The following is a 571,004-nucleotide window of genomic DNA, read 5'->3' on the forward strand; positions in this document are numbered from 1 at the left end:
GCGATTCTTGCCTAGCGAGTATGTTTTGTGTCTTTGTCTTTTTTCGCTACATATGACGAAGAAAAAGGAAGGGCAGTTGGCCACGGTATTTCCTGAGGCTAAGGTGCTCTCGGAGAGGCAGCGATGAGTGATGGCTTGGGCGGAGCTCTTAATTCTCTGCTCAGAAATTGAAATAGGCAGCCTGGTTGAAAACCAGGAATCCTAGCTGCTAGACTAACTAGAGTCTAGAAGAATTTCCCTGTTTCTTGCCCCTTGTTGAAAACAAGAATGTTTCGAGGAGGCAGAGACTGTAAAAGCAGGTATAAAGTTTACTGTTAGAGTGACAGTACAGCATGTGGGAGAGCACACAGAGACATAGTTTAAGTCAGAAGCAAGGAATTAACACACACCCTAAAGAGGAGTGTGAGTGCGGATGTCCCCCTCATTGACGGCCTGGTGCCCTCTCCCTTTCTGACACCTAGGCGTCTTCACTGCACATGTGTTATTGGGGAGGTCTCCTAGACCCCAGGAATGATTGGTCATCTTTCTTAGGTGGAAAATGAAACAAAGCCTAAAAGGACACAGACTCCTTATCAAACAGGCCCATGTATCAGATGAGTTCCCAAAGACAAAGGTAGACCCAAGGGCACAGACTGCATGGCTCTGAAATGGAGTTTTAACTAAAGAACAACCCCCCCTTGGCTAAAAAGGCAGTTGCAAGCCTTTCCAGCTGTGCTCATCACTATACCACCCTTCTTGTAATAATGTAACAATTGTGTGCTCTCTGTCCAAGCCAGCAGCCCTGCTAATCAGGTACCCAGCATTGCTTATCAGTTCTCCTTCTGTACCCTTGCTTGCTCAGTTTCTTAGGGAGGAACACTGTCTGCTTGGGGATGGGGGAGGTCCGGGATGCTTACATGGGAAAATCAAGACCTTGTAGTGTATAAAAGTTACTGAGAACAAAGACCTGGTGCTCAGACTCTGGAGGTGACGCCTCTGAGCCCGCACCGGTGCTGAATAAACCTTGCTTTTCCATATCTCTGAGTGCTGTTTGTCTCCTTCCGTTGCCACGGTTTTTGCGGTTTCCGCAACAGCTCAACACAACAAAACAAAACAAAAGCAGTCCCCCGCAGCAGAGGAGGGGGGGATGACACACGACACCAAGTCTTGCCTGCTCAGAGCTCCTGACCACTGTATTGGTTCACTGTGTTGGTCAACAAACTGCTTCCTTCTCATCGCTCCTTCTACCCCACTGTTCTAACAATCTTCTCTCGCTACTCCAGCTGAGCTCACAGCTTCTTCCACTAATTTTGCCTTGAGTTGTCAAAGAGAAACAAGGCCCAGTTTACTTGGCCTAACAAATCCCAGCTGCTGTCAGCCCAGGGGCCCATCTACCTGCTACCTCAAAGGTAACCTTAGGATGAACTCGCTCCTAGAGTAGTGTCTTGTCTTCTACCTCAAGCTTGTACGGCTGTGTGCGCATTGGGTATTAAGACTGTTTATTTTGGAGTTCCCTTCGTGGCGCAGTGGCTAACGAATCTGACTAGGAACCATGAGGTTGTGGGTTCGATCCCTGCCCTTGCTTAGTGGGTTAAGGATCCGGCATTGCCATGAGCTGTGGTGTAGGTTGCAGACGCGGTTCGGATCCCGGGTGGCTGTGGCTGTGGCGTAGGCCAGTGGCTACATCTCCAATTCGACCCCTAGCCTGGGAGCCTCCATATGCCAAGGGAGTGGCCCTAGAAAAAAAAAAAAAAAAAGACTTTATTTTGAACACTGAAAGTGCAAAGCAAAAACTGTTTTCCTTTTCTCACTCTTTTTTTTTTTCTTTTCGGCTGCAACCACAGCATAGGAAAGTTCCCAGGCCAAAGATCAAATCTGAGCTGCACACCATGCCACAGCGGGAACTCTGAAAACTTTTCTTAATTGCCACCGAATACACGCTGACAATGCAAGTTACCATTGTGCGCATACCCGGGCTTCCTGTCTATTTAAATACATTTTTAAAGACATCAAGTGAAGTGCATTTGTAAAAACCAATACAGTCTATGAAACAAAGTGCCACTGGTTAAAGGTAACTAAAAAGACACTTTTGTAGAAACTGGGCTCCCCAAAATTGTTTTGCTAGCTATTTCAAAAATAGTCCTTCTTCCATAAATCAAGGTTTTGGGGTTGGCTTTTTTGTTTTATTACTGCGGATGAGGAAAGCAAAGCCAAAGACGGCCGAGGTGGAGCAGCTCTTTTTGGTGCCTCACAGGACCCCAGTGCTCACTTCATTTGCGACACTCCTTTGACCTGAAAGCGGCCCCAAAGTCTCATTATTTTTCAAAATGTGTATCCTTTGAGAGAGTCACAATATCCTCTGCTTTTTGTGAGTATACTTTATTCCTTTTTTTTTTTTTTTTTTTGGTCCTTTTAGGGCCGCACCTGTGGCACTTGGAGGTTCCCAGGTTAGGGATTGAGTCAGAGCTGCAGCTTCCAGCCTACACCACAGCCACGGCAACGTGGGATCTGAGCCGGGTCTGCGATCTACACCAAAACTCACCCCAGTGCCAGATCTTCGACCCACTGAGCAAGGCCAGGGATAGAACCTGCGTCCTCATAGATACTAGTTGGGTTCGTTGACTGCTGAGCCATGGTGAGAACTCCCCTTTATTCCTATATTTTTATTCTAATGTAATATGTGGTACAGCATTGCTTATTGGTTGAATAAATGAGTCTTTTACCGTACCCAAGTCTTCACTATTAAATTAAGATTATATAAATGTTCACCTGTAGCCTAGGTAATGCTCACAACTGCCCAGTGAGCCGGAAGGATTCTCAAAATCCATTACAAGGTAGAAGGGGTGGAGGGAGGAACTGCCAGACAATGAAGAGTCCAGCCTCATCAGCTGCTCCTGTCCTTGTTGTATCTTCAAGTATTGCTGTAGAGAAAAATCAGACTAGGAGCTCCCATACAGCCCCAGATTATTCATCCTGATATAATCCTCTATGCCATCATAGGAAGCAGGAAAGCTCTATGACATCATGATTCAGGGCCCATGCTCTGGAGACAGGCAGGCTCTGGATCAAATCCAACCTGGATGCCTCACAAAGAGCTTTGTAGTCTTTGGCAGCAGCCTCTCAGAAACTGTTCTCATCTGCAAAATGGGAATAATAATAATACAATCATGCCTCCCTATCCACAGGTTCCACATCTTCACATTCAACCAAAGGAGGATGGACAGTTCAGGGGGAAAAAGTTACAGAATTTCCAAAAAGCAGAACTTGAATTTGCTGTGCACTCACAATTGTTTATATAGTTTTTACAATTATTTACATGGCATTTACATTTTATTAGGTATGCGAAGTAACCTAGAGATGATGTAAAGTATAAGGAGGCTATGAGTAGGTTATAAGCAAATTGCATACCATTTTATAGGAGGGACTTGAGCATCCAAGTGACACTGATAACACTTGTGATTGAACTTAGAACCCGTGTGCCAGGATGGGTTCTAGAAACCGTGTGCCGGGACTCGAGTCCTGTCAGAACCCGGATTGGTACTTGAATCCACAGCTTTTAAATTAGAATCACTCACCCTGTGTCTGGACTTCCTGAAGTCCAGGTTCGTTGTGTCTCAGCACCAAGGAATTCAGTGAGAGACAAAGTGATGGGCAAGAAATAGATTTGTTAAGATAGGATGCTTGTGAGATGCAAGTGGGCAGCAAGGAGGCTCTGCCCTGAGGATTCATTGGGCTGCAGTTTTATAATCCAAGGGCAGTGGGGGTGGGAAAAGACCGCCTCTTCCTCTTTCTTCCAGTAGTAGCTCCAACTTCGTATCCAGTAAGAGAGTATTTGACCCTCTAAGGTCAAATTAGGACTGTCAGGGTGCTTATTCAAATCAGCAGAAGGGTGGTCCTTAACCTCCTGCCCTTGGTCTGAACTTGAATGCATGTCTCACCCCATCTCCCATCCAATGGCCTGAAGCACATCTCAGCTCTCCACTAATCGAGCAAGCCTACCTCGTTCTGATGGCATTCTTGGGCAGTTGTTGACTTAGAGTGATCTCCCAAAGTCCCCCGGGTCTCCCTGTCTGACTGTAGTTCCTGAAGGGACTTCCGCAACTGCCTGTGCGACTATCCTACTCCATCCTCATCCCAAGTTCTGGAGTGTCCAGGAGTTCTGGAACCAAGCCCCCATGGATAGCAGGGGACAACTATGTCATAGGAGTGATAAGAATATTAAATTAAACAGAATATATGTAAAAACTTAGCACCCACCATGTGGTAAAAACTGAATGAGGAAGAGTCTTAATTTTGTTTGGCTGCACCCATGGCATATGGAAGTTCCCAGGCCAGGGACTGAATCCCAGCCACAGCTGCGACCTTCACCACAGCTGCAGCAACACCAGATCCTTAAACCACTGCACCAGGCCAGGGATCAAACCCCCACCACAATGCTGGATCCTGAACCCGCTGTGCCACAAGAGAACTCCTTGGTTACATTTTTTGAAAACCACTTGACTAAGGTATGGTTGACATACAAAAAGCTATATATTGGAGTTCTGGTTGTGGCTCAGTGGTTAAGGAACCTGACTAGTATCCATGAGGACGCAGGTTCGATCCGGAGGCCCAACAACTTGACTCCGATTGTACTGGGCTGTCACGTGGCAAGCAGAGCAAAACTGGGTTCAGTATCAATCTGGTATGAAATTTTCAGAGTTGAGAACTTTTCATTGCTCAGCTAGTGGTTGTGGTAGCAGCTTTGTCCAGAAAGGACGGAATTGCAGGCCAGGCTGAGGGAGGACCCCCCAAGTTGAAGTCGCCTGGGTTAGAAAGGGTGACTCTAGCAGGGTAGGCAGGAACGCGTGGAGATGCAAGTACCTGGCTCTAACCAAAGGCAAGAAAGCCACAGCCCACTTTACCTGTGGGAAAGAGAGTTCCTCACCAAGGCCCCAAGCCTCAGATTTATAGAATTTCACCTCGGGAGGAAAGTTTCTGGAGTTCCCTTCATGGCGCAATGGAAACGAATCCAACTAGGAACCATGAGGTTGCAGGTTCGATCCCTGGCCTCACTTGTGGGCTAAGGATCCAGCATTGCCGTGAGCTATGGTGTAGGTCGCAGAGGTGGCTCAGATCTGGCGTTGCTGTGGCATAGGCTGGAATCTGTGGGTCTGTTTAGACCCCTGGCCTTGGAGCATCCATATGCCACTAGCGTGGCCTTGAAAAGCAAAGAGAAAGTTTCTAACAATGTTCATGCCTAAAGACAACCTAAAAAAAAAAAAAAAGTTCCTGTTGTGGCTCAGTGGGTTGACAACCCAACGCAGGGTGTTCCCAGATTGCACGCTCTTTAGAGCAATTCTTTGCTGTTCACCCTATTTTATTGGTAAAATCACCGGCTGTTTTATTGTTTTAGGTCAAGAAGTTAAAATACCATAAAAATCCCCTACCTTGTTTCAGGGCCTTTCTCTGGATATGAGAGGCAGGGGCGGGGACCTGGGACCCTGTAGGAGTGCTTACATGCATGCGGACAAATACCTCCCTGAGCGACAGAACTACAAAGAAACTAACAATACATGGATGCATACACAGCTGGGGTCATTATGAAGAGCAACATGCAAAGCATCACCAGCCCATTGCCATTTCAGCGTCTGCAGGTGACCTCTGCCCCGGGCACTACCAAGGGGTTGGCCAGACCGCCTAGGCTCCGCCTCCTGCCACACCCACTGCCCTGCCCCGCGCTCGCTCCCCGGAAGGAACCAGCTCACCCCTCCTCCGGGCGTGAGCAAAGGCACCTGGTACCCGTCTTCCATCCTTCCTGCTGCACCCCAAGTCCCAGAAACGCCTTGCCTGGATTTGTCTGGCCTCCTCAGTTTTTACTGACGAAGGAGCCCAGGGCCCAGCGTCTACAACCTTTTACATCTGCTTGTTTACCGTAAACATATGACTATCTCCCCGATTCTGATAAGGTAGTTTCTGACAGTTTGTGTCAATTTTTTAGAATGTTTGCGGGGAGGGACAGACCCTGTACTATTTTTGCTGACGTTGCTTAAGCTGATTCGCGCAACCCTATAAGGTAGGGAGCTTTAGTAAAGTACCTTGTCGCAAATCCCCTGGGAATTAAAGAGTAGCGTCAGGATTCAAATCCATATCCTTTCTACACCTTTTTTATTCCCATTTTATTCACCGTTTGGAGAATTTTGGTATTTCCCATTACTCGACCTCCGACTCGGTGAATCTCCTGCCCGTCTTCTCTGCAAGGACGGATACGTACTTCTAACTCCTTAGAAACGCTACCGCGAACCTCAAGCTCTGAAAGTCCTCACCTAAAATCATGATCTTACCCCTCCTGTCCTGATCCCAGCATCTCTCGAACTTGGCTTCTTTCCCGCTCGCGAAAATTACCCTCATTCCTCAGATAAATGTCAGCACCATCCACCCACTTTTCTCAAACTCCAACTTTGGAGTCCCCCTCGTTGGCCAAATCCCGCCTGCGAGGCGGAGCGGAGGACGTCCTGAGCCCTGGGGCCGATCCAGGAAGAGAAACCCGCGCAGCCCCGCCACGCGCGCCGGGAGCTCGGAGCGGGCGGTGCGGGGCTGGGCCCGCCCAGGGCGGCGCCCGGAACCCGGGAACCCGGAGCCGGGAGCGCCCGGAAAGCGGAAGCACCGGGGCGGGCAGCGCCCGAGGTCAGCGCCGGAGACGCCGGACCCCGGAGACCGAGAAGCCGGAGCCAGGAGCGCCCGTGTTCAGCGCCAGGAGAGCCCCGAGCGGGACGGATCCTCTGGCAGGTGCGTGGGCGCCGCTGGGTGACCGACCTGTCGGGCTGAGCCGGCCCCGCCGAGCGGCCGGGTGGAACTGCCGGGAGGCGCCGCGCAGACTGTCCGCAGAGGGACCGGGCTCTGCGCTGCGGTCCTCACGGCGGCCGAGGGCCTCGAGGCGCCCCGGGCAGGAGGAGCCCCCAGCCCCTCTCGCCGCCCGCGCCCGCGCCGCCGCGCCCCGCCCGCCGCCTTTGACCCCCAGTCCCCACGCCGCTCCCCGCGTGCCCCAGCCGCCGTATCCGCAGCGCCCCCCGCGCGCTCCTGCGGGGACGTGGGCGCGTCCTCGTGCGTGTCGTCCTCCCAGGGGGTTAGAACCCCTGCGGCACCCGGGTTCCCTGACGCGTTCCGAGCTCGCGAAAATGAGCAGGTGTGGTAAAATCTGTTTCTTATTTCCGATATGCTAAACAGCCTTTCTTCCGAAAGTTAGGTTTCAGAGAAAGATAGTTGCAAAATGCGGTATTTTGATTTATAATCAGGGACTGTAATCTGACCTCGGGAGTAACCAGGAACACGGTGACGAAAATATGGAAGGTGCGTGTTGGGTCCAAAGTTGAAAACCTGGAGATGAGTAAACAATGCCCGCGAATGTCCTAAAGACTCACGTAGGGAAGGGTAGGAAATAGCTTCGAGAAAAACGCGTGACCTTTGGATGCTGGATTACAAACTGACATAAACGTAAAAACCATTCAAGCGTGGTGTTAAAACAAAGGGGAAGATCAGCCAGAATGCGTGCATCGCAGATTCTTTCCTCGTATTTGACTAGAGCATTTACTCGGCAAGCACAGATTAGGCCCAGTCTGGCCCAGTCTGTGTGTTTAGCCCTACAATATGCCCCGAGGGTAGCAGAAATACCAAAGTAGGTGGCCTTTGCTTTTTTTAGGGGTTTAGGGAGGTTCTGTATTACTTCCATTTGAGCCCAGATATGCAAATCGTGTCAGAAGGTTGTTTTTAGAATCCTAGACTTTAATGGATGCTTGAAAGAGTTTTTAGCCAGCAAGCATTTGTTGAATGCCAACTGTGTACCAAAAGTGGTCCAGATTCCAGACAGGAAGATAAAGAAGGCACAGCCCCTGACTCAGGATTTCCTCCGCCCCCCGCAGCTACTGATAAAGTTGCAGGGTTACAGGGAGCGCACGGTTACAGCTGCCGCTGGGGCGCCGGCGGGAGGGCAAAGCAGGGCCGGAACCGAGCCGGGGGGCTTTCTGGGTGGGGAGACCCTGAGACTCTCCCAGCGGAGGAAATGCCTCTGGTAGAGACGCGGGATTGGAGGCCGGAGCCGCCTGCTCCCAAGTGCACCAGCGGTTCGGGGGGAGAGGCGGGGACTGTGAGGGGCGCGCAGGGAGTTGCCAGTGTCCCCGCGGAACCAGGTCTGCAGGTGGAAGGCGCGGAGCGCGCCGGGCAGAGCGAGCTCCCGCGGAGCAAGAGGAAGCTGACCTGAGTAGGCAAGGCTTTGAGAGGAGAGAGACTGGGGCTCTGTCTGCCGCCGGCCGGGGGCTGCGGGCGGACAGCAGTCAGGGCCCACGTGAGGCTTCACAGAACTTATTAACACTGTCTTTCCTGCTCTCGTGGCCTCAGCCGCTAAGAACGGGCCCGGGATTTATGCTTAAAACCTTTCTACTCTGGCTCCACAACCGTGTGAACGTACTTAATGCCATTGAGCTGTACACTTAAAAGTGATTAAAAAGGTAAATTTTATGTTATGTATTTTACCACAGGGAAAAAAAAAAAGGCTTTGAAAAAATCTATAGTGTTGGGAGTTCCTGCTGTGGCTCAGCGGGTTAAGAACCTGACTGGTGTCTTTTCCACCCCTAGCCTGGGAACTTCCATATGCCCTGGATGCAGCCCTAAACAGAAACAAACAAAAACTAGAGTGTTTAATCCAGTAATTTCATTTCTGGGCATCTATTCTCAAGAAAGAGTGACAGAGATTGAGCAAAAACATATGTGCAAACATTTTCCTCCAAATGTATAAGGGACAGTTTTAGATAACCAAATATCTGATGATTGGGGAAGAGTTAGGTAACACATAGCTTATGTAGCCACTGCAAACGCGTTCAAAGAATATTTAGTGACACGAAAATTCTCATGAAAAGTTAGAGAAGCTGGCCATAAAAAAACTGAATGAACAATATTAATAAATAACATTTTATAAAAATAATTTAGGGTTACAATAGAAAAAATGTATTGGAAATAACAATTGATTACAATAAAAAAATAAAAATAGTGGGTGTTTTGTTTTGTCTTTTGTCCTTTTAGGGCTGCATACGGAGCATGCATACGGAGGTTCCCAGGCTAGGGGTCTAATCAGAGCTATAGCCGCCAGCCCAGGCCAGAGCCACAGCAACACCAGATCCGAGCTGCATCTGTGACCTACACCACAGCTCACCACAACGCCAGATCCTTAACCCACTGAGCCAGGCCAGGGATCGAACCTGCAACCTCATGGTTCCTGGTCGGATTCTTTTCCACTGTGCCACGACGGGAACTCCTAAAAATAGTGTTCAAAATAATAATTTAGGGAATTTCCATTGTAGCTCAGTGAATTAAGAACCTGATACGTCTGTGGGGATACGCGTTTGATCCCTGGCCTCGCTCAGGCGGTTAAGGATCTGGCATTGCTGTGAGCTGTGGTGTTGGTTGCTGATGTGGCTCAGATCTGGAGCGGCTAAGGCTGTGGCTCTATTTTGACCCCTAGCTCTCAAACTTCCACATGCTGCAGGTGTGGCTGTAAAAAATAATAATGATAATGATAATTTATAAAGTATTATATAGGAAAAAATAATATCAGAAAGAAATATCAGGAGTTCCCATCGTGGCGCAGTGGTTAACGAATCCAACTAGGAACTGTGGGGTTGCGGGTTTGATCCCTGGCCTTGCTAAGTGGGTTAAGGATCCTGCATTGCCGTGAGCTGTGGTGTAGGTCGCAGACACAGCTCAGATCCCGCGTTGCTGTGGCTGTGGCGTAGGCCAGTGGCTACAGCTCTGATTAGACCCCTAGCCTTGGAACCTCCATATGCCGCGGGAGTGGCCCCAGAAAAGCCAAAAAAAAAAAAAAAGAAAGAAAGAAAAGAAAGAAATATCAAAATATTAAAACTAGGGTTTCTGGATGGAGGGATCATGGGTGCTTTGTTTCTTAAATACATGTGTGCTGTATACACATATACAAGTGCATGCATGCATATGAACACATACTCAAGTGGGTAAACAAATCTCATTCATTTTTTAATTGAATCGTAGTTGATTTACAATATTGTGCTAGTTTCAGGTGTACAGCAAATTGGTTCAGTTATATTTTTTTTAGATTATTTTCCATTATAGGTCATTACAAGATATCGAATGTAGGTTCCCTGTGCTACACAGTAAATCTTCGTTCCTCATCTGTTTTATATGGAGTGTATCTGATAATCCCATCCTCCCAATTTATTCCTTGCCCCTTCCCTCTTGATAACCATTAAGTTCATTTTCTATGTTTCTGTTTTGTAAATAAAATCACCTGTGTTATTTTTTAGATTCCACATGAGTGATACCATATAATCTTTGTCTTTCTCTAAGCTACTTAGTGTTAGCATCTCTAGCATCCCTGTTGCTGCAGGTGGCACTTTTTCATTCTTTTTTATGGCCAAGTGATATTCCATTGTGTGTGCACCACATCTTCTTTATCCAGTCATCTGTTGGTGGACATCTAGGTTGCTCAAGTCTTAGCCGTTGTAAACAGCGCTGTGATAAGCATTGGGGAGCGTGTGTCTTTCTGAATTAAAGTTTTTGTCTTTTCCGGGTATATGCCCAGGAGTGGGATTGCTGGATCACCTGGTAGCTCTGTTTTTAGTTTAGTTTGGTTTTGTTTTTCTTTTTTGGCCACCCCGTGGCACCTGGAGTTCCCAGGCCAGAGATCAGATCCCAGCCGCAGTTTCCACCTGCATGGCAGCTGCTGCGATGCCTGATCCTTTAACCCACTGTGCTGGGCCAGGGGTCAAACCTGCATCCCAGCACTCCCAAGATGCACCGATCCGGCTGCGCCACAGTGGGAGCCCCTATTTTTAGTTTTTAAGGAACATCCATGCTGTTTTCTGCACCGGCTGCAGCAATTTACATTTCCACCAACAGTGTAGGAGGGGTTCTCTTTTCTTCACATCACAGGTATAATTTTCATAGCATTAATGTCACCCATTTAATGGCACAATTCAAAGATTTTTTTTTTTTGTCTTTTTAAGGCTGCACCCCTGCAGCACATGGAGGTTCCCAGGCTAGGGGTCGGATCACAGCTGTAGCCGCTGGCCTACACCACAGCCACAGCAACGCCAGATCCGAGCCACATTTGCCACCTACACCACGGCTCACCGCAGCGCCCGATCCTTAACCCACTGAGCGAGGCCAGGGATCAAACCCACAACGTCATGGTTCCCAGTCGATTCGTTAACCACTGCACCATGACGGGAACTCCAGTATGTCTGCTTTTGATTTTTCTTGATTGTGATTAATTTACTTCGGGGGAGAAGTTATTTTCAAAAGGCAAATACATAGTAATTTCCTAATATGTTAGGAAATTTAAGTAAAACTAAAAAGTAATACAATTTAAGGCAAAACTGGAAAGTAATATAATTTAACAAGAATCAAAATTATTTAAATTCTTTGACCTGCCACTGTTAAGCACTTTAGGAATGTTTTCTTTTTTTCTTTTTCTTTTTATTAAGGATTTTTACCCTGAGCCTTGTCCTGCACAGGCCAGACATGTGACACAGACTGTCGCAAAAGTGATGAGAGTCATTAGAGTTTTGTTTGTTGTCATTTCTTAACTGTCAGAGAGTAAGAGCAAGATAGTTTAACCTGAATAGCACCGTCTAATATCTTTCACAGTTTCTATCAGCTTCCCATCTACACACAGTGATTATCATGCATCAATTTGAATGTAAAAGGCAGTCAGCACGGGAGTTCCCTTGTGGCACAGCGGGTTAAGGATCCAGTGTCGTCACTGCAACACCTTGGATTGCTCTGTGGTGCGGGTTCGATCCCTGGCCCGGGGACTTCCACAGGCCGTGGGCATGTCAACACATGTGAAGTTACTAAATATTAATGCTAAAGAAAGGCAGCGTTAAATCAAGGGACTCCAGTTTAAACAGACCTCATAAGAAACAAAAAAATGCAAACCCCTAACTTGCTCCTCTGCTGGCCAGATACTGCTAGGTTCTGGGTGGGGCATGCAGATGTGGGGTTAAGGGAGGGCCTCAGGGAGGAGGAGCAGCTGGGTGAAGGCCCCCAAGGTTTGCCAACCCAGGGCAGGGGGAGAGGGAGGTGCTGGGATGAGGCCAGGCTCGGAGCCGTGACAGAAAACTTGAATTTCATTCAAAATAGAATTTTCAGAATAAGGCTACTCATGCTTCAGTGCGGTGCAGGAGTGGGGAGACAGCCAGGGCTCTGCTGCCAGACGGAGGGCCTGGGACGCAGGGATGGGAGAAAGGTGTGGATTCCTGGGTGGAGTGGATGAGACGGGCGGCAGCTGCTGATGTGATGGTAGGTGCTAGTGACAGGTGCCGAGGGCAAGGGCTGACCGCAGGTGGCGGCCCGCAGCCCAGGACAGCACTCCTGCAAGGGCTGGCCAGGAGGGGCACAGTGGACTAGGGGGTTGTCTGCACACGGGTGGCCTTTAAGGCCTCGAGGAATGGACACCACTGCCCAGCAAGGGGCCTAGGATGAGACTCCAGCCGGGGGAGACCTGACGGTCAAGGGCAGGTGTGGCAGGCAGAGTTGGCACCGTGGAGAGGGACACCCACTTACTGGCCCTCCTTAAACCAGTCACAAAGCACCAGCTCACCGTGAGCAAGCTGTTAGTCACGGCAGGTGCAAAACTAAATTAAACTCACTGTACTACTGGGTGAATTAGACCCAGTATCTCATCGTTTATTAGTTTATTAAATACATATAGTTCTTTCAATTCAAAGTGCGCTTCTTTTTCTTAGAAGTAATCCTTTTCTGTATGTGGGAATATGTGACGGTAAAATAATTTCATGTGTGTATCTATGTATCTTTCCACCTAAACATAAAATGATTTTTAGGGAGTTTCTGTCGTGGTACAGTGGAAACAAATCCGACTAGGAACCATGAGGTTTCGGGTTTGATCCCTGGCCTCGATCGGTGGGTTGAGGATCCAGCCTTGCCCTGAGCTGCGGTGTAGGTCGCAGATGCAGCTCGGATCTGGTGTTGCTGTGGCTGTGGCATAGGCAGCAGCTGTAGCTCCAACTAGACCCCTAGCCTGAGAACCTCCATATGCCGTGGATGTGGCCCTAAAAAAAAAAAAAAAGTATTTTTGTTACTAATTGTTCAATTTTTCTGCAGAGTCGCTTAATAGAAACCCACATAACTAAGGAATCTCTTTGAATTTATAGAATGATGTATAAAATTCATGTTTCACTATCATTTAATCTTTATTTTTAATTTAGAAATCAATGCTTCTGTATTCTTGAAACATGCCATTTGTAGCTGAAATCTGTCATGTTTTCACTAAGATGTATATCCTGAGCCTGTACAAGAGGATTTTGGCGTGTTACCAAATTAGTCATCAAGTTGGAAAAAAGCATACATACTTGCAAGCTTGGATAATGTTCAGGGCTTGAAATGATAACACGACTGCAGTGTCTGTTTTTTAAAAATAATGCCCGACCGTCCCACAGTTGGCATGTAGAACAATTTTTTTTTTTAATGGCCACACCCGCAGCGTATGGAAGTCCCCCACCAGGGATAGAGTACGAGCCACAGCTGCGGAAAGCTGATCCTTTAACCCACTGTGCCAGCTGCTGCAGTCGGATTCTTAGCCCAGTGCACCACAGCGGGAGCTCCTGCACATAGAGCAATGCTAAATTCATTGTCAATTGTATTCACTGAAAAAAAGAGCCCTTAACCACCATGACTTGGAATTTTTTTTTCCTGTAGGATGACCGTGGGCATCTTTGAAGATTGTACCTTCTGCTTGAAAGTCAAACACTTACCTCGTCAACAGAAGAGGAAGTTACAAACTGACATTAAGGAGAATGGTGGAAATTTCTCCTTTTTATTAAACGCTCAGGTATTTGCCAGTTTTATAAGAACTGTGTGATTGGCATGGCGGGATGCTGGAGAGAGCCGTGGTTAGAAGAGGCAGAGAACATTGGCAGCAGGAGAAAGTCCTCGAAGGCAGGAGAAACGCAACTTTGCCAGCAGGTGGGGGGGGGGGGGCTGGAGAACCACCAGGAGAGGAGGCCGAGGGCTCTAGGGCACCCCTGCCTGCCCCGTGGTTCTGATAGCTCTGGGGCACAGCCACAGACTTAACCAGACGGAATTTCAGACCAGCTACATCGGTGCTGGGAAAAGTGACAGCGCACAGCATCTGCGGAAAGCCCTCTATCTCCCTCGCCCTCAGGCCCACCCCAGCGGGACACCTGCCGGAGCGGCTCCCGGGGGCAGAGGGAGGGCTCACTGTGTCCGGGGGTTTTTGGACTCTTAGTTTTGCTCATTTAAAGGCCCAAGGAAGCAGCCCTCCCTCTCTTGGAATGAAGGGTAGGTCTGATGGTTGGGAAGTAGAATTTCACAGCTGGATGAAACCCCGACGGAGGTTAAGGCTCATCTCTTTTTTAATCTGCTCATCATAAGGAGTAAAAATCGAAGTCTGAAGCTGGACCCCAAGCCTGCAGACACAGGCCCAGGCCTGGGGCTGCGCTCCCTCGGTGGGCGGGCGGCCCCTTCCCCGACCACCCCGCCGCCCTGGGCTTGGCCTGCCAGGAGCCGGCTTGGCCTGCAGCGGGCAGCGGGCTTCTCCGGCGTTTCCTATGTGCCTGTGAGCATCAGGAAGCGCCAGCTGACTCCAGTTTAGGCGGAACCTGTGTATTCTTCCCGCACCGCGCCGCTTCCCGCCGCGGCCGGGCTCGCCGTCGCTGTGGCGGAACGAGGCCCTCGTCCGTTCGCGGTGCACCCTCGGGTAGAGCCCAACACCGAGGCCCTCGCGTCTAGAAACGCTCGGGAGCTGTGAGGGCAGCCTGTCGCCTGGACCTCGTCTTCCAGCGTCCACAAACGTTTGAAAGGTGCACACCCGCTGCGCCGACAAAGGAAGCCGCTCCATTCGTGAGGGTGGGGAATGACGTCCGGGGACCCGCGGAGAGGGAGGCCGCGAGCAGGACGCGCGCTTGCCGCGCGCGCGCGGCGTCTGTGGCTGAAACCGAGCTGCGGGCTCGCGGGCGCTGTCTACGCAGAGAGCCGCTCCACCGCGGGGCAGCCGGGCAGCCGGGCCTCTAGGCCAGGGGCACGGGGGACAGCCATGGGGAATGACTTAACCTATGATCGCTATTTTCCTTTTCATGTATTCTGCAGGGTGCAGACACTGTCCATATATTCACAAGTAACTCAATACAGTTATAAACTAACACAGGGACATAAATAAATGATGAACCCTTGGAACCTCTCATTCCTCTCCTAGAGAAGTGATTACAGGTGCACATGGAGCCCAGCTCCGTTTACAGTAGGGGTAACTTGGAGAGAACCCCAGGCCAGTGGGGTGGTCACGGAAGGGGCCACCCACCCACAGGGAGGGGCAGCCTGAAGCCGCCCCCAGGCACAGGCTTGGGGTCCAACTTCAGACCTGCATTTTTACTCCCTATGATGAGGTGATTCGTCGGCTGATCAATTAAGGACATCCGTATCCATCCTTTTGAAGAACCGCTGATTTCTCTTAACTTTCATGTGACACTAGAAGTTGCTCTTCGTAAGAATTTTAGAAATCTGAGAAAAGTTACTACAAACAGGAGTGAAAATGACAGGTACAGGTAATTTATTTAAATTTTGTTTTTACCAATGCTTGATGCGCTGACTGTTTTTTTCTTAGTGCACACATGTGATCTTAGACAACGCTGATGTTCTGAGCCAGTACCAACTGAACTCTCTCCAGAAGCACCATATCCATATCACCAACCCAGAGTTTATATGGGAATCTATCAAGGAAAGGAAACTGGTGGACGTAAGAAATTATGACCCCTTAAAGTCAGTGGGCATCGCGCCACCTCCTTGTCAAAAGGCAAGCAGCTCCGGTAAGTATTTCTTTCCCTTCCTCCCTCCCTTCCTCCCTTCCGTTCTTTCTCTCTTTTCTTTCTTTTAAAGTCACACCTGAAGCATATGGAAGTTCCCCAGGCCAGACATTGAATCGGGGCTGCAGCTGCCAGCCTACACCACAGCCACAACCACAGCCACACTGGATCTGAGCTGCATCTGTGACCTATGCTCCAGCTGGCAACTCTGGATCCTTAACCCACCGAGTGAAGCCAGGGTTCGAACCTCTATCTTCGTGGACACTATGTTGGGTTCTTAACCCACTGAGCCACTGTGGGAACTCCAGGTGTCTTTCACATTAAGAACTTAATGTGCTAGAGGTGCTGTAGTGAACATTTTGGTTCGTGAACGTGTTATCGGTACAGGATTGCCCCCAAATACTATGAAAATAATTAGGCTTCTTATTATCTCAGGAAAGAGTGAGCAAACTAGTGAAGTGTCAACAGAAAGCTACTTGAAGGAGTTCCCTTGGTGGCTCAGTGGTTAACGAATCCGACTAAGAACCATGAGGTTGCGGGTTCAATCCCTGGCCTTGCTCAGTGGGTTAAGGATCCGGCGTTGCCGTGAGCTGTGGTGTAGGTCGCAGACACGGCTCGGATCCTGTGTTGCTGTGGCTCTGGTGTAGGCCGGAGGCTACAGCTCCGATTGGACCCCTAGCCTGGGAACCTCCATGTGCCTCGGAAGCGGCCCAAGAAATGACAAAAAAAAAAAAAAAGCTACTTGAGCAAGAGAAATAGATTCTCAATATCCAGTCGGATTCAAAATGACCACAGGAAAACTGATAATCTCAGAGAGCGATGTGTAATTTTTAAAAATCTAAACAGCATTTTATTGCCTCCATAGGAAAGTTACCTTAGGTCAAATACAGCACATATTGCGATGCAATTTTACTTTTATTAAGCCACCGTTCAAGGCACAAAATTTACACATTCTGTTTTTGTTTTCTTTCTTTTTTTGGCTACACCTGCATCATATGGAAGTTCCCAGGCCAGGGACTGAATCCGAGCCGCAGCTGCAGAAATGCCAGATCCTTAACCCATTGTACCACAGTGGGAACTCCAAACTCACACATTCTGTGTACGCTGTACATTTCTAACAAAGGCACGCTGGTCTTCCACTGACATTTGTCATATCTGGGTGAAAGATAGTCCCTTTATAAGACTTTTTTTTTTTTTGGTTATGCCCACGGCATGTGGAAGTTCCTGGGCCAGGGAATGAACCTGTGTGATAACAGTGACAACACCAGATCCTTAACCTGCTGGGCCACAAGGAAACTCGTCGACAAGACTTTTTAACATGAATCCCTAGCATAAAACCTGTGTACTTACCTGGAAATGGTTTAATGAGAAACCTAGTCAACAGGCTTCCATCACCGCTTTGGATGACTTCAAGGCACCCATTTTATTGCATGTTTTGTTTTTAATGCTTCAGGGGTAGGGAAACTGATAAGTTTAAATCCAGATACATTACCTGAATCTCCCAGCTACCCCCAATAAATCATAGATGAAAGCTGATTTCATCTGGTCCCAAGTAGCTCTTACTAGCAGTTTTTGTTTCCAAGCAAATGAGCAGAGTAAGATCACCCACATTTTCTCCACTGGAACGCACACCAGCTAAGCTTCACCTGCACTTCGGGGCTCAAGTGTTCCTGCCTGTCTGAGCTGCGGGGAGATGCCGTCCTGTGGGCTCGGCCGTGTGAAAGAAGCCAGAGAAGCGGCTGTTCGTCATGCGCGAAGGGACCCCAGCATCCTGCATCTCACGCCGGTCACAAATGACGTCCTGCAGTAAGTGGCTGGCCTCTGAAAAACCCTTAGAGGCGGATGAGTCGTGGAGAGACTCTGCTCCCGTGTCGTCGGAGAAACACCCACCTCCCACGCTCAAGAGGAAGTTTGCCACAGTTGGATGGGGCTCCTCACAGAGTGGACCCCAAGGGCGGCTTGCAGACGTCATCCCTGTATTTCTCGGGACCTTCGGGGTGAAGTTTAAGTCCTTGGACGCGTTGCTCACAGAAGGACCATGACCACCGTCACTCCGTGCGCGAAGGCTCGTTCACCCCTCTAGTTTCCCGCTGAACCCCAGAGGAAAATTAGTCATTTATTTTCACCAGGTTGTTTGGCCGTAATATTAACTGCAAATGTAAATGCAAAAAGACACGTAGTTTCTTCCAGGTCCTGAAATTATCCTACTGCCAGATCCTTCAGGAAAGCAGACATCCAGCAAAGGGCAGTTGAAATTCAGTCCCTGTGACGCCCCCACCAGTCTAACGCGCTCACGGTGAAGCCACGTTCTCCCGGCGAGTCTCACACACCTGCATCCGAGAGAGCACGCGCGTGTCCTTGAGATTCTTTGCAAGCACTTCGAGCATGACCTCCACCCCCGACAACTGAGACAGCACGTCCCCAGCGCAGAAAAGGCAGTGGTGTCCGGCCTCATGTTACCCTCGTCACCTCCAGTGTGATCTTCTTCGGGGCACGTAGTTGGACGCAGAGAAGGGACAGGGATTGGGCCGAGCTGGATTCGGCAGCAGCGGCACATGTGGAGCCTGACGGTGGCAGAGGCGTGTGGACGCTGCCAGCACCCCAGGTCCAGGGCACGTGAAGCAGTGAACCTGCAGTCTTGGCGGTGGGGGAAACGGTGTGGTTTTCTCCACTTGATCTCGTCGCCACATATCATGATTTTCACTCCAGCTTTTGCTGCAGATTTTACCTGAGATGCGTGCAAGAACTTAGATAAATTATGGTTTCTGAAGATACACCAGTTCTTGCACTGGAGCCATTTCAGTTGGTTTTTTGTTTTGTTTTGTTTCGTTTTTAATTTTTTTATTTTTTTTTGTCTTTTTGCCTTTTTCTGGGGCTGCTCCCAAGGCATATGGAGGTTCTCAGGCTAGCGGTTGAATCAGAGCTGTAGCCACCAGCCTATACCACAGCTATAGCCACACAGGACCCGAGCTGCGTCTGTGCCTACACCACAGCTCATGGCAACGCCGGATCCTTAACTCACTGAGCAAGGCCATGGATTGAACCTGCAACCTCATGGTTCCTAGTCGGATTCGTTAACCACTGTGCCACGACGGGAACTCCAGCCATTTCAGTTTTATTGGAGCCAGCAAGTCCAGTTCCAAGGGCTGCCCGATCCCAAGCCAGCTGGAGTGGAGCCCACCTTACCTGAGCCACTTTGCTCTGCTGTGGACTGTATTTCTTCACAGCCTTTCCAAGATCCCTTCCAAAAAATGCCTTTTTTGCTGTCAGCGTATGTTCACAAACATAGTTATCGATACCATTTCCAAGGTTCCTTCATGCAGCAGGCCAGCTGAGCAGCCTGCATCACCCATAAATCCTTCCATCTCTGCCCTATGGCACAAAGCCAAAAGTCACAGACCAGGAAAAATAAGAGACAGGCCGCCACGCCTTCTGTCTGGTTCCTTGGAATATGCAACAAAGTGGACAGGTTAGGAGGTGAGGCCGCGCCGTCTGCTGGGTCCCCAGGGTGGCCTCCACCTGGAGCTCTCTGTGTTGCCACTCTCCACCCCGGCGGCTGGGTGCTGGGTCACAGAGTTCACCTGGAGGTAACAGCCCAAAGCGTCTTCTCTTTTTTGGGGGAATTTTACAAGAGGCATGTGGTTACCTTGCGCAGAAATACCCAAGGTGCCTGGACCCTGGACTATGGGGACAGCCTGGGGACATGTCTGCACACACACCAGCCTCCCAGGGGCCGAGGAGGGAAGGCAGGCCTGGGTCGTCTCACCAGTAGAAACAAATCTCCCTATAAACCCAAATTGCAGTTTGGAATCTGGTCAAAGCCGAAGTCGTTGGACACAGAGAAACGCACCCCTCATCAGTCATATCAGAAATCAAGCCGTTCTTGGAGTTCCCACCGTGGCGCTGTCGGCTAAGAATCTGACTGCAGAGCTCAGGTCACTGCAGAGGTGCGGGTTCCATCCCCGCCCTGTGTAGTGGGTTGAAGGACTCAGCGTTGCCACAGCTACAGCAGGGTCACCGCCGTGGCTCAGATACATTCCCTGATCCAGGAACCTCCATATGCCTCTTGGCCATAACTTAAAAACAAACAAAAAATGGTTCATGTAAATCAAATCACAATGTGATATTGCTTCACACAGGTCACGGTGGCCATCGTCAAAAAGTCAGCAAATAGGAGTTCCCGCTGTGGCGCAGTGGAAATGAATCTGACTGGGAGCCATGAGGCTGTGGGTTCGATCCCTGGTCTCACTCAGTGGGTTAAGGATCCAGTGTTGCCGTGAGCTGTAGTGTAGGTTGAAGACGCAGCTCCGATCTGGTGTTGCTGTGGCTCTGGCATAGGCTGGCGGCCACAGCTCCAGTTGGACCCCTATCCTGGGAACTTCCATATGCCGCAAGTACAGGCCTAAAAGAAAAAAAGAAAGAAGTATAAAAAAAAAGTCAACAAACAAATGTTGGAGAAGATACACTATTGGTGAGAGTGCGAATTGGTGCCATCACTATAGAGAACAGTTCGGAGGTCCCTCAGGAAATTAAAAATAGAGCTACCGTATGATCCAGCAATCCCACTTCTGGGTACATACCTGGAAAAGTCAAAACCTCTAATTCAAAAACATACATGCACCCCAATGTTCATAAAATAGGAAAGCAACCTAACCTAAGTGTCTATTGACAGATGAATGGATAAAGATGTGGTGTATTTATATGCAATAGAATACAACTCAGCCATAAGAAAGAATGAAATTCTGCCATTTGCAACATCATGTTTGGATCTGGAGAGTATTATGCCCAGTGAAATAATCCAGATAGAGAAAGACAAATATTGTATGACATCGCTTAAATAAGGAATCTAAAAGAAATTAAATGAGGAGTTTCCACTGTGGTGCCAATGGGATTGGCAGCATCTCTGGAGCCCTGGGCACAACGGGTTAAGGATCTGGCATTGACAGAGCTGCAGCATAGGTCACAGATGCAGCTCCAATTCAACCGCTAAAAAAAAAAAAAAAGATACATTGTACAGCACAGGGAAATATAATCATTATTTGTAATAACTGTAAATGGAGTATGATGTATAAAAGTGTTGAATACCTATGTTGTGCACCTGAAACGAATGTAATACTTTAAATCAATGATACTTCAATTTTAACATTCAGACTGTTCTGTTTGTTTAATTGAAGGATCGTTGATTTACAATGTTAAGTTAGTTTCAGGTGTGCAAAAAAGTTATTCCGTTTTTTAGATATATATTCTTCAGATTCTTTTCTATTATAGGTTATTGCAAGATATTGAATACAGCTCCCTGTCCTATGCAGTAGGGCCTTGTACTCAGTTCTGATAAATATTAATTCATAATAATATAATAAGCACATGTATGTGTTAGATGCCGCATTTAGCAATAGAAATAGAGCTTTAACAATAGAAATGTTTTGGTATGGTGCAGCCTCTTTAGACAAATGATTACCCAGAAGGGCTGGTGTGTCAGACGTTCTAGCCGTTGGCAGCTAAAACAAAGTAAGCCCATAGTCAACCCCTTTTATGTTGAAAATATCTGTCAACATCCAAAATAATCCAGTCAGATGCAGAAGTACGCAAACACACTGATGGCCTTTGAAATCCTGAGAGCGTAATTAGAACTGGAAAGAAATCCTTGCATTAAAAGTTGTTCCTGGGGAGTTCCCGTCGTGGCGCAGTGGTTAACGAATCTGACTAGGAACCATGAGGTTGTGGGTTCGGTCCCTGCCCTTGCTCAGTGGGTTAACGATGCGGCGTTGCCGTGAGCTGTGGTGTAGGTTGCAGACGCGGCTCGGATCCCGAGTTGCTGTGGCTCTGGCGTAGGCCGGTGGCTACGGTTCCGATTCAACCCCTAGCCTGGGAACCTCCATATGCCGCGGGAGCGGCCCAAGAAATAGCAACAAACAACAACAACAAAAAGACAAAAGACAAAAAAAAAATAAAAAGTTGTTCCTGGGAGTTCCCATTTTGGCTCAGCTGGAACAAACCCAGCTAGTATCTGTGAGGACACGGGTTCCATCCCTGGCCTTGCTCAGTAGCTCACAGCTCATATGTGGCTTGGATCCGGTATTGCTGTGGCTGTGGTGCAGGCTGGCTGCTGTAGCTCCGATTAGACCCCTAGCCTGGGAATCTCCATATGCTGCTGGTGTGGCCCTAGAAAAGGCTGATAAGTAGAGATAATTTAAGGACACCTTAAAAAACAGACTAACATGGGAAATATGACCATATTTAAGAATCTTAACAATTCCAACATTTACATTTACCTACTTTTAATAAATTTTTAAACGTGTTTTGTTCGTTTTGATTCTAGAAGTGAAAACCGTTGATCCATCCCTGGACAGTTCCCCGGAGAAGGACGACGTGGCCCTCACCGAGTAATCTACTTCTGGTCCCTCACACTCCAGGAGTTTGCAAAATGTTTTATAAACCTCAAGCCCAGTATCAAAATGCTATTAGCGCATCAGTATTTTTGAAGTATTTCGATTAGTCTTGCTTATCTAGTCTTTATTAAGCTTTTAATCTATTAAAACCTACTTCAACTACTATAGTGATGATAATTTTTATCTTGTCAGTATTATGAGATTAGGTGTGATTGTTGGCTTGATTTTAAGAAAGAAAAACCACTGGCGGTGAGATTCGGGCAGTCTGCTTACTCGGTTGCCTTACAGAATAGCCTTCAGAGTAAAGACAGTTCGTTGCTGTCTACTCAGTATTTTTTTTAAAGTAGAAATAACACAGCCTCCCCAAGTGGAGGATGAGTCTACAGTTCTTTTCAGCTTCTTAAAGCATCCACACCCCAACTGCTGTATCAATTAGATGAAACGTTTGGTCTTCCTTTACCTGTTAATCTTTGTGTTAAAAGAAAGAACAAATACCAAAATTAAAATTGTGGCACAGTGAAAACAATCCAACTAGGAGCCATGAGGATATAGGTTTGATCCCTGGCCTGCTCAGTGGGTTAAGGATCCAGCATTGCGTGAGCTGTGGTGTAGGTCGTAGATGGGGCTCGGATCCCGTGTTGCTGTGGCTGTGGCGCAGGCCTTTGGCTACAGCTCCGATTCGACCCCTAACCTGGGAACTTCCAAATGCCATGAGTGTGGCCCTAAAAAGAAAAAAAGAAAAAAACAGAGTACATATTATGAGAACTCTGACAGCTTTAAATCATTAATGAATTAATTACTTTATTTTAAAGGCAAGTTGACCATCCTCCAGAGAGGCGTGGGCCTGTCTGGATTGACCAGGCTCTGAGGGCCAGAGCCCAGAGAGACTCGGGCCTCCGGGTGTGGCAGGCTGCGCTTCAGCACGCTGGCCCGTTTCTCTTGCTTGTGCCCGAAGCCATCCTGACCCACCGTGCAGACACGCACAGAACTGGATCAGAGCTCTGAATGATGCAAAGGGGGAATCCAGCTCATTCCACAAGACCTGTTAACCGTTTTTAAAACCTCTAAGGTGGCATTAGGGACATAGGACGTATTTTGTATAGAACTAGGAGATCTACGAGAAAATTTTATGAAAATTCGATTTAGTCTAAAAGTCCATTTTAATATTCAAATTTTATTCTACAAATTTCAGGTTTTCTACGGAGAATGCTGAAATTCCTCATTTTCCTCAAGATTTCGAAGTAGCAAAATATAACACCTTGGAAAAAGTAAGAATGATTTCTATTTGGGGGGAAAAAAAGTCTTGGGATTATATTTCCTGTTTGATAATTTTCTTGTTGTTTTGAAAAATGGTGCATATTCTGAATAAATATTCCTTAATATATGAGTTGATTTTTAGTAAAGAACATTTTTATGTTTAAAATTTGTTTAATTTTTTAATATTTTTGTTATAAAAGAAATGCATGCTTATAATAAAAATTTAAACATAGGAAATCTTAATATGACCTTAAAAATAAAGGTACTCCTCTATGGTATTAACAGTTTCTTGTATTTTATTTCTTATATCTTTTTTTTTTAATATTTTTCTTTTTTGGACCACACCTACAGCACATGGAAGTTCCCAGGCTAGGGATCGAATCAGAGTTGCAGCTGTCAACATACACCCACAGCCACAGTAACGCGGGATCCAAACCACATCTGGAGGTTGCAGCAATGCCGGATCCTTTGCCCACTTGTCAAGGTCAGGGATCGAACCCGTGTCGGAATGGATACTGATTGGGTTCATTTCCTCTGAGCCACAATGTGAACTCCGGTTTTTTGTATTTTAAAAGAGTGGATTCGACACACAGTATTTACGTAAGCTACAGTGAATTTACACTATTCTTCATTAAAAAGAAAAACAAAGCCCTTTTTCTCCAGTATCATACAAATGCAAAATAACATCAACACTCAAAACCTGCTCCATTTGGGAGTTCCCATACTTCCCAGCGTCTCTGCAGCACCAGGACACAGGTTCAGTCCTGGCCCCAGAACAGTGGGTTAAATGATCCAGGGTTGCAACTTTGGCTCAGATCTGATCCCTGGCCAGAAAACTCAGTAAATCCATTTACTGCAAGGAGGCCAAAAAAAAAAAAGAATTGTGCTGCATTTGGAGTTCCCTTGTGGTGCAGCAGGTTAAGGATCTGGTGTTGTCACTGCTGTGATGTGGGTGCCATCCCTGGCCTGGGAACTTCTATATGGCCCAGACATGGCCAAAAAAAAAAAATTTTTTTAAAGAGATGCTCCATTTGTATTTTTTAGATATTTTAATAAAATGTAACTTGAAAATAACATTTCCTCCGTGATTAAGAAAATATGAAAAGTGGTACAGTTTAAACATATGCAGATTTATCTATAGCAAGAATCCTGCAAGGAAATGTAACAAAATATTAAAAGTGGTTATGTATCCATAGTATGATTTCAGGTGATTTTTATTTTTCTATTTACTTTCCATATTTTCTAAATTATATCTGCAAATAAACATGTATCAGTTTTTTTGATTGATTGATTTTGCTTTTTAGGGCCACACCTTTGGTGTATGGAGATTCTCAGGCTTGGGGTCCAATCAGAGCTACAGCCGCCGGCCTACACCGCAGCCACAGCAACTCGGGATCCGAGCCGCATCTGTGACCCACACCACAGCTCACTGCAACGCCGGATCCTTAACCCACTGAGCAAGGCCAGGGATGGAACCCACAACCTCATCATTCCTAGTCGGATTCGTTTCTGCTGTGTCACGACGGGAACTCCTGTATCAGTTTTGTAGTCAACATTTTTAAGTGGCACGTGTGGTTATTTAATGAGCTCAGATGTGACAGGACCACTTGTTTTCCAGGTGGGGCCGCAGGGAAGCTCGGAGACGGCGGTGGTGGAGCTGTGGTGCACAGGGCCCCCCGGGGAGCGCATCTTCCTGACGTCCGCTCGCTTCCTCCTCGCAGACGGCACAGAGGTAGGGTCTCCCTGCAGCAGCGTGGGTTCCCGCGTGCTGGTCCGCCCTGCTCACGGCTCATGTCCTTACAGGGGCCAGCGGAGCCAGCCAGGCTGTGAGCCTTTACTTTTAGCTGGTGAACAGTTTTGGGAAGTGGGAGATGTGTTCTTTGGGGCCGCGGAGGTGAGGAGTGGGCTGGGAGGAGTTCTCAGCAGAGGAGAACCTTCTGTGTCCTGAGTCCCTGACGGCAACTTTCCCGGCGTTTACACCTGTGCAAACCATCCCTTCACACACGTCCTCAAGCACCTGCTCTGTACCAAGCAGGCTCCTAGAGGCCAGGACCCAAAGCTGAAAGACTTCATGCCCCATGACTGAACAGCTCCTGAAAGAGGGATGCAGTGTTGTCGGGCAGGAACAGCAAGGAGGGCAGTTCAGAGGCCATGACCTTGGCCTGCTCAGTGTCAAGGCCATGGTTCCTAAAACAATCAGGAGGCAAAAATCAGCACAGAGCCAATGCCTCAAGTTCACGTATCCTGCAGCCTCTGACATGTGTCGTCCGTCCAGACTTTCAGGAGGCAACACCACCTCCTCAGCGGGTGTCCTCACAGCCGTCCACTCCGGCTCCCGACGCTGTTCACTTCGCCCACTCGATGCGAGGCAGGAGCCCAGGCGTCTGCTAACGCCAGCCTGGCCTGGGTTCGAAACGCCATCAGGCAAGCGTGGGTCATGCAAGCGGCGGTCCTGAGAGCCCTGGGCTCCGCTGCCACGTGACCTCCAGTCCCAGAGCCGCTTGCTAAGGAGGGGTCACTGCGGCCCAAGCGGTTTGGCCTCCTGTGACAGCTGACATCACACCTTTACCCGGGGCCGTGGAAGCAGACAGCAAAGGTTAATCGGAGGTCAGATGTGTCCAAGAAAGAGAAAGGGTCTTATTACCCTTTTACCCCAAACACGTACACTGTATCTTATAGCGCATTTAGTTGTGTGGGTAAAAGGGAGGTGAGGTCAAGTTGAAAACCCCGGTACCACGCGTTAGAGTGTCTCCTTCGCTGGAAAAGGAAACCTCCGCCTCAGCCCCACTCGTGCTCCTCGGTGAGTCTGCTCCGACCAGAGGACCGAGCTGGGCGGCATGGGGGCTCCTCCAGCTGCCCCCTCTCCTTTAGTAACCCATGTGCATGGAACCCGAGCAAAATCAGGCAGAACCCCGGCTTCTTCAGGGGAGCGGCTTGGATGTGGCGTGTGCCCCGCAGCCACCAGCCCAGACGGGTATCAGTGCTGCACGCGTGTCTGGCCAAGCCGCCACGAGGACCTTTGGCCACTCGCAGTCCGGGGCAGGGTGTCCGGAGGCCTTTGTGTGTCCAGGGGCTTGTGGCCTGCCTTCAACACCACCTGCCCCTGTGCCCCTGCCTTTCTCCTCACTGACGGCTGTCCTTGTGTCTCCAGCAAGCCTCATACCTGCGGTATTTTCTCTCCTTCCCTTCCCCCAGTGTTTCTCATTTCCAGAAGGCTAGGAAGCCAGACTTCACACCTAGTTCAGATAGTGTAAAGCAGGAGCATACGGCAGTTCAGAGGGTGTGTAAAGCAGGAGCGTGCGGCAGTTCAGAGGGTGTGTAAAGCAGGAGCGTGTGGCAGTTCAGAGGGTGTGTAAAGCAGGAGCATGTGGGCTCTGACTGGATTTCCAGAGACTCCCGTACATCCAATGTGTCTTGTCTTTTTTGTTTTTCTTGTTGTCGTTGCTGTTTTCTAGGGCCACACCCACGGCATATGGAAGTTCCCAGACGCAGGGTCTAGTCGGAGCTGTAGCTGCTGGCCTGCACCACAGCCACAGCAATGCCAGATCTGAGCCGAGTCTGCGACCTACACCACAGCTCACAGCAATACCGGATCCTTAACCCACTGAGCGAGGCCAGGGATGGAACCTGCGTCCTCATGGTTCCCAGTCGTATTCGTTTCCACTGCGCCACGACGGGAACTCCCAATGTATCTTTTCTACCTGCTGCGCCTGCTCAGGCCTTCCCCCAACTTTCAGGTTTAGGCTATTTTGTGACGAATTGAAAGTGTAAGTAATTCTTTGAAAACGTGAGATTCTAGATGCCTTTATGGCAGGGAGCTGCTGCCTTATTTGTGTTCCTGCTCCCCATGGTACATAGCAGGCGTTCAGTAAAGAGCGTCTTAGTTAATAAGTTACCGCCTCCTCGAACCCTAACGCTTTGCTGCCTTTTGCAGACGAGGCGGCCGTTCTCTGTTCAGAAAAGCTCTGAAGACGCGAGTCAGCGCTATGAGCGATACGTGGAAGAGCTGCAGGAACAAGGGTTTCTACTCCGAGAACATTTTACACCCGAAGCAACCCAGTTAGCATCCGAAAAACTGCAAGCAGTAAGACCGACCTCTGCGTGGTATTGCGTTATTGACCCAACGCGTTTAATAGCAGCCATTGCTTCCTGACCCACAGGGAACAGGCGGGAGGTGAGAGCGGAGCTGAGAGAAGGAGAGGGGCGCCCACAGGGGCCTGGGAGCCCACTGGGGTCTGACTGAGTTCTGGGATGGGCCCCCCCCCCTCCCCAGCTTCCTTCTGTGTGGCCCAGCCTGGGGTCGTGGTCTTTTTTTTGTCTTTTTGCCTTTTCTAGGGCCACTCCCATGGCATATGGAGGTTCCCAGGCTAGGGGTCTAATTGGAGCTCTAGCCCACAGCCACAGCAACTCCAGATCCGAGCCACATCTGCAACCTACATAACAGCTCACAGCAACGCCAGATCCTTAACCCACTGAGCAAGGCCAGGGACCGAACCTGCAACCTCATGGCTCCTAGTCGGATTCGTTAACCACTGCGCCACGACGGGAACTCCTGGGGTCATGGTCTTTAACCCTTAGTCCCCCTGGCAGGCCTGAAGCTTCGTGTGTGAGGAAAAGGGCCAGAGGAAAAGCAACTCGGGAGTAAAAGAGAGAAGCGGGAGGGGACAGGTGTGCGGGGAGGCGGCGGGGCTCCACTGTCGCGCTCTCAGGGCCTCGAGGGCTCTTCCTTTGCACACCCCTATTCACCTCGGCTCTAAATACACCCCCTCACGATCGCTCTCTGTGCTGTTGCTCTGTTATCTTGTCGTGGCAGTTGCTCTTGGAGGAGGTAATACCTTCGAGCTCGCTGAGCCAGGAGGTGAGCGGTTTGGTGGAGATGATTTGGGCAGAAGCTCTGGGCTGCCTGGAGCACACGCTGCTCAAACCTGTGAACAGGATGAGCCTCAACGACGTAAGTCGAGTGTCCTGGAAACTGGAAGTCCTGCCCGGAAGGGTCAGACGTGGGAGCCGGCGGCTGCGGGTTTGCGGGGGCCTGGGGCTCGGGGCTCCGGGTCGCCCGCCAGGGGCTCAGACCCTGGTCTGTCTCACGGTAACTTAGGGTCTCGGGGAAGGGCGGACACGCTCGCAGCCCCGGAAAGAGCTTCTTCCTTACGTACAAGTGAAGGAGCAGCTGAAGAAGCTGTTCCCGGTGGTACAGCTCGTACCGTGCACTGTCGTCGTTTCCCCGGTGGGGTCACCTGATGCACTTCGGAGAGTAAAGGGGTTCCTGAGGTCAAGTCCGAAAAGTGCAGATTCTGGGGGGGTCACTCCTGGTCTGACCCTGACCACCTTCTAAATTTATGTGAAAAGACCTGCCAGGATCCCTCTCTCTGCGGACACAGATGTAGGAACAGACATCAGTGCCCAAGGCTTCCCTCTGCTTAAGGACCAGTGTGGGGGCTGAGACGCCTCTTCAACAACGCCAGCTCTGTCCGCGTTGGTGTCCCGGGCAGCCGGGAGCTGGCGGGCACCTGACTAGGCCTTGTTGTAACTTATGACATATGTATGTATGTATGTAACATATTGCTTATAGTTATAGCTTAGACCCTGTTAGGCTGGAGCCTTTACTTTGCTGGATTATCAGGATGCATTTATTGTATTTTTTGTCTTTTGTCTTTTTAGGGCCGCACCCACGGCATATGGAGGTTCCCAGGCTCGGGGTCTAATCCGAGCCACAGCTGCCGGCTTGCACCACAGCCACAGGCACAGCCACGCAGGATCCGAGCCACGTCTGTGACCTACACCACAGCTGACAACAGCACCCGATCCTTCAGCCACTGAGCAAGGCCAGGAATCAAGCTCTCAACCTCACGGCTCCTAGTCAGATCCCTTTCCGCTGCGCCAGGACACGCACTGCTCCCGATTTAGTTTTAATAATCGTATGTCGTCTTGTGTTTGAAGGTGAGCAAGGCGGAGGGGGTGCTCCTTCTAGTCAAGACGGCCGTGAAAAAGGGAGAGACAGCGGAACATCTGCACAAGATGATGAGCGAGTTCTACAGGTTAATTCCTCACAAAGACGTCCCAGCCGAGCCCGTCACCCTGCGGCTGGTGGCTCAGAAAGAGGACCTGTGCCAGGTGAGCCCCGCAGTGCGGGATTCAGGGTGAACCCCGCCGGGGGTCTCTTCACAGCCGGAAGCACAGTAAACTGCCGAGCGGTTTTGGGGTGACGTGGGTCCTCAGCGAGGTGATCTGGGCCAGGCGTGAGGGGCTGAAAGAGGGGCGGATGCAAGTGTGATGAGCGAGGCGTGCAGACCAGGAGAGGAGCTGGGACTCTCCTCGAAGAGCCAGACAGCTGCTTCTGACCTGAGCCACGAGGAGCTCATCACCCCGTGGACCCCGAAGTCCTGACAAGGGGCAGCCGCTGGGTCCGTTCACGTAGAGGCGGCGTTGCTGTCGGGGGCCCTGTGTTTCCTGCAGTGACAGCCGTTTGCCGTCTGCTGACAGCTGCAGTAGTTCATGGCATCCCCCTGGAATGACTCCTTTTGTGTCTTTTGAAGGAACCCCTTTTCCCTTTTTTTTTCTCTTTTTTTCTCTCTCTTTTTTTTTTCTCTTTGTTTTTGTTGTTGTTGTTGTTGTTGTTGTTGTTGTTGCTATTTCTTGGGCCGCTCCCGCGGCATATGGAGGTTCCCAGGCTGGGGGTCGAATCGGAGCTGTAGCCACCAGCCTACACCAGAGACACAGCAACTCGGGATCCGAGCCTCGTCTGCAACCTACACCACAGCTCACGGCAACGCCGGATCCTTAACCCACTGAGCAAGGGCAGGGACCGAACCCGCAACCTCATGGTTCCTAGTCGGATTCGTTAACCACTGCGCCACGACGGGAACTCCCCCCTTTTCCCTTTTTATTACTATTTTTTTAGTTGAAGTATAGTTGATTTATAATATTATGTCAGTTTCAGGTGGACAGCAAAGCGATTTATTTATTTATTAATTTTTTCTTTATTGGTCTTTTTTGTCTTTCTAGGGCCACACCTGAGACATATGGAGGTTCCCAGGCTAGGGGTCCAATTGGAGCTGCAGCTGCCGACCTACGCCACAGCCACACCAGATCCTTTAACCCACTGAGGGAGGCCAGAGATAGAACCTGTTTCCTCCTGGATCGAAGTCAGCTTCATTACCCCTGAGCCGCAGTGGGAACTTCCCAAGTCTTGATATTTTTCTTCATGATTTTGGGGATCTCTGTAAGTTAGGGAGCTTTGTCTGTGATACGAATTGCAAATATTTTCTCCAGTTTACTTGTTTTTTCTTCTTTGTGGGGAGTTTGGTGGTGGCGGTGGTGGTGGTTGACTTCCTGTTTTACTGCACAGAAATTTACTCTCATAGGGAGAAATGCAGTAATCTTTTGTTTTCTGGCGGGTGGATTTGAATGATCGTGAGAAAGCCCCTCCCCACGCTGTGGCCGCAGAGTGGCTGACTCTCCTCTTCGGTGTCTCTTTAGTCCCAAAGACGTTGAAGGCAGCAAACCCCCGTGAGAAATGTAACTCAGGTTGTGCAGGAGGATTGATCCAAGGATTGTCCCCTTGCCCGAGGTCCCATGACCTTGGAGCGCACTTGGGTTCCCTCTCAGGACGAGGCGTGTGTCTTAAGCATCTATTGCGTCTTTCCACCCTGACCCAGTGCACACAGGATGTGTTCATGAATATTTGTAAGGAGCCTGGACTCGGCGTCTGATGGTCAGAGGCCGTTCCTCTCCCAGCCTTGCGGTGGGAGCGTCTCAGAGCCCCACTTGGCTCAGTGTGCAGGGAGGGTGATTGACAGCTCAGCAGACGTGTGGCCTGGCGTGGGGTAGAGGAGTCCCGACCCAAGACCACTTGACGAACCGCAGTGTCTGTACCAACACACTCTGTCATTATCCTTGTATGCCGTGCCACCCCCGAGGCAGCTGTGTCACCCTGCACACAGCATGACAGTCCAAGTGGGTATCGATCAAAAGCTTTGGGCAAAAAAGCTTATTTATCCAACCTTTTTGCGAAAGTATCACGTGACATAAATATTTAGCTTTGTGGTAATTCTAATGTGTATGAATTATCTCTATCCACAGCTAATAAGAGACATGGTTAGTGTCTGTGAAACTAATTTGTCCAAACCCAACCCACCGTCTCTTGCCAAATACCGAGCTTTGAGATGCAAAATTGAGCTGGTTGAGCCCAACACTGAAGAATTTTCCAGAGTCAAGGAAGAGGTGTTGCGGAATGATCACAGGTAAGCACAAAGGAAATACGTGCGGATCTGCTCTTACGTAAAACGGTTTCAGATCCCGTTGGAGCCCGTCTCCACATACCAGGGGTTTAATCCCCACTATCAGGATAAGCGTGGCATGATGACAGAATGCTCACTTCTGCATTTGTCATAGGGCTCGGAGCTCTGTTCTAGGCTTAAACACTGCCTGCTATTCCACTCTCTTCCAAGTTTACCTAATCTTGCTCTGAATTAATTTTGGGGGGATGGAGCATATGGAGATCCCTGGCCAGGGATCAGATCCAAGCCGCAATGGCAGCAACGCCGGATCCTTTAACCCAGTGGGCCAGGCGGGGGTCCAGCCTGCATCCCGGAGCTGCAAAGACGCTGCCGACCCCTAACACCACGGCGGGAACTCCAAAATCAATTTTAAAAGTTTAGATGAGAGGGTATTAGAGTTTGTGCTCAAACGCAGTGTTTGAGTTCTGAAGAGTTCTGCATAGGAAAACCCACTCAAATGTAGATTTTAGAATGCAGCAGTACGTGTGTGGCCACGTCTACACTGGTCACCCCTCGGCACAGCAAACATGCCAGGAGGCATGGCGCCCCGATCAGTCACGCCGTCTGCTCCTGGACCGTCAGCATCCCGCCCTCAGCTGAGCCCTCAGCTGATGTGCGGTCAGCAGCCTGGGGCAGCCGCAGTAGAGCAAAGGCAGATGCCACCGTTGTCGGACGGGCTCTCGAAGGTCAGGAGCTCCAGGTCTCTGTGGCCAGGAGTCTGGGCAGCTGCAAGGTTCAGACACTGGCTTCTGCTGGCCTGGCCCTTCTGCCCTGTTCTCCCGTCGCCGTCTCATAACAGGCCAGCGTCCCCCTCGTCAGCCTCGCACACGCCGAGAGCCCGCCGTGCCGATGAGCTTGCAGGGGCCGGCTGTTCCATCCTGAGGAATTTCGTGAACAGACCGTTAGACCGTTAGCAACTTGCTCTCAGCTACGGGGGCGGCATTCACACCTCGGGATGCGCAGATGCTGCAGGTCAGGGTTGTGTGTGGCTCTCGTTGCTGGTTTGAGAGCCGGTTGCCCAGCACCTGCCGAACCAGCCCCAGCCACGCCTCCCTTGCAGACGAACCCAGACCTTTCTGAAGTTGTGTTCTGCCTTCCTTGGTCAGTCGTCCTCCAATTCCGTCCCCAGTGTCACGGCATGTTGCTGAAATGGCTGTCTTTAGGGCAAACTAGAAGGGTTGATGAGGTTGTGGAGAAACGGGATCCCTCGTACGTTGCTTGTGGGAAAGCGATGTGGTGCAGCTGCCGTTTGCCGGGTCCTCCCCCAGTTAAACAGTGTGATCACGTGCCCGGCGATTCCACGCCTGGGTGTGCCGGAAGAACCGAAAACAAGGACTCAGACAGACACGGCTGCCTGAGTGTGCCTGTCAGCACCACGCACGAGAGCCAAGAGTGGCAGTAACCCAGAAAACCATCAGTCGACGGACGGATTGACAAAGTGCGGCATCAGCGTGGAGCGGAATGCTGTTCAGCTGTAGAAAGAAGCTCGATACACGCTACAACACGGTGAACCTGGAAAGCAGCCCAATGCAAAAGGTCACACACGGCGTGGTTGCACTGCTGTGAGGCCAGGAGGCAGTCCGCCCCGAGGAGAGGGAAGCAGACGGCCTCCTGCCGGGAGGGAGGAAGGGGGCTGATCCAGCACAGGGCGATCCTGAGGAGGAGATGTTTGGGAGTTAGACAGGTGGTGGTCGCACACCCCTTCGAAGGCACCCAATACCCCTGAACTGTACATTTCAAAACAGTGAAGCTTATGTTAGGTGAATTTCACCTCAATTTAAAAAAAAATCCGTTCCTGCGGGTCTTTTCTGGGTTTTATTTCTGTGTATATTCAGATTATTTTGATTTCCTTTGATTTGAATTTTTTTTCCTTTTTAGGGCCACACCCACGGCATATGGAGATTACCAGGCTAGGGGTCGAATCGGAGCTGTAGCCACCGGCCTACACCAGAGCCACAGCCACGCCAGACCTGAGCTGCATCTGTGACCAGTGCGGCTTGAGGCCATGTCAGATCCTTAACCCACTGATGGAAGCCAGGGATGAACCCGCAACCTCATGGTTCCTAGTCGGATTCATTCCCGCTGTGCCACGACGGGACCTCCCGATTGTACCTTTTATTGAGGTGTAGTTGGCCTACAGTCTTGTGTGAGGTTCAGGCATACAGCAAAGTGGCTCAGCTATAGAATCTTTTTCAGATTGTTTTTCCGTATAGATTATTATCATGATTTTATATAATGATGTTTAGTTTTCCATTATAGCAGGTTGTTTTCCCATATAGGTTGTTACAAGACGTTGAATACAGTGATTATGCGTTGTACACGTAGAAGCGAGTGTCGGTTAAGCCTGACTCGTACTTTATCCCTCCGCATTGCCCTTTCTCCTTTAGTAACCGTAAGGTTGTTTTCTGTGTCTGTGAGTCTATTTCTGTTTTGTAAATACATTCATTGAATCATTTTTTTCCCACATATAAGTGATATCCTATGATGTTTGTCTTTTTCTGACGGACTCTCTCACTTAGCATGAGAATATCTAGGTCCATCCATGTTGCTGCCAATGGCATTATTTCATTCATTTTGTGGCCAAGTAATATTCCATTGCGCATATGCACCACATCTTCTTTATCCATTCAGCTGTCAGTGGACATTTAGGTGACTTCCGTCTCTTAGCTGTTGTGAATAGTGCTCTTTGAATATTGGGGTGCACATATCTTTTCACATTCCAGTTTTCGTCTTCTCTGGGTATACATCTGGACTGTTAGATCGTGTTGTTGCTCTGTTTTTAGTTTTTTTAATGTGGTGTGTGACGTTGATTGATCTGCGTATGTTGAGCCATCTTTATGAACCTGGGATGAATCCCATTTGGTCGTGGTATATGATCTTTGTTATTCTTTTTAGTTTTTTGAGGAACCTCCATACGCTTCCCCACAGTGGCTGCCCCAAGTTACATTCCCACCAGCAGTGGGTGAGGGGTCCGTTTTCTCCACACCCTCTCCAGCGTTTATTATTTGTAGACTTTTTGCTGACGGCCATTCTGACTGGTGTGAGGGGTTGCCTCGTTGTGTTTTTATTTGCTTTTCTCTAATAATTAGTGATGTTGAGCATCTTTTCATGTGTTTTTTGTCCCTCCATGTGTCTTCTTGGAGGAAAGGTCTGTTTAGACCTCTGCACGTTCGTTAATTGGGTTGGTTGTTTTCTTAATATTGAGTTGTATAAGCTGTTTGTGTACTTTGGAAACTAATCCCTTGTCAGTCGCCTCATTTGCCAATGTTCGCCCATTCTGTGGTTTGTCTTTTCATTTTTTTATGGTGTCCTTGCTGTGCAAAAGCTTTTAAGTTTAATTAGGTCCCATTTGTTTATCTTTGTTTTTACTTCTATTACTGTAGGAGATGGATTGAAAACAATTTGATTTATGTTAAAGAACCTTCTCCCTGTGTTCTCCTCTGGTTGTATGGTTTCTGGTCTTCACGCTTAGGTCTTCCGTCCATCTGGAGTTTGTTGTGTGTGGTGTTGGGGGATGTTCCACCGTCGTTCTCTTACCTGGGGCTGCCCACTTTTGTCAGCACTGCTTATCAAGAGACTGTTCTTCTCCAGTGCATATTCGTGCCTCCTCGGTTGGGGGTTAGTTGACCATGAGTCCATGGGTTTATTTCCGGGCTTTCTAGCTTGTTCCATTGATCCATGGGTCTGTTTGGGTGCCAGTGTCACACTGTTTTGATGACTGTAGCTTTGTGGCGTAGTCCGAGGTCAGAGAGCCTGATTCCTCCAGCTCCTGTCTGCTTTCTCAAGACTGCGGAGGCGGATTTGTCTCTGACCCTCCCTTAGGCATCTGGAGAGGGTCGTTACAGTGAGGGAGAGTCAGGAAGGGGGTACCCAGGTTTGTCCTGGAGCCAAAGGGAAGGAGCAGCTGTGTCTCCAAGCCCTGGGGAGGGAGCAGCCACCAGCTGGGGAAACCCTCACCCCACACCCATGTGCTGAAGAGTTCAAGGGCAGGCCTCTCCTGGGGGAAGCCCGCTGCTCTGAAAATTAGATTTCCGCCATTTCGTTTCGCTGATAATGACCTGTTCCTATTAATATTTTTCTAGTTATAAAATGTATGTTTTTCTCTGAAAGTTTAGAAAATACGTGAAAACATGAAGGAAATTCATCACCCAAGAAGTTCCCATCATGGCTCAGTTGTAATGACCCCAGCTAGCATCCATGAGGATGTGGGTTGCATCCCTGGCCTCGCTCAGTGGGTTAAGAATCCAGTGTTGGCATGAGCTGTGGTGTAGGTCGCAGAAGTGGCTCAGATCCGCTGTTGCTGTGGCTGTGGTGGGGAGGCCATCAGATTCTGTCAGTTCTGCCTCCAAGAGCCCTCTCCTGGCTTCCTGCTGTCGGCTCTGCTGCCACCTGGACGAACGCCTTCCTGGGGTGCTCCCACCCTGCCGCCCCGCTGACACCCTGGACGGCAGTTAGATCCTAACAGATGAGCTTTGCTGGCCATGTCCCTTAAGTGTCCCCTCCAGAGAAAGCCCTTTCTTGACCACCCTCTCACGGAGCTCCTGAGAGTCTTACCTTTTGTCTCTCTCATCAGAATGTAAGCGCCACGTGGCCCAGCCCAGGCTGTCTTATTTCCAGTGCTGATAGAGTGCTCGGTACAGAGTATGTTTGTTGAATGAATGCATGAACAGATGAATGGACTTACTCAATTCGTATATTCTGTATATTATACATTTCATAAAATTTGGGATCCTATTAGGCATAATGTTTCATAACCCACTTTTCAAACATTTTACTATAAGTTTTGCTTCATACCCTTATTTTTTTTTGAGAGTGTGATTTTTTTTTTTTTTCTGCACCCGTGGCATGTGGAAATTCCCAGGCCCGTGATGAACCTGCACCAAGCTCAACCCAAGCCGCTGCAGAGACAGCATCAGACCCTTAGCCAGCAGAGCCGTGAGGGAACTCCCTGTATTTCCTTTAAGAGTGTGATTTTTTTTTTAATGGCTTCGTAGTATTTCCAAGAAATGCTGCTTTGTGATTCACTGAATGCAGTGATGACATTTGGGCCATTTGAGGTTTTCTGCTGCTAATCACAATGTTTTATTTTGCTTTCAATTGTATAATCTCAAGATTTTCTTCTCATTCCTGCAGAAAGAGTCCCGTGAACATCCTGCAGATATTCCGCGTTGGCAGAGCGAGTGAAGCGGCAGAGTTTCTGAGCCAGCTGGGCACCGTGAGGCGCTTGCTGCACGGGTCACCTGCCCAGAGCTTCGTGGGGATCCTGTCCCGGTGAGAAGCAGCCGCCTTCCTTCCCCAGATTTTTCAGGCTCACGGCGTGAAGTAGCTCCCTTTCCTTCTTACAGTACACACACCTTTTCTGCTAACATCAGCCAACGTATTCAATTCCAGAGAACCCTGGCACTTTGGCTTATAATTATGTGATTTCAGTTACGCTTACTTATTATATATGTATTTTATTTATTTATTTATTTTGCTTTTCAGGGCTGCACCTGTGGCATATGGAGGTTCCCAGGCTAGGGGTCGAATCGGAGCTCCAGCAGCCAGCCCACACCACAGCCACAGCAACACAGGATCCTTAACCCACTGAACGGGGCCAGGGATTGGACCTGAAACCTCATGGTTCCTAGTCGGATTCGTTTCCGCTGCGCCACGATGGGAACTCCCTACTGGATGTGTTGTAAAGTGCGGTGCAGGGATGTGACTTTTTTATTGAGGGCTGTCTCCTGCGAAGGCAGGGCTTCTCTGCTTCCTGACTCTTCTGTGTCTCTAATCTAGGGACAGTCTAGGAATTGGAGTGTCCAGATACTGCACTTGATCTACTCAAACATAGCTCTAATTTTCTCTTTGCTTTGAATGATTCTTAGTATTGATGCTGAAACTGAAGTCACAAGGAGCAGGGGGAAAATATGATTAAATCTGGATCTTTAATTAAATACATACCCAGAAGCTTAAAAAGAAACAATTCAGCTCCATCTGCAAAAAACCTTTCACTTCTCTTGAAGGAGCTAAAGGGAGCACTGATCAGAAGGGTGCAGGTTCTTTGATTTATGTTTATCGCCGTCACAATCAGTGGATGAATAAGATATTTTTCAGGAATTGAGAAGCTGTTTCTGCATCACTTTTTTTCTTTTCTCTTTTTTTTTTTTTTTTTTGGCTTTTTATGGTCATACCCGCCGCATATTAAAGTTCCTAGGATAGGGGTGGAATCGGAGCTGCAGCTGCTGGCCTACACCACAGCCACAGCAACTAGGGATCCAAGCCTCGTCTGCAACCTACACCACAGCTTAGGGCAACGCCAGATCCCCAACCCAGCGAGCAAGGCCAGGGATCAAACCCACATCCTCATGGATCCCAGTCACTGAGCCAGGACTGGAACTCCCATATATTTTTTTAAAATTTGACTTTACCAGGGTAATTCTGAAAGGGAAGAAGAATGAGGGAGGATTAACCAGTCCGACATTTAAAATGTATTTTAGGAGTTCCCACTGTAGCACCAGGGATCAGCAGCATCTCTGAAGCGCCAGCAGCAGTCAGGTTTGATCCCCAGCCCAGCTCATTAGATTAAAGGACATGGCATTGCCACAGCTGCAGTGGAGGTCGCAACCTCAGCTCGGATCTGATCCTCGACCTGGGCGCTCTGTACGCCGAGGGTCCGCCAAAAAATGGGGAAAAAATTAAAAGTGTAAGAAATTTTAAAAAACATGTTCTAAAGCTTTGCTGAGTGAAACAGGGAGGTGGTGAATAAATAGACGAATCAGCAGAACACAAATCCACGAACAGATGCAGCAACATGATAATTTAGTATATGACAGAGGTAGCTTTTATCTCTGCGGAGCAAGTATTTTTTTTTTTTTTTTTTTGAACACCTTATGTTGAGATAAGTGGATAATTGTCTGGAAAAAAGTATAAAGTTGAATCCTTACCTCATTCCTCACACTTAAACTCCATGCTAAGCAACTATTTCAAAATTTAAAAGAAAAGTGTAGGAACAATCTTAGAGTAGGAGAGATTAAGCAGGATTAAATCCCCAAAAACTGTTTTATGAAATTAATTCTGTTTCATAATGCAAAATTCAACCTGTAGAAGGCAGGCATGTGCGGGCCCCCCCTTCCCAGAAGTTAGCACGGTTTAACTGGACGTCAGAGAGTTCTTAGGGGGGGCGCTGCAGAGGATGCTCAGTCAGCCTCGGCGTCAAGGCTCTTCTGCTGAGCATGAAGGGGTTCAGCCTGCAGGGGCAGAGATCCAAGGAGGAGGAACGGCCCTCGGCTGGTCGAGACAGGCATGACCTTGGCTTGGTCCATTTTAATGGCACCTGGCATTCCTTCTGTGGTATTACTTTGAAATACACTTTTCTGGGAGTTCCCATTGTAGCTCAGTGGTAATGAACCCACCTGGTATCCTTGAGGATGCAGTTCGATCCCTGGCCTCGCTCAGTGGGTTAAAGATCTTGTGTTGCCGTGGCTGTGGGGCAGGCCTGCGGCTGCAGCTCTGATTCAGCCCCTGACCTGGGAGCTTCCATATGCTGCACATGCAGCCCTAAAAAGCAAAAAAAAAAAAAAAAAGAAGAAGAAGAAATATGCTCTTCTTTTCACTTTCATGCTAATTATTTACTTGTCTTTTAGTGGGTATATTTTTCTCAACTTTATCGAAGTATGATTGACAAAAACTCTATATGTATTTATGTTTACAACATGATTTTTTTTAACTTTTTTTTTTTTGTCTTTTTTCCTTTTCTAGGGCCGCTCCCACGGCACATGGAGGTTCCTAGGCCAGGGGTCGAATCAGAGCTGTAGCTGCCAGCCTACACCACAGCCACAGCAACATGGGATCTTTAACCCCCTGAGCAAGGCCAGGGATCTTAACCCACTGTAGCAGGTGGGAAGTCCATGGCATGATTTTTTTGGTTGTACAGTGTGGTGATTTAATACACATAGACTTTGTGAAACGATATCCACACTTGAGTTCATTAACATCTTTTTTTTTTTTGTCTTTTTTCCTTTTCTAGGGCCACTCCCGCGGCACATGGAGGGTCCCAGGCCAGGGGTCCAATCGGAGCTGTAGCCACCAGCCTACGCCAGAGCCACAGCAACGTGGGAATCGAGCCACATCTTTGACCTACACCACAGCTCACGACAACGCCGGATCCTTAACCCACTGAGCGAGGCCAGGGATCGAACCCGCAACCTCATGGTTCCTAGTCGGATTCGTTAACCACTGCGCCACAACGGGAACTCCTCCAAGTTCATCAACATCTACCACCTCACATACTTACCTTTTATTTTTTTCCTGCGGTGAGAACCCAGGATCTGCTATCTTAGCACATTTCAAGTTTATGATACCAGATGATTAACTGTTGTCACCACGCCGTGCGTCACGTCCCCAGAGTGTAATCATCCCACAGATGTAACCTTGACCCCCCAAGCCCCCTAATCCCTCCCACACCCGGAAACCCCCGTTCTCCCCTCTGACTGGATGAACTTGACTCTCAGACTCCATGCACGAGCGAAGTCATGCAGGCTTTGTCTTTCTGTGTGGGGCACATTCCGCAGAGCAGGCGTCCGGGAACAGCACCTGTCTTAGCCGGGACGATGAGGCTGCCACGCAAGACTCCCTCTTTCTAGTATGGCATTATGTTCTTTTTCAGCGGGTTGCTTCTGCCCAAAGTAGTTGAAGATCGTGGCGTGAAAAGGACAGATGCTGGAAATCTCGGGAGTGGAATATATTTCAGCGATTCCCTCAGGTTGGTACAGCGTTTCCTGTCTCCTGTCGCATGGGCCCGAGGTCAGGGCGACATCATGGGTGCCTGCTGCGGGTTTCCCTCTGCCTTTCCTCCCCTGGGACAGACCGAGCAGGCCGCCGGCTTTCTCGGTACCCGAGCCTGCCCTGCGGTGGGTACTGGGGGAATTATGTTTGAAATCCTCTGAGTGACGTGACTGTCCTACGAGCCTTTACCCCACATCGAACCCCTGAAGCTCATCCTCTTGTTGTGGGATGGTGTGTGCACAGATGAGAGCACCGACGGACAGGAGCGGATCTGAAAGGCCACGCGGGGCCTCGTCTTTCTCCAGAGGCAGCAGTCTTGCTTCTGCCACACAGCACCTCCCGCCTCGAGAGTCGATGTGTCACGCGTGGGCTCTGTGCTGCGGTCACAGCGCATCTCAGCATCCTGGTTAATGTCTAAATCTGCCCTCCTCGTGGCCACAGCTTATTGAACTCGCCGAGCACCGGGCCGAGTGCTTCGCACGACCCCCGGCCTCACCTCCCAGCTCGGGTTGGGATGACGTTCTGTGCAAAGGGAATGCAGTCACGGGGCTTAAGTTAGTGGTGCTAAGGTCACAGAGCCCGGAAAAGGACGGGTCCAGCCCAGGACAGGGGATGATTTTCCGGAATGTTTAAGGAGTTCCTGCAAATGAATAAGAACAAGAGAACCCAACGAGCAAACAGGCAAACGAGTAGGCGTCTACCCGCAGACGAGTGACACGCGGGCACATTTGAAAAGATGTGATCAGGAACGTGCACCTCAAGCCAGAGCGGGACCCTGTCACGCCTGTCACATTGCCCCAAAGTCAGGCATCTTTCAGCGCTGGTGAGCCTCTCGAACAGTCTGACCTCTCAGTGCCTTTGGGAAGAGCGTACATGGGTAATAAACACTCTTGAAAGAGTGTGGCGTTCCCCGCGCCGTGGACAGTGGCTCAGGGATGAGCCGGGAGGCAGGTTCTCCGTCTGGGCTGCACACAGAGCCACCTGGGGGCATTCAGATGATGCTGGGGCTCATGTCACAACGGATCTGCTAAATCGGGGCTTCAGGGGGTGAGGTTTGGGTCCCAATAACTTTTCTGCTCCCTGGGTGATTCTAATGCGGTCGGGGCTGAGAATCACTGCACAGACCAGCAGCTACACAGGAGGGACTGAGTGCTCCTCACGGGGCGATGGCACATTTTGCTGTGGTTCCGCGTGGAGCCCCGGCCATGCGGCAGGTTAAATCAGGGCCCTACAGCTGCACCTGTCCGTCGGACGCGCTTTAGCCCCAGCGCTGCAGCAAACACTGCTGGACTCCAAACGCTGTTTCTGGGGGACCCGTAGCCAAGTGTTAACACTGGAAAAGGGAGACAAATCAATCCTGTGCCTGAAAGTCCAGGAGGGGGCCGAGGGGGGGGCCTCAGGGAATGCGGACGTTCTGTTTCCTAAACTGAGCAGTAGCTGCCATGGGGGGGTCTTATTCTTTTTCTTGAAAAGTAACATTTATGATATAAATGCTCTACCCTATGTAGGGAATATTCCAAGGTAAAAAACTTTGTGTGTTAAAATGTTTTTCCAAAGGTAAACTGGCATTCCCTTGAGTGAAACCAAATTGACGTCTTTAGTGACTGAGGAGGAAGGAAGCTGGTGGGGGGGGTCCCTGGGGAGAAAGCGGGGGGGGGGGGGGGGAGAGCGGGGGGGGGGAGGGGTCTGATCGGTGCATGAGTTGCAGGAGAGGGGCTTCCGGGAAGATCAGGGGGACTGATTATTGCAAACGGAAGTGCAGGCCTTAGAGGCATGTCCCCAGCACGGTGCTTTGTTAAGGCCACTCTTTCTAAAGAAAGTTAAACAGACTCTCCTTTGGGCGTCACTCGGCATTTTGTTTTTCCACTTAAATCCAGAAGGCTTGGTGAGAACTCAGGGCTGTCTGTCCCTTGACCCGTTCTTTCGCATTTGACTTTTAATGTTCTTTTTAATGTTCTTTCTGAGCTTTACTGCTTTGCCTTTTTTTTTTTTTTTTTTTTGTCTCTTTAGGGCTGCACCGGTGGCACATGGAGGTCCCCAGGCTAGGGGTTGAATTGGAGCTGCAGCTGCTGGCCTGTACCACAGCCACAGTTACACAGGATCTTAGCCCACGGATCAAGGCCAGGGACAAAACCCACATCCTCATGAATACTAGTTGGATTCATTACCACTGGGCCCCAACGGGAACTCCTCGTGCTTCGTCTTAATAAGGTGGGTTCATTCCTTCTCTGTCCTCGCTCTGTGTGTGTGGCAGCTGGTAAAACCTGGGGAACAGGCGCTCATCTCTCTCTGTGAACGAGGCCCTCTGAGCGGTGCCGAGCGCAGCAGAGGGCGGGGTCCGTGCTTTTGCTACGCTGACGTGGCAAACGAATGAGTGAATCACAAAGTCTAAAAGGGACCGTCGGAGATACTTCAGGAACAGTAGGATTTGGTTATTCTCGCAGCAAAGGCTTTTGAATATCCGTCTTCCTGCACATACAGTTAAACATCATGGCCCCGTAGCTGTCAAGAGGAATAAACCCGTGCTTCTGTCCTTTCTATCGCAGCACAAGTATCAAGTACTCGAGCCCAGGAGCCACGGACGGCACCCGGCTGCTGGTGGTCTGTGATGTGGCGCTGGGCAAGTGCGTGGACTTGCATGAGAAAGACTTGTCCTTGACGGAAGCCCCGCCGGGTTACGACAGCGTCCACGGGGTTCGAGGGACAGCCAGCGTCACCTCGGACTTTGAGGTACCTAGCGCTGGAGACAGGCGGAGAGGCTCCTGTTTTTATAAAAATCCGTTTAAGTTTAAATAACTACTGTAGGGAGTTCCCGTCATGACTCAGTGGTTAACGAATCCGACTAGGAACCATGAGGTTGCGGGTTCGATCCCTGGCCTCGCTCACTGGGTTAGGGATCCGGCGTTGCTGTGAGCTGGGGTGTAGGTCGCAGACTCGGCTCGGATCCCAAGTTGCTGTGGCTGTGGTGTAGGCCGGTGGCTACAGCTCCGACTCGACCCCTAGCCTGGGAACCTCCACGTGCCGCGGGAGCGACCCCGAAGAGGCGAAATGACCAAAATATAAATAAATAAGTAATCACTGCATATTCACTGTCTGAAGTCAACATTTTCTAAATTAACAAACATGAAGTTCTGCTTTTATGAAAACGGTTTCTAACAAAGGGTTTTTTTCCCCAACCTATTGATTTCTGTTTGCTCTATAGGATGATGAGTTTGTCGTATATAAAACCAATCAGGTTAAAATGAAATATGTTATTAAATTTTGTATACCTGGAGATGAAATAAAGGACTTTCATCCTGGTGATAATACGGAATTAGAGGAACACACACCTGAGATTTCACATTTTTCGAAGGTTGAAGGTAAGATGGTTTTTTTGGATGCTGTTTTATGTGATGTTTATAGAACTCAAACATTGTATTTTCAGTGACTTTTATATTCATATTTGGTGACTCTATGCTCTCTTACCTAAATACTTCATTTCCTTTTTATTTTGGAAAAATAAAACCCGGGGTGCTTGAGAGAGGTTAGGTGACTCCCGTCTGCCTCAGGGCAACCAGCGAACCAATTTCGGACATCGAGGTACGAAGGTACAGTGCGGGCTGGTGACACGGTCTCGAATTAGGAAGCTTGGGCTTGAGTGTCAACTTGCCCCTTCCTGGGCTGTGCAACCTCAGACAATCCACCTAACCCTTCTGAGCCCAGCTTCTCCCCGTGGGAATGAGGTCGGCATCTGCACTAAGTGAAGGGACCCCAAGATCGCCATGTGTGGCTTGTGTGTTAGTAGGACACACACAGGAGGGGGTGACCAATTCAGAAACGCCAAGCCCAAACGAGTATAGTATTATTAACCGACAGCATTGAAAAATGCGCTTTAAACCGTGATCAGATTATTTTTTATCAGACGTGTGCGGCTCCACGTACAGGACGATGACTCCCATTTTTCCTCGGGAAGAGAGTGTGTATTTGCGTCTCTACCCTGTCTGCACGTTGGCACCACGGGTCCCCTGGTGAACTTTCTCCGTGGGAGGAGGGTCTGTGGGGCCTCCTGCTGCTCCTGTGTCCTTCTGGGGTGCCGTGCCCAACCGGGGACTCAGAAAGCTGGGTGCATAAGCACTTCGAGGCCTTTGCATTCCAGCTGTGTGTCTTTCCAGGCTAGCGGGGCCCTGAGTTTTCAGGGGGACTCCTCAGAGTCGGTAGGTTGTGAAGACAGAGTGAGACACGGCCCTCACTTTCTCATGTGGCTTTACCTTGCAGAGCTGGCTGTTGAAACTCCTACAATGCTGTTTGTCCATTTTTCCTTACATGTAACATATGAAAGGAAGGAGAAGGAATAAAAATGAAGAGAACCAGACTAGCCAGTGCAGAGATGGTTTTCAAAGCCAACGTTACCGTTTCTAATCCGCAGATCTCCAGTTACCAGACACCGACCCGCTCGGCCACGTCAAGGCCGGCCTCCAGGACCCGTCTGGGAATTCAGTTCCCCTGGAGGATGTTCATATCAGGGGGAAAATCATAGACTTTGTAGCCCAGGTATGCTCACTTTACTACTCCATGCATGGAAATCATACATGAGAACTGGATTCCACTTGCATGATGCAAGCAAAACACAGGCTTTTTTTTCTAGGGCCACTCCCGTGGCATATGGAGGTTCCCAGGCTAGGGGTTGAATCGGAGCTGTAGCCACCGGCCTACACCAGAGCCACAGCAACGCGGGATCCGAGCCACATCTCTGACCTACACTACAGCTCATGGCAACGCCAGATCATTAACCCACTGAGCAAGGCCAGGGATCGAACCCACAACCTCAGGGTTCCCAGTCGGATTCCTTAACCCCTGCGCCACGACGCGAACTCCGACGTGTGCTTTTCTAAAAGTTGTTTTCTCATCGAGTGCCTCCTGCACACCAGGGACTGTTTTAGGCTCTAGGTCTCCTGCAGGGAACGACAGGAGGGTCCTGCCCCCAGGAGCAGGACTGGGGGATGCACCTGTTAACTAAATGAAACGCATAATAGGTGAGATGACGGTGGGGGTGTTGCCCAAACTCGGCCTCTCTACACCGGCACCGAATGGAATCATGGAGAGAGTTCTGGGTGAAGTAGAAGAGAATGTTTTTATTGCTTTGCCGGGCAAGGGGGGGCCTCAGCAGACTCGTGCCCTCGGAAGTGTGTGTGTGTGTGTGTGTGTGTGTGTGTGTGTGTGTGTGTGTGTGTGTCCCCGCACCTAAGCGGGGTGGAGAGGAGTCTCACAGGGTTGGAGGAGCAGGGCGTAATCCGCTCCTGGACGGCCCTCTGATTGGTTGGTGGTGAGGTCGCTGGGAGTCTGTGTCTTCCATCTGCTTCCGCCCGGTCTGGGGCCTCTGTGCTTGTGGGCAGCATGCAGGTAACTTCTTCTACCTGGTGGGGTTTCCGTAGCTGCAAAACAGCTCAGGGGACACGGTGCAGAATATTATCTACAGTCCTTGAGGAGGAGCTAAAGTTCCTTGACTTTGTTGAATGGCTTAAGCCAGGAGGATTTTGTCCTTCTTGACTGTGTTCTTTTCTCCGCATTTTCTCACCTCTCTTAAGTTTTTTTTTTTTTTTAAACAAAAGTTTTTCTACAGAAAAAAGGCAGGCAGAGGACATGGGTAGGGGTCTATTCTGAGAAGGCCCAGAGGGTCTGGCTGGGTTGTGGGTGCCAGAGAAGAGAACCAGAGCAGAAGGGAGGGGTTTGAACTTGTGAACAGGATGGCCAAGGCAGGCCTCCCTGAGAAGGTGACATCTGAGGACAGATGTGTAGGAGGTGGGGGCCGCCGCAGCGTGGGCACCTGGGGGAGCTCATCCAGGCTGCGGGAACAGCAGGTGCGGAGGTCCAGAGGTAGGAGTGTGCAGGCAGCCAGGGCCACTGTGGCTGGAGCTGAAGAGAAGCAGGGTCAGAGCGTTTGCTTCTGTCTTCCTTTCATTTATTTCCTTATTTGGCCACATCCGTGGCAGGTGTAAGTTCCCCAGCCGGGGATCCTTAACCCACTGAGCCACATGGGGACTTCCTCTTCTTCTAAAATGTAAGACGTCAGGAGTTCCACTGGCTCACAGGCCAAAACACCCCCAAAGTTGTGAGGAATCATAGCCTGTGTGTGAGCCAGAGCAAGAGAGAAAGACTGTGTGTCAATCCCTGCCCCGCACAGTGGGTTAAAGGGTCTGGTATTGGCGCAGGGGCGGCTCAGATTCCATCCTTGGCCCAGGAACTTCCACATGCCGCGGGTGTGGCCAGAAACAAAAAACCCAGCAACTGAGGATCCTGGGAGGGCGTAGCGCGGGGGTGCGTGCGTGCGTCCGTGCGCATGTGTGTTCACACCACCAAGCGAGCTGGGAGCCCAGTCCCGACGCCGCACTGGCGCCGGTCAGATCCCAGAGGCCAAGGGCCCCGCCCACGGGGCTGCTCTTCTCCCTGCCCCGCCCCCTCCCGGGTGCCCGTGGTCACCTGTGCTGCTACCGAGCAGCTCTAGGTAAGAGTCTTTGCAGGAGCGGCTCACAGAACCCAGGGACCCCTGCTCACCCGCTCCGGTGCTTTACTCTAGAGGCTGCAATGCAGAGCAGCCGGTTAGACGAGCCGCAGAGGGCGGCTGGGGGGTGAGCGGAGCTTCCTGGCCCCTCCAGGCACCGCTCCGCCTGGCCCTGGCAGCTCCCTGACCCCCTCCTCAGCCGCTCGTTGGAGGCTTCATGACGCAGGGTGATGGATTAAATCCCGGGCCACGGGGGTCTGAACTCAGTCCCCGCCCCGCCCCGGTGTCCCCCACCCCAGGCGGTGGTGGCGCTGAAAGTTGCAGCCCGCCTGGCCGCCGGCAACCAGCCCCCATCCGAGGCCGCTGTGTAAAAGTGCGTCACCTTAGTAACAAACCCATGTCGGACCGAACTTTTTTTTTTGTTTAAGAACATGACCTAGGAAATTTCGAGGGCTTTGGGGGAGGGAACGTCGCAGAACCGCGTGTGGGTTCTGGAGGCATGGCCGCAGGTGCCCGCCGCCGGGCTGGAGGCTGCAGCTACTTCAGCCAAGGTGGCTCCAGACGAGGTGGTGGAGCTTGGAGAGCAGGCACTTCTCTTAACACTGAACCCATCGCCCAAGATCTGACCTCACTGGCTGCTCACCCTGAAACCGCCTGGAGCAACGTGAAGTCTCCTCGAACACCTGGGCCCAGCACTGTGTTCGGGTCCCTTCATCCAGAAATCGGGCTGATTGTGGTGGTCACCTTCCTGGGGAAAGGGGTAGGGGCGGGGAGACAGACGGACACCCTGTCCGGTGTGTCTGCAGCCTGAGCCCCGCTGTCGCAGCCGGGTTACCGCCTCTCCACCCAGACTCCACTAGGAGCCTTTGCTGGGTGGATGTTGGGACGAGGAAGCTGACCTCCCAACATCCTCGTGGCTCCTGGCGCTGAGCTGTAGGACCCCCTGCAGGGACTGGAGAGCAGAGCTTTTGCAGCTTCGAAGGCTTAGCCTGGAATATTTGCTCCTCCTCTAGCTGTGACCTTCCAAAGTTCCTTAACTGGTTGTGCCTCAGTTTTCTCTGTGTAAGATGAGATAACAATGCCTGCCGGTGGGTGGTGGCTGTGCCACGTAAAGAATTGAGGGCCTGAACAGAAGAAAGGCTGGGAGAAAAATGTAATTGTAATGTATACATGTAAGGATAACCTGACCCCCTTGCTGTACAGTGGGAAAATAAATTTAAAAAAAAATTAAAAAAAAAAAAAAAGAATTGAGGGCCTGGGTGCAAACGAGTCATGATGCTGCACCAGGAGAGGCAGTGTCTCTGAGTAGTGCCCTAGAGTGGACACCATTTGATATTTCAGTCCTGATGGGGCTTTTTCCATGGGGAATTTTGACCCCAAATAACTCATGATTTAGCAGTGAATTTTCCGCTCATCTGGGGTTGGACGGCTGGCCTGGAGACTGACGGTGAGTGTCCAGCAGGCCCAGAAGCAGGGACCTTGCCCGTTCATGGCCCACTTTGGACTTCTTGGAGTGAGTTTAACGTTTGCTGTTCAGTAACTCAGACAGTGGTTTCATTTGAAGGAGGAACTGGGAGATGTTAAAACTGTGTGCCGTGTATTAGTTTCTGCTCTAAACCGTAATACAAATCCCTGATCCTCATTATCTAAAATCGTTTCCTTTTTTGATGCCCACTGTGACATCCAAGACTGAAATGGATGGAGGTCAGACCTCCGGGGACCACGGGACAGTTTCCTGTAGTAGTTGTCTTTGCAGACGCTTTTCCATGGGTTTCATCAGCTACATATGGGCTTTTTCCTTCTTCAGGTCATTGTTTTTCAAACATACACAAACCAAAGTCCTGTGCCCATTGAGGCAAAATACGTCTTTCCCCTGGACGACAAGGCGGCGGTGTGCGGTTTCGAAGTGTTCATCAACGGGAAGCACTTTGTGGGAGAGGTAAGGGGGCCCCTGGCCCGACCGCAGCCCTCGGCGTGTCTCCTGCTTCCCAGCTCTGCCTTATCTGAGTTCCCTTGGCTACAGGGCTGAGTAGCAGCCTGATCATAAACCAAGATCAAGCGCTCACAGGTCAGCCCCCCTCAGACACCCCTCCCCAGCTGATCAGTTTCTGTTCGTACCTGTCCAGTCCTCATCCATCTGTGCCTGGTCCGTTCCCTGCCTGGGCACTGGGCACTCCAACAAAGAGTGATTTCAACATCGAAAGTTTGAGAGACACAATGGAAAATTGGTGAGGCCCTAGTATACTTTTGCAAAAACGGATCCTCTGTACCCTGCTCGAAAAGTGAAACTGGCCGTTCCCTGGTGGCTCAACATGTTAAGGATCCGGCATTGTCACTGCTGTGGCTTGGGTTTGATCCCTGGCCCTGGAACTTGCACATGCCGAAGGCGTGGCCAAAAAAGTAAAACAAAAACAAAAACAAAAACAAGTCACACTGAAGTGAACGCTGTTGTAACCTTTTAAAAAAGATTGTACAGGAGTTCCCGTCGTGGCGCAGTGGTTAACGAATCCGACTAGGAACCATGAGGTTGCGGGTTCGGTCCCTGCCCTTGCTCAGTGGGTTAAGGGTCCAGCGTTGCCGTGAGCTGTGGTATAGGTTGCAGACGCGGCTCGGATCCTGCGTTGCTGTGGCTCTGGCGTAGGCCGGTGGCTACAGCTCCGATTCAACCCCTAGCCTGGGGAACCTCCATATGCTGTGGGAGCGGCCCAAGAAATAGCAACAACAACAACAACAAAAAGATTGTACACAAAGGAATGACAATTGGAGTTCCTGCTGTGGCAGCAACGGGATCAGTGGTGTCTCTGCAGCAGGAGGGGTGCAGCTGTGGTGTAGGACGCAGCTCCAGCTCAGATTCGACCCTGGCCCAGGAACTCCATATACTGCATTGTGGCCAAAAAAAAGAAAAAAGAAAAGAAAGAAAGACTGGGGGGGAGCGGGAGGAGAGGGAAAGAGAAAGGAAAGACAAAGTTTGATTCACTTTTTTGTTTTTTCGAAGGATTAGTTCACAGTTATATTTTTTTCACTATTGACCTTGAAATATTTTGGTCCCAACCTTTTTTTTTTTTTTTTTTTTTGCTTTTTAGGGCCACACCTGTGGCATATGGAAGTTCCCAGGCTAGGGGTGGAATCAGAGCTGCAACTGCCAGCCTATACCACAGCCACAGCAATGCCAGATCTGAGCCTTGTCTGTGACCTATGCTGAAGCTTGGATCCTTAACTCACTGAACAAGGCCTGGGATTGAACCCACATCTTCATGGATACTAGTCAGGTTCATTAGCACTGAGCCACAACCGGAATTCCTGGTCCACCATTTAAAGAGAATTCTCTTCACTTGGCCTTTTCTGATTCAAAGTCTTATTAGATAAGTACATTTTTATGATCACTTTATTTTTTGTTTTAATTTATTTAGTTGTTGGTTGTTTGTCTTTTTTTTTTTTTTTCTTTTAGGGCCGAACCTGAGGCATATGGAAGTTCCCAGGCTCGGGGTCAACTTGGAGTTACAGTGCCTGCCTACACTGCAGCCACAGCAACGCCAGACCCGAGCCTTGTCTGCGACCTACACCACAGCTCACTGCAATGATGGGTCCTTAACCCACTGAGTGAGGCCAGGGATGGAACCTGAGTCCTCATGGACACTGGCGGGGTTCCTTGCCGCTAAGCCACACAGGAAGTCCCCTGTGATCCCTCTTCAACACTAAGTCAGCATCCCTCTTAGATGCTTCGTTTTCTGCTTTCGCCTGGATTTTAATAATGCCCATGACATTTCCCTTGTTAAACTCTGAAATCACTCTTCACATGATGCCTGCTCTAAAACCTCTTTTCCAGGTGAAGGAGAAGGAAGCAGCTCACCGCGAGTACGGAGAGGCAGTCAGTCAAGGTCACGGCGCATACCTGATGGACCAGGATGCACCGGTAGGACTGGACCTTCGCCCATTAGGCCTTCACCCTCTCTGACGGTTCAAGACAGCTTAGGATTTTGTAGACTGTCTGGCTGGACATCGTGCATTTCTTCAGATCCCACCGCAGAACCGCCACCCACACTCCTAGGTGGCATCTCTGAAGGAAGCCCAGGCTCTCATTCAAGTCTCTGAAGGGCGAGCCTCGGTGACTGTACAGTAATCTTCTCCGCGTTGCTTGCCCACCCTGCCCAGGGTGCCCTTGGGGTCCCTTCACCTGTGTCAACCATATTGTGACACAGCCCTAAGCCAAACACACTGAGTGTCCACCACAGCATCTTGAGTAGAACAGGGATGTGCCTGGGACTGTCAGGAGGTCCTTTGTGTAGGTTCAGAAAAGTATATCCAATCTCTCTCTCTCTCTCTTTTTTTTTTTTTGTATTTTCTTTCTTCCTTTTTTTCTCCTGGTCTTTTTAGGGCCGCACCCACAGCGTATGGAAGTTCCCAGGCTAGGGATCGAATCGGAGCCAGAGCCACCAGTCTATGCCACAGCCACAGCCACGCCAGATCTGAGCCACCTCTGTGACCTACACCAGAGTTTGCAGCAACACCGGATCCTCGACCCACTGAGAGAGGCCAGAGAGCGAACCCACATCATCATGGACACTAATGGGGTTCTTAACCCACTGAGCCGCAACAGGAACTCCAATCTCTCTTCTTCTGACCTAGCTGGTCGTGGAGTTATTTCCTTATGCAGTGGTCATCCATACCCACTAAAAGAAAACAAAATACTTTCTCTGAAAAATAAAATGATGAATTTTCTACAAGACAAGAGCGTGAAGTGAGGGCCAAGCTTGGTGAAAGGGGGTCCAGCCCCACAGCCTCTGGTGGAAGCTGCTGGTTGGGGGCCCGCACAGGCCACAGGCTGCGTCTCCCAAGGGGCCAGGCGGGCAGCCCCGTGGCCGAGTCCTGCCCACAGGGCTGGGGCAGGGTCCTGCTCTCCCAGTGCCCTGTAGGTGCCACACCGCCCCCACCGCTGGGGACGGGCCCTGGGTTGTCCTCGGCACAAGCGGTGCTGGTCCTGTGGGCTGTGGCTGTGATTCAGGTCCTCCACGTGAGGGTAGGGATGGAGCGGTTTAGACTGGATGGGCTTCCGCGTCACGAGCTCGGTGATTGGTTTCTATTTCAGGACATTTTCACCGTCAGTGTTGGCAACTTACCCCCTAAGGCTAAGGTCCTGATCAGAATCACCTACATCACGGAGCTCAGCCTGCAAGGCGCCTGCGCTGCCTTCTTCCTACCGGCCACCGTGGCCCCCTGGCAGCAGGACAGAGCTGTGAATGAAAACACTCAGGTTCGTATGAGACAGATGGCATTGAAAGATTTTTTTCTGTGATTTTTGTATAGGGAAGAACCAACGTCGAAAATAATATAATCTTTTCGGCATAAAGCCAGTTTTACTGGCATTTATGTATTTCAGTACATGGAATGTCTGTGAAATGAAGAGAATACACACAGATCTGCTCAATGATGTCCTTTTTTGGGGTTTAATTTTGTTTTTTAATTTTTTACAGTCACACCTGTGGCACATGAAAGTTCCCTGGCTTGGAGTCAAAGCAGAGCTGCCGCTGCAGGCCTCCACCACAGCCACAGCAACGTGGGAAACTTCACCCACTGAGCGAGGCCAGGGATGGCACCCACATCCTCACACACATTATGCTGGGTGCTTAACCCACGGAGCCACAACGAGAACTCCGGCGTCCTGCTTTTGTTCTGTTCAGTCTCTTAAAATGTTGTGTCTGTACTCTGTGCTCGTTATGAAGGACTGTCAGATACACGTAAAGAATGCAGATAAGCCAAAGAGGAAAATTTAAACCATCCTTGATTCTGCTGCCAGAGATGGTAACCAAAGCTACTGGTTAACACTCTGACTTCTGTCCTTCCAGACAGGCTCCTTTGCTGCAAAAAATGTGTACGTGTGCGTGTGTGTGTGTGTGTGTGTAGACCCATGTATAGCTGAACCCTCTGTGAAACTGGTAATCAATCAGCCCTCATATCAGTTGTGTCTTAGCAGTCACTGTCCATCGTGAGCAGATGCTCGTGACAGAGTCCAGTGTGAGACCAGCTGTCTGTTGCTGCTTGCAGGTTGTGGCTTCGGTGACATTGACTCGCCTGGAGTCGCCTGGTGAAACTTAGCACCTGCTTAGTTATGCGTGTATATTTTCCTTTCAACAGGATACGGTCGAGAAGATTTGTATAAAGGAAATAGGAACACAGCAAAGGTTAGTACCTAAAATAGAAAAGTGTTGGCTAATTATTCAATGAACGTTGCTGTTATAGTTTAAATGTTCATTTAAAATTACATAAAAGAAGTGCAAGTGGTTGTTTAACATTGAAGATAATAGACTAAGCCAGCTTTCTCTTCATTTTTTGTAGTTTTTCTCTGACTCTGTCTATTGAGATGCCACACCTGATTGAATTCATCTCCAGTGACACCCACCAACTGAGACAAAAGGTTAGTCTTTGCTTCCACTTCTTAGGGACACCTATTTCAACATTAATTTTATTTTACCAAAGCAAGACATGCACACGGTTTAAAGGTTAAATAAAACTAATGATGGCTTCTAACAAGGAGGAGCCACTGGATCCAGCCTGCCTCTCCCCAGACCCGTGTCCAGAGATGGTGAACTACTTTACATAGTTTAGCTCCTTTCTCCAGGCTTCCAAAGTGTTAGGTGATACCTTTTTTACTGCTGGTTCTTTTTTTTTTGGCCCCAGAGCATGTGGAATTCCTGGGTCAGGGATAAGATGTGATCCAGAGTTGCCACCTAAGCCGCAGCAGTGACGGTGCCAGATCTTTATTTCATTTTATTTTAATTTTTTGGTCATTTTGCCTTTTCTAGGGCTGCTCCCACGGCATACGGAGGTTCCCAGGCTAGGGGTCGAATTGGAGCTATAGCTGCCGGCTTACACCACAGCCATAACAACGCGGAATCCGAGCCACGTCTGCAACCTACACCACAGCTCACGACAACGCCGGATCCACTGAGCAAGGGCAGGGACCGAACCCGCAACCTCATGGTTCCTAGTCGGATTCGTTAACCACTTCCCCACGATGGGAACTCCTGTTTTGCTTTGTTTTTAAGTCCTGCAAGCATTTCAGATCTTCTCTCTGTCCCTGGTGTTCTGAACTCGCATACGAACGTGATGTTTGTTCATTGTATGCAATTCGGGGCCTTCGGTTCTGGGGAGTTTTCTTATATTATAAAAATAGGTGTCCCCTGTGTTTACCTCCAGTGCCTCCGGTCAGGGGGCCCTGGATCGAGCCCCTTGTTCTCCTACCTTTTTTCTCCTATTGCCCATTTTGTGGTCTTTTTATACTACTTTCTGGGTGATTTTCTCACTTTAAAATTCCTATCATTTTACTGAAATTTTAATTTTAGTTCTCATTTTTTGGGGAAGGGCTCTCTTCTGTTCTATAAATATTCCTTTTTTATAGCATCTTTGTGTTTCATGGATGCCTTATCCTCTCTTGTCTCTCTGAAAATATATTTTTTCCCTCTATTTCTCGTCTGGTGGCTCCTTTTTTTGAGTGCTTTTTTCCTGGCTCTTGGTTTGTTTGGGTTCCATGTTCTTGTTAGAGACGTTTCCTCAAACGTCTGGCTCTCTCTGTGATCCTCTTCAGTTGGGACACAGAAGCCAGTGCGGTGCTTGGAGGTGAGCAGAGCGAGTGGACCAAGGCCACTGGCAGCTGGCCGGCTCTTTGGGGTGTCGTGGTGGTGTTTCAGCCCCTGTGTGGCTGTTGACAACCCTTGAGCTGTCACCAGGGAGGACACAAAGGGTCCCACGCCTTAGGAAGCCACTTTCCCTTCATAACCCTGTGCAGCCCTGTACTTCTGTGCTTCATTATTCCTAGGGCTCCCGAGTCTGGATTCTGTTTGGTTGAATCTAAGTAATAAATCCTCAGTTTCTGTTAGTGAGAGAACAGGGTGCTACCTGCTTGCCACCCAGGGCAGGGAGGGGCGTGGGGCTCTGACAGCTCAGGGCATCTGGTCACCGGTACGGCTGGTTTCCCCAGCATCTCCCAGGTGTGCCTTCCCAGGTGGCTGCAGCCCCGGGGGCCCATTGCTGTGGCCCAGGGCGGGGGGCTTCCTCCACTCTGGCCGAGTCCCTTACCACACCTCTTTCCACCTTCCTAAAATCCGTTGACGTCTCTTGTCTGCTTTTGTCTTTGCCCCTCTTCTCAGTGTCTTCATGGTTTGTGCCCCTTTTATTGCTTCCGTTTCATTATAGCGCTTTTTAGGATTTTGCTAGGAAGTGGCGTTCAGCACATGTAAATACTCCTTCCTAAACGGGAAGCCCTCCGCATCAGACAGCGTTTGCTGTTTAACAAACAGTCCCAACACTCTGTGGTTTAAAGCAACAAGCATGTGTTATTTCTCACAGTTTTGTAGGTCGGCTGGGCAGTGGTGGGATGGGCTGGCTGGGCCGGGCCAGGAAGGACTAGAACAGTCTCATTCACATACCTGGCTGGTGGCCTGGTGTCAGCTGGGGGTGGCAGCCCTGTGTCTTTCATCAGCCAGCAGGTTATCTCAGGTGCTCAGCAGGTCAGCTCAGGTGTTCAGCAGCAATAGTGACGAGCCAGACCTATTCCACAAATGCTTCTTGAGGCTCTGCTTGCCTTCCATCTGCCAATGTCCCATTGGCCAAGGAGGTCCCATGGCCAATTCCAGATTCAAGGGCAAAGAAACAGACACAGCCTCCTGACAGGAGAAGCCGTGGAGTCCCACTGCAGAGGGCAAGCCCAGAACTCTGTCACAGCACCTTGGTTGTTTAAAGCTTCTCTTCATGTCTTCAAGTTGTTTGCTATCTATGAAAATACAATTTAAAAATAAAGTAACGGAGTTCCCATTGTGGCGCAGTGGTTAACAAATCCAACTAGGAACCATGAGGTTGCAGGTTCGGTGCCTGCCCTTGCTCAGTGGGTTAAGGATCTGGCGTTGCCATGAGCTGTGGTGTAGGTTGCAGACGCAGCTCGGATCCCGCATTGCTGTGGCTCTGGCGTAGGCCGGTGGCTACAGCTCCGATTAGACCCCTAGCCTGGGAATCTCCACATGCCGCGGGAGCGGCCCAAAGAAATAGCAAAAAGACAAAAAATAAATAAATAAAAAAAAATAAAAATAAAGTATCATTCTAAGATTCCTGTTGAATCGAATGATTCTCTGGTGCTCTTTCAGCTGTATCCAGATAACAGAACACACAGATTTATCATCTTGGGATCCAGGGCTTAAGACGGTCTCAAACTAGCTAGATTTGGTTGTTTGTATCGACTTTAGAATTGCAGGCGGGTAACTGACATGCTAATGGTCACACTTGCAAAAGCTACAGGTCAGAACTGGGATTTACTGCTGCCTTGGTGAGTCTTGATGGGGTTATGTTCACCATGCAAGGGTTTGCTGCTGGTGATGTGGTATCATCCCATTACTTACTTTGTCGTCATGGTTATTTGTTTTGTAGAGAACGGATTGCAAAGCTGTAATTAGCACGGTCGAAGGTAGCTCCCTGGACAGCAGTGGATTTTCTCTCCGCATTGGTTTGCTCGATGCGTGTCTTTCAAGGATGTGGGTTGAAAAACATCCAGAAAAAGAAAGTGAGGTATGGTCTTTCTTACTCCTACTTTCGTAGGAGACAGTGTTGAAAAAGCATTTTAGAATAGATTATTTAAGCTTGGAAATTATCGATAGCATTTCAAAAAGAGCTCTCACATCTCAAGATTTTACAAGTAAAAATATTTATGATATTAGGCATGACAAACTCCTGAGGTTTCACCCAAAAGCCCCAAGTGGCATGTTTCCCGTAAAGATTATCGTTTTTGCCTTAATTCCTACCTAAAGGAAAATCTGCTTCCAGACATTACATTGATTAGTCTGTATCCTTTTATACTGTTTTAAAACATTGATTTTGCAAAAGCAGACACAAAATTATTTATGGCTCTCAGACCCTTTTGTGTGGCTGTCGGGAAGAATCTCTTCTTAAAAGTAAAAGTTGAGGGGTTCCCGTTGTGGCTCAGCGGAAACGAATCCGACTTGTATACAGGAGGCTGCGGGTTCAACCCCTGGCCTCGTGCAGCGGGGACCCAGCGTTGCTGTGACCTGTGGTGTAGATTGAAGATGCGGCTTGGATCCCGTGTTGCTGTGGCTGTGGTGTAGGTCGGCAGCTGCAGCTCTGCTTGGACCGCTAGCCTGCGAACTTCCATGTGCCACGAGTGCATTCCTAAAAAGCAATAAAATAAAAAATGAAGATTGAAAGCAGTAGCAGCAAGGTGGCCCCATAAGAATCCTTTGCATGTATCCGCCCCAACAACAATCGTTTGGCATCCATGCATGGAGAAAGACGCCCCGAGCGAGCTCTGGGGTTTAGTCAGGAGATTCTGAAACGCCAGGGCAGTCCCAGACCAAAGACAGCTGTTCGGAGAAGGCAGGTCCCTATCTAGGCCGCTGACTCGCACAACGCCGTACCCTGAGAACTTGGCTTCAGCCCTGCTTGGCTTGGTCCTGTCGCCAGCACCATCAGGCAAGGGACCCAGGAGGAGTCAGGCCCACCCACTTGCCAGGTAATCGGTGTGCAGAACTTGGCCGCAGCCAGGGACTGGCACCAGCCCTCTTGGCTGCGTCTGGGAGCCCCTGGAGTTCAGCCTGCTAAACTGGCCAGACTGTAGATGCCGAGAGGCGTGGGACCAGACCCCAGCCCTTCCAGGTGCAGTCCTCCCAGAGCCCTGCTGGCAGAGGGTCGCTAGGGGACAGTCTCGGCTGCAGCTCATGATCCAGAGGGACCCATGCTGGGTTCTGGCTGGGCTGGGTCCCCGCACCTCTCAGCCATGGCCCAGGGCAACCGTGCCCCCCAGGAGCCATCCAGCCTCCCCAGGCACTTAGTGTGAGACACAGCTGTCCACACAGCTGGTAATAGGGCTGCTGCCTGAGGACCTGTGGGCCCCAAGCAGACCTTTGTCCCTGCTGGACAAGGTCCTGGCAGCTGCCCCCCCACCCCCAGGGACCAGGCAGATGGCACGTCCCCCCTCGAGTCCAAGACCTGGTGAGGGGCAGTGGGCCTGCACCCGCGGGGTTTCATCAGACGTTCTGGGTCCCTCTTAGATCTTTGTTACTCTATCCCAATTTGCGCCCATCATTTAGGCAGATTGTGGCGTGGGGCTTGGGCCTGAAATTTTGTGTTTCTCGGCACATAACGTGGTACCGGTGTAAACAAGCAGATTTACCTTGGATGGAGCGCCCCTCTAGCCCCTCTCTCCTTCCAGGCCTGCATGCTGGTCTTTCAGCCAGACCTTGGCAGCATCCCCCCCGAGCAAGCCGAGCGGAGCGAAGTGGTCATTTGTCTCGACTGCTCCAATTCCATGGAGGGCGAGACTTTCTCGGAAGCCCAGCGGATCGCCCTGCACGCGCTGTCCTTGGTGGGGCAGCCGTGGAGGGTGAACATCGTCAGGTTTGGCACAGGTCAGTGCGCTTCGGCGCCGTCCGCAGCCCTGGCCCTTGGTGTTAACGCCTAATGACGAGCGCCGAGCACGGCTGGTGCCCCCGACTTCATCTGTGGAGCGAGGGGTCGCACAGGGTGGCATCCAGCAGCCAGGCCCCCAGGTTCAAATCCCACCTCTGCACGCCTTAGCCCCATGTGCTCCTCGACGTTTGTGCGCCTCGGTTTGCGCATCTGTGACGTGATGTGCGGACCAAGCTCTTCAGGTAAAGCCTTCACACCCTCAGCCGTCAGACGTGCTGGGTGAGCATGACGGCTCTTCTTACTCCCCTTGGTCTGATGCGCACGAGGTCCAAGGACAAGGGCAGAACATCTGAAATCAGCAGGTGGAGGGGCTCTGTGAGCAGTGGCCTCAGGAAGCCGCTGGACAGCGGTCCCCAGGGTGGGGCCCAGGGACCTCGGAGCCCCTGAGAGCAGATGGAGTGCGGGGCATCCACGTCCTGTCGGTTTGGCCGAGGTCAGACCAGCACGAGAGGGCCAAGGGCACGGAAGGGCAGTCCGCCTGGGCCTGCGCCTTCTCAGGGCCTGCGTCCTCTGCACGCAGTCTGCTCCCGGACAGGTCCACACCCGTACTTCGACCCAGAGCCTTCTGCTCAGCAAAGTCTGAATTCCCTAGAATTTATTTTATTTACTTATTAATTTATTTTGCTTTTTAGGGCCACACCATGGCACATGGAGGTTCCCAGGCTAGGGATCGAATTGGAGCTGCAGCTGCTGGGCTACGCCACAGCCACCGCAGCGTGGGATCCAAGCTGTGTCTGTGACCTACAGCACAGCTCACGGCAACGCCGGCTCCCTAACCCACTCAGCGAGGCCAGGGATCGAACCTGCCTCCTCATGGTTGCTAGAGGATGAGATTTGCGAACCACTGAGCCATGACAGGAACTCCTGAAAGCACTAGAATTTATTATTTAAGGGAGTACTGTGGTGAATTTTTTATATTAAAATGACCTAGCATTATTGTTTGTTAGTGGCATGACTGTTCCATGGCGGGAGCTCATGGCCGTCCTTTTACGCAGGTTACAAGGAGCTGTTTTCATACCCCAAGTGCATCACGAGCAGCAGCACAGCGTCCGAGTGCATCAGGGTGAGTGACGGAAACTCCCTTTGTCCTGGGTCTTCTTCCTTCAAGTGTCAGTGGTTCTGTCCAGAACCTTGTCTCCCGAGACACCACCCGAACCCCTAGCCCTTCCGTTTGGTTCATTCATAAAAGTGATATGAACTCACTTAAAAAATTGGGAATTAACATGATAGAAAGAAAAAAATCATGCACTGTCCTGAGATGTCACCACAACTGGCAGAACAGGCTGGGGGCAGGGGTCTGCCCTGTCCCCCTTTTCTCTGTCTGTTTAAATGGACCAAACTAGGGATAACCAATTGCCCCCCAGTCCAGGCTGCCCATTCCAGGGGAGCTTTGAAATCATGGTTCCTGAAAAACCAGGAAAAAGCAGTAGGTGCCAAGTGATATGTTACGGTTACTGTGTGACACGAGAGAAACTGTTATGCCACGGATGGATAACTAGGGGAACAAGTCTTTTCAGCGACGCTTTCGCTAAACCCTCATTGAGAGAGGCGCGTCAGTCGTGGTTACAGCCAGTGGGGATGCGCCCCAGAAGGACTCAGCGCCCCTCGCTGTGTTCCCTGCAGTCCGCTACGCCCACCATGGGAAACACAGAGCTCTGGAAGGTGCTCTGGCATCTAAGTTTGCTCCCGCCTGCTCGCGGGCTGCGGAACGTCCTCCTGATCTCAGACGGGCACCTGCAGCACGAGAGCCTGACCCTGCAGCTCGTGAAGAGGAACGCCCAGCACACCAGGCTGTTCTCCTGCGGCGTCGGGTGAGTGCGGGCCTCACGGCACAGACTCGAGCCCACGGCGCGGTGGGCAGCCTGCGGGGAGGTGGTTTGTTGGCCTGCACGGGAGCTGTGGAAGCTCTGAGGTCGGCAGCGGTGTGCAGGAGCTGTGTGGGGCAGAGCTGCAGGCTCCGGGCTCTGGGCCGGCGGCCCGGCTCTCACAGCCTGAACTGGCCCCTGGTCAGCAGTGACCTTGTGAAAGCTGCCGACAGCTCCCCCCCCCCCCCCCCCCCCGCCGCTGGGAAGCGAAGGTGACCATGAAAACAGCGCAGGTTTAATCAGTCTGGGGATTAAATGAGCATATGTATACGTGTATAAAGCTCCAAGAACAGCAGGTACATGGCAAGCTCCGAATCAGTTTTGAATACTGTTATTTTGCAAAACAAGCTCAAATACCACCCCATCCTGAGAAGCCAACAGCTCTGGCAGGGCCGGTCACATACACACAGGCACACGTGGGAGCGCGCACACACACACACACGTGCGCGCACACGTACACGCATGTGCACACACATGCATGCACTCACACACGCATGCACACACACACACAGATCCGACACCCTCACCCCCACCACAGGTCAACCCCCCAGTCACCGGAGATGGTGCCTCTGTGGTCCCCCTGCCGAGGGCAGGTCTTGAGACAGACCCTGAGGTCGTGGGGACCTGGGGTCCGAGGCAGGGCCTTCCTAAGTACGGGACTGGATGAGGGGGGACCAAGGTGGGGGCGGGAGCCGCCTCGGGGGTCCCCCCAGGACACTGGATCCTTTTCCTGATTTTCTACACAGTCGTTAGGGCCTTTCTCTGCTTCTGCCTCCTGTTACATGTTCCTTTGTGTTGACTTGTGAGTTCTTCAGGAGCGGAGACTTTATCCTCTTCAACAGGCTATTCTCCAGGCTGCTCTGCAGCCTCACTGACCCATAAAATCTGTGAGACACAAATAAACTCGAGCTTAAGGATGAGCTAATTAGTGCTGTGATCTCCGCCGATTAAATTCGATAACGGAAGATAAATGCAGTGTTACCAATAGTTCGCCTATTGGTAGCATGGCTCCAAAATAGCTTTCTTAAGACTCTTTTTCTGAAAAACCGTTGATCATTGCTCTAATATTTCAGAAGGATCCTCTCTCTCTAAGAAGGTCATTCTTGGAGTTCCCGCGGCGGCACAAGGGGTTCGGTGGCATCTAGGGAGCACTGAGACGCAGGTTCCATCGCTGCCCGACAGTGGCTTAGGTGACAACTGAGGCTCAGACCTGATCCTGGCCAGAAACCCCATGTGTCCCCGAGGTGGCCAAAAAAGAAAGAAAAAGTTGGAGTTCCCGTTGTGGCTCAGTGGAAACGAATCTGACTCGTATCCATAAGGACGCAGGTTTGATCCTTGGCCTCAGTGGGTTAAGGATCCGGCGTTGCCAGGAGCTGTGGTGTAGGTCGCAGACACGGCTCAGATCCCATATTGCTGTGGCTGTGGTGTAGGCTGGCAGCTGTAGCTCCAATTCGACCCCTATCCTGGGAACCTCCATATGCCACAGGAGCGGCCCTGAAAAGACCAAAAAAAAGAAGAAAAAAAGTCACTCTTCCAGGCAGGGATTAAGCCCAAACCACAGCTGCGGCAACTCGGGATCCTTTAACCCACCGCCCCACAAGGGTTCCCCTGCCTCTGCAGCGACCAGAGCCACTGTGGTCAGGTTCTTAACCCACTGCCCCACAGGGGGAACTCCTAAGAAAGTCATTCTGTATAAGTTGTAGAATTATCCAGAGAAATTTAACAGGACATTGTCATTTAAAATGTCAAAGATGACCTTTGCTGGAATGAGACTTACCTCTTTGCTGTCTAAGCAGGAACCAGATTTTACGCTGTAGACTTTTTATTCGCTCTCTGCCTGTCCTGGCTTTGGGGCTCAGGCATGTTCACTGAGAGCAGGCTGAGATCCTTATCAGCGTTCTGTACCTTCTTGGGAGTTTCTCAGAATCATCGGCTTCCTCCCTTGTGAATCAGAAGTCAGGAATTGCTGCTTCTTTTCTGTTGTGAAAGAGACACAGGTCTTCTGAGATGTGGGCACGCAGACCACCCGAACCTTCAGGCTTTCCGTACGTCTGTCCCAAGTGTCAGTCTGACTTCAGCCGCGGGCAGCCAGTACCTCTGTATGTGACGTGTCTTCTACTGAGGTTTAAGCTGTGTCGGCATTAACTACATGTACTTACGAATATTTCTAAAAGTTCTTGAAAATTAAACATGTGAAATGTTATCAGTTCCACAGCAAACCGTCATATCTTAAGGACTTTGTCCCAGTATGGTGCTGGAGCATTTGAATATTTTAACTCAAAATCCAAACACGGTTGGAAAAAACAGGTATGCTTCTCAAACACCATATTTCTTTTTATTTCTTTCTTTCTTTATTTATTTAGGTCTTTTTGTCTTTTAGGGCTGCACCTGCGGCACACGGAGGGGTCCTACACCAGAGCCACAGCAATGCGGGATCTGAGCCACATCTGCAACCTACACCACAGCTCATGGCAATGCCGGACCCTCAACCCACTGAACGAGGCCAGGGATCCAACCCGCGTCCTCACGGATGCTAGTCGGGTTCACTAACCGCTGGGCTGTGATGGGAACTCTGCAAACATATTTCTAGTCTTATGTTTAAATTGACTTCTTAGAAATCCAATGACAGTAACTTCTGTGTTCTCATTAATGGAAAAGGGAGCTGGAAAGAGGCAGAAGGAACCCCAAGCCTCTGCCTGCCACCCGCCCTTGGTTACCACCAGGCTCACACTTAGCATGAACACAGGAAATATTTCATCAGATCATTCTCCTAGCTAATGGTTTGATTTCTGCTTCATAAAGTCATAGATTGAGTTTTTTTGCTTCTTAGGGTCACACCTACTGCACAGGGAGGTTCCCAGGCTAGGGGTCAAAGCAGAGCTGCAGCTGCCAGCCTGTGCCACAGCCACAGCAACACAGGATCCGAGCCACGTCTGTGACCTACACCACAGCTCATGGCAACGCCGGATCCTTAACCCACAGAGAGAAGCCAGGGATGGATCCCGCATCCTCATGGCTACCAGCTGGGTTCTTAACCTGCTGAACCACAGCAGGGACTCTTTGTCAGTCACGTCGCTGTGATTATTGGCATATAAGCCTGTGCGTGAAAACCTAGTTTCGATACCCAGAAATGGAATTGCAGGAGCATATGCTTGTTCTATGTTTAGTTTTTTTAAAAACTGCCATAATGCTGTTCACTGTGGCTGCACCATTTTACGTTCCCACCAGCACGGTGCCAGGGTTCTAGTTTTTTCCACATCTTCACCAACCCTTATTTTCCATTTTTTGTTATTGTTTTCATATTGCCATCCTAGTGGGTGTGAAGTTGTATCTAATTAAGGTTTTGATTTGCATTTCCCTAATAACTAATGACGTTATTTCATGTTTCATTTGTGTGTCTTCTTTGGAGAAATGTCTCTCCAGGTCCTTTGTAGGGTTAATTTTTACAACTGAAATCTATTCCATGCCAAAGTTGTATATGAGTAATTAAATGATAGAATAATTTTAAGATGTTTTGTGAATTATATGCTAGGGCTATTATTAAAAACTCTCCTTAAAATCTTTTTGGAAAAGTACCCTGCAGCAGGAAGGAGGGGAAAAAAAGAGCTGCAAATCCCAAAGGAAAGAATGTAAAATTATTTTAAATGTTAAGTAACTGTTTTCGGAATAAAAAATTAAAAGAGAAATAATTCCGTTTTGATGGCTAGATAGAAGACCAGATGGCTAGATTGCGTTCTCCGAGTTGCCACGCAGTCTCCATCAAGTGGCAGCAGCTGAGCACAGGGGCACCTGCGCCCCTGCAGGCCCCAGCCCAGGTGCAGGCCTTGTTCCACAATGACCGGCTCCTCGTCTATGGATTTATTCCTCACTGCACACAGGTAAGGAGCGCGGTTGCTTTACTGTGGGAAGAGTCATATATCTTGCTAATAATTTTCTTTTTTTTCCCTTTCCTTCACCCCCAAATCATAATATGTTGGCAGATTTTCTCCTGGGAACACAGTGGGTGGTTCACCAGGGACCCTGGAGAGCCTTTTCATTCTCATTAAAATCACGGAAAGAATCACTGTTGAACTAACCAGGACACAGTGAAGTAGAAAAGCTCGTAAAAAAGAAATTTCCCCTGTTTCAGGCAACTCTGTGTGCAATAATTCAAGACAAAAAGTATTCTACCGTGGTGTCAACTACTGAACTTCAGAAGACAACGGGAACAGTAAGATTCAACTTCCTTTTTTTTGGGGGGGGGGTCTTTTTAGGGCCGCACCCATGGCATGTGGAGGTTCCCAGGCTAGGGGTCTAATCGGACCTACAGCTGCCAGCCTACGCCAGAGCCACAGCAACGCCAGATGTGAGCTGTGTCTGCGACCTACACCACAGCTCACGGCAACGCCAGATCCTTAACCCACGGAGCGAGGCCAGGGGTTGAACCCGCAACCTCATGGTTCCTAGTCGGATTCATTTCCGCTGCACCACGAGGTGAACTCCAGATTCAAAACTTTAGCTGGAGGGAACTGTATCTAATCACTGTGATGTAACGTGATGGAGGGTGGTGTGAGAAAAAGAATGTGTACATATGTATGTGTGACCGGGTCACTTCCCTGAATAGCAGAAATTGACAGAACACTGTAAATCAACTATAATAAAAATTAAAAAAAAAAACCCAATAAAATAAAACTCAGGCTATGGACTCCCTGGAATTCCCGTTGTGGCTCAGTCGTAACAAACCTGACTAGTATCCATGAGGATGTGGGTTTGATCCCTGGCCTCGCTCAGTGGGTGAAGGATCCTGCGTGGCTGTGGCTGTGGTGTAGGCTGGCAGCTACAGCTCTGATTCGACCCCAGCCTGGGAACCTCCATATGCCGCAGGTGCAGCACTGCAAGAAAATAGAAAAAAACTATGGACTCATGTTTCTGCAAGTTAAAATTTTATGTTTTCATATGTGATTTACCATGTACTTCCTTTGCTGCTGGGCTTCTGTGTTGACGTTTCAGCTCATGATGTGATGTGGAGGCTTGATAGCTGCATGAATGGGGGACATTTTCCTTCAGTTTCTTTTCTTTCTTTCCTTTTTTCCCCGCTTTTTGCTTTTCAGGGTCACACCCATGGCATATGGAAGCTCCAAGGCTGGGGGTCGAATCAGAGCTGCAGCTGCCGGCCTACGCCACAGCCACAGCAACTCCAGGTTCATTACTGCTGAGCCACAACGGGAACTCCTTTCCTTCAGTTTCTGAGGCACCTGTTCTTTATCTGGGTTTTCGGGTCTCGGTGGGTCCGTGTGGCCTCAGTGGGTATGAATAGCTGCAATTAAATCTGGTGTTTTAGGAGTTCCCACTGTGCGGTCAAAAATAAAAATAAACATAAATAAAATACTAGGTGCAACGGTCCTGGACTGTGAGTAGAACATTTCATATGTTGAGGGTGTATTTGTTTTTGATACTTTTGGATTAAAAGCAAATGAATTATCACCAAAAAGTCTGTCGTACTTGCATTAGTACTGAATCTAGCGGAGGTGGTTTCTCTGGCGATGGCGCCACTGTCTACATCTGTTAAAACTCCTGAAACTGTGCCCTTAAAAGGGGTGAATTTACCATAGGTTAATCACACCTCGGTTTTGGAGGTGGTCTCCCATGGGTGACCTGAGAAGCCACTGCCTCTTTTTTCTCTCTGCTGCACCAACAGATGATTCACAAGCTGGCAGCTCGAGCTCTGATCAGAGACTACGAAGACGGCGCTCTCCACGAAGACGAAACGCATCACGAGGTTGGCTCTTTTCGCAGAAAAGCCTCGTTGGTTGTTCTCGGCCTTTCTTAGGCTGTTGTCCGTGGAGGTGTAACGTGAGGACGCTTGGATGGAAAGCGCCCCCCCCCGCCCCCCGTCATCTCTCCACGGGTTCCGTGCCAGGGTGCAGGGCTCAGTAGTCACTTGATGTAGTTTGTGGAATGAGTTAACGGAAGAGCAGATGGGAGTGGCTTCCCGAGAATCCTGTGATCATGTCGCCGTCAGAGGGAGGCCAGGGGAGGCTCAGACGCCCCTCAGCCCTCGCTAGTGAAGGGTCAGCATTCCTGCCTGTGGTGAAGCAGCCGGTTCGGGGTGGGGTTCCAGCTGCCTGGGGACACACCGCAGAGCCAGATCCCCCTTGCTGCTCCTGCTGAGCTCATGAGGCCACGGCTGGTCAGATGAGGGTACGAGCGTGCCCCCTGAGCCGTCCCGCAAACCGGGTTCTCCCCTCCCCCCAGGGACCAAGCCTCTCACACCACCTCCCATCTTTAAGTTGGGAGGTGCAGACTGCAAAACGTCTCAGCAGCTCAGTGCCCTTGACAGTGAGAGTTCTTTATGAACAAGCTACAGGAATTCCCATCATGGCTCTGGGGCAACGAGCTGTACTAGCATCCATAGGGACGAGGGTTTGGTCCCTGGCCTCACTCAGTGGGTTAGGGATCCGGTGCTGCCATGAGCTGTGGTGTAGGTGGCAGGCGTGGCTTGGATCCCGTGTGGCTATGGCTGTGTGTAGACAGGCAGCCATCTGACCCCTAGCCTGGGAACTTCCGTATGCTGCGGCTGTGGCCCTAAAAGGTAAAAAAAAAAAAAAAAAAAAACTACAAAGAGCTACGTAAGCACGAGGCATTCTTTCCAAGACTTAGCCCACAGGTTGATCCCGTTTTGCAGGGAACTCTGCGTCACCCACTTGAGATAAACGTTTAGAGAGGCCATCGACCTAATGTTTAGTTTGAAATTCTAATGATGAATGGCTTACTTTTTATAGAGAAGCACCTCATATTATTTGATACTCATTTAACCGGTCGTATGTAAATAGTATAAAAGAACATGATTTCATTTGTTTTATTCTTTCCTAGATGAAGAAACAAACCTTAAAATCTCTGATTATTAAACTCAGTAAAGAAAACTCCCTCCTCACACAGTTTACAAGCTTTGTGGCAGTTGAGAAAAGGGTATGTACTGTTGCGAATTCATGGTTAGTTTATTTATATTTACACACCCATAAAATGGGTCTTGCTGTCACTGTCACTGGTGACACCACGTCCCGGGCTTGGAAGAGCAGGGAGGGAGGGTTTGCCGTAGCTCGAAATGCGTCGCAAGAGTGATGATTGTAAGTTACAGTGCAGTTACACGCGGACTGGAGGACACACTACAGTCCTGTAATGCTTTTGGCATTTCTCCCATTTTTAGCCCAAGACCCTCAAAATGTGGGAAAGGCCTGGGCTCCCCTCACCCTCTGAGAGTCCTTTGCTCCTATAAGAGGCGAGTCCCGGGGGCACTGAGCACTGGCCCAGTGGGTGCTGGGTGCAGAGGGCCCCCCATCCCATGCCAGCAGGTCTGCCTCTGCCCCTCCTCTGCCACCTGTGGCCCAGTCTGACCCCCAGACATATTCCAAACCAAACATTCAGGAGGCTTTAGAATTTGTAGTAATGCTTGAATTTGATAATGTCTGTTTTGTTTTTATGTGGTTCAATCTAGGATGGTAACGAGTCACCCTCTCCTCACATTCCAAATATTTCGGAACTTATTGCCAAAGAAGACGTAGATTTTCTGCCGTACATGAGCTGGCAGAAGGAGCAACCAGATACCAGCATGGTACAGGTGAATGCTGATAAATTGATATTGTGTTGGCCTGTTTTTAGGATGGTGGCGGGAACCCTTTGCTAAAATAGCAACTTTGGGAGTTCCCGCTGTGGCACAGTGGGATCAGAGGCATCTCTGGGGCACTGGGATGCAAGTTCAGGCCCTGCCCTGGCACAGTAGGTTTGGGATACAGCGATGCCACGGCTGTGGCATGGGTTGCAATGTGGCGCACATCTAATCCCTGGCCAGGGAACTCCATATGCCGCTGGGTGGCCCAGAAATAAATAAAATAGCCCCCTTTCTATTCGTATGTGCAGAAACTCTTACCTCTCTGGTGATGGAAATTGTGCACATTTGTGCAGCCCTGTCACATGGCTCAGAATGTCACTATATACAGATGTGGCACAAAACGGGAACAACTGTGCTGGTGACAAACTGTCATATGGGAAGCTAACGTCACCTGCTCTAATGAGATAATACGTTCACAGTGAAAGTTGTGGTAAAAGTCCTAACTGATAACCTACATTTACCACCAGTACTTCTTAAAGTTTATGCTGCTTTATACTGTGGCCTTTATAAGCCAGGAACGTGATGGAAATTGCAAAGTGTGACTTGAGTAAAAACTGGAAGTCGTGTGCAGAGGTAAATGAGGAGGATTTCCCTTGCGGCTTATCTGGTTAAGAACCCCATTAGATCCCATGAGGATGTGGTTTGGTTCCTGGCCTTGCTCAGGTCTCAGATGCGGCTCAGACCTGGCATTGTTGTGGCCGTGGTGTAGGCCGGCACCTGCAGCTCAGATCGGACCACCAGCCCGGGAACTTCCATATGCCGCAGGTGTGGCCCTAAAAAAAAAAAAAAAAAAAAAAAAAAGGAGGAGTTCCTGTCGTGGCGCAGTGGTTAATGAATCCGACTGGGAACCATGAGGTTGTGGGTTCGGTCCCTGCCCTTGCTCAGTGGGTTAACGATCCGGCGTTGCCGTGACCTTGGGTGTAGGTTGCAGACGCGGCTTGGATCCCACGTTGCTGTGGCTCTGGCGTAGGCTGGCGGCTACAGCTCCGATTAGACCCCTAGCCTGGGAACCTCCATATGCCGCGGGAGCGGCCCAAGAAATAGCAACAGCAACAACAACAACAACTACAACAACAACAACAACAAAAAAAAGACAAAAAAAAAAAAGGAAAGAAGTTCCTGCTGTGGTGCAGCTGGTTAAAGACCCGGTGTTGTCATTGAAGCAGCTTGAGTCCCTGCGGTGGCTCAGGTTTTCTGTTTGTTTGTTTTTAAATATGGTTGATTTACAATTTCATCTTTTTTTTTTCTTTTTTTTTAGGGCCACACCCTCGGCATGTGGAGGCTCCCAGGCTAGGGGTTGAATCAGAGCTGCAGCTACCAGCCTACACCACAGCACAGCAACTTGGGATCCAAGCTGCATCTGTGACCTACACCACAGCTCCCGGCAACGCCGAATCCTTCACCCACTGGGCGGGGCCAGGGACCAAGGCCCTCGTCCTCATGGATCCTAGTTGGGTTCATCACTGCCGAGCCACAGTAGGAGCTCCTGTTCTGTCAATTCCTGCTATACAGCAAAGTGACCCAGTCATGCATATGTACGTTCTTTCCTCATATTTTCTTCCATCACGTTCTATCACAAGTGATTAGATATAGTTCCCTGTGACATACAGCGAGACCGCACTGCTTATTCACTCCAAAGGCAGTAGTTTGCATCTCCTAACCCCAAACTCCCATTCCATCCCACTCCCTCCCACCTCCCCCTGGTAACCACAACTCTGCTCTCCACATCTCTGGGTCTGTGTCTGTTCTACAGACAGGTTCATCTGTGCCAAATTTTAGATTCCACATGTAAGTGAAATCATATGGTATTTGTCTTTCTCTTTCTGACTTACTTCACCTACTGTGAGACTCTCTAGTTCCATCCATGTTGCTACAAATGACATTATTTTGTTCTTTTTATGGCTGAGTAATATTCCATTGTGTATATGTACCATATCCTCTTTATCCACTCCTCTGTCGATGGACATTTAGGTTGTTTCCATGTCTTGACTATTGTGAATAGTGCTGCAGTGAACAGAGAGGGGCATGTACCTTTTTGAAAGAAAGTTTTGTCCAGGCAGTTCCCGTTGTGGCTCAGCAGTGACAAACCCAGCTAGCATCCATGAGGAGGAGGGTTCAATCCCTGGCCGTGCTCAGTGAGTTAAGGATCCGGCGTTGCCATGAGCTGTGGTATAGGTCAAAAACATGGCAGACGCAGCTCAGATCCTGTGTTGCTGTGGCTGTGGTGTAGGCTGGCAGCTGCGGCTCCAATTCAACCCCTAGCCTGGGAATTTCCATATGATGCAGGTGGGGCCCTAAAAAAAAGGGGGGTTTTGTCCAGATATATGCCCAGGGGTGGCATTGCTGGGTCCCATGGTAGTTCTATTTTTAGTTTTCTGAGGCACCTCCATACTGTGGTTGTAGCAATTTACATTCCCACCAACAGTGCAGGAGGGCTCCCTTTTCTCCACACCCCGTCCAGCGTCCAGCGTTTGTTATTTGTCGACTTGTTAATAATGGCCATTCTGACCAGCATGAGGTGGTACCTCAGTGCAGTTTTGATTTGCATTTCTCTCAATAATTAGTGATGTTGAGCATTTTTTTCCTGTGCCTGTTGGCCATCTATATGTCTTCTTTGAAGAAATGCCTATTCAGCTCTTCTGCTCATTTTTCCATTGGGTTGTTGGGTTTTTTGCTGTTGAGTTGTATGAGTTGTTTGTATATTTTGGAGATAAAGCCCTTGTCAGTTGCATCATCTGCAACTATTTTCTCCCATTCCACAGGTTGTCTTTTTGTTTTGTTTATGGTTTCCTTTGCTGTGCAAAAGCTTGTAAGTTTGATTAGGTCCCATTGGCTTGTTTTTGTTTGTATTTCAGCCTTGGGAGACTGACCTAAAAAAACATTCAGATGGTTCATGTCAGAGAATGTTTTGCCTGTGTTCTCTTCTAGGAGTTTGATGGTGTCTTGTCATATATATGTATGATGCAACTCTCGCCTCTGTTGAAGGCTTACAACATCCAGGGGAGAGCTTGGACAATAAATTGTGGTTGATTTCCAAAAAATTTAGCTATTAGCACAATAGCAGCTGCCAAACCCCTTCCCCAGCCATGTGGCAGGCACGGGTGTTCCTGGAGCATCTTATACACAGCTAAGAGGAGCTGGGGTGGGCGAAAGGGACCCTGCCCTCCAAACAGTGGGCGTCTATGCTCTGATCACCGATTCCTGCCTCTGGTCACAGAGACGAAAAGAGGCTGGCGGCCACTGTTCTTGCACCTACGTCTGTCGTTCCAAGCCCCGACAAGATGCAAAAGACATTAAGCTTACATTGCAGGCTGAGCCTCAGCACACAGGCAGCCTACAACGAAGAAAATAAGAACAATACCAAAAATGTAGCAAACCCTAGGCAAGTGAGAGGATTTCATTTCCAGAGTTAGCGCATTATTAGATTAAAATGTCTGGTGTTCAGTAAAAAGCTACGAGACACACACGAAACAGGAGAGTAATTATTCAGTAAAGGGGGGGGGACAACAGAAATTGTCCCTCAGAAAGGCTTAATGGCAGATATATTAGATACTTTTAAAAAACCGTCTTAAAGATTTTCAAAGAACTAAAGGAAAATGTGAACAAAGTCAAGAAAACTGTGTGGGAGTTCCCGTCGTGGCACAGTGGTTAACGAATCCAACTGGGAACCATGAGGTTGCGGGTTCGATCCCTGGCCTTGCTCAGTGGGTTAAGGGTCCGGCGTTGCCGTGAGCTGTGGTGTAGGTTGCAGACGCGGCTCGGATCCCCCGTTGCTGTGGCTCTGGCGTAGGCTGGCAGCTACAGCTCCAATTGGACCCCTAGCCTGGGAACCTCCATATGCCGTGGGTGCAGCCCTAAAAAAGACAAAAAGACAAAAAAAGAAGAAGAAGAAGAAACAGAAAACAGTATGTGAACAAAACGGAAGCATCAGGGGAGATAGAAGGCCTTAAAAGAAACCAAAAGAGGAGTTCCCACTGAGGCACAGCGAGATCAGGGGCACCTTGGGTGCTGGGACGCAGGCAGAGGATCCGGTGTTGTCACAGCCGTCGCCACAGCTGTGACTCGGATCTGATCCCTGGCCTGGGAACTCCATGTTGCCACAGGGAGGCCAAAAAAGGGAGAAGGAAGAAACCAAAAAGAAATCCCGGAACTAGAAAGTATAATAACTGAAATGAAAAACTCACTGGAGGAATTCAAAGCAGATTTGATCAGGCAGAAGAATCAGTGACCCTGAAGACCTGATGCTGTTAAAATGTCACTCTTACCCGAAGCTGTCTACAGATTCAATGCAATCTGCAGTGAAATCTCAGTGACTTTTTTGCAGAAATAGAAAAACCCATCATAAAATTCATATGGAAATCTCAAGGGACCCCAAATAGCCAAAGCAACGTTGAAAAAGAAGAATAAAACTGGAGTACGCACACTTCCTGATTTCACAACTTACTCCAAAGGAACAGTAATCAAGATCGGGATAGAGTCACAAAGTCAGACTTAGGGACCAGTGGGGTAGAATAGAGAGCATGGAAAGGAACCCTTCCGTGTATGGTCAGATGATTTTTGACAAGCGTGCCAAGATCATTCGATGGAGAAAAGACTGGCTTTGCAACAAATAGCGTTAGAATAGCCTGGTGGTAAGTTTTAATCCAACTGTACTGATAAGCACATAAAACTTAAGTGGTATAAACACTCCAGTTAAAAGCCAGAATTTTGAGTTCCTGTTGTGGCTCAGTGGAAACAAATCTGAGTAGCATCCATGAGGACACGGGTTTGATCCCTGGCCTTGCTCGGTAGGTTAAGGATCCGGTGTTGCTGTGAGCTACGGTGTAGGTCGCAGATGTGGCTAGGATCCTGAGTTGCTGTGGCTGTGGTGTAGGCGGGCAGCTGCAGCTCTGATTATACCCTTAGCCTGGGAACTTCCATACGCTGTGGGCATGGCCCTAGAAAGACAAAAAACAAAACAAAACATGAAAGAAGGAGTTCCCGTTGTGGCATAGCAGAGACAAACCCCGACTAGTGTTCATGAAGACTCTGGTTCAATCCCTGGCCCCACTGGACGGACTGAGGATCTGGCATTGCAGTGAGCTATGGTGTAGATTGTAGACGCAGCTCCGATCCCGTGTTGCCGTGGCTGTGGCGTTGGCGGGCAGCTGCAGCTCCCATTCGACCCCTAGCCTGGGAACCTCCTCATGCAGCACCATTGATACAAAACATGGATGCGTGCGAGGGCAGCTATTCTCCGTCTTTAGTAGGAAAAAAAGTTGAAGAATAGAAACTACAGGATTCCACTGATACAAATATATGCAGACCCATCTAAAGTTACTGAATGCAGGCAGGGGAGGAATGAGCTGAGTTACAAAAGGGCTCAGGAAGCGTTTGGGAGCTCTTCCGCTGTGGTGACGGTTTCCTGTATTTCCAGAACTCCTCTCTTGAAGTGTGCAGCTTCGCGGTTATACCCAGAGGAATCTCTTTTGTAATTGTTATTCAGCTCCAGCCAAATTCGCCTGTATAAAGTTATATAAATCCATGCTCCCAGCAGCATATGAGAGGCTGTTAGTCTATTCCCTCTTTAATCCAGTGTATTACTCAAATTTTGGATCTTTGCAAATCTGATAGCTGTATTAGTGATACCTTTTATTACTGACATTTTAATTTTCATTGCCTTATTTATTTTTTAAACCTTTTTTTTTGGTCTTTTTGCTATTTCTTTGGGCCGCTTCTGCGGCATATGGAGGTTCCCAGGCTAGGGGTCGAATCGGAGCTGTAGCCACCGGCCTACGCCAGAGCCACAGCAACGCGGGATCCGAGCAGCGTCTGCAACCTACACCACAGCTCACGGCAACGCCAGATCCTTAACCCACTGAGCAAGGGCAGGGACCAAACCCACAACCTCATGGTTCCTAGTTGGATTCGTTAACCACTGCGTGACGACGGGAACTCCTAAGCCTTTTTTTTTTGTCTTCTTTTTTGTCTTTTTTTTTTTTTTTTTTTTTAGGGCCGCACTGGTGGCAAACGGAGGTTCCTAGGTTAGTCGTCCAATCAGAGCTGTAGCTGCCAGCCTACGCCAGAGCCACAGCAAGGCAGGATCTGGGCCTCCTCTGTGACCTACACCCCAGCTCACAGCAACGCCAGATCCTTAATGCACTGAGCGAGGCCAGAGATCGAACCCGCGTCTTCATGGATGCTAGTTGAGTTCGTAACCACTGAGCCACAACGGGAGCTCCTCATTGCCTTATTTATGAATGAAGAGGGGCATGGTTCCAGATTCCTAAGAGCCCTACATAATAACCTTTCCAATGCATTATCCGTTAATGTCTTTTATCTTTTTAAATTGTGATGTTAGTCATTTTCTTATTTATTTTAGGAAAATTATAAATTAGGGAAATTACCCCTTTATGATACGAGTCGTAAAAATTGGTTTCCCAGTTTGCCATTTGTATTTTGATATTGTTTTATTATCTTTCTGCCTATATTTTAATACAGTCAGTTTTTAAATCCTTGGGTTTGTTTTGTATTGCTTTGTCTTTTGTCATGTTTAGAAATATCTTTCCTATCCAGAGATTATGCACTTTATGATTTTTTAAAATGTTTTTGGCCACACCTGTGGTATGTGGAAATTCCTGGACCAGGGACTGATCCAGCACCATAGCAGTGACCCGAGCCATAGATCATTGACTCACTGAGCCACAAGGGAACTCCCAAGATGATGCTTTTTAAAATTTTCCCTTTATTTATTTCTTTGAATAGTTTTATGGTTTCATGTTACCTTTAAACTTCATCCAACTGGAAGCTTTCCTGGTACGAGATAGGATGTACTGAACCACCTTATACTTTTCCAGGTGGCTCCCACTTTTCCCAACACCATTTATTGAGTAATTTCTTTTTTTTTTTTCACCACACTCACGGCATATGGAAGTGGGAGTTCCAGGTCAGATACTGAACACGGGCCACAACTGTGACTTTCACCACAGCTGCAGCAATGCCGAATCCTTAACCCACTGCACCACAGTGGTAACTCCCTGAATAATTCTCCTTTTCCTTGAATTGGCTTGAAATGCCATCTTTATCATCTACTAAATTTCTACTTGTTTTAGGATCTGTTGCTGGACCATCTATTCTGTTCCATAAATCAGTCTAATTATTATAATTTTATTTTATTTTTATTTTTTTGTCTTTTTGCCATTTCTTGGGGTGCTCCCGCGGCATATGGAGGTTCCCAGCCTAGGGGTCGAATCGGAGCTGTAGCCGCCGGCCTACGCCAGAGCCACAGCAACGCGGGATCCGAGCTGCCTCCGCAACCTACACCACAGCTCCCGGCAACGCCAGACCCTTAACCCATTGAGCAAGGCCAGGGATCGAACCCGCAACCTCATGGTTCCTAGTCAGATTCGTTAACCACTGCGCCACAACAGGAACTCCTAATTATTATAATTTTATAAAATTCTTTAATATATGATGGGTATGGTCCATCACTATTGCTCTTTTTCACTTTGCTCATTTAAGAAAAATTTAAACAGATAAGCATTATTTGTAAATATTATTTTGAAGTGTGTGTCTTGTCATATGTTCTGCCATATACACTTGAGATTTGTGTGAGTTGGGAAAGGAATACTCTTTTTTTTTTTTTTTTTAATTTTATTTTTAGGGCCGTACATGCGGCATATGGAAGTTCCCAGGCTAGGGGTGGAATAGGAGCTGTAGCTGCTGTACTATCCCACAGCCACAGCAATGCCAGATCTGAGCCACATCTGTGACCTACACCACAGCTCACGGCAACACCAGATTCTTAACCCATAGATTAAGGCCAGGGATTGAACCGGAGTCCTCATGGATACTAGTCAGGTTCGTTACCTCTAAGCCACCACAGAACTCCCAAGTACTCCTTTTTATAATTCTTTTTTCTTGTTTGGCTGGGCCCGTGGTATGCGGAGTTCCTAGGCCAGGGATTGAACCTGAGCCACAGCAGCAGCCCACGCCATAGCAGCAGCAATGCCAGATCCTCAACCTGCTAAGCCACCAGGAAGGTCCTACTTCTTTTCTAAAATAGCTCATTTAGGAGTTCCCGTAGTGGTGCAGCAGAAACGAATCCGACTAGGAACCATGAGGTTGCGGGTTCAATCCCTAGCCTGGTTCACTGGGTTAAGGATCAGGTGTTGCCATGAGCTGTGGTGTAGGTTGCAGACGCAGCTCGGATCCTCCGTTGCTATGGCTGTGGTGTAGGCCAGCAGCTGTAGCTCTGATTAGACCCCTAGCCTGGGAATCTCCATATGCCTTGGGTGTGGCCTAAAAAAAAATACCTCATTTACGTTGGTAAAACTAGAAGCTAATTATTTCCAATAAATAGAAAACAAATAGCAAGACGTTATGCTTAAGCCCAGCCACACAATAATTGCAGCAAATGTAAATGGGATAGCCACTCCAATTAAGAAACTTTTTTTTTACAAGTATTTCTTCTTTCCTAGTTGTTTGGTGTTACCCATGGCCCACATGGGTCTCTCATGGCGGTATTAGTGGTTGGTTGTCTTTATTGCTTCTTGCTCTTTTTTTTAATGATTTTTATTGTTTCCATTATAGTTGATTTACAGTTGTTCTGTCAATTTTCTACTGTAAGCAAAGTGACCCAGTCGCACATACATACGTACAATCTTTTCCCCACATTATCCTCTATCATAAGTGACTAGATATAGTTCCCAGTGCTACACAGCAGGATCTCATTGCTTATCCATTCCAAAGGCAGTAGTTTGCATCTGTTAACCCCAAATTCCCAGTCCATCCCACTCCCTCCCCCTTGGCAACCAGTTTCTTCTCCAAGTCCATGAGTTTCTTTTCTGTGGAAAGGTTTATTTGTGCCACATATTAGATTCCAGATAGAAGTGATATCATATGGTATTTGTCTTTCTCCTTCTGACTTACTTCACTTTGTATCAGAGTCTCTAGTTCCAACCATGTTCCTGCAGATGGCATGATTTTGGTTTTTTATGGCTGAGTCGTATTCCATTGTGTATATATACCACATCCTCTTAATACAAAGAAACTTTTGATTTGGGGAGTTCCTGCTGTGGTGCAGTGGGGTAAGAATCCAACTGCAGCAGCTTGTGTTGCTGCAAAGGCGCAGGTTTGATCCCCAGCCCACCATAGATGGTGTTGCTACAGCTGCATCATAGGTTGTACTTGGATTCAATCCCTGGTCCTGTAACTGCCATTTGCTGTGGCTATGGCCATTAAAAAATAATAATAATAAATCTTCAGATTTTGGCCACAAAAAAAAAAAGCTTATTATTTCCAAAATACCTCAAGGACTGGCAATTCATATAAAATTGGATTTTATTTACATGCAAGTTCTTAAGGAATACTATTTAAATTACATTCGAATAATAGTAACATAACATCCTTCACTCCCTTTTGTTATGCACATTTTCATATTCTGGTGTAAAAGATATGTTAATATAGTTACTTTAAGGTTTCTGACTTTTTCCCCCAGTTTTCTTTTCTTTTTTTTTGGCTTTTTTGTTGTTGTTGTTGTTGTTGTTGCTATTTCTTGGGCCGCTCCCGCAACATATGGAGGTTCCCAGGCTAGGGGTCGAATCGGAGCTGTAGCCACCGGCCTACGCCAGAGCCACAGCAACGCAGGATCCGAGCCGCGTCTGCAACCTACACCACAGCTCACGGCAACGCCGGATCGTTAACCCACAGAGCGAGGGCAGGGACCGAACCCGCAACCTCATGGTTCCTAGTCGGATTCGTTAACCACTGCGCCACGACGGGAACTCCCAGTTTTATTTTCTTAATATTGCTCTAGAGCAGTATAAAAGACGGGAATAACTTATTTCACATTATCAGCTTATTTTAGGGCTAACAACACTCGGATGTTGCCAGCTGTCAAATCCTGGGTGCTTAGTGTCGTCTTGTGGAAAATGAGGGGTGTTCAAAATTCCATTATCCAAGAACAAAGAGAGACTAAGCTCTTCCGGGTATTTTTCGCTGATATTGTCTCCCGGTGCCAGATTCCGTACCTCGGCTGAGTGATTCGAACCCTTACTCTTCTCGGGGAAATGGGCGAAGCAAAAAGCTCCCCCACCGAGGTCAGCTGGCGGCAAGGACGTTTGCGGGACTGTTGATGATTTCCGTGCTCCTTATGCTTTTTCCTTTCCGGGCAGCTTCTTTCAGCGTCCTCTGAAAGCAACGACGAATTCAAACCGAAACGTCTGTCTAAGAAAAAACTTAAGCTGCAAGAATCTGCGGGCTTCGCAGCGGGTAACTTCCAAGGCAGAACGGCGTTCTCGGCGAGCCGCGTGGCGGAGCTGCCGCTGGACTTCTGTCGGATGGAGGCGTTTGAACCAACGGGAGTGGAGCCGCTGTTTCCACCAATGGGTGCGGCCAGCGCTTCTGCCGCCCCTCGCGGGCCGCGTATCCTCCGCGCCCCGGCTCTGGATTCGGCCCCGGGCGGGGCGCCCGGCTCTCTCTTCGGCTCCCCTCCGCGTCCCCTTGAGCTGGACGGGGCGCCCCACGTCTTCCTGGGCCTTGCCGCCTCCACGCCGCCGCCCAGGATCCACCTTGGGCGAGTCGGGGCTGCCTTCCGGGCCGGTGCTGCCTTTGGCTCCACCCGCAGCGCCCGCGCCCCGCCCGCGCCCCCGCTCCTCCCGGGCGCCTCTCCTCTTCCGCGTCCAACGCCCCCAGCTCTCTGGGGTGCCCGTGACCTCTTCCTCTTCGCTCGGCGAGATTGCTCTCCTCCAGGCCCCGCAGCAGCTCCTCTGAGCCCCAGCTACTCCCTTCCCCCTCCCCTTCCCGGGTCCCCGGCTGTTCTTCCTCCTCCCCCTCCCCTTCCCGGGTCCCCGGCTGGTCCTCCTCCCCCTCCCCTTCCCGGGTCCCCGGCTGTTCTTCCTCCTCCCCCTCCCCTTCCCGGGTCCCCGGCTGGTCCTCCCCCTCTCCCTCTCCTTCCCGGTTCCCCTTCTCTTCCTCCCACTCCAGCTCCTGAGAGCGCCTATTACCGGCTGTCAGGACCTCCATCCTCCCCTGCTCTCGGTGGAAGGGGCCCTGCTTCAACCCGAGGTATTCCCACTGGAACTTCAGCGCTAGGTTCCTGCCCACGCAGCCCTTCACTCCAGGGAAGTTTTGCAACAGCAAGTGACAAAACACCAAAACTTCGGGCACATAGCCTTTTTTTTGAAAGGATGGCAAAATGTTACCGAAGTGACTTGACCCCAGGCTTTCAGGCACAAAACGAGGAGGCTGGCTTAGTAGGCAAAGAAAGCTGGAGGAAGGCTGTGCCTTGGAGTCAACTCTTCAGTCTACAGACTGAGGTATTAGCTTCACTTCTGCTCATGTCTGTGCTTCATTAACTTCAGAGTTGAAAACTGGGCCCAAGTGGCCACTCACCCACCTGGTGGTGACCAGCCCATGTGAGGTAGGGACTCTGCTTCCTTCACTGAGAAAACCCCGATTCAAAAAGAGCCTGTTGGAGCTTCTGTTGTGGCTCAGCAGAAATGAAGCTGACTAGCACCCATGAGGATTCGGGTTCGATCCCTGGCCTCACTCATTGGGTTAACCCCCATTCAACCCCTAGTCTGGGAACTTCCATATGCTGCAGGTGCAGCCCTAAAAAGCAAAAAAACAAAAAAGCTCAGTTGAACAGTGTTCTTGAAGATGACTGGTGTTTACCTACCGTTTTAACTGCTGGGCCAGACTGGCATGGAAGTGGCTGTCAGTATTCCTCGTGAGGAGGTGAGCATCCTTGAATGGGTCCTGGGCTAAGACCTCAGCCTCCCAGGCTCTAGAACAGATGGACTGCAGTTCACACAATTTTCCATTAGGAGGAGTTTCCATTCTGGCTCAGCGGTGACAAACCCGACTGCTATCCATAAGGATGCAGGTTTGATCCCTGGCCTAACTCAGTGGGTTAAGGATCCTGAGTTACTGTGGCTGTGGCGTAGAACGGCAGCTACCACTCTGATTCAGCCGCTACCCCGGGAACTTCCACATGGGTGCGGCCCCAAAAAGAAAAAAATTTTTTTTTTATCATAGTTGATTTAGAGTGTTCTGTCAATTTCTGCTGTACAGCAACGTGACCCAGTTGCGTGTGTGTGTATGTGTATATATATATGTGTTCTTTTTCTCGTGTTTTCTTCTCATCATGTTCTATCACAATGATTGGCTATAGGTCCCTGCGTTGTGTAGCAGGACCTCATTGCTTCTCCTTTCTAGATGTAATAGTTTGCATCTACCAACCCCAGACTGCCCGTCCATCCCACTCCCTCCTCCTTCCCCCTCGGCAACTGCAAGTCTGTTCTCGGTGTGAGTCTGTTTCGTTCCGTAGATGCATTCATTTGTGGCGCATCTTAGATTCCACCTGTAAGTGGTATCATACAGTACTTGTCTTTCTCTTTCCGACTGACCTCATGCAGCTTGAGCATCTCTAGTTGCCACCATGTTGCTGCCATGTGTAATGTTATTATTCAGAATTTTCTACTCATGAGCGTCTCTCCTGGCTTCTCATAAACGCTGCCAGATACTTACTTTCCATCACATTTATGAGATTCTGAACAATACTGTGTATGTACGTGAAGACTTTGCCTTTACAGTAATGAGTGCCTTAATAAACGGAATTGAAAAAAATTGAAAGCGTATTATCACAGAACTAATTGTGTGATAAAATTTCAATAATGCACCTTCATTTTTTTTTTAATTTCATAGGATGGCTGCTGGAAACTTACACCAGAACTAGGATTTATATTAAAACTTAATACAGATGTTTTAAGCAACTTTCTTGAACAAAAAGGCATTCGATCTCTAGGTAAGTCACTATTTTTTTGAACTTATTAAATGGCAGGCTCCTAAATATGACAGGTTTTTTTTTGTAAACCAGTGTCCTAATATATTTCTGACATATGAATGGAATTATATTTGTTAACCGTCAAAGGACGAGATTAGTTTCTAGTTACATATTTACCATTACCTCGGGCATTATCTGTACAAATTTATTAGCACAAGGAGCAATAACTGCTGTAAAAAAATCTGAAATCTCAACAGCTTGACACAAAGACGACTTTCATGCCCACATCAGAATCAAGTAGGGTCAGCAGGGAGGTTCCACTCCATCCGGACACGTAGAGGCCCCGGCTCCTTCCATGCTGAGACTCCCCTTCATCACCATATGCCTTTAAAATCACCCTGGCGAGGGAGTTCCCGTCATAGCTCAGTGGTTAGCGAATCCAACTAGGAAGCATGAGGTTGCGGGTTCAATCCCTGGCCTTGCTCCGTGGGTTAAGGATCCAGCGTTGCCGTGAGCTGTGGTATAGGTTGCAGACGCGGCTCGGATCCTGTGTTGCTGTGGCTGTGGTGTAGGCTGGCAGCTACAGCTCCGATTGGACCCCTAGCCTGGGAACCTCCATGTGCCACGGGTACAGCCCTAAAAAACAAACAGCAACAACAACAAATTTTTTTAATTACCTCAAATTAGGGAGACTTGACAAATGTCTCAGGTTTTCATTGAAACCATGAGCATCCTAAGGACCATAGCTCATGATCAAGGATTGTACCACAGAATGAAAACAAAACAGCTCTACCTAACGAACCTAAAGCAAAGCCTTCAGAGGATCCATCAGAGCAAGACTCAACAGCCTTTAGAATAAGATAACATAATCCGGAATCTTTACAAGGTGTCACCTTCAATGTTGAATATAGAAAGAAAGTTTAATAACATACAAAGCAGGAAAATACGACCTAAAATCAAGGGGGAAATGATCTACAGATGCTGCCCTACAGGTAACTGAGAAGTTGGAAATAGAAGCAAGGACTTTGAAAGTGTTGGTGTGGGGAGTTCTGGTCGTGGTGTAGTGGAAACTCGAATCTGACCAGGAACCATGAGGTTGTGGGTTCGATCCCTGGCCTCGCTCAGTGGGTTAAGGATCCTGCGTCGCTGTGGCTGTGGTGTAGGCTGGCAGCTGTAGCTCTGATCAGACCCCTAGCCTGGGAACGTCCATATGCCACAGGTGCGGCCCTTAAAAAAAGAAAAAGACAAAAGACTAAGTAAATAAATAAATAAAAGCGTTAGTATAAATATAGTGAAGGATTTACCAGAAAAGAAGAACAAAATGGGTGAACAAATATGAGAATCTCAGCAAAGAGATGGAAACTGCAGGAACCAAAGGGAGATTCTAGACCTGGAAACACAGTATCTTTAGTCGAAGGGCCACTGACTGGGCTTGACAGAATGGACAAAACATGAGGGAAAAAAGGATCATTTAGGAGTTCGTGGTACCGTGGTTAACGAATCCGACTGGGAACCATGAGGTGGCGGGTTCGATCCCTGGCCTCGCTCAGTGGGTGAAGGATCCAGGGTTGCCATGAGCTGTGGTGTAGGTTGCAGACTCAGCTTGGATCCCGTGTTCCTGTGGCTGTGGCGTAGGCCAACAGGTGTAGCTCTGATTCCACCCCTAGCCTGGGAACCTCCACATGCCTCGGGTGGGACCCTAAAAAGCAAATAAAATAAAACAAAAAAATTTGTTAATTTCTGGGTTCAGTAGATGTAAACATTCATTTTCAATTTTGGCATTTCATAATAGAGTAAAATATCTTGATTTTGATAAATAACCCTGGCGGGTTTGATCCCTGGCTTCACTCACTGGGTCAAGGATCTGGCATTCCCCTGAGCGGTGGTGTAGGTCGCAGATGCAGCTGTGATTTGACCCCTAGCCTCCTGTGGCCATAAAAGCAAAAAATAATAATAATCAATGAGATCTAAATTTAGTTGATCCCAGAATTTTTTATTTCACACTCTTTTTACTTTACAAACTTTTTTACTTTTCCAGGCGAGGGGTCAAATCCGAGCTACAACTACCAGCCTACACCACAGCCACGGCAGCTGGGGATCCTTAACCCACTGAGCGAGGCCAGGAATCAAACCCATGTCTTGATGGATTCTGGTCGGGTTTGTTACCACTGAGCCACCATAGGAACTCCTATTTCTCATTTCTTGAAGCAGGCGTTTCCATTCGGGAGCCCAGAGAACGCTGAGGCGGGGGACGGGGCCACGCGCTTTTACCGAAGGGCACACATGCAGGAAGCGGGGCAATTGCTGTTTTGCTGCTAGTGCTGCCCACCTGACCTTCCTAGAGAGACCGAGGACGAGGGAAGTTCGTGTGTGCGAGGCCCTGAGCTCCCTTGGTGTTTGCGGAAAGGGGAACCCTGTGTTTCTGCTCAGACAGTTTGGGTTTTTTGCTGTTTTTTTTTTGTCTTTTGTCCTTTTAGGGCCACACCCGCAGCATATGGAGGTTCCCAGGCTAAGGGTCGAATTGGAGCTGTAGCTGCCGGCCACAGCTACAGCCACAGCAACGCCAGAACCGAGCTGTGTCTGCAACCTACACCACCGCTCATGGCAACGCCAGATCCTTAACCCACTGAGCGAGGCCAGGGATCGAACCTGCAACCTCATGGTTCCTAGTTGGATTCGTTTCCACTGTGCCACGACGGGAACTCCTCATACAGGTTTTATAGGGACACGAAAGTCACCTAAAGTTTGTTTTGCTGGCAGGACACCCAGGGCAGGAGCAGTGCCATCTTGGGCTAGAAAATTTATTTCAAGGCTACTAATCACTAGGAGCAATTTGATGCAGCGGTCTGATCAGCCCTATGAGTTTCTATCCGTTGTATGTCTAGGTTTGTTCCTCTGAGCCATTTGTGGCAGGAGCCTAGAATCCAAGTTTCTTCCAGCATATTTCATGCCTCTTTGGTCATCAAAGGTCACAGGGGCGGCAGGGACTCTGCGTATAACTCGGTTTCCTAACCACTCTCAGGATCACGTGACAGGTGCTCCAGTGTCCTCCGTTTTTATTGAACAAGCAGGCCAGGCGTTCCGGCTGTGGCACAGTGGGTTAATGATCGGGCTTGTCTCCGTGGTGTTGCCCGTTTGATCCCTGGCCCTCACCGTGGGCGAAGGATCCACAGTGGTGTTGCCTGGCTGCAGGGGTGGCTGGGGAAAAAAGAAAGGCAGGCTAATTAAAGACCTTGAAAAGTTGTATAGCAATGCCTGATCTGCTCGTGCGTTGCGGTTTAGCAGTCTGATTCTTCCATAGAGCTTGTATAAATCAGCACAGTTGGGGTTGTAGCGTTCCTAACAGACATAGGAAATCTTTCCCTTGTAGGCGTAAGAGGGAGAGAGTGCCTTCTGGACCTGCTGGCCACGTTCCTGGTGCTGCAGCTCCTCCGCGCCCAGATGGAGCAGGACGGAATCGTCTTCAAGTCACTGATGAGACTGGATGATGCTTCCGTTTCCAGGTGACTTTAACTCACGTTTTCAATCATTTCTTTCCTTTCTGTCCTTTCTCCCCCCCACCCCCCAGCCTGTTCGTTTCAATCATGAGCCAAAGAAGCTGTAGCAGAGTTCCCATCATGGCTCAGCGATTAACATATCTGGCTAGCATCCATGAGGATGCAGGTTCGATCCCTGGCCTCACTTAGTGGGTTAAGGATCCGGCGTTGCCATGAACTGTGGTGTAGGTCGCAGATGCGGCTTGGATCCTGCGTTGCTGTGGCTGTGGTGTTAGGCTGGCAGCTATAGCTCCGATTCGACCCCTAGCCTGGAAACTTCCATATGCCATGGGTATGGCCCTAAAAAAACAAAAAAAAAAAGAAAGAAAGAAAAGAAGCCATAGCAAGTATGTGTCAGCAAGGTTTTTATTGTATTGTTTGTGGATCTAGTATAATGACAAGGAAGAGTAATTTCTAAATTAACAATTATTTCCCTCCTTCCCACAAAATTAGCTTAAGCTGAAAAGAAATTGCCTAGGCTACAGGCAAGTACATCTCTGTTAGATGCCCCAGTCAGCAGCCAAACTCAGTGGAAATCTTGTCATAATGAGCAAGACACGGGGGCAGAGAGAGAGGCAGAAAACTACTTCCGGTACCCTGAAATAGCACCCTGGGAGTTCCCTGGTGGCCCAGCAATTAAGAATCCAGTGTTGTCGCTGCTGTGGCCCAGACCACTGCCGTGGTGTGGGTTCCATCCTGGCCTGAGAACTTCTGCAGGCTGCAAGCACAGCCAAGAAAAAAAAATAGCGCCCTAGGTTTTAAAGCATTCTGCATAAGGCTAAAGGAAAATATTAATGGAGTAAATAGGGAATCATTTTTCATTTTGTAAGTTTTTATGTATAATAAACATTTTGAAATTATGTAATGTTTATCCTTAAAAATTTAGCAATTTTTTTTTTTTTTTTTTTGCTTTTTAGGGCTGCACCCGTGGCATATGCTGCAGGGTGACTAAAAAAGGAAAAAAGCTTTTTAAGGCTATGATTGACATTGGATGTGCATATGGAGGGTGGGGGTGTGGCGGGACACTTAAAGGTTGAGCCTTCTGGCCGGGCTTGTCTGTGGAGGCTCCGGGAAGCCTTGTCTGCAGAGGCTGGGGGGGGGGGGGGGGAAGGGGGGGGGAACGGGGTGGGGACGGGGGACGGGGACTCGCCAGCAGGGGGCGCGGCCCCAGCTCAGGAGAAGACAGTGCAGGCAAAGCGAGAAGACTGAGTCTGATGATGACCTGGGCTTGGTCTTTCGACTCAACTTCTATGTAATAGGTTCAATAGTAAAAAGCTGAGCTCTCAAGTTACAAATCCAACGAGCAGTGTTGAATAAGATACGTCAAAATCGTTCATACATATCGGACAAATACAGCTTTATAAACCGCCTGGAAAACTGGGTTCACATTGAGAATTCTGGGGCCTCGAGGTTTTAGGCTAAACCGTGGCAGTGCGGAAAGAGCCCGCTCGGGGAGCCTGGCCCCGAGCCCATGGCTGACCCCTGGCGCCTCAAGAATCCCCTCCTCACCCGCCAAAACCCCTCCCACGCCCCACGCAGGTGGCCGCCTTTGCGTGTACACATGCACGTGCATGCATGCATGCGTGTGAATTCGATTCTGTTTTTTGAAAAGACAAGATAAGGAGAAAACGAATAAAACTACTAAAATATTATTATGTATGGGGGAGGGAGGAGGCGAGGATGGAAGTTTGGCTTCTCCTAACGCATCTTGCTTTATGGTTTTGCCTTTCGAAACTACGTAAATATTTTACATATTAAGGATCGGCAATGAGAATAGAAATTGAATTTGTTCAGTTACACCACTGAGGAGTCCCTGTAACCAAACCAGCTACTATCCATGAGGTTGTGGGTTCGATCCCTGGCCTCACTCAATGGGTTAAGGGTCTGGCGTTGCCATGAGCTGTGGTGTAGGTCGCAGACAAAGCTCGGATCCTGACTTGCTGTGGCTGTGGTGTAGACAGCCCGAAAAAAAGCAGAAAAAAAAGCAATAAATGAATAAGTAAGTTATACCATAGGAATGTAGTTAGCAATGTCTGGAATATGAGGAAATAAACGGCAAGAGAAAAACGAGGGGAAAAGCAGAACCTGTGAATTACAGGACATTTGGACCAAGGCAACGTGTAGACCTCGTTTGGATCCTGATTTGAACAAAACCCATGGCATTAAAAAAATGTAGTTAGGGGAATTTAAACACTACCTGATTATTTTGCATTATTAAACAATTATTCATAACTATTCTTAAATTTTGTGTTTAGGAAAACGTTCTTTTCCCCTGGAGATGACATATTTCCAGGTGAAATTAAGTCCGTGGATCTGTTAGTGCCTCTCACAAAACTGACTCAGTTCTCTACTCCCAACAGCGTCGAGCACAAAATACGTACTCAGAAAATACTTAACTGAGCATTTTACTATGTGCAGTATATACGTTCACTTTTTTTTTTTTTTTTGTCTTTTTAGGGTGGCACCCACGGCACATGGAGGTCCCCAGGCTAGGGGTTGAATCGGAGCTACAGCTGCTGGCCTACACCACAGCCACAGCAACCAATCAGCATCTGCGACCTACTCCACAGCTCACAGCAACACTGGATCCTTAACCCACTGAGCGAGGCCAGGGATCGAACCCACAACCTCATGGTTCCTGGTCGGATTTGTTTCCGCTGCGCCCCAACGGGAACTCCGTGAAGCTACTTTGGAATTGTAATAGCGCAAACTGTTAAATCAAGATTTTCAAAAGGAATGAAGTATATTCCATCCCATTGCTCTTACTGTGTTACTGTTTTTGTGAGAGCAAAATGGTTTTGCTATGGATCAGAGTTCTTGGCCTCCGTGATCAACAGAAATTGGTAAGAGGCCAGACAAGAAAATCTAGGCAAGGCTTTCCCGGGGCTCCTGCTCCAGCAGCGGGCATCGAAAAACAGGCAACAGTTCTTCTTGCTCGGCCTGGGTTGGAGGCCGAGCCAGCTCCTTACATGGAACAGGGGTAGGGGTGGCTCTGGGGTCGGGCTGAGGCGTGGCCTCGGCAGGCTGCCCACCCCCTTGGTGGGGTGACCTGGCATGTATTTAATTTTGGCACACAAACTAGGCAAAACGTGCTAGTACGTGTGGGTAACATAAAACGTCAAGTTTGCGTGTGTAAAATGATGTCAAATATTCGAATCCATTGGAGACTCAGAAGAATTCTGAGATTTTTTCAGTGATGTTCGTTAGCCAGTCCCTCATTTGCTTTATCTGCTAGAGCGTATTAGCAAACAAGTGGTAACCTGGACTAAGGAACACAGGGTGGGGACTGAGCGTTTGGAAAATTCTCTCTTCCTTTTCATTTTCTCTGTGCGCCGCAGAAGCGCCATCAGAGTAGAGGAAGTTAAGACCGGGCACGTGGTGCAGTCGCGCAAGGATCCGGTGTTGCTGCGTCTGCGGCGTAGGTTGCAGCTCAGGCTCGCATTCAGTCCCTGGCCTGGGAGTCTCCATGCGCCTCGTGGGTGACTCTCAGGTGCTTTACAAGTAACTCCTCCAGGACCGGAAAGGTGACAACAGCAAGCACACACAGGGCGGAAGAAGCTTGCGTTGTCCTAGGGGCGCAGTGGGAGCTGGGCTGGGAGGGGTCCCTGTACTCAAAACGCATTGAATCCATTAAAAGCACCGTGTCAAGCCAGTGAAAGAACTTTCATAAAAGGTCAGAGAGGAAAACTCAGAGAGAACGGCTTTTATGAACGATCTTCATTTTTGACAGATTTTGTCTGATACGGTGCTGGATTTGGTACCACATTTCAGATGTAATCATATTCTGAAATTGATGGGAAAAATGTTTTTAATCTAGGCGTATTCCCTGGGATTTTGAGAAAATAAAGAAAGCAAGTGAATGGCTAAGAAGAACTGAAGGACAGTACCCGTCAATCTGCCAGCGGCTGGAGCTGGGCAAAGACTGGGACACGGCCACCAAACAGCTGCTGGGCATCCAGCCCTTACACACCACCTCCCCACTTTACAGGCTTCTTCAGTATAGTCAAGGCTGAATCACATCAAGTATTTTAAACTTTTTTCATGCTTCTATGTATCCAGTACGCAGATAGTAACAGATATCTATAATGAAATCTAATTATGATTTTATTCAGTATAGCAATCCCTTTAAAATGAATGGGAGCAGTCTGTTGTTTTAATGTACAAACAAGCAATTATCAAATAAAAATTCCAATACTACAGGCTCTTTTTTTTTTTTTTTTTAACTGCACCTGCAACATCCAGAAGTTCCTAGACCAGGGATCAAAACCGTGCCACAGCAGTGACAATGCCAGGCCACCAAGGAACTCCCATTACAGACGTTTTTGGGTTTGAATGTTTTAAGGTGATGAGAGAGACGTGTTGGCATGGTCTTGAAAGCTTATTTCCTTCTCCCCTCTCAGGGGTCTGGTAGGGTGCTGGCCCAGCCAGACTGACCAAGCTGCGAGGAGTTAAGGACTTTGTCCATGGCCACGTTTCTGGCTTCAAGCCTGTTTCGGGGCTCCAGGTGTCCAGCCTTGGCCCTGGCTGAGCACACATCCTTCTGTGGACCCTTGTCTGCAGATCCCTGGACACCTCTCATTGCTTAGAGCAACTAGGTGCCCCAAGCAATTCTTCCATGGCTCTTGCTTTTGGTCTTGAATCTAAAAATCTCATCACCAGGGAGCTCACGTTACGGCTCAGCAGTTACGAATCCATGAGGACTCAGGTTCGATCCCTGGCCTTACTCAGTGGGTTAAAGGATCTGGTGTTGCTGTGAGCTGCTGTGTAGGTTGCAGATTTGCAGATGTGGCTTGGATCTGTCGTTGCTGTGGCTGTAGCATAGGCCAGCGGTTACAGCTCTGATTTGATCTCTAGCCTGGGAACTTCCATATGCCGCAGATGCGACCCTCAAAAAAATAAAATAAGTAAACAAGTAAATACATAAATCTAAAACAGGCTTGTTACATCTTTACTGGCCAAATTGTTACCAACCAGGGTTCTTAGCCTTCCTTAATCAATAGAAATTGAGAAGAAGCCAGACAAGAAATGGCTTTACCAGGGCTCTGGATGCAGCAGGGGGAGAGAAATCAGTACCCGTTTCCTCGCTAGCTGAGAGCGTGCAGCTGGATCCTTCTATGAGGAGAGGGTCAGGCGGGTCCGGGGCTCTGGTCAGGGGGTCGCTTAGGGGGTCTGCCCACCCCTTTGGTGGCAGTGTGTGCAGGGGGCTTGCATTGTGCACTGCTTTTGCTCCTGGCTCTTCAGGATTGGCAGTTAGTCTTTTTGTACTTTCCATACTTTGCATACTTTCCATACTTTGCCTTAACTGCGCATGTACACAGTTATTTTTCGTCGCTCACGGCTTCTTTGTATTTTGTTGCTGGAGAAAACGTTTGTCAAGGTGCAAGCACTGCCCTCAAGGGTCCAGGTCCCAGGTCCCAGCCTGTCTCAAAATCAGTCTGCTCTTGGCCTTGGCTGCTTGTTTGCTTGACATAATTACAGAAGGCAAATGAGATACTTCCGGACCTTGTTACTCAAAATGTATACCAATAAAACCAAGTTTTGCAATATTTATCAAAATTGAAATCACTACATGGTATTTATTTCATAATGTACCAAATATTTAGTTACTACGTTGTGTACCAGGAATTAATATAGCTGTTGTAGGCCAATTATATTTCAAGAGCAAACTCCTGGAATAAGAGATTATATTTGTGGTTCCGGGGCGGGGGGGAGGGGCGGAGATTGGATGAATATGGTCAAAAGGTACAAAGTTCCAGTTATAAGATAAATAAGTACCAGGCATGTAATGACAATATGATGAATATATTTCACACTGATGTATGTTACATATGAAAGTTCAGAGAGGATATCCAAAGGGTTCTCATCACGAGATGTTTTGCTTTTTTTTTTGCTTTTTAGGGCTGCACCCGTGGCATATGGAGGTTCCCAGGCTAGAGGTTGAATCGGATCTATAGCTGCCAGCCTACACCACAGCCACAGCAACTGGGGATCCAAGCTGCGTCTGCGACCTACACCACAGCTCGCGGCAACACTGGATCCTTAGCCCACTGAGCGAGGCCAGCGATCGAACCCACATCCTCATGGATCCTAGTCGGGTTTGTTAATGGCTGAGCCATGAAGGGAACTCCCCACAGATATTTTTCTTGTATTTTGTGTCTATATGAGATGATGGATGTTCACTAAAACTGACTGTGATAATCATTTCATGACATATGTAAGTCACACCATTCTCTTGTAACCTTGAACTTGATAGCTTTCTTCCCTCTTCTTTGGCTGGCGAAGAAGCTGGCCAGTTGTCCTCAGAAAGTCCCATATTCTGGATATGTCCGATTGCTCCCATTTCTCTTTCCCCACATTTCCTGTAAGGTGGACATTCGATCTAAAGTCTTAAATAGGTTAAGGATCAACATTTTTGTCAACATGAGCTCTCAAATCTGGTTGTTCTACCCTTTTTTTTTGTGTGGCTGCGCCCAAGGCATGTGGAAGTTCCCTGAGCCCGAGGTGGAACCCGTGCCACCAGATCCTTAACTGGCTGTGCTATGAGAGAACTCTCTGAAAAAACTTACTTTAAAATATATCTAATTATTAGAATTGCTGTGTTTCTCCCTTTAGAGGCTGAGAGTCCCTGGAGGGCGGACCACGATGGGTTCATCTGTGTGTTCCCAGTACTTACCATAGGATGGTGCACAGGAGACACGTAGCAAGCAAGCACATCATTGAGCCAACTCAACGATCTGGTAGGAGTGCCCCAGTGGCCTACCGGTTAAAGGATCCGATGTTGTCACTGCTATGGCTCAGGTCACTGCTGTAGTGAAGGGGTGATCTCTGACCCCAGCACTTCCGCGTGTTGTGGGCGTGGCCAAAAGAAAAAAAAAACGATCTGGCGATCTTCTCCAAAGTGATCTGCTGGTTCATAGATTAGTCTTAGATTAACCTCAGAGAGTTAAATGGAGTTAATTTTGTAAATTAAGTTGCGAACTAAAAATGTCACTCGCCATCTGGTTCTATTAGAATTATGTCACTAGTGGCTCAGTGGAAACAAATCTGACTAGCATCCATGAGAATGCAGGTTCGATCCCTGACCTTGCTCAGTGGGTTAAGGATCCAGTGATGCCATGAGCTGTGATGTAGGGCGCAGATGCAGCTAGGATCCTGTGTTGCTGTGGCACAGTCCGGCAGCTGTACCACCAATTCGACCCCCTAGCCTGGAACCTCCATATGCCAAGGGTGAGGCCCTAAAAAAAGACAAAAAAAAAAGGAATTATGTCACTAGCCGTCACAGTCCCTGACCTTCAGCACACCCAGAAGGGGGATCAGAAATGGGGTGTTCTGTGCTCTGGGAAAAACTGAAACAGGACTTCAGATGGGTATTTTCAGGCAAAAATTTTATAAGCCCAACTTCTTGCATCTTACATCTAGAAAAGCACTGAAATCATCACTAGGGACATTTGCCCTCTGATGAGCAGCAACCTTCTGCAAAATTGTGTACCTGAACCCTATGTACCCTCCACCAAAATCACGTGGACCAACCTCCTCCCCGTCTTTGGAGCCGAGAAGCCTTTTCTTCCTATAGTCCTCACTTTGTCCCAAATAAACTTGACTCTCACATTGTGCATTCATTTTCTGTGGACAGATTAAATAAAAAGCTTGCTGCTATAAAGACTTTATTTGTTTATCTGTAATTAAAAGGGAGAAAAATGGGAGTTCCCGTTGTGGTGGAGCAGAAACGAATCCAACTAGGAACCATGAGGTTGCAGGTTGAATCCCTGGCCTCGCTCAGTGGGTTAGGGATCCTGCGTTGCCATGAGCTGTGGTGTAGGTTGGATCCTGTGTTGCTGTGGCTCTGGCGTCCGCCAGCAGCTGTAGCTCCAATTGGACCCCTCACCTGGGAACCTCCATAGGCCGCAGGTGCAGCCATAAAAAGTAAAAAAGAAAAATATTTGACCTAGCAACTTTGGGTGACGATTCTTTTTGAGGGATGACTATTTTTGTCAGTCATTCCTAACCTGGACAAATTTCTTTCATCATATCCTCTTATTTTTTTCCCGTGGATAAAAGAAAACCCAACTAAAAGTTGGAAAATAAATATTTTTAATGTGATAATAAAAACAAAGTTTTTCTTATCTTTAAACAGTACTCCCTAAACTGTAACGGCACTAGGAGCTGTGTTTGCATCATTCACTCGCTAATCTATTTGCACAGAAAACGATCCAGATAGGAGCCTAGCGTTCTCTGCCGCAGGCGGCGCTCGCCCTGCAAAGCCTGGCTGTGGGGCGCGCCCGCCGGGAACCCGCCCCCAGGAGGCCTCCCTGCGCTGTGCCGCCCCCGCCCCCGCCCCCAAGGGCCCTGTAAGCCCCGCCCCCGCCCCCGCCCCCCAGCGCCGCTCCGCAGCCTCCCCTCCGGGAGCGGCTTCCTACTGCGCACGCCCTCCACTGTCCCAGCCCACTCTCCTGACAAGCCCCGCCCCCACACCCGGCCCTTCCTTCCGTCCGGCGGCCCCTTGGCCCGCCCACCCGCTTCCTGTGGGCCGCGCGGGGCGCCGGCGCGCCCGTCCTGACGTGATTGGTGTGCGCGCGCGTCGTTCCGGGGCCAGGAACCCGCCATTGGCGCGGTCGGGTCCCTCGCGTCCGCCTGGCAGAGGGACTGACTGCGGGCGGGCGCGTGTCACAGCCCCTCTCCCCACCGCTAGCAGAGCTCCGTTATGGCGGAGGCGGACGCGGACGGGGCGAGCGCGGCTGCGGTTGCCGGTTCGGGAGCCGACGGCAGTGGAGAGTCGCCTGCAGTCGAAGGAGGGGGAGCCGGAGCGTTGAGCGAAGAAAAGGAAGCGGCCGCGAAAGGAGCGGAGGCCGCGGGGGACAGTGAGGAGGACGGCGAGGATGTGTTCGAGGTGGAGAAGATCCTGGACATGAAGACGGAGGGGGTACGTGCGGGGCGGCCCACGCGCGGCGGAGGCGCTGGAGGCGGTGCGGGGGCGTTTCTCGCTGCAGGGGACGTGGGGACTGTGCTCCGCTTTTGGGCCTTCGTCCTCGCCTTCTCCCCAGAGGGCACATCTCAGGTCCAGAGGCCCTGAGCATCCTCGTTCCTCTCCCGGGGAACTCCTGTTCTCTTCCCCCGTGAAAGCCTCGTTTGACCCTGATCCCAACAGAGTGAGGTGCCCCACTGTGCCCTCATGACGCTGGGTGTAGACTTTTGTTTTAGGATTTATTTATCGTTCTTATATGTTTGTCTTGTAGATTGTAGGCCTCTTTTAGTACATGAATGTGCGTTTTATTAAGTTTTGTTATTGAAGTGATAACAAAATGATATTTTTTCACTTTAATGCTTAGCCTGCAGTAGTTGCTTAGTGTACATCAGATTGTTAAGTGGGCGAATGAATTGTGGGCTGGAGGCTGGGGGAAAGTAAGAGGGTGCAAGGACGGACAATAATAAGGATGGCAAATAATCTCTTTTAGTAAATAGGAGTAAGATAACCAAAGGCCCTATACAGTGGTCGTTATAGATGTTGTGTTCTTTTTATTGTCTTTTATTTCCCATTTGCGTACACTACCTTGTGTGGTTTTTTTTTTTTTTTTTTTGTCCATTCACGGACTTTTTTTGTCTCAGCTACTGCATGCTAGGTGCTGTGTTAGGTCCTGAGGATACAGAGATTAGTTGTATCATACGCAGTTGCTGACGTTAAAAATTCCCCTGTCCATGCTGTAAAATTAGGTTGTGGTGATTATTGTACACCTATAAGTGTAATGAAATTCATTAAGTATTAAAAAAAAAAGCTATCTTGTCCAGTGGGGGATAAATAATTGAAATGCAGTGTCATCAATATTATTGTTAGTTACAAACAGTAAAAAGTGGGACGTCTTGAAGTATAATTTTCCCATATACTTTGTAAGCATCTGTGGTGTTGCCACAGGCTGCGGCGTTGGTTGCAGATGTGGCTTGGATCTGGCATTGCTATGGCTCTAAGATAGGCAGGCAGCTGCAGCTTCACTTCAACCCATAGCCTGGGCACTTCCATGTGCCAAAGGTGTGGCCCTAAAAGGGGGAAAAACACTGCTCTTTTTGAAGGCAGCACTGTTGCCTGAGATTTCCTTTCTTCTGCCTCTCTTCCTGCAGGCTGATTAAGCAGCCATGCTGTCTCAACCTGGTTCATCCTCAGTTTTAACTACACCTTCATAGAAGCTCTTACAATGTCATATATTAGCAGTTTTCTTTTTGCAGACTATTTTACTAAAAAGAATGTACATGCATTTTCAGTTGATACAGTAACTGTCTCCCCACCCAGTTATATAGCTGAACCATTAAACTGACACTCATAATTATTGTTTTTAAATTATGAAGATTTCCGGGATTATCTTTGGAAGTCATGAGACCAAGATTGTTCTCTTTGCATTATTTCTTAGCTTCTGCTCCTGTTGGGTGCTGATGCTTGATCCCTCCGCAAAGGGCAGGATGACTGGAAGGCAGTGTGGGGATCACTGAAGGGTAAAATGGGAGGGAGCAGTGGTTGGCACTCAGTTTGGAATGTTTATCACCTTGTGGTTGTATGATTAAAATCGGCAGGTGTTAAGTGTATAGCTAGAATTGTGCCCTGCGGTTCCCACATGGAAACGATCGCAAGAGTTGTTCTTGAGAGTTCCTGTCGTGGCTCAGAAGTTAACAGATCTGACTACAATCCATGAAGATGCAGGTTCGATCCCTGGCCTCACTCCGTGGGTTAAGGGTCTGGCGTTTCCATGAGCTGTGGTGCAAGTCACAGACATGGCTCAGTTCTGGCATTGCTGTGGCTGTAGTGTAGGCCGGCAGCTGCAGCTCCAATTCGACCCCTGCCTGGCCTGGAAACTGCCATATGCTGCAGGTATGACCCTAAAAAGACCAAAAAAAAAAAGTTTGTTCTTGCTTCTCAGTGAGACTGGGTATTGAACAGTGCGGCTTTTTACGGCCACACCCGTGGCATATGGAGGTTCCTAGGCTAGGGGTCAAATCAGAGCTATAGCTGCTGGCCTTTACCACAGCCACGGCAACACAGGATCGGAGCCACATCTATGGCCTACACCACAGATCACGGCAACGCTAGATTCTTAACCAACACATTGAGCGAGGCCAGGGATCGAACCCACAATCTCGTGGTTCCTAGTCAGATTCCTTTCCCATGTGCCATGATGGGAACTCCTGTGATGAGAACTTTTAAGGTTATGCCCACAGCATGCAAAAGTTTGTGGGCCAGGGATGGAACCCAAGCCGTAGCAGTGACAGTGCCAGATCCTTAACCTGCTGAGCCACCTGGGAACTGCAAGATCTGCATTCCTGGCAACTTTCGGATACGCAGTCCACGCAGTACAGGGTTAGTCACGCTGGTCCCCGTGCTCCGCGTTGATGACGTCCCGTCACCCAGCAATTTTGTACCTGGATGTTTGTACCTTTCGACCCTCCTCCCGTTTGTTTCCATCCCCCACCCCTTCCTCAGGCACCACCAGTCTGTTCTCTGGTGAGCTTCAGGGGTTTTGTTTCTTTTTTGTCTTTTTTTTTTTTTTTTTTTTTTTAATTTTTAGGGCCCTACCCATGGTTTATGAAGTTCCCGGGCTAGGGGTCGAATCTGGACCGTAGCCACTGGCGTACGCCACAGCCACAGCAACACCAGATCCTTAACCCACTGTGCGAGGCCAGGGCTTGAACCTGTGTCTTCATGGTTACTAGTCAGATTCGTTTCTGCTGAGCCACAATGGGAGCTCCTTGGGGTGTTTTGTTTTAATAGTCCATGTGTAAGTGCGATCACATAGTTTTTATTTTTCTTTGACCTATTTCACTGTTCATAATGCCCTTGAGGTCCATCCATGTTGTTGTAAATGGCTAGGTTTCTCCGTGTGTGTGTGTGTGTGTCTGTGTCTTTTTGTCTTATTAGGGCTGCACCTGTGCCATGTGGAGGTTCCCAGGTTAGGGGTCGAATCGGAGCTACACCTGCTGACCTACCCCACAGCTCACAGCAACACCAGATCCTTAACCCACTGAGTGAGGCCAGGGATCGAACCCGCAACCTCATGGTTCCCAGTCGGATTCGTTCCTGCTGCGCCACAACGGGAACTCCTAGGTTTCATTTTTAATGACTGAATAATATTCCATTGTGTATGTATGTGATGGATATGATTAGATGTGTAAGATATGTGTGTATGCGCGCGCGCGCACACACACACATACACACACTACATTTTCTTGATTTGTTGGACATTTAGGTTGTTTCCGTTTTTGGACTATTGTAAATTATGCTGCAGTGAACATGGCGGTACATGTATCTTTTTGAGTTAGTGTTTACATTTTTTTTTTTTTTTGATAAATACCAGAAGTGGGATTGCTGAATCATATAGTGGGGTTTTTTTGTTGGTTTTTGTTTATATATTTGTTTATTTGTTTTATGGCTGCACCCACGGCATATGGACTGGGACTGAATTCCCAGGCCAGGGACTGAATTCAAGCCACAGCTGTGACCTACAACTCAGCTGTGGCACTGCTGGATCCTTAATCCTCTGTTCCCAGGCCAGGATGGAACCCTCAGAGCAACCTGAGCCACTGCAATCAGATTCTTAACCCACTGTGCCGCAGCGAAAACTGTGGTAGTTCTGTTTTTAATTTTTTTTGTTTACTTATTTATTATTGCTGCATCCACTGCATGTGGCAGTTCCTGGGCCAAGGTTAGAAGCTGCCCCACAGCATTGACCTGTGATATTGCAGTGACAACACTGAATCCGTAACCTGCTGCACCATATAGCATAGGGAAGTTCCCCAGCCAGGGATCAAATCCCAGCTGCAGCTGCAGCAATGCTGGATCCTTAACCCACTAGACAACAGTGGGAACTCCTTGTTTGTAATTTTTTGAAGGTCTCACATTACTGTCTTCTGGTGGCCATACTAATTTACATTCTCATCCCAGTATGTAAGAGTTCCCTTTTCTCCACATCTTCGTAAAAACTTGATATTTCTTTTCTTTTCTTTTGGTTTTGTTTTTTGTTTGTTTTTGGTCTTTTTAGGCCTGCACTCATGGCATATAAAGTTCCCAGGCTAGGGGTCAAACTGGAGCTGCAGCTGCTGGCCTACACCACAGCGACAGCAACGCTAGATCTGAGCCACCTCTGTGACCTGCACAGCTCACAGCAATGCTGGATCCTTTAACCCACTGATGGAGGCCAGGGATTGAACCCTCATCCTCATGGATACTAGTTGGGCCTAGTTCCTGAGCCACAACAGGAACTCCCAGTATTTCTTTTTTTCTAAGGATGGCCATTTTCACAGGTGTGAGGTAGTATTTCATTGTGGTTTGAGCTGCGTTTCCCTGATGGTTAGTGATGTTGAGCATCTTTTCAGCTGCTTTTCAGCGGTCTGTATGTCTGTTAGTTCTTCTGCCCCTTTCTTCTTCTTTCTTTCTTTTTTTTTTTTTTTTGGCTGTGCCCTTGCCATGTGGATCCTGGGCCAGGGGCTGAACCCATGCCACAGCAGTGACCAGTGATGCTGCAGTGACTGTATATTTTGCATATTGACTCTTTTATTTATTTATTTATTTTTTTGTCTTTTTGCCTTTTCTTGAGCTGCTCCCACAGCATATGGAGGTTCCCAGGCTAGGGGTCGAATTGGAGATGTAGCCACCCACCTACACCAGAGCCACAGCAACTCGGAATCCGAGCCACGTCTGCCACCTACACCACAGCTCATGGCAACGCCGGATCCTTAACCCACTGAGTGAGACCAGGGATCGAACCTGCAACCTCATGGTTCCTTGTCAGATTCGTTTCCGCTGCACCGTGACGGGAACTCCTGATTGGTCATTTTTGCTCCACTGTGATGAGTGACTGCCCTGTGAGGGAGAAAGTGCAGCTGGATTTGGATTGGATGTACTTTTATTATTTGTTTTAAGGGCTTCACAAATGATCTCAGGAGACGAACATTCTCTGTCCTGGTCTCAGTCTCCATTTCCAGTTGGGTGAAGGATCCTCAGCCGCCGGGTGTCTGGAGTGTAATCAGCGTCGTGCTTTATTTGCCTGCTGTTAACTTCTCTAACAGGGTAAGATCCTGTACAAAGTTCGATGGAAAGGATACACGTCGGACGATGACACCTGGGAGCCCGAGGTTCACCTGGAGGACTGCAAAGAAGTGCTTCTAGAATTCAGGAAGAAAGTTGCAGACAACAAAGCCAAGCCCGTCAAGAAAGACATCCAGGTATCGGATTTTATCTCCTCGTGTCTTCGTCACATAATAAGCTTTAGAAATGTCAGTGATTTACAGAATGCGCAGTAAGGAGTTCACAGCTAATGAGAGAGGCTCCGCTCTCCTTCTGTCAGATTTGTGGATCCAGTTGGTTCTCGCAGAACGCTCTCATTGGTTTTTGCCAGACTCTTCTCTCTGCAGCTGATGGCAGTTGACAGGCAGGCAGTTGGGACAGGTCATTAATATTTTCCTTTCAGGTAAGAGTAAGATGAAAGTGGGGAGAAAAAGACCTGTGTCTGCCCAGGTTGTGAGAGAGCATCGTGGTTTTGTGAACCTGAGGAATTTTTTGTTTTCATGTTACCACTACAGATGCAATGCATACTTTTTTTTTTTAAATCAGCATTATTAAGCTATTGTCCATCTGGTTTTTCTAATTAACAGAATTCTTAGATCACTTTATAAAGCTGTGGATGTTAATCTGCCTCAGATTATTCATAGGTCTGGTCATCTACGTCTTTTCTATTTGCACTTGAGTTTTTAGCTGCCTTACTGCCTTTTGGTAGCTCTTACTGAGGGTGGGAAACAGTGAGCTGAAGTTCTCAGCAGCAGTTTGGAGAAGGACGTGGTGAGGGTCTGACGAGGGATAATGTTAAAGCTGAAGCACAGGTTTCGGTTAAGTTCCCTTCTGTGGATTCATCCATTCTTTTGTTCTTTTTTTTTTTTTCTTTTTAGGGCCACACCTGCAGCACATGGAGGTTCCCAGGCTCGGGGTCCAGTCAGAGGTATAGCCCCCCGGCCGACACCACAGCCACAGCAACCTGGGATCCAAGGCGTGTCTGTGACCTACACCACAGCTCACGGCAACGCCGGATCCTTAACCCACTGAGCAAGGGCAGGGACCGAACCCGCAACCTCATGGTTCCTAGTCGGATTCGAACCACTGCGCCACGACGGGAGCTCCCATTGTTTTGTCGTTGATTCTCATATTTCATGCGTTATTGAATTGGCTCTATTTATTTATTTTTTAAATGATTTTTATTTTTTCCACCATAACTGGTTTACGGTGTTCTGTCAGTTTTCTCCTGTACAGCATGGTGACCCAGTCATACATAAATATATACATTCTTTTTCCCACATTATCACTCTCCATTGTAAGTGACTAGATATAGTTCCGAATTGGCTTTATTTATTTATCAATCTTGTTAGAATTTCACATTTTTCTTGTAAGTTTCCCATTTTTTCTTGTAATTTTCTTTCTTCTTCTTTTTTTTTTTTTTGTCTTATTAGGGCCACACCCATGGCATATGGAGGTTCCCAGGCTAGGAATCGAATAGGAGCTACAGCTGCCAGCCTACACCACAGCCACAGCAATGCCAGATCAGAGCCGCATCTGTGACCTACACCACAGCTCATGACAACGCCGGATCATTTAATCCACTGAGCAAGGCCAGGGATTGAACCTGCAACCTCCTGGTTCCTAGTCAGATTTGTTTCCACTGTGCCATGATGGGAACTCCTTTTCTTGTAATTTTCATGTAAAGCTTGTCTTTATAAATTGAATCTACTCTTACTCAAATTCTTTCTTGTGGTTTTCTTTTTCACTCCAATTCAGCCCCTAGCCTGGGAACTCCCATATGCTGTGGGTGCAGCCCTTAAAAAAAAACACTTAGTACTTTTTAAATGACCCAAACAGTATTAGGACTCGACTGTGTGTAGCGTTGTTAGTAGTAATAGCAGTGATGGAGGCAGGATCTGTTTACCCAGCACTTTGTCTGTAGGTGCCACATAGTGAGCCAGCACTTGTAGGGATTAAAATGAGAAACTGAGGCTTAGAGGAGTTAAGTGATGAGCCCAAGTCCACCTGATAAAGCCAGACAGCTATACTCCTTTTTTTTTTTTTTTTTTTTCCTGTCTTTTTAGGGCAGCCCCACATATGGAAGTTCCCAGGCTAGGTGTCAAATCAGAGCTGTAATTGCTTGCCTGTGCCACAGCCACAGCAAAGTAGGATCCAAGGCACGTCTGCAGCCTACACCACAGCTCATGGCAACAGTGGATCCTTAACCCCCTAAACAAGGCCAGGGATTGAACCTGCATCCTCATGGATGCTAGCCAGATTCGTTGCCACTGAGCCACAGCGGGAACTCTAGCAGCTACACTCTTTGTATGTGTATGTATGTAAACTTACCATCATTATTTAAATTTTTTTTTCTTTTATTTTTTGGCCGTCCCTTGGCTAATGGAGTTCCCAGGCCAGTGTTCAGATCTGAGCCCCGTTGCCACCTATGCCACAGCTGCAGCAACTCTGGATCCTTAAACCACTGAGCTAGGCCAGGGCTTGAATCTGCATCCAGGGCTGCAGAGAAATTTTTGAAGTATAGTTGATTTACACCAGTGTGATAGTTTCTGCTCTAAGGCGGCTGTGCTGTTAACCACTGTGGTAAGTTTTCTTTTGGTTTGGGCTGTACTTTGAAATCCATTTACAAGAGCGGAATTACCAGTTTTTTAAATGTATACTGTAGTGGCAGGGTCTGTACCCTTCAGTACTTCTTAAATTTTTGTAAAGGAAATCCTTTACACAGTGAGTTCAGGAGTTCCCATCGGGGCTCAGCAGTTATCGAACCTGACTAGCATCCATGAGGACGTGTGTTCAAACCCTGGCCTCACTCAGTGGGTTAAGGATCCAGCGTTGCCGTGAGCTGTGGTGTAGGTGGCAGATGAGGCTTGGATCCTGCGATGCTGTGGCTGTGGCGGAGGCCAGCAGTTACAGCTCTGATTAGACCCCTAGCCTGGCAACCTCCATATGCTGCAGGTGTGGCCCTAAAAAGACAAAAAAACCAACATGAGTTCAGATTAGAGTCTTTTTTCCTTAAGTTTTTTGCTGTGTTTGACCTCACTTTTCTGAAGTGGGTGCCCACTCCTTCCTTCCTATTTCTGTCCCTAAAAACACTAAACAGACACAGGTGCACCTGTCTTATTAAGTGCTTGGTTCTTACTTCTTTCGGTTTAGACATTTGGATTGAAATCTTCATAAACTGTATTTCTAACTTTTTTTTTTATTGTGTTTTTTGTAAGACAAGCTTTTTTGCTGAAACTTCTCCCAAGAAGCCGTGTCTTCCAGAACACGGGTGTTACTGTCCCTTTCCCTTTACCCCGGCTCTGCTTTAACCTACCTTGCAGTTCTCTTGATTTAAAACTATTGGCGATCTGAATGATAGACTCTGTTTGAGAGTTATTCTTTTCTTTCTTTTTCTTTTTAGGGCCACACCTATGGCATATGGAAGTTCCCAGGCTTGGGGTTGAATTGGAGCTGCAGTTGGGCCTTCGCCCCAGCCACAGAAACGCAGGATCCGAGCTGTGTCTGTGGTCTTATACCACGGCTTATAGCAACACCAGATCCTTAACCCACTGAGTGAGACCAGGGATTGAACCCATATCCTCATGGATGCTAGTCAGGTTCTTAACCCACCGGCCCACAACAGGAACTCCAAGGCTATTCTTCTTTTTTTTGTGTGTCTTTTCTAGGGCTGCGCCCAAGGCATATGGAGGTTCCCAGGCTAGGGGTCTAATGGGAGCTGTAGCTGCCAGCCTACATCATAGCCACAGCAACACCAGATCCAAGCCGAGTCTGCAATGTATACTACAGCTCACGGCAATGCCGGATCCTTAACCCACTGAGCGAGGCCAGGGATCGAACCCTCAACCTCATGGTTCCTCGTCAGATTTGTTTCCACTGGGCCACGACAGGAACTATCCTCATTCTTTTGTAAGGATCAGCAGACTGTGAGCCCAGTGAGCCACCAGGGAACTCCTTAACATCCTCTAGTGTCCAGTCATATGTTCAGTGTCCCCCACTTGTCTCAGAAGCAAAACAGACCACATCTTTTTGTTGCTTTGATTGAATTGGGATTTGACAAAGGTTTGCAGGGTGTATATCACTGAAAATTTATAAATCTCTTTTAATCTATAATGACTTCTAACCTTCCCTCCCCCCCCCATCCTGTTCATTTTTCTGTAGAATTTCCTATATTCTGGGTTTGGCTTGAGTGCACAGTATTTTTAACATGTTCTGCTATTCCCTGTTTTCATGTGAACTTGTAGCTAGATATAGAAGCAGGATTATAGTATTGGTTTGTTTATTTATTTGCTTTTTAGGGCCATACCCACGGCATGTGGGGGTTCCCAGACTAGGGGTCGAATCAGAGCTGTAGCTGCTGGCCTAAACCACAGCTACAGCAGTGCGGGATCTGAAACTCATCTGCGACCTACACCACAGCTCACAGCAACGCTGGATCCTTAACCCACTGAGGGAGACCACGGATCGAAGCTGCGTCCTCATGGATCCTAGTCAGATTCGTTTCTGCTGCAGGTGGCATTCATTTCTTAGGCACCATAGGGAAAACTTTTTTCTTTTTTGAAAATTTAAAAAAAGCATTTTTGGGGTGGGGCTTGTCAGAAGCATGTGGAAGTTCCTGGACCAGGGATGGAACCCATGCCACAGCAGTGACAGTGCTGTATCCTTAGCCTGCTAGGCCACCAAGGAACTCCAGAAAACTTAAAAATACACCTATCCTTTCCTTCCTTTTTTTCCCACCCCAAGTCATTTGGAAGGGAATTTGGAGAAACGGGAACTGAAAATGCTTTGCATAGTGGTTTTTTGTTTTTTGTTTTTTGTTTTGTCTTTTGCCTTTTCTTGGGACGTTCCCGAGGCATATGGAGGTTCCCAGGCTAGGGGTCTAATTGGAGCAGTAGCCACCAGCCTACCCCAGAGCCACAGCACTGCAGAATCCGAGCTGAGCCGCGACCTACACCACAGCTCATGGCAACACCGGATCCTTAACCCACTGAGCAAGGCCAGGGATCGAACCTGCAACCTCATGGTTCCTAGTCGGATTTGTTAACCACTGCGCCACGACGGGAACTCCCAAAATCTTTTTTTTTTGTCTTTTGTCTTTTTGTTGTTGTTGTTGTTGTTGTCTATTTCTTGGGCCGCTCCCACAGCATATGGAGGTTCCCAGGCTAGGGGTTGAATCGGAGCTGTAGCCACCGGCCTACGCCAGAGCCACAGCAACGCGGGATCCGAGCCGCGTCTGCAACCTACATCACAGCTCACGGCAACGCCGGATCGTTAACCCACTGAGCAAGGGCAGGGACCGAACCTGCAACCTCATGGTTCCTAGTCGGATTCGTTAACCACTGCGCCACGACGGGAACTCCCCCAAAATCTTAAAAAATCTTTGTGTTTGCATTTGTCACTTTTTTGGCAACAAATAAAGTCTATACAAATTACTTGCTATTTTGGAAATTTTGGCGTTGGAGACGTATGCCACCCTCAGCACAGATAATGGCATCGTTCGCTGCCCTCAGTTGGGACAGTTTCTGTCCCTCTGTGTCGATCTGTCCCCTTGGATTGCCGCTTAATGTCACCACCTAGTCCTCCTATGTGTTAAATCAAACGTAGAAGTAACGTTATACCATTTCAATTTGGGTAAGTAATTTCGAGGAGTTGAGAGAGCACTCCCTCTTAGGTTTAATTAGTACCACTTTTCAAAACCTTCACCGTTGCTGTGCCAGTGAGTAATGAGTATTTAAATCTTTTTTATGCTTTATAGAGACTCACCTTAAATAATGACATATTTGAGGCAAACTCGGATAGTGATCAACAAAGCGAGACCCAAGAAGACACTTCTCCGAAGAAGAAAAAGAAAAAACTACGGCCCAGAGAAGAGAAGAGCCCAGAGGATCTGAAAAAGAAAAAGGCAAAGTCTGGGAAAGCCAAAGATAAACCCAAAACAGACCTGGAGAGCTCCTCTGAAAGCTCGGTTTTTGATTTAAGGACAAAGAAAAGAATTTTGGAGGCCAGAGAAGAATTAAAGGAATCCAAAAAGCCCAAGAAAGATGACATAAGAGAAAGTAAGGAGTTAAGGAAAGGTAAGAAGGGCGAAGTAAGAGATTTAAAGGCTAACATAAGAGAAGACTCCAAAGAAGAGAGAAAGGCAAAGAAAGAGAAGTGTGTGGCCCCGCCGCTGGGACCTGAGTCGACCGCGCTGGGCGGGTCCCCGTTTCAGGAGGCGGACAGTGAAGACTCCCAGCCTGAGCACAGGGAAGAGAAACAGACGAAAGGGGCGAAGGATAAAGCCGCGCCAGATGCCCTGCCCGAGGCCGGATTCGAGCAACAGCAGGACGGCGCTCTCAGTGCTGACGAGGAGGATGCCAGAGCCAAGAGGAAGAAGAAGAAACCGAGAAAGACAGAGGAACCTAAAGAGAGCAGGACGCCGGAGAACAAGAGCCCCCTCTCGGAGAAGAAACCGGTGCAGAAGAAGCAGAGGAATCAAGACAGGGGCAGAAGTGGCGCCGAGGCGGAGAAGCTGGCGCCCGCGTCGCCCCCCGCGCAGAGCGGCTCCCGACCGGGTGCGGATTCCCCGGAGGAGGTGAGTGCAGGGCAGGGCGGGGACTCGAGGCCCGTGGTTCCCGTCTGACAGAGCTCAGCCCTGTCCCCGTCAAGCTGGCGCTCTTTCGGTGCACAGTGTCACAGGTAGCGCAGAGGAAGCAAACGGTGAAGCCGCAGGCCCACCTGTTTTTCACTGATCGAAGGTCTGGCTCAGCCCGGAGCCGAGCAAGCCTGTCGGCACCCGTGTTTCAACAGCATCTGCTCACCTCGTGTCTCTGTGCCACAGTCTGGTCATTCTCACGATGTTTCACCTTTCCCGTTATTGCTGCATTTGTGGTGATCTGGGGTCGGCGCTTAGGTGTTGCTGCCGCAAAAAGGTGAGGACCCACCGAAAGCTCAGAGGATGCTTGGCACTTGTCAGCAGTGGAGCGGTTTTGAGTTGAGGTGTGGACGGTTCTTTAGACATGATGCTGTCGCACACTTAGACTGTAGAGTCGTGCAGACGTAGCTGTTACGTGCACTTGGAAACCGAAAAGTTGTGACTCTCTTTGTCTCATTCTTGGCTTTATTACACCGATCTAGAACCGAACCGGCCGTGTCTCTGAGGTGTGCCCGTAGGAGAAGTTTTTCTGTCGTTAGTGTTAACAGTGTGTCGGGAGGAAGACACTCCCTCCACCTTCTAGGTCCTTCTGGCCGCTCTAGCGTTAAGTGGACCTGAGGCAGACTAACAGGAGAAAATCAAACCGAAGTTTACACCTGGTCTGCCCAGGAGAGACCCAGGAAAACAGAGTGACTCACCTGGACGGGCCAGGCCCCCGCCGCCAACACCGTTCGCAGCCGGAGACCCCAGAGGGTGTTGGGGGGCAGTTCTGGGAGGACGGGGAGAGCACAGTCACAGGGCCAGGCTGCTCGGCCTCCTCCCGTCCTTGCCGTCTCTGTCGATGGCTTCTGGACCCTGGGGACAGTTCCCTTGCAAACGCAGGTGTTTCTCAAAGGGGGAACCCCTTCTCGGCGCGCAGTTTTTCCCACGCCTGCCGTTTCTTTGACAGTAACCAGCTTAAAGCAATTCATGTGCCAAAGAGCCGCATCTGGGGGTGCAGATTCCGCTGGCCCGGCAAGTGTGACCAGAGGGGGCGGTTGGCTGCTCCCGAGGCGCCGCAGCTTTCACTTGAGTCCCACCCTGCCGCCTTCTGGACCGACTGCAGCCAGAAAACGGGGGCCAGGATTTCTTAGAGGCACTCAGATGCCGAGTAGCATAAAGCAAATGGCTTTATTAGCTTAATACCCGACTTGATACTTTCCCTGTTAACGGAAAAATATACCACTTTTTACTTAAATACTAGTGCAGGGCATACTAACCTTCAAAGTGATTTAGTTCTTGGAAACATGTTTAACAGAGTTCATCTCTCTATTGCAGTTTTATATGTTTTTTCAAAGTGGAAATATTTTGAAAAGATGCATGTGTGTAATATGGACGAAGGGTTATTTTAAAAGGTCTTTTTTTTTTCCATCCATTATTCCCAGTGTTGTGGGTTTATCTTAAGGAAATCATTTTAGAGTGGAGGGAAAGCTGTGTATACAGAGGCATTTACGGCAGTGTTGTCTTCACTAAAACCAAAAGCTGCACAGTGAAGCCGGTGTACTCATGCCTGGCTTTGGTGAAGGAAGGTGCAGCCTCTGCCCGTCGAAGGAGGACGGGTGACTCCTGCTCTGAAACCCACGGCTCCCTCCCCGAAGGGCTTTAGCAAAGCAGCTGTAAAGGCCGGGTGAGGCGTTCCCGTCTTGGCTCAGTGGTTAACGAATCCGACTAGGAACCATGAGGTTGCGGGTTCGTTCGATCCTTGCCCTCGCTCAGTGGGTTGAGGATCCGGCGTTGCCGTGAGCTGTGCCGTAGGCCCGCAGCTACAACTCCAGTTAGACTTTTGCCGAGGGTGAGGCCCTAGAAAAGACAAAATAAAAATAAAAGAATAAGGGCCGGGTGAGGGGTGGGGGCCTGCAGGGCACGGTTCTCTGACGGGCAGATGGTGAGGTTGCGGGGTCCCCGGGCTTTAGTCCTGAGGCCCCGGGAGGCCTGGGGACTGTGTGCTGAGCTCGTCAGGTATTAGCGTCTTCCATTTGGGCTGGGTTCTCACACCTGCAGACCTCGGCACACGGGCGTCCGATGCTGTGACCTCCTTACTGGAGAGGGGCGCTGCAGCAGGGCACGCAGGGCGGGTCCGCCCCAGGTCACACCACTCTCACCCGTGTCCTGCCAGGAGGGGACTGTTACGGAGCCATGGAAGTATTGCTCATGAAGTCGACATAGCAAAAGTGAAAGTATGACTTAGGAAGTCGACATAGCAAAAATGGAAACGTTTACAAACGTTATGGTGAAGAAAACTGCAAACACAACACAGTCAAGTAGAAATATCTGTGCGGTGTAATAAAGGTGAGGGTGCAAATGAAATTATCTTTAAAATCACAGAGTTGAGAAGGAAGAATGTGGAGAATTAGAATAATCGTGTTCAGTTAGTAGGAGTCCAGGTGAAAAATGTTTGGCGATTTCTTTTTTTTAATTATTAAAAAAGTTCTTCAAAGAGAGTGAGGAGGAGGAGTTTCTGTTGTGGCGCAGAGGAAAGGAACCCGACTAGGATCCGTGAGGATGGGGTTCGACCCCCGGCCTCGCTCCGTGGGTTGGGGATCTGGCGTCACCGTGAGCTGTGGTGGAGGCCGCAGACGTGGCTCGGATCCTGCGTGGCTGTGGCTGTGGTGGAGGCTGGCAGCTGCAGCTCTCATTTGAGCCCAGCCTGGGAACCTCCATCTGCCGCCGGTGCGGCCCTAAAAAGGCCCAAAAAACCCGCCCCCAAAAAACCCCGCAAAGAGAGCGAGGAAATGTGGTGCTGGGTGTCGAATGTGCTCTTTTGGAGGCGGAGGCGGAGGGTAAGTAGCAGAAGCACAGCTCGGCCATCAGCTCACAAGGGCCGGGGGCGGGGGGCCGGGCACCGGCTTTCCGAATCAGTGTCAGCTCCGTCCGTCCTTACCTGGGCTCTCACGTGTCTTTTTCAGGAGAAAGAGACCCAAAAAAATGAACCCAAAGAAAAATACCAGAAAAGGCAGGATTTGGACAAGGACGAAAAAGGCCGAAGAGAGCCCAAGGCCTTGAAGCGTGAGTGCCAACACTGGCTTCCCTGGGCCTTCGGACGGGAGGCTGGGCCCTTGTCAGAGCTGGGAGTTTGGACCCTCCCGCGGCTCTCGTTCCCTAGTTCCCTTCACTTGTTGTGCAGTCATGTGCCGATGTCATCTCGCTCCCCTTCCGCGCACCGCGTTCTTTCTCCTGAGTACGCGGTGGAAAACAGCATCCTGACGTTTCGTAACACGAACTCAGTTATGACGGGAAAGCGAGAGAGGGTCTTTTGCCGTGGCTGCTCCTGCAGACTCTACTGTGTGACACAGTTACTGCATGTAGCTCCGCGTCATTCGTATAAACACAGCGAATGAACCTTTTGATTCTGTCGGGATGTAGCTTAACTGCGGATCCGTAGGGAGGCCCCGGGGACCGCCCTTCTGCTCCTGTCTTTGCTGAGACGCCGGCTGGGTGCTCACAGCGCCAGGTGAGGCGGTGCAGGCGCACCGTCAGGTTGCTGGCCTCGCGCGTGTCTCCCGTACGCCGCCCGAGACCTTTCCTGCGTGTGATCTGGTGCTGGGCAGTCGTCTCGGCAGAGGCCCCGTTGCTGCGTGGCTCCGATCATCCGGAGGCTCCTGTCTTCTGTAGGCCTTTGTCTAAACTGGAAGGAGCTCCGAAGCCTCGTCGGCTAGCCGCTGAGGGTGGACGTCCTGGCTCACAGGGAGCGGCCGTGGGAAGGCCGGCTGCAGCCCCGTCAGGGCCTCAGTAGTAAATCTGAGCAGGCTTTACAGCCAAGGCAGGTGGTAGTAAGAATTCAGAAAATAGGTTTTTTAACCCTACTAACCCAGGTTTTCTTTTGATTCCAACAGAAATTTGTGACTCGTATTTATTATTATCAGTTTTCTTTTTTTTCCACTAGCATTTAAGGAAATCAGAAATGCATTTGATTTATTTAAATTAACTCCCGAAGAAAAAAATGATTCTCCTGAGAATAGTCGGAAAAGAGAAGAAATACCACCGGATTGTCAAGTCACCGAGGATCAGAAGAGCAAGGAGAACAAGCAGGCCCTTAAAGGAAGGAGAGGCGCTCGAGATGAGGCCGACACGTGGGCCTTCATAGCTGCAGAAGGCGATCAGGAGGCTCTGGACAGCGTGTGCCCGGCGGACGAGAACCCTGGTGAGTGTGGGCATTGTGCCCAGTTCTTCCCTCTCCCCTGTCCTGCCCTGACGGTGGAGTGGGAGACTTTGAATCATTTCACACTGAAGACTTATAAATTATTCTCTGGTTTCTAAATTGATCAAAGAGATGTCTTCTGAATCCCTCTGATGTGTTCAGCACGCTGAGAAGTGGTCAGATTTCTGATTTGCTCCTTAACCTGCTGTTGCCAAGCCGTCTGAGTGTTTATCTTACCAGGTTTCTTTCAGAAAACTGTTCAATACAGACCTGCTTGTATGCTTGCCCTTGTCACTTGGCGGTGGCCTCTGCAGCCCTGAACTCATGTGCTGGGGGCGGGGAGGCGTGGAGAGAGGACAGGATAAGCAAGACGTCCGTCTGGCACAGCTTTGTGTACTCTGAGTGTTGTGAAACCCTCGGGAAGTGGGGAAATATTCTGCAGTATATGGCCAACCAGATAGTTTGAGGGGCCCCCTTATTGCAGAACAGCCAGGTCTCGGTGTACGAGGTCAAACAAGCTGGTGGAGACGTCGCCACGCCTGCAGGACGTGGGTTGCGCTGCTTTCGAGATCCCTGGTGATGAAGAGTAGGTCTGGCAGGTGCTGGGTCCAGCAAGCAGGGGGGCCTGGGGAGCCTCTGAAATGGGCTCCACGGCGGCAGGCTTAACGGCCAGGGCGCCCCGGTGCTGGGGGCACGGATCTCTGCTGCCCAACCAGATGCCGAACAGTTCCCGGAGCGGCCTCAGCACTCGGGCAGTCCAGGTGGTCTCGGCAGCCCGTGCACGCTCCAGGTGGTGTCCTTGAGCCTGTTCCTGCTGTGGGCACAGTGGGCAGACGTGAGGAGGTGAGGAGCCCCTCGGACCCCCTCCAACAGGAGAGCGTGGCTCTGGCCAGAAGTTGGTTCGTTGAAAGATGAATGGAGTAGACTGGCCTCTGGTGCTGTGAGTTAAGGGGGGAAGACTGAAGACTTTAAAGGTATTTCCGGTGAAAGAGAGATGTGATTATAGCTTAAAAAAATAAAAATTCTATGAGGATTTTCTTACAGATTTGAAAACAAATGGGAAATGTCACAAACATATAGTTTAACAAAACTGGCCCAGGGAGAAATGAGAAGTTGGATAGTCTTACGCTATTAAAGTGAAATAGTAACATACACATCATCTTAGAAACGTAGCAGTAGGACAGGTGGTAGCAGTAGGACAGGTGGTTTCGCGTGTAGGAAAGAGTTTATCAGACTTTACGACGTTGTCTTCCTGAGAGCAGGTGGGTTCTAGGAGCCCACTGTCACTTTAGTCCCCAAACCAAGCAGAACTGCTCGAGGAAGGGGCAGGACAGACCCAGCTACGTCGCTTGTGAACTCTGATGTGAAAACCCAGCCAGAGCAGGCGCAGGCTGGATCCAGAGCCCTGTAGACACAAAACCTCTCCTGCCTCTGTTGGCTGTTCCCTCGGAATTCAGTGAGTGAAGAGAAATTGATTTAAAGCATCTTGACCTTTAAAAACAAAACCTAGCAACTTAGAAATAAAAGGGAGTTTTGTCAATAGAGAGCTTTGAACCTTAGGCAAAAATCGGGTACTCCTGAGACCCTGGGAATGGTTCTTTCCGATCAGAGACATCCCAGGGATGCCTCGGTCCTGCTTTTATTCACCATTTGACTGAGGTCCAGGCAGCACGCGAAGACAGTGAAAAAGTGTGAGCCCCCCAGAAAAGGTCTCGGTTATCAGCTGGTGTCCCGTGTAGGTGTCACCCTCGCCCAGTGAAACCAGCAGGAGATGCCGTCCCTGCCGACCTGGCCCGTCCGCGGAGCTGGCCCTCCGAGGCGGCCGCGCGCAGGCCTCGGGGTCTGGACGCTGGACACGGGGAGCCCCTCGGTGGGGGTGGGGGCGGGGGCGGTGTGGCTCAGCCGGAGGGGTCTGTGCACCCCGACTCCCTCACCGACACCCCCGCAGGCCGCGCTTTCCCAGCTGCCTTGGCGCCCTGGCGCAGTCAGGGTGACACACAGCCGTTGCTGGGACCTGTTTTTACAAAAGTGAAAAAGCAAAACCAACAGGACATTTTTTTTTTTAGGATATGCGTATTTTGGCCAAACTTTGAAAAGAATGAAAGGGGATGACCGATGCACAGGGGGGATGGGGGGCGTCCTGTGCGGGTTCTGGGATCCAGCAGGTGCTGCCGTCACCGCCGCGCCCCTCGTGACGTCGCTTCTTTGAACTCGTGTCCAGCGTTTTCTTTCAAGTGGAGGGAAGGGGAGGGACCCGATGTCGCGCTCAGGCGCAGAGGCTTCCTGAGAGGACGAGGCGGCGCTGCCTCGCCGCCTCTGTAGCTTGTCTCCCTCCCAGGCCGCGTGTGCGGAGGCCAGGTTGGTGGTGGAGTAATCAGCTCTCCTCTGGGAAGGCCGCGCCGCCTGTCCCCTTCCCACTCCGGTTGTTGGGGACGTCGAGCCCAGCGAGTCCCCGCCGCGCGAGGAACGGGCGCCCCGGAGGCTGTGCTGTCTCCCAGGGGGGCGCCTGCTGCCTCCGCGCCAGAGCTCGCTCTCGTTAGCGAAGTAGAGTTGGGGTGCACGTTGGGTTAGTTTGGGGTATTGGGCAGCGTGATTCAGCTGTGTGTGTGTGAGGGGGTGTGTGTGTGTGAGGGGGTGTGTGTGTGTGAGGGGGTGTGTCTCCTCTGCAGGTGCTTTTCCATTCCTGTTGCTCCAAGATGCCCAGTGTCGGCGTGTAGGTCGCCGTGGGCCCCGCTCATCAGCTGCTTTGTGTCTGTGTGTGTGTCTGAGAGGCCAGGCCCCTCGTTTACCCTCCCCTCCCCTTAGGTAACCGTAAGAGTGTTTGCTGGGCCTGCGGGGCTTGTAAGCAAGTCCGGACGCCGCCTCTAAGTGCCATCGCGTGCTATTTGTCTTCCTCTGGCTTGAGCCGGTGCGGCGACCTCCAGGTCTGGGCGAGGTGCTGCAGATGGTCTCCGTTCCTCGGTCTGTGGCCGAGTGATGGCCCACTGTGTGTGTACACGTTTCGCCCTCCTCTGTCGGTGGGCGTCTGGGTCGCTCGCATTTCCTGGCTGCTGTGGGTAGTGTGCCGTGAACGCTGGGTGCCTGGATCTTTTCCGGTGAAGGTTTTCTCTGGATAGATGCCCAAGATTGCTGGATCACACGGTCGCTCTCTTTTTAGGTTTTAAGGAACCTCCTTACTGTTTGCCATCCTGACTGTACCAATTTTACCTTCCCGCCGACAGTGTAGGAGGGTTCCCTTTTCTCCACACCCTCGCCAGCGTTTATTGTTGGCAGACTTTTTTTTTTTTCCTGCCTTTTTCTTGAGCCGCTCCCTCGGCATACGGAGGTTCCCGGGCTAGGGGTCAAATCAGAGCTGTAGCCGCCGGCCTACACCAGAGCCACAGCCAGAGCCACAGCAGCGCGGGATCCGAGCCACGTCTGCAGCCACAGTTCACGGCAGCCTCGGATCCTTAACCCACTGAGCAAGGCCAGGGATCAAACCCTCAACCTCATGGTTCCTGGTTGGATTTGTGAACCCCTGCGCCACAACGGGAACTCCTGTTTGCAGACTTTTTGATGACGGCCATTCTGACTGGCGTTGGGCTTGTGTGTCTCTAACGTTCGAGACGTCCAGCATCTCTTCACGTGCCAGTTGCCCGTCTGTATTTAAACACTCTAACTCTTAACATCAAATGTTTGTGCTTTTTTTTCTTCCCCCTTTTCCATTTTAGGGCCGCACATGCGACATATGGACGTTCCCAGGCTCGGGACCGTAGTCACCGGCCTGCGCCGCAGCCACAGCGACGCAGGATCCAAGCCTGGTCTGCGACCTACTGCACAGCTCACAGCAACGCCTAATCCTTGACCCGCTGAGCGAGGCCAGGGATCAAACCCGCTTGCTCCTGAGTGCTAGTCGGAGTTGTTTCCGCTGAGCCGCGATGGGGACTCCTGTGCTGCTCGCTTGTTTAAACCGGACAGTCGTTTTGGACGCTTCTCAGACCCCCTCTGTGGCACTGCCAGTGGGGAATGGCATCTGGGTGGGAACCAGCCCTTGCTTCGTGTGTGGTGGGCTGATTCCAGGAGGACCTGGCCTGAGGGCAGGGACGTAGGCGATGGCTTTGATTTGCACGCGGGTCTGGGGGGTGCATTTAGAGTAACTTTTCCCGCACGAATGGCTGGAAGCAGTGGGGAGCTGTCCCCGTCCGATGGCCCCTCCGGGTGTATGTCCCAGAAGAGTGGCCAGAGAAAGACATGGTACTGATTCCTTTCACCGAATCCCTGCAACGTCGCACTTCTTTCGAGCTACTTAAAATTCCTGGGACTCTTCCAGGGACTCGGATTCCTGTTTACCTGTGTGCCTTCGCGGTACCCTGACACCTAAAAGGAGATGATTCATGTATTTCGCAGAGAAGGGCAGGAATTTAATTAGACTCAGTCGCATAGTGACGTAGCAGCGCGCTGGTTGTTTTGACACCGCATGTGGTAAAACAGCCTTTTGTGTCAGGGGCCAGGACAGAATTCCCGGGCCTGGTTTCTTAATGGGCTTTTCTGTGTTCCAGATGGCAGACAACAGATTTTGAGTTTGGGCATGGATTTGCAATTGGAATGGATGAAATTAGAGGATTTTCAAAAGCATCTTGATGGGGAAGATGAGACTTTCACTCCTACGGCAGATGCGATTCCAAGTAGTGAGTAGTTTGGGAATTACGGGGCCTTTTACGTGAGTCTAGAGATGTGAAAACACAGAGAGATATCAAAGACGCACTTTCTCTTGTCTTTCATTCCAGATTTATTGAGGGATGCTGTGAAAAATGGGGATTATATTACTGTGAAGGTTGCGCTTAATTCAAGTGAAGAGTACAACCTGGATCAGGAGGTAAAATGTCTGTGAGTCTCACGAAGGGAAGGTGGAAAGTGGCTCTTTCAAGATAATTCCTTTTATCTTCTTAACCATAAAAGTCATGTGTGCCTCTCTGTAAGACCTGAACACTCTGTCCCTGGAGTTCCACCCCCCCAGAGTGGCGGTAGGTCCGGCGGTGGTGACCTGGCCTCGTCTCTGGCGTAAGCCCCACACGTGGAGGGTAACGTGACCTCGCGTTTTCACGTCACCTTTTATGGCCTTGCTCGTGGCTTCTGGGTTTTTTCAGACTGATTTATCATTTTTTTATACTCACTCTGTCTGTTTTTAGGTTTGACTTTGAGTCTTATCGCCTGGAGGGATTTTTATTTTTAGTCGCATCTGTTGATTTTTTTTTTTTCCCTTATGGCTGTTGAGTGTCTTGCTTAGAAAAGATTTCTATATTTTTTCTTTAGTTTCCTTGCTTTAGTTGTGAATTTTTTGGTTTAATCCTTTGGGGTTACAGTTCAAAAATATGACTGGTATTTTCATTAAAATTGCATGCAATACGCCGACCACCTTGGCCCAGAATCAACACAAAAGTCTCCCGTCTGGGAAGTGGCAGCCCCGGGGACTCAGCTCTTGGTTTGTTACCTCAAGCGAAGTTCTGTGTGTTTTGTCCTCATGGGATTCCTGTCCGTTGATTTGGGCGTCTCTATGCACATCCCTGGTTTACTGTCGTCATCAGGGCCTCTGCTCCCCACGCTTTTCTAACTGGCTGTCGCGTGCGTGGACGGCTTTTGTTTCTGTGACTCATCTCCAGTCACTCGGAAATTCTCTTACTGTGAGAATTAAATCTCTTGCTTTAGATTTTCTGAGTAGAGAGCTTGATCATCCACTAATAAATAACTTTTGTTTCTTTTTTCAGTATTTCTCTTTCTGATCTTGTGAGATGGGTGGCATTTGGAGTAACAGTGAGGACAGGCGCCTGTGGGTGGATCTTCCCTTTAGGGTCTGAGCGTGAGGAGTTGTTCTGGTTGCTGCTGGTTTCTTGCGGGTCGCCTGATGGTTAACACCTTCCTGTCTTTCCTTGGCTGCTTAAGTTGTTATCAGGGGATAGATAACTGGGTTTTGTCAGATGCTTTTTTTTTCTACATCAAGAATTAGTTATATGGAGTTCCCGTCATGGTTCAGCGGTTAACGAATCTGACTAGGATCCATGAGGATGAGGGTTCAATCCCTGGCCTCGCTCAATGGGTTAAGGATCCCGCGTCGCCATGAGCTGTGGTGTGGGTCGCAGACGCGGCTCGGATCCCGCGTTGCTGTGGCTCTGGGTAGGCTGGCGGCTACAGCTCAGATTGGACCCCTGGCCTGGGAACCTCCATATGCTGTGGGAGCGGCCCTAAAAAGCCAAAAAAGAAAAAGAATTAGGTGTAAAGTATTAGTAGCTACAGGAAACTTGCTAAGTTAAGAAAAAGGGTTTTTTCCATTTTAACGTGTCTTGTGGTAGGTAGTAAGATATGTTACAGGGGGCAGGAGGTGGTTGTCGGGTCTTATTTCAGTTTAGCGAAGTCTCTGTCTGTCTCTAAGTGCTGCCGGCGCGAGGAGTTCGTACGTTAGGGTCGCCTCGAATTTCTGGGGCACGTTTTGCCCCACTTCCAGATTGGAGTGAAATTCATTCGTACTGTTGGAATTCGGTTTTCTCAGCGGTTATGTAGTAAGTCGTTTGCTTTTATGTGGTGGTCATGTGAACTAGTGACTGGAAACATTCTCGCTAATGATCACCTGTCTCTCCCGTCAGCTTTACGTGGTTCTATGTCCGGAGTACTTTGGTTTCTCGATGGCGCGGCAGCCTCTTGGAGACCAGCCACGTGTCGCCCGCCCTGGGCTCCTTTTCCCCGGCGCCCCCGGCTGTTGACGCGCAGCCATTTCCCGCTGTAACCAGCAGGGTGGGCTTTGCGGGCTCCTTGTGGGCCTCCGTGGCCTTAAACCCCGGGGCCCATCCGTGAACATGGGGATTGTGTGAGGGTCACTGGCCTACAGAAGACACCGGACACTCGGGGACCTGAAGTATGAGGCACATAAAAAAGCACTCTGCCGTTTATGTGGCGCGAAGCTCCACTGCTCATTTTGCGTCGTGCCAAGGGCTGATTTGGAACCTAACATGGAAGCGGTAAAATTTTACAGTAACGTAGGGAGAAAACGCCCCCGCTCATTCGTTTCTCACTGTCAGGTATTGCAGAGAAAAACCCGAGTCTGTAGATGCACCAAGGAGTGGGTTTAGTGATTTCGCGTGGGGACGTTGGGACCGAAGGGTGTCGCTCTCTCCCTTTCCTGGTTAAACACTGGCCTGTCTTTCCTGCACGAAACCGCGAAGGACGCGAGCGGGATGACGCTGGTGATGCTCGCCGCGGCCGGGGGGCAGGACGACCTGCTGCGGCTGCTGCTCCGAAAGGGAGCCAAGGTGAACGGCCGGCAGAAGAACGGGACCACGGCGCTCATCCACGCCGCCGAGAAGGTCAGTCTGTCCCCGCAGTGAGGTTGGTGGCCGTGGGGTCTCGTGACGCTCGAAGGTCTTGTTTCCGTTCCTCTGTGACTTGTCATAAATGCGTGTGTTTTCATGGACGGTTGTACGTTGTAACCGAATTTTCAAATACGGTTTATGTAGTTGAACGTGATTTATACTGAAAATTTGTCGGAGTTCCTGTTTGTGGCTCACTGGTTGCGAACCCGACTGGTATTCCACGAGGACGCTGGTTTGACCCCGGCCTTGCTCAGCGGGTTAAGGATCCAGCGCTGCCGTGAGCTGGGGTGTGGGTCACAGATGAGGCTTGGATCTGGTGTTGCTGCGGCTGTGGTGTAGGCCAGAGGCTACAGCTCCGACTCGACCCCTAGCCTGGGACCCTCATGCCGCGGGTGTGGCCCTGAAAAACAAAAAGCAAAAAGAACTTCTGACTTAATTCTTTGATCTTTTAAAAAATCTTTTCCGATTAAGTGTAACTCTGGGTTAAGATTTAATTAAAATATTCCCACGGACGTTGTCTTAGTAAAGGACTGACGTGCAGAGAGGTTCGACTGTGGAAACCAGTGGTTAACTTCGGGTGGAAGGTGCTGGCAAACCGGTGGGGCCGCACAGCGAGAGGGCAGGGCGACGCCCAGCCGTCCAGCTCTCCGCACCCTGGGAAACGGAGTATTCGTTCACCAGCTCGCTCGGGAGGGAATCTGAGTATTTCTCCTGAGGGCAAGAAATTTTAAAACACCTAAAAATATCTTACTTCCAAAGAATTGGAATTAAATCTGCCTTTTTTTTTTTTCCCTTAACAGAACTTTTTAACCACAGTGGCTATTCTCTTGGAAGCGGGAGCGTTTGTAAATGTCCAGCAGAGCAACGGCGAGACGGCTCTCATGAAGGTAACTGCCTCCCGGGCTCCCATTCAGCCTGTTCCCAGGGGGCCTCCAGCTGCCCCGTGGGGCTGGTGTATGACGGGGACACGTCCGGGTGTGGCCGCCAGCGGGTCGCAGACGAGCAGGAAGGGCAGACCTGCCGGGAGGGAGGCAGACTCGGTGGTCAGTTGATGTGGGAGCAAGCCCGGTGGCCAGGGCTCCTTGCGGGGGGTTCAAGCGGAGCCTCGCACTGCAGACCTGGGTGTGGAGGTGGGGACGCGCCTTCCTGAGCCTCAGCCTCGGTGGGTCCGGCCCCTGCCCCCCTCCATGCCCTCCCTCTGGACCAGCTTGGCACCTGCGTCTCCAGGCCCCGGGCCTCCAGCACCTTCCTGCGGCCCAAGGCGCTTTCCCGCAGAGCGAGTCCTGACCCACGCGGGAGGAGCACCCTTCTCCCTGGTCACAGCCTGTGTGTGTGTCCTCTCCAGAGCCAGGAAGGGGGCCTGGTCAGCGCCCCCACCCCAGTCAGGTGGGCTTGGCCCGAGTCTGCTCTGGACCCTGCTGTTCTGAAGGCCGGGGTCACCTGCTCCCTCCACCTCCTGCCACCCTGGAGCCTAAGCTCTGCCCACTGCTCGTGTCGGCATCATTGTTGGTTCATGGAAATGAAAGGCCTGTTGTATTCAGTTGTCCCGGATGTGTTTCTGCAGCAGTATGTTTAGAGCACAGAGGGCAGCCCGGGCTGAATTCAAAGCTTTGCCTGACTGAGAAATCACCAGGCACTTGCTAAACAAACAGAAGATGCTTAAATAGCCTGGAGCATGGGGGCACAGCACCAAACCTTTCTGCTCCTGACAGTACCTGGGAGCCAGCAGGTTCCGTCTGGAGAGAGACGTAATCAGCATCCAGTTGGGTTCTGCGCTTGTTCTGAACGCTCCCCTTGCTTGGGGGGAGTGGCCGGGTCTGCAGACTCGGAGGGAGGGTCTCAGGATCAGGTGAAATAGTCACCTTTGCCAAGGCAGTGCCAGTGCAGGGAGGAGAGGACAGGGCGGCCAGCTTTGGAAGGAGGGAGAGATCGTGGGACTTGCTGACAGAAGGTGAGGCTGTTGACCTGCCACCCGCTGGAGCTGCAACTGCTCAAAGGTTGTGCCCTGTGTGGACCCTCAGCTTGGACTCAGGGTCGTCACCCCTTGAGCGGAAGGAGGCTGCACGGGAAGGGGGCAGGCGGTGGCCGGGTCTGGAGGGGCAGGCCGCAGGCTTCCTGGGCTCCAGCCAGCACCCAGGAGAGGGAGGCGGCGGGGCCAGCGCGGAGCCACGTCTTCCGAGAGGAGCTCGCACGTGGTGGAAGCTGGCCGCATGAGGCTGCCCGCAGACGGCCTGAGCCTGGGCCAGCTGCCCTCACGGAGAGGGACACACAGAGCAGCGAGTAAGTGCTGCTGCTGTGTGTCCCTGCCCAGGCCTGCAAGCGGGGGAACTCGGACATCGTGCGGCTTGTGATAGAGCGCGGGGCGGACTGCAACGTCCTGTCAAAGCACCAGAACAGCGCGCTGCACTTCGCGAAGCAGAGCAACAACGTGCTGGTCTACGACCTGCTCCGGAGTCACCTGGAGACGTGAGTGCGCCCTGCTCGGGTCACGGGGCCCCCCCCACCTACCGGCGCACATGGGAGTGGCCAGGGCGCGCTGCTCAGACGGCCGTCCGTCGGGAGCTCCCTGGGGGCACAGCAGGTTGAGAGCCCAGGTTGGATCCCCAGCCCAGGAACGTCCACGTGTGGGGGGTGCAGCCAAGAACAAACAGGCCCATTGTCAGGTATAAATCCTGATGGGCCTCTGGTCTCAGGTGATGAGGGATTAAAGTGGCGAAGAATGTCTTTGCTGCAAGTTACCGAGACCCTGGCAACTCCCCAGCCTAACCCTGGCCACCTGGGAGTAGTCGCCTCATCATGCTCTTGGCTCCCCAGCGTCTTAAAAGCCACTTAAACTTCACTTCATCCTTTTTAGCAGATACCGTTTTTCAGAGCAGTTTCAGGTTCAGAGCGAAAGGGGGCAGCGGGTAGGCTGCCTCCCCCGAGGGGCGCGCTCGTGACAGGTGTGGTCCGTGGGTCCCTGGCGGTCCACCATCGTGTTGACACCCGGTGGTTTGCGGCAGTTTCCTTGTCCTCTGTGCTCTGCCTACTCACCTGTCCCTCCTCCCAAGCCCTGGGAAAGCCGGAGATTTTCACGGTCTGTTTTTCAAGTTTTAGCTTTATCTTTTCATGGCCGGTAACCTTTCTCTTTAGTGCTGAGTGATTATCCCATTGTCCGGATGTTACTGAGGTTTATCCATTCAAGTTCGTGCTTTTTCAAATGAATTCCACACCATTTTATTCTGTTGGAAGTCCATACAAGTCATGTATCAGCTTTTTATTCCTTATTCTGGAATAAGCTCCTAACGGGAGCTTCACACACAGGGGCTGACTGATCCATGTAAGGTCTCCCCGCTGCCGCCAGAGGCCACAGCTCCAGCCTGGGAGGTGCGCGTTCCCACTGCACATGTAGGGTCTGTGCGCTGAGCAGAAAACGAGGTAAACTTCAGACGAGACAAAACCAGCAAAGCCCCAAAAGGGTGTCGCCGCCTTCACTGGTGGCCTCGCCCCGCCGGGAGCGTGAGTGACTGTGACCTGCTCACGTGGGAACGGGGAGCCAGTAGGCAGGGTGACAGTGGGGTTCCTGCGATGTTGAGCTTTAAGTCCCCATCAGGTAACAGGTTCTTGGGCCTTGACAGCCCTGAAAGCAGAGCATCCTGGCAAACCGAGGTCCCAGCGGGACCGTCCCTGAGTTGGACGTGATCACGCGAGTGCCTCCTAAACGAAGACGGTAGCAAGCCTTTCTGGCCTGTGTGTGGCGATTCTTGAACTTGGGTGTTAACAGAATTTTTTCGGATTCTCCTCGATTCGTGCGTTCGAGGTTGGAGGCTGGAGACAGCTTGGGGGGGTGGGGGAGACAGCAAGATGTGTCCTCTTGGCCCCGGAGTTCATGACACAGGATGCCGCAGACATGGGTCACACAGAGGACGGGGCTGAGGGGCCAGCAGGCAGCGGGAGAGGCGCGGCCTCCTCCTCCAGGCTGATCCGGGAAGGTCTGAGTCCCGCGGCCTGAGAAGCGCGGGACTCGCGGTTTGCCCACGTGAACGCTCTTCCTGCTCTTTCTCACCAGACTTTCGAGAGTGGCGGAAGAAACCATCAAGGACTATTTTGAAGCTCGTCTGGCTCTCCTAGAGCCGGTTTTCCCAATAGCATGTCACCGCCTCTGTGAGGGGCCGGATTTCTCAACAGACTTCCATTACAGACCCCCACAGAACATACCGGAAGGTAAGCCTGTGCGACCTCATTAACATGGATTGCTTTCAAGGCAGAAATCTCTTTGGGAAAAAACCTCAATAAATTCCATCATGTATAATCATCTATGAAAAGCTATTCTGGTAGGAAAAAAATACTTGCCATCCCACGTGGCTTCACAGGACCCACACAGAAGTGTGTTAGCACTTGTTTGAAAAGCTTGTGAGTTGGGCCTTAATAATTTTTATTAACTGTTTTATTGAAATTTAGCTTTCTAAATATCGAGCCCAGAATTGGTATTTTTCCAGAATTTTATCATCACTCATAATCTAGCCCTTTGAAAGGAAAACGTTCAATCTGTCCCACAGTCCAGGTCACTACCGAGGGGCAGGAGCACCCGTTCTGCTTCCCAGTCTGACAGCTGCTGGGCAGGCGAGGGCCCGGCCTGGAGGCTGCGTATACACTCTCTCTACCTGAAGTGGGGGAACCTGGGCTCTGGCTTTGTTTTTGTTTTAAAAAACCCAAGCCTGCACCCTGTGTATTTATCAGTGAAAACACTCGGTGCTGCAGAACCGCGGCCAGTGGTTTCCACTGTCCAGGTGGCGGTGTGCCCTGGTCCGTCTCCAGCATCCCTGGCCAGGCGCCTCACAACAGCTGGACTATCCTGGGTACGTGCAAGTTGTTCTGCACGTGCGTGAGGTCTGGAGGCAATGGGTGTGCTTTTCTGTTTTGGATTAATGAGAAAATTCAGGCGTTTCACACACTGTGGTGCAGCAGTGATGAATCTGACATCGGTGCAGGTTTGCTCCCCAGGAACGTGTATGTAACTCGGGTGTGGCTGTAAAATTTAAAAGGGGGAGGGGGCGGAATTGAGAGAAAGGCGGAAACAGTATGTGGAAGACAATGGGAAATTCCTGGAATCACACCCATAAATGATAGAAATGTCTGTGGGATTACTCAGATCGAAAGTGAGAAGGGGGAGTTCCCGTCATGGCACAGCGAGGGTGAATCCCACTAGGAACCAGGAGGTCCCAGGTTCGATCCCTGGCTCCGTGTACTGGGTTAAGGATCTGAGTAGCTGTGGTGTGGACCGACAGCTGTGGCTCTGATTCGACCCTAACCTGGGAGCCTCCATATGCCGCGGGTGCGGCCCTAAGCAAGAGAGAGAGAGAAAGGGTTCTGTGGCCTGGAAAGCACTAAACGCAAACTCTGGTTTGCACACGGAGGGCAGCTTGGACCCCTGCCTGCCACGGGGTGGTGCCTCCCTGCAAGGTGGGCTGTGTCGGGAGGCTGTGCTGTGCTGGGATGGGATTGAAACCTGTGTTTATGTCTCCCGATTCAGGCTCCGGCATCCTGCTGTTCATTTTCCACGCAAACTTTTTGGGTAAAGAGGTTATTGCTCGCCTCTGTGGACCATGCAGTGTGCAAGCTGTCGTTTTAAATGACAAATTTCAACTTCCTGTTTTTCTGGTAAGATTTTTGTACTTCATTGTTAATCAATACAACAATTACTGGAAATGGCAACAACCCATTAGTACAATGTAAAATTGTTCTAAGTGCTGTCTGTGCCTTAGATTTCATTTACCAAGTCTTAACATTCTTATGACAAAAGAAACATACTCATACTCTATACTTTTAAATACTGTGCCTTTTAATGCCATTTTATAAGTACAAATGTTCTCTTAAAAGAAAATAGCGCAAATTCAGGAAGATCAGGGAGTTCCCACATAGTGACTCGGTGGGTTAAGAAGCTGGTGCTGTCTGTTGGATGTGGGTTCAGCATCCAGTGTTACTGTGGCATAGGCCTCAGCTGCAGATGTGATTTGACCCCAAGCCCAGGAACTTCCATATGGTATGGGTGTGGCCTTAAAAAGGGATGGAATGGGGGGGTCCCGGCGGTGGCTCAGCAGAAAAGAATTTGACTAGTAACCCTCAGGTCGGGGGGGGGTTCACGCCCTGGCCTTGCTCAGTGTTGAGGATCCGGTGTTGCTGTGAGCTGCGGGGTAGGTCAGCAGCCACCAGCTCTGACTCGACCCCTAGCCTGGGAACTTCCAATTTGTTGAGGGTTCGGCCCTAAAAAGCAAAAAAAAAAAAAAAAAAAAAGGCGGGGGGGGGACGGGGACGGGTGCTAGAAAAGCATACCTGATCATGCTCTGAAAACCCAGATACATACGAACACAAACATACAGTTGTATTTATGCTTAGTTTTAATGTATAATCTTGGGTAATTTTTGTGGGCTAATTCTTTCATTACGAACTTAAAAGTAATGTTTATTGGTGGCTCTGTAAAATCTTCAACATAAAAAAATGCTCTTGAAGAATCTGCTCAGGTTTCCTTTGCCACATATCCAGTCTTATCAGAAGTAACATTAACTGGCCACGGGAGGACCTGCTGCGGCACGGCACGGGGCGGGGGGGGGCGGGGGGGGGGTTTAAGGTTTAGCAGCTGTGGCTCAGATTTGGTCCCTGGCCCAGGCACTTCCATACGCTGAGGATGCAGGCTGCCCCCCAATACGTATGTAACATGTTCATGGAGACTTACCCACATGTCGTATATGGCTGGATATGGTCTAATGCCAAAGATTTACCTGAGTATCTTTTGAAGCCAGGACAGTGTGTCGTCTTACAGAGATTGAAAACCTTCGTTTGAATTCCTCTTTATCGCCGGCGTCTCCAGGGTGTCTGGAGTCGGGCTCTTTCTGGGCGGCTGGGTCCGTCCGCAGAAACGCTCACCTTTCCTCTGGTCCTTCCCCAGGACAGTCACTTCGTGTACTCCTTCAGCCCTGCCGCGGGCCTCAATAAACTCTTCATAAGGTTGACAGAAGCGCCCTCCGCTAAGGTGAGACCTTTCCTCTGCAGCTGGTGCCACTGTCAGGCTGTCCTTAGGGTGACGTGAGCAGAGACAAGTTGCAGGAATGCCCTGGGCTTCCTGGTGGGCCCCCCGGGCCTCACCGGGGTGAGACCCGCTGCGTCCAGTGTGAAAGGAGCAGCGTGCATCTCCACGGTGCCAGCCGATGACGCTCTGGGCAGATCGCCAGGTGGACTTTACAACTGACAGAGTGAAATAAGAATCTCACTTGCACTGTGTTTTTTTTTTTTTTAACTGAAATAATGACAGGGAGTTCCCTTAACGAACCTGACTAGAATCCCCGAGGATGCCAGCCGGGTTTGACCCCTGACCTTGTTTGGTGCGTAAGGATGCAGAGGGTCACAGATGAGGCTTCGATCCCGCATTGCTGTGGCGTAGGCCAGCATAGCTCATTCCACCCCTAGCCTGGTAACCTCCATACGCTGTGGTTGAGGCCCTAAAAAAAGACACACTCCCCTCCCCACAGACTCCACGCACCGCCCATCTGAGAGTGTTTTCAAACAGCAGAAACAAGTCTTGGCATGTGTATGTGCGCCTGTCCTTCTCCTAACCAGGAAATTCTGGTTTTTCTTTCTACAGGTGAAGTTACTCATAGGTGCATACCGCGTGCAGCTGCAATGACCAAAACAGAGTTGGGAAAGTTATTTTCGAACCTGTTTCTAACCACTCTTCGAAGCAGTTTAGAATTCTGGCACAGCTCACACTTTCCAAGTGTCAGGTTTCTAATTTCTGTGCAAGGTGGGACCCAGTGGGTCTAAGCTGCTCCACACACAAGCAGTGTCCTGAAACCTCCGTGCTGCGTCCAGACTGTATGTTCATGTATTTCCACAATGTGGAGTGGTACATACAAGGATTATTTAACAAAATTAAAACTTTTCTAACTTCAAAGTTTTTTATAAGCCCTATTGAATTACTGAATTTTTATATTTAAAAAAGAAAAAAAAAATCCAGTGTGGGAGTTGCCACTGTGGCTTTGCAGAAGCAAACCCAACTAGTGGCCATGGGGCATGCAGTTTTGATCCCTGGCCCTGCTCAGTGTGTTAAGGATTCGGTGTGGCTGTGGCTGTGACCTAGGCCAGCAGCTGTAGCCCCGATCAGACCCCCTAGCCTGGCAGCTGCCATGTGCCTCTGGTGTGCCCCGCCCACCCCACCCAGTGGGTGCATCCCATTAAAGCTACCTGGGCCCCAAGTCAGGGTGTGGCCTGGCTGCCCTGAAGGACTAAACTAAGGTGGGGTGGGTTTGAGGGAGGAGGTTTGACCTATTCCCAGGTTGGAGGTGACAGCTCTGAATCTGCAGTTGTCCTTTACCATCTGAAAACAGTATCCAGCAGAATCTAACCTGGAGCAGAAGAAACGCCAGGGCAGGACAGGACATGGAGGAAGTAAGGTATGAACTGGACCGGATCTGTGTGCTTGCTCTGAACACGGGAAGGCCAGCCACACGTGTGTCCTGGGGAGAGCTCCCCCAGGTCGAAGGCTTAGCTCATAACCAAGCTGTCTGCAGTGGGGAAGCGCGTGAAGCTGCTGAGCTGCGGGCTGGCCTCGTAAATGCTGGCGTTTCCACATACGGCCGGCCCGCGGTACCCGCAGGCACTGGTTCCAGGAGCCTCCCAGAAACCAACAGCCACGACAATCAGGGCCCTGGCCGTTTGCATCTCGCCCCTGCTCGGGCCCCACAGAATTTCAGCATCTCTAATACACAGTAAAGGTTATGTAAATAGTTGTAAATTCTATGTAAGTGCTGGTGTGCAGCAAATTCAAGCTTCCAGTTTTGAAACTTTGTGGAGTTTTTTACCCCCTAGGTATTTTCAGTCCATGGCTTGTTTAAAATGTGCATAATGAGGGCTGATGACATATTTTATAGACATTTCTGAGACCCACCTCTGCTTCACATGATGAGACTGCCTTTTCCTACAGTTTTCTAAATAAAACACCACAACGTGGGTCTGTCTGCTTTCTCAGCGTCAGATTTGTAAACAAGGTAGGAACGAAATGCATGGTTTATTTAGACTTCCTCACAGAGCGTGCACGAGTCCTCGTGCTGCACCAACCTTCATTGCTTTACAGAAAGATGAAGCTGTGGAGTTCCTGCTGTGGCTCGGTGGTTAAACCCGAGGAACCATGAGGATGCAGGTTCGATCCCAGGCCTCGATCAGTGGGTCAAGGATGTGACGTTGCCGTGAGGTCTGGTGTAGGTCACAGACGCGGCTCCGATCCGGCGTTGCTGTGGCTGTGGTGTAGGCCAGAAGCTGCAGCTGTGATTTGACCCCTAGCCTGGGAACGTCCATATGCTGTGGGTATGGCCCTAAAAAGACCAAAAAAAAAACAAAACAAAACTGGGATTTGTGTGAGCAGCAGTGCACGGAGCCAGGGACATTAAGGGAGACTGTCCGACTTACCCGGGGTAGACGAGACAAATGGGTTTTGAGTATTTCCAAGATCTCCCCTTGGGGCTCAGTGGAAACCAATCTGACTGGCATCCGTGAGGACGAAGGTTCGATCCCAGGCGTCCCTCAGTGGGTTAAAGATCCGGCGTTGCCGTGAGCTATGGTGTAGGTCACAGACGTGGCTCAGATCCCAGCTCCGAATTGACCCCTAGTCCTTAGCCTAGGAACCTCCATGTGCCACAAGTGCAGCCCTAAAAAGAGTATTTCCATCACCTCAAGTCATGCCTAGGTGTAACCCCTTTATAAGAACACATTAAAACACAATATACTCTCGATTACGGCAACAGAGATACCCAGGATAGAAACTAAGAGAAAATCTGTAACAGTGCCCTTGGGAATGAAGGTGGACATTTTCTTTCTTTCCTTTTTTTTTGGTCCTTTTTTATGGCCACACCTGCAGCATATGGAAGTTCCCAGGCTAGGGGGTCTATTCAGGGTTATAGCTGCCGGCCTCCACCATAGCCACAGCAACACAGGATCCTTAGCCCACTGGGCGAGGGCAGGGATCGAACCTGCGTCCTCATGGATACTAGTCAGGTTCGTTACTGCTCAGCCACAATGGGACCTGCAAAGTGAGCTTGCGAATTTCAAGGGCCCGCATTGACTTCCACCAGAATTTTGTGCCCCGCTATGTGCTTGTCAGCTCTCAGTGGTTCTCTACGAGGGACACAGACTGCAGCTACCAGCCGGTCTCACCTGAACCCACCGCCTCTGCAGCCGGGAGTGGGGGTGGGGAGCGCCCTCGGGGGCAGGGGTTTCATTCTGACGCGTCGGGCCTCTTCGGGATGAAGAGGACTTAAATCCATCGAGGCTCCCCCGAGATGAGGCAGGCGAGTGACCCAAGCAGCCTCCATGTGGAGGTCAGGGCCTTGCCGCAGACAACTCGCCACTGAGCCTCATCCTCTGGGCCGGGACCAGTCTCACGAGCACAAGGCTCGGAGAGAAGCGATTCAGACACAACTCGTACTTCAGTCTTGACTTGATTACCAGTCATCCCGGCTCCGTTACTCTCCTCCAGGGCACACTGGTGAGGACCCCGTGCAGAGCGGGGCTCTCCAGGGAACGGAAGCACCCCAGTCCAGGCGGATCCACGAACCGTCCCGGCTGCAGGGGAAGCCCTGCTCTCACCCTCACACGCAGAACTGCAAAGCAGCACCTGGTGTCGCTGACTAACTGCGGACTCACAACAGGATGGGCAGGCGGGGTTTAGTCCAGGAATAAAGTTACTCATCTTCATACACTCAATTCCCAAGTCGGAACCTTCTCAAAATTATTTCTTGGCCGCACCGGCAGCGTGCTTAAGTTCCTGGGACAGGGCTCTAACCCGGGCCAGTGGCCACGCTGGTTCCTTTAGGTGCCAGGCCTCAAGGGACCGAAGATGAACGTGGAAGTGTGCAGACGTCCCCGTGCCTCTGCCCGCTGCTGACTTGCAGGGCGCGAACCGTTCCAACCCAACCTGGGGCGTCCCTCCCTCCAGGCGCCGGAGAGCCACACACTCGGGCTTCGGGGTGGGAATGAGGGCCAGGGCTCCCAATTCTGTCCCAGGACCAAACCAGAGCAGAACTGGGCGATAGCATCTTGAGCCCCAGGGGGACGACCTGGGATGAAACTGAAACCCACTATTTGGCATCCGTTTCATGTGGAAGAAGACGCGCCAAGGAACTGCCTGCATCTGTCTCGTCCCCCAAAATCTGCTTTTCGTGGGCCGAGAAATATGCGTTAGGAAAAACATGGTTTTTCTCACTTGAGTAAAGGCAGGCTTCTTAGGAGTAAGGAGCTGCCTGTCTTGGGGACTGAACAAAAATGACAGGGGAAAAACCCTCCCGTGGCACCCACGCGGAGGGGCTGGCTGTCGCGCAACCCTCACATTTGCCAAAGTCGGCCAGCAGGAGTGCCTGGGGGCAGGGGCGCAGTGCAGACAAACCCACCTGAATCAAGGACTCGCGACGCTCACGTATCCGCAGATAACAGCAATGTCCTGGTTTGCTTCTCCCGGGTCACTGAAATAGCTTCTCCCACAAGATGACATGACCTGAAAAAACAAATTCTTTGTTAGAAGACAGAAAATGATAATCTATAGTATGTTCTTCTACAACAACAGAGGTTTTAGGTAGAAACAATAATTTACTGGAGTAGAATCAATGAGCAGGTCTTAAATACTTAAAAAATATTTAGAACTCACAATTTTGTTGTGAGCTCACAGAGAAGAAGAACTCTGAGGGGTCTGAAAACAGTCCACAGCCCCACCTGGTCAGAAATGAAAGCTCCTGGGCCTTTAAATCACAGACAGGGTGGGGCAGCCTGGGTTCCACGGAAGAGAAGAACACGTCCCCTGCTCGAGTCCCGTTGTGGCTCAGAGGAAATGAATCTGACTAGCATCCATGAGGACGCAGGTTCGATCCCTGGCCTCCCTCAGTGGGTTAAGGATCCAGCATTGCCGTGAACTGTGCTGTAGGTTGCAGATGCGGCTCGGATCTGGCGTTGCTGTGGCTGTGGTGTAGACTGGCAGCTGTAGCTCTGATTCCACCCCTAGCCTGGGAACCTCCATATGCCGCAGATGCGGCCCGAAAAAGCCAAAAAATAAATAAATGGCTTTGAGAACCACGAGGACGACAATATGGCACTGTCACAATTCCACCAGAAATACCACATAGTGTGCGCAATCCTATAAAACTTGAGGTATAAATGAACAAAAATAATAGAAAACATTATTACCCCTTGAAAAAAAAAAAAAAAAAGGGGGCGGAAACAGCAAAAGGGGAAACGGAGCTCGTGTCTGTGGCCGGGTCTCCTTTGACGACATTACACCATTTTTAAGACGACACACTTTGAAAAGGCGGACATTTTCCATCTGGAATCACCAGAAAAGAGGACTCGTCTTCCTTTCCCTTCCTAAGGCCCTCAAGTGTCGTTTCTACCCGAGCCAACGGCTCCGGGGACGCCGTCGGCACACGGGTTCCTGCCGAGAGGAACCACAGGCGGAAACCATCTCGACGCCTCCTCAGGGCAAAGGGCAGGGGCCCTGGCGGCCCCGAGGGAGGCAGATGTTTCACTGGGCTCTGAACCAGCGTCCAAGCTCGGGGACCACGGCCGACCAGGAGGAGGGAAGACAAAGGCCCGGGAAGCACGGCGGGCGCCGACGGACCTGGAAGGAGAGATGCCGGGGCTGCCTCATCTCAAGTTCAGGTGCACGCGGGGGCTGGGGGTCCAACCTCGGGGCGTTCATCCATGTTTTCTTTTATCCTAGGATTACAGTTAAACGAGAGTTAGGACTTCAAAACAAGAGTTCCGGGGTGGGTTAAAACCCGAGGGTCACCCCCGTCCCTATTCTCCGGAGCAGAAAGCAGTTTCTCGTAAGAGGCCACTTAGCCTTCACCTCATTTCGTTACGTCCACTCAGCAACGATTTCCTTCTCGTTCGTTTCCTAGCATCCTCGGCTCAGTTTCGTTGTTGCGTCAGAGTGAACCCACCTCTCCCGGAGCTGAAAGGCTGGCGCCTGCGTTCCCATGGGCAGGTCCCCCGTCTCGGCACAGCTTGGGACCCTCATAAGCCAGGCCGACGCAGGACCTCGACTCCTACTCTAGCTGCAAAAGTGCCTTCTACTTGGCCCAAGGCAGGGGACACAAGTGTGTCTGCTGTGCTCCACCAAGAAAAGACCTCACTGCCTAACGGGAGAGCAGCACCAAGTCAGAGAGGGAAAGACAAATCCCATTTCCATCACTTACATGCGGAATCTAACACATGACGGAAACGAGCCTCCCTACCACAGAGAGACAGACTCAGAGACACAGAGAACAGACGTGTGGCTGCCAGGGGGGAGTGGGACGGACAGGGAGTCTGGGGTTAACAGACGCAAATTATTCAGAACAGAGAAGCAATGGGGTCCTGCTGTACAGCTCAGGGAACTATCTCCCCTCTCCTGGGACAGACCAGGATGAAAAACAACGTAAAAAATAAGAATGTATGCATACGTACAACTGACTCACAACGGCAGACACTGGCACAACACTGTAAATCAACTGTAATTTAAGGAAAAAAAAAAGAATGAAAAAGGGAAAGGCTCCTCTACCCACACCCTAATGTTTTTCATACATTCAGAAATGGTAACAGCCAATACCACATACTTTTATGGTGACTTTTCTCAAAGAACAAAACATTGAAAACACAGAAAGCCTGGAGTTCCCTGGTGGCCTAGCAGTTAAGGATCTGGTATTCTCATTGCTGTGGCTCAGGTTTGATCCCTGGCCCAGGAACTTCCACATTCTGTGGGAGGCCAAAAAGGGAAAAAAAAAAACAAACACAAAAAGCCCATTCTTAGAGGTTAACTATGTACCAGTGCACGTGCCAGTCTCACTTGCCACTGAGCACACATGGCTCGTATTCGGTGATGTGAGTTACACATAAGTAACAGAAACACATCCTCAGACAGGGCTGCGTGAGTGCCAGGGAGCGAGTGGGCACTGGAACCCTGCAGCACTGCAGCTGGGTGGGTACAACGGGCTCCCTGATCCTCAGTAAGTTCAAAGAAGGACCACCTGAGCCAGCAATCCCACTCCCAGGTGTGGACCCAAGAAAACAGAAAACACGTGTCTGTGCAAAAGCATGTGAACGAGGATTCACAGCAGCACAAAGTGGAAGTGACCCAAATGTCCACGACTAGCTTCCATGGGGACGGGGCTCCAATCTCCGGTCTTAGTGGGTTAAGGATCCGGCGTTGCTGTGGCTGTGATGCAGGCCGGGAACTCCCACATGCCACAGTGTGGCCCACAAAAGCAAAAAACAGAAAAGAACTGAAGTACCGACACTTGCTGCACGAGTCTAAACTGTGAAAACAGGTGCCGTGAGCCAGGCACAAAAGGCCACACACTGTGTGATTCCATTTACATCGTGTCCAAAAGAGGCAAAGCCAGAGAGACAGAAAGTAGATGAGTGACTTGGGGCGGGGGGGGGGGGGGGGGGGGGGGGGGGTTGGGAGAAAGAAGTGACTGCTAATGGGTGGGGGTGCTTTCTGGGGCGTGACATGTTCTGTCACAGACAGCGGTGAAGGCTGGACAACTTTTTCTTTCTTTTTTTATGTATGTATTTTTTTAATTTTTATTTTTTGTGTTTTCTGGGGCCGCACCCGAGGCATATGGAGGTTCCCAGGCTAGGGGTCTAATTAGAGCTGTAGCCGCCGGCCCACACCACAGCCACAGCAATGCTGGGTCTGAGCCGCTTCTGCGACCTACACCACAGCTCACGGCAAAGCCAGATCCTTAAACCACTGAGCAAGGCCAAGGATCAAACCTAAAACCTCACAGTTCCTAGTCAGATTCGTTAACCACTGCGCCACGACAGGAACTCCTGGACAACTTTTTGAAAGTACACTGAATTCTATAAACTTAAAGGGTAAATTTGGAATTCTCTGACGGCTCAATGGTTTCAGGATCTGGTGTCACAGCTGTGGCTCTAGTTACAGCTGGGCCACAGGTTTAATCCCTGGTCCAGGAACTTCCACATACCCTGGACACGGCCACACACACACACACACACACACAAAAAAGGTCAATTTTAGGTACAAAAAAAAGAGGACTGTATAAAAGATAAATAATATATAATTCAAAAGTATAGAGGCTGAGGAACATCCTAAAGAAAACCCAGAAAAGGAATTTTCATGATGGCTCGGAAATCAGCCTACAAAAGTGAGAGCGTCTCTACAGCAGCCTCTCGAGGGGGAACCATGACGGAGTCACATTCGTTACGCGCGTGCTCTGGCCCGAGCCTCTTTCTAAGGAGCAGGTTCTCCAGTTTGCAGGCTGGGGCCCGGGAGAGGTGGGTGGGGGTGGGGGTGGGGGTGTCACATTGACACGATTAAAAGTGACTGGATTCAGACTCATCTCGCAGAGAACACTGTTCACAACTGAGCCTCTGCCTCCACGACAAAGACACAGACCACAATACCGCTGCCAAACAAAATGCTATTACTGCAGGCAACTCACAACAGCTAAAATCAGCAGCCTACACTTTCCATAATTTTATTCCAATGCGAATACATCCTCATTAAGCAACAAATGTACCTTCAAAGAGTACAGAGAAATACTGTGATTAATGGTAGACCCGAGAGTTCCCACTGCGGCCTAGCGGGTTAAATAAGAACACAACAGAGTGTCCATGAGGATTCAGGTTCGATTCCTGGCCTTGCTCAGTGGGTCAAGGATCCACGGTGCTGTGGCTGTGGTGTAGGCCGGCAGCTGCAGTTCCAACTCAACCCCGAGCCTGGGAACTTCCATATGCCACAGATGTGGCCCTACAGAAAAGAAAGACGTTAGCAAGGAAACGTACAGTAAAACCACCAGGACAGTTCTCTTCAAGTTCAGGCTCAAACAGACCTGCCCGACAACACCGGCGCCTACACGGAAGCGGCGCATCAGACACCAGCGAGGCTGAGGGCCGAGGCAGAGCGACCGGCCAGCGGCCACTTCCACGAAACGCCCCGGGCAGCAGGACTGCGAGGCACCCTCTCCGTGGCGTGCGGGATGTTCACCGCAGCTTCACTCACATAACCCGGACTGGAAACTCGCCATGAGCTTATCAACGGAGACTCAGGAACACAGCGTGGCAGGCTCCCTTGGGGCAAGAGACAGGACCTGCGCAACACCGCAGGCGAACCTCACAAACGCCCCGTCCCGGGAGCAGCCCCAGAGGCAAAGGGACACATGGTAAGACTCTATCTGTATTTAGTGTGAAAGCGAAAAACGAGTAATACACGGTGATCAAAACAGACTAGCGGTTGCCTGGGATGCAGGTGGACAGTGTGGAAGAGCGCCCGTGATCTGAGGTGACCTCCAATTTTACCTGAAAGTCCAGGGCAAGCGTTTTCTCTTGGCCCCGCTCAAGGCAGGTGCAAGTTTCCAGACCAGGGATGGAACCTGAGCCTCAGTAGTAACAGCAGGGAGTCCTAACCACTAGACCATCAGGGAACGCCAGGTCTCAATTTTTAAAAGCAGTATTTTTTTTTTTGTCTTTTTGTTGTTGTTGTTGTTGTTGCTATTTCTTGGGCCGCTCCCGCGGCATATGGAGGTTCCCAGGCTAGGGGTTGAATCGGAGCTGTAGCCACCGGCCTACGCCAGAGCCACAGCAACGCGGGATCCGAGCCGCGTCTGCAACCTACACCACAGCTCATGGCAACGCCGGATCCTTAACCCACTGAGCAAGGGCAGGGACCAAACCCACCACCTCATGGTTCCTAGTCGGATTCGTTAACCACTGCGCCACGACGGGAACTCCAAAAGCAGCATTTTAAATTGAGGAAATCAGAAAAAATACATACTGAAAAGATCGTTTAACAACTCAAAATTAGTAGGTATGAAAAATAAGGTCATTTTCCAGTAACTAGGTATGAACCATTTATCACTCATAAAACACTGAAATGTGGAAAACACTGAAGAAAATATCAAGATTGGAGTCTTTTCTTTGTAGCCACAAGGCACATTTATTTTTAAATGTTTCCTCCGTTTTACTGAGGGAAACTAGCATTTTCAGAAAAACAGTTTACTCGCATTACATGCCACCTTTTTCTTCAAAGGTCACAAACGACAGTTACCATAGTTATCGATGAATATAGTTCACTGAAGATTTGAAATCTAATAAAGCATAAATTGAAGATTTTCTCAAACATAATTACTGCCTTCTAGGAAAAGTTAGAATTAACTCAGTTTCAAGAGCTGAAACCTGTACCCCTCTGCAAGACAACTGCGATGAGATGAAAAGGTCATGGAAGGAAAAGATACCACTGAAAAATTTTAAGCTTAATTTTGTCCCCAAATTTCTGCAAAGGCATTTTTAAGTTAAAAAAAGAAAAAGGAAGAAAGAAAGAAAAGCAAAACTGTTCAAAACAAAAAGAAAAAAACTCAGTAGCATTAACCTCTTAGCACTAGGATTTCTCAAGAGGCCTCCCCGAAAGACTCAAAGAAAACCTACTCTGATGGTTGAACACAAGGTAAAGTTTTTAAGACAAGTTCAACTACAGCAGGTACAAACTGCATTCTTAGTTTAGATTACATGGCTGTCACCAACTTACATGTCCAGCCTCCACTATGTTCTTTGAAACTTCAATATTTCAGTAAATTACTGAGTGCCAGAGCAGTTCCATGAATGAACCATGTTCACGTGTAATGAAAAGGCACCGAATTACCAAATGATAAGCAAGATTCTTTTTCAGCACATCCTTCAAACCACTTTGAAACAGTATCTACTGTTGCTCACTTTGAAGATACCACGTACAGCAACAACAAAGCAGGAAAAACGATTCCTGCGGGATCCGCTCCGCACTCACATGCAGCAAGCAGGACGAGAAGTTAAACATCAAACACGTTTAGCGGGCACGGCGGTGAGTTCAGGCGCTATTCACACCTGTGTAAACAGGGTTGGGACACAGGCCTCAGGCGCCCGCAGAAGGCCGTCTCCCACGGCCTCCTCGCCGGGGACACCACCTCTGAGTTAGTGTGACCCAAACTGTACTGACAGGAAGATACATTAAGGTGCTTAAATTCAGTGCTTTGTTCTGAGCACAAGATGCCAACGTATCTTCTTTAAGAGGGACTGAAAAGTCTAAAAACAGAAGGGAGAGATTAAAAAAATATTTATACCACATTTTTTTAAATGCGCAAAATTTCCTGTTTATCACCAATGACTTTGAGAAATTGAGACTATGCAAACCAGATTAAAAGCAAACAGAGGAGTTCCCGTCGTGGTGCAGTGGTTAACAAATCGAACTGGGAGCCATGAGGTTGCAGGTTCGATCCCTGGCCTTGCTCAGTGGGTTGAGAATCCTGCGTTGCCGTGAGCTGTGGTGTAGGTCACAGACACGACTCAGATCCTGTGTTGCTATGGCTGTAGTGTATGCCAGCAGCTATAGCTCTGATTGGACCCCTAGCCTGGGAACCTCCATATGCCACAGGAGGGGCCCTAGAAAAGGCAAAAAAAAAAAAAAGGCAAACAAAAGCAAGGCATTAAAAAGCCAGTAAAATAGTCGTAAATCTCAACTTTTTTGTGTCTTCATGCCATCTGGACACACTCCCGTGGGCACAGAGCCCAGAAGCCTGTACACGGCTCACAGCTCAGACCCAGGAGCAAACCACCCCCACCCCGCACCACAGGGCAGCAAGACCTCCTAAATGCTGGGGGCACTGAAGACATCCTCAGGTCCCTTCTCAGTCACCATGACGGCTTAGAACACAGTCAACTCTCTGAGATAAAGAAATCTCATTCTGACTCTGCTAAGAGGCCAGCGGGACCCTGGAAAAACGGCCTGCTCGCTGACTCAAGCGAAGTGCAGTAAGGCCACAGGTGTCTGGGGCCCTGTGCTCAGGCCTTCCTGGCAGGAACCCTCGACACAGTCGTGAGCGACGCTTAATTCTAACGGAGTGTAACTCAGAGGGTTCACACACGGACGCCGAAGCACCAAGGCTGCAGTAAAACGCTCAAGAGAAGGCAGGCCCTAAACACTTCCCAGGAAAAGGTCTGGAGAGAAAGGCACAAAACGTGGGGGCGCATCCCTGCTGAGACAGAACACAAAGATGAGGGCCGTCTCGAGTTCTGACCCCTCCACATGTGCGGCTGTGTGATCAACTGGCTGCACCCAAATGACTGACGAAGGGGAAAGTCTAACGCCTCCAAGGTTGAGAATCGGAGCCGAGGGGCCCTGATGTGCTGGCACCTTCTGGTCTCTTTTGGGACCCAGGCGTCTCCCGAGTCACAAACCAGGTGCATCCTGGCCCCAGCCATTCCCATGACTTGTCTTTTCATCAAGCGCCCTGTGGGAGTTCCCGCCGTGGTGCAGTGGGCTAAGAATCTGACTGCCGGGGCCCGGGTCGCTGCAGATGCAGGTTCGTTCCCCTGCCCAGAGCAGTGGGTTAAAGGATCCAGCGTTGCTGCCACTGAGGCTGGGATTCAATCCCTGGCCCAGGGGACGTCCGTATGCCACACATCTTGAAACACACACCAAAAAAAAAAAAAAAAGAAAGAGAAAAAAAAAAAGAGGGCACTGCCATCATGGCTCGGTGCCAACAAACCTGACTTAAATCCATGTGGACACAGGTTCCATCCCTGCTCCCACTCAGTCGGTTCGGAATCCGGTGCTGCCGTGAGCCGAGGTGTGGGTCGCAGATCTGCTGCGGCCGTGGTGTAGGCTGGAGGTCGCAGCTCGGAGTCGACCCCTAGCCTGGGCCCTTCCCCGGGCCTGAGCACGGGGCCGGGCGGGGAGGAAGGAAGGGACCTGCGCTGCAGCCCCGCGCGCGCGCACGGGCCGCGCCGCCCCACCACAGAGGGATTCGTCCAACAGCACAATCCTCCCCGCCTAAGGCACAGGCACACTTTCAGCCTCAGCTCCCCGTGGGGCGAACATCTCACCGAAGGGGCCTTGGCGTCTCTGGCAGGAAAACATGGCTCAAAAAACGGTGGCACCTGCCTGGCTCCCTTGGCCCCACCCGCCAGCCCGCCTGCGGCTGGGAGCCCCACGTGCTCGCAGGACGTGTGGCGCCCCACGCCCAAGGCCTAGGGGCCCACGGCAGGGAACACGGCTGGCAGACGGCCCTTCACACCCACACCGGACCTCGGACCCCGGACCCCGGACCCCGGACCGGACCGGGCGCGAGGCGGGAATCTGCCCCACAGCAAAGGGCCTCCCTCAGTCCCTGGGTAAAGCTCCACCACCCAACCACTACTATCGTAAGACACGGAACATTCCAGCATTTCAGTTCGCTGCAAGAGTCCAAATACACATAATAATTCACTGAATAACCAACCACAATTCCTTGAGAAAGCATACGAGTTTTTTTAACATTTTCTTCATTTTCGGTGAAGCTACCTCACACACACGGCTGAGAGACCCTCCCGATTTCACTTGTAAATAAAGTTTACCTCCCCTCCAGTATTTCCAAGGAACACACGGTGGTAAATTGACAGTAAAATTTCAAAACTTCCCACCAACAGGGGGAAGGGCTCCTCTAGAGGTCTTCCGAGGTTCTCCTACTCTGGACGCTACAGTTAGGGCCTTCGCGTTAGCACAGCACCGCTAATGCTGCCCCCGCTGCCACTGCTCAAGAACTGCACAACTTGCTCTGGATCAGAGACTGCTGAACGTGAGTCAGACGCCCGTCTCTACCGCAAACAGCACCGACAGAGCCGATCGCAACCTTGGTTTAACGCCCCCAGTAAGTCAACCGGCTAATCCCAGGTCCTCAGAACCCTGTCGTGCTGGTAATTCTCCCCGAGACAGTAACACGGTTTATTTAATGAAACAGTCACCTGCTTGCGTAACCTAACACGTGACAGACACACAAGAACTCCCGCAATCCTCACTAACCACTGTCAGGACCACCTCGAGGCTTTCCCGTTTCATCGAATCTGGACTCCTGCACGTTCACCACTGCCTGCAGCGATTCCGGGTCTCTGTCAACATCCCACCTCCACTGCCTCGGTGCACGTGTTGAGGACGGACAGGAATACAGTTAAATTCTCACTCTCCACGGCAACAACAGGCAGAACTCAGAACACGCCAGAGACACACGCGCCCGAGGCCCAAGTCATTCAACCAGAATTCTACCCTGCAGACAGGTTCACACACATGCTCTGGGACATGCAGCCAACAGGATGCTTGTCACGAGGAGAAAACAAGAACGTATCAGATACGGTGGTGCCTCTGTCTAACAATGACCTGCCTGCGCCTGTAAACAGTGAGGGACCCCGGGGAGAGGAGCTGGGTAGTGGGCACACATCACCATGTACAATCTTGCATTTCCACATCTGTGTATCAGATGCATATTATTCAAAAATTCAAAACTATACCGAATGAGTTTCAGCACTGGTAGTTTGTGAAGACTAGTTGGCTTGTACAAGGTAATAAGGCTTAAAAAAGAAATGGTATGATAAAGGGTTACTTCTGGATCTCAAAGGAAGGTCTGAACGATGGCTACGACACAGAGCAGAATGAGGTAACTTTATGATTCTGTTTTTTATTTGAGGGCTGCACCCACATGGAAATGCCCCGGCTAGGGGTGGGATCCGAGCTGCACCTGTGACCCCACACCACCGCTCACGGCAACGCCGCATCCTTCGCCCCTGAGTGAGGTTCGGAATCCCAACAGCCTCCTCACAGATGCTGGGCAGGTACTAATAGGGGCTAATCCCCATCTGGTCCCCACAGTTATTTATGCTGGCCATTAACCAAGTATGAGTAAAAGCGGTGACTTTTCACAAACACCCATTCCTAGCCCGTGCTTTCTTCTGTGACGCACGCATGTGACGGCACTGCTGTATGGCGGCTCGGCATGTTCCGCAAAGACCGGGCCCAGCAGGGCCTTCCAGGTCTATCTGAACAGCCACACGCAGCGGTGTACACGGTTTTCAGACCCTGACAACAGACACCTCACGCTGGCGAACTGTCTGTTTCACACTCTTATCAAGTGGTGTTTCCGGATGGCAACGAACCTCTTCTCCAGCCAAGACCACTGCCTGAGCATCATGACCTCACACGCGCGACACCCTTCCGGAGGCCACGAGACCCGAGGACCTCCAGCCTACGGGCTCACCTCTCTTGGAAGTGGGCAGCACCAAAACTACGGGCCTTGGGGGTAAAAGCAGTCCCTCCTGCCTGCTTCCTTCCGTGTAACTCCCCACCCCCACACGCCTCAGTTAACCCAGTCCTGACTGCTCTGCATTTGGTAAATAACTGACATGCCTTGATTTCTCTTTTATGATTTTTTTGGCTGCACTCACCAGGGCCAGGGATCGAACCAAGTCACAGCAGTGACAATGCCGGATCCTTACTCGCCAGGGCACCAGGCAACTCCTGATACACCCTGCTTTATGCTCCTGCTCTCCAATCCTTTTCCACATCTCGTCCAGCTTCCCGACCCCACCACTCGGAGTTACCATAAAGGCACCCACAGTCGAGGAAACCATCTGGAACACACACCTCAGGGCCATCAATTCTCTTGCCAAACAGACCTTCCTTGTGCTTCGCGACCTGCCCCAGCCGGCGTGAGCTCATCCGCGTGAGCCCCAGCCCTTGCTCCTTCGGGCCCTGCTGGTCCTGCCTGCTCCCTGGGGCGGCCGCCTGGCCACTTCTGCCTCTGTGCCTGGCCGGACACACTCCAGAAGCCCTTCCCCCCCGAAAAGCGCCTCTGAGCCTCCCACTAAGCAAGGACATACCTGACGCATCCTATGCAAAGCCGTCCCCCTTAGTTCATCCTACTTTCATTTCTCTTCTCCAAACTCCTTGTGAGCAATTTCGGACAATTAGTTTCACCTGTAATGCGCCAAGTCACCGGGTATACCCAGCACTGGTGCCAACTGTGCGACAGCAGGGCTCTTGGGAGCGAGTAACGGGCTCACCCTAATGGAATGCATTCCCTACTGGCAACACGATTCCAAAATTTATTCTACAGTCACTGCTACTTTTTTGAATTTCTCCTTTCTTCTGTCTCCAATTCACGTGGATGTAATGCAAGCCTCTGTTGATTCAAAAGCACTACGGCTACTGATGCTCACGGCCCATTTCTGCACTGTTCTTATCACTGTCCTGGGCCCTGCTCCTCTCAAGTTCCCAGAACAGCAGCACCAAGAACCTACCCAACGTGAGCTGGCTTAGTCTTTTTGTCTTTTTAGGGCCGCCCGTTGGGCATATGGAGGTTCCCAGACTAGGGGTCCAATCGGAGCTGTGGCTACTGGCCTACACCACAGCCACGGCAACACAGGATCCGAGCCACATCTGTGACCTACACTGCAGCTCACAGAAACACTGGATCCTTAACCCACTGAGCAAGGCCATGTCCTCATGGACACTGGTCAGCTTGGTTATTGCCGAGCAATGACAAGAAGCCCTGGCCGCCGCCTTCTTAAAGTAAGAAAGCACTTGCTCAAAGCCACTAATACGCTGTCTTTGGCATTAATGATTCAGAACCTATACACTTCTGGTGTATGCTAACCTAGGCTCTTTCCAAATGCAATGACATAGTCCCTTGCAATTCATTTGTGAGCTCTATACACTAAAAAAATCATTTTACTGAATACGTTATCGGCATGCACGTGAATATCACGATAGCGAAAAAGCGTGTACGTTAAATTAGCATGTTAACACCTATTCTACTACTAGTTTTGAGACCCATACCATTACTGGTTCTGAGACCCATACCATTACTAGTTTTGACAGTAGCACCCGCAGCACATGGAAGATCCTGGGCCAAGGACTGAATCCAACGCACAGCTGCAGCAACACCAGATCCTTTAAGCCACTGCACCAGGCCTGGGGTTGAACCTGAGCTTCTCCAGAGACCTGAGCTGCTACAGTCAGGTTCTTAACCCCACTGCACCACAGTGAGAACTCAAATACCTACGTCGTTTTGTTTTGGTTTTTTTTGTTTTTGTTTTTGTTTTTTTTTTTTTTGCTTTTTAGGTTTAGGGCCGCACCTGCGGCATATGGAAGTTCCCGGGCTAGGGGTCGAATCATTGCTGCAGCTGCTAGTCTACACCACAGCCACAGCAACGTGGAATCCAAGCATTTCTGTGACCTACACTGCATCTCACAGCAACACCAGATCTCCGACCCACTGAGTGAGTCCAGGGATCAAACCTGCATCCTCACTAGTAGGATTCGTTTCTGGTGTGCCACAACAGGAATTTCCCTGCGTTACTTTTAAGGGTGAGATGCAATTATATCCTTAAAAACACGCAATGCTCACTGCAGCACGGGCAGCCACGCTATTTAAATACAGCGCCCAACTTACTGAACAAAAGCCTAAAGAACAGGTGTTTCCTTCCTAACAAAGTTTTACGCAATTATTTCTCCTGAAAACTGTAACCACTGAACCATGTTCAAGTTCAGTTCCTTGAGCTACCAGGTGAAGCCCTGCAGTGTCCTCCGGAGTGTGACGACCACGGGCAGGAAGCCATACGGACCATCACAGGAGGTCTGGGGCTGCTGGGAGGAACGGAAGGCTGTGGTGAGCGCCCTGTCGTTGCCCACGCGGGCTCTGCCCTGTCCTTGCCCACGCGGGCTCTGCAGGTCACCTCGTGCCCGTGCAAAACAGGAAAACCACCGGCACCCCTCCAGTTCACACTCTCTGAGGACAAGCACCTCCCCATCGTGGGGAGAGGGCACGCTCTTCCACCCCTTCTGACTCATGAGCGCCTCCCATCTCTGCGAGGTTTAAGCGCCCTCGGCACACGTGCCCCTCCAACCGGACCAGCACCCAGACACACGCCACGCTCCCTCCCTCGACGCCTCATCGCTCCCTCCCTCCTCTTTCCTTCCGTCCTACTTCCTTCCCAGAACCTGCTTCAGTGTAGACATGACGTAAGGGAACGGAGTGCTTCCTGCTCTGACCCTCACGGACACGAAAGCTAGGAACCTCACGTTTCTCCCTACGGGTCTCTTCCCACCCAAGCTCACGGCAGGCAGGGACCTATTCAGTTTTCTTCATTATTTATGCACAGGCTGAGACAAAAATGGCTCAATAACTGCCTATTGGATAAACAAGTAACTGAGGTGTTTCCTTCGTGGCCCACCGGTTAATGAATCCGACCAGTATCCATGAGGATGCAGGTTCGATCCCCGGCCTCACCCAGTGGGTTAAGGATCCAGCGCTTCTGTGAGCTGTAGTGTAGGTCACAGATGCATCTCAGATCTCACGTTGCTGTGGCTGTGGTGTAGGCCAGCGGCTACAGCTCTGATTGGACCCCTAGCCTGGGAACCTATATATGCCCCCAGGTATGGCCGCAAAAAAAAAAAAAGCCACTACATTCCAATACACGAATTAGCTGGTTCTGAAACCTCTCAATACTATGTCAGGATTCCCTATTCTCCTGGATTCTTCCTCAGACCAGCTAAGGAAAGGCCCACCGCCAATTCTGCTATGACACTGGGAGGTGTGGTAGAAGATGGATGAAATGCAGACACAACACGCCAACACTCAAGTGAGGATCATACACTGGCTGAGCGGGGCCAGGAGTGGAGGGAGGTGAGCTCTCCTTCTACTGGGGAAGAGCTCCTCCTAAGTGACCTGCAAAAACAGCTGCGGACACGGAGGACCCGTCGCAGTGCCAGCCGAGGTCGGAAGGCTGCGGTGGGGGGGAGGGGGAGGGGGTGTCTGCAAAGATGCCCCGAGGGCAGACCCGATAGAGCCCGGGGGCTGGAACCCAGGTGAGGAGCCACACGAAGCCAACAGGAGAGGCCACGGTCCAATGTCTGAGAAGGAAGCACAAGATACTGCGGAGAATGACTGCAGGAGCAGAGGTCCGAGCAGGACCAGCTGGGAGGGTGGCTCGGGGCCTTCAGTGTGGGGGTGACAGGGCCTCTTCACCAGGCGGAGCAGCTCCACACAGGCTTTAAAATCCCAGCCCACACCACAGGCACTCAAAGCCCGGATACTAAAAAATCCAGCGGGGACACCTTCGCTCTGCTTCAAGCAGCTCTACCCCAACCCCAGGCCTGAACACTTACCTTCAAGGCTCGGGGAGGGCCGTCAGCCACCACCGGCCCGGCGGCCACACTTCCTACCGCGAGGCCATCCGCAGCCCCGCTCCCCCAGACCACTGGCCCCAGGACCAAAATCCAACCTCCTCTAGAAAAGGGCACAGTATTTGCAGAGAAACCGCCACCCCTCCTGTACTTCCAGTATCTCGAGAGCCTGCTCAGGAGACTGCAGACAGGGCGCGGTGGAAACGGTGACCTGCCCAGGGCAACCGCAAGTTCTGCTTCTTGGAATCTGTTCTTCAAAACGTTCTGATCATGAATGATACTAAAAAAAGCGGAGGCCAGAGCTCCTCAGGGCAACAAGCCAAAAAAGCGGGGGCAGCCGCTAGAGACTTGCAAGGCCAAGGCATGGTTTCTTCCCTAAAGAAACACAGCCCTGACCCATTCTGGACTTCTTCTCATCTCCAGAACCACAGAGTTACACACCTGTGTTGAGCAAAAAACAAGAAAGGAGGGAAAGAGAGAGAGGGAAGGAGGGGAGACAGAATTTCATTCGTGCTCGGGTGGGTCTGTGGACCCGGGACCCGGGAACACGAGAGCTGGCTGTGGCCTGCCCAACTCACTCCACACGCGAAATCTGCAAACTCCTCACCGAGACCAAAGAGCCTCCCAGGGACCATGGACCAGGCAGGGGGAAGGCGGGGGCGGGGCTGGGACGTATTAATGGTCTACATGGCCTCTCGTCTTGCTATTTACAGCAAAGCCACTCTTGCAGCTAAAAATAACTGCCCCGACTCTGAGCCGCACAGGAGGCGAAGCCAAACTCCAAACCGGGGAGGGAGGTTCACGTCCCTGTCCCTGCCCCCACCCCCGTCCCGAAGCAGGGCCCTGGGCCGCGCCCTGACCGCCTCATCAGCCGGGTGACTGCGCCACCCCGCAGCGCCCTCCCCCTGCCCCCACCTGGGTGCCTACAGCGGGCACATACTCACCTTGAAGACGCGCTCAAAAGCGATCGTCTCGGTCAAGTCTTCCCAACCCAAGTGCAGCGCGCTTCTGGGTTTTCCGGGCATGTCCTAGTTGCTTCATTGCTACGGGCTGGTCTAGGGCACAGCTCTGCACGCACCCACACGCTCCAAAGCCCAAGAGGTGGTGAGCTGCCATGTTTTGTGCATTTGTGTGTTCTCCTTAGAAAAGAGTGGTCCCACAGTTGGTATCACTCACTCGTGAAAAAACACGTAGTAAAGACCTGACAGGAAATGAGGACTAAACCACGAGATGGCGCATCAGGTCCCTTCTCCCTTGGAGCTGACATGCAGCTGCAATGAAGTCAGTCAATGTACAGGAAATTCTGACCCAAAGTTTTGGAGGAAACCTTGTATTACGATCACGCTTTCTCAAGATTTAAAATAATTAGATTAACTCTGTTATGACCAGAGTCTCAGGAGAGAATGAGCAAAAGCAACACGCGTGAAGGCAGTGAAATGCAGACAAGTGTGACAGCTGGGAGCTCAACCCCCTTCCGGCTCCCGCACAAACACCACTACAGCCTCCGGGAGAGCCCTCGCCCCGACACCTCAGAGGGAATGGATGTTTAACAAACCCGCAAATTCTCCATTGACAAGATAGAAATCACACAGATGACATAATTACAGACCATGTAACAAGCTCCCAGCATTACAATCATGTACCCATGAGACACTGACCATTACCAGTCTAGACCAGCACTGCCCAAAAGAAAAATAACACAAACCACAAAAGAAAGTGAGAAGTCCTTAGGAGCTACAGTGAGGGGTAAGGTGCAACAGATGAAAGTAGCTTAACGGTGTGTTTTATTTAACCAAATACATCCCAAATACTACCATTTCAACAAGTAGTCATACACAAAATCGAGACAACTTACACTCTTCCCCTCACACTACGTCTCCGCAATTCTGTGTCCATTTGGCGCGTCTACATCAAATGGTGAACTTTCCTCACTACTGACATGGATTTAGATTTTATTAAAGAAGTAGACGCACATACCCAAGCTGTTCCGAATACGTTCTTGTTTTTTCCAAATATGCTTAATGCTGTGTTCATAACTGAATTGAAGTTAATCGCCATACAGTTAAAACTCAAGTCACAGCCACACCAGTCCCACTCCAGACTCCACAGCTCCAGGAGGCACCGCACCCGGCTGCAGCTCTGAGAGGGGTCCTGCATCAGGACCTCACTTTATCTGCACAGGCTGTATCAGGCTCCTGTCCTTTCACCTCCTGAAACGGTCACTTTCTCTACCCAAGTGATGACGTGCTAAGTCACCTCAACTACCTGTCACTGTCTCTCGAGGCCTAGAACACAAGTGCCAGGGAGCTGAGGGGTTGGCCTGCACTGGGCACAGCTCTATCTGCAGTGCCCCAACTGCCAAACTACTGCCAGCACAGCAACTGCCAAAACCAGTACTGGGTGTTTGAGATGCTGCGAGATTATTTAATTACGGGTATCATACGTAGAGGACCCGTGAAATAGGACCACTAGAAATCGGCCCTAACGGGCAATCTTCTTCCTTACTATCGAAGTAATTGCAAAGTAATTCCCAATTGTGAAGCCTGCGTTTTCCATCTACTCAGGGAATGACTCAGACCTTCACTGTCTAAAGGATAGTTTACCTGACTGGAAGCACAAATATTAACATGGGTTAAATACATTGAAAGCAGAAATTACGAATCTGAGTCTGTATTTTCCGTATTGTACTTCCCATCCCCCAAATTTGGAGCATGCCACTTTCCAAAAACTTCTGATGTCCTACTTATAAAGTAGATGTAATGGTTCCACATAGCATAATATACAACTAAGAGGCAAAAAAACCCAAAAACAAAACACACAAAAAAAGGTCTTTTAAATTCTCCTAACGAACGACCCTAGGTCTACACAGTAGGACAGATCCCAAGCTGTGTATGGCTCCCAGCAGGGAGGGTGATGCGGGCAGCAGGGTGTAAAGGGAATTCACGGTCCAAATGGAACAAACTTCAGGAACAGAGAGACCGGAAACAGGAGAAACACCAGCACAGGCTCCTTTTTTCAAAATTTATTTTTCTGCATTCGTGTGCCAAAAAATAGCTAATTTAAGTGCTGACTTCTGTCAGCTATCACTCACTGCAGCGTCCAAGTACTGCCACAGGAGTTCAAATCCTTTCTTGAAGAAAATTAGTAATAAATAACTGAACGGGAAAAACGAGTGCATCCAGAAATCTAGCCACAAAATTTCATTTTACAGGACGGATGAAACAAAGCTTTACTCTCCCAGTCTGCATAAGAAGGCCTACGGAAAAGGTGAGGAGCTGGCGGCCGAGTCTCAAGTCCCGGACTCCCCAGGAGCCAAGGGACCCGAATCCTCAACCAAAACGAGGGAGGGGCTGTGAGTGGAGAGGACGTGCGGACCAGAGCCCCCCGCCACTTGGAGTTCAGGAACACCGAGAACGGCTCGGTCAGGGTGGCCTCCTGGGCAAGCTGCGTCTGTGGGAAGCAGGAGGAGGTGCCCTGCGCCGCGGGGTCGCAGGGAGGACACGTCTTCAGACAAGGCTCCCCCGCGCCCTCGACACCGCCTCCTGCGAGAGTTCAAGGTCGCAAGCCAGGGGCCGGTTTCTTTGCGCTACGCGTCAAAACGCTGGGGAAGGAAATGACTGTCAACACAGCAACTCCGTGCTTTCGTTACGGACCGCTTTTCTTGTGTCAATGTACCGTACATGACTCTGAAGAGACTTTCAAGCACACACACACAACGCACGTCTCCGGGAGGCCTCACGAGGCAGGTTCGAACTACCTCCAGACTTGTTAACAATTCCCCTTTACTGAACTCAGGTGGGCATCACTTTCTAAAAGTACGTGTGAAAATCGAAGCTGCAAAGCAAGAGAAATCACATTTAAAAATATAGTACATTTACCACTTCCTTAACTTCTGACTAGAAAAACACATGATGAGCTCCCACAAAGACGTCTGGCTGCCACTGTAATACCTCAGTGCGGTGTCCTTCTGTTCCCCTTTACCAAGATGTGTGCCCCCCGGGACGAGCGTGCGCAAATACCCTACCACACTGCCCCCGTCTCACCAGGACGAGGGAGACGGAAACCAGTCAGGTGCAAAGCCTTCAACAAGTTTCCCAAACACATTGTTTTTCAAGTTCTCTATATTCCCTCTTCGCTTGAATTCACTACGTTTGAGAACATAACAGTAAAATCCCAGCTCAAGAGAAAAGCATTACACAGTACACACACCTCGGGTGCAAAACACAGCACGGACGAGCCGTGACACCACAGACTTTTTGCAGCAGCAGGAAGCCCTCGGCTTGGGCTGCTCTGCTCCGTGACTGGCCGGGGGTCCTGCAGAAGAGGGACGGGGACGGGACCGGGACCAGCTGAAATCCACCGACCCACACGGCTCCGTGCCTCCTGAGCAACGCTTTAGAGCAGACCTTCTCAAACGGGGCACCAGGCCCAAGAGCAGCACGGCCCGGGAACCTGTCAGAAACGGCAACGGTTTGGCCCCTCCTGAGACCTGCTGCACCAAGAAGCTCCGGGGCACAGCCCAGAAATCCGTGTTCTCATGAGCCCTGTCAGGTGATTCAAGGGCACTCCAAAGTGTGAGAGCCATCCATCTGGAGGGACGTCCGTGGATGCTGTCCTTTCATGCTGAGCCAGGATTTTTTCCCCAAGGTGACATCCCCGCCCTGGGGAAGAACGCAGGATACAAAAGGGCAACAAATAAATAGATGGAGTGAAATTCTGAATGATACGGCTCCCTCCCGTAAATTCTACACCACTGAGAAAGCCCCACTGTGTCGACCATTACACCAACTACGGCACTCAGTTTGTTAATACATGGGCTCCATAGGTGCTCTATTTAAAGTATGCTAACTATGTCTGTGAACATGCAAATACTCTAATCACTCAAAGAATTCCCACTATAGACCAAGGAACCACTGGGCAAGTTACTACTCCCTCCAACAAAAAAAGGTCAGAAACTATTTTAAAACACCAGGTAACATCTGCAAATCTAAGCAATGCATCAAATTTGATATGAATTTACATTACCTAATAATCTAAAAATATGGTGAGGAGAAACAAGTTAAAATTATTCCAGAAAAACATACAATAAAATAGGATGGTCTCTTTTTTCATGTATTGAATAATATGAGTAATTTTCAGAAAATATATCACTTAAAACATATAAAAATTAAAAGGTACAGAACTCGAACCAAACATGGCAAAGATAAACATATGCAGAATCTCATTCACAGACATCTGGGTGGTTGACATGTTGCATAAAAGGAAAAAGAACTTCAGGAAGAAGGTCTTAGAAAGCTGGTCATAAATATGACACAGAACGCAGATTTCCGTGGCTACTCATTTAAGGAATTTGTATTACCTCATATATGTAAATTTTCTCCCTCACACTGAGATGTATTTAACACATAATAAAAATAAATTTGATTCTATAACGATAATTTCAGAGACAGAAACAAATTTTAAGAATTAACATCAATTTCAAAAACTCAACACCACTTACACACTTGTATGGGACAGGTATGGATTCATCAGGTCCACTTAGGTTCTTACCGATGCAATCAATTCAAGGCCCTTGCGCTAACAAGTAACTTTACTACTTACTGATTATACTTTTAAAAAAAATAAGGAATATTAAAAAGAAAAAATCATGTATTCAAACAAAACACACTTCCTAATAATAATTATTATTAATCCTAATAATTTGGGTCTTAGTTTTGAGACCAAAGTGCCTCGCATGAAATCTGCATGATTATGTTCTAGGACGAAGAACTGAAATTTTATTTACAAGCAGAATATCATCTTGTTTGAGACTCATTTATTTAAACCAGAATGACAATTCTAACTTAAGATTTTTAAATAAACATAGTCAACAAAATACTGTATCTGTTGCAGGGAGAGGGGTTGGTAATGCGAGCCGTGATTTGAGCCATCACACAATATACTTAAAATGAGCGTTAGAGAAGTTTGCTGGTGGCTGGGCAGTTAAGGACTTCACGCGCTGTGGCTCAGGTTTGCTTCCTGGCCCAGGAAATGCGGAACGCCATGGACATGGCCAAGGCAACAATGGGTTACGAACGTGGCCTACATGTACTTCCTCGCATCTGAAACATAAAAGCGCCTCTTACGGAACATACCATAAAACAAAACAAGTACACACTGCAAATTCCACCAGGTAAATAAAAATACAACCAGCCAAAAGGAACCCTCAAAGATACTTATAATCTAAACATGGTTTTATAGAAAAAGACAAAAGGTCAATAATATTACCAAGTTGGTAGAACACTCTGGACCTTTAACTATTTCGTCGCCTAAATTCAAACTTTAATCATTAATATAATTCAGTAATGAAGGAAACAAAAGAAAATATTTTTCCTACCCTTGGAAGGTAGTGCTACAGATTTAAAAAATGAGCAAATACAATATATAATGCATAAATCAAGAGTTGCAAGAAGGGAAACTATTTTTAAAATGTAAAGTCAGGTACTACGTCCTAAGTTACTAACCACACTCCAGCGGGAGCCTGCGTGCACACTTCACTTTACACGACTCTGGAGAAGAGTGTCTCCTCCCACCACAATCGTTTCCCAATTTCAAAAACTGAGTAATGAAGGGTGCTCGAAAGGAAATCACGCTCTTAGTATGAAGCGACTTTCGATTTATTTCATAATGGTTTATTTACTCTGAAATAAGCCCAAGCTGAGCTGTACAACCTGAGGGCGGGCCTGGCTGTGTACTTGGAAACAGTCCCCCTCCCCAGCCTCCGTGAGTCTGTCTGGGAAGAATACTTAACTAACGATGAGCTCAAAACAGGATCATCAACGACTGCGGGGCCAGGAGTCGAGTGTGTGGTCTTCACTCTCTTATTCTTGAAATAAGAAGGCTGACTTTAAAATCTCTGCTACACTCTCTCAAATTTCAGGAATATATTTTAATATACTATTAAATACTATAACCAAAAAATCTAAGTATCACACGACTCCCCAGGAAATTTCCTCTATTTTTCCAAGTAACACGTTCCTTTAAACTCTGACTAGTGCTGTTTTACGCTAAATATCAGAAAGTATAAAGGTTTCACATGCTACTAATCACACTCTTTCACAAAACCTTTCCTTTCAATCACACATTATCTTTCTCTCCTTCAGACTCTCAGCTGTAATTATATACTCAACCCCAAATTATTCATAAGTATTAACCATCCACAAGGACATTTAGCAGGGATTTTATGGACCAAGTTACATAAATATCCAACAATTATGTTTCTGAATAAAATGCGAAGGTATAATTTATTTTCTTTTTCGGGCTGAATCTGTGCCATGTGGAAGTTCCCAGGCTGGGGGGCAAAGCAGAGAAGGTGAAGCTGTCAGCCACGGCCGCAGTCACAGCCCCGCCAGATCCTAAACCCACTGAGCAAGGCCAGGGATCAAACTCGCATCCTCATGGATATCAGTTGGATTTTTAATCCACTGAGTCACAAAAGGAACTCCAAAGGTATAATTTCAATTAGTTGTAGAGAAACAAGATCCAAAGTTTCTGTTGTTGATAATCTCTATTTCAATTAAATGAAGTAGACTGTAAATAGAAAAACCCCAAATTCAAGAAATAACAAATTGAGCTTTATGAAATACAATGACCAAAAGTTCTTTAACAACTGGATTTGTCATCAAGAAGAAAATAAATACATTTATTTTCAAAGCAAAAACAGAGAAATTAACAAAACATATTGCTAAAATAAAACAATTAGGAAAGTGACTATTCCTTTATTTTGTGCATACTGGTAATAGCATATATCACCTAAATTCTGGAGACTTTAAGGGTTTCAAATCATTACACAAAAAGAAACATAACACTGTGACGGTATAATAATAAAAGTGTATCATATTACCTTTTTATGGCAAGACTTATGACAAATTCACGCTTACTTAGAAAAGCTAATACTAGTCTTTATTTTCATATCTACCACTTTTAAACCAACGACATTCAAATATTTTCTGTGGTATACTAATTCACAAGAAAAAATACTGACGAAGCAAGTGAAAAGTTTAACTACACAAAAACACTACAAACTGAACTAGGAGGTGACAGACGCTGGGCTTGACTCTCAGTCACTCAGAAGCTGACTGCTCCCAGGTAAACTCGGTAAGAACTGGAACAAGGACTTTCTGGATGCAGGGAGAAAGCTGCGGAGAGCTCTGTTCGTGGAGCCAGTGAGCCGGACTCTAGAGTGTTCAGGAGCTTAGGGCATCTCTTTGTGCAATGCTTTCAAACGTTCTTGAATGAATCTTACAGAATTTCACAGCCTTGGCCACAGATAGCTTGATATTAACATCAAAGGATATAGTTTCTCGCAATCTTAATTCAGCTTTGAAGCAAAATACAATGCTAAAAATTACCTAAGGATTCTATGAATAAAAATATAGATGATGGGAAAGGTATATTTAAGTGCAATAGACATCACTTGAAAATTATAACAGATGTTAAAACGCCCACAGCACATTTAATGGCATAAATTAAAAAGAATTTCCACTCTCTGCCAACTAATACTCATGGAAAATGTGATGCGAACCGTCTCGATTATTTTACAATGTCCTTATCATGATTTCAAAGAATTGCCAAAAACAAGCTACTGCAAATTTTAGAAAAGAATTCCATCCGTACTGTTGTGTCTCAAAGACAGAACATAAAACAGTCAGAACTTCACTGACACAAACGCACAGATCTCGATCAGGCTGTACAGTCAACTGCTTTTATGCCAAGACTTAAAATAAATAACAAAATTTACTTCTTTCCAAAGTATGCCTTCCAGCAAAACCAGAAACCACACCAAGATGAAAGGTAGTATTTACATACTGCTCACTTTAGAAAAGCACATCACTCCATAAAAATGTTAAAAGCATGATACTGTAACAAACTGAAATGTGCGAAGTAACTATGTTATAACAGGCAGTGCCTTGGACATGTGGTTTAGGTGAAATACGACTCATTAAATGTGCTTTTAAATTAAACATGGCTAACATGCAAAGTTTTAAACAGAATGGGGACTCCGTTTTGGAATAAAAACTATAATGTAGTAAGATGTTTCTGCACACTACTGAAAACCAATCTTTGGAGTTCCTGTCGTGGCTCAGAGGTAACAAATCCGGCTAGTGTCCATGAGGGTGCAGGTTTGATCCCTGGCCTTGCCCAGTGGGTTAAGGATCCGGCGTGGCTGTGGCTGTGGTGTAGGCCGGCAGCTGCAGCTCCAGATGCAACCCCTAGCCTGGGAACTTCCATATGCTGCAGATGCGGTCCTAAAAAAAAAAAAAAAAGAAAGAAAGAAAGAAAATCAATCTTCAAAACATGCACGTGATAGCAGAGGGATCTAATCTGATTCCATGGACCCTAGCCTCTCAAGTTAACTCTGTTTTTTCAAATCGCCACTTGCACTGTACTCATTAGAGACAAGCATGCCTGGCCTGAAAGAAGAGTCTTGCCAGAGACACTCCTGAGAGACAGGAGGACACTCATAACCCTGCCGGGTCACCGCATCCCCAGCACTTCCAGATACCAACGTGCTAAATTAATGCCCCCTTTCCTCTAAAGCACACAGCAAGTCCTCACTTAACACCCAACCTAACAATGACGACTGGTTTTACAGAAAATTTAAAGGGTAAGTTGTAGATAGTGATATCAAATAAATGGTAGATAATATTAAAAATAGAAATTAAAAGCACAAGAGATTTATTTATTTGCCTTCAAACAGGTTTGGTTCCCCCCCCCCCAAGATTCAAAAGATTTATTTGGGAAAATCATCACAGGACAAAGATACCCTTAATATCCTCCTCGGAATACTTGGATATTGAGAATCTATATGACATTGAGACAGCAGCTGTGACTGCACAGGACATCAATGGTGCACACAGACATCAATCCCGACACCCTCCCCCCCCCCCGCCCCCGCCCCCCCCAAGGTGCCCTTCTGCCTGGCCCGTGCGGACCACAATTTTCACTAAGCTTCCTCTTCAGGGGCATTTACACAAACTGAAAAAGAGAAAATTATTTTCATTTTTAAATGCCTGGGATTCGTTAAACCAACCAGAGTATTACTTTCACAGCAACGTTTAGTGAAGGTTATAAGAGAATACCACTAATGACATTTTTAAATTATCCAAGACGGTTTCTTTATTGAGATAAACTACACAGAACTCACAGTACTATGGCAAACTTCTATGTCGCTGAAGTCACAAACACATTTGAACATTCACAAGGGTGAGTATCATCATTACCATTCTAATCTACAAAGCTTATGAATAAAGAAAAATACAAAAACCTCAAGTTTTACAAAAAAAAAAAACAAAACCAAAAAAAAACAAACAACCCTTGATGTCTACATACAATAACAAGAAAACCATTCTTTAGGTCACAGGTAAAGCATTTCTTCTCCTCTAAGTGGGCAGGAAGGGCAAGAACGCTCAGTATCGACGGCGTTTATTGGGACCTTCAAAGCTGCCGCCTTGGCTTCCTCGACCAAAACCACCAGGACCACCACTCACAGGGCCTACGCCACTCATCGGAGCCTGGGGGGTCTCCGAACCTGTTCTACTGCCCATGGGTGATCCCATCTGAGAGGGTGGTCCTTGCGGAAATCTATCATTGTGCTAAAACGCCACAGAGCAAGTGGGAAGTCCATTTGGAACACGCCAAATATAAGTGACAAGAAAAATTGGCACAATCCCAAGTGGTGGTGTCATGAAGTTCAGCAGAAAGTCCAGCAGAATCAGGATCACACATAGAAGGAAGAAAGGAGCAATTTCATTAGTTACTATGTTGAAAAAAAAAAGAAAAAAAGAAGCATCTGAATGAAAAGTTACATACTGCTAATGCTATACCCCAATTCCATGAAAAAACCTGACTTCATGAGGTGAAGGTCATCTTAAACCCATTTAGGTATTATTACACTGTTCCTGACCCCTCCCGCCCCCCCCCCCCCCCCGTTCATACTGCATGTAACAAACATACTGGTTTGGTTTTTTAAATCAAAGATAAAAACTTGGGAGCAGCATCACATTATCTGAAAAATTAAACATTATAAAATTTTCAATAGCAATGTTTAAGCATAAAAAGCACTAGTATAAACACACAGCTGTAACTGCAGTATGAAAATTTTCTAGGTGTTTTTCTGGAAAAAATACTACAAATAGAGTTTTTTAAAAAACGACAATTCGCATATACTACTAAGAGCAGAACTAAACAGCTGAATTACGTATTTTGAAAAAAATCCAACAGTAGTATCTATTAGGCTCAATGGCTGAAGAGAACTCCCCATGTGCAGCAGTAAACCATCACTGTCAGAAAGAATAAGGGGATATTTAAATAAAGTCTACCATTTCTGCGGGAGGCGTAGACAACCAGGCCAGCTGCTTCCCTTCTGAGTCTCAGCTGATGACTACACGCTATGCGAAACTTAACGGAAAACTGACCCGTTCTGACTATGGCTCTCAGGCATTTCCTCCGAAAGAAGGCCTCCACGGAAGGGCACAGCCACACCCATGACTACACCTCAACACAGTACGTGTCAGGACGCTGCCTCTTTATCTCCCTGTGTAAACACTCGTTGAAAAACACTGTTACTAGCATATCGGCCTTGGCCAAATTCTTAAAAGACTTTAAATAATGTTTACAACAATAGAAAACTGCATCCATCAGTTCTAAGATGCACGCTCACTGCTCACATCCCTGAGATACGGAGGGTTTAGAGCTGAAGCAGGTTTACCTGGCAGTACCTGCTTTCTCAGCAGCAATGACACCTTCAGATTTGTAGTCATTTCAAGACTGAACTGTGCTTTCAATATATACAATTTCCCCTTTCTAAATGTCATTTAGAACAATTGTCAACAAAAACAAAATGAGAAAACATTTTAACCAATATAAAGTCTCATTTAAACAGTGAAAGACTTTAAGGGAAATGAAACAATGGTATTGGTCTTGCCACTGAAACTCAAATATAATATGAATTACAACTGAAAAACATTTTTATAACATTTAACCCACACAAAGATATCTTCACACTCTCAAACCAAGACACGAAACTGTCTACTTTAAATTTAGAACCAAATGCAATGAGAAAAGTCTATAGTAAGAATGCAACAATGTAAGTTTAAAATATATTTTAAATCCTTACATGATTTAGTTAAGTTCCCTGAAATTGTAAGCGACCTTATTAAAAATGTTTACTGAAAACTGTGTTTTCACACACAGCGGAGTTTTGCACCCACTGGCACAGGAAAAAACACGATCACAGAACGCTTGACCGTTAAATGTCATGCTGAGAAGTGTACACAATTAAATCAAAACCACTGTAAAATGACTCTAATTAACCTCTGTTACATATGAACTCACGCCATGGATCATAATCCCAGCCACTGGGAAACTTAAAAACTGCCATTCATAAAGCAAGATCTAACTTCAGAAAATCACCTCTTCTTCACTGTATATTGATCTTTACTGAAAAAAACAAATGATGCCAAATTATGTTAAGTGTGAAGTTACCTTTGGGGCAGAAAGATACATTACTGAATATAATCACAATAATGTTGATGATACATTACCACTGCTCCATTATCTGGCATCATTGGAGTTCCCATATTTGCAGCTCCTTCTGGCCCCATGGCAGGACCAGGACCCATTGGCGGGCCAGGTATAGTTCCTCTGTTGTTCATATTCATACCCATCATTGGAGGAGGACCTTGGTTACCAGCAGGTGCTGGGCTAAACGCATCTACGCAAAACAATCTATACTTAGAGCTGTCCTAGCTTAGGTGAGTAAACATTAAAAATTTAACAGTACTTAAACAATCCACATAGCAAGACTACTGTCACAATCATTTTACTTCCTTGAGAATGGACACTTAACTATCTCTTCTGTATAGAGTACTATATATTTGCTCAATAAATGTACAAAACAAATGAGACAACTAGCAATTATCTTAGCACATCTGAGACTGTAAAAACTTAAGAGTTCTCTTTTAAAGTACTCTGCTTTTCAACCAAATTCTTCCTTACAAGTGGTAACTACTCTCTACTAGTTTAAATTAACTGCTAAGGGTTAACACTTAGGAGACCACTTAATTTTCCTACAGTCATGACTGAAAATACTAGCATGGAAATTGTATTAAATTGAAGGGAGAAACTGCTTCCTCCAATAAATGTATACAGTTCACTGTAAGTAAATTCTTGACTTTTATATAGTTACTGAAACATCTCCCAAAATTATAAAAGAGGTATTCTTTTTTAACCTTATATAGCAAAATACAATCTAACCAAAAAAAAAAAAAAAAATTGAAATGACTCATCATGGCAAAACTTATTTCTAAAAGCAATTGCAATCAAATACAGAATAAATATTAATACAACCATCTAAACATTTCAACATGCTGAAATTGTGGAAATGAGAACAACAGAACATTTCATTTTTTTTCATCAAAAGCTATCTGCCTGCCTCATGTTAACTGCAATATGGTTTAAGTTATGACACTATATTTATAATGACATCAAATGGAAGATCTCTGGATATTCTCTTTGAGCTTTTTTGATTTTTAAACTACTCATAACTCATTAAATATTTATAACCAAGACTGAGTCTACCTAAGCGTTTCCCTGCAGCATTTCCCTGCCTAGGTCAATTTTTTGACACTCAGATCTCATTTCTCAGAAGCACACTGGAAGGGAGCTGACGTTTTCGCTCACCCCAGCTCTACGCCATGTCTGATGCAGCTCAACTCCGCGTGGGGCTGAGCCCAGGGAGCAGCTGAGAGGAAGCTGGCTTGCACCCTGCAGGCCCTGGCCTCAAACCCAGCGTCCCCGCCACTTCTGCTGAGGAAGTCGCTCCCTAATTCCCCACTGTTCTTGATGATAAGCATCTACGAACATTCCTACCTCCCCAGGATAGAATAAATAACAAATTCTACGAGACTTTCAGAACAGCTCCCACAGCAGAAAAGAGGACGGGTGGAGACAGGGTCCAGGTTCTTAAGAATCTTAGCTCAACTTTCCCCCAAAAGTATAGACGGAGGCTTAGGGGTTTTTCTTCCTCGTTTTAATAAAACACAACTGTCGCATCTAACTTGAAAGAGATGAATATAACAATGTATGTATGGGTATAATAAAATAAGTGAAAAATATTTAAAACTATCAATACTTGAAAAAAATGTATTTTTAGTAAGATTAAACCTTCTGCCACATGGCTGTGCAGTCACTAAATCTGAAGACCTGAGAAATGTTAGAAGTGGCTGATCCCCTGAGAAGCAGTTCTACAATCTACGTCCCATTTGATTTACATGGCACGACAGCAGAAAGCCCGCTGCCCATGGCGTCCACGCGCCGTAACGGGTATGACGATGTAGTACTTTCACAGCGACAGTCAACTGCGTGAGGACGACTCAAAGCCCTAGGCATCCACAACTTCCACCAGAACTAAGGCTCACGCCGAATAAAGGAAAAAGGAGAAAATTAAGGAGGATGTGTCAGGGCAGCTAAGTAAGGGCTCGAATGTCAACACGCTTCTGCCGTAAATAAAATGCCACTGCAATTTTAATGATCTGAAATTGCTCCCTACAGAAGGGATCTAAAGCCGCACTCTCCTCTTTCTTCTGACGAAGCTGCTCAACAGGCAGAAACAATGTGTTTACGGTCCCTGAAGCGTGAGAAGTGTTTCAAAATGGGCTCGATTGTTAATGACACTCTAAGAGCTGTAAATGGCATTTCAAACTCCTACAATCCTTAACTTCACACCTGAAAGCCCTACAACCACCCAGAGTCTATCACACACCACCACACACTTGCGGTGATGGCGTAAATGCTGAGCCACTTGTCCATACGCACACTCCACTGGGCCTCTGAGCGGGGGACTCCTCAAGGACTCCTGGTCCTCTCTCCCCACAGATGCATCTGACTAACTTCTCAAAGAAGTTCTCTGGGTTAAGGGCTATGTTCTGCAATTCCTCTGCGTACAAGAGCTGCTCAGTAACTACTCCCTGGTGCTAAGAAACTGACCAAGTGAACAGCAACTGTGTTAAAGGATCTGACGATCTGACTGGCAGGAGGTGGGGCGGGTAATTATGGAAAATGTCCCACCCCCACATCAGCTGCCTTCAGATTTCTTTTTTTCTTTCTTTTTTTCGTCATTTTGCCATTTCTTGGGCCGCTTCCGCAGCATATGGAGGTTCCCAGACTAGGGGTTGAATCAGAGCTGTAGCCGCCGGCCTACACCAGAGCCATATAGCAACGCAGGATCCAAGCCGCGTCTGCAACCTACACCACAGCTCACGGCAATGCTGGATCCTCAACCCACTGAGCAAGGCCAGGGATCGAACCCGCAACCTCATGGTTCCTAGTCGGATTTGTTAACCACTGCACCACGATGGGAACTCCTCAGATTTCTTATAACACAGACTGTGTACACATTCTAGGTACAGTATGGATTTCCTCAGTGGGAATACACGGTATGAAAATTGGGATGGTCGGGTAATATAATCTTTACAATATGCAAAAATGAATTAAGTAAGTATTTTAACCTTAGCTTCTGTGGGACAATACAAAATTAATATATAATTATTTATCTAATTTTCAAACGTGTGACAGTTCAAATTTAATGAGACCTGTGAAAATACCACGCACTTATTTTTCACTTGGCTTATTTACTTGCTATTGCTGCCCTGACAACCTGTAAGCAATGAACACTAAAGATGCTAATACAGGCACTTCCTAAAACCTTCCCACCACCTCTAAAGATATGCATTAGCCTGAACATGTCACACACATTCGTTGACTGAACAAGTGACAAATGAGTCCCAACAGTGCATCTCTGCACACAACACTGTGGGCAAAGCAAGTTAGACATTCAGTAAAATGAAGATAAATAGCTTCAAAGTTACACAAAAACTTATCTTAAAATAGAAATTTATAAAATATTCTGTCTGAAAACACTGCAACTCAGAAACTTTCAAATTTCCTAGGTAAAAAAGCCAATTTGCATGAAATTTGACTTTTAAAATGCGACATAACTTTATTACACCATGCGATGACTCAAAGTTTCAGTTTATCAAAACCTGGTTACAGGTTTCTTTCATTGAAACTATTAAATCCATCTGTTAGACTTGAAAATATTCTTTGTAAGCATTTATTTTTAACATACTGGTCTTTTCCCCCTCAATTTAGTAAACACAAGAGATTGCAACATTTACAAATGCTGTTTCCAAATCTTAGTTTATAACTGATATGTAGATACCGCAAAGAGCAAGTGCAGTTCCCTGGAAAACAACAAGTTACAGAAGCCTTTGTTTCAAATCCCTACCTCCCATGTTTATTGCTCCACGGGGACCCATATCACCCATTCTCATTTCCTGTTCTCTCTGTAAGTAAACATAGTTGTCACAGTCAACCTATCGATCTTAGGACATTACACTTCCCATCTAAAATCAAAAAGAAAAGAATAAATTGGGACATCACGTTCCATCACAAGTTAATTTCTAACATCATTTAATTAATAAGAACATGGAAAAGAAATTTCAGTATCCAAGAATAAAGCGCTTAGAAGTCTCAATTTATACCGCTAGATTATCAATGAGGCATATATAAGATTACAGAATATTTTAATTAATTACTTTATTTATTTATTTTTGTCTTTTTGCCTTTTCTTGGGCCGCTCCTGCGGCATATGGAGGTTCCCAGGCTAGGGGTCTAATCGGAGCTGTAGCCACCGGCCTACACCAGGGCCACAGCAACACGGGTACAGAATATTTTTAATGCTCTTCTTCCAACCTATCATAGACACATGCCTAGATTCTAAGAGATGAAAACTCTAGTTAATGATAACCACCAGAACCAACTGTTTTTCCCTCCCAGGTCTCTAAAGTCTTAAAACAGAAATGACTGTTACCACTTTCATATTCAAATATATCACACACGAAACACAAACAGCTCTGGGCCACAAAGCTAAAAATAAGGTTATAGACAATTGTCATTTTTGAAATATTAATGTATCATTTTTGCATTTTTATTCAAATACTCAAGCATTATTTCACCCAGGACATACAGATGTACCATAAAAGCCTCCACCAAACGAAAGCAAATATTGAAAGCTCGACATAATATTGCTTCCTTTACTTCAACAAGGATTTTACTTGGAAACCTAAATAAAAGCGTTATTAGGCTGCTGGCAAGGTCTGAAACAAAATGCTCTCAAGGTTAACCATGACAAAGAAGTCCATACAAGTGAACAGAACATTTTAAGTTTCAGTACAGGAACTACTTCCTAAAACTTAATTTACCACGAAAGTTACAGAGATTTAACTTAAATGAAACCTCTAGGTGAAATTAATCAAGATAAATTTGCACTATTACAGTGTTAAATGGAGCAATCATAAAAAGAGACAAAAACAGCAATACCTAAATCTAAAGAAAGCACATACTTTCTACTTTAAAGGCAGTTTTATTAAAATGAGTTGATTTTAAAATACTGGTGAAAAGTACCTAGAAACCTAGAAATGAAAGAAATAAAAGACTATTATGGATTAATGTCACTAAGGCAAAACCACAACAAACTCAAAACTTAATCCTTAACAAAGCTAAGGTACAAGAAAACACCATTTACAAAGCTCCATGAAGAAACATTTTTTGTTATAGAGAAAATGCAAATACAAAATCTTTCTCAAAGCTACTTTAACTTTCCTAAAAATAAATGTCTCATCATAAAACACTAAATATTAATGGATATCATTATTGACCAGCAAAAACTTAGGACTATTTTATACAACTAACGATGAAATCATATAGATTTATAATTATAGGAAAACTACTCTTCTAGAATCACACTAAGCATTACTATCAATAATTCTGTCATTTCCTCTTCACTAGAAGCTACTGCTAAGTGTGGATTCTCAGAAAAAAGAAAATTGTCCTCATCTTATTTATAGCAGGTAACTGTTAGCACATCATTTATAGCAGATAACTGTTGCGACCTACAGCACAGGCGCAGCAACTCTAGATCCTTAACCCACTGCTCCGAGCCAGGGATCAACCTGGCAACGCCACAGACATGTGCTGGAGGAGTAATGAACTACGCTACAGTACGAACGCCTATGTTTTTACTTTTGATTTGCCTTAAAGATGACAGCCTAGGAATGCAACTTCAATCATGGCATTCCCGACATGGCGCAGCAGAAACGAATCCGACTAGGAACCATGAGGTTGCAGGTTCGATCCCTGGCCTTGCTCAGTGGGTTGAGGATCCTGCGTTGCCGTGAGCTGTGGTGCAGGTGGAAGACGCAGCTCGGATTCTGCGTTACTGTGGCTGTGGTGTAGGCTGGCAGCAACAGCTCCGATTAAACCCCTAGCCTGATAACTTCCATATGCCGCGAGTTCGGCCCTAATAAGACAAAAGACAAACAAACAAAAAAAAAAAAAACAAAAAGAAACCAATTCCTATCAGAGGCTGATTATTACAGTCTCACTGTCTGAGACCTCGGTGTTCAAATCCCCCTTCTACACACCAACACCTCAGCTGGATGCCTACGATTGGTGGTACGAGAGAGAGCAAAACCTTGTCTACTATCTCTTTATAATTTCAGCTTTACTGTCACTTTCTGAAATAATGCATAGCTTTATTATTCACAAAATTAAGTAGATATCAACTTATTCTACTATTCTATCTCCCTCTTTAAGAAAATTCTGTGGAAAGTATATTAACATACTGAAGAGATCAACAATGGCCAAGACATTCCCTTTTTGATGTTCTATTATAAACTACTTCCAGTTCTAAAATACTTTTCTTTAAACAAGATAATCAGAATGTCTTAAAATAATCCATCCTAATGCAGCAGACCACTAGGTTAAAATAACAATTCATGCTGTGTATTATAGCATATTCCATTAAACATGCATACACTCAATTTATTTTTTACTGCTGACATTTCCTTAAAGAAAATTGCTGAGTACTATTTTACAGTGTTATATACTTAAAATTAAGAGATAGTGTAATTAGGTGCCAGATCCCTTTAAAAAAATTTTAGAATGAGCGAAAAAATTTCAGCTACCCAATCATGTCATGAAGTTAACCTCCTATAAATCTACTGCTACTTACTTCTAACAGGTAGAAAGCACCTGTGAAATTGGATTGTTATGATCATTATACAAGTACAGATGTGATAAATTCATTTGAGTAATAAAAAAAAGTTTAAAAAAATAAAGGGAGAGAGCAGAAACAATACGTGTGAGTAGCGGTCATCAACAACTAAGATAGTCCTTGTCACTCTAAGTACATCTCACTCTTCCAATAGAGAATCACCTGAAGAAGGCGCCTCCACTTCAAAACCATTACACAAGGCCCTCACCGCTACAAACTCTTCTAATATACTTCAAGTTAGAACTTATACCTAAGACGGGATTTTTTACAAAACAAATTTTAAGGATACATAATTACTTTTATTAAAGAAATGAGTATGATGTTTGGAGGGTTTTCTTGTTTTGGCTGTACCCAAGGCAAATGGAATTGCTCAGGCCAGGGATCAGCTCAAAGCCAGAGCTAAGGCTACACCGGATCCTTAACCAACTGTGCTGGGATGAGGATCAAGCCCACACCTCAGCGCTGACCCACGCCGCCGCACAGACAAACTGGGATCCTTAACCCTCGGCACCACAGTGCCAAAACCACCGTGGTCTGACATGCAACAACTTACATGTAAACAAAATCTCCTGGAGTTCCCGTCGTGGCGCAGTGGTTAATGAATCCGACTAGGAACCATGAGGTTGCGGGTTCGGTCCCCGCCCTTGCTCAGTGGGTTAACGATCCGGCGCTGCCATGAGCTGTGGTGTAGGTCGCAGACATAGCTCGGATCCCGAGTTGCTGTGGCTCTGGTGTAGGCCAGTGGCTACAGCTCCGATTCGACCCCTAGCCTGGGAACCTCCATATGCTGCGGGAGCGGCCCAAGAAATGGCAAAAAATAAAATAAAATTAAAAAAAAAAAAAAAATCTCCAAAGACTGCACTGCAAGGAGTGCTGCCATGGCTCACTGGTAATGAACCCAACTAGTATTCACAAGGACACGGATTTGATCCCTGGCCTTGCTCAGTGGGTCAAGGATCGGACGCTGCCGTGAGCTGTGGTGTAGGTCACAGGCGTGGCTCAGATCTGGAGCTGCTATGGCTAGGGCGCAGGCCTGCAGTTACAGCTTCAGTTCAACCCCTAGCCGGGGAACTTCTATATGCCACAAGTGCGGCCTAAAAAGCCAAAAAAAAAAAAAAAAAGACTGCATTGCAATATAAAGTCATAAAGCTATGATGAAAAATGTTTTCGTTCATTTTCTATATCCTCTCAGAAACCCTATGAAGTCAAGTCTACTATTAGTTATCACATGGAGAGATCATAAAACTGAGGCACAGGGCTGCTCAATAACTTACTCAGGGTCACATATATGGTAAGTAGCTGAGCTGACCTCAAAACTGTGTCAAAATCAGACTGCATAAATTTCCTATTTCACAGGGCACTTTCATTTTTTAAGAATTCCCATGAGGGCGTTCCCATTGCGGCACAGCAGAAACGAATCCAACTAGGAACCATGAGGTTGTGGGACTGATCCCTGGCCTTGCTTAGTGGGTTAAGGATCCGGCGTCACCGTGAGCTGTGGTGTAGGCTGGAAGCTGTCGCTTCAATCTGACCCCTAGTCTGGCAACCTCCGTATGCCACAGGTGTGGCCCTAAAAAGCAAAAAAAAAAAAAAAAAAAAGAATTCCAATAAGGACTAACAAAAGGAAAGGCTTCTCATGAATTCTTACCATATTATATTTATAAGGTGTGCCCTCTGATAAAAGGATTATCCATAGGCATTCCCGAAATCTGGTCACTAAAATATAAATTCACAGTTGACCAAAAAAGAAAGTAAAGTATGACTGATTCTAGAACCACACATCATATCAGAGGGCTAGAAAGCTGACATAGTGTCCATCAGGATTCAGGTTCAATTCCAGGCCTTGCTCAGTCGGTTAAGTATCCAGCGTAGGTCAGAGATGCAGCTTGGATCCTGTGTTGCTGTGGCTGTATAGACTGCAGCTACAACTCTGATTAGATCCCTTGACCAGGAACTTCCATAAGCCACAAGTGTGGCCATAAAAAAAAAAATTAAAGCAGGATCCCATTAATACAGAAGTTCTCAAGGTGTGGTTCCTGCAGTGCTGAAAGTCCCCAAGATGCATCCAACACACGCACAAACTCAACACTACTTCAAGTCTCATGGTCACTGGAATGAGACACAGTTCTAACACTGGTCTATTTTGGGATCTTCACTCCAGGCATTCTCGGGGATGGTGCAAGAGCAACAGTGGGCAAGAATCCTGGTGTCTTAACCCAAATCCAGGCACTTACAGTCCAGGTTTCCCAGCGACCACGGTGTTCTTCGCATTACGATACAATTACAGTCAAGCTACGCCTACCGTGATCACGCAGCACTATCCGTCAGTACACATCTTTTTATCATTCTATGCAACAAAAGATAGACACACACATATATAAAAAATTACTTCCGTATGCTGAAGTCGAGTTGTTATTTCAAGAAAAGCCATGCCTGCAATTGGGTTATAAGCAGAATAAAACTTTTTCCTGGAGCAAGTATTTACATTTAACAGACGAACCAAGTACTGACTTGTATTCCAAGCAGATGAGATGAGTGGCTGATATTAAGAAATGTGATTTCTTTTTAAATTTTGTTTTACAAACTACTTTAATATTTGGAAGACTTATTTGCATAACTCAATGGATCAGTCTTTTTCTCTTTGGTACAAAACATTACAAACACATGCATGGGTAAAAGACCCATTCCAAGACCAAGGCAGACCAATGGACTCTAATGCAAATGAGCACTTTTAAGGAACGACTGCTTGTCAATTATCAAACAAGAATATTCACAATTATCTGGTAAAGTTAAAATATATATACTTGTCTCCATTTGATAATTACTTATCTGTGTGAAACCAGATTTTCTTCATGTACTTTTACCAAAAAAACATTCTGCAGTATATGGAATGCAAAAGCAAATGTGGGAAGCCAACCATTTTCTATAAAGCCAAACATCAAATAAATTCACAAAACAGTACACCACCACCACTCTTCCTGCTATACAAAGCTGAACATTAATTTGCAACACAATGTTAAAAAAAAGTCCAGTCTTCCTACTATAACCCATTTTCTTTTAAATCTCTTTTAATTTCTAATATGGTAAATTGAAATATAACCTAAACAAAAGCTCTTTGGAGGCTTCAATAACTTTTATTTATTATTATTTTAATCTTTTTAGTGCCACACTCATAGAATATGGAGGTTCCCAGACTAGGGGTCAAGTTGGAGCTGCAGCCGCCAGCCTACGCCACAGCCACAGCAATGCCAGATCCAAGCCATGTCTGTGACCTACACCACAGCTCATGGCAATGCTGGATCCTCAACCCACTGAGCTAGGCCAGGGATCGAACCTGCATCCGTTTCGTGACAAGTCAGATTCGTTTCTGTGACATGCCATGATGAGAACTCGTTAATTTTCAGTAGCTTTAAAAAAGGACTTGAATCCAAAATGTTTGACAACCACTGTTTTCAAGTCCCAGTCATTATCTCTTCATGAAAATATAAAGCAGAAGAAAACTTGTACTAATGTACCAGTGTACCCCCAGGTGGAGAACTTTTTTTTTATGGAGAATACTGACTTTTTCCCTTAATACTTAGGACAGCATCTCTGATTCTGAAGATAATTTAGGGTTGTTTTTTTTAAGGCAATCTAATTTACAGGAACTAAATGATGCAAATATTAGACTAAAATAATGTATAACAGAATGCCTAAGGCTTAGGAAACAGTAAACTAAATAACGATGGACAATCTGACTAAACCAATTTAACTGGAAACAATATTCTGCAATCGATGACAGTATTTCCACCAATCCAAATTCTTATCGGAGTCAACAGTTCAGCCGCAATCATTCTCCAATTCATCAAATGCTTTCGTGTATGACTCTAAAGAAACTTTCATGGAATGTACAAGGACTACATATGCCACTTAGGTTCCACCTCTTTACAAAGATAATGCTACAAATCCCAATATAAAATTACCTCTAGCACGTGGAAATCGATCTTTTCCTTCACTAAAAGGAACATTACTAGTTTATACAAAAGAATAAAAGACTATTAGAGAGCTAGTCCGACTTTCACTGGAGTAGCTGCCATCATGGCACAGGGAGTAAAGAATCCAACTGCAGCGCCCAGGGTGAACGCAGAGGTGAGGGTTCATACAGCGACGGTGCAGCCATAAAAAAACTTACATGTTCATCAGAGAAATTAAACAAAATTGTTAGCATTTAGAAATACTAAGTAACAAACTTATTTAGACAAATGCAACAAAAATAATGACATGAAATATTTTTCAAAATAGGAATAAAGAAAAAAATTACAAAAAAGGCCACTATGCCAACAAATTGCTCATTTAAAAAGTATCAGGTTATTAAAAAGTAATAAGCATCAAGAAAGTAATCTTCTAATAATCTAAAAAGGGAAGTAAGACATGTTCCTATGAACAGAGCTCAAATAATACAATGCAAACTTCGCAATATAACCCACAGAGAATGCATAGAAGACACTCTTAATTCAAGCAATAAACAAGAGTATTTTCCAAGACATACATGGCCATATGGATAGGGGGGAACGTTTTAAGTAACATGACATGATCTTTAAAACATACAACGTAGTGTTTTTTCCCTTCAATCTGAAAACATGCACCCCCAATACCTGTACCAGTGAGGACAGAGGAATGTTTCTCAGCTTTATGACCCCAAAAGTGAAATGTACATCATGTACCATTAGGGACCTGCAAGTTGAGATGAGATACCGCAACAAACCTATTGATTACAACACCCACAAACCTAAACAGTGACAACACTAAATGCTGGTAAGGATGTGAAGAAACAGGAATTTCCATTCATTGCTGTTGGAAAAGCAAAAAGGGAGGTCCACTTTGCAAGACAATTTAAGAGTTTCTTACAAAACTAAACATACATACTCTTCCCCCCCCCCTCCGGTTTTTCTGCCTTTTCTAGGGCCGCTCCCTCAGCATATGGAGGTTCCCAGGCTAGGGGTCTATAATTGGAGCTATAGCCCCCGGCCTACGCCAGAGCCACAGCAATGCGGGATCCGAGCCGTGTCTGCAACCTACACCACAGCTCACGGCCAAGCCGGATCCTTGACCCACTGAGCAAGGCCAGGGACCGAACCCGCAACCTCATGGTTCTTAGTCAGATTTGTTAACCACTGCGCCACGACGAGAACTCCAAACTTATGTACTCTTACCATAGGCTCCAGCAGTCAATCATACACTTGCTGTTACCCAAAGGAGTTGAAAATGAATATCCCCACAAAAACCTCCACAAGGATACTGACAATAGCTTTCTTCACAACTGCCAACTAAGACATCCTTCAGCAGGTGACAGACAGACTTGCGTATCGACAGCGTCCAGAAGAAAGGAGCGCTGAGCCATATGGAAAACACAACAGGAGGAATCGTACTAAGTGATTATTACCAAAAGCCAAAAGAGGCTCACACAGGATGGCTCCAACTGGAGACAAGAAAAGAATCGGTGACCGCCCGGGATGGCGACAAGGGGCGGAAGGTGGAGCATTCAGGACTCTCACATAGGGTTTCCGGGCTGGGAGGCCACGGAATGTAAACTATGAACACGTGATGAAGAGAGCGTGTCAGTGCGAGTTCACCCACAAGAACAAACAGACCCTCCGTGCTGCAGGGATCTAAGGGCAGGGAGTCCACGTGTACGTGGGTAAAGGACGAACGTGGGAAATCTGTGTACCGCCCGCTCAACTGCGCTGTGAACCCAAAACTACTCTAAAATACAGTTTCTTTTTGAACAATAAATTGCATCTTACCACAAGTTTTAGTAATGAAATAATAACCATTTGCTACTTATTAAAGGAACCGTAAATACACACAGGGGGACTTATTCTTAGCTTTCTACATTCATGAACCGTTGTGGCGCAGTGGAAACGAATCTGACTAGCATCCATGAGGACGCAGGTTTGATCCCAGGCCTTGCTCAGTGGGTTAAGGATCCGGCATTGCCGAGAGCTGTGGTGTAGGTTGCAGACTCGGCTTGGATCTGGCGTGGCTGTGGCTGTGGCTGGCGGCCACAGCTCTGATTCCACCCCTAGCCTGGGAACCTCCATATGCCGGAGATGCAGCCCTGCAAAGACAAAAAAACAAAGAACAAAAAAACCTAAATGCAAGTGCCTCATAAACTACAATTCCACTCAATTTTTTTTTTCTTTTTTGGCCACACCTGTGGCATACGGAAGCTCCTAGGTCAGAAACTGAATCCGAACTGGAGCTGGGACCTACAGCACAGCTGCAGTAACACCAGCCAGATTCATAAGCCACTGCTGGGATTGAATCAGCCTCCACAGAGATAAGCTGGATCATTAACCCTGATGCACCACAGCAGGAACTTGCCAAAGTGAATTTTTAAAGCCTGATTCAGGCAACTTTGTAAAACAGACTGTTTTGAGGTCACTGTCAAATTCAACTGCTTGTGTAGCAAAATCAATTGCTACTTTTTAATACACATGGTGGCTAATTGAAGATTAAATGTAACTACATATACTCCAACATGCATCAAGAGACTGAAGAAAATATTTTAAAATATTTTAAACAAATTAACTTTTTAGACAAATTTACACTGAGCTGACAATTTTATTTCTAATCTACATACCTGAGGGTATAGTAAATTTTCAAGATTATCCTTGTCAACTGTCATGGCAAAATCCCTCTGAAAAGCTGCTTTTAAAAACAAATTAGGGGAGTTCCCGGCGTGGCGCAGTGGTTAACAATCCGACTAGGAACCATGAGGTTGCGGGTTCGGTCCCTGGCCTCGCTCAGTGGGTTAAGGATCCGGCGTTGCCGTGAGCTGTGGTGTAGGTTGCAGACACGGCTCGGATCCCGCGTTGCTGTGGCTCTGGCGTAGGCAGGTGGCTACAGCTCCGATTCGACCCCCAGCCTGGGAACCTCCCTATGCCGCAGGGGCGGCCCAAGAAATAGCAGAAAAGACAATAAATAAATAAATGAATAGATACAATAAAAACAAACTAGGGCGATCCCTAACAATCCCTACTAGGATCCACGAGGATGTGGGTTCAAACCCTGGCCTCGCTCAGCAGGTGAAGGACCCAGTGCTGCTGTGAGCTGTGGTGTAGGTCGCAGACACAGTTCAGATCCCACACTGCTGTGACTGTGGCGTAGGACAGCAGCTATAGCTCTGATTTGAACCCTAGCCTGGGAACTCCTATATGCCTAGAGTGCGGCCCTAAAAAGCAAAACAAACAAACAAAAAAAACTGAAATTAAATAGCAGTATTTCACTGTTCTTCAAATTTAGTATCCCAAACTTTCTAGGGCCGCACCTAGAGCATATCCAAGTTCCCAGACTAGGGGTCGAATCGGAGCTGCAGCTGCCATCCCACGCCACAGCCGCAGCACCACCAGATCCAAGGCACGTCTGGACCACAGCTCCCAGCAACGCCAGAGATACTGGGATCAAACCCGAGTCTTCATGGATACTAGCTGGGTTCACTACTGTTGAGTAATAACGGGACCTCCCTATCCCAAATTTTTAAAGACATCAGTAATAAAGATACCAACTACAACAAAGACACAACCCTTTCTTTTTAATGGTCACCCTCATAGTATTTCCATGTTCCCAGGCCAGGGATCGAATCCAAGTCACAGCTACAACCTACTCCACCGCTGCGGAACACTGGACGTTTTAACCCACTGCGCCACGGTGAGTTTGGCCAGGGATCAAACTCACATCTCTGCAGTGACCTGATCCAACGCGCTCAGATCCTTAACCCACTGTGCCATGGCAGAACCTCCCAGACATAATAATTTTAATTTTTTTTACCAAAGCACATTAATTCTGGGGACTGGCTTGCATTTCTTTACCTATAACCTCTTACCCAGTATTTTTACATATCAAAATCAAAACAGTTGTCATAATTGGTAAAATCAAGATATGAAAGATGAAACAAAACAGCAATATAAGCTGCACAAAAAACAATGCCAAACTGGTCCCAGCAACAGAAGAAAGCAACACAGTGTATGTATTCAAATGTATTAAGAATGAAGTAAGTACATTAAGTGTTTAAGAGAAGAGTGTCTTTTTCTGTTTGCGACACATTTAAACATTTAAACAAGTTACTTTGATAGTCCACCAGAAGCTTTGAAATGTTGAAAAATTACACACTCTTTTAAAGTAGATAACCCAAAGCAACACGTTAAAATGGTAACTAAATACAATTCAAAAAGTTACAAAAAATTCATAATTATAAGAGAAAGTACTCAACAAGCATTTCAATTGTTCAAAGCAGAACTTAGAAAAAGCAGTAATATGTCAAACTAAGGTGGAGTTACCGTTGTGGCTCTATAGTAACGAACGCAACTAATACCCACGAGGACAAGGGTTTGATTCCTGGCCTGTCTCAGTGGGTTAAGGATCCGGCGCTGCCTTGAGCTGCTGAGCTGCTGTGGTATGTGTAGGCTGGTAGCTGAAGCTCCGATTTAACCCCTAGCCTGGGAACTTCCATGTGTCGTGTGTGAAGTCCTAAAAAAAAAAAAAAGACCAAAAAAAAAAGCTGTATCTGTGAATCATGGTAAACTCACGACCGGAAAAGACAGGATTTGCAAAGTGGGGCACAATATAGTGGAAAACATCCTACGAAAACAAGGCAAACTTACCCACATGCTCGCCATTACTTGACATCTGAAACAGAAGTAAATGCGTTTCCCCAGCCGAACATGCTCATTTTCCAAACCGGGTCTTCTGCTCCCTAACACTAGTAGTTAATCATCACACACAGATAGTGATAGCCTCGTTTATCTAGTTTGATTTGGTAGAAAATTCTGACACTTCAGGGGGTACTACAGAGTTTCATGGTCTCAATACAAGTACAGAAGGTAACGGATACTGAACGGCCTAAAATCTTTTTTACATAATCATCTTGTAAGACAACTCCTGGAAGGGGCTCTACATCACAAAGCGAAGTAACAGTTTTTATGTCTTTCCAGAATTTTTTTGTTATTAACTCAAAAACTATGTAATAAATGAACAAAATTCCTATTATTTGCATTGCATGCAGTGGACATTTAAAAAAATTTTCACTTTAGTTCAACACTCATATTCGCCAAAACTGACTCAACTCTTCTCCAACTCATCTAAAAAAGTAAAAATTAGCTAAAAGATCTTACCATTCTGAACTAAGTAAGATTAGAAGAACTTACCATTTCAAATGAAAAGACCTGAAGTATTCCTACAACACAGCAAAATAAGTCGACTGTATCAGTTTTTTCAATATACCCATTGGGAGTTCCCGTCGTGGCGCAGTGGTTAACGAATCTGACTAGGAACCATGAGGTTGCGGGTTTGGTCCCTGCCCTTGCTCAGTGGGTTGGCGATCCGGCGTTGCCGTGAGCTGTGGTGTGGGTTGCAGAGGCGGCTCGGATCCCGCGTTGCTGTGGCCCTGGTGTAGGCCGGTGGCTACAGCTCCGATTCGACCCCTGGCCTGGGAACCTCCATATGCCGCGGGAGCAGCCCAAAGAAATAGCAAAAAGACAAAAAAAATCAAAAACAAAAAAACAAAAGACTCCAGCGCTCAATATGGATAAACATGTAAGGTGACAGTTATAAGGTAATGTAAGTACTAAAAAGGATCAAACTCAAAAGGACGTAGCATCTTAGGTGGGGTGAGTAATCCAAGGAGGTTGCGTATGCACAGAGTACCCACCGTCTCCAGGAGGGAAAAAGAGACATGGAAATTTTCCTGGACACGAGCCTCTCTGAAACTCTAAAGGAATGTAGGGCCAAAAATGACACGGAGTCATCTAATACGACACAGAAATAGTTAAGTCCAACCAAGTGTCCTCTGATGCAATGTGAAAAGAACATAAAGGACGTAGTAACCACTCCCATCTGGGTTGTTACGAGACAACGGGAGGGGAAAACAAGACCTAGCATCCTCAGACACAACGGGATGAAGGTGACCGCGCATCCTGCTTTGCCTGGACAGCCTATTTACACCTGCTGTAAGAGAAGTAATTTTACATTGTACTCATACTCATTTGTCCTAGTTTTGATGAAAACTTTAAGGTTTTCCCTACAAATAATTGGACATCATTAAAATTATTAAATAATCCTTCTGAGAAGTGATCCAAGATTTCAACCGCTGGTTAAAATTGATTATTATCTTCAACCCAAATACCCCAAATATCAAAAGCCCAAAGATAACTTCCAAGAGTATATGTTAACTTTAAAAACATTTATCTTTTCATCAGATGACAAAACTCTAAGTTCCAATCATGTACCATTCCCAAATGCTCAGAAAAGTTCCTGGGTCATCATAAAAAATAATTATTTTAGTGAATAAATAATAAAAACATAAAAAAACTGGTCACAATGAGAGCATTTTCTGGGAGGCCACTGCACAGGTGTGACTGTCCCAGTAGGTCACATCTAAACCTGACACCAAACCCAGCAAATAAAGCTTCAGTTTTTCCACAGGATGAAGAAGAGGTTATAAAAACTCATGAAATATGCCCATTGTTCAAATGCAACGAGTGTTTATCTAGCCTTCCAAAATACCCTGCTGCTGTAGTACAACCAAATCTCCTGAGAGCTAAATTCTAAGGAGATGCGACAGCCTTATCAAAGTCAAAAACACGGCAACTTCTCTCAAAACTCACCAACCACTTCAGAAAACGCACTTGTACACACTCACTAGTGAGCAACAACTAGGGTCAGTTCTCTCTGCAGCACCTATTAATGAGATGTTGTCACTGGCCAGAGTTTCTGGTCTTAGTTTTGTCTAAGAGATGGGCATAAAATCAAGAGGCAAATACAGCCATCACGGTCAAAACAGGTGCGTTCTCAAAAAACAATGCTTTCTGTCTCGACTGACTAAAGCCAAAAAGGCGTGACAGCTCTGAGACCCAAGCAGTGGGCAGGGACATCTTATCAGCCCTTCCAACAGCCTGCGCTCTGATTTACTGCCTTGACTACCATGGCACCTTCTGAACACTAATTTGGATTCTTCAAAAAAAAGAACCAAGGCTCTAGGATGTGAGGTGCTCTGCTCAATAAGCCTTCTAAAACACTGAAAAAGAATATACAAAATAATAAAATTACACCTTAATTCACGAACTCCTCTCAGTTTGGTTCATACGAACCACCTTTTAGAGATTCCCAACTCTCAGAATGGCCCCAGATGAGCGGTCGGCAAGCCATCCCGGGAAAGGGCAAGCTAGGAGCTCTCTGGCAGTAGCTCTCCATCTCTGCTGGCCAGCTGGTCCTGATAAAGCCTCAGAATCACGTCACAACTGGTCAACAAGGCCATTTTGAGGCAAAGCTGCCATCAACAAAATATAGATAAAGCTGTGTTCCAACAAAACTGTTTAAAAACAAGCAGTGCTCAGATTTGGCCTGGCTTAACCTTGTCTGTCAAACTCCAGTCTAGATGAACTATTTATAACACTAAAAATTAGCATATCACTTGAGAGGATACCACCCCACAGAAGGATGAAAAGTCCAACTGGAAGCTGCCATGTCAAACCCCCCAAGAGCACTGTGTTTTAATTGTGTAACTCCTGTCTCCCATGTGGGAATGGCCAAAAAGCTAACTTCCAACTCTCCAAGTCCCATAAAAATTTCAACTACAAGTCTAATTACAACATATGGCCAGTGCTTTTCTATCTTTGCTAATGAAAATAAACAAGCTAAAGAGCTTTTTTTTTTTCCTTTTCTAGGGCCGCACCTGCGGCACATGGAGGTTCCCAGGCTAGGGGTCTAATCGGAGCTGTAGCTGCCGGCCTACACCACAGCCACAGGAGCACCAGATCCGAGCCGTGTCTGCAACCTACACCACAGCTCACAGCAACACTGGATCCTTAACCCACTGAGCAGGGCCAGGGATCGAACCCACAACCTCATGGTTCCTAGTCAGATTCGTTAACCACTGCGCCTTGACGGGACCTCCTGAAGAGCGTTTTAAAATGCAGATCCCGTGGCTCCAATCCAGACCCAAGGGACTGTATCTTTTTTTAAATTCCACAGATGTGCTACAAAGGTTGAAAACTACTGGATTTAACTAAAACTTTGATGGATGGCAGAATCTACTAGGATCACAAAATGAGTCAATTTGTAGGATGGAGACCTGATAACCCAGATCTTTTAAAAGCTCCCTGAAGGTTTACTATGCGCTACTAAAGACAACCACGGAGAGGTACCACTGACCTGGCTGCATCTCCTCAATGCTTTTAGCCTCACTGTTTACTAAGCCTGGGGGGTGGGGGTTTACAACAGAGCACCTCTGACAAACAAACATGGGTCAGATGATTGCCTTACTTAGAATGTGATAAACATGCACCTTCAGGGTTTTTTTTGGTCTTCTTGTCTTTTCTAGGGCCGCACTCGTGGCATATGGAGGTTCCCAGGCTAGGGGTCGAATTGGAGCTGTAGCCACTGGCCTACACCACAGCAAAGCCAGATCCGAGCCGCGTCTGTGACCTACACCACAGCTCACGGCAACGCAGGATCCTTAACCCACTGAGCAGGGACAGGGATTGAACCTGTGACCTCATGGTTCCTAGTCAGATTCGTTAACCACTGAGCCATGACGATAACTCCTACCTTCAGAGTTTTACGCACGTGTTCAATTCTCCAGGGCTCTGCCCATCTACTCAAATGGGAATAAAAATTCTTACATATAAATTCGTATATATATCTTGAACTAGATTTAAAGAGCTACTCTTTTCTTCGCTAAAAACCAAATATTAATATTTACCAAGCCAGAAAGAGAAACTTAGGTTTTAAAACAAAGTGGCACACAAAGCAAGCATTGCCCCAATTTTCCAAAATGAAATTATTTTATAACTACATGATAAACTACTCAAGCAAGAATACATTTAGATATTTTTATATTATCATTTTTCTGAGAAAGCCAAGTTTACATTTTAAAAATAGTCTAATTAAAATATCCCTTTATTCCAATGAAACACTGTGTCCATACATAAAATGGTACACAGCACTACTTAAATGTATAGACTACTTAATTTACAGTAAGTCTAAGAACCTAATAGGAACAAAAGAAAAGGACAATCATAAAAACAGGGTCACAAATTCTTATGGTTAAGAGAATAACCTCTGCAATGTGTTCAAAAGTGGAAACATTGAGTTACATAGAAAATTTCAACCTCGTAAATACTAACTAGAAAATGGTTCAGATACGCTAGTCCACACTATGATAAAAATAAACCTAAACATAATTAAAGCACAGCATAAAATATATACATACATTGTTACAAGTCAAAAATATGTTATGCTCCAGGAGTGGAAAACAACCTGTTTCGGCTTTAGTCATGGAGCTGTTACCAAAGAGCATGACTTCTGGAGTTCCCACTGCGGCACGGTGGGTTAAGAATCCGACTGCAGTGGTTCAAGTTGCTGTAGAGCTTCAATTCCCGAACCAGCACACTGGGTTTACAGTGTTGCAGCTGTGGCTCAGATTCAATCTCTGGCCCAGGGAATTTCCATATGCTGCAAGTGCGGCCATTAAAAAAAGAAAAAAGTTTAACTTCCTCTAAGGAGAAAAAAGTTATGAAATTAAAATGACAGCTAACATATCCTTGACGAAGAGCTGACGTGTCCTTGAAGCTCCTAAAAATATATTCACATGTATATCATAATATTATGATAAAGACAAAAGCTAACAAAAAACCCCCTAAAACCTTGAGCAGATATGTGTTTTCCCTTTTGCTACAATAAAAAATTATTATTCAACATAAAATCAGTATTTATTTTATACTTCCGAGCTGACACTACTAGTTATGTTAGGATACACCTAATAGAAGTATGAGAAAAAAATGAGAGGTGATACTTTAAAACAAACCAAGAAAACCTACATGACTTTTACTGACGAGGCAAGCTAAACACTTACCATTTGCTTTCTCCCTTTAAATTGAACAGTGAAAAAAGAGAAGCACACAAGAGAGCCTAATTTCAAAGCTTTTAAAAACAAAAACAAACATTAAAATTGTTTAACAATTTTTCTCAAAGACAATTTTCAAAGTAGAGAATAACTGAGGCAACAATGTCCTCAATATTTTTTCTATTAACACAAAGTAGTCAAGACCAGTGAAGAGCTTTTGTTAATATTTCATTATTGCTTAATTATTTTACATTAACAAGCATTATGAAGCTGGAAACCAAATAAAACTGACAGGAAAATGACAAACATGCCTATTCATAATTTCAACCAAATAAAACTGACAGGAAAATGACAAACATGCCTATTCATAATTTCAAACTTCAAAAAAATCTAAAAATAGAACACAGACTATTTTACCTGAATATTTAATTCCATTGATATATGAAATTTTAAATACAATTTCTTTTCAGAAAACTAAGAGCTGAGTAATTTTGCGGCATAACATGAATATTAAAAAAAAATAATAAAAAAAAAATTAGCAACTACAATCTAGCCCAGGGTTCAGCAAGCTTTTTCTGTTAAAGAACCAAGGTGTAACTATTTTAGGCTTTGTAGGTCACGGAGTCTGTTTAACAGAAGTTTGGTTTTTTTTGGGGGGTGGGGGGTCTCCCTTATCAGTCAACAACATGTAAACACAATTCTTAGTTCTGTGATTAAGAGCAGCATGAAAATGGATACTGGGTCCAGGCTATGGCTGGCAGACCTCTGGTCTAGCCAAATCATTATGATGCTTCAAATATGCAACAGACACTTTAAGTAATTGCTTAAAATTATCTTAAAATATTCAATTGTCTAAGTTTTCTAAGAGCATAATGCTGCGAAACCATAAATCACCTTTGTTGAAAGGCTAATATATCTGCTCTATTTCTGAGTATCTAACTTATTTATTCTCTAATTTCACTGGCTGTCTGTAACATCTAACCACCATTAAAATGAATTTGAAACATGCAAGCGCTTTTAAATTAAAATAAGAATTTAAAGTATTTCAATTATATTTTGTGTTTTGTGCTTTTTTAGGGCCACACCCGTAGCATATGGAGGTTCCCAAGCTAGGGGTTAAGTTGGAGCTACAGCTGCCGGCCTACGCCAGAGCCACAGCAATATGGGATCTGAGCTGTGTCTGTGACCTACACCACAGCTCACGGCAACACCAGATCTTTAACCCACTGAGCAAGGCCAGGGACTAAACCTGCGACCTCGTGATTCCCAGGTGGATTCCTTTCTGCTGCGTCAAGACAGGAACTCCTTTCGATTTTAAATTGTGGCAACATTTCCAAATAGTTTTAGAATAGAAAAGTTGAGTTAAAACTATCTGGGCTCTGAGGGAGAGTGAGATGGATTGAGAGTTTGGGGTTAGTAAATACAAACTACTACATTTCGAATGGATTATCAACAAGGCCCTACTGTAGAGCATAGGGAACTATATCCAGTCTCCTGGGACAGACCAGGAAGGAAAATTAGCACAAAAAATGTACACACATGTGTATGACTGAGTCACTCTGCTGTAGAGCAGAAATTGGCACAACAATGTAAATCAACTACACTTTAAAGAAATCTATCAGTCCTTAATTACACCTGTACAGAATGACACTGAATGTACTAACAAACACTGTTACAGGTTTTAAAGACTGTGAAGTGATGGCAATCAAGCTTATGATATCACCAACTTCATCAAGTTTAACAGGAGAATAGATCTCACTTGACCATTTCGCGCTGGTCCCTAAATGATTTCGTACATGACCTCACTTCAACTAGCTATACCTCTGGTCCAAGAGTGTAAAGTCTATGCCAGAAAAACTTTAAGAAAGCTAATACTACCAACTTTATCATAAGCAAGAGTTTTAGTAAAAGAAATGTTCAGACACACAAAAGGACCAGGAAGCATTTCCAAATCCTCAAAGGAATGACATACAGTTTCTCTAAGCAACACATCACATGTGGTTTACATCGTGACTATAATTTAAGAGAGAAACAGTAGTTTTCAAAATATGTATTTCTGAAAAACCCTTTTAATTCAACATTTTTATAGCATAATATAAAATTTTTATGCTATAAAGCAATTTATCATTGATAAATTCAACAGACTTACGTTCAAATGCAACAACGAAAAAGGCAAAGACCACAGTTTAAAATGTCACTACGCAAGTGCTATGAATCCAGAGACGAAAAGACAACTGCAATGATGCTAAAATTCACTCTGAAAATTTTTTTTACAAAGCTTGAAAAAACCTACTCAACAATTTGGAAATGGAATTTAAACCGTGACCTATAAATAATTAAAATTTTCTAATTGACTTTAAATTGATTTCTAATTGATTTTTCATTCAAAGGATATTTACTTGATGGAAGGTAAGATAAAAACTTCTCGCTGTTCTAGTATTTATTTTGCTATGTGTCTATTTTATTTATTTTCGTCTTTTTTATCTTTTTAGGGTCGTACCCTTGGCATATGGAGGTCCCCAGGCTAGGGGTTGAATCGGAGCTACAGCTGCCAGCCTACACCACAGCAACTCAGGATTCGAGCCATGTCTGTGACCTACACCACAGCTCACGGCAATGCCGGATCGTTAACCCAATGAACAAGTCCAGGTATCGAACCTGCATCCTCATGCATACTACTAAGCCACGATGGGAACTCCCCTGTATTCATTTTATAGAAAAAAATTTAAGATTTTCTAAGGAAAAAGAAGAATAGGAACAGAGAAAGGAAAAAAAGGCACCAATGCCTTTAATTAACACCCTTAGCCTCAGAAACTTATTAAAGAATCATGGCTTTTGAATAGCTAGAGAAAAAAAATGGTAGCATTATTCAAAATGAGTTGTTCGCCTCAGGTGAACAATGAGACTCTGTCAGTTATCAGTAAGAAATTGTGGGTTTTAACACATGTGAAGTATTCTTTCTGCCCTAGAATTTGCCTCCCTCAAACAGAAACCCGAGGCTGTCTCTGGAACTAACTGCAGTTTACAACAAATTCAGGGATAAAGAACCTTGTTGAATATCACTGCAAAAATACAATTAACAAAATACAGGATATGAGATATGCTTTATAACAAGGGTCTGATTCTTTAAAAAAAATAAATAAATAAGGAAACAGTGAAAAAGAGGGACAGAAAATCAACTAAGAATATTGAACTTAACAATGTGAATAAATCAATTGTTGGAAGGAAAAAAATGTATAAGGCCTGAGTTAAACGGAACTTTTACTAGTTAATATTAAATAACTGACAATTTTGAAGGTATGGTAAAGACACTTGTCAAGAGAGTTCTTGTATCTTAGAGTTACATACTGATACTTACGAATGCAATCATGTGAAGTGAGGAACTGCATGTAAAGTGCCTCGGGAGTGTGGGTCTACTCGAAGATGGAAACGACCAGCCGGGGCGGACAACCGATACCGCGGAGGGGTGAGCATGCACTACGGTACTTTTCATTCTAAAAGCTTCCAAACTAAAGGATTTTTAATGTCGATTACTGGTAAAAATCAGACAAGTGGATATGATCAAGTTATCAAGATTCCTAATCTAGAAGCAATTAAGAAAAGATAAAGGAAAAAGGAAAAAAGTTTAATGTCCATTTCATAAGACAAGATTACCTTGAGAAACTAATTTTAATTTACTACCTGTAAGAGGTTAAGAAATTCGTTAGTTTAACCTAAACATGCAAATTCAGAAAGAGTAGAAAATATATTACTATATAAAGCAGTATCTAAAGAATTGCAAGCACACATCGTCCACCTGACGACACAAAACCATCTTAGTTAACCGGTATTTTACTTACGTTTTCCATATAGTTCGGCTTAAAGCCCTCCTGCTGCCGCCGCAGTTCCTCCTGCTCCCGGTGGCGGATCATTTCCTCTTCACGACGACGATGCTCTTCCTCATGCCTGAGAAGAGATTTTTAAATAAAACCTTCACGGTGCTTGACATACAAGCCATAATCATGTACCTTATTTCAGGTAAAACAAAATAAATTAGAGAAGACACACTATGCCAAGTATGTGATAATAACTGGCGTACCAAGTTCACCCTCCAAAAAAATAACTGAATTATGGTAAATCAAAAAAGTAAACACCAGACACCTACGGTCAATTAATCTTTGAGAAAGGAGGCAAGAATAAAAAATGGGAAAAAGACAGTCTCTTCAACAAGGTGCTGGGAAAACTGGACAGATGCATGTAAACCAATGAAACTGGAACACACCCTCAACCACGCACAAAAATAAACTCCAAATGGCTTAAAGACTTAAACATGAGTCAAGACACCATAAAACTCCTAGAAGAGAACATAGGCAAAACATTCTCTGACACCAACCATACAAATGTTTCCTTAGGTCAGTGTACCAAGGCAATAGAAATAAAAACAAGTCAATGGGACCTATTCAAACTTACAAGGCTTTGCACAGCAAAGGAAACCATTTGGAAAAAAAAAAAAAAAAGACAACCAACAGAATGTGAGGAAATAGCTGCAAACAATGCAACCAACAAGGGCTCTATCTCCAAAATATACAAACAGGAGTTCCCTCCGTGGCTCAGTGGTTAACAAATCCGACTAGGAACCATGAGGTTGCGGGTTCAATCCCTGGCCTTGCTCATTGGGTTAACGATCTGGCATTGCCCTGAGCTGTGGTGTAGGTCGCAGACGCAGCTTGGATCCCTCATTGCTGTGGCTCTGGTGTAGGCCGGTGGCTACAGCTCCGATTCGACCCCTAGCCTGGGAACCTCCATATGCCGCGGGAAGCGGCCCAAGAAATGGCAAAAAGACCAAAAAAAACCCCAAAAAACAAAAAGCAAAAACAAAAAAATACATATATACAAACAGCTCATACAACTCAATAGCAAAAAAAACCCAAACCCAATTGAAAAATGGGCAGAAGAACTGAATAGACATTTCTCCAAAGAAGCCATATAGAAAGCCAACAGGCACATGAAAAAACGCTCAGCGTCACTAATTAGTAGAGAAATGCAAATCAAAACTATAATGAGGTCCCACCTCATACCAGTCAGAACGGCCATCATTAATAAGTCAACAAATAACAAATGCTGGAGAGGGTGTATAGAAAAGGGAACTCTCCTCCACTGTTGGTGGGAATGTAAATTGGTACAACCACTATGGAAAACAGTATGGAGGTTCCTCAGAAAACTAAATATAGAACTGCCGTGTGACCCAGCAATCCCACTCTTGGGCATATATCTGTACAAAACTTTCACTGAAAAAGATTCATTCACCTGCATGTTCACTGCAGCACTATTCACAATAGCCACGACATGGAAACAACCTAAATGTCCATCAACAGATGAATGGATTGAGAAGATGTGGTGTATATACACAATGAAATACTATTCAGCCACAAAAAAAGAACAAAATAATGTCATTGGCAGCAACATGGGCAGAACCAGAGACTCTCATACTAAGGGAAGTCAGAAGGAGAAAGACAAATGATATCACTTATATCCAGAATCTAATATATGGCACAAATGAACCTACTACAGAAAAGAAACTCATGGACATGGAGAACAGACTTTTGGCTGCCAAGAGGGAGGGGGAGGGAGCAGAAGGGACTGGGAGTTTGGGTTCAGTAGATGCAAATTTCGGCATCTGGAATAGATAAGCAATGCGATTCTGCTGTATAGCCCAAGGAACCACATCTGATCACTTGTGACGGAACACAATGGAGAACAATGTGAGAAAAAGAATGCATGCATATATATGTGTGTGTGAGAAAAAGAACGCACACGTGTGTGTGTGTGTGTGTGTGTGTGTGTGTGTATACATATGTATACATATGTAGTGGAAATGCCTGGATTATATACATACGCCTGGATTATAAATATATACATATAATCCAGGCGTTTCCACTATCACGTAGCAAGTTAAGGACATGGCATTGTCTCTGCAGCAGCACAAGTTCAACCTCCGGCCCAGCACAGTGGGTTAAGGATCCTGTGTTGCCGAAGCTATGGCAGAGGTCTCAGCTGCACACTGACTGGATCTCTGGCCCAGAACTTCCATGTGCCTTGGGTGTGGTCAAAAGCAAACAAAAGTCTGGAACCCAAAAGCTCAAGCCTGTACTCAGTACTGTAATATAAAGAGAAAGCGTAGGATCTACCACTGGCATAGCAGATTGTTTCTTAAAGACACGCATAACCTATCCTGATACAAGCCACTGCAGAGAACCATTCTGCCTAGGCAAATGTCCTACTTGCAGAAGGAAGCCTGAACGAACCCTCTCTCCCCCATATCATTAACTCACTCAGGAAATCCCATGTGGCGGCTACCTGCAAACCACCTGCTTTTATAAATTAAGTTTTATGGGCCAACCATTCGCCTACTACCTCCAGACTAGAGCAATGCTGAGTAGCTGAGACAGAGACCATGTGACATGGGAAGCCTAAAATATTTACTATCTACCCTCTCCCAGAAAAAGTTTGCCAACTTCAGCCCCAAAGATACATGCGGGCATGGAACAACAACGAAAGCTTTATCTATGTGCCGGGTTACCATTAAATCATAGTAAGTTATTAAGAAGGGAAAGCTTTACTACTGAAGTCATAGACTCATATAATATTGGCGTTTAAATCAATGTAAATTCAAATACATATGCTCTGCGATCAAAACCAATAAATTATTTAAACAGAGAAAACTATATAATACTGTTGCCCCTTCAGTAGGTCTCATTTTCCAAGCTACTCTTTTTTTTTTTTAATTATACTTGATTTACATGTTGTGCCATTTTCTGTACAGCAAAGTGACTCAGTCACACATATACATGAATTCTTTTTTTTTTAGGGCCCCACCCACAGCATATGCATTTCCCAGGCTAGGGGTCAAATCAGAGCTGAAACTGCCAGCCTAAACCACAGACACAGCAACACCAGACCCAAGCCATGTTTGCGACCTATACCCCACGGCTCACGGCAATTCCAGGTACCTTAACCCACTGAGCGAGGCAAGGACCAAACCTCCATCCCCATGGATGCTATTCAGGTTCGTAACTTGCTGAACACAACCAGAATTCCTGCATTCTTTTTCACATGTATTATTTTCCATCATGCTCTATCCCATGAGACTGGATACAGTCTCAGTGCTAACCAGGCTGCTCTTCTGAGCACCTTTCCTCACCAAGTGTAAACACCTTTTTGGTGGTGTGTTTGGTACACCACCACCTCCCACGAAACACAAGGGCAGAACTAAGAGAAATGGTGATGCCACAGCCAGCAAAAAACAGTCTGTTAGGACCTCATGTTAAAACAACAAGCAAATAAGAAGACACCATCCCTAGAGGATTTCAAGCAAAACCTAGACTATTTTGAAATCCTCAAAACAAAGCTCTATTCAAGGAAACTGAATATTCAAGTAAAGTGGTTAATCCATTTCTAGGACATCAACACACTAATAAGAAAATACTTTCTAGAGTTCCTATTGTGGCTGAGTGGGTTAAGAACCCAAACAGTATCCATAAGGATGGAGGTTCGATCCCTGGCCTCACCCAGTGGGTAAAGGATCCAGCACTGCCACGAGCTGTAGCACAGGTCGCAGATGCGGTTCAGATCTGGCATCGCTGCGGATGTGGTGTAGGCTGGCAGATGCAGCTCTGATTTGACCCATAGCCTGAGAACTTCCATATGCTACAGGAACGGCCATAAAAAGAAAAAAAAAATCATTTCTAAGAGAACAAAAGAGGGTTTGAGAGTTTCTATAACACTGGGAATAATCTGAGGAGACAAAAGCATTGCCCTTTTTTATTTATACACATATTTATAAAGTGTTTTGAACATGTGCTACTATAACACTTTTAGTAAAAAACAAAACATCATAAACAAAATCTATAATGTAGTTTTCCCATTGTTAGAAAAATAGTTTAATGATAAAAAGTGAGATTAGAATTACAAATCTGGAGAAAAAGTACGACAGTATTAATTATTTGCTATTTTTTCCCTTCCATTTCTTTGTCTATAAATTCCAGAGTCTCTACTTTATTTTGAGAGTGTACCACACTGACCACTCCATAATATAAATTCACAGACAGCATACAAAACATCCCCTGCTGTACATATACCTTTGCTTTAAATTTCTTCCCTGCCACAAGATGCTTTAACAATTGCCTTTACACTTATATTTGATGTCACTTTAGGTCAAAGGTAATATCCTAGGTTATGTTCACAAATGGAACTAATAGGGAAAGAAGTGTGAGAAATTTTAAAATCATGTTATGTTTAATTGGAAACCAATACAACCTTAATCTTACAATTACTTTAACTGGAAGGCCACTAATTAAATCCTGGTGTCTTATTTTTGAAGGAGTCTGAAAAATCTGAAAGGCTCTAGGCCCTAAGCTACGATAAGACTAAGGCATAAAAACGTCCTGTGGTTTGTTCCTACCTAACACTAGGGTCTCCACACCCATCACAGGGCTCCGTGTATCCCACGATCTGTACACTCTGGCAAACGACACAAAAAGGGAAAAGAATGCAAGCCCTGGTTGTGGCACAGCAGAAACAAATCTGACCAGTATACATGAGGATGCAGGTTCAATCCCTGGCGTTGCTCAGTGGGTCAGAGATCAGGCGTTGCCGTGAGCTGTGGTGCAGGTTGCAGATGCAGCTCCAATTCGACCCCTAGCCTGGGAGCTTTCATGTGCCACAGCAACGGCCCTAAAAAGCACAAAAAAATACAAAGAAAAAGGGCAAGAACAGACGGATGAGGAGGTGAGTGAGGAGGAAGGTGAAAGGTAAGAGGGAAAAAGGAGTTAATACTAAGTGAACCAGCTGCAGCCTGGACCAGCCCATCCAAGCCCTGCACCCTTTCACTGCCACAGCCTCTGAAGAGCAAAGTGACCCAGGAAAAAGTAATTTATCTGTAGCACGGAAAGGAAAACCAGAAAGCTGGACACTCTAAATTAGTTCATTTCTCTCAGAATATACTTTCTTAAGCAGTTTTTCCAATCTGCCCAGTGATGTAAAACAAAACGGCTGAGCCCAAACCTTCTGGCCTTCTTACAAGGACGCAGCCTCAGACCAACCTCTGCAGTTTGACCAGTATACTTTTATTTGCTTTTTCTTACAAGTGAAGGATATATTTGACAATTATCAGTCTAAAATTAAGTGTCTGGACAGCATTTAATTTCCTTTCCTTGACACAAGCGGCAAAATTACTCAATTTTAACAACAAAAAAAAGCTGTTCAGGTTGTTTTGGCTTTTTTTTTTTTTTTGCTTTTTAGGGCCACACCCGTGGCCTATGGAGATTCCCAGGTTGAAACGGAGCTGTAGCCGCCGGCCTACACCACAGCTCACGGCAACACCGGATCCTTAATCCACTGAGCAAGGCCAGGGATCGAACCCACATCCTCATGGATACTAGTCAGATTTTTTTTTTGGGGGGGGTGCCTTTTTTAGGGCCGCATCCGTGGCATATGGAGGTTCCCAGGCCAGGGGTTGAATCGGAGCTGTAGCCGGCAGCCTACACCGCAGCAACGTAGGATCCAAGCCTTGTCTGTGACCCACACCACAGCTCACGGTAACACCAGATTCTCAATCCACTGAGCAAGGCCAGGGATCAAACCCACAACCTCATGGTTCCTAGTTGGGTTTGTTGACGCACTGAGCCATGACAGGAACTCCTGTTCACATTTCTTTTATTTTTTGTCTTTTTGCTATTTCTTTGGGCTGCTACCGCGGCATATGGAGTTTCCCAGGCTAGGGGTCAAATTGGAGCTGTAGCCACCGGCCTAAGCCAGAGCCACAGCAACTCGGGATCCGAGCTGCGTCTGCAACCTGCACCACAGCTCACGGCAACGCCAGAGTGTTAACCCACTGAGCAAGGGCAGGGATTGAACCCACAACCTCATGGTTCCTAATTGGATTCGTTAACCACTGTGCCATGATGGGAACTCCTGTTCACATTTCTTAAATGAAGAGTCTTAAAATTCTTAGAATTAATTTCAAAATAAACACCCCGGCACAGGGCAAGACTTAACAGACTTATCACCACCTATATCTACTACAATATAGCCAAGCATAAAAGTTGCCAATGACCTAATTATCATTTTATTGCTGAGATATTATTACTAATAGTACACAGTTATTAGAATTCCAAATTGAATCTGATATACACCTCTGCACATTAAATAGGATTACTGAAAGACCAATGAAAAGTTACCATGTACAGAGAATACTTACCACATCAAGCAACCAGTGTTTCACTTGTTATGAAACTCGCAGCCTACTGAATTTTCCAGTGAGTCCTCCATTCTGTCTTGTGCACTTCACTTTCTTTTAAATGAACCAATGCCTCCCTCAGCTATTATGTAAGTCCCACAGTGGCAGCGCTTGCTTTTTCTGTTCTCCACTGTATCCCCAACACCTCGGGTATTCTTTTTCACTTTTTTGCTTAATTCCACCTAATGCTAAATTTACAGGAAAGTTGCAGAAACAGTGCAGACGGCCTACCTCCCCTCATTCAGCACCCCTGGTATTAACGTCTCACATAATCGGAGGACAACTGAGAGCCAGGAACTGACATCGGTACACCACTATAGATCTATATGGATCTTATTCAAACTTCGCCAGTTTCCCCACTTCTGTCCTTCTGTTTTAGGACACTATTCAGAATCACACAGTGCATTTAACTAGCATTTCTCTTTAGTCTCCTTCAGACTGTTACAGTTCAGACCTTCCTGGTCTTTCATGAACTTGTCACTTTTATTTTATTCTTTTTTTTTTTTTTTTTTTTTTTTTGTCTATTTGTTATTTCTTGGGCCGCTTCCGCGGCATATGGAGGTTCCCAGGCTAGGGGTCCAATCAGAGCTGTAGCCCCCGGCCTACGCCAGAGCCTCAGCAACGTGGGATCCGAGTTGCGTCTGCAACCTACACCACAGCTCACGGCAATGCTGGATCATTAACCCACTGAGCAAGGGCAGGGACCGAACCCTCAACCTCATGGTTCCTAGTCGGATTCGTTAACCACTGCGCCACAACAGGAACTCCGAACTTGTCACTTTTAAAGAGAACTTACTATTTTGCACAATACCCTACAACTCTGGTTCATCTTACATGTGTCATGACTAGCATAAGGTTATAAAGTGCTGACAAGAAAAGCAGAGGAACAACCAGGGACAATTCCCAGCATCTCTTATCAAGGAGTTCCTGGAGTTCCCATCGTGGCACAGCGGAAACGAATCTGACTAGGAACCATGAGGTTACAGGTTCGATTGCTGGCCTCACTCTGTGCATTGGGGATCCAGTGTTGCCGTGAGCTGTGATGTGGGTTGCAGACGAGGCTGGGATCTGGTATTACTGTGGCTATGGCATAGGTCAGCAGCTGTAGCTCTGATTTGACCCCAAGGCCTGGGAACCTCCATATGCTGTTACTGCGGCGCTAAAAAGCAAAAAAAAAAAAAGAAAGAAAGAAACAACAATCCAAGCATTAGATACACCCGTTTCCCCTGAAACATCACCATTTCTGGGAGAAGAGAGCTAGAAAATATATGTATGTACATGACCCATACATATACGCAATGCCTGCATTTCTGTATCTATCTGCTTAGATTAAATACCATTAAGTTTACAGTGAGACTTCAACCCCCACTAAACACCATAGGATTCACTTTCACTTTTGCCTTTCCTCCTTTTTTTCTTTCTCACATTATCTATATTTACAAATTTATTCACTTAAAAAAGTATATTCCGGAGTTCCCTTGTGGTGCAGTGGGTTAGGGATTCAGCATTGTCACTACAGCAGCGTGGGTTGCTGCTGTGGCGCAAGTTTGATCCCTGGCCAAGGAACTTCTGGGGTTTTTTTTGTCTTTTGTCTTTTTAGGGCCGCACCCATGGCATATGGTGTTTCCCAGGCTACGGGTCGAATCGGAGCTGTAGCCACCAGCCTACACTACAGCCACAGCAACGCCAGATCTGAGCTGCGTCTGTGATGATCTACACCACAGCTGATGGCAATGCCAGATCCTTAACCCACTGGGTAAGGCCAAGGATCGAACCCACAACCTCATGGTTGCTAGTTGGATTCGTTTCTGCTGTGCCACAATGGGAACTCCTGGCCTAGGAACTTCTATGTGCCATGTGTTCAGCCAAAAAAAAATAGTATATACAATATTTTCAATAAAGTCTTTAAAAGAGGGGGAAAAGGTATATCCACAGAGTTTCAGAACTACAAACCTACATCCTTGTGGGAAATACATTTACTAACTAGATTAAAGAATTTTTATATTGTTCTTGTCACTAGCCTATAGTATCTGGCCATAAGATAATAAAAATTAAAAAATGATACTAAAGAAACTTTTCTTTCACACCTTTCAGTGTGATAATGTACATCTGTAATACAGTTTTCTCTAATAATCTATAATAGAGATTCATTTATTACACTTTTATGCCCTACTTTGGGTTCTCTCACATTGTTTGGTTTAATTATTATTTGAGCACAAGAGGTATAAGGCATTAATTTTTTTTTTTTTTTGGGCTATGCCCACGGCATGCACTAGTTCCCAGGCCAGGGATCAAACCCAAGACACAGCAATAATCAGAGCCAGAGCAGTGACAATGCCAAGCCTTTAACCATTAGGCTACCAGGGAACTCCACGGGGCACTAACTTTACAGGCCTGGCTGTCAAAGATAAACATAAGAGAACAAAGTTGGAGATTCAGGTGAGTTTACATAAGGGGAAGGGATGTTTCCTTTTCTTTTTACATAAAAAGGAAAGAAGCAACCAGGAAGAAACTGGAAAAGGTCCCTCATGTAAGGAGTTCATGGGGGGATGTTTTTTACAAAAGTTAACTCTCAAACGTTACAATGCATCAGAATCACCTGAAGAACTTATTAAAGCACAGATGAAATAAGTTTCTGGTTCCAAGTTCTGGGAGAAGGTTTCTAAGGATTTCGTAGATCAGAATGCAGATTCTGCCTGCCGAGTACCCTAACGAGGAACACAGGCCACAGAAGTAACAGTGATGGATCCTTAACTCAATAGGCCACCAGAGAATTTCCTGTTATAGCACTTTCAAAATAAAATATTAAGTTTCCTTTAATCTATCACAGCTTTGTTGATAACAATTCCTAATATGATTTTTGAAACTTGTAAGAGTAATATCTATCTCATTTTACAATTAAATACGGCAAGTACAAGAAAAGCTGTTAATTTTTGTTTCTAAGTCTTAGATCGATGGCTCTCTTAAACTTCCTTAGTGAACCTACAAGATCTGAAATTGTGCGTTACAGTTGCCTATTATGCACTGAGAGATCTTAAATGCTCATGTGTTTTTTACCATGGATTCCATTTCAGGGTATCTTTTTTAAACAAATTATCAGAAGTACAAAAGATGCATAAAGGCATTCAGAGTAGTAGTACACACATGAAAAAATTAACACTAAAATCAACACAGATATACTCTGGGAAAATGGCCCATAAAACATAGTGCATTCTTAACATAAATTATATGAAATAATACCTAAGTCCTATTCACAGTATATGCAAAGTGTCTATAACCAGTTGGAGAAAAAAAATATATATACGCCAGTTTGTGAAATAATTCCCTAACTGGAGTCAAAAGTGGACAGTTGGGGACTGTTTTCTATATAACACACCACTTGTCTGTAATAAGCACTGGGGAGTTTTACCAAAAACACGAACAATAAAAACCACACACATTCACATACATGGTGTGATGACGTTCCTTTACCTTAGCTGTATTTGCTTCCGTTTTTGCAGCTCTTGGTTTCTTAGTTCCTCCAAGCGTCTGAGTTCTTCCTGACGCCTCATTAAATCTACAAAATATTGATTACAGGTAAGTATTTTCAGATTGCCCTTCTGTATCCTGATATTCATAAGCATATAGCTCTTTCTGATTGGTCATACACTTAGTAAATAATTCATACTCATGTACCTAGCTTCTCTTTTTGTCCATCACGTTATTTTATAATAAAAGATTATGAACTTGTAATAAGATTAATACCATTTCTGGACCCATTTATTCATACGTATGAAGAAAATTCATCCTTATGTTAAGAAATTAACAAGGGTACTAACAGTTTTAACACAAGAAATGGAAATACTAAAAACAGAACAAACAGTTGCTACATTTTCATTTACATAGTTTTAAACAAATTAACAATTTTTTTCTGCAACAGGCCCAAAGCCCAAAAATATGCCTTGAGAAACAAGCAGAGGGCACATAAGAACTAGACCTAACAGCAGGAAGAATGAAACAGGACACAGCGTGAAACACAAAAAATATCCCTCCCAACAAAATTAGAGTAGATTCCTCCAGCATTGTCAGCATTTTATGAAAGAAGACAGTGAACAGAGAATTCCTCAGAGCAGAAAAAAGCTGAACACAGATATGAACAAGAACACTTTAAACAGGATGAGTGCTCCTGTCATCAGCCACTGCCACATCACCAACAACAAAGGTTCCAGAGAATAAGGCAACAAGAGGTATATTTGTTTTGCATATCTGAGCAGCAGCGGATAAACTTAAACAAGTGTTAAAAATGTTTGTACTATCTTACCAAATTTAAAAAAAAAATGCATAGATTAAAAAATACATACAAATATAGATGTATGGAAATACCCTGGATAACACTATTACTATTTTTCATTTTCTTATCCTATAATTATGTAATTTGAAATTTCTAAAATAAGTATAAATTATCTCAAACATTTCTTTTTTGGCTGCACTCACAGAAGTTCCTGGGCCAGGGATCAAACCCACGCCACAGTCGCAGTCTGTGCCACAGCTGCAGAAACACTGGATCCTTAACCCGTTGTGCCACAAGGGAACTTCCCAAAAAAAATTTTTTTTTTTTTTGCTTTTTGGCCGCACCTGAAGCATATGGAGGTTCTCAGGCTAGGGGTCAAATCAGAGCTACAGCTGCCAGCCTACACCACAGCCCCAGCAACGCAGGACCCAAGCAGCATCTGCGACCAACACCACAGCTCACAGCAACGCCAGATCTTTAACCCACTGAGCAAGGACAGGGATAGAACCTGCAACCTCATGGTTTCTAGTCAGATTTGTTTCTGTTGACGGGAACTCCCAAACATTTCCTAATAAACTGCTACATTCAGAATTCACATTAACGTAATACTAAGAGTTAAAGTTAACATCTAATAACTCTAATATCTTAACTGTAACAACACAGGCATTATCAATAATCCTAACAAGATCAATGATATCCTCGCCACCTTAAAAACTGAAAACCAAATTGTGTATCAGTTATGTCAAAAAGTTCCAGATAGGAGTTCGCGTCGTGGCTCAGGGGTCACAAACCCAACTAGTATCCATGAGGGTGCAAGTGTGATCCCTGGCCTCACTCAGTGGGTTAACGATCCAGCGTTGCCCTGAGTTGCGGTATAGGTCGTAGACACGTCTCAGATCTGGTGTGGCTGTGGCGTAGGACAGTGGCTACAGCTCAGATTTGACCCCTAGCCTGGGAACCCCTACATTTAGGATGTGGCCCTAAAAACACACAAACAAAAAAAAATGTTCCAGATAGATTCTAACTATGCTCTAACAATCTAGCCACTCCATGGTTCAACTGAAATACACAGCCAAATGTCTCCTTATGCCAAAGTTCTTTCCAAAATGCCAGCATCCCAAACCTGGAGGTTCAGTCTCAACTAAGAAACTTAAAAAAAAAAAAAAAAAAAAAATTAAAAAAAACAGATTTTGGGACTCTGCTTAGGAACGTCTGGGGAAACAGATGATTCGGCTAACAGGCCAGGTAAGAAAACATTCAGCTATCTTCAAAGGCAAACACAGGAGTTCCCGTAGTGGCTCAAGGCTTAACAAACCCACCAAGTATCCATGAGGACACAGGTTCGATCCTTGACCTCACTCAGTGGGTTAAGGATCCAGCACTGCCATGAGCTGCCTTACTGTGGCTACGGTGTAGGCCAGAAACTACAGCTCAGATTCAACCCCTAGCCTGGGAACCTCCACACGTCTCTGGCAAAGTCCTAAAAAGACAAGACACACACACAAAAAAGGCAAACATGAAAGACTTCCCTGGTGGCCTAGCAAGCTAAGGACCCAGTGTTGTCACTGCTATGGCACAGGTTCAACACCTGGCCACCACTCTATCCCACCCCCTAAAAAATGACTGCAATGATTTTCAAACATTTATCCCATCAGCTGTCAAAGTTAGCTGCTCCTTAGAATTACCTTTTAACCACAGATTAGTGAAGAAAAATCTCTTCAGATGTGGGCCAGACAACAATTATTTCGAAGTTCCCTAGATGACTCCATTATGCAACCAAGACTGAGAACCCAGAACAAACACATGATCTATTTATATTCCTAGCAGGAAATGTTTTACCAAGCCGAAACTTGAGAAGTGTCTAACTTACTAACCAAGAAGGTCAATACAGTACGTATCCCCTATGACGATTTTATTACTGATTTTGTAGGTTACTCTCAAATGAGGAACATATGTGGCTATAACTGTAAAAACATGCACTATGTTTTTTCCATGAAAAGGAGTAAGAAAGTAACGTAAATGTTTTCTGACAACTGGAATTTTTCCTTTTAAGCTGGGCCAGTAGAGAAAGCTGCTTTAACCTCTCATATCGTGTTTTACATTTACCAAATTCTTTCCTTTAAACTGCTGGTATCGAGAGGAGTACCCGACTCGGCTCAGTGGAAGGGAATCTGAGGTTTTGATCCCTGACCTCGCTCAGTGGATTAAGGATCCGGTGTTGCCATGAGCAGTGATGTACTGTAGGTTGCAGACGCAGCTTGGATCTGGCATGGCTGTGGCTGTGGGGGAGGCCAGAAACTGTAGCTCCAATTTGATCCCTAGCAGGAGAACCTCCATATGCCATGGGGGCAGCCCTGAAAAGACAAAAAGAAAAAATTGCTAATATCAAGTTCCTGAAATTCCACTAAAGTTATATAATTGTACACTGCAATGATAATATTCTTTTGAGGGAAAAAAAAAATCACCCCAAAATTACGAGATTGGAGGTATATAGTAAACTACACTCTAGGAATTTTTCCTAAAAAATAATTCACGAGTTCCCTTGTAATGCATCAGATTAAGGATCCAGCATTGTCACTGCAGCAGCTCAGGTGGCTACTGTGGTGTAGATTCAATCCCCTCGAACAGGAACTCCCATGCCACAAGTGCAAAAAAAGGCATCCACATCCACACATAAAACAACAGCTGGAGTTCCTGTCGAAGCTCAGTGGTTTAACGAATCCGACTAGGAACCATGAGGCTGCAGGTTCCATCCCTGGCCTCGATCAGTGGGTTAAGGATCCGGCGTTGCCGTGAGCTGTGGTATAGGTTGCAGACGCCGCTCGGATCCTGCGTTGTTGTGGCTGTGGTGTAGGCCGGTAGCTACAGCTCTGATTGGACCCCTAGCCTGAGAAGCTCCACATACCTCGGGTGTGGCCCTAGAAAAGACAAAACCAAAGCAAACCAAACCAAACATCAGCTGCAGCACTACTTACCACTAGACCAAGTAACGTTTAGGGCCTTTTTTGTTTGTTTGCTTGTTTTTAGTGAGTGAGGCCAGGGATCGAACCCACAACCTCATGGTTCCTAGTCGGATTCGTTTCCGCTGCGCCACAACGGGAACTGCAGGACCTTTTGTTGTTGTTGCTCTTTTCAGGGCCACAATTGTGACATATGGAGGTTTCCAGGCTAGGGGTCGAATCAGAGCTACAGCTGCTAGGCCTACGCCACAGCCACAGTAACATCAGATCCTTGCCGGATCTGTGAACTACACCACAGCTCATGGCCACACCGGATCCTGAACCCACTGAGCGACACCAGGAATCGAACCCACAACCTTATGGCTCCTAGTCGGATTCGTTTCCACTGCGCCATGACGGGAACTCCATCACTTTTTATGAGGGGATCATCCCGCAGCACATGCAGTTGCTAGGCTAAGGATCAGCTCCGAGCAGCTGGGGCGACCCCAGACCAAAGCACTGGGCTGGGCTGGGGACCAAACCTGTGTCCTGGAGTTGCAGAGTCGATGCCAACCCTGCTCTGTCCCTACAGGAACTCCCCAAGTAACACTTAAAATTGTGTCCCTAACTAACAATGAGAAAGAACATAAAACTGCATCTGTAATTTCTATATTGAGTAGGGAATATAGGAAAAAGAAATGGCAAAGAATACAGAAAAATTTTAAGCCTGATTTGCTACAACGTAGGAATTATTTTCTCAACACAACATCCTATATGTCATGAAGAGTAAACGTCATGTTCCCTGACCTAACACAGCGCCTTCCTCAAAAGACAAGAACCGAACCCCCCCGCCCCACAGGCAAGCATGTAACAAAGGGACACAGGAGCCCAATGAAAGTGGCAAATTTCGAACAAAATACAGTACCGGATTATAACACAAAGAATTGAATGAAATCTATGATATCAATTAGCAACTGACTACATAAATACGTGGTGGAATAGCCAATGTCCCATATGGAAGAATTCCACGTAATTTAGGTAAATGTCTTTCCCTTGAAGAAGTGAAGCTTCTCACCTCACCTCTTAAGTGTAAAGCATGGAAAGGAAGGAAAAACCAGTATGTCCACAGTGAGTAGACATGGCAAACACTGCCTAGCCAGGCGATCAAGGTCAGCACCAGTGGTGACAACGCATGCTGACAGTACGTATCACTCTCCCCCAAACGCTGTACCCCGACCCAGTCATGGGGAAAAACAGGCACATACCAAGTGATGGACAGTCTATAAAGTATTTGCTCCATCTTCCTCAAAACTGAAAAATCTTCAAGAACAAGGAACTTCTGAGAAACTCAAAACCAAGAGGAGCGTAAGGAGACACAATAACTAAATGTAATGTGGTATCTGAGTTGGGACAGTGAAAGAGAAGCAGGATATTAAGGAAAAAGCTGAGCCGATACAAATGAACTGTGGACTTTCATGTACTGAAATTAGCTCATTCATTATGCCAAATGTACCACACTAAGAAAAGATTTATAACACTTGTTTAAAAAAGAAAAAGCAGCTACAGATTGAAAAGCTCAGTGAATGAGCAATTAAATGCTGGAGAGCACTGGCGAACTCAAAAGGGCAAGGACGAAGTCTTTTAAGAATCAGGAGGCCAGAGCCGGGAGGTGGGGGGAAAGGGAATTACACGAAGGGGACCAAAGGTATAAGCTTCCAGCAATAACATAATTAAATGCTAGAGATGCGACATGCAACCTGCTAAATATGGCCAACACTGCTGTGCGTTATCCAGGAAGGTTATTCAGAGTTCTCATCAGAGTTATTGCTGTGGCCCAACAGGACCAGCAGCGTGTTGGGAGTGCTGGCACAATGGTTCGCTATCCGGCCTAGTACCGTGGGTTAAGGAGCTGGTGTTGCTGCAGCTATAGCTTAGGTCCAAACTGTGGCTCAGATCTGATCCCTGGCTCAGGAACTCCACAGGCAGCAGGGCAGCCAAAAATTTTTTTAAAAAAGAGAGAGATCTTATCACAAGGAAAATAATCTTGAGTTCCCACTGTGGCACAGCAGGTGAAAGGATCCTGCATGGCACAGCTGCAGCTCAGATTCAATCCCTGATCTGAGAACTTCCATACGCCACGGGTCTGCCATAAATGATAAATAAATAAAGCACAAACAGCAGTTCCCTTGTGGCCCAGAGGCTCAATGATCCGCAGTTGTCAGTGCTGCGGCTTTGGTGACTACTGTGGTACTCTGCATGTGTGGTCGGAAAAAAAAAGTCAAAATGCTTCTAGAGGTGAGGCCAAGCTTCCCACGAGCTCGAGAGCGCTGCGCTGCGGAGCTGCGGAGAGTCCACGGCGGTGCTGTACTTAGTCATCGCTCCATCCGCAGTGCCGCACACGGTGTCTTCTACAACCAAGTGTAAACACGGGCGGAAGCAGTAACCGTGACGCCACTGCCTGTTCCCAGCAGCAGGTAACTTCCAGCACAAATGCTTTAACATCTATATCCTAATGACGGTATTGGCTGCAGACAGCAGGAAAATGAACTGGAAAAGTGCCCAGACAACAACTCTTACTGGACAGCAGTGCTGGAGCAACTTTTTTTTTTTGCTTTTTAGGGCCACATACCTGTGGCTTATGGACATTCCGAAGCAAGGGGTGGAATCGCAACTACAGGTACCAGCCTGCACCTCAGCCGCAGCAAGACGGGACCCCAGCCTGTCTGCCATCTACATCTACAGGTCAGAGCAATGCCAATGATTAACCCACAAAGCGGGGCCAGAGACTGAACCTGCACCCTCATGGATACTAGTCAGGTTCATTACCGCTGAGCCGCAACGGGAACCCCGAGACTAAATTTTTTTTTTTTAATTTTCCAGTGGATTCTGGCATGTGGAAGTTTCCGGGCCAGGGACAGAACCTAAGCCATAGCTGCGGAAACGCCGGATCCTTAACCCACTTCACCAGACAGGGAACTTCCTAAATTTTTAAACCACAAAAATCACCAGACTGGTTAAACTTGAAGCTCTCTTTTGAGCCAATGATTCTGCAACTTTCTCAGAGATAACAATTTTCAAATTTTCTAGAAGAAACCCAGTTTATCTTGAAATATACTAGCACATGATGTGAGTTCAATTTTAACAGAAGAGGGATTTTACAGAATCACTAGGTTTACGGTCCAAATGAAACCAGAAATGTCTGAATCGTTTCATTTGTTGAGCTGGATTTTGCTTGTTTGTTTCTCTTGTGTGGCTGCCCCATGGCTTGTGGAGTTCCAGGACCAGGGAACAGATTTGAGCTACCGTTGTAGCAATGCCGGATCCTTAACCTACTACTGTGTTGAGACCAGGATCAAAGCCACCATGGAAGAGACACCACCGATCCCAATGTGCCATCAAGAACTCCTGGATTTTAATTTATTTGGCATTAGCAGTTATTCCGTGACCTGACCGTAACTGTTCAGCATTTACTTAACAGATGTAAAAAAAAATTTTTTTTTAATACAATTAACCTGGACTTTACCCTAAAGAAAATAAGAATCTACCAAAAAGATTTAAAGATGAATGATGATCAAATTGTCGCTTTTTAAACAAATACTGGTCTCTGATATAAAGAACAATTTAGGAGTTCCCGTCGTGGCGCAGTGGTTAACGAATCCGACTAGGAACCATGAGGTTGCGGGTTCGATCCCTGGCCTTGCTTAGTGGGTTAAGGATCTGGCGTTGCCGTGAGCTGTGGTGTAGGTTGCAGACACGGCTCGGATCCCACGTTGCTGTGGCTCTGGCGTAGGCCGGTGGCTACAGCTCCAATTCGACCCCTAGCCTGGGAACCTCCATATGCCGCGGGAGCGGCCCAAGAAATAGCAACAACAACAACAACAACAACAAAAGACAAAAAAAAAAAAGAACAGAAGCTTAAAAAAAAAAAAAAGAACAATTTAGAGGAGGCTAAGATTAGATGACATAAAGTCCCATAAGAAGGCTATTTCAAGAGTTCCTGCCATGGCATGGTAGGTTAAGGATCCACCATTGCTTCACTTGAGGCATAGGTCACAACTGCAGCTCGGATCTGATCCCTGGTCCAAAAACTCCATATGCCACTGGGCGGCCAAAAAAGAGGGAAAAAAAAAAAAGAGAGAAGCAAAAAATTTAAGAGCAAAGTAGAAAGCAATTAGATGCTTCACATTAAGAAATATAAACTTATTACGAGGAGTTCCCATCGTGGCTCAGTAGTTAATGAATCCGACTAGGAACCACGAGGTTGCAGGTTCGATCCCTGGCCTTGCTCAGTGGGTTAAGCATCCGGCGTCGCCGTGAGCTGTGGTGTAGGCTGCAGATGTGGTTCGTGTCCTGTGTGGCTCTGGCGTAGGCTGGCGCCTATGGCTCCGATTCGACCCCTAGTCTGGGAACCTCCATATGCTGTGGGAGTGGCCCAAGAAATGGCAAAAAGACAAAAAAAAAAAAGGAATATAAACTTATTACAGATTGTAGAAAAGATGACTGATAAGAAGCAGAAAAAATTGAGAATTAACAGAAAATAAAGGGGAGAAATAAATAATATAGACAGGCATTAAAAGAAACCTAGAGAGAGGACAGGGAAAAAGTAAGCTTCTGATAAATACTTAAGGAAGCATCATGTTATCTGACCAATGAACGTGTCACAAGTGATTAAAATGTCCTTAAATAGCTATCATTTGCCTTAATTCTTCTTTCTACCAAACAAAATCTTGTTATGTGACTTTACGACAAATGTACATACTAAAACTTATCCTCCTGCTTCTTTCGGCCAGCAGAAACCTGTATTCGCTACTGACAAAAGTTAACCACCTTAACTACCTCCAATAACATTACCTGTGTAGGTAACTTATTTTTAATAAGTTGGGTTTGTTTTTTAAAGGCATTCTCCCAAGAAAGTGAAATTTTTCCTCTGAGTATTTTGAGTTTAGAGACTGCTAACTAGCAACTCACACAGTAACACAACACTATCAATGGGAAACATCAAATGGAACGCCAAAAAAAGAATGATCACGGCCACATGACAGTGCATCTTACCTTGCCTCATCAGCATCAACTGGTGCTCGTGCCTGGCTGCTTCCATTTCCGCCTCCAGCTTCTCTTTGGCTTCTCTGATGTTTCTGTCAACCTGCTCACGCTGCTGCTTCTCCATTTCATCGAGCGCTTTCCACCGAGACGCGTACTCAAACTCAAAGGTTCCAGGTTGAGCAAATCGGGGCGGTTGCTCTCTTTCCCTAAGTTTACATTTGAAGACATACAGAAACATGTGTTTAAAAGGTAAAACACCACCTAAGAACAAAATGCAGCCCACTTACTTAGCCCTTCCATGCCCAAGGCTCCGCCAGACAAGCACTCCACAGGGATACACTGGGATGCAGGCTTAAACAAGCCTAAGTTTGAGAATCTGCCTGAAGATGCCCAACTAGCAGGTAGAACCTGGGAAGCAAGGATCAAACCTAGGCAAGCTTGTACTACAACCTGTACCTTCTGAATTATCATCTCCAAAAAGGCTTTTCTAGTTTTCACTCAACAATTTTACATAAGACAGTCTGCAATATATGAATCAAATGTGCCCTGTCTAAAGTCAATTTTTCTAAAAGTAGTTAACTTTTAGAGGTAGGAATGAAATTAGATACAGCATATTAAGTGTTGTGTGCCACATTTACTGGCTAGGAAAAAAAACAGAGACCTGATTTATGACAGTGTGTTTAATATTTGTTTCCCTAACAGACTATACACTCAATGAGGACATGAAATTTCTGTTAACCCCTGTATCTCAACTACGTAGCACATATCTAACACACTGTATACATTTAATATCTTTCCCTTTTTTGGCTGTGTCAGCAACATGTAAAAATTCCAGGCCAGGGGCCAGACCTGCAACACAGCTATGAACTGAGCCACTGCAACTGGATCCTTAACCCACCTGCCCACCAGGAAATGGCAAATATTTCTTTTTTTCTTTTTTTTTCTAAGGCTGCACTTGCAGCATATGGAAGATCTCCAGCCAGGAACTGAATCGCAGCTGCAGGTGTGCCTCAGGCTCAGATGAGGCAATGATGGCGCCTTTAGCCCAGAGCATCAAATCCCTAGGACATCGAACCCATACCTCCAGGGCAAAATCAGCCAATGTAGTTAAGAGTCTTAACCCACTGCACCCCGGTGAGAACTCCTGTATTTCTTTAACGAACACAGAAATGACCATAAACGAAATTTTTTTAATAAAGACTTATGAATGTGCCTAACATTCAAAGAAATTCTTGGGAGTTCCCTTCGTGGCTCACTAGTTAACAAACCAGACCAGAACCCAGGAAGACGCAGGTTTGATCCCTGGCCTCACTCAGTGGGTTAAGGATCTGGCGTTGCTGTGAGCTGCAATGTAGGTCGAAGATGTGGCTTGGATCTTGCATTGCTGTGGCGTAGGCCTGCAGCTGCAGCTGATTCAAGCCCTAACCTGGAAGCTTCCATATTCTGCAGGTATGGCCCTAAAAAGAAAACAAAACAAAAAAAATCAAAGAAATTCTTAATTATTCAAAAGTATTGATAAGAAAACAATTCCTACCCATCAATAAAAATTATCTGCCTTGCAAGTTTACTGTGGGGTGGGGAGGGGAAGGTAGTGAAAGGGACAAAGTTGGGAGATGGGGGAGAATGGCACAGCGTGAAAATGTAGTAACAAGAAACAGCTTAAAGATCTTAGCAGATACGGGAAATCAAAGTTAACCATGATCTGGGCATTCTGGGCCTGAAAAACAGACTTTCTTTTTTTATTTCTAAAGCACTGACTGGGGAAAGGAAAGGAATGGGAGATACACCACCATTTATTTTCTGACAAAATTATTACTCAAGTAGTTTCCAAGTCAGAAATTGAATATAGTCAAATACAGAAACGCATTTATTTTCTCCGAAGCTAACAGTATTGAAGCAATATGGATTTGAGGAGTTAGAACTGAATATGAATCATGGCTTTCATGCTTCATAAACTTTTCTTTCTCAGTATAACTCTTTAAGAGAAAAATCAGGAACACAGAGTGTTCCCTTCATGGCTCAGCGGTTAAGAAACCTGACTAGGATACATGAGAGTGCAGGTTCAATCCCTGGCTTCACTCAGTGGGTTAAGGATCCAGCGTTGCTGTGAGCTGTGGTGTAGGTCACAGACGCTACTCAGATCACACGTTGCTATGGATGTCATGTTGCCCAGCAGCTGTAGCTCCGTTTCGACCCCTGGCCTGGGAACCTCCATATGCCACCAGTGCAGCCCTTAAAAAAAAAGAATATAATGAGATCTTATAATCCTTATAATTCTAGCTCTAATTCCTAAATCAAAAACTATGCTCTATTTCAAATTTGAAAAAATACATAATACAGCTGTGGCAACAGCAGATGCTTAACACACTGGGACAGGAGAAAAATCACACCCTGGCCTGAACAGTGACCCAAGCTGCTGCAAAGACAATGCCAGATCCTAACCCACTTTGCCATAGTGGGAACTTCCAGCTTAGCGGTTTTACATACTATTTCTCTGGCGTTCCCACCATGAGGCAGTGGGTTAAGAAACCAAAAAAGAGGAGTTCCCTTTGTGGCGCAGCGGAAGCAAATCTGACTAGGAACCACGAGAATGTGGGTTTGATCCCTAGCCTCGCACAATGGGTTAAGGATCCAGCACTGCCATGAGCTATAGCATATGTCGCAGACTCAGCTCAGATCTGGCATTGCTATGACTGTGGCGTAGGCTAGCAGCTACAGCTCTGATTTGACCCCTAGCTTGGGAACCTCCATATGCTGCAGGTGCCACCCTGAAAAGGAAAAAAAAAAAAAAGGTTCCCACTGTGGTGCAGCTTCTCGACGTGGAGGCGCTGGTTTGATCCCTGGCCCAGGACAGTGGGTTAAGAATCCGCCTTGCTGCAGCTCTGCGGTAGGTTGTGGCTATGGCATGGATTCTCGATGCACTGGTAGCACCTAGACAGTGCTTGGCACAAAGGCATTCCAGTATTTGTTGAAATCATGCACACGTTTATTTATTATAATAAACAAGAGACCGGCTAAAAACAGTCACAATGTATTTACACCAGCCACTCATGTAAAAATTTGAGTTATACTGAGTGAAGAGTAATTGGTTAAAAGAGTAATACGCTATTGTGCAAACAGGCTTTTTTTCTTTTTTATCATTAAGGGTAATTCTCTACCCCTAGCCAACTTACTTAACTAGAACCTCTCGCACTCAAATCACTCCAAGTCTCCTCTTAATTTACAATACACCTGAGACATACCACCTCCACTCCAGAAATCTGCGTATCTAAATCTGTTTCTTTGGCATAAATACTACTGACAGCATCTTCGTCCCTAACCCACCCACACCCTTATTATAAAAGCTGAAACCGTTAAAGTTAACGTTATACCAACATAGAGAAGTAAACCAGCATTCTAGTAGACCAGCCCATTCTATAAAGCAGACTGAACAACTAAATGGAACATGTTATAATTAAACAACACATTCTTACAAAAGTGATATGATACCCTTGAGAGCACAGATGGAAAATATCTTTCTTAATAAAATCTTACTTATGATACTGTTGAGTTTTCTGCATTAGCTTCTCTGGCAAGCCATCTTCATCATCAAACTGCTCCATAGGCTCCACAATGACTGGACGAGGGGTCCTGGATAGGCAAAAAGCATTAAAAAAAAATTAATACAGTATCTAGAATTAACACCCTCAGAGAAATCTTTTATGATGATTTTGAGATATACTGCTGGAAAATTTTTCTAAGAAAGTCTCAGTTATGATATATACTCATTTTTTTATTGGTCTCTCTTTCTCTGTTACGGCCACACCCGAGGCATATGTTAAGTTGCCAGGCTAGGGGTTGAAAAGAGCTATGCCTGCTGGCCTATGCCACAACCTCAACAAGGGATCCAAGCTGTGTCTGCAACCTATCCTGCAGCTTGAGGCAGTGTCAGATCCTTTAACCCACTGAGAGAGACCAGGGATCAAACATGCATCCTCATGGATACTCGCCAAGTTTTTACCCCACTGAGCCATAACGGTAAACTCCATCATACAAACATTTGAAAATCAGTCAGTAAACACAGGCTAAAGAGATACAAAGCAAAGATGAGTGCTTGTTTTTAGAGCATGGAGTGTATTCAAGAGGACAGAAAAATAAATCAGCATGAACTACATAACCACTGTAGTTAACTTTTACAGAGCACGATGGAAAAGAGTGAATACTCATTTCTCATTCCGTGTGTGTGGCAGCATCACTCCTCTGGACCAACTCTTCAAAACTCCCCTCTCCACCCACCTCACAGGTTTTTTTGTTTTTTTGTTTTTTGGTCATTCTAGGACCACACCTGGGCATATGGAGGTTCCCAGGCTAAGCACTGAATCAGAGCTGCACCTGCTTGCCTACACCACAGCCACACAATGCAGGATCTGAGCCGCATCTACAACCTACACCACAGCTCACAGCAACAGCAGATCCTGAACCCACTGAGCGAGGCCAGGTTGAACCCCCATCTTCATAGATACTAGCCAGGTTATCAACCACTGAGCCACAATAAGAACTGCTCATAGCCTCCCTCTGTGTCCAAACAGTCTTGCAAAGAAAATGAGACCTAAAAGGAGTTCCCTTTCGGTGCAGTGGGTTAAGGATCCAGTATTTTGGTGTAGGTCACAGAACCAACTCGGGATTCTGTGTTGCTGCGGCTCCAGTTCGACTCCTACCCTGGGAACTTCCATATGCTGTCAGTGCCAACCTAAAAAGCAAAAAAACCCAGAAGATCAAAAAACTTTCCCTGCAATCAGTCAACATAAGCAAAACTAAAATCTATACTGCCTTCTGAACATAGATACTTCAGGGAGAATAGTCACGGTTCATTTCTGAGGTATTAACAAAAAAGCTAGAGAGATAACAGGGCTTTATGGATTCCAAACAGTTCCCTTTACAAATAAAAAAAGATCTGGAGATGGACAAAGACTTTAAGTCCTCAACCGTACAGGAAGGAAAGCTATAAAATGGTTAGTTAAAAAATTGTTCCTGGAGTTTCCATTATGGCTCAGCGGGTTAGGAACCCAACAGTGTCCCTGAGGACAAGGGTTCGATCCCCAGCACTACTCAGTGGGTTAAGGATCCAGTGTTGCCATAATCTGTGGCATAGGTCACAGAGTTGGCTCAGATTCCATGTTGCTGTGGCTACGGCCAGCAGCTGTAGCGCTGATGGGACCTCTAGCCTGGGAACTTCCATATATCACAGGAGTGGGCCTAAAAAGAAAAAAGAAAAAAAGGAGTTCCTGCTGTGGCACAGCTGAAACAAATCTGACTAGTGACCATGAGGTTTGATCCCTGGCCTCACTCTAGTAGGTTAAGGATCCAGTGTTGCCATGAGCTGTGGCATAGGTCACAGACGCAGCTCAGATCTCGTGTTGCTGTGGCTGTGGTGTAGGCCGGCAGCTACAGCTCTGATTCGACTCCTAGCCTGGGAACCTCCATACGCTGTGAGTGCAGCCCTAATAAGAAAGAAAAAAGGAAAAAGAAAAAAAAATTAGTTAATCCTTTTTTATTTTAATAATAAAAGAGCAATTCTTACAAATTAAGAGGAATGTTCAAAAAATAAATGTAAAAAACTAGAATTGGACCCTACTGTACTGATGGTACACCAAAGATAAAGGGGGCTTTTCTGATAAGCGGCAATTTGTACTTCCAACACCAGCAAGCACATCTGGATAACCCTTGCATTTCCAACATAAAAGCAAAAGAAATACTACAACGTTATTTGTATTAAAGAAATATTTTTTCTGAATCTAAAAATAACCCATTTAAGGAGTTCCCACTGTGGCTCAGTGGTTAACGAATCCAACTAGGAACCATGAGGATGCAGGTTCAATCCCTGGCCTTGTTCAGTGGGTTAAGGATCCGGCGTTGCCATGAGCTGTGGTGTAGGTCGCAGATGTGGCTCAAATCCCGCCTTGCTATGGCTGTGGTGTAGGCCGGCGGCTGCAGCTCCAATTAGATCCCTAGCCCGGGAACCTCCACATGCAGCAGGAGCGGCCCTAGAAAAGGCAAAAAGACCAAAAAAAAAAAAAGGGCAACCCATTTAAACATATGTGAGTTCCCACTGTGGCTCATGGGTTAAGAACCTGACTAGTATCCATGAGAATATGGGTTTGACCCCTTGCCTTGCTCAGTGTGTTAAAAGCATCCAGCATTGCACAAGCTGCAGTGTAGATCATGGATGCAGCTCGGATAAGGTGTTGCTGTAGCTGTGATCTAAGCTGGCAGCTATGGCTCTGATTTGACCCCTAGCCTGGGAACCTCCATATGGCATAGATGTGGCCCTAAAAAGATAAAAATAAATAAAAAAATGGAAAGATGTGTTGATGCAAAAGCAAAGCTCAAACCTAGTTTCCTCCAGATGTGCTTTTTTACGTGGCTGACTTTACTCTGTATTTTTTCCCTACAGAGAGTATATAATGAAGTCCAAGTCCTCCTACTGACCCACCAAGCCTGGGGCAGTCTCAGAGACCTCCTACCATATACCTATAAGCACATTAACCAAATATAATTTCTGCTGATACATTCATTTTTATTTCCAGTCATTTAAATCAGTTGATTAACACAAATTACGATCACAACCTACATCTGCTTTGATATCTTTTTTCAAATATGTGGAATCAATATTTTAATTATATAAAAACAGGACATTTTAGGCGTTCCCATCATGGCTCAGCTGAAACAAATCTTACCAGCATCCATGAGGACGCAGGTTTGAGCCCAGGCCTTACTCAGTGGGTTAAGGGTTATAACAAACAAACAAAAAGGATATTCTAGAGCGACAGATGCAATCACCACGTGCACAGTTGAAACTCTGCCATAATCAAATGTGGAGGCTGTGATTCACCCAGCTGTTCCGGATTTTTTTATTGCAGATAATACATAGACCATAATTTTTTTTTTTTTTTTTTTGCTACTTAAAGGTCACACTTAAAACATACAGAGGTTCCAAGGCTAGGTATTCAATCAGAGCTAAGGCTCCTGGCCTACACCACAGCAACAAGGGATCTGAGCCACATTTGAGACCTACACCACAGCTCACGGCAACGCCGGATCCTTAACTCACTGAGCAAGACCAGGGATCAAACCCACATCCTCATGGATTTTGGTCAGGTTCGTTAACCACTGAGCCATAAAAGAAGTCCAAAATTTACCGTTTTAAAGTGTACCACTGGTTTCTAGTATGTGCAAACATCACCAAAACCTAATCCCAAAATATTTTCATTACCCCAAAAAGAAACCCTGAACTCATGAGAAATCAAATTTCCTCTGAGCCTCTAGCAACTAGTGGTCTACTTTCTGTGTTTTTTTTTTTTGGCTTTTTGCTATTTCCTGGGCCGCTCTGGGGGCATATGGAGGTTCCCAGGCTAGGGGTCGAATCGGAGCTGCAGCCCAGCCTACGCCAGAGCCACAGCAACGCTGGATCCGAGCCACGTCTGCAACCTATACCACAGCTCGCGGCAACGCCGGATCGTTAACCCACTGAGCAAGGCCAGGGACCGAACCCGCAACCTCATGGTTCCTAGTCGGATTCGTTAACCACTGCGCCACCACGGGAACTCCTACTTTCTGTCTTTATGTATATGACAAACACTCCCTTAAAAATTTATCTCGGGAGCTCCCATCAAGGTGCAGCGGAAACAAACCTGACTAGGAGCCATGAGGCCGTGGGTTGGATCCCTGGTCTCGCTCATGGGTTAAGGATCTGGTGTTGCCACAAGCTGTGGTGCAGGTCGCAGACATGGCTCGGATCCTGCACTGCTGTGGCTGTGGGGAAGGCCGGCAGCTATAGCTCCAATTTGACCCCAGCCTAGGAATCTCCATATGCCATAGGTGTGGCCCTAAAAAGCAAAAAATAAATTAATTAATTCATAATAAAATAAAAAAATAAAAATTTACATTCATGAGCGCTGCATTTTTCAGTGTCATGAAATGTTCTTCACAAAATAACTATATACTAATCCATCCACTGTAAGTATAAGCTACTTGATTCTCAAAAAGAGAACTCTACCCAGTATTCTGTGATAATCTATGAGGGAAGAATCAGAGAACGGATATGTGTGTATGTATGACTGGGGTCATTTTGTTGCCAGCCTATGCCACAGCCACAGCAACTCAGGATCCAGGCCACGTCTTCGACCTACACCACACCCAATGGCAATACCGGATCTTTAACCCACTGAGCGAGGCCAGGGGCTGAACCTGCATCCTCATGGATACTATTGGTCTGATTGATTCATTTCCACTGAGCCACGATAGGAATTCCTCACTGGGTATTTTTGCCAATATAATAATTGTGCCAATATAATCTTTTGCAATACCTCAAAAAAAAGTTTTAGTAGTTTGTGTATAATTACCTATAAAAAAATTACTTAACCATCTTGGAGTTCCCCGATGGGGAAGCAGGTTGAGGATGTTATTGCTGCTATGGCACCAATTCAATTCCTGGCCCAGGAACTTCAAGTTTAGCAGGTGTGGCTAAATATTTAGTTGCCAATCCTGGAGTTCCCACCATGGCTCAGCGAATCCAACTAGGAACCATGAGGTTGCGGGTTCGATCCCTGGCCTCACTCAGTGGGTTGAGGATCCGGTGTTGCCATGAGCTCTGCTGCAGGTTGAAGATGTGGCTCGGATCCTGCGTTGCTGTGGCTCTGGTGTAGGCCGGTGGCTACAGCTCCGATTCGACCCCTAGCCTGGGAACCTCCATATGCCGTGGGTGCAGCCCTAAAAAGACGAAAAACAAACAAACAAACAAAAAATGCACAAAGTAACCTTCACTAAATGCTGGACGTATTTTATATCCTTTTGAGTTTTGTTTTGTTTTTTGGGGGCCACACCTGCTGCACATGGAAGAGTCCCAGTCTAGGGGTGAAATCGGAGCTAAAACCGCCAGCCTACACCACACCCACTGCCACAAGAGATTCCGAGCCATGTCTGCAACCTACACCACAGCTCAGGGCAACGCTGGGTCCTTAATTCATTGAGTGAGGCAAAGATCGAACCCACAACCTCATGGTTCCTAGTCAGATTGATTTCCGCTACACCACAACGGGACTCCCATATTTTATATCTTCATTGTGGTGCCAGGTATAGGACTACATACATACTTTTTGTCGGCCATGCCCACAGCATACACAAGTTCCAGGGTCAGAAAATGGAACTCATGGCAGTGACACTGCCGGATACCTAACCTGCTAAGCCACCAAGGCAACTCCCTTGATGAGCTTTAAAAGATGTATGTAAAGGAGTTCTCTGTGGCACAGCAGGTTGAAGACCCAGCATTGTCCCTGCCCTGACTCAAGTTCAACCCCTGGCTCAGAAACTTCCACATTTGGCACAGCCCAAAAATAAAACCCTCACTGATCTGTACCTGTACAACTGGCTGTATTTTAATATACTCAAATTACACTTCCAAATTTATAATGTCATTCATTATCTAGGGTAGTATTTTTCTTTCCTTCTAGGGTTGTACCTGCAGCATATGGATGTTCCCTGGCTACATATCGAATCGCAGCTGAAGCTGATAGCCGATGCCACAGCCTACTCAGTAACGCCAGATCTGAGTCACATCTGCAACGTAAGCCACAGCCTAGGGCAACACCGGATCCTTAACCCACTGAGCCAGGCCAGGAACAGAACCTGCATCCTCATGGACACCAGCTAGGTTCTTAACTGGATGAGCCACAAGAGGAACTCCCATTCACTGTTTGTTTTAGGGCCAAACCCGAAGCATATGGAAGGGCAAGTGGGAGCTGCAGCTGCCAGCCTATGCCACACCCACAGCAACACCAGATCCAAGCCTCGCCTGCTACCTACACCACAGATGATGGCAACGCTGGATCCTTAATCCACTGAGCGCAGCCAGGGTTCGAATCCATGTCATCATGGACATTAGCCAAGTAGCCGGGTTTGTTACATCTGAGCCACAACAAACCTCCATTAAAATATAACATTCTGCTTTGACACAAAAGCTGTTCAACAAACTGAAAGAAAATCACGATACAAAAAAAATCATGTAAAAAAAGAAATTAATAAAGGAGACATTCCTGAGATTCAAGTATGAATCAATACTCCAAAGATTGAAAAGTATGACTCCTACAGGTACACAAAATACCCTATCTGTAGTCATCGAGTATTTACTCAACACCTACTTACTGTCACATGTCAAGACAACAAAGGAACTACAAAGAAAGACGTCAGAACAGAAAGAGGCCTATATGTCACTGTACAGAAGAATGACAAGATGTTGAAACTTACGTTGTTAGCAAGAACGCCCCATCACCACATCTTTCCAGAGCCTTTCGTGCAGGAGGTTTTGCAGCAAATTCTACAAAACCTTTCCCCGTAGCTCTACCACGGTCATCCACAACAACAACAGCTTTCTCTACTGGACCGAACTGAGAAAACGCTTGCTCTAGGAGCTCATTGGAAACAACTGGAGAAAGGTTCTTGACAGTTAGGGCTGCTCCATGTGTAGCAAAACGAATTCGCAGAGGTCTGCTCTTCAAAATGGTGCCATCCAGCTCTGCTTTTGCAATTTCAGCCAGGGTTCTGGATTCCTTTTTGGAGGAAAAGAAAAAAAATCACTTTTAGAAAATTATAAAAACACATTTTTTTTTTCGGCCACATCCACAGCGCATGGACGTTCCCAGGCCAGGGACTGAATCTGTGCTGCAGCAGCAACCCAAGCCTCTACAGAGACAACACTGGATCCTTAATCTGATGCAACACACTGGAAACTCCAAAGATTTTTAACAGTGGTTTGTTTCTTGGGATGAGAGCTCTAAAAAATGCTGATAGGGTCATTTTGATTTTGCGTCTCTCAATTACAGTATCATTTGCATGTCACTAATTATTTAAAGATAAGTTAATTTAAGTTCTAACTCTAATGTCTTGACTTTAAGATCACCTGCTCATAGAGAGTGACAGAACACTGTGAGTCAACTACAATAAAAAATTTCTTAAAGATTATCTGGGGAGTTATCGTTGCAGCTCAGTGGCAACAAACTGGACTAGTGTCCATGAGGATATGCTGGTTCGATTCCTGGCTTCACTGGGTGGGTTAAGGATCGGGCATTGTCATGAGCTGTGGTGTACATTGCAGACTGGCCTCGGATCTAGCGTTGCTGTGGCTGTGATGCAGGCCGACAGTTACAGCTTCAATTAGACCCCTAGCCTGGGAACCTCCATATGCTGTGATGTGGACCTAAAAAGAAAAAACAAAACAAAAAACAAAACAAACACACGCGCGCACACACAAAAAAACACAGATTAAAGAACTTCCTTCTTGAAGAATCCCAAGTCAGCATAAAATATAGGCATCTAAAACAACAAACCAGTAAACTGAATACAGGTATGTTCTTTTTGAGTTTGAGATCTTTCCAGTGAAAACTAAAAGAGACTTTATACATGTTTGTGAAAAGAGTACAAATGTACTACTTCAAGAAAAAAGTCTTAAGGTCACAGAGCTTTATTTTTTTTAATTTTTTTTTTTTTTTCACAAGAGCTTTTTATTCAATCCCTAGAATGTTCACAACGGCTTTAAATTACTGCATGTATGCTAAAACCTGTCTACAGAACTAATTTTACAAAGACATGACATTTTTACAGATCCTCAAAATTCAAAATTTATTACAGTTAACTTAGTTAAAAAAGATAAAGAGGTTTATTCCATTTGAAGAGAAATCAGAGTATGCTCTTAACTTAGTAACAGCAGTAGCACCAGCAAACACTTCACGAATATCTAACTAGGGATATGTCCTTCGAAGCTAAGATGTCATTTACTTCAGCAACTCTGAGTAGACTTCAGAGGAGTTCCCCTCATGGTGCAGTGGAAAGGAATCCAACTAGGAGCCATGAGGTTTCAGGTTCAATCCCTGGCCTCTCTCAGTGGGTTAAGCATCCAGTGCTGCTGTGAGCTGTGGTGTACGTTGCAGACACCACAGATCTGATATCACTGTGGCTGTGTCGTAGGCCGGCAGCTATAGAGCCGACTGGACCCCTAGCCTGGGAACCTCCATGTGCCACAGGTACAGCTCTTAAAAGCAAAAAAAAAAAAAAAGAAAGAAAGAAAAAAGAAAAAAAAAGTAGACTTTAGAAATGAAGTCTTGAATTAAAATGCTGTCACAGATAAAATCAGGAAAGGGAAGAAACATGAAGAAATCTCATGCGGTGATGTTAATGTCTTCACCTAAAATCACCAAATCATACACTTAAAATTTGTGTTTCACTACATGTAAATGGACTCTAGTTAATGATAAGCATGCTGAAATGTTTAATGGTTATGGACTGATGGATAGAGAAAGAGATGAATGGATATGTGAAAAAACATACAACAAAATTTAACTGTAAAATCTAGGTGTTAGGAGTTCCCATTGTGGCTCAGTGGTTAACGAGTCCGACTAGGAACCATGAGGTGGCGGGTTCCATCCCTGGCCTTGCTCAGTTGAGGATCCAGCGTTACCGTGGGCTGTGGTGTAGGTCACAGACGTGGCTCAGATCCCGAGTTGCTGTGGCTCTGGCGTAGGCCGGCGGCTACAGCTCCGATTCAACCCCTAGCCTGGGAACCTCCATATGCCGCGGGAAGCAGCCCAAGAAATGGCAAAAAAAAAAAAAAAAATCTAGGTGTTAAATGCTGGAAAGGGTGTGTTGAAAAAGGAACCCTCCTCCATGTTGGTGGGACTGTAAATTGGTACAACCACTACGGAAAACAGTAAGGAAGTACATCAGAAAGCTATACACAGAACTACTGTATGACCCAGCAACCCCATTCTTGGGCACATATCCGGACAGAACTTTCCTTAAAAAAGATACATGCACCCATATGTTCACTGCAGCACTATTCACAATAGCCAAGACATGGAAACAACCTAAATGTCCATCAACAGATGACTGGATTAGAAAGATGTGGTGTATATGCACAATGGAATACTACTCAGCCATAAAAAAGACAAAATAATGCCATTTGCAGCAACATGTATGGAACTAGAGACTCTCGTGCTAAGTGAAGTAAGTCAGAAAGAGGACAAATACCATATGATATCACTTATATCTGGAATCTAATGTATGGCACAAATGAATCCTTCCACAGAAAAGAAACTCATGGACATGGAGAACAGGCTTGTGGTGGCTGGAGGGAGCTGGGGGGGGGAGGATGGACTGGGAATTTGGTGTTAATAGATGCAAACTACTGCCTCTGGAATGGATAAGCAACGAGATCCTTCTGTATAGTCTGGGAACTATATCTAGTCACTTATGATGGAGCATGATAATGTGAGAAAAAAATGTATACATGTATGTGTGACTGGGTCACTTTGCTATACAGTAGAAAATGGACAGAAAAACTGTAAACCAGCTATAACGGAAAAAATAAAAATCATTATTTAAAAAAATCTAGGTGTTAAATGTTCATTTCTGTATGCCTAAAATTATTTGTAACAGTATGATTGGGGGCAGGGGAGTAGACAGAGCCTGGTGAGGACTTTGTAAAACTGGCAAGTGTTTCTAGACAGCCTCCCCTATTCAGATTCTGTCAGATATAGTCACCATATCACATACTGGTTTTTTGGGGTTTTTTTCCCCAGAAGCAAGAAATACTTGTTTCTATGTTAAGCACTTTTTCACTGTTGGCAAATTTTTTAATGCTTTTGGGGCCAAATAACATGTTTATGCTGTCATGAATTTTCAATGCCATAACCCATCTTCAAAGTTTATACTTTTTACCCTTTTAAATGGTTCTACATCAGGGCTTCCCAACCTCAGCACTGGTAACAGCACGGGCAGAATAATTATTATTATGAGGGGCTGTCCATGCACTGTAGGGTATTTATGTCAATAGAACCACCATCAGTTGTGAGAACCAAAAATATCTCCAGACATTGCCAAATGTCCTCTGGGAAGCAAAAGCACTCCTCTAAGTGTGTAGGAATGTAACCAGAGAGTCAATTAAATTTATGTATTTGAAATGAACCAAAGATCTCTTTACTTCGTATCTCAGAAGAGTGACGGTAACTTTCATCAAGAGGTTACTTATATGGCAGCCATTACCCTCCCCCTCAAATACATACACGCAGCCACATGTCTGTGTGCATTATCTTTCTCCATCTCACCAGCGATCCGTGTGGGTTTTTCCACTACCCTCACCGTGTACATGGGGAAACAGACCTGTGAAGGGCAAAGTAACTTGTCCAAGATCACACACAAATGCCGATTTGTATCTATACAGAAATCACAACCTCCACCAATACACCATAAATCCCACGATCCAGCTGGTATCCCTGTACCACTCTGCATAAAATGTGGAATTACCGGTTCTTAATGGAAAGGAATACAAAAACAAGAAAGAAACTGTCATGTGACTACCTCAAGATAGAGACTGCTTGAACTAGGGCCTAATGCTTTCTCCTGGTCCCTTTCCAAAGTATGTGATATTTTCTCTCACTGTTTACGAATGGTTAGAATTCCCCACTGCAGAAATTAAGTATAGTTAATTTATACTTACCAATATATATAATTTGGTATGAGCAGGAGTTCCCTGGTGGCCTAGTGGTTAAAGGATCCCACACTGCCACAACTGTGGTTCAGGTTGTTGCTGTGGCACAGGTTCAATCCCTGACATGTGAACTTCCATGTGCAGGGAGTGTGTCCCTCCCCCCAAAGTAATAATGGTTCTCAAACTTTAGCAAGTATCACAATAACGTGGAGGGCTGGTTAAATCCCGGAACTGCTGGGCCCCAACTTCAAATTTTCTGATCCAGAAGATCAAGGATGAGGGCCTAGAACTTGCATTTCTAATGAATTCCAGTTAACTGATAAAGTGAGACAATTTCTGAAATGGTATAGGGTTAGCATGAATGGTAAAACAAAAAATGTAAGTAGGCTTCTCCTTATACTTAGAAGAGATGTAAAGCTACTAGACAGGGACCACTCTTCCGTGAACCACTGCTCCAGAAATCTGGTTTACTAAAGCTAAAAGCAGGGGAAAATAAAAGCAGAAACCAAATACTGATCAAACTACTGACTGTTTTAACTATATTAAACTCACTTTAGGGGAGTTCCCGTCATGGCTCAGTGGAAACAAATCTGACTAGCATCCATGAGGACACAGGTTCGATCCCTGGCCTTGTTCAGAGGGTTAAGATTCCAGCATTGCCATGAGCTGTGGTGTAGGTCAAAGACGTGGTTCGGATCTGGCATTGCTTTGGCTGTGGCGTAGGTTGGCAGCTAGAGCTCCAATTCCACCCCTAGCCTGGGAACCTCCATATGCCATGAGTGCGGCCCAAAAAAATTCAAAATAAATAAATAAATAAACTCACTTTAATAATGCGCCACAGGCGCTCCCCCGTGGCACATCAGATTAAGGGGCATCACCACTGCAAAGAGTTTCCAGACGAAAGTTTCCAGACCTGTGGCCTGGGAACTTCCACATGCCATGGGCGCAGCCGAAAAAATAAAGTGTCCTACAACCTTTCAGTTAATTTACTTAATCTAAATTGCTGGTAGCCATCCAAAACCTAAAAAACAGTATCTGAGTTTAAAATTCCACAAAATGTGTACAAAATACCCAGACTCATCTTTAATGTATCATGTACTCACACTACGTGTTAGAACTTCGCAAGTAGCTGCCACCTAAATTCTTTTTCTCACCATTACAGGAATGCTGATTCTTTACCATCTCAAAAATGTCTCAGAATTCGTCAACTAACTGGAAAACTACAATTAACTGGAAATAGATGTCTAAGAAAATTTATTTTCATTTTAAACATTAATTACTGAACAAGTAAAAAGTATTCCTAAAAACACAAACGAGATAAATTACACCACTACTTTAGAGCCACTATGGCACTACTGTACCCTACAGCCACCACACTATTACTTATATTCAGTTCTGTTATGCACTATATGACTTTCCTAAATAAAGGGGAAAACACACACACACTTAACTATTTAGAGCTTTTAAATTTACCTGTGAAACAGAGTTCAGGTTAAATAAACTCTCAAGTATCCATTAAGTCAAACCTCATAAGCGAAATTTTAATTTCCAAAAGACAAATTTTTAACTTTCCTACACAAAAATTCAGGGCCATGGCTCTTGAGAATATCCCAAAGGAGAAGACAGCAGCCCTTTTCACCCCATTTCACAGGCCAACCAAAAAAAAAACTTAAAGCAAGGAGAAGTTCCCACTGTGGCCCAAGGGGATCAGCAACATCTCTGGAGCAACGGGACACAGGTTTGATCCCCAGCCGGGCAAAGTGGGTTAGGGATCCAGCACTGCCATAGCTGCAGCGGCGAAGATCACCAATAATGGCTCAGATCTGATCCCTGGCCAAGAATTCCATATGCAGCGGGGAAGCTGAAAAGAAAAGAAAATCGAGGGCCCATGTTGTGCAATACAGCAGCCACAAACCACTACTGGCTACTGAATTAGAATAAATAAAATTTAAAACTCAACTCCTTGGACAATACAACAGCCATATTTCAAGGGACTCTGGTATGGCTAGTGGCTATTATACGCTAAAGGAAGAATTTTTAGATAGGAAGGAAAAACTTTTCCATGTCAAAAGAATGTTTATTGGCTTATTTTTAAGTGTAAGGCTTCCAAACAGGGAAATGCTGCCCTACCATTCTTTCTCCAGAATGTCAACTTCAGAATAGACCAAGATGGTGCCAGAGACTAAAAAATGTGAAAATGTTAAATAACACTTTGGAAAATTCACTAAAAGTTGCCTATAATACTTTATTATAAAAACCTAACTTTGTTTATTCTCACTTATTTATTTTGGCCAAACCTATATAATGTGTAAGTTCCCAAGCCAGGGAACAAACCCTCACCACAGCAGTCGACAACTCCAGATTTTTTTTTTTTTTTTGTCTTTTTGCCTTTTCTAGGGCCACTCCCGAAGCATATGGAGGTTCCCAGGCTAGGAGTCCAATCGGAGCTGTAGCTGCCAGCCTACGCCAGAGCCTGGGCAACTCGGGATCCGAGCCGCGTCTGCAACCTACACCACAGCTCATGGCAACGCCGGATCCTTAACCCATCGAGGAAGGCCAGGGATCGAACCTGCAACCTCATGGTTCCTAGTCAGATTCGTTAACCACTGAGTCATGATGGGAACTCCGACAACACCAGATTCTTAACCCACTGAGCCACCAAGTAACTCCCTAACTCCCTTTAAGGTAAGTTTTAGATTTATATTAAAAATAATTTTATCAAGTGACAGGCTGTTCGCTAACATCCAAAACATAGTTAAATGGGAGTTCCCGCTGGGGCACCAAAGGATCAGCACTGGCTTGGGAGCAATGGGACGTTGTGGGTTTGACCCCCATCGGGTACAGTCGGTTAAGGATCCAGCGTTGCTGTGGCTTGAATCTGATCCCTGGCTGAGGAACTCCATTTTTGCCAAAGGGAGACCAAAAATGGAAAAAAACAAACAACAAAAAAAACCCCACAAAACAAAAACATGTTAGTGAAACGTACCTAAAACTTATGTTCAAAAGGTCGATTATTATACATCAATTTTAAGGAATTCCTAGGTCTTCTCTTGAAGCCGTTTAGGTCTTCAAATGTTCTACCTAAAAACGGTCTCATTTGATTATGTTTCTCTACGTATTAGAATTTTGCCTTGTCCACTCATCGAAAGAAGAGTTTAAGTTCTATAAAGAAAGCTTCCACAATCGGAAATGAACATAACATTTGAGGATCAAACCACAACACCAGCGGAACTCAAGCCTATCCCGGTAAAAACAAAAACCATGTCTAGAACGGGACGATGCTAAACAATAAATAACTCTATACCCGGTGATTAAAAAAACAAAAAACGGAAAACCATTTATTTACCTAAAGCTGTCCCCCTTTTATAAAGATAATTTGTTGGGGGGGGGGGAATCCAGCATGTAAATACCAATTACGATGACGCCGTATAAACGACATCGAGGACATTCTCAAAGCACAGAGGAAAACGTAATAAAACAGGTACTTTGTCCTGGAAGTATAAAACGGCACTTTTTTTTTTTTAACATTAGGGAGGCACGATTTGTGCAAGGTACTAGCGAACTTGCCGTTTTATTTGACAAGGGGTGAAGCGTACTCCTCCAGCGCACAATGCGCGAGCGACACAGAAAGTAGCAGCCCGCGCCGCGCGAGGACAAGGCGGCCGGGCCCGGCGGAGCGGGGTGACGGGAGGGGAGACAGACCAGGCGAGGGGCACGAGGGCCGGGGAGCGGGAAGACGAGGGGAGGCCAGGCGGGGCGAGGGGGGAAGCCCAGGAGGAGGGGAGCCGAGAGTCCAAGGGAGGGAGACGGGGAGGGGGAGGCGCAGCCCCGCCGCCCGCCCGCGCCCCTCACCAGGCGGATGAAGCCGAAGCCGCGGTCGCGGTTGATGAAGACCTCGCTGGGCTCGCCGTAGCGCTCGAACAGCCGCTTGAAGTCGTCCTCGGTGATGTCCGTCGGCAGGTTCCCCACGAAGAGGCGGCAGCGCTGCGTGTACGTCTTCTCGCCCGGCTTGAGGAAGCTCTTGATGTCGATGGTGAAGCCGCCCTCCTCGGCCGGCCGGTCCTCGGCGGGCGCGGCGGGCGCGGGCGCGGGCGGCTCCCCGGGCAGCGCGAGCGCCATGGCCGCCGGCTCGCCCTCGCCGGCCGCCGACTCTAGGGCACGGAGGCGCGCCGGGTTCTTCTCGATGCGCACTTGCTTCAGGTTTCCTCTCAGCATCATCTCAGCGCGCGCCCTCCGGACCCAGCCCTACAGCTCGTTCTGCAGTGAGCGTCCGCCCACGGAGTCGGGGTCGGGAAGGACACTGTCGCGGACGCCAACCGCCAGCCGCACACCCGGCCGCACGCCCAAGATGGCGCCGCGGCCGCCGATCCGGAGGCAGAGACGCCAAGTCAGCCCCGCCCCTCGGCCGAGGCCGTGCAGGAGGCGGGAGTCGGCGCGCCCGCGCACTGCAGAGCCAATGGCGCCCTGGGGCGCGCGCATACGCACTGCTTAACGTGCGTCCCCTTTCCAGCCTCCCCCTCCCCAGATAAGCGTGATGTTCCTTGTAACTACAGGGAAGTTTGTTCGGCATTGCAGCAATGTGTGAAAGTGCAAAGGTATTGGGAACATCCATACTTGCCCAAATGTCCACCCCAGTTTTCAGCAATGGCATGAAAGTGAAAACTTGCGGATTTAATACATAGCATTAAATAATGAGCTATCTCCCAATAATAGTTGAAACAAAACAGCATTTCTGCCTTTTTCAAGAGCAAGGTTTTTATTGTATTTCCCGATGAAAAATCCCATTCCATAAAGTAATCACGGTGTGGTTTTTTGGTTTTTTGTTTTAGGGCGGCACCGACAGCATGTGGAAGTTCCCAGGTTAGGTGTTAAATTGGAGCTGTAGCCACTGGCCTACAGCACAGCCACAGCAACACCAGATCTGAGCTGCGTCTGCGATCTACACCACAGGTCCCGGCAACACTGGATCCTTAACCCACTGAGCGAGACCGGGGATCAAACCCGCATCCTCATGGATACTAGTCAGGTTCATAACCCACAAATGTTTTACTTTAAAACAGCAATCCTGCAGTTCCCCTCCTGGTGCAATGGAAACAAATCTGACTAGGAACCATGAGGTTACTGTTCCATCCCTGGCCTTGCTCAGTGGGTTAAGAATTGGTGTTACAGTGAGCTGTGGTGTAGGTTGCAGACGCGGCTCAGATCTGGCATGTTGCTGTGGCTGGGGCGTAGTCCGGCAGCTGTAGCACCTAGTGTGAGAACTTCCAAATGCCAGGGGTATGGCCCTAAAAAAAGAAAAGAAAAAAAAAAAAGTAAAACGGCAATCCTAATGCTGCTTGTATCCAAGTGAAATGAAAACTTGTGTTCACACAAAAACCCATATGCAAATTTTATAGGGGCTTTATAAATTATACTGTAATCAACAAAAACTGAATCAACCCTAATATCCAACTGGTGAAGAGATTAACAGTGGTACATTCATAAAGCAGAATATATTCAGCAATAAAGAGGAATAAATGACTGGTAGAAACATCAATGTGACTCAAAGGCTACATTCTGAATAGATGACATTCTATGGCTAAGGAATACAGTTCAGTGCTTGCTAGGAACTGGAAGGTAGGGAGGGGTTATCGAGTAGGGATACAGCAAAATTTCTGGAAAAATAGAAGTACATCTTGATTGTGGTGACAGCTACAAAATCGCATGAATTTGTCAAAATAGGCAGAATGGCATACTAAAGGGGTCAATGTTACTGTATTTAAATTACAGTTTATGGAGTATCTTTGTGACGCAGTGGTTTAAGGGTCCAGCATTGTCATAGCTACGGCTCTGGTTCCATCCCTGGCCTGGGAACTAACACATGATGCAGATAATGGCCAAAAAAGAAAGTTACAGCTTAAACAAATTATTTCAACTATCCAAAAGCATAAAAATGAGGGAGTTTGCATTGTGGCTTTGTGGGTTACAAACCCAGCTAGTGTCCATGAGGATGTGGGTTCAATCCCTGGCCTCACTCAGTGGGGAAAGGATCCAGCGTTGGCGTGAGCTATGGTGTAGGTCGAAGATGCTACTGCTGGGATCCCAAGTTGCTGTAGCTGTGGTGTGGGCTACAGCTCTGATTTGACCCCCACCCTGGGAACTTCCATATGCCCTAAGTTTGGCCCTAAAGAAGCAAAAAAAAAAAAAAAAAACTAAAAATGAAACACAAGGAAGAATCCTCACTTACCTCAGTTACACCCAGATTCTGATCCCTGTACAGCTCTGTAAATTCATCAATCTGACCCAATTTCCCACCCCTTTCCGCTGCCCCAAAGCCTTGGAAACTCACTCTATCTTCAGAAAAATCCCCATTTTTAATTTTTTCACTGAACATTTTCCACTTTCCTGCTTTAACTGGAATATGGTTTTCCTCTGAAGACTGCTCCCACAGCCAGTAGAGGAAAGTGGGTGTGTTTCTTTCCTTCATCCCACATGTCACCGGGCCTGGAAATGACATTCCCTTGTGATGCTTTCCAATTTGGAGGTCATTTCTCCACTTCAACAAAAACGCCAGCTCCAAAAAGCTCATGCCAATGTAAATTCTCTCTCCTCGTTCCTCTTTTTATCCTCTCTCTATCCCGCTATAATAACTTTCTGACCCGATCAGTCTTGAAAAATTTGACCACACGTTTCAGGTAAGACTTCAGCCCCTAGTAATTTCTCTTGACTTTATTTTTGCATCAAGCCTTTGCTTTACTCCAGAGCCTTGATCCTGGTACCAGTTTATCCAGTCGTGCATGGGCTGGCTGCCCCGTCCCCAGCCAGTGAAGCCAGCCTGGGTCTGTTCCACCTGGTGGCACAAAACGCCTTCTCCCCTCCAGCCACTCTGAGACATCTCTAACCTGGGGACGGTCAGGCCTCTGCTTTGTGCTGGCTGTTTCCTTGTCCTCTGGACCAGTCAATGACCTGCTTTTAAGTCCTCCCTCAAGCCTCACCTCCTCCAGGAGGCTTCCCCAGATTAGCACAGACTCATCCGATGACTCCTTTTCTGTGAATTCCACACAGTCCTGCACTGCTGGGCATGATTCTCCAGGTGCGACCACAGCAGCGTGGACAGCAAGCTTCAAGCGCTCTTGACTAACGTTCTGTACAGCAAGTTCACACACTTTTCTCTACCTCAGAGCAACACTCCTCCCCACCTCACTCCGAGCTGTTACCGTCAACGTTTATTCATTTTGTAATGGGGAGAGGTGGGTGGGCAGCCGTTAGCAAGGGACCCTCAGAGGCCCTGTTCTGTCAACAGTCGGCCTTCCGGGGGTGCCCTCGGGGAAGAGTGTGGTGAGAAAACGATGTCTGCCTCCTCCACGGGGCCTCCAGGCCACCCAGCCTCAGGCTGGCAGGTGAGCTGGGGGCCCAGGAACAGGCAGAGGGCCGTGTCCTGCAGAGTGCCAGTGCCCTCCCTGTGGCAGGGCCCAGGCTCCACCTCTGTGACCTGGAGGGAGCAACCTCCCGGGGTCACGATGCCCGAGACCCAGGCAACAGGCAGACTGCTCCCTCACGGTCACAGTGGGTAGGGTCTGGGGACCAGGCCTAGAAGGCACAGCCAGCTGATACTTGTCTCTTCAGCCGGGCCTGGGCACTGTGGGGAGGACTCACACTGGATGCTGGACAAAGCTCCCGGGCAGGGTTACCAGCGGCTCAGCGACACGCTCCTCCCAGCCAGGGCCTAGTCCTCAGCATAAAGTGGACACTTGGGACCTTCAACAGGTAAAATGAGGGGTAATGACGTTGCTTTGCTTATTGGATTTTTTATGTGTTAAAAAAGACGAGGCAATTCCGTTGTGGCTCTGCGGAAACGAACCTGACTAGTTTCCATGAGGATGCGGGTTCAATCCCTGGCCTCACTCAGGGGGTTAAGGATCCAGCAGAGTAGGTCGCAGACATGGCTCGGATCTTGCATTGCTGTGGCTGTAGCACTGACTATGCAGGAAGCTGCAGCTCCAATGAGACCCCTAGCCTGGGAACTTACATATGCTGCAGGTGTGCCCATAAAAAAAAAAAAAAGAAACGAAAGCACTTAAAAGATGAGGATCTAATTCATTTTTCTCAATGAATAAAGGGGGCACTGGTCACTTTCATTAGTTTGCTCAGATATCCAAGAGTCTATCCAGTAAAATCACGTAACACATCTGTCATTCGCTTAATCGGTATCAATGAAATAATGGGCACACAAATCATTTGCAAAGGAACTTCGGAACCTGTGACGTGCTGTCAAGTATCCTCAAGGGCCTCTGAAAGCAAACTGCATTTTCGGGAAGCCCAAAGCCTCAGTCGGACCCACGTCTGAAAGACTGAAGTGATCAGTTAGTTGTCAGAAAAGAAAATGGTCACAAACGAAAGAGAATGATTTCCTTGGTCCCCCCGCCATGCTTCATGCACTGGCCTCACTACCAGTCCGCAAGCTCCTGCGCAGGTCCCGCCGAGCGCGCCTCTCCCACTCCAGGCAGTGCTCACCTGCCATTCTGCTTCATGGGGAAAACCTAGAGACAATATTCGTTACAAAGGAACTGGAATGAGAAACCAGAAGCAAAGGGAGAATCAGTAAATACGTGAAGGGAACATCGATTGACAGCTGAAAAAACTGAGACCCTTCATTTTCATTGGTGTATTTCTCCTTCAGATGACAAGAAAAAAATGGCTCAATACCTAAAGGTTAACAATATATTTTTATTTTAATATTTCTTACATTTATACCAACTTAAAAATAGGTATACACTCTTTATGCTTAGTTTTCACCTGACAAGAAAAGCCAAAACATTGACAAATTAAAAAAAAAAACAAACACAAATTAACCACCTTAATTTAACATAACAAAAGATATTGTTTTGCTCAAACGATAAAATGTTTTGCCCAAATGAGATAAGCCACAAGTATTTGGTTTAACAGCAAAGAGCTGCAGTTTCAGATCCCATTCCCTTTCCGAATGGCACTTGTTCACCTAAATATCTCGTTCAACTAGTACTGATAACTGTTAAGCCTTTCTGGCCCTCTTCCAGGATAATCAGAACAGAGTATTAGCCACATCAGTCAAATGTCAGTCCTGAAACGCCCCTTTTAAAAGGTGTGGACTGACGGGCTGACGAGATTAACAACTGCCTTGATGGAAACTGGCATTACCTCTCGCCCACGGCTGAGCTTTAGAATTTGAAGCAGAAGCCATCTCCGCTGGTTCACTACGTCCTATGACACTTGGAGCCAGCCAGGGCCTCTCACAGATGCCGCCGACCTCCGGGGCAGCGCCAAATGGGAGAGCTCGGCGCGTCAGATCAGGCCGACCGAATACAACAGCTTTACACCTTCCATCCCCTCCTTCTCCTCTAATTTGCAATCTGCAGCTTCAAGAGTTTTAGTTTTATTCAAATCAGATTTTAATTTTGAATATTTAACGCTATTGTTGATATGCATTTCACTCTCCTCGTGTTTGCTAAGAATATGAGATAAATGCTGCCAATCTTTGCACCCACTCTCATTCTTCAGTTGATTCTTCCCTTCCCCAAAGAGTTTGCAATATAGACAAAAGACAGAATCTTTCAAGGTGGAGTAAAGTAACCAGGATCTAGCGGTTTTTTCACCATTTGGGAGAATTCTCGTATAGTAAGTTTCAGAAAACTTCCTCCCCGTACTGTCTTTTGGAAAGTTAAAATTTCGCACTTGAGGTGGATCATTTTCAACTAGGGCGTCCCTTTGGTCAATGCTCAAAATTCGGGGCCATGTACCTGGATCCGCAGAAAGCACAGGTGGTATGATGGAGTCTTCCGATTGCTGCTCTTCCAGCTGCTCTTGACACTGACCAGCCATGGCTGACAAAGGCAGTAAATTCAAATCCTGCTGGATCACTGATGTATCTGGGTTACATTCTGCTGAGATCTGTACCTCTGAAGTCTTTTCCTTTTTCTCTGGTATTTTCTCTATGTCTTTCAAAAGTATATCTGATGAGCCATCCAATTTTCTTTCATTTTCTTCTCTATTGGCACTCCTTTTTCTCTTTTCTGATGCTAATATTTTCTTTGAGTGTGTTTCCATTATCTGAGGAGAAATAATTTACAACTTTATCTTAAACTGTTAACACTGAAAAAATTAATGTATATACAAATGACCAGTAAGCACATGAAAAAAAAAATGCTCATCATTAATCATCAAAGAAATACAAATCAGGAGTTCCCGTCGTGACGCAGTGGTTAACGAATCCAACTAGGAACCATGAGGTTGCGGGTTCGGTCCCTGCCCTTGCTCAGTGGGTTAAGGATCCGGCGTTGCCGTGAGCTGTGGTGTAGGTCGCAGAGGAGGTTCGGATCCCGTGTTGCTGTGGCTCTGGCGTAGGCCGGTGGCTACAGCTCCGATTCGACCCCTAGCCTGGGAACCTCCATATGCCGCGGGAGCAGCCCAAGAAATGACAAAAAGACAAAAAGACAAAAAAAAAAAAAAAGAAAGAAAGAAATACAAATCAATACCACCACACACCAGGTCAAACCCACTAGAATAGCTACAATAGAGAGATAATTACAAGTATTAGCAGAGATGTGGAAAACGTAGAACCTTCCCAAGGCACTGATGGCAACCCAGAATGGTGGGTTGGCAGATGGTGCCAGTTCCTCAAAATGAAGACTTACCCAATGAGCCAGCAATGCCAAGGTGAAAAGGTATGTCCACATAAAGACTTACATAAAATGTCCACAGCAAAATTATTCCTAAAAACCCCAAAGTAGAAATAACAATAGGGGATTATCCATTCAATGGAATACTATTTTGCAATAAAAATTAAGATGTATGCTATAATTTGGATGAATCTGGAAAATAGTATGATATGCAAAAGTGCCATATACGGTATGATTCTGTCTAATAAAGGAACATTAGCTCTTCTGGAGTCAATAAAACAAAAATGCAAGGATTCAAAAGAACAAAGATGTACCAAATATAAAAGGCATCCTATTAACTACAGTACTACAGTACAGGGTAAAACCTGCCCGCTGTATACCATGGAGCTTAAGGAACTAAGCATGTTGTGCCGATAAATTCCTAAGAGCAGAGGCAGCAATGAGGTAGAAAAAGCCGGAGTGACATGATGAAACTTGTATTCAGACAGACTGGCCTGACTGTACGGGTTTTCAAGGGTTAAGGAAGACCACGGGCACAGTCAGGAATCAGGACTCCATGGTGATCGGTTCTGGAAAGAGGACGGGGCCCTGTCTGGAGTCATGGGAAAGATGATACAGGGCTGGGCCACAATTAGCAAGTCGTATCTGGGTTAGATGGTCACTAGGTCTCCGGGGGGCTAGGCACGACGGCAGACGGGATTCAGGACTTGAGAGGGAGACAAAGCCGTGTGTGTAATTAAATACTGGTATTGGAAACAACAGGCGCTCCCGCCGAGGCGCAGCGGAAACAATCCGACTGAGACTGCGGGTTTGGTACCAGGCCTCACTGGTGGCGGTGTGATCTATGGTGTAGGTCGCAGACACGGCTCAGATCCCACACCGCTGTGGCTGTGGTGTAGGCTGCCAGCTATAGCTCTGACTGGAACCCGAGCCTGGGAACCTCCATATGCCGCAAGCACAGTCCTAAAAAGCAAACCAAAAAAAAAGAAACAGGAGTTCCTGTGATGGCTTAACAATAACAAACCAGCCCAATATCCATGAGGATGCAGGTCTGATCCCTGGCCTCACTCAGTAGGCTGAGTATCCAGTGTTACCATGAGCTGTGGAGTAGGTCGCAGACAGGGCTCCGATCTTGCGTTGCTGTGGCTGTGGCATGCAGGCCTGCAGCTCAGATTGAACCCCTAGCCTGGGAACTTCCATATGCCCACATGGCCCTAAAAGCATAAAAAAAAAAAAAAAAAAAAAGGAACATATTAAGGTTTCAGATTGAGGCTAAATCTAGCTGTGTGACTTTAAATAAGACACTTTTCCTGAACTTCAGTATCTTTTATGGATATAGATATAGATACTTTTTTTTTTTCTTTTTTGTCTTTTTAGGGCCGCACCCACGGCAAATGGAGGTTCCCAGGCTAGGGGTCCAATCGGAGCCACAGCTGCCGGCCTACACCACAGCCACAGCAATGCAAGATCCAAGCCATGTCTGTGATCTACACCACAGCTCACAGCAATGCCAGATCCTTAACCCACTGAGCAAGGCAGGGATCGAACCCAAAACCTCATGGTTCCTAGTAGGATTCGTTTCTGAGCTTATTGTCCGTATATGAGCTAAAGCTCATGGTCTAACAGATACAGGTATAGTACCCACAATTTTTTTTTTTTTTTAGGGCCACACCTTCAGCATATTGAAGCTCCTGGGCTAGGGGTCAAATCAGAGCTGCAGCAGCCAGCCTACACCATAGCTACGACAATGCTGGATCCTAATCCCACTGAGCAATGCCAGGTATCAAACCCACATCCTCATGGATACTAGTTGGGTTCTTAGTCTGACGAACCATGGTGGGAACTCCAGATGGGGTCAGAGGTAACAAACACAGCTGACACCCATGAGGGCCTGGGCTCTACCCCTGGCCTCACACAGCGGGTAAAGCACCTGGTGTTGCCCCAAGCTGTGGTATAGGCTGCAGACGCAACTTGGATCTGGCGTTGCCGCGGCTGTGGTGTAAGCCGGAAGCCACAACGGCGACTTGACGCCTAGCCTGGAAACCTCCACATGCCATGGGTGCGGGCCTAAAAAGACAGGAAAAAAAATTAGAAACCTTTTAAAACGATTATAACCTGCACCACAGCTGTAACCAGCCTCAGAATGCCAGATTCTTAACCTGCTAAGCCATGAGGGAAGTCCCACCATGCACTTTTGAAAAGATAACATACGCTAAGTCCTTTTGCCTCTTTTCTCAAGCTGTGGACTGTGGATCTTCTACCAGCCACACCCAAAAGCCCTTCGCCTTCCTTGCAAACACTCACAAGTCAACTACGGTGCCCCGCTTCCTCTAAGATACAACAAGCCAAGCGCCACACTGTTATTTTCCCTAAAAGCAAACCGTTTAAATCCCTATCTAGTGAAATGGGGGCTGAGAAATGTTCCTGCTTCAGGAGTTCCCACTGCAGCGCCCTAGGCTAAGAATGTGACCACAGGAGTTCCCGTCGTGGCTCAGTGGTTAACGAGCCCGACCAGTATCCCTGAGGAAGAGGGTGCATCAGTAAATTAAGGATTTGGCGTTGCCTTGAGCTGTGGGGAAGGCCGCACACGTGGCTCCGATCCTGAGTTACCATGGCTGTGGCGTAGGCCGGAAGCTGCAGCTCCAATGTGGCTGCTAGCTTGGGATCTTACATATGTCTCGACTGTGGCCATTTAAAAAAAAAAAAAAAGAACCTGACTGCAATGACTCAAGTTCCTCAAGTTCCTGGGGAGACACACACAAGACTGATTGCGGGCACAGCACAGTGGGCTAAAAGATCTGCCACTGTTGCAGGTGCAACGTAGGGCACAGTATGACTAGGACGCAATTTCTGGCCCCTAAACTACCCTATGAGTGGGTTCGGCCATAAAAAAACATAAGAATGTCCCTGGTTGACATGTATGATCCATCCTGAATTTTTATATATGGGATCAACTGAGGACAGGATTATTTAGTCCAAACAAACAAAAAAACTGTCCCAGCCACCATCTGTTGAAGAAAGATCTTGCTTTTTTATCAAAATGATTTAGTACTTTCTTCACAAATCAACAGGCTATGGAGTTTCCGACGTGGCGCAGTGGAAACAAATCCGATGAGGAAACATAAGGTTGCCAGTTCGACCCCTGGCCTCGCTCAGCGGGTTAAGGATCCCGCATTGCTGCGGCTGTGGTGTAGGCCGGCGTCTACAGCTCCGATTGGACCACTAGCCTGGGAACCTCCATATGCCTCAGGAGTGGCCCTGAAAAGACAAAAGAAGAAAAAAAGAAAATCAACAGACTACACTTCTACGATTTTATTTCTGCTCTGTTTATTCCACCAATTTGTTTCTCTTCATGTGCCAATACCACACTACCCCAATTACTACGACTGTTTAATAACATTTCTCCTGCTTTGCTGAATATATTTACAGTGTATTATGTGATGTTTTCAGGTCTTTAATGTCTTGAAATCAGGAAAATGATAATTCCCTCATCGCTATATCACAATATACCCACAGACTTAAACATAAAAACTCAAACTAAAAAGCTTATAGAAGACAACATTGGTATCTTCATAAACTTGGTATGCAAAGATTCCTTAAACAAGACACAAAAAATACTAATTGGAAAAGCAAGGAGTAGGGAATTCCTCCGTGGATCAGTGGTTTAAGGACCCAGCATTGTCACTGCTGTGGCTAAGATTCCTGTTGTGGTGCAGGTTTGATTCCTGGCCAGAGAACTAACACATTCTGCAGGATTTGCCAAAAAGAAAAAAAAAAGCAAATAGTAAACCAGACTTTATCAAAATTATAACCCTGGAATTTTCATTGAGAAAATGAAAAGGCTAAACAATGTCCAGGAAAAATACATTTATTTTACAAAAGCTACATATTCAGAATATATAATAAATTCCTGGAGAGTTCCTATTGTGGCTCAGTGGCAACAAAGCTCACTCGTATCCATGAGGACACATGCAGGTTCAATTTCTGGCCCTGATCTATGGGTCAAGGATCTGGCATTGCCATGAACTGCAATGCAAGTCGAAGACTTGGCAGAAATCTGGTGTGGCTGTGGCTGTGGCTGTATGCCAGCGGCTGCAGTTCCAATTCAACCCCTAGCCTGGGAACTTTCGTATGCTGTGGGGGCAGCCCTAAAAAAAAAAGAATTCCTACAATTCAATAATGGAAAGACAATCCAATTTTTTAAAGAAAAGTGAATGCTGGGAGTTTCCATCGTAGCTCAGCAGTTAATGAACCTGACTGGCAACCATGAGGACACAGGTTTGATCCCTGGCCTCGCTCAGTAGGTTAAGGATCGGGCACTGCCAGGAGCTGTGGGGTAGGTTGCAGATGCGGCTTGGATCCCATGGTGCTGTGGCCATGGCGTAGGCTGGTGGCTACAGCTCTGATTTGACCCCTAGCCTGGGAACCTCCATATGCCGCACAGGTGCAGTTCTAAAAAGAGAGAAAAACCAAAAAGAAAGAAAGAAAGAAAGAAAAATGAATGCAAAAGCGAGCCAAGGTGTTCCTGTCGTGGCTCAGTGGTAAAGAACCCAATTAGTAGTCATGAGGATGTGGGTTTGATCCATGGCCTTACTAAGTGGGTTTGAGCTGTGGTGCAGGTCAGCAGCTGAGGTTCCGATTAGATCCCTACTTCCATATGCCACAGGTGTGTGGCCATTAAAGGCAAAAAAAAAAAAAAAAAAAAGGCTTCGGTGAAATTGAGCCATGATTTGAATGAGATAATCATCAATTCACATCCACTAAAACAACTTAAATCAAAATAGACTATATATCAAGAGTGCCCTGCTGGCTCAATGGCTTCAGGATCTGATGTTACCGCTAGGGCAGGATTTCGAACTCTGACCCAGAAACTCCTGTAGGCAGGTCCATTTTTTAAAAAAAGGGAAAATATCAAATTTTGTTGAGACTACAGAGTAATTGGAACTATCAAGTTTCAGCGGAAGTTCAAAACGGTAGAAAAAAATTACTAACTGTAGTATCTGCGAAAGAAAAGATTTAAAACAAGCTTATTTACACTCATCACTTACTTTCAATTCTCCTTTAAGAATAATACTCCATGACACACTGACAAAAATGGAAGTAAATGAGATGCTAAAATAATGCAACCTAACAAAGATTAGTCAGAGCAAATATGATCATTTCAATTCACTAAAAAAGAAGTACCTGTTTATACTCATTAACACAACTTGGGCAGCAGAATCTCATCTGCTGGTCTTCAACGACGAGGATGTTTCCAGCACCTCTGCTGGCCAAGTACTGTCCACACTGTTCACAGCAATTCATTATTAGACCATTGGCCAACCTGTACTTATTAAAGCACTGGTTACTGCACAGCTTATGTGTGACATTGTTAACGCTGACCTCATGCCGAATCTAAAAGAAAAAACAATTTATTAAAAACATCAACCAGATTAGCATTGGAAATGAGCTATCTAATTTTTTCAATAAAAACAGAGTAACCCAGTAATTTCTTAGTGGATGAAATATTCACAGAAAACACCGAAGAAGCTCATTTTCCTATTATTTGAGTTTTATCATTTATTCTTTGTAAAATCATTCTTTGACTTCTTAAAAGGAAGAACCAGATTCATAGAAAATGCAATAAAACTAGTTATAATTTCCCCAAAGACGTTATATAATTACCAAAAATGAACTGGTTAGCAAGCTGTTTTTGTTCTTTGTCTTTTTAAGGCCGCACCCATGGTATACGAGGTTCCCAGGCTAGGGGTCTAATCGGAGCTGTAGCCATTGGCCTATGAACAGATCACAACAATGCTGAATCCTTAACCCGCTTAACCTGCTCATGGGTACTAGTCAGATTCAATTCTGCTAAGGCAAGAGGGGAACTTCTGGTTAGAAAGTTTTGATGTGACCTGCTTAAAAATAAATGGATTGGGGGAGTACCCATTGGTGCTCAGCGGTAATGAACCCAGATAGTATCCACGAGGATTTGGGTTTGATGCCTGGACTCACTGTCAGTTAAGGATCCACTGTTGCCGTGAGCTGTGGTGAAGGTCAAAGACGAGGCCTAGATCCCTTGTCGCTGTGGCTGTGGCGTAGGCGGGCAGCTACAGCTCCAACTGGACCCCTAGCCTGGGAACTTCCATATAATGCAGGTATAGCCCTAAAAACCAAAAAAAAAAAAAAAAAGATTGGGAATTTGTATGTTTTATAAACTTCTGAGCCCTAGAAAGCTGGGGCAGGGGAGGTAGGCAGTATCACCCCCATTTTGGACGGTGTCTGCATATACCTGAGCTCTTACGTGGCTCAGCCCTATGCTGAGATAAAATCAGGACCTTGAAGTGCGTGGCTTCAGGGTGACCAAGGCCAAATTCAGTTCACAGGCAGCGGGTTAGGCAAGGACTCTGGATGCATGTTTCATCTTTCAGCAACTGGGAGGATGGCGACACCACCTAAGGCAGGTGAAGTGACCAACAGACTTTCTCCACTTTCTACGTGTTCTCGGAGGACTGGCTATTTCTTCATGGCCTGAACCTTCATTTTTATTTAGTGAGGCTTATTTAACAAAATTCTCCGTAACACACTATTGCTTGGTTTACTAATACATCCAATTCCACATAGACAGATGTTTGCTCCCCATACGACGGGAACAACACTGGATTAGGAGGCAATTCTAACATATGCTGATTCTTCCTTTCAGCTTCACTATGAACTTACAATGGCAGCTAAGAGTTAAAATCATCCCTGTTGGGATTCCTTGCTGTGGCGCGGTGGGTTAAGAATTCGACGCAGGAGTTCCCACTGTGGCTCAGCGGCTTATGAACCTGACTAGTATCCATGAGGTTCCTGGCCTGATTCAGTGGGTTAAGGATCTGGCATTGCCATGAGCTGTGGTGTAGGTTGAAGACTTGGCTGGGATCCCAAGTGGCTGTGGCTGTGGTAGAGGCCGGCAGCTGTAGCTCCCATTCGACCCCAGCCTGGGAACTTGCACATGCCAAGGGTGTGCCCTAAAAAAATAATCACTGTTATTTATTTATTTTTTTGTCTTTTTGCTATTTCTTGGGCCGCTCCCGCGGCATATGGAGGTTCCCAGGCGAGGGGTCCAATCAGAGCTGTAGCCACCGGCCTACACCAGAGCCACAGCAACACAGGATCCGAGCCGCATCTGCAACCCACACCACAGCTCACGGCAACACCGGATCCTTAACCCACTGAGCAAGGGCAGGGACCGAACCCGCAACCTCATGGTTCCTAGTCGGATTCGTTAACCACTGCGCCACGACAGGAACTCCAATAATCACTGTTAATCTAGATAAAAACTAAAAGAAGATGTAAGACTCCACACCTCTGTTAGGTTACTACAGATTGTACATCTTGATTTATTGAGAACTCTTTTTCTAAGATTCTGGATGTCTTCACAAGGAGACACAGAAGATGTTTTACAAAACTGATGGAAGATTTCACTTGATTCCATTTGAGGAACAACAGTAGCCTTCTTTGTAGGTGCATCTCTGAAACACAAGGAATAGACGCAATTTTAAGAACACTCCAATTTAATAAAGCAAATATATAAACAATAATTGATATTTTTCAATTTCTAATGATTTAATCACAGGACGCAACTATAACCTTTGGATCAGGAAAAATCCACTTTTTGGTTTCACGGCCAAGAATTCCTAAAAAATATGCTAAAATGGAGTTCCCATTGTGTGTGACTCAGCAGGTGAAGAACCTGACTAGTTCCCATGAGGACGCAGGCTGAATCCCTGGCCTCGCTCAGAGGGTCATGGTGGTGCTTGCTCCTCGCTAAGGTGCAGGGGCAGGTGCAGACACAGCTTGGATCTGCCATTCCTACGGGGTGGCAAAGGCCCGGAGCTATAGCTTGGATTCAACCCCTAGCCTGGGAATTTCTCCATGCCACAGGTGCAGCTCCTAAAAGAAAATAATAATAAATATGGAAGCACATCTAGGATAAAAACATCTCGTTCCTACAGATTCTTTTTTTATGATTTTTTTTTTTTTTTGAATTTTTTCTTTCTCAAGGGCTACACCCGCAGTACATGGAGGTTCCCAGGCTAGGGGCTGAATCGGAGCTGTAGCTGCTGGCCTCCACCACAGCCACAGCAAAGACAAACCCGAGCCTCGTCTGTGACCTACACCACAGCTTACAGCCACACTGGATCCTTAACCCAGTGACCAGGACCAGGGATCAAACCCATGTCCTCGTGGATGCTAGTCAGATTCGCTTCCACTGAGCCACAATGGGAACTCCCTTAATTTTTATTTATTTATTTATTTCTCATTTTTTTTAAAAGGGATCTCAGTCCCTAATTTTTTAAATTATACTTGATTTTCAATGTTCTATCTATTCCTGCTGTACAGCAAAGTAACCCAGACATACTTATATACAAATATATGTATACATATATTCTTTTTCTCTTATCGTCTTCCACCGTGCTCTATCACGAGTGATTGGATATAGTTCCCTGTGCTGTACAGTGGGGCTTCGTGTTTATCTGTTCTAAACAGAATGGTGTGCAGGTCCTTAAGACATTCGGAAGCCTTCAAAAAGCAACCAGGCAGAGCCGAGGCTAAGGATGGGGAGGAGGATGAGGCAAGGGCAGTGCAGAGGCCAGGCTGGCTTATTGCTACACCTACCTCCATCCTTCTACCATGGACAAGTGCAGTACGAACCACAGCTCTGGAATACTCTGGGATAACTCAAGCTCAATAAACCTGCCACCTGGGAATCAATCCTACCCATGAACCTTTGCAGCTCACTACAACCAGAACAGGCATTCCTCCAGCAGAACCCAACCACAGAGAACCATGCTGAAAGGTAAAGCTTACTTTTTAGATGTTACACGTTTCTTTGCAGTACGCTTCAGAGAGAAGGAAGAAAGGCAGCTGGTAGAACAGAAGAGGTGAGCTGATCCTTTTCGTTGATAAGCTGTCTGCCCCTTCTGTAAAGGGTTTTTGCAGTTTGCACAAGTAATTTTAGGTGGTTTAGGGGGTTGCTGCTGGACAGAAGGCTGGAAAATCTGTTTAGGAAGTGAGGCCACTGGAGTTAAAGAATCCACCCCTCGCTGCTTCTGGTTCCGGGGAAAGGACGCTGACTGGGAGATCCAAGAATCTGAAAAACCAAATCCACGAAAAAGAGTCACAGGACAGTTCAAAATTCACATTGTTTCATTTTGGACAACTTTAAGAGAATAGTGAAGGAGTTCTCTATGTTTCAGCGGTTTAAGGATGCGACGTTGTCACTGATGTGGCTTAGGCCACTTCTGGAGCATGGATTCGAGCCCTAGCCCAGAACTTCCATGTGCCACGGCTATAGCCAAAAAAAGGGAGAGAAGGGTAAGGTAGCCTTAAGGGCAAGTGGTGAAGGCCGGCACAACCCAGGAATACCACTTCAGATTCTACTGTGCCAACCACGGAGATGGTAGCCCAGGAACCACCAAATGGTAGCCATCACCTCTAAGTTGGACCCCTAGGCTCAAAATGTGCCTTTGGCATTACAGACTATGCAAAGAAATTAAACTTACTCTCGGTTTTCTCAGCAACGAATCGCAGTGATGCCCAATTTATCAATGTTATGAAGACTAAACAAGGTAATGCACATGTTAAAGAATTATGTTTGTGTTTTAGGCTTTTTTTGTTTTTGTCTTTTCTAGGGCTGCAATCACAGCACATGGAGGTTCCCAGACTAGGGGTTGAATCAGAGCTACAACTACCGGCCTGCGCCACAGCCACAGCAACGCCAGATCCGAGCCGCCTCTACGACCTACACCACAGCTCACGGCAACGCGGGATCCTCAACCCACTGAGCGAGGCCAGGGATCGAACCTGCAACCTCATGGCTTCTGGTCGGATTCGTTAACCACTGAGCAGAGATGAGAACTCAAAATTCACATTGTTTCAATTTGGACAACTTTAATAGTGAAGTTTTCTATGTCTCAGCAGTTTAAGGATGTGACGTTGTCACTAATGTGGCTTAGGTCAATTCTGTGGCCCTATTTTTGTTTTTAAATGATTTTTTTTCATTTTATTGCCACACCTGCACCATAGGAAAGTTTCTGGACTACGGCCTGAATCCCAGAACGGCAACTGCAGCTCAGCAACTACACCACAGCAACGCTGGATCTGAGAGACAACGGGGAACTATGCTGCAATTTGTAGCAAGGCCAGATCCTTAACCCACTGAGCGAGGCCAGGGATCAAACTCAAACTTCTCAGAGACTATGTTGGGTTCTTAAGCCACCGAACCTCGACAGAAACTCCAAGCATTATGTTTTGCACGCACGGTACTTCCTAAGCCACTTTTTATTTTTTAGGGAGAGAGTATTAAATTAAGCAAATAGGAAAATAAAAAGAATAAAGTCTGATAGACAATGTCCATTTTCATAACAGCTTCCCTCCTAACATTGTACTATGAAAACTTTAAAGCATATCAATAAATGAAAGAATTTCATTTATTGATATGTCCAAGTAGATCTACAGGCTTTTTTTTTCTTTTGGGGCATTTTTTTGCCATACCCAAGGCATATGGAAGTTCCCATACCAGGAGTCCAACTGGAGTTGCAGCTGCTGGCCTACACCACAGCCACACCAACACCAGATCCTTATTAACCCAGTTAGCAAGGCCAGGGATCGAATCTCCATCCTCATGGATGCTGGTCAGGTCTGTTACTACTGTGCCACAACACCAACTCCACATTTTACACTACCTCACTACGCAGTCTTTTTTTTTTTTTTTTTGTCTTTTTGCCTTTTCTAGGGACGTTCCCGAGGCATATGGAGGTTCCCAGGCTAGGGGTCTAATTGGAGCTGTAGCCACCGGCCTACGCCAGAGCCACAGCAATGCCAATTCTGAGCCGTGTCTGCAACCTACACCACAGCTCACGGCAACACCAGATCCTTAACCCACTGAGCGAGGCCAGGGATCCAACCTGCAACCTCATGGTTCCTAGTCGGATTCATTTCCTCTGAGCCACAACCAGAACTCCCTAAACAATCATTTTTATATATTTCAAGTAATAAGTAGACATTAGTACAGTACTCTCCAAAATACTTAGAAATGCACATAATTGAGATATAACATTTTAAAGAACTCCCACAGTGACTCCCCAGCGTCCTAGGGATTAGCACAGGTGGTGAACTCCTCAGGAGACCCAGCTCTCCTGCTTTCACACAAAGCCGCCTCCACCAGGAGAAACTGAAAGCTTCAAAAAAAATGATGCAGCACCCTGTACAGGCAACAATGCCACTCAAACCGTAACATGCCAAGGATCACTGGAGAATCTTCTTTAAAGAGGTCGAATCGGAGCCGTAGCTGCCTATCCTCACCACAGCCACAGCAACTCGGGATCTGAGCCACTTCTGCAACCCATGCCACAGCTCATGGCAATGCCAGATCCTTAACCCACTGAGCAAGGTCAAGGATCAAACCTGCATACTCACGGATACTAGCTGGATTTGTTTCTATTGCGCCACAACGGGAACTCCAAATTCTGCCTTTCTAACTAAACTTGGGTGATGGTAAAGCATCGACAAACGAGGCCCAAGAGTGCTGAACTGCTCCGACAGCTCTTTTCAAAAACAGTTCCCGCTGGCGTTCCCACTGTGGCTCAGCAGTAACGAGCCCAACCAGTATCCATGAGGACCTGGGTTTGATCCCCAGCCTCACTCAGTGGGTTAAGGGTCCAGTGCTGCCAGGAGCTGTGGTGTAGGTCTGCAGCCACAGCTCTGATTCGACCCCTAGCCTGGGAACCTCCACACGCCGCAGGTGCAGCCCTAAAAAGACAACAACCAACTTCTGTCATTACCAGAAGGCCCATGGACCCTCCACCTAGTCACAGCTCAAAGGCCTCTCACAATACTACCAACACTAATGACTCTATTTTCACTTCCAAACTCACCCACTGCTTCTAAATTTGTCCTTTTCCAGATGGTCTTATTATTTTTTTAAACAGGTGCACTCTCATCGTATGGAAGTTCCAGGCTAAGAACTGAATCAAAGCCACAGCTGCAACCTACACCACAGCTGTGGCAGCAGAGGATCCTTTAACCCACTGCGCCAGAATGGGGAAGGATCCCGCACAGCCACAGCAACCCCAGCCACTGCAGTCAAATTCCTTTTTTTGGTGTTTCAAGCCGAATCCGAGGCACATGGAGGTTCCCAGGCTAGGGGTCAAATCCGAGCTGTAGCCACCAGCCTATGCCACAGCCACAACACCTCGGGATCTGAGCCATGTCAGTGACATACACCACAGCTCATGGCAACACCAGAGGCTTAACCCACTGAGCAAAGCAGGGATTGAACCTGCATCCGCATGGATGCTAGTCAGATTCGTTAACTGCTGAGCCACGATGGGAGCTCCTGCAGTTGGATTCTTAACCCACTGGGCCACATCAGGAACTCCTAGATATTTTTACCTTAACAGACAAAAAGCAAAAAAAGAACAAGACACCAAAGGAATTGTTTCATTCCCAGGAATGACATGCTGGCAAATATGAAGTATATTTCAATGAAGTTTTGTTTTTGTTTGTTCTGGCTGCGCCTGTGATATGTGGAAGTTGCCAGTTCAGGGATCAAATTTGAGCCACAGGAGCGTCCAAAGTTGCTGTAGTAACAATACTGGATACTTAACCTGCTGTACCACAAGAGAACTCTTAATGAAGTCGCTTATTACCAAGTAATCAGAAGTTGATTAACTGCTAAATTTTCCCACTTCTGAATCAGTCCTTTAGAAGACAAAAATTACATATACGTCTATAAAATAAACATCAGGTGAATTCTGAGATCCAACTTCACTATATATCATACAAAACCTAGGAAAAGATAGAGGTAGGCTTCCAGGACCCTAGAAATTTTCTGCATGTTTATCTCAAGTATATCTTCATTATTAAAATGTCGGCTAAGCGCTGCACACCTGAGATTTAGAAACTTCATGCATGTGTGTTACTCTAAACACACATGCATGAAGTTTAGTTAAACTAAAAAAGTCTCCACTGAGACCCTGAAGTAGCTTCTCCCTGTCACATCAGCATGAAGGACACACTAAAAGTTCTTCAGGGAGTTCACATCGCGGCACAATGGAGACGAATCCAACCAGGAACCTGCCTCCAAGTTTCTAAATCTCAGGTGCAGCGCTCAGCCCACATTTTAATAATGAAGATATACTTGTGTGACCACCACCAAGACAAACATGCAGAAAATCAGAGTCCCCAAAGCTTTTCTCCTATCTTTTCCCCTCAATCACGCCCCTCCTTTCCCACAAGCCACCTCTATTCTAACTTGAAAAATTAGTTTTGTCTTATTTTGACCTCCACGTACAAAATCGTGTACTCTATACTTTCCTCTCCTGACCTCAGTATCTTTTAAGTTTCCCTCACACTGCAGGTAGTTGTTCCCTTGTTGCACCGTGTAGCTACTACTATTTATCTCTCCATTGCTGGACATCTGCATTGCTTCCAATTTTTTTTTCTCTGAAACAGCATCAATGGTATACTGGATAGGGGATCTTACAAGTTCGCAGCTAAAGGTGCCGGAGCCACAGCCCATCGTGCAAGGCAGACGAGAGGCAGCGCACGGCGGCAATGCCTGCTACTCGGGGGGGAGGACTAGCACTTGCGGAGGCACCTTGCAGTTTTTGACTACGATTTCTGTGCTTGCCATCTAATGGTTCCTTGGGAGTTTATCCTGCTTGGGATTTATCAAGGATCTTGAATGCGTACGTTAATGTTTTTCCTCCACTTTGAAATACCTTCAGTTGTACCTCTTCTGTCCCATTTCTTTTTTTTTTTTTTTTTTTTTTTGCCATTTCTTGGGCTGCTCCCACGGCATATGGAAGTTCCCAGGCTAGGGGTCGAATCGGAGCTGTAGCCGCTGGCCTACGGCAGAGCCACAGCAACTCGGGATCCGAGATGTGTCTATGACCTACACCACAGCTCACAGCAACGCCGGATCCTTAACCCACTGAGCAAGGCCAGGGATTGAACCCGCAACCTCATGGTTCCTAGTCGGATTCATTAACCACTGCGCCACAATGGGAACTCCTCTTCTGTCTCATTTCTCCCTCTTTCGGGGACATTAACTACATCTCCTTTCATCAAGTCTTTCCTGCGTTTCTCCATCTTTTGGTTCTGATTCAGTCTGGTTGATACTGATTTATCTTCCATTTCCCTCACTCTCTTCAGCTTTGCCCAACCCAGTTAAAGTGAAGATTGTCTGATAATCCTATTGTCTGGACCTCTTGGGAGCTCACTTCTATTCCTTTGTTTTTTTCTCTTGGTTTTGTATATGGCCTCATCTCTTCATATCCCTGACTGATTATTCTCATAGGAGAAAACTGACAATTACGTTAGAATCCCAAATCCAAAGGCCAATGAATCTTTCCAAACCAAGCTTTTTTTTCTTGTCTTTTTTCTTAGATTCCACACAAAAATTATAGCATGATGTTTCTCTCTGAATATCCAACTTCACTTAGTATAATTTCTAAGTCCACCCATGTCACTGCAAATGCCATTATTTCATTTTTTATGGCTGAATAATATTCCATTGTATATATATGTTCACCTTTTTATTAAGATTTTTAGGGCCACACCTGCTGCAGATGGAAGTTCCCAGGCTAGAGGTTGAATCAAAGCTGCAGCTGCTGGCCTACACCACAGTTGGATCCGAATCACGTGTGTGACCTACACCACAACTTACCACAACACCAGATCCTTAACCCACTGAGCAAGGCCAGGAATCAAACCCGCATCGTCACAGAAACTATACTGGGTTCTTAACCCACTGAGCCACAACAGGAACTTCTGTACCTCATCTTTATCCACTTCTCTGTCAATGGAAATTTAGGTTGCTTCCATGTCTTGGCTGTTGCATATGGTGCTGCCATGGACACTGGGCGACGTGTATCTTTCCAAGTCATGGTTTTCTCCAGATAGATGCCCAAGAGTGGGACTGCTGGATAATAGGGTAATTCTTTCACTTTAGTGAGGAATCTCCACACTGTTCTCCAGTGGCTGCACCAAATTATTCCCATCAACACTGCAGGAGGGGTTCCCTTTCTTGACACCTTTTCCAGCATTTATTGTTTATAGACTTTTTGGAGTTCCCGTCGTGGCACAGTGGTTAATGAATCCAACTAGGAACCATGAGGTTGTGGGTTCGATCCCTGGCGTTGCTCAGTGGGTTAAGGATCCGGCGTTGCCGTGAGCTGTGGTGTAGGTTGCAGACGCGGCTCGGATCCCGCATTGCTGTAGCTCTGGCGTAGGCTGGTGGCTACGGCTCCGATTCGATCCCTAGCCTGGGGAACCTCCATATGTCGCAAGAGCGGCCTAATAAATGGCAAAAAAAAAAAAAGACAAAAAAAATATATTGTTTATAGACTTTTTGATGATGGCCATTCTGGCTGGTATAATGGGGTAGGTACCTCATAGTAGTTTTTGATGTGCATTTCTTTAGTAATTAGTGATGCTGGGCATCTTTTCATGTGTTTTTAGCCATGTGCGTTTTCCTTGGAGAAATACCCTGTTTAGATCTTCTGCCCATTTTTTGATGGGGTTGTTTTGAGCTGCAGGAGGTGTTTATATATTCTGAAGATCAATCCCTTGTAAGTCACTTTACTTGCAAATCTTTTCTCCCATTCTGAGTTGTCTTTTTCTCCAGGTTATGGTTTCCTTTGCTGTGCAAAATCTTTCCAGTTTAATTAGGGCCCTTTTGTTTAGTTTTGTTTTTATTGTCATTACTACAGACGGTGGATCTGAGAAGATATTGCTGTGGTTCATGTCAGAGTGTTCAGCCTGTTTTCCTCAAAGAGTTTTACAGTACCCAGTCTTATATTTGCGTCTTTAATCCATTTTGACTTTACTTCTATTTATGGTGTAAAAGAGCTCTAATTACATTCTTTTATATGTAGCTGTCCAGTTTTTCCAGCACCACTTAGTGAAGATACTGTGTTTTCTCCATTGTATATTCTTGCTTCCTATGTCATAGATTAGTTGACCATAGTTTCATGGGTTCATTGCTGGGCTATATATCCTGCTTCCACTTCTGTTTTTGTGCCAGTACCATACTCTTTTGATGACTGCGGCTTTGTAGTATAGTCTGAAATCAGGGCACCTGATTCCTCCAGCTCCATTTTTCTTTCAGTATTGCTTTGGCTATTTGAGTCTTTTCTGTTACCAAGCAAATTTTCAAATATTTTGTTCTAGTTCTGTGAAAAATGCCATCTGCAACTTGATAGGGATGGCATTAAATCTGTAGAGTGCCTTGGGTAAACAACTATCTTTTTTGTGAGACCCCGTGAGTCTGTTGCAAGTTCTTCTTAGATTCTCAGCAGTCTTTTCTAGAATTGAACACATACCCATAAAAAGAAAATCAAATCAAACTAAGAGAGGACTCCAGTTTCCCATTGTGGCCCAATGGAAACAAATCCAAATAGTATCCACGAGGATGCAGGTTTGATCCCTGACCTTGCCAAGTGGGTCAGGGGTCCAGCGTTGCCTTGAGCTGTGGTGTAGGTCACAGACACGGCTCAGCTCTCGAGTTGCTGTGGCTGTGGCAGAGGCAGAGGCCAGTGGCTACAGCTCCGATTCAACCCCTAGCCTGGGAACTTGCATATGCCACAGGAGCAGCCCTACAAAGCAAAAAAAAAAAAAAAGAGACAGAGAGAGGACTCCACCAAGGATCCTTCTCAGGTAGGAGAAACCTAATTTCTCCCACTGTATTTGTAGCTCTATGATGCTGTTCTTATTTTATATACTTTGTCTTGCACACCGCGTATTACTCTTTGCAGAGAGACAAGAACGAGTCGATAGTCTATGGGTAACAGAAGTAGAAACTTTCTAGAATCAGTATCATGCCAAACATGCTTCAAATGAAACAAAAATACAACTTGGACACAAGAAAATTTTCTAAGTTTGGGCATTTTCTCTGGTCCTGTTTTGTTGTTTTCATCAAGTCACTGGATGAGTGAACGACTTTCACTGAAGAGTCTACTCTAGTAGTTCCCACTATGGCACAACAGGACCGGGGGCATCTCTGCAGCTCTGGGACACGGTTTCAATCCCCAGCAAGGCAGAGTGGCCTACGGATCCAACGCTGCGGCAGCCAGGTTGCAACTGGGGCTCGAATCTGACCCACAGCCTGGGAACTCCATATGGCACGAGGCAAACGACGAAGAGAAAAAAAAAAAGTATATTTTAAAAGGTAAGAGAAGGATTAAATAACTCAAAGGTTCACTGTAATGGACATAATCCTACTGCCACAAGATGTTTCAGTTTTATTTGCACTTACGTAGTAGCACCACGAAGGAAGAATTTTGTACACTGAAAGCTCTAGATTTAAATAAAGCTCAACTAGTTCCCATTGTGGTGCAAGTTGGTTAAGAATCCAACTGCAGGGAGTTCCCGTCGTGTCGCAGTGGTTAACGAATCCGACGAGGAACCATGAAGTTGCAGGTTCGGTCCCTGCCCTTGCTCAGTGGGTTAACGATCTAGCGTTGCCGTGAGCTGTGGTGTAGGTTGCAGACGCAGCTCGGATCCCGCGTTGCTGTGGCTCTGGCGTAGGCTGGTGGCTACAGCTCCGATTCGACCCCTGGCCTGGGAACCTCCATATGCTGTGGGATCGGCCCAAGAAATAGCAAAAAGACAAAAAAAAAAAAAAAAAGAAGAATCCAACTGTAGCAGCACAGGTGGTGCAGATATGCATGTTCAACCCCTGCCCCAGTGCAGTGGCCCTGGCCCACGTTGCACCTGTGGCTGAGGCTCAATCCCTGGCCTGCAGAACTTCACTATGACTCTATCTGGCCATAGAACTTAATAAATAAATAAATGAATGAATGCAGCTCAACTGCAGAAATCTTGGGTTTTTTTGTTTTTTTGCCTTTTTAGGGCCGCACCCATGGCATAGGGAAGTTCCCAGGCCAGGAGTCGAATTGGAGCTGTAGCCTCTGACCTACATCACAGCTCATGACAACACCGGATCCTTAACCCACTGATAGAGGCCAGGGATTTTACATACGTCCTCATGGCTATTAGTTGGGTTTGTTACGCCTGAACCACCACAGGAACTCCTTTTTTTTTTTTATTCTTTTCCCTGTGTTGGAATACCTTCACTCTACAGAAGTAGGAGACACAGCAACTAAAGACACTTTGGGAGTTCCCTTGTGCTGCAGCAGGTTAAGGATCTGGTGTCACTGCAGCAGCTGCTGTGGTGCAGATTTTATCCCTGGCCTAGGAACTTCCACATGCCATGTACACAGCTAAAAAAAATAAAAATAAAGATACTCTGGGGGAGTACTGACACTAAATAATAACAATATTAACAACATTTGCAATAGAAATATAATGTCACCATCTTATTCTATAAGTCTTCTGGTAAAATGGTTTAGTTTTACTAATGCTGACATTAAGCAAAAACTAACTTTAGGGTTAATATGAAACTTCGACAGGGAGTTCCCGTTGTGGTGCAGTGGAAACGAATCCAACTAGGAACCATGAGGTTGCAGGTTCGATCCCTGGCCTTGCTCAGTGGGTTAAGGATCCGGCATTGCCATGAGCTGTGGTGTAGGTCTCAGACACGGCTCAGATCCCCTATTGCTGTGGCTGTGGTGTAGGCCGGTGGCTACAGCTCCGATTCAGCTCCTAGCCTGGGAACCGCCATATGCTGCGGGAACAGCCCTAGAAAAAGAAAAAAAAAAAAAAAGACAGACACTTAGACAGCTTTCACTGTTACACATCAACTCGAGTGAAAACAGGACTTCCCACTGTGGCTCAGGAAACGAATCTGACTAGCATCCATGAGGATAGGATGCAGGTCTCAGACTCGGCTTAGATCCTGCATTGCCGTGGCTCTGGTGTAGGCCAGCGGCTACAGCTCCAAATCGAGCCCTAACCTGGGAACCTCCACATGCCATGGATACGGCCCTAAAAAGACCAAAAAAAAAAAAAAAGTGAAAAGAGCAACAACAGGAAGACAGTCCTTCTGACACGTTGGCTTCACTTTTCAGAAAGCTCTGGGCACATCACCTGCTGACCCTGTGGGCACTCCACTTCTTAGAATTCTAGACCAACTGTTACTTAAAAGGATATATAGTTCCGCAACTTTTGTCCCCCAAAATAGGACATTAGAGAGCCCCAGAACACTAAATTCATCCATATTTTGTAGATAATAGAAATTCATTGCCACAGCATAAACAAAATAGTTCAAATGTTCATATATATGAATGTACATCAAGTGAGTCCTTTAATGCTTCCTGTCTTTCAGTTACATTTAAAAATCACTGGTCTTTCCTGTCATGAGAAAAAATCATAGCAATATAAAGTTTTGAATTAATGAAAATAAAGGGATAACAACAGTAAAAATACATACAACAGTAATCAAAACTATTTTCTTTTTTTTTTTTTGTCTTTTTGCTATTTCTTGGGCCGATCCCTCGGCATATGGAGGTTCCCAGGCGAGGAGTCCAATCGGAGCTGTAGCCACCGGCCTACGCCAGAGTCACAGCAACGCGGGATCCGAGCCGCGTCTGCAACCTACACCACAGCTCACAGCAACGCCAGATCGTTAACCCACTGAGCAAGGGCAGGGACCGAACCCGCAACCTCATGGCTCCTAGTCGGCTTCGTTAACCACTGCGCCAAGACGGGAACTCCTCAAAACTATTTTCAAACAACTTTTTTGTTGTTGTTGGCCCCACCCATGGCAGGTAGAAATTCCTGGGCCAGGGATTGAACCCACGCCACTGCAGTGACAACACCAGATCTTTAACCCAATGGGCCAGAGGAATCCCTGAAACAATTTTGCTTGATTCAAATATGCACACAATTTTTTTTCTTTTTATGGCCACACCTGTGGCATGCAGAAGATTCCGACCTGGGTGTCAAACTGGAGCTGCAGCTACTGGTCTACACCAAAGTCAAAACAATGCTGGATCCAAGCTGCATCTATCTGCAACCTACACCACCACTTGAAGCAACGCTGGATCTTCGACCCACTGAGCAAGGTCAGGGATCAAATCCACATCCTCACAGACACTATGTCTGATTCTTAACCTGATGAGCCACAATGGGAGCTCCCAATTATGCCCATAATTTTAGTGGAGTAACAGTACAGCAACTAACTACAGTACGCTTTTTTACAATCCGTCTACGCGTTATGCTTTTAAATTGACAAGTATCCACTTCACAATTAAATATACAGCTTCAGTTTAGTCCAGACCATGAAAAATGATGAAGGCTAGAACAAAAAGAAACACATGGCAAAGCTTCTAGTTTTACTTACGAACTTAACACGTACATAAGACTGAATTCACGCTTGCACAAGTACACATACAAAATTTAAGAAATAATTACAAAAGAAACAATAAAGAAGTGAAAGAAACAAACAGATCCAAAGAATGATTTTCAATGGACATTATTTCAAGTCTTCAACATCATCTCCAATTTTTCTCTTTCACTTTCTTTTATGGCCACGCTCATGGCGTATGGAAGTTCCTGGGATGGGGTGGAATCATAGTAGCAGCTGTGATCCACGCCATAGCCACGGCAACACCAGACCCAAGCCACACCTGCGACATACGCTACAACTTGCAAGTCTAGATCCTTAGATCCGTTTCCACTGTGCCACAACGGGAACTCCCTGACATTTTCTCTTTTTTTTTTTGGTCTTTTTTTGTCTTTTCTAGGGCCACTCCCGCAGCATGTGGAGGTTCCCAGGCTAGGGGTCCAATCGGAGCTATAGCCACCAGCCTACACCACAGCCACAGCAACTCGGGATCTGAGCTGCGTCTGCAACCTACATCACAGCTCACGGCAACACCAGATCCTTAACCCACTGAGCAAGGCTGGGGATCGAACCCGCAACCTCATGGTTCCTACTTGGATTCGTTAACCACTGCGCCACGACGGGAACTCCCTCCCTGACATATTCTTAAAAATCAAATGAGCCTGGCTGAAAAACAGGACACAGGGCACAGCAACTTTCTGGCACTACCTCCACCCCCAAGAACCTTCTGAGTCCTCAAAGAAAAAACTAGGTTCGATCTATAAACATTGGATGAGTAACCCCAGCCTTTTGCACGTTGCTGGTCTGAAGGTAAAGCAAAGTGGTCACAATTCAGCCAAAATATTTGGCCAACCTTTCTGCACAACACTTATACATGAGATCCTACTGTACAGCACAGGGAACTGTGTCCAATCTCGTGGAACAGAACATGACCGAGGATGATAGGAGAAAAAAATGGATATATATGTATTACTGGGTTACTTTGTTGTAGAGCAGAAATTGGCACATTATAAATCAACTATACTTTAATAAAAAAATAGCTGAGAAAAAGAAAAAAATGGTAAAATTCAAATGACCCTAACACTTCAAGATAAATAACAGCTTTTGTTGCTAATGAGAAAAAGTCAGCTTTCAAGTGAAAATTAGATTATTTGAAAATCTGCATCCAGCACTGTTAGCTTGACAGCTTGCCAACGTGTAGAAGATCTACATACTTCAGAAAATCAATACTTTCCAAAAAACAAAAGCATAATGGTATCTAATCATGCAAAAGTAAAATTCTTTCATAGATTAGTGAATTTTAATGTAATACAGTGTGAAAAGGTTGTTATATACTTTCAGATTCCACACAGTAAGAACTTTTAAGAAACAACCACTTGTCAAGTTTCAGTGCTATGTCAAAAAGAAAAGGAAAAAAAATAATTAACAATAATTATCTAAAAAGCTACTAAAATGTTCCATTCTACAATCATGTGGGCATGTGAAGCCAGATTTTTTTTTTTAATACTTCAAACAAAACAAGGTATTGAAACAGAAGCAAAGAAGAAACAGATGTGAAGAGCTGGATATAACCTGTGGTTTTCTATTAAGCCCAACTTCAAGGGAAAATGTAAAATAACGTCCCTTTTAGCCACTAAACTTCTTGAAATTATTTACCTTCCATTAAAAACACTATCTGTGGAGTTACTGTTGTGGCTCAGTGGTAGAGAACCCAACTAGAATCCACAAGAATGAGGGTTTGATCCCTGGCCCTATTCATTGGGTTAAGGATCCGGCATTGCCATGAGCTGTGGTGTAGGTCACAGACACAGCTTGGATCTCACATTGCTGTGGCTGTGATGCGGGTCTGCAGCTGCAGCTCCATCCAATTCGACCCCTAGCCTGAGAACTTCCATATGCTCCTGGTATGGCCCTAAAAAAAAATACCAAAAAAGGGGGTATTTGTCACATAACACCTAAATATTGTAAAGTGAAAAAAAACTTTTGATTCTTTTAACTTTAAAATTAATAATTTTAATTTCTAGCATGATAATAGATATTAAAAAAATCTCTGGGGTCTTTGGTCATTTCCAAAACTGAAACTGAGACCAAAGAGGGTTTTTTTTGGAAAAACCATCCAACAGAAATAATAAACAACATAAACAAGGACATTTGGTGTGTGAATAGTAAAAAATAACCCATAATTCCTAAAAAATAGAGAAATGAATATCTCAGAGAAAGAAATACTTTATAGGAGTTCCCGTCGTGGCGCAGTGGTTAACGAATCCGACCAGGAACCATGAGGTTGCGGGTTCAGTCCCTGCCCTTGCTCAGTGGGTTAACGATCCGGCGTTGCCGTGAGCTGTGGTGTAGGTTGCAGACGCGGCTCGGATCCCGTGTTGCTGTGGCTCTGGCGTAGGCCGGTGGCTACAGCTCCGATTCGACCCCTAGCCTGGGAACCTCCATATGCCGCGGGAGCGGCCCAAGAAATAGCAACAGCAACAACAACAACTACAACAACAAAAGACAAAAATAAATAAATAAATAAATAAATAAATAAATAAATACTTTATAGGAGTTTCCACTATGGCTCAGTGAGTTAGGAACCTGACTAGTATCCATGAGGACGAGGGTTTGATCCCTGGCTTTGTTCAGTGGGTTAAGATCTGGCCTTGTGGTGAGCTGTACCTCGGATCCCATGTGGCTGTGGCTGTGGCTGTGGTGTAGACCAGGAGCTACAGTTCCAATTTGACACCTAGCCCAGGAACTTCCATATGCCACACACACACACACACTATACAGCCACTGGAACTTCTATTTTTAAAATGACGTAACAGGAGTTCCCTCAGTGGCTCAATGGCATTGGTGGCATCTCTAGAGCACAGAGACGCAGATAAGATCACCAGCTCCACACAGTGGGTTAAAGGATCTGGCATTGCTACTGCATAGGTTGTAACTGCAGTTTGGGTATCATCATTGGCCCTGGAACTCTATAATACAAGGTGGTCAAAAAAGGGGAAAAAATGACATAACATACTAAAATTTTGATTACATCAAGAGAACCAAAACTATATATAACATGTTCTAAATCATATTTTTAAAACCAAAGAAGTCAAAGACCAAAAGCAAACAAACCAAAATTTTAACAGCAAAAAACAAAATTTAATAGCAGTCAACCCCTTCTTAGGGAGGTGACATACTATTTTCTTATTTCTAACTATGATTTCTTTCAAATGTCCTGTAATATTCTCATAACCACAGAAAAAGATTAATTAAAAAAAACACTAGCATTCTACTAAGTGATTCACTTCTTAGCTCTAGTTATTTTCCAGTCTTTTTCTAAAATTCTAAGTTGGTCAATAACTAAAATGGTCGAAAAACAAATAAAGAAATACCAAAACAAGTGCCACCATAAGTAATGAAAGAAGACACAAAAAGATATGCTAAATTTTAAATGACCTTCATTATATTTTATTACAACTAGACTGGCCACATGAACATTCTTAAAATATTTATGTGCAGGAGTTTCCACTGTGGCTCAGAGGAAACGAATACGACTAACATCCATGAGGATGCAGGTTCAATCCGTGGCCTTGCTCAGAAGGTTAAGGATCCAGGTGCTGCCGTGAGCTGTGGTGTAGGTCGCAGATATGGCTCAAATCTGGTGTTGCTGTGGCTGTGGTGTAGGCCAGCCACTGAAGCTCCAATTCGACCCCTCGCCTGGGAATTCCATAGGCTGCAGTTCAGCCATAAAAAGAAAAAAAAAAAACCTTCTGACACAAATCACACTGGGTATGATTTATGTAGACAGAGAATACTGAAGTTTCCTTCAGTAAAACAGTCTACTATCTGGATATGAAACACAAGAGAAATTAAGTATTTCACATACAGAAAGTAAGTAAAATAGATATAGGTACTAAAAATAACAGCCAAAAGTTTATGTAGGGGGAAAAGAAAATATTTAATATCACTCACTGCTTACCAGGATTATGATGAGCTGCAAATTCTCCGTTCTGAAATTCATCTCCTGCCCCATTCATTCTACCAGGATTAAAAGGTCCTACTGCAGTCTTGGTCTGTGAAGTTAAAGACGGGGTGTATGTTTGTACATTAACACCAAAATTACTTGACTGCAGTCCTTTAGCGACCTCTCCCAAGTTGGTATTCTATAGTGATGTTACATGTGTAACCAGTAAGTTCACATCTCGCCCAGCATTCAGAGGTTAATATCTGTTTCTAAGGCTGTCATATTAGCAATTTCAATGTCAGAGTCGATTCTGCAGTGATAACACCATTACCCATTCCTGCATTTACCTTACTTCTTGAAAGACTGGAAGTGGAGAAATCCAAATCTTTGGTTCTGTTTTTAGTTTCAGGAAGTACCCATTCAATAAAACTGGACGAAATTTTCTTTTCCTTTCCATTTGTTTCTATGTCCTCTTCATCATCAATAACGATTGTCTCACTTATCTTTCCCTTCTGAGAAGCCAAATCTCTTGAGGAAGGAAGCATTAGGGAATAATTTCCTTGTAGTGTTTCCTTTTCTGTTGCAGCAAATTTTCCTTGGTCAGTTACTACTGGAGCAGAAGCTGAAGGAGGTTGTATAGATTCAACAAACACAACATCATCATCATCTTCCATCGATGAGTTTCTAGATCTCTTAACTAAAGGACTAGTTGGGTCGTCAAATGAATTTCCTACGTCCGTGAGACTCGTTGCCATGGCTCTACTCCCTAATAAAACACGAGTCTGTTCAGCCAAGTCAGGTCCTCCCGCTGAACATCTGGCCGTGCTAATGAACCTGTAACACATACAGTGTAAAAAAAAAAAAAAAAAAAAGTTCCAGCATGTTATGATTATTACACTTTAGTACAATAAGATAGCACAAATACAAATTCAATTTACCTAATTTTACCTAAGTTCCTCCTTGAAATAGAAAAGAGTACAGGGAGGTCCCTTGTGGCTCAATGGGTTAAATACCCAGCGTTGTCACTGCTATGGTTCTGGTAACAGTTGTGGCATGGTTCAATCCCTCGCCCAGGAATTTACACATGCCATGGGTACAGTCAAAAAAAAAGGTACAAAATAATTCCATCAAAGGTACGCAATAATTCCACCAATAACCCAGCGTCCAGATATAATTACTATACTAAATATACTTTTATGTACTAAAATGACTATACAAGAAAAGTAAGTAAAAATTTAAAAATTAAACATATTTTAGGTTTATTTTAGGGCCACACTCTCAACATATGGAAGTTCCAAGGCTAGAGGTCAAATCCGAGCTACAGCTGACGGCTTACGCCACAGCCATAGCAACAAAGGATCCGAGCCAGGTCAGCAATCCACACCATGACTCATGCTAACACCAGATCCTTAACCCACTCAGCAGGGCCAGGAATCAAACCTGCATCCTCATGGTTACATCTAGTTAGGTTCATTACTGCTGAGTCACATCAGGAACTCCTAAAAATTTTTTAAATTAAAAAAAAAAGAAATTCAAATTTTCTTTCCCTAATGTCTTTAGTCTTTTTTTTTCCCCCCCAAACTCTCTGCTTCCAAAAGCACCATGGTGGCACATCAAGCTAAGGATCCGGCATCGTCACTATAGCAGCTTGGATCACTGCTGTGGTGCAGGTTCAATCCCTGGACGTCAAACTTCCACATGCTGTCAGTGTGGCCAAAATACATAAAACTATAGGATTAAATCTTTCTGAATCTTGTTGTTTTGTTTTTTTTTTTGGGGGGGGGGTCCTTGTCCAGGAATTGCCAGGCATTGGGCTAGGGATTTTTTATATAAAGTTCTAGGGACAGATGTATAATCTGATTCATTTTACAGATCAGAAAACCTATCTGGGTAAGCCCAAACAGGTCGTAAACTCAGAGCTCTACCTCTAAGCCCCAAATTCTTAGCCACTTTAATTCAACAAACACATGTGTGTATCTACCATGCACTAGAGAAATGAGAATGAAGAGTTCCCATCATGGCTCAGTGGTTAACGAACCCGACTAGCATCCATGAGGACACGGGTTTGACCCCTGGCCTTGTTCAGTGGATTAAGGATCCAGTGTTGCTGTGAGCTGTGGTGGAGGTCACAGATGCAGCTCGGATCCTGTGTTGCTGTGGCTGTGGTATAGGTCAACAGCTAAGCTCCAACTGCACCCCTAGCCTGTGAACCTCCATATGCCACAGGTGTGGCCGTAAATACACACACACACACACACACACACACACACACACACACACACGAAAGGAAATGAGAATGAGATCCAGCAGAGAGACCCATCTGGAAGAATCTGAGAAGTGAACCATCAAGGAGGCAAGGCCCTTAAGGCAGATCAGAGAACGATGTGTGCACAGGGGGTTGTAAAATTCAACACCCTTTATGTCAAAACCAAGAGGGAAAAGTACGCACAGGACTGTCCCTCAGGGTCTGCAGGGGACTGGCCCTAGGACATCCTTGGATGCTCAAGCCAAGTCGGCCCTCCCATCCAAGGTTCCACCCACTGACTCAACCAACACCGATCAAGTGCTACCAGAGCATTAACTGAAAAAGTATCTGCGCGTAAGTGGCTCCATGCAATTCAAACCTGTGTTGTTCAAGGGTCCACTGTAACTGGAAAGTACATAAGTACACAGAAATAACAGATGGAAAGCTGAGTAAACGTTACACATGCTGGCTTCAATTTTTTTTTTAGAAACCCAACACACAAAAGGTGGTGGGAACTATATGGATGTTGAATAATTTAAAAAAAAGCACTCACACAGCAGTCATATTCAATTGTAAACACCACCTCAGGAGTTACGTTGTAGCTCAGCAGTAACAACCCTAACTACCATCCATGAGGATAAGGGTTCGACCCCTGGCCTTGCTCAGTGGGTTAAGGATCCAGCAGTGCCATGAGCAGTGGTGTAGGTCACAGACATGGCTCAGATCCTGCGTCACTGTGGCTGGGGCAGAGGCCGGCAGCTGATGTGACCCCTAGCCTGGGAACTTCCATGTGCCTGGGTGCTACCCTAAACACAAAAAAAAGAAAAAAACTTTTAAACACCTCATACCGAAAAATGCTAAATAACATTCTATTCTAAAATCTTCCTAAACTGGGAGTTCCCGACATGGCTCAGCGGTTAACAAACCTGGCTAGCATCGACAAAGACAAGGGTTTGATCCCTGGACTCACTCAGTAGATTAAGGATCCAGCATGGCCGAGAGCTGTGGCATAGGTCACAGATACAGGTGGGATTCCACATCGCTGTGGCTGTGGTGTAGACCAGCAGGTGCAGCTCCAACTCAACACCTAGCCTGGGAACTTCCGTATTCCGCACCTGTGGCCCTAAAGAGAAAAAAATCTAAGAAAGCAGTTTAAAAGGGTTATAAAAGAAATACAACAATTAGGATCACAGTTAACACTCAATCCTCAACCAGAAAGATTATTATGTGGTTGCTTTTCAAAGGAAAGAGGCAATAATAGCAGCCTAAACTGAGTTATGAAATATTAAGAACTATTATACTCAAATTTTCTCAGTCCTTTCTGTATTTGAATAAGCCAAAAATGGAAAAGACCAGTTTTGGGAAAAGAGCTATATCTGACTCCACAGTACCCCCTGGTGGCTGCTTAGATTTTACCTTAAACTTCTCGAGGAAAGTAACACAAAGGGCATCCTTTACACTCAGATCCTTGTAGTTTTCTATTTCTAAAAAAAATTACGTATTCATGTATTTTCAAATTCCAGATTGTGAAAAAAGTTAAACAACTATTAAAAGCCATTGTGGGAGTTCCCGACGTGGCTAGCAATAACAAACCCAAATAGTATGCATGAGGATGCAAGTTTGATCCCTGGCCTTGCTCAGTGAGTTAAGGATCTGGCGTTGCCATGAGCTGTGGTGTAGGTCACACGCATGGTCAGATCCTGCATTATTGCTGTGGCTATGGAGTAGGCAGGCAGCTACAGTTCTGACTGGACTCCTAGCCTGGGAACTTTCACTGCCACGGGTATGCCCCTAAAACTTAAAAAAACATAAAACTTAAAAAAACATAAAAAACCAAAAACAAAACAAACACAAAAAAAAATCAGCCATCATGGAGTTCCCACAACAGGATCAGTGGCATCCTGGGAGCACTGGAACACAGGTTCAATCCCTAGCCTACTACAGTGGGTTAAGGATCCAGTGTTGCTGCATCTGGCCCAGGAACTCCAAAAACTGTGTGGTGTGGCCAAAAAACAAAAGCAAGACAATGTGCATTTGATTTAATCATCAAACACTTTAATTCCATATGGATAAGCCTACAGAAAAATTCAAGCATTTCTAAAATATTATCCAAAACAGAAAAAGTTATGGATTAGTGAAAGACATTGAGCAAATCACTGAGTTTTACTTTCCTAAACTATAAAATGTAAATGAGGATAAAGGACTCCAAGGTGGGTTTTTTTTTGTCTTTTGTCTTTTGAGGGCCGCACCCGCAGCATATGGAGGTTCCCAGGCTAGGGGTCTAATCAGAGCTCAAGCCGCCAGCCAATGCCACAGCCACAGCAACGCCAGATCCAAGCCACGTCTGTGACCTACACCACAGCTCACGGCAATGCCGGATTGTTAACCCATTGAGCAAGGCCAGGGACCAAACCCACATCCTCCTGGTTCCTAGTCAATTCGTTTCCAGCCCACCACACTCCAAGGACTCCAAGGTGGTTTTTTTTGTTTTGTTTTGTTTTTGTTGTTGTTGTTGTTGTTTTGTCGTTGTTGTTGTTGCTATTTCTTGGGCCGCACCCGAGGCATATGGAGGTTCCCAGGCTAGGGGTTGAATCGGAGCTGTAGCCACCGGCCTACGCCAGAGCCACAGCAACGCGGGATCCGAGCCCGCGTCTGCAACCTACACCACAGCTCACAGCGATGCCGGATCGTTAACCCACTGAGCAAGGGCAGGGATCGAACCCGCAACCTCATGGTTCCTAGTCGGATTCGTTAACCACTGCACCACGACGGGAACTCCCATCCAAGGTTGTTATCAAGATAAACTGACATGCAAGTCCTTGCTTGGACCATATTAAAATCCTCTGCAATAAGACAGGTTTTCATGTGCTATGTTGCCTACACCCTAAAATTTCAACAACTAATTATTTAGCCAGTCTTCCTGTGGTATCTTATTCATCTACAACTATTTAATGTTTAAGTGATTTTCATTTTGACTCAATTACAATTAGTATAAAATCAATGGAAAATCCACAGAGAGAAGATCAGTACAAAATTGTTCTAAGACCACACAAAAGGTAGGCTGAAACCTGAACAAGATTCTTAAAATGCAAATTATCTCTAGGTGGTGGTTAAGAACCCTGAGAAGAAGTTACTTAATTAGTAGTAAAGATAAGAGTTAACAGTAAAACAAAGATACAAAGAAGGGTGTTTTGCCTGTTGTATTCACTTTGAGTAACATCTCACGGCAGTTTTTATTTCCCAAAGGTTGCTCCATTTACCTCTTTTATTTTTGTTTTTTTTAATGTCTTGTCTTGTCTTTTTTTTTTTTTTTAAGCTACACCCTCAGCATACGGAGGTTTCCAGGCTAGGGAATGAATCGGAGTTGTGCCCGCTGGCCTACACCACCGCCACAGCAACAGCAGATCTAAGCCACGTCTGTGGCCTTCACCAAAGCTCATGACCAAGCCAGATCCTTAACCCACTGAGCGAAGCCAGGGATCAACCCCGCATCCTCATGGACACTAGTCAGATTCATTTCCCCTGAGCCACAATGGGAACTCTTACTCCAACTACCTTCTGAAAAAATTGTGATAAAATACATTTAACATAGAATACCATTTTAACGACTAATCAATTTAGACATTTAATCAAGTATGCAGTTCAGTGTTATAGTTTTAAAAATGTGCTTTTTCCGCATTCCTGCTCTGGCACAGCAGGTTAAGGATCCCATGTTGATGCAGCTATGGTTTAGGTCACAATAGCAACTCAAATTCGATCCCTGATGTGAGAATTTCCATGTGCTGTGGGTACGGCCAATAAATAAATAAAATAAAATAAAATAACTTCTTGAAATAGCTAAAATAAAATAAATTTTTGAAATAGCTAAAATAAAAATGGTGAGTTATTTTTTGGTTCGTTTTTCTTTTTATGTCCTCACTGTTGGCATACGGAAGTTCCTGGGCCAGGGGTCAAACTGAAGCCACCAAAGGCCCTACATCACAGCCAGAATCACGATATCCAAGCCACATCTGCAACTTATGCCACAGCTTAAGGAAACAGAAGATCCTTAACTCCGAAGGAGGCCAAAAATCAAACCTACATCCACAGAGACAGAGTCAGGTTCTTAACCCGCTGAGCCACAGAAGGAACTCCAAAAATGGTGAGATGTTACTATGACAAGAATAGCACATGATGAGTAAGGTAAACTAAACTGCTCATGAACCTTCAAACATTAAACTCACCACGAGGAGTTCCCAGCAGCAACAGCTTAGGCCAGCAGCTACAGCTCCGATTCGACCACTAGCCTGGGAACCTCCACATGCCTCAGGTGCGGCCCTAAAAAGCAAAAAAAAAAAAGAAGGAAAAATGAAATCAATCAATCAATAACCTACTAGAGACTGAGATGGCAGATCAGGGAGTTCCCATCATGGCACAGCAGAAACAAATCCAACTAGTATCCATGAGGTACAACTTCAATCCCTGGCCAAGCTCAGCAGGTTAAGGATCTGGCATTGCCGTGAGCTGTGATATAGGTTGCAGACACGGCTCAGATCTGGCGTGGCTGTGGCTGTGGCATGGGCTGTCAGGTGCAGCTCCAATTCAACCCCTAGCCTGGAAACTTCCATATGCTGACGGTGCGCCCCTAGAGAGACAAAAAAAAGAAAAAGAAAAAAAGAAAAAAAAAGACGGTAGATCACCCATCACTAACTTCGATCACTTCTAAAATCTCCATAAACAACAGTAAAGTTCTTACTCCAAGCAAAGCAACAAATTTGATAAACTGAAGAGGTGAGGCATGAGTAGTTAACTAACTCTGCCTACCTGAGATAGCCAAACTCTAAGACAGTGATGGAAAAAGCTGAGAAACATCCTGACTCAAAAGACTCAGAAGCCTACAGGTGCAGCAGCCGGTCTATGCCACAGCCACAGCAGTGCCAGATCCAAGCCGCATCTGCGACCTACACCACAGCTGCCGTTATCACTGGAATAGGGAGTAGGCGATGAAAATAAGGAGGATGTGAAAACCAAAATTCCCCTCTCTCCCTCAGAGTTGCTGATGACACGTCTTTTCCCACCCTGGCCAAATTCTCAGTTTTCTTCTTCAGAGAGGGGAGACCATAAGATCTTTGTCTAGGGGTGACCAGACATTGCTGAATGCTTCAGTACCACGCATATGAAATGCCCCATCCTACTTGATCTCCAGAGCACTGGCATCCAGAGGTCTACCTTCCAGAGAGCAGACTCCTCCCTGGAAGACTTCTTCCTCAAAAGACTTGTCTAGGAGTTCCCACTGTGGCTCCATGGTAACTGACTAGTATCCATGAGGACACAGGTTCAATTCCTGGCCCTGTTCAGTGGGTTAAGGATCCAGCGATGCCGTGAGCTGTGGTGTAGGGTCGCAGATGAGGCTCGGATCTGGCGTTGCTGTGGCTGTGATGTAGGCCAGGAGCTACAGCTCCAATGTGACCCCTAGCCTGGGAACTTCCATATGCTGTGGGAGTGGCCCTAAACAAAAAAACAAACAAAAAAATCAGAAAGAAATACTTCTTTCTGTGGTATTAGGGGCCCAGAAAAGGGAAGGATCTAAAAAGATGATGACTTCACAAGTTCTCCATCAACTGGCCAAAAAAGAATCATCCTACAGTGAACTGGAAGCTGAAAGCTCCACTTACTCTTCCAATCTATTCCCTATTTCCCAACACTTTCCTTTGTTCTTTTAATTTTTTTTTCTTTTTGGGGCCGCACCCACGGCATATAAAAGTTACAAGGCTAGGAGTCAAATTAGAGCTGCAGCTGTGGGCCCACACCACAGCCACAGCCACGCCAGATCCGAACTGCATCTGTGAGCTACACCACAGGTTACAGCAACAAGGGATCCCCAAACAACGGAGCAAGGCCAGGGATGGAAGCTGCATCCTCATGGATACTAGTTAGGTTAGTTAACACCGACCCACAAGAACTGCTTTTTTTAAGTTTTATGGCCGCATTCGCAGCATATGTAACTTCCACACTGAATCCCAGCCACAGTCGTGACCTACACCACACCTGTGGCCACACCAGATCTTTAAGCCACTGTGCTAGTCCAGGAGTCCAACCTGCACCTCTGCATCAACCTGAGCTCCTCTACTCAGCTTCTTACCATAGTGCCATGGTGGGAACTCCTCTATTTCGCAATTCTTTTTTTTTCCTTTTTTTATTTTTTGTCTTTTTGCCATTTCTTGGGCTGCTCCCTCGGCATGTGGAGGTTCCCAGGCTGGGGGTCTAAGTGGAGCTGTAGCCGCCAGCCTACGCCAGAGCCACAGCAACTCAGGATCCGAGCCGAGTCTGCAACCTACACCACAGCTCACGGCATCGCTGGATCCTTAACCCACTGATCAAGGCCAGGGATCGAACCCGCAACCTCATGGTTCCTAGTCGGATTCGTTAACCACTGCGCCACGATGGGAACTCCTCCTTTTCTTTTTAGGGCTGCTCCCACAGCATGTGGAAGGTCCAAGGCTAGGGGATGAATCAGAGCTTTAGCTGCTGGCCTACACAACAGACACTACAACGAAGGATCCAAGTCACCTCTGCAACCTACACCACAGCTCACAGGAACGCCAGGTCCTTAACCCACTGAGCAAGGCCAGGGATCGAACCCAAGTCCTCACGGATATTAATCAGGTCCGTTACTGCTGAGCCACAACTGGAACTCTTATTTCCCAATTCTTAAATGTGAGTAGACCAATCAAGAATTATGAACAGGGAGTTCCCGTGGTGGCGCAGTGGTTAACGAATCCGACTAGGAACCATGAGGTTGCGGGTTTGATCCCTGCCCTTGCTCAGTGGGTTAACGATCCAGCGTTGCCGTGAGCTGTGGTGTAGGTTGCAGATGCGGCTCGGATCCTGTGTTGCTGTGGCTCTGGCGTAGGCCAGTGGCTACAGCTCCGATTGGACCCCTAGCCTGGGAATCTCCATATGCTGCGGGAGCGGCCCAAGAAATAGCAAAAAGACCAAAAAAAAAAAAAAAAGAATTATGAACAATGAGGAAAGCTTCCTAAAAAAAAAATCATTAAAGGAGAAAAAAAAAGGAAAAATAAAAATGTAGGGAAAAGAAAACAAAATGAAAATCCACACACTAACAGTTCTTTAAATGGATACTTGATAAGTAAAAGATTGTAAAAAAAAAAAAAAAAAATAGCATTTCGAGTATAAAAAAGAGATTCTGGAAAGTAAGAGCTCAGCAAAAACAAAAAATTCAGTAATAAAGCTGAGGAATTAACAGAAAACAAAAGAATCACAGCTACTATTAACAATACATGTGCATCTAAGTGTGTCCTGCGTCGCTCAGGAGCACTGTACCAGCTTGATGGTAACCTTGGGAAGAGAGACAACTCTTTCACTCATTTACAAAACACTCACGATAAAAATCTATTAATTGAATAAGATGAACATTTATAAAAATTCATTTATTGACCCTTCTTTAGTTTACACTTGCCAAAGCAAGTACAAGAGCAGAGGTTTGAACCCGAATCCGGCGGGCACTAAACCCAGTCCTTGAACACCATGCTGCAAATACCCTAGGCACATGCTGTTGAGAACAGTGGGGTTTCTAAGAGGTAATAGCTGGGCCAGTGACTTGGTCTTCTGCCCGTCTTAGTCTTCAGTAGTTCCCTTTCTCTACGAAGATCCCTTATCTTCTCTAGAAGCTCTAGAAGCCCACCCACATTCCACCACCTCACAAAACTAACAAGTAATGTGAGATATCAGGTATCCTATGGGAATTACCCAGTTGAAACAGCCATTCCGAAAAGCTGTCTAACTAAAGTGTGTTCTGAAGCATAACAGACTAAGAGCAAAGCCAAGTTTGGCAGAGAGCAGCAGGGCAGAGGGAGGAAGAAAGAGGAGCACTATAACAGAGAAACGAGCCGTAAGTTTCTTTTTGACGACCAGTGTAAAACTGATTGGCTGAAATGACGAAACAAGCAGGACCTACCACTGTACAGAATCCCGGTTAACAAGCAGAATCAGAGATTTTTTTTAAAAAATCATTTTGAGGAGTTCCCGTCGTGGCGAAGTGGTTAACGAATCCGACTAGAACCATGAGGTTGAGGGTTCGGTCCCTGCCCTTGCTCAGTGGGTTAACAATCCAGCATCGCCGTGAGCTGTGGTGTAAGTTGCAGATGCAGCTCGGATCCTGCGTTGCTGTGGCTCTGGCGTAGGCCGGTGGCTACAGCTCCGATTAGACCCCTAGCCTGGGAACCTCCATATGCCGAGGGAGCGGCCCAAGAAATAGCAAAAAAAACAAAAAAAAAACAAAAAAAATCATTTTGAGACACCTAATAAATTAAGACCAGAACTGGTATAAAAGCCATTAAGTGTCATGCAGACTGAGAAGTAGGCATTTTAATGTATCAAAAAGAACAGCACATAGGTCACTTTTTAGTAACAAGAAAAAAACATTAATTTCATAATAGAAGCTGTCATTACCAACTCAGTGATCAATCTTTTGTTGGTGGTGAGTTTTTTTTTTCTTTTTTTTTGGCTTTTTAGTGCAGACCCTGTAACATATGGAGGTTACCAGGCTGGGGTTCAAACTGGAGCTGTACAGCACAGCCACAGCCACACAGGATATGAGCTGTCTGCAACCTACACCACAGCTTATGGCAAAGCCAGATTGTAACCCACTGAGCGAGGCCAGGGATTGAACCTGCAACCTCATCATTACTGGCTGGTTTTGTTACCGATGTGCCACAAAGGGAACTCCTCAGTGGTCAATCTTAAAAATCTTAAAATCAGGAGTTCCCGTCGTGGCGCAGTGGTTAACGAATCCGACTAGGAACCATGAGGTTGCGGGTTCGGTCCCTGCCCTTGCTCAGTGGGTCGGCCATCCGGCGTTGCCGTCAGCTGTACTGTAGATCACAGACTCGGCTCGGATCCCGCGTTGCTGTGGCTCTGGCGTGGGCTGGTAACTACAGCTCCGATTCGACCCCTAGCCTGGGAACCTCCATGTGCCGCGGGAGCGGCTCAAGAAATAGCAAAAAGACGAAGAAAAAAAAAATCTTAAAATCAGGAGTTCCCGTCATGGCGCAGTGGTTAATGAATCCGAGTAGGAACCATGAGGGTGCGGGTTCGATCCCTGGCCTTACTCAGTGGGTTAAGGATCCGGCGTTGCCGTGAGCTGTGGTGTAGGTCGCAGACGCAGCTGGGATCCCGCGTTGCTGTGGCTCTGGCGTAGGCCTGTGGCTACAGCTCCGATTCGACCCCTAGCCTGGGAACCTCCATATGCCATAAGAGTGGCCCAAGAAATGGAAAAAAAAAAAAAAATCTTAAAATCACAACTAGGGTGAGAACTAGATTTTATACCTCTCAAAGTGATACTTGCTAGAGAACCGTCAGGATACAGAAACACAAATCTTCCTCAAATATAAGACAAAAACATACAAAAAGTACTGCTTCCATCAATCTTAAAAGAGAAGATTCAGATTTTTCCTTTTGTTTTTTCAGGGCTGCACCTGTGGCACGTGGAGGTTCCCAGGCTAGGGATCAAATCCGAGCTATAGCTGCAGAGCTACACCCCAGCCACAGCGACGCCAGACCTGAGCCACGTCTGCGACCTACACCACAGCTTACAGCAACGCTGGATCCTTAATCCACTGTGCTAGGCCAGGGATTTAACCCACATCCTCATGGATGCTAATCAGGTTCCTTAACGACTAAGCCATGACATGAACTCCGGATTCAGATTTTTCTTAATCCAACAGAAAAGAAAAAAATTATGTCTATCCACTAGAAAGGGGAAAACATGATAAAAACAAAGCATTTAAAATGGAACTAGGGGAGTTCCCGTCGTGGCGCAGTGGTTAACGAATCCGACTAGGAACCATGAGGTTGCAGGTTCCATCCCTGGCCTTGCCGAGTGGGTTAACGATCCGGCGTTGCCTTGAGCTGTGGTGTAGGTCACAGACGCGGCTCGGATCCTGAGTTGCTGTGGCTCTGGTGTAGGCTGGTGGCTACAGCTCCGATTCGACCCCTAGCCTGGGAACCTCCATATGCCGCAGGAGCGGCCCAAGAAATAGCAAAAAGACCAAAAAATAAATAAATAAATAAATAAAATAAAATGGAACTAGGAGTTCCCGTCGCAACTCAGTGGTTAACAAATCAGACTGGGAACCATGAGGTTGCGGGTTCAATCCCTGGCCTCACTCAATGGGCTAAGGATCTGGCATTGCTGTGGCTGTGGTGTAGGCCAATGACCCCGAGTTACTGTGGCTCTGGCGTAGGACCGCAGCAACAGCTCTGATTAGACCCCTACCCTGTGAACCTCCATATGCTGCGGGTACAGCCTTAAAAACACAAAACGATAAATAAATAAATAATAAAATGAAATGGAACTAGAGGGGAGTTCCCATTGTGGCTCAGTGGTAATGAACCTGACTAGAATGCGTGAGGACACGGGTTCTATCCCTGGCCTTGCTCAGTGGGTTAAAAGATCCTGTGTTGAGTGACCTGTGCTGTAGGTCACAGAACTAGCTTGCATTCTGAGTGGCTGTGGCTATAGGGAGGCCTGAGGCTACAGCTCCATTAGACCCCCTGGTCTGTGTATTTCCATATGCCGCAAGTGCAGTGGCCCTAAAAAGACAAAAACAAAATGAAACCAGGAGCTCCCACTCTGGGACAGTAGGTTAAGATCCAGTGCTGTCTCTGTGGCACTGCAGATTCACCCCCGCCTGCCCAGTGGCTTAAAAATCCAGGTTGCTGCAGCTGTGGTGTAAGCCAAAGCTTCGGCTTGGATAAACCCCTCCGCAGGAACTTCAACATGCCCTCGGTGCGGCCAAAAAGAAAAAAATAAGCGAGGGAAAAAAGAAAAAAAAAAGCAAAAAGCAGGACAACATGGAACTAACATTAACTCCTCTCAAGAACTCAAGAGAATACCAGTGGTATAAATATGGGCTCCGAGTTCCCGTGATTACCGAGCCTGGGCTCTGGGGACAGGGTCCACCCCATAAACTAGCACTTTGCCTTCAAGATAACAGAAAGGTAAATTCCACAGAAACACACCCCGATAGTGCACGAACTGTATTCAACACGAACGCGGGGTAAAATTACTCACAAACTGTTTTGCGCCCTCACTCGTGCCAAACGTTCACCGAGCGGGCCTGAATGAGATTCCTGGTCCTAGAAGGAGAGAGGAAAATGGATGTTAGGCAGAGCAGCCCTGGACGCAGCAGCACCAGGGGAGGAAGCAGGGAAGAGAGGGAACGGCGGCTCAGGCTCCTCCCGCCCCCGCGCCGCTGCGGAGGGGACTCCAGGTAGAGACAGGCCCCGTCCGGACCCGGCGAGCCTCAACTCAGCCTTCCAACTTCAGAAGGGCAGGCGGAGGGCGGCGAGCCGGCTCCGGGAGGGGAGGGGAGGGACGGGCGAGCGCAGCCTCCGCGCACGCGGGGAATCCCGTCCCGCGACCCGCACCCGCTGCGCCCACCCGGCGCCGTCCCTGTCCCGCCGGCACCCACTCGGGGGTAGCTCGCGGCCGCGCGGGGCCGAAACCCCTCGCCCTGACACACGCCGGCTGCCATCCGCCATTGGAAACCCAAACTAGCCCAGTGAGGACGCGGCGCGCGAGCCCCGGGCGGCCGAGGAAGGGAGCCCGCGCCACACCGGCGAGGGTGAGAACGCGCCGCGAGCGCCCACGGAGGCGCCCCTCCCCCACCTCCACCCGGGGACCCCCGCCGCCCGCCCCCGCACCTGGCGGCCCCGGGCGACCCCCGCCGCCGGCGTCCGCCTCACCCGGCCCTCGCGGCCGCCTGGGACATGAGCGGAGCCGCCAGCAGCCCGAGGCCCCGACGCGGCAGCGGCGACGGCGGCCGCGCCGCGGGCGCTCGTCCCGGGTCGGTGGGAGGCTCCGGAGGCTGCCCTCACCCATCGCCTCCGCCTCCGGAGGCTGCGCCGCTCCCGGCCACCCCCACTGTCGGCGGCCCTGGGCTGGAGACACAGCGGGGACAAGCCTCACCCGGTTCTGGCTGCGGCTCCGCGGAACGAACCTCCCCGCCCCCGGCCCACCCCCCTTCGGGAACCAGCGCAACTCCGATCGGTCCAGTCCCGGCTTTAGCGCTGGTGAGGAGGCGGAGGCGGCGGCCGCGGCGGCGCGGCCCGACCCGCCAGGCCCCGCCCTCCGCGCCCTCACTGGCCGGCGTGGAAGGCGGGCCCGGCGCCGCGGGCACGCCCATTGGCTGCGTCCGCCTTCCTTCAGGACACCCTCGAGGGGCTGGCCCGACGGCTTGTCCGTCAGGCGCAGGCCACACCCCCGCGTCTCCAGTCCACCCCGCCCCTCCGCCCCCGCCCCCACCCCAGCCCGTCAGGGTCGGGCCGCCGACTCCCCTGCGCGCCGCACCGGCCGCCGTTCGGCCCCTGGCGCTCGGGGGCTGTCGGGGCCCCGCGGCCCAGGGGCCTCAGCCTGGGCGTCCGGCCGCTACGGCGGCTGCGAGCGACGCCGCGCGGGGAGCGCCGCGGCCTCGATGTCCCCAACGCCCTCCCTGTCCAGTGTCTGGCGGCCCCGGGAGGGGCGAGCGGGCGGGGGGTGCGGCCACGGGGGCGGGAGCCGGGAGCCCCGGGCCGGGGGCGCCCGCGGGCTCCGAGGGCCGGCAGCGCTTCCCCTCGCCGCAGCCCCGTGGGGAGGCGTCCCCCGCTCCCGTCATGGCTGCGGGAGGAGGCGACGTCCTCCATCTTGTCGGGCTCGGGGGGCGGGGGGGGCTGGGGGGCCGCCCCCACGCGTCCCGGGAAACCGGGCTGGGCCCCGCCGGGCGGCCGCGGGGACGGCGCCCGCTGCCGACTCGGCGCCCGGGAACCGGCCGGCGCGACGGGGCCGGACCCAGACGCCGCTCCCCGCCTCCGCCCGCCAAGATGGAGGCGCAGCGGGCTGCGCGAAGCGGGCGCCCGCCTGTCGGAAGGGCCGGGCCGCCCCGCGCCGGGGCCGCCGCCTCCCTGGCCCTGGGCGGACGAGGCCCCGCGCTCCCCGGCCGCCCGGGACGGGAGGGAACCCAGGGGCGGCCGGGCGGCCGCGCGGGCTCCACCGAGGAGCCTTCCGGGCCGCGGGGCCTCTTTTGTTCGCCGTCTACAGCTCGGCCCCGGGCGCACGTCACGGGCGGTGCGGGTTCCGCGGTTCCACGTCAGGGGGAGCTCGGAGGCCGCCCCGGCCCGGCCCGGCCCGGCCCGGCCCGGCCTGGCGGCTGTCGGGGCTACTGAGCCCACGCTGTTTGGTATAATGGAAGTTGGTCAAACACCCTGTGGCCATAATACCTGGAAATACAGATAACGTGATTTTCCTTTTTTAAAAAACAGATTGAGCAACTGATTACTACTTCTGGGGAATGGTAAAGGCACAGCTTTACTGAGTGGCAGATCAGCTGAGGCAAGACTGTTAATGGATTGAGATCCATGGTTCTGTATTTTATAGACATTCCAAGAACTACCAAGATCTTTAATTTTTTGTTGTCCTCTTGTGACACAGAGGGTTAAGGATCCCCTCTTGTCACTGCAGGGGCTCCAGTAGCTGATGCAGCTGATAGTTCAGTCCCTGGCCCAGGAACTTAGGCATATAGTGGGCTCCACAGAAAAAAAGATTTTTATTTTTTATTTATTTATTTTGCTTTATAGGGCCACGCCCACAGCATATGGAGGTTCCTAGGCTAAGGGGTAGAATCAGAGCTGTAGCTGCTGGATTACACGACAGCCACAGCAATGCTGGATCCTTAACCCACTGATGGAGGCCAGGGATTGAACCCGCATCTTCATTGATGCTAGTCGGGTTCCTTACCGCTGAGCTAAGACAGGAACTCCCAAAATATTTATTAAGTCCTTAATTATTGCTTGGCTATAAATGCCAATATTTTAATAAATGTTGTAAATTCTAATCAACCTTTTTTTCCCACCCCACCCATGGTATGTGGAAATTCCTAATTCAGGGAACTACTTAATCAAAACTTGTTAACTACACATAAATACAAAGCCAAAGGTCTATTAACAGAGAAAGGGTCTACAGAGGAAATTTCAAAAAACATCCGTTAGGAGTTCCCCTCGTGGCTCAGAGGTAACAAACCCAACTAGTAGGTGGGTCACAGCTGTGGCTGAGATTCAAAATAGAACTAACATATGCTGTGTGGCCATACTTTTTTTTTTTTTTTTTTTTCTTTTCTAGGGCCGCACTCACAGCATATGGAGGTTCCCAGGCTAGGGGTCGAATCGGAGCTGTAGCTGCCAGCCTACGCCGCAGCTCACGGCAACACCAGATCCTTAACCCACTGAGCAAGGCCAGGGATGGAACCTGCAATCTCATGGTTCCTAGTCGGATTCGTTAACCACTGCGCCACGACGGGAACTCACATGACATTTTTTTTTAAAGGAGTTCCTGCTGTGGCTTGGGGTAACAACCCGACTAGTATCCATAAGGATTTGGGTTCCATCCTTGGCCCTGCTCAGTGGGTTAAGGATCCAGCATTGCTGTGAGTTGTGGTATATGTTGCAGACTTAGCTCTGATCCCCAAATTGCTGTGGTGTAGGCAGGCAGCTACAACTCAGACTCTACCCTAGCCTGGGAACGTCCATATGTCGCAGGTCCAGACCTAAAAAGATTAAAATAAAAAAGGGTCTCATCCCTTGTGCAAAGGCAGAGAAGCACTGCGACTAAGAGTACATTTTCTGGAGCCAGATTGCCTGCCTTTGAATCTTTATCACCCCCTAGCAAGTTACCTAAACTCTCTGACTGTTAGTAGCTACCACATTCGACAGCGCAGATACAGAATATTTTCATTATCATAGGAAATCAGCACACTCATCTTAAACAGTATTGGGGAGTTCCCATCGTGGCTCAGCAGTTAGCGAACCCAACTAGCATCTATGGGGACACAGGTTTGATCCCTGGCCTCGCTCAGTGGATTGAGAATCCAGCGTTGCCGTGAGGTGTGGTGTAGGTCGAGGCTGCAGCTCAGATCCGGTGTTTCTGTGGCTGTGGCATAGGCTGGCGGGTACAGTTCCAATTGGACCCCTGGCCTGGGAACCTCCATATGCCGAAGGTGCAGCCCAAAAAGAGAAAAAAAGAAAGGACAAAAAAAAAACCATTATTGGGAAAAAATTAAGATTTAAATACTGGGGAGGGAAGCAAAGCAAAAAAAAATAAAAAAAGATTTAAAAACTAATCAACCCTCTTAAGCGTTGCAATCATTCATTCTCATAAACTTTCCTCATTTCTTACATAAAATATCTTTTTATTTTGTTGGGCCATCCAAAATAAGCAGTAAATCCCTAGTATCTTTTATCTCTAATTCTCCACCTTCACAAATGTGTTGATCTGGGCTTAGGAAATTCTAATGCTCAGAACATGATTTCAGAATATTATACAGGGAGTTCCCCTGAGGCACAGTAGGTTAAGGATCTGTCATTACACTGCAGTGGCTCAGGTCAGTGCTGTGGGTTGGGTTCCATCCCTGTCCCAGGGAACTTCCAGATGCCATTGGTGTTAAAAAAAAAAAAAAAAATCAGGCATAGGAGTTCCCCTCGTGGTGCAGGGGAAATAAGTCTGACTAGGAACCATGAGCTTGTGGGTTCCATCCCTGGCCTCTCTCAGTGGGTTAAGGATCTGACACTTCCCTGAGCTGTGGTGTAGGTCACAGATGCTGCTTGGATCTGGTGTTGCTGTGGCTGTGACGTAAGCCCACAGCTGTAGCTCTGATTCAACCCCTAGCCTGGGAACCTCCATATGCTGCAGTTGCAGCCCTAAAAAGACCAAAAATAAAATAAAATAAAAATAAAAATAAAGTGGGCATCGAGGGAACATACTCAACAAAAGCCATATATGACAAACCCACAGCTAACATCATACTCAATGATAAAAATCTGAAAGCATTTCCTCTTTAATGCTTTTGCAGAGGAACAAGACAAGTATGCCCACTGTCACCAATTTTATTCAACAAAGTTTCAGAAGTCCTAGCCACAGCAATCAGAAAAGAAAAATAAAAGGAATCCAAATTGGAAAGTAGGAACTAAAACTGTCACTGTTTGCAGATGACAAGATGCTATACACAGAGCTAAAGACACAACCAGAAAACTACTAGAGCTCATCAATGAATTTGGTAAAGTTGCTGGAAACATTATACATAAATTATTGCATTTCTATACGCTAAAAGTGAAATATCAGAGAAGCTTAGAAAACACTCTCATTCAAAGTCACATAAAAAAGAATAAAGTAACAAGGAATATACTTACCTAAGGAGGTAAAAGAGCTGTACTCAGGAAATTATAAGACACTGATGAAAGATACTGAAGATGACACAGATGGGAAAATATACTATGTTCATAGATTGGAATGACCATACTACCCAAGGCAATCTACAAATTCAATGCAATCCCTATTGGATTACCAATGGCAATATACACGTAAGTAGAAAACATAATTTTCATAATTTGTATGGAAATTTAAAAAACCCTGAATAGTGAAAACAGCCTTGAGGAAGAAGAATGGAGCTGAAGGAATTATACTCCCCGACTTTGGCCTATACTACAAAGTCACAGCCATCAAAGCAGTGTGATACTGGCACAAAAACAAATCTAGATAAATGGAACAGGATAGAAAACCCAGAAAATAACCCATGCACTATGGCCAATTAATCTATGACAGAGGAGGCAAGAATATACAGCAGAGAAAAGACACTCTTGGAGTTCCCGTTGTGGCTCAGTGGTTAACGAATCCGACTAGGAACCATGAGGTTGCAGGTTCGATTCCTGGCCTTGCTCAGTGGGTTAAGGATCCAGTGTTGCGTGAGCTGTGGTGTAGGTCGCAGATTGGCTCAGATCTGGTGTTGCTGTGGCTCTGGTGTAGGCCAGCAGCTACAGCTCCGATTGGACCCCTAGCCTGGGAACCTCCAAATGCCGCGGGAGCAGCCCTAAAAAAGGCAAAAAGACAAAAAATAAAAAGAGAAAAGACAGTCTCTTTAATAAGTGGTGCTGAGCAAACAGGACAGCTACGTGTAAAACAGTAAAATTAGAACATTCTCTAACACCATATACAAAATAAACTCAAAATGGATTAAAGACCAGAGGTCCTGCTGTGGTGCAACAGGTTCCTGCTCTGTAGCACCAGGACAGGTTTGATTCCCTGCCAGGCACAGTGGGATAAAGGATCCAGCATAACTCAGGTGTAGGTTGCAACTGTATCTCAGATCTAATCCCTGGCCTAAAACTCTACATGCCTGGGGGCAGCCAAAAAAAAAAATAATAATGGATGAAAGACCTAAATGTGCGACCTGCTACTATGAAAGTCCTAGGGGAAATAGATAGACAGAACATTCTCTGACATAAGTCACAGCAATAGTATTTTGGATCTATCTCCTTGAGTAATGGAAACAAAAGCAAAAATAAACAAACCGAACCTAATTAAACTTAATTGCGCAGCAAAGGAAACCATCAACAAAATGAAAAGACAACCCACCGAATGCGAAGAAAATATCTGCAACGACACAACCGACAAGGGATTCATTTTCCCAATAGGCAAACAGTTCATACAGCTTAATTTTTTTTTTTTTTTTTTGCTTTTTAGGGCCGCACTGGTGGCATATGGAAGTTCCCAGGCGAAGGGTCGAATCAGAGCTACAGCTGCCAGTCACACCACAGCCACAGCAAGAGGGGATCCGAGCCACATCTGTGACCTACACCAGAGCTCATGGCAACGCTGGATCCTTAACCCACTGAGCAAGGCCAGGGATCGGACCTGCGTCCTCATGGATCCTGGTCGGATTCATTAACCGCTGACAAATGTTAACAAAATTGACCCGATGTCATAACTGGCTGGCCGATGCTTTTCGTCCACACATCACCAGGACTGAGACAAACGGGACGGGCTGCATCTTGAGCTCATTATTTTCACATTGATTTCTTTGAAGCAGAGACATTGCTTTTGAGAAAAACATGACATACAGCTTGCCTAAGAATAAAATGCATTTAAACTCATTTCAGAGAATGCCTTAATTTACTATGTAACATCTAAATCCATGCTGTGTACCCTTCCTGGAGAAGCCAGCACCCGGCTATAGACCACAACTAGAAATCTGAAGGCCATCTTCAGATGAATTCTACACTGAAAACCGCATCCCAGACTTGCAAGATGAGAAGAATAAAAGTAACTGAGTTGAAATAAAGGACAGACCATGCTCACAGCAGGGCCAACACCTAAAGTGGATTCCTTACCGATTTCATCACCTGCAAAAGAAAGTGGTTAACTCTGGAGAGACTTACGAAAAGAATAAAGAGACTAAGACAGTTGGGGAAACAAGTCTACAAATAATAGGAGATCCTGCTATAGTGCAGTGGGGTAAGGATCCCACTGCAGTGGCTCCGGCTGCAGCTGTGGCTCCAATTCAATCCATACACCCCCCCCCAAAAAAAAAAGTCTACGAATAACAAACGCTGGAGAGGGTGTGGAGAAAAAGGAATGCTCCTGCCCTGTTGGTGGGAATGTAAATTGGTACATCCACCGTGGAGAACAGTATGGAGGTTCCTCAAAAAACTAAAAACAGAGTTGCAATCCTACTCTTTGACATACATCATGAGAAATCCATAATACAAAAAGATATGGACCCCACTGTTCATAGAAGCACTATTTACAACAGCCAAGCCACGGAGCCAACTTAAATGTCCATCAAGATGCAAGGATAACACAGATGTGATACATATACACCCACCGCGATATTGCTCAGCCGTAAGAAGACGGAAAGAAGGGCATCTGTAGCAACAAGGATGCTCACAGCTGGTAACCAAGTGAAGTAACTAGAGGGAGAAAGACAAACACCACATGGTATCACTTATCTGTGGACTCTAAAAACAAGATACAGGCATTCCTATTGTGGCTAAGCTGTAATGAACCCAACTTGTACCCACAAGGATTCCAGTTTGATCCCTGGCTCCGATCAATGGGTTCAGAATCCAGCATTGCCATGAGCTGCAGTGTAGGTTGAAGACGAGACTCAGATCCAGCATTGCTGCATCTGTGGCGTAGGCCGGCAGCTGTAGCTCCAATTCGATCCCTAGAAAGAAGAAAAAAAAAAAGTTACAGCCAGACACCTGTGGTCAATTAATCTTCGACAAAGGAGACAAGAATATAAAATAGAAAAAAAAAAAAGACAGTCTCTTCAAGTGGTGCTGTGAAATCTGGACAGCTGCATGTAAATCAATGAAACTAGATCACACCATCACACCATGCATAAAAATATACTCAAAATGGCTTAAAGACTTAAACATAAGGCAAGATGCCACCAAACTCCTAGAACAGAACGTAGGAAAAACATAGTCTGTCATCAATCGTACAAATGTTTTCTGGTCAGTCTCCCAAAGCAATAGAACTAGAAACAAAAATAAACCAATGGGACCTAAGCAAACTTAAATTTTTTTTCTTTTTTTTTAGGGTTGCACCCGAGGTACATGGAGGTTCCCAGGCTAGGGGTCAAATCGGAGCTGCAGCTGCCAGCCTATGCCTCAGCCACACTAACGCTGGATCAGAGGCGCATGTGTGACCTACACCACAGCTCACAGCAACACCAGATCCGTAACCCACTGAGCTAGGCCAGGGATCGAACCCAGGTCCTCATGGAAACTAGTCAGGTTGGTAACCACTAAGCCTTGATGGGAACTCCCAAACTTACAATCTTTTGCACAGCAAAGGAAGCCATTATTAATGGGAGAAATTCCTTTCAAATGATGTAACCAACAAGGGCTTTATCTCCAAAATGCAAACAACTCATAAAACTCAACAACAACAACAAAAAACAACCCAAATGAAAAACAGGCAGAAAACCTGAATAAACATTTCTCCAAAAGAAACATACAATGACCAACAGGCACGTAAAAAATGCTCTGCATCACTAATTTTTTTTTTGTCTTTTGTCTTTTTAGGGCCACACCTGCAGCATATGGATGTTCGCAGGCTAGGGGTCGAATAGGAGCTACAGCTGCCGGCCTACACCACAGCCACAGCAACACCAGATCCTCAACCCACTGAGTGAGGGCAGGGATCGAACCTGCAACCTCATGGTTCCTGGTCAGATCGTTTCCACTGAGCCACAACAGGAATTCCTCAACATCACTAATCATTAGAGAAATGCAAATCAAAACTACAATGAGGTACCACTTCATACCGGTCAGAATGGCCATCATTAAGTCTACAAATAACAAATGCTAGGGAGTTCCCATTGTGGCACAGCAGAAATGAATCCAATTAGTATCCATGAGGGTGAGGGTTCCATCCCTGGCCTCACTCAGTGGGTTAAGGATCGTGCATTGCCCTGAGCTGTGGTGTAGGTCACAGACGTAGCTTGGATCCTGCACAGCTATGGCTGTGGTGTAGGCCAGCAGCTGTAGCTCCAAATCAACCCCCAGCCTAGCCCAGGAAATTCCATACGCTATAGGCGTGGCCCTAAAAAGCAAAAAAGAAAAGAAAAAAAAATAGCAAATGCTGAAGAGGGTGTGGAGAAAAGGAACCCCCCCAGCACTGTTGGTGGGAATGTAAATTGGTGCAACCACTCCGGAAAACAGTATGAAGGCTCCTCAGAAAACTAAATATAAAACTACTATATGAGGAGTTCCTCTTGTGGAACCCAACGTAGTGTCTGTGAGGATGCAGGTTTGATCCCTGGCTTCACTCAGCGGGTTAAGGATCCAGTGTTGCCACAAGCTGCAGTGTAGGTCACAGATACAGCTTGGATGCGGCATTGCTGTGGCTGTGGGGTAGGCCTGCAGCTGCACCTCCAATTTGACCCCTGGCCCAGGAATTTCCATATCCCACAGGTATGGCCCAAAATAGACAAAAAGACCAAAAAAAAAGGATACAAATAAACTTACTTACAAAACAGAAATAGACTCACAGACACAGAAAACAAACTTGTGATTACCAAAAAGTATAGCAAAGGGGTTGGACAGGGAGAAAAATCAGGAGTTTGAGACCAGCACCTACACGCCACTGTATATAATAAAATAGACGAACAGCAAGGACCTGGTGTATAGCCCAGGGAAATATACTCAGTGTCTTGTGATAACCTACAGCGGAAAAGAATCTGCAGGAGAATATATAGGCGTTCCCTTGTGGTACAGCAAGTCGAGGATCTGCTAAGACACTGGCTGTGGCACAGGTCCAAGCCCTACCCAGGAAGTTTCACCTGCCTTGGGTGCGGCAAAAAAAAAAAAAGCTGGAGTTCCCCCCGTGGCGCAGCGGAAAAGAATCCATCTAGGAACTATGTGGTTTCAGTTTGATCCCTGGCCTCACTCAGTGGGTTAAGGATATGGCTGATTTTTAAATTTAAAAATAAACACATAAATAAATAAAGGTAAACAAGAAGTCTAGTCTTTTTTTCTTTTTTTTTTTTTTGTCTTTTTAGGACTGCACCCGTAGCATATGGAGGTTCCAGGCTAAGCGTAGAATCAGAACTATACCCAACCGCCTAAGCCACAGCCACAGCAACGTGGGATCTGAGCCTGGTCTCTGACATACACCACAGCTCGTGGCAAGGCCAGATCCTTAACCCACTGAGTGAGGCCAGGAATCAAATCTGAGTCCTCGGATACTAGTCAGATTCATTTGCACCCAGCCAGGACAGGAACTGGCATATGGAGTTTCCCAGGCCTGGGGTCGAATCGGAGCTGCAGCCACCAGCCTACGCCAGAGCCACAGCAACGTGGGAGCCGAGCCGCGTCTGCGACCCACACCACAGCTCACGGCAACGCCGGATCCTTAACCCACGGAGCAAGGCCAGGGATTGAACCCACAACCTCATGGTTCCTCGTCGGATTCGTTAACCACTGAGCCACAACGGGAACTCCGATTCTCTTTTTTTAAAAAAATATTTTTATTTTTTCGATTCGTTAACCACTGAGCCATGATGGGAACGCCGATTCTCTTTTTTTAACAAATTATTTCTATTTTTTCCTTTTTAGTTGGTTTATGGTGTTCTGTCAGTTTCCTACTGTTCAGCAAAGTGACCCAGTCACACACATACATATATTCATTCTTTTAAATATTCATTCCTTTTCGTACATTATCCTACATCATGTTCCATCACAAGTGACTAGAAATAGTTCCCTGCGCTACATAGCAGGATCTCATTGCTTATTCACTCCAAATGCAAAAGTTTGTGTCTATTAACCCCTAGCTCCCAGTCCATCCCACTCCCCCCCACACACCTTTTTTTGGCTGCACCTGCAGCACATGGAAGTTCTTGGGTCGCGCCCTGAAGCCACACCACAGTTGCAACCTGTGCCATGCAGGATCCTTTAACCCACTGAGCAAGGCCAGGAACCGAACCCACATCCTCATGGATACTAGTCAGATTCTTTTTTTCCTCTCTCTTTTTTTTGCCTTTTCTTGGGCCGCTTCCCACGGCATATGGAGGTTCCCAGGCTAAGGGTCTAATTGGAGCTGTAGCCACCAGCCTACAGCAAAGCGGGATCCGAGCCGAGTCTGTGACCTACACCACAGCTCACGGCAACACTGGATCCTTAAGTCACTGAGTAAGGCCAGGGATCGAACCCGCAACCTCATGGTTCCTAGTCGGATTCGTTAACCACTGCGCCACAACGGGAACTCCCGAATAGTCGGATTCTTTTTTTTTTTTTTGTCGTTGTTGTTGTTGCTATTTCTTGGGCCGCACCCATGGCATATGGAGGTTCCCAGGCCAGGAGTCAAATCGGAGCTGTAGCCACCAGCCTACGCCAGAGCCACAGCAACGCCAGATCCGAGCCGCATCTGCAACCTACACCACAGCTCACGGCAACGCCGGATGGTTAACCCACTGAGCAAGGGCAGGGACCGAACCCGCAACCTCGTGGTTCCTAGTCAGATTCGTGAACCACTGCGCCACAACGGGAACTCCCGACTAGTCGGATTCTTAACCCACTGAGACACAACAGGAACTCCCTAAAGATTCCTTTTATAAATATTCCATTAGTAAAGTATTATAAGAATTTTTAGGAGTCTCCTCATGGCCTAGCAGGTTAAAGATCCGGTGTTGTCACTGCAGTGGCTCGGGTTGCTGCATGGCAAGGGTTTGATCCCTATCCCGGGAACTTCTACATACCAAGGGTGTAGCCGAAGCAAAAATGTATAAACTATAAAAATTTATAAAATAAGGGTCTAGTGAAGAGCAGTCTAGCCTTTGCCCTCAGCTCCTGGGAGGTGATCTCTTGGTCCAGGAGATCAAGGGAGTCTTGGTTTGCTCAGGGCTATGACTTATGAAAGGGCTCTGTTTGGGCCATATCAGTCCAGATCTCAGGAGGAAGCGGGGACTGAGGGTATCGGGGATCACTGAAGAGTAGAAGCCAGAGTTCTGCCACGTGGGGGGGCAGGGGCAGAACGTCACTGATGGCTAATAAAAACGAGGACACCCAGAGCATGGTGAGCAGCTTGGCTGGCCATCGCGCACAGCTCATGGCCAGGGGAGCGTGGTCCCCATGCTCCCGCCTGGAGCCACGCCCCAAAGACCTGCCTCTGCAGCCCTCACACCGCCCTCGGGGCATTTCTCCCTCCACACTGCCTCTGTGACAAGCCATGAACTCAGGAGTTCCTGGTGTGGGTCAGTGGTTAACGAACCGACTAGCGTCCATGAGGACGAAGGTTCAATCCCTGGCCTCGCTCCGTGGGTTAAGGATCCGGCGTTGCCGTGAGCTGTGGTGTAGGTCGAAGACACGGCTCGGATCTGGCATTGCTGTGGCTGTGGTGGAGGCCAGCAGCTACAGCTCTGCTGTGACCCCTGGCCTGGGAACTTCATATGCCACAGGTGCAGCCCTAAAAAGCAAGAAAACAAAACAAAAAACGAGCCATGAACACAATCACTTTCTGGGAGTTCCGTGGGAGTTCTGTGAGTCCTTCACAAACTACCAAAACTGGGGTGGTTTGGAAACCCCCTGCACTGGCGGTTGGCCTTGGAAGTGAGGTGTCTGGCTCCTCCTCAAACAGGGGGCTGGAAGACAAGGTACAGGTGGCCAGAACACTCCAGGAGGTGGAGCACTGCCACCTTACAGGCCAAGATTGAGTCAGGAAGACCTCGCACCCCAAGGGCAGGGCCCAGACCCTGACCGGTGGGGAGTGACCACAACTCACGGAAGGGCAGAAAATGCCCATTGAGGTTGCACCGGCAGAACTTTCTGGAAACCTACTCACTGGCACTTGCTGGAGTTCCTGATGTTGCGCCCTGTCGTTCACTGAGGTCTGACGCTCTCTGGAACTTGCTGAGATGAAACCTCCCGCAGGACTGGCTCCAGAGCCCGCCGCAGGGCCAGGCACGGAGGAAGCGGGAGCGCGCGGCGTGCACGCGGAAGCGCCGGGGCGGCGGGCGCGCGGCGGGCCGTGCGGGGCGCGAGGACCAACCTGTGCTGCCGCCGTGCGCTCGCGGGCGCCCTCTGCCGACAGGCTCGGCACCGTGCGGCTGGAAGGGGCCATTCGGGACCAAATGCGGTTCCCAGGGGGCGTAAGAGGGGGGAGTTTGGACCTGAGGGGCCATCAGTCCATGCCCACCCTGGGTGATGGCTTTCGTAGCCTCCCCTCACCGCCAGGCCACTGTCTCCATCCTTTCTCCACAGGATGGTCTTAATTCAACTCTCTTCAAGTTAAACTCTCAAGTTAAACTCAAGTTAAACTCTCTTCAAGTTAAACGTGATTATTACACCTCTATTCATAGAGTACGTGATCATTCCTATTTTCCATCTTATATGCACACACGCTTTCTTTACTTGGCTTTCTGAACGCCACTCTTTTGCCTTTTCTAGGGCCGCTCCCGTGGCACATGGAGGTTCCCAGGGCAGGGGTCCAATCGGAGCTGCAGCCACCGGCTCCTCCACAGCCACAGCAACGCCAGATCCGAGCCGCGTCTGCGACCTACATCACAGCTCACGGCAACGCCGGATCCTTAACCCACGGAGCAAGGCCAGGGATGGAACCCACAACCTCATGGTTCCTAGTCGGATTCGTTAACCACTGCGCCACGACAGGAACTCCTTAGGTTCTTGTTTAAAATTCTTGCTGACTGGAGTTGCCTGCTGTCCTAGCATTTAAGGATCCAGCATTGTCACTGCTGTAGCTCATGGCTCTGGTTCAATTCCTTTGCCTCCTGCAAAGATGGAATACGTCTGGAGTTCATCCTGATACTGTCAAGTCGAATTTAGGACTAAAGCTGTTTACTTAACCTATTCTATCATAAACATGCTTTCTCTGTTCACATTGAAAATATTCTCGGGAGTTCCCATCGTGGCGCAGTGGTTAACAAGGTTGCGGGTTCGATCCCTGGGCTTGCTCAGTGGGTTAAGGATCCGAGTTGCCGTGCACTGAGGTGTAGGTCGCAGATGAGGCTTGGATCCCAAGTGGCTGTGTCTGTGGTGTAGGCAGGCAGCTACAGTTCCAATTGGACCCCTCCCGTGGGAACCTCCATATGCCCTGGGAAGCAGCCCTAGAAAAGACAAAAAGACCTCAAAAAAAAAGAAAGAAAATATTCTCAGAGTTCCCATTGTGGCTCAGTAGTTAAGGAATCCGACTAGGAACCATGTGGTTGCAGGTTCAATCACTGGCCTCGTTCAGTGGGTTAAGGATCCTGTGTTGCCGTGAGCTGTGGTGTAGGTTGCAGACATGCTCAGATCCCACGTTGCTGCGGCTGTGGTGTAGGCCGGCAGCCTTGGCTCTGATTAGACCCCTAGCCTAGGAACCTCCATATGCCATGGGTTCAGCCCTAAAAAGACCAAAAAAAAAATTGGAGCTACAGCTGCCAGCCTACACCACAGCCACAGCCACACCAGATCAGAACTGTGTCTACAACCTACACCAGAGCACACGGCAACAACAGATCCTTAACCCACTGATCGAGGCCAGGGATCAAACCCAGGTCCTAGTCAGGTTCCTTAACCACTGAGCTACCTCAGGAACTCCTTTTTTTTTTTTTTTTTTTCAGTCAAACAATTTTTTTTTGTTTTACCTTTTTTTTAGGGCCGCACCTGAGGAAGCTGATAGTTCCCAGGCTAGGAGTCCAATCAGAGCTACAGCTGCCAGCCTGCAGCCACAGCTCATGGCAATGCTGGATCCTTAACCCACTGAGCAAGGCCACAGATCGAACCTGCATCCTCAGGGTTCCTAGTCAGGTTGTTCACCACTGAGCCAAGGAGGGAACTCCTAAGTCTAACAATTAAAACAAAAAAGTTTCCCTTTGTCGTCATTCAGTTTTCTCAGACGCATAATTTGTCCTTTCAATTTTTAAATTTTGGTACAAAATTTTCTCGAATTGTACTTGAAAACATTTAAACATTCTTGGAGCTGCCGTCATGGATCAGCGAGTTAAGAACCCGACTAGTATCCATGAGGGCTCAAGTTTGATCCCTGGCCTTGATCAGTGGGTTAAGGATCCGACGTGAGCTGTGGTATAGGTGGCAGAAGCAGCTAGGATCTGGTGTTGCTGTGGCTGTGGTGTAGGCCTGCAGCTGCAGCTTGGATGTGACCCCTAGCCTGGGAACTTCCATGTGCCCCATGTGTGGCCCTAAAAAGACAAAAAAGATTGAAAATAAAAATAAAATAGTACTTTTATTAAAACATCCTTGCAGTTCCCAGTGGTGTCTATTCAGCACCAGATACAGGTTCAGGTCCAGGCTTGGCACAGTGGGTTAAAGGATCCAGCATTGCCGCAGCTGCAGCATAGGTCACAACTGTGGCTCGGATCCAATCCCTGGCCCAGGAACTCCCTATGCCATGGGGAAGCCATAGAAGAAAAAAAAAAATGTTCTCTAGCTACTGAATTTCTTATGAGGGCCCTCACTGATAGGGATTCAATATAAGGGGAGTTCCCTGGTGGTCTAGTGGTTAGGATTTGGTGCTCTCCTGGCTGTGGCCTTGGTTCAGTCCCTGGCCTGGGAACTAAACCCCACATCAAGCCGCTGCACACCACAGCCAAAGGGAAAAAGAGAATCAGTACAAGGAACCGGGGCCTTTCCCATCACGGACGTGTTGGAGGACTCAAGACAAGGCTGTGATGGCTAACTTTTTTTTTTTTTTTTTCGCGGCACCCATGGCATGTAGAAGCTCTCAGAGCAGGGATCGAACCTGAGCCATTGCAGTGACCTGAGCTTCAGCAGTGACAATGCCAAGTCCCCAACTGAGAGACCACCAGAGAACTCCTGGGATGGCTAATTTAATGTACCAGCTTATCTGGATTGTGGGGTGCCCAGATGTTCCGTTATACATTATTCTGAGTGTGTCTTTAAGGTGTTTCTAGATCAGATTAATATTCGAACCAGCAGTTGAGGAAAGCAGTTTGGCCCCCCACCAACGTAGGCGGATCCCACCCGACGGACAAAGGCCTGGGTCCCACGCAAAGGCTGTGGAAGGGCGGATTTCATATGTCCGCCTGACAGTCTCTGACGTGGGACAGTGGCCTGGCCTGTCTCTGAACCAGGACAGATACCATCTTCCTGTTGCCAGGCCCCGGGATCTGGACTAGATTTAGACCCTGACCTGTCCTGCCATCGCACGTGGACTGGAGCTGCACTGCCGGCTCACTCTGGGTACCGCTTTGCAGACCGCAGGTCTTGGAATTTATAAACCCCACAGTCACATGGGTCAGTTCCTTAAAATCTCTCTTTCTCTCTGATTCTCTCCTATCCTGTCAGTTCTGCTTCTCTGTATTGGTCAGGAGAACTCTGACGAATACAGATGTTGGTACCAAGGCTGGTTCTATGGGAACAAAATATTAAGGACAAGTTTTCTTTTTTTTTCCCTTTTCTAGGGCCACACCCGCAGCACACGGAGGTTCCCAGGCTAGGGGTCGAATCGGAGCTGTAGCCGCCAGCCTACACCACAGCCACGGCAACATGGGATCCAAGCCACGTCTGCAACCACAGCTCACGGCAACCCCGGATCCTTAACCCACTGAGCAAGGCCAGGGATCGAACCCGCAACCTCATGGTTCCTAGTCGGATTCGTTAACCACTGCGCCACGTCGGGAACTCCCAAAAGGACAAGTTTTCTGAGTTGATTCTGACATTTCTGCGCCTGGCGCCCTAATCAAATATATGCAGATGCTAATGAGTCTGTCTCCAGTGGTGAAGCGCTTCCTTTAGTACCGGATGTGATCTGGCAACAGAGATACACAAAATACCTCCGGAGGACGCCTTTTGACAGCATATGACAAGCAAAGACGTAGATGACTGAGTATATGAGATTTTCATGCATTTTTGAGAAAACAGTGGGAGTTCCCGTCATGGTCCAGGGGAAAGGTCTCCGACTAGGAACGATGAGGTTGCGGGTTTGATCCCTGGCCTCGGTCAGTGGGTCAAGGATCCAGCGTTGCTGGGAGCTGTGGTGTGGGTTGCAGACGCAGCTCGGATCTGGCATGGCTGTGGCTGTGGTGTAGACTGGCAGCAACCGCTCCGATTGGACCCCCAGCCTGGGAACCTCCACATGTGGTGGGTGCAGCCCTAAAAGGACAGAAGACAAAAGAAAAGAAGAGAAAAATAGAAAAGGAAAGAAAAAACAATGACTCCCCAGGGCTGAGATGGCTGGAAACCAAAAGCAGGGTCTCCCCGGAGGCTGCAGGGAACCACACTGCGAGGTGACCTCCAGTATCTGCCCCTGAGGACTTGGCTTTGGGAGGACTAGGGAGCCCCTGGGGCAGGTGGGGAAGCCGACGTCAGGGGCCTCTCTGGCGGGGCTAAACCTGCATCGCCTGAGGAAACGAGCAAGGCCTCCCCTGAGGCCGTTCCCAGGTGAGCCACCCCTTCAGCCACTGCAGTCCCAGGACAAACTAGGCAGGTACCAACAGGCACCTAAAGGGGTCGCAGGGAGTGGCACCTGTGCGCAGGCACACGGCGCCCCCAGGAGCTCCTTGAGTTTCCTTTTTTCTTTTTTTTCTATTTGGGGCAGCATGTGGAAGTCCCAGAAGAGGGGCTGAAACAGAGCTGTAGCTGATGCCCTGGGCCACAACTACAGCAGCGCCATGTCCAAGCCACATCTGTGACGTACACCACAGCTCCTCGCAACACAGTATAGTTAACGCGCTGAGCAAGGCCAGGGATCAAACCTGCCATCTCATCGTTCCTAGTCAGATTCGTTTCCGCTGCACCACGACGGGAAGTCCAGACAGAGTTGCTGGTTATGAGCCCACAGAGCAGAGTCGCTGAATCGGGTGTTGTGGCCTGGGAGCTGGAAAGCCTATCTGGTTGGTTGGCTGAAACACGGACCAAAACGTGCCAGGGGCCCATGCGCTAGAAATGCCAGAACCACCTCAGTTTGATGTGAAGGACGGATGCAAAGGCTCGGGGAGAGCGGATGTCAGGGGCATTGTCCCTGAAGACTTCCTCAGCAGCAGGGAGCATCCACGGAACTTCCCTGTTGCGGAGGCGCTGTGAGCAGTGCCCTCGGAGGAAGCCTGGTGCCTGGCGAGCTTGTGTTCATTCTCCTCTGCAGGCCGTGCCTTCCAGCGGGTACCGCACCCAGGCTGGGAAGCTGGGTCCACAGGAAAGACGGGGTCCTGGGGAGCAGGGGGTCGCGAGTGACCCCTCACTGCCCCAGGCAAGATGGGCGAGGTTGGAATGACAGCACAGTCCAGGCCACGGGAGGCAAAGCCAGGGCCTTGCCTGGCTGATGCTGTTGCTAAGAATCAAATAGACGAGAGGCCTATTCAAATCTCACTCGAGCTGCATAATCAGAAAATTCCTAAGTCGAGGGAATCGAAGTCAAACCTGAATCAGAAAATCCGAGAGTCATCGGCCAGTCAATCTATTCCCACACTTGAGCTAACATGCAGCCCCAGAGCACGCGTCGGAAGGGACAACACGCCCCGGGGCTCGGCGCGAGGTCCAGGGTCCAGACCCTGAATCCTCCTGGCAGCCTTTCGCCAAAGGGGCCCGTGGCCTTTCACCGGGGCGATGGCTTCTGGGTAGAGGAATGATTAGAACTTTCAGGGCTATTGGCCACTGACTGAGCGGACACTGACTGCAGGGGTCCCGAGGTGTCTCTGGGGTCCGCGGTGAGAGCACGGGCTGATAGAGCTGGGTGCCCAACGGCATTTTAGCTCAGGCCTGACACATGGTGGGCCCCGAGGGCCTCCAAACACACCCTGACTTGCTCCCAATTCCGTAATGGGCGACTGGGATAGGCCTGCCCAGCAACTGGCTGAATTCCCTCCCAGGTCCCCTGCCCTGAGAAGGGACAGCTGTGAGGGGGTAAGACCAGGTCCCTGTTGGCATTCCTGTCGTGACTCATTGGAAACGAATCTGACTAGCATCCATGAGGTTGCGGGTTCGATCCCTGGCCTCGCTCCGTGGGTTAAGGATCCAGCGTTGCCGAGAGCGGTGGTGTAGGTCGCAGAGGCACCTTGGATCCCGTGTGGCTGGGGCTGTGACGGAGGCCGGTGGCTCCAGTTCTCATTAAACCCCTGGCCTGGGAACCTCCATATACCGCAGGTGCGGCCCTAGAAAGACACACACACAGAAAGAACAGGTGCCTGTGAACCAGGCTCTCCGGGAGCAGACTGTGCCCGGCTGGCAAAGCCAGTAGTACAACCTCACTTCCCGCTTTGGGGAGGGAGGGGGCGTACCAACTCTCCAGCCATCGGTCACCACGTGACTCACAGGAACCTCGACCACATTCTTTTTTTTTTTTCCCAACCACATTCTTAACGAACAATACGTTATTGTGAAGACATTCTGTATACACTCTGTCTATGAACCGCCGATCACAGGTGTGGTTTATAAATATTGTCTCCTCTTCCAGGTTGACTTTCCCCCTTTTGATGGTTTCCTTTGCTGCACAGAAATTTTTATCTATCTGTTTATTTATTTATTGCTTTGTAGGTCTTCACCCAAGGCATATGGAGGTTCCCAGGCTAGGGGTCAAATTGGAGCTGCAGCCACCGGCCTACACCACAGCCACAGCAACTCAGGATCTGAGCCGAGCCTGTGACCTACACCACAGCTCACAGCAACGCCGGAGCCTTAACCCACTGAGTGAGGCCAGGGATCAAACCCATGTCCTCATGGACACTAGGAGGATTCGTTAGCGCTGAGCCACGACAGGAAATCCTAGTTTTTATTTTTTTATTTTTTTTATTTTTATTTTTTGTACTTTTGCCTCTTCTAGGGCCGCTCCAGAGGCATATGGGGGTTCTCGGGCTAGGGGTCTAATCGGACCTGTAGCCACCGGCCTACACCGGAGTCATAGCAAAGCAGGATCTGAGCTGAGTCTAGTTTTTATTTTTAATGTAGGAGTTCCTGACATGGCGCAGTGGTTAACGAATCTGACTAGGAACCATGAGGTTGCAGGTCCGATCCCTGGCCTTGCTCAGTGGGTTAAGGATCCGGTGTTGCTGTGAGCTGTGGTGTAGGTCGCAGATGCAGCTGGGATCCCACATTGCTGTGGCCGTCGTGCAGGCCAGTGGCTACAGCTCCGATTCGACCCCTAGCCTGGGAACCGCCATATGCCGCAGGAGCAGTCCTAGAGAAGGCAAGAAGACAAAAAATAAATTAATAAATATTTTTGATGTGGTCCTAATGTCTGTCTCTGCTTCTGTTTTCTGTGTATTTGGGGTCATATCCAAAAAATCCTTGCCAAAACCAATCTCATGAAGCTTTCCTCCTCCTTCTTTTTTTTTTCTTTTGCTTTTTAGAGCCACACCTGCGGCATATGGAGGTTCCCAGGCTAGGGGTCGAATTGGAGCTACAGCTGCCAGCCTTCACCACAGCCACAGCAACATGGGATCTGAGCTTCATCTGCGACCTACACCACAGCTCACGGCAATGCCGGATCATTAACCCATTGAGTGAGCCCAGGAATCAAACCCACATCCTCATGAGCCTAGTCAGATTTGTTTCCTCTGCACCACAACAAGAACTCCAGAAGCTTTCCCCCTTTATTTTGTTTCAAGACTTTTATAATTTTAGTATAGAGGTCTGATCAATTTCAAGTTAATTTTTATATATGGAATAAGGTAAGAATCCAACTTCAAAGGAAAAACCAAAACAAAACAAAAAGAACAAACGAAAAACGAAGTGGAGGTTTCCTACTTCCTGAGTCAACACGTACAACAAAGGGAAGTCCCCTTGGGGCTCAGCAGGTTAGGGATCTGGTGTTGCTGCAGCTGTGGCAAAAAAAAAAAAAAAAAAGAAAGAAAGAAAAGAAAAAGAAAGACAGTGTGGCAGTTGCCGCCAGAGCCACAGCAACACGGGATCTGAGCCGCATCTGCAACCTACACCACACAGCTCACGGCAACGCAGGATCCTTAACCCACTGAGCGAGGCCAGGGATCGAACCCACAACTTCCTGGTTCCTAGTCAGATTCGGTAACCACTGAGCCATGACAGGAACTCCGAGTGACTCTTTCTTAAGAGGGCGGATCTCAAGTTAATTGTTGTGAATGTAATGAAATTGGAACTCTCAGAGAATTTTGGGGGGGGGGGAGCAAACCTGCAACATTTAGAAGTTTCCAGGCTAGGGGTCAAATCAGAACTGCAGCTGCCAGCCTGCATCACAGCTCACAGCAACGCTGGATCCTTAACCCACCGAGCAGAGCCAGAGATAGAACTCGTATCCTCATGGATACTAGTCAGGTTCTTAACCCACTGAGCCACAACAGGAACTCCCCGATATGCAAACATTGATTAATGTAATAAACTATATTAATAGAATGAAAGGGAAAAAGAAACACAAGATAATTTCAAATGATGTGGAAAAAGCATCTGACAAAATTAGCACTTTTTGGAGTTCCTGTCATGGCGCAGTGTAAACGAATCTGACGCAGATCCCTGGCCTTGCTCAGTGGGTTAAGAATCCGGTGTTGCCTTGAGCTGTGGTGTAACTTGAAGATGCGGCTCGGATCCCTCGTTGCTGTGGCTGTGGTGTAGGCCGGCATTTGTAGCTCGGATTCAACCCCTAGCCTGGGAGCGTGTGCAGCCCTAAAAAGAAAAAAAAAAAAAAGAGCACCTTTTCATAATAAAAGCACAGATTATACTAAGAATGAAAGGAAACTATTTCTACATAATAAAGTCTGTTTGAGAAAAATCAACAACTCAATGGTGAAAAATTTAAAGCTTTTCCCCTAAGACTAAAAATAAGTAAGGATTCAGATTTTCTCAACTTTTATTCAACACTGCACTGGAGGTTCTCCTCAGAACAGTTAGGCAAGAGAAAGAAATAAAAGACATCCAAACTGGAAAAGAAGCAAAATAAATCTTTGTTCATAGATAACACTTTTTTTTTTCTCATTTCTTGTTCCTTTTCTTGGCCACCCGGCGGCACACAGAGCTCCGGTCCAGGGATTGGATCTGAGCTGCAGTTGCTTCCTAAGCTGCAGCTGCAGCAACACAGGATTCACAACCCACTGTGCTGGGAGGGGATCAAACCTGCATCCCAGGGCTCAGATCCCCTTGGGCCACAAAGGGAACTCCAGATAACACATTCTTTTTTTTTTTGTCTCTTTGTCTTTTTAGGGCTGTGCCCGTTGCACATGGATGTTCCCAGGCTAGGGGTCCAATTCGAGCTGTAGCCTCCAGCATACACCAAAGCCACAGCAATGTGGGATCCGAGCCACATCTGCTACCTACAGCACAGCTCACAGCAACGCTGCATCCTTGACCACTGAGCGAGGCCAGGGATCGAACACAAGTCCTCATGGATACTAGTCGAGTTCGTTAACTGCTGAGCCACGACAGGAACTCATGGATAACACATTCTTATATGAAGTAAGCAGTAATGATTCTATGCAAAAAAACAAAAACAAAAACACTAAAGCTAATTCAATAAAATTTCAAGATACAAAATCAACACACATGGAGTTCCCTTGTGGTGCAGCAGGTTAAGGCTCTGGAGTTGTCATCGTAGCGACTCAGGTCACTGCTATAGCACGTGGTTGATCCTTGGCCTGGCAATTTTCACGTGCCTCGAGTTTGGCGGAAAAAAAAACAAAAACAAATTCAACACACAAAAATCAGTTGAATTTCTAAACGGTAAGAGCAATCTGGGAGTTCCCATTGTGGCACAACAGAAACAAACCGGATTAAGAACCATGAGGTTGTGGGTTCAATCCCTGGCTTCGCTCAGAGCGTTAAGGATCCGGTGTTGCCACAAGCTGTGGTGTAGGTCGCAGACTCGACTCAGATCTGGCATTGCTGTGGCTGTGGTGTAGGCGGCAGCTGTAGCTCCAATTCAGCCTCTAGCCTGGGAACCTCTGTATGCCAAGGGTGTGACCCTAAAATGCAAAAACAATCAAACAGCAACCAAAAAAACTGAACAAACTGAAAAGGAAATGAGGAAATCAATTCCACTTACAATACCAAAAAAATGATAAAACATTATAAAACACGTAGGAATTTCACCAATGGGGTAAAAGACATTTATACTGCAAACTACAAAATCTTGCTGAAAAAAGTGGAAACAAACAAGTGTAAAGATAGTCTGTGTTCATGGCTTGAAATATGTTTTCACCTTCCATCTGTCCAGAAATAGTTGCAACAAAACCAAACATTCACATTCAAGTGGATGAAGGTGGGTCCTTACCTCGTACCAGACACAATGTTTGACCCAAAGATGACCAGAGACCTAAAAGTAAGATGTAGAATGAGAAATCCATTAGAAAAAAATCACAAGGCTAAATACTCATGACCTCAAATTTGCCAATTATTTCTTGCACATGACACTAAAGACACAAAAGAAAATACACACAAATCAAACTTGATACAAATTCAAACTTTTGCACATCAAAGTACACTCTGAACAGAGTAAAAAGGCAACACATAAACACACACACACAACAGAGTAAAGCTGTTCACGCTACGGTGCAGTGGCAGCAGCTCAGGTCAATACAGAGCGCAGTGGGTTAAAAGATCCAGTGTTGCCACAGCTGCTGAGTAGGTTGCAGCTGCGGCTCAGATTCAATCCCTGGCCTGGGAACTTTCATGTACAGTGGATGTGGCCCTAAAAAATAAAACTAAAAATAAAAAACAGGCGTTCCCGTCGTGGCGCAGTGGTTAACGAATCCGACTAGGAACCATGAGGTTGCGGGTTCGGTCCCTGCCCTTACTCAGTGGGTTAACGATCCGGCGTTGCCATGAGCTGTGGTGTAGGTTGCAGACACGGCTCGGATCCCGAGTTGCTGTGGCTCTGGCGTAGGCCGGCCGCTACAGCTCCGATTAGACCCCTAGCCTGGGACCCTCCATATGCCACGGGAAGCAGCCCAAGAAATAGCAAAAAAAAAGAAAAAGAAAATTATGTTTTCTTAGGCAGACTTAGTGAGGATGTAATCCCTGGAGACAGCCTCTTGGGCATCCATGAGGGTTACTGCTGTGGTGTGGGTTTGATCCATGGCCCTAGAATGATCACAGGCTGCTGGTGGGGCATAGAGAGAAAAAGAAAAAACAGATCTTTCAAGTGAAAGAATTTATCACTTTTCTAAGCCAGGGAAGAAGCAAGAGGCTGGTCTCAAGAAATCACTCCTTTGAAATGCATCTTTATCTAAGGGCAGCATCCGGGTTTCTCCAGCCGGAATCCCCTTGGGGTGTACCTTGGGGTGTGGGTGGGGCTGCAGTGGCTGTTGGCCGGAAGGCCACAAGATCATTTGTTTACTGATAAGGCAAATTGTTCTTTGTCCAACTGACCTAAGTTAACATTCCACTTCGACAAAGGAAAAAACGCATTTATATCAGCTTTTAAAAGTTTTCTTACAAATATTTAATTTAGTAGATAAAACCTAATATACCTCTCTGAATTTTTAAAAATTAGTCTATATCTATTTCTGTAGATTAGAGTCTTAGAGTTAGAATGAGCGATTGCAGTACTTGAAATTCAAATTTTTTTTTCTTTTTAAGGACGTATCTGCAGCATATGGAAGTTTCCAGGCTCCACAACTTTTAATTCTGGTAGGTAGTTGTACTCTGCTACTAGTTTATACTCCAAATATTAGTATATGGGAGTAACTCTTCTCATACTTTATCAGTAGTGTTTGTTAATAGTTTTTGTTGTTGTTGTTTAAGAAACAAAAATTAGAGTTCCCCTTGTGGCTCAATGGTCAAGGACCTGGCGTTGCCCTGAGCTGTGGTATAGGTTGCAGACATGGCTTGGAACCCTCGTTGCTGAAGCTGTGGTGTAGGCTCGAAGCTGCAGCTCCGATTTGACCCTAGCTTGGGAGCTGCAGGTGGGGCCATAAAAAGAATTACAAAAAAAAGAAGAAGCAGCGAAAAATGAAGTTAAAAATTGCATAGCTTTTGTTTCAGGATGCTTATTGCAGTTAAATTTGTGATGATAAAAAATTGAAAATACCCTACACATTAATTAATGTGTGATAACTACAAATCAGGAAATACACTTATTACGGAATACCTACTATTAGCCATGAAAAAGAATGCGGTGGAATCACAGAGAGTACGGCTCCCAAACCTGCAGAGTGCTTGCCATGGGCCAGGACAGTACTTATGGGTTCCTGTGTGTCAACTTCTCCGACTCACGCTGCAAACCCACGTAGCAAGTACTACCGTCATACCTAACTTTTTTTTTTTTTTTGTCTTTTTGCTATTTCTTGGGCCGCTCCCTTGGCATATGGAGGTTCCCAGGCTAGGGGGTCTCATCGGAGCTGCAGCCGCCAGCCTACGCCAGAGCCACAGCAACTCGGGATCCGAGCCGTGTCTGCGCCTGCACCACAGCTCACAGCAATGCCGGATCCTTAACCCACTGAGCAAGGCCAGGGATTGAACCTGCAACCTCATACTTCCTTGTCGGATTCATTAACCACTGAGCCACGATGGGAACTCCATACCTAACTTACGTTAAAAACAAAATTCACCTGAGTAAACTTGGAGAGCTAAGCAGCATTGTTCAATGATTCAAAAACCTGCAGCACCTCCCTTCCACCAGAGGGAAGATTCCTTCAAGAGGAGCAGTACTGGAGTTCCCGTCGTGGCACAGTGGAAACAAATCCGACTAGGAACCATGAGGTTGCGGGTTCGATCCCTGGCCTTGCTCAGTGGATTAAGGATCCAGCGTGGCCGAGAGCTGTGGTGTAGGTCACAGAAGAGGCTCGGGTCTGGCGTGGCTGTGGCCAGCAGCGGTAGCGCCGATTAGACCTGGGACCTCCATATGCCTCAGGGCTGCACTAAAAAGAAAACGGAAAAAAAAAGAGGAGCAGTACTGAATGGAAGTTCATAGGCGGGGGGTGGGGCAGGGGAGTCATTAGCCAAAGAAAAGAAAGGGTTATTTTGGGCCAGGACCTCATTTTGGGGAAAAGGATCAGGCAAGGGTTTTGTCATGGAGATGGCCTCTCCCTCCTCTGGGTGGGGGTAGGTGGGGAGCAGAGGGGACCCCCAGGACAGATGACTTCATGGGTCCCAGCCAGACAATTCCGAACTGGTTGACCCTATTTCTGGAGGGACGTCCACTGCAGGCAGGGAACAGGTTGAGGATCCCGTGCTGTCACTGCAGGGGCCGGGGTCCCCGCACTGGTGCGGATTATATCCCTGACAGGGAACTTCCCGGGCTTCGGGTGTGGCCTGAAGAAAGAAAGAAAGAAAAGAAAAAAGAGGAAGAAGGAAAAGCAAGAAGTAAAGTAAAAGTTAGGGAGCGGAAACTAGAAGGCAGCCAAGTGCTAAGCAAGTTTTCTTCCCGGGAGAGATGGAGAGAGAGGTATTCATCCCGGCAGAACCTGGACTTCCCGCCACGGCCGGGCCGAAACGAACCCGACCAGGAGCCCTGAGGTTGCGGGTTCAATCCCTGGCCTCACTCAGTGGGTTAAGGATCCGGCGTGGCCATGAGCTGTGGTGTAGGTCGTACATGCGACTGGGATCTGGTGGTGTTGTGGCTGTGGTGTAGGCTGGCAGCAACAGCTCCAGATTCGACCCCTAGCCTGGGAACCTCCATATGCCCCGGGTGTGGCCATAAAAAAAAAGACAAAAAAAACCCAAAAAAGATCTACTCAGAATCTGGAAGCAATTCAGAGCAAACTTTTTCCCATCGTTTATTCAAACAAAATCATTCCGTTTTCTCCAACTATGCTGCATATCGTATTATTTTTTTTATATTTATGTTTTTTTCAAGAGGTTTTATACTTTCAGCTCTTTATTTTATTTTATTTATTTATTTAGTCTTTTTGCCTTTTCTAGGGCCGCTCCCGCAGCATATGGAGGCTCCCAGGCCAGGGGTCGAATTGGAGCTGTAGCCACCGGCCTACACCAGACCCACAGCAACGCGGGGTCCGAGCCATGTCTGCAACCTACACCACAGCTCACGGCAGTGCCGGATCCTTAACCCACCGAGGAAGGCCAGGGATGGAACCTGCAACCTCATGTTTCCTAGTCATGTTCATTAACTACCTCGCCACAGCGGGAACTCCGTTTCGTATTACCTGATATTTCCTTCAGGAGCACACCAACTTCCTTTCCATCTAAATCCTAACTTTCCTCCACATTTCTTTCTAAAAACAACTTCTGGGAGTTCCCTTTGTGACTCAGTGGTAATAAACCCACCTAGTATCCATGAGTACGTGGATTCCATCCCTAGCCTTGCTCAGTGGGTTAAGGATGCAGTGTTGCCATGAGGTGTGGTGTAGGCCGCAGACGTGGCTTGGATCTTGCATCGCTGTGGCTGGTGGTGTAGGCCAGTAACTGTAGCTCCAATTCAAACCCTAGCTTGGGAAATTCCATATGCTGCACCTGCAGCCCTAAAAAGCAAAAATAAAAAATTAAAGCAAAATAAAAACAAGAAAGGGTTGTTTTTCTTAAGCAAATTAATTCCAAATAGCTAACAATTTCACTTAGCTTTCCTGATGTCTCTATGAGCGGCCCATGAGACTATCTTTCAAGCGGTTTGGGAACATTTGCTTGGTTTCAATTCGATTTCTCTAGGTAGAACCAGACATTTTTCTTAGTGCATTGGGGGATGAAAATGCCTATTTTTCTAGAGAAATGGTCTAAGTTTTTTTTTTTTGTTTGTTTGTTTGTTTGTTTGTCTTTTTGCCATTTCTTGGGCTGCTTTCTTGGCATAAGGAGGTTCCCAGGCTAGGGGTCAAATCGGAGCTGTAGCCACAAGCCTACACCAGAGCCATGGCAACACGGGATCCGAGCCGCATCTGCAACCTATACCACAGCTCACGGCAACGCCAGATCCTTAACCCACTGAGCGAGGCCAGGGATGGAACCCGCAACCTCATGGTTCCTAGTCAGATTCGTTAACCACTGAGCCACAACGGGACCTCCAATGCAATGGTGTCAGCTTGAGCTGTAAACTCTAGGATCTATATCATGACCTGTACTAGGAAACTTTTTATAAACCACGTAATAGAAATAAACTACTAAATATATATTCAGGAGTTACCATTGTGGCACAGCAGAAACAATTCATCTAGGAACCATGAGGTTGCGTGTTTGATCCCTGGCCTCGCTTAGTGGCTTAAGGATCTGGCGTTGCCCTGAGCTGTGGTGTAGGTCGAAGACGTGGCTCAGATGCTGTGTGGCTGTGGTGTAGGCAGGCAGCTATAGCTACGTTTCAACCCCTAGCCTGGGAACCTCTGCCATATGCTGTGACTGCGGCCCTAAAAAGGAAAAAAAAAAAAATTACCAAGTATACATCCTGCATGTCTAGAAACTGCCCCACATGGCTACACAAAGATAAACAACCTGTCATTCCTGCCCTCCAAGGAAGCAGGGCAAGGCGAACAGTTCTACCTGTGAGGGAGCATCTTTGCTGTAGCAAACTGCCCAGAAGGGGTGGGGGGCGGGGGGAGGCAGGGGAGAAGGCGCATTGGAAGCATCCCTCCAGGCGGACCTTGAAACCAGTCCTCAAACTTCTTTTGCTCACGTGCTCTCTAGAATTTGATTTTTCCTATAAACCCTTTTACACACATAAGTGGCCTCTAATATAATTTCTGTGAAGTGCAAACATATACCTTTGCCGTAGGTTCCAGATGTGGCTCAGATCTGGTGTTGAATGTGGCTGTGGTGCAGGCCGGCAGCTGTACCTCTGGTTCAGCCCCTAGCCTGGGAACCTCCATTTGCCACGGGCACAACCCTAAAAAGCAAAAACAAAAAAACAAAAAAGAAACAGCAAAAAAAAAAAAACCCTTACTTCTCAGCCGTAAAAAAGGACAAAATAATGCCATTTGCAACAACACGGATGAAACTAGAGATTATGATACTAAGTGAAGTCAGAAAGACAAACACTGCATCGTACCACTTACATGTGGAATCTAAAATACGGCACAAATGAATGAATCTACGAAACAGAAACAGACTCACAGAGAGAACAGACCTGGGGCTGCTAAGGGGGAGGGAACTGGGGGAAGGATGGACAGGGCGGGGGTGGGGGGGGTGAGCAGATGTCACCTCTCCTGCGTGGAGGAGACAACGGACAAGACCCTGCAGTGCAGCACAGAGACCTGTATACAACATGCTATGATGAACCATAATGGAGGAGTTCCCTGGTGGCTCAGAGGGTTAAAGCCCCGGCATTGTCACTGCCCTGACTTGGCTTCAGTCTCTGGCCCTGGATAATCCACGGGCCAAGGGTGCAGCTAAAGGGGAAAGATGAACACGAATGAGACGTTCTTCAGTAGCAGGAAATTTTACAAGACTCCTTTTTCCCATATGAACTTCATTTCCTTCCACTTACCCCACAGAGCTGTTTTTTTTTGTCTTTTTGCCTTTTCTTGAGCCGCTCCCATGGCCTATGGAGGTTCCCAGGCTAGGGGTCTAATCAGAGCTTTAGCGGCCGGCCTATGCCAGAGCCACAGCAACGCGGGATCTGAGGCGCATCTGCAACCTACACCCCAGCTCACGGCAACCCCGGATCCCTAACCCACTGAGTAAGGCCAGGGATTGAACCCACAACCTCATGGTTCCCAGTCGGATTCGTTAACCACTGAGCCACAGGAGGAACTTCCCCCATAGAGTTTTATGCTAGTGTAATATATATTTATTCTTAAAAGTCTTCTAGCCATTATCCTATTATATTGCTTTGCAACAAAAATATGTAAATAAGTTTTTTTTCAGACCGCACCCAGGGTGTGTGGAATTTCCCAGGCCAGAGATCAAAGCCAAGCTTCAAACATAAGTAACCCACCGCACCACATTAGGAACCCCCTCCTTAAACATTTTTTAATCAATGATATGTGAATTAAATTATTAAATCTTTGATGAAAACAACACAATGCACCACACACTTCAGTTAATAATTTATAAGGGAGTTCCCTGGCAGCCCAGTGGTTAGGATTTGCTTGGTGCTTTCACTGCTATGGCTCAGGTTCAGTTCCTGGTCTTGGAACAGAGATCCCACATCAGTCATTTTACATCACAGCCAAAACAGACACAAAAGGAAGAACAAAATAATTTAGAAAAGGTAGAATTTTATAAAAAAGTATATTACTTTGTCTTTTGCCTTTTCTAAGGATGTTCCCACGGCATATGGAGGTTCCCAGGCTAGGGGTCCAATCAGAGCTGTAGCCACCGGCCTGCGCCAGAGCCACAGCAACGTGGGATCCGAGCCGCGTCTGCAACCTACACCACAGGTCACGGCAACGCCGGATCGTTAACCCACTGAGCAAGGCCAGGGATCGAACGCGCAACCTCATGGTTCTTAGTTGGATTCATTAACCACTGAGCCACAAAGGGAACTCCTAAAAAAATCCTAATGGTATAGAAAGTAATTTTTTTTTTCACTTTTTAGGGACACACCTGAGGCATGTGGAAGTTCCCAGGCTAGGGGGTTGAATCAGATCTGTAGGCCATGATCTACAGCACAGCCACAGACACACACACCAGATCTGCGGTTCATCTGCAGCCCACGCTGGATGTATGTATTAGCTTCATTGAGTTGCTGTGGGAAAGTACAGCAAACTGGGTGGCTGAATAGAACAGATTTTTTTTTTTTTTTGTCTTTTTAGGGCCGCACCTGCAGCACATGGAAGTTGCCAGGCTAGGGGTCTAATCAGAGCTGTAACCGCCGGTCTACACCACAGCCACAGAAATACCAGATCTGAGCCGCATCTGCAATCTACACCACAGCTCACGGCAACGCCGGATCCTTAACCCACTGAGCAAGGCCAGGGATCGAACCCGCAACCTCATGGTTCCTGGTCGGATTCGTTAACCACTGTGCCACGATGGGAACTCCTATATACAGTGTTTTGTTCATGTTATCCTCTGTCATGTTCCAGAGAACAGTCTTTGGTATAAATCACAGCAATACCAAAAAAAAAAAAAAAATCGCAGCAATACCTTTTTGGACATATCTCCTAGAGTAATGAAAATAATAAAAACAAACAAATGGGACCTAAATGAACTTAGAAGCTTTTGCGAAGGAAAGGAAACCATAAACAAAATGAAAAGATAACCTACAGAACGGGGGAAAATATTTACAAATAAAGCAGCAGATAAGGGATGAAATCTCCAAAACATGCAAATAGTCCTTGCAGCTAAATATAAAAAAACCCCCGAATAATCTTATCATAAGACAGGTAGGAGTTCCTGCTGTGGCCAGTGGGTTAAGGGTCTGATATGGCCATAGCTGTGGAATAGGTTGCAGCTGTAGCTCAGGTGATTGGATTAGATCCCTGGCCTGGGGAACATTCACACGCCTGGGGTGTGTGGGGGGGGGGAAGGCAGAAGGTCTAAATAGACACTTCTCCAAAGAAGACATACAGATGGCCAACAGGCCCGCAAAAATAGGCTCAACATAGCTAATGATTAGAGAAATGCAACCAAAACTAAATGAGCTATTGCCTCATACCAGGCAGAAGGTCCATCATTAAAAAGTCTACAAACAATGAGAATTCCCTTTTGGCTCATCCGGTTAAGGATCTGGCGTTGTCATTGCAGCAGCTCAGGTCACTGCTGTGGTGAAGGTTTGATCCCTAGCCTGGGAACTTCTACATGTCGCAGGTGTGGCGAAAAAAAAGGTCTACAAACAGTAAATGCTGAAGAGGGTGCGGAGAAAAGGGACACACCGTCGGTGAGAAGGTAAATTGATATAACCATTCTGCAAAACGGTAGGAAGTTTCCTTAAAAACTAAAGATAGAATGATTATCTGATCCAGGAATCCCAATCCTGGGCATATATGTGGAGAAAAAACCTTTAATTTGAAAAGATACATGCACCCCAGTATTCACTGCAGCACTATTTGTAGTAGCCAATACATGTCCATGGACCGAGAAACAAATAGAGCAGATGTGGTGCATATAAACAATGGAATACTACTCAGCCATAAAAAAAGAAAGTGCCATTTGCAGCATCATGAATGGACGTAGAGATTATTATACTAAGTGAAGAACTCAGATAAAGACAAGTATCACTTATTTGTGGAACCTAAAAATATGATGCAGCTAATTCCCACTGCTGCTCAGTGGGAATGAACTCAGCTAGTAACTATGAGGATGAAGATTCAATCCCTGGCCTCACTCAACGGGCTAAGGATCCAGCGTTGCCGTAGGTCTCAGACGAGGCTCTGATTTTGTTTTGCTGTGGTTGTGGCACAGGCTGGCAGCTGCCGCTCCCATTGACCCCCTAACCTGGGAACTTCTATATGCCATGGGCGCGGCCCTAAAAAGATAAATAAATAAAATTTTAAAATGGTGCAAATCAGCTTACTCATAAAATAAACATTCGAAAAAACAAACAGATTGGCAGAGTTTGAGACAAACTTATGGTTACCAAAGAGGAAAGGTTGAGACGAGGGACAAATTAGGAGTTTCGGATTAATGCATCCGCACTACTATACACTAAATAGATAGTCATCCAGGGCCTACTGTACAGCACAGACACTGTCACAGGGGCGGGTGGCTAGTGCAGTGGTGGCAGGGGAAGGTGGCACCAAGGATGCCAGGGTGCATGACCCAGGGGCCTGGGGGTGAGATCTGCGGCTTTGTAGGTCCTTCAGGCTCTCACAAGTGGGATGCTGTGCAGGCCCCTAAGACGACCAGGACGCAAGAGGAAAAAAGAGGACCCCGGAGCCTGCTGTCCCTCCTGTCCTCTATGTCCTTGGCTAGAGCAGAGCACAGGCTTGGAGACCCTCCTGTGGCCACCATGCAGGTGGGGACAGACAGAGGGTCTGGTGGCCCGAAGTGGAGGGTATGGGAGGAATCCAGACACCCAGGAGAAGAATCAATCCTCCAAGAGATGGTGATAAAAAAGGGGCCGCGGAGTTCTTCCCCTTGGGGCGGGGCGAAAACGAATCCGACCAGGAACCATGAGGTTGCAGGTTCCATCCCTGGCCTCGCTCAGTAGGTGCAGGATCTGGGGTTCCTGTAAGCTGTGGTGTAGGTCGCAGACGCAGCTGTGCCTGTGGTGTAGGCCAGCCGCTGAAGTTCCCATTCGATCCCTAGCCTGGGAACCTCCATATGCCGCGGGTGTGGCCCTAAAAAGCCAAACGAGGGGCGGGGGAGGCGAGGCAGGGGCTCACTCAGGCCTCGGTCTGATCCCAACTGAGCGGTGAAGGACCAGCGGAAGTTTCGAGCCCTTCGTAAGCCCCTGCGCTGGTCTAAGGCTGAATTCTTTCCAGACGTCCCCGCCTGCGAGAGGCCAGGGCCAAGGGCAGACGACCTGGAGGGATCCCAGAGCCGGAAAAGAGGCCTTGGAGCGCCTGCGTTCCCCCGGGCCGGGGCTGGCCTCGGCCCTCCCGCCCAGAGCCGCGGGCCGGCGGGGAGCAGCTGCGAGGCGGGCCTGCGGGGCGGGCAGCCGGGCCGTGCTCGCCGGAGGGGCGCCCTCCGCGGCCGGGCTCCGGGGCTGCCCCCGCCACCCCCGCCCGCTCCCCCGGGCGCGCGAGTGCCGCTGCCCCGCCCCGCGCCCGCGCCCTGGCTCGGGCCCCGCCGCGCTCGTCCCACCCTCGGCCGGCGCTGCCCCCTTCCCTCCCCGGGCCCGGGCTCGGCCCGAGACCGCCCAGCTCCGCGGGCTCCGTCCGGGCCGGGGTCTCTGGAGCGGCGCGCGGCGAGGGCCGGCCCTCGAACCTCGGGCGCCCTCCCTCCGCCGGGCTCTTCCTGCCCCGGCGATGCTCCGGCTCGGCGCCGGCTCCTGCCGCGGCCCGTCCGTCGCCCGGCCCGGGCCCCAGGCCCCCCCCAGGCCCGCCTGCGCGCCCGCTTCTGGCGCCGGCTCCCTCGCCTGCGCCCCGGACGCCCCTCCGCCCGCTCTGCGGCTTCGAAGCTTCCTCTTGCCCTGCGAGGCCCCTCGACCGCGGGCGGAGGCGGGCCGCGGGCGCAGAGGTGGGGCGCACTCCGGGCAGGGGCGCCGCGTGTCCCTCTGGATGTGACCCGCAGCAGGGCGCCTGTGGTTCCCCCTAGAGCGGCGCCACGCCGGGCCAGGCGTCCCCACCCTGGGTCTTCTGGTACACGTGGGCACCTGGGCGATTATCCGTGCATACCTGGGCGGCTGCTCCATGATCGATAGACGCCTGGGCAGCTGGGTGATTTTATATGAACATATATGAAATGAAAGTGGAACAGCTCTCACACCATGCCCTCAAACAAACTCAAAATGGCTTAAAGACAAACCCACGACAAGACACCACCAAACGCCTGGAAGAGAACACAGACGCCCAGCTGCCCAGGTGACTGATAGACATTCCTGCACTGAATACATTCCTATACATATATACACAGATGCCTGGTCGCTGGGTGGCTCTGTGTACACACTTGGGCAGCTAGGTATTTATATGTAGACACCTGAGCAGCTGGGTGATTTTATACACACACACACACACACACACACACACACACACACACACACACACACCTGGGCAAGTCAGGTATCATGGACAGTTGCACAGTTCATTTGACTGAAAAAGAGAAAACGAGAACAAAATGAAGGAAAAAACACTTGAAGGTTATTGCTAATATTATAAAGAACTGTTGTGATATTATGAGAAATAATTAAATTAGAAAAACAACGTGGACGGCTTTGAAATTGGTTACAAAAAACAGTCATTTATTTGTACGCAGAAGCATTAACGTACTCCTAACAGCTATTTTTCTAAGTTTGTGGGAAAAAGTGAAAAGCATGCATAAGTAAACCTCTCAATAATGTTTTACTCATAAAATTTCAGACTGTGTTTTTTTCACAAATCCAGTGAAGTGAAATTAGGATTAATTTATTGTTCTATTTAGGATGCCTCCTCTCTGCTGCCCTTCTGGAGAGAGAGCTTCTAATTTTTGTGAGTGTTCTCACATCTGAAATTGATCAGATGTGCTCATACTTTGATACCAGACAGAAAGCCTTTGGTCTAAATGTTAAACCAGCTTCTAAGTCTTAGAAGTGACCTCGGGGCTCACTCTGGGCCACACCCCCTTGCATCCTCGCCTAACCCACGGCCGGCTCTGCCTCCCTCTGGGGCTCGCAGCGCCACTTCTTGCCCCCGCTCCTCCACAGCGTCCCCAAGACTGCTCCGCCCTAGCCGTCCTCCGCAACGTGGCGGTGGTTATCTGCTTGACACTGATGTAAATACTGAACCACGTTTTCGCTCGAAACCCTCTCCATGCGCTAGAAGAAAGTTCAAGCTCCTTAGCAGGGCCCACAAAACCCAGGTGGAGCCGCTCTTGCTGTGACTTCCTTGAGAGCCACTCCTTCCCTGACCCCCCTCGGTCTATCCTACTGACCTTCCGCCTCTTAGGAGAAGCTTACATCCTGCTTTTCCTGCAGTTTAGAATAAGATTCCCCTTGATACTCTAATGCTTCTCCGAGGACAGATCTCAATTTAAATGTTATTTGCTCAGAAAGGTCTCCCATGGTCATTAGCTTAGGTCTCTATTGATATTCGCTACAAAGGAGCTCTGTTTATTTCCTTCCTAGCACTCAACCCTAATTATTTTATTCATTTAATTGATTCTCTCTGTGTTGGCTCTTTCTAGGCTAGTCTAGACTATACTTTCCATGAGAGCAGGGATTATATCTTTTTCAATTATTCCCTAGCACTTATCATTATATCTGGTATTTTTTTAAATTTTTTTTGTATTTTTGCCATTTCTTGGCCCGCTCCCTTGGCATATGGAGGTTCTCAGGCTAGGGGTCGAATTGGAGCTGTAGCTGCCGGCCTACGCCAGAGCCACAGCAACACGGGATCCGAGTTGTGTCTGCAGTCTACACCACGGTTCAAGGCAACGCCGGATCCTTAACCCACTGAGCAAGGCCAGGGATTGAACATGAATCTTCATGGATACTAGTCAGATTCATTTCCGGTGTACCACAGTGGAAACTCCAGTACTATTAAACTGGAGTCACTGAAACTTTTCTGTCTCATCAAGCTTGTAGACTCTAATTTTGATTACAATACTTTTTTTCTTTTCTTTTTTTAGCCGTCCTCATGGCATATGGAAGGTCCCAGGCCAGGGATCAAATCTGTGCCACAGCAGCTGCAAGCTGGAAGATTTATCCACTACACTGGGCAGGGATCAAACCTGCACCTCAGGGTCAAGCCTGATCATTAACTCACCGCACAACAGCAGGACCTCCGCAATTCTTTTTTCTTTTTCTTTCTTTCTTTCGAAAAACAGTTTTTATTATTTATTTATTTATTGTCTTTTTAGGGCCACACCAGCAGCATATGGAAGTTCCTAGGCTAGGGGTTGAAATGGAACTGTAGCCACTGGCCTACACCACAGCCACAGCAATGCAGGATCTGAGCTGAGTCTGTGAGCTACACTGCAGCTCACGGCAGCGCTGGATCCTTAATCCACTAAGCAAGGCCAGGGGTTGAACCTGCGACCTCTTGGATGGTAGTCAGATTCGTTAACCGATGAGCCCCAACAGGAACTCGCCCAATTCTTTTCTCTTTATTCCATTTAAAAAATGACAGTTGGGAGTTCCCCAGCTGGTTGGCAAAACGGGGTTGGTGGTGTCTCTGGAGCACTGGTTCGACCCCTGGCCAGCACAGTGGAAAGGATCTGGTGATCCAGACTTGCCATGGCTGTGGCTCAGACCTGATCCCTGGCCCAGGAACCCCACATGCCTCAGGTTGGCCAAAAAACAAAAAAAACAAAGAAAGAAACAAAATGACAATTGGAAATTTATTTTACAATTTGAACTTATCCATGAATTGCTTTCTCAGTAATGTTTTCTGTTTTCTTTCTTTCTTTCTTATTTATTTATTTATTTATTTATTTATTATTTCCCCCACACAATTTTTTTCCTGCTGTACAGCATGGTGACCAAGTTACACATACATGTATACATTATTTTTTCTCCTATTATCGTGCTGCGTTATAAGAGACTAGACATAGTTCCCAGTGCTACACGGCAGGATCTCATTGCTAATCCACTCCAAAAGCAATCGTTTGCATTTATTAATCCCAGGCTCCCAATCCATCCCACTCCCTCCCCAAGAATAATGTTTTTCGAACTGCGGTAAGCCATGTAATCATAGTGTGGCCTAGAACCCTGTTTATTATTATTACTATTTGCTTTTTAGGGCCACATCCGCAGCATATAGAAGTTCCTAGGCCTATGCCACAGCCACAGCCATAGTAGATCTTAGCTGTCTTTGCAACCTACACCACAGCTCCTGGTAATGCCAGATCCTTAACCCACTGAACAAGGCCAGGGATCAAACCCACATCCTCATAGATACTAGTCGGATTCATTGCCACTGAGCCACAATGGGAATCCCCTGTTTGCTGTCCTTAAAAACAAACAAACAACAACAAAAAACTAGACATATTGATTAAGGGAACAGGATAGATAGCCCAGAAATAACCCCCTGCACTTATGGCCAAGGAGGCAAGAATATACAATGGACAAAAGATGGTCTCTTTAATAATTAGTGCTGAGAAAACTGCACAGCTACATGTAATAGAATGAAATTTGAAGATTCTCGGTAGTTCCTATGTGGCACAGTGGGCAGAAGATCTAGTGTTGCCGCAGCTATGCTGTAGGTCTCAGCTAGGGCTCCCATTCGATCCCTGGCCTGGGAATGTTACCTACCAAAAACTCCTAAAGCTCATCAATGAAGCTTCCATATGCTGTGGGTACGGCAAAAGCAGAACAAAACAACAACAAAAAAACCAACCTTAGAGTGGATTAAAGGTCAATAGTGACACTGGATACCATGAAATTCCTGGAGGAAAACATAGGCTACACAGGAGTTTCTGTTGTGGCTCAGCGGGTTACACATCCAACTAGTCTCCATGAACATGCAGGTTCGATCCCTGGCCTCCTTCGATGGCTTGAGAATCTGGGGTTGCCATGAGCTATGGATCCGGTGTTGCCGTGTCTTTGATGCAGGCCCACAGCTGCAGCTCCAATTTTTTTTGTTGTTGTTCGTCTTTTTGCCTTTTCTAGGGCCGCTCCCACAGCATATGGAGGTTCCCAGGCTAGTGGTCTCATCAGAGCTGTAGCCGCCGGCCTACGCCAGAGCCAGAGCAACGTGGAATCCAAGTCGAGTCTGCGACCTACACCACAGCTCACGGCAACGCCGGATCCTTAACCCACTGAGCGAGGCCAGGGATCGAACCCGCAACCTCATGGTTCCCAGTCGGATTCGTTAACCACTGTGCCACAACAGGAACTCCTGCAGGTCCAATTTAACCACTAGACTGGGAAGTTCCATATGCCCAGGGTTGGGACCCAAAAGAAAAAAGAAAAACACACACAGAAAACAAACCATAGGAGTTCCTGTTGTGGCTCAGTGGTTAACGAATCCGACTAGGAGCCATGAGGTTGCGGGTTCAATCCCTGGCCTCGCTCAGTGGGTTAAGGATCCGGCGTTGCCGTGAGCTGTGGTGTAGGTCGCAGACATGGCTCGGATCCCCCGTTGCTGTGGCTCTGGCGTAGGCTGGCGGCTACAGCTCTGATTCGACCCCTAGCCTGGGAACCTCCATATGCTGCAGGAGCAGCCCAAGAAATGGCAAAGAAGACAAAAAAAAAAAAAAAAGAAAAAAAAGAAAAGAAAACAAACCATAGGGAGAACACTGACATAAATCGAAGCAATAGTATTTTGGCTCCATTTCCTAGAGTAATGGAAATAAAAATAAACAAATAGGATCTAATTAAAGTTAAAAGCTTTCACAGAGCAAAGGAAAACATTGACAAAATGAAAATCCTACTGAATGGGAGAAAATGTTTGTAAATGATATGACCAATAAGGGGTTATTATCAAAAACATAAAAACACATCATACAATTCAATATAAAAAAAATCAAATACTCTGATTAGAAAATTGGCAAACCTGGAGAGTTCCCCCTTGTGTCTCAATAGAAATGAATCCGACTAGTATCCATGAGGATGCGGGTTCAATCCCTGGCCTCGCTCAGTGGGTTGGGGATTCAGCATTGCCGTGAGCTGTGGTGTAGGTGGAGGACTTGGCTCGGGTCCAGCGTTGCTGGGGCTGTGGTGTAGGCTGGCAGCTGTAGCTGCTATTTGACCCCAAGCCTGGGAACCTCCATATGCTGCAGGTGTGGCTCTAAGAAAAAAAAAGAAAGAAAGCAATAAAAAGAAAATGGGTAGACCTGAAAAGACATTTTTCCAAAGAAGCCATACAGATGGCCAACAGGCACATGAAAAGATGCTTAACATTGCTAATTATCAGAGAAATGCAAATCAAAAGTACAATATGATATTCCTTCACACCTGTCAGAAGAGCTATTGAGTGGAGAAACGGGAACACATTACACTGTTTGTGAGAATGAATATTGGTGCAGCCACTATGGAAAACAGTAGGGAGGTTCCTCAAAAAACTAATAGTAGAATTACTATTAGTTATCTAGCAATTCCACTCTTGAGCATAGAGAGAGAGAGAGAGAAAGTGAAAACATTAATTTGAAATGATATATGCATTGCAATGTTCATAGCAGCATCATTTACAATCGTCAAAGTCTGGAAGAAACCTAAGTTTTTTTTTCTTTTTTTGTCTTTTTGCCATTTCTTGGGCTGCTCTCTCGGCATATGGAGGTTCCCAGGCTAGGGGTCGAATCGGAGCTGTAGCTTCTGGCCTACGCCAGAGCCACAGGAACTCGGGATCTGAGCCTTGTCTGCGACCTATGCCACAGCTCACAGCAATACCAGATCCTAAATCCACTGAGCAAGGCTGGAGTTCGAACCTGCAACCTCATGGCTCCTAGTCGGATTCGTTCACCACTGCACCACGACGGAACTCCAAAACCTAACTGTTAATCATCATATTAACGGATAAAGAAGATGAGGTACATATGTACAATGGACTCCTACTTAGCTGTAAAAAGAATGAAGTTTTGTCTTTTGCAACAAAATGGATGGACCTAGAGGGTATCACACTTAGTAGAATAAGTCAGACAAAGACAAAAACTCTATGTTATCACTTGTATGTGGAATCTTTTCTTTTCTTTTAGGGCCGCGCCCGAGGCAAAAGGAGGTTCCCAGGCTAAGGGTCTAATTGGAACTATAGCCACAGGCCTATACTACAGCCACAGCAACACAGGATCTGAGCTGCGTCTGTGACCTACACCACAGCTCAGGGCAACGTCAGATTCTTATCCCACTGAGCGAGGCCAGGGATTGGACCGGCAACCTCATGGTTCCTAAGTTGGATTCATTTCCCCTGTGCCACGATGGAAACTGCTCTAATGCATTCTCTAAGTCTATGGCTGAGTTTATTCGCAAGAATCTTTATTTAAGCCTTCAAACTAAGTGTAAACTCAATAAAGAGAAATTATTGCAATGGTGCATGTTAACAGAAAAGGATGGTGTTGTTAAGTTTTCATGGAGTTATTACAATGGTGCCCCACATTTGCTAATAGAGGACATTTCTGTTGTGAAGATAGTGACATCAGGAGTGCCACTGTAAAACAGAACAGTGTGATAAAGTCTTATTTTATCGTATTGAAAACTTAAGTTTTATAACAATGAAATGAAATGTTTGTAGAAAAATAGGTGATACCCTTTGGAGAAAGGGGGTTGAAATACATGACGGATATCCTTCGATCTAAATAGTGGTATATTGGAGTTCCTGTCCCGGCTTAGTGAAAACAAATCAGACTAGTATCCATGAGGACGCAAGTTTGATCCTTGGCCTTGCTCAGTGGGTTAAAGATCTGACATTGTCTAGAGCTGTGGTATAGACGGCAAAGGTGGCTTAGATCCAACTTGCTGTGGCTTATGCCGGTTCAGCCTCTGGCCTGGGAACTTCCATGTGCTGCAGGTGTGGCCGTAAATAGCAAAAAAAAAAAAAGGAAAAAAAAAGAAAAATGAGGATAAGAGTGTATTTACTGCATTTTTCCATAGGTGGAAGAATTACCTCATTTGTAAATTTATGAGTCTTATATTTTACCAGACTGTTCAGTGAGTGGCGTCTCTAAAACCTCAGTTCTTCGTGAAACCTTCATGCATGACTGTAACTTCATTAAAAACTTCATGTTGTTCATCATTGCATTGAACTTTAAAATGTAACATCGTTCGTGTCTCTTTACTACTAGGCAGTGTTGTGAGAACACCATGAAATTTGGGTCCAACTTATTCACCCATTTAGTGCCCAACAGCGTGGGCTCAGTAGCCCCGACAGCCGCCAGGCCGGGCCGGGCCGGGCCGGGCCGGGGCGGCCTCCGAGCTCCCCCTGACGTGGAACCGCGGAACCCGCACAGCCCGTGACGTGCGCCCGGGGCCGAGCTGTAGACGGCGAACAAAAGAGGCCCCGCGGCCCGGAAGGCTCCTCGGTCGAGCCCGCGCGGCCGCCCGGCCGCCCCTGGGTTCCCTCCCGTCCCGGGCGGCCGGGGAGCGCGGGGCCTCGTCCGCCCAGGGCCAGGGAGGCGGCGGCCCCGGCGCGGGGCGGCCCGGCCCTTCCGACAGGCGGGCGCCCGCTTCGCGCAGCCCGCTGCGCCTCCATCTTGGCGGGCGGAGGCGGGGAGCGGCGTCTGGGTCCGGCCCCGTCGCGCCGGCCGGTTCCCGGGCGCCGAGTCGGCAGCGGGCGCCGTCCCCGCGGCCGCCCGGCGGGGCCCAGCCCGGTTTCCCGGGACGCGTGGGGGCGGCCCCCCAGCCCCCCCCCGCCCCCCGAGCCCGACAAGATGGAGGACGTCGCCTCCTCCCGCAGCCATGACGGGAGCGGGGGACGCCTCCCCACGGGGCTGCGGCGAGGGGAAGCGCTGCCGGCCCTCGGAGCCCGCGGGCGCCCCCGGCCCGGGGCTCGCGGCTCCCGCCCCCGTGGCCGCACCCCCCCGCCCGCTCGCCCCTCCCGGGGCCGCCAGACACTGGACAGGGAGGGCGTTGGGGACATCGAGGCCGCGGCGCTCCCCGCGCGGCGTCGCTCGCAGCCGCCGTAGCGGCCGGACGCCCAGGCTGAGGCCCCTGGGCCGCGGGGCCCCGACAGCCCCCGAGCGCCAGGGGCCGAACGGCGGCCGGTGCGGCGCGCAGGGGAGTCGGCGGCCCGACCCTGACGGGCTGGGGTGGGGGCGGGGGCGGAGGGGCGGGGTGGACCGGAGACGCGGGGGTGTGGCCTGCGCCTGACGGACAAGCCGTCGGGCCAGCCCCTCGAGGGTGTCCTGAAGGAAGGCGGACGCAGCCAATGGGCGTGCCCGCGGCGCCGGGCCCGCCTTCCACGCCGGCCAGTGAGGGCGCGGAGGGCGGGGCCTGGCGGGTCGGGCCGCGCCGCCGCGGCCGCCGCCTCCGCCTCCTCACCAGCGCTAAAGCCGGGACTGGACCGATCGGAGTTGCGCTGGTTCCCGAAGGGGGGTGGGCCGGGGGCGGGGAGGTTCGTTCCGCGGAGCCGCAGCCAGAACCGGGTGAGGCTTGTCCCCGCTGTGTCTCCAGCCCAGGGCCGCCGACAGTGGGGGTGGCCGGGAGCGGCGCAGCCTCCGGAGGCGGAGGCGGAGGCGGAGGCGCCGGGAGGCGGAGATGGGTGAGGGCAGCCTCCGGAGCCTCCCACCGACCCGGGACGAGCGCCCGCGGCGCGGCCGCCGTCGCCGCTGCCGCGTCGGGCCTCGGGCTGCTGGCGGCTCCGCTCATGTCCCAGGCGCCTTGGCGGGCGGCCCGCGGGCTGCGGGCGTGCAGGCGCGGCCGCGAGGGCCGGGTGAGGCGGACGCCGGCGGCGGGGGTCGCCCGGGGCCGCCCGGGGTGGGGGCGGGCGGCGGGGGTCGCGGGGTGGGGGTGGGGTGGGTGGGGGAGGGGCGCCTCCGTGGGCGCTCGCGGCGCGTTCGCACCCTCCCAGGCGCGGCGCGAGGTCTCCAAGTTCGGGGGCGAGGGCGCGGGCGCCCTGCGCCTGGTCCCCTCCTTGGCCGCCCCGGCCTCGGCGCGCGCGCGGCTCGGCTCCGCACGTATTGTTTGGCTGGGTCTCTAATGGCGGACGGGGAGGCAGCGCTGCCGGTCGCCGACTGCGGAGGGGGGGGGGCAAATCTCGGGCCCTGGGCAAGTGCTCGGGGCAAATGCAGGGGGTTTCCGCCTGGCGGCGACTCGAACCCCCCCTCCGCCCCCGAGTGGGTGCCGGCGCGTCGGGGATGGCGCTGGGTGGGCCGATTGGGGGATAGGATTCCCCGCTGGCGTCGAGGCTGCACCCGCCCTTCCCCCTCTCCCTCCCGGAGCAGGCTCGCCGTCCTCCGCCTCCTCCCTCCAGGTTTTGCCTTTCACGTGGGTTTTGGTCCCAAATAAATATTTAACGTCGTTTTGCTCTACTTTACATGGGAGGGGATTGTTGGTAACGGGCTGGGGAGCAACAATCGAAGGTCCTAGGCTCCTTGACCTCTTATTCCCTTCTCTGCCTCCTCCTGGTGGAAAAGGCTTGCTTCTCCCACCTGGTTAGATGTTCTTGATGCATGTTTCATTTTTCCTCCTACCCCAGGACCAGGATTCGCCTTCCACCCTACCTGGTGCATCTTTGGCAGAACGTGAGGAGGAAAGCACCCCCATTGTGAGTCTTTTGCCCGTATTTTGAGGCTCATAGAGGACGTTGTCAGGTTGTAGGGCTTCGGCCTGGGGGACTAGTGCGTCTCCGTTATTTTGAGTGGGAGGAGCTTTCCCCGGGGTGGCAGCTGCCCCCGGGGCGAAGCCTGGGTAATGGCTGGTGAGGCAGCTGGGAGTGGGCGCTGCTGTTTGCACCGCTGCAGACATCTCTCCTGCTGCAATACCAACCTCAGCAACCAGACGACGGGCTCCTGCAGCTGCTCACGTTACCCGGGAGGAGGGGTGGTGCGAAGGAGGGCATATTGCTGGTGCCCTCTAGAGTTCCATGGTGGGAACTGAAGTTGTTTCCTTTCTGATGCTGTGTGTGCAACCATCTTTAACACTTTTCTTCCATTACAATGGATAATCGATTGAAGGGATTGGAGGAACATCCTTTTTTAACTCTTGCTGTGTGACATAACAAACACGTTTTGACTCTTGGGGTTCATGCGGTGGTAGATCTCTTTCATGTGTTTGCGTAAGAAAGGGCATGAGTCTACGTCTCAGTTTACTGGTGTCTGATCAGAGCAGTCCACTGCTCTGGTTACTTAGTCCTTCATCTTTTGTGATGCTTAGTCTTCACTTGAGTTACTCTTGAACGTGTTACTGAGAGTTCTCCTCTAATGCTTGCAGTTTTTTGGTTTTAAGGCGGTCTTGTACTGTGGGAGACAGTAAAATAAACATAACCAGGCATTTCCGGTCAATTGAAATTAGTTACAAAATATCAGTGAAGTTAGCATTCTGGATAAATACATTGTATCTCTGGAGCTCACTGACAGTTGATATCCTAACTGGTAGATCTCTGTCAGAGGTGAGTCATCTGCATAGTAGCTTATGCCTGAATATTAAGTCCCAGTGGGTCAAAAGGTAATGGCTGATGAGTGTATGCTGAATACTGACTGATGGAAGAAGCCAGGGTAGCAACTTGTACTAAACCAACGCCACTTTAGGCAGGTGCTGGGCACTTCCACCTATTATTTACTTGAATCTTGGCAGATAGCCTGCAGCATGTATTGAGCCCCTATTGTGTGCCAGCACAATACTAAATTAAATTTTTTTTAAGTTAATGATGGAAACTTTCAAATTTATGAACGAGAATAGTATTTTGAACCTCTCTGTGCCTGTCGTTTGCATTGTGTAATTTTTAGCACGTCCAGACTAATTTAAGCATGTATTAAGTAATTTAATCCTTACGGAAACCCAGTGTTTTTATTCCTGATTTGTAGGGGAGGAAACGGGCGTAGGCAAACACCCAGGTAGGAGTATTTGGTAAAGCAAGGATTGGAACCGAACCAGTTTGATTACAGGTCTAAGTTCAGCAAATGTGTTGTCCTGTTCTAGAGCATATATTTGTTCTACAAGTTTAGAAATTGAAACAGTGAAAAAATTCGAAGGTTACAATGGCCTGTCTGTGTTCTTTTCCTAGAAAACAGTGGGTAAACAAATAGAAAATGTTTATATCTCATTGAGTACCGTTTAAAAAATGGTTGTGAAGTTCCCTGATGGCTCACCTGGTTAAGGATCCTCTGTGGCCACTGATGTGGCACAGGTTCAATCCCTGCCCGGGAACTTCATGTGCTACGGGTGTGGCCCACCCTCCTCCCACCCAAAAAAGGAAAAAAAATAGGAGCATCTCAGGTATCACTATTTTAGTGCCTTAAAAAAAAAAAAAAAGGTTGCTGCCAAGGTGCTGTGGTTTAAGAATCAGACTGCAGTGGCTCGGATCAGTGTAGCAGTGTTGGTTTGATTCCTTGCCTGGTGCAGTGGGTTAAAGAATCTAGCGTTGCTGCACCTGTGGTTGCTGCTGTGGCTCCAATTCAATTCCTGGCCTGGGAACTTCGATATGCTGCGGGTGTAGCCATAAAAAAACAAAAACAAAAAAACCTAACAGTATGCATTTGAATCAGAAATAATATATTCTTGGAGTTCCCTAGTGGCCTAGTGGTTGAGGATCAGGCGTTGTCACTGCTGTGGTGAGGGTTTAATCCCTGACCTGGGAACTTCAGTGTGCTGCCGGTGTGTCCTCCCCCAAAAAAAGAAATAATATGTTCTCTTTTTCATTGTGTCTTTGTACAATTTAGAATCTGTAGTAGTTTTCCAAGACTGTAACTTGAGTGAATATAAGTTTTGTAATGAGTTTAAAGTTCTTTTCAGACATTAGATCATTTAGATATAATGTAACAAAGATTTGCTCTTTCAGCTAGGTGAGCAATGCTTGCTTTATCACCACATATTTTTACAAAAGGTTTATCTTTTTCCTTTGATCTTATTTGTGATATTGATGCGCTAAGGTTGAATGAGTTTGTCTAGTAGACATTCGGAGATGAGGACATAACCAAATGTATAATCGACACATGTATACTCATGAAAGCCAAGGTTCTTTTATTTTATTTTATGTTTTATTTATTTATTTTTTGCTTTTTAGGGCTGCACCTGTGGCATATGGAGGTTCCCAGGCTGGGGTCCAATTGGAGCCACAGCTGCCAGCCTACACCACAGCTGCAGCAATGCAGGATCTGAACCACGTCTGTGACCTACACCACAGCTCACGGCAATGCCAGATCTTTAACTCATTGTGCGAAGGCAGGGATCAAACCCGAAACCTCATGGTTCCTAGTCGGATTCGTTTCTGCTGCGACACATTGGAAACTCTGCTGTGGTTCTTTTAAATACAGTTGACCTTTAAACTTCCTGGGCTTCAACTGTGTGTGTCCACTTATACCTGGATTTTTTCAATAATAAATATGGCAGTACTGCACCATCTGAAGGTATTTGTGCTTGTGGATACAGAGGAACTCAGTATAAGGGAGGACCAACTATAAGTTGTACGTGGATTTTCCCCTTACCAGAGGGCTGTCTACCCTAACCACTACTCCCCCACCCCTCCTGTTTTTGAAGAGATGTGGTTCTTATTTTACTTAATGATTTAGCTTGGAATTAAAAATTCCTTTACTTAAAACACCAACTAATGGTGCTTAAAGGTGCCATACAATAAGATGAAGATAACTCAATTTTTAATTGATGTTGATGAAATGTTTTTTATTATACTTAAATTATTTTGCATTTAATGTGAGTTAGGTGCTTTTAGATGTAATTATGATCTGTTTTGACATTCTCATGTTTATGGTACCTTTCTTTAATGCATCCTTAAATAGTATTTGTTCCTTGCGCCTGTCTTTTTTTTTTTTTTTTTTGGCCATGCCTGAGGCATGCAGAAATTCCTGGCCATGGATCAAACCTGGGCCACAGCAGTGACAACTCTGGATCCTTAGCCTGTAGTGCCACCGGGAAACTCCATTCCACCTGTCTTTTTAAACAGTTGAGGAAACTATACAGAGTGGTCCCTGCTTTTTCATCTTCTTCTTATATTATCTCATGGCCTGGACTTTTTTTTGGTAACTTATGTGGTGATACAACTCTGTATCACTTGGGTGTTAGATGCTGACATGAATGTTTTAGATTTGTGTGGATCTGGGACTGGAACAACAGAGTTTATGTTCTTAAAAGTTTTTACTCTATGTTGCCCTTGTTTGAGGTACAGAAGTGCCTGAATTTAATGCATTTAAGACAAAAGGCATTTTTACCTTTAGTCAGATTCTGTGTTATTACTGCGATGGAAGGAATATGTGTGAATGCGGGAGCTCTGTCTTTGTTGTCAAGCAGTGTGGGATAATTAGAAATGTCATGTCTTTTGTCTATCTGGACATTCATACTTGTCTCTGTCCCATTTAACAGCATTCACAAGTATTAATATAGTGAATAACAGCTATAATGAGAGAACTTTGGCATATTCAACTTGAGAGTGTTTTGTGTTTTTTTTTTGTCTTTTTAGGGCCACATCCGAGGCATATGGAAGTTCCCGGGCTAGGGGTCTAATCAGAGCTGTAGCCTCTGGCCTACACCACAGCTCATGGCAACGCCGGATCCTTAAGCCACTGAGCAAGGCCAGGGATTGAACGCGAGTCCGCATGGATCTTAGTGGGGCTTGTTAGTGCTGAGCCACGACGGAAACCCCGCGTGTGTTTTTTTAGGCAATGAAAGATGAGCCAACTCAAGTGTTTGCTCCCGCTGGAGTCTCTAACAGTATTTTATGTAGGGCAGTTGAAGTTAGGAAGCAAGTAGACAGATTGCTTTGACTTCATGCATTTTCCAATTTTTTATTTCAGTTGATTAATTTTCTTCTATTTCTGTCAGAACGTAGAATTGGGATTTTATTTTTTATTTTTAAATCTTTTTAATTTTAATTTATTTCTTTTTACAGCTGCATCTGCAGCATATGGAAGTTCCCGAGCGAGGGGTTGAATCAGATCTGCAGCTGCCAGCCTATGCCATGGCTACAGCAACACCAGCTCTTTTAACCCACTGAATGAGGCCAGAGATATAACCCGAGTCCTCATGGATACTAGTCGGGTTCTTAACCCACTGAGCCACAACTGGAACTCCAGAATTGGGATTTTAGAACTGAACAGGATTTGTAAGCTGTTCAAGTCTGAAAGTTTTTATGGACAACTCCAATATGTGAGAACTATACAGCTGTCACTGAAAAGAGTTGCTGTTGGAGAAATCCCTGATTCCAACTATGGGGCTCTTGGTAACAACTGTAGTTTAATTTTTTGTTGGTGTCTTTTTAGGTGCACCCGTGGCAAATGGAAGTTCCTAGACTAGGAGTCAAATCAAAGCTGTAGCTGCTGGCCTATGCCACAGCCATGGCGTATCTGAGCCACATCTGTGACCTGTGCTGTAGTTCACGGCAACGCCGGATCCCAGACCCACTGAGTAAGGCCAGGGATCAAACTCGAGTCCTTATAGATAATAGTTGGGTTTATTATTGCTGAGCTGTGACGGGAACTATCTTCATTTTTTATTTTTGCCGCTTACCAGCAAGGAAATTATTTTATGTAATTGGTGTTGCAAATTTTTATATCTGCAACCTGTTTTTTGATTTTATGTTTTTATGGCCACACCGGAGGCATTTGAAAGTTCCCAGGCCAGGGAAATCTGAGCCACAGCTGTGACAATGCTAGATCCTTTAACCCTCTGTGCTGGGACAGGGTTTGAACCTGAGCCTCTGCAGTGACCTGAGCTATTGTAGGTGGCTTCTTAACCTACTGCACAGATGTGGGAACTCCTGCAAGCTATTTTGTAAACAAGTCATTTTGTAATCTTCTGTCTGTGGTTAAAATAGTAATGGGAAGAGAATTATGAAGGCCAGCACCAAATACTTAACCTGGTACCAAGGTAAGTTGGTCATCCTAAAGTCTGTTAAAAGTTGGATTACAATACGTTTGAGCATATCTGTTTTTTATTTTAAAGTATTTAAAATATATCAATTTTTCGGATCAAGTTTTATACACTTGAAGCACTTTGTAACTGCAGAATATATTTTTGTCAACTATTGAAAAGTATATTGTAGAGTTAAAATGTATAGAGAGGTTTGCAAAATCACGTGATCAGGTTTGGGGTTTGTTCTTAGTTCTCTTTTATTTTTAGGAGCTCCCATTGTGGCGCATCTGAAACGAATCCAAATAGGAACCATGAGGTTGAGGGTTCGATCCCTGGCCTCACTCAGTGGCTTGGGGATCTGGCATTGCCGTGAACTGTGGTGTAGGTCGCAGACGCGCCTCGGATCTGGCATTGCTGTGGCTCTGGTGTAGGCCGGCAGCAACAGCTCTGATTAGACCACTAGCCTGGGAACCTCCATATGCTGCAGGTGTGGCTCTCAAAAGATAAATACACACACACACACACACAAAATCTTTTATTTTTAACTTCATAGCAGTCCCTTGAAAGTTAGAAGCAGGAGTTCTCATGTGGCTCAGTGGTTAACGAATCTGATGAGGAGCCATGAGGTTGCCAGTTTGATCCCTGACCTTGCTCAGTGGGTTAAGTATCCAGCGTTGCCCTGAGCTGTGGTGTAGGTTGCAGATGCGACTCGGATCTGGCATTGCTGTGGCTCTGGCATAGGCCGGTGGCTGTAGCTCCTATTAGACCCCTAGCCTGGGAACCTCCATATGCCACGGGTGTGGCCCTAAAAAGGACAAAAAGACAAAAAAATATAAAAAAATAAAAATAAATAAATATTAAGACAAAAGTCCTAGGAGTAGGGGTTCCCTTGTGGCGCAGTGGGTCAAAGACCCAGTGTTGTTGCTGTAGCTGCTTGGGTTGCTGCTGTGGTGCACGGGTTTAGTCCCTGTGGGTCAGGAGCTTCAGCGAGCCATGGTCACAGCCAAAAACACCAAATTTGGCTTAGGAATTGAATTTATTGTTGCAATCTCATTTTATTTATTTTATTTTAAAATTTTTATTTATTCATTTATTTTTGGCTGGCCTCTGGCATGTGGAGTTCCTAGGCCAGGGATCAGATCCAAGCCGCAGTTGTGACCTATGACACAGCTGCCGCAGTGCCAGATCCTTTTACCCCACTGTTCTGGGCCAGGGATCAAACCTGTGTCCCGGCACTGCAGAGACACTGCTGATCTTGTTGCGCCAAAGCAGGAACTCCACAGCCTCATTTTAAAACTTTTGGGGAGGATTTGTTTTAAAGCAATAAACTTACTTCATTCTTACTATATATTTTGATAGAATAAGAAAAATATTTAAATTTTTTTATTACTCAATGAATTTATTACATTTGTAGTGGTATAATGATCATCCCAATCCAGTTTATAGGATTTCCACCCCACACCCCCACGCATCTCTCCACCCCCCAAACTGTTGCCTTTGGAGACCATACGTTTTTCAAAGTCTGTGAGTCAGTATCTGTTCTGCAAAGAAGTTGATTCTGTCCTTTTTTCAGATTCCACATGTCATTGAAAGCATTTGATGTTGGCGTCTCGTTGTCTGGCTGATCGTTTCTAGGTCCATCCATGTTGCTAAAAATGCTGGTATTTTGTTCCTTTTAATGGCTAATATTCCATTGTGTATACGGGCCACATCTTCTTGATCCACTCCTCTGTCGATGGACATTTAGGTTGTTTCCATGTCTTGGTTAGTGAAAAGAGTGCTGCAGTGAACATTGGAGTACATGTGTCTTTTCGAGTCATGGTTTTCTCTGGATAGATGCCCAGAAAGATATTTAAAAATTTCAAGTAAGTTTTTTTTTTCTTTTTTATCTTTTTAGGTCCGCAACCATGGCATGTGGAAGTTCCCAGACTAGGGGTCAAGTTGGAGCTGTAGCCGCTCGCCCACAGCACAGCCAAAGCAAGACTGCATCCCAGCTGTGGCTGTGACCTACACCACAGCTCAGCACAACGCCAGATCCTTAAGTGGGGCCAGGGATTGAACCCATCCTCATGGATCCTAGCCGGCTCTGTTTCTGCTGAGCCATGATGGGAACTCCTAAAATCGTTAAAGTTAAGCTTGTTAAAAAAAATTTAGTTAAGCTTTTTTTTTTTTTTTTCATTTTTTTATTTTTGTTTTTTGGCCATTGCGCGTGGCACATGGAAATTCCCGGGCCAGGGACTGAACTTACATCACAGCAGTGATTTGAGCCATGGCGGTAACAATGCTGGATTTTAGCATGCTGCCCACAAGAGAACTCCTCAACTTGCTTTAACCTTAAAGCATTCACCACTGTGAATGCTGTCTTACTTTGGACGTTCATTTTTGAATGTCTCTTGCTGCCTGGTCTCTTCCTCTGGAGTCAGTCCGTTCTGTGTCTCCAAGGCGTTTTCCTCGCTCATCGCAGCTCCTGTGCGGGTTGGTTTCCGTCTTCCCGGTTCCCTGGCTCCTTGGCACACAGCCCGTCTTGCATGTCCTGGCCCAGCTGTTTTCCTCCTCTCTTCCTTTGGACCTAAGTGTTCATGGGCCTTGACTTTTCCCAGCTCCTTGTACGTTTTTATTTTTATTTATTTATTTTATTTTATTTAATTAATTAATTTATTTATTTTTGTCTTTTTGCTATTTCTTTGGGCTGCTCCCGTGGCATATGGAGGTTCCCAGGCTAGGGGTCAAATCGGAGCTGCAGCCACCGGCCTACACCAGAGCCACAGCAACGTGGGATCCGAGCCGCATCTGCAGCCTACACCACAGCTCACGGCAACGCCGGATCGTCAACCCACTGAGCAAGGGCAGGGACCGAACCCGCAACCTCATGGCTCCTAGTCGGATTCGTTAACCACTGCGCCACGACGGGAACTCCTCCTTGTACGTTTTTAAAATAATGACTGCACAGTATCTGGAATAGCAGCTTTGTTTTTTTTTTTTTTTGGTCTTTTTAGGGCCATACCTGCAGCATGTGAAAGTTCCTAGGTAAGGGGTCTAATTGGAACTACAGCCGCCAACCTACGCCGCAGCCACAGCAACACGGGATCCGAGCTGCATCTGAGACCTACACCACAGCTCAAGGCAACACCGGATCCTTAACCCACTGAGTGAGGCCAGGGATCAAACCTGCATCCTCATGGATACTAGTGGGGTTCTTAACCTGCTGAGCCACAGTGGGAACTCCGTATTTTTTTTTTTTTTTTTTGGTCTTTTTGCTATTTCCTTGGGCCGCTCCTGCGGCATATGGAGGTTCCCAGGCTAGGGGTCGAATCGGAGCTGTAGCCACCGGCCTACGCCAGAGCCACAGCAACGCGGGATCCGAGCCGCGTCTGCAACCTACACCACAGCTCACGGCAACACCGGATCGTTAACCCACTGAGCAAGGGCAGGGACCGAACCCGCAACCTCATGGTTCCTAGTCGGATTCGTTAACCACTGCGCCACGACGGGAACTCCAAGGAACTCCGTATTTTTTAACTGCCATCTTTGTTTTTTCATGAGAGCAATTAAGTATTTTTTTTTTTAACTGTAAGAATTCATGTAATATTTTCTCATCAGACTTCCATAGTAGGAACTATAAGTTTGTGCTTTTATTCTTGTTATGGGCAGTATCAGCCTTCCTTTTTTTTTTGCCATCAACCTGGCTGTAAAATTTTAAGTATTCTGTTAATTGATTCTCACTGAATCAAAATAAAAATCAAGTAAAGCTGAAAACATTTATAACTTATGGTGATTGTCTCAGTCTATTTGGGCAGGCGTAACAAAAGTACCATAGAAAACAAACACTCCGGAGTTCCCGTCGTGGCTCAGTGGTTAACGAATCGGACTAGGAACCATGAGGTTACGGGTTCGATCCCTGCCCTTGCTCAGTGGGTTAAGGATCCAGTGTTGCTGTGAGCTGTGGTGTAGGTCACAGACACGGCTTGGATCCTGAGTTGCTGTGGCTCTGGCGTAGGCCGGGGGCTACAGCTCTGATTAGACCCCTAGCCTGGGCACCTCCATGTGTGGCTTGTGCGGCCCTAGAAAAGACCAAAAAAAAAAAAAAGAAAAGAAAACAAACATTCCTTTCTCACAGTTCTGGAGGCTGGGCAGTCCAGGAAGCAGGCTTGGGCAGATGTGGAGTCTGGGGAGGGATTGCCTTCTGGTGCAGGATTGCTGGCCGTCTTCTTGCTGAGCCCTTCCAATGGAGGGGGCTGCTCTCTGTGGTGTCCTTCTTTATTTTTCTTTCTTTTTTCTTTCCTTTCTTTCTTTCTCTCTCGCTTGCGCTCGCTCTCGCGCTCTCTCTCGCTCTTTCTATTTGCTTTTTAGGGCCACACCCGCAACATATGGAGGTTCTCAGGCTAGGGGTCTATTCTGAGCTACAGCTGCTGGCCTGCACCATAGCCACAGCCAGATCCGAGCCACATCTGTGACCTACACCACAGCTCAGGGCAATGCCCTGATTCGTTTCTGATTCATTTCTGGATTTGTCTCTGCTGTGCCCTGAAGGGAACTCCTGTGGTGTCCGTTAAATGGTCAGCAGTCCTTTCCCTAGGGCTCTACCTTCATGACTTAATCACCTCTTAAAGGCCCTGCCTCCTAATAGCGTCTCCTTGGATGCCAGGATTTTGTCATATGAATTTCAGGGGGGAGGACAAGCATTCCATAATGATGTTGGAGTATCACAGGGAACCCTAAAAATGAATTAGAGAACTACAGAAATCTTCGGAGTACAGGGAACAATTGCCTGGTAATTGTTAGGAGTTAACAGTCTGTTAATTCATTTTTCACAGCCAGTTATCTCTTTGAATTCTTTTGAAAAACCCTGGCAACTATTTTTATACCATTTATTCTGGAGAACATGGAGGATCAGGGAAGTGAAGTTATTTGCTTGATGTTAAATAGCTAATTAATGTTGACAATGTACAAAAGTGGCTAAAAAGAATAGATTTTATTTGGATAATGTAGACATGGTCAACTTTAATCAGATTGTTTTTTCTTGATATGACCAAATTAGTGTTTGGTAGTTGAAACGTATTCTCAGTGACGTGTAGAACGGACCAAATTTACTTATAGTCTGAGGTTTGGAAATAACTGTTACAGTTGAGTACTTACTCTGTTTTGGAAAGCAGATTACTACAGAGACCTGTGTAGTAAGGAAAGTCTTATTCTGAAACCTTGTGTGAGGAATGAATGGGATACTCAGCAGCCAGGGTACTGTGGGTTCTGATGGAGTTGAAGTCCCAGAAACTAGTGTCTTGTGTTTTAGGTATGCAAAGACAGAAAAGATCCAGAAAACTCATTCATGAAAAGCCTTTGCACTTCGTAACCTCAGTAGATTTACTCCACATTCCTCTGAAAATTGTTACATCGATCAGGATACTTTCTGCCTTGTGGCAAATAAATGAATGTTAACTACAAGTTCAACTCTATTTGTGTTTAAAATCTCATTTTAGCCTCGCACTTTGGCTTGATACTTCTTCCTTTCCCTATTTGTGTATTTTGAATATTGATTTGGTTACTAATGTATTGAATGGTCTTTTTTTTTTTTTTGATAAAACCTGTGCTACATTGTTTAATACTTAACCACATATTACATAGTAGTTAGGAATATTCAAATCCTGACCTCTCCCACTTCTTGGCTTTAGTGTTGAGCATGTTTTGAGGATTGGGGTTTTTAAGAAAAATCTGTGTAAGGGGGATAATAATTTTTACTTATTTATTTATTTAAGGACTGCACCTGTGGCATATGGAAAAGTTCCCAGACTGGGGGTCGAATCAGAGCTGCAGCTGCCAGCCTATGTCATAGCCACAGCAACACCAGATCTGAGCCATGTCTGTGACCTATACCACAGCTCATGGCAACGCTTAACCCACTGGGTGAGGCCCGGGCTTGAACTCACATCCTCACAGATACTAGTCTGGTTCTTTTTTGCTGAACCAAAACAGGAACTCCAATAATTTTTACTTACTCGGGTTGCTTTAGTGTTTAACTAAAGTGAATATTTGGCTTATAAAGTAAATGTTAACTCTTTGCACTTGTTTTTTTTGTCTTTTGGGGCTGCACCCACGGCATATAGACATCCCCAGGGTAGTGGTCGGATTGGAGCTATAGCTGCCGGCCTACACCACAGCCACAGCAACGCCAGATCCGAGCCGAGTCCGAGACCCACATCACAGCTCACAACACTGGATCCTCAACCCACTGAGCAAGGCAGGCATTGAACCCGTGTCCTCATGGATATTAGTCAGATTCGTTTCCACTGACCCGTGACGGGAACTCCCTGCACTTGTATTTTATTTTATTTATTTATTTTTTTTGGGTCATTTTTGCTATTTCTTGGGCCGCTCCCGCGGCATATGGAGGTTCCCAGGCTAGGGGTCTAATCGGAGCTGTAGCCGCCGGTCTACGCCAGAGCCACAGTAATGCAGGATCCGAGCCGCATCTGCAACCTACACCACAGCTCACGGCAACGCCGAATTGTTAACCCACTGAGCAAGGGCAGGGATCGAACCCGCAACCTCATGGTTCCTCGTCGGATTCGTTAACCACTGTGTCACGACGGGAACTCCTGCACTTGTATTTTAAAAGAGAACCTAGTTGAATTAGTTATAAAACTTTTGATTCAAAATGTTATTCAACTTATTTCAACATTTAAAATTTTCTTTAGTAGTCATGTTTACTTAAAATGAAGTGAGGGCCTCATATGAAGGCTTCCTCCAGATCGTGCTATTGTTGTACTATAAAGAGGACTTCTGGAGTTGCCGTCGTGGCTTAGCGGTTAACGAGTCTGACTAGCATCTGTATATATATAATGTCTTAGGCTTCTTACTATGGTGCAGTGTGTTAAGCATTTCTCTACTAATTGGTGATGTTGAGCATTTTTTCATGTGGCTTTTGGCCATCCGTGTGTCCTCTTTGGAGAAATGTCCTTTTAGGTCTTCTGCCCATTTTTCATTTGGGTTGTTTGTTTTCTTGCTCTTGAGTTGTATGAGTTATTTGTATATTTTGGAGATTAAGCCCTTGTTGGTTGCATCTATTTTCTCCCATTCCATGGATTTTTTTTTTTATGGTTTCCTTTGCTGTGCCAAAGCGCATAGGTTTGATGAGATCCCATTGATTTATTTTTGTCTTTATTTCCAAGAAGAGATTTTCTTTATCAGATTTTGGTTTCTTTTGGTTCATATGTGTGTAGGAGGATTTATCTGTGTTTTCAGTGTTAAAATTTACAGAGTAAGCAGTGGTGCAAAGGAGGTGGTGGAGATGGGAACATATTGCATGTTATTACTGAAAATTGGTAATTATCTTTCTAGCTGTACTGCAGGAAGTTGACATGTAAATTATTAGTGGCTTGAAAGAAGATCACGGAATGGATATCAAATTTTTCCTGGATATTAGATGAGATTCACTCTTATTTAGAGTAAGGAAGAAATAGTATCTTAAACAATTCTTTAATTCAAATTAGAGTACCAAAGAACACAATCCCTGGGCATTTGTACAGTGTTTCTTTTTTAATTGTTAAACATTTTACTGGGGTATAGTTGACGGTACAATGTTGTGTTAGCTTCAGGTGTACAGCAAAGCGAATCTGTTAGACGTATACCCATTCTTTTCACCCCAGTCTGTTCTAGGTGTACACTGTTTCTTGTTTGCACCTTCCTAACAGGTCCCGTGGCATGGACGTGAGCCCCGCGGGAGGACTGGACTTGACTGATCAGACTTCTGTTCTGTTAGGGAGCACGGCCATGGCAGCGAGTCTCACGAACGTCGGCAATTCATTTAGTGGTCCACCTGCTCCTTTAGTGGCTAGAGCTAATAAGTTTCAAAACTCCTCCGTGGAAGACGATGATGACGTTGTTTTTATCGAACCTGTGCAACCTCCCCCACCTCCTGCACCCGTGGTAACCGATCAAAGAACCATAACATTTGCATCATCTAAAAACGAAGAGCTACAAGGAAATGATTCCAAAATTCTTCCTTCTGCAAAAGAATTGACTTCTCAGAAGGGAAGTGTAAGTGAGACAATTGTCATTGATGATGAAGAGGACATGGAAACCAATCAAGGGCAAGAGAAAAATGCCTCCAGTTTTATTGAACGGAGACCTCCCGAGACGAAAACCAGAACCAATGATGTGGATTTCTCCACTCCCAGTTTTTCAAGAAGTAAGGTAAACGCAGGCGTGGGTAATAGTGGTATCACCACCGAACCGGACTCTGAAATTCAGATTGCCGATGTTACAACCTTAGAGACAGGTGTCAGCTCTGTGAGCGACGGCCAGTTGGAAAGTACTGATGGGCAAGACATGAACTTAATGATCACACACGTAACATCCCTGCAGAACACCAACCTGGGAGAGGTTGCTAACGGACTGCAGTCGAGTAACTTCGGTGTTAACATACAAACGTTCACCCCGTCTTTAACGTCACAGACCAAGGCTGCAGTAGGACCTTTTAATCCCGGTAGAATGAATGGGGCAGGAGATGTATTTCAGAACGGAGAGTCTGCAACACATCACAATCCTGGTAAGCAGTGAGTGCACGGCCCCGGGGGGGCTGTCCTGTTAGTTTCCCTAATGGAAACATGGTAATTCCATTGACTCGCATGTTTGATATCAAAAGAGGAGTAAAATCGTGTATCTCTTCCTTTTTTTGTAGATTATTAGAAGGCTAATGTCCAAAAGAATTTAAAAAATACTCTTTCTGTTCACCACCCCTAGAAACTAACACTTTGGGGTATTATTTGTGCTCTCTTTATGCTGGTAGTATGTATGTGTGTCTTTATTTAGTTTGGCGGGGTCGGGGGGGCTTCCCTGTGGCATGTGGAGTTCCTGGGCCAGGGATCAGTTCCAAGCCACAGTTGCAACCTAAGCCGTAGTTGCAACCCACTGTGCTGGGCTAGGAATCGAACCTATGTCTAAGTGTTCCCAAGACACTGCCACATCGGGAACTCTTATGTTAGTGTGTGCGGGGGCGCTTGCGTGTGTGCGTGTGTGTGTGTGTGTGTATTTATATATGTATATTTATATAGCATATTTGTATACATACGTATTTTTTAATTCTGTGAATTTTATTATGTTTATAGTTGTACAGCCATCATCACAACCTAATTTTAGAACTATTGACTATTTGAAAATATTTTCTGTGGGAGCTCTGCTCTATGAAAATATGCAAATAGGGAGGTTGCAAGAACTCCGGCTTTTCCTGGCTGAGTCTGTGACTGTCCCTTCTTCACCCCATCCCGGCCCCCATCTGCCTGTGTCTCTCGTATCCCCTCGGCTCAGGATAACAGCAGCTGCAGCAGCCTGGAGATTGTGGAGAAGAGTCAGAAACGACCGAAACCTAGGCCACATGCAGTGGTCTCTGAAGTGCTTGTCGTTTCTCTTTCTTACTAGTCTTGTAGGTATTTGAATAATGCCTAGTTACTGAAGAATGTTTGGAGCATCCACAATTAAAAAGTGAAGGAAAAAACCCCTGTGGTCTTAATTAACTGAAGCATGTCGCTGGGAATACTTTGGTTGTCTTTCGGTCTTTTTCCTTTGTATTTCAACTGGTATGAGAGGCAGTTCTTTACAGTTTTGCGATTTTTCCTATTTAGCATTACTATATTCCGCTGTTCCCATCGTGGCGCAGCAGATTAGTATCCATGAGGATGCAGTTTTCGATCCCTGGCCTCACTCAGTGGGTTGAGGATCCAGCGCTGCCCTGAGCTGTGGTGTAGGTTGCAGACACAGCTCGGATCTGGCATTGCTGTAGCTGTGGCGTAGGCCAGCAGCTAGAGATCTCCAGTTTGATGCCAAGCCTGCGAATGTCTATATGTCGCAGGTGCGGGCCTAAAAAGACCCCCCCCCCCAAAAAAAAGTAAATCTCGAGTAACTCTCTTACTATCTCCTAAAAAAAAAAAAAATTAGTGTTTTCTCATGCCATTAAAACTTATATACAGAAGTCGTAATGGCTGCAGAATGGGGGTAGGTATACCATTCCTGCATTCGGCTTTGACATTGGGTCCTGTTTGTTTGCTCTTGTTGATATGGTAAACATTTTTTCCCCAAAATTTCTTTCTTCTTCTTCTTCTTTTGCTTTTTTATTTTTGTTTTATTTTTAGAACCACACCCGCAGCATATGGAAGTTTGTAGGCCAGGGGTCAGTTTGGAGCTGTAGCTGCTGGCCTACATTTGCCACAGCTGCACAAGATCTGAGCCACATCTACGATCTATATCACAACTCATGGCAACACTGGACTTTGAACCCACTGAGCAAGGCCGGGATCAAACCCACATCCTCATGGGTACTAGTTGGGTTTATTACCACTGAGCCACCATGGGAACTCCCCCCGCCACCCAAATTTCTGATTCATTCTTTCTTTCTTTTCTTTTCTTTTTTTTTTTTGCTTTTTAGGGCCAGTCCCACGACATATGGAGGTTCCCAGGCTAGGGGTCCAGTCGGAGCTGCAGCTGCTGGCCTGTGCCATAGCCACAGCCACGCATGGTCTGAGACATGTCTGCGACCTACACCACAGCTCATGGCAACGTCAGATTCTTAATCCACTGAGCAAGGCCAGGGATTGAACCCGAAACCTCACGGTTCCTAGTTGGATTCCTTTCCGCTGTGCCATGACGGGAACTCCCCTGATTATTTCTTTAGTGTATAATCCTAAAGTATAATTACTGAGCCAAAGGATACCACTACTCCCATGCTTTCAAAGATTTTGGGCTTAAAATTTCTTTCTTGTTTTATAGTGATTTTGAAGGAAGTACCTTTGTTATTTTCCAGTTTTGAAAATTACTAATGTCTTCCAAGACTCTCTCCTCTTGTATGTATTTATATATATTTATTGATAGGTGTATCTTTGGGTATGACTTTGTATGAGTGTTTTTAAGTTGTGGAAATTATTGTCATATTTCTTTCAAGAAAGTTTTCACCAATTTATATTACTATTAGCCATATATATTAGATTATTTGTTTTTGTAACTTTCTGGCTCACATAAAGGTTTAAGACATGGTAATGCTCAAATTAGTTAATTACAAATACATGACAAACATGAGAGTGTGAAAAAGAAAGTAACATTCAGTCCTGCTGTTGAGAATGGTACATTTAATTCTAACCTGAGAGTGCAGTATAGGTATAGCTTTGCAACTCTCCCCTCCTCAGATACCTAACAGTAGATCTTGAACTTCTGAGTATACATTTGATTTTGTTAATTCCCTGTTGACCTCACTTGTCGTTGTTCTTTTTAAATAACTCTTAAGAATATTCTTCATCATGTGTGTCGGGCTCCTTAGTACTTGAGGACTGTTGCTGAGTCCCATGTGTGGTACGAGCTGTGTTCCTGTTCGTGCAGACTTGCACCCGGGCTGTCGGTGCACGGCAGGACGCTGGACGGATAGACCTTTTGCCCCTGCCTTTGTGTGCTGGTTTTGCGTGTAATAGAACATTATGCAATCTTGCTCTCATTTTAATTGAGACGAATTAATGTGACTTGGACAAATTAACCTGCTATCCCTTGGTGTCCCTTGTACAAAATAGCGGATTCAGACAAAATGATTAAGTCCCTTCCATTCCTAAAAGTATTTCGATGTTGGAGGAGGTGAAAATTTGAATGTTAAGGACTGAAGCCTAGATAAAAGGAGCCATCACATTATTTATACAGGGCCTAAAATTAAATTGAAAAATAAATGCCATTCTTCAAAATTAAGCAGATAGCAGAGTTCCCGTTGTGGCTCAGTGGTTAATGAATCTGACAAGGAACCATGAGTTTGCGGAGTCGATCCCTGGCCTCGCTCAGTGGGTTGAGGATCTGGTGTTGCCGTGGCTGTGGCGTAGCTGGTGGCAATGGCTCCCATTAAACCCCTAACCTAGGAACCTCTGTATGCTGAGGGCGCAGCCCTAAAAAGACGAAAACATAAACAAAAAGTTGACAGATGCCCTTAGGTTTAACTAGGTTCTTTTAAGTATATATTCAAATGATAAGCCTACAACCATGAAAATGGTGAGGGGCCAATATTTGTGTTGCAGAATGTATTCCTTCTAATGTATCAGATAATTATTTTTGATCGAAGACCCTTCCTAAGGTGGAATTCCCAGTTTCAGTAATGTGCTTTCTTAACATTCATTAGTATTTTCACCTCTTTTATTAAGACTGATCAGTTCTCCTCATGATAGCAGGGGAACATGGTTCAGGAATGCACTCTCCTGTCTTGACTCTGTGTATATATTTATTTGGAGGGGTCTGTGGAGTACGGTAAGTTTTGAATAGCTGGAGTGACGGCTCTGATGCAACTGGATCGGCAGCGTCTCTGCAGCGCCAAGACCCAGGTTCGATCCCTGGCCCAGCACAGTAGAGTAACAGCGTCGAGCGTTGTTACAACTGCGGCTTGGATCTGATCCCTAGCTTGGGAACTCCATATCCTAAGGGGCAGCCAGCAAAGAAAAAGAATTTTGAATAGCAGTGTATATAGCTTCTTGAAACCATTAAGTTGGATTAGGTCAGAATCAGGAAATTGTACTTTTCAAGGTTTTGGGAGTAAAGAAATTTCCTCATAACTCTGGATATATTTGTGCTTCCTGTGAAAGGAAAAAAAATTGTTTTTCTTATGGAAGAGCAGCTTTTTTTGTATGGAAGTTCAAAATTCAGAAGAAACTTGGAGTTCCTGTTGTGGCTCAGCAGTAACGAATCTGACTAGTAGTATCTTTGAGGACGTGGGTTAGAACCTTGGGCTCGCTCAGTGGGTCTACGCCTGTGGCGTAGGCTGGCACCTGCAGCTCTGATTTGACCCTTAGCCTGGGAACCTCCATATGCCGAAGGTGTGGCCCTAAAAAGACGAAGAAAAAAAAAAAAGAAAATTTCAGAAGAAACTAGAAAGGAGAAATATTACAAGAGACCAAATCAATGGAAGTTAGAAGCAGTGGCATGAAAAGTTTGAAAATGAAAAAACAGGAGTTCCCCTTGTGGCTCAGTGGTTAATGAATCCGACTAGGAACCAAGAGGTTTTGGGTTCGATTCCTGGCCTCGCTCCATGGGTTAAAGATCCGGCGTTGCCGTGAGCTGTGGTGTAGGTTGCAGACGCGGCTCAGAGCCCGTGTTGCCGTGGCCCTGGCGTAGGCCGGTGGCTACAGCTCCGATGTGACCTCTAGCCTGGGAGTCTCCCTATGCGGTGGGCACGGCCCCGGAAAAGACAAAAAAAGAAAAGGAAGAACCCAGTGCTGGTATTGCAGCGGGAGGCCTGTGGGATGGCCGCTGGGGCGAGGAGCCGGCCGCCTCCTGCTCAGTCCCCAGAAAGGAGGAGTGTGTGCCCCTGGTGCCTCCCCAGGGCCGCGTGCTCTGCCCTGCGAGCTGTGCTGCAGGGACCCTCCGGCAGAGGAGCGGGGCTTGCGCTTGCTGTTGCTTGTGGGCTTAACGTGAGCATTTCTGTGTCACTCGTAATGTCTTTGATATTATGTGGTGTATTCAGAGGCTGTGGAAAAGCTGTTCTCAAGATCATTTGCATAGGATCACTTGTAAACTTAGACCTATTTTTGTCCAAGGTTCTGGTTGGTCAGTATTACTTTTTTTCCTCTTTTAGGGCCGCACCTGCGGCATAGGGAGGGTCCCAGGCTAGAGGTCCCGTCGGAGCTGCAGCTGCGGGCCTGCACCGCAGCCACGGCCACGCCAGATCTCAGCCGTGTCTGTGACCACAGCTCACGGTAACGGTCACTGATCACTTAACTTTGCACTGATGAAGACCAGGGATCAAACCCGTGTCAACATGGATGCTAGTCGGATTCTTTACTGCTGAGCCACAGTGGGAACTCCTGGTCAGGGTTTCATTATACGTTTATGTGGACGTATGAGGTCTTTGTTTACAGTAGTATTCTGCGAAGTCTTCCCGTTTAATAACTAATGGCTCATATCTCGTAGTGCTTTGTGTAGGCGCTGTGGTTAATTCTCTCACTGAATCACTGCATGTATCACCTCATTTACTGTCACCGTCTCCAGTGTGAGTGACGTCTCGGTCTGGTAGGTGGTGTCGCCTGAAGGTCCCATCCACTCTAACCCAGCCCTGCCTTTACCCCCCTGCTGTCCTGCACCTCACTGATGTTTGAACACATGCACAGTGGGAAGGTAAGAATGTTTCTCTGTAGGAATTTCAACCTGCGTAAATACCTGTTCCGTGACTCTCTTTCGTGGGTTTGGTTTTTCAGATTCTTGGATCTCCCAGTCAGCGTCCTTTCCCCGGAACCAGAAGCAGCCAGGGGTGGATTCTTTATCTCCAGTGGCCTCACTTCCTAAACAGATTTTCCAGCCTTCTGCCCAGCAGCAACCCACTAAACCAGTTAAAGTCACTTGTGCAAACTGCAAAAAACCTTTACAGAAGGGACAGACAGCTTATCAACGAAAAGGATCAGCTCACCTCTTCTGTTCTACCAGCTGCCTCTCCTCCTTTTCGCACAAGCCTGCTCCAAAGAAACTTTGTGTTATGTGTAAAAAGTAAGCTGTACCTTTCAGCATTTTTCCATATGGTTGAATAATGGTAGTAAAATTTGAGAATAGTTGTCTTAGAGGTGAACTACTATGTTTTAAAAATTGGTAAACTAATTGTTTGAATATTCAGCCAAACTCAAATTCATAGTTGCTTTGGAGGGTTCTCTGTCTAGCCCAGGTGGCTTAGAATTAAAATCCTTCCTCTGGAGTTCCCGTCGTGGCGCAGTGGTTAACGAATCCGACTAGGAACCATGAGGTTGCGGGTTCGGTCCCTGCCCTTGCTCAGTGGGGTAACGATCCGGCGTTGCCGTGAGCTGTGGTGTAGGTTGCAGATGCGGCTCGGATCCCACGTTGCTGTGGCTCTGGCGTAGGCCGGTGGCTACAGCTCCAATTGGACCCCTAGCCTGGGAACCTCCACATGCCGCAGGAGCACCCCAAGAAATAGCAAAAAGGCAAAAAAAAAAAAATCCTTCCTCTTTGCATAGACTTTGGGGTTGTAATTAAGGTCTGTAATCTCCACTGGACTCGTTCAATTCGTAAGAATATGTATGTGCTTATTTACATTATTAATTACAAGAATTTTGTTCTAGCCAGACAAAGTGGTTAAGCATTTGTATATGACTAGTTTTGTATTAAAATAGGTCAAGGAGTTTCCATTGTGGCTCAGTGGGTTAAGGACTCGTTGTCTCTGTGAAGATGCAGGTGCGATCCCTGGGTTAGTAAGAACCTGGCATTGCTGCAGCTATGATGTAGGTCTCAGATGAGGCTCAGATATGGTTTTGCTGCGGCTGCAGTGTAGGCTGGCAGCTATGGCCCTGATTTGACCCCTAGCCCAGGAACTTCCATGGGCTGCAGATGTGGCTGTAAAAAAAAAAAAAAAAGTCAGAATTCTCACTATCTTCATATGATGAATATTTAAAATTGGCAAACCTTTGGATATTGTATGAATTTGTTTATTTTGAACATTAAGTCATTTCTGCCCTTTTTTAGGTCTGCCCTCACTAGTTAAGAATAAGGTGAAGAGTTCCCTTGTGGTATAGCGGGTTAAGGATCTGGTGTTGTCCCTGCAGCAGCTTGGATTGCTGCTGTGTCGTGGGTATGATCCCTGACTGGGGCAACACCCACATGCCACTGGCGTGGGCAAAAAAACTTGGAATATGGTATATTATGTTCAAGGTGAAACAGGTGGGTTTTCTGTACATTAGAGCAGCCCACGCTTGCGAAGATATTTTTGTTTCTTAGAACTTTGGAAAGGGCTAAAGGGTCTGTACAGTTCTAATAAATTCAAATATTGGAATGATTGCTATAGTTTTCGATTGCTTTAGAGTAGTTGACTTGCTTACTGCAGTATAAGCCCTGGAAAGTGAGAATTAAAGGAAAACTTGAAAACGCATCAGCATTGTTGTTTCCTAACCTTTCCAGTTGTAGTCGTGTGCTGCGTAGAATGGTACAGCTGTGTAGAATGGTAGGGTTGTTATTTTGGGTTATGGGGATGTATTTGAGTTCACATATCCTCTCTAGAAGGGTCCATATTCTTGTGACATAGGAACCTCCAGCTTTCACCCACAGGAGAGAAGTTGGTAGCTCGTGTCAAGTTATACGTCAGTCAACCAGGCCTCAGCATGAAACGCCACGTAAATAGTGTGTTTAACAGGGGTTACGAGAGCCTTGTTGAGGCGTTTGAAGACGATTGCGTGTGGGGAGGGTTTGATAGTATTACTTCTCAGTCTTCTGTGTTCATATTGTGTTGCCAAGGGTTTTTAATAGTAAAAGGCGCTTCATGGATCTGCAGATGGTGCTTGAGTCCTGGGACTCAATCTGTGGAAATACAAAAATGTCAGTTATTACGCCTGCATTTGATTGCTTCTCCAGTAGAGTTTTACTTTTTGTTTCTTGTATTTTTCAGAGATATAACTACAATGAAAGGAACCATTGTTGCTCAAGTGGATTCAAGTGAATCCTTCCAGGAATTCTGTAGTACATCTTGTTTGTCTCTCTATGAAGACAAACAAAATCCGACTAAAGGAGCTCTAAATAAATCAAGATGCACGATTTGTGGCAAACTAACAGAGGTTTGTATTTTGTGCTTTATCACTTAGTTCTGCTAATGGGAGTGTTTTTAACTTTAACAGTGTGATGGAATCTCCCATCAGTACATGTCTTCTTAAAAGTGAGGGTCTGTCACTTCTGCCTTGTAACTGCCCCGTGCTGCAGTCCTGTTCCCGTGTAGAGAGGGGAGAATGATTTACAAAACATTGGACTCTTCCTGAGGTTGGGAGCATTCAGACAAAACCAAAGTGTTTAAATAGGCACACCACACAGGAGTGTGCCAGCAAAGAATCCTGCTTAAGGAGGAGGACGGTGAGGGGTGTTATTTTATAGTTTTGGCATTTGATGGATCAAAAGGATCTCTGTGCATATGCCCTTCATTTGTGTATTTTTTATCTTTGTCTTTTTGCCATTTCTAGGGCTGCTCCCGCAGCATATGGAGCTTCCCAGGCTAGGGGTCCAATCGGAGCTGTAGCCACCAGCCTGCACCACAGCCACAGCCATGCCTGATAGAGGCTGTGTCTCTGACCTACACCACAGCTCTTGGCCACGCTGGAGCCTTCACCTATTGAGTGGGGCCCCGGGTTGAACCTGCATCTTCATGGATCCTGGTTGGATTTGTTTCTGCTGCACCACAACGGGAACTCCCCTCCTTCCTTCCTTCCTTTCACGGAGGCATGCAGCAGCTTGAAGTGGGATCTCCATTCCCAGACAGGGATTGAACCCAGGCTGCAGTGGGGGAAGTCCAAACTGCTAGAATCCAGGGACTCCCAAGGCATTTTCCTTCTGCTGAAGGACTTTGTTACTTAGCTAAATGTTGTATGTATATTTGTTTTTTAAAATTTTGCTTATTGTTTTTCTTTTAGATCCGCCATGAAGTTAGCTTTAAAAATATGACTCATAAGCTGTGCAGTGACCACTGCTTTAATAGATACAGGATGGCCAATGGTCTGATAATGAATTGCTGTGAGCAGTGTGGGGAGTACTTGCCCAGCAAAGGCGCTGGAAACAACGTCCTGGTCATTGATGGGCAGCAGAAGAGATTCTGCTGCCAAAGTTGTGTCAGTGAATACAAGCAGGTAATTGATGATCTGATAAAACTCGACCAGTCTTTGGAATGTGTTTTAAAAAATGTTACAATGGTTTTATTCTAATAACATTTATTAACCAGATTTGCCTTGGATTTCATTGAATTCCGTTATTGTCTTCATATCTTAAAGGTGTCCTATCTTGAATACTGAAATACAAGTAGATTTTGGGGACATAGGTTGTGATCTTACTTAAAAAGGTGAATGCTTGCCAAAATAATTCCTCTTTTGAGCGGTGGAGATGGGTCACAAATAGGAGGTTTCAATTTGTCATCTTCTTTCCTCCCCCCACCCCTTTTTTGGCCACCCTCAGGCATATGGAGGCCCCAGGCCAGGGATCAGATCCCACCCCAGCTGCATCCTGGCACCACAGAGATGCTGCTGATCCTATTGTGCCACCCTGGGTGCTCCCTTATTTCATTTTTAAAGTTAATTTAAAATTTAAGGTCTTTTTGGACTCTCCCAAAAGCACCCAGTCTTGGGAGTTCCGTTGAGGCCCAGTGGTGATGAACCCAGCTAGGATCCATGAGGATGCTGGTTCGATCCCTGGCCTCACTTAGTGGGTTGAGAATCTGGCTTGTCCGTGAGATGCGGTTTGAGTTGGGTGTTGCTGTGGCGCAGGCCGGCATTTGCATTCCGATTCAACCCCTAGCCTGGCAATTTCCATATGCTACGGGTACAGCCCTAAAAAAAAAAAGAAAAAAAAAAGATTTAAGTTCTTTTAGTGTTTGAATATATATGATTTAGGTTTGACTATATATGGTTTCAAAAGTCAGAGAAGTCTGGTTCCTACTTCTTTCTTCTCCTGGTTCTCCTACTTTGCCTTTATATGTATAACTTGTTTTTTGTTTGTTTGTTGGTTGCACCTGGTGGCATGTGCAAGTTCCCTGGCCAGGGATCAAACCCAAGCCACAGGAGTGACAATGCCACATCCTTAACCTACTGAGGGACCAGGGAACTCCTTTTTTTAAAATTTTAAAAATTTTTTTATTTTTCACTATTTTGTTTGCTGTTCTTCCTCAAAAATTAAGGAAATCATTCTTAGGTTTTCTTCTATATAGATATATACAAAAGGCAGCATACCGTATGTACTGTATTGTACCTTCATTTGTATCTTGGAACCACTCCCTGTTGATATATTCCTTAAATTTGCAGGAATTCTGTGAGATAGTTGTTAAAAATAGCCATTTTTATTAAGTGACAGAACCTCATAAATGTTATTTGTATTAGGCTGTTAGGGCTGCCGTAACAAAATATTGCAGTGCTCAAACAGCAGGAATTTCTTTTCTCACAGTTCTGGAGGCCAGAAGTCTGAGACCAAAGTGCCTTTGCAGGTTGGTTTTGGTGAGGCTGCCCTTGTAGCCTGGAGAGGACCCCTTCTCGCTGGTCCTCCCTCTGCTCAGAAGCAGAGGGAGAGGGAGGGAGATACAGGTCCAGCCTGTAGGCCTTCGCTAACCCGTAGCTGCCCCTGCAGGCCCTGTTCCCAGTGCAGTCTCACTGGGACCTAGAGCTGCACCATAGGAATTTGGGGCTGGAGGAAGGGGAAACACAACAGTTTTGGAAACGACGAAAATAAATTCTCAAAACACAGTATTTAGTGGGCTTTCTGCTCTGCTGCAGCTGGATCGGCAGCATCACGGGCATGCTGGGATGCAGGTTCGATCCCTGGCCAGGCACAGCGGGTTAAGAACCCTGTGGCGTAGGTGGCAGCCGCAGCTCAGAACTGATCCCTGGCCCAGGAACTACATATGCTGCAGGGCGACCAAAACAAAACAAAAAAACCCTTGCCACTTCCTAATTGTTTTAGGACATTTTAATATCTGTGTACCTAAGATTATTGCCATTATTGTATTTGTCTGATGGAAATATTACACATAATGGTGCGCTTCAGTGTATCTGCCCAGTTTCACGTTCAGTTTGATGTCGCGGGCCTGAAATTAGTCGTAGTGGAGGTAGGTTCCTGGTCGACGCTGAGTAATTATTGTGCTTCCTCTCACCTCCCAAGGGCTGGTGGTTAACCACATACGAGACAGCACGGCTAACTCTGGTCTGTTTGATCACTTTTCTGTGGACGGTGTTTGGGTTATTGTCATTGTTTTGCTTTTACAAATAACACGTGATGAATAAGCCGGCACGGTTCGGTTTCAGACCACTGCATAGAGCAGACGTTGCAGTAAAGCGAGTCGCACGATTGGTTTCCCAGTGCATGTAAGTTCTGTTTACAGTGTGCTGTGGTCTAGGAAGTGTGCAAAGCTCCGTGTCTAAAAAATGCCCGTACCCCGGAAACAAAGCGCTGATCACCGCCCGGGCCTTGCGTGAGTCATCACAGTGGTATCTGAGCTCACGCATCCCGGAGCTCCCCAGCAGAGTAATGATGAGAATGTTTGAAAAGTAAGAGTAACCAAAACGAGACAAGCGACATGAGGTGTCCAGATGCTGTTGGACAAATGACGCTGTTAGGATGGCTCAGTACGGGGTTGTCCCAAACCTCCAGAGTGTAAAAGTCCCCGTGTCTGGGGAGCAGTCGAGGAGACGAGCCCTTTAGTGAGGGGAAGCAAAGTGTGTGCTTCACTCTGTGTCTGCGGAGACGGGGGTTCAGGGTAGGTCCTCAGAAGCAGGATTGGTTAGGATCAGTGGTTGGTTAGTGGTTTGTTGCTGGTTGGTTAGATGTTAAGTTCCCTGTGAGAGTTACGCCTGTTGGTGTTCTTTTCAGCAGTTTATGGGGACGTAGTTTCTCCAGAACCTCTTCAGTAGGGAGTATTAACATATTATTCTCATTGGTAAAATGGTGTGTGGGGTGAAATTTGTATTTATCTCCTAAGGAATGATGAGCAGTTTTTCCTATTTCACATTTAATTGTCTTTCCTTTTCTGCGAATTGTTTGTTTGCGTCTTAAACTCATTCTTTTTGGGCTTTGGCATTTCTCATTAAATGTTCTCATTTTTCTCATTTCTCTTAAATGTTCATTAAGTGAACATTTATTTTATTTTATTATTTGATTAATTTTTTGCTTTTTAGGGCTGCACCCACGGCATATAGAAGTTCCCTTGCTAAGGGTGGAGTCAAAGCTGCAGCTGCCGGCCTACACCACAGCCACAGCCACGCGGGATCGGGATCCGAGCCTCGTCAGTGGCCTGCACCACAGCTCACGGCAACGTCAGATCCTTGACCCACTGAGTGAGACCAGGGATCGAACCTGCATTCTCATGGATGCTAGTCAGATTCATTTCTGCTGAGCCGCACCGGACACTTCCAAATGTTTATTTTAGTAAGCAGGGTGCTCATTAAACTGTTTTTTTGTGAAACGGTTATTTACCACCTACTGCATTGCAGGCGCTGTGCAGATTGCCTGGAAGAGGGCCGTGCGAAGCACAGTTCTGTTTCCTGGGCTTTGTGAGGGTGGCAGCCTTGTGATCAGTCACCATGAGGAGGTTTTGGGGGTGATTGAAAGGCTGAGTCAGGCTGATGGTAACGCCTGGGATTCAGTACAGTCTGCTGTTGGTGATAGCAGTGCATCAGTGACCTCTGACAGCTGGAAGTTTGGTAAGAGGTAGTCGAGTTGGCCGGGGTGCAAATCCTGGCCGCGTTAGTCAGCACCCGTGTCCTGGGCTGATCGCTCGGTCTCTTGCGCCCTGTTTCCTCTCTCTAAAGTTGTGCAGTCTGTCTGACAGTGACATGGAAAACATCGGATCTGCACCTTTCATCTTGAGTTTTAAGCTGCTGGGTCAAGGGAATTCCCTGGTGACTCATTGGGTTAAAGATCTGGCGTCGTCGTTGTGGCTGTGCTGGTGGTAGAACTGCCACACGCTGTGGGTGTGGACCCCTCCCCCAGTTTTTTTTTTTTTCCTTTGGTAATTCTAGCCATTACAGTAGGTGTGAAGTGGGCTGGGTTTGTTCTTGTTTTTGTTTTTGGTCTTTTTTTTGGCGGGGGGCGGGTGGGGAGGGGAGCATACCGAAGCTCCCAGTCTAGGAAGTTCCCAGGCTAGGGGTCACATCGGAGCTGTAGGTGCTGGCCTGACCAAGCTACACCACAGCTCACAGCAACGCTGGATCCGTAACCCACTGAGCAAGGCCAGGGATGGAACCCATATCCTCCTGGACACTATGTCCTTTTTTTTAACCTGCTGAGCCACATTGGGAAATCTTCTTCTAACACACATTTGGGTCTTTAGTCCATTTTGAATTAATTTTTGTTTATGATATGAGGCGGGTATCCAACCTCATTCATTTGTTTGTGGAAATCCCAGCAACATCTGTTAATTCCCCATGGAATGGACTTGTGTTACTTGTCAAATATTAATTGGCCATAGATAGGTATGTTTATTGCTGCTCCCTTGGGGTTTTCTTGATATAGGAGTCAATTCAGCTCCAAACACTGATAGTTGTACTTTTCCCTTTCCAATTTGGATTTTTTTTTTTTTTGTACGGCCGAACCCACGGCACATGAAAGTTTGCAAGCTGGGGGTTGAATCGGAGCTGCAGCTGCTGGCCTACACCATGGCCACAGCAACTTGGGATCTGAGCCATGTCTGCTGCATACATTGCAGCTCATGGTAATGCTGGATCTTCGACCCCTCTGACTGGAGCTAGGGATCGAACCTGCATCCTCATGCACGCTAGTTGTGTTCGTTATTGCTGAGCCACAACACAACAGGAACTCCAACTTGGATGTTTTTTACTTCTTTTTCCAACTTGTTTTAGCTGTAACTTTCACTGTCATGTTGGATAGAAGTTGTAAAAGTAGACATCCTTTTCTTTTTGTTCTTTTGCTGTTTTAATTTTTTGGCTATGTTCATGGCATGTGGAAGTTCCCAGGCCAGGGGTTGAACCCATGCCATAGCGGTGACAACACTGATTCCTTAACAGTTGGCCATCAGGGAACTCAGAATGGCTTCTTGTTCGAAAGCCTGGGAACTGCAATTGCATGGTGCTCTTTTGGTCCCTGTGCCACCTCCCTTTTGACCTTTTGTCTCTAACACTGAGCTTGTCTGCCATTGTGCACATCCCTGTAGCCCAGTGACGTTCTGGCATATATGGATACAGGTAATTAACAGTCTAGAACCTGCCAGTGAAATGGGTAACACTTGTCTTTCAGTCTTTTCTACTTTCCTGCATAGTATTTTGACTGTTATGGACAATGAGACACTTTATGCGTGGAGTAAGGGTATATATATGTATGTGCTGGAAGCTGTTATGTGTGCTTTAAGAAGAGTTTCCTAAATTATCCGTTTGCAAATGATGAAAATTGTAATTATGTGACTTCCAGGTGCTTTGGAATAGAATGCTTTGAGATACTGTTGTAAGTATTATTAGTATACTTTAATGAGACCTGAGAACACAGTGTCATCTGATAAGAAATAAGTGGTTTTTTTTTTTTTTGGACACGGTCTGCCTAGAGATGAGTCAAATCTAAGGTCTGTTTTCTTTTCTTTTAACAGCCACACTGGCTAAATTTGGAAATTCCTGGATAGGGGATTGAATCCAGGCCATAGACCTCTACCTCACAGCTGTGGCAATGCCAGATCTTTTTTTTTCCTTTTTTTTGGTCTTTTTGCCATTTCTTGGGCCGCTCCCGAGGCATATGGAGGTTCCCAGGCTAGGGGTCCAATCGGAGCTGTAGCTGCCAGCCTACGCCAGAGCCACAGCAACGCAAGATCCGAGCCGCGTCTGCAACCTACACCACAGCTCACGGCGACGCCGGATCGTTAACCCACTGAGCAAGGGCAGGGACCGAACCCACAACCTCATGGTTCCTAGTCGGATTCGTTAACCACTGTGCTACGACGGGAACTCCAATGCTGGATCTTTTAACCTACTCTGCCACAGCGGGAATTCTCTCTCTTTTTTTTTTCTTGTCTTTTTAGGGCTGCATCCATGGCATGTGGAGGTTCCAGGCTATGGGTCGAATCAGAGCTGTAGCTGCCGGCCACAGCTACAGCCACAGCCACCCCAGATTCGAGCCGTGTCTGTGACCTACAGCACAGCTCATGGCAACACTGGATCCTTAACCCACTGATGGAGGCCAGGGATTGAGCCTGCATCCTCATGGTTACTAGTCAGGTTCATTTCCGCTGTACCATGGCGGGAACTCCACACAGTGGGAGCTCTTAAGGGTTCACTTTTAATAACTTAACTGGTTGTCATTGTTTCATCACTAAATGGTTTTTCCATCAGATAAATAATGTAATCTTTATTCTGCACGTTGGACAGTGGCACTGGCGGTAGGAGAGCAGGCATTTTTAAAAGTGGATTGAGGTTGTGATTCACAAAAGAGGTAATTAAGAAGTAGTTTTATAGATTGTTGGCCTTTCAATCTCGCAGCCTTTCTTTGTATCTTTTTACGAAGTTTTTTACACTCTTTCCTTAGGTAGGTAGCCATCCGAGCTTTCTGAAGGAGGTTCGTGATCACGGGCAGGACCCTTTCTTAACGCAGCCTGAGGTAAGCAGGGGTGCTGCTGGGGCTGAAGCCTCAGCAGCTTCGTTCACTGCCATTGCTTCTGCTGTGTATCTGAAAAACCATGTGCGTTTTGAAGAGTTAACACTTACGACATGCAATGTCAGATGATGTTTGTTTTCGTACTTTATCGCTTGCGTTGGACAAGCTTTCTTACTTGACTGAGTTTTACATGTGTTTTCCTGGGATGAGCTCGTTTGCTTTTAGGTCATTATGTGATTAAGAATTCATTTTAAGGAGTTCCCGTCGTGGCGCAGTGGTTAACGAATCCGGCTAGGAACCATGAGGTTGCGGGTTCCATCCCTGGCCTCGCTCAGTGGGTTAAGGATCCGGCATTGCCATGAGCTGCGGTGTAGGTCACAGACATGGCTCAGATCTGGCCTTGCTGTGGCTCTGGCCCAGGCCCGCAGCTACAGCTCCGATTGGACCCCTAGCCTGGGAACCTCCATATGCCGCGGGTGCGGCCCTAAAAAGACAAAAGACAAACAAAAGTTCCTCCCTAGTGCTTTCCTGAAAGATTAAAAAACAAACACAGAAAGGAAATTTAAAAAAAATTTTCCAAATATAATAGTCCTATTAAGTCACATGAATAGATTAGTACATGAAAAATAAATATATACAATTAGGAATAATTATAACTAGTACAGTGATCAAAATAAGGAGTTTTATATTGATATAATTCTGTGCTTGATTATTCATCTTTTGTCCATTAATGTCCCTTAAGGAAAATTTCAAAAAATGATGCATTTTCCAGCATCCAGTCCAGGATCATAAGCCAGTATTTTAAAAAGTTGCCTTTCCCTCTTTCTTCTTCTAAGACCCCGCTTCCAGAGGTGTTAGATTTCCTCCTCCTGTCCCATGGTCATGGTAGCTCAGTCATTTATTTAGGCTTTTAAAGTCTTGTTTTCCTTCTTGCTTCCTTTTGGAGAGTTCCTTTTGTTGTATATCTCGTGTTTCTAATATTCCTCAGGTCAAGTGTTAGTGATGTACTTGCTGTCTCCAGAAGGTCACCTGGATCTTTCTTAGGTCCTCTGTCCGTGGCTTCATTATGTTTGTATTTTCCTTCACAGGTTTCCTGAATAGACTAGTGTGCTTTTCATGGTAGCTCTTTGAACATCTTTGCTGCTGTTTTCATTCCTGTCCTTTTCTATGTCAGCCGACTTTTAAAATTTCTGTGTAATGAGTTTATACGGTGGGTCCCCCCGTATCCAAGGTTCAGCGTCAAACACATTCACCCATTAGGGGTCAAAAATGTTGGGGAAGGTGGGAGCAAACAAATTCCAGAACTTTCCAAAAAGTACACCTTGAATTTGCCAAACATTGCCAGTTGTTGACGTGCCTTTTGCATCGTGTTTGCGACGGGTCTTAGGTGTTCTGGTAACGAGGAATCGCAGGGGGACGTGTCAGTCTTAAGGAGCCCTGCCCGGGTTACAGTCAAATACTTCGCCGTTTGACGGAGGGGACCTTGGAGCTTCTGCAGTTTGGTTTCCTGGGGCGGGGTCACGGACCTAGTCCCCTGCGGGGGGACTTGCATGTTTGTATGGCATTTTGAAGCCACGGTTTCCTCTTGTGTGTTGTCCAGTTTTTAACCATGGAGGTTAAGTCCAGTTGGTGTTACTCCCTCCTGGCCAGGTGCGGGAGTCCTGTCTCTTTTAATCATAACGGGTCCCTGGTCTGTCTTCGTCTTCCGTGACCTTGACACTTCTGAGCACTGAGGACGTCTGGTCTCATGCCCCTCCATTTGGCTCTGACTGGTGCTTTCTCGGGACCCTAATGAGGCAGTGCCTTTAGGGCTCGGACCCCCGGGGGCACCCTGGGCGGCGCTTGGCGTCTGTGTGTTAACTCGGTGCGCCAGCCCGCTTAAGGGGTGACGTCTGCCCTCTCCAGCGTCTGGTTACGGGTTTCCCTGGGACATTGATGTTTTTCTGGAGGGAATATATTTGATACTATATAAATACCATGTTGCTAAGCAGACTTTTCGCTCACTATTTCAGCGTCTGTTGTCAAGTAGAAAAGTTTTTAAAATTATGAAAATAGTGTCTCTTGTGGAAGGCAAATTATAAACTGTGTACAGTAGGGAAGACAAGGAGAACTTGATGTTTTACCTTTCTCGCTCTCCAGACATCTTGCAACATAAAGAGAATTTCGGGTTTTTGTTAAATATGAGGTATAAGCTTCACTGGAATTTCTCTCTGCCTCTTCACCTGGTGTAAACAGTAGTCTAACGTCATGTCGTTGTTGATGTTCTGTCACCACTCCTCTCTTTGCAGAAATTGTCACTGTTTTTTTGCTCGTTGTTTGCTTTTTAGGGCTGCACCCTGGGCACATGGAAGTTCCCATGTTAGGGTTTCGCATTGGAGCTGTAGCTGGGCCTGTGCCGCAGCCGCAGCCACACAGAATCTTCGCCATGCCTGCAACCTACCGCACAGCTCACGGCATCGCCGGATCCTTAACCCACTGAGCGAGGCCAGGGATCAGACCCGCATCCTCATGGGTCCTAGGTGGGTTCGTTCATCGCTGAGCCACGAGGGAAACTCCCAAAATCTTCACTATTTTTGTGGTAGCCTGGATAGACTAATTATCAGAATGTTGTTAAGTGCATGAAATAAACCAGCTGTGATTACAACTAGAACCAGGTATTCAAAATACAGTTACCAAAAATTTTTTTTTCTTTTTCAGCTACCCCCTTGGCATATGGAAATTCCCCGGCCAGGGATGGTATCTGAGCTGGAGCTGCATCCTAGGCCACAGCTGCAGCAACGCTGGGTCCTTCATCAGCTGGACTGGGCCAGGGATCGAACCAGCGCCTACACAGAGACAAGTTGGGTCTTGAACCTACTGTGACACAGTGGGAACCCTCTCAAAATATCTTTAGAATTTTGAAATGTAATATATACACACTTCAGTGCATTAATAAGACACAGTGGTTAATAACCGTAATTTTCTTTTTTTTTTTTTGTCTTTTTGCCATTTCTTGGGCCGCTCCCGCCGCATATGGAGGTTCCCAGACTAGGGGTCGAATCGGAGCTGTAGCCACTGGCCTACACCAGAGCCACAGCCACGCGAGATCCGAGCCGCGTCTGTGACCTACACCACAGCTCACGGCAATGCTGGATCGTTAACCCACTGAGCTAGGGCGGGGATCGAACCTGCAACCTCATGGTTCCTAGTCGGATTTGTTAACCACTGCGCCACGACGGGAACTCCCAATAACCGTAATGTTTTGAAGTGATGTTGGATATCTGTGAGAGACTGAGCCGTCTGCCAGTAGGATATGAAAAGCCGGGGGTGTTTTTTGTTTTTTTTTTGTTTTTTGGTCTTTTTATGTTTTCTAGGGCCGCTCCCACGGCATATGGAGGTTACCAGGCTAGGGGTCTAGTCAGAGCTGTAGCCGCCAGCCTCCGTCAGGGCCACAGCAACGCGGGATCTGAGCCACGTCTGTGACCCACACCACAGCTCACGGCAAATCTGGATCCTTAACCCACTGAGGGAGGCCAGGGATCGAACCCGAGACCTCATGGTTCCCAGTCGGATTCGTTAACCACTGTGCCACGACGGGAACTCCTGAAAAGCTGGGGATTTTTGTTTTTGACAAATTCTCAGGTTCTGCTAAAACTAAAGTGGTTTCTTGCCTCTAATCAGAATGAAAAAGAATGCTACATTTCAGTTAGACTTTTATGCATATGTAGACGATATTTTTCAAGTTAAGTTTCAGCTGAGCCTGAATGTGGCAGGAAGTGGCGCTGGGCCCGCTTCCTCGAGTAGATTGATGGCATCGGGTCCGTCGTGTCGTGGTCTGTGCCTTCCTGTGCCAGCCACGCACCTGGATAAAAGTGGACTAGATGCGATGTTTTATTGAGATACAAAGGGAAGAGTTCAGGAAAAGTTTTAAAACCATATGACCATTGATTTTAATCCTTATGTGGAGTTAAGATGAAAATGCAAGTTACTGTTTTTTAATGAGTAGATGAAAAAGGAGCCCGTTTGCTACACAGTCCCCGTTGTTTTTACCCTTTACCTCACCAGTATTGTCTCAGTCAGTTCCGACTCATATCTCATGCTTGTTTTTTTTTTTTTGCTTTTTATGGCTGCACCTGTGGCATATGGAGGTTCCCAGCCTAGTGATCGGGTTGGAGCTGTAGCTGCCGGCCTGCACCACAGGTACAACAACGCCAGATCCTTAACCCACGGCGTGAGGCCAGAGATTTAATCTTCATCCTCATGGATCCTAGTTGGTTGTGTTAACCACTGAGCCACGACGGGAACTCCCCACAAGTTAATTTTTAAATGCAAACATAGCAGCTCATACGAATCATAGTTTTGTAGGACTGTCTGTATGTCAGTGATTCTGCTTTTGTCCAACAGTGTCCAGAGTGCACCTCCTTTGGCCCCTCCTTCCTGTGTCTTCCTCATATTATCTACTGATTAACTGTAATAGCCAAAATTACTTTAGGTTATTTAATTAACACAGTAAAGGTTTTATGTTTTATTTTGTTTAAGTTAGGTTTTATAGTAGGAAGGTGGTGAATCAGCTTTACGAGAATTGTCAAAAGTCCTTGAAACAATAGCAGCTCAATGAAAAAGTATTTAAGTACTCAAGTTACTCCTCTGAAGAACTGTAGTCGTTTGGTTATTATGACTTTTTTTTTTCCCCCCCGCTTCTTAGGGCCTCACCCGCAGCATATGGCCGTTCCCAGGCTGGGGGTCGCATTGGAACTACAACTGCCGACCACAGCCCCTGCCATGCCAGATCGGAGCCGTGGCTGTGGCCTACACCATAGCTTATAGCAATGGCTGATCCTTAACCCACTGAGTGAAGCCAGGGCTTGAGCCCACAACCTTATGGTTGCTTGGCGGATTCGATTCTGCTGCGCCCAGACGGGAAGTCCCCATTAATAAGACTTGTATTTTGTGGGTTCATTTACTGTCTTTTGTCAAATGGCAAGGAAGTGTGTCATCCTTGTGGACACAAACCACTGCCCTTCTCAGACTTCCAGCTTCTGCTTGTGTGTAGCAAGTCACTTTAATCAGCAGGGTAAACCACCACTTTCAGAGGAAACTAAGCTTTGATCGTGTTGTTTGCCTCTCGTGGAGCTGTGTTGCAGTTAGCAGTTTGCATTTAGAGGAAGACTTCCAACCCACTGAACCCAGGTTAGAAATTAACAGAATTGTTTTGCAGAGAGAAAAGGTGTAATGAAAAATACAACAGTTGTTTCTAGTTAAATTGTTTTCTCAATTTCCCTTGTATGTTTCAAATTTTAGAAATACGGAAAACTGACCGCATGTACGGGTTGCCGGACGCAGTGCCGGTTTTTCGATATGACGCAGTGCATAGGCCCGAATGGGTACATGGAGCCGTACTGTTCGACTGCTTGCATGAACAGTCACAAGACAAAATATGCAAAATCACCAGGTGCGCTGCAGGGGCTTGTGATGTTAAAACCCTTTGATGACGTGAATAATGGCTTACCCCTCTTTCATGCTTGCTTTCACCTGCGTTAACTGTTTATTTACTGCCAAGTTTCGGTGCCTTTGATCATTTCTTTTCGTCTTAAAATTATTGGTGAGGTTCTGTGCATGTGTGTGTTCTTTGCTTAAGTTGGTTTTTTCCCCAAACGTTATCTAAAACTGAGATTGGTTCATGTATCTACGTATGTTTTAGAGAGGTAGTATCAGATTCTTCTCTTATGAAAGTATTTTTTAAGGTGTAAAAGTCAGAAATTAATAAAAGAAGAGCTGACAGAAAGTTTCATTAAGAAACTATTTTCAGGAGTTCCCATGGTGGCTCAGCAGTAACAAGCTTGACTGGTATCCATGAGAACATGGGTTCAGTCCCTGGCCTTGCCCAGTGGGTTACGGATCCTTAAGGATCCGGTGTTGCCATGAGCTGTGGTGTAGGTCACATATGAGGCTCAGATTTGGCCTTGCTGTGGCTGTGGTGTAGGCCGCTTGCTGCAGCTCCAACTGGACCGCTAGCCTGGGAACCTCCATATGTCACAGGTGCGGCTCTAAAAAATAAACTTATTTTCAGAGGTTAGTTATCATTGTTAAAAACTATTTTATAAAAAATCAGATATGTACCTTTTCTTTCCTAGGTTTGGGAATTATTTGCCATTTTTGTAAGCGAAACTCCTTACCTCAGTATCAAGCCACAATGCCTGATGGAAAACTGTACAACTTTTGCAACTCCAGTTGTGTGGCTAAATTTCAGGTTTGTTATTTATTTTGCCTAACCCGTCCAGTAAAATACAGTGGAAAATGAACAGTGTTAATATGCTTTATCTTGACTTAATGTGCCGATTTTTACAGAATTTCTCGAGGGTCAAATAGGAGACTGGAGATTCTAGCCTCCCAGGAGAGTCCCAGGGACACAGCTTCACTGGGCAGGGACACATATATTGACTTGTGAATGGTTACCCTTGATACAGACTTGGAAGGAAAACAAGTTTCAGGTGTGAACCTTGAAAAGGAGGGAAGCGGTCCGGCCCGCAGAGTAACCGAGGAGGACATCCTGCGGAAGAGGCTGGAGACCGAGCGCGAGGTCGGGGCAGGGAGTTGGGGGCCTTTTGACCCTGACTTCCCTGCAGGAGGGCGTCTTTGCTGGGCACACGGAACACCTTCCTTCTTCCTGCTGGCCTCTGACGCGAGCTGTCCAGGGCTTCATGGCTCTGTCTGCAGGGAGGTTTTCCCCTGCAGTCCTTGGGCTCCGTGTCTCCTGTGCTTCCTTAGTAGGGGGGTTCTGTAACATGGGCCTCGAAGGGGGAGCTCGGCGTCGTGCTCGGTGGACGAAGCCCATGTGTCTGTCTCGCCCCGAAGGGATAAGCATGTGTGTTTTCTTCGTCCACTTGGAACGTGCCGTGGACGAGGGATTGGGCTGTTGTGTGGACCCTCGTCTAAGACCAGGAAGTTTGAGGAGCCGGTTTTCGTTTTGGTCCATGCAGAGAAGGACTTTGTGACGCAGACGTTCCGAGGCGGAACGTGCATGGCCCCGGGAAGAAGTCCTGTCGGAAGCGTTGACCTCTAGGAAGGGCTGGTGGAGGCGATTCACTGTGAGCTGGAGCAGTGGACCTGCCTTGTGTCGAGTCCAGGGCATTGCTCGGAGGCTCAGACTGGTGCCTGCAGCCAGCGTCAACTAAACTGAAAAGGCAGTCGCTTGAGTATATGACACTATTTCTTATTAGAACTATTAGCATTTTAAATTGAGGTGGTTTTGAATTTAGCTGGGCGAATGCTGTTTTTGTTAATAATTGTATCCTTGACTGACCACATTCAAGACAAATATTTGAGGCGTTCGTTCCCTTTGTGACTCGGGATAACAACTCGACTAAGATTTATGAGGATGCGGGTTCAATCCCTGGCCTTGCTCAGTGGGTTAAGGGTCCAGCATTGCCGTAAGCTGTGGTGTAGGTCACAGACTCAGCTCGGATCTATCTGGCATGGCTGTGGCTGTGGTGTAGGCCGGCAGCTGTAGCTCTGATTCAGCCCCTCTGATTCAACTCTGTACAGCGCATATTTTATTTTATTTATTTATTTATTTTTTGCTATTTCTTGGGCCGCTCCCGCGGCATATGGAGGTTCCCAGGCTAGGGGTCGAATCTGAGCTGTAGCCGCCGGCCTACACCAGAGCCACAGCAACGCGGGATCCGAGCCGCGTCTGCGACCTACACCACAGCTCACGGCAACGCCGGATTGCCAACCCACTGGGCAAGGGCAGGGACCGAACCCGCAACCTCCGGATTCGTTAACCACTGCGCCACGATGGGAACTCCATACAGCGCATATTTTAAAGAAATAGTTTACACTCTTGTTTCTGAGGAGTGAATGCATCCAGGATAATCCCGTAGGGCAAGTCTCAACCTCTGTAGCTCTGTGCAGAGGAATACAAAGTTGACAAGCAGAAAAGCAGCTTTTTTCCCTTGATGTTAAAAGCGCAGATTTGAATGTTGTCTTCGTGTTTTTCACTTTCAAAGCAACGTGCTAAGATAGTATTTCAGTTGGTCTGAAAGGGTGACTAACTTTAACAGACTTCTGTTTTTGGAGATGGAAAGGGCAAGGTGTCTGAGTTTTATTCAGTTTTGTTACTTATTTGTCTGTTTGTTTGTTTATTTACAGGGCTGCACCCGAGGCGTATGGAAGTTCCCAGATTAGGGGTCAAGTCGGAGCTGCAGTTGCTGGCCTACACCACAGCCACAGCACTGCTGAATCAGAGCTACGTCTGCAACCTGTGCTGTAGCTTGCAGCCGTGCACTAGGTCCTTGACCCTCTAAGCGAGGCCAGGGATTGAACCCATGTTCTCATGGATACTAGGGAGTTCGTTACTGCTGAGCCACAACGGGAACTCCTCAGTTTTCTTTAAAAAAAAAAAAGTATTCCCCTGGTAATTACAGTCTTAAATCTGTTCTTTACGGTAATCTGTGTTTTATTTTCACCAGTATTAATTTTGTTGTTCAGTGTATGCACAAGTTTTAAAATGATAGTTAACACAATTCTTACAAGCCATGTATCTTCTTCTATTCTGTAAATTGATTTAACTTTTAATAATGTCATAAAACTAATAAATTCCTGGCATCAGTACCAGTCTTTACATCTCTTTTCCCCCAGCTTTGTTTTGAAAAAAATGATCAATATAAAAAACTCCAAAAAGGCTGTTTTTCTAGATGGACTGGGAATGGAAATGGGACAGTGCAGTGGAACAAATCGTTAGTAATTGGGCTGCTGGAGGCAGACCCACGAGTTGGGTGCTCTTGTGTTCACTGTGTAGAACTTGGAGAACTAAGCCCAGTATTCTTCGCTTATATTTTCCTAAGATAAAATCATATTGAACTTTATTTCCTTTTCCATATTATTTTAAATGATTAGTGTAGGGAGTTCCCATCGTGGCGCAGCAGAAACGAATCTGACTGGGAACCATGAGGTTGCAGGTTTGGTCCCTGTCCTCACTCCGTGGGTTAAGGATCTGTCGTTGCCGTGAGCTGTGGTGTGGGTTGCAGATGTGGCTCGGATCCCGAGTTGCTGTGGCTCTGGTGTAGGCCGGTGGCTACCGCTCCAATTGGACCCCTAGCCTGGGAACCTCCATATGCCGCGGGAGCGGCCCTAAAAGCAGAAAAGCCAAATATAAATAAATAAATCTGTCTTTCTTTATAAAAAAAAAAATTAGTCGTAACTGTGGTAAAAATGACGATCAATTTTTTAAAACTTCGTATTATACCAGTATGTTAAAGGCGAAATTCAGAAACGTAGCTTTGCATGTTGAGGAAGTAAAGGCACACGTAAGGTGCGTACTGTTTTTTGGATATGGTTGCTGTGTAGCGGTAATCACAGATAAAAATCAAAATTTTGAAATGCACATTGGACCCAGTGTGTTTTCTTCTCTGTTTTAGGCTCTCAGCGTGCAGTCATCTCCAAATGGCCAATTTGTAGCTCCAAGCGACATTCAGTTGAAGTGCAACTACTGCAAAAATTCGTTTTGTTCAAAGCCAGAAGTACTGGAATGGGAGGCAAGTCGCATTTGTTGTGAACGTTACGGAGCCAAAATGCAAGTCTAGGACCGTCACCGTGGGGTTTCTATATGAGCACCTACTACTCAGTGTACAAGGATGAGTTTTTCAGGTTTCGTGATGGTTGGATTATTTGCTTTCTTTATGTGGAAGTAGCACCAACAAAAGGTCCGTTTGTTTTTAGCTCAGACAGAAGTTATTGAAGGCCTGTTCACTGTTTGGTTGTGTGCATAGCAGCATCCGGAATGTCACTTTGTGTAGCTGCACACCTGGAGTGTCTGTCTGTACCCTGTTTTCCCACCTCTGTCCCCACCCTCACCTTTGTAAATGTCGCCTGTCAGCCGTCGTGTCTGACATTGCCCGATGCTACCATTTGTCGTGGGACACGTATAATCATGTTTTAGGAACGAATCCCAGCATACATTTCATTTTCCCTTTCGCATCACTCTTGCCGTCAGCGGTTCACTAGTTTACTGTGGCGTATCCTACGGCCGCTAGGAAAAGCTCGCAGCATTAGTGTTTGTCCCAGCAAGGGGGCCGTAATGAGTGGACGGACGGTGGACAGGGTGGCCCTGGCTGGACACGGCTTCGTGAGCCGTTTCCACATTCGGCTGGTCTCGCTTTGCCGCTGTTCGAGGTGTGGGACGCACGCAACCTGCTGTAGACTAACAGTGCTGCTTCGGGGGCCGACTCACTCGTGGCTGCTGGCAGGTCCCTTCGTCTCTGAGTCTCAGAGGCGATGGCCAGAGCTGGACTGCGGGACGTCTGCAGGACGTTGAAATCTGGAAATGTTTCGTCCCTAGAAACACCTTTGCGTGTGGTTTCCCTTGTTTGGTGCAGTCATGCTTTGAGACTGTCGTGGGCTCACGGTGAAGAGATGCAGTGACTTTGGTCCTCCCTGGGGCCGTGGCGGGAGGGGTGCTGAAGGCCCAGGAGGAGGAGCGAAGGGGCGGTGGGGCTGAGGAAGGGGCCTGTGAGTCAGCATGTGCAAGCGTGTCAGGAAGGAGACAGACCTGCACGGACGGGGCCCTGATAAACGGGGTGGGTGAGGGCTTCTCCACCAGCCCCTGGCTGGTGCCGCCCGACGCTGTGCTCCGGGTGCCTCTTCTTCCTGCGAGGCTGAGTCGGAGAGAGTTGGAGAGAGTCGGGCTGTGCCGTGGAGCCAGTGAGCCTTCCCCAGGGCTCCTGCTTCTCCTTCCCTGCTTGGCCGTTGCGGCTCGGTGGTGGCTGTTCCCCTCTTGGCAGTTGTGTGTCCCCCGTGGGGCAGTTCTCCATGGGCCTCCCCACTTGGGTGGCTTCCTAGACCTTCACCTTCTCTACCTTGGTCTCAGGTCGGTTTGTTCAGGGCTGGGCAGGTGGCTTACACCTCGTCTGTGTCCTCCATGATCAGAGACGAAGGCAGGAGAAATTCTTAACTCCATCATTACTAGCCTTGCTCTGCTCAAGGGAACCCGCTCAGTCTCCAGCCTAGGACACCATGTGAGGGCCGCAGACGGACTGCTTTACCCCTGAGAGGGGCCCTTCCTACAAGGCCGCGATGGGGTGCGAGTGAGCCCCCTGACGAGTGGGTCCTTCCTACAAGGCCGCGATGGGGTGCGAGGGAGCCCACCCGACAGCTCAACACGAAGTATTTCTTTTTGAGTAAAAATTACATTATTGTCACAGTTGTCATCTTTTTGTAGCTTGGCCATTTATATCTTGCATTGTTTGCCTCCCATCGCTCCAGTCCTGTAAGCAACACCAGACTTGCCATCTTGTCGTAGCGATACTTACACTTTCCTCTTCACGGAGGAATCAAAGAGTTAACGGTACTGAAATTTGAGGAGCTGTGTCCAGATTTATTAGGGAATGAGTTCAACCAGGTGTCTATGGCCTTTAGGAAATGTATCTTCAGGGATTATAACATGAAGTAGGTAAATGATTTAACTTTGTTTCTGTAAAAGTGGCTTGTTTATTTCTTAAACTTGTTCTCGAGGTGGTTGTCATGTACTTACCAAGGTTCCCATTGTGCATTTAGAACAAAGTGCATCAGTTCTGCAGCAAAACTTGTTCAGATGACTATAAGAAGTTGCATTGCATAGTTACATATTGCGAATACTGTCAAGAGGAGAAGACTCTTCATGAAACAGTAAATTTCTCTGGCGTTAAGAGACCTTTCTGTAGTGAAGGCAAGTGTATATACGGTGTTGTTCATAACTTTTATTAATATTTAATGTTAATTTTTTGCCAAACTATTTTCAAAATAGTAACTACGTATGTTCAGAGCAGCTCTACAATTTTAGCAAAGCTGAACAAAAAAAATTAAGCTTGCTTTTCTACTGACTTGTTATTTTATGTGTATTTGAAGACCTCTGAGCCACAGGTGTGTTATCGCTAAGAATTTGTAACCTTTCTTTCCATTACAAGGAAGTTTTGAGAATGAAATAAAAGCATCATCATACCGCATCATTTCTAAACAAATTGTGTTTGAATGTTGATTTTCCAAGCTGATTAGAATTATTTTGCATTGGCTCCATTCCCTTCCCAGTTTACTGCCTAGTCTGCTAAGGTTCTCAGCACACTGGCGAGGACAGCCGTGGCACATCCCTGCAGTGGGGACATACCTGGGGTTTGCAGTTGGGAAAGCCGGGGAGACCCTGGCTTTTATTAGAGTGCATGCAGGATTTCTCTGTCCTCTCGTTTACACTCTTGCTGCTGTGGTGCCAGGCCGCAGATTAAAGAAATGAACTGTTTCTAAGCCTCCAAAGATAGGAACCTGGTTTATAGCTATGGGTCGGGGCTCTTAGTGTTTTTACATTCCCCAAGTGGCGCATTCTTGCTCTAGGGGACTCTCACTTTCTGTTCTTTCTTTGGCCTGAGGCACTGGACTCCTGGCTTTCCCTCCGTGGTCTCCTCATCTATTACTTTCCAGTTTTTTCCCCCCTTTTCTTCTTGGCTCTGTTTTTCTGTAGGTTTCTACTGCTAGTTAGGGGCAAGAAAGAGATTGGAAAATCCTCGACGCCTGCTGTGGGGAACGGCAGCCGTCCAGAGGGTTTCTCAGTCCATTCAACACGCGCCTCCATCACCTGTCCGTTACGCACTTCGTGCAGGAGGGCGGCCCGCAGGGAGGAGCGTCCTGCTCACAGCAGGCTTTCCTGTTCACATAGGTTCAGTCCCTGCCTTTCCCCGAGATGAAAAGTAACCACATTTACTGCTAAGATCGTAGCTGTAACGAAAAGTGACTCGTAACGTTTCATTAAAAGGATTGATTCTGGAGTTCCCGTTGTGGTGCAGTGGTTAACGAATCTGACGAGGAACCATGAGGTTTCCAGTTCGATCCCTGGCCTCGCTCAGTGGGTTAAGGATCCAGCGTTACCGTGAGCTGCGGTGTAGGCCGGTGGCTACAGCTCTGATTCAACCCCTAGCCTGGGAACCTCCATGTGCCATGGGATCAGCCCAAGAAATGGCAAAAAAAAAAAAAAAAAAAGATTGATTATGAGTTAATTTAACTCTTTTACACCTGGATTTTTGTGCAGTGACAGTCTTAGTGACTCAGAAGCTGAGCATATTAGCATAGAGGCCATCCATGTCAGTGGGTTTTACTAAAATGAGAGACAAGCAGCAACACAGAGGGAGTGGACGTTAAAGGTGATTTTCAGCTGGAGAGACTTAGACCTTCAGCTGGGCAATAAAAGCTTACAGAGGAGGTGTGTCATGGAGTTCCTGCTGTGGCTCAGCGGGTTACGAACCTGACCTCGTGTCTGTAAGGATGCGGGTTGGATCCCTGGCCTCTCTCAGGCCAGGGTTAAGTGTTAAGGATCCAGCGTTGCTGTGAGCTGCAACATAGGGTAGCAGATACAGCTCAGATCTGGTGTGGCTGTGGCGTGGGCCGGCAGCCGCAGCTCTGATTCCACCCCAAGCCTGGGAACCTCCAAATGCTGCAGGCGCAGCAGTAAAAAGAAAACAAACACCATGGATCTTTTTCCTGTTTCATCATATAGTTTGTGCTTTTCTTTAACTGCACCTGGTTCTCTGCTGTAACTTGTTAGAAACAATGAGACACCTAGTTAGAAAGATGAATCTAATAAAGGCAAAATATCAAACATTTAACAGTGTAGTTCAAAGTCACAGAAAAGTCATAAGGACAGCTCATCAATAAAGTTGCCAAAGAAATTATGTAGGAAACAGTCTTTATTAAAGGGTACATAGGATTTTGGTAAATATAGGGGTGAAAGGTCATCCCCCCCCATTTTTGTCTGTCCCACTGCATATGGAGCTTCAGGGCCAGGGATCAGATCTGAACTGCAGTCTCTCCCTGAGCTGCAGCTGCAGCAATGCTATGTCTTTAACTCACTGTGCCAGGCTAGGGGTCAAACCTGCGTCCCAGCACTCCCACGGCGCTGCCAATCCCAGTGTGCCACAGCGGGAGCTCCAGGAGTGGAAGGTCGTTCTTAAGTGCACAGCATGAGTAGAGTATGAAGATACTTAATCCTCATAGAGTTATCTCAGTGAATAAATATTTAAATGTAAAAACAGTTTTCTGTAGTAGGTAAAGGAAGTCTTATTAAATAGAATAATAGAATAGAATGTCAAAATGTCAGGGTTTTGGAGAAGCTGTTAAACCAGTTTTACTTCCCTGAAGGGTGTCACCTTTAGGGTGACAGAGACAGGTAAGCCAGAAAGTTTAGCAAAAATACCTCATTAGCTAAATGGGGTTCACCCAGTGCCTCTCAATAGTCTGTTTCATTTCTCTAAAATGCCTCTTGGCGATGTGCTTATGATTCTTAAGCAGGGTTACATTTAAGTAGAGCAAGTAAAAGTTCTGAGACGTTGCTAGATTTTAAAAGTCTTAGAACAAGAATTAGTTGCACCCTTGAGGTATCAGTATAATATTTCCTCTGTTCCAGTTTTTGCAGGCTGCTGCTGATCACAGTAGATTTCACAGTTTTGATCAGGAAAGAAAGAGGACTTGATATGTGAATTTATAAACACGTTCTAAAGCCAGTGATCTATTGACCTGTAAGCTTTCTTACCTCAGAGGGCAGTTTTTGTATTAATAGTAAACCCTTCTGTTTTTCAGGCTGCAAACTGTTGTACAAGCAGGATTTTGCCAGGCGTTTGGGACTGCGATGTGTGACCTGCAACTATTGCTCTCAGCTGTGCAAGAAGGGGGCGGCCAAGGAGCTGGACGGCGTGGTGCGGGACTTCTGCAGTGAGGACTGCTGCCGCCGGTTCCAGGACTGGTACTACAAGGCAGGTGCCACCAGACCGCCCTGGTGCCGTGTCCTCCACGTCTCTGCCTGTTCTATAAGCTCAGCATTACCCCCAAATAGGATAGCTCTGTGTTTTCAGCACTCTAGTTTAACAAAGTGGGTTATCTAAAATGTGTGTATCTTTATTTCACTAAACAGAAATATTTTTGATGAGCTCTCTCTCAGTTTTGAACATGGGCAGGTAATTCTTTTGGATACTTAGGATGTGTTTCTGGTGTCAGGGGGTGGGGGAAGGGCTGCACCTGTGGTATATGGAAGTTCCCAGGCTAGAGGTCGAATTGGAGTTGTAGCTTCTGGTCTACACCACAGCCACAGCAATGTGGCATCCAAGCTGTTTCTTTGACCTACACCACATAGCTCACGGCAATGCCTGAGCTCTGAGCCTCTGACCATCTGAGCCACAACAGGAACTCCAAGTATAAGTTTTTATGTATGAATTTTATTTTGCATATTAAGTTGTATATACTAGTTAGGGCTGATTAGAACTGCTTAGAAGCAGTTCAAATTTGTGGTCTTAAATGTAATCACTTTTAAATTAATTAAACATTGAATGTTTTAAAACATGAGCTTAAAGTTCTTATTGTTAAAATTACATCAGTTATTTGTTAAAGCCACTCAAATTTATTATATTAAACTATTGAAACAGAATACTTCTAGTTGACATCCATGATTTTCTCATCATAAAACCTGACTTCAGAATTATTCCAGTCTTGGAGTTCCCGTCGTGGCGCAGTGGTTAACTAATCCGACTAGCATCCATGAGGATGCAGGTTTGATCCCTGCCCTTGCTCAATGGGTTAAGGATCCGGCGTTGCCGTGAGTTGGGGTGTAAGTGGCAGACACGGCTCGGGATCCCCTGTTGCTGTGGCTCTGGCGTAGGCTGGTGGCTACAGCTCCGACTCGACCCCTAGCCTGGAAACCTCCATATGCCGTGGGAGCTGCCCTAGAAAAGGCAAATTACAAACAAACAAACAAAAGAATTATCCCAGTCTGTATACTTGTATAAATCAGTCTATTTTGAGCTCAGTTGAACCTGGGAAATCTGTTCACTAATCAGAGATTTTCTGTATCGTGTGATTGTCAGGAGGCTCGGACCCGTATGTGGTTACGGCTCTCGAAGTTAGATTATTAAGATACAGTGCACCAATTTGGTCAACCAGTGTTCGCTTTTTTCGTTTCCTTTGTAAGGCTAGTCTTTGACTTCTGGTAAGTTTAGAGAGGGACTTTTATAATTAGGTAAATTACTACTTTTTAAAATTTTGGAGATTTTACTGTATGCTTATGAGTTATAATTTTATTTTTGTATCAGACACTGTTTTATTACATTGGCAATAACCACTGAAATTTTTAGAAATCTTTAAAAAATACATGTCTGGGAGTTCCCTTCATGGCTCAGCGGAGACGAATATGACTAGTATCCATGAGGATGCAGGTTCGATCCCAGGCCTCGCTCAGTGGGTTCACAGTGTGGCATTGCCGTGAGCTGTGGTGTGGGTCGCAGCTAAAGCTCCGATTTGATCCCTAGCCTGTGGCCCTCCATGTGCAGGGTGTGGCCCCGAAAAGACAAAAAAGAAAAAATGTCTGACACAAACCTTACTGGGCATGTCTGATACTTTCCTGTTTTCGTGAAGGCTGCGAGGTGTGACTGCTGTAAATCGCAGGGCACACTCAGGGAGCGCGTGCAGTGGCGGGGAGAGATGAAGCATTTCTGTGACCAGCACTGCTTGTTACGCTTCTATTGTCAGCAAAACGAGCCCAACATGACCACGCAGAAAGGACCTGAAAACCTGCATTATGGTACGTGGCCGCTTGGGTAGCAGCTTGTTAGTCGAGGCAATGCTGATGATTACGTGGGTTTTCTTGGGTGGTTTAGCAGCAGCGCGGCATTTCCCTGGGTGGGGGCGCCCGCTGTGATGTCTCTGTAGACGGGTGGCATTTTGTTCTGTTCGCGCGTCAATATCTAATGCTAGTTGAGAAAGCAGAGTCCAGTGGGGGTAGAGAGAGGCTGAACGGAATCACAACAACGGTTGTTACAGGTTCATCCGCCTGTCATCTGTCATCTGCAGTTTTAAGTGAAAACCGCTTTTAGCATGTGCTGGGGGTAGAGGTACGAGAAACAGCAAAAACCCTCTAAAGTTGTGACTTATTTAAGCGTTAAATCTAAGGACATAGTATTGCCCCAAAGCAGTGTATGCTTTCTGAGGGAACAAAATGGGAAAAGAGTTAACTTGTGTTACTTGGCTCTGTATTCCAGCTCTCAGGTTGCGTATTTTGTACTTGAAATAACGTAAAATATTTTCTTTATTTCAAAAATCAGTAAGTTGAACAAGTAATATGAATTTAGAAAATTCTAAAGATGGTAACACTTATCTCATTTAAAATTTTTTTGTAGATCAGGGCTGTCAGACATCCCGAACCAAAACGACAGTAAGTGTTGCTTAAGTGAAGTGCTACATGCTGACATCTGTGATGTGGGGACAAGACACAACGCGTCCAATTTCCTCTGATAGTGGCACTATGAGAGTTTCACTTCCCTCTGTGGCGATAAGTGAAGTCCTCATGTTCAGCTGAATTTCCTAGTATAAACCAGTTTCTTGAGTAGCCGCTCAGGAGGATAAAGGCTCTTACCCACACTGGCTTGAGTGGAGGCGCCCACAGCAGCCGCGTCTTTACGTTTGGCGTGGTTGGCTTTGATGCACAGGCTCGCCAGGACCACTGATGTGCAGAGCTGTGCGTGTTGGCTGAACGCTCGGAGGGACCGGGGGACCCTGGGAGGTGAGGGGCAGGGTGAGGGCCAGGCCAGGGGATCGGGGGGGACAGGGGTTTCCTTTTGGTGGAATACATCAAATTCCATTTTTATGTCAGCATTGAAAGAGAAGGAGCCACACGCTGCCACACCTTGAGCAGAGCCTGCCCTCCTGGCAGAACCGCCCAGTGGGGACCCCGTCCTTTACTAGATCCCAGACGTCTGGGCTGGGTTTGTCCTGGTAAGAAAGTTACTGTCTGGCTCCTAGTTCGGGCTGCACTTGGAATCACCTGGGGAGTTTTCAGAACCTTCAGATGTGTTTTTGAAAAGTTTTTCAGGTGACTTTAATATGAAGCCACAGTTTAGGGTCACTGGTATGGGCGAAAGATTGGTGTTTATTATTCTGTTCATTTCTTGGTTGTGGTATTAGTAGTTGGACAGAACCCTAGGAAAGTAAGAGTGCTGTTCCCTCTCTTTCCTTGTCTGTCTTGCCTTGTTGGATGTTGTTTGCTTTTGAAGGCCGCAGCTGAGCCATATGGAGGTTCCCAGGCTGGGGGTCTCATGAGAGCAACAGCTGCCAGCCTGTGCCATAGCCACAGCAATGCCAGATCCAAGGTGCGCCTGTGACCTACACCACTGCTCACGGCAACGCTGCATCCTTAACCCACTGAGTGAGGCCGGGGATCGAGCCCACAGCCTCATGGTTCCTAGTTGGATTGGTTTCTGCTGAGCCACGATGGGAACTCCTGTTGGGTGTGTTTTTAAGTCGGACACTTGGGCAGTATCCAGCTGAGTGATTCTCAGACGAGGCCCTTTGATCCACACTGAGCACTGAGAGGGAATCACCCCGTTTGTCATTGTCACACGGCTGGCAGGGGCTCCCAGCTTCAGCTCAAAGCTCTTGACCAAACTTCAGGACAGCCCTTCTGCCAGAACACAGTTAAAAGCTTGCTGAGACCCCCTCCTACGAGGGAAGGGGCTTAGTGCTGTGCTGATCCCTGGAATAGGAGCACATCAATCTTCCAGACGAAGGCCGTGGCAGACAGTGAAAAGAGCACAGACGGAATCCGTGCTTCCACTTCTGCGTGTTCCTCACGCTGGGCTGAGACATCCGTTAACACCAGAAAGTGACGAAAATCAGAAGCGAGGCGTTCCCGTTGTGGCTCAGTGAGTGGTTAACGAACCCGTCTAGCAGCCGTGATGACGCGGGTTCAATCCCTGGCCTTGCTCGGTGGGTTAAGGATCAGCATCACCGTGAGCTGTGGTGTAGGTTGCGGACGAGGCTCGGATCCAGTGTGGCTGTGGCTGTGGCTGTGGGGTGACCTTTGGTCTGGGAACCTCCATATGCCGGGGTGCGGCCTTGAGAAGACAAAAAATTCGAGGCGAAAATAAAATGTCTCTTTGCTTCTCCGCAGGGCTCCGCGCCGCCCCCCTCTCCGACCCCCGGCAAAGAGATGAAGAACAAAGCAGTTCTGTGCAAACCGCTGACGATGACGAAGGCGACGTACTGCAAACCTCACATGCAGAGCAAGTCTTGTCAGACAGGTGCCGACGCGTCAGCACTTTCAGGGCTGCCCTGCGCCCGCCCGCCCGCCCGAGATCCCGTCTGGGCTCACAGCACAGGCGACAGAGCAGATCGATATGGGCACTTTGTCACATTCTGTTGATTTTGCTGGTCTAGTTTTAGACGTGCCTTGAGAATACAGCATATCATTTAAAAGCGTTAATGAAGATCTGGCTCTAATAAAGGCCTACAATACAAGTTACGTCACCAGAGATAAAATGGTGCCTCAAAAGTTACCGTTTGGGGAGTTCCCATCGTGGCTCAGTGGTTAATGAATCTGACTAGGAACCATGAGGTTGCAGGTTCGAACCCTGGCCTTGCTCAGTGGATCAAGGATCCGGCATTGCCGTGAGCTGTGGTGTAGGTCGCAGACGCAGCTCGGATCTGGCGTTGCTGTGGCTCTGGCGTAGACCGGCAGGTGCAGCTCCGATTAGACCCCTAGCCTGGGAACCTCCGTATGTCGCGGGAGGTCCCCAGTGGCTCAGCAGGTTAGGGATCAGTCACGGTCACTGCTGTGGCCCGGGTTTGATCCCTGGCCCGGGAACTTCTGTTTCACGCCTTGCGTGCAGCCAAAGAAAGAACATGTCCTTGAGCCCCAAACCCGCTATAGTTGGCGTGCTTCCTGGGAGAAACTGCCCCCGGTGCGGGCCGTTTCCACACCTAGACTCATTCCATGTCAGAAGGAGATGAATTCATTCCAATAAATACTTTCCTCAGATTTCAGTGGCAGCTGTATTCTAGTTGTTTGACCTTTCTGTGGGGGTTTCTCTTGGCAAAGTCGCGCTTCTGCTTGTGCTCTGTGTAAGTTACAACAGCCGCTTCCTTCAGTTTAGCTGTTTTAAACCGAATCTTGTGGGAACTGGGACCTTCTTTTCGGAAGGTCCGGTGGGGCTTGAGGTGGTTCTTTGTAACGAGATGCTGTAAGACTGGGCAGCAGCGTGACCGCTGCCCTTGGGCGTTTGTGCTTTCAGATGAAGGCTGGAGGCCGGAGCGGGTCCCGGTGCCCATCCCCGTGCCCGTGTACATCCCGGTGCCCATGCACATGTACAGCCAGAGCGTCCCCGTGCCCACCACCGTCCCCGTGCCTGTGAGTCAGCCTCACGCCCTCCTTCCCCAGGGCCCTCCTTCCCCAGGGCTGCCTTGCGCGGGGGAGCTGTGCGGGGGCGCTGCCACCACAGTCGCGGCCTTGGTTCAGCGGGAGCATGCGCCTGGGGGGGGTCTGCACCCGGGGTGGGGGGTGTCTGCGCCTGGGGGGGTCTGCAGGGGCGCCTCGTGCTTGCAGGTCGTTGCTCCTCCTTGAGCGTGAAGCTCGGCCGCTGTCTGTGTCTGCTCTGCACACGTGGTATCTCTCGTCTCGGCTCAGGTAGCAGGAAAGCTGTGTGAGCCCGAGCCTTAGAACTGGGACACGGAGCAGATGGCGCAGCATGTCACCTGCGGTCCCTGGGACACTGTGGTCTCAGGGCCCTGGGGTGCAGGTTTTTACTCTGAGAGTAGTTGCTTGTGTTTCGGGCCTTCTTTGTGACGGTGGACGCCTTAGTTTTGCCCTGTGATCTCCGCGGCGTTCTTAACCACAGCAGGAGGCCGCGTGTCAGGGTCTTGATCGCTCACAGCAGGGCTTTGGTTGAGCAGGTGCCAGTTCCCGTTTTCCTGCCGGCCCCCTTGGACAGCAGCGAGAGGATCCCTGCCATGGTGGAGGAGCTGAAAAGCAAAGTTTCTTCAGATGCTCTGGACGCCGAGCTGCTCAGCATGACGACGGTGATGCCGGAGGAGGAGCCGAAGGCAGAGGGTGAGTGTCCGGGCCGCCTGGGAGCCATGCGCCGGCCCCGTCTCGGGGCAGCCCGACGGCAGCAGAGGTGGAGTTGAGGCTGAGACCCACAGCCCATCCGGCGGGTGCAGCAGGAATTTGCCCAGTCCTGTGGTGGTTGTTAACAGGATCTGAGTTGGAAAATCAGCTCGAAATCATTCTGAGCTTTGAGCTCAGACACAAAGCTAACTTGTTTGCAGTAGGCTTTTATTTATTTTTTTTTAATTTTATTGTTTTTGTCTTTTTGTTATTTCTTGGGCCACTCCCGAGGCATATGGTGGTTCCCAGGCCAGGGGTCGACTCGGAGCTGTAGCCGCCGGCCTACGCCACAGCAATGCCAGATCCGAGCTGCACCTGCGACCTACACCACAGCTCACGGCAATGCTGGATCCTTGACCCACTGAGCAAGGGCAGGGACCGTACCCACAACCTCATGGTTCCTGGTCGGGTTCGTTGACCACTGGGCCACGACGGGAACTCCTGCAGTAGGCTTTTCTAATGACCGGAGCTCTTACTTTATAATTTTGTTTTACTGATTTAGACTGTAAGTAAGTTGCATTACCCAACCCAGGGATGCTGCCCACCTCGGTCAGGGCAGCGCTTGCAGGATGGTGGGTGTGTTGAGGGCAGTTCTGTCCGAGAAAGTTTCTTCGCCCTGGGTCCTCTGGGGATGCCCAGAACCTGGCCGATGTGAGCGTCCCCGTCCGTTCTCCCCGGCATTGTGTGTCCTTGCGACAACGTTGGGGAAGGACTTTGTTAGGAAGTGTGAAGTTCATTTAGTGGGTTGCAGCCCGTGTTTTCAGTTTAAAAAAGAAATGGAAGGGGGGAAAAAAAATGTCAGCATGCGTCCCTGTTTGTCTGTGTTTCCCACCCCCAGCCTGAACTCGATAAACTGCCTTTCTCGCTGGGTTGTAGTCCAGAAACGTTTAAAGCAGTTGTTGAAAGCATTGGAAGGCAGCTGTAAATGAACATAGACCGAACGAAGTGCAAGACGTCGGTCACAACTCAGAAAGGTTTTGGTTTTTTTTTTTTGGCTTTTAGGGCCACACCTGCAGCATTGGGACGTTCCCAGGCTAGGCATTGATTGCAAACTGCAGCTGCCGCCCTCCACCACAGCCACAGCTTCAGCCACAGCAGCGCGGGATCTGGGAATTTTGAAAATTGAAGTTAGGCACCCTCATGAGGTTGCTTTTAGATATACTCTACAGAGTTGTTTTATTATTAGCGTGTGCGTATTAGCTTTGCAGAGAGGGAAAGCCGAAACCTGCAGGGTTAACAGTATTTTCTGGATTCATGATTATCTAATAATTATCAAGTTTATGGTGTCTCACATTTCATGGTAGTCACATGCTTTTTCCTTTTGGGACATATTAATGTAAGCATTCTTGTTTTGCATTTGCAATTAAAATGTCTTCTGCCGGATTAAGCATAGGTTCTGTGGCAGTTTTGCTTTGATTTCTAATGTTATGGCTTGTTGACAGGCCTTATGATGGAAACAGACCTAACTGCTTCAGATCTGCTGAAGACCTCCGACCCAGAGGCGCAGCCCGGCATGCCTGACGTCCCGTACGAACCGGATTTGGACATTGAAATAGACTTTCCCAGAGGTATTCGATGCTCTTTTATTCCTTCACTGTGAGTAGCAGTTCTGGAGTCATAGCTGTGGTTACCGTCCTTAACTATCGCAGTTTGTGTCACTGCCTTTACTGGTAGTATGTGTCTTGTCCTTTTTTTGCCCAAATAAACCTCAGCAGCTTACTTCCGAAATGAAGCATATGATTGAATTGTAGGAACTTAAAAAGAAACTTTCTTTTTTTTCTTTTACAGCCGCACCTGCGGCATATGGAAGTTCCCAGGCCAGGCATTGAATCTAGCTTCGACTAGATTAGCCAAGGGTATTGGGCAGCGGATCAAAGCCTCACTTTCTCAGTGATCCAGTCCGCTACAGTTGGGTTCTTAACCCACCACCCACAGTGCCACAGTGGGAACTCCAAAAAGAAATTTTTGTAAATTAATTCGCTATAGAAACTTTTTTTTGGTCTTTTCTAGGGCCTTACCCGTGGCATATGGAGGTTCCCAGGCTAGGGGTCTAATCAGAGCGGTAGCCACCGACCTACAGCAGAGCCACAACAATGTGGGATCTGAGCCACATCTCTGTGACCTACGCCACAGCTCACGGCAACGCTGGATCTTTAACCCACTGAGAGAGGCCGGGGATCAAACCTGCATCCTCATGGATCCTACTTGGGTTCGTTAATTGCTGAGCCATGAAGGGAACTCTCAAAAATTTAAAGTATTGACAGGTTTTTTTTTTTTTTTTTTTTTGTCTTTTTGCCATTTCTTGGGCCACTTCCCACGGCATATGGGGGTTCTCAGGCTGGGGGTCGAATTGGAGCTGTAGCTGCCGGCCTACGCCAGAGCCACAGCAAAGCAGGATCTGAGCCGCGTCTGCAACCTACACCACAGCTCACGGCAACACCAGATCCTTAATCCACTGAGCAAGGGCAGGGATTGAACCCGAAACCTCATGGTCCCTAGTCGGATTCGTTAACCACTGAGGCACGACGGGAACTCCCAACAGTATTTTTTCTTAAAATGTTTTTGAAGTTAAAAAGAGGGAAATGATTTTCAGGTCTTTTGTGGTAAAAAATGTGTTCTATTTTTCATTATTAATCTACTGATGGCTTAAAGCATATTGAATAGGATGTAATGCATTTTATTTTAGAAAAGATTTAATAGATTGAAACAGATTTGTGGAGTTCCCATCGTGGCGCGGCAGAAACGAATCCGACTGGGAACCATGAGGTTTCGGGTTCGATCCCTGGCCTTGCTCAGTGTGCTAAGGATCCGGCATTGCCGTGAGCTGTGGTTTAGGTGGCAGATGTGGCTCAGATCTGGCGTGGCTGTGGCTGTGGTATAGGCTGGCAGCTACGGCTCTCATTAGACCCCCAGCCTGGGAACCTCCACGTGCCGGGGGTGTGGTCCTCAAAAGACAAGGGAAAAAAAAAAAAAAAGAAACAGATTTGTACTGAGATCATTTAGATCTTATAATTCAATTTTAGGTAATTTTTCTGTCACACATTTCATTGAAATTCTATGTTGATACCCTTTGTACATGTGTTTTTAGAACTCACAGACCGTGGTGGGTTCAGACAGTTGTTTGTGCCCAGCACAGGCCACCCCTGCACACGTGCTTGTCCACGGGCAGGGGTTGGCGCCTTGCTGGCTGTGTTTCTGTAACCTGAGCCTGTGCTATGACATTTGTAATAAAAGTACTTTTGATTTGATTCAGCTGCGGAGGAGCTTGATATGGAAAATGAGTTTTTATTACCCCCTGTTTTTGGAGAAGAATATGAAGAACAGCCTAGACCTCGATCCAAGAAAAAGGTAAGCTGTGCAGTGGTTTTCCTGCGTCCCCGCCGTGTCTCTGTAACAGCAGCTCGGCGAACATGAGCTGCACCTGTGCCTGAGACTGTGGAAAGGCACTTTGTTTCCCAAAATTAAAAAGACTTTAAGAGATAAGGTTTTTATAACTTCATTTCTAAATAGTAAAAATACCTCTCATATTTAGCTATACCTTCAAAGAATAAGAGTGAACATTACTGCAGCTTAATTTTTATTCTAAATTTTATCTTGTTGAAAGGTTGCTTAAAGAAGTAAATTTAGTTCTTTGACAAGAATTGAGACTGTTTTCTAGGGAGTGGTTTTTCCCACTGTTATTTCTGATGAGGTTGAGATTTGAGTTGGTTCCACGTGGGCTCTGGGCATCCCAGGGTGTGGGAAGACGTGTGGGCAGTTCAGTCCTCACAGGCCCCAGTCATGTGGAGGCTCCCAGGCTGGGGGTCGACTCGGAGCTGCAGCTGCCGGCCTGCACCACAGCCACAGCCACGCCAGATCTGAGCCCTGTCTGCGACCTACACCACAGCTCACGGCAACGCCGGATCCTTAACCCACTGAGGGAGGCCAGGGATCGAACCTGCGTCCTCATACACACTAGTGGGATTCGTTTCCGCTGAGCCACAGGGGGAGCTCCAGGGAGTCCCAGTCTTAATGCATCAGTGGTTATTGTTGTTCTAAACATTTTATCAACTTCTCTACTTGGATTTCCAACATGAACCAAGATTCACTTAAAAGAATGACTTGTACAAATTTCTCCAAAGAAGAAAGAAAAATATTGAAAAAGGGGGGAGTGCCTGTGATAGAACAAAATTGGAATCTTCTCTCCACATAGAAAAAGAAATCCAAAGTGTGTCAAAGACCTAAATGTCAGAACTGAAATAATCAAACCCTTGCTTTGGTTGAGGCATAGTTTCCTAGATATGACAACAAAAGCACAGGAACAAAAGGGAAGACAGGGGATCTGGACTGCATCCCAAATTTCACAGTTTTGTGGAGTAAACGGTGCCGTCAGGGAGGTGGGAAGGAGCTTCCTTGGCTGTGAGCTGGTGTCTCTCTCGCACGGTGGGATTTAGATTCTCTCTCCGGTTTTCAGTTTTCCTGTGTTTGCCGTCTGTTTTGCTCATCCTCGGTGCCCCTCAGCTCACACGGGGGTTGCTGTGGTTTTGTTGAGCAGGGCAGCTGAGGCGGGAGGGCGGCCCTCCCGAGGAGAACCTCAGGTCACGCTGCAGGGCCGGTTCGCGGGGTCAGGGCTACCGCGCAGCTCTAGTCGTCCACGTGTCTCTCTCTGTTTGGCATTGTTAGGAAATGACTTGCGTTAAGTCAGGAAGTAATAGGCTTAAGAAAAGGAAGGCTTGACAGTGGTGTTTTACTGCTAGGGAGCCAAGAGGAAAGCTCTGTCAGGATACCAGTCTCACGACGATAGTTCTGACAATTCGGAATGCAGCTTTCCATTCAAGTACTCGTACGGCGTGAATGCATGGAAGCACTGGGTCAGAACGAGGCAGCTTGAAGAGCTCCTGGTGTTGGATGAGCTGAAGTCTCGTGAGTGTTCTGATTTAGCTTCCTGTGTCCTTTTTGTTTTGTTCTGTTTTGTTTTTTTGCTTTTTAGGGCTGCACCTACGGCATACAGAAGTTCAAACCTCTACACAAGGCTAGGGGTTGAATCAGAGCTACAGCTGCCAGCCTATCCCACAGCCACAGCAACACAGGATCCTAGCTGTGTCTGTGGCCTACACCACAGCTTATGGCAATGCGGACGCACTGAGTGAGGCCAGGGCTCGAACCCTCATCCTCAGGGATAGTAGTCAGATTCATTTCTGCTGTGCCACAACGGGAACTCCCCATGTACTATTTAAAATCAAGATTTGAGTTCTTTATTGATATATTTATTGTCTTTTTATCATTTTATCTTTTTTTTTTTTCCTTTAGGGCCACACTCATGGCATATGGAGGTTCCCAGGCCAGGGGTCTAATTGGAGCTGTAGCCACTGGCCTACACCACAGCCACAGCAACACAGGATCCGAGCTGCGTCTGTGACCTACACCACAGCTCACGGCAATGCCGGATCCTTAACCCACTGAGCAAGGGCAGGGACTGAACCCGCAACCTCATGGTTCCTAGTCGGATTCGTTTCTGCTGTCCCACGACAGGAACGCCCAAGATTTTTGTTATTAATTGCTTCTAATTTTAAAATACATGAATTGGCTCAAAACATTTTACATTTAAATATAGCCATTACTTTAAATTTAGCTATTACTTTAAATTAGCTATTGCTTTTTAAATTCTTATGTAGAATAGAATGGTTTCAGGTAGTTTCTTAATCTTAAGAAAGTGAATAGTGACAATAGTTTTGAATTTTATTTCTTTTTAGCTAAATCAGTGAAGTTAAAAGAGGATCTGCTTTGTCACAGCTCCGCGGAGCTGAACTGTGGATTGGCCCACTTTGTCAGGGAGGTGCGGAGGCCGAACGGAGAGAGTTACGCACCCGACAGCGTCTATTATCTCTGCCTTGGCATCCAGGAGGTCAGTAATTTCATGGTGACTTGGGAATGTAAAGCTGTTGAGAAAGGTTGTTGTGCTGCTTCTTAGAGACAAAAATGTTTTGTTTTAAAAATATTAAGAGTGGGAGTTCCCACTGTGGCACAGTGTGTTAAGAATCTGAATGCAGCAGCTTGGGTCATTGTGGAGGCTCGGAATTGATCTTCAGCCCGGCACATTGGGTTAAGGGATCTGGTGTTGCCGCAGCTGCGGTTCAGATTCGATCCCTGGCCCAGGAACTAATGTATGCTTCAGGTGAGGCCATGGGGGAAAAAAAAAATTAAGAGTAGCTATATGGCACGTAAGGATTTATTGGCTTACCAAGAAAGACAATAGTAATTTAATCTATTCAAAAATACTAGATTATTATAAATGATTTTATAACTGCTTTGTATATATGTATGCTATAATGTGTTACATTCCTAAAAATCTTTTAAGTTCTCCAAAATCAAAATGAACTTAAGTGAGAAACTTAAGTTCGAAAATCAGGCATCTTTTGTAACAGGACTAACAAAGCTGTATATTGATTACCGTATATATATGCGATAATCATACTTACTAAAAGCATAGTTGCTTTACAGTGTGCAGATTTCTGCTGTAGAGCCAAGTGACTCCGTCATACAGCCATGCCTGCACTCTGCTTTAAACACTCCCTTCCGGCATGGTCTGTCCCAGGAGCCTGTCCATGCTGTACAGCGGGACTTTGGTGTCTACCCATCCTGTAAATAACAGCTTGACTCTACTAACCCCAAACTCCCCATCCACCCCACTCCCTCCCCCTCCGCTTTGGCAACCACAAGTCTATTCTCTCTGTGAGTCTGTCTCTGTTTGGTAGGTAGGTTCATCTGTGCCATATATATATATTTTTTGTCTTTTTAGGGCTGTACCCTTGGCATATGGAGGGTCCCAGGCTAGGGGTCTAATCAGAGCGGTAGCTGTTGGCCTGCTCCTCAGCCACGACAGTGCAGGATCTGAGCCTCATCTGTAGCCTGCATCACATTTCACAGCAATGCCAGATCCCTAACCCATGGAGTGAGGCCAGGGATCAAAGCTGCATCCTCATGGATGCTAGTCAGATTTATTTCTGCTGGCCCATGATGGGAACTCCCCATCTGTGCCATATTTTAGATTGCACATATAAGTGATATCATATGGTATTTGTCTTCGTCTTTCTGACTTGCTTCACTCAGCATGAGAGTCTATAGTTCCGTCCATGTTGCTGCAAATGCCATTATTTCCTTCTTTTTGTGGCTGTGTAGTATTCCACCATCCTGCATTCCTTGATGGTCTGCTTAGAGTTCCTTCATCTTCTCCCCAGGGTGAAACATGAGGAGGTTTGCACCTTTTTTACACTCACATGCTTTTTTCTTGGAGGTGGGCAGCTAAAAGCTAGAATATTACCACTGAACCACCAATTGTGCAGAACTACTGACTTTTAGCTAAATTAACAGAGGGTTATTTTACATTGCTTTTAAAGAAGCTTTATGCAAATAGTATTTAAAAAAGCAATTTTAGATACTTTCTTCCCCTTTTTTGGTCACTCAGCAGCATACGAAGTGCCCGGGCCCAGGATCGAATCCGAGCTGCAGTTGCAACCTAGGCCTCAGCTGTGGCAATGGCAGATCCTTAACGTGCTGCCGCGGGCCCAGGAGGGAGCCTGCGTCCCTGCCACTGCGGACACCCCTCGGATCCCGTTGCACCTGCTTGGGCACACCTGTGAATTTAGATCCTTAGGAGTAGAATCTCTTAAATATGATTTATTGAAGGTGTGCTGCTCATCTTCCCTCTGACAGTGGGAGCCATTAGATCAGAGCGGATGATGGCACTGGTCTGGCTTTGGTTAGTGTTCACGTGGTACGTACTCCTCAACCTCTTATTTTCACTCACCGTGTCTCTGTGTGTAAAGTAGATGCCTTATAGGGAGCATATCGTTGGGCCTTGGTTTTTATTTTATTTTATTTTATTTTTTTTAAATTATTATTTTTTTTTGTCTTTTGTCTTTTTGTTGTTGTTGTCTTTTTGCTATTTCTTGGGCCGCTCCCGCGGCATATGGAGATTCCCAGGCTAGGGGTCGAATCGGAGCCGTAGCCACCAGCCTACACCAGAGCCACAGCAACACAGGATCCGAGCCATGTCTGCAACCTACACCACAGCTCACGGCAACGCCGGATCGCCAACCCACTGAGCAAGGGCAGGGACCGAACCCGCAACCTCATGGTTCCTAGTCGGATTCGTTCACCACTGCGCCACGACGGGAACTCCTAGACTAACACAATTTAAAAAAGTAAAGAACCAGCTAGTAAGCATTGTGGGCTCTGTAGGCCGCGTGTGTCTGCAAGGTAGCCGCTGGGCCTGTGTTTCAGGAGAACTTCTTTTCCTGAAATAGGCAGTGGGCCTGGTGTGGCTGCAGACCCTGGTTTAGACCTTTTACATCTCATGTCGTTCCTGCGATCATTGGATTCAAAATGCTGCTTCTGTGCCCTTGTTAAACTGTCTTTCCCTCTTATCTGCGGGGGAAATTAAAATGCACTGTCGGCAGAGGCCTGTGACTGTGGCCTCGCAAATCTTCCCGCACAACCTTGACGCCTCGTGCCCGTTAGCAGAGCACTTACTCCGCTGGGGCTGTAACTTTCGGGTCTGAGGTGTGCCCAGCAGGCGTGTCCTCCTCCTGCGTCCCGGTGTCAGGACGGCAGGTGCGCTCTCAGGGCGGCTCCCCGCGACCTCGGCGCCGCGTCACTCCTTTGCTCCCCCAGCCCCGGACGGGCGCCTTTTCCTTAAAGGAAGCAGTTGGGTCCCCTCTCCCGCGCACCAGAACCGCCGGCCCAGCTCCTCTGGTGCTTGGGGGCCGTTACTAAGTAGGACAAGCGTCGCCTGGGCACCCGTCCCGCGACACCTCGGCCGCCAGGGGACTCGGGGGAGGGACACGCAGGATGAGGGCGGGCCCGCGGCAGCGCCGGCCTCGCGAGATTTCATCACCTGCTGAGCCGCGCGTGCCGCGGACGTGGAATTTGCCTCTGCGACCTCTCCCGGGACGGAGGGCTTTGGACCTCAGTTGACTCCGTGTCACTGAACTTCAAAGAGCAAAACCGTGGGTAGGGGGGCCCTGTGTCTGTTCTTGGTGGTGGTTTTTTTTTTTTTTTTTTTTTTTTTTTTGCTTTTTAGGGCCACACCCCCGGCATATGGAGGTTCCCAGGCTAGGGGGTCCAACGGGAGCTGCAGCTGCCACCCTGCACCACAGGCACAGCACCACCAGATCCGAGCCGCGTCTGCCGCCTGCACCACAGCTCACGGCAACGCCGGATCCTTCACCCACTGAGCGAGGCCAGGGATCGAACCTGTGTCCTCGTGGATATGATGAGTCAGATTTGTTTACGCTGAGGCAGGATGGGAACTCCAGGTTTTTGTTTTTGTTTTTTCAAAGTTTTCTTTTGATGACATATTTATCGCCACCATTAGTTTATTGTTTATGCCTCTTAAATTTTTTTAAGTTTATTTATACAGTACACTTCCGGTGAATCATCAGCCACCTTCAAACACTCTTTGTGTCCTCACCCATGATCCCCTCACACAACGTGAGCCCAGTTCCCTCCTCTTCTTTGTGCTGTGCTATTGTCATATTGAACACGTTCTCCTGTTTCTGCCATCGGAGATGGACTTGGCAAACTTTGCTGTTCGCACCATTCTGACAGCCTCCCTGTTGAGGTTTGTCGTCATAAGTTACAGGATTCATAAATGTCCACTGACCCAGGGAGGGTGGAGCCCAGAGAGGAATCCGGGGAGGAAGCATCGTCCGCAGGCTGCCGGGAGGGCCGTCTCACCCCAGCCTCGGTTTCTGCAGACCAGATGCGCCGGTTTCTCTGACAGACCGAAGATTCTCACCCAGGTCTTTCTTGTCAGATCTTGGGTGTCGACTCCAGCTTGGAGTTTTTAAGCAGCAGATGAATTGGTAATGTCTAGATATGTAGGTGAAGGCAGTAGTCTCATATTTTATTAGCACACTCATGAAGACAAAGACATAGGACATTTGTTTATTTTTTCCGTAGGAAATACAGCAGATAACTGGTATATAGGTAGCTGATTTTGCCTCAACATTTTTTTGTAGTACTTGTGTGGTAGTAATCGGAAAGACAACATATTTATTGATCCTGGATACCAGACATTCGAGCAAGAATTGAATAAAATACTCCGAAGTTGGCAACCAAGCATTCTTCCAGACGGTAATGCTCCTTTATTTTTTTAATTATTTATTTATTTTTTATTTATTTACTTAATTTACTTTTTGTCTTTTTGCCATTTCTTGGGCCGCTCCCGCAGCATATGGAGGTGCCCAGGCTAGGGGTCGAATCGGAGCTGTAGCCACCGGCCTACACCATGGCCACAGCAACGCAGGATCCGAGCCGCGTCTGCGACCTACACCACAGCTCACGGCAATGCTGGATTCTTAACCCACTGAGCAAGGGCAGGGACTGAACCTGCAACCTCATGGTTCCTAGTCGCATTCGTTAACCACTGTGCCATGATGGGAACTCCAAGGTAATGCTCCTTTAAATATAATGTCCCTGAGTTGCTCCTGGAATTGTTCTGTTTTCACAGAAAGTGTACTAAAAATAATAGGAAACAATTTCGATTAGCGTGTACTTACTCACGGATGCATCTGCTCACCCTTTTTTGAGTTAGAAGTGAAAGGGGTTGAGAGTCAGTGTTTACGAAGAACTTTGTCGCAGGATCACCCGTTTTCTCTACAGTGAAAACCCGGGTGTTTCCTTTTCGAGCCTCCGCTTCTCTGAGAAACCCTGTTGAAGAGGATGACGGAAGCTCGTTTGGGAGTGGAAATCTGGGTGGTTTTCTGTTGTTGCTGCTGTTTTTGAGGACTTCTCCAGGCTCACATTCGGTCTGACCGTGTCTGCTGGTCCTCTGGCCGGCGAGGCGCAGCCCGGGTTCCTGAGCTGGTCCTTGCCCAGGGGCTCGTGGAGTGGTGGGTCGTGGTTCCCAGCCCTGTGTTGCCGCAGGGCTGTGTAGGAGGTTCTGCCGTTCGTCCCAGGTGACCTGGAGCGCGTGGAGGATCGGCGTGGGTTTGTTCTTGAGCTGCTTAGTGGAAAACGGCTTCATTCTACTGCTTTGCAAATACTTCTGTTGAAGGGTCGATATTTTCCCGCGTTGAAGAAGACTATCTCTGGAGGATACAGCAGCTGGGCTCGCACTCGCCAGTGGCTCTTCTCAACACCCTCTTCTACTTCAACACTAAGTATTTTGGCCTGAAGACCGTGGAACAACACCTACGCCTTTCCTTCGGCACCGTGTGTAGGCGTTGGAAAAAAAACCCTCTAACGATGGAGAGTAAAGCGTGTCTCCGGTACCAGGCGTCTTCTTTGTGTGGAGCAGATAACGAAGGTAGCGTGACAGGTTCTCATTCTGGGGTTGTTGGCGGGAGGAGCCACTCCTTGCCTGTCTAAGGACCACCTGGGTCCCTTGTTCAGGACTGTCGTCGTCATCAAATGAGACAGCTGGGGCCTCGAGATGAGGCCCTACCGGAGTCCGTGCCTGGCGCTCTGACGGAGCCGGGCCTGTGCTTTGGCGCGAGAGGCTGGGAGTGCGTAGCGTCGTCTTTCTTCAATATCGGCCTTAGAATGTCTTTTGTAATTTTTATTTCTTCAGATAAAATTACTACTGGAAAAAGAAAACATGAAGATGATGAGCCAGTGTTTGAACAAATTGAAAATACAGCCAATCCTTCCAGATGTCCTGTGAAAATGTTTGAGTGCTACCTGTCTAAGAGGTAAGTGTCACTGAGGTTTGATGGATTGATTGATTCTTGGTGGTAAGAGTATGAGTTGGTTCCCTTGAATTTATCACTCCCAGGAGGTGATTTTTTTCCCCGAGCCTCTGTTTTAAGATTTCTCTTTTATCCAAGTCCATTCAATTGTAATGTTTTTAGTCCTATTATAAAATACCAGCTTAGAGTTCCCATTTTAAGATTCAAACATATGGTGAAAAATCTCTCTCTAGTAATGAAATCACTGCCATTGTAGAGGGTCAGACAATAAGTATTTTAGGCTTTTTTGGGCCTTGGAATCTCTAGTGCAGCCAGCTCTGCATGGCAGGCCGTGGGCAGCGCCGTCCTGGGCTGAGGAAGTGCCTGGGACCGAGGCTGACCAGCAGCCCGGGAGAGAGGGCGGGGAGGGAGTGAGGTCTGAGTTCTGACAGGCGGCCTCTGCTCTGCACCAGCCGCTGCTTCCCCCAGTCTGATAGCAGCAGGCGCTGAAAAACTGTCAACCACTGAAATCCTTAGAGCGCGTAAGACGTTTTATTTTATTTATTTTTTGTCATTTCTTTGGGCCGCTCCTGCGGCATATGGAGGTTCCCAGGCTAGGGGTCGAATCGGAGCTGTAGCCACCGGCCTACACCAGAGCCACAGCAACGCGGGATCCGAGCCGTGTCTGCAACCTACACCACAACTCACGGCAATGCTGGATCCTTAACCCACTAAGCAAGGCCAGGGATCGAACCCGCAACCTCATGGTTCCTAGTCGGATTCGTTAACCACTGCGCCACGACGGGAACTCCCGTAAGACGTTTTATAATGCTCATTACTTTAAGTATGCACGCTCTAATTTTTAAAAGGTAAACTTGAACTCAGTATATTTTCTTATGTAAACAGCTTTAAACATTTTTATACATCGTCCCCAGGTTAGCTCTCAAGAACCGTAAAAAAACAGTCATGTCACCCGTGGGATGATTAATTTTAAAGACGGAGTATTTCTGGTGAGGTTTGGGTGCCCTTGGCGGCTGCGCAGTGAGTGGCAGTCACTCTTTGTTGGTTGGAAATTCCTGTCTCAGTATCATCTTGTTGCTTTAAAAATTAAAGTTTCTGGAGTTCCCTTCGTGGCTCGTGATTAACGAACCCAACTAGGAACCATGAGGATGTGGGTTCGATCCCTGGCCTCACTCAGTGGGTTAATTAAGGATCCTGTGTTGCTGTGGCTGTGGTGTAGGCCGGCAGCTGTAGCTCAGATTGGACCCCTAGCCCGGGAATCTCCATATGCCCTGGGTTCGCCCTCCCTGCCCCCCCCCAAAATTAAGTTTCTTTTGTATAATGCTGTGAATTAAGTATTTTTATTTTATGTGCTACCATATTTCATCAATTCTAAGGTAGATTTTTCACAGTTTACATTCTCTCTGAACCTGGAATGCGTGTTACAATTGATGCATCTTGAATTGTAATTGGCAGTGCTTTGCCTATTTTACGGCAATATTACCATAATGATTACAAATAATGTTTCTATTGATGGTGTTTGGATTCAGTGAAATACAGAATTTAGATTACGGTGGGACATTTCAGGTTTCAGCTCCAAAAAAACCAAATTGTGGGGAAATAATCTTTTATTGTAAAAGCTAACGTGCAGAATATCTCAGGTGGAAAGTTTTCATGTAGGCACAGAGGCATGTCGGCAGTCCATGCAACGTGCTTGCTGGTAGCAGAATTCTTCCTGAAAGGAGAAAAGGGCGTTGTGGGGAGCTGGTACACGTGTTGTGAAAGTGACTTTCTCCTTTCTCCTCAAGTCCACAGAATCTTAATCAGAGGACGGATGTGTTTTATTTGCAACCCGAATGCTCTAGTTCTGCAGAAAGCCCTGTCTGGTACACGTCTGCTTCACTGGACCGAAACACCTTGGAAAATATGCTTGTACGGGTTCTTTTAGTCAAAGATATTTATGATAAAGACAATTATGAACTGGATGAAGACACAGACTGAAAAGGAACGTTTCAGAAGCAGTCGGGATAAAACAGCATTAGATAGTCATGCTGCTAGGTCTTTTACTATGGAAAACATTTCAAGTTTACTCCTGTTTTGCGTTTTGTAGCAGTGCACCCGTTCTGGGTCCCGTGTAAATAATCTGTGAGTGAAGGTTGCCATTATTCTATGTAGTGGTTTTAGGATACTTACAAATACATTCAGATTCTTTTTTTTATTCTTATTTATTTGATTAGGTATGTTTGTAACTTTTTACATGACCGAATATGAATGCGAACGTGCCATGTATAGTTTCCCGTCGCAGGAGCCTCCGTGCTGCCCAGCTCTGCTGTTGCCGAGCCGCCTGGCACGGGCGCTTCTGGGTTCTGACCAGATGGTTGTGTGTGGGGAGCAGCTACTAAAAGTTTAGAACTTGCAGTGTCTTTCAGAATTTTTAAAATAAACTGTAAACTAATGGGCTGGGTTTTTTGCTTTGTTTTCTGGGGGGTTTTGTTTGTTTTCGCTTTAGTTCCCGAAGCCTTTCGAGGTGGTGTAGAGAGATCCGACCTCGTGCCGAAAAGAGGCGAGCGAGTGCGGGGGGCGTCGCGGGCTGTGCGGGGAGAGAGCGTCCGGGCCCCTCTTGCAGCCGCAGTGTCCTTTGCTCCCTTGCGGCTTTCTGTGTCTCCCAGACAGCAGTAATTACATACGTGTATGTGGGTACACACCCGCACACACAGATGCACATAAAGAATGCTGTTGAGAACGTGATCGCGGAGGCACTTGCTTTCTAAAAACGTCTAATGGAAATTCTGTTCTCTGTGTTGAGCTCGCGTCTCCCAAATGCCCTTCAGTTTTGACAGCCGACTTGGCTCTTCCTGGCAAGGGTGCAGAGCATGTTGCAACACCCAGGTAGCACCCTAAGCGCCACCAGTTTTCTGAGACTTCTTGTCCTGACGCACGCCGCTCCTGAGACAGTTGGTAGAGAAGGCGAGCTGGTGTGGAGGAGAAGGTGGCCTGTGTCGCTGTGAGGCCACCAGCGTGGTGCCTCTGACGTCCCACGCGCCCAGAGGACGGAGGCAGAGGCTGACGGGTGTCGTGTTCGATGCCGGATGGCGTGGCTTTGAGTTGTGAGTACTCCTCGCTGAAGACTGCAGCAGAGCCCTTGCCGCTCTGCAGCGAGATCTGTCCCTTCAGACCTTTTCGTTGAGAACAAGGAAGTTTACGTAAAATGGCACCTTCCGAAGACAGCGCTCGCTGCGCTTCCCCTGAGGAGGACTTGCGATTGACCTGATGGAGCACGTGGCTGACCGAGGGGTCTTGTCTCCGGGTCCTGCGTCCCCACCGTGTGGGTCGTTGTTAAAACTGTCGGGGAGCTGGGGCTGTTCGCCAGCGGGTGCGGCGGTGCCGGACCGTCCCCGAGGTCGTGCCCTCTTCCTCGGGGACATGTCCGCTCAGTCACGCTGCGGAAAACCTCACAAGTGTCATCACTGTCTGTTGAAGCAATAATTGTGAAAGATACGGGGGCGTAAGTGACTTTATCATGTTCCAACTTGTTCTCTAAGTTTGAGTAACGCTTCTGTCCCTTAATTGATTTTTCTGTTTGTTGGTTTGCCAGTCAGACCGACAGCCGCGAATCTGCCACGGATTCGATAGGCCGGTCCTCGTTTAATGTCGTGGGTAATGTCTTTACAGTGCGTCGGACAGAAGGCTCCTCATCCTTTCCTGTCCCGGACTGCGGAGTGAAGCACGGTTCCTATAAACACATGTTGTTGATCCCAAGGTGGTTAATGGGAATCGCTTTCCTTCCTCCAGTTGGTGCTGCATTCTGTCCAGAGCAGCGACACCGCCCCAGAGGTCACTCAATGTATCTTTTACCAAATACCACACGTTTCTGCCGGGGTCCCCCTGTTAATGGCACCTTGTTTTGCTGTTTCCATTTTCTTGTACATTTCGGCTTTTCTAAACAAATGTTTATATAGTTTTGATACTGATACAATCAAGGATTTCGATTTCGAGCTCTTGTCTTTGTCCTAATTGCAAACCAAGGATGAGTTAACTTGAATCTCAGGGAAAAAAGGAGAAAATAATACTATTTTATGAGAAATTGTTTGTTCTGTGAAACGTCCTTCGTCTAGAATACATTTCGTTGGTTCCTGGACCCCTTAGTTTGTGTGGTCGTAGCCAACTGACGGGGAAGGGACGGCAGCGTGATCGTTTCTCTGCTTCTGAGTGATTTCCGATGACAGCAGCCTGTAAATGTGACTGAATTGCCTTTAGATGTCGATTGGAGATGCTCTCTTTTTCTGTCCCAAGAGGATTTTGCCATTTAAAACGACGGAAACGTTTTCACCCATATTGAGAAAAGTGAATTTCCCGTGCACAACTGAACTTTCATTCACATATATTTTTTTTTAGACTTTTAACTGTATTAGGCAATGTAAGACATTAAAGGATTTTTCTAGGCAAGAAGCTCAACTCTTTTTTTGGCCATAAAAATACTTTTTGTGTCGTGGTAGTTCATGTTTTTCTCTACGACATGGAGGTGTGACCAGTGCGTTGAGCGCACCGGGGCAGGAAGAGGGTGCGTGTTGTGCTAGGCATTCCGACTTTGCCAGCCTGTTCTGATGGAATTTCCCGTTGTCCTGGCCGATGGTGGCTTCGGGGTGGGGGGACGTGTTGAGGCACGGTGTTAAGGACTGTGTACTGGAAAAGCCACGAGGTGGCAGCTCTCTCGTTTGTGCTGCAGTGCGGGCCCATTGGGTCTGAGATCGTCACTGTCTTGCAACCTCAAATCACTATAAACACGTACAGTTTTGCTTTGCCAGTTATTTCCAGGATGTGTTGTTACGCGCCTGTCGTTTATGTTCTCAGCTGACGTTGACTGTAGGATCTCGTCCCCCTCGAACGACACACTCGTGAAAGTGTACGTGCAGATGTTTTCACAGAATAAGTTTCTTTAACTACATTACGGTACTTTTGGATTTCCCCCCCTCACGAGCCCCTTACTCATTTTTGGAGAAGGTCCTTGGATTTTAGTCACTCCATTCTTCTGTCCTCTTAGGAATAGACGATTGTCAATGCTGTTTTCCAGGGTTAAGTACTTTTATTCTTTCTGGGTGTATCATGCTTGAAAACGATGCTACTTAAAAACTTACAAGTTCATGCCCAGAACAGGTTAATTCAGTCAGTCTGGGGCTGAGAGTAGACAGATGTAAATTGTGTCTCAATCTGTCCTTTTTCCTTCTCTCTTAGAAGGCTGATGTTGGCGCACGTAAGGTGCTGTGATTCCCCACCTTAAAGTGACCTGCAGGAGAGAACGCCGTTCTGAACATCTGGATGGATGATATCTGAATTCATGACTGAGTTAAACAATCCACAATTTTAGGCCTTGTCAGAAAAAAGAGCCAAAGAGAAGCTAAGATCTAAGCAGTACACAATGTGTGTCTTTAGAGAACCAGGGGTTATCTCTTCCATGGCCTAGTGGGCGCACCCCTTGCAGGTCACTGTATCATTGAATCAGGCAGGGTTTTTTGTTTTTGTTTTTCTTCTTAGAGCTGTACCTGTGGCAAATGGAGATTCCCAGGCTAGGGGTCGAATCGAAGCTCTAGCTGCCGGCCTACACCACAGCCATGGCAACACCAGATCCGAGCTGCATCTGTGACCCACACCACAGCTCACAGCAACGCTGACTCATTAACCCACGGAGCAAGGCCAGGGACCGAACCCGCCACCTCATGGTTCCTAGTCGGATTCATTTCCTCTGCGCCACGACGGGAACTCCTTGCGTAGGTTTCTAAGAATTACCGCCACCTGTGGTATTTAAAACAAGATTCCTGTCGCCTTGACATTGCTTGTAGCTCTGTTAGAAAGGGCCAGTTGGGCAACTTCCGGTTATTTTAATGGTTCCATTTTGGTGGCATCCGCCCTCACCTCTGGCCTTGAGACAACCACGGGTACGAAGGTACCTTCAAGTAGTCCCAAGGACATGTGCAGGGCCTGCGTCAGAGAGAGTGTTTAAAGGCCTCATGCTGCACAGTCAGTCAGGGTCCTTCAGCTTCTCGGTTGGGCGATAGAGATGGAACATACAAAGTCTAAGATATTATAGAAAATCTTAAAAACTTGGCCCGCTAAGGATTTATTTTATAGCCATTGCCTCTGAAAAAGAATCTCAAAGTTTGAGTCGTCAGGGTGCTCCTCAAACTGAGCGAGATTATACCTGGCCGTTTTGATTACATACTTGTAGTTCTAAACTGCTGTCAGCAGGTGGCAGCAGCACCAGGCTGCAGGTGCTTTTTTCCCTTTGTTTATCTGGCTAATAGACTAGAAGTCCTTTATCGGAAATTGTTGTGGGTTCGAGAATTCAGAAGGTTCTTTTCCAAAAATATATGTGCTTGTAGGTAACATATACACTGGGGCTTGGGGCACACCCCAGAATCTGATAGTGTTTCTGTGACAACCGGTCAGCAAAAGGGATGGACTACGTGTGGCTACGGAGAGCTTTCCCTGGTTTCAGTCAGTTTTTGTGGCGAGTCAAATGGATCTCAGAATTGTTCATGAGGAATTGTAGGCCTGTAATAAAACTAGTGGCAGGTCTAGTGTTTCCCTTCAATAAACATCTAGTACTTTTTTCTCTTACTGCCTGATTTTGGTGGAGGTAACTGAAGCCTTTCTGTAAGTGTTGCCTATTCGATTTTAGGAAAAATGCGAAGAATGCTTTAATCAGGCATAAGAACAGGCATAAATACAGTGGCAGTTCTAGAACCATTACTAAGTTCTGAAACTTACAGCTAACGGCTTGCTTTTACTTTGCATCTGGCCTCAGTGTTGTGGCAGGATTGTTCTCCATAAATGTGATGGACCTTTATGAGCAGCTGCTGTCTTGTCATGGAGCCATCATTTACTCACTCAACAAACACTCGACTGTTCTCTCAGGTGCCCCAAGCCAAGTACTGGGAGCAGAGTGTGATGCAGGATTCAGTGCCTCCCCTCAAGGACTGGGTCTGCCTGGGGAGGGATGAAAGTGTGATGGCGGGGCCGTGGGCCGCACTGAGCGTGATCCCTGTGCAGCAGATAAACCAGTGCTCTGGTCCGGAGCTGATCAGGAGCGTGTTCTCAGTGAGCCCAGCCCCCCGTCCTCACTCGCATGAGGAGAGATGCTGCTTGGGATTCAGGCAACAGGGCTCGCTGGAAGTGACCGTGGTGTGTTCTGCACGCAGGCGCCGTGCTGCCCGGTCCGCCCAGGCGGCCTGTGCCAGGGGTGCTTAGCGCGCCTGCGGCAAAAGCGCGTTTCCACAAGGTGTCCACGACGGGCAGATGCCACCGTTCGTGGTCAGGAGAGGGGCCGTTCCGGCCGAGCTCTGATGCCCAGGCACCGCCCGGCCGTGTGCGCAGACTCGGGGCTGGTGGCGAGGAGGCCTGACGCCGCTGGCGCGGTGGCGCAGGTGGTCAGGGTCGCCAGCAAAGTGCCCGCTGAGGACAGGGGGCCCTGACGCCTCACGTTTCAGCCACAGCCTTTTCTGCTCCACACGTTTTTTGGCCGCACGAGTCACGCACACATCCTCCCGGGCTCCACTTGCTGGTGTGTGTTTCCTCAGCTCGGGAGCTCTTGTGGCCGGAGCCCTTCGGACCAGGTCGTGGCGCCTCGGACGGCATCCGAGCCGTTGGGGTAAGAAGCCCGGACTCCTCGAGAGCAAAGAGAAACGGGGAAGCCCTTGCCACACTGTTCACTTGCGTGGCCTCCGTGGTGCCAGGTGCCCTTGATACGCCACAGACCCCATCACACGTGAGAAGTAGGTACGTGCCATCTGAGGAGTAAGGGAAAGCGTGGCTTCGTTTTGCTCTAATGCTTTAACTCTAGTAGTTTTTGTTTCGCTGTTTTGTCTGTCTTTCTAGGGCCCAGCCCACAGCCTATGGAGGTTCCCAGGCTAGGGGTCAAATCGGAGCTGTAACTGCCCGCCTACACCACAGCCACAGCAACGCCAGATCCAAATCGTGTCTGTGACCGACACCACAGCCCACCCCAACGCAGGATACTTAACCCACTGGGCGAGGTCAGGGTTCGAACCTGCGTCCTCATGGCTGCTAGTCAGATAAGTTTCCGCTGAGCCACAGGGGAACTCCAGTCTAATAGTTTTAACACAACTTCCCCGTAAGCCAGGGCCCAGATCACTTTCTGGAAGAGGCCAGATAGTAACTATTTTAGGCTTTGTGGGTCTCTTAAAGGTTTCGTCTCATGTTCTTCTTTGAGTTTTTTGGGGTTTTTAACCTTTTAAAAATGTAAAAACCAGGAGTTCCCGGTGGCACAGCAAGTTAAGGACCCGCGCTGTCAGTGTTGGGGCCCTGAAACTTGCGTATGCAGAGGTGCCGCCAAAAAAAAGTAAGAAGGAAAATCCATCCTTCGCTCCCAGGCCAAGCAGGTGCAGACTGGGCTGGATCCGGCCTGTGGGTTGTGGGCTGAGCCTCAGGAGAAGCCCCTGGGGGGCGGTTGTGGTATCTGCCCCGTTTTGCAGATGGAGAAGCCAAGGTAAAAGGCTGAACTACCTGCCCAAGCTCCCCAGCCAGGAGGTGGCAGGGCCGCTTCAGGCGGCACCAGACTCCACATGCGTAGTCACCACCGGGTGTGTCATCCCCTCTCCCGGTGTCTCGGGAATTGAAGCTGTTTCGGCCTTTCCCAAGTCCTTTCCCCAAGTGGCGCGGCCTTTCCCCAGGGGCCGGTGAGACAGGCAAGAGGGAAGACCCGAGGCCAGGCTGTGGCCCGTCTGGCGGGAGATGTGGAAACGGAGCAGCCGCGACAAGAGGCTGCCACCCCGCGGGTCGCTCGCGGCACAGCGGCCCCGAGGGCAGAGCCCGCACTCTGGCAGGAGCACCTGCTCCGGCCGCATCTCCAGGAGTCTCAGGGAAGGATGGTCGCCGCCTTCGGGACGTTGGGGGCAGGAACGAGGCATCAAAATAAAAGGCGGGAGAAAGAAGAAAGTGCGGAGCGGGAGGCGGAAGAGAGCTTTGAACACACTGGAAGCGGCGTTCAAGGAGAGAGAGGCACGCAGGAAGCAACTGAGGCTTCAGGAAAGGGACGAAAGAAAGAACAGAACTTCAAAATCCAGTGGAGGGCTTCCCGTCGTGGTGCAGAGGAAGCGGATCCGACCAGGAACCGTGAGGTTGTGGGTTCGATCCCTGGCCTCCCTCAGTGGGTTAGAGATCCAGCGTGGCTGTGGCTGTGGTGTAGACCCGCAGGTGTAGCTCGATTAGACCCCTAGCCTGGGCACCTCCATATGCCGTGGGCATGCCCTTAAAGAGACCAAAAACAGAAAAAACTCCAGTGGAAGTAAAACATCCGGTAGAAAGACTAGGGAACAAAGTTGAGAAGATTTGCGTAAAGTTGAACAAAAAGACAAGAAGCAAGTGTGAGGAAAGACAAGAAAATTTCCGAGTTCGGCCCGGGAAGCCCAGGGCGAAGCCGCCGGATGCTCCAGAAGGAGCACGAAGCTGGGGGCCGGCGGCCGGCAGGCGGGGGCAGCGCTCCCAGAGCGACTGGTTCAGACTCAGACCGAGACGCGTGGCTGGGACGTTGGAAAAGCTGCACACGGAGCAGATGCTTTCAAGAGGATGGAGGAAACGAGTCCGAAAAGCAGCTGCCATGCGAAAGATGGGGAGTGGCACGGCCACCCGGCGTCTTGGCAGCGGGGCTGGGGGCAGCCCTTCCGGCGGCCCTGCCACCCGTCGGGGGCTGGATGCGGTTGTGCAGGTTCGCAGTTTGCCTCCCGGGTGCCTTTGTCAGGAGGCGCCTCTGCCGCCAGCTGCTAGCCGGGGCGACCGAGGTGGAGGCGAAGACGCGCTCCGGGAGCCGCGACAGGCGGGGCCGCAGCGGGGCCACCAACCCCCGGCTGCCGAGGTCAAGCGTCGGGCAGCTGGTCCTCGCGAGGCCAGGGGGCTTCTCCTGTTTTCCTGTTTGGGGGCAAGCTGGCCAGCAGACCGGCGGCTTCCCGGTGACGCTGCCACCTTCTCTGCCTGCGGGAGGTCACAGACACCGCCCCCCACTAACCTCGACGGCAGCTGCTCCTACATCAGACATTCCCCAGCTAAGTTGTCTTTACCTGCTTAGTAGCGAATCCCCGGATCCCTAGTTAATAGTCCTCTTGACGTTTCTCCCTTCGCATTCCTGGTGTGGGTCTGTCTCCTGGCTGGACCTTGGCTGACACCCTAGTAATGTGTCTTAACTAAAACGTGGGATGTGGTGGTTTGGGGTCAGCAGTGGAAGGGGACGCTTCTGTATGGACACATGGGGGCTGTGTGCAGGGAGAGACTTGGGGGGGCCCTGTGCAAGGAGAGACTCGGGGGGCCGTGTGCAAGGACTCGGGGCCATTTGCAAGGAGAGATGGGGGGGGCTGTGTGCAAGGAGAAACTCGGGGGCCGTGTGCAGGGAGAGCCAGGTCTTCTGTGGCGGGGGAGGGGCAGTAGTTACATTAAACACTAAAATTGAGAATGTAGGGAGTTCCCGTCGTGGCGCAGTGGTTAACGAATCCGACTAGGAACCATGAGGTTGCAGGTTCAATCCCTGGCCTTGCCGAGTGGGTTAAGGATCCCGAGTTGCCGTGAGCTGTGGTGTAGGTCGCAGACACGGCTCGGATCCCGCGTTGCTGTGGCTCTGGCGTAGGCCGGTGGCTACAGCTCCGATTCGACCTCTAGCCTGGGAACCTCCATGTGCCGCGGGAGCAGCCCAAAGAAATAGCAACAACAACAACAACAAAAAGAATGTGCACCACAGGTAGGTTTAGAAACATGGTTAAAACCAGAAGAAAGATGTAGAAGACGTGAACGTCACTGCCTCTGGGGAGCAGCAGACAGGAATCAGGAGACAGATACTTTTTGCTCCTTGCCTTTAGTAGTGCTTTATTTTTAAATGTATTCAGAACAAACGCCAAAAGGTGGAAACCCAAATGTCTGTCAATAGGTTATGGATAAACAAAATTTTGTGTACAGATACAATGAAATATTATTCGACCTCGAAAGGAGACAGAATTCTGATGCAGGCTCCCACATGCGTGAAACTTGAAGACATGTGGAGTGAAATAAGCCAGACGTCGAGGACAAATACTGTGCTTCCGCCTGGGAGACGCCCCTGGAAGGGTCCCATTCCGAGACCCAGAAAGGAGAGGAGTGGCTGCTGAGAGCGGAGGGAAGAGGCGGGCGCTGCTCGCTGGTCGATGGGACAGAGCTTCAGCTTTGCGGAGAGGGTGGTGCTGAACTTGAGCGTGGATGCTCTCGATGCCACTGAGCCACGCCCTTAAACGTGGTTAAAATGGGACATTTAAATGTGACAAAATTTGGTGCATTAAAAATATGGGTCTCTGAGAGAAAGAACCTTAAGTCGTGCCTGCACTATGACCTCTGTGAGCGGAGCAAGCCGTCGCCTGAGCCACTGAGGGAACTCGATTCTGTTATTTACAGGCCCAGGTTAACCGACGGGGTGTGGCTCCCTGCGCCGCCGCCGCCGCTGCCGCTGCCAGACCTACATCCAAAGGACAGGGCGCCTGTGAAGAGCACAGGTCCCTGGGTGCTTGGGCCTCACGGGACCTGAGGGATGTGGGGCGCGGACCCGGGCCCGGGGGCAGTCGGGGAAGACACCAGACGCTCTCCCCAAGGCGGTGAAGCTGCAGGCCGCCCTGGGGAGGCTGGGTGGTCCCCTCCCGCGGGGGCAGGGAACCCCGGGCCTCGAGGCTTTATTGAAATGGGACTGACTCCCAGCTGGTTGTGAAAGCGCTCAGTGACTCCGAGATGGAGCTTTACAGGATTAATCCGAGAGCGTGCGTTGAGGCTGGGCTGGGCAGGGCCCAGGCTAATAACGGCGGGAGTAGCCAGGCGGGGAAGTGGGGCTGAGGAAGGACTTGAAGGAGGGGAGCTGGTGGGGTCCCCGGGTCCCGACGGCCAGGGCCAGAGCCCGCCCAGTCGGGGCAGGTCCTCCATCGGCGCCTTGGATGCGCGGTCTGGCATCCAGATGGGACCCTCGAGACCGAGGCCACTTCCTGGGCCACAGGTGAGACCACGGATGGCGGGGGTCTCCCAAGGAAAGCAGCCAAGGACAGGAACTTGGCGACGGCGGCTTCGAGGGGAAGAGAAAGAGGAACAAATAGGGCTCATCCGGGAGCTGGTCTGGGAGCTCCGGGACCGGCTGAGGGGGGCCCGGGGCGGTGCTGAGTCCAGCGCTGCCTCCGGCTCTCCCCTCCCGGCCTCCTGGAAGCAGCGCCGCAGTAGTCATGCCTGGAGGGCAGCGGGTCTGCTCACCGTCCCTCTGGGAGAGTCGGCCCTGCAGCTGGTGGGACTGCCTGCCTGGTCCTCACGCGGGCTCCAGCCCACGCTGGGAACCTAGAGCCGAACGCCACCTGCCAGGCGCAGCCACAGAGTCAAAGGAATGGAGGCCTGGAGGTGACACTGGAGGTGACTGCCAGATGACATCCAGGGATTGGCGAGGCCACCGCCCTGCAGCCAGACCTGGGCGGCCCCTGCAGGTGGTTTCCTGGCACGTGGCCCCACGTGGGGCCTGGGGCTGGGGCTACTTTGGGGCGCTGGCACAGAGCCGAGTAGCTGCACCAGAGACCCTGGCTTGACAATCTGAAACACTTAGTCTCCAGCTCTTTGCTGAAAATTTGACTGAGCCTGGGGTACCCAGCTAGCCGTGCCTTTCCTGGGGACAGAGGGACCTTTCTCTTGCAACCTGGGCGGGTCGTGATGCTGTTGAGACGTGCCGGGCGTACCTTCGGGAAGTCAGTGTTCCGTCAGGTGTCTTGGCTGGACTCCAGAGTCTTCCCGTTGGTTTGCGGTCCCCGGACTGAACACATGGCGCACAAACGAGCCTCAAACCCACTTTTGTTTCCGCTCAATCCCTCATCCTTTGACCCAGCACAATGAAAAGGCTTCAGTAAGCAGGGTCACGCAGGCCAGGCAGAGAGCAATGCGAAGCGAGATCAGGCTGTGATTAGAGGCTGCCCTGTGCGGAGAGCGCCCGGGTCACGTGGTGGGGACTAAGACCCCCTTTATTACAAACACACTGCCGGGCTCTTGGAGGCATAGAACAGATGACAGTTGCATTTTAAAATGTTTTGTTCCAGCGACTGGAGCATAGCCATTCTGGAAAACTGGGAAGCAAAGGTTTACAAATAGCTGAGAAGGTTTTCAAGTGTTCGGATTTTTTCTGTCCCTGAGGGACTCGGGTGGCTTGTGTTCCCGCGTGGGTTGTGTTCTAAACCTAGTAGTTTAGAAGTGTCAGGTCTTCTGCGGGCACTTTGTTGCCTAAGAGAGAGCCCGTAACTCGGGAAGCATGTCCACCAAACCACCGTGGTGCTGCATGGGGGCCGCGCCCCCCCCAGGAGAGCCACGGCTCTTTGGAGAGCATGGCAGACACATCAGGAGTCTCAGCGATGTTTGCATCTTCTGACCCAGCCATTGCACTGCTAGGAATTTGTCCGAAAGAAACAGTCATGTGGAAAAGATTCGTGTGCAACACACACTATCTGAACAGCCAAAACGTGGAAACAAATGTCCAAGAATTGGATTCTCCTTAAACAAATTGCCGTGTGTTTATACAGTGGAATGCCGGGAAGCATTTAAAATTATGATTTTGAAGAAAATGTACTAACCTAGAGAAATGTTCACAGTATATTAGGGAAACAATATCAGAAGAAATAGTATGATTTTTTTTTTTTTTTCTGTTTAGGGCTGTACCTGCAGCACATGGAAGTTCCCAGGCTAAGGGTTCCTTCAGAGCTGCAGCTGCTGGCCTACACCACTGCCACAGACACTCAGGATCCAAGTCGCATCTGTGACCTATGTCACAGCTCACGGCAATGCTGGATCCTTAACCCACCCAGCCAGGCCAGGGATGGAACCCATATCCTTATGGATACTAGTCAGGTTCATTGCCACTGAGTCACCACGGGAACTCGGATCTCAGTTTTGTGTAAAGATACACTTAGAAAATAGCTCCAAGGAAATAAACCAACATGTTCGCAAAGGTTTTAAATGTCCTTTGTGTTTTTCTCATGCTTTGCTGTTTACTATCGTGTCTTGGTGTAGACTTTTTCCCCCCTAGACTTGAGATCTAATTAGGCTTTTGAATCTATGCTTAGGATCTTTCAAGAACCCTGGCAAATTCTCAGCCGTAATCTCTTCAAATATTGTCTCTGCTCCTTCTCTGTTTCCTGTCCCTCTGGTTACTGACTAGACACATCTGAGACCTTTTCTTTGCGAACTTCATGTCCTTGAACCTCTCTTCATACTGCTCATTTCTCTGGCTTTCAGTGCAGCATTCTGGTCATTTCTCCACCTGTATCTGTTTCTTCAGCAGTGTGCAAAAGCTGTCCATTGAGTCTCAAGTTTCAAGTATTATTTTTTAAAATGTCTGGAGTTTCTATGGGGTCACTATTTATAATTGCTTGTTCTCTACACACATTTTTGATCTCGCCTTTTAGTTCTTTAGACAGTACCCAGAAGTCAATGTCAGTCTGATAATTCTAAAGTCTGCAGCCCTTGCAGGTCTATTTCTGCTAGCCGTTGTTTCTGTTTATTCTCACTTATGAAGCCTCTTTCTTTTGAGCATGTAATGAGTTTGATCTGTGAGGTCTGTGGCAGCACCTGCAGAAATGAATGTTTCTGGCTGTTCAAGGGGAAAGAGACACTTTGCTCTGCAGTAGCAACTGAAGCATCTGCTCCTCTAGAGGGTCAGCGGGGGATTTTCCCTGTTTGGAGTCACCGTAAATGCCCCCATCCCCGCACACTGGGAGGGGTTTGTTGAAGTAGGAGTGGGAATTCAGGCTGCAAATCTGCAATGAGAATGAGCTATACTTACAAGTGACCTGGGCAGGATGCGCCGTCCACTGAGCAGGGAGGGATTAAGGCAGTTTCTTGCAGTCTTTGGCATCGGGAAGGAATTTCTAATTCCCGCCTTCTGATATTTCAGCTGCGTGCATAGCTGCCTGAGGAGCTGGCCTTTGGGTGCCTATGGGGCTTTTGGGATGGACGTTACTTTTAACTGGAGTGCCTCCTATGAGGTCATGAACGAAAAGGATTCCGCTCTGACTCCACTCTTCCTCTCCACTTTGCATCATGAATCTGACAGGGTGTCACCATGGCTTTGGCTTTAGTTTTCTCTGGAGTCTGACCTCTTCACCCCACCCCTGCAGTGTCCCCTGCTGTGCTGCTGCACCGGCCAAGGACAGGGAGACAGCAGCTGGCCCTCAGCTCCTATAGGCCTGGCTCCGGCATCATTTCCGGGGGTGGGGGGCAGCCCTGTCAGAGCTGTCGGCTCTTTGCCACCTTCCCGCTGCCTCGACGACTGACTAGGCTCTGCTTTTTCTTTGAAAGAAATCTTCTCAGTATGGGGTCATTTTTTTGTTTGCCACCCTGAGTTCTGCTCATCTGTCTCCCCCCCTTCGAATGGGAGCTGTGTCAGGGTGAAAGATCTCTGATTCTCTCCCGGGAAATACAAACCACAAACTTCGTTCGCACAGTGGGCGGTCGGAAGTGACGCCTTCTGAGCGGCCTGAGGGAACCGGAGCCACCATGCAGCACAAAGTGCTGCGTTCACAACCAGCCCTCAAAGAAATTCAGTGGAAAAGTTCTAAAGAGCAAATGCTGACAGCACACATCCCTCAGTGCACAGCAAACAATGCCGACCGTCTCGGGAGCCAAGTTCAGACGCCGAGCAGTGAAAACTGCAGAGGCTGAGATTATCCTGTGGGAGCAAGAGGTGGGTGAGGAAGAAGAGAGAGGGGATGAATGAATGCCAGTCAGATAGACCTCCATGCCTAAAAGGCAGCAAAACCAGCTTTCAGACCGAACATGAAAACGCTTGGGGTTAGGCGTTCCCGTCATGGCTCAGTGGTTAACGAATCCGACTAGGGACCATGAGGTTGCAGGTTCGATCCCTGGTCTTGCTTAGTGGGTTAAGGATCCAGCGTTGCCGTGAGCTGTGGTGCAGGTCGTAGACACGGCTCGGATCTCACGTTGCTGTGGCTCTGGCGTAGGCCGGTGGCTACAGCTCCAATTGGACCCCTAGCCTGGGAACCTCCGTATGCCTCGGATGTGGCCCTAGAAAAGGCAAAAAAATAAAATAAAAGGTAAAAAATAAAAATAAAATGAAACGATTGAAGTGAGAACCTGGGAGGATGGGTAAGCCAGCAGATCAGGCAGAGTTGAAGCTCAAGGAGAGAAAACAATGCAGGAAAGCATCGCCAGAGTCAGCGATGAGGTTAAGACAAGGCCTCGTCCTGCAGAGACCTGGTATAAATGTAATCGTGGTTCCGGAAAGAAGAGGTCTTTGAAGAGCTGGTGGCAAGCCGACGCCAAAGCGGAAATCCCTACCTGCATTCGTGACCTCGAAAGCTGAGTCCAAAGAAAAGGGAAAGCAAGTCTCAAAAGCCGTTACGGAGAAAAAAAAGAGACTGACTTGAGTGGAACGACCGTCAGTCCCGGCGGAACAAGGAACTCGTTACGCAGTAAAGAGGGCAGAAGACGGAGGATGACATTTCAAAGTACCGTTGGCCTAAACCTTCAGGAACTGTCTTCGAGGTACAAGGGTGGATACTCCAAGTTTTCCAGCGCCGAGGCTTCGCGAAAGGAATTTCTGAAAACCATACTTCAGGAAGCAGGCAGAGATCCGAGATATAGACAAAATGGTCAGCAAAGAGACGACCAACAGGATTAGGCTGGAGCGGGGTTAAAACGGTCCACCCCACGCCCAGTGGGCTGACTTCTTCCAGGAAACTCTCAGAGCCTGATTTTTGCTTTGTGGCAAGATTTTTAACCCCTGGCTCAATTGGCTTAACAGAGATGGGACCGTTGCGATTTTCTTTTCCTTCTGGAGTCAGTTTCAGTACTCTGTATGCCTAGCAATGTGGGGTTTTACCTCAGGTCTTACCTTTATTGGCAGGTAGCTAGTCATACTATTCTCGTAGCTTTTTTTTTTTTTTTTTTTTGGCTTTTTAGGGCCACACCTGCAGCTTCTGGAGGTTCCCAGGCTAGGGGTCTAATCAGAGCTGCAGCCACTGACCTACACCGCAGCCACAGCAACGCCAGATCCGAGCCGCATCTGCGACCTACACCACAGCTCACAGCAATGCCGGATCCTTAACCCACTGAGCGAGGCCAGGGATCGAACCCACAACCTCATGGTTCCTAGTTGGATTCGTTTCCGCTGCGCCACGACGGGAACTCCTATTCTCTTAGCTTTAATCTTTATTACTGATGCTGTTTCTTCGTAGCCTGCGATCATTTGGTAACATAATTTGGCATTTCCTAATAGAAGTGAACCTGGAAACACCAAATGGGCTTTGTTTTCAGATGCGTCAGACAGGGAGACTCTTGCCCCGGAGCCTGAGGTGTGCACAGGTGTGTTCCGGCTCCCTTGGTTACATTGGCCTGAAGCAGGATCCACCTGGAAGCTGGCCCACAGCAGTAAACAGAATGGACACAGCAGGATGGTATCAGCAACACGAATGAGCCAACCACACCCTGATTCCACCACTTGGATTCATCCCAGAAACAGTTTCAAGGAAAGAAAAGCAAGTTTCACAGGAATGTATACTTGCTGATTCCAGAATCAAAGGAGAGCCAAACAATGCTTATTGCTTAGGGCCACCTGCATCTGTGATAAAACCCAGTAAGAACAACAGGGGACTTCGGAAATGAGATGAAGTCACCTGGTTGGGAGGGAGGCCTCCAGGATCAGGCGGCCTGGGCGGGGGTGCCCTTTGCAGGTGGTAGTGATCTGGTGTGTCTTCCTCCGGGGGGTGGGGGCAGGTGCCTCAGTGCAGCTTTTGTTACTCTTTGCATTGAGTGCCCAGGGCTTAGGTGTACGCCCCAGCGTGTGCAACATTTGGCAACATAAAGATCTGGAAAAGAAGCGCCTCTGGGGCTTCAAGGGCAGGCTGCCGTTCTAGAAGCCCAGGTCCTGGTGCCGGGCGGCTGGCGGGGATCAGAGGCACAGGGCGCTGTGGCTCCCCCAATCCCAGGGCATCGCTCATCTCCCCGCAGGACCCTTGACCCTCTGTCTCCTCACAGGAAGTGCGACGCGCTGGGTGACACTGCTGCCTGGCGGGGCCACGGCTGCGTCTCCACCCTGAGCCCGGGTTCTCACCAAGGAGCTGATGGCACTTCCGATAAAAATCAGACCTGCAGCGGCAGGCCCACGTCACAGCCACAGCACTGCCAGATCCAAGCCCCGTCTGCACGACCTGCACCACAGCTCACGGCGACGCCGGATCCTTCACCCACTGAGCGAGGCCAGGGATCAAACCTGCATCCTCATGGACACTAGTTGGGTTCGTTACTGATGAGCCATGACGGGGGAGGGGGGACCCCCGATTGTGAGCGTCTGCCTTGGCCGTGGAGGTCAGTGGATGGGACAGAGCAGAGGCTTGGGGGTGCAGGGGTGTGTCCAGCCCCTGGGGCCTGGCCCGCCTTGGTGGGGAGGGCGCAGAATGGAGCCTCGGGCCGGTCTTGTTGAGCAGACATCCTGTCCCATCAGCCAGCAGCTGTCGCCTCCTGAGGCAGTCTGGCCACCTGGCCAGCCTGGGGGACCACCGTCCTGACCTTGCCCGCAGGCCTCCCAGATGAGCGGAGCCCTGGGTATAAACAGAACCGGGGTTTCCTGTGGACTCCCCGCCTGTTAGGCAGCCTCGTCGTGGCTGCCGACACACTCAGGTTCCCAAAAGACGACAAAGGTCTAATCTAGTAAGAATGTCAGGAGAACAGCGTGCGAGGGAGTCCGAGCTCTTTCTGCGTGTTTCATGATTCCTCTGTCTTCAATACGAATACAAAGCATCGAAGAACGAGGCCGCTGCCTGAGACCCTCCTGCCGTAGGGGACGTTTCCCCTCTGACGCGTTGCCTCTTCGGCCAGCGCTGTGCCAGTTCTCCGAAAACTTTAAAAGATGCTCGTGACGCAGTGCGGCCGCCGCACTCTCGGAGCTGAAACCCGCCTCCCAAAAGACGTGTGCACAGGCGTGTGTAACCCGCTGGGAGCCATCAGTGACGGTTCACTTTACGTGTCCACATGCCCGCGCCACGTGTGACGTGCCCGATCTCTGGGCAGACGTGATTCTGGGGTGTCTGGGAGGGGGTTTCTGGGTGAGGGTGACAGTGAGTCTGGACACCTCGTGGGCCCGCCCCATCCAGGGCACCTGACCCTCCAGGAGTGAGAGCGAACCCTCCCGCCTGATGTCCTCTGCCTGGGGACATGGCTTGTCCTGCCTTCCGTCTCGACGGGCACCTCAGCTCCTCTTGGGCTCGAATCCAGCGGCTCTCGGGCTGCACCGCCCAGCCCGGCTCCCGGGGCCTCCGGCCTCTTGCGTCCGCGAGCCCCGCCTCTGCTCCATTGCATCCCCCCCCCGCTCCCCCCCCCCGGAAAGGTCACTACCAGGGGAAAGACGCTGGACTTCGCGACAGTAACAGGGAATAAGCGGCTGAAGTGGCGACAGCAGACGTGCTTCACGAAGGTGCGGTGTGGGGCGGAGAAGACGCGGAAGCGTTCACGGAGCGTCCGTCTGCGTGACGTTCTAGAAGAGCCCCAGCTGGGGTGTCAGAAGGTGAGTGTCTGGTGGTGGCGCTGAAGGAGGGGTGTCTGGGTGCGCCTGCGAGGGGGGCGTGTCCCCCGCGGTGACACACATGCAGCAGACGCCCAGCACACGCAAACCTATCTCAAGAGAGCATCAGCCCGCCTGGCGAGGGCACCAGCCTCGCTGATGCCATGTCCCTTCCTGGGCCAGACGAAGTTTAGACCCTTGAGCCGAAGCCAGGTTTTCATTTTACTCTTTCGCTCACTGGGCCCCCGTTAGGTCCCGACTGCGGGCCGAACTGCATGCACCTGTGCAGGCTCTGTCCCTTCAAGGTGGGGACATCGGTCCTGTGGCCCTCTGCCCTTCACTCACCCCACAGGGCAGGGCTGGGCTGGATCAGAAGTGGGGGGGGCCTGGCCTCGGGCCTCCAGCCGGCATTGCCCCCACACACATGATGCCTGGAGGCCTGGGCTGAGCTGGTTTCTGCTCACCGGGGCCTGAGCCCAGGTCAGTGGCTCCCAGGGGACCTCTTCCCTCGTCAGGGACACACAGAGCCGAGAGCAAACCCCCGGCCTTGAGCATAAATGAACTGGGAAGAACTGTTTTCAATTTTTTTTTTTCTCTGTTTTAGGGCTCACCTGCAGCATATGGAGGTTCCCAGGCTAGGGGTCTAATCGGAGCTGTAGCTTCAGGCCTCCACCAGAGCCACAGCAATGCCAGATCCGAGCCGTGTCTGCGACCTACACCACAGCTCACGGCAATGCCCGATCCTTAACCCACTGAGCGAGGCCAGGGATGGAACCCGCGACCTCATCGTTCCTAGTCGGATTCGTCAACCACTGAGCCACAATGGGAACTCCCTGTTTTCAGTTTTAGCTGCATTTGTCAAATGGATAAAATCCCAAGGGGGAGTCTTCCTGTCAGCTGTTCTGTGTCTCCCCCAAACTAGTTCCATATGACTAACTAGAGACTTGGTTGAGCAGTTACATTTGGTGCTGGTTTTGTGGTTATACTGATAGACTTAGTTTCTTAACCAGGCCTTGACTAATGTCAAAACCGCTTCCCAGGAGTTCCCGTCATGGCGCAGTGGTTACCGCATCCGACTAGGAACCATGAGGTTGCGGGTTCGATCCCTGGCCTCACTCAGTGGGTTAACGATCCGGCGTTGCCGTGAGCTGTGGTGTAGGTTGCAGACACAGCTTGGATACCGGGTTGCTGTGGCTGTGGTGTAGGCCGGTGGCTACAGCTCCGATTCGACCCCTAGTCTGGGAACCTCCATATGCTGCAGGAAGTGACCCTAGAAAAGGCCAAAAGACCAAAAAAAAAAAAAAAATCGCTTCCCAGATTTGAGACTCCTTCCAAGAGAAACACTGGATCATAGGAACAGTGGCTTGCTGTTGGCCCAGCACTGAGTGCCCAGCGTCAGGGAGACGCGTCTTCTGCAGAGACTCCAGGGGGCGCGGGGGTCTGAGGGGCAATGCCAGGCCGTTCCTGGGGGAGGGGGGAGGAGGGAGGCAGGGGGCAGGGGGCGGCGGGGGGGTGGGGAGCCCGCGGGGGGGTTGCTCAGACGGACCCTCCTGAAGATCTGGAGGAGCAGCTCTGTGACTTGGGGCCAGTGGCCTGACCTCTCTGCGCCTCCGCTTCTGTCTGTGACGTGGAGGTGGTGACAGGCCCCTCTTGGGCAGCTGTGCAGGAGTGAGGGCAAAGAGCTCCACCCGCGTGCCGAGACCCAGAGTTTGCTTTGGGTGCCATTGGCAGCTTTGGCTTGGATGATACTGTTTGTCTTGCATGGTGCTGATGAGGATTTGATAAGATTTAGGTCAAGTTTGTGACACGTTCCAATCATCAAATTCCTTGTTTGGGAAGCTTACACCTAAATATGTAATTGTAACAATAATTAATGTTGAGGGGTTCCCACTGTGGCTCAGGGGTAAGGAACCTGACTAGTACCCATGAGGACGCGGGTTCCATCCCTGGCCCTGCTTGGTGGGTTAAGGATCTGGCGTTGCTGTGGCTGTGGTGTAGGCCGGCAGTTGCAGCTCTGATTCGACCCCTGGCCTGGGAACCTCCATACGATGCAGGTGTGGCCCTAAAAAGCAAATAATAATAAGTGATGCTGGGTGACCCTTTACACCTAAAGTTGCGTGTTATTTGCTCTTTTACGTGCTGTCTGGATCTCGGTCTCACCATAACCCCATGAAGTGAGAACCCGGAACCCAGCATCTGCTCATTTGCCTCCGTCAGTGCAGCATCTCGGTACCTTGGATAGTTAATATGTTTATAATCGAAGAATCTGGCATGTTAGATTCTGACAAAATAGCTTTGTAATGTCTAAAGTATGTGGTAAATCTTAGACGAGTAATTTTTAGGTTAAAAAAACGTGAGCATTTGGAGTTCCTGTTGTGGCTCAGTGGGTTAAGGACCCTACATTGTCTCTGTGAGGTTGTGGGTTCTGTTCCCAGCCTCGCTCAGTGGGTTGAGTATCCAGCGTTGCTGTGGCTGTGGTGTTGGCCGGGAGCTGCAGCTCTGATTCCATCCCTAGCTGGGAACTTCCATGTGCCGCGTGTATGGCTGTAAAAAGAGGAAAAAAGATTGAGCATTTGACTAGGTTTGTAAATGATACTGGAACATATACAAGAATTTGGAAATTCCTCTGCTTACAACTTTGATGTCTTAGATCTTTGGAGAACCGGTCAAGGCTGGCATACGTTAGGGACACAGCTTGTGTGTGCTTCCGTCCATACCTTCCTCCCTTCCCCCTCCCTAAGGTCTCCTTCGTTTCCAGAAGGAACACTTTTCTTTTCTTTTTTGGCCACAGCATGCAGCAGCTTGATGTGGGGTCTCAGTTCCCAGACCAGGGATTGAACCTGTGCCTCAGCAGCGAAAGGGCTGAGTCCTATCCCCTGGGATGCCAGGGGATGCCCAGAAAGAATACCGTCAGAGTGAAAGACGACAAGAGGAAAGGCGGTGGCAGCTGTGACAGACAAAGCAAGAAAGGCAGGGAGGCTTTTGGGAAGAGAGATGCGCTGATTCTTACCTAAGTGCATTCAATGCATCGAGCTGGGGACCTGGGCCTTGTGTCCTCTTTCTTACTTGTATGCTTTCTGGGCCCCGCCCCGCCCAGGACATGTGGAAGCCCATGTCTCGCCCAGGACAAAGTCCCCCCACAGGAGGCATCACCTCTCCTGTGCCCCAGCCTGGGGAGGAGAATACCGGCACGTGGACCCTGCTGGGAAGGGCTGCAAGGACGCCCACGGCCAGCGAGCACTCTCCTGCCTGGTCTGTGTCTGCAGCAGGCACGGCGCCGCCTGACTCCACTGCACAGCTAGTCTGAGAGCAGGACCAGATTGTCAGGGGGTCACTCCTTACGACATAGACAAAGCCTGCTGTGCAGTCTGGGCCCAGCCAAGGCGTCAGGAACCTGAGCACTTCATGCAAAGGTCACTCAGGTGGGCTGTGTGCTGTTTTGCGGGACAAGGGCTGATGAGCTGCTGTGGAGGCAGGAGGTGACGTGGGACAAGGATCTGGCTCAGCATCACTGTCCACTGGCTCAGAAACAAAAGTGACTGAGACACGACCACCACCCACTGCGTGTGCAGGACAGAAGGCCCTGCCATCTTCCGGTCGCACCCGTGCACAGAAGCAGCCAGTGCAGGAACTGGGTGGATGCTGGAAACCGGCGCCCGCATTCACTCTTGAAGGAAAACCCACTGTCATTCACGCTTCAGAAAGCAAACAGGCTGCCCGCAAAGAACGGTTAGGAAACTGGAAGAGTTTTATTTTGTACTGTTTAAAAAAAAATGCAGGTTGTCGATTCCTCTGTAGAAACAGGTTCTCTGGCAACAGTAGTTAACTCTTAACCTCCCATTAAAAGCTTCACAACTTCAAGTATTTGAAATGCACTTAAAAATTTCCCTTGCGTTTAAGTTTTAATTTCCCTACTTTTATTTTATGTAGTATGTTCTCTTAGCAATTAGCCGACTCATAAAGTCAAAGAATTTCTTTGAAAATAAAGGTCAAATCTTGACTAGGATGTAATGAGACAAATTTGCATTCTCGGTATCTGTTTTAGTAAGACTAGTTTCTTTCATTTTTCCCAAAAGATAGAAAGTGGGGGGAAATAGGCATACCTGTACAATTCAGATCAAAGCACAAAGCATCATTTAAAAAATAAATACCTACGGCATACCTGCCATGCTTGAATTCCGTTTCCTGGCTGTTTCAACTTATCTCAAGTGTCTGCCTCTCCACCTCCCCCCCCCCCCCCCCCCCCCCCCCCCCCCGCCACAGCCTCTGCGGGGGGGCGGCTCCATCACCTGTCATGAAGCGTGTGGTTTGATATCCTGGGCTTCACATGCAGTTTCAGACACTCGGTGACACTCTGTGGACCTGCTCTAAATCGTCTTTTAGAGCCGTTTGGCAAATATCCCAAATGAAGTTCAACTCTAAGTTCAAGCATCACACAGAGAGAAGCCTACGGGCATCTACGACTTTCCGGGCTGTCCGGAGGCTCCGGGGAGCGTCGGCCGGAACACCTGTTGCCCCGCACTGAGCGGGCGCCTCTGCTTTAGCACAACGGAACAGGGACCCACGGACAGGCAGCACCTGCAGGGGCGCCCCGGTGCCTCGGCCCGGCCTCCCGCCTCGGACGCCCACTACCTCACAGCTCAGAACAGCAAACGCACCGACACGCGGACCCGACCTGCCCGCCCTCCTCCGCGCCGGCCCCGCCCCGGCCCTGCACCTGCCGGCCCGCGCCGCCCTCGGGCCTGGGAAGCTGGGAGCAGGGCCGCGACGCCGTCGGGAGAGGCCGCCGCTAGACGGCCAAGTCACTGGCTCGGGCCCGACCGCCGCCGGACTTACTGGCCTTGCTCGACCGGCCGGGATCCGCGCGGGCCCCGGGGGCCGCGTGCAGCTCCGCGGCCGTCTCGGGCGCCCCGCCGCCGCCGCCGCCCTCCGCAGGGGGCTGCCCGGGGCCGCCCGGCGGGGCCGCGGGCGGGGCGGCGCTCCCGGCCCAAGTCTGCCGCTGCTGCTGCTGCTGCGGCTGCTGCCGCCGCGGCTGCGGGGCCTCGGCCTCCGGGCCGCCCCGCTTCGGCTCGCTCGGGAGCGGGGGCGGGGCGCAGGCGCCGCCGTGGGTCTCGGGCCGCGCGCCGGGCAGCGCGCCGTCGGCCGCGGGGGGAGCGGGCTCGGGGCGGCCCGCGGCGGCGGCGGCTGCGGCCGAGGGCGCGTAGCAGGGCGGGACCCCGATGGCCACGGCGGGCGGGGCGGCGCCGGCGGGCGCGGGGCTGTCGGCGCGCGAGGGGCCGGCCACGCCCTGCTTGAGCTTCTTCCAGCCCAGGTGGTAGATCTCCAGCACGTTGAGCAGCAGGGACAGGCAGGCCACCGCCAGCATGAAGAGGACGAAGACGGTCTTCTCGGTGGGCCGCGAGATGAAGCAGTCCACCGTGTTGGGGCAGGGCCACCGGTCGCAGCGGTACAGCGGCTTCAGCTCAAAGCCGTACAGGAAGTACTGGCCGGCGATGAAGCCCACCTCGAAGAGCGTCTTGAAGATGATGTTGAAGACGTAGGTGCGCAGCAGCGCCCCGGCCATGCGGACCTTGCCCTGGTCGTCGCGCACCGGCGGCCGGTCCTTCCCGGGCGGCGCGCTGGCGCCGTCGGCCTGCGGCGGCGGCGCCGCGTCCCGCTCGCGCTGCTTCTCCTCCATGCGCACCAGGTGCAGCACGTGGCCCAGGTAGATGAGCGTGGGCGTGGACACGAAGATGATCTGCAGCACCCAGAAGCGGATGTGCGAGATGGGGAAGGCGCGGTCGTAGCACACGTTCTCGCAGCCGGGCTGCTGCGTGTTGCACGTGAAGTCCGACTGCTCGTCGCCCCACACCTCCTCGGCCGCGGCCCCCAGCACCAGGATCCTGAAGATGAACAGCACGGTCAGCCAGACCTTGCCGACGACGGTGGAGTGCTCCTGCGCGTTCTCGAGGAGTCTCCCCAGGAAGCTCCAGTCGCCCATCGCTCCAGCTGCTCACCTGCAAGGGGACAGGTCATGAACAGGCAGGCGGGCTGCAGCGCAGCCCCAGGCGGCCGCGGTCCCCCCAGGGGCGGCGGCAGCGGCGGCGGGGGGGGGGGGGCGGGGGGACCCGGACCTCCCAGCGGGAACTCTGCAGGGGCAAGTGCGTGCACATGTGTGCATGGGTGCGGGTGTGCCTGCGGGTGTGAGCAGGTGTGTGTGTGTGCACGTACGTGTGCGAATACATGTGTGGCATGTGTGTGGGTACGTGTCTAGTGCAGGTGCAGGCACGGCTTGCAGCATGTATGCGCACACCTACATGTGTGTTCCATGTGTGTACACACAGGTGTGTGCAGGTGCACGCAAAAGCGCAGGCACAGGTTGTATGTGTGTGCGCAATCAAGCGTGTATGTGTGCAGGTACACGTGTACATTCCATTGCATGGCTGCAGGCCCAGGTGTGTGTGTGTACTTGTGTGTGTGTGCGCACACAGGCGTGCATGTGTGTACACAGCAGGTGTGACCGTGCTCGTGTGCAGCTCCCTGCCATTGGGTGGAGCAGGCTTAGTAACTGTCCACAGCACCCATGAGCCCTGAGCCGCGGGCACAGGGCACAGGAGCAGGCAGGACAGAGAGGTCTCAGGCTCCTTGAACTCACTTCAGGGAGGAGCACACTGGCCTGAGACAGGGGGCCTCCCGCCTCCGGCCCCGGTCCTGCTGTCCAGTGGCCCTGGGGCCCTGGCACTCTGCACACAGCTGGGCTGCTTCCTCATCTTGGCCTTTCTGTTCATGTGCGACCGGAGCAATTTTCCTGAACTGCCATTGTCCCCAGGCCACCACCATAACTTCTCTCTGGTCAACCCACTGCCTCCTCCCTCCTGGCCTCTCTCACGTGGCAGATGTCACAACAGGCGTTAACTGGCTGCAGGTCTCCAGTGCATGGGCAGACTGCTCCTCAGGGGGGCGCAGGCAGGACCTGCAGGGCCCCGGGTGGCCCAGACTCAGGGACTGGGCAAGGGTTGGGGGGCGGGGGGGGGCCTCCGGGGGCGGCCGCCCCAGTCCTCACTGCTCCCAGACAGGCCGGAGGCAGCCTCAGCCCCACACTCGACCCTCCAGTGGAACCCACGAGAACTCTTCTCATGACGAGTTGTAAAATGTTTAAAAACATCAATGTTCATGAGTTGGTTTGAAGGCAAAACACAAGACAAAACTTTGATCTGATTTAAAGAAACAGCTGCTCGGCCGTCTCCCGGACCCCGCTTCCAGGTCTCCTGGTCTCCAGAGGCCCTCGGCCGTCGCGGGTCCCAGCAGGCTCCCAGCCCCATGCTGTGACTGGCCTTGGTTATTTTGCTTGTTCTCAGGGGGTAAAACGATTATATTTAAAGACTTATTGAACACGCAACAGCCCTCTCCCCCATGGAACTCTCTAGGTCACACCGACTCTCAGCAGACCCGGCAGCCACCCCTGGGCCTGGCAGGCATCCCTCTGCCCTGCTGGACACGGGCCTCTCAGGCACGGGACAGGCCTGGCGGGCACCGGGGCAGGACGCGCTGGAGGTGCTCCCGGAAGCTCTTCCTTCTGCTGGGGACCCTGTGCAGGGTCTGGCCAGTGGCCTCCCCGTCGTGGCCTCCTTGTTACGGAAGGCCTGGGTCCTGCAGGTTCTGCCCAGCCTCATACTCTGCCACCCGCGAGCCTTCAGGTAGACATGGCCCTTGTCCGGGACAGCACAGCGTCTGGTCTCCGCAGAAGGCCCCCGACCACCTTCCCTTTGCTTCCAGTTCCGAGGCTGCGGCCCTTCCTTCCCGACGTCTGCAGGCCGAGCAGCTGGGCCCCCCCAGGAGGATCTGTGGGCGTCCTGGCAGGAGCCTCGGCTGGAAGCAGTGGGCGAGGGGCTGGGGCCGCCGGCCCGGGGAGGGGACACTGCACATCCGGGAGGTTGGAGAGTGTTGCTGGTATTTCCCTGCAGGTTCAGAGGACTGTCCCACAGAGTGAGTGAGTGTGTGTGTGTGTGTGTGTGCAGCACGCGTAGCACCTGTCCTTTAATTAGGAAACCAAACATGGCAAGGGACTGTCCCACCCTAAACGCCCTGGGTCAGAGACACCGGCTGGATGGGCTTGTTCCATCGGGAACAGGGAGCAGAGGCGACCCGCTCAGCCTCCCCAGAGCCCTTGGGTCCAGGTGCTGCAAAACCCTTTCAGATATGCGTCCTGGAGTTGCGTCACGACCCCCGAGGGCATCCTCAGAAGGAGGTTGTGCCTACAAACTCCCACTGCTCTGGCAGCTGCCAAGGCTCAGCAAGTCCACCACGACACCGATGGGCATGTCGCCAGCGGGTGAGCCTGGGTCCTCAGCAGCACACGTGCCAGGCCTTCCAGGGAGGGCGCTTCATACCGTGAGGAGCTGTGGGAGCACTGACACCGCGCAGCTACACCTGTACTTACGGGACGTCTTAGTAAGGACATAATCAGAGACCTTGATAAGCGGGTGCACTCGGGTGTTGACGGCAATGTTGGGAGTAAGAAGGAACTTGGAAAGGAAGTGTCCCCTGAAGGATGAACCGTTAAATAGAGAACAGTCGTCCCCATGGCTGGCCGGCCACGGCTGACCCCATGGTTTGGTAACCCACTCCTAGCCCCCCGGCCCTGCCCCGCCTCCTGCGCCTCTCGTGAGACCCGGAAGGGACATTCTTGTTTTCCTGTCTCCTTTTGTGGCTGGCAGTGACTAAAAATGCAGTCCTGCTGGGGAACTTCTTTTGGTTCCCTAATAAATAAAAGGGGAGATGCTGCCCGTCATCTCCCCCTTCCTTCCATACGGTTATAGATGTGATGCCTGGAGCTGGGCAGCCACATTGCAAGCATGTGTCAGCTTGCAATGATCAAAGTCCCAAGGCACCTGCTGTGACATCGTGGACCTGCTGAATCCTCCCCTGCGGCCACCTCCAGACTCACCGGAGGAAAAAACCCCTTGTCTAAGTCAGGTTTTCTGTTGCTTGCAGACAAAAGAATTCCTGACTGATACACTATCTTAAGTTTTTTTTTTTTTTCTTTCCTTTTTAGGGTTGCACCAACAGCATATGGCAGTTCCCAGGCGAGGGGTCCAATTGGAGCTGCAGCTGCCAGCCTACACCACTGCCATGGCCATACCAGATCTGTGACCTACACCACAGCTCACAGCCACGCCGGATCCTTAACCCAGAGCAAGACCAGGGATCGAACCTGCAACCTCATGGTTCCTAGTCGGATTTGTTAACCACTGCACCACGACAGGAACTCCTAGAGTTCTAACATTAAGCTAGAAAATTGCCAGCTGGTCTACCTTCAGTCAGTCGACAGAAAACGTAGCAGCCTGGGAGTTCCCGTCGTGGCACAGTGGTTAACGAATCCGACTAGGAACCATGAGGTGGCGGGTTCGGTCCCTGCCCTTGCTCAGTGGGTTGACGATCCGGCGTTGCCGTGAGCTGTGGTGTAGGTTGCAGACGCGGCTCGGATCCCGCGTTGCTGTGGCTCTGGCGTAGGCCGGTGGCTACAGCTCCGATTCAACCCCTAGCCTGGGAACCTCCATATGCCGCGGGAGCAGCCCAAGAAATAGCAACAACAACAACAACAAAAAAGACAAAAAGACAACAACAACAACAACAACAACAAAACGTAGCAGCCTGGAGAGAAATTAGAAACAGGACTTTTCTTCCAAGACTGTTCCTGCCACTGCTGGCCTCCCTCTTTAAGCATCCAGATAGCTCCCCACTCCCGCAGGCCCCTCTCCTTTCTCCCGTCCATCATTAAAGGGCATTACAAGTTATCAGAATGACCTCTGTGAAACACCGAAGAATACCACTAGAATTTGTCACCTATTCAAACATTTTAGTGCTGTGTTCATTTTAATGTATTTCAACATTTGTCCTGAAGGCTTTAATAACCAAATAATGAAAAAAAAAAAAAAAGGTCACTGCCCCCCCTTTTGTCTTATTGTCTCTTTAGGGCCCCACTCTCAGCATATGGAGGTTCCCAGGCTGGGGTCCAATCAGAGCTGTAGCAGCTGGGCTATACCACCGCCACAGCCACGTGGGATCCCAGCTGCTCTGTGACCTACCCCACAGCTCATGCCAGTGCTGGATCCTTAACCCGCTGAGTGAGGCCAGAGATCAAACCTGCATCCTCATGGATGCTAGTCGGGTTCATTAACCGCTGAGCCACGACGGGAACTCCCAATTCTTGCCCTTAAAGTTGAGTTTCCCAGTGCACCACCTTCTGAGGGCTGGTTTGGGGCTAAAGTAAATACCAGTCAGGAAAATCATAGGGGCGTTATCCACCAGTGCTCCGGACAGGAGCTTCCCGTCCCAAACCCCAGGTCAGGAACGCCTGAGTCGTTCCGCAAACACTGACCTCACATTTATAGCTAAAAGTTAATTTCCCTGTAAAAATCCCAGTTTCGCCTTTCCTAATCCATGGAAGGCGCATGGAATCGGCGTGTCAGAGCTGCAAGAACCTTCGAGGAGGCCTCGGGTTCCTCCTCATTCTACAAATTGGGAAATGGAGGCTCAGAGAGGTTTTGTGATTTGCCTAAGGTTGCAGAGCACCGAGGTCGCCACAAAAACGCCTGACTTTCTCCAGCGGATCCCCTTCCACGTGACTTCACGGGATGAAGCCCGGGCCGAATGTCCAGATTAGAGCAGCTACCTTTTAATCTCTGTACCACACCTTAAAACGTGCAGGAGCTCGAGTGAGATCTCTTTTTAAGCTTTTGCTCCTGACTTCCGATCCAGAGTGTCTAAAGTTGTGAAATATGATTGATGCGTCAACAACAGCCAGTTACTTAATCGTATGAATTGGAGTTCTCATTTTAAAGCAAATTGAGATATTACCTTTACTCTTGTTTAGTGAACAAAACCCTCACAGCTTTACAATTACGGCATTTTTAGGATTCCTTTTGTATCACGGAAGTGACATCTGTCAAAAAGTGCTTTTTTTGGCAGCAAAAAATTTCTGTAGTATAAATATAATTTGAATGTTCGTATTCACATCTATTCCTATGCGTATATAAACATAGGAAATTTCTCCCATGGCCTAAAATAAGAGGTTATGTTTTAAAGCTCAAAGGAAATGGGATTTCAGAAATAAATGAGCGTTCATGGAGCGAAGCAGGTGATCTGAAGGAAGCAAATCAAGTGATTTTTTGTATTTATATCATTAGTCTGTTTGTTAACAGCAGACTTCAAGCAAACCACACGTGCTTCAAATTAAAGAAAACGTAGGTGTGTGGATGCTTCACATCAGGCATCGCGCCGTCCCACTTTCGAAGAGATTTTTAAAAAGCAAGCAGTGGCGATCCAGCCTGGCTGCGAGGAGTTTTTCACCGCCGCAAGAAGGAAAAGGACTCTCTTCTGGCTTTTAAAAGTGACGCGGAAATTGCCAAGAATGCTGTTTTAGAGACACTGTGCGTGCTGTTTATGGTCGCATGTGTTGGATTCCCCCCCCCCCATTTAGCAAAACCTGTGTCAAGTGCTTGCTGGGCGTGGGGCTCAGGGCTACACGCTGGGGATACAGAGGTGGAAGATCTGGGCCCCGTTCTCAGAGCTTCATTCACAGCGCACGGGAGAGACAGGCTTGTAAAAACCTGGTCAAAACGAACATAACACGTGTCGCACAGGCTGGGAATGGCCCTGAGGGGCAGGGGACCCTGGTACAGGGTGTGTGTGGTCAGGGGATGGGGGGCGGTTTAAGGACCCTGTCTGGTAGTCAAGACGGCAACTGAATTTGGCTGGATTTCTTCGCACATGGATCCTGGGAACCATGCTGTCTGCAGAGGGTGAAATGCTTCTCCGAGGCCTCCCACTGTCCCGAATGCTCAGACAGCAGGTCATCACAACAGCCATGGGTTTACGGATGACTGTGGGCCCCACTGAGGGAAAAGCCTCAAGAAATGTACGTAATATTTATTCTGCGTTAGGTGCCTGTTCAAAGAATGATAACAACAGAGAGACAAATCCTGGTTTAAATTCTTCCCGTGCGGGAGACGGTGTGAAGCAGCTGCGATAAACACATATATATATATATATATATATATAATGATTTTAAAGTTTACCATGTGTCATGTAAAAGTTACCTTAGTGAAGAAAACGAACACAACTTAAAATCTAAGCAACATTCAAGGAAATTAGGTCAAAATTCTTTTTCTTATTGGCAAACAATGAAAGTTGGTAACTTACCATTATTAGAAGACAGCTTTAAGCCAGTTAGCATCTGCTGGTTCACACAGACAGCATTGTCTAATTTGTCACAGTTGTAAAGTTTCTGTGAATTACTCTACGGGACACGTGCGCTGCCCTCCCTAGACGCTTATCTCGACAAGAATCAAACTGCTGAGCCAGTGGAACCCCCGCCAAATCAGCTGAGGTTGACTCTGAATACACTGACCTTCGGAAAACAAGCCCCTTTTCATCTTTGATCTTTTACTGTGTGTTTAGCGGTACATTTCGTAGCACACGACGGCCTGCCAGCCAGGTCAAGCACATGTCATAAGTCACGGTTCTGAAATCTCTGATGATAAGAACCAGAGCATCGTTCGTGTCCCAGACGTCTGCACAAAACCATTTTAAAGTGGCACATCTGGGCGATATCTCGATAAAGCCAAACCCGGAGGACTCCTCTGGGGGCTCACCGCCCTGTCACAAACTCTCGGAATCGAGCGCTGTGCCCACAGGCCGGACTCCGTCCCCCCAGACGCTGGCAGCACAGCCTCCGAGGCGCTCCGGCAGGGCACAGAGAAGGGGCTGTTCCACTCTCGGTAACCTGTCTATCGAAGCACACAGGCCATAAGCACACCGGTTAGGTCGCGGCACTTAGAGCCCAAGTGTTTCTTTGAAAGACATCTGCCCGTTTCCAAAAGGACTGCGGGCGAGCCCAGGCCGTCGGGGCAGCAGCGCGCGCCCGCCCCGGGAGCGGCCCGGGGTCCGCAGGGCCCCTCAGGCCCTCGACCTGACCTTCCAGAGCAGGTCCTGCCCCCCTTCTAGGGAGGAACCCAGGAAAACGAGTGAAATCGCCTGGGGCCATCCCCCCGCGGAAGCCACCGCTCCCCAGCTCTCCAGGAGCAAAGGGGCGGCCGTGGCTCCAATCGTCGCCGGAGATGCCCGAGCCCCGCGGTCCAGCCCCGCTGCTTCCAAACCTCCCGGGGAGACTCGGCCCGCGCTTACCCGCCGCGCCGACCCGGTGCGCTCCTCCCGCGGGCAGGGCTGGGCCACTCTGCCGGACGCCGCTGTCCCCTGCGCGCGGCTCGACGCGTGCGCCCCGCGCCAGCCCCAGCCTCCCCGCCCCGGCGCCATCCCCGCGCCCCGCGAGGCGCCCCGCGCCCGGGCCCCGCGCCCCGCCCCTCGCCCCCGCCCCCGCCTGGCCTCTGCCCCGCCGGGCCCGGCCCCGCGACCACGCCGCGCCCCGCCCCGCGTCCCACCCGTGTTCCCCTCACGGCCGCCCCCAGCCCGTCCACCCCCGCACCCACTCCCACCCGCACCTGCATCCCTCCCTCCCTCCCTCCCTTTCGCACCCTGCCCCCAGTTGCACCTTCGGAACTGGAACCTGCCGGACTTCCAATATGCGCACCCCAGCTCACGTCCAGCTCCCCGCCTTCCAGCCCGCCTCATATTTCACACCCCCCACCCGCACTCACACCCCCTGCCGCCCCGCGCTCCAACCACCCCCCCACGCGGAGGTCCGCATCTCGCACCTGCCCTCCTACTGCCCCTGCCCCTGCCGGGTGAGGGTGGTCCGCCAGCGGGTGCGGGATGAGCTGGAAAGCGGGGTGTGGGGGGGCAGGGCGGGGCGGCTTCCACTCCGCCCTGGGTCTGTGGCCACGCCGCCTGTGGGGGCCCCGGTGCGGGGTAGGGGGTGGGGTGGAGGGCGTGGGGAGTGGAGGGCCCAGTGAGACTGGTCCAGACACAATTCAGCACAGAGCCTCCAGGATTTTTTTTCTTGTCTTTTTAGGGCTGCAGCCATGGCACATGGAGGTTCCCAGGCTGGGAGGTGAATTGTAAGGTGCAGCCGCCGGCCTCCACCACAGCCAGAGCAATGCCAGACCCCAGTCCATCTGAGACCTACACCACAGCAAGGCTAGATCCTTAACCCACTGAGCGGGCCAGGTATGGAACTAGTCAGAGTCTATCCTCCGAGCCACCAGGGGAACTCCTGGGATTTTTGTTTTGTTTTTTAAAGAACTTGTTGGGAGAATTCCTGTTGTGGCGCAGGGGAAACGAAGCTGACTAGGAACCATGAGGTTGCGGGTTCCATCCCTGGCCTGGCTCAGTGGGCTAAGGATCCGGCGATGCTGTGAGCTCCGGTGTAGGTCGCAGACGCAGCTCGGATCCCGTGCATTCGAGACTCTCTCTGGTCATCAAAGCTCCAGGGGGCACCTTCCATCATTGCCTCGTTGGGGCTCAGATCTGTGTGCAGCCATCCGCTTGCCCTGGGGACAGACGTGGACAGGTGAGATCTGAACATAATCTTCTCCCAAGAGAGAGAAAACGAAGTTTCTGAAGGCGGTTCTGAAAGCGATGCACCCTGTAGACCTTGCCGCCTACATGTGTAGTAGGTGGTAGTTCCTGGACGTAGGGATTTTGTTATTTAATTGAGAAATGTTACTATAGAAGGTCTTCAGAGAGTCTTCCCTATTTTAATTCTCTCTAGAAGTGCAAGGGTAGTTTTATTTATCTTTTTGATCACAGAAGAACTGAAAGTTCTTAAGGCTCACAGTCACTTTGCTGAACACTATTAGTGGTTTTCCAAGTATAATAAGTCAAAAGGTAATATTTCAGTGCTTTGAAACTTTTCATTAAAGTGCAGATTTAAAATGATATCATGAGGAGTTCCCATCGTGGCTCAGTGGTGAACGAATCCGACTAGGAACCATGACGTTGCAGGTTCAATCCCTGGCCTTGCTCAGTGGGTAGCGGATCCGGCGTTGCCCTGAGCTGTGGTGTAGGTCAAGGCGTGGCTCGGATCTGGCATGCTGTGGCTCTGGCGTAGGCCGGCAGCTACAGCTCCAATTAGACCCCTAGCCTGGGAACCTCCATATGCTGCGGGTGCAGCCCTAGAAAAGGCAAAAAGACAAAAAAAAAAAAAGAGAGAGATATCGTGAGAGTTCCTACTTTGGTGCAGCGGGATCTGTGGCCTCTTGGGAGGGCTGGGACACAGGTTCCATCTCCCGCCCAGCACAGTGGGTTAAGACAGAAAGTTGGGTGGTGGGTGCTGGGGAGGGATGGGGAGTTAGCATTTATTTACTTATTTTTTACTCAATGAATTTTATTGCATTTATAGTTGTGCAATGACCAGCAAACATATGGACTGCTTGGAGTCCCCACCGTGGCTCAGCAGGTTAAAAACCCGATTAGGATCCATAAGGATTTGGGTTCGATCCCTGGTCTCGCTCAGTGGGTTAAGGATCCGGCGTTGTGTGAGCTGTGATGTCGGCTGCAGACGTGGTTTGGATCCTGTGTGGCTGTGGCTGTGGTGTAGGCTGGCAGCTGTAGCTCCAGTTGGAGCCCTAGCCTGGGAACCTCCATATGCCGTGGGTGCGGCCCTTAAAAAAAAAAAGGAACGCTTCACGAATTTGCGTGTCATCCTTGAGCAGGGGCCATGCTAATCTCTGTATCATTCCAGTTGTAGCATATGCACTGCTGAAGCAAGCACCAGAGTTACCATCTTGTGGGAACAGGGTTTCAGTCTGAGAAGATGATGAAGTTATGGAGGTGGTTGCAGACACGCAAATGAACTAATGTACGTATGCGGGGAACTGTACTAATATCAGAACTGTGCAGTTAAAATGGTTAAGATGGGAGTTCCCGTCGTGGCGCAATGGTTAACGAATCCGACCAGTAACCATGAGGTTGCAGGTTCGGTCCCTGCCCTTGCTCAGTGGGTTGACGATCCGGAGTGGCCGTGAGCTGTGGTGCAGTGCAGGTTGCAGACGCGGCTCGGATCCCTTTTTGCTGTGGCTCTGGCGTAGGCTGGTGGCTACGGCTCCGATTTGACCCCTAGCCTGGGAATCTCCACATGCCGCGGGAGCAGCCCAAGAAATAGCAAAAAGACCAAAAAAAAAAAAAAAATGGTTAAGATGGTAAATTTTGTTATGAATGTTTTACTTTGTTTTTATTTATTTATTTATTTTTAATTTATTTTTGTCTTTTTTGCCATTTCTTGGGCCACTCCCGAAGCATATGGAGGTTCCCAGGCTAGGGGTCCAATCGGAGCTGTAGCCGCCGGCCTACACCAGAGCCACAGCAACGCGGGATCCGAGACGTGACTGCAGCCTACACCACAGCTCATGGCAACGCCAGATTCTTAACCAACTGAGCAAGGCTAGGGATCGAACCGGCAACCTCATGGTTCCTAGTCAGGTTCGTTAACCACTGGGCCACGATGGGAACTCCTATTTTGTTTTTAAAATCTATTTATTTTTGGCCCCTGGTCCAGGGATTAAACCTGTGCCGCAGCCGTAACCCGAGCCACAGCAGTGATGACCCTGCATCCTTAACCCACTAAGCCATGAGGGAACTCCTATATTATGTATGTTCTACCATCATAAAAAATGTTAGTGGTATTGTATAAAGACTAGCAGAATTAGCAAAGCGGTGTCTTTACATGTATCATATTGTATATTTCCTAGGTAGACAATATATGTTAATCATATAGTCTAATCTTTAGTTGCGAAGATTGTTTGCTTCTCATTTAGTTTCAAGAGAGTCTGTGTTTAGGATAATTTCAGGGGAAAACATATGCATATGTACTTACATGCATTTGTCAAACTGATCAGAGCTGAATTTTCAATTGATAGGTGCCATTTCCACAGTCTAGTAATATTTCTAGAATATTTTTGTTTCAGAGGCATGCCGTGCAGACAGACTTGGGCGCTCGGTTGCTCTCTGAGCGAGGGGCCGCTCACACGTGGGGCCCTTTTCCTTCCCACCTGCCACAAAGATGTGCTCGCTTAGGGTGCCCCCTGGCGGTCCTAATCGGAACTACCTTTCAGGACCTGTATTGAATCTGGATAAATCATTGTCTTTGCATACATAAGAAAGTTCAAATATTTGTTGAATATATATATTCTTCCTGAATGCCGTGGCCCACAGTAAACACAGTAATCCTGTATGTAATCACGGAAGGCAGGATTCAATGGCATTTTTCCTAAGTTCTCAGGTTTAAGAGGCATCAAAATTGTTAATAGATTTTTTTCCCCTTGAGTTTGAAATTGTTCATTTATTACTAATATTAATTGGCAATGTGTGATATTTTAGCTACTTTGTGAGGTATACAGATGTTCTATGGAACTCTGGTAAATTAATTCCACTACTATTTATTAATCATCTGCTCCTTCAAGTCCTTGGCTGGGTGCTGGGAATCTAAAGAATTTCCTTTTTTTAATTTTTTTTTATTTTTATGGGGGGTGTGTGTCTTTTTGCCTTTTCTAGGGCTGCTCCTGCAGCATATGGAGGTTCCCAGGCTAGGGGTCCAATCAGAGCTGTAGCCGCCGGCCTACACCAGAGCCACAGCAACGCGGGATCCGAGCCGTGACTGCAGCCTACACCACAGCTCATGGCAACGCCTGATCCTTCAGCCACTGAGCAAGGCCAGGGATCGAACCCGCAACCTCATGGTTCCTAGTCGGATTTGTTAACCACTGTGCCACTACAGGAACTCCCACAAAACATTATTAGAAGTAGTAAATGAATTCAGGGAGTTCCTGTTGTGGTCAGGGGGTTAGAAACCTGACTAGTGTGGAAAGTAACATAACCTCTTTTCTATCAAAGGAAATCTTGGTGACTCCATTTTGCTCCAGTTGGTTTCTTCTGAGACGCCCTCCTGCGACCCCGTCCTCTTTCCCTCTTCGCCCAGCAACTGTGTGTTTCAGCCCATCGGGAAGAATGTGCGCCCTGACCTGCCTGACGGGAAGGGGACAGGTACATCACCTGCATTAGGGGTAAGTTGGGAGGGTCTTGTCTTCTTTGCGGGTGCACGCTTTTTGAGCACCCGCGCCCTGCTGCAGAAATGAAGCGCCTTGATGAGATCGCCACGTGTTCCTGTGTCTCACTTGTCGACACTGAAGAGCCGAGGCATTCTCCAGCACTAGTGTGCGTGGGGATGCGGGTGGGGCAGAGCTGCAGTTTTGCGAGATGGACCGAGTGCCGGAGCTGCCGGTGGTGACGGATGATCAATCGCACGATCGCGCGGAGGGATCTGACACCGTTAAATCGTACGCTTAGGCATGTTTAAGACAGTAAATTTTGCTGTGTGTGTTTTACCACAATAAAAAGCGGGGAACCCCACCCCCACCCCCTCACACTTTCCACCTGCCTCTAAAGGAAGCGAGATGGAGGGCTGAGCGGCTGCATAGTCCAGCTCAGGTTGAAGAGCGCTGCAGTTTCTAAAGCAAGCAGAGCACAGCTGATAAAGCTGCAGACAAGCAAGCACATAGGAGCCGTGCTCCTGCGTCACCGCGAGAGAGCCCAGGGCTCTCCTTGGCATCTCATGCACCTCAGAAATAAAGAGAGTTTGGGTTGAAAATGGTCTTCCTTCTGATAGCAAGAGCGGCTCGCAGCGGCTTGGTGTTGCAAGTTTTCAGAGTGCTTGGTCTTCCTCAAGCCTCACAAGAAAGGAGTGAGAAAGAGGGCAGGTCCTTTGCCCTTTCACGGAGGAAGAAGCAGAGGCCACGGTGTGCAGCGCTTTCCCCCTGCTGGTGAATAGCTTGCAAGCCCAACTCTTTGTATTCTGCATTTAGTGCTTTTGGTGTAAAACTGCGAGTTCACCTGCCGACCAGGGAAAGGCTTCGTCACCCAGGAAGAGGAACAGCCGTGGGAAGCCCTGCCAGGCTGGGTGCTGGGCTGTGGGTGCTGGGGTGAGGGTGCGTTTTTCTTTCTTCCTTTTGGCAGAAGTGTGCTTTATCCTGTGCAACCTTCTGGGGAGATGGTAAGTTATTCGCCTACCTAAAAATTGAGGCAACGGGAGTTACCCTCGTGGTGCAGCGGAAACGCATCCAACTAGGAACCATGAGGTTGCAGGTTCGATCCCTGACCTCTCTCAGTGGGTTAAGGATCCTGCGTTGCCGTGAGCTGTGGTGTAGGCTGGCAGCTGTAGCTCCGATTGGACCCTTAGCCTGGGAACCTCCGTATGCGTGAGTGCGGACCTAAAAAGAAAAAAAAAAAAAAATCGAGGCAACCAAGACAGGGAACGGATAAGTGACTTTTCAAGAGCATGACATTCTTTGGTAACAAACGTCTCCCGCATCTCTGATTGAAGTGTTAGAGCTGCAGGAAACAGGAGAGCACCCGCCATTCAGGCAAAACCTCGGAATTTGCCTCCGGAGAGATCCAGTTTCAAAGGGGGTGTTTTTGCGCTTGGAGTGTCTCCGGCAGTTTGTTCAGGTGCATCGAGGATGTGGGGCGGGGCCTGGTTTCACGTGACCGGAACACGTGGCCCGCACGGCCCGCCAGGCCCAACCGGCCCGCCCGGCCCCAGGCCCAGGTTAACAGAGGCCTCAGAGCTCTAGCCGGAGACTCATCTGCCCCCTATTGGGACCACCTTGGGGTCACCTGAGGCCCCTGGATAACGAGGTTCCCACCAGCTGAGGCCGCACTGGACCTGGGCTGCCCTGGACGCGAAGGCCTCCTCCGCGCACGAGACGCTGCGTAAGGACCGGCGATGCCATCTGCCTCGGGGCTGCTCTAGCTCCCTGCCCCTCCCCCAACGGGCGGCACCCAGACCAAGGCCCTCCCAGCCGTGTCTTGAGACCCACCGCAAACCTGCCTCCCCACCTCCTGGCCTCCCCGAGGCACCTCCCCCGCTTCCCCGGGGGCGCAGCACGCGGCCACGTCCACACCGCGGTCCCGAGGCCTAGTGACTTCCCTGAACTGCGTTGGTCCAGCCCAACGCCAGACACCATCCGTGGAGCCCAGACCTGCTTTCTTCTAGAATGATGGTGAAACACAAAGAAAGCTGCTTTTAAGAGGTAGGAGGTCTTGTGTTTAAGGAATCCGACTAGGAATCATGGGGTTGTGGCTTCTCGTGTTTAAGGAATCCGACTAGGAATCATGGGGTTGTGGGTTCGATCCCTGGCCTCGCTCTGTGGGTTAAGGATCTGTCATTGCCGTTAGCTGTGGTGTAGGTGGCAGACGTGGCTCGGATCTGGTGTGGCTGTGGTGTAGGCTAGCGGCTACAGCTCTGATTAGATCCCTAGCCTGGGAACATCCATATGCCGCGTGGGCAGCCCTAAAAGGACAAAAAAAAAAAAAGAGGTATGAGCATATGTTTCTCTTCTATGTTGTGAACAAAACTCAATTTCACAGGCAATGAATCAGGTCAAGCAGCAGCAGGTGACCATGTGTTAATAGGATGGTATTGATGGAAAAACTCCCTGCCAGCAGAGGGCGCTCAGGAACAGCAGTGTCCAGGCAGAGAGGTGGCGTCGCCACCCTGTGCTGTGTGGACCGTGTTTCAGGGCGTGTGTTCATTTGGGACACAATCCAATGAAAATGTTAAGTTTTAATGGATCCACCCACTTAATAGTGGCTGCTGGTGAAAGGGATGGAACAGGGACTGAGCCTGCAGAGTATGAGGCGTGGTTGAAGGGACTGCAGGACGTCACTCAGAGAAAGGACCAGGAGATGCCTGGCCCCTTCCTGAGCCAGCCGCCGGGCTAAGAAATGAGCACGTGTTAGCGTTGAATCTGCACGCTCGGCAGGTCTGTGGGTGGATGCATGGACAGGGGAGATGTGGCAGAGGTACCACCCGCACGCCCGCCATCCCGGCGAGCCCCTGCCGTCAGCAGGGACGGTCAGACCGGCTCTAAGTATATTCTGCGGATAATGAAGAGGATGTCTGCGTTCTGATTGCAGGTCTGACCCTCTTAGCTCCCTGGCACCCGGTAGGTTTCATGTGCCCCTAAATGGCACGAAATGGAGATTTTCTTCCACGGGTTGTTTGATACGAATCGAGGGGACTCTATGACATCGACTAATACAGCGTCTGGGACTGAGCTGCTGCCAGCACGTGGCTCTCATTACTCTTCCTGGGAAATGTGGCTGGCAGTTGGCCGGTGCTGTAGTTTACAAAAGTATCATCTGCAAGAGCTTAGGGGGAAAGCCAACCTTTCACTACAGAGGGTTTGAGCAACAAGAGTCTTCACGGCACTATTTCCGCTTCTTCACAAAAGCCATTCGTGTGAAGAGAAGCACTGGCATAATTAGGCAGCCCTCAAATCCTGAAAGAACCCCCTGGACACCTAGCCACCTGTTTCGTTGGGCGGAGTGTGAATAGGCAGAAACAGAAGCCCTGTCCCTCCTTGTGAGCTGTGGCCCCGTTGCTCTCGCTGCTCCCTTGTCCCCAGCAGGGCGGCTGCTGAGGGAGTTGCCTGTGCTCCTCGGCCCCCAGCTTGTGCCCTGGGCATTGGTGTGGGTGAGCGCGCCGGAACTCAGGGTCCCCTCACCAGAGGCAGACTCACTGTCCTTGATGTTGATGTTTTAGGGACACTGGGTTCGGCAGTGCTCTGCAGCCACCAGGAGTAAACCGTGCGTCATTTTCTTAACAGCTCGTACCACTGATCCGCTTGAGAAAAAAAAGGGACACAGCTTTCAAATGATTCCTGCATCCCGTCCCCACGGTGGAGCGCGTTGCTGCAAAGTGAGCCGAAAGGTGATGTGCGGATCAGGAACCAGCATTCTGTCTGGCACGGCCGGGCCCGTCTGCTGAGCGAGGAGTCCTCCACCTTGGGGCTCGCCTGCCCGCCCTTGCGCTCCAGAGAACTGAGACGGTGTGATCCTTTTATTTCTTTGGGGAGCGCAGACCCGCCAGGTGACACGTGCTTTCTGGCTTGACACTCGCTCATTCAGCTCTCCCAGCTCCCAGGCCAATAAACAAAACTACCTCCCGTTGGTTTTCGACGCACAAAAAGAAGTCATTTAAAAAAGAAAAAAGGCCAAGAAGGACAGAAGTGTCCATTTCTTGTTTCTCCTGCGACGCTGACTCTGCTGCTTGAGGTGCATTAGAAACACGAAGGTAGGCAGAGATGCTTGAGAAGGAAAATCCCGTAAAAATTCTCCCTTTTTGCGACCTCGGATCGCTGGGAGTGAGTGCTTGCATGTGCTTCTGTGCGTAGGGGCTGGATTGTTATTGAAGCTTCTGTTGGGGGCTGTGTTCTCGTCTGCAGCTTCCCGGGGGCTTGGAGCGGGGGTCTTCCCTCTGTTTTCACCACCAGTCTTGGGACGTATGTCTGTCTGGGGAGCCGCGGTGAGGAGCTGGACGCGGGCAGAGGCGTCTCTGGGGTTTCCGGGTAACTGGGACTTGATTGTTTTCCGAGGGCAGGAAAGGTTGGGCTCTGTGCTCAGACTTGTCTTATTTGCTTCATGTTTGTGGCTACCACCGGGACTTGGGAAGTTATTCGGCGCATCACAGCGCTAGTAAAATCGTCTGGAGATATTAGCGGTGTTTGATGTGTGTGGGTTCAGAAAGCTTCTTGGGTGCTTGTGATCACCGCCTGGGTCTTTCATGGAGACCATGCATCGTCTCTTGCACTGATAAAAGACATCTCTCTTTCTTTATTTAAAAAATTATGGCAGGGAGTTCCTGCTGTGGTGCAGTGGCTTAAGGATCCAGCCCTGCTGCAACTGTGGCAAAGGTCACAGCTGTGGCTTGGATTCCCTTCCTGGCCTGGGAACGTCCATATGCCTCGGGTGCAGCCAAACAACAACAACAAAATTATGGTTAAAATATACATAACATAAAATTTACTTTGGAGTTTCTGTCATGGCTCAGTGGTAACACACCTGACTAGTATCCATGAGGATGCAGGTTCGATCCCTGGCCTCGCTCAGTGGGTTAAGGATCCCACGTTGCCGTGACCTGTGGTGCAGGTCGCAGACACGGCTCAGATCCTGTGTTGCTGTGGCTGTGGTATAGACAGGCATCTGTGGCTCCGATTAGACCCCTAGGCCTGGGAACCTCCATATACTGCCAGTGTGGCCCTAAAAAGCAAAACAAAAACAAAACAACCCCCCCCCCAGATTAATAATTTTTATGCGCACATTTTAAAGTACATTCACATTATTGTGCAGCCACGGCCGCCTTCGTCTCTAGAACTCTCTCGTCTTCCCAAACTGCAGCCGAACCTGTTGAGCACGGCTCTCCTCGGTCCCTCCCCCAGCCCCTGGAAGCCACCTGTCCACGTCTCTCCATGAATGTGGCCGCTCTAGGGACCTCGTGTAAGCGGACTCATACAGGCTCTGCCTTTTTGTGTCTGGCTTATTTCCCTTAATATAAGGTCCTCAAGCTTCATCCGTGGTGTAGCCTGTGTCAGAACTGCCTCTTTCCAGGCTTTATGATATTTCATCTCGTATATGGACTCCCTTTTGTTTATCTGTTCATTTGTCAGTGGACACCTGCACGGCTTCCGGTGTGCGGCAGGTGCGAGCAGCACCTCGGTGAACGTGGGCAAACCCACGTCTGTTAACGCTGAGATCGCCTTCTGGAAAAAGTCAGGGCAAGTGGGAAAAACTTAGGCTGTCCTGAGTTGTTGTGGCTCACAATTGCCCTAAACCTCTTTTTCCAGTTTTATAGAGTAGACAGCCCCATTAAGAAAGAGCCCGAGAAACTTGAGTGGGGTTCGTCAGGCGCCTTCCCTTCCTGCCCCGCAGACAGTGTAAGGGAGTTAAGGCCAAGTAACAGTGAGTTTTGAGGAGCTGCCGGGTTAACAGTAGACGATGCTGTAAAGCGATTTCAAATCCGAGGCTTTCCTGCCCCCAGAGGAATGCTGGGTAAGAGGTGACCTCACTCCCCGTGGTCCCAGGCGGTGAGATGCCAAAACACAAGCAACCGGGTAGAGACACCCGAAGAAAACCTACATCAGGGCCTTGGGGACGTAACCATGAGGTCACAGCCGCTTGCCAGTACTGCTCAGGTCCTGTTTACGAGGGAAAATGGTGTGTTCACGGGTGAATTTTTGTTGTGCGTTTTTTACAGCTACCCTCAAAACACAACAGCTATGTGTTTACAAACTGGAAACACAGACTCCAGAGGCATGGAAGCACTGAGGGTTTTATGAGGCAGGGAGGGTGGATTTCTAAGGAAACCAAGGCTGGCTGGCCCCGCTGCGGGCCTGAGCTGCGGGGGCTGCGATGGAGGCCCACCCCACAAGTCCCTGGCTGACACGCGTGGCAGCCCCGCCAAGGGGCCCTGTCCCCACTCGGCTCCCCAGAAACCGGCCACCCCGGTTGTAACTTCAAGTGGCAGAAAGAGGCCTTGAAAAGTCATGTGGCTTCTCAGAGACGTGGCAGAGCGCCAGCCTGACCCCTTGTCTCTCCTGCCACCAGGCTGCCATCTTTCGTGACTGGCTCTGTTCCCAAAGGCCCCCAGGGAACTGTTTCACGCCCAGACCGCTTCCTGTAGTGCTCTCGGCTGTCTGTCCCTGTTCTGTTTGGTCCACTCGGACACAGCTGCGCCCACGCTGTGACCTCTTGGTTGTGTCATCATCTCTGCAGGTGCTGGGGCTCAGTAGGGCTCTGCGCACAGGGGGAGCTCTGTACGCGATGAGGTGGTAAACAGGCCCGGATAGCTTGGTGAGACCCGCTGCCCAGTTGGTCCTAGTAGCCTGACTATGAGGGAGGAGACGTGTGACCTAGACGGGGCACAGGACCTCGTCCCTAACACGCCGCACGTGAATCCTGTTGGTAAATGAACCGCAGCTGAGCTGGAAGGACCTCTGCTGGCCTTTCCCGTTTCCACTGGCGTCAGGGGCTGCAGGCTCGTCGAACGGACAGGTGACCTAAAGTTGGAAGGAACTGCTAATAAACTGATCCAGGGCCCTGAAGGACTAACGGACCCAGGGGGCGAGTCCACATCAGCAGAATGAATCTAGCAGGGAGATGCAAAACCAGACGCTGAAACCAGGCTAGAAAGGTCCAGTTTGAGAGGAGCTGGGGGGCGGCGGGAGGGAGGGGTGCTCTCAGAAAAGCTGCAAACAGTGTGACTGTTCACGGACGGGGAGGGGCACTGCTCGGCTCAGGTGTGGACGCTTGTACGTGCATTAAAAAGAGCAAGTTACAGCTATAATTCTGACCTGGAAAGCTTTCCAAGGCGTGTTACTGAGACACTCTCCCAGAGAAACGACGTAAGCAGTGCCGCCCAGAGGGGGCGGTGTGTGTGCGTGTTTGCTTGTGAGTACCTGCGGCGGCACCAGGTCTGGGCAGCTTGCATCGCGCGCTTGACGCGGACACTCCGGGCAGGGCTGGAAGGGAGACGTTCCCGTTGGCGTGTGTAGCTCGGCATGTGATGCACATGCGTTTCGAGCAGATGCGTTGATGTGCTCGTTCCATAATCACACGCATTACAGTGGTGGCCGTGCTGATGGGCAGTGAGGAAGGGCGATGAGGCTCTTAGGAAGCTCAGCAGAACATACTTCCGTGACAAGGCAGTGGCCCGGGCAGTGGCCTCGGGGCTGGACGTGGCTCAGCGAGGCAGCGGGGCCAGAGGACGGCTCTCCGGTGGACGCAGGGGCGGGGCCTGACAGGTTCCCTCTTCTCCACCTGGACCCAGTAGGTGGGGGCGCCGTAGGTGCCGAATATCGAGTGAATAAACGAATAGATGGCTAATGGGAACTCGGACCAGTTCCCTGGAAAATGAGGTTGGGGTGGAAGTTGGACGTGTTCTCTGCTGTTTAAGAGCGGAAAACAGGCTGCTCTGGGCCCAGCAGAGGGCAGAACAGACACGGAAGCAGGTGCTCTAAGAGGCGGGGGTTCTAAGGGGCAGGGCTCTCACCTTCCTCCCTCCCTGGCCTTTCCCTCTCACTGGACCCCCTTCCGCACGGTAACCCTCAGTCCCCTGGCAGACGGGGCTGCCTTGTCCGGGCCACAGGCTCATCTTAGCTCCACGTGCAGCTTTATGTCTCTCCGTGGCACCATCTTCAGGTGTTTGCATCTTGGCGCCCAGCCCTGGTGCTCAGCCGTTCCACGCGCTCAGTGAATATTGGCCGAGTAAGAAAATAATTAGCCACGACGTGCAGGGGTGCAGCGGGAGTCTCTAGCGGGGGCTGCCCCCACCCTGTCAGCTCTGGAGAGGGTGGGGGCCCCAAGGCGGGGGATGCTCGGGGGATCCCAGGATCTGGTCCTACCCTGGGAGCTGCCATGCCGGCTCCGTGAGGGACACGCTCCCATCCGCTAGGAATGTCACCACTGTCCCTTTTGTGCCATGAGGTTTCCATGCAGCCAGTCCCCTCCCTCTCAGGTGGCGCCTCTCCTACCCCCTGTTGTACTTATTTCAGGTTTTCTGTCAGTGGGCGTCTTGCACAAGCGTCCAGCATGTGAAGCTTGGCCTGGGCTCCTCGTGTCTGAAAGGCCACCGTCCACCCCTCCAGCTGGGGTCCACCCCCTGGGAAGCAGGAGACCGTACTTTGCTTAGCGCGTTACCGTGTGCGGAGCTCCGCATGCGTCATCCTGGCGGACGGCCGTTGACCTTGCGAAGGGTGTTCAGTAGCCCTTTTAAGATGGGGAAACTGAGGTCTGCAGAAGGGGGTCCCGTGCCCCCCCACAGGCCCCTCAGCGCCCAGCCTGCGGCTCCCGGTCCGTCACGGAGGTCAGGGGGCAGCTCGGCCCCGGCTACCTGCAGAAGCCCACTGCCCCCTCCTGGGCCAGCCCAGTCCACCCTCTGACAGCTGCCCACGTGTAGAAGAGCCGATGGAGACCAGTGCTGCCCACTTCCTGATAAAGCTCCCGCAAGGTCGACCTAGCAGCTGGGGTCCACCGCTGCCTAAACGCCGGGAGGCCACACGGTGGCCTGGCAGTGGGGGACACCCGCCTGTGTGAGGCCAACCTGACACAGGTACCTGTGGTGCAATCTTTTTTTTTTTTTTTTTTTTGCTTTTTAGGGCTGCACCTGTGGCATATGGAGGTTCCCAGGCTAGGCGTCTAATTGGAGCTATAGCTGCCAGCCTCCACCACAGCCACAGCAACATGGGATCCAAGCCGCGTCTACGACCTACACCACCGCTCACAGCAATGCCGAATCCTTAACCCACTGAGCCAGACCAGGGATCGAACCTGCAACCTCATGGTTCCTAGTCAGATTTCCACTCTGCCACAACAGGAACTCCCTGCGGTGGAATCTTTAAAGAGAAAACAAAAGGATGGAGTTCCCGCTGTGGCAAAGTGGGTTAAGAACCTGTGGTGCCTCAGGACTCTGCAGACACACAGGCTTGATCCCCGGCCGTGAAAAACGAGCAAACAAAACAAAAACAGGTTTATCCTCCCTTGTACAAATGATAGATGGGTGGGTTGAGACATGCTTGGGATGATCAGTTTCGGAGTCCAAGCCCTAATTTGGGGGCACCTGGCCACACCTCTCTGCAGGTTCTTCGAAATGGTCAGCAGTCTGTAAGTACACTGACTGGGTCTCTTACTACGTGATAGTAAGAATCTTCCAGGCTTGTAAGTAAGCAGGTCTGTTTAAAAAGCTATGCGCTGTTGTAACAGGCTATGTGCAGAGCACCCTGGGAGGTGGCCAGGTACCGTTTCTTAGCCCTTGTCTGTTGCCTGCGTGAGCAGTGACTGCTTTTTGTGCTTTTGTGTCTATTGGAAGAGCACGTGGCTCCACACAAAAACATATGTAATTGTTTTGTGGTTTTTTTTTGGCTGCACCCACAGCATATGGAGGTTCCCAGGCTAGGGGTTGAGTCGGAGCTGCAGCTGCCAGCCTACACCCCAGCTCACAGCAACACAGGATCCTTAACCCACTTGAGCGAGGCCAGGGATTGAACCTGTGCCCACATGGTTGCTAGTCAGGTTCATTTCTGCTGAGTCATGGCGGAAACTCCAGAAACAGTCATAACTATTGATGGGTAAGATGCTTTGGAGGCTCAGATACCCCGGGAGAGTTCCGAGCCGCTGGCTACACACACAGGGACCGGAAGGGGCTCTGAGGAACGAAAAGCGCTTTACAAGGCCAGTTTCGGTCATTTGTATGCGATTCCGTGGAACGTCCCAAACAAGGAACACCTGGCGGTTCTCCTGCCTCCGCCAACCTTGACCGTGAATGACATTTTAAAGTGTTTAAATGATTCTTCCAGGACCCAAACTGGCCGTGTGGACCCAGCTCAGCATCCTCCAAGCTGCGAGTCCAACCCACACCCCATCCTGTGTGCTGAGCGGGAATAATCCTCTCCCCTCCTGCCCGTCTTTCTGGCCACAGAGCCTTTTCTGGAACCAGGGCAGAAGAATCTCAGAATCACAGGCCATTTACCCATTTGGTGTTACGAAATATAAACTGCTAACATACTTTCACAAAACAGGCTCGAGAATGAAATTAAAATTGGCTCGTCTGATCTATTACAAAGTCTAGTAGATTCTAAATAAGTATTCTGTGAATTATATTTTAATATTTTCAATGACATGAGATATTTCAAAATTATTGTGGTTACAAGTGTGTAATTAAAGCTATTATTTATGATTACAAGATGTTTTTTAGAGTGCTCTTCTTGGCGACAGGAAGTAGTCCCAGTGAACTGTGCCCAGTACCACTTTTTGGAAGCCATGGCAGGCATCGTGGTAACACTAGGATTCAGTTTGTCTTCCAGGACTGCTAAATATTTATCTAAACCCTGGTTTCTCAGTTTCAAAGAAGTCAGCTAATTCTATTTTTACTTAAAAAACCTGGGTGCCGAGGAGTTCGCGTCGTGGCGCAGTGGTTAACGAATCCGACTAGGAACCATGAGGTTGCGGGTTCGATCCCTGGCCTCGCTCAGTGGGTTAAGGATCCGGCGTTGTCGTGAGCTGTGGTGTAGGTTGCAGACGCGGCTCGGATCCCTTGTTGCTGTGGTTCTGGCGTAGGCCGGGGGCTACAGTTCCGACTCGACCCCTAGCCTGGGAACCTCCATATGCTGCGGGAGCGGCCCAAAGAAATGGCAAAAAGACAAAAAAGACAAAAAAACCTAAAAAACAGAAAAACCTGGGTGCCGAAAAGGGAAGCCCACAAGCCTTTGAAGGTGATGAAACTCATTTTTAATTGTCAGAACTTAGAGCCTACCTTTCCATCCGTTCTTTAGAAAGAGTACCCCCCACCTAAGTTTGCTGTTTTGTTCCGTCGCATTAAATCGTCCTGTGGCGACGAAAGACTCCCACGCGACCTCGAGGGCAGTGGCCTTCCCCAGCTCTCGGGGTGGAAGGACAACGTCCTTTGGGAGTTGAGGGTGTCTTGAGTCAGCCCACGGCTGCTCGTCGCTGGGGGCACAGCCCGTCTGTACTCCTCCTGCAAAATGACAGCTACATTTTCGAAATGAGACCCTTTGCTCTTCGAAGCCATCGCTAAGGACTTCTAGTTTGTTCCCTGCGAGAGAAGCGGAAGCGCCTCCCTGAACCACCCAGCTTCATTCCCCCGCCAGCCTCTCGGTGGCGCTGTACCCCGTTCTGAGCTGAAGGCCAGATGGAACTCTAGTGAGGAAACCTAGATTTTACACCACTTGCATGTGGCAGTCGTTGCCTCTGAAATAGGAGGAACACGTAATGGTCCCTAGACTTTCTTGTGGGTGAAAAGAACACATCTTCCTTAAACTGTTCATTTTAAAAGAGTATATGAAAGAGTCGGACACATGTGGTAACCCTGTCCGTTGCTGCAGACTAAAACTTCAAAGCAAATAAAGGAACCAAATTCTCTCTGTTTACCTTTAATTCGGGGAAGTTGCAAAGGGAAGCTTAAGCGGATCAACCAGACCTGCTCAGCGTCCTTGTTAGGTCCTGGCGTTTCTCTCCTTTCCGCAAAGAAAGGGAAACAAACGCCACATCCTCTGTTTGCAGTAGGGAAGGGCACGGCCGCCCTGGCGCGGCCTCAGCGGGCGCAGAGCTTGGCCTCTGTGCGGCGGCGCCTGTGGACCGCGGGGCTGCAGCCGGAGGCGTCTGGAGTTCCACGTGGGCCACAGGAAGGGGGAGGGGGGCTTGACGACAGGAATCTGTATCTGGGAGACGCGGGTGACTCGGCCGACCGCTGGGCGCAGACGGCCGCGTCCTTCCCCGCCCGCTCGCTCTTCTCCAGCCCTGCTTACACTGGCTTCTTGGACTTTCCGGAACAATATCTGATGAGCAGGTAGCACAGTTCGGTGACGTTGAGCAGAATGCAGATCCCCGACACCGCGACCATGAAAACTGTGAAGACCGTCTTCTCCGTGGGCCGGGACACGAAGCAGTCCACCGTGTTGGGACAAGGCCACGCGTTGCACTTGACCAGGCGCTGCATGGAGAACCCGTTGTACATGACGTAGAACACGTACATGAAGGCGGCCTCGAAGACGACGCGGAAGAAGATGCTGCCCGTGTAGGTCCACCAGAGGGAGCCCTCGATGCGGACCTTCTGGCTCTTGATCTCTTCGATGTCCTTGAACTCGCTCTTCATCTCGCCCTTGATGAACTTCCTTTTCTTCTCGTGTCGCCGGTAGGCCACGTGCATGGCCACCAGCAGGGCGGGCGTGGACACGAAGATGAGCTGCAGCGCCCAGAGCCGGATGTGCGAGACGGGGAAGTAGTGGTCGTAGCACACGTTCTTGCAGCCGGGCTGCAGGGTGTTGCAGGTGAAGTCGGCCTGCTCGTCGCCCCACACCTCCTTGGCCGCCACCACCAGGATCATGATGCGGAAGATGAAGAGCACCGTGAGCCAGATCTTGCCGATGCTGGTGGAGTGCTTGTTCACGCCGCCCAGGATGGTCTGCAGCGCGCCCCAGTCCATCTTCTCCTGCGGACGGTCTGCGCTGCAAAAGACCAAGCGACACGGCACAGGGGTGACCGCTCAGGACAGGACCAGGGGGAGCAGGCAGCGTGAAACCTCTTCCTGGGCAAACACCGATTCTTACGCAACCTCACCCACAAAGGTGAGGACAAAACCCACTGCGTTTGCTGCAGGGTTAGCCGTGGAGTCCGCAGGACCCTCGCACGCATTGTGTTGTGATAGGAGTTTGCTCACCTGAGGGACCCGGCCCACCTGTAGCACAGACTCGGTGGCGGGGGCGCCATGGGCAAACGTGCTCGATGACTCAAGGGCCCCGTCTGCAGACACCCCTGTGTGCGTCTCCCCCCCACACACACACACTCTGCACCTCAGCTTCAGCCCTGCCAGCTGCTCGCAGGCCTCAAGCTCCCGAAGGGACCCCGGCCTCACTCCAAGCTCGCCTTCAAGGCCACCAGAGCGGTCCCCCTGCAGTGCGTCTTTCTCTGCACTGTCTCAACTCAGTTTTCATGGACGTGGGACGCACAGGGAAGGGACTGTCCCCACCGCCAAAGGCTGCATGTGAGTTGAACATTTCCCAAAAGGCTTCACTTCCTTTTTCTGTACGAAAAGGTCAGAAATGGACCCTCGGAGTCCTGCTGTGGCACAGTGTGATTGGCAGCGTCTTGGAAGCGCTGGGACATGCGTTTGATTCCCGGCCCAGCACAGTGGGTTTAGGATCCGGCGTTGCCACACCAGCGGCCTAAGTTGGTTCGGGTGGAAACTGCAGCTTGGCTCTGCCCCCATGCCGGGTAACCCCACAGGCTGCAGGACAGCCAAAGAAAGAAACAAAGAAATGGTCTCTCCATGGAGAGAAGCCTCCGTGTGCGTGGACCTTGGGACCCTTCTGTAGATGGATGGGAGTCCTCCCTGTCCCACTCGGTGAGGCCCCAGTTTTTTTTGGGTGGGGGGCTGCACTCAACATATGCAAATTCCCAGGCCAGGGATCAATTCTGAGCCACAGCTGCGCCCTACGCCACAGCTGCAGCAATGTGGGATACTTACTTAACCCACTGTTTGGGGCTGGGGATCCAACCTGTGCTTCAGCAGTGACCTGGGCCACGGCAGAGACAACGCTGGATTCCCTAATTCACTTTGCCACAGCAGGAACTCCATTTTTTTTTTTTTGGACCCACGTCTGAAAAATGTTGCAACTGTGCATTTTGACTGTGGGCTATGGCTTTAATTGAAAAGTATTTCTAAAGAGGTACATTGTAAAAAATGCCAGAAAATTTAACTCGGTGATTCCTCAGGGATGGGCCAGGCAAGGTGCCATCACGGCCCTGAAGGTCCATATGGACGCATGTGGGGTGACGTTCTGCCTGTTGCAAAGGGGCCAGGGGAGCCTTTGCATTAATCCCCGGCGAGCCGGGGGCCTGCTCCGCATCCTGAAGACAGGGTATGAACTGGAACTGCCTTCATTTACTCGTAGTCACACCCGTCTGTCTCAATCGAGCCTCTTGCAGCAAGACCCCATCCCCCACAATCCAATGAGTAACCTGTCTCCACCCTCCAAACTGGTTCTCAATCCTCCTCCTCCTCTCACTTGAAAGCTCAGTGCTTCTCCTGACTTGGAGCAGCTCGGGTCCTGTTTCGTGTCCGGCTTCTGGAGCAGGCTGGGGGCAAGCCAGGCTCCCGTGTGCCTCTGGGGCTCTGCTGGGGGCTCCGAGGTCTGGCTGACACAGTCCGCCTTGTGCAGAGGTGGCAGCAGAGATGGGAGAAAGGCCGGCAGAGAAAGGCTCGGCCAGCTCAGCCCGAAGGGAGAACTGTCCCAGGGAGAAGGGCCTGGCCGCTCAGCCCCGGCCTTTAAATATGGACTGTCCTGGGGGCTCGGGTTCGCTCTTGGGCCCGTCCTGCCCACACAGCGTAAGTGGAGCGCCTGTGAAATCACCCCTCCCGGCCCTTGCTGGCTCTTACGAAGAGGAAACAGGACACGCTCTGTGTCTGGTTTCTGTCGGTGCATCTGCCCAAAGCTCGGTGGGCTGGTGCCTCGAGCCTGCCCCACGGTGCAGTTGCAGACCCCACGCCGGCTCTGGGGAAATTCAGCTCCAGGTGACCCTACGCCACTGTGGTTTTTAAAGCTCTCGGTTGAGCAGCACTACCTGTTCCAAAGATTCTTTCAGGAAGAGGAACAAGTTAAAATGTCACCCTGATGAGAAGAAGCGACTCCAAGCAGGATGAAATTGTCTCTACATTCGGTGCTGCCCTCCCACCCTGCCTCAGCGGCCCCTTGCCTGCCAGGCAGGTGGCCGAGCTGGCTCTGGCTACTGCATGGGTCACCAGCTTCCAGAACAGGCAACAGGAAATCTTTACTGGGCAACTCCTCGGTCCTTACATTTTTGGATGGGGCCCTCGACTACCGCCCGACAGGTGCCTGTGACCCTCCGTGACTGCATGCTACCTGAACCAGGCTCGAAGGGCAGATGGGGACACGGCTGTCCCCACACATCTCCAGAGAGTCGGGCTGGAGGGTCACCCGGTTCAGAGCTCAGGATGCTGGAGGTGGTGGAGGCTTATGCCGCCTCCAGCGGGGGAGCATCCAGGGGAGCAGGCTCCCGCGTTTGTGACCAGCGCCCCAGAAAGCCGCCTCCCCTCCCCCCACAACTGCCTCCTCAAACACGGTTCTCGGCTTTGTAGGAGAAAAGCAACCAGAATGCAGATTCGGGTCAGGGCTGGGTTCCCGGCTCGCGAAGCCGCCAAAGCAGCACGAGGACGTAAAGCTCCGTTTCCTCCAGGTTAAGCTTCCGCTTAACCCACGATATCGCGTTTTCTAAGCGAGGAAAACATTTCTTGGGCCAGTGAAAGGCTGCTGGTGGCGGGGGTCGGGGGGTGGGGGGCGGAAGCACCCCGTCGGCTGGGCCAGACTTTCCCCGGAGGCACGGGGTCGACCACCCAACGGCCGCACACCTGTCCGGCCCCCCTTCCCCCGCACTGCCCCCCTGCTCCAGGCCAGTCCGCCCCCTGCTCATCAAAGGGTCGGTGGGTTCCAACTCCAGACTCGGCCTGAGAAGCCACCCGGGGTTCGCGCTGGCCACCCGCCCTGCGCCCCGGGGGCCGCTGTCGCCACAGCCGGGGACCCCGCAGCGCAGGGCCTCGGGGCGCGCCAGTCTGGGGTCCCTCGTCGCCGGGTCCGACAGTCCCTGGCGGTCCCGGGGGTCCCTCCCCACGGGTCCCGCAGTCCTTGGCGGCCCCAGGGGGTCCCTCGCCGCCGGGACCCACACCCCCCGCCATCCTTGGGCACCGAGAGTCGGCACCGGCCTTACCGCTGGGAGCAGGCGGAGAGGGGGCGGGCGGAGCGCGCGGCGGGGCTGGGTCTGCGGTGGCGAGGAGGTCGCGGGGGGTGGCCCGGGAGCTCCGCGGGTGCGGGGTGGTCCTGACCGGGTGGCCTGCGCGCTCGCTGGAGGCCGGGGCGCCGCGACGGGCTTGGAGTCGGGAGAGCGCAGCGCGCCGGGCGCTCGGGCCTTCGACACCTGTCTGCCCGGGCGGCGCCTTTTAATCGCACCCCGCACCCCGCCTCTTCGCGGGAGCGGTTTAGAAAGTCACGGAGGGGGCGGCTCCTCGGCGTCCGGCCGCCCCCAGCGCCGCGGGCGGGGCGCGCCGTCCGGGTCCTCAGAGCTTCCCGGTCCCCGAGTCCCCCACGCACCTCCCCCCGCGCGCCCCGGGCCCCGCGGCCCCAATCCCTCGGCCGCCAGGGTCTGAGCGGCCTCGGCGACCTGCGTCTCGGGGAGGGGGTGTGGTTAAAGGGTGGCTGTCGTCGCCGTTCTTGTTTCTGCTCGCACAAGCTCAAGGGTACTGCTGTATATTCAAAGCTCCGATGCCTTTTTTTTTGGAAATATTTGAAGCTTAGATTGAGGCGCAGAGGTCGGCTTCCCCGTTGGGCTCCTGCGGCAGGGCCGTTGCCCCGGGCCGGTTCCCTCCTTGCAATTTGGGTTCAGGGTCGGCGAGGAGGGGGCACCGCCGGGCTTGGCCAAGTTCCTGCTTCGTTCTCCCCCTAACCTCACAGGCGAACTGAACGAACGCCTCCTTGAATTCCATTTGACTCCATCACTTTCAACTGTGTGCCAAGGGCCGGGGTTGGAGATGGTGGGGAGACAAGACCGGCGCCAGGGACTCTGCACGCGGATCCAGCCCTGCGGGTGGCAGAGGGTGCCCGGGAGCCCTGCCCGCGTCCTCCTCCTCCCACGGCGGGGAAACCGCGGGGAGGCTCCTCCATTCGGGGTGGGGAGGCCCGCACCAGTGCGGTCTGCGGCGGCTCCCCTGCACACACACCACGAAGGGGCGCGCTGGTGGGGTTTCTGGAGAGGCTCCCTGAGAAGCTCGGCTCCTCTCCCGGAAGCTTGGTCTCGGATTACCGAGATTGCATTGTTCGCCCTTGGTTGGGTCTTTTGGTGTCGGGAGATGCAGGGGACACAGAGTGGATGTTCACACAGCAGGTGGATGGAAACCTGCATGACTGGCGTTTGGGAACCCGAGTCTCGCTGCAGGGCCCGGAGCCCTGCTCCAGCCTGGAGGTGCAGGGGCGATCCCGCGCTCGGCTTGGCCTAGGTTGCTTAGGTCAGTTTGAAGCGAAGGTGATTCACCCTGACAGGGCAGATCTGGCCCCAGAAATGGCTTTCCCACGATTGCCAACATTCGTGTAAAGGTATTGCCTTTTCCTTGTAAAACTGGCGCCCCATCGCCACGGGCCAGTGGAGGCTGCCGGCGCTGGGCGAACCTGAGTTTATCCCGCGGTCACTACCCCACCTTCCAGCCCCAGGTCTTATTCCGGGAGGGAGTGTCTGTTCAAGAACAGACAAAGCCCCACATGGCAGGGCTGAGATGTGCTGAGTCAGCCGGTTGGAAATTACGAGGCAAAGCCGGGTGGGGTGGAGGAAACTTCAGGGCCTGAGCCTCCGGGGGTGGAGGCGAGGTTGCCCACACAGGGGGCCTGGGAGGCCTCCCTTTAGGTTCTCGGGGCTGCGCTCCGTGTGCGGCTGTTGGAGTCCCGGTGGGGCTGTCGTGGAGGACGTGTCTGGAACCTTGGTAGGGAGCTGGCTTGTCAAGGTGGTTTGGAGACTCGCTTTCCCCACTGAAGTCTCCCTGTAGCTTTCGGTGTCTCTGGGATGACAGGTCGCGCTCCAGCTTCCTCTTCCTGTGTCCCCTGATTTCCTCTCCCAATTTGCATAATGACTGGCAGGTGGGCTAATTGTGCAGCATGGCTGCTCTGGATGTTGGGGTACACAGCTAGGACTCCTCCAGCTCTTAGGGCTTCATTACAACTCAGCACCTGACTTGCCTCTGTTTTGCATGGCTTGGGTGGCTTCCTGTGTGTGGGCGCTTTCTTCCCAAGCAGACTTGGGTTCTGACGGGGCAGGAAACCTTGCGGGGATAGTTCTGAGCCGTCCAGAGCGAAGGACAAGGCGAGGGGGTGGGGGGTGGGAAAGGGCCTCCCCTCTGGGCACCTCCACACCAGCTGGACGAATCTGCATTTAGCAGATGACTCCAGAGGTGACTATTTTTATAAGTCTTGTAATTATTCTGTGGCTGGCGCAGTCGTATCGCTGCACTATTTGTGGCTGAAAGCATTGCTTTGTTCATTGTAAACATTGAAAAGAAGGCTTAGGTTTGTCACCATTTTCCAGCCCCATTAACTGGGCACCGAACACGGTAGAGAAGAGGTTTTGACTTGTGGTTGTTTTTTTTTTTTTTCCTAGGGCTGTACCCGTGGCACATGAAGGTTCCCAGGCTAGGGGTCCATCGGAGCTGTTGCTGCCGGCCTCCGCCACAGCCACGCCAGATCCGAGCTGTGGACTCGTCTTTGTGGAAGAACTCTGGCGTCTCCTGGGTGGGTCTTGAGTGAAGCGGATACGCAGGGCTGGCGCTTTTCAGGGAAGACCAGGCACTTATTGGGTAACTATTGATGATTAACTGTTGGGGATCCGTGATGGGTGCACCTTGTCACGTCAGAGTGTCAGAGATACGGATGACTCAGACGTTTAGAGACATTCCTGGTAGCAAGCGGGCAGATCCCAGGTGTTTATCATCGAGCTGAACTGCACTGCAAACACCTGAGATGCAGATATTTTCAGGGATGCAGTTGTCGGGTTATAAGGTGACATGCAAATGTGTAAAGCTATTTGGCATTTTAATTTGACAGGTGTTTTATAGATAAATCTAAAAAGTTGCTATTGTGCAATTAATCAGCATGAGGCAAATAGGATTTCTTAACATGTTTTAATGAATGATTGCCTGCAGCTGCCTGATGGGGCAGCTCCTCAAATTCCCCGGGGAGGGGTGCCCTCAACATACACAAAGCACCTCTCACTTAAATTTCTGACTCACAAATCATACGTAGGTGATGGGAGAAAACGTCTCGAGACAGGCAGAGACTTGCGGGCGCGTGGAGCCCCCGTCCTGGCACTTGGCAGTCGGGGTCCGTAGGCTGTCTCTGAGCTGTTGGTCTGCACCCACTTGACCTCGCCGTTGCAATAGTAATCGCATTAATACTTGTCAAAAAGGGGGAAATTCAGTCCTCCTCAAAAGAGCAGATATTAAGAACCCCTGGCGTCTCTGGGTAATTAGTTAGGAACATAGGATAATATACTTTTTGTTGTTGTTGTTGTTGTTGCTATTTCTTGGGCCGTTCCCGCGGCATATGGAGGTTCCTAGGCTAGGGGTTTAATCGGAGCTGCAGCCACCGGCCTACACCAGAGCCACAGCAATGCGGGATCCGAGCCGCGTCTGCAACCTACACCTCAGCTCACGGCAGCGCCGGATCCCTAACCCACGGAGCAAGGGCAGGTACCAAACCCGCAACCTCATGGTTCCTAGTCGGATTCGTTAACCACTGCGCCACGACGGGAACTCCCGGATAATATACTTTTAAAGTGGGAGCAGCCACAGTGGGAGCCTGTGACGTTTTTGTGGGTAACTATCGCAGGGGAGAGCATTTCACTAGGGCTTCTCGCTGCAGCATTGACGACCCACAGACGCACTTACGTACCCTGGAAATTGTTCATATCAAATCATCGAGGGAAAAAGATCATTTATTACATTCCAAGTATGTGGAACAACAAAAAAAGGGATGTCAGTTTTCACTAATTTAATTGCTCTTCTCTTCACTTTCCAATTAAAGTCATTTCATAAAAATGCCAGCTTTTGAGTTGTGACGGAAGCTCTGATAAGCCTGCTTTTCTCCTTCTGTTTTAATATTCACCCGTGAAATATTTGTGGGAAATCTGAAATACTTGCTGGACATGAAATATTTGCTGGACGTGTCCCCTTTGCGAGGCAGGGTGAAATGGATCCGTTTCCTGGGGTTTAGCTGGATGAGCACATGCTCTTACTTGCAAATGAATCAGTGTGTGATTATTTAAGCAGGCTGGAGAATTTGCAAAGATACTTCCAAATGAATTTAGATCAAAAGCATGTGTTGTTCAGAAATGAATTCCAAGCTATAACTCCCCAGGCAGACTGGTGGGGAAAACTGACAGCTATTGAGTATAAAAACTGAAATCTGTAAGCTGTGGTAAGTTGTCAAACGGAAGCTCTGTACCACTCGTAACGGAACCGAAGAGATTTATTTCTTCATTGCAGTTGTGTTGGCACAGTGTTGTGTTATGTATCACCTCGAAGAGCTCTTGGAATAGGTTAGGGTGTAGCAAACACTCCTAGAATGAGCTGCTTTGCTAAAGAAGTACAGGCACAGCTCTGACAGGTGGCTGCAGAGCAGTGGCGCCTGCTGCTCGTATCTGATAGACGATGGCAGCTCTTCATGAAAAGCTGGTCTGCGATGCCCTGGGTGTAATCTGTCACTCTCTGGAAACCACTGTTTCGCAGCCGCGGGACCAGCCAGGTGAGCGCCCTCTGCCTCGGGAAGCCCCTGTGGGAATTGGTTGTGCAGTCTGCGGTCTTAGAATTCAGAACGGGGTCTGTGTGTTAACCATTCATCTGAACTTTCTCTTTAACTATTTGAGAGCCATTTCTGCTTTGGGGAAGGAACCGTGTTTTGAGTGCTCTGATTTCAACTCCTCCTTGAAAAATCTGTGTGCGGCGGGGTGGGGGTGGGGTGGGCAGGAAGGGACTTGTAATACTCAGAGGGCACAGCAGGTGGCGCTGGGAGGACCTCTCAGGAAAACACTCAGAAGCTAGTGGGAGAGTCTCTTCTTTGTCTCGTGTTGCTTGTCGCGACCTCTTAAATAGGCTGGGAAGTAAGTTTCTGTTGTCCCCCCCCTCCCCGAAATGGAGTGGCTATCAGGCTGCATCCCTCTCAGGAAGGATTCAGCGGTGTTTTATGGCCCGTTGCCCACGGGCGGGACCTGGTGTCCGTGCGCTTGCTGCTCTGCGTCTCTGCCACAAAGCGCTGGCGAGTCATTGTCCCTCCCCTTCCAGGGCACCGCGCGCGCCCCTGTGGCCCCAGGGGAGGGGGTGGTGTTTCGGCAGCAGAGGCGTCCAGGCTGCTGGCTCCTTGGGCCTCCTCTGCGCTCAGAGCCCTGAGACCCCAGCAGCTCCCGCTGCTTCATACCCCGTTCAGGCGGGAAAGTGACTTCCCCGTGAGACGCGCTCCCTCCTCCTCTTGCCGACCCGAGGATGTGGCCCGTGGATGGGAGCAGCAGCAGCTCCGTGTAAGTCCTTCACGGACTTAATAAAATTATTCGTCTAACAAAGGACCCACACATAATGCTCTGGTGTCTTGCACGCTCAGGAGTCATGGGGCAGCTGGTTCATGGAGCATGTGCTTCAGGAACCAGAGGAAGACCGTCCTCGTCCACAGCGTGGATCGGACCGTTGCGCTTTGGGAGGAAGGAGGCAGACCCAGTGTCTTCGTTGTTTCAGTTGCCTCTGAAATAAACCCGGGACCAGCGAGCTCGGGGAGGCCGGCTGCTCGCTCTAGGGAAGCAGAGCGCGGAGCGCTCAGTGGGCGGGTGGGGGGCCGGTACTGGTCACCCCGGAGGGCGTCGGCGTGTCCTCCAGCCGCTCCGAGGGCAGTGTCCCGTCGTCATCCCATCGGCCAGGCTGTGTGACACTGCACGCTGCTTATTAGGTTGACGCACTTCGGAAAGACATAACCCGGCTTGCAATTTACCAAGGGAAAAAATAGGCTGTTGCAGAAAGAATACATTTGAACGACTGATTTAAATCGGATGGTGTAAGTGACATGCAGAAACACGCAAACATAAGTGACGTTTTCTCTGAGTATAACCCAATAAGAAGGTCCTTGGGCTAATCATTTACACACAACTCAATATCCTGGGCACACCAAACGCTGCGGGTTTATTTTATCACATAAGTCTATGAGGAGAGTGTTGTTTGTTTTGTTCTTTTTGTTGGGCTGTGCCCGAAGTGTGAAGTTTCTGGGCTAGGGATCAAACCGGAGCCACAGCCGTGAGAGCACCAGCTCCTTCCCCACTGAGCTCCAAAGGGAGAATTGATAATCCCATGTACAGATGTGGAAAGTGAAGAATCAAGAAATTAAAAAAATGAGATAACATTTTAAAAAATAATTTCTTTTTTTTTTTTTGGCTTTTCTAGGGCTGTACCCACGGCATATGGAGGTTCCCAGGCTAGGGGTCTAATCAGAGCTGTAGCCCCCGGTCTACGCCAGAGCCACAGCAACATGGGATCCGAGCCGAGTCTGCAGCCTACACCACAGCTCACGGCAATGCTAGATCGTTAACCCATTGAGCAAGGCCAGGGATCGAACCTGCAACCTCATGGTTCCTAGTTGGATTCGTTAACCACTGCGCCACGACGGGAACTCCTAAAAATAATTTCTCTTGTGTCTTTTAAGAACATCTTAAAAGATTTTAGTGCCTTTCTTTGTGTAAATTTTATTGGAGTATGGTTGATTTACAACGTTGTGTTGTTTTAGATGAGAATTTCTTTATCTGCATGTGTGTGATGCATCGTATGCGACTTGGATCTATGTGGTGTCCTGCCTTTATTTACCTCCCCCAACCCAGGTCTGCGTAGTGAGTGTTGAAAATGAGGGCAGAAAATGAGACAGTGTTTTGGAGAATGAGGCTGGGTGACCACGGCCTGTCCATCTCCCCGTCCCTCCCGGGCAGTGTGGCAGAAGGGGCAGGGACACCTGAGTGTGAGTCTTTGGTCATCCCCTTCTGGACAGAGCGGCCTCAGGAAGACGCCCAGCCCTGGTGGGCTCCCCGCACCCCCGACCGCCCAGGGTGGCGAACGTGCCCTCCATGTGCAGAGCCCAGCCCAGGCGCCCGCTTGCAGTAGATGCTTGAGAGGTGAGGGTCCCCAGTTCAAAGAGGTCACCTGGCAGGACGGAGGAACAGCTGGAGCCAGAAAGCCGTCCACCTCCATCCTTAGAGGAAGCTGTGGTCCCAGCACGACCTTGGTTGGAATGACGGCCTCCGCCGGCCTGGCGCCCACAGCTGGGCTCCAGGGGGCACGGCCCCTCCCGCACACAGCGCCCCAGACACCAGCCTCCCTGGGGACGGTGGCTCCTGACCTTCTGTGTCAGAGGAGATAGGAGAGCCCTTGGCGGGGGTGGGGGGTGACGGAGGAGAGGCGGGGGAGCAAAGCTGGGGGGCTGGTGGGCTGGGCCGACGCAGACTCGGATCAGCCCGGTGGGACAAAGATGGAAAGTGGACCCCTGCAGAAGTTTCTCAGCATCTTTAATGCGGTTTCGTTTGGGAGGAGAGGGAGGGCCTGGCGGCCCGCAGGGTGCCTGCTCACCAGCCGCCAGGACCCCTCCCTGGGGGCAGAGGCTGGAGACAGGCTGCCGGGAGGACAGCCTCCTGTTCTGAGTCCCCGGGTCTTCACAGAGGAGCCGGGCCAAGCCAGGTGCTCCTGTGGCTTTTAGGGGCATTTCCAGAGCAAAGGAGCGCAGAGACGCAGCTAGCTTCAAGGCGCCTCTGAAAACGCCTGCCTCCGAGAGTGTTTCCCATGGCCAGCATGGGGGTCCCGGGGTGGGGGGTGCTGGAAGGCAACCCCCCCCCGCCCCCAACCCCCGCTGGCTGGATGAGACTCTGGAGTGGCCCTGGGATGGACAGTCTGAATGACCCTGACACCTGACGGGCTTGCCTGCCCCGTGGGAAGACAGAACCAGGCCGGCTGCATAAAAAATAGCTCTAGAATTTGTAAAACATACAGATCCTTGGACTGTGGGGCCAGACAGCTGCATCCCTTCGGCGTGGGGATCCCTGGTCTTCGTCTGTGTTCCCTGGTCCTCACGCCTTTGCGGCTGGACTTGGCCCCGTGCCTCAGGGAAACTTGGGCTCCTGGCTGGTGACGGTAACGCCCGCTGTTTGGGTCAGAGCTGCTGTGCCAGGAGGAGGCGCGGTCGGTTAAAGCCCAAACCCCCCGCGCCTGGCGAGGCGGGGAGAGGCTGTGGCCTGTGGCCAAGAGGCTTTCTTTGTGCAAGTGCTGGACAGGAACGCTGGTTCTTGCCCACGTGTGCAGCCCTGCTCCGGGCAGAATCGAGGCCATTCCTCTGGCTCTTTTAGGACGAAGTTTAACCGGAAGCAGTCAGTTTCCTTCTTGGCCCGTGCCTGCCTCTTTCTGAACCCTGACAATCTGGGTACTGTTCACCGGTCATAAGACGCCGTCTCAGGCTGTATTAATATGTTTTGGATAGAGACTCATCTCTTAGCTAATAAGAGATGAGTACAGGGAAATCATTACTTATGGCTAACTACAATTTAAAACACCACGATGGAGTTCCTGCTCTGGTGCAACAGGGTTGGTGGCGTCTCTGCCGCACCACGACCCAGGTTCGAGCCCTGGCCTGGCACAGTGGGTTAAGGATCCGGCATTGCTGCAGCTGCGGTGTAGGTCGCAGCTGTGCCTTGAATCTGATCTCTGGCCTGGGAACTCCATGTGTTATGGCGCAGCCAAAAAAGAAAAAACAAACAAAACCACATTACTCCTGAATCCGTAAATTTAAATGCCGTATTCGCGAAAGAGCTTGGAATAAGTTATTTTTGTGTCTGTCTAATAAATCACAGCCAGAAATGATTTAGGTTCAGGAGTACTTGACATTTCTTTTCTTCTTCTTTTTTTTGTCTTTCTGTCTTTCCTAGGGCCGCACCCGTGGCATATGGAGGTTCCCAGGCTAGGGGTCGAATCGGAGCTGTAGCTGCTGGTCTACACCACAGCCACAGCAACGGTGGGATCTGAGCCGCGTCTGCGACCTACACTACACCACAGCTCATGGCAACGCCGGATCCTTAGCCCACCGAGCGAGGCCAGGGATCGAACCCGCAACCTCATGCTTCCTAGTCGGATTCGTTAACCACTGAGCCACGATGGGAACTCCCGGGAGTACTTGACGTTTCTGAGGTGGACTAACTAACCATGGGGTGTCTGAGGCTGTGGTATCAGCTTTGAAGAGGTTCTTGGCGGTGATTCCCAGTAATTAACTCCTCATCCTGCTGTGTTTTCCCGCTGTGCTCTGACGTCCGAGTGGTTCAGGGCGTCCTGTCCCCTCCCCAGCCCCTTCGCTCTCACAATGACCCAAAAGGGCCAGCGTCCGGCTCTCGCATCAGCATTCACCTAAGTGTCCCCGGCCGTGGGGAAACCATGGCAACGGCGGTCCTGGCAGCCGGGAGGTGGTTCGCTGGGCCACCTCGGGTCCCCTCGGGATGGGGGAGGGCGGGCTTCCCCTGCTGGAGAGAGGGGGTGGGCGTGCAGGACCCCAGACAGGCTGGAGGAGGGCCCAGGGGTGGGACCGCAGGATCAGGGAGCACAGAGGCGCTGGCGAGAGAGACTGGGCATAACCCTGGGGTCACACCGTCTCTTGGTTTATAGGAAACTCGAGGCTGGAAGATATTAAATGGCACTACAAACGTGCAGTCAGCAAAGTTGAGGCTGTGACCCGCTCTGGGAGACAGGGACCCAGATGCTGAGGAAAAGAAACCGGCAAGAAAATAAAAAGGGCTGAAGGGGAACCCACAGCTTAAAGAGGCCTAAGACCCATGAACCAGGACTTCCCTGAAGGCTCGGTGGTTGAGGATCCGGCCTTGTCACTGCTGTGGCATGGGTTCGATCTCTGGCCTGGGAACTTCCACAGGCTCAGACGCAGCCAAAAAATAAGAGAGAGAGAGATAGAGACACATTAACCAATTGCAGCATTTGGATTTCATTGATTCCGAGGTGAGGGAATCACTGTTTGTTTTATTTATTTTTGCCTTTTCTAGGGCCGCTCCCACGGCATATGGAGGTTCCCAGGCTAGGGGACCACCGGCCTACACCAGAGCCACAGCAACGCGGGATCCAAGCCGCGTCTGCGACCTACACCACAGCTCATGGCAACGCCGGATCCCTAACCCACGGAGCAAGGGCAGGGACCGAACCCGCAACCTCATGGTTCCTAGTCGGATTCGTTAACCACTGCGCCACGACGGGAGCTCCGGGAAGCAATGTTTAAAAAGAAGGGAACACTTGTTTCTGGGAAGATGGTTGATGTACTTGTTCCTATTCTTCAGGCCAAAGGCAACTAAACCCCCTGGAAATTCTGTAAGAACTCACGTAAACAGGCTCGAGAGCTGGAGAGAAGGAAGCCGACCAGGTGGGGCCCTCGGGCAAACCCTTTGAGCATTGGCAAGGCTGCTCCCTGGCCCTGGGGTGATTGGGGCAGGTGGCTAATGGCCCACAAGGGGGGCGCCTGATAAAGGAGGCAGCTGGGGTGCAGGTTTCGGTTTGGCCGGTGGGCACATGAAAGTGCACTTTACAGAAGGGTTGTTTCCTGTCTAGGAATTAGCCGTGGGGGAGGGCAGTCTCCCCAGCATTAGTAAGGCCCCAGACATCAAAACATCAGAATGAAAAGGCATGCTTAATACACGGGCCATTCAGAAAACCTCAGCACCTTTAAAATAACTGAAATAATCAAGAGTGTTCTCTGATCACAGTGGCATCAAAGCGGACATCAGTAATTATTCATCCGTAATAAGTAGAAAGAAAGAAAAGAGGAAGATCTCGGAACACTCAGAAGCTAAGCACACTTGTAAATAAACCGCAGGTCAATACATTGTATTGAATGAAAATAAAAATCTAACATGTTAGAATTCGTGGAACACCGAAGGAGCGCGACAGGGGAATTACAGCACTGCACACACACGCATGAGAGAAGAAGAAAAGATTCCATCAATAACCTACGCTCCCACTTCAAGAATCTAGAAGGAGACATGCAAAATAAGCCCAAAGCAAAGAGAAGGAAGAAAGTAATAAAGAAAAGAGCAGAAATCAGTTAAATTGAAAAACAAAACAAAGCAAAACCCCCCAAATGGATGAAACACAGAGCTGGTTCTTTGAAAAGATCAATAAAGTTGATGCCTCTTCAGGAAGACGGACACAGGGGAAAAAGAGAGAGAGAAGTCGTAAATTCACAATATCAGGATGCATCACTACAGACCCTGCAGATATCAAAAGGATAATAAGGGAGACTATCAACCAGTCTGTACTTAACAAATTTTGCAATTGAAATGAAATGCATCACTTCCTCAAAAAACACAAGCCATCACAACTCACCAAAAATGAAATATGAAATTTGAAGAGCCTTGTAACTATTAAGGATATTGAATTTGTAAAAGAGAAACTCTCAAGACATGTCCTGCCCCGATGGTTTCACTGGGGAGTTCTCCCACACGTTTAACAGATTACACCTGTTCTGCAGGATCTCTTCTAGTAGACACAAGAGGTAAGAACACTCCTCCATTCATTCTGGGGTGCTAGTATTACCCTGACACCCGAACCAGACAAAGTCAATGCAAAACAAAGCCTACAGACCAATGTCCCTCACAAATATAGACGTAAAAAGTCTTAAATATTAATGGATGAAATTCAATCATATATAAAAAGAACTACACACCAAGACCAAGCAAGGTTCATTTCAAGAATGCAAGGTTGGTGGAGTTCCCTTCCTGGCTCAGCAGTTAACGAACCTGACCAGGATCCATGAGGATGTGGGTTCGATCCCTGGCCTTCCTCGGTGGGCTAAGGATCCGGCCTTGCCACGAGCTGAAAAAAAAATTGAAGAAAAGAAAAAAGTGGGAGGAATCACTCTAGCAGATTCAGGACTGATTTATACAAGTAATTTGTTATTGATTTTTTAGTGATTATTATTTTTATTGATTATTAATTTTTTAGTGATTATTTATACAGTAATCAGACGGTGGTGCTGGTGGGAGGGAGGAACTGAGAGCAGTGGAGCGGAACGGTGAGCCCAGGAAGAGCCCCCGTGAAAACGTGCCCACTTGGTTTTTAACCAAGTGCAAACAGTTTCACTGGCGGGAAGAGTACCTTCCATCACATGGTGCTCGAGCAGCCGGACGTCCACAGGCAGCAAGTGACCCTCCACTTAAGTCCCAGGCCTTTTATAGAAATGGGTGCAAAATGGATAGACCACAGGCTGCAGCGTAAAGCTTAAGCCTACACAGCTTTTAGGAAGAAAAAAAATAGGAGAAAATCTGGGATCTAGGGCTAGGCAAAGTGTTCTTAGACTGGACATCGAAGCCACGCTCCATCACATGTTTTAAAATGATAAATTGGACTTCATTAAAGTGAAAAGCTGTTGCTTTGCAAAAGACCCTGTTAAGAAGCTGAAAAGAAAAGCCACAGAGTGAGGAGTCTTGAGAGACCACCAACTTTGCGCACGTACTCCCATCTGCAGACTGTAAAGCAAAGCAATCCGAGAAGGGGCGAGAGACGTCAGGAGGACCTTAACCCGTGAGAAGGGCTTCAGCTTCCTTCACCACGGGCTCGTGCGCCTCCAGCGCACCTGTCCGAATGGCCAAGGTGACGGCCAGTGCCACACCAAGCTCTGGCGAGGCCCGGAGAGACGCCGTCGCTCCCGTGGTGCCCGTGGGGCTGCGCGATGGGGCGGCTGCTCTGGAACACGGTTTGGCGGGTTCTCCCCTGACACGCAGAGCGGCACCGGGCCACCCAGCAGTGGGAACAAACCCTTGCCGCCGCGACGTGTGTGACTCGCGACTCTCGGGAGAATTACACCCAGGAGAGAAGCCAGTCCCAGAGGCTGCACGCGGCATGATTCCTTTCATGTAACGTTCTGGACACGATAAAATCAGGGAAACGGGAGCAGACTGGTGGTGGCCAGGAGGTAGGGAGGGCTGTGGTGGGCGGCTCAGCGGGGGAGGGTCTGCCTGTGTGCCTCAGGGGACCGCCAGGAGTCGGTCACTGGCCCCCCCCGCCCCCCGGTGATGGGCCAGTCCCCACGGATCTTGACTATATCATAGGTTTGTGAGATGTTACCAGTGCAGGAGGCTGTACCAAGAGCCTGTGGGGACCTCTGTGTCACTTCTCACACCGACACCGGCAGCTACAGGTATCTGAAAAGAACACGTTAAAAAGAACAGAATCTTTACAGGACAACGGGGGAGTTATGATCACAGACTGGCTTTTCGAGTGTGATGGTGGCGTCGTGTTTTTGATTGAAAAGGTTGGTCTTTGCTCTTAGAAGACTCATGTGGACGGATTTACAGATGGGTATGGGTTTTGCCTTCGAGCCATCTAGACTGCGGGCTGGACAGGTGAGCTTCCCCTGGGGAAAGCAGGGGCTGGGAGGAGCTGGTGGGCTTCTGGGCTCTGCCGATCACAGGTGGTGGCCCCGACCCGCCTCTGGGGAGCCGACCCCACACAGTCAGTCTGCCTTGACCCTGGCTCTGCCTCTTATTTGAGTGCTGAGTGTCACCTCTCTGAGTCTGGGGCTAACATCTGGCAAGGAAGGGGGTAGGGTGAGGAGAGGGAGGGTCTCCCCCCGCCCCCGCGCCCCCCGGCTCTGGGGGTGGGGACTCCAGTGCAGCAGGCCCCAAGGGGCGGTGTCGGGGAATCAGAAAGCTGACCACGGAGGAACCGCCGGTGCTCGGGCTGGCAGGGGGCAGCTGGGCCCTGATGGAGGTGCACACACTTGGGGAGGGGAGCTGAGTGTGGCCCTCACACCGGCCTGGATGGGCGGAGAGACAGCTCCAGGGGCGGTGCCGGCTGTGGGGATGGGAAGGGGCGGCAGGACCCCCTCCAAGGCGGTGGGGGTCCTACCGAGGCTGTTTTGTCCCTGAGACCTGTTTGAACAACCCCTTAAAAGACCATCTGGGCCGACCAGGAATTACCGCAGCTGACTAGCTTCTCAGTGCGATGGGATCGCGGTTTGTCTTAAACGGTTAGTCCTTGGTGTTTATGGGCTGAAAAGCTATGTCTGGGATCGGCTTTGACTCTGAAGAAAGTGAGGCTTAACTGCTCTGTTTCTCTGGGGAGAGGGCCTGGGGTCCTAGGCAGCGCCTCCGCCCCCGCAAAGCCCCCGATTCACCAGGTAACCCTACGCTTAGCACGGGTCCCTTCACACGGAGGTCGCCCTCCTCCGCGACACCCCAGAGTGAGGACCCCCACCCCAAGCACCTGTGTCCACCTGCAAAATGGGAGGAAGGCCTCCCCATGTGCTACCGCTGGCGCGGGCCCTGGGCGACTCCTCGGGTCACCGTGGAGATGCAAGGACCAGGTCGCGACTGCTGCCTGGAAGCCTGCCAGCCTCCTCCCTGCAAGGCCGAGCTGACCCAAAGGGCACTTTCCACCTCCCAGAGCCGCCGACCCCCTCCAGAACGCCCCCCCCCCCCCCCCCCCCCCGCCACCGGGGTGGGGGAGCCCAGCTCCTGCGTGGGTGAGGCTGGAGCCCGGGACCCGGTCACTCCAGCCGCGCAGCCTCCCCAGGCACCAACCCACCACCTCCTCGTCACGCAGTCAGGACGCCCCCCGACGGAACAGAGACGCACGGTCGGGCAGGCTTCAGCAACAGGCTAGCCTTTATTGAGGGAGCACAATCCCGCGGCAGCTGCTCACCGCGACTGCAAGTCGCCGTGCCCACCCGGAAAGCCTGGAACGTGCTGTCCCGTGAACACGTGCCACCGCAAGTGTGTCACGGGAGCTCAGAGACTTGTCTACAGACAATGGGAAACCATACTCACAAGACAGAGTAAGTTCGAAACGAGATCATTGTGGCACACTCTTAAAACTAACACTGTTTTTCCAAGTAAGGAAGCCCAGTCATTATAAAAACAGTTTATGTAAGTCCAAAGTCAGAACTACAGCATTCGATCCTATAAAAATACTTTGCCTAATAAAGCATCCGTTTCTAGATAAATGTTCTTTCCCCACAGGAGTGACCTCCTTAACCTTTCAGAAAATGCCCCCCCGTCCGACGGTCCGCGTGCACCGGCAGGTGACGCCAGGCCGAGCCCGGGTTGCCGGACGCGCCCGCCCCACACCGTCGATTCCGTGGCACCCGCGAGCCCCCGTTATTCTGCAGAGTGTCCCCCGAGTTTCCCTGCGTCACGAACGCCGCTGGCCAGGGCGAGGTCTCAGCCTGCGCCCGCAGCCCCGGCCGCCCGGCCGGCCGGCGCGGGCCTCCGGGAGAGGCCCCGGGGCCCGGCCTAGCCCGGCAGCCCCGGGAGCGCGGTGGGCCCGCCCTCCGACAGGAGCTCGTTGGCCTCGTTCTGCCTCCTCTCCTTGAGGGCGGGGCCGGGGAGGTCTCGCGGCGCCTGCGCGCGCCCCGCCCGCCGGCAGCAGACCTTGAGCAGCAGGTAGCACAGCTCGGCCACGTTGAGCAGCATGCAGAGCACGGACGCCGCGACCATGAAGACGGTGAAGACGGTCTTCTCGGTGGGCCTGGAGATGAAGCAGTCCACCAGGTTGGGGCAGGGGGCGATGCCGCACTTGAGCACCCAGGGCAGGTGGTAGCCGTTGTACAGGAAGTAGAACACGTACATGAAGGCGGCCTCGAAGAGGACGCGGAAGAAGATGCTGCCGGTGTAGGTCCACCACAGGGAGCCCTCGATGCGGACCTTCCGCCGCTTGATGTCTTCCAGGTCCTTGAACTCGCTCCTCGTCTCCCCTCGCCGGAACCTGCGGGCCGCCTCGTGTCTGTAGTAGGCCACGTGCATGGCCACCAGCAGGGCGGGCGTGGACACGAAGATGAGCTGCAGCGCCCAGAGCCGGATGTGCGAGACGGGGAAGTAGTGGTCGTAGCACACGTTCTTGCAGCCGGGCTGCAGGGTGTTGCAGACGAAGTCCTCCTGCTCGTCGCCCCACACCTCCTTGGCCGCCACCACCAGGATCATGACGCGGAAGATGAAGAGCACCGTGAGCCAGATCTTGCCGATGCTGGTGGAGTGCTTGTTCACGCCGCCCAGGATGGTCTGCAGCGCGCCCCAGTCCATCCCGACGCTTTACCCTGAGCGGGAGGTGAGCAAAGCTCCGTCAGCGGGACCTGCCTGCGATTCTTAAAACCCCCGCTGACACCTTACAGACCGAGGCGCTTTTCCACGGAAGCCAGCCTCCACACTGTTGGCAGGAGGTTCTCCCGTAAGGAGCACCCGCTCTGAAAACACTGGAATGTTCTTCAGAGGGTTCAGGATCACCTTCCGTCAGCTGGACTCAGGGTCTGTGTCAGCGGCTGCTTGACAGCCGCCGGGGATCTCGGGAAACACTCACGGCTAAGCTCCCTCTCCATCCCTCTTGCACTTTGCCCAAGGGGTCTCCCAGGGTCCTGGGTACATTGTATGAGTGAAGTGGCTTATCCAAGAAAATAAAGTCATCCACTGGAATGACATAACCGGCTTTAACCCAGCAGCCGCAGAAGGGGGAAAAAAAAGTAAAGTAACTAAACACTTATTACTTGACTTCGTATCATAGACTTGGGGCCGCCTCATAATTAGGTCTCAGCTCGGGTGGGCGTCATTACAACAAATCTTCCTACTGCCGCCATTCTGATCAGGAAGCCCTGGGATGTGCCCCGCCGGAGGTGGGCATGTACATATCTCCATGTTTGAACATACCTTCCAGCGACTGCGCCCCTGGGAGGCCCATCCTGTCTGCTGACAAGATGAAGGCGTTGCCTCGTTAGCCCTTAAACGGCTCCCACTAAACTGGGCTGACTTCAGTGCCCCGTCAGCAAGCTTTTGATTTCTCAAACAAAGGTCAAGTTTTCTCCAACCCTCCAAAGGCTGAGAATTTAACCCCCATCCCCACCTGAGAAGGCTCTTTCCTCGCTGACTTCTCCATCCACAGCTGCCTGAGTAGCGGCACATCCCGCCCAGGCGACAGCAGCCACTGGCCTGAAGGAATGTGGAGCCACCGAAGTCACAAGAGGTCAGAGGGACACAAGTTCCCAGAGAGTAAGGTCCCTTCTAGATCAGAGTCCCTGACTCCTGTCCCCAGGGCCCCTCCTTTAAAATCAGGGACAGTTAGCATGGCAGCAGCTTTATTTCTTTTGAATTTCCTGGGTCCTCGTATTACACATGCTATCAAAGTTGCAAAGCTGAGCAGAAAATCAGCTGTTTTACAATATACTTCCTGACTTTGACTAAAAATGAGCAATTTACCATTAAAGGAAGAAAAAGGATATACCTAAATTACTAAAACAAAACAAAACAAAAAACCCCAAAACAGTGATTAGACTCAAATACAAGGGTGTCTGCCTCCTGGTCACTCAAGACAATCGGGCTAAAGACAAGTCACTGATTGCACTGTCCCTGTGAGCGGGACAGAGGCCTGCTACTAATTACAGTGGAAGTGGCAGGGGAGGGACAGTGGGTCTCCATGGGAGTAGGCCCGAGGGCCATGAGCAGGCACTTGGGGTCAGGAAGCTGCTTCCTGAGGGGTGTGTTGGCTTCCTTCCCAGACTCTTAGGGGGAAGCAGAGCTCACCTCACAAGTGCTAGGAGCCAGGCTGGGGTGTGGACCCTCCCAAACTTCCCACCCCAGTGCTGCCACCGCTGCCCCCAGGACCCTCCAGCCCAGCAGCCGAGGCAGGAGGCCCCTCACCCTCCTGGCAGGAGCCGCCCCTCCTCCCCCGCCGGGAAACCGGCCATAAACACTTTGGTGGCAGAAGATTTGAAGGTGAACACGCTTTGAAAATAACTTTCCAAAGTAACTGCCTCCATCAGAAGCCCTGACAGTCAGGATTCGACAAAGCACCCGTTTCCTTCTATGCTCCAAGCAGGTGCAGCCAATGGGAGAAACTTCTACAAGAAAAAGTAAAATCTTAACTCTTTCTCTGTGACCCAGACCAGTTTACAGTTACTGGCGAGGTCCTGGCTCTCTTTTAAGGGAAGAGGAGATATTCTTGGTTCCAGTATCTGGCGAATAGGAAAGTGGTGGCCTTCGAGCTAGGAAACAGCTGGCCCTTGGCCCTGAGCAGGATGGAACACTTAGCTCTGAAAATGTGGCAATCAGTGACCTGACTTCAGGAGACACGGTATCATGAAGAGAGGCTGGGCTTTCCTCTTAAATGCAAACCATTTAAGTCTATTGGCATTCTGCCTCAGGAATATAATCCTTTAGAAAACTTCTTATTTAAAAATGTAATGGTCCCGGAGTTCCTGACATGGCTCAGTGGTTAACGAATCCGACTAGGAACCATGAGGTTGCGGGTTCGATCCCTGGCCTCGCTCAGTGGGTTAAGGATCCGGCGTTGCCGTGAGCTGTGGTGTGGGTTGCAGACACAGCTCAGATCCTGCGTTGCTGTGGCCCTGGCATAGGCTGGTGGCTACAGCTCCAATTCGACCCCTAGCCTGGGAACCTCCATGTGCCATGGGAAGCGGCCCTAGAAAAAGGCAAAAAGACAAAAACAAAAACAAAACAAAACAACAACAACAAAAATGAAATGGTCCCTAGCTTGTTTAACAAAGCCATTCCAGTTTCGCTGATGCCAGAACCAAACTAAGGCCCTGAAAGTGGCCGCCTCCCGTCAGCACACCCAGCACAAGCTAAAGCCTTTCCAGACCGGCACCGGTGCTGTGACCCTCCCAGTGTCCTCCTCGAATCCCCACTGGCCCTGAGAGCAGAACAACTCCCACACCGGCCTGTGCTGATAAAAGGCGCCCTGGGCCCCGCGTGGAGGACTTACGGCCGTGGTCCAGAGAAGACTCGGAGCGAGGCTCCCTAGGTCTTGGACCACCTGTCAGCCACGTCGCTCAGCAAGCCAGGAAGGGGACTCTGCTCAGCTTCCGGAGGGCAGTGAGGATGTGACCTGCGGAGGAAAAAGAGTCGATGCGGCCGTTGTCCTTCGGCTCCTCCCAGGGGTCCGCTGCACGAACTGTTTGGGGGGTGTCTGGGCCTGGCCAGTTTCCTGATGCTCTGTGCTTCGAGTACACAATAAAATCAAAATCTTCAGTGTGAGTTCTCCCCATCAAAATAGTGATAAAGACCCCAATCCCAAACCTCAAGCCCATTCCTTGGGCATTAAAAAAATGGAGTTTGAGGAATTGGGTATAATCACCCCCACGTCAGCACTCTGAAAAAAAAAAAAAATCTCAAACTCCTCATTCAAGAAGAATCTTTTTCTTTTGTCTCTGCAAATCTAAGGCCATCCAAGGGACAATATCATGGCTAATTTTTAAATTTAATGACTCATCAAAGTCCCTTTAAAGTAACTACCAGTGATAAAATGGATTGAGGATGTACATATGTCTTCAAAATTTGCTCAATAAAAATGAAAAAAAAATTTATGGAGTCTAAGCATAAAAACAGAGAACGCATAGAATTACATGTAGTTCATAGTCCATATAAGAATTCAAAGAGTTAACTTTTTTTTTTTTTCCATTTAGCAGTCTCTGTTCATGCAAGCAAACCTTTCCAAACGTTGAGGTCCAGCTAGAGTTAAACGATTCAGGGAATAAAAACTGGAAAAGGCCCTCTGAGGACCCAGTTCTGTCCTTGTTACCAAGTGAGTCAAACAGAGAATCTTCACGTGATGATGGAGCCACAGGAAGGGATATGCTCTCATGAACCCAGGAGCTTGGGCCGGAAATGATTTTCCCACCATTTCCTTCCAGCATCTTAATCGGAGCATCCACACCACTCGCAGCCCCTGGAACACTCAGCTGGGACTAGGGCGCAGGGCGAAGCTTTGCAAGTTAGAAATGTCCTCACGCTCTATTGAAATGGCTCAGCCAGAGCCTCTGTTGGTTCTTTTCCTTCTTAAAGTTCTTGGAATTCAGAAAAGGAAGAAAAAGAGACCAAAGGCCCCACTTGCTGTATGAGAATTCGTTTTAAAATAAAAGTGCCAGCGCTGCTAGGCTGGCTGCTGTCTTCTGGGCTGGGTCACTGTGGTGATGGCAGGAGGACCTGCCACCCCTTTTGTCACAGGCTCGGGTGGGCCTGCTCTCTTATGACCCCTTCTCCCCGGGGCAGGGTTCCACCTCCACCCCCAGAGCCTCCCGGAACCCGGGCAGCCCAGGGCTCTGCACAGTGCACCCGCAATTCTAGGGAGGCTGGCTGCCGCAGGCCGCCTGCTCTGGAACGCGGGCCAGAGCACCGGAACTAGGGCAAGAAAGGGCTTCCGCGGCGTCAAGAAGGGAAGAGCCACCTCGCCTGACTAAACTCAACCCCCAGCCACCGTCCCCCCGAGAGCCTTGAGGCCGACCCCCACCCCCACCCCCGGCGTCCAAAGCTGCACCTAAGGGCCCCTCACCTCAGCCTCTGTCCTCCTCTCCAGAAGGGAGGCCAAGCCGCTCAAAAACACCCCGAGCCAGGTGACACCTGGGACTGGTCCCCACCAGACAGGAAGTCCCTCCTGGAGCCTCCCTCTTTGAACTGAGTTGTGTCACCAGTGACACTTAATTACTGCGGTCCAGTGACCATCCTGTCCTGCGTGTCTCACAGGCTCCTCGGGTTACGTCGGCAGCCCCTCCGGCCAGTTCCACCTGGCCGTGCACCAGCCCGCGTCCCCATAGGGGAGCAGGACTTTGGCAGTGACCCATCAAAGCCAAGAAAATCCAGAACGCCGCAGAGGAAGTGGGGGAACGGGCACTTGCACGCACGACGACATCCATCCATCAAACCTGTTGTGCAAGTCGTGGGGGGGGGGGGCAGATCCAGGGTAAAAGGCAAACCAGTCCATCCTCGTTCCAGCGAGCGCGCCAGGACGCGGGAGGATGCGGGGCGCGGGCGGACGGAGTCGCCCTGGGCAACCCCGACGCGGACTGCCCCCCGCCCGCCCGCCCCTGGAGCTGCCCATGCGGGGTGATGGCGGGGGAGCCGGGGGCAGCCCCCCTACCTGCTCGGGCTCCTCGGGGCACCTCTTCCGCCGCGGTGCCGAGATGGCGCGGCGCGCGCCGCCCGCTCACCTGCTCGGAGGAGCTGCAGCCGGGCGCGGGGTCCGGGCGCGGGGTCCCGAGGCGGGCGGCTGGCCGCACAGGGAGCGCTGGGCGCTGCGGGCTCGGCGGCCGTGGGGAGTCTGCAGCCGGCTCTCCCGCCCGCTCCGGGTGAGGGCCCGGCTCCCACCTGCGGCGCCTTTTAACCGCGCCCCACCCCGCCTCTGTCCTGACGCTTCTCGGGCGGGATGCGCGAGGCGAGCGCGCGGCGACGGGAGCCCGCCCGCCCCGGGGCGCGGGGCGCGGGGCGGGCCTTCGCCTCGCCTCCCGTGGGGTGCGGGTGCGGGGCGCACCCCTCGCCCTCCTCCCTCGGGGTCGCGGTGGGCTCCCGGCAGAGCCTGTGCTCCAGAGCCGAGGCCGCTCGGTTGGGAACCGGGGAGACGGCCTGGGCGGCTGGGGCTGCAGCCCGCAGCTCGCAGCCAGGCGTCCGACCGAGCTGGACCAGTCGGCATCAGTGTGGGGGCAGGTTGTGTTGGTGCCAGGACACATCCTCCTTTTTCTGGACTCCGCCGCCCTCGTACAGCCCTCCAGGTGCCGGTGCAAGGGCCTTTCTTAGTAGCCTAGAGGCACAGACTGTGGGTCGTTATTAATTCATGACCACTTATTAGAGATAAAAGAGTTATTTTATCATTCGCTTCCCGTCCTTTGGCACCTCCTCCAGGGGAGGTGGAGAGGGCTTTCCGCAGCCAGAGTGTAGACCTGCCTGGGCCCTCTCCCGCAGGTCCTCTGGGAAAGGTCAGGGCTGCCCCAGGCGGGGGGGCGGGGGGGGGGGCAGGGCCCAAGGGGGTGGGAATGTTGAAGCCATTTAGGGACCTGGCTTTACAGGCTCAAACCTGTCCTACATCAGTCAAGAGACATGCCTCTTGTTTATTCCACAAGATGGGAAGTGTCCCATCCTGGACTCGATGCTCTTGCTGCATCTTAGTCTCCAAAGCAAAGAATTAGGGATGCTGCTGAAGATGCTTCTTCAAGAACCAAGACTTGGAGTTTCCATCGTGGCTCGGTGAGGTTGCAGGTTCCATCCCTGCCCTCGCTCAGTGGGTTAAGGATCCGGCGTTGCCGTGAGCTATGGTGTAGGTCGAAGACGTGGCTCGGATCCCGTGTTGCTATGGCTGTGGCATAGGCAGGCGGCTACAGCTCCGATTAGACCCCCTAGCCTGGGAATGTCCATATGCCATGGATGAGGCCCTAGAAAAAGTCAAAAAGACAAAAAAAAAAAAAAAAGAGCCAAGACCTCATAAAAACTCACCTTCTGAACTATTTTGTTTGAGAAGAGGCTCTCCGAGTCAGGTTGAGAACATCAGGGCGGCCCCTGGAAGGCCTTGAAGGTGGGGCGGAGAGAGACAGAAACCTGTTTCAGACTTTTCCATGAAGCAGACTTGCTGCCTGACCCTGTCCTGTGCCTTGAATGTTCTGTGGACCTGAAGCTCTGGTGGGTCCTCTCCCGCCTCCCGTCTGGCCCTTTTCCAGCTTCCTTCCCACCCTCTCACCGCCCTGCCCCCAGGCAGATGCTCCAGCCACGCACAAACACTTGCACCGTCAAATAACTCAATTTTAAAAGCAGACTGTAGGAGTTCCCATGGTGGCTCAGTGGTAATGAACCTGACTAGTATCCACGAGGATATAGGTTCGATCCCTGGCATCGCTCAGTGGGTGGACGATCTGGTGTTGCTGTGGTTGTGGCGTAGACTGTCAGCTGCAGCTCCGATTCGACCCCTAGCCTGGGAACCTCCGTGTGCTGCAGGTGAGGCTCCAAATAGACAAAAAAAAAAAAAAAAAAGGCAGGTCATAAACTTCTTTAGGGACTAGAAACAGTTTAAGACTTTTTCGCCTTCCCACAGCACCAGGCAAAGTCCTTGGCCGTCCTAGGTGCTGCTCCAGGAGTATTTGAATATTGGCTGGCAGAGCCCGGCCAGCCCAGCAGATAATCCCTGAACACACTCTTGCGCAGAAGTAAGAGGGCCCATATTCCCACTCCTACGGCTGGTCCCACGACGCTGCCTGAACAGTGACATTCCGGACCAACAGCAGCTCTTGCAGGGCCCATCCAGGGAAGAACTTTCCAGCCAAAGCTGCCGCAGAGATGTGTTGCATTTGCTCAGGTGTCTGAAAAAGGAGCCCCCTCAACGCTGAGCAAAAGCCACCTCTGTTCCCGTTCAGGTGACCTGTTCCTGCCCCACTCAGGTAATCTTTACCCTCGGTGCTGGCTTTTTACTTTGTTATTTGTTTCTTAATGTTTAACCCCACATGCGCTTCTCATCAGGTGGTTCTGTTGCACCAGAAACTGAACGTGAAACTTATGGACTTGCTGAGATGCTCGTTGGAAGCTGAAAAGTTAAGCAGTTTATGCTAATGCTATCCAAAGGCATCTAGAGTGTTGATTGCTTGTAGGCTTTTTCTGCCAAATATAAACAAACTTTCAGGGAAGATTACGAGCCTATTGTCCACTTAACAATGTTGCACAATTCTGAAAACAAAACTTTTTTTTCTTCTTTTTATGTCCACACTGACGGCATACGGAAGTTCCCCGGCTAGGAGTCGAATCGAAGGTGCAGCTGCCAGCCTGTACCACAGCCACAGCGACACCCGATCTGAGCCACATCTGCGACCTATGCTACATCCTCGGGGACACTATGCTGGGTTCTTAACCCACGGAGCCACAGCAGGAACTCCTAACAACAGAACGTTTGCCATCGCCGGTGTAATCAGCGACAGGAACCTCATCTGACGGTTGCCTTCCCTCTGCGTCCCAAGGATGGTTTCCGAGGTCTTGGAGTTAAACGGCACGACACGGATCCAGTACGGATGCGACTTTGCAGTACCAGGGGGCTCGAAAGGGTGATGGTGGGAAGCTGCTCTGAAAACCTCTCGGTTCTCTGGTGGCCTCTGGAGCGTCACCTAAAGAAGCCCCCCCCCCCCCCACGGAGTGGCTTTTGTTAGATGGCGCAGACGTCCAGTCTAAGCTGGACACCCAGACTCTCCCTTGTCATGGACGCAGTCCCAGCACCGGTGACTCATTAGGAACCGTCCCGCGGTTCCCGCCTCCCCCGGCCGACGAACACTTGTCAAAACTTGGAAGCAACCACGAGGACCGTCGGGGGCGAAGGGGTAAATCCACTGCGGTGCCTCCAGGTGGCGGAACATTATTCAGTGAGAACGAGGATGGGGCTCTCAGCCGCGCGAGGACGTGGAGGAACAGGCAGTGCCTGTCGCCGAGCGAGAGGAGCCGGCGTGAGACGGCTGCACGGGATTCCGCGTCTGTGACGTTCTGGAAAAGGCACAGCTCTGCAGACGGTAAAGAGGCCAGTGCTGCTCTGGGGCTGGGGGGACAGAGGCGTCCCGATGTGGCACGGGAGACTTTCAGGGCCGACTCCTCCGAGTGACAGTGTGACGACGCCACATATCATCACATCTCTGTCCAAGCCTCGGGAGGCAGAGCCCACGAGCGAAGCCTGCTGTGAACCGTGGGCTCCGAGGGTCTGCAGCGCGTGCGTGCGGGCTCATCGATTGGGCTGTGGTGCCCGCTGCGGCCGCGGGGCATGGGGAGCGTGTGGGATGCTCTTGACACCGGCTCAGGCTTTTTGCAAACCTAAAGCTGCTCTACAAGAATCAAGTGTGTCCATTAAAAGCAAATAAAGGCCCTTGGCTCTTTGCATTCAGGTCTGGCATTAATTCCCCGAGGACGATTCTGTAACTAAGAGCGTTTACTTGCAAGAGACCATTGAAAGGGTGCAAGTCTTTCTTCTCTTAATAGACGTGGTCGTTATTCCCCTAATTCCTGCCCTGAGTTTCTTTTTCATTCACGCAGCAAGTAGGTGCGCACGCACCTGCTGAGTGAGGCGGGGACACCGGCTGCAGCCTCTTGACCTCAGCCTCCTGTCACCTGCCTTCTGGTCAAGGGCACGTGGCCTCCAGGCACAGGGCTGCCCCCTTACGGCTCCTGTGTTGCGGCTGCTCAAAGGGTTTAGGGCTTCTCACTTGTACAGCCAATCAGCAGAGTTGAGAAGAGAGCCGACCCTGAGATGGTTCATCCTGAACTTCTCTCTCAGCCTCCACACCCACGCCTGCAGAGCTGGGTTCACAAAGCGTCATTGTCTGAGGGGCACAGGGGTTTGGACACGGTTATTCATTTACTCAGCAGCTGTGCCCCCGGTGTTTGCAGAATCCCAGCTGACATGACGGGGCTGGGCTGGGCGGGCGGGCGGGCGGACGGCAGGACTTTGCTCTGAGCTGAAGCTGCCCTCCTTCCAGGCTCCTGCCGCAGAGCTTTCAGCTCAGGCCATCAGGCAGACTGTCCCCTATCCCCTGCATCTGGGCCATGTCCCCCACTTCTCTGTTTAATCTTTGAAAGGAGCCTCTGCTTGGCTCCCAGGTGCGACAGCCCAGCACTGTCTGTCTCACAGCCAGTGACAGGGGTCACGTCCTTGTCCCTGTTGGTGCCAGGAAAGCCGCTGAGCCCCAGCAGTCCCACGGCTAACATCCCTGAACTGGGCGGCACCAAAGGCCACGTCCTGTCCTCCCCAACAGGTCGTGACAGACCGGGAGCCACCGTCTGCCCAGGGCACATCGAGAGGGGCGCCCGTGCAGGTGGCTGCTGAGGACTCTGACTGAGTACCCCCGCCCCCCTGGGTTGGTTTCCCGAGCGAGGGGACAGAGGCAGATGTGTTGGTACTGACGGTGCCAAGTTTCACGGCGTGGGGAGAGGGAAGCAGGGCGGTGAGCAGACACGGAGCACGGGACCGTCGGAGGAGCCCCTCCTCCACCCTCCTCCAGGCCACGACCTTCCACCCCCTGATTTCTCTGCTGTCTCTGTTCTCTCTTCTGGTGACTTTATTCAGGCCCCTGTCACCTTTGCACTGGGTGATTCTTTTTCTTTTTTGTCTTTTTGGGGCTGCGCCCAGGGCATATGGAAGTTCCCAGGCTAGGGGTCAGTTCGGAGCTGCAGCTGCTGGCCTACACCACAGCCACAGCTACAGCATTGTGAGATCCGAGCTGTGTCTTTGGCCTACAGCACAGCTCACAGCAATGCTGGATCCTTAACCCACTGAGCGAGGCCAGGGATCGAACCCACAACCTCATGGATACTAGTCGTGTTCATTACTGCTGAGCCACAATGGGAACTCCTTTTTCATTCATTTTGCTTGTTGCAGGTCCACAAGTGTGGGGGGCCCTGGGGACAGTGTGCACGGGGCCTGGACCCGCTTTCCTGGGCCTGATGGGGTGTGGGCAGGCAGAGGGCTGGAGCCCCAGCTCGCAGTGCAGGGAGGGGCCCCTGAAGGCTGTGGGGTCTGGGAGGCCGGGGCAGTCATGTGCAAACCTAGTGGGGTTTGGGCAGAAGGAGATTCTCAGTCAGAAGGGGTCTGGTGAGCCCCTGGCTGTGGACCTGACCCTGAAGTGGCCACGGCCCTGCTCTGCCCAACGCATGTCTCTTGCACCCGCACAGCTGGCCAGGCTTGGGCCCCACACCCTCCCCTCCATACTCTCGTCACTGTTGGCCATGTCCCTGGGTGAGGCCACTCCTGTGACTGTGGTTTTGCTTTCTCCACTTTGAAAAGTCACTCTTGTTCTCAGGCTCGGCTGATAGGCTCCTCTTCTTGGTTCTCATTAATAATAGTAACTTTCCCCTGGCCGTTCTGTGTCTTTTTTATACAGTTACTTTGTACTGAGGTCATTCTGTGATATGTTACACTGAGAGTTTACTTGCATGTTTTTAGGGTAAAAGATCCCTGAGGATAGAAATGTCATTGCCTCTTCTAATACCCAGCACAACACCTGGTACCCAGCACAGCACTCAGCACCAGTACCCAGTAGTACCTAGCACAACACCAGCACTCAGCATCAGAACTCAGTACTCACACCAGCACCCAGCACAGCACCCAGTCAGTGCCTTGTCCACAGTAGGCGTTCAGGAAGTTTTGTTAAATCGAATGAGCACTCACTTCACTCACGCAATTAATGATTTTAAAGAAGACTCTTCCTTTATTATGAGATCATCTCTGCAAAATTGCCATCTATGGGTGTGATCTTGCTGTAAACTTTTTGGCATGTAATTAAAACCTAATATCCTATAATAGCTAAGACGTAAGTCCATGTAATTTTGTGTGGGATAAGGAGTGACAGTGAAATCGTGTTTCAACTGTGCTGAGTGGACACAGTTCAGCCCTGCAGGGGTATTGCTGGCTTGCGCAGGAAGGTGCAGCCGAAAAGTGGATCCACACACACTTCATGTGCTCCATGGACCCAGGTGCTGTTGAGACAAAGAAGCGGTTCTCATGAGCCCAGGTCTCTACTGGTTGTCAGCACCGGGACGGGCCTCCCGATGGCCTTTCTCAGGTCACCATCGACCCCAGGCCGTCACATGTGGGAGAAAGTCAGAGACAAAGAAATGCTGCGCTTGGAAGGACCCGGGCCGGGGGAGGACGGCCTATCTGGGAACTGACCGTCGTTCTGTGTCCACGGTTCCAGGGGTGTTTTCACACGTGTTGTCTCATTTGAAAGCAATTCTCCCCTGATGTTTTCCTTCTGCAGAGGAAGAAGCTCGGGGTTCGGAGAGGTTCATCCATTTCTTCATTAAACAAGTATTTACTGGACCTGCAGCCGGGCGCCTGCCCAGGCAGGTGGGTGCAATCACACCAGCTTCCTGCTTCCTTTCCCGGCCCTTCCCACCACCTCATGTGCCTGGAATGAAGCTCCTGGGTGAGCAAGAGCAATAACTGTCTGGGAAGTGGAGCAAAGACGGGACAGTGAGCGGGAAGAGGGAAAGGGCCCTTCTAGGGCTGCTCCTGTGCAGGCGCCGCCGGGAGAGAGCCCGTTCCGTGGGCTCCGCCCTCCGTCTGGTTTTTCACAAACTCAGGGCCTCACTCCTGTCGGTCCCCTTACCAGAAGCACAGTTGTGTGGGGTCCCACAGCCTGGAGGGCAGCAGGGCCACCTGCTCACCGTCATTCTGCAGAGCTGGGCTGAGCCGCGGGGCTCCCCGGCCCGGGTCCTTCCAAGCGCAGCAGTTCTTTGTCTCCGACTTTCTCCCACATGTGACGGCCTGGGGTCGATGGTGACCTAGAAACACTGGCTCCATCCTTCAGCTACGTCAGTGCTTGCTTTTTTTTTTTTTTTGTCTTTTTGCCATTTCTTGGGCCCCTGCCATGGCATATGGAGGTTCCCAGGCTAGGGGTCGAATCGGAGCTGTAGCCACCGGCCTATACCACAGCCACAGCAATACGGGATCCGAGCCGCGTCTGTGACCCACACCACAGCTCACGGCAACACCGGATCCTTAACCCACTGAGCGAGGCCAGGGACCGAACCTTCAACCTCATGGTTCCTAGTCAGATTTGTTAACCATTGCGCCATGACGGGAACTCCCGTCAGTGCTTTCTTAGGACTTGAGACACACGTCACCCACCAATTCAGTCATCGTCCTTGCATTTGTCTGTGGCAGATAATGACCATTGGCTGGCTCTTCACAACAGTCCTTGAAATACAGGTGTGAGCCCCAAGCTGCCTTTGCGGGTTGAGTGGAGGGGCCAGGGTGCTCACTGAGTAACCTTGGACATGAACCCCGCATCTCAGCTTCAGAGCCAGACCCCACCCATCACATGAAGGATGCTTCGCCTGGAGGCCACGCTCCGCCAGCAGAGACGCAAGGCCGTCTAAGACGGTGCAGGGACCGTGTGCCCGTGCAGCTGTCCGGGGACAGTGCAGCACTGACTGGACACCCCTGGCCTCCGAGGGACGCAGAGGGTCCTGGTGCCCGGCTCTGCACTGACGGCCCTTCTGCTTCTGTACCAGCCACCCACTCTTGGGCAGAGCAGCTATTCCGGTCAAAGCTTCTGGCCTTTGGTGTCTCTGAGATGTAGTGTCAGTTTCCGTGGCTCCTGAGACTAATTCTGCCCAAACCACTGGCTTCTGTGAGGCTGATCATAAATGTTTCTCATGATCCGCTTTTCCTCGGATGCCTGTGACGCAGTGTGGACCCAGGCACAGCGGATGGGAGCATCAGGTTTGGGGATGAGGATGGGGTCCGTAAGGGGCTGCACTGGGGTCCCCCTCCCCCTGGAGCCGTCTACGTGGAGCACTTGTTTCGCTTCCTAAAATGAACCATCAGAGTGAGGGCCCGGCTGACCTCTGACCTCGGCCTCTGTGAGGCCCTGCCATCCGCACTGTCCTTCACGTGCTGTTCTCGGCGACCCTGCTGTCCGGGCCTGTCGGGGCATCGAGAGGTTGGAAAGTGTCCCCGTTCCAGGCACCAGCGCGATCTCATAGGCGCTTCACCACAGGACCACGTCAGGGGGGAGAGGGAGGGAGGAGTGTGGGTGTGTGTGTGTGAGTGTGTGTGTGGGTGTGGTGGGGGGGTGCAAGGCGGGCAGTCAGCTGAGGAAGAGCCACAGGTCTGGGACCCTCGGGCCATCGGCCGCACCAGGCGCTGACCCCCTCGAGGCCTGTCTGGCGGGGCAGCAGGCACCTGCTGGGTCGGTCACACAGGCTCAGCCCCGGCTGCTCGCCCTCCTTTTCTGTGGGCCACGTCAGTGGACATTTGAATATAAAGGGGAGGACTTGAAAAGAGGCAAGTCTGTCTTATTTACAGCCAGCCAAACGCTGGGGCCCTGGGGAGAGGCTGGGCAGAGTGGGGAAGCCACGGGGCAACGGACCGAGTGCCCGGCGTCACTCATCGTTGGGGTCCCTTCCCTTCCCCCTGCCCTGCAGAGACTGTGTGTTAATTACCACAAACCCAAGGAGTCCTTAGTCACTCCCATGAGCTCTGTCCCCTCAGGGCCGCCTGCAGAAGGACAGAGGGTTCTTTTGTTTGTTTTTTGTTTTGCTTTTTAGGGTTGTACCCGCGGCACATGGAAGTTCCCAGGCTAGGGGTCCAATCGGAGCTGTAGCCGCCAGCCTACACCAGGGCCACAGCAATGCAGGATCCTTAACCCCCAGAGCGAGGCCAGGGATCGAACCCTCGTCCTCATGGAAACTGTCGGATTCGTTACCGCTGTGCCACGAAGGGAACTCCAGGACAGAGTTTGGTCAGTGACAGAAGCAGTTTGAGAGTGACCGCTTTTAGAACTTGGAGCGTTAACGCTCATGTTGCCCGTTCCGTGCAGCAAACAGCTCCAAAACTTAATGGTTAAAAGCCACTGGTTCGCTCTTTCTCATGATTCTGTGGGCTCCGTGCATCTTGGGTTGGGGGTCCCCGCACATCAGACGGCCTCTCCTGGGGGCTCCCTCCTCGGGGCCTCTCCGCTCGGGGGCTCAGCCCGGGCTTCTCTCAGGGCTGCGACCCCAGGGCTGGATCCACCGTCAGTTCTGCTGCGTCGCTGATCGAGTGGAGGGGACGCGCCTCCCTCCGTCTCCAGCCTGTCCTGTCACCAGTCTGCACAGCCTGTGCTAAGGCAGGTGGACAGTTTATAGGCAGGTCCACACTTACCTGACATGATGGGCAGACCTGCAGCCCCCACACCTAAGAAAGCCACGTGGGCAGCAGGGGAGGGTCGCACCCTACGTCCTCGCCCTGGTGAGAGCCGGGGCCAGAGCTGGTCTCCTGCCCCTGGGCCCCGGGGCTGCAGAAGCTGCTCTTGGATGCAGCTGCACCCAGTGGAGGGACTCTGAGTTCTGGAAACTTCGGAAACTCGTTCTGCATTGGGGTTGGTTAAAAAGAGGCAGCTGAGCTGAGAAAACACCGTTCGCTCAAGCAAGAAATGGGACTGTGTTACTTATTTTCTGGCGTGACTCGGGGAGGACCCCTGAGAGTACGGACACGCGGGTGGCCCCAGGGCTTCCGGTCCCCCCATCGCTGCTGCCGTAGGCGCCCTCATGAGCCCCGCGTGCCTGGTCCCTGGAGGGCTGATTGCCAGCTCTGCGCGGTGAACTCTGCTGCCCCTCGTTGGTTTCCTGTCATTTTGCTTCCTTTTCAGGCTCCAGTCAGAACAATGCTGGGAAAGAAGGAAGCTTTTATCTTTTCAGTTTTCTCTCCGGCTTCCCTCCTGGCCCCTGTGCCTGGTTCTTCCAGGTGGCAACTCTGTCACCCGCACAACAAAAGCAGGTCGTTTCCGTAAGTGTGATCCGTTTATTAATTTTTTTTTTGGTCTTTTTGTCTTTTCTAGGGCCGCTCCTGCGGCATATGGAGGTTCCCAGGCTAGGGGTCGAATCGGAGCTGTAGCCGCCAGCCTACACCACAGCCACAGCAACGCCAGATCCGAGCCGTGTCTGCGACCTACACCACAGCTCACAGCAGTGCCGGATCCTTAACCCACTGAGCGAGGCCAGGGATGGAACCCGCAACCTCATGGTTCCTCGTTGGATTCATTAACCACTGAGCCACGACAGGAACTCCGTGATCCATTTATTAATAATTTCCCTCTTTGTGTCTCACAGGCGGGCAGGTTGCTTCACCCTGCCGGCTCATCATGTCCCCTTTTTTCTTCGTGCAGAGTTTCACAGTCTCGCTGATGCGGCAATTCTTTTTCACGGCTGATTTCAGCCCCCGCTTTCCCAAGGTCTGGTGTTTTAAACACATTTTCTTGGAGCCTCAACATGTTCTATGCATTTTTCGCAGCATGGACGTTCTGGTAAGGTTAAACAGTTTGCCGTTTATGACTTACTGTGGCGAGTCTGTGTTTGTCGTTTGGCTTTGTGTGTTATTTTTATTCCGGTATAACTGACGTATAAAGTTACAACGGCTGCAGGTGTGCCAGGTGGTGATTTTTTTTTATCTATACTGTGAGATGATCCCTCCATGAGTCTAGGTAGGTCTGTCAGCATCCTTGGTTACAGCGCTGTGCTTCTTCCTTGTGAGGGTACCTGTTAAGACTGACTCTCAGCAGCCTTCAAAGGCGCACTGCCGAATTACCAACTCTCATTGCTCTTTGGCAGCCGCCTCCTCACGCTGCGTTTATTTGATAACTGGAGGTTTGTACCTTTTGACTCCCTTTCGTCCTCCCCTCCACCCCCACTGCCTCTGGCATCAGCCCGTCTGTTCTCTGTATCTGTGAGGCTGGTTTTTGTTCATGGTACAAGGTGAGACCCTGCAGCCTTCGTGTTTCTCGGGCTTCTTCTTCACTGAGCGCAAAACCCTGGAGGTCCGTCCGCGCTGCTGCTGCTGAAAACAGCCAGGTTTCCTCCTTTGTGGCGGAACCAACAGTGTCCGTGGTGAGTGTATCTTATAGTATACGACTCACGTCCTACATCGGTGGACCCCTAGGTTGCTTCCACGTCTTGGCTGCTGTAAATAACGCCGCAGTGAACATCGGGGCGCAAATCATCTTTTCACGTTGGCGCTGTGTTTCCGTCAACTGCGCAGAAACGGAGCCGGAGCGTGTTTTCTGAGTGTGCTGACCACTCGCTCCCGCACCCAGATCTGTCAGCGTCCTTCCGGTCTAAGCCCTGGGCTTGGAGCGGTTTTAGGCCCCGTGGAACTTGGGGTTCGGGTTTCTGAAAGGATGAAGAGCCATGGCCTGAAATCTTGGGGTGTCTCAGAGTTTTCCGAGACCTGTGCAGGTGACAGCTGCTGCCATTCTGCTCTAAGCTGGCCTTGGGAGCCGCAACCAGGAGGGCCGCACCTTGAGCTGAGCCAGCGGGACAAGCCGCCAGGACACCGGCTGGGGTGTGATGCGGCCCGGCGGTGTGGTTGAATGACAGCGGTCAGGGCGAATGCTCACCAAGGGCCGTTTCACATCTGCCTCCGCAGTCCCGACGTTCCCTCTTCTGATGGTGGACGACGGGATGACGGCAGGTGGCCGGGCCGGGAGGGGACAGTCAGGACCAGCAGGACGACGGACGTCTGCTCCATCCTCGGCCGCGCTGCCTGTGGCGGGGGGGGGGGCCTGCGGCCAGTCCCACCCCCTCCCTCCAGGTGTTCGCCGATGGCGCCAGCAGACGTCGCCCCTTCCTTCCTCGGCGGGCACATGGGTAGGTTTCCGGCATCCTCGGGGGGGATGGTAGGCTTTCTTCCTCCCATTCTCCCTTCCCCGCGCCTGTGCCGCGTCTGACGCTCACCGGGGTTCCTCGGGTGCAGGAGCCCATCCTCCTCGGCAGACGTGCCACAGCATCTTCTCACACCACGCGAACCGCCGCAGGGAGGTCCCTCGGGGCTGTCTGTCACCACCTGCTCTTGGGCGGGGCTCAGGGCCTCAGGTCTCGTTCAGTTCCGTGCCTGGGAACAGGGGTCTCCTGTGTGAAGGGGAAGATGTCAGTGCAGCCGCAGAGGAGCCGAGCTCCCCCTCCCAGGGGAGGAGAGCCGAGGACCCCTGCTTCCTGGGGTCTGTTTCCGCTTTGCTTTATCCCCTTGTTTTGCCGAAGCGCATCTCCCAGAAGGGTCTGGAGCAAGGGACGGTGGGGGAACATTTTGTGTCCGGCACAAAAACGTCTTCCTGTCACCTCGCCCTGCCCTTTCTCGCCGTCGTGCACTGTCCTGTACGCTCCTATTTGCCTGCTCTTGTGCGTTGATGCCTTTCTCGTCACTGCCGTCGTTTAACTGGCCTTTAAGATGAGCACCGGCCCGAGCGCACGATTGGGCCCAGGTTACCCGGTCTCAGCGAGCGCGGGTGCGCGGAGGGGCTGCAGGCCTTGCACGCAGAGCCCACCTCTCCGGCAGGCTGGCTGGTGTGGCCCCACTCAGCCCCTTGTGGGGTGAGGTGACGTCCCCAAGGCCACACAGTCGATGGCTGAAGAACAGAGCCGGGAAACTAAGTCTGAATCAGACCATCCCAACCACCCAGCAGCCGATAATGCAGCCCGAGAGACCAGGGCTGCACTTCGAATACGGGTCGGCATCCGGAGAGGCCCCGGCTTTGAGGACGGGCAGGACGGCTGAGACGAGTGGGGCGTGCGGTCAGAACCCAGAGGTAGCGTGAGTCACGGCAGCAGGCGACGGTGCCTCAACGCTGAGAAGCAGCCGGTGGAGGGGGGCATGTCGGTGGGAGACGAGGTGACAAGAAGGGCTGGGGGGAGGTCAAGGTGAGGGTCAGGGTCAGGGCAGCCCCACCCCTGCTCTCTCACTGACCTCAGCAGGTTACTTCTCCTGGGAAGCGCCATTCAAAGTGCTATTTAGAGGGCTAAATAATTGATTATATGCAAAACATACATTTTGTGAACTTCAAAGCACTTAATAAGCACAAGGTATAAGTCTTTTAAGTCTAGGAAAATCAGCTGTGATTGTAAAAGACCCAGAAGGCCAGTCTGAGGAACTTCTTTTGTAGGCAAAGGAGAAATCGGTCTTTCTTCGGGGGAGCGGCAGGCAGCCCAAGGACGGTGTCTGCCCCTGACTCCTGCCTTGTGGCCGGGCGGGGGTTCCGGGTGCGCCCGCAGGCCCTGTCTGTTCCCAGGAGGGAGGCCAGTGGAAAATTTTGAGCTGCAGTTAGATACCGTGTTTGGTCTTGGAAACTAAAGATGTTCCTTTAAAAGAAAAATCAGTGCTTTTTCAACTCAAGAGACGGCATTGACCGTTATCTGCTTCTCTCTCCTGCCGGGCGCTCTCAAGTTTTCTTGGGCAAGTATGAGAACAATGCCCACTTCTGTTTTGTTTTAACCTGAATTACAAATTACCAATCAGCAGATGTAGGCCAAGCAAGGAAGCGTCTCCCAAATGCTGGGCTTCTGCAAAATGTGCAGGCTTGTGGTGGCTGCTGTTGCCTTTTCTTTCCGTCCCTTTTCCCCAGTGAAGGGACTTTTTGTGTCCGTTTTGGAGGCCTAATGAAGGTTGTTTGGGAACTCGACTGCGGTGGCAGGGCCCTGGCATTTTCTCTTGCCAAATGTTATTTATTATTCTACAAACATCAAACCAGCAAAAGCCACCCCTCCAGAACAAACTCTAAAACTAAAACCAAACACGCAGACCAAACAACCTTCCTCTCCTTGCTTCTGAGAAACTGAACGCTCTTGGTCGCGCCTAAATTCTATTGAAAGCGACATGTCGAGAGTACAGTAAATACAGGTTTACCCAGTTGTTTGTATTTGTGGATGCGACTCTCTCCTTGAAAGGGGGATCTGAATTCGAAGGGACATCCGGGGGCCCCTTGTATCCGGTGTCAGGTGCTCGCGGACGGGTTCCCAGATGGGCATAGTCGGCCCTGTTTGTTCTCTGACCCGTCGCTGCTTCCTGGTGATTTATGACCAGGTTCCCACTGGGCGGGGGCAGCTGCGGGGCAGCTGCCGTGGTCCTCGGCTCTGTGGGCTCTGCGCTGAGTCCATCCAGCGGGCTGAGGCCGCCCCGACCGCCCAGTGTGGGGGAGCGAGACCGGCAGGCACCCGCTGCAGCGCGGGGAGCTCCCTGGGGGGCCAGGTCATGTGGGCCTCCGTGCCGGGCCAGTCGGTGTGAGGTCCTGCTTACCCCTCCCCACGTCACGCTGCCCTTGCCGGAGGGCCAGGGCCCGCATCTCGTTGGCCCCTTGTCCTCTGGTCCAGCGTGTGTTGATGGGCGTGGCTGGGGGAGGGTCCGGGTGACTGGGAACGCCCCCCAAGCCCAGAGCAGCGGGGCCCGGCCCGGGGGTCCTGACCTGGTTCCAGGGCCCCCGCCGCTGGAGCAAGCCGTGGATGCGCAGGTTGGGGCCGCGGGGGCGGGAGAGGATGCGCACCTTCCTTGCAGGTTGTCGAAAAGCAGGCCGTTCTTCTCCCCAGCTCGCGAATGCCAAGGCCAAGAAGTACTAGGAAACCACAGAAAAAAATCTGCCTCAATGTGCTCCATTGTTTACTGAACGGGTCATTAAGGGCGCAGGCAAACAGGGCTGAATGCTCCTGTGCAGACCGGCGCCCTTTCGGAAGGGCCTCCGCGGAGGGAGCAAAGAGACTGCCGCCGATGGAGTCATTTAAAATTCCGTTAGGGGGAGTTCCTGTGGAGGCTCAGTCGTTAAGGAGCCCAACTAGCTCCTTAGGACACTAGGACACAGCGTTGCCGTGAGCTGTGGTGTAGGTGGCAGATGCAGCTCGGATCTGGCGTTGCTGTGGCTCTGGCGTAGGCTGGAGGCTACAGCTCCAATTAGACCCCTAGCCTGGGAACCTCCATATGCTGTGGGAGTGGCCCAAGAAATGGCAAAAAGACAAAAAAAAAAAAAAAAGAACGTCAGTGGACACAGCCCGGACCCCCTCTAGTCCACTTAGTGGAGGGATGATGACAGGACGAGAATGGCCAAGTGGCATCCTGTGCTCACTGGGTGGGGCCGAAGCCCCTGAACTGTTCTCTTCTCTAACTCCCAACAACCTTGCGAGGTGGGTGTGTCCTCACACTTGACAGAGAAATAGTGTCAGGGACAGAGAAGTTACTTAACTTGCCCAAGGTCAGACTACTCAAAAGTTTGGGAGCCACTGCTTAAATAAAATTCCAACTAAGTCATCGGCCTATAACCCCCACTGCTATGGCAGCCCAGATCCTTAACCCACTGCACCACAGCGGGAGCTCAACATGGGATCCTTCTGCACTTCTCTGACTTTTCTAAGGGATGGTTGCACTCAGAAAAGCTTTGAATCAGCAACATATGTGGCGAACTGCAGGACCAGCTCGGATCTGAACTTGCGGCTCTGTGTCAGCGCTGGTGAGGAACCAGCCTTTCTGAGCTGCTGCAGGAAACAGTCATCAGATCAGATCAGCTCTAACTCAGTAGCCACTTGCCACGCGTGGCTATTTAAGTTACATTTTGATCAGTAAAGTCCAAACACAGTTCCTCGCCCCCCACCCCCGGCCCCATGGTGAGGCCCAATGCCATACCAAGGGCACACAGAGGAGGAATTTCCACCCTGACGGGATCTGCTGGAGGCTGCCACATGGGCTGCCCGCACCAGGCCCCACGGCCACCAGGACACGCTCACAGGGTGGTCTGAGAGCCTCGGAGCCTGGGTGCTGCCCCTCCACGGACCCCTGGTACCTGGGGGCTTAGGCAGCGCCCTTTCGAGCCTAGTTCTGCTTCATTTCAGGGTTGCCCTGTGGTAGCAGCTCCGCCCTGGCATTCTGCTTGGGGGATGGCCCCCCTCAGGGGACCTGGTGGCCCCACGCAGCGTGTCCTCATGGTCTGTGGCCACAGGGCAACCCGGGTTGGGTGGGGCCTTCCCCACCCGACTCTAAAAGGAGCCCCAGTAGCTGTGGACCAGCCTCAGCGGGTATCTCCCTAGAATTACTCATAATCGTCTCTAGTTTGTGTCATCCCAGCCAGCCCCGTGCAGAGAAAGGCCGGGAGTGACCGCGGGTGTCAGGGCCACAGGCGCACAGGCTCAGTGCGCTCCCCGGGGTGCAGCTCTGCTGACAGGCTCCCGCAGGTCTGAGAAACGGGGACTCACCTCAAGTCTTTAAACTTTACTGAAAGTCTGTCCAGGACACGTGGTGCCTGAGGCCAGGGCGCCGCAGGGAAAACGCCTCTGGGAGCTTGATGCCCCCTGACGGGCACCTGCTCCTGACGCTCGTCCCATAGACGAGGATTGAACCTAGGCCCCAGAGATCGGGCTCCGAGGGGACGATCAGGTAGAAGGACAAGACAGGTGTGCGGATGAGAGCCGAGTGCTCTTCCCAGCTGCCGTCACTGAACGGCGAGGGTCCAGCCGCTCCATTTGTTTGTTTCCTACAGTTTCACTTAATAAAAGTCACTGTAGGTTTTTATTTGGTAAATATTATGAACGTGTAACAGAGGATCCGTTTCGCATTGCCTCGTCTTGGGAGCTCTGCACGTCCCCGAGGGCGCTGGAAGGGCGGAGGCTGGACCTCGGCTCTGCTGGGCCTCGCGTTCCCGCTACGGGAGAGCATCCTTCCGGTCGGAGCGCAGAGCAACCAGCCTTGGCCCCCTCGAGGCCTGGCTCATTAAACGTGGGCGCGGTCTGCTGCCTGCAGGCCTGGGGCCCCCCACCCCCCTGAAGTGCTCTGACGTGGGAGCCCCAGAAGGTGCTGGAGGGGCCCTCGTAGAAGCCCCGGGCCCTGCACGCGTGGACTGGCAGAGACTCGGCGGTCACGCCCTCTGGGATCTTGGGCTCGGCTCGGGGAGGCTCTCTTCCTCCCGGGCTGGTGATAAACGGAACTTCAGAGGGAGCCACGTGGGAGGGACAGTGACCCATTGTCTGCGGTGGGAGCCCTGGCGGAAGTGGCTGGACAGTGGGGCATTCACAGGGGGGCACTGAGTCCCATTGTGCCCCGCTGCCTGCACTGGGAATTTTCAAAGACTATTCATTCATTGTCGCTCCAGCCTGAAACCCGCCGAGCAGAGGGTGGTCGCTGCCTTGTCTTAGGCAGCTGAGGATCCAGACGACACTGGGTGGCTGCCCCGAGAGTCACAGCCAGCTTTCCTCCCCAGACTCCTCCATGCAATCTCTCTGCGCTCCCAAGTTCCTCCCCAGAGCCTCTCAGGAGGCAGCCAGCGACACCGCGGGCAGGGGGGAAGCGGCGGCCGGCCTGGACGTCAGAACGGGCCTGGGCCTCTTTGCAGGACACCCAGCCGGCCAGCGTGACCTTCCTCCCCCGTGAGGGAACTCAGACTGCAGCCCGGCTGTTGCCACCCAGCCTTCCTTGCTATTGGCTATGGTGACTATATTCTAGCTGAAAAGGTGAAAATGGGTGTGTTGGTTGGGGGTTTTTGGAAGGCTCTTCCAAGAGGGCTGGTTCAGCCGGCAAGTACACCCTTTTTGTTCTTTCCTTCTTCGGTGCTGCTGCTTGAAGTACGGATGTGATGGCTGGTGCACAGCAGCCATTGTATGTATGTATGTATGTATTTGTTTATTTAGTCTTTTTGCCTTTCCTTGGGCCGCTCCTGCAGCATATGGAGGTTCCCAGGCTAGGGGTCGAATCGGAGCTGTAGCCACTGGCCTATGCCAGAGCCACAGCCACGCGGGATCCGAGCTGCGTCTGCGACCTACACCGCAGCTCACGGCAACGCTGGATCGTTAACCCACTGAGCAAGGGCAGGGACCGAACCTGCAACCTCTTGGTTCCTAGTCGGGTTCGTGAACCACTGCGCCACCACGGGAAGTCCCACAGCAGCCATTTTAGATCACGCGTTGACCGTGAGGTTAGAAGCCATGTACCAGGACAGGAGGGCAGAAAAACACTCGGAGCCATGCGAATGGTGAATCACCTTCCTCTGGACTTCTTTCAAGTGAAAAAAAAAAAAACCCTTTTTTATTTTGGGCGTCGTGTATCACAGGCAACTGAAACGGGTGTTAGTTGCTTCCGGCTCTGATTCCAGTTTGCCTTCTCAGCCTCTGCTAACTTCACCTTGCGTCTCTGACCACATCCCCTCTCCTCACTGATGCTCCATTGCAGGTGCTCTTCCGCCTCCCTTTCTCCTTTCAGTGGCCCCACTGCCTCCCTCTGTCCCACATCCCAGGTCCCATTAGGCCCCCTCCCCGCATCTCTCCGAGCAGCACCAGCCACTCTGTCCCCCACTGCCCTGCTTGCTGGAGCTCCAGCAGCCTCGGCCTGACGCAGCCCTGTCCCATTGCTCATCCTGCCACAGGACACCCAGGTTACAGGAGGAACATGCAAACAGTCCTGCAGTTTACCGCAGCCAAGTTGATGGTCCCCACAGCCCTTTCTGAGGTCCCTGTCAGCCCCCTCTCATGCTTTCCCTGAACCTTCACAACCCTGCCCTCAGCTGCCCTTCCCTCCTGACGGCCCTGCGGCTGGTGACAGAGGTGGAGAGTGACCCCTCCAGCAGCCCTCTCCCTCCCACGACTCCCCCCACCTTCCCTCCTCTACTCAGAACGCTGTAAGCCCATATCCATCTCTACGGCTACAGCGCCTCCTCCAGGCAGCCCTCCTGGACTGGTGGGAGGCTGGGACTCGGGGGCCATAGACCGCACCTACCCTGCCTTTCGCTGCAAAAAGATAAGCACTGACTTTTTTACTAAAGCCCTGAAGTCCTGGGCAGGGGGAGGACGGGGCAAGTGAAAATGCCCCAGAGCTTCCCTACCATTGTGAAGCCGCCTTTCTCTTGGTTCAGCACTCGCGGTGGTGATAAGCTTTTGGCTCTTTCCCAGAGTTCTGACAAAATTGGTTTTCACCGTTTCTGCTTGTGTTTTGCTGTTTCTGTGCAAGGATGAGCTTGGAGCTGCCTGTCCCCACTTTGCTGCTGTCACTCTGCCTTCCTTCTTGACGCTCCGTCTTGGATGCCTTTGACCTTTGTCTCGTGTGCCTTTTTCCTCCTGTCTGCAGAGTGACGTCCTCTGGGCTCTTGCCTGAAGGTCACCGTCTCTGTGAGATGTTCTCTTGATAACCACACCTTGTCACCCTCTTGGGGCCTCCTCTCGATTGGCTCAACCGCGATCGCCGCCTTCCTTCAGACCCGTCTTCTCCACACGGTGTCTTGGTGACATTTCCACCCATGACCCCTGAGCTCAGAGCCTGGCACAGAGGGGACTCCAGAAGAGCATGTGGGAGACGTGGGGCTGAGGGGACCCCCTGTGGGGGCCAGGGGACGGGGCAGAGCGTCCTCTGACGTGGGGAGAAGTCTGATTTTGCGAGAAGACAGAATTGGGTCCCTTCAAAAGGCAGAGAGAGAAGGGTTAAGAGGAGATGGGCTGGTGGGGCTGTGTCTTCGGGGTCTCTAGGTCCCGTGGTGTCATCTTCCGGGAAAATATCTACCTCGAAGCCCTCAAAGATGGAATAAGGGCTGGAGTTCCCATCATGGCTCAGTGGTTAACACATCTGACTGGTATCCATGAGAACGCAGGTTCCATCCCTGGCCTCACTCAGTGGGCTGAGGATCTGGCGTTGCCGTGAGCTGTGGTGTAGGTGGAAGATGCAGCTCGGATCCTATGTGGCTGTGGCTGTGGTGTAGGTGGTAGATATGGATTGGATCTGGCATTGCTGTGGCTGTGGTGAAGGATGGCATCTGTAGCTCTGATTCGACCTCTAGCCTGGTAACCTCCGTATGCCGCAGGAGCGGCCCTAGAAAAGGCAAAAAGACAAAAAAAAAAGCAAACAATAACAAAGGACAAAATATCCCAGAACTGTGGAATAACTATAACAAGGGTAGCGTAAATGTAGCAGGAATCCAGAAGGAGAAGAGAACAGAACAGAAGGAACATTTTAACAGAACTTGTCAGAGTGGATAAAAAACAAGACCCAACTGTATGTTGTCTGCAAGAAGCTCTCATTAAATACAAAGATACATACAGATGGAAAGTCAATGGATGGAGAAAAATAAATTACCAAGCTATCACTGGGAGTTTGCTGGTGGCTCAGCAGATTAAGGATCCAGTGTTCACTCTGCAGTGGCTCAGGTCCCTGGCCCAGGAACTTCCACCCACTGAAGGCATAGCCACAAGAAAAGACATTGCTATGCAAATTATACAAAGAGCTCTTACAATTCAATGATAAGAAAATAACCTAATTTGAAAATGAGCCAATGAATTTAAAAGACAGTTTATCAAAAAAGATATGCAGATGGGAAATATGCATATGAAAAAATGTTCCTTGTAACAGTCATCAGAAAATGCAAATTCAGGGAGTGCCCATCGTGGCACTCCTGTTACAGAGACTGAAGGTCACTGATGTATCACAATCCCCCAAAGGCCATGGTTTATCTCCCAGTTCACCTCCGTGCTGGACGCTCTGCGGGTTCAGACGAGGGCACGAGGCCACCTGTGCAATCCGACTGGGAACCGTGAGGTTGCGGGTTCAGCCTCTGTCCTTGATCAGTGGGTTAATCCGGCATTGCTATGAGCTGTGGGGTATGTTGCAGACGCGGCTCAGATCCCATGTTGCTGTGGCTGTGGTGTAGGCCGGCGGCTACAGCTCCGATTCGGCCCCTAGCCTGGGAACTTTCATATGCCGTGGGTGTGGCCCTAGAAAAGACAAAAAAAGAAATAAATAGAAGATGCAAATTCAAACAGCAGTGAGATGCGACTATTACTCTGAGAGCAGCCCAAATCTGGAACACTGACAACGCCAAATGCTGACAAAGATGTGGAAACCTCAATCACTGCTGGTGGGAATGCAAGGCGGTGCTGCCGCTTTGGAAGAGAGGTTGGCATTTTCTTAAAAACTAAGCACACTCCCACCATATAATCAGCACTCCTTGGCATTTACCCAGAGGAGCTGAGAAGTCACGTCTGCATACAAATGTTCACGCAGCCTCATTCATAATCGCCCTGATGTCCCTCCGTGGGTGATGGAGAGCTGAGGAGGCTTCCTTCAGACAAAGGATGTAAATGGGTTGGCAAACGGTGGTCCATTCAGTGCGGAAAGGGGGTCATCCAGCCACGAAAAGACGGAGGAAGCCTCAGTGCCCAGTGCCCAGGGAAAGAAGCCGATCTGAAAGGCTGCAACTCCAGTCGCACGACCTGCAGGACGAGACACCACCATGGACACGGGCTAACGACCTGTGGCTGCCAGGGGCTTGGGGGAAGGGCGCGGTTAATGGGTGCCACACAGGAGATTTTTAGAGCAGTGACTTTTCTTTCTGATACCTGACGGTGGACAGGTGGCCTTGTGCCTTCGTCTGAACCCGCAGAGTGTCCAGCACGGAGGTGAACTGGGAGATAAACCATGGCCTTTGGGGGATTGTGATACATCAGTGACCTTCAGTCTCTGTAACAGAGGCACCGTCTGGAGGGCTGTTGATAATCCCGGGCAGGGGGCAGGGGGCAGGGGGCAGGGGGCAGGGGGCGTGTGGGAAATCTGTCTTCTGCTTCACTGCTGTGAACCGAAAACTGCTCTGAAAAATAGTCTCTTCAACACAGTGTGAGCCGAAGCACAAGAGGGCCAGCGCAAGCCAAGCTTCCCAGGTCCAGCAGGACCCCAGCGGTGCAGCCCCGCCGGCCCAGAGGGCCCGGCTTGAGGGCGGCTTTGTGCTCCCGCTCCTCTGCTGGTCACGGAGGCCCCTGGGCTAAGAGCCCGGGGACACTTCCTGGGGCGAAAGGGCGCTGCATCCCCGTCCAGCCTGCCAGGCACGAGGAGCGCCCGGGGCGTCACGTGACTCCCCAAAGCCCCGGTGGAGCCGGAAGAGCAGGGCGGGGCGGGGGCTGCCCAGCAACAGGCTTTGAGGTCAAGTTTGCGGGTCACCCAGTTTTCCAAACAATTATAATGTAATAGAGTTGAAATAGAAGCACGCCGTTGGCATTTTGCAAGCTCTTTGTATCCTCTTTGTTTCAGATTCGTTTGTGGGGTGGGGGGTGTCACAGCAGAAAACATTTCTCACTGTGGGTCAAAAAAGGTTGAAAACCGGAGCTGGAGACACTGCCGCTAACGTGGGGCGCCGGGCAGGACCTGGCTCAGACGGCCAGGCTCTGTCTCTTCTCCGAGCGGCCGTTTGCTGAAGTCCCACACTCCCTCCGCCCTGACCTGGTCTTTCCCAGTCACCCCCGATCCCCCCAAAGGAGGAAGCGAAGGTGGGGCGGGGGAGGCGGGGGCTGTGAGACGTGGCCGCAGTGTTTTTCTGCCTTCTTTATTCTCTCTCTCTCTTCCTCCCACTGGAATTTCCACTAAAACTTATGACGGTGATACTTCTTAAAAAGATATATATTCCTAGCAGGAAAACTCAGAAGAAAAATCATTTTCAGGTGATTTCCGACATTTGATAATACAAGGCGTTTGCAAGCCCCGTTAATTGCTCTAGTTCCCGGGGGATCAGCTGTAGTAACCGTCCCTCGGATTGATGACGTGGAACGATGCGGCGTGCTCACTCTGTGTGCTGACTTTGTTTTAGATCCTCAAATAAATATGAGGTACGTTCACACGCGGAGACAAAGGCCAAACTCCTTGCATTGTAGCTGCAGAAAATAAGGTTTAAAAATGATTCTTTTGGAGTTCCCGTCATGGCTCAGTGGTTAACGAATCGACTAGGAACCATGAGGTTGCGGGTTCGGTTCCTGGCCTTGCTTAGTGGGTTAAGGATCCGGCGTTGCCGTGAGCTGTGGTGTAGGTTGCAGACGCAGCTCGGATCCCGCGTTGCTGTGGCTCTGGCGTAGGCTGGTGGCTACAGCTCCGATTGGACCCCTAGCCTGGGAACCTCCATATGCCAGAGAAGCGGCCCAAGAAATGGCAAAAAAAGAAAAGAAGAGAAAATAGAGAGCAGCGATGCCTGTAAACACTGCGAATGTAGTTAAGTCACCAAATCACACACCCAGAAAAAGTTAAATGGCAAATTTTTGTTATGGACACATTCACCCCAATTTTAAAAGTTAACGACACAATATTGCACAAACCATGGAATCGTAAGCTTTCAGTGGGTGAAGTGTTGGGACTGCCAGTGAACCTCGATCAAGCTGTTTTTAAAAAAGAAGGAAAGGCAGAGATTGCGTTAGAGCAAAGGTTTGCTCTCACCAAGCTTGTGACCCGTGGCCTGTATCCCGGGGACCGCGGGGCTGCTGAGGCTGGGCTGGGCGGTGGCTGCATGTGGCCCCGCTGGGCGAAGCCGGCCTGGGCTGAGTCCCTGGAGATTTTTCCCATTTCTAGTGCTGTATTTACTTTAGAAGGTACTGCTGAGTTAGTCCGAATTTTCTACAACTGCTCGTATTTTGCTTGGTATTCACTTTCTTACAAAAATGGGCAATTGAGACAAAAAACACAAAAGGTCCAATTACTGCTCTTCACTTCATCCCAAAGCAAAACAAGGTGAGTTTCCAGTTGTTTTTTGGATAAAAAGCAATCCAGGTCCTGTATCACCTGCTTTTCACACAAGAAGTGCTTCAGACACCCCAAAAGAGCAGTTTCTGCCGAGGGCGAGAATTTCACCTGTGGGTCAGCGCCACCAGCTGGGTGCAGCCGCCCCCAGGTTCTGGTCCAGGGCTGTCCTGCTGGCCAGACCCTGGCAGCAGGGTTCTCCAGGGTGCTGGTAGTTCTGGGGGCGACATCAGGAGCCTGGGGTCTCAGGCACAGCGGAGAGCCAGCGCGAGTGCTTTGCTTCGGTCTGGACCACGCGATTGCCGTGACACCTGACGGCCCTGGCGGGAAACCTGCCTCCTGCCGGCTGGGGACCCCTGGTCCCGACTGGATCCGGTTGGAACAACTGGCAGCGGCCCACTGCCCCTGGGTCCCTGAGCTCCCGTGGGCCCCGATCGCCTTCCACCCCTTTGCTCGCCTGTCCCCAGGAGGCCACCTTGGGGACGTCAGTGCCACATGGAGACCTGGGGTTGAGCAGGATTCTAAACCAAAAGGCTTCAGCCCAGCCCTGGGATGGTCCCACGTGGCATCAGCAGGTGACCAGGAGCAGGTCGGTCCCTAGTCCTGGAGCGGCCCCTCGCGGAACAGCCTTCTCTTAAACACCCACCCTTCACCTCTTCCGCCTCAGGATGGAAACTCAGTTAACGCCCCTTCACCGACCTGCTGTCAGGGTTTTCCGTTGTCCTCATCGTTGTAAGGGAAGTGAAGAGAGTTACCACGGATGTGCTTTCCAAGGGGAAAGCCAAACGTTTAGCCTGTTTTACGTAAGTGACCCCCAAAGTCCTGAAAACCAGGAAAATGATGACTCGACATCCGCGCTAACACGGGCGGGGGCGGGGCGCTCACAGGGCCTCGCGGTACCGTGGGCCCCGGGACACGCGGGCACTTCGTGCCCCAAACGCAGCACAGGAAAACATGGGTCCAGTCTTCCCACCAAATCCAGCGTTTCATCAAAAATCCAGTTGGGGAGTTCCCGTTGTGGCGCAGTGGTTAACGAATCCGACACGGAACCATGAGGTTGCGGGTTCGATCCCTGGCCTTGCTCAGTGGGTTAAGGATCCGGCGTTGCGTGAGCTGTGGTGTAGGTTACAGACTTGGCTTGGATCCCGAGTGTTGCTGTGGCTCTGGTGTAGACCGGTGGCTACAGCTCTGATTCGACCCCTAGCCCGGGAACCTCCATATGCCGTGGGAAGCGGCTCTTGAAAAGGCAAAAAGACAAAAAAAAAGACAAAAAAAAAAGAAAAAATCCAGTTGGAATTATTGATGAGGAAAAGGTCCGCTTGGCAATGAGGAACCTCGGTCAACACGTGCTTGATACGAAGGGCCCTCTGGGAGGCGCACCTAGGACCCGCGCCCTGAGTACCTACCCTGCACCCAGTGCCGCGAGCACACTTCACCTTCGGCCCTGAGCCACCCTCCAGGCGCTGCAGTGGGGTCACTGCCCCCCCCCCACTCCCCGGGTGGAGGGACTCACTCCCTCGCTCACAATCGCAGGTGCACTGGGTTCATGGGGTTTGCAGAGCTGCAGCCCCTGACCGCCCCCCACGGGGGGAGGGGGTTGGGGGCCGTGGAAGCGGGTCTCTGGGGGTGGACGGCTCTTCAGCCCCCATTCCTGTGAATTCTCTTCTTCTCCAGCTAAATATCCCCAGGCCGTCCACGATTCCTGGGGATGCGGGGCAGCGGGTTCCACACGCTGTGATGGAACCAGGGGAGGGGGCCACCGCAGTCCCCAGTCACGGGCAGGACTCAAATGGAGGTCCCTAAAAACAAGCGCAAAGTGCGTTTGCTTTGCGTGGGGGCGTGGTAATCATGCAGCTGGTTTTCAGAGCCGAAGTGTAGGAACTCACCCCTAACCACTCGCATCCTCGTGGCTTCAGAACAATGTTCTAACTCATCTGTTTGAAAACTCCAGCCCGTCATTCTACACGTCCTCCATGTCTCTAACTTTGGGTGCACACAGCGCTGCGCACGGCAAAGAACACAGGTCGGCATCCCCGTCGACCCTAAGGCCCCTGCTCCCTGCAGCCAGGCTCTCGCTCACAGCGGGGGACGGGGGACGGGGGAGGGGTCTCGGGTGCACAGCGCGTCGGGCGTGGTTTTTGTTTCACACGCGCTTATAAAAGTTCTCGAGCCACTGCTTTGGAGCCACTGTCTACCCTAAAGCCCAGAGGAGAGACCCTGCCGGCGGCTGGGTCTGCTGGCAGCCCCCCCACTCCCCGGCCTCTAGAAACACAAGGATAAGGGCGTCCGCACCGGAAGCACAGACCCCCAAGGGTCAGGGAGGTGGCGCTGGTGGCCCTTGGTGCCCCCAGGCCAGCCGGGGCAGAGGGAGCCCCCTGACCAACTTGGTATGTGTTTCTTGCTTCTTCATCCAGCCTTTTCCTGGGATATGACCTTCCCAACCCTTTAAGAGGCTGCTGTGGACAGCGGTGAGAGGTGGACCACACAGTGCCCCTGCACCACGAGTCACGTTTGCGCTAAGTGGTGTGTGTGTGCGTGCACGTGTGTGTGCACACGTGCGTGGACCGTACCCTTCCGAGGGAACCCGGAGGGCACAGGTGGAGACGGACCCTGGTGAGTGTGGGGAAGGGCGGCCTGCCGCCCAGGGACGGGGTCCACGCAGAGAAGCTGCTCACGGGAACCCTGGGTCCCACTTTCCGCACCCAGAGACCGGCCAGGAGCCATGCGTGCCCAGGACGGGCAGCCCGGTTTCCAACCACTGCGGCCTGCGCCGCAGAGGAAGGGGCCCCACTCCGAGGACAGGCGCTCCGCCACTGCCACCTTCGAGCTGGGTGACCTGGAGCGAGTTACTTCCTGTCTCTGCGCCTTGGATGTCTCATCTTTAATTGGGGGTAATTATGGCTGCCCCACCCCCTCGGAGTTGTTGAGAAAGCGTGTTGCAAGGGGGAGGATGCAACCTCAGTGCAGCTCTCATTGTTAACATTAACCCTAATGACAGCCTTGCCAGGCAGGCAGGGCCCTAAAAGTCATCGTGCAAATGAGGCCAGGGGGTCAGCAGTATGGGGTGAGTCACATGGTGTCGGAAGCTACCTGGGGAAACAGCCAGAACGCTCCTGACACTTTGTCCCAAGCTGCCTTCCCTGTAATCCTGTTGACCTTCAACCGGCGTCGTATTCATGGCTGGTCACTTAAATGTGACCAAGAGCTGTGGTGGTTAGATTTTATTTTTTCTCTCCTAAACTGTGATATGAGACTTGAAGCAACGTATTTAGTTTCCTTCCATAATAGTTCTTCCGTCACAACGATATAGTCCTGTGAAGTGTCCGTCGTGGCGCAGCGGTAACTAACCTGACTCGTATCCACGAGGATTCGGTGTGATACCTGGCCTCGCCCAGAGGGTTAAGGATCTGTTGCCGTGAGCTGTGGTGTAGGCCGCAGATGTGGCTCAGATCCTGCCTTGCTGTGGCTGTGGTGTCGGCTGGCAGCTGTAGCTCCGATTCGACCCCTGGGCTGGGAACCTCTATATGTCCCAGGTGTGGCCCTAAAAAGCACACACACACACACACACAAAAAAAAGCCACCCCCCCCCCCCCAAACTATATAGGCATGTTCTAGATATGATTCTTACAACTCAACGGCCAGGAAGAGACCAGAAGAAGAAGCAGAAAACTCACAAACAAGACCGCTAGTAGTGGGGCATGACCACGGAGTAGCTTGTTACCACCTTTGCAAACTTCCTGTTGAAAAGTTTAAAATCCCTGGAAAAAGCGATGCCATAATCTCTATCCCCCGCCTCTCTCTGTCTCTTCCTCTGTCTGTCTCCTCTGTCGGTCTGTTTCTCTCTCCGTGCCTCTGTCTCTCCTCGTCTTGGTCTCTCCCTTGCTCTGTCTTTCTCTCTCCGTATCTCTCTCTCCGTGTCTGTGTCTCTGTCTCTCTGTAGGGGAGGTTCGATGCAGCCCACGCGGAGTGGGAAAAGGGCGGATGGTTTAGGAAACTCCTGTCTGGTCGGAAGGGTCCTGTCTGGGGCGGCTCCTGGGAAACAGCAGGTGCTTAGTCCCCGCTGCTGAATAACTTCCTGGTGGAGCTGGGTCTCCTTAGCCTAAAGTGTGGCTGGGGACGTGGGGCTGAGCTCTGCCATCTCTGGCTGTGAGGGCCCATGTCCACCTGGGGAAGGAGAGGACGGGACTCGGGCCTGGTGGCAAAGAGCCGTGCGGTCAGCGGGGGGCGCTGCTGGGAAGGGGGCCAAAACATGATTCTTCATTTAAAACTTTGATGGAGGAGTTCCTGTCATAGCTCAGCGGTTAACGAACCCGACTAGCATCCATGAGGATGTAGGTTCGATCCCTGGCCTTGCTCAGAGGGTTAAGGATCTGGTGTTGCTGTGAGCTGTGGTGTAGGTCGCAGACACAGCTAGGATCTCATGTTGCTGTGGCTGTGGCCTAGGCCAGCAGCTGTAGCTCTGATTCGACCCCTAGGCTGGGAACCTCCATATGCTGGGAATGCAGCCCTCAAAAGACAAAAGACAAAATAGGTAAATAAATAAATAAAACGGATGGCATTTAAGTCTGGATTCACATTACAAAAGCTTTCCATGGGATTTTGATGGGGATTACAGTAAACATTTAGAGTGTAATTTGGAATGTTTTCACTTCTGCAAGATGAAGGTTCTTCAACTAGGACATGGGGTAGGCGCTGCATGTCTTCAGGTCTTCTTAGGGTGGATCAAATAGGCACGACTTTTACGATCTAGTCAGGAGAGTGACAATTTCATTTTTAGGGGCCACGCCCATGGCATGTGGAAACTCCCAGGCAGTGACAACTCCAAATCCTTATCGGCTAGGCTGCCAGGGAACTCCCTTCGGACAATTTAGAAAAGAATGATAAAATGTGACGAGTGTCCATGGGGCAGGTGTTCCAGCATCCCCAGGACTCTGCAGACAGATGGCCGATCACTCGTGTAACCGTGACCACACCGCCCAGCTCACTCAGGTTCACGCAACTCGAGGCTGCTCCTCGGCCTGTGCTGGCTGTGCCTCCGCCTTGCGCCCTGGGGCTCTGGCCGCGGCCTCCCTGCTCCAGGCTCTGCTACGAGCACTGAGCTGCCCCCAGCGCAGCCCCGTCCAGCTGCGCAGCTGAGCGTCTCTGCCTCAGAGGCAGCTGCACAAAGAGACTCCTGTTCTTCCCTCCGCCTTCTCCACCCGTGAAAGTTCCACGAAGTCCAGGCTCGGGGGCAGCAAACGCTTCCTTTCCACCGGCCAGTGGCGGCCTTGGCGGAGCCCAGAGGTGTCAGCAGTCCTGGTGGAGCGGGGGCGGGGCGGCTCAGAGGCCCAGGGCCGGGGGTTCTCCAAGGCTGACCTGTTTCAGACCCGCCAGGCCCAGGTCCCCGGCGCTCTGTTTACTTCCAGGACCGCTCCCTTTTCAAAACTCTGCTGAAAGCAAGAAGAGCGGGATCAGGCTGGCCCTGGCCCCCATCCGCCAAATGCCCCCTGCGCAGGTGCACAGCAGGAGCCCTTTGTCTTGGGCGGGACCGGCCCAGGCCTCAGCAAGGAAGACGCCTGTGCGCCCATCCAAATATTAGCTGTGGACACGTTCCTACTTTGGAAATGGGCTGTGCCCTGGGAGCTTTGCCCGCCAGAGAACTCAACTGTCTGTTTTCCCTGCCGCCGGGGGTTGAGGCTGACGCTGGCTGGGACCTTCTCTTGCCTCTGCCAGGGTTGGAAGTCAGGGCTTTTCCCCGCCTGGGCCCAGCAGCAGGAGGAAAAGCCTCGGAGCGGGGCATGCCCACTTCCCCACCGCCTGGGGGAAACGGGCCCTGAACAGAGGCTAAGTTAACGTCTGACCTCCTGTGTACCTGGCCTGGGGATGAGGCCACAAGGCAGCTGTCACCTGCAACCAAAATCAGTATTTCCCATCTCACTATCTGATCACATGCTGAAGCTCCGTTTATCCAATGAGAAGAATGTTGTGCGGCGGGGCAACATTGAGTCATAGGTTTTAAAAAAGCTGGACCCAGGGGAAGCTCACCTGTGGTCTCCCAGGTGGATTTTCTCAGGGTAGGTGTCGAGCCAAAGTCCATCAGAGAGTGTGGGGGGCGGTGATGGCCTCGATGGCGGCCGCGTGGGGCCTCCCTGGGCCTGACCCCTGCAGGCCTGAGGTCCCAGGAGGGGCTGGGGCCCTGTCAGCACTGGCCATGAGCTGGCCCGGACGGCTGAGTCTGCGGGGCCTCCTCCCGCGGAGATGGTGAGCGGAGGACTGCGTGGGAGTGGCCGAAAACCTCTGTGCTCGGAAGGCCCGCCAACGGCTGAACAAGGGGGACGGGCCCATCCATTCGGGGGCACATTAGAGGCTGCAAAACACTGAGCAGCTGACCCGCCAACAGCACAGATAAGCCTTGGAACAAGCCCAGGAAAGGAGCCAGGAGAAGGGCCAGAGACTGTGCGGCTCCATTTACCTGAAATATCCCAGGTAATATCCCTGGGGATCTGAGCAAATCCCCAGGACAGAAGGTGGATGGGGGCTTTGTGGGGCTCCTCACGGCTGATCAAACTGCTCTGAAGTTGGCTGTGCTGAGGGTGGGCCCCTGAGGTGCTAAGAATTGCTGCCTGTGACACTTGGCACGGGTGCCTGTGTGGTATGTGAGCTATGTCCCCATAACCTGCTTTTTGAAAAACCTGCCCAGTTTTTGTTGTCTGTACAGACCCATTTAACCCGTTTAACAGTAACTTTTTATACTTTAAAATTTTTTCTTGTCTCTTTAGCGCTATAAGTGCAGCACATGGACGTTCCCAGGCTAGGGGTTGAATCGGATCTGCAGCTGCCGGTCTACACCCCAGCCACAGTAAGGCCAGATCCTAACCTCATCTGTGAGCCACACCACAGCTCACGGCAACACAGGATCCTTAACCCACTGAGCGAGCCCAGGGATCAAACCGGCGAGAGAGGATGGCCGTGGCCTTGGCTCCCTCCACCCAGCCCACACCTGCTGGGAGGCCCAAGGGCAGTTGGTGTCCTGGGCTGGCCCAAGTTCCTGGGTGCCTACAGCTTGTCCAGCATGCCACCCAGCCACTCTTGTCTGGGGCCTGGAGAACTGGCAGCGGCAAAGGGCATCTCGTTTCACACCGAGAGTCATTGAACGTCCCAATGTGTCCCTTCCACAAGGGGTCATTTCAGGTCTGGCCTTTCTCGCTCTTCCAGGCCTTCCATCCCCGTTCCCCCCTCGGCCAGCAGCCCCAACTCGTGCTTACTGGCCCGTCTCTCCGCTTCAAGCTGTCCCCCCACCCCGTGCCCCCCCCACCCCTCGGTCCTCTGGCCAGGGCGAGGGGTCATCCTGGCTCTGCCAAGAAGCCGTCCCTCCCACGCTCCCAAGGATCTGCACCCGCGGGGTTGTCGCGGGGGGGGTGGGGGGGTTTGCTTCTGACACAGCCCCCCCAGTGTGTACACCCCCCTCACTCTAACCTCCCCCGACCCCAGTCCGTCCCCTTCGCAGCTCGCCTCCAGAGAACTGCCTGGGCACCGCCCTGTCCATGCCCCCCCCAACCCCCCTCCCCCCCGGTCTTGCCTCATCTCTCCCTCAGCCTCATCCTGCAAAACCTCCTAGTACCAGCACGTGGGCCGCTGCTTCTCTCCACGTGCTGTTTCTGTGCCATCACAGCCTCTGACTGCTCCTCTGAGGCCTCCGAGCCTAATGCCGCCCCCTGGTGTGGGCCCGGCAGCCCCGTGGGTTTTGGACAGGTGTTCTCGGGCCTGGTCTGCAGGGGGCCGGGAGGGGTGACATTTGTTGGTGATCAGGGGCTTGCGTCTCAATTCCAAGAGGCCCAGGGTCCAGGTGCGACAGGTTGTTCCGTCCTGTGCAGCCACCGGCAGCGGCCTGATTGCCCCTACGCTTGGGAGAGGACCGGCTGGAGGGGACACAGGAGCGGCAGGGCAGGGGTCAGGCCAGGAGAGCCAAGGAGGGGTCCATGAGGGCAGTGCTGGCGGCAGACAGGCAAACACCGAGAGCCAGGTGTGCAGTGTGGGTGGCGTTGCAAGCCCACCCTTCTTCACTGGAAGACTGCCCCCCTGCTCCTGTGCCTGCCAACCAACTCCGGGGCCTGAGTCTCTGTCGAACCGCCGCTCACAGTCTGGTGATCACGTGCCGGGGAAATGTGGGCACAGCTTGCCTGTGCGCCGCGGGGCGGAGGGCACTCTCCGGCGCTGGGGTTCCCTTCTCCTCCGGCTGGAGGCTCGTTCCCTGGGAAACGCAGATGGAGGATGCCGACACCCGCTCTTGTGCAAATTTGACTGCCCCGCCCGCGCACAGCCCCAAACAGAACAGCCCTTGCTTCGACAGTGGGGGAGCGGGAGACGTTCTTTCTCCCGTGAGTAGATGAGATGCAAAGATATGATTAATCATCAGCTGGAGATTCCTTTTCCCGCTTTCCTGGGAGACTGGGAGGCATTTAATTGTCTTGGCATCTAACCACCCGTGAGAAACCACAAGTGGGAGGATCACGCGGTGATGCACGGATCCTGGCTGCACCGAGAGGCTGCCAGGCTGCTGTGGTCCTGGCGCAGCTCTCGGCTCCCAGGCTGGATTCTGTTAGGAGCCGTCCTAATAAAACCTCCTCGGTTCCAGGGGAGCCACATGCCTGGTGTCTGACTTCATTCCTCCCCAACCGGAAACCCTCAGAGCCGCTCCAGGTGCGTGAGCGGGGCCTGCGCTGTCAGGACCAACCCACCACAGCTGAGCTTTACAGATTTACTGCAGGACAGTCAGCAGCTCCCGGTGTTCTTTATGCAAGGGCTGAAGAGACAGACTCACAGTTCACAAGTGGCTCCCAAGCCACACCTCAGCACCAGGCCACCGAGGAAGCTGCTGCCTCTCCTTGGGTCTGGAAGCTTCCAGCCCTGGAAGCCTCTCTTCTGCCTCCACTGGGCCCAGAAGCCACACCTGCCACACTGCTGGCCTCTGTGGCACTCGGGTGCCCGCCTCCCCGCCTCCCAGCAGCTGGCTTGTCCCCAGCATGGCACAGATGGGCTTCCTCCTCGCCAGGCTCCAGTGCCCACAGGTCACACCCAGACCCCTAGCGGCACTGGCTCATGTTCGTCTTGGGCAGAGCAGGGACAGGGAGAGAAGGCCAGGTACCAGGTCCCGAACCCACAGAGGCCCCATCCCCAGACCTGGGAAGCAAGGGGACCCTGCCTCACCACAACGCCTTCCTCGGCGTTGGTCTCGGCAGGCCGATCCCCCTCTGAGTCATGTGGGTTGCACTGGGGACCCGGGCCTGCTCCTGTCGCATGTGCAGCCTGGCTGCCCCCAGCCTGCAGCCTCAGGGCACGTGTGCGGCTGCTCTGTCCTCCCCAGGCCTCTCCCTGATGCTGTGCCCTGCAGCCTCCTCCGGGGCTCTTAGCCCGTGTATCACCGAACGCGTGGGGACACTGGTCTCGGACTGGATCACAGCCTCCTGGTCTGGGCTTTTCTTTCCCTGACAGTTGGCAACTCAGGTGGAAAATGGAAAAGCCCCCGATGCCCACCCTGGGGAGAGCAGCTTCCTAGCCGTGGACGGTGATGCCGGCTGTTCACCCAGGCGGTGGTTCAAGACCAAGTGCCGACCTGCAGGAAGAGGCATGCGGTCTCACTGTGTCACCTGCTGAGCGGAACCTCCCTCCTCCCCGGGGACCCGCGTGGAAGCCTGGCCTTGGGTCCCTCTGCCCTGGCCCCGGGCACACAGCTGCTCCCCTGTCGAAACTGCACAGGAAGCAAGCGAAGCATGGGGCCAGAGACGCCCACGAGCGGCGGCTCTGCTGCGGGAGCTGGTCTTGGTTGGCACTGGTCGAGCTTCTCCTTCCCACCTTCTCCAAACAGACAGTCGGTAAGGGCCTCCCTGGGCTTTGAAGCCGCGCTCTCCCTGGCGAGCGCCCACCCCTCCATCCAAGCTGGTGCGTTCAGACGGGAGAGAAGGGAGGATGACGGGCGGATCCTCTCTCCCCAGGTCACTGCTGAGCAAAGCAGGAGAAGGAAGCTGACTGATGGATGTGCACGTCTGTCTCCGCCAGAAACCCAGTCTTGCAAAGTCCACGACACCTGCTCTGCACGCTCAGCATCAAACGATTTCCCCAGAAAAGGTACTGGCATGCTGCTTTAAAAAGTACAACGGAGGCGTTCCCGCCATGGCACAGTAGGTTGAGGATCTGTCTGCAGCAGCTCAGGTCACTGCTGGGGTGTGGGTTCCATCCCCGCCCGGCGCAGTGGGTTCAGGGATCCGCTGTTGCCGCAGCTGCAGCTCCTATGCATTCTGGGGCTGGGAACTTCCACTGTAGACACAAGTGTATGTTTTATCCTCTGTAAACCCCACAGGCAGCACTGCGGAATGACAGAGGTGGCTTCAGGGTTGGTTGTCTGGGGACAGCTCTGCCTCCTCTGTGTCCACAGTTCTGTACGTGGACACTGCAGAAATCGGGCCAGAGTTTATAGCCGTCATAAAAATATTGAGGCGTTCCTGCTGTGGTGCAGTGGATTAAGAACCCAAATGCAGCGGCTCTGGTTGCTGCAGAGGTGCAGGTTTGATCCCCAACCCAGCACCATGGGTTAGAGGACCCAGCTTTGCTGCAGCTGGCCCAGGAACTCCCATACGCCTCGGGTGCGGCCATAAATATTCATTTACATAAATATATATATGTACACGTACAGACATATATAGAGCAAGATTCATCTTTATCTGGTTTTAGTATATGCTCCTACTGGGAGTCAGGAAGTTGCTTTGATTTTTGCGCAGATTCCAGATTTAACCTTAGAAGCACTTGTAAGCCTGACTTTAAATGTTCCAGGAGTTCCCATTGTGGCTAAGCCAGTTAAGAACCTGCCTAGTATCCATGAAGATGTGGGTTCGATCCCTGGCCTCGCTCAGTGGGTTAAAGGAGCCAGCCTTGCTGCAAACTGTGGCATAGGTCACAGACGGGGCTCAGACCTGATGTTGCCGGGGCTGTGGCTCCGATTTGACCCCTGGTCTGGGGGCTTCCATATGCTGTAGGAGAAAAAATATTAAAATAAAGGGAATGGGGTGTTCCCGTCGTGGCTCGGTGGTTAACGAATCCAACTAGGAACCCTGGGGTTGCAGGTTCGATCCCTGGCCTCACTCAGTGGGTTAGGGATCCGGCGTTGCTGTGAGCTGGGGTGTAGGTCGCAGACGCGGCTCGGATCTTGCGTTGATGTGGCTCTGGCGCAGGCTGGTGGCTACGGCTCCAATTAGACCCGTCGCCTGGGAACCGCCGTATGCCACGGGAGCGGCCTTAGAAAGGGCAAAAAGACAAAAATAAACAAACAAATAAATAAATACAATAAAATAAAGGGAAACAAGACGGACATTCGGGACCTTGCACTGCAGTGGCGTGTGCTGAGAATTCGCTCGGTTTACATTGTGTTTTCTGCTTGAACTGCTTTGAAACATCGACAGATGCCACGGTATCCTTCTGCCAGAAATGCGTTTTTCAAAAGGAAGAGCCGAGGGCCCCGGGGGGTTCTCCCATCCCGCCCTGACCCCCCAGACCTGAGCACGCCTGCCCTCTGTTCCCTCCCTTTTCCTGCTCTTTCACCACGAAAGGAGGCGGCGGCCGGTCCAGAAAGGGTGTAACGTGTTATTTCACGTCTCCTCCTCTTACTCACCAGCCCTCACAGATCTCCGCAAGGATGGGTATGGCAAGGACTTCACGGAAAGGCAGGTTGTGGAAAGCCAGCGATGGCAAGGCGATTCCTGGGTGGCTCAAGACACACCTGGCGTGGCTGACTCAGCCTCAGCCGCAGGCCTGCGGCCGACCCGGGCTGGGTGTGCCCGCGCTGCGGACCAGACACCCCGACTCTCTCCTCCTCGCCGTCCACCAGAAGCCCACACACATTCCGACAGACAGGCACGAATCTCAGAAAATTTAACGTCACTGCAAGAAAGATGTACTAGAAATCAAATGTCCACATCCAGCTGGCCGGCTCCATTATTATGTCCCCGTGAAAAGGGTACCCAGAGCTGGTATCCCCCGCATCCAGGTGCGTGGTTGGAGGTGTCTGGCAGGAGGAACCAAGATTTTTAACCGTTTCTACCTACTTAAAACCCAATTCCTCTTCTAATTTATTCTAAGTAAACAATTAGAGACGGATTTAGCTTAGGTACAAAATATCCTGCGCAAAATGATTTATAACAGTCAGAATATCGACAACATTGTAAGTACCCTCCCACAGGGGAAATGCCCAAGTGAACTACGGCCACACAACAGAGCGCCAGCCATTCCGACCGCAAACCCCCGGTCCCCCCTCCCGCCTGCCACCCCCCCACCGGCCCTCCCCACGCTGCACAGTGAAGCCGGCTGTTAACCCTTGGGTCTGAGGTCACACTGGCGGTGTCAAGGCCTGGCTCTGGAACATCCTAACCCTTAGTTCCCTGTATGAAAATAATGAGGCTACCAGAGGACTGGAAAATCGTTAATGAAAAGCGCTGAGACATACGATGCTTCATAAATGCTTCCAGCAACTTCGGTTACACAGAAGTCGCCAGGCACTTCAAGGGATACCCACGCTGTGTTCCACACCCAGAAAGTCTAACGCAGGTGGTCTGGGGTGTAGACCAAACACCCAGACTGTCGCAGCTAAGCAGGTGGGTTCTGATCCCAGCCTAGGGAAAGATGCTCATGTTGGCCCAAGGTTCTTAATCGTGATGGCAAGCTGGTCAGAGAATAACCAGGAGCAGGCACGGGCCCGCCCAGGAGGAAGGTCATTGACCAGCCAGCTCACTGCGACCAGCCCTTCCCGAGGTCGCTGTCCCCGCACAAAGCAGAACAGGTGCTGGCGCGGGAAGAGGCTGTGGCGTTGGGCTCAAGCCAGAGGTTAAAGGTCAGAGCTGCCACAGCAGCTGGAAATGAGAGCCATCCCGGGGAGGAGCAGACGAGGGGTCACAGGTCAGTGTGGGGGCCCCTTGAGTCCTGAGCAGCTTATGGTCTGAGCAGGAAGCAGCACCGTGGCGGAGCTGCTGGGCGTCTGAGTTCCTAGACCTGGCTCAGCAAACCCTGCAGGCGGTTCCTGAAAAACTGGACCGGCCACAGCTCTGGCTGGCGGCCCGAGAAGACAGGTCCACACAGCGCTGAGGACCCGGCAATGACTGCAATGCCTCCTGGAGCAAACGCGGCACGTTCCAGGCCAAGATGGGACGGGTCCGTCTCTGCACGTCTCAGGCACGATCCCCTGAACAGACAAGCAAAAACTGGACAATGCAACCGATAATCAGGATAATGGACCTAGACGTATAGAAAACTTACATTTTGAAGGTAGCAGATGAGCCGTTTAAACAGCCACGCTACGTACCTGAAAGGATTCGCCAGCCAAGTGGCAAGAAGGCCGCGAAGCGGGGGATGATGCTGGCAGAGAAGTGGAAACTTCAAAAAGAAAACAAATGGAGACCCTCGTGTAGAAAAAACCCCGGACCCAAGTGAAAAATGCGCTCGACAGGCCTCCCGAAAGACGGGCCGCAGAGGAGGGGTTCACCGCCTTGAAAACAGGACAAGAGAAATGACCCATTTTCGGAACCACAAAGAGGAAAAGTCCTGTGGAAGAACAGCAAGTGGTCGGTCTCCGGACCTGAGCCGGAGCCCAGGGGACGGACAGAGGGAAGGGGCAGCTGTCCAGTGAGACCACGGCCACTTCCCCTCAAACGGCGAAGGCAGGAGTTCCCGTCGTGGCACAGTGGTTAATGAGTCCGACTAGGAACCATGAGGTTGCAGCTTCGAGCCCTGGCCTTGCTCAGTGGGTTAAGGATCCAGCGTTGCTGTGAGCTGTGGTGCAGGTCGCAGACGTGGCTTGGATCCGACGTTGCTGTGGCTGTGGTGTAGACCAGCAGCTACAGCTCTGATTCAACCCCTAGCCTGGGAACCTCCATATGCCTCGGGTATGGCCCTAAAAAGCAAACGAAAAACAAACAAACAAAAAAACCGAAAAAACTGCTAGGATACACACAGAGCCAAGTAGCTTAGCAGCCCTGTCGTGTTATAGACAAAGGACAGATCTTAGTCAAACTTTTTGAAAAATGAGAATGAGGAGAAAAGTCTGAAAAAATACTAATAAGAAAAAGGGAGGGAGTTCTTTGGTGGCTCAGCAGGTTAAAGGTCCCATGTTGAGGAGTCCCCGTCGTGGCGCAGTGGTTAACGCATCCGACTGGGAACCATGAGGTTGAGGGTTCAATCCCCGGCCTTGCTCAGTGGGTTGGGGATCCTGCGTTGCCGTGAGCTGTGGTGTGGGTCGCAGACGTGGCTGGGATCCCACGTTGCTGTGGCTGTGGTGGAGGCCGGCGGCTACAGCTCTGATTAGACCCCTGGCCTGGGATATGCTGCGAAGAGCAGCCCTAGGAAGGGCAAAAAGACAAAAAAAAAAAAAAAAAAGGTCCTATGTTGTCACTGCTATGGCAAGGGTTCAATCCCTGGCCCAGGAACTTCCATATGCTGCAGGTGTGGCCAAAAAAAAAAAAAAAAGTTTGAGTATGATAAAATTGAGAAAGTTTCTAGAGCAACCCCTCAAACGTGTTCAACCAAGAGGTTTAACTTGAACATCATTAGGAGTTGGAAGAGTTAAAATCGCTTTTCACATGAACCCGAAGGAGGCAGGGAAGGAGGAACGGAGGGGAAGGAGGTGGCCCCAGGCCCAACCCCACGGGGACAGGACCGCGCTGAGTCCTGACAGGACAGACCTGAGCCCCCGGCCAGGCAGGACCCAGTAGCTGCGCCAGCTCGCTTTCTGGTGCCAACCCCCAGGAAAGGGCACAACTCACACAACTATGTGGCACAGGGAGGGACAGACAGCACAAGGCTGACCTCGGGGTCGAGGCTGGCCGGCCCAGGCGGGCCTGGCGTCCACAGAGAGGGGGCTTCCGTTGCACGGAGGGCTCTGAGGAGCCTGCGGGGGCCTGCGGCCCTGTCCACGTCTTGGTCCTGGACTCCTGCCCTTCAAAACCCTGCGTGCCTCCCTTCCGCCGTCCGTGCTCGTCTGTTCCAGCAGCTGCCCCGGGAGCGGACGCGGGTGGCCAAGCTCCGGGCTGACACCCACCTCGCTCCTCCTGCCGCCTCCCCTCACCGATGCCCCGGTTCCTGGAACAAGTCTGTCGGAACCGGGACTCGCATTTCCCATCCTTCGGAGCTGCCGGACCCCAGCCGGCCTTTCCCCGGAGACCCACATTTGGAGCGCACTCAGTCTTCCCAAAGGGCCCCCGGCCGAGCGCCACTTCTGAGAGATTAAACCGCAGACGCCCCCGGGGCACCCGTGGGGGTCACTTTCTCAGGCTTTGCCCAGAGAAGGTCACACACCCTGACCGTCCCGGGATGCCCCAGCCCCCAGAAAGCCTGGACCCCGGCTGTCCAGGACGAGCGCTGCCTTCCAGGTTGTGATCCAGGACCCAATTCACTGCCCCCTGCGCCGAGGGCGCTGCCTTTTGAGTGAATCTGTGCCTCGATGAGGGCTGAAATCAGGCTCCTTCGCACAGGCGTGCAGGCCCTTCCCAGGGCGGGAGCGTGGATTCCAGGAAGGTTTGTCCCTGAGGGGATTTTTCAGAACTTCTGCAGCAAAGACTCAAAGGAACGAGACGTTCCTTTGAAGTAACTGAAGCAGCTCCTTTGGAGCAAATTCTTGCACGGCCTCCTCCTGGCCTCCCTCCTGCCTTTTGCTTGATGAGGCTGGATCCGGGGAATCTGGGCCGGACGGTGGCAGCGACAGCAAAAGAAATGCTGGTTCCTGAAGCAACTCTCGGGAGTTCGGCTGAGACGTGGTGTGTCACCGGAGGAGACCTCCCCCACGAGACGACAAGTCTTGACAGACAGAGAGGGAGGCCAGCTCGCCATCAGCTCATCTGCACATCGAGACAACTTGAAGACAGTGGGCCCGGTTGGGGTCCTTTGATGCGATGTGCCCCCCCCCGCCCCCTCGGGGCGCGCATATGCTTTTCCTAAAAGTAAAGCAAAACGAAAGACGGCAAAGGACAGGCTCTGAGGCCAGACGGACCTGGGGGCCGAGCTCCTTTGCAAAGTTAGTGACGAAACCACTTCCTTCCGAGGGGGTTTTATGGGTCAGGGATCACGTACACAAAGTGCCCACCAGCGACAATGTTCCTTAAAGTGTCGGGAACACAGCAGGTGCTCAAGGAAAGTGGCAGCCGTTATTACCGGGGGCAGGGACCCCAGAGAGTAGACCAACCCCACCACCCACGAGCTCCGGGATCCAGCGTCTCAGCTCCAGCTGCCAAGCGGAGATACTAAAGGTCAAGACAAATTAAGTCACAGATGATAAAACTGGAAAGCACTAGACATCGTCAGGCGCGATTCTGACCTTTGAAGTCTGAGTCCTGCGGCCTCTAATTTGCGGTCTGATAGAGGCATGACTTTGGTTGGACTGTGGTTTAGAGCGAGACGAGAAGCTTTACCAGCTATTAGACGCCTCTGTTCCACACGAGAAGACACATATCTCATACAACATCCCAAAGGGTTTTCGATCGCAGGTGAAGCCATACACCTAGGCTGTGTTTTAGGATCAAAGGCAGCACCAGAGGGGAACTAGCATTCTGTGAAGCTGGGAAAACTGGGGCTTCGCATGGCTTTGGGTAGCAATGTAGACACTCTATTTGTATATTTTGAAAACCCCGAATTCCCTTGTAGAAAATGGCAAAGCCCCATCAACATATGGGGCCTTTTCAGCTTCTCATCATAATACCCTCTTTTGATAAGCAAGTAGCTTTTTCCAGGATGGGGTAAAAATAAGGTGCAGGGGTCCCAGTGATCTAGCAACTTCTGAGGCTATTGAAGTGAAAGAGGCTGTGCTGTGTACAGAGAGACGTGTTATATACATAGTTACACATGCAGTTCCATAGAGAACATGGAGAGAAAATATGTTTCATGGGGTTCTTCTTTTTTTTTTTGGCCGCCTGCGGCACGCGGAAGTTTCCAGGTCAGGGTCTGAACCTGCACCACAGCTGGGGCCATGCTGGGTCCTTAACCTGCTGCGCCACAAGGGCACCCCTCCATGTGGTCTTCTGTGTGCTGTGCATTATGCAAGGCGGGATACGGACAGCGACTCCGTGGCGTATACTATGACAAGAGCTTTAATTGTTGGCAGGACTGAAGGTCACCGCCTGCCTGAAAGAGTTAAACCTCTTCCCACCATGCTGAGCAAAGTGTAGCTTACTCAGCTGTGGAGGACAGTTGAGTGGAGGAAGCATTTTTCTAAAGGATTTATGGTATTAGCCCGTGACAACAGCAGTGGCCCTCACACTTGGAAGGATGCCTAGTTCAGGAGGCGTGTATTTTCCTACATTATGTCAGAAGGTTTTCCCAGTTCTTAGTCTTATAGAAGGATTATGGGTTCAGTTTTCAAAAGTTTGCTAGTATCAAATGTAAGCTCTTTCTTTCTCTTTCTGCTTTTTAGGGCTGCACCTGCAGCACATGGAGGCCCCCAGCCTAGGGGTCAAATCAGAGCTGTAGCTGCTGGTCTACACCACAGCCACAGCAACGTCGGATCCAAGCCGCATCTGCGACCTACACCACAGCTCACAGCAATGCTGGATCCCTAACCCACTGAGCGAGGCCAGGGATCGAACCTGAGTCTTCACAGATTCTGGTCAGATTTGTTCCCTCTGAGCCATGGTGGGAACTCCAAGCGTCTCTCGTGAAACATGAAGTCCTTTATTCCATCAAGACCGTTTTCTGAGTGCGGCCCGTCGTGGACACTGGTTTCCAGATCCTAGACGCATAAAGACAGGCTTCTTTACACCAGTTCCTTCCAAGGTCAGACTGCCAGAACCGCAGGTCTCTGAGCCCTGTGAACATCAACTTTGAAGCCAGTCCAGCCGGATCGGGCTTTCACAGCAAGTGTAACACAGACTCCAGATTTCGAAAGAGCTCAATTTACTAGCATCCCACACATTTGGAGAATTCCCTGTTTCTTCCTGATGGAAAATACCATTTTCTCGAAACACAGCTGCCCGTCTAATTCACGAGGAAAAGCACAGACTCACGTTCGAGGAGAAGCCTCAGGTCTGCGCCAGGCCGTCAGGGCCGCGAACAGAGATCAGCAGGACGGAGGCAGAGTCGGCTCAGCCTGAGAAAGCACCTCCCCAGCACGGTTCCCACGCGTCGAGTGGGCCCCCAGGGCGGCCAGAATCTGCCTCTCAGAGGCGTCGGGAGGAGGCCAGGTGGGTGGGTAGAGCGATGGCCTTCCTGTTAAGAACAAATTCCTGGGCCTGCCTGTGGACACCCTGACTTAGCAGGACCCTCTGGGAGATGCAGAATTGGCCTTTTTTTTGTTTTTTGTTTTTTGTCTCTTTGCCATTTCTTGGGCCGCTCTAGCGGCATATGGAGGTTCCCAGACTAGGGGTCTAATCAGAGCTGTAGCTGCCAGCCTACGCCAGAGCCACAGCAACGCCAGATCCGAGCCGTGTCTGCGACCTCCACCACAGCTCACGGTAATGCCGGACCCTTAACCCACTGAGCAAGGCCGGGATCAAACCCACAACCTCATGGTTCCTAGCCGGATTCGTTAACCACTGCGCCACGTCGGGAACTCCAGAATTGACCTTTTTAATAAGTGCTCGGTGGATCCCATTCCGTGAGGTGGTTTTGGGCCGCTCGTTTGCATGTTCCTGCTCCTGCGTGCCCAGCAGCCCAGAGCTGTGGCGCGTGTCGCAGACCCCTGGTGGGTCACCGTCTTTCTCGGAAAGAGTAGAAAAAGATGACTTTATGGCATCAAAAGCTTTTATTGGAATAAGTCAAACAAAATGAACGCAGTTGCCTCAGAAACGTGGGCCCGGGGAGTCCTCAGCAAGGGACCGGAAACGAATTATAAAAACATTTTGCTGCAGATTACAACAATTCAAAACGACAATCACTGGCTGTAAAATGTAGCCCCATGTAATCACCTTAAAAATCAACGGTAAAACCTGACGATTTGCCCTCCCGCTTGCCCGGGGGGGGGGGGGGGGGAGGCAGGGACTCAGCAGCCCTCCCACCCAAGTGCGGCTGTGACAACCCCAAGTGTGGGGTACAGTCAGAAGGGGCGGAGGCCCAGCCTTCCACCGCCGTGCCCGCCAAGGCGAGAGTGTGTCGGACTCCGCGAGCCAAGGTCCTGTGGCCTCCGGCGCTCTCGGGGCGATGGCACGTGTCTGAGATGGCACGTGTCTGAAACGGGGGCGCGCGGGACTCAGGAGCAGCGGGAGGCCTTACGGCGGCTGCACCTGGCCCTTCAGTTTGGCGAGTCTCATGAGGCAGCCATCCCTCCACTCCCTTCGGGCAGCTAAGTGCTCTGGGTCATCCGGAACTTTCACACACATGGCCTGGGAACAGGAAAAGGGAACAGGAAGGAGAAGCATGAAGAGGAACAATGCAGTAGGGATGGAATTGTTCCCATGGAGTTCCCGTCGTGACTCAGCGGCTGGCGAACCTGACTAGCATCCATGAGGACGCGGGTTCAATCCCTGGCCTCAAGCATTGAGCTAAGGATCCGGCATTGCCGTGAGCTGTGGTGTAGGTCACAGACACAGCTCGGATCTGGCGTGGCTGTGGCTGTGGCCCAGGCCAGCGGCTACCGCTCCAATTTGACTCCTAGGCTGGGAACCTGCATATGCTGCAAGTGCGGCCCTAAAAAAGACAAAAAGACCAAAAAAAGAAAAAAGAAAAAGAAAGAAAGAAAAAGAAAAGAAATTTTTCCCATTTATGCCAAAAGGGAATCTGCTTTCAGAGACAAGACAGCGTGGTCAAGGCTCAGCTATCGTAGCTCTCCAAACCCAGAGGCCGACGGGTCCTCCGGACATGTCAAAATGAGCTGCCAGTGCCTTGGTCACACGCTCGCAGGGTCCCCTGCCACCACGCCAGCCGTGGATAGTCGGGAATGCGGAAGCTCAAAGTCAGGGCGAAGATCCTGGTTGCGGGTGAAACCCGCCTTCCGCCCGGGCAGCTGGTCTACACACCTGGTGCACTTTTTCAGCCACGGCCCCGGAAAACTCTGGAATGGGTCCAAAAGTCTTTAGGACACGTTTCATGCCTTCACGGTACCTGTCACAGTAGCTCAGCATACCTGGAAGCACAAGGAAACACGGATTCCCGGATCAGAGAACAGCCTCGGACTGGGAGGGGCCTGCCTGGGGACGAGGCAGAGGCACCGGCAGGACATGCCCAGGCCCAGGGGCTCCTGGGCCGCCACTCCAGCTGCTCCTGGCAGCAAAGTCCTGAAAAGCAACGAGAGCTTGGGGGCCCAGGTCAGCCCCTCTCGTGGACACTCGGTTTACTTGCTCTCACGTTAATCCTGTTTTTACCACAAACACCTCCTTCAATCGCGTCCCCATGCGATTGCTTGGGTCCGCGACTCAAGTACGTGCTCTAAGAACCGAAGACGTCAAGCTCAACTAAACCGTTTCCCACTGCGCTCTCACCCTTGGGTCCTCGTTACTATTTCACGGAGTGTCCTGGGACGCCAGGTTCTGCCATCTGGGCTGCTTGTCCCAGAAGCAGGCCGGGCTGTGGCCAGGGATGGGGGTTCGAGCCGCGGGCCCCACCGGCCGCCCCTGTCCCCTGCAAGGGGATCCATGGGAGATGCAGCCGAGGATTCTGGCGGAGCAGCACAGGAGGAGGAGGCTTACCCCGAAGGGGGGAGCATCTCTCAGGAGCAGCCCGGGCCTGCGTGGCTGAGCGGAAGCTGGGCTGCTGCCCGTGCAAGGGGCAGGCTTGCCCGGACTCAGCCCAGCCCCCTCCCACATTCCTCCCCACCTGCCTGCGGCCGGGCCCGTGCAGGCCTGCGCTCCAGGCGGGAGGCATCGGGGCCCGCCCGGCACCCGCGGAGGACACGGCCAGGCGCCCGCTGGGCCGCCTTGGCGCTTCGCCAGGCTCTTTCAGGACCGGGGAGGAATCAGCAGTTGGTCAGTCAGGCTGAGATAACAAGGGGACAAACAAAAGCTGCAGCCTTGCCGAGAGCTGGGCTCTCACCCACCAAACCTGCGGGATTCCTTTAAAAGCAAAAGCAAAAGCATCTCCGCTAGAAACGCCCTGAAAAAGACCGATGGCTCCTCGGGGCAGGGGTAGGTTGTAGCACATCTGCTCCGATGGGTCAATTCACGCATTTCCACTGCATTTCCCCGAGTCGTTTTCCTTCTCTCGGAGGGTGAGACAGTGACATCCACTTTGTCTTAGAAACTTTTGAAGGGCGGAAAATTCAAACATCCAGCTTTTCGGACATCGGCCTCTGCAGCTGAGCGGTGGACGCGCCCTTGTAAAATGAGGGGCTTCACTGCGTTTGGCGGGAGCACAAGGGGACGACTCAGGAAGGCTCCCCGCACGCCCCAGTCCTGCGGGACGGCTGCACCCTTCTGGAAGGCGGAGAGCCCCCTGGACGTGAAGGATGGCCTGCACGGTGCCCATTCACTGGCTCACTCAAGCCAAAGGCGATCAAATCCAGCACAGACACGGCTCATGCCTGAGCGGGAGCAGAACCGAGGTTGCTGGAAAGATTAAGTGAGAAAAGAGTGGGCAGATGTGCTATAGCTGCGCCCTCGCCTGCTTCTGGGGAAAACGGGCTGTGGCGACCCCCCCACCCCCCGCACCCAGCAAGGAGCCGCAAAACTCAGCTCAGGTGGCCTGTGTCACCTCTGGCTTCCTTTCCGATTTCTGAAGCGTCCCTGTGAGGTCATTGGAGCCTCCCAGGGGCTTTCTAGAAGCTTTTTCTCTTGACTGCCTTTTATAAAATGTGTCGCTTTAAAAGGGCATTTATTCCTTCTAAACAGAGTAAAACACGATGAGAGTCTTTATGATGCACCTCGTAATTTACCTCCAACTCGTCCAGGGAGGCAGCTAAACTCTCGGTCCTACTAACCTAAGAGCACCTCGTGTGACCTGCGCTCCGCTCTCGGGATAAAGAGCCCGCTGTCAGTGGCGAGGCTGCCGTGGCCCGGCCCGGTGCTCCCAGCACAGGGAGGTCACGGTCACTTACCGTCCAGATCCGCGCTGGGCTTTATCGTGGACGCGTCTCCAGAGAAGGCATCGCTGCTGCTGTTATTTGCAACATCTCCTCTCCCATTTGAGAGAGAAAAAAGGAGCGTTTTCACTTATTTCCCCAGTAAATTTGGCTTCTCCACACCATGATAGGGGAGGCGAGTGGGGATCATTCTAGAATGACAGTGTCATTGCCAGTGGAAAGGGCCTCTTCACCTTTGACCCCTCTCGTCTGTCCTTCCCCCGCATCTTGGACACCCACGCCCTCTGGTCTGTCAACAGCAGCCACCTCCAAAGACGCGCAGCGCTGAGCTTTTCGGAAGACTTTGAACCTAACTGAAGCGATGCTTCTGCGGAATTTGGACGCGGCAGAGGACCAGGTTCTCGCGCGCTTAGGAGGGTAACTCTCGCGAGTCTCCTGCGGAGCCCTGGCCGTCGCTGCCCGCCAGAGGGGCCTGGTTTTCCTCCAGCCAGTGACCTGTACCACGGGAACTCGCCTGCTCCCAGGGGCAGGGTTTCAGATCAGAAAGGCCCTAAAGCACAGCCGACACCGTCCAGTCTCCATCAGGCTGGGACGAACCCGACGGCAGGGAGGCCCCGAGGCCCAAACCTGGGGCCCTTAACTCTGGAAAACCCAGCCCGTGAGCTCACGGGTTCCCCTGCAAATGACAGCTCCACAGGAATGAACCAAACACAAGCAGGCGTCTCGATTAAACACAAAGAAGACAAGACAGGATTCTGAGAGCTGGTGCTTCACGGCGCTGCCTTAAAAAGTCGCCACAGGCAGAGTAACCACGGGCCCTTGTTTCTCAGGTGCTGTTTTCTTAGATTAAAAACAAGTCCCAAGTTCCCTTCGTGGCTCAGCAGTCAACGAACCTGACTAGGATCCATGAGGTTGTGGGTTCAATCCCTGGCCTTGCTTAGTGGGTTAAGGATCCGGCGTTGCCCTGAATTGTGGTGTAGTTGCAGACGCGGCTCGGATCCCATGTTGCTGTGGCTGTGGTTTAGGCCAGCAGCTGCAGCTCTGATTGGACCCCTAAACTCCCATAAGCTGTGGGTATGGAGCTAAAAAGCAGATAAATAAATAAAAACAAATCCGAAAATACCATTACGATTTCTAGATAAACTATAGCTTTTAAGGCTATTAAGTCACCTTAACCTGAGATGCTGCCTTTATGAAAACTATATCAGAAGAAACAAAGAATTCTCTCCACTGCGATCTTGATATATTCTGGGAGGCGGGGTGAGGAATAGCAGGCATGTCCCTCAGTCCTGGGCCAGATCTTATAACCGTCTGCCTCTGGTCTCTGGAATGCTCTGAAGTTGAAAACTACATCCGTCTGCCATTATCTTATTAAGCCAATTAGGTTTTCTTATCCTGTCTGCTTTGTTTGAAAAATTGTTCTGGGCCTCCTTCCTGTCTGCACACTGTTTGCTTCTTGAGCTTCTAGTTTCATCAGCTTCTGTGTCTGTTTGTTTGAGATCAAAGCTGCTCTCTGTCTCTCCCTGTCAGTTTCTCGGGATCCCTGAATGAGCTCAGTATCCTCAAGAGAAAAAAAGAAAGAAAAAGGAAAACACGGCGATTATAAGCAGTGTCTCCATACGTCGCAAACGCTTAAATATGTTCATCACTTTTAAGGTTCTGGTTGACAGACCATGTCCCCAGACCTCTTGTGTGTGTGTGTGTTTGGGGGAGGGGGGCGCGGTTAGGGCCACATCCACGGCATATGGAAGTTCCCAGGCCAGGGGTCGAATCGGAGCTGAAGCCACCAGCCTACACCACAGCCACAGCAACGCCAGATCCGAGCCGCGTCTGCGACCTACACCGCAGCTCACGGCAACGCTGGATCCTTAGCCCACTGAGGGAGGCCAGGGATCGAACCTGCGTCCTCTGGGGTCCTAGTCAGGTTTGTTTCTACTGAGCCACGACGGGACCTCCAGACCCCTTTTCCATGACCGTGGGAAGTCTAGCTCAGGGTCACCCCAGCACGAACGCGCTCCCCCGGGTCCTCCAGCAGCGCTTCTCAGGGAGAACGGGCCAGTGCCTGACCAGCCCCGCAGACACACTCGAGCAACCTGCGCAGAACCACCCGTGTGGTTAGGGCAGGGACACTCTCGTCAAACTGCCTGACCTCCTCCCTGGAAACGATGCTCCGTTGGCGACTGTGGTGACAACCCACTCAGTTATTACCAAACACCGTGGAGCCATAAAATCTATGTCTCACGCTCCCCGGTCTCCTGCAGGAGCCTCCCCTAGACCCGAGCATCCCGGCAGGGGCCCAGCCTCCAGCCACTCAGCTGCCCCCTCACAGCAGGGCCTCCCTGCACAGCAGCTCCAGTTCTAGAAAGTTCCTCCTTCCATGCCCAGTCGTCCACTCCAGGCCCACCCACCACCGACGACACAGACAGACAGACACGCACGACTCCTGTCACCCTGCTCTGGACGAGCCCCAGCTTCTCCGCATTTTGTTAAACGGAGGCCATGGAGCCGAACAGAACGTCTGTTCTCTCTTTCTCTCTTCCTGCATGGTAACGAGGAGTTTATGATGACACAAAAAGCAAAAGGAGGAGTTCCCGTCCTGGCTTAGTGGTTAACGAATCTGACTAGGAACCATGAGGCTGCGGGTCCGACCCCTGGCCTCGCTCACTGGGTTAAGGATCCGGCGTTGTCGTGAGCTGTGGTGTAGGTCGCAGACTCGGCTCGGATCCCGAGTTGCTGTGGCTCTGGTGTAGGCCGGGGGCTACAGCTCCGATTCGACCCCTAGCCTGGGAACCTCCATATGCCACGGGAGTGGCCATAGAAAAGGCAAACAAACAAACAAACAAAAAAGCAAAAAGATAGTAAGTTACTTAAAATTTCAACACCAAGAGACAGCAGTGTGATAACATTTAGGGGACATTCTCCTAGATTTTTAAAATCTTTTTTGTGTGTGTCTTTTGTCTTTTTTTTTTTTTTTTTGGCTTTTCTGGGGCCGCTTCCTGCAGTATACGGAGGTTCCCAGGCTAGGGGTCTAATCGGAGCTGTAGCCCCCGGCCTACACCAGAGCCACAGCAACGCAGGATCCAAGCAGCATCTGCAACCTACACCACAGCTCACAGCAACGCCGGATCCTCAACCCACTGAGCAAGACCAGGGATCGAACCAGCAACCTCATGGTTCCTGGTTGGATGCGTTAACCACTGAGTCATGACGGGAACTCGAAATTTTCAAAATCGTTTGTGATTTAATTTGCTGCAGGTTTTATTGCTTGTTTTTCAAATGACGTCTCCTTTTTTGAATGATTAAAGTCTGGCTGAAAGTTTCATTCCTGGGAGAGTCTCACCCGCCTCAGCGTATCCTCCTTTAGTGGCGCTGGCTCATGCCTACCGCCCTCCCCCACCCCCTTCCAGGGCAGCAGCCAGCCCAGCCTGTCCCCCTGGCCCACTCTCTGCCGGGTCCCCCAGCCTCTGCCCCTGGCCCGCCCTCTGGCCTGTTTCTCCCCCCCCCCCCCCGCCCCCCGCCTGTCCCTACCCAAGCCCTGCCTTCTGGAGGGAGGCCTGGAGCTCAGCAAGCTGCTCCTGTCCAGGCAGATGTGCCCAGAGAGGTTCAGGCGATCACATCCCCCACCGTATCTTTTTTCTTCCCCGGCAGGTGATTTCATCCTGTCCCAGGAATTGCAGCTCGTCCTCCTCAGGCTGGAGGGGCCCCGCAGCCTCACCCCACCCCGCCCCTCGGTGCACAGGGTCCACGGCCACCCTTGTCTCCGCCCCCACCCGTGAATCACCGGATGGGCCACCGTCCCTCACACGACACTGTTTCTACCCATTTGTAAGAAAAGGGTTTACACAACGCACGAGAACGCCGGGCAGCCCTGCAGCCCCTCGTGGCCCCGACGCCTACCTTCCGCGTTGAGGTGCATGGTCTCCAGGGGGCCGATGAACGCGTACCGCCGGCCCAGGCCGTCGGACATGACGAGGTCCAGGTCGCCCGGAGACACGATTCCTGCCTGCGTGGAGGAGACAGGGTGGCACGTAGGTGAGTCTCTGGACAGACAGCTTCGGGACCATGACTTCACCCTCCGTTCTCGGGAGCAGGGTCCCCAAAGCCCCACGAGACTTTCCTGAAGCCGGCAGGACAAAACCGTGCCGTAGAAACGGATCCTGGGAAGGACGCTTTATGAGAAATGGCCAAGTACTGATTCAGCGTCCCTGCAGCTGTGCTCCCCTGGCCTGAAGCAGATTCCCTGTCCCTACTGTGCCCCCTGCAGCGTCCCCCTCTCTGACCTAGGACATCGCAGCTTTGGGGGAGGGGAGCAGTGGGGGGCACCGGAGGAGCAGGGCAAGAAGGGTTCTCACACGTGCCTGAGACCTGGCACCGTCGGAAGAGCTGGACAGCCATTCTCCAGGCTTCGCCCACCTGCAGGCCTGGCCTCACCTAGCTTTTATTATTTTTTTTAATTTTTCTGCTTTTTTTGCTTTTTAGGGCCACCCCTGTGGCATATGGAGGTTCCCAGGCTAGGAGCTGAATCGGAGCTGTAGCTGCTGGCCTACACCACAGCCACAGCAACAGAGGATCCGAGCCACATCTGCGACCTATACCACAGCTCACGGCAATGCCGTATCCTTAACCCACTGAGCGAGGCCAGGGATCGAACCTTTGTCCTCATGGATACTAGTCGGCTTCTTAACCTGCTGAGACACAATGGGAACTCCCTCCCTCAGGTTTTAATGAGTAATCAGTGTGTAAAACATGATAGACTTTGGCGAAATGCAGCTTAGTTAGAACTGCGCGTGTTTGCAGAGGTGGGGGCCCCAGAAGCTTCTGTAAGCAGCCGGCTGCTTCACGGCCTGGGAAGGGCAGGGATGCTGGCGGCATCTGCACAGTCGGCCTTCAGACAGGATGTCCCCGGGGTGGCGGGCACGTTCTCCCCCCGCGTTTTCACTGGCTGGCCCGGCAGGATGGGGTGCAGTGTTGGTTCTCACAGCCTGAGCGCCTCCTCCCCAGCCGGAGCCGTGGGGACGGGGGGGGGGGGGGGGTAAGCCGTCTGTCTGGGAGCCTCAGCCCGTCCAGCACCCGCCACAGACTTAGCCTCGTGGCCCGCCCCCCATGGCCTCATCTCCTGCAGAGCCCGGGCAGGGCCTGGGCCTCTCTCTGAAGGGCTGCCCTCCCCTCCTAGAGAGGCCGTCTGTGTGGGAAGCAATGCCCTCCCCGGAGGGCGTCCCTGCAGGCCCCAGGGAGGAGCCTGTCCACTGTCCTCCTTCTCTGGGGCCCCTGGGACTCACCCAGACCGCAGGTCACCCATGGGTCCACACACCCCACACCCCACACCCCCTGCGACCCAGCTGCTGAGGGAGAAAGCTGTTCCTCCTTGGCCCTCGCAGGGGGTGGGGGTGGGAGACCGGGAGGGGACAGAGCCACCGTGCAGGTCAGGAGCGAGTCAGGTGGGACTGAGAAACGTGGGGTGGGAGAAGCCCTTTCTGTGTCACTGCGTGTGCGAGTCTGCACACGTGTGCACATGTGCAGGGGACACACGAGGACGTGCACAGCCACACGCAGAGGGTAGAGAGTGCGCAGGGTGGCCCCACAGCCACGCCCCCCTTCCTGACTCACCCGTCCTCCCCCCACCAGAGACAAACATTCTGGCTTCTGCAATAACCGTTTCTCCCTGTTCCTGACCAGCGGAGTTTGCATTTTGCCTGCTTTTCATCTTCTTGAAAACAGAATCACAGTGTGTTCCTTTGCGACCTGCTGTTTTTCACTCAGCCTCACGCTGTCAGGATCCACCTGTGCGTGTGTTTCTGCAGGTGTCCATCCTGGTTGGCGTGTAAGCCTCACTGTTCACTTATCCATCAGCGCAACGTGAACGCTGGGTTGTCTCTAGCGCCTGCTCTAAACGACTGCGAGCCACCCTCCCCAGGGCTGCCCACAGCGCGGCTCCCAGGACGTGGGGTCCATGCTGAGCAGCTGCAGCCCTTGCTGGCGTCAGGCTAGGATGGCGTCTCCCAGGGTTGCCTATTGTTCTAAACCACCCGACTGCTAATCCGCGCCAGTCCACTGACCCAGGGCCCTCACATGCCCACAGGTGTCCTCCCTCTGCTTCTGGTGGCAGAGCTGTCGAGGGGAGGGGCAGCCACAGGAGGAGATGATGCCCAGAACCGCCAAGAAACCACGGCTGGACTGCAGGGCTCCGCCACGGCCCTCCCTCCGGGCCTTAAATCGGACAGGAATGGTGGCTCCCGGTGCCCTCTCCAGGCCGTCCAAAGCCACCTGCCTCGGCATTCCTCACCCCAGGCTCGGGGAGGCTGTGGAAGGCAGCCAGGCGGGGCCTGCCGACCCTCCCTCAGCCCTGGTCCCTGGTCAGCATTCCAACAGCCCGGGGCTCTCATTCCAGCAGCAAGCTGTGAAGGACGCGGACCTGGAAGCCGCCCTGTGCCTGCCAAGCTATTTGCCTTGGCTCCTTCCTTCCACAGCTGTGTTCCGTACTTTCAGAACCAACTTCAAAATACCCGAAAAGGGGGCTACCCTGAAGTAGTTCCTTTTTGACGTGTAAGCATCCTGGGAGCCAACGGTGACCCAACGAAACAAGGCCTTGGAGCCTCTCCATCACCCGATAGGGCACCCAGTCCCCTGGTCTGCAGCTACGGGCAGGGGCGGGGGCGGTGTGTGTCAGGTTCTCGTGTCTCCTCCTCTGACTGCGTCTTTCTGCCCCAGCGAGACCCAGGTGACCGCTGGCGAGGCTCCTGCGGCACTGAGGCAAACGCCCTGGCTGCTCCCTGCTGCACTCGGCTCAGGACCATGCTTCGCATTCAGGACACTCCGAAGCTCAAGCTGCCTACTGCGCTGTGGCCCCGCTCTGCCCGGAGCCTTCGGGACACCTGTGGCCTAGACGGTAATGTTATCCACACCTGAATGAGGCATTGCGATGGCACAGCGGGTGGCCCATGTGCTGAGCTGCGCGGGCTGGTGACGACCCTCGTTCCCGTGTGGCCGTGGGGCTGCACTGCGGTCAGCACTTCCTCCTCCTCGGGGTGAAGTCCTCCAGCCACACGTCCAAGGAAAAGCCCCAAGTGCTTAAAAGTTTCTGAACTCTCACACCGAGCAACGGGCCCTGGGACCCTTCGGGTTGCAACGCTGCTTTGCACGCGCCCCGAACACCACCGGGCGAGGAGAGCCGGGCTGGGGGGCCCCTTTCCTGAGCACCCTCCTGCCTCGACGGACTTGCCTTAGCTCAAGGCGAAGATTACACGGGGTCGTCCCAGCGATGCGCCTGTCGGGCCAGACGAGCCGTCGGGCCGGTGGGCGCCCTGGACGCGTCCTCAGACACCGCGAGCCTGCGCCTCGCCGCGAGCGATGCGGACACAGATGGGGAGCGAGAACCGGGGGCAACCACGTCGCGTCAGGGTTTCGACCTAGAACCGTGGGCTGGTCCCTCCACTCGCGTGCGCTGGCACGCTTTGGTTCTCTGGGTCCTCCGCCAAGCGTGGCACCTCCCACGCGCAGCGTGAAACTGGCTCCAGAGCCAAGCCTGGAAGAGGACAGGTCCGCCCGGCCCGCGCGCCCTTCCTTCCCGGAGCTGCCCCGCTGTCCCCAGCGGCTCGGTCGGCTCCGCGGGCCGCGTCTTGCCGTTTCCTGGAAGCCGGGCACAGACACGCCTGCCGAATGACACAGGCGAACCGTGCGACCTCGCAGGAGAGCTGACTGGACACATCCCGCTGATGCCACGGGCCCTGACTCGCCCCCAGCAAACACCCTCTGTCTGGAGCTTCAGGGAGGACGCGGGTAAAGGAGAAGGTTGAGGCGGACGGCGCTGGCCAGGCTGCTGCGGAGCGAAGGCAGGGACGGGCCGCGGCCTCGGAGGCACCGGGTCCGCCGCGGCTGCTCTGACGGGCGATCCCACTGCAGGCATCGCTCTGCGAGAAGGTGCCAGGGGAGGGGCCGCAAAGAAGCATCTTAAGGCGGAAAACTCAAAATGAACTACCCGCAGTAGGAGAACAACTAGTTTTTCAAAAGGATCAACTAAATGAAATATCATGAAGCCGTTAAAAATTAAAAAAAAAAATCTTGAGGAAAGTATTCTTAACAGAGAACTAGCCAGGAACGCAGAAAAACGAAAGCCATGTGATTGATTCAGGGTACGGAACAGAAGTAGTACGTTCAAATACTTTTAAGACTATTTTCAAGAAATATTTCGAAAATATTTTCAAATATTTTTAAGAATAAAGCTTTCAGTGGAAATAAACCTAAAAAGGAAAAGAGGCGTTCCCTTGTGGTGCAGCGGGTTAAGGATCTGGCACTATCACTGCAGTGATAGTTCCCTGGCGCAGGAACTTCCACACGCCACAGGTGCAGCCAAAACAAAAAGAAAAACAAAAAACAAAAAAGGAAAGGAGGGGTTCCTGTCGTGGGGCAGCAGAAACGAATGCGACTGGGAACCACGAGATTGTGGGTTCGATCCCTGGCCTCGCTCAGTGGGTTAAGGATCTGCCGTTGCTGTGGCTGTGGTGCAGGCTGGCAGCTGTAGCTCCAATTCGACCCCTAGCCTGGGACCCTCCATGTGTTGGAAGTGCGGCCTGGACTTTAAAAACCAGCACCGTGAAAGGAATCCCCTCTGTGCCAATGTCTGTGCCCTAGGGCTCAGTGAGGCGCTGAGGCTGTCTGGGTCCTCCGGAATGAAGCTCTTTACAAAGAGGCTTGAACCAAGCAGTAAAAGCCCCCACTCCATAAACAGAAGCAAACACAGCCGCCTCTGCCTCCCCTCACGACCACACACGACCACACACGGGGCTCCGTGCCTCCCTCCAGGGCCCCAGCTCCCGCCTGCACCTGGGAGGCCCTGGGGTGTTGCCTGCAGCCTCCGTCCTCTGCCTGGTCACGTGGGGACACATCCCTCCTTCTAAGTCCCGGCCCTGCAGGTTAAGTTGCCAGCTCACACCAGGGTTTTTTTGGCTTCGTTGTTTCACACAGTTGTTAGAATCCCGGCATGGGAGCTTTTTCTTCAACCCCTGCCGAAGTAACCCCAGGCACGCCGAGCCGGTGTCCTTTAATTGAGTGTGTGGTTGATGTGCCCATTACATTCGTCTGATAATGGGGCTTAGCTGTCTCCAAAATGACAAATCAGCAGGATCTCTCCCTTCAGTGGGGTTTTATTGCTCGTCTGTGTGGTTAGGCAGGAAGTCACCGCCCATGAAATAATAAATTCTACTTTAAAATGGCCTAGTGCTCAAGACCGTGGCTACTGGGAGAGCTCTAATGAACTGACCCGGCCCGCCACCTCTGAGGGGCCTCCGGCTCTGATGCTTGTTTGGCACCTGCTCAGCCAGGCCCAGCCGTCGCCCCACGCGTGAGGCCCCACGCGTGAGGGCATCTCGGGAGAGCTGGGTGGACCGGCTCCCTGCACAGGAGGCGTCACCGTGAAGCGGGAGCTTAGCAGACATGCTCGGACCCTGAGGCGCCACAGAAGCACCAGCAGCCCTAGGGCCCCACGGTCTCTCAGACTCGTGACACGTGTCATCTGAGTCCTCCCAGCCAGAAGGCTGACTGGACATCGCCTCCACCGGACCGTCTCCCAGGGGTCAGTGCGGGACATGGAGGCATCTCAGACCCCGAGATGCTGGCTGTCCATCCAGAGCTGCCCTGGAAGAAGCACGGCCCTCCGTCAGCACCGCTGAAGGCAAGGCCGCCGACAGCAGCTCCTCCAGCTTCCAGCCGAGAAAGCAGCTGTTACTTTGGAGCACAGTCCTGATGAAGGGGGGACACGCCTGCTCTAAAGGCCCTGCAGTCCCAGCAGACACGCCAGCTGCTTCGTCCCCTGAGAAGGGGGCTGAGCCAGGGCGAGCGACACTGCTGGTGGGCCCACGCGGGCTCCGGACTCTTCCCTGGGAAAGGGCTCGAGCAGCTGGAACCCAGAGGACTCGTCAGTGTCCTTCCCACCGCGGACAAGCCGCCCCAGGCTTTGGAAGGCAGGACAGAGGCCAGGTGGCCACAGGGACGTGGCCTGGGGCTGAAAGGTGAGCTCCAGGTGCTGGGGAGCCGGTCCCCTCACCCTGATCAACCCAGTGTCTGGGCTGGGCTTTCAGGAGGTACAACAAGCAGTGCAGAAATGGCAGGGAAGGAGTCCCGTTCATGGCACAGCGGAAACGAATCCGACTCACAACCATGAGGTTGCAGGTTCGATCCCTGGCCTCCCTCAGCCGGTTAAGGATCCTGTGTTGCTGTGGCTGTGGTGCAGACCGGCAGCACAGCTCCAATTTAGACCCCTAGCCTGGGAACCTCCATATGCCATGGGTGTGGCCCTAGAAAGTGAAAAAAGAAAAAAAGAAAAGAAATGGCAGGGAAACGTCTTAGATAAGTTTCACAGGGTGAATCTTGCCCAAGGGCGCTGGCCATGGGCACAGAGGAACGCAGGCCGGGGAAGGCGGGGCGCAGGGCGGCAGGAATCCGGGAAAGGCACCGCCTTCCGCGGAGGAAGGACCGAGACTAGAGCTGGGCACGAAAAAGGCAACCACTGGGCACTCACTCGACACTTGACACGGTATTTCTTTGGTTTAAAAAAACCTAGGAGGCCCCGTCGTGGCGCAGTGGTTAACGAATCTGACTGGGAACCATGAGGGCGTGGGTTCGATCCCTGGCCTTGCTCAGTGGGTTGAGGATCCGGCGTTGCCGTGAGCTGTGGTGTAGGTCACAGACATGGCTTGGATCCCACGTTGTTGTGGCTCTGGCGTAGGCTGGTGGCTACAGCTCCAATGAGACCCCTAGCCTGGGAACCTCCATATGCCGCAGATGCAGCCCTAGGAAAGGCAAAAAGAAAAAAGAAAAAAAAAATACCCAAGCCCTAAACTTTTAAGTTTTAAAAGTTTAAAATTCAGAAAATCCTACAGCTGAGAGTGTGGTGGGAAGGGCAGGAGTTTGGGTCTTTCTCGGCTCCTTTAAGCGCCCCCACGTCCTTCTATACGACTCTTCCCGCCCAGGACCCAGAGAAGAGTGGCCAAGGTCTGTTCCCAGGTGGTGCTCAGGCCTCAGCGCCTTCCTGCGGCCACTGCCACACCCCAGGTGAGCCACAGCCCAGGCAGCCCTGCCGTCTCCAACCTTCCCTCTAAAGAAAAGCTTCTGCAACCGCCCCCCCTCCACCTGCCGTAAGGGCAGCTTTGAACCTGCTTTCTCTTGTCAGGCCTCCTGGATGGCAAAGCCCGCGGCGCAGGGGACTCAGCCTGATCCTGCTCTTTCTCATTCTCGCGGCCTGGCGGGTACTATGCTAACTGGTCGCCCGGTCCTTCCTCAGGGGACACTCACGGGACAAAGCCTCCCCAGACTCAGGAAGGACAGCTGCATAAGTGAGAAGTACACTTCGGGAGATTAACTCAACTTTGGAGAGCGGGGCCCACACGCGCGCCAGCCTCTGAAAGGAGAGAAAACCAGGCACCTGCCTGCCTCCACGTGCTCACAGCCCAAGGAAGAGACGTCTACGGTGTGAGGTCAGCTCTCCCCCAGACGCTGCCCTCGTCAGTTCACTGCAGTTTAAGTGCAGCTTCAGGTAGAGGCAGGGAGCCCGTCGCCCAAGCAGCAGCACCAGCCAGGGAGCACCTCTCCCGCACAAGAAGCCTGCTTGACGGGGCCGTCACCCTTGGAGGGACCCTCTGTTCACACAGGCCCAGGTCGAAGGAGGAAAACCGGACTATGATTTGCCTCCAGAAAACAGAGGCCACATGAGGCTGGCTGGTAGCGAGCCACGTGGGGGCGCGACAGGATGCCGTCCTGGGGACTGGGGAGGCCAGCTCCGATTTGGAGGAGAGGTGAAAACCTCGCCTTCGTTTGTTCTGATGTGGTTGTGTTTTCACTAAAAGTGAATTCGATCTTCTTCAAAAATCAAGTTTCACACCTTTTTGGGGAGAAGCAGAGCTATTCAGTGTCATAAATCTGGGACTAGATTTCATGTCTATCAAGGGACCGTGTCAGGATCCTTCCACTAAGCACAGCTGCTTAGAGCTGCATGTTTATCTCCTATGAGCCTGAGTCGGAGATAAAGCGGGTCAGAAATAAGAGACGTAACAGAACAGAAAAACATGGAAGGAGAAAAGACAAATAAAAAAGACAGTAGGAGTTCCTGTCGTGGTGCAGCAGAAATGAATCCGACTAGGAGCCATGAGGTTGCGGGTTCAATCCCTGGCCTTGCTTAGTGGGTTAAGGATCTGGTGTTGCCATGAGCTGCGGTGTAGGTCGCAGATGTGGCTTGGATCGTGAGTTGCTGTGGCTGGGGCGTAGGCCGGCAGTTGTAGCTCTGATTCGCCCCCTAGCCTGGGAACTTACTTCCATATGCCATGGATGCAACCCTAAAAAGCAAAAAGAAAAGAAAAGAAAGAAAAGAAAAGAAAAGAAGGAAAAGACAGTAGATTACACTGTATCTCATTAACGTTGACTCCATCAATTGAAAGTTAAATTAGTATTTAACGTTCCATTATGGAAGATAAATGCTGCCAAAAAATATGTTAAAATGTGAAAAAAAAAGTAGCTTATCTTAGAAGAGATGGAATTTGATACATCAAGACTGAGGCCAAGGTCTCTGGAAGTGAGCCAGGACCTGGCCTTTACCGTGCATATGAATCCCTTGGAGGACTTGAAAGAATGCAGAGTCCACGTCTGCAGGTCTGGGCGGGACCTGAGATGCTGAGTTTCTAACAAGCTCCCAGGCGAAGCTCATGCTGCCATCCTCGGGCAGCTAGACTGTGAGCATTTCAGCTCAGGCTAACTCCCCGGTGACAGCCATGAATCCCTGGACTCCGGGATTCCGGAAAATCATCGTCAGCACCACAAGTGTGACCAGCATGTTTAGGAAGCCGCTGCTGTGTGCCGTCCTCGACATCCCAGCCCCAGGCAGTCCTCATCGGATCTCCCTGAGAAACGGGCGACTGTCACGTCCACTTACAAAGCAGCCACCACAGCCCAGCGGTGGCACAGGCCGGACTCTCACCGGACTGTGAAATACGCATCAAAGCCCTGGACTCGCAAAGGCAAAGACAACAATATGTCTCTCAGGGTTTTCAGGTTGGATGGTCGAAAAACATCTGAAAATCATGCGAAATGTGAACAACGTACTTTGTAAACTCTGACCCACGCTACAAACTGAAGTTACTGAGGATTCTCGGAGGGCGGCTCTGCCACGACTCCTCATCCCTGTTAACTCCTCATCACAGCTGGCGCTCTGTGTCTGAGGGCTGCACATCCAGATCAACCAGACAGGGACAGAAAATGTTCAGGGGAGTTCCCGTGCAGGCTCAGTGGAAACGAATCCGACTAGTATCCGTGAGGATGCGGCTTCCGTCCCTGGCCTCACTCAGAGGTTCCGGGATCCAGCGAGAGCTGTGGTGTAGGTCCCAGACATAGCTCAGATCCCACGCTGCTGTGGCTGGGGTGTAGCCCGCAGCTGTAGCTCAGACGGGACCCCCTGGCCTGGGAACTTCCATATACCGCCTGTGCTGTCTCCCCCTGCCCCAAAAAAAGAAAGAAAAGAAAATATTCCGGAAAAAGCCCCAGAACGTTCTGAGGTATGCACAGCTTTTTAGCAGAGTCCGAATTTGCTAGGTCAGGCAGCTATTTCCGTAGCACTGATGTCGTGTCAGGTATTGTGAGTAACCTGGACAGGATTTGAAGGCTGGAGGGACCACTGTTCTTTATGATACTGGAGAGAAGCCTTTGAGGGCGTTGACCACAAAAGGCCTCATCTGTTCATCTGACCACATGGTCTTTGAGAGGGCACTTCATGCACTGAAGCAAGGCCTCATAAAAGCTGCATTCCAGGCCGGCACCAAGCTTGGGTAGAAAGGTCTGGAATCTCTCAACCGGGGGTCCTGCGCAGGCAGCAGACCACAGCCCCCGCCCCCCCCCCCCCCGCCCCGCCCCTGGCAAGAGCCCGGGGCAGAAACCCACTGGGAGACGCATTTCTTAGAAGGATGATCACAACCGGAGGCCCGCGAAGCAAAGCTCATTACCACCCACACGTTCAGACAGGCCGAGACTCAGAGGGCGGCTCCGCAGTTCTCGCCCGCTCGCCTCCCTGCGCGGGGCCAGAACCGATGGGCAGAGCAAGCTCAGCTGCTGCGTGGGCGAGAGTTCCTCCTCCTGACACCACTTCCTTTCTGTGCCCATGCGCCTAAGGCTGTCGCCCTAAAATCACGTTCCTGAACAACAGCATCCCGTGGCCTGGTACCCGATCCCCGGCTTCTGGACCACGGCCATCGGGCACTTCGGAGCCCATGGGGGCAGCTCCGGCCTGGTTCTGCGACCAAATGGACCGAGCACGGGTGGGCGCCCACGCTGCCCCCAGAAGCCGGGGCCCCGCGGAGCCCTGGGGGGTGAGCGGACGGCGGTCACGTGGTGGGTGCGGGAGGGTGAGACCCGGCGCCTTCTCTCCCCGCCTGGCAGCAAGGATGAAAGAAGCCGTCCAGAGCCAGTGGGACGGAAACCGGAAAAGCATACGGGGAAAATCAATGAAACAAAAAGCCTTCTATTCAGGAATGCAATAAAACTGATAAACCTCTAGCAAGACGGGCAAACTTAAAAAGAGAGCAGCTGTAAACCAACCACATTAGCAACGAGCCCAGGGGTGTCACCATAGGCCCTGCGGCCACCAGGAGGGACAATGACAACTCCAGGCTCATAAATTCGGCGATTCAGAAGAAATGGGCCAAAACTCAACCAAGATGAAACAGTCGGAGTGGTTCTACAACCATTAAAGTGGCTGGACTTGTAATTAAAGACCTCCCCGAAAGGTTCTCCAGGCCCGGGTGGTTTCGCTGGAGAATTCTACCCAACACTGAAGAATGGACAGACTTTTACACTCTCTCCCAGGAAACAGAGGAGGGAAAGCTTCCCAACTCACGCCTTAGTGCCTTGATACCAAAATCGAAGGTAGGTAAAAACAAAAAAACCACCCATCAATATATCTTCCAAATTTAGCTGTAAAAAAGTCCAACCAAACCTGAGTCTTGTGCCTGGACCAGCGGTCAAAATGGAAACCAGACCTTGCCCTCGTTGGCCCCCGCCCCCCCTTCTGGGAAAGAGAATCTTTATTTGCGTTTGACAGCATATGCAGGTTCCCAGGCTAGTGGTCGAGTCAGAGCTACAGCTGCCCACCTATGCCACAGGCACAGCAACGGGGGAATCACAAGCAGAGTCTGCCACCGCAAAAGCAGACTATGAACCCAATGAGAGAGGCCAGGGATTTGAACCGGCAACCTCCTGGTTCCTAGTTGGATTCATTAACCACTGAGCCACGATGGGAACTCTGCCTTTGAATGTTTTGAGGCGAACTTAGAGCATCCCAAACTCTAAAGGCGAGGGCAGCCGGCTCCGAAGCGGTGAGTCAACGTGACTTCAGCCACCTGAGCCTGGCCTGCGGCGCGCGCACGAGCACGAGGACGCACGCACGAGCACGAGGACGCACGCACGAGCACGAGGACGCACGCGGGCGCTGGGCCGGGTGGGCTGTGCCCTGGCGGCCTCGCGTTTGCGGCCTTGACGCCTGAGGTGGAAGCAGGGCTCAGACGGCGCGGGTGTTCTTCGCAGCCGCCTGGAACCTCGCGCCCAGCGGGCAGGACGGCGGGCGGCAGCTGTACCGAGTGAGTACAAGGCCCACGAGCCTGAGGGGCGCGGCCGCCAGTGCGGGGCCACGGCGCCCTCCCCAACGCGCCTGCGGGCCCGGCCCGCGCGGCGGAAGCCCGGGTCCAGGGTCCGGTCCCGGTCCGCGTGCGCGGCGGGCTCGGCGCCCAGGCTCCCGCGTCCCCCTCACCCCAGAGCGGGGAGACCGATCTGCCGAACCCCCTCCTACGCCGTTGTTGTGTTTAAAGTGAGTTTCGCGCCGTCTGGGGGCTCTAGGCACACTCGCTCCGACGCCAGTTCTCCTGCCGCGTTCCCGCTGCGTCTTGCTGGGCTCCCTGCGGGGATCTGGGGACGCAGGGACTCAGGGCCCCACCGCAGCCAGCGCGAGGCCCTTCCGGGAAGGTTGTCATCCTGCTCCCTGCAGACCAGTGATCGCGTCCCCGCAGCCCGTCTGCCTGCAGCCCCGGCCACCGGGCAGTCCGGCGCTCACCACCGAGCGGAGGGGTGTCCAGAGCAGCCGAATCCAACCTCCCTCCGGCCTTCCCGGCTCTTCCCCGGGTGGAGCGTCCCGTCCCCCCTGCAGCCAGTTCCACTTGGTGGTCAAAACGGTTCTTTGAGCATGACCCTCGCCCCTACAGCAGGAGCTCCTCGGCGTTCTTGAGTTAGATGACAGCAAACTTCAACTGTAAGGCTTTGCTTTCTCTCTCCCAGGCACTAAGACGTTTTACAAATTAAAGTAAAAATTGCCCTAAACTATTTTACAGTTTTACTGTAATAATGATTTTTCTGTGTGTGGTCTATCAAGTTGTTCCTGGATGCTAGACAAGTGGAAATATTTTAAATAAGAGTTACCGTCCTGGCCCGGTGGTTAACGAACCTGACTAGTAGCCGTGAGGATGCGGGTTCTATCCCTGGCATTGCTCAGTGGGTTGAGGATCGGCATTGCCGTGAGCTGTGGTGTGGGCTGAAGATGCGGCTCAGATCCCGCATTGCTGTGGCTCTGGCGTAGACCCCGGGGGCTACAGCTCCCATTCGACCCCTAGCCTGGGAACCTCCATATGCAGCAGGTGCAGCCCTAAAAAGACAAAAGACAAAAAGTAAAAACAAAACTCTAACTGGATTCAGTGCGGACACAATTGCGGCTTTTGCGTGCAGGCAGGTCAGATGACAAACCCATCAGGGATGTGACGGAATGCCAGAGCCGGGTTCTTCGGGAGGGTCAGGTGCCTCCTGCACCAGGAAGCGGAAGTCCATGCCCCCAGCCCTGGTTCTCTCTGGGTCTGGGATCGACAGGCATCCTGGGAGTCAAGGTTAGGAGTCGTGCATCCATTCCGGGGAGGAGGATTTAGCCAGAGCCCCCTTCTTCTCACCTTGTGTACCTGGACAGAGCCCCTCACTCTGCCCGACCAGGTGTGGGCAGAGCGCACTGCACTGCTCACCTGTGCGCAGCTGGGGAAGCATGAGAAAGGGAGTCATGGAGCCCGGGCCCGCTGTGACATCTGCCTGCCAGGGACCAGGCCCTTGGCGCAGATGCATGTGGGAGGACATGTGGCCAGGAGATTTTTTAAGTTACAAAAAATCTTTTAAGTAAAGGATGAGGTTAGGTGTATATATGCATATAAGTAATCTGTTGCTTAAGTGTAAGACAAGAATATTATTAACAGATTTAAAGGTCCTCCACTGTTTCTTCCTCAAGCTCCTGAAAGGACTTGGGCTACAGGATACACATTTACTCAAAAGACATTTTTGTTTTCCTCCTGAAAAGCTATAACCCTGGGGTTAGGGGCGGGTACGGAAAATCGCAGCGGTCGTTACGTGGTGACAACATGAAAGGGCCAGAGAGAAGCCTGTCATCAAGTGGCTTCCCGTGTGTCCAGAGGCATCTCTGAAACACAGCGAATCGGCTGCCTAACGTTACCTAACGTTTTACGCGTGGTGCCTTTGACTGAACCGGAGGGGAACTTGCCTCCGTCTCTGGAGCAAAGCCAGCGGGTCGGAGCCAGACTCTCCCGCCCCCAAAGGCTCCTGTCCTTTCTGCTCAGCCGCCAGGCAGCTCCCGTACCTCCACCAGCCGCCAGGCCTCGCCGATGAGCGCGTACTGCAGGCGGTTCAGGGCGAAGCCGTCCACCTCCTTCAGGATGCGGACGGGGGACTGGCCGATCTGCCGCATCAGGGCGTAGGTTCGGTCCATTGTGGCGGGGGCCGTCTCCGGGTGTGGGACCAGCTCAACCAGCGGGACATGATAGGGCGGGTTTACCTTAGGAGAGAGACAAAGGGGGCAGCATCAGGGGGGGTGGCTTTGGCCTTTGGGGTGCGGTTCTGGCAGACGTGGCTCGCTGTGCAGGAGCGTGTTCAACTCTGGAATGAAGGGATCTTAGAGGTTCAGCATCCAGTGATAAACTTGAGAGATAAGGTGATTCACCTTATTTCTTACTAAGAAATTCACCTTAGGAGTTCCCGTCGTGGTGCAGTGGTTAACAAATCCAACTAGGAACCAGGAGGTTGCGGGTTCGATCCCTGGCCTTGCTCAGTGGGTTGAGGATCCCGCGCTGCCATGAGCTGTGGTGTAGGTGGCAGACATGGCTCGGATCCCGCGTTGCTGTGGCTCTGGTTTAGGCCAGTGGCTACAGCTCCAATTAGACCCCTAGCCTGGGAACCTCCATATGCTGCGAGAGTGGCTCAAGAAAAGGCAAAAAGACAAAAAAAAAAAAAAAGGAAAGAAATTCACCTTAAAGCGGAGAGAAAAAGAAAGAACTTGAGCACAGAATTGCATGAATTGTAACCGACAGCGAGGTTGACATGCGAAGGTGCAAATGACCACCCCGAACACTCCCAGCCGCTCCCCAAACCCCTGCCCTCATGTGCGAGTTCTCTGCTGCCAGCTGTCTAGACCTCGTAGGCTTCTAGAACCTGCCCCCCCCAGGCCATCCTCTTTCCACAGTAGTCAGTGCCATTTACTGTGCCTGTGTTAAAAATTGGCGGCAGTTCCTTAACTGCTTCAGGTTAAACCTTAACATCTGCCGGCCCAGTTGGAGCTTACCTAGAAATCACACAGCACCAGAAGCCCTGCACTGTCTCGACACAGTGATGCAGCCTAAGGCAGGAAGAGAGCCTGTCCACAGTGGAAATGCTTGCCTGCCCAGCAGTGACCCTTAGTTTGGTTTTCTTACTGTGAGAAACCATTCTTTGGAAATTCTCAAAGAGAAGTCTCCTACATCTAAAGAAGAGGCTGGAGTTGCTGCTGTGGCTCAGTGGGTTAAGCATCTGCAGCAGCTTGGGTTGCTGCACAGGCATGGATTCCCTCCCTGGCCTGCCGCAGTGGGTTAAAGGATCCAGCATCACTGCAGTGGAAGTTGCAGTTCCAGCACGACTTCAGTCCCTGGCCCAGGAGCTTTCATATGCCATGGGTGCAGCCACCAAAAAAAAAAAAAAAAAAAAAATTAAAGGCTGCTGATTAGCCTCACCACAAAACAGATGCTCACTAAACTATTCCCCAAATAATGCTTTTAGATTGTTTTCCCTCTATAGAACGGTGAAAACTGGGAGAATCTCACATTTACCAAATAGCTATAAGAAGTGTCCATTTTTAAAATGACGTCTACAGAAAAGGGAATGTATTTCTTCTAGGACTGCGGGGGAGATGCTGCTGGTCCCCCACTTCAGAGGTTTTCCTCTGCTCTCAGCCTGTCCTGGTCACGCTGTCTCAGAAACTCTTAGAAAACAAGAGAGGATGGCATTTGTTTCAAATAAATGATACATCATTGGCTTAGTTGAATCACTTGTCTTCTGCCTGTAATCCCTGAATTCTTTTGAAAATGTTTAACCTCAGAGTTCCCGTCATGGCTCAGCAGTTAATGAACCTGACCAGCATCCATGAGGATGAGGGTTCAATCCCTGGCCTTGCTCCGTGGGTTAAGGATCTGGTGTTGCCGTGAGCTGTGGTGTAGGTTGCAGACATGTCTCAGATCCTGCGTGGCTGTGGCTGTGGCTGTGACATAGGCCAGCAGCTGTAGCTCCGATTGGACCCCTAACCTGGGAACCTCCGTATGTCGTGGGTATGGCCCTAGGAAGACAAAAAAAAAAAAAAAAAATTTAACCTCTGGGTCTTTTTAAAAGGTCAGAATTCTAAGAAATGTGTGTCTGTCCTAGATGAACTTTTTTTTTTTTTCTAAACTATAAGGCAGGGCTGTGGGGCTTAAGATCTCTTCAGTGTTGTAAGCCTCGTGGGAGCAAAGGCAGATTAGAACAGTTAAAAGGATCAGTATGTAGACCTTGCGAGCTCCCTCTCTGTCCTCCTCTGTCCTGCTCCGGCTGCGCTCCGAAGCTCAGGCACCCCCAGGCTGCCCCTGTCGTCGGTCTCCCTCTGTGCTCATTCCCACGTGCCTGGGAGGCCTGTCAGCTCCGAGCAGGATGCTGAGCTCTCACGGGGCGCTCAGCTCCTGCTCCATGTTGGGGACTGTGCCCCGGACACCCTCCCTGGGGCATCCCACCAGCATACAGCCTACCTGTGGGATTAAACTCCTGACACCTCAGTCCTGTGTCACAGCAGCCAGTCCCTAGCTCAGGCTCAGAGAAGGATCCGGAAGATTACGCAGGTGCCCCTTAAGGCGTGAGAGGAGGGGACGAGGGGAAACCAGATACCCAAGTAAGCGGCTCCACAGAGAAGGAGAAGAGCTGGCTCCTGACACGCCGTTCTCTCTGCCAGGGACAGCGGGCGGGGGCCTCAGCCGCGGGTCTGAGCAAAAGCCTGAGCAACATGCTCTTAGGACCTGGGAGAAGCGGGACTTCCTGTTGTGTCTCAGTGGGTTAGGAATCCAAGTGGCATCCATGAGGATGCGGGTTCAATCCCTGGCCTCGCTCCGTGGGTTAAGGATCCAGCGTTGCCGTGAGCTGTGGTGTAGGCCGGTGGCTACAGCTCCGATTCGACCCCTAGCCTGGGAACCTCCATATGCTGCAAGTGCGGCCCTAAAAAGACAAAAAGACCAAAAAAAAAAAAAAAAAAGGACGCTCTTGACCAAGAGGCCCACACCTCTCACTGAAGCAACCAAGGAACAATCTAGTAAGTGGCCCGCGTTTCCAGGAGGCCTGTTTGTAGGCACGTGCGTGTCAGAGAAGCAGAAACATGATGCGCTTCGTGGGACGCGGTGTTTGGATGCGTCCGTAAAGGACGCCTTGGTGCTGACCTCGCCTGTATCGATTGGGGACCGAATACTCGCTTCTCCTGCTCTCTGTTCTCTGCGTCTGAGTCTGCTTATGTCATAAGGATGTTTCTTAACTTTCTGTCACTGCAGAGTGAGGACATGCAGAGCTGTCCTGTCGTGTGGACGGGGGGTGGGGTGGGGACCAGGCTGTCCCTCTTTACAGCACTTCACACCTAGCAGGTGTCTCTGACCGCCGCCCCCGTCTTCACGGCCCCTCCCCTCTCCCTGCTCAGAAGGAAGAGTTTCCCTGCTCTCAATTCCAGGGCCCCAGCCTCCCTAGGCGCTCGGCGCTCCACGTGCTTGCAGTCCTGCCACAGGCTCTGTGAAGGAGCTGCCTGCCTTTCTGAGCCATCGTCAGTATTGAAAGGACCCCCAAAAGCCCACTCCACACCCCTGGACGCCGCTCGGTACCAAGCCAGCCGCGATGCTCCAGGGATGCTCACTATTCTCCAGCACCCAGGCATTGCCAAGCCTCCCACCCGTGTCCTGCTCCCCAGGCGTGAGGCTTCCGGTCAGGCAGGTCTCCCGGCCATTCTGCACGCCCTGTGCTTGTTCGTGGCCCAGAGTCTCTGCTCATGCCCCTTCCTGGCCTCTGCCACCAGCCCAGCCAGGTCCTACCCGGCCTGGCCCCAGCTCCTCCAAGTAGCCCCTTCTCAGCCTTAACCTCTGATGGTCTCGGGGTTCTAAGGTGGGGGTCGTGTTTGCAAGTGCAGAGCTCCACTTGGTACTCAGACACCCATCAGAGGACCCCTGGGTCCCTGTTCCCGACAATAACAAGAGCATTTCAAGAGGATGTACTGAGCGCCTGCGTGCCAGCGGGGACTCAAGGTCCAGCACAACTGGCAGCACACCCCTGGTAGTAAGCTGGCCCAGTCGGTGACAGTGCCTGGGGGCGGGACCCAGAGGGAGCGGTTAAGGCACAGGGGCTGCTATAGGGTCTCGCGTGGGATCCAGACTGCACGTCAGCACCCGTGACTCTGTTCTGAACTGAGGTCGGGCACCCACGCAGGACAGGTGACCTTCCTGCACAGTCCCGCTCAGTCTGAACTCCTGGTTAATGCAGCAGCCTCGGCGCAGAAATTGTTTGTTTAGCTGGCTTTCACGTGAGGGCAAGAGTCTGCGAGTCTTGCTCATTCTGTCCCGTGATGCATGAGGTACAAGATAGAATTCAAGGAATATTGGGATAAAATGCTTCAAAAACGCACTGACTCGTACAAGTGGCGTGATGTGTGAATTACAGCTCAATAAAGCAGTTTAAAAGTACTAGCAGATTAGTCGAAACATGTTGCCCCCCAACCCAAACGGGCTTCGCTCGATCCTCAGGCTGACACACTTACAGGATGTGCCACAAGGCACTGCCGCACGTGCACCAGGCCAGCAAACAGCTTGGATGGCAGGAGGCAGGAGCTGGAGCTGCTCAGGACCACGTTACCATCGACGATTTGATCCAGCTGAGCAAAAAGCTGCTGCTTCAGTTCTAGGTTTTCCGGAACACATTCCTGAAAAGGACACATCCTGCAGTTACTGCTGCGCTCAGGCCCCGAGCAGAGCGTCTCGTGTCTGAGTCACCGCCGAGAGGTCAGCCCGTCAGAAAACCACCAGCAGAATCGAAGAACAGAACCAGAAACTGCCGAAAAACACCACAAATCTTGATAACTCTGCCAGCAGAGGGCTGCACGTGTGGCCTTGTGTTTTCTAGTTTTGTGTCAGTCTGAACATTCTCAAAATAAAAAAGTCCTCCAGGTGTGTGGGGGTGGAGCCCACAGAAGGAACACGCAGCAGCCCTGCAGGCAGAGTGCTCTGAGCATCCGCGGTGGCCGTCACCCCTTACTGTCCGGATCAGCACATCAGCTTGTCCTCAGGGAACTTCAGGGACTGAACAAACGTGCTCCACCCCTAATGCCCGAAAGGCTTCAGGAGAATCCATTCCTAGTTGGAAATCCTTTTAAAAAGACGTTTGTTTCTGAAAATCTAAAACTACTTTAATAGGGGTAAGGGAGGCGGGTAGAGAAACAAATTTGGGTGAAATGCTGTAGACAACAGCGGCCCAGGAATTCCCATTACGATGGAGTTTCAACAGCCCAGCACCGGCCCGCAGGCGAGGCGAGTCCCTGGCAACACGCACTTCTGGCGGGCACTGCCCTGCTGTGGGTGGAATCGGGACAAGGGGGACACTCGCTGCCACCGCCCAAGGGTCACTCATGCCACCCAGGGGGCCTGTGAGCCTGGCAAACGGGGATAGTGGTTCTTACGCGGGTCTGAGAACAGAATCAAGGGCTGCTGGGTAAAGATGCACATTCTCAGGCCCAGACCTACGGAGTCAGCCTCTCTGGGGTCGGGTCCAGGGATCTGCCTTTTTGTCGGGCATTGTGGTGACTTCCGTTCCCTAAACTCTGAGACCCACTGTTCTGAGGCGTGATGCAGAGCGGGGGCCCGCGGGGGCAGAGCCCGGGGTGGGCCGCGGACGGCGCTGCTGGTTTGCTACCCGACCCGCCCTCAAGGGCTCCCACTCCGAGGGCAGGTCCCCGCCCCCTCCCCTGCCAGGCGCTGGCCGCGGTGGCCATCAGCGCTGAGGCGGTGGAAGCGGCACCAGCCCCGGCAGGTGACCATGTCAGAGTGCAGCGCAGACGCAGTGCCAGTGATTGTCTTAGTCACCCGCAAACTAAAATACCTGCAGGTTTAACGGTACCTGACATCGTGAAAGTAGCGGTGTGACTGCGGTGGCGTGTCTCTGCCATCGACAGCAGGATGCCACCAGTTTTGCTCTAAGCGTGGAGAGTCCGTGTTGCGTTTGTTTATACTTTTGTAAAATATCGTCAAACCATGTGAAATTTTCTTCAGAACAAAAGGTCACATAAGCCCCACATCTCAAAGACAGGGGGAAAAACGGAGTCATTTAAGAACTGTGAAGCCCATTGTGTCAAATCGCCTTATCAAAGGGAGAAAGCTACAGTAGCTGGCTGGTTGCATTGAGTAATTCCTGGATCGGTGAGGTCTGCAAGTTGGGCTGCGTTTAAATGGAGCCTTGTGGTACAGCCGGAGAGACCAGGAGGCAGATCCTGTTTAAGCTAATGAAAGAGCCCCGTGAATAGCCCTATTGTCAGCCTGCCCTGCAGCTCCTCCCCTGAAATTCTATGCCTTTCTTCAGATCGTCTGATTATCTGAGAGGCAAGAACACTTGAATCGGAGAAACCCAAACCCGCTGCAATTATGTAAGGGTTTTACTGGCGTATTTGCCTGAAGTTTTGTGTTGTTGTCGTTAGCCGTGACCCACTTGTGTGCCCTGTGCCGGGCCAGGGTGGCATGTCCGGCCTGGAGTGCATCTCCTTGCTCGGCTGAGAAAGGGGGTCTCCACACCCTTCCCCAGGACACGCATGACCTGCGTGGATCACAAAGCTGAGAGGTCGCTCTCCTCCCGAGGAGGGAAGCAGGGACCCTGCACCGCTCGCTCTGAACCTCAGTAGTACGGCTGGGAGAGGGAAAGCCTCCAGATGTGAGATGTTCTCGAAAGGTCCCCCACTGCTTAGCTTGGCTTCGCTTCAACTCTGACAGCGTTTTCGAAGTAATGGCTGTTACTCGTTGGTGGGTTTTTTGAGCTGGGCGAGCTCATAACCCCTGTGATAGTCTCCTGCACAACCACTAGCTCGGGTTCTGACGAGAGTCGTGGCAGGGAGGGCTAAGTGACTTTCCAGGCGACACAGCTGCCAACGGCACATCAGAAGGAGCTTACGTGCCAGCAGCAGCACTGGCTGCTTGAAAGGTGGGCTTGTGTTTAAACACCCCTTTTCCCCGTCTGTTCTTTTTTTGTCTTTTTTTTTGCCTTTTCTAGGGCCGCTCCTGAGGCATATGGAGGTTCCCAGGTTAGGGGTCCAATCGGAGCTGTAGCCGCCGGCCTACGCCAGAGCCACAGCAACTTGGGATCCGAGCTGTGTCTGCAGCCTACACCACAGCTCAGGGCAACGCCGGATCCTTAACCCACTGAGCAAGACCAGTGATCAAACCCGCAACCTCATGGTTCCTAATCGGATTTGTTAACCACCGCGCCATGATGGGAACTCCTCCAGTCCGTTCTTACAATTGGGAGTTTCCCCAGTGGCTCAGTGAGTTAAGGATCTGGCATTGTCACTGCTGTGGCTCGGGTTCAGTCCTGGGCTCTGGAACTTCCACATGCTGTGGGCCTGGCCAAAAGAGAAAAAAAAAATCACAAGACAATGGTGGTCTTATATATAGGTCTAACTTTTCATCCTCTCATTTATGTCTATTTTAAACAGTAAATCATTTCTATGTTTTGGTGTTTTCTTATGAGTAAAAGTTAACGGTGATAGCACCCGGCCCAGCAGGACGGTTTGGCAAAAGCAGTGTGGCCAGAAGGCAGGGTGCCGGGGGACAGCGCGCCTTTGGAGTTTACCCACCAGCTGTGCTACAGTGTGCATTTTCCAAAACAAATATTTTCACGGGGAAAATGACGTGTCATTGATGTTTTAAAAATCGGTTCAGGCATTTTAGATCGGTGTCCTGCTGCTAGAAAATCCAGATTTGCTGATGCGAAATAGCTGGACGGACTCTTCACTGTCTTCTCCATAAGTACAGAAAACCTCAACTAGAAGACTTCAGTACTTCATCTATTTTATTTTCTATGCAAAGAAGTTCTGTTGGCCAATTTTAGCAAGCAGGGCGTACCAAGGAAAGGAAATTAAAATCCTCTTGCAGCCCTGGCAGAGGGAAGCTCCTTCCCGGCGTGGAAAGGAACCTGATCAGTACTGTGAGTTCTGCCTCTCAGCACCCATCCAGTCTCTTGCTTCAGCCTGCTTAATTGTCACTACCAATTGCTTTTCACTGTTTCTTCTAAGAGCACAGTCTCCTTAAAACCCATCAACTCTGGAGTTCCCATTGCGGCCCAGTGGGTTAAAAGCCCAACGAGAATCCACGAAGATGCGGGTTTGATCCCTGGCCTCACTTAGTGGGTCAGGATCTGGTGTTGCCGCAAGGTGTGGTGTAAGTTGTAGACGTGGCTCAGATCCGGTGTTGCTGTGGCTGTGGTGTAGGCCAGCAGGTGCAGCTCAGATTTGACCTCTAGCCTGGGATCTTCCATATGTCTTTTTTTTTTTTTTTAAGGGCCACACCCATGGTATATGGAAGTTCCCAAGCTAGGGGCTGAATCGGAGCTGCGCTGCGGGCCTACACCACAGCCACAGCAACGCCAGATCTGAGCCGAGTTTGCAACCTACGTCGCAGCTCACGGCAACGCCAGATCCTTAACCGACTGAGCGAGGCCAGGGATCGAACCCATGTCCTCATGGATACTAGTTGGCTTCATTAACCTCTGAGCCACAAGGAGAACTCCCGGGAACTCCCATATGCCGCAGGCACAATCCTAAGAAAAAAAGAAAAGGAAAAAAATCTATCAAATCAATAGACTGTTATGACTAGACTTCTCAAGGGGTGGACATCAAAAAAAAAAAAAAAAAAAAGACCAACCGTGTTGCTCTCGAAGAAACGGTCTCCATTAAAAGAGGGTACACGTGTTCAATCCAACATCAGTAACCGCACTGTGCCTAACCAGAAGCTCATACTTTTCCTTAAAAATCAAACTGAAGGTTCTACTGCAGATCCTAAACAGAGTTTACAACACTCCGCTACAAATGAGACCCAGTCAAGGGAGACCTTTCCAGAGCAAGAGCTGCGCGGACGTGTCGCGGAAGACGACTTCCTGGGGACCGGTGTCGAGGCTGCAGGATCACCTCGTCTGCTGTAAGCAGCAGTCCTTTCTCAGGGAACCGCAGGGAACGGAGGGAGGCGGAGGCAGAGGCATCCGCTGCCTCCAGTGAAGCGTCTCTTCCCACCCTCGTTCCAGTGGTTCTTCTCTGCACCTTTTATGAAGTCATTTAATTCCAACTGAGTTAAAACACTTGACAAGAAGAATATTTAATTTAAAATATTTCTCTTGGAATTGCCGTCGTGGCTCAGCGGTTAGTGAACCCGCCTAGCATTAAGAGAAGAACTATATGTGTTTATATATATGTATGTATATTTTTTCTCTTAAGCCTGAAATTAGCGTGTAACTGCATAGCGTTTCTGAACAGCATGAGTATATGCTCACGGGGTCACACACGAACCTCTGGGTGTTATGATTGCACCTTCCTGTCCCACAAAACACTCAGAGAGCCCCCACGCCACGTGCCTCTTGCCAGGTGCCGTAGTAGAGACATGTCCCTAAATACGAGTCTTGCCCTCCCAGCCATGGTATGCTCGGGGACGGGAGTGGGCTGCCTGCTCCGGGGACCTGCAGGGCCAGGCCCCACACAGCCGAGGCACTCGCCCAGGCTCAGTTCTCCAGCAGTCCTGACAGTCTCCCGCATGGTCAGAAACGACAGCGGATGAATTCAGAAAGGTGGTTAATGTAAGTGTGTGTGTGCGTGTGCGTATTCATTGGCTGGTGTGTTAGTTTACTGAAAACTGAGCTGACATCAGTAGACGTTAACTCAACAGGCCTCATCGGATTTCCCGAATTGGCACCACAACTGTTAAAAAAGAAAGGACATGTGTATCACTCTGAAAACAAAGGTAGACAGGCACATGTACGCTCAGTTTTCTGCAAGCCAAAGAGAATGTGTGAGCGGATACACATTTCTTCCATGAACTGCTGGCGAGGCCTGGTCTGGGTCATGTGATGGACTAGGGGACCTCGGGGTCCTCCCCCCACAACTGGATCACTCCGTATAAAAGAAGTCGTCCTTCGAAATGAGTAGCTGGGCTCTCAGGCCTGTCAGGAAAACCACAGGCACACCAGTGGAGGAAGCTGAAAGCCACGGCGGCCAGCCCGCGACTGAGAGGGACCTGCTGCTGTTGGTGGGGAGAGCAGGCAAACGCCCTCGGGAGGCGCTGAGCGAGAGGCCCCACGACCCGGGGAGCTGCAGCCCAGACCCCTGCGATGCAGCGGAGACCCTCACACGGCTACACGTGCAGTGAACTTACACCGGAAGATAGCCACCTGCCGAGGGAGGAGAGAGGGAGACAGTCTGAATGACGGAGCGATAAACGCATCCGTGAATTCATATTCCTCAGCCGGAAGTTCGGCCAGGTCTGGGGTTCCAAGTCACACGGCACATGTGGTGTGGATGCTCGCAAGCCAAGAAGGTTACGCAGACGTGGCTCCAGGCTGGTGCTGACACCAGGACACACGGTCAGCGCTGGGGGGAGAGCTGCTGAAGAGGCCTCGCCGGCCCCAGGTTCGGGTTCCGGAAACTCACGCCCACAGACTGCAAACATGAGGCCCCCTGGACGGAACAAGACCAGAACCTCACGTAACTGAAAAATAGAGGAGTCTGGTAAAATGAGTCTGCTTAAATTATAAGCAAGGGGAGTTCCTGTCTTGGCGCAGTGGTTAACGAGTCCGACTAGGAACCATGAGGTTGCAGGTTCGATCCCTGGCCTCGCTTAGTGGGTTAAGGATTCCGCGTTGCTGTGAGCTGTGGTGTAGGTCACAGACGTGGCTTGGATCCCACGTTGCTGTGGCTCTGGCGTAGGCCAGCGGCGATGGCTCCGATTCGACCCTTAGCCTGGGAACCTCCATATGCCGCAGGAGTAGCCCAAGAAATGGCAAAAAGACAAAAAAAAAAAAAAAAAAAGCAAGGAACCAAACCCAGAAGGACCAGGACGATTTGGAAAAGCACCAACTAGAATATCTAGAAATTGGAATTAAAACTAAAGTTACTGAATAAGTGAAGCAATAGGATAAATACAGCTGAAGAGAAAGTTAAGACAGAGCCAAGGAAAGGACCCAGCATGCCGTAGAGAAAGGCAAAAACTGACAGGTCCCGAAGGAGAATCAGACAAACCCCCCAGGATATGACGCTTCAGCACCCTCTCTCAGTTATTATAAGAAAGCATTAAAAAATTCAGGAAACACACGGACGAAATCAACACCGCCGTTAACAAGCTTGATCTACCGGATAGAGAGATCCTTGCATCCAGCTGCTGGAAATCTGCATCCTTTCCAAACAGATGGCGTGTGTATTAACACTGCCAGCGTCTACATCACGGCGGGGTTTCAGTGACCCAGAGGACTCACGCTCCACGAGCCATTTTCTCTAACTACAATGCACTTAGGGCAGAAATCACACCCCAGAAATTACTTAATACCCTTGGAAAATTGAACATTAACTTCCGCCTAGTTCATGGTCAAAATGAAATACTGGAGTTCCCATCATGGCTCAGTGGTACCGAACCTGACTAGTGTCCATGAGGACGAGGGTACAATCCCTGCCGTTGCTCAGTGGGTTAAGGATCTGGCATTGCGTTGAACTGTGGTGTAGGTTGCAGATGCAGCTCAGATCCAGCGTTGCTGTGGCTGTGGTTAGGCCGGCAGCTGAAGCTCAGATTCGACCCCTAGTCTGGGAACTTACATATAGTACAGATGCGGCCTTAGAGAAAAAAAAGAAAAAGTTATGCTAAAGAAACATTGGTGGAGTTCCTGTCATGGCGCAGTGGTTAAGGAATCCGACTAGGAACCATGAGGTTGCGGGTTCGATCCCTGGCCTTGCTCAGTGGGTTGAGGATCCAGTGTTGCCGTGAGCTGTGGTGTAGGTCAGAGACATGGCTCGGATCCCGTGTTGCTGTGGCTCTGGCATAGGCTGGTGGCTACAGCTCCGATTCGACCCCTAGCCTGGGAACCTCCACATGCTGCGGGAGCGGCCCTAGAAAAGGCAAGAAAAAAAAAGACAAAAAAAAAAAAGAAACATTGGTACCGGAAAATAGAATTCAAAGGTGAAAGCTGTCTGAGAGCAGGAATTTTTTTTAATATATAATGTTTTTTTTTTCATTATAGCTGGTTTAAGGAATTTTTATTTTTGATTATTGCTGTATCTCCAACTCCAGGGACAGCATCTGACACAGAGAAGGCAGTCAGTAGACATTTGTTGAATCAGTGAATGAACTAGGGAGTGACATTCTGTGATGCAGCAGTCACTTAATACAGCCTCAGTGGCTACGTCTGAACTGCCCTCTATCGTATTACTTTAGAGAAATAGCTAAAGTGGGCTGAAGAACAAACACAAGGCATTTCCCGGTTCCAGGCAGCCTGTGGGGCAATCTTAGCCATTCCTGGACCTATGTGTTCAAAACAGACTGCCGCCTTCCAGGGACTAAAATTCTGTGCTCTCGCTATGCATTTCCCTGACCTAAACTGATGCCTCATTAAAGTCCGGGTGTTTGTCTGAGGGTGAACAGACCTCTCAGCTGCTCTGCTGGCCCACAAGCAGGACCCCCGTTACCATTGCGAATGGAACGGATGCTCCTTCCATTCATTCGGCTGCTGGCCAGGCTCCTAATAGTTCTCCACTGTAGGTACAACTTCCAGTGCTGTTCAGGAGAAGACAATTCCTTCGCCTGCATCCAAGGCGATGACTCCCACCTAATTTACAGTATAAAGCACATGCTGGAGTTCACGTCCTGGCTCAGTGGTATGAATCTGACCAGGGACCATGAGGTTGAGGGTTCGGTCCCTGGCCTTGCTCAGTGGGTCAAGGATCCGGTGTTGCCGTGAGCTGTGGTGTAGGTCGCAGATGAGGCTCAGATCCCGCGTTGCTGTGGCTCTGGCGTAGGCCGGCGGCTGCAGCTCCGATTGGACCCTTGACCTGGGAACTTCCACATGCTGAGGAAGTGGCCCTAGAAAAGACAAAAAGACAAAAAAACAAAACACAAAGCACATCCCGCCAAAGCCTCTCTCAGCTTAAGTGTTTGTGTCCTGGCCTAGAGATACTCTGCAATCCAGAAGTGGATCCACCGAGGTGGCCTTGGGAAGATACAGGCTTTTGACTGACAGCACTCAGAACCTAGACACAGCTCTGTGGAGAAGCTAGTCTATGCCAGGAACTTTGCCAGGAAACGGACCAGGAAGACCGAGTCCCGGCTTTTCAAGAAGCACCAGTACTGCTGGGGAGGACAGACCCAGACGCACGTAGCTCTAAGAGCGCGGGCACCGTGCGGTGACAGCAGCGGGCAGCAGCTCGCCAGCAGGCCACGCCCATCCCCACACCCTGGGCACCAGCAGACGCTCCCAGCAGGGTCTGGTCTGAGTCCGAATACTGCTGCATCCAGAAGGGCTCCTGAGTGGAACGACTGGGAGGAAAAGCCACGCATGCTAACAGAAGGAACATCAGAACATTCTGTGGCCTCCCAAAGGTCCTACTTACCACCCCTTCCCAGGGCCAGCGCTGTGCACCCCGGAGGTTATACAGCCACCCTGCCGAGAGTGTTGCCCTTTGGCCACGGCGAGAACTAGGTTGTTGGGACAAGGCCTCCTGCTGAGAACAACGCAAAAAACACCCTGAAAATATATTCTTTCAAGCATCAATTTGAAGTTATTGGAGAGCAGCCAAAGCAGTGAGGAAAAGCAGGGCCGATAGGTCAGAGGGGAACCAGACCCAAGCCTAACGCTGGACTCCCTCTCCCCCTCAAGGCAGCTGCTTTTTCAGGAGCTCAGACAGCGTGGTTGGAGGGCCGAGCCGAGCTTTTGGGAGACTCGGCCGTGAGGAGAATCAGCACTTCAGGCCGGGAACTGCCCGGGCTGGCAGTTCAGACCCCTCCGGGGCTCTTCCCTGGGCGGAAGGGTGACCACTCTTCACAGGCCTCCCCCCATCTCAGGCCACGGTTACACTAGACGCCCCCGCCTGGCCTCCCTCCAGGGAAGCTCGGGAGGAAGAGGACCCCAACCAGAGCCTCAGCTTTTCACGACAGTGTCTCGCGCTCAGAGGAAACGAAATGAGGACCGGATCAACGAAAATTCTCTGCCAGTCCTAAAGCCCTCGTCTGAGAGAGGAAAAGCTCCCTCCCCACTGAAGATTTTGAAGGGTTTCTCCAACACCAACTCGTCCCAAAATAAAGGCTCTAGTCAGGGCAAAGCTCATCTGGCAGAGCAGGTGATGAGACTGCGTACCCACCAAAGCCTTGCATTTACTCAGAGCCTCTGGATTAACAAACTTGCTGTCCTTCCTGATTTAAAAAATCTTCTAAAGCCCTGAGTCACCACGTTAAATTCAAAGATGAGTTCTATTTTAAGAACAGAGCGCTCAGGCTGAGGATGAGCTGTTCCCAGCTTTTGTCACCCGGCTAGTCATCAGTTGACTCGCTGGCCCGGCCAGCTTCTCCTTTCCTTCCTCAACCAACAAGACCCCTCTTCATGTGCATCAAGGATGTGAGGACAGTGAGAGCCCCAAGCAGGAGGCCTTGTCCTCACCTCGCCCAGCAGCACGTGCCATGCAGACCAGCTCCCCAGGTGTACCCCGTGCTTTGGCAGTGTGGCCCAGCTGGGTGTGTCTCACCACTGCCTTAACGTCTTGGCGAGAGACGTCTAAAACCAGCTCCAAGACAGGACTAAGGAGCTGGCTAATGATGTTCGCACATCTGCCCACTGTTTAATCCAGCAACAGTGTCGGGAAAACTCCTTGGTACTCCTGTGACATTAAAACTTTCAGCATTGTAATATTGCAGAGTTTCTGTTGCGGCTCAGCAGGTTAAGGATCCAACTAGCACCTGTGAGGGTGCAGATTCGATCCCTGGCCTCGCTCAGTGGGTTAAGGATCTGGTGTTGCCACAAGCTGCCGTGTAGGTTGCAGCTGCAGCTCCAATTCTACCCCTGGCCCAGGAACTTCCATCTGCCACAGATTTGGCTGTAAAAGGAAAAAATACATATATATATATACATATATTGCTTAGCAAGTGCTAAAAAGAAAGAGGTTTTTGTCTTGTGAAAAGACCATCTTATAATTTAGTTCTTAAATTTTCAGCAGTCCTTTCAGTTAATCTGCCCATATGCCGAAAAGATTTAATCTCCAGCTGAATTCTTCTGTTCCTCTTACAACAGCTTCTGGGGCTGAGCACAGATTTACGGTATCTGTCCCAGTGCGCAAGAGCCGACAGATAATCCGACAAGGACGCAGTGGGGCGCACGGATTTTCCAGTGCTTAGGGCCACTCCCAGACGTCGGAAGTTCACATGTCAGCAAGGAAAACCTAAGGGAAACAGCCAGGATCAGCTGCAGTTGGACGTCCTGACTCCCTCTGCGAGTGATACACATAAGACGGTAATTCACTGAAGTGACTGGAGACAAAGGCACAAACAACTGCCCTGAAATAAGCCCACTGTAGTTGGGGGACGGGAACTGAAATAAACCTCTGGCCCTGGGGGAGGCACAGGAATGGATGCTGGGCCCCCTCCCGTGGGAGAGCCAGGAGCCCTGAGCAGGTCCCACCCCCAAGCCCCAGGGACACGGCGCCTGCCGAAGACGCAGGCTTGGCCGGAACCCCAAGGAAGGCCCCTTCCCCAGACCCGCACGTATGAAGTAGCAGGTAACAGAAGAATCCTCCTGGGAAGAGACGGAGCAGGAGCAGGGAAGGAGATCCTCCCTGAGGGCCGTGCAAAGGGAAGCCTGAAAGCCCAGGGTGGAGAACGTATTGAGAGGGGAAAACCTCTCTGGCCCGCGGTCCTCCTCTCAGCGACATCAAAGGGCTCTGCTGAAGGAACCCGAAACCTGCGTGCCCCAAGCTCGATGACAGCACTCCGCAAACCTTTAAAGCTTGCCTACCTCCTAACTAGATTAACGCAAATCCCCACAGGACAAACCTCCAGAAGCAGAGGCGTGCCAAGTCCAGGCACAAAGCCCCTGTCCTACTGGAGATGTCGGTCTTTCGAAAAGAGAAAGAAAAGTGAGCACATGGAAAAGCTCCCCCCCAGAGACAAAGGGATCATCAGAACCAGATTCAGAGGGTGGTACCGCCCGACACTGCACCTAAGAGAATCATGATTGGGATTTCCCTTTGTGGCTCAGCAGTTAGTGAACCCGATCCGGATCCCTGAGGATGCAGGTTCGATACCTGGCCTTGCTCAGTGGCTTAAGGATCCGGCGTTGCCGGGGAGTGGTGGTGTAGGTTGCAGACATGGCTCAGATCCCATGTTGTGGTGTAGGCCAGCAGCTGTAGCTCCGATTAGACCCCCTAGCCTGGGAACTTATACATGCCACGAGTGCAGCCCTAAAAAGCAAGGGGAAAAAAAAAGACCCCCAAACAAAAAAAACCTGGAGTTCCTGTCATGGTGCTGTGGAAACAAATCCAACTAGGAACTGTGAGGTTTTGGGTTCGATCCCTGGCCTTATTCAGTGGGTTAAGGATCTGGCGTTGCTGTGAGCCATGGTGTAGGTCACAGAGGCGGCTCAGATCTAGCGTTGCTGTGGCTGTGGTGTAGGCGAGAGGCTTCAGCTCCGATTAGACCCCTAGCCTGGGAACCTCCATATGTGGCTGGTGTGGCCCTCAAAACACAAAAGACAAAACAACAAAAAAACCATGATTAGTATCTTAAAGGCTCTAAAGAAAAATGTGGACAACATCATATGGTAATTTCAGCAGAGAAACAAAGTGTCAGAGCGTGTCAGAGAGGATGCTCAAAGGGAAAAACAAGGAGCAAAGATGAGGAATCCTCTGACCGAGTCATCAGTACACTCACAGTGGGGAAAGAATTCGTGAACGTACAGATTACTCTGTGGAAACTGTCCGCAGTGAAAAAGAGCAAAAAAGAGTGAGAAGAACAGGTAGGGCATCCACGATCTGTAGGAGAAATATCCAATGGTCTAACCTATGTGATTGAAATCCCAAAATTTCTACAGACAGGGAATGGGGCAGAGGGGAGATTTCAAAGAAACAATGCCTGAGAATATTCCCAAACCAACGAAAGTCACCAAATCACATAGGCAGGAAGCTCAGAAAATCCAATGCAGGATAAAAACCCCCTCTTTACCCCAGACCCACACACGAGGTATATTATATTCACATTACTGAATGTGGAAGACAAGAGAAATATCAAAGGCAGTCAGAGAAAAGAGTTTCAATAGACATAAGAACAAAAGGATGGCAAGATTTTTTTTTAGAAATCATAGAAGATGGAAAGTAGCTAATAAAACAGATTCAAAAACAACAGGAAAAAAAATCAATAAAACCAAGAGCTGGTTCTTTGAAAAGGTAAACAAAATTGACAAACCTATGGCCAGACCAAGAAGAGGAGAGGAAAAACTCAAACAAAATAAATGAAAAAGGAGAAATCACAACGGATACTGCGGAAATACAAAAAAACGTAAGAGAATACTATGAACAATTATATGCCAACAAATTTGAAACCTAGAAGAAATGGACCCCTTTCTAGAGACTTACAGCCTGCCAAAACTGAATCAAGAAGAAACATCAACTGAACAGACCAATCACTAGAAATGAAATTGCACATGTCATAAAAACACTCCCTACAAACAAAAGTCCAGCCGCAGATGGCTTCACAGGCGAATTCTGCCAGACACACAAAGAGGAACTTATCCCCATCCTCCTCAAACTTTTCCAAAAGGTTGAAGAAGAAGGACACTCCCAAAGACATTCTGTGAAGGCACCATCACCCTAATACCAAGACCAGACAAAGATACCACCCAAAAAAAGAAAACTATAGGCCAATATCTTTGATGAAGATAGATGCAAAAATTCTCAACAAAATTTTAGACAACTGAATCCAGCAACATATTAAAAAACCACATTAACAAAAGAAAAGTCAAAAACCACATGATCATCTCAATAGATGCACAAAAAGCATCTGACAAAGTCCAACATCCATTCATGATAAAAAACGCTTATCAAAGTGGGTATAGAGGGAACATACCTTAACATAATCAAAGCCATTTATGACAGACCCACAGCAAATATATTACTCAATGGAGACAAGCTGAAAGTCTTCCCACTAAAATCTGGAACAAGACAAGAATGCCCACTCTCACCACTTTTACTCAACACAATATTGGAAGTCCTAGCCATGGCAGTCAGACAAACAGAAGAAATAAAAGGCATCCACATTGGAAGAGAAGAGGTGAAAGCGTCAGTGTATGCAGGTGACATGATACTATATATAGAAAACCCTAGGGACTCCACACAAAAACTACTCGAACTGATCAATGAATTAAGTAAAGTAGCAGGATTAACATTCAGAGATTGGCCTCATTTTTGTAAACTAACAATGAACTACTAGGAAAGGAATACAAAAACACAATACCTTTTAAAATCACACCCCAAAAAATTAACTGCCTGGGAATAAACCTGACTGAAGAGGTGAAAGACTTATGTGCTGAGAACTATAAAACATTAACCAAGGAAATTAGAGAGGATTCAAAGAAACGGAAAGATTTTCCATGTTCATGGGTGGGAAAAATTAATATTGTAATAATGGCCATAGTACCCAAAGCAATCTACAGATTCAATGCAATGCCTGTCAAATACTTAGGACATTTTTCACAGAACTAGAACAAACAATCCAAACATTTATATGGAACCACAAAAGACCCAGAATTGCCGAAGCAGTCCTGAGGAACAAACACCAAGCGGGAGGCATAACTCTCCCGGACTTCAGGCACTATTACAAAGCCACAGTCATCAAGACAGTGTGGTACTGGTGCCAAAGACAGACAGACCAATGGAACAGAACAGAGAACCCAGAAATAAACCCAGACACCTCTGGTCAGTTAACCTTCGACAAAGGAGGCAAGAGTATAAAATGGGAAAAAGAGAGTCTCTTCAGCAAGTGGTGCTGGGAAAACTGGACGCTGCACGTAAACCAGTGAAACTGGAACACGCCCTCACACCAGGCACAGAAATAAACTCGAAATGGCTGAAAGACTTAAACATAAGATAGGACACCATCAAACTCCTAGAAGAGAACACAGGCAGAACATTCTCTGACATCAACCATGCAAATGTTTTCTCAGGTCAGTCTCCCACGGCAACAGAAATAAAAACAGAAATAAACCATTAAAAAACCCCAAAAGACAACTTTACAGAATGGGAGAAAATCGTTGCAAAGTATACAAATGACAAGGGCTTAATCTCTAAAATATACAAACAATTACACAACTCAACAGGAAAATAAATAAATAAAAATTTTTTAAAAATTGAAAAAAGGGCAAAAAACCTGAATGGACACTTCTTCAAAGAAGATATACAGATGGCCAACATGCCCATGAAAAAGTGCTCAACATCACTGATTATCAGAGAAATGCAAATCAGAACTTCTGTGAGATACCACCTCACACCAGTCAGAATGGCCATCATTAATAAGTCCACGAATAACAAAGGCTGGGGCGGGGGGTGGGGGGGAGAAAAGGGAGCCTTCCTTCCTCCATTGTTGGTGGGAATGTAAATTGGTACAACCGCTATGGAGAACAGTATGGAGGTATCTTCGAAAACCATACATAGAACTACTATATGACCCAGGAGTCCCACTCCTGGGCATCTATCTGGACAAATTTTTCCTTGAAAAAACACATGCACCCGCATGTTCATTGCAGCACTATTCGCAGTAGCCAAGACATGGAAGCAACCTAAATGTCCATTGACAGATGATTGGATTAGGAAGATGCAGTACATATACACAATGGAATACTACTCAGCCAGAAAAAGAACAAAATAATGCCATTTGCAGCAAAAGGATGGAACTAGAGACTCTGATACTAAGTGAAATAAGTTAGAAAGAGAAAGACAAATACCATATGATATCACTTATATCTGGAATCTAATATATGGCACAAAGAAACCTTTCCACAAAAAAGAAACTCATGGACTTACAGAACAGACTTGTGGATGCCAAGGGGGAGGGGAGGGAGTGGGATGGACTGGAAATTTGGGCTTAATAGATGTAAACTACTGCATTTGGAATGGATAAGCAATGAGATCCTGCTGTATAGCACTGGAAAATAATTCTAGTCACTTATGATGGAACATGATGGAGGATAATATAAGAAAAAGAATGTATGTATGTATGTGTGACTGGGTCACTTTGCTGTACAGTAGAAAATTGACAGAACACTTGTAAACCAAGTATAACGGAAAAAATAAAAATCTTTTTAAAAAATGAAATTGAGTGACATTAAGTGCTAAAAGAAAAAAACCTGTCAACTCAGAGTTCTGTACCCAGTAAAAAAATCTTTAAAAAATGAAGAAACCGGAGTTCACATCATGGTGCAGTGGCTAACGGATCCGACTGGGAACCATGAGGTTGCAGGTTCGGTCCCTGGCCTTGCTCAGTGGGTTGGGGATCCGGTGTTGCCGTGAGCTGTGGTGTAGGTCGCAGACGCGGCTCGGATCCCAGGTTGCTGTGGCCGTGGTGTAGGCCAGCGGCTGTAGCTCCGATTAGACCCCCAGCCTGGGAACCTCCATGTGCCGCAGGAGCAGCCCTAGAAATGGCAAAAAGATAAAAAAAAAAAAAAAAAAGAAGAAGAAGAAGAAGAAACCAAACCTTTTCTTAAAAAAACACTAACTTGGGGAATTCATTCCCAGCCAACCTAATTACTCTATGAACAGGAATAAATTTTAAAGGAAAGTCTAGAGGCAAAAGGAAAAAACTATCCAGACAGAAAACTGAACCTAAATAAAGAAATGAAGAATACTGGAAATGGATAAATGTTTCCAGAACTGTTTTGTTTTTAGCTGCTCAAAAATATAAGTGGCCGTCCAAAGCAGAAACGGTAACAATGCATCGTAACGAGTTACAGTAACTTTCAAGGACTAAGCCAGCCTTGCACGCCTGTGATAAATCCCACTTGGTCCTGGTGTGTATCTTTTTTTTTTTTTTTGACTTGTTAATATTCTGTTAAGGATTTTTACATCTGCGTTGAGGGGCGTAAATCTTAGCCCTCCTCCTCCTCCTCCTCCTCCCTAAGATGTGTTTTTGTCACAAAGACTGAATCTAGAACTCCAACACCACGTCACCGCTGAAACAGCAGTGTTAGATGCGTATCCACCAGCCCTGGAGAAACCTCCTCTTTGAAGGAAGTAGAACAACAGTGAGAAGAAAACATGCATGAAGATTCTCCAAAGGAGCTGTGACGGCAGAGAGTCAGAATCAGTGCTTAGGCCAGACTGTCACCAGAGTTCACCTGTGACCACAGTGTGATTAAGAAAATCTGAGCAAAGATTTCATATCAGAAAGAAAATTAAATTGAAATCAGAAACAAAAATTCCACCTTCTCCCTTGCTTGGTTAACGTGAACGGTCAGAAGGGCTGGCCAGTTCCAAGTGTCCATCCTGGGGCCGAGTGCCACCTTTTCCCTGTGGAAGGGGTGTCGGTTCTCTGCTGCCCTAAGCGTCCCTCTTGATGTCACCAGCCAGGCCCTGCAAGATTTGTCCCATTCCTGCTCTAAGTGAACGGAACCAATGAGCTGAATCAGCATAGGATCTGTTAGCTGCTGGTTCTGAAGACAGTTCAAATTAATCTGTAGGGTTTACCATATTCCTCAGAGGCTTAATGAAAAGGCGGAGATTCTCATCACGCACACACAAGTTCTGTTTCCTCAGGAGAGCATCTGTACCTCGCAGCCCACCCCCCACCTCCTCCAGCCCAGCCCAGCCCCCCACACTCGTAACACTCATCGCTGCCCACCCTGAGTAGAGATTTGTGCTCACCCCGGCTCGCGTCCCTTCACCTCCCAATTTCCCTCCCGGGACTTAGTGCTCTGAATGTTCTGAGTTCGTGAGAATAACTGATGTGGAAATGAGTTCCCACGAAACGCAGCGTTCGCCCAATCCCAGGCTGACGATGGCAGATCCATCACTGGAGCCTATGGCACCACCCAAACCAGGAGTCTCACATCCACTGTTGGCACAGAAACCCAGTGTGATACAAGGGGGTAAATCCTGACCTACTGCTTCTGTACATACAGCCCCGGTCAGTGGGGTCCTTGGTCTGTAAATGGGGAGCCCCCCCGCAAGACGGACTGAAGGATGAGCCCACTTTGCCGGGTGCTGCTCGGGTGCTGACAGAGGAGCTCGTGTAATTCGGAGGTGCACTTGGCTGTCATGACAGCTGGACGGCTACAGGGTCTGTCATCACCGCCTCTGAAGCCAGACTCCCTCAACCTCATGGACACTGAGTCTCAAGGTCTTTGCAATGCTACAGAACATTTTGATTTATTCATTGACTAACTAGAGGAAGACACTCAAAACGCCAGATAGGTTGAGGGTTGGATAATACTGCGTGTCCTCTATTGAGTCTGCACATGTTTTCCTGTAATGTTTCTTTTTTCTTTTTCTTTCTTTCTTTCTTTCTTTTTTTTTTGAGCCCCACCCATGGCACATGGAAGTTCCCCGGCTAGGGGTCGAATCGGAGCTGCAGCTGCCGGCCTCCACCACGGCTCATGGCAACACTGGATCCTTAGCCTACTGATGGATGGCTACTAGTCAGGTTTGTTACCGTTAAGCCTTAATGTTTCTGATGTTAGAAGGTGTCTTACAATCAGCAGCGTCTTCATTAACACATCTTATAGCACATTCATGGGTAATTCACTCAAATATATGCCCAGAGGTTTGAAAGCAAATGCGCTTTCAGGACCACACTGCCCTGCTCCGGGCAGAGGCTTGATCCAGGGTGCAAAGGTCAGGAGCACGAGGGCTTGCTTCCCTGTAAACAGTAACCGAAAGGGCAGGCCCTGCCCTGGGGAACGCGGGGACCAGGATGGAGGGACGGGCCCAGTTCAGGGTGAGGGGGCTGTGCACTCTAGGCCAGCCGTCCAGCAGAAACGCTGCGTGAGTTGCTTTCCCGTACGCACCTTAAGAGACACAGGCAGCTTTGGCTTTGCTGTTGTATTTGCTTTAACTCCGTATATACCCAAACGCCACTTCAGCACATAATCGGTACTAAAAATTGCTGATACGATTTACATTCTTTTCTTTTTTCCTTAGTAAGTCCTTGAAACCCAGTGGGGATTGTGCATTTGTGTCAGGTTTTTTGGTTTGTTTGTGTGTTTGTCTTTAGGGCCACACCTGCGGCATATGGAAGTTCCCAGGCTAGAGGTCAAGTCACAGTTGTAGCTGCTGGCCTACACCACAGCTCACAGCAATGCTGAATCCTTAACCCAGTGAGCGAGGCCAGAGATTGAACCCATGTCCTGATGGCTGTTAGTCAGGTTCATTACCACTGTGCCACAGTGGGAACTCCTTGTGTCAGTTTTTAAATTTTTGTTGTTGTTGTTGTCTTTTCAGGGCCGCATCCGTGGCATATGGAGGTTCCCAGGCCAGGGGTCCAATCGGAGCTGCAGCCACTGGCCCATACCACAGCCACAGCCATGCGGGACCCTCAACCCAGTGAGTGAGCCCAGGGATCCAACCCTGCGTCCTCATGGATGCTGGTCGGGTTCATTTACTGCTGAGCCACGGTGGCAACTCCATCCTCAGGTCAGTTTTGACCAGCACATGCCAGGCGCTCCAGGGCCACACGGGGCCTGTGGAGACCACACGGGGCGGGCAGCTCTGGACCCGGGGAGCACCTCTTCACAGAGTAGCCACGAGCGCCCATCCTGCCGGCAGTTACAACCCCAGTCACAGTGCAAATCTCGCAAAAGCCCCTTTTAAAAATGTCTTCAGGGAACTCCTGCCATGGTGTAGCAGGTTCAGGATCAGGCTCTGCCTGTGTGGTGCGGGTTCAATCCCCAACCCAGTGCAGTGGACTAAGGATCTGGTGTTGCTACAGCTGTGGCATAGGTCGAAGCTGCGGCTGTGATTCCGTCCCTGGCCTGGGAACTTCCATATGCCACAGGTGCAGGCAAAAAAAAAAGGTGTTCAATCTTGCTCTTTAAAAAAACTATTAAAGAAACAGACACCGTGGGAGTTTGCATTGTGGCTCGGTGGAAACGAACCCAACCCATATCTACGAAGATGCAGGTTCGATCCCTGGTCTCGCTCATTGGGTTAAGGATCTGGCATTGCCATGAGCTGTGGTGTAGGTGGCAGATGAGGTCAGACCTGGCGTTACTGTGGCTGTGCTGTAGGCTGCAGGCGTGGCTCGGATGCTCTGTGGCTGTGGCTGGCAGCTAAAGCACTGATTTGACTGGAGCCAGCCTGGGAACTTCCACATGCCTCACCTGTGGCCCTAAAAAGCAAAAAAGAAACAGACACTGCGCAAAATGGGAAGTAGAAAGTAAGGCTCCACCTGCCTCTCCCCGCCTAACGGTTGCCGCTGTTGCAGCACAAGGTTTTCCCAGCTTAGAGAAGCGTACACGGAGGACCTTGATGTTTTTGTCTTGACAGAAGCGGGTCCTGCTTCACGTATCTTTGGCCGTTCTCTGCGAACGTCTCCCAAGCCCCCCAGGGGACCTGTCCGCCCCTCCGCTGCTCTGTCCTCACGCCGGCCGGTTTCCGTCAGGGCTCCCATCGCTGTGGGGACGGCTCTGCACAGCAGCGTGAGACCCGCGGGAGCCGACGGATGAGGCTGGAGTGGGTTATGCCTCACTGCCGGTGGCCAGACCAGCCTTCCCGAAGGTGCTTAATTAAAGGGCTGACGGAGCCACCCCAAGGCACGGGCGAGAAGGCCCTCGCAGCATCCGCGCCACCTGCTCGTCTTTGCGCAGCTTTCAGGCGCGTGTTTCGTGTGGAAGAGTTCGGGGGTGAGATGATCCACTGAAGGGGGCACAGGGGTGCCTTGAGGCGAGGCCTCCATGCCTCCCAGGGCGGCCACACCCGCCTCCGACGCGTGCTCCTGATCCTGGCCGTGGACACGTCGGCCGTCGCTCGCCTGCCCACCGCCCACTGGTTTCCCTCTGTGAGCTGCCCGTTTCCTGCTGGGCTCACTGCCCTTCCGCACCGGGTTCTCCGCCTTTCGTGAGCTTTGGGCATCGCACATGATTTCCCACCTGCGAGTTTGTTCGCGGCACCTCTTGCACCGCAGAGGTTTAATTTTTAGAAACCAGTATCTGTTCCTTCCCTGTCGCTTCGTCACGCCTCCTGCTCCGTCCATGTCGCAGGACCTTTGCCGTTTGCTAGGCCCTGGCTTATCACCGCCTGCTCGTGCTTACTCCTGGGGTCCGTTTTTATAAATGGCACGTCCTACACTCTGTTAATCCTTATGAGGGAGGTGGCAGTTCAGATGCCAGTCTTGCTCGAGACAGCAGGCAGGGGTACCAGCCAGCACGGGCATCACACACAGCGAGCGGGCAGCGTCCTGCCCTCGAGCAGCTCCTAAGCCGGTGGAGACGCGTCCAGATCATCAGCCCCAGCAGGAGCTCGCGTGTGGACGGGCCGGGCCGACTCCGCTGGAGGGAGGGAAGCGAGCCTCTGGGAAGGCCTCCCACGCACTGTCCGGGGCCCGCACCGGAGCAAGACCGTCCCCGCTCCAGGAATGTTCTCGGCCCTTCCAAGAGCTCAGGGTGGGTGGGAGAGAAGCAGGGAATAGCGGCTGGGGACCGCGGAGCTCCGCTCACAGCCGGTCAGCCCAGGGAGTGACCGAAGGGTCAGAGACACAGGGTGCTGCTCAGGACGGCCAGGCACAGGGCACCTGACGCAGCAGCAGAGAGAACAAGACGAGCTGGGCACTGTGCTGAACGTGGGGCCGGCCTCAGAGCCCAGGAGTCGGGTGCGAGGGTGCGTTGCGGAGGCTCCCGGGCATCTGGCCTGGAGCCCAGGGAAAGTCTGCAGAGGCGCAGTGCAGACGATGACCTGTGAGTACGTGGGTGTGTAGACACCGCTCAGCACTCACACAGCGAGATAAACGGTGAGGTCTGCTGCCTGGAACGGCCACAGACTAAACCGTGACAGGTCTGAGCACCGCCCTGGGGAGGCTTCTGGAATCTGGCTGGGTCTCCTGGGAGAGAGGTTCCCATTGACCTGCCAGTGGGAATATTTTCTTGGCAGCTCCACAAGCTGGATGCCATCCCATACCCACACAAGCCATTTTGCAGCCCACATTTAAAATAATAACTTGGTGGTGCTTTCCCCCTGGGCCATGTTTTCAGGGAGAGATCACCAGTTTCGCCCCCTGCGCTGTGCGTCGGCTGTGCTACCCTCTGAGCCTTAGGCTCTCGCCCCAGGCTGCTCAGCTCCCCAGTCCTGGTCGCCGTCCGGAGGGGCCCCCATGTTTCCTCCTTCCTAAAGCAGCAGACGCATGTGCGGGGAATGTCCATTCACACAAACTCGTCATCAGAAATTCCACTGAATGGCGTTCCCGTTGTGGGGCAGCGGAAACGAATCCGACTAGGAACCATGAGGTTGCAGGTTCGATCCCTGGCCTTGCTCAGTGGGTTAAGCATCTGGCATTGCCATGAGCTGTAGTGTGGGTCGCTGAAGCGGCTTGGATACTGCGTTGCTGAGACTGTGGTGTAGGCCAGGCAGCTGTAGTTCTGATTAGACCCCTAGCCTGGGAACCCCCATATGCCAAGGCTGTGGCCCTAAAAAGCCAAAAAAAAAAAAAATTCCTCCAAAGAAAGCTCCCTTACTTGAACTTACATATAAAAAGCATTAGCATGAGAAACTGGCACTTCCTGAGCTTTCCAGCCAGCACCTGGTGCTTGGTCAGCGCTTAGTATGCCTTTTTAAATCCCAGCATAACCATCTTAGGTGTGTTACCCACGTTGTAGAGATGAGGTCTCTTGCTCACAGAGCTGAGATAATTCAACAAAGCTCACGCAACCGGGAAGAAAGAGGAGTGGGCCCAGCCCGCGTCTGTCCTCCCCCAGGGCTGGGTCCTGAGCGCTGCACACCCAGCTGCCCCCACAAACCTGCGACTGCAAAAGCAATACCTGTTGGCTGTTGGAAATTTAGAAGCTGTGACCGAGAAACAAGACGAACCCCACAAAGCTCCACCTCTAAGAGAGAATCATTTCTTGGCATTTGGGGGACTTCCCGGGGCATTTGTGGGTTTTTCCCCCGAAAAGTCAGCTTGCTGCACAAGCCGGCTTGCCTCTACAACGTTCCAGTGATGGTAGCAGCAGCTTAGGTAAGACTCGTGCCTCGTTTTACCCAAGAAAATGTAAGAAGACCTTCGTCCTCCTCGGGCGCCGCAGAGGGAGGCTGACGGTTACAAAGATGCCAGCGACACATGTCAGCTCTTCCGCCCACAGCCCGGGAAGCCTGGCATCCCCTCCGAGCTGCTCGTTCAGTTTACACAGATCACACGGACTTCCTGGGGCGGGGTGGGGGGTGCTCCACGTACTTGCCAGACTGGGGGCAGGGGTGCTGACCACCCCCCAGGTCCTTTCGCTGAGCGACTGCGCCGTACCCCTCCGGACAGGAAACGGGCTTTCCACCGACAGCGTCCCCTCCGCCCAAAGCTCCCCCGTGTCCTGGGCACGCCTCTCACGCCACAAGGACACCACACATTGGGCCCAAAGTGACCCCTCTCTCCAGCGATGCCCCAGCCTCGCTCGGAAAGGAAAGGCGCTGGGGAGGCACCGGGCAGGACGGGGGCGCAGCTCAGACCGCGGGGCGTCGGCCGCTGCAGAGGCCAGCGTTTGCGGCATCCCGTGTAACCGCGGGCCAAGGATCCGAGTCCACCCAAAACACTGAAAAACATGCGACCGAGTCAGTGCCATGACCACTGGCGAGGAGGGTCGGTGGAAAGGAAGCGAGGTCGTCTCTAAAAAAGCATCCATCTAGAAGGACTGCCAGCCCAAGAGCAAACGGGCCGCAGGTGTGAACCGGTGGTAAAGGCAGAGGAAAGCCACAGGCCGACGCGACACCGGTGGTCGCTGACGAGACCACGGCCTGCGGCTTCACGCGGCAGATGGTCAAGAACCAGGCGGCGGGACTCGAGCGCGTGCTGAAGAGGGTGTGGGAGATGCAGCCCCGTCAGTGGGTTGGAAAACGTCCATCTCACGACTCCGCACATCACAGCAACACGACCCATGAGATACGGCGACATCCGGGAAAGTTGAAAAGGCACCAGTCCTACAGCCAGAGACGCCTCTGAGCACCTGCTCAAAGAACCCCTGTGTCCCCGAGGCCGCTGAAGGCTGCACACGGCACTGCTTCTAAGAGCAAGAGGCTAAAGCGCTGCGAGCCTCCCTCGACGGGGCGTGTGCACGGTAGCATGTTCGTGTTAACTGAAGTTAAAATGAATAAAAAAGTTAATGGGTCAAGAAGACTAGATCTCAGACAGCATAAGGCTGAGCGGAAAAAGGCAAGTTATAAATGTATATTTCTGGAGTTTCCATCGTGGCTCAGTGGTAACAAACCTGACTAGCATCCATGAGGATGTGGGTTCGATCCCTGGCCTCGCTCAGTGGTTGGGGATCTGGACTTGCTGTAGATTGCAGATGAGGCTCGGATCCCGAGTTGCTGTGGCTGTGCTATAGGCCGGCGGCTATAGCTCGGATTCGATCCCTAGCCTGGGAACCTCCGTATGCCGCGAGTGTGGCCCTGAAAAGACAAAAAAGTAAAAATACATTTCTAGATATGTGAATATACAGATTATGCAAATTGCACAGCATTTAAACAAAATTTCAGAGCGCACGAAACTTGCTTCTGGCTGTCAGAGATACGTGCTAACGGGACCGAAGTCTGGACAGAAGGCTCCCCGCCCAGTCGCGGTAAGACTGCCGTGCAGGACGGAGGAAGAGAGTCGGATCAGAGCTTGGAGGGAACTTCGGTTGTATTGACAATGTTTTGTTGCAGAGAAATAAAGGGAAGATGCACGAGCAAGGAACACGGCGCTGGGTGTTTGCCACTTTAAGGTGGGGGGCGAATGGACGTTCCGTTCTTTTCCACATTTTTCTGTTTTTAAGAGTTTCTCCTAGTTTGTGAAAAACGAGGCAGCAGGGCAGAGTGTCGATGGGGGAGACGATGGGGGAGACCCACTGCGCTGGCCTCGCTCTTGAAAGCCGTTCGTGTCCTTCTGGAGACCTCCCGTGGTTTGCTCGCCTCCACGGAGGCGTGTTTCCAGCTTCTGTTGTCACACAGCCCTGACTGTAGACTGTGCTGCAGACGGCAGCCTCCTAGGGAGCAGGTGGCGTGTTGCGGACTACAGCACATGGGGTGCTGTAGGTCGAAGCGTGTCCCCCCAAAGATGTGCTGAAGTCCTTCCCCTGGTTCCTGGGGATGTGACCTTATTTGGAAATAGAGCCTTTGTGAACGTGTGGAGTAGAATGAGCCCTGAGTCCAGTGTCCAGTCAGGAGAGTGAGGTTTGGACATGGACACAGAGGAGGCACGGGAGGCGACATGGTGACAGAGGGCCTTGGCCACAAGCCAGAGGGGCCTTCCAGGGAGCAAGGCCCGTCCCGAGCCTCCATCTCAGACGCCTGGCCTCCAGAACTACGAAGAAATAGACCTGCCGTAGAGAAGTCACCCGTCTGTGGTCATGTGTGACGGCAGCTGCAGAAATCACTGCTTCCGCCCCAGATCTACCCACAGTGCATAAGCCCTTGGGGTGCTGCCTCAGCATCTTTGCTTTTTCCAGTTTGCTGGGAAAAAGATTTAGATCTTCATACTCTTTTTCTGCCTTTGTATATATTTGTGTGTGTGATGCAGCAATTCATAACATTCGTCCATTTTAACACGAGTTTCTTAGATCATTTATGATTTGCGGCACTTCTTTGTATATTCGCCTTTCTAAAACATGGTTTTACTTCTTCTGTAAATGTTCTTCCCACCTGCCATGTGCTGTCTGATTCTGTTCGCTGTGTCTGCCTCCAGAGCGTTTTAATTGGATATAGGTTTGTTAGATTCCATTTTATGCTTCGGAAAGACTTTTTTTTGCCTTTTCTGGGGCCGCTCCCGTTGGTATATGGAGGTTCCAAAACTAGGTGTCTAACCGGAGCTGTAGCTGCCTACGCCAGAGCCACAGCAACGCAGGATCCGAGTCGCGTCTCTGACCTACACCACAGCTCACGGCAACGCTGGATCCTTAACCCACTGAGCAAGGGCAGGGATCGAACCCGCAACCTCCTGGTTCCTAGTCGGATGCGTTAACCACTAAGCCATGACGGGAACTCCTCAGACAGACTTTACAACCTTCAAGAACGTAAAAACTCTTCTTCAGGACAAAAGGTCCTACACTGATACCTTCACTGAGGCCTTGAAAGAAAACTGCTTTATCGTTTACAAAGCAGCCTGCACCATGCTTCTGACAGAGCATCCCTTGCTGGGAGTCCTCCAGTCAACTAAAAAGATTTAGAGTTTCCTTCACATTCGATGTGACATTTTTCTGACATAGTTTATGCAGAGGAGCAGACTAATTTATCCAGCAGACTTTTACGGACATTTTAAGGCTGGGCAATATCTACAGCTTAACGGACATCAGACTTTTAAACATTCCAGCTCTTCACAAACCACATCCGCCAGGGGCCTGAAGACCGGCTCAGCACAGTTTCACAGCAGGAAGTGCTTAGAGACAAACACCGACCTGTACCTTCTCCCCCTGACCTGCTGCTGGTCCTGGGTGGATCCCCTGACCTCCGTGTGCCTCTGGACACCACAGAGGCAAACGCAGAGTTATTTAAGCAGCAGGCCAAACAGAGGGCTGGCAGAGGTTTCCCGGGGTTGGACTTAGAGGACAGGCTCCCGGGGCCCCTCCGGAGGAAATCCGGAGCTCAGGCTTCGCTGCTGCCTCTTAAAAGGAAGAGTCACGAGCCAGCGGTGGAAAGCATCGCCGCTGGATCTCAGCAAAGACGGTGGTGTCTCCGCTAGAGCCGGAGCCGGAGACGGCAGTGACTGCACTGCAGCCTCGAGGTGGGGGGGGGGGGCGGGGCACAGCGCCCCCTCCTGTGCTCAGCCAAGGCCTGGCAGGGACCTGCGGAGCCCTTAGGAACGCGGACTGCGAGGACACCGCGTGCCTTCCCGCAGGGAGCCCTCCAGATGCCCGACCTACAAACGGAACGAGAAATTCTTAAGACTTAAAAAGCATGAGGTGTAAAGGACAAGCCTGGTATGTTTGTCTTGAAAAACTTTTTAAAATTATCTTCATAGAAAGACATCATAAAGCAAGCCACCCTGCAAACTGATTAAATGGTAAAGGATTTTGTAAAAATGTTGAAATAATTGCAGCAAGTCAATAAAGAAAAAATGTTTACGGGCAGAGAATACAAGTTCCCCCCAAAATCAAGGAAGCGGGCAGGGGTGGGAAAGCAGCTCTGCAGTCCGGCCTCTCAGGGGACACGGAAGACGGAGTAGGACGCTGCGCATGCGCCAGACTGGCGCTTAAAGGCCCGTGAGTGCGTGTGCGCATGCGGGGGAGGCTGATGCTCCACCTGCCTGCAGGAGGGAAGGTCCGCTGATCCCTCACCCTAGTCACGCTCATGAGTGTAAGAAAGACACGCGAGGACGTTCAGGGCAGCGTCCTCTGCAGATCGGTGTTGTACACACGTCTTACATCCGGCACCAGGGCACGAAGGCATGAACCGAGGACTGTTTATATCCAGGGCGGGTGGCAGAAGTGGGTGGACCACAGGTACGTGCATCAGAACGGGTGGCATCCCGCAGTAGGAGAGCATTTAACTAGAGCTCAGAAAACCATACAGCACAGAGCTACACAGTGTGCAGGCCACACACGTGCAGTGAACGCGAAAGACGCGGAAGACAGAAATTCCAACTCTGGTTTCACTGGGCATAGGAGAGCTCCCGCAGGGGCTGTGTTCCTAGTTATTTCCTTAAACTGTGTGGCCCACACGGCCCACCTCTTGGATGTCACAGTATCATGGTCTCTATTACAGAAGCTCGAATACAACACAAAAGACCTTCAGCTTGGGTGGGGTGGAGAAACTCTAAATTTCACATAAAATTCTATAAGGATCCAAAGAAAACCAAAGCACGTGATTTGTGAGGGTAGGAGGACTCAAGATAACTCATTTTTCACTTCTCTCTTTTTTCTTAACAATAACCCTCACCTATTCTAACATTTCAGAAATAATGTCTTTGGAAAGTACCCAAAACATATCCAGTTAAATAAATAAATAAATAAATAACAGGGTAATTCCCTTGTAACGTCAACAATATTAACAAAAGGCATCCGTTTCCACCTCAGTCTCTAAGGAAGGGGACTCCCTGCTTAGGGGTTAGGGAGAGAGCAGACAGTTACTAACTGGAAAAGGGTAGGTTTGTGGTCCCCAGTTCCTCAAAGAGCAGCAGTGAGATCGCAGAGATAGCCGCTAGAGTCGCTCCGTTGAAGTGCAGGGTTCTAAGTGCGTGACAGTAGATGTGTCATACTTTCTTGTACTTTCAGCCATAGCAGTGACCAGTGACCTTTTCTTGGTCTCTTTTTCACCCATAGTTGATTTGTAATGTGCCAGTTTCTGCTGGACAGCAAAGTGACCCAGTCATGCATATATATGTATCTGTATTCCCTTGCTCATATTATCTTCCATCGTGGTTTATCCCAAGAGACTGGATACAGTTCCTTGTGCTGCACAGTAGGGCCTCATTGCCCATCCAGTCTAAATGGAATAGGTTGCATCTACGAACCCAAACTCCCCGGCCATCCCACTCCCTCCCCCACCCCGCCCTGGCAACCGCAAGTCTGTTCTCTATGTCTGTGAGTCTGTTTTCTGTTTTGCAGATAGGTTTGTTTGTGCCATATTTTAGATTCCACATATAAACGGTATCATATGGTATTTGTCTTTCTCTTTCTGACTTCACTTAGTGTAAGAATCTCTAGTTGCATCCATGTTGCTGCAAATGGCATTATTTCATTCTTTTTCAAGGATGAGTAGTATTCCATTGGATATTTGTCCCACACCTTCTTAATCTATTCGTCTGTCATGGACATTTAGGTTGCTTCCATGTCTCGGCTGTTGTGAATAGTGCTGCAGTGAACATAGGGGTGCAAGTATCTTGCTGAATTATAGTTTTCTCTTGATAAGTGCTCAGGTGTGGGATTGCTGGCTCCACCTGGTAATTCCATATTTAGTTTTCTGAGGAACCTCCTTACTTGTGAGTTTCATTAGGTCCCATCGGTTTATTTTTTTCCTTCTCTGGCCTTGGTAGACTGACCTAAGAAAACATTGGTATGGGCGTTCCCATTGCGGTACAACGGGAACTCATTTGACTGGTATCCGTGAGGATGCAGGTTAGATCCCTGGCCTCGCTCAGTGGGTCAGGGATCCGGCATTGCCATGGGCTGTGGTGTAGGTCACAGACGTGGCTCGGATCTGGCGTGGCCGTGGCTGTGATGTAGGCCAGCCGCTATAGCTCTGCTTCGACCCCTAACCTGGGACTTTCCATATGCTGTGGGTGCAGCCCTGGGGAAAAAGAAAAAGAAAAAGCATTTGTATGGTCGATGTTAGAGAATGTTTTGCCTATGTTCTCTTCTAGGAGTTTTGTGGTGCCATGTCTTATATTTAAATCTTTAAGCCATGTTGAGTTTATTTTTGAGGGTGTGAGGGTGTGTTCTAATTTCACTGATTTGCTTGGCAGCTGTCCACTTTTCCCAGCACCACTTGCTGAAGAGCCTGTCTTTTTCCCATTTTCTATTCCTGTCTCCTTTGTCAAAAATTAATTGACCATAGGTGTCTGGGTTGATTTCTGGGCTCTGTATTCTGTGACATTGGTCCCTACATCTGTTTTTCTACCAGCACCACACTGTCTTGGTGACTGTAGCTTTATAATATTGTCTGAAGTCTGGGAGAGTTATGCCTCATCCTTCATTTTTTCCCCTGAGGATTGCTTTGGCAGTTCTGGGTCTTTTGTGGTTCCATATAAATTTTGGGATTGTTTGTTTTAGTTCTGTGAAAAATGTCATGGGTAATTTGATAGGGATTGCTTTAAATCTGTAGATTGCTTTGGGTAGTATAGCCATTTTAGCAATATTAATTCAGAGTTCCCCTCATAGCTCTTAACGAACCTGACTAGCATCCATAAGGATGCGGGTTTGATCCCTGGCCTCACTCAGTGGGTTAAGGATCTGGCATTGCCATGAGCTGTGGTGTAGGTCACAGATGCAGCTCGGATCCCACATTGCTATGGCTGTGCCGTAGGCTGGCAGCTGTAACTCTGATTGGACTCCTATCCTGGGAACCTTCATATGACACAAGTGTGGCCCTAAGAAGACCAAAAAAAAAAAAAAAGTAATTCTCCCAATCCAGGAGCATGGGGTATCTTTCCACTTCATTGAATCACCTTTAATTTCCTTGATTATTTTTTTTTTGTCTTTTTGCCATTTCTTGGGCCGCTCCCGTGGCATATGGGAGGTTCCCAGGCTAGGGGTCGAATCCTGGATTAATGTTTTATTGTTCTCAGCGTATAAGTCTTTCACCTCCTTGGTCAGTTTTATTCCTAGGTATTTAATTTTGGGGAGTATGGTTTTTAAAGTTATTGTTTTTTTATATTATTTTTCTAGTATTTTATTGTTAGTATATAAAAATGCAGTTGATTTCGGATATTAATCTTGTAACCTGCTACTTTGCTTAATTTGTTGATCAGTTCGAGTAGTTTTTGTGAGGAGTCCTTAAGAATTTCTATATATAGTATCATGCCATCTGCCTGACAGTTTTGTCTCTATTCTTCCAAATTTGGATGCCTTTTATTTCTTTTGTTTGTCTGATTGCCGTGGCTAGAACTTCCAATGCTGTGTTGAATAAAAGTGGTGAGAGTGGGCATCCTTGTCTCGTTCCAGATTTTAGTGGGAAGGCTTTCAGCTTTTCTCTGTTGAGTATTATATTGGCTGTGGGTTTGTCATAAATGGCTTTTATGATGTTGAGATATGTCCCCTCTGTACTCACTTTGGTAAGAGTTTTTATCATAAATGGATGTTGGATTTTGTCAAGTGCTTCTTCTACGTCTATTGAGATGATCATGTGGTTTTTGACTTTGCTTTTGCTTTTGTTAATGTGGTGAGTGACATTGATTTGCTTATGTTGCACCATCTTTGTGAACTCGGGATGAACCCCACTTGGTCGTGGTGGATGCTATTTTTTATGTGCTGTTGGATTAGGTTGGCTAAATTTTCATTGAGAATTTTTGCATCTATATTCATCAAGATAATGGCCTTTAATTCTCTTTTTGGTAGTATCTTTGGTTTTGGTATTAGGGTGATGGTGGCTTCGTGGAATGCCTTTTGAAGTGTTCCGTCTTCTCCAATCTTTTGGAAAAGTTTAAGAAGGATGGGTATAAGTTCTTTGTGTATTTGGTAGAATTCACCTGTGAAGCCCCCTGGTCCTGGACTTTTGTTCGTAGGGAGTGTTTTTTTTGTTTTTTTGTTTTTGTCTTTTTGCTATTTCTTTGGGCCGCTCCTGCAGCATATGGAGGTTCCCAGGCTAGGGGTCGAATTGGAGCTGTAGCCACCGGCCTACGCCAGAGCCACAGCAACGTGGGATCCGAGCCGCGTCTGCGACCTACACCACTGAGCAAGGGCAGGGACCGAACCCGCAACCTCATGGTTCCTAGTCGGATTCGTTAACCACTGCGCCATGACGGGAACTCCCGTAGGGAGTGTTTTTATTACATATTCAATTCATTTCTAGTGACTGCTGTGTTCAAATTATCTCTTTTTGATTCACTTTTAGTGGGCTGTATGTTTCTGGAAAGTTGTCCATTTCTTCTAGATTGTCAGATACACTGGCATATAATTGTTCATAGTGTTCTCTCACGGTTTTTTGTATTTCTGCGGTATCAATTGAGATCCCTCCTTTTTTACTTCTTACTTTGTTTATTTGCGTTCTCTCTCTCCTTTCTTTTGTGTGAGTCTGGCCAGAGGTTTGCCAATTTTGTTTACCTTTTCAAAGAACCAGCCCTTAGTTTTGTTGATTTTTTAAAATTGTCTTTTTAATCTCTATTTTATTGATTTCTTTTCTGATCTTTGTGATTTCCTTCCTTCTGCTAACTAGGTTTTGTTTGTTCTTCTTTCCCAATCCTTTTAGGTGGTAGATTAGGTTGTCAATTTGAGATTCTTCTTCGGGAAAGTCCTGTATTGCTCTGAACGTCCCTCTAAGAACTGCTTTTGTGGCATCCCAGAGATTTTGAATGGTTGTGTTTTTGTTCTCATTTGTCTTGAATTTTTTAATTCCCTTTTTTTATTTCCTTGTGACCCACTGGTTTTTTAGTAGCATGTTGTTTAGTCTCCGTGTAGTCAGTTTTTTTTTTCTCATTTCTTTTCCTGTGGTTGATTTCTACTTTGAAGCCATTGTGGTCAAAGGAGATGCTTGAAATAATTCCTATACTCTTAAATTTGCTGAGGTTAGTCTTGTGCCCCAGTATGTGGCCAATCCTAGAGAATGTTCCTTGTGCACTTGAAAAGAATGTATATGTATTTTTTTCTTGGCTGTTATGTCCTGAAAATATCAATTACATCTGATTGTTCTATTGTGTCATTTAGGATTTCTGTTGCCTTACTGATTTTCTGTCTAGAGGATCTGTCCATTGATCTGAGTGGGGTGTAAAAGCCTCCTACTGTTGTATCCCCATTAATTTCTCCTTTCACGTCTGTTAGTATTTGTAATATGTTTCAGTGCTCCGGTATTAGGGCTATATGTATTGACAAGTATAATATTTTCTTCTTGAGTTGATCTTTTTATCATTAAATTGCATCCTTTTTCCTTTGTGGCCTTTGTTTTCAAGTCTGTTTTGTGTGGTATGAGTATTGCATCTCCCCCTTTCCTCACAATTCTATTTGCATGAAATATCTTTTTTGAGCTCCTCGCTTTCATTTTTTGTGTCCTTTGCCCTAAGGTGGGTCTCTTAAAGGCAGCATATTGTAGGCTCTTGTTTTTTAGTCTGGTCTGCCATTTTATGTGTTTTGATTGGAACACTCTGTCCACTGACATTTAAAGTAATTATTGATAAATATGTATTCATGCCATTTTTTGGTGGGTTTTTTGTTGGTCTGTTTCCTTTTAGGGCGGCATGTGCAACATGTGGAAGCTCCCAGCCTAGGGGTCAAATCAGAACTGCAGCTGCTGGCCTACAGCACAGCCACAGCAACACGGGATCTGAGCCGTGTCTGTGACCTACACCACAGTTCACGGCAACACCAGATCCTTAACCTACTGAGCGAGGCCAGGGATCGAACCCACATACCCACATAACTGGATACTAGTTAGTTGGGTTTGTTACCGCTGAGCCACAACAGGAACTCTCCGATTTCATAATTTCAATATCCTTTTTTCACCTTTATGTTTGTCCTTTTCTGTTTCTTGTGTTTATTGTCACTTTCACAAATAGGGTTTTTTTTTTCCTTCTTGTTTTTCATCTATATATTTGCTTATTTAAGTGACTACTTTCTAACTGTGGTTTCTTCTATCCTATTTCTTCTTACTTCTTTCCTATTTAGAGACCTTTCAATATTTCTTTTAGAATGGATTTATTATTGGCGTTCCCATCATGGCACAGAGGAAACGAATCCGACTGGGAACTATGACATTGCGGGTTCAATCCCTGGCCTTGCTCAGTGGGGTTAGGGATCCAGTGTTGCTGTGAGCTGTGGTGTAGGTCACAGACGTGGCCCAGATCCCATGTTGCTGTGGCTGTGGTGGAGGCTGATGGCTACAGCTCCAATTCGACCCCTAGCCTGGGAACCTCCATCTGCCGCGAATGCGGCCCAAAAAGACAAAAGACCAAAAAAAAAAAAAAGATAGAATGGGTTTATTATTGCTGTATTCTTTTAATTTTTGTTTGAGAAATTCTTGTTATTTCTCCTACTGTAAATTATACTCTTGCTGGGTGGGGTATTCTAGGTTGCACATTTTTCCCTTGCAGAACTTTGAATGTATCTTGCCACTTTCTCCTGGCCTCTAGTGCTTCTGTACAGAGATCAGCTGGTAGCCTTACGGAGGTTCCCTTATAAGTCTTTTTCTCTCTTGCTGCCTTTCGAATCCTCTCCTTATCTGTAACTTTTGCCATTTTTATTATACTAACAGTGAGCTTTATTGCATAATTATTGCATGGACTTCCACTCATATAAGTGACGGCTCCGTCTTCCCCAGCTCCTCACAGCCACGTGCCGCCCCTTCCCCCTCTCCCCCCCCACCCGGTACACAGGGGACACTCCATTGAGGGGGCCTCCTCAGAGGGAAGAGCCCCCCCCCACCAAGTCATGTGATAAGACAGGGAGCTGCTCATTTGAAGCAAAGCAGGAAAGTGTAGAAGGCCCTGGGACCTGTCCCTGTCCCTGTCCCTGTCCCACACTGATTGACAGCAGGAAGAGCAGCTGAAAGGGCAGGCTCAGGGACCATTCTCAGAGGGATGGCGCCTCCTCCAGGAAGGCCCCCGCCTCAGCCAGGTGCCCCCCCAGTCACAACACACAGCATCCGTCAGGGGAACCTCAGCCAAGACACAGGAACAGCTACTCGGGTGCCCAGGCGCCTGAGAGACGCCCCCGCCCCGCAGGGGGCCTGACGCAGCACAGCCCACCTCCTGACAGGGGACAGTCACCAACTGGAAAGAACCTTTTCCTTCTTTGCCCCAGTAGTTCAGACAGATGCACGGGGGACAAGTCTTTGAATACTGACTTTCAAGTAAAAATAAACATTGGGCAGCTCAGAGGAGGCCGGTCTGACCCCGGGCACCTGTGCCACCAGGTGGGTAGCAGGAGCCGAGAGCTGGGAAACCAGCAGGCGCCTGGGGCCCCTGTGATGCCACTGCCGCCGCCGCCGCCGCTGCCAGCCCCGCCGACAAGCAGGGGGTTTGGCGTTTCGCCCCCGGTGTTCCTGGGTTTTCACTGCTGTCAGATTCCCAGACAGAGGCCGCCTACGCCTGAGGGCGCAGTCCTAAGAAGGCAGGCCCCTGGGACGGGCTCCCACAGCGGTTCCCAGACACAGCAGCCGCCCGCCACCCCCAGCAGGAAGGGGGAAGGAACCAGCGGCCGAAGGGATGACCCGCCGGGCGGCGCCGTGTCCCAGGCGTCGGATGCGCAGCCGCGGCCCCTTCAGGTGGCCTGTCATGCTTTCGGCCGAGCGGTAAAGCCAGACACCTCCTCCGTGGGTGTTTATACCCTCCATCCAGCAGATTTCTTACATAAAAACGTCTGCATCACGAGTTCCCATCGTGGCGCAGCAGAAACGGTCTGACCCGCAGCCGTGAGGACGCAGGTTCCGTCCCTGGCCTCGCTCCGTGGGCTAAGGGTCTGGCGCTGCCGTGAGCTGGGGTGTAGGCCGCAGGCGCAGCTCGGATCTGTGTGGCCCTGGCGCAGGCCGGCAGCTACCGCTCCGATTTGACCCCCAGCCTGGGACCCTCCATATGCTGTGGGTGCGGCCCCAAAAAACAAACCAAAATGAAGTGTTTACATCAGACACTTGCTTGTTTTGACTTTGGGCATTAATTTAACAACCTACAACCTCTACGGCCCGGGGACAGTTAAGTTTCTACCTATGGAAATGAGGTTTAGACACACACATAATCATATTTACATCATATACAGTCAGTATCACGTCAGCTCCCCAGTTTGTGTAGTAGTGCCGTCATTCCGTCTTTCTGAAAGAGCCCCGCAGTGCTCTTCTAAACAGAGATCCGAGCTGGGCTTTCTTTTTGTTTCGGCTGAGGTGTGAGGTGTGCGGCAGCTTGATGTGTGGTCTCAGTTCCCAGGCCAGGGATTGAACCAGGCTTCGGCGGTGAAAGCAGTGAGTCTTAACCACTAGACCCGCAGGGAACTCCCTGAGCTTCTCCTTCTTTTAAGTTCAGGGGGTAGTAAGGTCACTCATTTAGTTTCGCAGTAATTTTAGAACCAAATTAAGCATGTCAGTCTTGGGGAATTCCCGTCCTGTTGCAGCGGAAACGAATCCGACGAGGAACCACGAGGTTGTGGGTTTGATCCCTGGCCTCGCTCAGTGAGTTAGGGAGCTGGTGTTGCCGTTGGCTGTGCTGTAGGTCACAGACTCGGCTTGGACCTGGCGTTGCTGTGGCTGTGGCACGGGCCGGCAGCTGAGGCTCTGATTAGACCCCTAGCCTGGGAACCTCCATATGCTCTGGGTGTGGCCCTAAAAAAAGAGACAAAAAGAAAAAAAAAGTCAGTGTTGGAACGATGACATGTTTGTTGCTACAAGTTGGGATAATGAAATGTTTTCATTTATCAGTTCTATAAGCATCCGAAAGGTCAGTATACCTAACACTGGTGAGCCTGAAATCCAGCTGTCTTAATGGGCTCCTCTTACAAGGGTGCAGGGCATTTACAGGGCCAACCAGAAGCCACAAGGGCCAGAAAGGGGCTTGTACTTCTTGATTCCATTTTCAATGATCCAGCCTTTAAAAACGTAACTCAAAATGTGGCAGAATGATACCCAGAGATAATCAACCAAACTTCATTTATAAAAGCAAAGCACTGGAAGCAGCAGTTAGATCGGCGTTTTCGAAGCGGCGTTTGACTTAGATTGTCTGAACCCCCCAGTGCAGGAGCCTCGCAGAGAAGGAGCAGGAGAGCGACGGGGGGCCGGGGCACAGGACGCCCGGGTGTCCAGACTCGGCTGTGTGGGTGTGAAACTTAGTGACATCATCAGGATGGGGGGCTAGGAGGCCCCAGAGACAAAACTGAAGCACCGGCTCGCAGCCGGAAAGCCTTTGTGAGCACCCGGAAGCCGTCAGGAAGTGGCAGCACCACGGAGCACGGAGCCAAGAACGCTTGCGTCTGCAGAGCTGTCCCCGAGCCGGCACAGCTCAGGGTGCAGAGAGAAGCCCACCACAGCCTCCCCCGTGCTGTGCGTCCACAGGGGGCTGGCAGGGACTGGTCTCTGCCTTCCCTGACTCCCACCCCTGAGAACACAGGCGGTTCAGTGCCGCTTATTGGGTGCAAGGGAGCCTGCAGGGCCGCCTGCAGACACCAGGGGGAGCAGGCGATGCCGGGCGCCTGAAACAGGCCCCAGCAGAGCCTCTAACTGGAAATTACAGAGAAGAGACACAGCCCCAGAAAAGGCCGGGAAAGGCCTTCAGCACTTCTAGCCAGGCTGACTGGTGAAGCTCTCCGTGCGGAGTGAGGGCAGAGCGGCGGGGAAAGAAAGCACTTCCACTTGGAGCCGGATCAACAGCCTATGCCCAGGCCAAATTCAGCTCAGGGCGCACAGCTAAGGATCAGCAGACTGTGACCAGGCCAAATTCAGTCCAGTGCAGAATGGCTTGTACATCTGTTTTTTTTTTTTTTTAATTTTTATTTTCTGTCTTTTTTTTCTAGGGCTGCACCCGCAGCATATGGAGGTTCCCAGGCTAGGGGTCAAATCTGAGCTATTGCTGCTGGCCTATGCCACAGCCACAGCCACACCAGACCCGAGCTGTGTCTGCAATCTACACCACAGCTCATGGACACACCAGATCCTTAACCCACTGAGTGAGGCCAGGGATCGAACCCACAACCTCGTCATGGTTCCTAGTCAGATTTGTTTCCGCTGGGGCACGACGGGAGCTCCTACATCTTTGAAAGACTGTGAAATAGACAAAAACCCTCAACGCCTAAAATATTTAATATCTGGCCCTTTATAAAAGAAATTTGCTAACCTGTGTATTTGAAATATTAGCGCTCAGACTTTCAGAGACCAACAAAATACTGTGTATATTGTCTTAATTTTTATTCTTGGCCTTCAAACCAGGTTATTTCAAGGTGTTAAACTGATTTATTTCTAAACATTAATGTTCAACTCTGAAAACATTATCTAGCTAATAAATGAACAGTGAACGAGTAAATGATTTCCCGGCCTATGGAAAATACACAGATCAGTACATGAGGTCTGTAATGAAGTACAGAAATCAAGTTGTAAAACATATCCTAATCGGTCCCTGTTATTAAAATGTGAAGTCTGTAATATCTGACAGAGTTCTGCAGGAATAAATAACCCCCAGACTCCTTGTAACATTCATCCCCAGCGGTGGGGAGGTAAAGAAAAAAGTTTCAATTTTTACTTTATATACACGCTTATGCTTCTTTTTCACAAGCGTGAACCACTTTTGAAATTTTGAGAACAACAACAAAATGTTTGACCAAATCCTGTTCCTTTTTTTTTTCTTTTTAGGGCTGTACTGGTGGCATATGGAAGTTTCTAGGCTAGGGGTCAAATCAGAGCTGCAGCTGAAAGCCTACACCACAGCCACAGCAACTCTGGGATCCGAGCTGCATCGGCGACCTACACCACAGCTCATGGCAATGACGGATCCTTAACCCACTGAGCAAGGCCAGGGATCGAACCTGCCTCCTCTTGGCTACTAGTCAGGTTCATAACCCAGTGAGCCACAATGGAAACTCCTGTTCCTATCTTAAATGTAAACATTATGTTCCAGGTAATTAAAATAAGGATAATAAAGAACCCATGGGGGAGTTCTCGCTGTGGCACCGTAGGTTCGGAATCCTTCCCAGGTTGCTGCGAAGGTAAGGGTTCGATCCCCAGCCCAGTGCAGTGAATTAAGGATCCGGCATTGCTGAAGCTGAAGCCTACGTCACAGCTGCAGCTTGGATTCAGTCCCTGGCCCAGGAACTTACATAGGCTGTGGGTGCGGCTGTTTAAAAAAAAAAAAAAGACCTTTCGGGGTGTAAAGCAGAGAACTTTGCTCTCACTCTGAAAACAAGAAAAAGCCAGATACGTTACAAAATCATTTTTTAAATTTTTTAATTTTTTTATTATTATTTTTTTTTGTCTTTTTGCTATTTCTTTGGGCCGCTCCCGCGGCATATGGAGGTTCCCAGGCTAGGGGTCAAATCGGAGCTGTAGCCACCGGCCTACGCCAGAGCCACAGCAACGCAGGATCCGAGCCGCGTCTGCAACCTACACCACAGCTCACGGCAACGCCGGATCCTTAACCCACTGAGCAAGGGCAGGGACCGAACCCGCAACCTCATGGTTCCTAGTCGGATTTGTTAACCACTGTGCCACGACGGGAACTCCTTATTTTTTATTTATTTATTTTTTTATTTTTTTGTCGTTACAAAATCATAACTTCTCGAACCTGGCCGAGATCACAGGACACCCCAGCAGCCTCCAGGGTAACGTTGAGAGGCAAATCCTCAGCAGCTCCGAGCTTAACCTCACTGCGAGTTCTCGATTTCAGCGCTGTCCTGCTCGTGTTCGGAAGGTCGTTTAAAGTTCGTAACCGTCCGACCATTCCCGGGGCTCCCGCCGCCGCCGCCCTCGGCCTCGGTCTTCAGTTCCAGAGGTTAGAAAACGCCCGTTTCACAGCTCATGAGCCGTAATGCTCTTTAACGTCAGTGCTTGAGACAGGCTTTTCAAGACAAATTGACGCTTCTTGCCAGGCAAGGTCTGATTTCAAATTTGCACTAAGTTCTAGAAATTCAGGCTCCCTTCCTGCACGTGCCCGCACTTCAGCAGAGCATTAGGAAACACCCGGACCCCCGCTCCTGCCCGCTGGGGTTTGGGTAGAGGACAAACCTGCCTCAGAGAGAGCTGCACTCGTGTTTCTGGGGCTGTGACCCTCGGGACGCAGCAAGTCCTACAGTCGGATGGTTTGTAGTTGAAGAATCGTTTGTATTCATTCACAGGCTCTGTCTCCTGCGTTTGAACCATTTCCTATAACAATGATAACTTTCTGTTTATTAAAAAAAGTCTCCACATAGCCTAGATTTAATTTTACCACGGTGATAAGTTTTCTTTTTATAATTGGGAAAAAGGGAGCCGCAAAGAGCTGCTAAGAGGGGCTGGCTAGCGGGACGTCCTGGGCACTAAGACGGCGGGGGCCATGAGGCTGGCGGGGAGCAGGTGCGGCCGCGGCCCTTCAGCTTCAGGGTTTGTTTGTTTTTTGGCTGTACCTATGGGATGCGGACATCCCGGGGCCAGGGATTGAACCCATGTCAGGCCACCAGGGAACTCCTCGATGCCATTTTCAGAAAGAAGCTTCTCTCAGGTTAGACCTCACATGATGAACAGAATAATTTAAAGTCCACTGAGTTATACTCCTGTCTGATAGTCAGAAAGGCAAGAAAGATTCTAACTTTTAAATAAAAAGCATGATGCAAAACTCTATTTACATTCTAATGTCCAGTGTGTTAGAAAAACAGAAAATAAACAGGAAAAATGAAACAAAAATACACAAGAATACTTAAACATTTTTGGAATAGTGCACCTAAACAGGACTTCCATAACCGTTATTCTTTAAAATATGTTTTTAAGGAGTTCCCTTTGTGGTGCAGTGGCTAACAAATCCCACTAGGAACCATGAGGTTGCAGGTTTGATCCCTGGCCTTGCTCAGTGGGTTAAGGATCTGGCTTTGCCCTGAGCTGTGGTGTAGGTCGCAGACGCAATTCAGATCCCGTGTTGCTGTGGCTTTGGTGTAGACCGGTGGCTACAGCTCCAATTAGGCCCCTAGCCTGGGAACCTTCATATGCCATCGGAGCCACCCAGGAAATGGCAAAAAGACAATACATAAATGAATAAATAAATAAAATGTATTTTTAAGATTATCAGATTGTTAGAAACCCAGTATGACCTAACACTTGGTCTCACGGCAGGCAGGTGTGATGAGGGGCGCCGATTTCCTTGTTTGCTCGGTAAACATACGCTGAGGTGAAGATGCATTAGGTGCAAAATTTGAAAGCCGAGTTTGCCCCACGTCGTAGAAAGAAATGTGTCAACATGCCCAGAAACCTGTCACGGCCCCGGACGGTGATGAAATCGTGACTTCTCAGGGGACCCTGTGGCCGAGCTGCTCCCGGCGCCTTCAAAACACTCACCCGCCCGCCGGCGCCCGAGCATCCTGCCTCCACTCGGCCCTTGGTAGCAGGTGCCGCCCTGCCAGGCCTGGAGCGTCTCGGCTGCGGGGACGGCCCCTGCAGAGCCCTCTCTTAAGGGAAGTTGTTGGAAAAATGAAACGCTGCAAAGGCTCCAAGAAATGGAAGGGTTTGTCTTAGGCGATTTCTTTCAGCATTTACACAATTTTGTTCGAGAACAAGAACACAACCGCTCATTCGATGGGAAGAAAAACAAAACTAGTGTTAGCTGCTGAGAAAGTCTATTGTGCTATCCCGGCGGTGTGAGCAGAGGCCGTCTGGAGGTCCTGTCACATAAACACAGCCCTGACCTTCAGTGCGTGGTGTCCAGGCCTTCAACCGCCTCTGACCCTGCCGGTTGCCCAAGGAGCTGGAGACAAGTCCTCCCAGCCCCTGACGCCAGCTTCCCCCCACGGCAGGTGCCCCCGACTTACCTGGATGTGCACTGTGCCCTCTACTGCCTCCCGGAGGTCGGAGCACCCGCTGATGAGCGCCAGCTGCTCTTCGGCGCCCAGCGAGCCCTTCAGGGCACCGGACTGCTCCAGCAACTTCATCTCTTTTCTAGAAAGAAGTGGAGAGTGAGCTGTGAGTGTTGAGAAACCGTTCCAAATCAAATCATCCATCTCACGAAGCAGCAGGGGAATGCAAGCAAAACCATTAGGATGGTGACGACCAAAAGAACAGAGGAGAAACCAAATGTTGGCAAGGACGCGGGAAACAGGGCCCCATGTGCTGTTGGCAGATGTAAAAGCTGCAGCCAGTGTGGCAGTCGTTCCTAAGAACAGGAAGAAGATGTGGTACAGATTTACAATGGAATACTACACAGCCATAAAAAGGACAAAACAATGCTATTTGCAGCAGCATGGATGCAACTAGAGATTCTCATACTAAGTGAAGTAAGTCAGAGAGAGACAAACACCATAAGCTATCACTTATACGTGGAGTCAGAACTGTGGCACAAATACACCTTCTACAGAACAGCAACAGATCATGGACATGGAGCGAAGACCTGTGGTTCCCAGGGGTGGGGAGAGGGAGGGGATGGATGGGGCGTCGGGGGTTGGTACGTGCAGGCTGTCACATTTAGAATGGCTGGGTGATGGAATCCTGCCACACAGCACTAGGCCCTGGGTGTGACTGGGTCGCATTGCTGTACAGCAGAAATTGAAGAAACATTGTAAGTCAGCTACACTTTGATGCTAAAAAATAGGACCATCATGAGCCAGCCATTCCACTTCCAGGTAGACACCCCAAAACGAGAAGCTGGGCCTGGCACATCCGCACCCCGTGTGCACGGCAGCACTGCTCCCAGTGGCCGGGTCCTGTGTCCGCGGCTGCAGCTGCTCCTCCCAGGTGTCTGGGATCCACCGAGACATCCAGGTGCAGCCGTCCGCACCACCCACCCTGCTCGGAACCCTCGAACCCACGAACGAGGGTTCGTGTGCGAACCGCAGGACCTCTGAGTCGTCTCGTCCTTCCCCGCCGCTCCCTCCCTTCCCATTCTCTGCGTCTCAGTCGTCTAGGGAGGTGTGGGGGGCATTCTGTCTGTCTGTCCTCCTCTGCAGTTCCTGCTCCTTGACGCTCCCCTGAATTTCAGGCACTGCCCGTTCCTCTGGTGCCGCTTGCCTCCTGCAGGCACCGGGAGGCGCTGCTGCCCAAGCACTGATCTGAACGCTGAGCTTGGACATTTTTAGCTCACACGGTATGGATTTGGGCTCCAGGACGCCAAGAGGGTGGTTTATGGCTACAGATTCTCAGAGAAACCCCTTCTCCCCTCCACCCAGAGGCCCGTGTGCGGGTTCTGTCTTCCTAGCTCTCCTTCAGCAGCAGTGCAGCCCTCTCGGTCGCGCTTCGTTGGGGAGCTCCGAGTCCACCCGCCCTCTGCGCAGAGCAGGCTCTGCCGGGAGAAGCCCTGGGGTCGCAGAACCGGCGACCCACCCAGAGCAGCAGCAGCGTTCACGTCTCTCCCAGGATCTGTGTCCCAGATTTGGTCTCTGAGAAGTTACATTATTGTCCTGCCAGCTCAGCAATGCATTGTAAAGAACGTATACATTTACTGAATATTTTTAAGTATTTAAAGTGGACAGGAGTTCCCGTCATGGTGCAGTGGTTAACGAATCCAACTAGGAACCATGAGGTTGCGGGTTCGGTCCCTGCCCTTGCTCAGTGGGTTAACGATCCGGCATTGCCGTGAGCTCTGGTGTAGGTTTCAGACTTGGCTCGGATCCCGCGTTGCTGTGTCTGTGGCGTAGGCTGGTGGCTACAGCTCCGATTCAACCCCTAGCCTGGGAACCTCCATATGCCGCAGGTGTGGCCCTAGAAAAGGCAAAAACAAATAAATAAATAAAACAGACAGGATATTCCAGATTCCCAGACCCTAAGCTCTGAACGGTTTAAAAGTCTGCTATTCCTGGAGTTCCTGTCGTGGCTCCGTGGAAACAAATCTGACCAGTATCCATGAGGGCACAGGGTTGATCTCTCATTGGGTGAAGGATCCAGCGTTGCCATGAGCTGTGGTTTAGGTCAGATGAGGCTCAGGTCTGGCATGGCTGTGGCTGTGGCGTAGGCTGGCAGCTACAGCTCCAATCTGACCCCTAGCCTGGGAACCTCCATATGCCGCCAATGCAGCCCTAAAAAGACTTTAAAAAAAAAAATCCGCTATTCCCGATACTGTGTATATTTAAATTTCACAAGCAGGGGGAACTACTCGCCTTCATCTCAGCAACGTGGTGTTACTCGGGTGCCGAGATCTACTGTACAAAGAAATGCCTAGCGGTTACTAACCGATTACGGCGTGGCTCCTGTTCACGAACAGGAGAGAAAAGCAGTCCTGAGGTTTAGGATTCTCACTGCCAAGGCCTTTGCTTTCCAGTTCTGTTCATCGGGGGCGGGGGGGGGGAGATACATAAATAATACCTGAACTCTCCTCGATGCAACAAATTTAGTCTTAAAAACAGGGAACCCTGACCCCCCACTGGGCCACACACCCAGTCCCCATGGAGATGTCACCTGCACCTCTGTCCCTGTGCCCTGAACGGACCCTCAGAGCCGCGACGGCCGAGGCTGGGCGTGGGGACCACCAGTAACAGTGGGCTACGTGCCCCCCACAGAACCGGCGTAAGAACGCTCGCCTCGGAGCTGCCACCAGGCGGAACGTCACCTCCGTCCCCTGCCGCAGCGGGGAGAGCCGAGGTGCTTCACTCGGCGCCCCGCGCCTCCTGCAGTGTTTTTCTGAGAAGGAGAAAGAGGTGCAAAGGCGGAGCATCGTCCCTTTCTGCCGTCGCCAACCGCGACTGACCCCCATGCATGTGCTGCTTGTCATTTTTTAAATCACAGGTGTTTAGCCAGCAACCTCCCACCACCCTTTCCTTGTGTGCAGAACTCCCAAGGGGTTTTAACACCAAAGCCAGTAACACAGGGACACACGGAACCCGCCTCGTCCTCCGGGAGCTGGGCCGCGCTCACCCGTCAAGCACCCTCTGTGTCAGGTTAGGTCGAACCGTGGGACCAGGGCCCCGTGTTCCTCGGGAGCTTGCTTCTCAGACCTTCCGGTGACGTCGCCGGGCCGTGGGGCAGGGGCCCCTGCAGGGCGGACTCGGGTCCAGAATCTGCATCAGCACTTTGACCTCAAGGCCCCTTTGCCCCGAGGGGCGGCGGCGCAGATGGGGAGAGCTGTGCACCCTGGGGACCCGGCCATCGGGACCCCAGGGGACAGAGGACGGGTCTCGGGAGCTTTTCCACGTCCTCTTCAAGTCAGCAGATCTGCACGCACCAAACCCAGCCGTTGGGGAACGGGGCGTCCCAGTTACGCTCGTTCCAGTTTTTCTCACTGACTGTTTGGAAGAACTTCTGCTTCAAGCTCTGCAGACGATGGACATCCATACCTTGGAAAGATGCGACTCCCACCCGGCTTCTCGACCTCCCAGGCCAGCACCTGGCAGCGCTGACGGCTACGAAGAGCCATTGAGCTAAGACCCCGGCCCCTCGAGTGCCCTAGTGGGTGGCTGTAATGCGCCAGCATCTCCTCTAGAGGGCAGCATAGCACCAGGACCCAAGATACTTGCATCCCAACCGCAGCCAAAGTTTTAAAATTTTTCTTCTTTTTAGGGCCGCACCTGTGGCATAGGCAAGTTCCCAGGCCAGAGCTGCAGCTTCTGGCTTACGCCACAGCCATGGCAACGTTGGATCAAGCTGCATCTGCAACCTGTGCCGCAGCTTGGAGCAACACGGGGCCCTTAACCCACTAAGTCACAATGGGGACCCCTGTGTCATTATTTTAAATCAGAGAAGAGGAAATGTCAACAGCCACCAGCGTAGGACATGATATATAAATATTCTTATATTTTTATTTTTGAGATTTTATTCAAAAGGAGCATTTATTCATTTAAGAAGATAAGAACTTATCAGAGAGAGAAAACACACACGTTTGCCAAACAGAAGAATCCACTCCCAGGTCAGATCGTAAGCCCACGTGTAGGAACGGGTAATGAACTGGGTTTGGGTTATGAACTTTGTAGTGACAGCTGTCTTTGTGCATGTATTTCCTTAACTAAAAGGTTTAAACTGGGAGTTGCCTGGCGGCACAGTGGGTTCAGGATCCGGCATTTGTCACAGGTTTGATCCCTGGCCTTTCACTTTCATCCACGTGGGTGCAGCCAAAAAAACAAAGTTTAAGCTCTGACCACCTAGGCCCTTAGCTGTTTCAGAGTATCACCGGTGCTGTGCCCACTTTCTGCCCTGCACCCCTGCACCCTGGCCCCACGGCCTGCTTCCTGCCTGCAGCTGGCCCCACACCTAATGCAGGTGCCTGGGAACAAAGGCCGTGGCTCCCATTTCTTTGAGAACCTCAGTGTGGGCCTGTTATGAACCCAAGGGAATTCTGGCAGGTGTTCTGCTTCCCAGCCTCTCCCCGAGGTCTGAGTCGCGGGGGCAGCTTGAGGTGGGAAGAGGGGTGGGCAGAGCCGGGAGGACCAGTGTGGAAAGCTCTCGGGAGGCCTGTCCGTGGAAGTGCACTGGCGGAAGAAAGTGGCTGCATCCGTCCCGCAGGTGGGCCCCCGGCCCGGGCCCCACTGCCCTGCTGTCACCCCCTCGGGTGCCCTGAGGTCTCTCTTTCCTTAGCAATGGCAGCATCAGGATGGGGGGCTGGGGGGACACCTGCTTCAGCCCAGTCTGTCAGTTCCACCTGCATGTGCACGGGGCAGCAGGCAGCAGGCGCTGACGAGAGCATCCTCTGCCCTCCCAGGACTCAGCTCCTGCCTCCACCCCTCCCTTCCCTGGGGAGGCACGCACCCACGTGCCCGAGGCCACAGGATGGGACACCCGTGAAGCCTTAGAGCCCAACAGCAGTCACTCCTGACCCCACATCCAGAGACACTCCGAGTAACTGGTTTCTCCCTGAGTTTCTCCATGTACAATTAGCAGAGTTCCCACTGTGGCACAGTGGGTTAAGAACCTATGGTGTAGGTTGCAGCAGTAGCAGCTCAATTCAACCCCTGGCCCAGGAACTTCCATATGCCTCGGGTGTGGCCAAAAGAAAATAAAAATTATTTTAAAAATGTACAGTGAGCATGCGTAACTTCTACAAATCTGAGCCAGCAAAGCCATTCCTGTTTGGGAAGCGGAGTAAGCACCTGAAGTGAAGCAATCATCTGAACGGTCCTGATGACAGCCAAGGGACAGCATGACCCGTGGACACACGGACACATCAGGTTCAACGACCTGCGGAACCCACAGCCCCAGGGGTCACATCTGGCGAGGACACTCCAGGCCACCTCTGACCTCCTCAGCCCCTGCAGACAGGCTCCCGGCCACCCTCTAGTCTTTCCTGGCCTCCAGGGCAACTCTGGAAACCTCTCCATGAACGTAGTACATGGTTTTCTTAGCTTTACACCAAATTGCACACATTCTTTGGCGACTGCGGCAGACCCCGACGGGAGAAGTCGGGGACCATCCTGTGATCGTTTAGCCCCGGGTCTTCCAGCCGGAGCCACGTGCACGACTCAGAGGAACCCACCAATCCAGAGGCATCCCGACCAGAGCTGGGTCCAAGACTCCGGAGGTGGGCAGGGCGCTGGGTGTCGAGTCAAAGACAAGCTAGAGACCCAGTTCCTGGCCCGGGACGCTCAGTTGCTTAGGGGACGGGGACAGCGATCACCGCTGCCGTTAGGTCCAGATCCACACACGAGGTGGACTCGGGCCCCGAGGGACCTCGCTCAGGGGAGAGACGGCAGTAAAGGAGCTGAGACGAGGGCTTCACCCAGACAGCGCTTTCCGACGGGGCTCCAGCCCCACAGGCAGCCAGTCCTCTGCCCCGAGCGGGGCTGTCCCTGAGATGTCACCCTGGCCCGGGCCGGGGTCCTGGTCTTGTGGCCAGAACGGCCCCCTCGCCGCATGGAAGTGAGACCGCACCCGAGTCACGAGGGTTAAACACTCCCGATTCACGGGTCCACGGCACCACTTGCTTCACCTGATTTTTGTTTTTCTTCTTAAAATACATTCATCTCAGATTTTTGAGGCCTCATATGTGCCAAGCACCGAGCCCACAAGGGGAACAAAAGCCCAGCAGTGAAGCATCTGCCCAAGGTTGGCTACCCTGCTGGTGCAAGACGGACGTGTGGCAAGTTTTAAGTCACTGACTCTCCCACCCTGTTAGGAAAAGACTAATCTTAGATGACAGCCTGTTTGTTTGTTTTTTTAATTCACTGAGATCTCTTGCCATGATATTGTGTAATTAATCTTGCAATTTTTTTTTTTTATCATTTTGCTTTTTAGGGCCACATCTGTGGCATTTGGAAGTTTCCACGCTAGGGGACATATTGGAGCTACAGCTGCCGGCCTACACCACAGCCACAGCAACACAGGATCCAAGCCACGCCTGTGACCTACACCACAGCCACAGCAACGCCAGATGCTTACCTCCCTGAGTGAGCCCAGGGATCGAACCCACATTCTCTGGGGTACGAGTCGGGTTCGTAACCCGCTGAGCCACAATGGGAACTATTTCAAAAATCAACTTTTGGAGTTCCCATTGTGGCTTGTCTGTGATGAACCCAACTAGTATCCTTGAGGATATGGGTTCAACCCCTGGCTTGTCTCAGTGGGTTAAGAATGCAGTGTTGGGAGTTCCCGTTGTGGCGCAGCAGAAACAAATCCAACTAGGAGACATGAGGTTGCGGGTTTGATCCCTGGCCTCACTCAGTGGGTTCAGCATCCGGCGTTGCCACGAGCTGTGGCATAGGTCGCAGATGCGGCTCAGATCCCGCGTTGCCCTGGCTGTGGTGTAGGCCGGCAGCTGCAGCTCTGATTGGACCCCTAGCCTGGGAACCTCCATGTGCCATGGGTATGGCCCTAAAAAGGAAGACCAAAACAATTTTTTTTTAATTTTAGAAAAAAGAAAAAGACTAATTATAAATTCTCCATATTCTCCCTGATTCCTGAAAGGACTTTAAAAGTGTCCAAAATCTTTCATGATACACCTTAAAAATAAGGCCTGGTAACACAAACACCCCAAGAAACAGAACAAAGAACTTTTCAAGTAGGCATCTTAGTTTTCTCTTGGTTACAGCGGAGCAGGAATTGTGTCTACAAAATAAAAGCTGTAGCAACAGAACTGAAGCGTGGAGTCAGCAAACCAGAGTCCGCTGTTCCCACGTGGCCTGAGTGAGCAGGACGACTTCTGAACGGCTGAAAAAGGAACCGAAGTGACAGGACTTTGTGACATGTGAAAGCGACTGTCACTGCCCTAAGTTTGCTGGGACCCAGGCCTGCCCTGGGCTCGCCCGCTGCCCGGCTCGCCCGCTGCCCGGCTTGCCTGCTGCCCGGCTCACCGGCCACAAGGGGGAGCAGCTGTAGAGACCACGGACCCTGAGAAGGCCTCTCCAGCCCGGGTCTGGAGCCCGCGCAGGGCGGGCGGCGGGGAGCAGAGGCTGTGCTGCGTGCCGCCCTGGAAGGTGATGAGCTCGTGTCTCCGCTCCAAACCCCAACCCAACACATTGGCCAGAAACCCAGTTACAAGGCCGGGGCTGCTGAAGGCCCGCGTCACGGTGAGCTGCCCCCGGACAGGGACTCCCCGGGTCCTTCCTCAGACGGAGTCCGCGTGGCTTTACCGTAAATTCCCTGCGTCCCTTTCAGCTCTTCCCCCATCTGGGCTTTACCTTGTCGGTGCATCGGCTCCTACGGCTCCTACATCCTGCGGCCAAATACAATTCATCTATGACGGCGAGCTGAGCACAACTTCAAACACAAGGTTTTTCTCTGCGCATTGGGGTCCCGCCCCGCTTCCGTGTGGGCCGCGCCCCCACGTCATCCACGCGACCTCCTCAGCAGAGACCCTGCCTTCTCGGTCCTGAAAGGGGCGATGACCCGGCACCGTGCCCCACGCGGACCCGCACTGCGTCAGGTGTCAACGGGAAACCGGGCAGGACGCTGCGGGGCTCCCGGTGCAAAGCCCTCCTGTGTCCCCCGCTCCCCGTTTTAGGGAACAGGCCCCACTCAGCTGCCGACCCGCCCTGCGCCGCAGAAGACAAATCCAGGCAGCCGCCAGCCAGGGAAGGGGGGCCGCAGAGACGGGAGGACCAGTCCGGAGACCCAGGTGGAGCCTTGGGGCAGGTGCTGCTCCCTCAGGGATGCAGCGAACGGAGCTCTTCCCCCGATGCAGGCCCTGCCCCGGGGGACGCTGGGACCCCAGGTGCCAGGTCTGCCCCGGGACCTCACCACCAACTGGTCAGATAACCGTCACACACCCCAAATCTTGCCTTTAAAAACTTCTCCCTCAAACCATCGGGGACTTTGGGGGTTTTATCGGCCCTGCAGCGAACTCTCCCCTGCCCTGAGCTCCAGGAGCTTTCATTTGGCCTCACTGTGCGTCGGGCTCAGGAACTTGCGTTTGGTGACGCGGGATTGTTAGGGCAGCAACTTTTCCGCGTTACCATGTTATCGTGTCGCCGCGGTATCATGTCACTGAGAGAGAACTGTGATGCTCAACTCTGGACTTTGGGTGATGATGTGTCATGAAGGTTCATCTCCTGAAACAAATGTACCGCCTGGTGGGGGTGTTGATAATTCGGGGGCTGTGCAGGTGTTTTGGGGGCAGGGGGTCTCAGGAAATCTCGACGTCTCTCCTAAATTTTGCTGTGGACCTAAAACTGTTCTAAAAAGTAAAACTTTTTTTTGCTTTTTATAGCCGTACCTGCGGCACATGGGAGTTCCAAGACGAGGGGTCAAATCGGAGCTGCAGCTGCCACCTACACCACAACCACAGCAATGCTGGATCCTTAACCCGCGGAGCGAGGCCAGGGGTCAGACCCACGTCCTCGCGGATACTAGTTGAGTTTGTTACCACTGAGCCACAGTCTGAACTCCAGTAAAATCTATTCTAAAAAGAGAAAACCTAGGCATTTTTCCAAAGGAGCTGTTTCATTGAAAAAATATTTGTCGACTGAAAAATAAAAGAAGCCAGCAAAGGGCAGGGCTGCCTAAGGGCCTGGCCGGACCCCCGGTCAGGAGCGAAGGAGACAGAGCCACACGGGTCACTGTCTAAACCCAGGTGGGTGGCGGAGCAGACACTCGGTGGACACGGCGAGGTCCCCTGTAGGCCCAGGCTTCCCACAGGTTTAGGGCCACCCACGTCCAAGCTCACCCAGATGACCCGACACAAAAGGCAGCAAAAGGGAGCAGGTTTTTCACCCCAAAACGTGCCGCCTTGTCACGAGGACAGCTTTGAGCTAAAGGCAGGCCACTCTAGCCGGTTCAGCAAACCCAGGGAGGGGGTCCTGGGACCTCCGATCCACACCCGGCCCTCCGGGGGGGGGGGCACAGGTGACACGTGGACTTAACTGATGGGGGGCGGGGCGGGGCTGAAGGAGTGGCTCCGAGTCGAGGGCAGGAAGGCCCAGCTCTCTGCAGCGGAATCAGAATCTCAGCTGCCCAACACCTGGGTCGATGGAGTTCCCTGGTGGCCACGCAGTCACGGCTGTGCTGAGGGTTCAGTCCCTGGCCCGGGAACTTCCACATGCCATGGGCGCAGCCAAAAAAGAATGGGGGAAACAACCCACATGGGTAAGAAAGGTTTTCTGTAAAGGGCCAAAGAGTAGTAGTTTCGGCTTTGTGGCCACACGATGTCACTGTTACATATTTTTCTTTTTCCTTTTAATCCTTAAAAATGCAAAAACCGGAGTTCCCATCGTGGCGCAGTGGTTAACGAATCCGACTAGGAACCATGAGGTTGCGGGTTCGGTCCCTGCCCTTGCTCAGTGAGTGGGTTAACGATCCGGCGTTGCCGTGAGCTGTGGTGTAGGTTGCAGACGCGGCTCGGATCCCGTGTTGCTGTGGCTCTGGTGTAGGCCGGTGGCTACAGCTCCGATTCAACCCCTAGCCCGGGAACCTCCATATGCCGCGGGAGCGGCCCAAGAAATGGCAAAAAGATTAAAAAAAAAAAAGTAAAAAAAAAAATTGCAAAAACCAACTGTACACGAAACACGCCCGCCCGGCGGGCCAGGTTCACCTGCCCTGATCCTGACACACCAAACACGGTCATGACGGGATTTTTTGGTCATGACGGGATTTCTTTCGGATGAGCTGCTGCTTTAGCTCCCCTCTCCCTGCAGACAGGAGGGGTAGGGGTCAGGGGTCTCGGCCTCCAGGGCTAGGAGTTCCCTGGTGGCCCAGTGGTTAAAAACCTGATGTCAGCTGTGGCATCTGTTTGAGCCCTGGTCTGGGACTCCAGCATGCCACGGGGGTGGCAGAAAAACAAAAATCAAAACAAAAACCCTCCAGTGCGTGCCCAGTGCACAGAAGGTGCTCAGTCAGGATCTATGAATGAATGCAAGTAGGATGAAGCCAGGGGGGGCAAATGCTTTTACTTCCAGCTCCCTGAGGATTTCTGGGGGAAAGGCACTGGTGTTTCCCCACAAGGTCTCCCTGAATCCCGGCTGCCACCGCCCAGGAGCCACACCCAGGCAGGAGGGACGGCTGAGCTCCCACCCCTCAAGGGTGGAGCACTCTGCAGCACCCAATCTTGTAGAGCCTGCAGCTCCTCCCCAAATCTTGTCTTCCTCATCCCACCCCATCCCTCACTGGTTTCTCCCGGAAGCACTTACTTTTTTTTTTTTTTTTCTTTTTAGGGCGGCACCTGCAGCATACGGAAGTTCCCAGGCTAGGGGGAGAATTGCAGCTGCAGCCGTGGGCCTGCACCACAGCCACATCACCACAGGATCCAAGCCACGTCTGTGACCTACACCACAGCTCACGGCAACACCGGATCCTTAACCCACTGAGCAAGGCCAAGGATCAAACCTGCATCCTTATGGCTACAAGCCAGACTCGTTTCCACTGAGCCACGACAGGAACTCGGTGGAAGCATTTTCTAAATAAATCCCTGGCCCAGGAATCTTTATCTCAGAATCTGATTCTGAGGCACCCAAGGTATGGCCAGCCCCGGGGACTGTCATGATCAGATATAGCAGAAAGCAACTGTGCTAAATGCCCAGAAGCTTGAAAAGTGGAACCACAAGGAGAAACTCCTCATAACGAGCAGGTATATTGGGAAAGAAGCAAACAGGACTTCTACAGTGAATGTTTTATAAAATATATTTGATGTACAATGTTGTGCCAATTTCTGCTGTAGAGCCAAGTGACTCATGTAAACAGTAGGACTGTGTGTGTGTGTATATACAACATACATTCTTTTTTGTGTATTATTTGACATCGTGATCTGCCCAGGAGACTGGACAGAGATCCCTGTGTTATAAGTGTTAAAATAAGCTCCGTGAATGGCTTATTTTTGTTTCTTTTAAAGCATGTTTATTGAGCTTAGAGTTATGCCCAGAGCTGAAGGTGTTATGATGAACTAGATAAAGCCCTTGCTTTCATAAAGGATGGCATCTTGAGTCACAGGCTGGAGAGCCTGGCAGAGGGGTTGGGAGAACTTTACTGGGAAAAATTGCTTCCTCTCTGCAAACTGCTCTGAGATTTTCTCCAGTATCTAATAGGCTCATTGGGAAGATTAAATGTATTAGTGCATATAAAGCATATAGAACAGGGCCTTCTGCATGTCCCAGAGCCCACACTAGTAGTGAATGGCTTAGATAACAGCTTAGATACAGCTCAACTCGAATTAGTGACCCAGAAAACCCAAAGAACAAGTACAGAAGGAACTGTGAAGATGGAAGATCGGTTTGGGGAACTGATAAAACTCTAACTTCTCTGGGGTTGGCGTTCTCACCTGTGACACAACAAAGCCGTGCTAGAGATGGAATTTCTCCATGCCTGCAGCCTGACATCATACCCTGTATTATTCAGTCTTTTCAAAAAGTCAGCGATAGGAGTTCCCATCGTGGCGCGGAGGAAACGAACCCGACTAGCGTCCCTGAGGACGCGGGTTCCATCCCTGGCCCCGCTCATTGGGTTCAGGATCTGGCATTGCCGTGAGCTGCAGTGTAGGTCACAGGCGTGGCTTGGGTCTGATGCTGCTGTGGCTGTGGCGTAAGCCGGCAGCTGTAGCTCCAATTTGACCCTTAGCCTGGGAACCTCCAGATGCCGCGGGTGTAGCCTTAAAAAGCAAAACAAAACAAACAACAAAAAAGTAAATGATGAAAACTCTTATGTTACACAGTAATGCAAATTCAAGTCAATGCTCTTGGGAGGTCCCATCATGGTGAAGTGGAAACGAATCCAACTTAGGAACCATGAGGTTGCAAGTTCGATCCCTGGCCTCGCTCAGTGGGTTAAGGACCCGGCGTTGCCATGAGCTGTGCTGTAGGTTGCAGATGTGGCTCGGATCTGGCGTTGCTGTGGCTGTGGTGTAGGCTGGCAGCTATAGCTCCGATTTGACCCCTAGCCTGGGAACCTCCATATGCTGCAGGTGTGGCCCTAGAGAGCAAAAAAAAAAAAAAAAAGTTATTGCTCATGGATGCACCCCAAAGAAAGAGCCTAAGTGCCTAACAGGCCAGGCCTGGCAGCTCAGAGCTGTGACCAGTGGCGGCATCTTAGGGAGACGGCCGAGAATCAGTTTGCTTCTTCTGGCCCCGTCTTGGCTTTTTTCCTCTGGTACCTGTTCTTTCTGGGATCATCCCCTAAAACTCCACCCTCTGCTCGCCCAGGGCTCAGCATTTGGTGAATTCCTCTCCTCTCTCTCGCCTCACAATAGTTATCGCAGTTAATTCTGGTCTGGGCAGACCAAGAGCTCAAAACCGGCCTCGGGACATCTGTTCCTGACGGGGAAGCCCGTGCAGCTCCAGCCCCACGACACAGAAGCTTATGAAGTCCCTCAGGCTGGAAGCCGAGCGTCTGCACTCAGTACCCCACTGCCCTCTCACGACCTCACCCTCAGTCCTGAGCCCCCCCCCCCCCCCGAGCCGCTTCTGCCGTCTTAACCCCGGTTCTCAACCATCCTGGCCTTCCTCAGCCCCCAGGCTGCGACAGCCCCCCAGCGAGAGGGACATGCAGGCGTGCCCGGCCCCGGGACACGGAAGACAAGACCGGCCGCGGCCGGTGCCCCCCCCCCCGCAGCAGACTCACCGGATGGTGTCCAGGGCGCCTGTCACCTGCTGCTGCTCGATGTCGTAGAGTTTCACGCGGAAGCCTCCGCTGGCGAAGAGCATCGCCCAGCTTCGTCCGATGAGGCCGCTGCAGGGAGAGAGGCCTCCGGTTAGTTGCAACAGCAGCCCTCGCCGCTCCCGGCCCAGAAGGAGCTGCGTTTCCAGTTACACGGCATCTTATTTCTACACATCCATACCCGGAAAGGACATGTTTTGGCAGCTGGTGTTTGTTTACGATGGTGCCAGGTGGGCGCTCCTGGGTCCTCCCTCCAGCACCAGGTCCAGGCCCCTCGAGGGGCACCGGCCACCGCTCCCATGTGGAGACCGAACCCCGACCTCAGGGCGCCGGGCATTCAGGGAAAAGGGCCCCCGGGGGCCCTCTGGCCACTGGCTTGGGCAAGTCACCGAGCCTGAAGGACAGAGGCAGCGCCGCCCTCTCCTCCTCACACGACCGCCTCCCGCACTTGAGACGACGTTAAACTACACGTCTTACCCCTGCTAACGTCACCCCAAGACAGAGGCCTTTGGTTGTGTCCATCTCACAGGCGGGAAGACCGAGGCACAGGAGGGCCCGAGCTACACGGGCTCCACATGCCCTGAGACAGACCAAGCGCACTGCCCCGAGAGCTACCTGGCAGCCCTCTGCCCACTGTTCGAGAAGAGGAAAGAGAAAAACGACAGGAACTCACAGGGACTTATTCAAAAGGTCAGAAACGAATGCAGGGGAGTTCCCGCTGTAGTGCAGCGGTGAAGAACCCGGCATTGCCTCTGTGGTGGTGCCTGTTCCTTCCCCAGCCTGGTGCTGTGAGTTAAGGTTCGGGTGTTGCCGCACCATGGCTCGGATTCGATGCCTGGCCCGGGAGCTTCCTCGTGCTCTGGGCAGGGCCATTAAAAACAAAACGAATGCCAGGAGCACCGGGAGCCCCAATCACGGCTTCTAGCATCATCTCCAAGGAAGCGTCCTCCCCGACGAGTCCTCCCTGAATCTGCAGGTGTCACCTGGACCCTCCGAGCGGCCTCCTGGGACAGGAGAAGCGGCGCACATGGATGTGCCTGCTGGGGCCCACGTCATCGGTGCAGCCCTGAGTTCCGACCACATTTCGGAAACAGGAACAAACTGAACCTGGAATACGGTCCATTGTCTGGGTTCCAAGAAACTAGGAGGGACTAAAACCCACTGGCTGCATCCACACATGGGGCAGATTACAAAGAAGATACAAAAAGACCAAAAACCCAACTGCCTCTGCTGGGCACCCCCCCCCCCCCGCAAAAGCAGGCGTGATCCCTGCACACAGCACCACCACAGGGGTGGGCAGACCCCCTAAGCCACCCCTGTGGCGCCACCCATGGATCTGCCTCCCCCCTCACCGCATTTTAGGGGAACAGCTCACACCCCCTCAGGGACCAAGCAAGGGCACCTGTTGCTGCTGCAGGAGCCCCAGTAAAGCCTTGCCCGACTTTCTCCTCTGGCCTCAATTTCCACCGAAGAAAGGATTCCGTGTAGCACCAGCAACATGGCAACGCTGGCATTTCCCCCCAGACAGGTCCTACCTTAACCCGAGCCCAAGGCCTGAGGCCTGCGTAAACACTACACAGTGCATGTCTGCACACCAGGAACAGAGACGCGTGCTTTTTGGGGTGCTGAAGGTGTGGGGGGCAGGACGTTCCACCCTAACTGCTGCCCTCAGTAAAGGTTGCCAAGTTTCCTGGAACTCATCACCCTCTCCCGAGGAATCAGAAATAAACTGCCTCTCTGATCGAAGCTCCTCCCCAGGAACGCGGAGCAGGAGAAGGGCCGAGAGACCCTAGAAGGACCCGGGTTTGGACTCAGCGGGTCCCCTCAGGGGTTTTCAGATGGTAAATACTACAGGACGCACCCGGATCTGAGGCTTAGTTACCGCTGATGCCGAGGAACCACGGGTACGGAGGGCCGACTCTAAGTTATACTGGATTTTCCAACGCGAATGGACCCGCGAGTGGCTCGAGGGGCACCTGTACTGTCACCTCCAAACGTCACTGAGCCTTTGTGGGGTGCTGGCAGGCCACCATTCCGAGGCCTAGCTGATAGACACTTGACCCTGGGACAAAAGGTGCAAGGCAAGCATGGCGCCCACACCCAGCACAAAGTGCACCTGTTTATATTCCTTCGCTAGGCAGCCACCCACCCACGTGCCTGGAGGGGACACAGACACACACAATTGCCCTGTCCGAGTAAATGCTGACCCAGAGCACACGCACCCTGCATACATGGGCTCTGAGGAGAGACCCAGACAAGGATGTGTTCTCAGGACCTGCTGTGACCGCGGCCAGGCAGGCAGGACCTCGGCAGCGGAGCCCGACAGACCCGGAGCCTCCCGGAAGGAGCGTCTAAGGATCAAGAGCAAGCGCGGAAAAGTGGGCGGATTGCTGTCATTGCCTGCTAAGGGGAAGGGGCACAGAAATGCCTTTCTTTTCTTGTTTTTAAAATGAAAATAGCAGGAGTTTTAAAAGAGGGATGGGGGAGGTCCCGTCGTGGCGCAGTGGTTAACGAATCCGACTAGGAACCACGAGGTTGCCGGTTGGATCCCTGGCCTTGCTCAGTGGGTTAAGGATCCGGCGTTGCCCTGAGCTGTGGTGTAGGTTGCAGACGCGGCTCGGATCCCACGTTGCTGTGGCTCTGGCGTAGGCCGGCGGCTACAGCTCCGATTGGACCCCTAGCCTGGGAACTTCCATATGAAAGTTCAGAAAAAGGCAAAAAAAGAAAAAAAAAAGAAAAGGATGGGAGCAAACCAGAAAACCGTGGACGGAAGTTAGACTGCCAGCCTGACACACACGCTGCGGCAAACAGGGACACCCCCCCCCCCCCCCCGGGATCCGACGCCGTCGCCACCCCCAGGCGCGCATTCCCACCTCGCGATCCGATCTCAGGGCGGCAGCCTGCACCCGCCGCACGTGACCCTCCCGCCGAGCCCCCGGGCGCCCATCCCTCCGACGAGAATACGCGGGTGGGGCCCCGGGGCCCGATAGCTCCTCACCCACTCGCAGCGCCCACCGACACCGTCCCCGCTCCGCCTGCCACCGCATCGCACGCAGCCTGGCTGCACCGGGAGCGAACTCGCCGCGCCTCGCCGTGCGCCCCGGCCCGCGCAGGTGGCGACCGGGCCACCCGCCTCCCTCGCGGGCGCGCAGGCTCGACCCCTTACCTGCCCACCACCGCCACCCCGTCGGCCTCCGAGGACGCTGACGACGCCATGGCCCGCACCGTGCCAGAGCCAACAGCTGCCGCGCGCGCCACCCGGGCACTGGCTCCGCCCGCGCCGAAGGGCAACAGGGCCCGGGGGGGGGGGCCTGGCCCGTGGGTGGGGCGCGGGCGGAGCCTCCACCTCTCCACGCCCCGCGCGCGCGCGCAGGGGCCCCGGGCCGGGCGGCGGGGGCGCGCCTTGTACTCGGGGCGGCAACGGAGGGGGGCGCGGGGAGCGGCCTGGCCCATCGGGCGCGCGCGGAACGTCCCCCTCCGCTCGCCCTGGAGCGCGCACGGGGGGGGGGGGGCGGCGGACCACGTGCTCCGGCAGCTGTGCGGTGGGGCGGGGGGAAAGCGGCCGCTGCGCGCTCCAGGAATTCGCTTTGCTTTGCTTTGCTTGACTCCCCCCGGCGCCCCTAGAGTCATTGCACCGGGAGGGGCCACCTGCAGGCCAGGACCAGGCGCGACCCCTCAAAGACCCTCCAAAATTATCACTCGGGTTTCCTTCCCGTTTGAAGAGTTTAGCACCACTTCCGTTCACACGACCAACACAGGCCGTAAGCCGAGGACCGACCCTGCTGAGTTCAGTTCATCATTCAGTTCTGGGAAGACCCGCCTCTCTCCGAGGGTGAGGCCGCGGCCCAGGAGCCTTGGGGCCGCAGAGGAAGCGCGGGTGGGCGGTCTGCCAGCCGAGGGCCGTGGGGCCGCCGCAGGGAGGGCCGCAGCGCGGAGCTGTGCTTCCTGCTCCGGGGCCCTGAGCTGCTTCTGTCCCCGAAAAAGGAAATGTCACCGTGCCACATCACACGTCCCGTGACAGCGTGTCCGCAGCGCACAAGCAGGGAAACGCCGGTCCTCCGGGTCAAGGCCCTTAGGCAGCGCTTGACAGGCAACTCGGGTGGCAAATGGAGCCCCTCCTGTCTTCCCCGGTCGGGAGCAGAAAAGGGGTGTCTTACAGAGTCTGGTAACGGTGTGTCTGTACGCACCTGCACATAGAGACACACTTGTATACTCCTCTACAGTATTTCTGTCACCTTGCACAAAATACCAGAATTTTTATTCGGAGGCATTTATGGATTTATTTATTTTTCTCTTTTTAGGGCTGCACCGCGGCATATGGAGGTTCCCAGGCCACTGGCCTACACCGAAGCCACAGCAACGCCAGATCCGAGCCGCATCTGCGACCTACCCCACAGCTCAGCAACGTCAGATCCTTAAGCTACTGAGCGAGGCCAGGGATCGAACCCGAGTCCTCAGGGTTGCTAGTCAGATTCACTTCTGCTGAGCAGACACGGGACGACCTATGCTGAGGTATTTAGCCGAAGGACATGAGAATTTAGTCCACACACAAGTGAGTCATTTGTGTCTGCTTTGTTTATAACCCCCAATCTGGAAACGCCCCAGCCCTCCCTCATTTGACAAATGGAAACACAGTCTGTGGTGGGTCCTACAGTGGACGATGTAGAAACAAAACTGGCCACGAAAAGGCATCACCTACTGGTGTGCAAAACGTGGATGCATCCAGTGCGGCCTGCTCCGCGAGAGAAGCCAGACTCAGCCCCTGTGCTCTGTAGGCACTTCTGTATGAAGGGACAGAAGAGGCGCAGTGGCTGGCTTAGAGAAGGGATCGGTGGTTGCCAGGAGCCGGGGGGCGGTGGGGGGTTCAGTACAGGAGAAAGGGGGGTGGCGAGAGAGAGGTGGAGTGCTTCCGGCTCCTGATTCGGGCGGTTGTTACACAGGCGTATAAATGAACCAAACTCGGGAGCGGCCCGCTGGCACAGTGGGTTAGGGCTAAGGAAACGCCATCTCACTACAGCACTGCTGTGCTGTGGCTCAGGCTGGACCCTTGGCCCAGACACCCACATGCTAAAGGCACAGCCAAAACGAAAAACAAAAAACCTCCCTGAAATATGCACTTCAGTGAGTGCATGATATTATGTGTAAGTTATACATACACACTTAACTAAAGTTGATTTGGGGAGAGTAGGATTTTGGATGACTGCTGTCCCTAAAGAATGTTTGGTTTAGAATAAAAAACAGCCCACACACGGCTTGGTTAGCCGAGGTGCTGGATGTGGGTAAACGTGCAGCACATAGTAGGTCAGCGAGGTAGCAGCTGTGGTGTTCTTCTGAGCCGGGACGGACATGGCGACTGTGCGGTCACGCGTTTCTTCTCTCCATCTGCGTGTGTCTGTGTGTGTGTGTGTATCTGATATTTTCCCTCCCCCTTTCCCGTATCTTGTGTAAGCGTTGTTGGTAGTGTGTAACTATAACTGAATTGTAATTTAGTCATTAGCTCACAAATATTCGGGTGAAACGTCACAAATGAGACACAGACACCCAAAGGGTGGCCGAGGGTGACAAAGCACCTCTCTGTCTTCCATTTGGGGCGCAAGGAAGAGCATCTCCACAGGGCAGAGAAGGGCACCGGAGGGGACCACAGGGCCGTGACCATGTGGCAGCAGATGTCGCCTGTGTGTCGAAGGGGGTGTTTAGACTGTGCCTGTTCAGCTGTTGTCTCCACTCCAGCTCCACCCTCCTGGGGTCTGTTCTGTGACGCTGACGTTGGCCCCTGTGAGGTCCTGCCCCCACGGGGCACCCGGGACGAGACGCAGGCCGAGGGGGAATTTGTGTGCTCATCCCATTAGTGTCCCCAACAACTGCCCTTGTGGCCTAAGGTGGCTCCTTCTCCACCTTCCTGGCCCCCCAGGCACCGCTCTCTCACCCCCCTGGGGGGGATCAGCCTGGGCTGCATGGGCCCCTCCTTAGAAAGGCTGGTTCCCCGAACGCTCTGCATCCCCAGCAGCAGGGCCCTCCTGATGAGCTGTGAAACCTTGGCAGTGCTGGGTTCGGCCCAAGAACCATAACTGTAATTCTCCACGTCGCATGAGAAACCTGTGGTTTCTGCTTTTCAGACTGGCCTTGTGAGCTGTGTGCATGTTGGAAGCCGGGGTTTATGAGTTGATTCTCTCAGAATCCAGGTGGTCTGAAATCCCTATGCATCTACAGAGAGGTTTTCACACGCCCTTCCTGGTGATGGTTTCAGCGTGTCATCGCCAACGTGTTTTCTCTTCTTTAACTAGTTTAACTGAAACCATCTTGATATGCCTCGGCCATACATTTCTGAGGCTCTAATCTGTCTTTGGAAGTTCAGCTTGTATAGCCCGAGTCTCAGTATGAGAGAAAAGCCTGTGGTTCGGGAGAGGAAGCTGTTAACTCGATCCAGTTAAAATTGCACCCAGCACATGAAAGCGTGTGGATTCTGTTCTGTTTTTGGGGTTTTGTTTTGGCTGCACTTGCGGCACGTGGAAGTTCCAGGCGAGGGATCAAACGTGCGCCACAGCAGCAACCCAGGCCACTGCCGTGATAGTGCTGGAGCCTTACCGGGCTGTGCCACAGGGGAGCTCCGCGTAGATTATGATCTCATTAGAAGTTAAATGTTCTTAGTTAGTTAGTTAAATGTGCGTTTGCACAGCCGAAACTTCCTTATTGCAAATCTGACACGTACAAGCAAGTATTCGGACCTTGAAAATGGGCCAGAGGATGACTAAATTAAACTCGGAATAGATTTCAGCAGCTGAATTCCTTATGTACGTTCACTCGCTTCATAAATGGGTGGATTTCTATCCATCCTTTCGTCCTTGAGTAATTAAACATCACCACCAAGGAAAGGCAAGCAGTTAGAAGTTTGCCAGTTTGGATGCCAACACTGCAAGCTGAAATATTCTTATAAAACCATACAAAACAGGAATCACAGGTGACTCCGGAGACCAGACTTCCTGGGACATGTTCTAAGGACAAAAAGCACTACAGAGAAAATCTTGAGTCTTATCTTGCAGTTTTATTTTTCACATAATATCATATTGCTATTCTTTTTTGTAAATGACCATTGGTTTTGTTTTTTGGCTGTGCCTTAGGCATGTGGTAATTCTGGGGCCAGGCATCCGACTGGGCCACAGCAGTGACAACGCCAGGTCCTTCATTTGCTGAGCCCCAGGGAGCGCTATGATTTGGACAGTGTTTAATATGAAATCTTGCTAATTTTTTTCATGGTTTTGGAACGTCTGAGAGAACTTTAGAATCACTTTAGGGGAGTTCCCGTTTGGGCTTCGCAGTAACAAACCCAACACTCTCCCTGAGAACGTGGGTTCAATCCCTGGCCTCACTCAGTTAAGAATCTGGCATTGCCCAAGGAGCAGCACAGGTCGTAGATGGAGCTCGGATCTGGTGTGGCTGTGGCTGTGGCTGTGGCTGTTGGTGTAGGGCAGCAGCCACAGCTCTGATTCGGCCCCTAGCCTGGGAACTTCCTTATGCCGCTGGTGAAGCCGTAAAAAGCCAAAAAAAAAAAAAAAAAAAGCAGCTGCAAGACTTAATTATTGTGCTTGAGGAAAAAAGAAGAGCCTGCCCCCAGCCTAAAGGAAGCAAGCAGAGCTGGGCAGAAGGGGCCAGGTCAGCACCGAAGTCTGGCAGACAGGGTGCAGATCTTGAACCCAGGGCCAGCCTCCACCCACCCCAGAGCAGTCAGGGCCAGGTGCACACAGCCAGCATCCTTCCGGGCGGAGATGCTGGCCACCTGTGCACCTCCAGGAAGCTCCTAAGATGAGGGGGGCCATGGCCCAAGGAGTCGAAGGAGGTCACTGCGCGGCCAACTGGGGGCCAGTGCGGTGAACCGAAGCCTGGGGCCTGGCGGCACCTGCTTGGTCACAGCCTGGGAAGCTCCACTTCTTGCTCATTTGCATGCGCGGAGGCGCACAGCAGGGGGTGGCGAGAGGGCCTCAGCCCAGGACCCTTCTTCTTCCGCGACCCCCGCCTGCAGAGAGGCTGCGGACTGAGGGGGGTGGAAACTGCGCAGGACTCCGTGGGCGCGCGCCTTCCGGTTGGTTGGCCCGGGAGAGGCCAGGCCCTTGTCGATAGAGGAGCCGGCCCTGCTTTGGGGCCCGCAGGCGGCGAGGCGTCCTAAGCGCTGCGATGCCGGCTGCATCTAGCCCACAGATTTGGAGTTTGTTGACATGCAATTTTTTCACATTGCGCTTGTGTTTCTGGGGACAGAGCCACAGCTCGCTCGTGTATTGCCGGGCTAGTCACCTGCAGGAGTGACCGGGAAGGGCTCTCCCGCCCTCCAGCGCGGACGTGGGGGGCCTCGTGAGGGGACCCACGTGTATTGTGTCGAGGAGGGCGAGAGCCGTGACGTATGAGTCCTTCCTACTTACAGGATGGTGCGTACCCGCCCTTCCAAGGGCCAGGGAAGCTGAATTACAATAACGATCATCTTAGGTTTTATTCCACAAGCCCCTTGTTAAGAAATGCTTCGTGGAGTTCCCGCCGTGGCGCAGTGGTTAACGAATCCGACTAGGAGCCATGAGGTTGCCCGTTCCATCCCCGGCCTTGCTCAGGGGGTTAAGGATCCAGTGTTGCTGTGAGCTGTGGTGTAGGTTGCAGATGCAGCTCGGATCCTGTGTTGCTGTGGCTGTGGTGTAGGCCGGTGGCTACAGCTCCGATTGGACCCCTAGCCTGGGAACCTCCATATGCCGAGGGAGCGGCCCAAAGAAATAGCAAAAAGACAAAAAAAAAAAAACAAGGAAAAGAAAAGAAATGCTTCGTGTGTGTAGCCGTCCGTTACGATGTAAACTTGCTAAGGCTAAGGGCCATGCCTCCTTTTTTCTCACAAGCACGGGAGAGGCGGACTCCGTACCCCCCGGAGAAAGCTCGCGCCTGCTTCTTCCCCAAAGCAAAGGAAGGCATCCTCCTTCCCCCACTGCCTGGGTTTGTTTCCTCAGTTCAGTGTGACCATTAGATTGGCTCCCCTCCCGCACACAATGCAAAAACAAACCCACAGGCCTCAAAACCAAATCCAGAGGGCCTGGGAGTTCCCATGGTGGCCCAGCAGAAGGAATCTGACTAGCATCCAT

The 571,004-nt window shown here is 49.8% G+C and overlaps 9 protein-coding genes, 1 long non-coding RNA gene and 1 other non-coding gene across 23 annotated transcripts; 4 read left to right on the plus strand and 7 right to left on the minus strand.

The window, feature by feature from the left end:
• The first annotated feature begins 6,189 nt into the window (after positions 1–6,189).
• Positions 6,190–91,339, plus strand: PARP4 (poly(ADP-ribose) polymerase family member 4). Of its 2 annotated transcripts, none has more exons than XM_047756457.1 (34): positions 6,190–6,744; positions 13,699–13,831; positions 15,620–15,821; positions 22,138–22,201; positions 23,400–23,475; positions 25,083–25,196; positions 27,399–27,548; positions 28,278–28,415; positions 29,405–29,578; positions 31,547–31,707; positions 36,877–37,014; positions 40,391–40,486; positions 43,056–43,239; positions 43,712–43,868; positions 44,915–45,039; positions 48,795–48,926; positions 50,814–50,900; positions 52,074–52,238; positions 53,120–53,166; positions 53,321–53,399; positions 56,402–56,539; positions 58,197–58,392; positions 59,449–59,516; positions 60,077–60,264; positions 62,526–62,625; positions 64,026–64,196; positions 64,448–64,528; positions 65,996–66,076; positions 67,171–67,266; positions 67,793–67,915; positions 78,121–79,263; positions 80,654–80,753; positions 84,103–84,235; positions 90,881–91,339. In XM_047756457.1, the coding sequence occupies exons 2-34, from the start codon at positions 13,700–13,702 to the stop codon at positions 90,885–90,887; spliced, it is 5,046 nt and encodes a 1,681-aa protein (XP_047612413.1). In that variant the 5' UTR covers positions 6,190–6,744; position 13,699; the 3' UTR covers positions 90,888–91,339. The 2 variants fall into 2 exon arrangements, with proteins under 2 accessions (XP_047612413.1, XP_047612412.1); XM_047756456.1 differs by lacking the exon at positions 90,881–91,339 and adding an exon at positions 88,086–89,824 and having other exon boundaries at positions 6,193–6,744.
• Positions 91,340–92,830: 1,491 nt separating this feature from the next.
• Positions 92,831–125,455, plus strand: MPHOSPH8 (M-phase phosphoprotein 8). 2 transcript variants are annotated; one of them, XM_047756402.1, is made up of 14 exons: positions 92,831–93,188; positions 98,312–98,467; positions 104,065–104,883; positions 107,889–107,988; positions 108,866–109,123; positions 113,659–113,787; positions 113,887–113,975; positions 116,314–116,454; positions 117,261–117,347; positions 118,772–118,926; positions 120,509–120,663; positions 121,973–122,100; positions 123,386–123,469; positions 124,079–125,455. In XM_047756402.1, the coding sequence occupies exons 1-14, from the start codon at positions 92,970–92,972 to the stop codon at positions 124,118–124,120; spliced, it is 2,562 nt and encodes an 853-aa protein (XP_047612358.1). In that variant the 5' UTR covers positions 92,831–92,969; the 3' UTR covers positions 124,121–125,455. The 2 variants fall into 2 exon arrangements, with proteins under 2 accessions (XP_047612358.1, XP_047612357.1); XM_047756401.1 differs by having other exon boundaries at positions 123,386–124,387.
• On the minus strand, positions 122,820–216,912 carry PSPC1 (paraspeckle component 1). 6 transcript variants are annotated; one of them, XR_007131506.1, is made up of 10 exons: positions 216,378–216,911; positions 208,292–208,593; positions 201,545–201,640; positions 198,020–198,216; positions 189,230–189,314; positions 179,322–179,427; positions 129,092–129,189; positions 127,875–127,978; positions 125,899–126,044; positions 122,820–123,681 (listed from the first exon to the last, which is right to left on the minus strand). XR_007131506.1 is itself a non-coding variant. In XM_047756403.1 (9 exons), the coding sequence occupies exons 1-9, from the start codon at positions 216,741–216,743 to the stop codon at positions 152,893–152,895; spliced, it is 1,566 nt and encodes a 521-aa protein (XP_047612359.1). In that variant the 5' UTR covers positions 216,744–216,909; the 3' UTR covers positions 152,577–152,892. The 6 variants fall into 6 exon arrangements, 3 of the variants coding, with proteins under 3 accessions (XP_047612360.1, XP_047612359.1, XP_047612361.1); XR_007131505.1 differs by lacking the exon at positions 125,899–126,044; XM_047756403.1 differs by lacking the exons at positions 122,820–123,681; positions 125,899–126,044; positions 127,875–127,978; positions 129,092–129,189 and adding exons at positions 152,577–153,078; positions 155,029–155,198; positions 158,772–158,829 and having other exon boundaries at positions 216,378–216,909.
• Positions 216,913–221,308: 4,396 nt separating this feature from the next.
• On the minus strand, positions 221,309–262,281 carry LOC125113611 (zinc finger MYM-type protein 5-like). The gene is made up of 9 exons (XM_047756425.1): positions 262,060–262,281; positions 261,597–261,914; positions 260,700–260,764; positions 247,728–248,214; positions 247,396–247,489; positions 231,992–232,274; positions 230,487–230,652; positions 228,344–228,553; positions 221,309–222,590 (listed from the first exon to the last, which is right to left on the minus strand). Exons 1-9 carry the CDS (start codon positions 262,279–262,281, stop codon positions 221,826–221,828), a joined length of 2,610 nt encoding a protein of 869 aa, XP_047612381.1. The 3' UTR covers positions 221,309–221,825.
• A 41,570-nt stretch (positions 262,282–303,851) lies between these two features.
• On the plus strand, positions 303,852–368,740 carry LOC125113579 (zinc finger MYM-type protein 2). Of its 3 annotated transcripts, XM_047756391.1 has the most exons (24): positions 303,852–304,404; positions 317,348–318,204; positions 323,861–324,146; positions 326,047–326,212; positions 327,056–327,268; positions 333,645–333,716; positions 338,994–339,144; positions 339,827–339,942; positions 343,112–343,228; positions 345,246–345,396; positions 348,288–348,460; positions 350,112–350,277; positions 350,873–350,907; positions 352,642–352,771; positions 353,762–353,877; positions 354,420–354,576; positions 356,076–356,201; positions 357,887–357,981; positions 359,370–359,535; positions 360,366–360,517; positions 364,635–364,749; positions 365,672–365,923; positions 366,188–366,308; positions 368,093–368,740. In XM_047756391.1, the coding sequence occupies exons 1-24, from the start codon at positions 304,310–304,312 to the stop codon at positions 368,283–368,285; spliced, it is 4,221 nt and encodes a 1,406-aa protein (XP_047612347.1). In that variant the 5' UTR covers positions 303,852–304,309; the 3' UTR covers positions 368,286–368,740. The 3 variants fall into 3 exon arrangements, with proteins under 3 accessions (XP_047612347.1, XP_047612348.1, XP_047612349.1); XM_047756392.1 differs by lacking the exon at positions 333,645–333,716; XM_047756393.1 differs by lacking the exons at positions 303,852–304,404; positions 317,348–318,204; positions 323,861–324,146; ... (1 more) ...; positions 327,056–327,268; positions 333,645–333,716 and adding an exon at positions 338,380–338,882.
• A 15,820-nt stretch (positions 368,741–384,560) lies between these two features.
• LOC125113320 (uncharacterized) lies at positions 384,561–390,012 on the plus strand. The gene is made up of 2 exons (XR_007131414.1): positions 384,561–385,839; positions 388,628–390,012. It is a non-coding gene; the product is annotated as an uncharacterized LOC125113320 (long non-coding RNA).
• Positions 390,013–390,625: 613 nt separating this feature from the next.
• Positions 390,626–391,816, minus strand: GJA3 (gap junction protein alpha 3). The gene has a single exon (XM_047756426.1). The coding sequence runs from the start codon at positions 391,814–391,816 to the stop codon at positions 390,626–390,628; it is 1,191 nt and encodes a 396-aa protein (XP_047612382.1).
• Positions 391,817–401,384: 9,568 nt separating this feature from the next.
• On the minus strand, positions 401,385–401,486 carry LOC125113678 (U6 spliceosomal RNA). Its single transcript, XR_007131543.1, has one exon. It is a non-coding gene; the product is annotated as a U6 spliceosomal RNA (small nuclear RNA).
• Positions 401,487–414,808: 13,322 nt separating this feature from the next.
• On the minus strand, positions 414,809–420,054 carry GJB2 (gap junction protein beta 2). Of its 2 annotated transcripts, none has more exons than XM_047756320.1 (2): positions 419,845–420,054; positions 414,809–416,562 (listed from the first exon to the last, which is right to left on the minus strand). In XM_047756320.1, the coding sequence occupies exon 2, from the start codon at positions 416,543–416,545 to the stop codon at positions 415,865–415,867; it is 681 nt and encodes a 226-aa protein (XP_047612276.1). In that variant the 5' UTR covers positions 416,546–416,562; positions 419,845–420,054; the 3' UTR covers positions 414,809–415,864. The 2 variants fall into 2 exon arrangements, with proteins under 2 accessions (XP_047612276.1, XP_047612275.1); XM_047756319.1 differs by having other exon boundaries at positions 414,809–416,567.
• Positions 420,055–434,316: 14,262 nt separating this feature from the next.
• LOC125113551 (gap junction beta-6 protein) lies at positions 434,317–440,788 on the minus strand. Of its 3 annotated transcripts, none has more exons than XM_047756349.1 (3): positions 440,658–440,788; positions 438,437–438,559; positions 434,317–435,761 (listed from the first exon to the last, which is right to left on the minus strand). In XM_047756349.1, the coding sequence occupies exon 3, from the start codon at positions 435,745–435,747 to the stop codon at positions 434,962–434,964; it is 786 nt and encodes a 261-aa protein (XP_047612305.1). In that variant the 5' UTR covers positions 435,748–435,761; positions 438,437–438,559; positions 440,658–440,788; the 3' UTR covers positions 434,317–434,961. The 3 variants fall into 3 exon arrangements, with proteins under 3 accessions (XP_047612305.1, XP_047612306.1, XP_047612307.1); XM_047756350.1 differs by having other exon boundaries at positions 440,588–440,663; XM_047756351.1 differs by lacking the exon at positions 440,658–440,788 and adding an exon at positions 440,003–440,295.
• Positions 440,789–482,935: 42,147 nt separating this feature from the next.
• On the minus strand, positions 482,936–565,213 carry CRYL1 (crystallin lambda 1). The gene is made up of 8 exons (XM_047755706.1): positions 565,061–565,213; positions 561,859–561,966; positions 548,778–548,904; positions 508,288–508,449; positions 503,812–504,006; positions 490,059–490,164; positions 484,165–484,271; positions 482,936–483,531 (listed from the first exon to the last, which is right to left on the minus strand). The coding sequence occupies exons 1-8, from the start codon at positions 565,108–565,110 to the stop codon at positions 483,418–483,420; spliced, it is 969 nt and encodes a 322-aa protein (XP_047611662.1). The 5' UTR covers positions 565,111–565,213; the 3' UTR covers positions 482,936–483,417.
• Between the last annotated feature and the right edge of the window lie 5,791 nt (positions 565,214–571,004).

This window comes from Phacochoerus africanus, chromosome 13, assembly GCF_016906955.1.
Source record: "Phacochoerus africanus isolate WHEZ1 chromosome 13, ROS_Pafr_v1, whole genome shotgun sequence".
Taxonomy (NCBI): domain Eukaryota; kingdom Metazoa; phylum Chordata; class Mammalia; order Artiodactyla; family Suidae; genus Phacochoerus; species Phacochoerus africanus.

Excerpts from the sequence above, each read along its gene's own strand:
- PARP4 (XM_047756456.1), top strand. The coding sequence starts at position 13,700 with ATGACCGTGGGCATCTTTGAAGATTGTACCTTCTGCTTGAAAGTCAAA. Across the intron at positions 22,202-23,399 it reads GACGACGTGGCCCTCACCGA|GTTTTCTACGGAGAATGCTG; the intron begins GTAATCTACTTC and ends TACAAATTTCAG. Across the intron at positions 60,265-62,525 it reads CTGTTCTCCTGCGGCGTCGG|TTCCACAGCAAACCGTCATA; the intron begins GTGAGTGCGGGC and ends AAATGTTATCAG.
- MPHOSPH8 (XM_047756401.1), top strand. The coding sequence starts at position 92,970 with ATGGCGGAGGCGGACGCGGACGGGGCGAGCGCGGCTGCGGTTGCCGGT. Across the intron at positions 109,124-113,658 it reads CCCGGCGGACGAGAACCCTG|ATGGCAGACAACAGATTTTG; the intron begins GTGAGTGTGGGC and ends TCTGTGTTCCAG. Across the intron at positions 113,976-116,313 it reads AGTACAACCTGGATCAGGAG|GACGCGAGCGGGATGACGCT; the intron begins GTAAAATGTCTG and ends GAAACCGCGAAG.
- PSPC1 (XM_047756403.1), bottom strand. The coding sequence starts at position 216,743 with ATGATGCTGAGAGGAAACCTGAAGCAAGTGCGCATCGAGAAGAACCCG. Across the intron at positions 201,641-208,291 it reads GGGGCGTTCTTGCTAACAAC|GACCCCTCGTCCAGTCATTG; the intron begins GTAAGTTTCAAC and ends TTGCCTATCCAG. Across the intron at positions 179,428-189,229 it reads CGGAAGCAAATACAGCTAAG|GCATGAGGAAGAGCATCGTC; the intron begins GTAAAGGAACGT and ends ATCTCTTCTCAG.
- LOC125113611 (XM_047756425.1), bottom strand. The coding sequence starts at position 262,281 with ATGACGGGAGCGGGGGACGCCTCCCCACGGGGCTGCGGCGAGGGGAAG. Across the intron at positions 261,915-262,059 it reads CGGCGTCGCTCGCAGCCGCC|GGGCGGGGTGGACTGGAGAC; the intron begins GTAGCGGCCGGA and ends GCGGGGGCGGAG. Across the intron at positions 260,765-261,596 it reads GGAGCCGCAGCCAGAACCGG|GACCAGGAATCTCATTCAGG; the intron begins GTGAGGCTTGTC and ends CTCTCCTTCTAG.
- LOC125113579 (XM_047756391.1), top strand. The coding sequence starts at position 304,310 with ATGTTTCATTTTTCCTCCTACCCCAGGACCAGGATTCGCCTTCCACCC. Across the intron at positions 348,461-350,111 it reads TCCAGGACTGGTACTACAAG|GCTGCGAGGTGTGACTGCTG; the intron begins GCAGGTGCCACC and ends GTTTTCGTGAAG. Across the intron at positions 350,278-350,872 it reads ACCTGAAAACCTGCATTATG|ATCAGGGCTGTCAGACATCC; the intron begins GTACGTGGCCGC and ends ATTTTTTTGTAG.
- GJA3 (XM_047756426.1), bottom strand. The coding sequence starts at position 391,816 with ATGGGCGACTGGAGCTTCCTGGGGAGACTCCTCGAGAACGCGCAGGAG.
- GJB2 (XM_047756320.1), bottom strand. The coding sequence starts at position 416,545 with ATGGACTGGGGCGCGCTGCAGACCATCCTGGGCGGCGTGAACAAGCAC.
- LOC125113551 (XM_047756349.1), bottom strand. The coding sequence starts at position 435,747 with ATGGACTGGGGCGCGCTGCAGACCATCCTGGGCGGCGTGAACAAGCAC.
- CRYL1 (XM_047755706.1), bottom strand. The coding sequence starts at position 565,110 with ATGGCGTCGTCAGCGTCCTCGGAGGCCGACGGGGTGGCGGTGGTGGGC. Across the intron at positions 561,967-565,060 it reads GGGGTGGCGGTGGTGGGCAG|CGGCCTCATCGGACGAAGCT; the intron begins GTAAGGGGTCGA and ends CTCTCCCTGCAG. Across the intron at positions 490,165-503,811 it reads AGGCCTGGCGGCTGGTGGAG|GCAGGAATCGTGTCTCCGGG; the intron begins GTACGGGAGCTG and ends TCCTCCACGCAG.